Source organism: Monodon monoceros, unplaced genomic scaffold, assembly GCF_005190385.1.
Source record: "Monodon monoceros isolate NGI ecotype Baffin Bay Population unplaced genomic scaffold, NGI_Narwhal_1 Super_Scaffold_9, whole genome shotgun sequence".
NCBI classification, from domain to species: domain Eukaryota; kingdom Metazoa; phylum Chordata; class Mammalia; order Artiodactyla; family Monodontidae; genus Monodon; species Monodon monoceros.
In genome coordinates, this window is record NW_021703786.1 from 48,686,993 (window position 1) to 49,212,145 (window position 525,153).

At 45.9% G+C, this 525,153-nt stretch overlaps 9 protein-coding genes and 2 pseudogenes across 37 annotated transcripts in view; 9 read left to right on the forward strand and 2 right to left on the reverse strand.

Moving 5' to 3' along the window:
- Positions 1-23,364, reverse strand: part of SPNS3 (sphingolipid transporter 3 (putative)) — a 76,300-nt gene extending 52,936 nt beyond the window's left edge. The window contains exons 1-8 of one of the 3 annotated variants that reach the window (XM_029212879.1): positions 23,105-23,364; positions 19,555-19,620; positions 14,685-14,821; positions 13,989-14,140; positions 13,210-13,276; positions 12,364-12,512; positions 11,402-11,554; positions 6,078-6,267 (exon numbers count right to left, since the gene is read on the reverse strand). In XM_029212879.1, the coding sequence (XP_029068712.1) occupies positions 6,078-6,267; positions 11,402-11,554; positions 12,364-12,512; positions 13,210-13,276; positions 13,989-14,140; positions 14,685-14,821; positions 19,555-19,620; positions 23,105-23,315 (1,125 nt within the window). In that variant the 5' untranslated portion in view covers positions 23,316-23,364. Of the gene's footprint in view, positions 1-6,077; positions 6,268-11,401; positions 11,555-12,363; positions 12,513-13,209; positions 13,277-13,988; positions 14,141-14,684; positions 14,822-19,554; positions 19,905-23,104 lie in introns of those variants that run through there. The other 2 variants (XM_029212877.1, XM_029212878.1) reach the window with 2 other exon arrangements.
- Positions 23,365-30,577: 7,213 nt separating this feature from the next.
- On the forward strand, positions 30,578-30,695 carry LOC114889855 (annotated as a pseudogene).
- A 45,148-nt stretch (positions 30,696-75,843) lies between these two features.
- UBE2G1 (ubiquitin conjugating enzyme E2 G1) lies at positions 75,844-179,379 on the forward strand. Its single transcript, XM_029211108.1, has 6 exons — positions 75,844-76,257; positions 146,623-146,725; positions 154,564-154,661; positions 159,742-159,920; positions 163,969-164,091; positions 176,327-179,379. Exons 1-5 carry the CDS (start codon positions 76,212-76,214, stop codon positions 164,053-164,055), a joined length of 513 nt encoding a protein of 170 aa, XP_029066941.1. The 5' UTR covers positions 75,844-76,211; the 3' UTR covers positions 164,056-164,091; positions 176,327-179,379.
- A 4,753-nt stretch (positions 179,380-184,132) lies between these two features.
- Positions 184,133-260,955, forward strand: ANKFY1 (ankyrin repeat and FYVE domain containing 1). 3 transcript variants are annotated; one of them, XM_029211424.1, is made up of 25 exons: positions 184,133-184,155; positions 200,988-201,180; positions 205,398-205,516; positions 216,505-216,640; positions 221,066-221,189; positions 222,320-222,469; positions 223,980-224,145; positions 228,733-228,937; positions 230,207-230,275; positions 230,499-230,698; positions 235,865-235,962; positions 239,076-239,307; positions 240,263-240,361; positions 240,587-240,740; positions 241,488-241,656; positions 242,471-242,589; positions 243,395-243,551; positions 244,739-244,939; positions 246,507-246,683; positions 251,353-251,500; positions 251,988-252,078; positions 252,382-252,506; positions 254,003-254,149; positions 256,049-256,157; positions 256,830-260,955. In XM_029211424.1, the coding sequence occupies exons 1-25, from the start codon at positions 184,146-184,148 to the stop codon at positions 256,960-256,962; spliced, it is 3,531 nt and encodes a 1,176-aa protein (XP_029067257.1). In that variant the 5' UTR covers positions 184,133-184,145; the 3' UTR covers positions 256,963-260,955. The 3 variants fall into 3 exon arrangements, 2 of the variants coding, with proteins under 2 accessions (XP_029067257.1, XP_029067259.1); XM_029211426.1 differs by having other exon boundaries at positions 256,067-256,157; XR_003791899.1 differs by lacking the exons at positions 251,988-252,078; positions 256,049-256,157; positions 256,830-260,955.
- A 285-nt stretch (positions 260,956-261,240) lies between these two features.
- LOC114889599 (neuferricin) lies at positions 261,241-277,529 on the reverse strand. 4 transcript variants are annotated; one of them, XR_003792060.1, is made up of 5 exons: positions 276,980-277,529; positions 271,206-271,346; positions 267,138-267,324; positions 265,386-266,640; positions 261,241-261,987 (listed from the first exon to the last, which is right to left on the reverse strand). XR_003792060.1 is itself a non-coding variant. In XM_029212976.1 (4 exons), exons 1-4 carry the CDS (start codon positions 277,227-277,229, stop codon positions 266,424-266,426), a joined length of 795 nt encoding a protein of 264 aa, XP_029068809.1. In that variant the 5' UTR covers positions 277,230-277,529; the 3' UTR covers positions 261,241-266,423. The 4 variants fall into 4 exon arrangements, 2 of the variants coding, with proteins under 2 accessions (XP_029068809.1, XP_029068810.1); XR_003792061.1 differs by having other exon boundaries at positions 261,286-261,334; XM_029212976.1 differs by having other exon boundaries at positions 261,241-266,640.
- Positions 277,530-277,702: 173 nt separating this feature from the next.
- ZZEF1 (zinc finger ZZ-type and EF-hand domain containing 1) lies at positions 277,703-391,116 on the forward strand. 5 transcript variants are annotated; one of them, XM_029211289.1, is made up of 55 exons: positions 277,795-278,148; positions 294,528-294,672; positions 298,142-298,336; positions 299,840-300,011; positions 301,496-301,695; positions 303,359-303,569; positions 306,993-307,109; positions 308,154-308,332; positions 309,901-309,999; positions 313,889-313,980; positions 314,363-314,511; positions 318,863-318,974; positions 320,065-320,280; positions 322,119-322,219; positions 322,743-322,912; positions 323,492-323,625; positions 327,655-327,725; positions 328,701-328,815; positions 332,407-332,566; positions 333,523-333,644; positions 333,731-333,853; positions 334,705-334,871; positions 334,955-335,036; positions 336,002-336,203; positions 337,279-337,427; positions 339,120-339,360; positions 342,564-342,643; positions 344,813-344,906; positions 345,669-346,137; positions 347,013-347,177; positions 350,569-350,688; positions 351,474-351,635; positions 353,207-353,336; positions 355,045-355,183; positions 356,759-356,924; positions 357,883-358,145; positions 359,683-359,852; positions 363,963-364,113; positions 365,525-365,664; positions 365,999-366,276; positions 367,340-367,514; positions 368,002-368,134; positions 372,842-373,047; positions 374,550-374,669; positions 376,479-376,670; positions 377,781-377,881; positions 379,214-379,349; positions 379,445-379,804; positions 380,842-380,985; positions 382,550-382,718; positions 382,886-382,984; positions 383,389-383,554; positions 385,841-385,994; positions 386,598-386,669; positions 388,497-389,489. In XM_029211289.1, exons 1-55 carry the CDS (start codon positions 277,795-277,797, stop codon positions 388,575-388,577), a joined length of 8,913 nt encoding a protein of 2,970 aa, XP_029067122.1. In that variant the 3' UTR covers positions 388,578-389,489. The 5 variants fall into 5 exon arrangements, with proteins under 5 accessions (XP_029067120.1, XP_029067122.1, XP_029067123.1 ...); XM_029211290.1 differs by having other exon boundaries at positions 372,842-373,041; XM_029211287.1 differs by having other exon boundaries at positions 277,703-278,148; positions 386,598-391,116.
- Positions 310,391-311,175, forward strand: LOC114888895 (annotated as a pseudogene).
- Positions 391,117-424,510: 33,394 nt separating the features above from the next.
- Positions 424,511-463,082, forward strand: ATP2A3 (ATPase sarcoplasmic/endoplasmic reticulum Ca2+ transporting 3). 9 transcript variants are annotated; one of them, XM_029213352.1, is made up of 21 exons: positions 424,511-424,798; positions 434,226-434,243; positions 434,536-434,618; positions 436,063-436,167; positions 436,350-436,488; positions 436,755-436,835; positions 436,926-437,011; positions 438,574-439,038; positions 440,998-441,086; positions 441,253-441,355; positions 442,567-442,698; positions 443,091-443,216; positions 444,293-444,511; positions 444,621-444,956; positions 446,793-447,013; positions 447,884-448,086; positions 448,552-448,637; positions 452,074-452,207; positions 452,669-452,786; positions 453,308-453,425; positions 462,780-463,082. In XM_029213352.1, exons 1-21 carry the CDS (start codon positions 424,675-424,677, stop codon positions 462,878-462,880), a joined length of 3,087 nt encoding a protein of 1,028 aa, XP_029069185.1. In that variant the 5' UTR covers positions 424,511-424,674; the 3' UTR covers positions 462,881-463,082. The 9 variants fall into 9 exon arrangements, 8 of the variants coding, with proteins under 8 accessions (XP_029069185.1, XP_029069178.1, XP_029069179.1 ...); XM_029213345.1 differs by lacking the exon at positions 462,780-463,082 and adding an exon at positions 454,142-457,567; XM_029213346.1 differs by lacking the exon at positions 462,780-463,082 and adding an exon at positions 456,181-457,567.
- P2RX1 (purinergic receptor P2X 1) lies at positions 462,997-477,477 on the forward strand. The gene is made up of 12 exons (XM_029213359.1): positions 462,997-463,173; positions 471,790-471,937; positions 472,241-472,312; positions 472,764-472,833; positions 473,075-473,171; positions 473,475-473,555; positions 473,825-473,966; positions 475,614-475,741; positions 476,175-476,265; positions 476,686-476,751; positions 476,991-477,092; positions 477,203-477,477. Exons 1-12 carry the CDS (start codon positions 463,037-463,039, stop codon positions 477,266-477,268), a joined length of 1,200 nt encoding a protein of 399 aa, XP_029069192.1. The 5' UTR covers positions 462,997-463,036; the 3' UTR covers positions 477,269-477,477.
- Positions 477,478-482,569: 5,092 nt separating this feature from the next.
- Positions 482,570-509,528, forward strand: CAMKK1 (calcium/calmodulin dependent protein kinase kinase 1). 9 transcript variants are annotated; one of them, XR_003792103.1, is made up of 18 exons: positions 482,570-482,707; positions 489,266-489,388; positions 489,504-489,899; positions 490,796-490,843; positions 491,609-491,662; positions 492,212-492,263; positions 492,516-492,649; positions 493,058-493,094; positions 493,897-493,918; positions 495,166-495,254; positions 498,316-498,515; positions 500,370-500,423; positions 501,057-501,130; positions 502,817-502,904; positions 503,125-503,253; positions 505,333-505,436; positions 505,716-506,198; positions 507,572-509,528. XR_003792103.1 is itself a non-coding variant. In XM_029213357.1 (17 exons), exons 2-17 carry the CDS (start codon positions 489,356-489,358, stop codon positions 507,642-507,644), a joined length of 1,587 nt encoding a protein of 528 aa, XP_029069190.1. In that variant the 5' UTR covers positions 482,570-482,707; positions 489,266-489,355; the 3' UTR covers positions 507,645-509,528. The 9 variants fall into 9 exon arrangements, 3 of the variants coding, with proteins under 3 accessions (XP_029069190.1, XP_029069191.1, XP_029069189.1); XR_003792101.1 differs by lacking the exons at positions 482,570-482,707; positions 489,266-489,388 and adding exons at positions 482,922-483,042; positions 484,760-484,935; XR_003792102.1 differs by lacking the exons at positions 482,570-482,707; positions 489,266-489,388 and adding an exon at positions 484,653-484,935 and having other exon boundaries at positions 507,572-507,802; positions 508,297-509,528.
- A 7,128-nt stretch (positions 509,529-516,656) lies between these two features.
- NCBP3 (nuclear cap binding subunit 3) overlaps positions 516,657-525,153 on the forward strand; it is a 29,448-nt gene continuing 20,951 nt past the window's right edge. For both annotated transcript variants that reach the window (XM_029213353.1, XM_029213355.1), the window contains exons 1-3: positions 516,657-516,839; positions 518,804-518,869; positions 520,801-520,906. In XM_029213353.1, the coding sequence (XP_029069186.1) occupies positions 516,657-516,839; positions 518,804-518,869; positions 520,801-520,906 (355 nt within the window). The remainder of the gene's footprint in view (positions 516,840-518,803; positions 518,870-520,800; positions 520,907-525,153) is intronic.

Here is a 525,153-nt window from a genome sequence, read left to right on the forward strand (position 1 = left end):
TGGGTGGGTGGATGGATGGGTGGGTGGGTGGGTGGGTGGGTGGATGGATGGATGGATGGATGGATGGATGGATGGGTGGGTGGATGGATGGGTGGGTGGGTGGATGGATGGATGGATGGATGGATGGATGGGTGGGTGGATGGACGGGTGGGTGGACGGATGGATGGATGGGTGGGTGGATGGATGGATGGATGGATGGATGGGTGGGTGGATGGATGGGTGGGTGGATGGATGGATGGGTGGATGGATGGGTGGATGGATGGATGGATGGATGGAAGAGACTCAAGTGATTCTTCCTATTTTGAAGCTAATATGAACAGAAGCGAATTCCTCAGCCCCCTTTGGACACCCTTTCTGATACTGACCCCCATAGGTCTCCCACACCTAATGACAATCCTTCATGGTAGACTGCAGCCAGTTCCCACCCACTGAAGTTTTAGGGATGATGTCATGTCCCATGGACTCCAGACTCCTGCATCCAACTCTACTAACACCTGTACTTGAACATCAACCTCCCACCACAAACTCAGAATGTACAAAACCAAACTGCTCATCTTCCCCCAAATGCCACTGTTCCTGCCTACTTTCCTATCTCAGTTAATGGCCTCTCCCTCCTTCCAGCTACAGAGGCTAATATCCTAGAACTCACCTTTGACTCTTCTCTCTCTCACACCCCACATTGAATCCATCAGGAACTTCTGATAGATCTACCTTCAAAATATATCTATAATCCAACCATTTCTTACCACCTCTGCTGCTTCTGCTCCTGTACCCCATACCCTCATGGGAAGTCTATTTTCAACAGAGAAGTCAGAGTGATTCCATTAAACATAAGTCAGTAATAGAAAAACAATAGAGAAAATCAATACAACCAAAGTTGGCTGCAAAACTGACCAACTTTTAGTTACACTGACCAAGAAAAAAAAAGAGAGAAGACTCAAATTACTAAAATCAAGAATGAACATTATTACCGACCTTACAGAAATTAAAAAGACTATAAGGGAATACTGTGAATGAAATTCCTAGAAAGATGCAAACCACCAAGACTGGCTTAAAAAGAAATAAAAAACCTTAATTGACCAATAATAAGTAAATGTTGAGTCAGTAATCAGAAAACTTCCCACAAACAAAAGCTCAGAACCAGATGGCTTCAATGGGGAATTCTAGCAAATGGCTAAAGATGAATTAAAACAAATCCTTCACAAACTCTTCCAAAAAATACAAGAGGAAGAAACACTCATCAAGTCATTCTATGAGACCAAACAAAGACATCACAAGAAAACTATAGACCAATATTTCTTATGAATATAGATGCAAAGATCCTCAACAAAATACTAAAAAGCCAAATTCAGCAACATATAAATATAATTTTACACCATGACCAAGGGAGGGTTTATCCCAGGAATGCAAGGTTGGTTAAACATACAAATATCAATCAATGTAATATACCATACTAATAAAATAAAGGACAAACTACATGACCAACTCAATGCATGCAAAAAACATAAGCTAGACCACCCACGCCTCAGCACAAAACCTCAACTCAGCTCTCAGCCAGCCCCACCCAATGCCCACATGGCCCTACATCATCTTGTCCCACCACCTCTCTGTCCTCATTTCCCTTTCTCCTTTCATTCCACACTAACCACAGTGCCCTTCTTGCTGTTCCCTAAACCCAGCAGATACGCTCCTGCCTCAGGGTATTTACAGTTGCTGTTCCCTCTGCTTGGAATACTGTTCCTCTAAATATCCCATAACTCACAATATTGTGAATTTTACTTATATATCTTGCCTGTTGTCTATCTCCCCCAACTAGAATGGGAGCTCCCTAAAAACAGAGATAATTTAGTCTGTTTTATCTACTGCTATATCTGTGGCATTTAAACTAGCATGCCACCTTTATAGGCACTCAATAAATACCTGTTGAATAAATGAATGAATGAAAATAGCTGGTCACTCAACCATTCACACAGCAAACAGTTGATCACCCCCACCCCACTCCAAGTGCCTGACACTGTGCTTCGGGCTGGAGTGCTGAGAAAGATAGCAACCAACCTGGGCCCAGCTGGGAGGGTGTGGTCAGAGCATAAGTAACCAGGACGCAAGGAAGACAGTGCTGAGGAGTGGCGAGTATGGGGAGAGAGTGTTGGTTCTAGCAATCAGGGAAGGCTCCATGGAGAGATGGTGCTCTAGCCTCCCTTGAAGGCCCGGAATGATTCGGGCATATGGACAAGGGAAGGCAGTAGAGGAAACAGAGGGAAAGCCTGGATGTGGAGAGCACAGGGCATATCCTGGGAATCAGGAGGGGACCTGCATGGCAGAACCACATAGAATAAGGCTACTAAGGATGTCAGGGCCGATCATGAGGGGCCTTGAATGCCAGGATGAGGAGTTAGACTTAGTTCCAGAGGCACCAAGGAGCTATGCAAGGCTTTCAAGCAGGGAAGTTTCTGTGGTGTCCCTCTGGCAGTGTGGGGAGAACAGATCGTGGTGGGGGAGCAGGAAGACATGGAGACCAGGACGGGGGCTCTTGGGACAGTCCTAGAGAAAAACGGCAAGGCGTGTGCCATGACAGGACAGAGCGGACCAAGAGAAGAGGGGCATTTTGGAGGTGTTAAAGATTTATGACTGGGCTTCCCTGGTGGCGCAGTGGTTGAGAGTCCGCCTGCCGATGCAGGGGACACGGGTTCGTGCCCCAGTCCGGGAAGATCCCACATGCCGCAGAGCAGCTGGGCCCGTGAGCCATGGCCGTTGAGCCTGCACATCCGGAGCCTGTGCTCCGCAACGGGAGAGGCCACAACAGTGAGAGGCCCGCATAACGCAAAAAAAAAAAAAAAAGATTTATGACTGGTGTTAGTGGGCAGGGGTGCAGGGGTGCGGGGATGGGGGGAGCTAGAGCCTGAATCTCAGAACCTCAGAAGCACAGACAGAGCCATGGAGGAGGGGGGTCTGGTCAGGGGGTCCAGAAAGAACCGCACCACTTCTGGAAGGCTAGAGCTCTGGTCGCTGGGGATCCTGCCCAGCCCAAACATGAGCCACAAAGAGGAGCAGCTTCCCAGCACTGGACGATGGACACATCCCAGCCCTGCCAGCCTTCCTGCCCTGCAGTCCCTCGCATCCCAGGGCCAGCCTAGAGAAGAGATTCTCCAGCTGGCTTTGTCAGCCAAGATGCAATGTCATTTCTAGATGAGCCATCCAGCTCTGGAGATGTGCCAGGCTATGGGGCGGGGGACAGCTGTGTCCCCAAAACACAGCCAAGGAGCTGCTTCCCAGAGCCAAGCAAGACAGTGGCAGAAGCGGAACTGGCAGGTGGTCCGCGGGCCCAGCCAATGCAGTGACAGGCCTTAAATGGGGCCTCCATCTGCCCAGGTCTCAGCCTCCCTGCAAGGTCAGGCCCATTCAGTCCCCACCAGCTGGAGATGACGGTCCCAGTCACTCCCTCAGACAATAAGCATTAAGGTGTTTATTAGTGCCTGGTGTACGCCAGCCTCTGTTTCTTTCCCATGGGGGTGACAAGGGTCAGCGCGGCATGAAGGACAGAGACTTTGGAGTCTGCGGAGCTGCGTTAGAGGTTTATCTGTCCTACTCTTTGTGTTGCTGTCTCTGGGCCTCAGTTTTCCCATCTGTCAAGTGGGGATGAGAAAAACCCTTTCCGAGGAGGGCACTGTAAGGACTAAATAAGAGCACGTGCAGAAAGGAATGTTAACAGGACTTGTCTATTCCCCAGGAACTTCAGCGGAAACCCAACCAAGGCTGACGACACTGGTGAGAAGCACCCACACCTTAAAAGAGGCACAAGGCACACCTCAGGACTCAGAGAGAGAAAGGGAACCATCCCATGTGGCCCCCCAGCTTATACAGAAGAAGGCTGGAGACCCAGGCTGGGGAGGATTTATTTGAAGAGTGAGAAAGCTGAGTGAGGGGCTTCGGGTGGCCCACCCACAGAAAGCGCAGTGCCTGTCAGGAAGGACACTGGGCTTTCTCCCTGGCTGGATGCCAAAAAAATGCACTTTCCTACACCAGGGCCACCTGGGGTGCATCTACAAAGAGCATCCTCAGGACACCCCAACACATGTCACCTGGGAACAGGAGGATGTACAAGGGCAGCAGTAGGGGCAGCTACATCCTGAGCACATCCAGGGGTCAAACAGAAACCATGGAGAGGAGACAGGCTTGAGGGTCACAAGAGGGGAGCCCCATGGGGTGCCTGCCTGGGGCAACAGGGCCCAGGAGGAAGAGCTGGAAGGGCAACACTGGAAAGGAGCGGAGGGAAGCTGCGACAGTACACAGGTGACGATGTCTCCTGCACCAGGGAATTGGACAATGCAAATGCTGGGGCCCGAGGCCCCCAGAACCCACAAAAGTGCTCCCAAGAGAGGAGTCAGCCAACATCTGGGCATCTACCACAAGGAGGGCACTGACAGTCAGCAAAACAACGCCAGACACCGATAACACCTGGCCCATTTCCGGTCATCTTTGCTGGCCTGCCCAACCCTGGAGCGGTCAGGATCCCGGGGGAGCCGTGGTCTTGGGGACAAAGGACAGAGATGGAGCAAGGAGAATCCAACCGAGTAGAGCTCCCCCTCTCCCCAGTGCAATTTTCTGGACCTGGATAGAAGCTTTATTTGGAAGTAGAACAAAAGTTTTGATTTAAATGAGACTGGGCTTCATGAGTGTAACTGGAAAAGCTATGGTGGGGGCTTCCCTGGTGGCGCAGTGGTTAAGAATCCGCCTTCCAATGCAGGGGACACGGGTTCAATCCCTGTTCCAGGAAGATCTCACATGCCACGGAGCAACTAAGCCTGTGCACCACAACTATTGAGCCTGCGCTCTAGGGCCTGCGAGCCACAACTGCTGAGCCCGCGTGCCACAACTACTGAAGCTCAGCAACAAGAGAAGCCACTGCAATGAGAAACCCACCCACTGCAATGAAGAGTAGCCCCTGCTCGCTTCAACTAGAGAAAGCCCGCACGTTGCAACTAGAGAAAGCCCACGCGCAGCAACCAAGACCCAATGCAGCCAAAGATAAATAAATAAAATTAAATGTAAAAAATTTAAAAAGAAAGAAAAGCTATGGGGTCTGGTCATGGGGGAGAGACCCACTCAAACTGGTCAGGGAACAATAAAGCTGTTATTGATTTGCTTTCTGAGTCCAGCCTGCTCTGTGAACCCCACCCACACATGCAGGGGCTTCCATGTCCACAGTGGTGGGTCCCCAGGGCCTTAGGACCAGGGAGTGGGAGTGGAGGAGTAGGAAGCTTGAACCAGTCTAGCTGGGGCTAGGCTGGCGCCATCTTCCCAGTATCAGTGGCTGCTTCCCATCAGGTGGGACAACCAGGGCCAGGGCTCTGGAGAGCCAGGGATACAGCAGCACACATATAAGTGTGTATGTATGGATATGGATACACCAGGACGCCTGATGAGACCCAAACATGCACGGAGCCCCAGTGAATTCTGATGTGAGCATAGAGTAGTCTGGGAAGGTTTTGGAGGAGGTGGCCTTTGAGTTGGGTCTTACAGCAGAACGACTTTAGGATGCACAGAAGAGGGGAATGGTGCCCCTGGCGGAGGGAATGGACACAAGCAAAGGCTGGGAGATGTGAGCACCTGTCACTGGTATAACCGGAGTGTGAGGCACATGAAGGGATGTGATGGGATATGGATCTGGAAGATATGGTATCCTTAATACCGTCACCTTTAAAGCAGTGTCCGCACTGGCTATGGCCAATCTGAACCTCACTTTCGTCATCTGTAACCTGGGGAGAATTACCCTATTTCTTCTTGGACTCAAAACATGTCCTGGGAATAAAGGGGTCTCATTATCTCCAATCAAAGTATTAACCAGGAGCTCAGAGGACACACTTCAGAAAGGCTTAGGCTCAAATCCCAGTTCTGCCCCTAGCTGTGTTACTCTTGGTAAGCCTCAGTTTACTCATCTGTTAAATGGGGATAACAAAGCTCCACCCGGAAGGATAAATGTAATGTACGTGAAGACCTGGCACAGTGTAAGCCTATGTGAAACAGGAGTTCCCTACCCACCTCACCCCACTCCCACCTCCAAAGGGGCCCTCACTTACATAGGAGGCCAGGAGGGTAGTCGGGGCCAGGATGAGAGCCAGGTAGAGGCAGGGGGCTGCAGCAAGCAAGCTGGCAGCACAGATGAGGGGCTCAGCCCTTGGGTTGACTTTCTTGTATCTTCTTGAAGCCTCTGCTCCCAGGATGACCCCAACAAGGCCAGTCACAACAGTCAGTACCCCAAAAATCAGGCTGATGGAAAAGAGCAGAGGGATTGGTCAGCCGGTGGCGTCAGGATAGGGGTCCGGCCGCCTACCCCCCAGTGCGTGATCAGGTACCTACAGAGAGTGTGGCTGTGGGCCCCTTCCCCTCCCTCCTAACCAATGCTTGTGGGTCCTTGGGACCCTGCTCTGGGATCCACGTACTCCCCTACCTTTCCCATCCTCTTTCCTGCCTCATCCTGGGGATGCCACTGGCCATGTGGGTAATCTTCCTAGCACCCCAGCACCCCAGCTCCCAGCCTGCCTCATTGCCAGCAATCTCCTCCACTGTTTCACCACCTAAAACTGCCCCACTCAGAAATCTTAATTCTACAGTCCCACACTGGCCCCAACCTTCTCGCCTTCCAGGCCCCAATACTAATGGAATGCAGGTAAGTGAGCATTTATTTATCGAGCTCCTATGATACACCAGCATTGTACACACCCTCCCTCTCTCTCTTTTTTTTTGTTCCCCAACCAGGGGTCAAACCCATGCCCCCAGCAGTGGAAGCGCGGAGTCTTAACCACTGGGCTGCCAGTGAAGTCCCACACACCCTCCCTCCTTGAGTCCATCCTTCGACTCTCTGTTTCTGAACACCTCTCAAGTAGCCCCCTCTTAACTTCACTACCTTTGCCACCTACTCCTAGACCCATTTCAACTCCACTTGGTCCCTCTTGCACCTCCCTCCTGTAGAAACCTGTCCTTCTAGGACAACCTCCATACAGGTCCCCCAGAGGATGCTTTCTAGAACACAGATCTGACTATGCCCCTGCCCACTCCCTGCCTAAAATTCTCCACCAGCTCTTAAACACCCACCAGATTTGGTTCCAGCTCATTGTGGTATACATGGTCCTTCATGATCTGACTCTGGGTGACCTCAACCACAAACCCCAATTCCATCCTCCTCAGTCCCCAGACTAGTTGCTGTCCCCACTTCATACTTTTATTCTTCCATCTGGAACACCCTTCACTGGTTTCTCTACCTACCGAACTCCTATGCATCCATCAAGACCCATCACAAAGGTCCCCTCTTTGAGGATGCTTTCCCTTGTCCCTCTGCTGATTTGTTCACCCCCTTCAGTTCCCATAGCATCTTCCATGTCTCTATCATCAAGGTTATTCATTAGGCTGTGAATTCCTGGAGAACAGAAACCAGGTTCGGTTTACATTCTTGACTCTAGGCTGGGAGCATAGAGCCTGGAACAAGAGATATTAACCAAATGGCTCACTGATCTCTCCCAGAATTCCCAGGTGGACAGCTGAAACAGGTGAGGTTAAGAAAGGTTGAGGCCAGGACTTCCCTGGTGGTCCAGTGGCTATGACTCCGTGCTCCCAATGCAGGGGTCCCAGGTTCGATCCCTGGTCAAGGAACTAGATCCCATATGCCACACTAAGAGTTCGCATGCTGCAACTAAAGATCCTGCACACCACAACAAAGATCCCACACGTGGCAACGAACACTCCGCGTGTCTCAACAAAGACCCAGTGCAGCCAAATAAATAAATAAACAAAATATTTTAAAAAAAAAGAAAGAAAGAAAGGTTGAGTCCAAGATTACCCAGCTACTAAGCAACAGGATGTGAATATACACCTTCATCCTCCTGGTCTAGCCCAAAGGATGGGCCCAAGCCTCCTTTTTTAATATTTATTCATTTTATTTTTGGCTGTGTCGGGTCTTAGTTGCGTCACGTGGGCTCTCTAGTTGTGGCTCAGTAGTTGTGGCATGCGGGCTTAGTTGCCCACGGCATGTGGGATCTTAGTTTCCCAACCAGGGATCGAACCCACGTCCCCTGCATTGGAAGACAGATTCTTAACCACTAGACCACCAGGGAAGTCCCCCAAGCCTCCTTTTAAAGAAGCCCAAAGGGATGCTGAGACTGACTAGCGTGAACTCTTGAAAAAACGAAGGTAACTAGGACCTTTCCAGCCCCTAAGTGGCTCCCTGTTGTCCTCAGGGCAGGCTCCCAGCCAGCACTGCAGGACTGGCCCCTGCTGACCTGTGTAACCTCCCCTCTTTTCTCCTTCCCTCACTCTGCACAAATGACTGGAAATTCTCTAAACTCACCCTACACTTTCTGGCTTCCCTGCCTTGGCCCACACTCTTCCCTCGGCCTGGAGCACCACTGCCCCCACCCACCATTCTCCACCTGGCCAGGATCCCCTCCCAGACCCAAACCTTTCCAAAAGTGCCAGGTGCCTGATATTACCTCCATGGCTCCCACCAAGAGGTAAGAACATGACAGACGCAAGACTATGGTTACTGACAAATTGAGTGCCACAAAAAACGACCTCTCCCCTAAATAACTTCTGTGAAATGTCCGTCCCACAGGCTGAGGACTAATGGGTTTATTTCCCTGACCCATCCCCTTGGTTTATAGGAGATTGTGTAAAGCCCAGAGAGGGCAGAGACCTGTCCGAGGCCACACAGCCCCACATTGGCAGAGCCAGGGTCTCCTGGCCCTCTGCTTCCAAACAAAGCATGTATGTCCTTAGGCAGCTTAAAGGTGCTCACCGAACCTTCCTAGCCTTGCAAGCTGTACCAGGCTCCGGCTCAGCCGAGTCAAGTGACCCCAAATCCCGGATGAATGCTATCTACCTCTGAGTCCCAGTCTGAGCCAGCCTTGGCAGGGTCTCGAGACCTTTCTAAGACTTAGGATTGCTTATTCAAACAGGCAGTGTAGATGGGGGACCCCCAGTGCCCCTGAGCAGAGGTGTGGCCAGAGGACACACCTACCACGAAATGTCCCCACCCCCACAAAGCCTTCCCAGAATCAGACTCTGAGCCAAGAGGGTCCTTAAAGCCTGCAAGTTCTATGCTGACCCTCTGTACAATGGCCCTGGCAAGCAGCTATCCAACTCCTACTTACATGCCCCCAGGGATGGGAAGCTCATTACCCTAATGCTGCCCCTTCCGTCTGGGCCCCGCTCTGTATGTTGGAAGTTCTCCCTCTGGCTAAGCTAGAATCCTGTGTCCTGCAGCTTCCTGCTCCCGCCCCACCCTCACCTGCGGGCTTATCCTAACTATGGAGGGTGTATTAACAGCTAGGGTCTGTGCAGAACCCAAACACCAGGACCCTGTGGTAGGTTGAATAATGCCCCGCAACCCAAGACATCTATCTCTGGAACCTGTGACAATATATTCCCTTATATGGCAAAACAGACTTTGTAGATGTGATTACATTAATGTTCTTGAGGTAGGGAGATTATCCTCCAATTTTTTGGTGGGCCCTAAATGCAATTACAAACGTCCTTGTAAGAGGGAAGCAGAGGGAGATCTGAGACACAGAGGACAAGGCAACGTGACCGTGGATGCTGAGCCTGGAGTGATGCAGCCACAACCAAGGACCGCCAGCAGCCACCAGAAGCTGGAAGAGGCAAGGAAGGATTCTCCCTGAGAGCCGCCAGCGAGAGTGTGGCCCTGCTGAACTTGGTTTTGGCCCAGCGAAACCATTATGGACTTCTGGCCTCCAGAACTATGGGAAAAGTTTCTGTTGTTTGAAGCTACCAAGTGTGTGGTCATTCGTTCCATCAGCCCCAGGACCCTAACACAGTTTCTCAGCCAGGTTCTGGGAATAAGCTGAGTTAGAGGAAGAAGCTAAAGCAGACAATGGGGAAATCACTGGCCCAGGAACAGACAGCCAGTCAATGCCTGAAGTGGGATGGAGACCTGGTTTTTCCCCACTTTTTCAAGCTGCAGTGGGACTTTTAGGACTCAGTCTTTGCCTCTGGGGAGATCCAAGAATCTAGCTGTAGAGCCAGGATAAACATCACAATATCCTGGGACTTCCCTGACGGTCCAGTGGTTAGGAGTTCACGCTTCCACTGCAGGAGGCATGGGTTCAATCCCTGGTCAGAGAACTAAGATCCTGCATGCTGCTTGGTGTGGCAAAAAAAAAAAAAAAAAATCACAGTATCCTTTGATGCATTCATTCATTCATTCACTTACTGGATGCTGCTCGAGCACCCACTGTACGCCAGCTGGTGGGGAGATGTTCAAGCCAATTAACAGCACCAAGCAGTCTCCAGAGGCAACAGTACCTGGAGCTCAAGAGCAGAAGCTTTGGAGTCAGATGGGTTTGAATCCTGGCTCTGCTCCTGGAGTTGTGTGACCTTGGACAATTTGTTTAACCTCTCTGATCTTCCGCCTCCTCGTTTGTAATACACGAATACTAGGGTTTATTATTAAAAAACCTCAGAGGGTTTTTCATGTAAAGGGCTTAGAATAGGGCCTGAACTTAAAGTTAAAGCTTATAAGAAGTAATGATGAGAAAAGGGAAGGTAGCTATGGGCAAAGGGCACAGCTTGGGCAAAGGCAGAGACAAGTGACGGAGCAGGGGACTTCTGGAAATGACACGAAGCTCTCCCTGGGCATCAGGGAGGGAGGCAGAGGCAAGAGAGGAGGCTGGGGAGAAGGGATGTCAATGCTGCCGGCAGAGAACTAGTGTCACTGAGGCCTCAGGGGAGAACACGGAGCCCTGAGGAACTCTGAGAAACCCATCGGGGCAGGATCAGGGAGGAGAAGGGGTCCTCAAGGAGACTGGAAAGCATCAGTAGGGAGAAGGAGGAAGCAAATAAGAGAGGATTAGACATGCCCGCTCCATCAGGAGGTCACGGAGCCCCTGGAGAACAGGGTCAGCTGGGGAGACAGGAGAACAGCAGGGTGAGAAGAGCAGCTTTCCCAGGACTGTCAGCGCCTCAAATGAGGCAGAGAACATACAAATGCATGTGTGAAATCCCTAATCCAGAGAAGTAATGAAGCATCCCAGTGCCTCAGTTTGCCATCTGTAGAATGGGACGACCTCACACTACGGGTCCCTCTGAAGGACAGGCCCCACAGAAGCCTCACCCACCTGCAAGTGCTTTCTGGACCCCCATAGCAGCCCAAGAGCAGAAAGACAGGGACTGGGGCCCAGAGAGAACAAGGGAGCTGCCTGTGGCCGCTCAGAGCAGCAGGGGCTCTGCCCAAGCTAAAACCAGGTCTGCCACCTGCCAGCGGGCCCCCAAGTCCCGGTGTCTGCCCAGAGGTCCATGAGCCCACAGAGGCTGAATCTGGGGGCTCAGAACCTCCTGAGAACTTCTGCATCAAGAGCCCCCCTGAGCCGGGCACCCAGACATCCCTCCTCACCTGTCCTGGCTGTTGCACGGCTCCCGAAAGCAGGGAAGCTGCAGCCCGTGTACCACACGGGCCTCGAACAGAAACTTGGGGGCCCAGAAGCCCAGAGCTCCAGTCACAAAGGCCATGGCTGTCACTCCAAGGGTCGACCCCACAAAACTCCAGCTGTAAGAGAAGATGATCTGGCTCGACCCGGGAGAGGGCTGGGGCTGCGGGGGCCTCCTACCGCCCCACTCCCCCCTCTCCTGGGCACTCAGGTGGCTCCAGATCCTACACTCCCTAAGCAGCCTGCCCCTCCCACCTCCGCACCTTCCCTCCTGCTGTTCCTTCCTCCCTCCTCTCTGCCTGACCAAGTCTCCCCAGCCTGACGGACCCAAATTCAACATCACATTCTCCAGCAAGCTGTCTGTGCTGCCCCACCCTCCTTTGAGCGCCCTCCACTCGGCCCGTGGGTCTGTAACAAAGGGTGTGGGGTCCTGCCCGTGCCCCATATTTTGGTAAATCATGAGACCCGCCCATGTGGGTGACTCCTGTCTGCCTCCCCGACCATGCCTGGAACAGAGGAGGGATGCTTTCCCGTGAGGCTCAGAGAGGTGAGTGATTCACTCGGGCATCTTCCCAGTGTCCCTGAGAAGCCGGCAAAGCTGGAGAACTATGTCCACTGAATAAATGAGGGAAGTGAGGCTCCAAGTCTCAGGTCACTCTGGGATAAGGCAGGGCAGAGCCAAGGCTGGAGCTCACAGTGTCTTCCTCCCTCTCTCCCAGCCCGTATTCCGTCACATGGCTAGGTGGAGGGGGCCTCCGAGTGGGGGAGGGGCATCTCAGTTGGTGAGTGGGAGCTCAGAGAAGGAAGAGGGTTGTGAACACTGGGGCAGTCGGGGAGGGTTCTCTGGAGGTGTAGGGAAGGAAGTCAGTGATGCCGGGGCAGACAGAGGGGTTTTCAGTGACATGCAGGGAGGGGCAGGGACACTCACTTTCTCCCCAGGTATCTGACGTCCTCACACCAGGTGCTCCTTGGGCCCCCAACAGTCACCACCCCCTGCTTCTCAGCAGCTCCCCGGGGTGGGTCTGGAACCAGGACGATAAGCAGGATCAAGGCCACAGCTTCCAGGCAGGGCATGATCTGGGGACAGGAGGGCCCAGGAAGCTCAGGACCACACACTCCTGTGACCCAGGAGATCCTGGCAGTGACTGAACTCTGTGGTCCAGGCTGGGGAGGGACTCACTTCCTGGGAGCTGGTTATACCCAGAGCTTGACAAACCACTGTTTCTCACCCCCTCACCCCTGAGAGGACAGCCTCTCTGGGGAGCAGGTCCCCTTGGGGTTTGACTTAACACCTGTCTGTCCTATTCAGACACTACTCTATTGGGACCTGTGAGCCTGACATGGTTGAGACCTGGAGGCTTGACTACACTGACCCTGACTGTTGAGTACTTGCTGCCCCAATAACTGTCCCTTTTCCAGGCCCACACCTCCATCTGCCACACCAGCCCTGCCCTAGTGTCGTCCTATCCCTTGTCTCATTAATCCTCAAGATTCCATAAGGTAGACTTTACTCCCCCACTCTACAGATAGGCAAAGTGAGGCCCCCAAGAGGGAGGTGACTTGCAAGCTAGCAAACTGAGCAGCTGGGATTTGAACCAGGGGCACGACTTCCAGAGGCCGTGGTCCACAGGACGCCCCAAATGTCTGAGCTGCTGATGTCTGAACACCCCCCATGGCGCCAGATACCGTGCCAAGGGGCAAAGGCCACTGGAGGCTGGAAAGTCCCTGCCGGCCCAGGGGGAAAGCGGAGGGAAGAAAAGGAAGCTGGACTCACTCGGAGGGCCCAACGCCAGTTCCCGGTCAGCTCCGTCACAGCCGACCCCAGCACGTAGCCCAGACCACTGCGACAGGGGGCAGGGGAAATGGGTAGTGAGGGAAGGGAGGCAGCCCTGAGGCCCCAAGGCCAGCCTGAGCCGGGGTGCCCCGACCCCAGGGAGCCGGCTCTCTGCAGCTCATTGCCTTTTTCACTGGGAAAAGTGAGCCACGTGAGGCCCAGATGTCCACTGCCCTTGGTCAAGTCACAGGTGACCTCTGGCTCCAGGCCCATCCCAAACATCCACTGTCTCTCTATCTGGGGACCACCCACCCCACCTCCCCAAGTCTCAGCCCTGCCCAAATCAGGAGATTTCAGGAAACCTGAGTCAGAGCTCAGGGGCCTGACTGCAAAACCCACTCTGTCCTACCCCACTATGGAGTGCATGGCCCAACCCTAAGACATTTGTCTGCCTCCCCTCCCAGGGCTGGCCCCTCCCTGTGCAGCCCACACTGCTGCGTCGCTATTTCTCACCCCTTCCTGGAGTGTACTAGCATGTAGGGAGCGTCCTCATTACGTATCTCTAACTCCCACCATAGCCTGTCAGTTCGTGTTATTGGCCCCATTTACAGATGAGGAAACTGAGGTTCAGAGAGGTAAAGTGACACAGTGAGGAAGGGGTAGAGTTGGGATTCCAAGCCTTTCTGCTCTGATGTCTCCTCCACCCAGCCCGGCTCCTGTTCTGACTCCTTTGGGCCTCAGTTTAGCACCCAGGGAAGTGGATCCAGGGTAATACCAACCTTCCAACAGGGATACAGATGTAGAAGATGGCCAGCACTCGGGTTCGCTGGTCCCTCACGAAGAGGTCTCCCAGGACAGTGGGCGCAGTGGTGGAGTAGCTGGCAGTGCCAGTGCCCACCACCCCCCGGGACAGGAAGAAGAGCCAGGAGTACTGGGCAAACAGGCACAAGACTGCAGTGAGTTCCAGAAATCACCCTCGGGGCAAGGGGACCTGAGGATTTGTCAGAGGGACCCGAGGGCATCTGGTGACACGTGCCCCAGGGGAGGAGAGGGAGATCAGGCCTCCAGACACCTCATTATCCTCCCAGTCCAGGCTCCCCAAACCACACGGGTGCTCCCTGCTGGTGTCCACAGCCACCCCCAACCCCCTGCCCTGAGTAGCCCTCTTCCTGGGCATCATCTGTGCTAACCAGGCCAGGTCCCACAGACAGTAGCAGTTACCCTCACCCCCAGCCCCAGCACAGTCGGGCGGAAGTGAAGCCATGGGCAGCAGCGAGAGATGCCAGAGAGGAAGGCCCCTGTTAAGAAAGTCCAACAGTCTGTTCAGAAGGCCCCTCTCTCAGCCCTTAGAAGACAATCCCCGAGCCAGCCTGGAGCCTGCAATGGAGCAGAAGCAGCTCTGCTGGGGCTGGATCAGGGAGGAAGAAGGTGGGGGAGGGTCCTCCGGGGGCCTGGGAAGGGGTGAGGGTACCTACCCGGGGGGAGATGAAGGAGCTGGAGAGGCCTGCTCCTGACCAGAGCAGGATACCTAAGCTCAGCGTCACCTTGCGGCTGTGTCGGTCGCCCAGGTAGCCAAACACGGGTGCAGACAGCAGCAGGCAGCCGACGAAGACTGAAGGAGACACGCAGGGGGCAGCATGCATCCCCGGCTCAACAAAGCCGGAGGCAGGGTGGGGGCGGGAGGCAGATGGGTCCAGCAGGCCCAGAAAAGGGACCGGCTCAGACACCACAAGCTTGGCAGTGGGTGGAGGCTGGGAGGAGGAAAAGATAAGGTGAATCCCCCAATCCAATCCCCACCACTGCCCAGAGTCAGGGGGACTGGGAGGGAAGGGTGGGGGCAGGGCCCCGACTCAAATCTCAGTTCTGCTGCTTGCTCACTGTGCAGCCTTGGGTTACTAACTCCACCTCTCTGAGCACCAGCCCAGCAGTGGAGAAGTCAACATCCCCCTCCCAGGCCGTGTAAACGTGAGACAGAAGTGAACACAGAGCCCGGCGTGGAGCTGCCAGGGCCCTGTCTCTCGGAGAACTCACAGGGACTTTGCTCTCAAGCCCCTGCTGGAGGCAGGGCGTGGAAGGCAAGAGGGGGCGGGGTGCGGGCCAGGTGCCTGCTCCGAGCTGACGAGCACGGTTTAGAATGGGCACAGTGATTATAAACCAGCGGCCCCTGGAGGCTGGAAAAGATTTGGTCTTCCTAAGTAGGTAAAACATTCCCCTGACGCTGCAGTTGTATTTATACAGTTTTTTAAAGTACTAAACGCTTATGAATTGGTGACTGGATTAGTGAATGCGTTTGCTATTCTGCGAAGACAAAGAAACTGCCACGTTTTTGCGTGACTATACCACGTGGATAACTACCTTCACTGCTTCTGTTCCTCAAATAAAATCTCCTCCACCCTCCTCCGCTGCCTCCGAGAGCCGCCAGGTGACCTGGGCAAGGTCCGACCCTCCTCCACCCCGTCCCACCACCCAAGGGCCTTAGGCTTTGGGGGGCCCCGCCCAGCGTCTGCGTCTTCATGCAGGAGCACAGATGATTGACATTTCCTGAGCCCAATGAATGTCCAGATTCGTCCCAGCTCAGGTTCCAGCCCCTCCCACTTTGCCCTGACCCGCTCTATTAGTGGGTTGAGCCGTAGGCAATTGCGGAAATTAAGCCAGTTTTAACCTACAAAAACGGCAGTTTAATATGGTTTGACCTAATCCTCCGCTGAGAAAGGTCTCTGGTGTGAACAGCATTTAAATATATAATAACTACTGCCAAAATAGGCCTCCAAAAAGGCTGTATCAATTTACACTTGAATAGAAGTATGTATATTGCTTGCTGACACTTGCTAGGATCAGTCGATTTATTTTTGTTCATTTAATGGTTGGAACACAAATGGCGTCTCGCTGACGTTTTAACCTGCATTGTTCTTTTTCCAGGTGAGGCTGAGTAGCAGCTCTGTGTTCACACCCTCTGCCTATTTTTCTATCGGGCTCTTGGTGGATAATTTTCTCCCAGTCCTTTATATTTGTTTTAAGGATTTAAAATGCAAATTCTGCGACTGAATACCTGGGCTCACATCCTGACCCTACCACTTCCTAGTTGTGTGACTGGACAAAATCCTCAACTCTCCTGTTTTCCTTTTATCAACTACAGAGTACCATAGTAATAGTACTTCCCCCATAAGGTTATGGGGACGATTAAATAAAATAAAGCATATAAAAGGCAGTGACGGGCTTTAGGTAAATGCCCAACAAATGTCATCTATTATTATTGCTAATTGCACTTATAGTTTCAATCACCATCATACAGAAGAATTTAGCTTTGATGTAGTCAAATTTATCAATCTTCCTCTGGGGGGAGTCATTTTGTGTCTTGTTAATGCACATCTTCTTTACCTAAAGCTTATAAAATATTTCCCCAAATCTCATACTTTTATGAGATTTGGGGTAGGGATCCTTTACAGGATATAAACACCTTAAACCTGCAGATCTCCTGGGATGGAGAAGCCTGCCCCTAAGTGGAAGGTAGGCACGCCTTCGCTCTCCAGATTAAAATCATTTCTGTGACAAGGTGGGAGTAATTAAGGAGCACAGGGTTCAGAGAAGGACTCTATAAGCAGCTACCTGGATTTGAATCCCAGCTCTGTCACTTACCAGCTGTGTGACCTTCAGCAAGCCCCATAGCCTCTCTGTGCCTCGGGTTCATCATCCGTAAAATGGGCATAATAATAATCCCTGCCTCGTGGGACTGTTGTGAGATTAAATGAGTTAATGTTATTAAGCCCTTAGACTAGCACCTGGCACACGGTAAGGTCCACATCAGTGTTCGTTTTAAATATTGTAAATCAGTTAACTAGCTCCAGCAGCTTCTCTGTCCCATAGCGGTGGGGCGAGGGGTGTCTGACCACTGCTTCCCCCCACCTTCCACCCCACTCTTAGAGCTACACCGTGCCCTCTGAGTCATCGGTTTCCTCCAGTCTACCACCCTGCAGACAGACAGCAGGGTGGGTCTTAGGGCCATTGCACGGTGACCCAGAAAGGTGAAAAGACTCACCTGAGGTCACTGGGGACAAGCCTGGTCGTCAGGCCTCCAAGCCCACTGCCCTTTCCACACACCTCCTTGGGCTGCTTCTGCAGAGAAACCCCTTCCCTTCATCCAATCTCAAACACACACACTCACACGCACACGCACATTCCCCACTACACACTCACAAGCACGTCCCCGTGTTCACAGGCTTCCCCCCCGCTCTCTCTCATACACACAAACTTCTCCCTCCCCACAACTCACTTATCAGGGGCTTTGTAGTAATAATCCTCTTCACCATGGTAAGAGCCAGGGAAGGGAAATATTGACTCAGATTCCATTATCTGTTTAATCTAGAAGGTTGTGGGTATTGAACCGAGACACAGTCTCCCTTTGGCTACAATATGACTGGAAGATAAGCACCAGCTGCCGGCCTCAGCCCCAAGACAGGAGCAATTGGAAAATACGGTGGTCTAACCAGTGATCTACCTCTTTTGCTCGGTGCCTCGGTTTACAGAACTGTGTACCCTTTTGCATGTTTTCAGCTGAGGCATTTTTATCGTAAGTTTAAATAGTTGAGAAGGATGTGATTTCCAGCATGATTGTATGTTTTAAACTATATTTTCATCCAAATCCTTAGGCTGCAGATTAAGCTCATTCAGTTTACGGGAAATGTCTACCATAAAGGCTTATGGGCAAAGCCAGTCCTCATTTGCCAAATCAGTAGGACAGATCAGACTGGTTGTCTGTAAGAAAGATATTAAGGGCTTCCCTGGTGGCGCAGTGGTTGAGAGTCCGCCTGCCGATGCAGGGGACACAGGTTTGCGACCCGGTCCGGGAAGCTCCCACGTGCCGCGGAGCGGCTGGGCCCGTGAGCCGTGGCCGCTGAGCCTGCGCGTCCGGAGCCTGTGCTCCGCAACGGGAGAGGCCACAACAGTGAGAGGCCCGCCCACCGCACAAAAAAAAAAAAAAAAAAAAAAAAGAAAAGATATTAAAATGTTGGCTTCATTTTTTAGTTGAAATAAATGTGTTGATACCCATCCCTAAGACAACCATCTCACTTCTGAATTCTCAATCGTAGATAAATAGTAGACTGTCACACACGAGCGGGACAGCTAGATAAGGCTTGGCGACTTGCCATCCCCAGGTTTGTAGCCTGGAGGAAGCATCCCCAACTGGTTTCTACCGATGCTCTCTCTGACCCGTTCCAGGGCCTCATCAACAGAAGCCAAACAGCCATGAGGGGTCCCTTTGTCTAGTACCCTGGAGGTTTTTATACCTAGTAAAACTCAGAATGGGGATAGGTGTATTTTCCTGCCAAAAATGGTGGACAGGAACTTCCTTGGTGGTCCAGCAGTTAAGACTCCACACTCCCAACGCAGGGAGCCCGGGTTCAATCCCTGGTCAGGGAACTAGATCCCACATGCCACAACTAAGACCTGGCACAGCCAAATAAATAAATAAATATATTTTTTAAATAGTGGACAGGTGAGTATTAAAGGGGAGGTGGGAAAAAAAGAGCCAGATGCTTGTTCTCAGGCAGATCTATTTTAGGAAAGAAATATACGGGCTCGATCTGTACATGAATTCTCTCAAAACTGTAAAGAACACACACGTGTATCCTGTGTTGTGACAGTGCGTGCATACATGTGCGTGTGCATGGTGTGTCGCCATCCAGACATTGGGGAAAAGTTAATGTCTTGTGACCCCAACCACCGCAACCTTGGAATGGGAGGTGTGGCTGCTCCCCACTGCTGGAATGTAGGCCCCAGTGGGCCCAGACCCCACCTGAGCCCATGGGCGGGGTACGTGTTTCTGTCTACCTTTTTAAATTTTTTTTGGCTGCTCCTCGAGGCATGTGGGATCTTAGTTCCCCAACCAGGGATCGAACCCATGCCCCCTGCACTGGAAGCCCAGAGTCTTAACCACTGGACTGCCAGGGAAGTCCACTGTCTGTCTGTCTGTGTCCTAGTGATCAGGTCCATGAGAGGAAAGCACACATCAGAAATTCTCAACCCCGGCTACAAAGCTGAGCTTAACAGATGTGAAGGATGAGTGAGCAACTCCACTCGGGAGCCTTTTCCAGCTCTGGCTCCCGCTGCTTCTTCCACAGCTCCTACCCTCAAACCCTAAGAGGCTGTTCAGGCACCAGATCTCAGCCTGTGCTGCCTCCTTCCCCCTCCCACCCAAATACCACCCATCCTCTGTGCCAAGGGACTCAGTGAGGCTCAGCCTGGCACCCACTTCCCAGCAGCTGGAGATGGACACAGAACAGGACCTGCTGAAAGACCCCCACCCAGCATGAGCCCAGGGCCCCAGGCTGGGGATTCCCTCCTTACCTGTCTGAAGCAAACCAGCATTGCTGTCACTGATCTGAAAAAACTTCTGTACGTCCAGCAGGACTCCTGTGGGCAGACGGACAGTGCTCAGGAAATGGGAAGTTGCCTGCCAGGCCTCTAAGGGCAGCTGCCCCTGCATTTGGGACAGGCCTGCAGCCGACCAGCACAGCACCGGCGTGGCACCCGGGCCCACTGTTCTCTTCCCCTCTCTCCCACACATGCACACAAACACATACACACACACACACACACACACACATACAGGAGCCAGCACATCCCAAAGGCACAGATATACACACACATTCATGCACAAGCATGACACTTAGTCATGCGGGCACACAGACATGCAGATCCACACAGCTACATACAAACAGGCACACCCAGAGGCGTATACTCCCAGAGGCACCGAGACATACACATACAGGAGCCTGCACTCACAGGCGTGTAAGCCCAGTCTCGTACACCCGGACATACGTACACTGAGATGTACACGTAAAGACACACGCACAGGCATGCATGCATTTGCACACGTGCAGGGCTGCCATTCACGTCATAGTCATAGTGACGGCAGCCATTCACTTAGACTACAGTGTAAATGAAAGTCCCTGGGATTGTGCAGCCCTGCTTGTATACAAACTCCAGACATTCATAGACATACATATATATGCATGAGCATGTACATGCAAAGGCATATGTGCCCTGGCCTGCACACATGCACACACAAGCATGTTCTTCCAGAGGCATGAACACACAAACATGGAATGCCCGTGAGAGCTTCAGAGGGTCCCACTTAGGTCCCACTTAGGTCTGACCTTGGCCCCTGAGGGTGGCAGGCTCTTGCTCTGAAGCCCCTCCAAGAGATTGCTAGGCCAAAATCCCCTCAGCCCCTTGGTGGTACTTCAGAGTTAGTCATGGTCCCAGGCACCTGCTCATCTGAGCTGTGAAGCTCTGGCCCTGTCATCACTTTGATTGAATTATGAGATGGCTGAGTGCCCTCAGTATCACTGTCCCCATTATACAGATGGAGAAACAGAGGCTCCAGCCACCTATGGCTGTACAGCTGAAATTAGGGGAGCTGAGTCTACCCTCCCACCCAGAGTCACAAATGGAGCCCTGCAGAAACACCCCCACGATGGAGAAGAAAGCCCCACATCCATACCTGTAAGACCAGCCAGTGGGTGAAAAAGATGGAAGAAACAGAGAAGAAAAGTGAGAGGGTTTTGTTCTGATATTCACTTTGTACCCAATTGCCGCATGTCCAGATATCAACTTGTATGTCTTTCCTTCCCTTTTAATACTTTTACTTACACGAATTAGACATATTCATTGGCAAGAGACAACACAGGTAAACAAAGTAAATGGCTAAGTAAAAATTCTCTATATTCGCACTCATTTGGGGGACTGGGACTCAGCCCCTTGTTTTGACTGCTCCTGGGCTCCCCCTAGTCCTGCGCTGCTCTGCAGGCAGGCAGGGCCCCAGTGCGGAGCCAGCCTTGTCTTTTGTTTTTTGGTTTTTCTTTGTTTTTCTTGGCTGCGTTGGGTCTTCATTGCTGTGCGCGGCTTTCTCTTGTTGCGATGAGCTGGGGCTACTCTTCGTTGCGGTGCGTGGGCTTCTCATTGCGGTGGCTTCTCTTGTTGTGGAGCACGGGCTCTAGGCATGTGGGCTTCAGTAGTTCTGGCACTCGGGCTCAGTAGTTGTGGCTCTTGGGCTCTAGAGCGCAGGCTCAGTAGTTGTGACACACGGGCTCAGTAGTTGTGGCTCATGGGCTCTAGAGCGCAGGCTCAGTAGTTGTGGTGCACGGGCTTAGTTGCTCCGCGGCATGTGGGATCTTCCCGGACCAGGGCTGAAACCTTGTCCCCTGCATTGTCAGGTGGATTCTTGACCACTGTGCCACCAGGGAAGTCCCAGCCTTGTTTTTATCTTTCCTCTGTCCCTCTGGCCTCCCAAAGACCTGCTTCACACCAGAGAATTCTTGTGGCTGACAATCACCTGCTCCAACCGTCCCCAGGCACTCTGTGGGGTTTCACTTCCCCTGGCCTCCCTCAGCCCAATAACCACAGCCTTGCTACTCACACAGCCAGAGGAATTCCCATCAGGGAAAGTGCCTCAGGCCGGGAGGACTCAGGGACTGACAGCCCAGCCAGCAGCCTCCCAGGAAAGCAGGGATCCCAGCCTGCGGGACTGAAAGAGCTCCACACGCCTGGTTGCCCCCTCCTCTTCCCTTCATGCCCTCCACCCCCAGTCCAACTCATGCCTCCCCAGCTCCAGTCTAATCCTAGTGGTAGCCTCTGACTGACCTCCGCGTCTCCTCTTGCCTCCATCAGGGCCTCAACTCTGACTACAGTCTCCCCACTTGCTCCCCACGGCCTCAGCAGAAAGTGCAAGCTCCCAGCCTGGCCCCCAAGAAACCTATGATCCAGCCCCAAACACCCTTTTAGAATAAGTTACCGCTTCCCCCAGCTCCTCTCCTGATCAGAGCATGCACTTGGGCCCCATGTGCTCTGGCTCACGCCGACCCCTCTCTCTGAATGCCCTTGCCTGACCCCATTCCCTGCTTTACCGATTTTTTCAGCCTTCAAGACCCAAACCATATGCCCCTCCTCTGTGATTTCTGTCGGAACCCTCAGTTTTTCATCCTGGGGCTGCCCAAATGATGCTCTCCCGAGTCTGTCCTGGATTAGAGCCACTTCTACGCGTGTCCTGTATGCCTCTGAGCTCCTCAAAGACAGACGCACCCACTGGGTCTGGTGCTATCTGCAACCCCAGGCCCATTCATTCCACAGCTGCGAGCTGGTAACTGCTGAATCCATACCCTGGCCTCGGAGGAGGGCCCCGCCTGCTGCAAGCACCTCCTCGGAGCTCCCCAGGCTCCTCTGTCCCTCTGCCCCATGAGGCTCATTCCTGAGTTCAGGAGCTACAAGGTTGACTTCCCCTCCCCTGGGTCCCCAAGGCCCACCAGAGTGTCCCCAAGGCCCATAGTGCTCAGTCGATCTTGAAGGAATCCGCGATCAAGAGAGAAAAGGCTGAATCTTGAATGAATGAATGGACAAATGAATAAGTGCATGAGTGAGTGACATGATGACACAGCAGGTTGAGCCCTGGGGCCTACCTGCTGTGGAAGGAAGGAAGGCAGAATGTGCAAAGTTTGCATGCAGCCTGATGCCCCAGAAACAACCAGCCAGCTAGTTCTTGCTTGGGAGCAGGGCCAGGCCACCCTGTCCTCCACGACCTCACCCCGACATTCCACCCAGAACCACCAGGCATTTGCCGGAGTCCCAGTCCTCCCTGCTGTCCTCACCCACCCACCACCATTGTGCACCCACACCTGGGTGCATATACAGTTTGGGGCTGGATTGGGAACTCATTTGGCCCTCCCCCATTTCAGGCCGGGCTGAAACCAGGCCGGGGGTAAGAATAGCAGGGATGTGCTGCACAAGAAGAAAGTCTGCTGGACAGAAGGCCACTGTGGATACACAGCGCTGGCTGGTGGCAGGGCAGCCAGCGGGTAGATGGGCAAGTGCCGCCCAGGATGCCCGTCCCCTTCCTCACCTGCAATGATGAACCAGTTCATATAGTTCAGGAGGTTGATGTAGCAGAGCACGGCAGCAGCCACGTAAGCTCTCCAGCGGGGCAGGCTCCAGGGGGTGGGCGTGGATGGAGAGGGGCACGGACCTGAGCCCATGGCCCCTGAGTGCCCGCCTGGCCCCGGGGACCAGCCCTGAAGCCCCTCGTGCCCAGGTTCCCCGCACTCCGCGGACATGCCCCCAGCCTCGCCAGCCTGCAGCTCCCGTCCCGGGATGGGTGCCAGGGTAAAGACGCATCAGCTCTGCACCAAGTCACTTCCTGTGGGCTCCCAGCCTCCCAACCTCAAAGCAGCTGCCCTAACCGCTCGGTATCTTACTGCAGGTCTCTACTGAGCCCAGTGCAGCCTCGAAGGTGAGATTTCACCATCCGCAGCCCCTGAGGCCTGCTGGGGGGAAGAGAGCTCCTGGCCTCACCACCCAGGGTGGCTGGTCCTTTTGACCTAGCCTGGGGCTATGGTAGCAGCTGTGAGAAAGAGAAGCTTTGCAGGACAGGGAGTGAGACGAGTCTCCCAGAGTCCCACTCGCTGTGGGAAGGTCTGGCTGCCACACATGAGATGGGCTGTGAACAAGAGACTCGAACCCAGATCAGATCAGGAAAGCTGGGTGTTGGCCAGGAGAGCGACACTGGACTGGACCGGAAGCGGAGGCTAACCTGCTCCTACATAATGTCCTAACTGGAGAAACAAAGACAGTGAGGGGGGCTTCCCTGGTGGCGCAGTGGTTGAGAGTCTGCCTGCCGATGCAGGGGACACGGGTTCGTGCCCCGGTCTGGGAAGATCCCACATGCCGCAGAGCGGCTGGGCCTGTGAGCCATGGCCGCTGAGCCTGCGCGTCCGGAGCCTGTGCTCTGCAACGGAAGAGGCCACAACAGTGAGAGGCCTGCGTACCGCAAAAAAAAAAAAAAAAAAAAAAAACAGACAGTGAGGGGCGGCCGACAGGAAGGCAGCCTGTGGGCAAAACTCAACATTGGATGTGAAGTTTAGGGGGAGATTTTTGATGAGGGGAAAGATATTGGCATGCTCTTAAAGTGTCTCTTTACAGATTGTTTATTAGTAGCAGGTGGGGGAAAGGGTAACGATACAGGAGGAGAATCAGGCTACATCTTGACCAAAGGATTAAAATAGCATCACCAACGAGGGGCAGGATTCCCACCAGGAATGCATGACCCCAATCTAATCACGTGGAAACATCAGACAAACCCAAATGAGGGACACTATTTTTTTAATAGACTTTATTTTTTAGAGCAGTTTTAGGTTCACAGCAAAACTGAGCAAAAGGTTAGGATTTCCCATTTACCCCTCTTTACTCTTTACTCCCACTTGCCCCACACACGCATAGCCTCCCCTATTATCAGCACCCCACCCTCCCGAGTGGGACATTTGCTTCAGTTGATGACCTTGACCCATCGTTATCACTCAGAGTCCATAGTTTACATTAGGGTTCATTCTTGGTGTGGTACCTTCTATGGGTTTGGACAAACGTACCGCATGTACTCACCATTATAGTGTCACAGAATAGTTTTATTGCCCTAAAATCCTCTGTGCTCTGCCTATTCATCCCTCCCTCCCCTCATCCTCTGACAACCACTGATATTTTTACTGTCTCCATAGTTTTGCCTTTTCCAGAATGTCATATAGTTGGAATCTTACACGATGTAGCCCTTTCAGATTGGCTTCTTTCTCTTAGTCATTTGCATTGAAGTTTCCTCCATGTTGTTTCACGGCTTGAGAGCTCATTTCTTCTTCTTCTTTTTTTAAAAATTTATTTATTTAATTTATTTATTTTTGGCTGCACTGGGTCTTCATTGCTGCACGCGGCTTTCTCTTGCTGCAACGAGCAGGGGTTTTCCCCGGCACACATAGATGAGACTTTGGTCTCAGCCCTGCCCTCAGGGCCGAGGAGTGACGGGCAGAGCTTTCTCTTGCTGCAACGAGCGGGGGCTACTCTTCGTTGTGGTGCGCGGGCTTCTCATTGCAGTGGCTTCTTTTGTTGCGGAGCACAGGCTCTAGGTGCAGGGGCTTCAGTAGTTGTAGCGCGCGGGCTCAGTAGTTGTGGCTCACAGGCTCTAGAGCGCAGGCTCAGCCGTTGTGGCGCACAGGCTTAGTTGCTCCGCGGCATGTGGGATCTTCCCGGACCAGGGCTCGAACCGTTTCCCCTGCATTGGCAGGTGGATTCTTAACCACTGTACAGCATTTTAAATGCATTATCTCATGTGATCTCCCAACACCTCTATATGGTAAATACTGTCATTTCCTCCATTTCTGGGATGAAACCGAGACTCAGATGGGCTTAAGTGAACTGCCCACAGCCACGGCTGGTACCCACTGGAATCAGAACGGGAAACCAGATCTACCTGTCAGCAGCTCTTAGTCCGGCCCCAGCTCTCCAGCACTGCTTTATAAAGACCATGTAGGGAGACAGCTCTAGCCCCTGGCTTTCCAGCCACACAGTATTTGAGAGAGGAGGAGGCCCTGTGTCTAAAGGTTGTGCCCCTGAGTTAGAAATTATCCCATCCCCCTGCACCTGCTCCAGCAGTGAGGTCAATAGGGCTCCCTGCAGCTTCGGCAGAAATAAGCCCCCTTGGTCTTCTGGCAAGTGGACCTGTCCAAAAGAACCAAGACCTTGGGGGAGAGAGGGCTCTTCCTCCCTGGCCTTCTTTCCAGAAAGTTAGGGGAAGGGAGCAGATGTTCTCTACTTCCTCATGGAGAAACAGAGGTCCAGGGAGGCAGCCCGCCACTCTGTATTGATACATGTGTGGCAGAGCTGGCGTGGTCCCAGGGCTCCTGGGCACCCCTGTGCGGACCTCTGCGGGCTCAAGTTCAGTTGGGCACCACTCCCTTATGTTTTGTGTCTTCCTTCGTGAGCGTGTGTCTTGTTCGTGGTTGTCTCTCCAGAGCCTAACCCAGGGCCTGGCACAAAGTAGGTGCTTTAATTAACTGTTGGAGTAAGAAATGAATGGGTTCCTCTAAGCTTCAAGTCTGCTCACCTGTAAAATGAAGACCGAGATGCTTGCACCGCGGAAGAGTCAGCCAGAGCCTTCCCGGCGTGGGCATCAGCCCAAAGGGCGAGTTTCCTTTCTCCTCTAGACTCTCATCTCTGTTCTGACCTCAAGCTCAGGGAGGGACCTGGGGACGAAAGATGTCCCTGGTGTGCGCCCCAGCTCACAGGCGCCATGCCCCCAACTGCTTCCTTTTCAGATTCTGAAGAGCGCCTTGAGGCAAGGGAAGGGAGCAGGTCCTACCAGCCCAGGGCAAGGATTTGGAGCCCCAGGACCCGTGCTGACGCAGGCGATCGGGGCGCCACCGGCTGCCCCTTTGGCAGGTTCTCATTTCTTCTTAGTACTGTATAATATTCCGTTGTCTGATGGGCCGTGGTTTATCCATTCACCTCCTGAAGGGCATCTTGGATGCTTGCAAGTTTTGGCAATTATAAATAAAGCGGATAAAAAACATCCATGTGCAAGTTTTTGTGTGGCCATAAGTTTTTAACTCCTTTGGGTAAATACCAAGAAGCACAATTGCTAGATCAGATGGTAAGAGTATAGAAGACTATTTTTTTTTAAAGGAACTGTATTATTCAAAATGTCAAGGTCACAAAAGACTAAGAAAGACTGAGGGATTGTTTCACATTAAAGGAGATGAAAGAGATATGATAATTAAATGCAACATGGGATCCTGGACTGGGTCCTAAACTGGAGGAAGAAATGCATATTATTGGATCAATGGATAAAATTGGAATGTAGATGATAGAATAGGAAGAAATAGATCAGTGTTGAATTTACTGAAGTTGATGACTGCACTACGGTTATGTAAGTGAAATCCTTGCACTGAAGCATTTAGGGGTAAAGGGCCATCCTGTAAGCAACTTACATTCGAGTGGTTCAGGAAAAAAAAAAAAAACAGATAGAGCAAGAAAGCAAATGGGGCAAAATGTTAATAATAGATGAATTTGGGTAAAGATTGCTTGGGTTTCTTTGTACTATATTGTAATTTTTCTGTAAGTTGAAAGTTATTTCTAAATAAAAAGATAAACCACAAAATGACAAACAATTAAAAATGGGCAATGGGGCTTCCCTGGTGATGCAGTGGTTAAGAATTCGCCCGCCAATTCAGGGGACAAGGGTTCGAGCCTTGGTCTGGGAAGATCCCACATGCAGTGGAGCAACTAAGCCTGTGAGCCACAACTACTGAGCCCATATGCCACAACTACTGAAGCCCGCGAGCCTAGAACCCGTGCTCCGCAACAAGAGAAGCCACTGCAATGAGAAGCCTGTGCACCACAATGAAGAGTAGCCCCCGCTCACTGCAACTAGAGAAAGCCCGTGTGCAGCAACAAAGACCCAACGCAGCCAAAAATAAAATAAAGAAAGAAAAATTTTTTTAAATCTACAAACAATAAATGCTAGAGAGGGTGTGGAGAAAAGTGTACCCTCTTACACTGTTGGTGGGAATGTAAACTAATACAGCCACTATGGAGAACAGTATAGAGGTTCCTTAAAAAACTAAAAGTAGAACTACCATATGACCCAGCAATCCCACTCCTGGGCATATACCCAAATAAAACCATAATTCAAAAAGATGTATGCACCCGAATGTTCATTGCAGCACTATTTACAGTATCCAGGACATGGAAGCAACCTAAATGTCCATCAACAGAGGAATAGATAAAGAAGATGTGGTATATATATACACTGGAATATTACTCAGCCATAAAAAGGAACGAAATTGTGTCATTTGCAGAGACAAGGATGGATCTAGAGACTGTCATACAGAGTGAAGTCAGAAAGAGAAAAACAAATATCGTATATTAACACATATATGTGGAATCTAGAAAAATGGTATAGATGATCTTATTTGCAAAGCAGAAATAGAGACACAGACATAGAGAACAAACATATGGACACCAAAGGGGAAAGGTGGGGGGTGGGATGAATTGGGAGATTGGGATTGACATATGTACACTATTGATACTCTATAAAATAGATAACTAATGAGACCCTATTGTATAGCCCAGGGAACTCTACTCAGGGCTCTGTGGTGACCTACATGGGAAGGAAATCCAAAAAAAGAGGGGTTATATTTATACGTATAGCTGATTCACTTTGCCGTACAGCGGAAACCTACACAGCAGTGTAAAGCAACTATACTCCAATTTAAAAAAATAAGGTGAATCATAGAATGCCACATGACCCAGCAATTCTACTCCTACACATATGCCCAAAAGAACTGAAAATAGGGGCTCAAAGAAACACTTTCACGTGAATGTTCATAGCAGTGCTATTCACACTTGCCAAAAGGTGGAAACAAATGTCCATCAACTGACAAATCAGTAAACAACATGTGGTGTATACCTGCAATGGAATATTAATCATCCATAAAGAGGAATGAGGTCCTGACCCATGTACAACGTGGCTAAGTTTCAAAAACACACTAAGTGAGAGAAGCCAGACACAAAAAGTCACACATTATGTGGTTCCATTTACATGAAATACCCCCAAATAGTTAAGTCTATAGAAATAGAAAGCAGATTAGTGGTTGCCAGGGGCTGAGAGCCTGCTTCATAGGTACAGGGTCTCTCTCGCTTGGGGTGATGAAAATATTTTGGGGACTTGATAGAGGTGATGGTTGCCCAGTAACAAATGCCACCGAATTGCATGCTTTAAAACGTTTAAAATTTTATGTTATGTGAATTTCACCTCAATTTTTTTTTTTTAAGTTAAAGCAAACAAACAAAAAACCAGTCTGGTGACATGGCAAGGAAACGAGCTTTGCCGTCTGACGAGCCTGGATCCAAATTCCGATTTTGCTTCTTCCTAGTTGTGGACCTTGGGCAAGTCCCCAGCCTCTCTGAGCCTCAATGATCTCATGTGTGATACAGAGAGAAGAATATGTGCTAGAGGGGTTAACTGTGAGAACGAAATGAGATAAGTACACGTAACATTCCCGGCACAGACCCTGGCACATAGGAAGCATTCGGTGACAATTATTATTGTTATGGTGATGATGATGGTGGTAGTGATTGGTCCTTGGCCTCTGCCATGCAGTCCAACCACAAACCCCATGTGGATGGTCTTTGTGAAACATAGGGAAGTTCAAAATCAGGCCTTTCAGCCCGAGCACACGCAGGCAGGCTGGCATCATAGCTAAGATCCTAACCCGGAGCCAGACTCACTACTCACTGACCCTTTGATCTTAGGCCAATCAACCTCTCTGTGCCTCTATTATCCCATCTATAAAATGGGGATGGGACTTCCCTGGTGGCGCAGTGGTTAAGAATCCACCTGCCAACGCAGGGGACACGGGTTTCAGCCCTGGTCTGGGAAGATCCCACGTGCCGCGGAGCAGCTAAGCCTGTGCGCCACAACTACTGAGCCTGCGTGCCCTAGAACCCATGCTCTGCAACAAGAGAAGCCACAACAATGAGAAGCCTGCGCACCGCAATGAAGAGTAGCCCCCGCTCACCACAATTAGAGAAAGCCCGCACGCAGCAGCGAAGACCCAACACAGCCAGAAATAAGTAAATAAATAAATTTATAAAATGGGGATAATGATAGTACATACCTCATAGGGTTGTTGTGGCTTAAATGAGTTTGAAATGTGCCTAGAACTTTGCCTGGTGTTGAGGAAATGCTATGTCAGTGTTAAATAAAATAGGGTTTTCCCCGGCACACATAGATGAGACTTTGGTCTCAGCCCTGCCCTCAGGGCCGAGGAGTGACGGGCAGAGCTACACCCTCAAGTATGAGTGCATGAGTGAGAAACCAAGGCCGCAAGCACACACACACACTCACACTCATGCAAACTACACAAGAGCACTGCAGCTAGTGAACACTGAGACAGAGCTGCCCCCCATCCAGAGGTAGCTGCCCCAGATATACTGGTCATGGTCACCCCTTTCCAGGTCCAGCCCTCACTATGCCAGCCCAGAATGCCACCCTGCCTTGGCTTTCAGAGCAAGGGAGCAGCTCAAGGAGTCAGAACCCCTGGGATTGGTCAAACCCAGGAGACTGCGTGTTGGCCAGGAGCACAGCATCAGAATACGACTGACTGCCTTGGACTCCTCGGCTTCCAAAGGTGGGTTCCTACCAGGGATTCAGGATTTGACCTCTAGAGGGGTTTTTTATGAAGAAGCTTTGCCCAAGAGGCATTTTAGGAATAAAACAGGAGAACATCACGTCCCAGGAGCAGGAGGCCGGCGGGGGGCAACACAGAGTCATGGATGACCACGTAGGAAGCCTGGGGTCCAACACTACGAGGGGCAAACAAGAGGCTTTCCCTCTCTGCGCCTCAACTACCCTATCTGAATATTGGTGGCCATGGTGGTGGAGGGATTGGATGGCCCTAGAAGGTCCACTCAGCTTTGCAGTTTGTGTGTACGTCTCTCACTCAAAGGGATGGGAATAGGAGGTTTCAGGGTTGGTTAACTCAGTGGCACCATGGTCTACGGCCATACCACCCTGAACACACCCGATCTCATCTGATCTCGGAAGCTAAGCAGGGTCGGGCCTGGTTAGTACTTGGATGGGAGAACTCAGTGGCACCATGATGTCATCGAACACGCCAGTGTTTTCCATCTTTCCTCTCTGAAATCTTTATAGTGTTGGCCTTTGAGTACTTATTATTGCTGTATAACAACCCCCCCCCCCAAAGTATGGCTTTAAGCAACAATATTTATTATCCCTCATGGCTTCAATGGGTCAGGAATTCAAGAGCAGCTTACTGGGGGTTCTGGCTCAGTCTCTAATGTGGTGCAGTGAGATGTCACCTGGGGCTGTGCTCATCTGAAGGCTTGACTGGAGCTGGAGGGTCCACTTCCAAGGACCCCCATGGCTCACCCACATGGCTGGCAAGTCGGCCCTGGCTGTTGACTCCTCTCTGCAGATCTGCCTGAGTGTCCTCACAGGGGGTTATGTGTCCTTACAGTGTGGTGGCTTGCTCCCTCCAGAGGGAGCAATCCAATAGGAACCAGGGCAGAAACTTCAATACCTTTCACAATCTAGCCCTCTAAGTCTGCATTCTGCTGTATTCTAATCGGTCACATAGGCCAGCCCTGATTCACTGCACGAGAGGACTACACAAGGGCATGGAAACCAGGAGGCAAAGCTACCTGGAGATCTTCTTGAAGGCTGGCTACCTCAGCCTTCGTCTGTAGGTTGGCCCTCTCACATATAAGAAGGAAGATTTCTTTTCTTTTTTTTTCTTTTCTTTAAGATATTTTTGATATGGATCATTTTTTTTTTGCGGTACGCGGGCCTCTCCCGTTGCGGAGCACAGGCTCCGGACGTGCAGGCTCAGTGGCCATGGCTCACGGGCCCAGCCGCTCCGCGGCATGTGGGATCTTCCCGGACCGGGGCACGAACCCGTGTCCCCTGCATTGGCAGGTGGACTCTCAACCACTGCGCCACCAGGGAAGCCCAATGTGGACCATTTTTGAAGTCTTTATTGAATTTGTTACAATACTGCTTATGTTTTGGGTTTTTTGGCCAAGAGGCATGTGGGATCTTAGCTCCCTGACCAGGGATCAAGCCCGTACCTCCTACCTTGGAAGGTGAAGTCTTAACCACTGGATGGTCAGGGAAGTCCTAATAAGGAAGATTTCTCCTGAAATATATTCATGTGTATTTATCAGAGAGGAAAATCTTCCCCAGAAATCCCCCAGCCAGCATCCCCTCAAGACCCTCCAGCCAGGTTTGAGCCAATGTCTGTGACCCAGCTGCAAGAGAAGCTGGGAAAGTGGGCCCCGTGGGAGGCTGCCTCCGTTAGTAAAGAAGAAGTAGGAAAGTAGCCGTTGGGTGAGCAAACAACATCTTTCACAGAAAGCTAACCACTTCGGTGCCCTACAAGAGGGAGTGACCACACTCCCAGGATAAGGGGGTGTCATGTGACCCTTTATATTTGGAGGGTTTAAACAAGCCCCTGGTGTGGGTTCCCAAGGAGAAAAGGAAATACTGTCCTAACCTGGGGCTCCTGAAGCTAGCGGGCACACTAACTAGGGGGAAGTGTACAGGAAAGAGAGCTGCTACACACTGAGAGCCACAGGCTTGGGATCTCAAGCCTGCGAGCCCCTTGCTGAGTTTAGCCGGTTTTCAAAAGGACACAAGGGCATCCTTCACCAGCAAGTCCTATGGGCTGGTTGGGATCAGGCTCCAATAGTGACACCATGTGGCCATAAGAAGCAACAGCAGTCATGAACTATTCCAGGCATAGTATAAACCCCCAAAGTTCATGGATAATTCAGGGTGGTCTAAAGATCCTGGATTTCTTGCTAATGAGACACATGCAATCATGAGTGATTAACTGGGAAAATAAGAGCTGTGATCAAATTGTATCCCACATTATGGAACCCACCTTTTTTTTTTTTTTTTTTTTACTGTACGCGGGCCTCTCACTGTTGTGGCCTCTCCCGTTGCGGAGCACAGGCTCCGGACGCGCAGGCTCAGCGGCCATGGCTCAGGGGCCCAGCCGCTCCGCGGCATGTGGGATCTTCCCGGACCGGGGCACGAACCCGTGTCCCCATGATCGGCAGGCGGACTCTCAACCACTGCGCCACCAGGGAAGCCCAGAACCGACCATTTTTATAAAGCATATACCCAGGGCAAAAGTATAGAAGCATATATCCCAAAGAGTTAACAGTATTTATCTCAGGCTCCTAGAATTATAGGTACTTTTTTTCCTTTCTTTTCTTTTCTTTTTTCTTTACTTGCCAATAGTAATAATAGCAAATATCAAATAGTACTCACCATGTGCTGGACCCTGCCAACTACCTGTGAATTGGGTGTGATAATTTTAGAATCAGAAACAGCCCCAAAGAGGCTAAATAACTGCCCCACCCGGTTCTGAACTCTGTGCTCCTCTCCTTTTTGCTATACTATCTTTTTTTTGGCCGTGCTTAGGGGATCTTAGTTCCCCAAAAAGGGATTGAACCCAGGCCCCAGTAGTGAAAGCACTGAGTCCTAACCACTGGAACGCCAGGGAATTCCCTGTACTACCTTACTGTCTCATTTGTATATACTAAATTTTCTGCAGTACCTCACTTACATAATAATATTAAAAAAGAAAAAGTAGTGGCCTGTATAGTTTTTATGATCACACCAAAAAATAATGCTATGAAACAAAACAAGATAAACATGACCGACCATGTGCTATACCTGTGGCTGAGGCAGGGTCAGGGCTGCCGGTGCTGCATGGGTGCAGCTACACCAGAAAGATCAGGATTTTGTGACTGCAAAAGCCCACTTCCCCTCTTCACCTGGGCTCCCCTGTTTTGTTTTTTTTCTTTTTGGGCCATACCATGAGTCTTGCAGGATCTTAGATCCCCAATCAGGGATCAAAGCCGGGCCCTAACCACTAGACCTCCAGGGAATTCCCTGGGCTTTCTTGATTTGGTAGCAATTTTGAAAATTCCTCCTTTTCCTTGGAAGCTATGAATACAAGGACTAGCAGTTAATAGGCACCTAGCCCTGGTGAGTGGTGGGCCTGAACTGGGGGCAGGGTGAGGCTGAGGGAGGCTGCCAAACTAAAGGGAAAATGGGAAAAGAGAAGGAAAGGAAGAAAGGGAGAGGGAAAGAGGAAGTGGGCAGAGACAGATGAAAAAAAGGAAGGGAATTTTCTAAACTTTCCCCAACCCCCGGCTCTCAGTGTTCCCTGAGCTTTCAATATCCACCCATTGGGCTCATGATACCACCTCCTACTGGTGTTTCCAAACTCCACTCAGAGGTCACCTCCTCCAGGAAGCCTGCAGGCTTGGCTGAGTACTTATCTTTATCCTGAATCTTACTGCTCGTTATTGGGATTTTCTCTCTTTCCCATGAGTCAGTAAGCCCCTCAAAGGAAAGGCACTCTTTCTGCCTCCTCCAGAGTCTGGACCAGGCCTTAACCAGAGCAGCAAGACAGAATGGATGTTCTGAATGAGTGAATGAAACATGCCTCTTAGGCGACCAGCTGCACCAGCCTAGGACTAATTATTTTCAGCAGAGGTATATCTTTTTTGTTGTTTTTTAAAAATTATTTATTTATTTATTCTTATTTTTGGCTGCGCACTGGCTTTCTCTAGTTGTGGTGAGCGGGGGCTACTCTTCATTGCAGTGCGTGGGCTTCTCATTGCGGTGGCTTCTCTTGTTGCAGAGCATGGGCTCTAGGCGTGCGGCCTTCAATAGTTGTGGCACGTGGGCTCAGTACTTGTGGCTCGCAGGCTCTAGAGCACAGGCTCAGTAGTTGTGGTGCATGGGCTTAGTTGCTCTGCGGCACGTGGGATCTTCCCAGACCAGGGCTCGAACCCATGTCCCCTGCATTGGCAGGGGGATTCTTAACCACTGAGCCACCAGGGAAGCCGCTCAGCTGAGGTATTTCTGTCGCTCCAGCCTTTACTAGCAAATAGCTAGAACTCTGTCCCCTTTTGAAAACATGACCCAACACACTTCTTTGGGGATCATGCAGAGGGTGGCGTGCTTGTGCACAGAATGTTCTCTCAAGTATAGGGCACCTAGGAGCTCTCTTCACACAAGGACACCCCTCTGTGGGGCTTCCGGCAGCCCTGGGGAAGCAATCCCTGTGCTAGTGTTCACAGCTCCCTTCCCTTTTGGCGTGGACCAGGATGTGAGGAGTGGAGCACAGCCTAAGTGGTTGCCTGAGCTGTACACGGCACCAGGGACTTCCCTGATGGTCCAGTGGTTAGGACTCTGCGCTTCCACTGCAGGGGGCACGGGTTTGATCCCTGGTCAGAGAACTAAGGTCCCACCTGCCACATGGCACAGCCAAAAATAAAAATAAAAAGTTAAGCTGGAGGCCCTGACTCTCTTGTTATTTAGGGCAATTTATTTTCCAGGGGCCAACCTAGACCCTCATGCAAAAAGACAACGCCTTTCTTCCCCATGTATTCAAGCATAACTGAAAGCGACAGGAGGACAAGCTGCGTCGTGACTCCCAATGAAAGAATTTGGAGACCCAGGGACTTGAAGCTCGGGTTCTAGTTCCAGCTCTGCCTCTAGGTGTCCCGTGTCCAGCTGTAACACTCACACCACCAAAGAGAAGCAGGAGTTCCTGGCTCCTGGCTCCACGTGAGACTACCCCACCACCAAGCCACTGGAGAGATGAGGCCTTCATAGCTGCCCAAGAGAACAGATACTGCAGCAAGCAACTGCCTCACTCTTGACCACATTCCCCTGGCAACTAAGGGGGCAAGGAGCCCATGGTCCCCACACCAAGCAGCGTGAACTAATTATCTGTTGCTGCTTAGCAAAGTATGCCCAAATTTTATGGCTTAAAACAATAATAATATTTTAAATTATAAGAATTATAATTCTTCCCTGGTGGCGCAGTGGTTAAGAATCCGCCTGCCAATGCAGGGGACACAGGTTCAATCCCTGTTCTGGGAAGATCCCACATGCCGCGGAGCAACTAAGCCCGTGAGCCACAACTACTGAGCCCACATGCCACAACTACTGAAGCCTGTGTGCCTAGAGCCCATGCTCCGGAGCGAGAGAAGCCACCACAATGAGAAGCCCGCGCACTGCAATGAAGAGTAGCCCCCACTCGCCGCAACTAGAGAAAGCCTGTGCACGGCAACGAAGACCCAACACAGCCAGAAATAAATAAAATTTAAAAATAATAATAATTATACACCATGACCAAGCAGGATTTATCGTAGGGATGCAAGGTTGGTTTAATATCTCAAAAATCAATTAATGTAATATATCACATCAATAAACAAAAATCATATGATCTCAACGGATGCCAAAAAAAAAGGCATTTAACAAATCCCATACCCTTGCCTGATTAAAAGCACTCAAACTAAGAATAGAATGGAACTTCCTCATTCTGAAAAAGGACATCTATGAAAAATCCACAACTAACATACTTAATGGTAAATGACTGGATGTTTTTCCCCTAAGATCAGGAATAAGACCAGAATGTCTGCTCTCACCACTTCTACTTAACATTTTAGTGGAGGTTGTAGTCAGGGCAATTAGTCAAGAAAAAGAAAGAAAAGGTACCCAGATTGGAAAGGAAGAATTAAAACTATTTCTGGTCACAGATGATATGATCTTTTATATGGAAAACCCTAAGGAATCCACTAAAGGACCTTTAGAACTAATAAATGAGTTCAGCAAGTTTACATTGTATTTCTTGCATCTCCCTCCCTCCCACCCTCCGTATCCCACCCTCTAGGTGGTCACAAAGCATTGCGCTGATCTCCCTGTGCTATGCGGCTGCTTCCCACTAGCTAGCTATTTTACATTCGGTAGTGGATATGTCAGTGCCACTCTCTCACTTCGTCCCAGCTTCCCCGGTTTTTTGTTTTTTTTTTTGATGTGGACTATTTTTTTAAGGTCTTTATTGATTTTGTTACAATATTGCTTCTGTTTTATGTTTTGGTTTTTTGGCCTCGAGGCGTGTGAGATCTTAGCTCCTCGACCTGGGACTGAACCCACACCCACTGCATTGGAAGGCAAAGTATTAACCACTGGGCCACCAGGACAGTCCCTGATAGTTTTCTTGTTTGTTTTCTTTCTTTCCCGCCGTGGGTCTTAGCAGCTGCTAAGTACCTGGCGCTCATGCTGGGCTCATTCACACGTTAATAAGGAAGGGAGTGAATTGCTGTGTCACTTCTGGTAGGTCAGTGCTATTCTCTGAACTTTCTCCATGAAATAAAGTTATGTGACTGGATAAGCTCTTTGCTTCTGAGGATCAATCAGCCTTTAAGGCAAATCAGAGTTATGACGGTCAGTGGCCACCAGGTGTTGCTAAAGATAACTTCTTTGCTAAGAGATCCGTGGCAGGGTAGTTCCAAGGCTGGACGGGAGGGCTAAACAGGTCAGCTCACCACTATGAGGGTCTCCAAGAACACCTGGAGTCAGCACATGCCTACTAGAGGCAGGGGTCTCCAGTGACTCAGCCAGCCAGGCAAAGGCCCCGGGGCTGGGGCCTCAGTCTTCCCATCTGTCCACTGGGTGTAGACTCATTGTCCAGGTTCTAATTCAAATTCTTCCTCTGTAGCAGAATTGGGGTGGGAGGAAAGGAAGATGGAAAAGGGGAAGAGGGTACCCTGTTCCTCCTTCTTCTGCTCTCAGGGGCCCTTCTCTTGGGACAGGGACATGTCTTTCCCAGGGTGCGCTCAGGGTGCCCACACATTCAACAGGAAATCTCCTGTGACAGTGTGACTTCATTATCACCATGTCTGCGATGAGGCAGAAACAATCATGTTCCACAGAATTCCTCTTGTGTGAGTTGGGGAGATCCTGGAGGAGGAGGGGAAGTGTATTTTTCTAAACCAACAAATGTTAAGACCATTAGTAGTCAGGGTTCAACAAACACAGGCCACCAACCAGTTTTGCTAACAGGTCAGAGTCTGCAGACCCCTGGTTTAGAGGAAACCCTGTAAGGAGCCGCTTGGGGTCCTAGGCATCTATGAAACAGAAGAGCCTCAGGGAGAGGCACTGATCTGTGCAAGGTCTGCACTTTCTTCCTTCGGATAAAACACACACACAGAATAGGCTCAACACACTGCTATGAGTGTTGAGTCCAGGGAGAGATCAGTTTGGGTTCTGGGAGAGGAAGGAGAGAGGCAACCAGGGTCAAGAGGAAATGCCTGTGGCTTGGGGGTGACTCTCCAAGTCCCCAAGTTTTGGGACTTCTCTGTGGTCCAGTGGTTAGGACTCTGTGCTTCCACTGCAGGGGGTATGGGTTCGGTCCCTGGTCGGGAAACTAGGATCCCCATATGCCACGTGGTGTGGGCCCCCGCACCAAAAAAGATCCCAGATCTTCAGTGAGGATGAATTTTTCTGCACACATCCAAGTGGTCAAAATGGTTAACGCGAGAGGGGTTATGCCTCTTGCCAGAACGCTCATCCTCACCTGATTCGATCCAGCCCCCGAAGAGAAGGGGGGCATCCTTTCAGGGGTATATTCAGACCCAGGACTGATGCAAGACTTGGGAACACAGCCTCCCGCTCCTTGTCAAACACCCATGGGCAAGAGGGGAGGAGCTGAGAAAAGGGAACCCTCTTGCACTGTTGGTGGGAATGTAAACTGATACAGCCACTATGGAGAACAGTATGGAGGTTCCTTAAAAAACTAAAAATAGAACTACCATATGACCCAGCAATCCCACTCCTGGGCATATACCCTGAGAAAACCATAATTCAAAAAGAGTCATGTCCCACAATGTTCATTGCAGCTCTATTTACAATAGCCAGGACATGGAAGCAACCCAAGTGTCCATCGACAGATGAATGGATAAAGAAAATGTGGCACATATATACAATGGAATATTACTCAGCCATAAAAAGAAACGAAGTTGAGTTATTTGTAGTGAGGTGGATGGGCCTAGAGACTGTCATACAGAGTGAAGTAAGTCAGAAAGAGAAAAACAAGTACCGTATGCTAACATATATATATGGAATCCAAAAAAAAAAAAAAAGGTTCTGAAGAACCTAGGGGCGGGACAGGAATAAAGACGCAGACGACATAGAGAATGGACTTGAGGACACAGGGAGGGGGAAGGGTAAGCTGGGACGAAGTGAGAAGAGGTGCATGGACTTATACACACTACCAAATGTAAAATAGACAGCTGGTGGGAAGCAGCCGCATAGCACAGGGAGATCAGCGACTACCTAGAGGGGTGGGATAGGGAGGGTGGGAGGGAGATGCAAGAGGGAGGAGATATGGGGATATATGTATATGTATAGCTGATTCACTTTGTTATGAAGCAGAAACTGACACACCAGTGTAAAGCAATTGTACTCCAATAAAGATGTTAAAAAAAAAAAGGCAGAATACAACTATACTCCAATAAAATCTAAAAAAAAAAAGAAACCCACACACTTCAACTAAAGTCACAACCAAAGGGTGGGGTGGTAAGGGGGGACAGAATAAAGCAAAGGCGAATTTACATATCTATCTATCTAATCAGCTTTATTGATATATAATTCACATACCACACATTCACCCATTAAAATTGTACAATTCAATGGTTTTTAGTCTTTTCAGAGTTACGCACCATCACCACGATCAACTTTAAAACATTTCCTCAGGGAGTTCCCTAGTGGCCTAGTGGTTAGGATTCTGGGCTTTCACTGCTGTGGCCCAGGTTCAATCCCTGGTTGGGGAACAGAGATCCTGCAAGCTGTGCAGTGCAGCCAAAACATAAAAATAATAATTATAGTAATAAAACACTTCATCAGCACAAAAAGAAACCCTGTACCCATGAACAGTCACTCCCCATTTTTCCCCAGCTTCTCCCCTTTACCCCCCACCTCAGCCCTGGCAACCACCAGTCTACTTTCTGTCTCTGTGGATTTGCCTATTCTGGACATTTCATATGAATGGAATCATACATTGGCCTTTTGTGTCTGGCTTTGTTCACTGAGCATAGTGTTTTCAAGGTTCATCCATGTCATCACGTGGAGCAGTACTACATTCCTTTTTATGGCTGAATAATATTCCGTTGTAGGGATCCACTATGATTTGTTTATGCATTCATCATTGATGGACATCGGGGTTGTTTCCACCTTTTGGCTATTATGAGTAATGCTGCTGTGAGAATTCATGTACAAGTTTTTGTGTGAACCTACGTTTTCAATGTATTGGGTATATACCTAGAAGTGGAATTGCTGGATCAAATGGCAGCTCCATTTTTAACAGCTTGAGGAAATGCCAGACTGTTTTCCACAGCAGCTGCACCATGCTACATTCCCACCAGCAACATGCAAGGGTTCCAATTTCCCCACATCCTTGCAAACATTTGTTGTCTGCCTTTTTGATTCTAGCCATCCTAGTGGGTGTGAAGTAGTATCTTACTTATTGAAGTTTTTTTTTTTTTTTTCCTTCAAATGCTTGGCTTTTTATTTATTTATTTATTTTTGGCTGTGTTCAGTCTTCATTTCTGTGCGAGGGCTTTCTCTAGTTGTGGCAAGCGGGGGCCACTCTTCATCGCGGTGCGCGGGCCTCTCACTATCACGGCCTCTCTTGTTGCAGAGCACGGGCTCCAGACGCGCAGGCTCAGTAGTTGTAGCTCTCGAGCTCTAGAGCACAGGCTCAGTAGTTGTGGCGCACGGGCTTAGTTGCTCCGCGGTAGGTGGGATCTTCCCGGACCAGGGCTTGAACCCATGTTCCCTGCATTAGCAGGCGGATTCTCAACCACTGCGCCACCAGGGAAGCCCTTACTGAAGTTTTGATTGGCACTTCCTTCATGACTAATGATGTTGAACATCTTTATGTAGTTATTGGTCATTTGCATATCTTCTTCAGAGAAAGGTCTATCCAAATCCTTTGCCAATTTTTATATTGGGTTATTTTTCTCTTTATTGTTTGTTTTGTTTGTTGGTTTGGTTTTTGGCCACATGGCTTGTGGGATCTTAGTTCCCGATCAGGGATGGAACCTGGGCCAGGGCGGTGAAAGCATGGAGTCCTAACCACTGGACCACCACCAGCGAGTTCCCTGTCTTTTTATTGTTAAGTTGTAAGAGTTCTTTATTTTCTAGATACAAATCCCTCATCACTACATGATTTGCAAAATTATTTTCTCATTCTCCCATGGGTTTCTTTTTTCATGTTCTTGATATTTGCTTTATATGTTTTAAGGATATATTATTAGGTAATACAACTTGAGAATTTTTCATCTTAGCAGGTTGTTCCTGTAATCGTAATGTACATATTCTTGTTTTTCCTCATAAATATTTTTTTTCTTAAATAATAGTTTGTTTGATATTTGTAGATATACACCAGCTTTCTTTTGGTTAGTATTTTCTATTTATTTTCAACCTTCCATATCCTTGTTTTAGATGTTTTCTCTTGTAAACAGCATGAATCTGGATTCTTTTTATAATCCAATCTGACAGCCAATCTGGCCAAGTTGGAGCATTTACAATTATCGTGACTCAGGCTAAACAGAGGTGTCTGCAATCTGCCATGGGTTGGACAGGAGGAGGGAAAAGGAACTGCCATTTATCAAATGTTAGTTTTGTGCCAGCCCTGTGCCATGTGTGTCCCACAGGTGGCCTTGGTCAATGCTCACACTGTGTTGGCATAAATATCATTACTCCTTTTTTTTTTTTTTTTTTCAGCACCGCGTGGCTTGCAGGATCTTAGTTCCCTGACCAGGGTTTGAACCCACATCCTCTGCGGTGAAAGTGTGAGTCCTAACCACTGGACCGCCAGGGAATTCCTGAAAGTTTTTTTTTTTAATTGAAGTATAGTGAATTTACAACGTTGTGTTTTTATCAAGTGTACAGCAACACTTTTTCAGTTATATATGTGTGTGCATATATATATATATCCTTTTTCAGATTCTTTTCCATTATAAGTTATTACAAGATATCGAGTATACTTCCCTATGCCATATAGTAGGTCCTTGTTGTTTACCTATTTTATATATAGTAGTGTATATATGTTAACCCCAAACTCCTAATTTATCTTCCCCACCATTACTCCTATTTTATAGAGGAAGGGATCAAAGTTCTGCACAGTTAAGTCACCCAAAGCCACACAGCTAGTAAGTGGCAGAGTCAGGGCCCTGGCTGGGCTCCAGACCCCATCCCCACTACCTGCAGGGCATCCAGGAACCCTCCCAGAATGGGCAGGATCTAGCTGCACCTTGAAGGTCAGACTGTGATAGAGAAAGCAGGAAAGGGTTTCCAGGCAAAGGGAACAGTCACAACTGTTGGGTGCCGAGGTGCATCACAGTCAGAGGGTGAGGTCCCTGTTCCACTTAACGCAGGCCACCCACAGGTATAGAAATGTCTGTTCCCCACACTCACTCCCACCCCCTGGCATTTCTCCTGCCCATGACAGGCACAATAGGTCAGGCTGAGAGCTTTCACAGGAATCTGGCAAACAAGGCAATTCTGTTCCTGTTCCAGTTGTGTTCTGGGGAAATGTTTAACCCACTGAGTGGGGAGGGGGACTTGTAGCATTTGTCAATTGCCATGGTACAAGTACTCCCATCATGTCCAGACTTGCAACATTACTAAATACACAGCGCCTGCAAGCCCAGAAGAGCCAGCTCCAGCCCACCACCCTACCTACTCCCTCCTGGAAAACTATGACCAAAGGTATGCCCAACTGCTCCTGGAGGCTGTGCCTTTCCAGTGGGGTGCAGATGCTTCACACCCCACCCCCCCTTCTCCTTCTCCAGCTGGGCTTGGCAGTCTCTGCCCTTCAGGGAGCAGTAGAGAGACACAGCTGAAAGAGAGCACTGGCCCAGCGAGCTGCTGGAGACAACGGATGCACTGTGAGCACTCAGGGGCACCCTTGGTGCACGCACAGCTCTGTGTGTGCCCGTGTTTGGGGGCTGCTCTTGAAGTTGAACCGGAACATGCACCTGTAAGCGGTGATTTTTTTAAATGTGATGTTTTAAGAGTACCTGTGGGAGACTTCCTGGGTGGTCCAGCAGTTAAGACTTTGGGCTTCCACTGCAGGGGGCGTGGGTTCAACCTCTGGTCAGGGAACTAAGATCCTGCATGCCATGTAGCCAAAAAGGAAAAAAAAAGTACCTATGTGTTAATTATGCCCAAAATTGTGTCTTAAGCTGTTAAGGACAAGGGGCTTCTCTCTGCCTCAGATGTTCTGAACCCCTTCCCTGCTTCCATCCCCATGGGCACAGCAACTTCATTCAGCCTGGGTCTCACATATGGCCCAAGACAAACCTAGAAACCTGTTGCAGGGGGATGGGCTGGGCCACGTGAAGGTTCATGGGACACAGCTGAATCCTCAGGTGAGTGGGAATCATGGTGAAGGAGGACAGCAAGCTGGAGGAAGGGCAGGGGGCGGACACAGGCTGTCAGCAGGAGGCAGGCAAGGAGGGGGTGGAGCGCAAGTGGCAGAGCCAATGATTCAGGAAAGGGATGCTCAAGACCAGCGGAAGAGCCTTCAGTCATCTGCCTGCAGGCACCCTTGGTCCCACTGCGGAGGCTTGTGGGAGGCAGGGGATGGACACATGTCTAAATCAGCCCAAGGGACCTGTGCCAGCCAACTACCAGCTGACTCCATCACTCAAACTGAACGGCATCTTCTTGGCTCCAAATCTGCTGGTGGGCAGAGCTCCAGGGAGAGGCTTGATTCTAGCCAGGGAGAGGCTGAGTTCCCAGAAAGGGAACTGGGGCTGCTGTGTCACCTGAGGTCCCCAAATGCAGCCTCTCCACCCACACTGCCCCCAGGACTCCCCTCCCCTCTCCTCCCTTCCCTGCTCCTCTCTTCCCCCATCTCCCTGCCCAGCTCACTACACCCATCACTGGGCTGGTCAGAGTTTTCCCAGAGGATTGTTTGTAACCTGTGTGCATGTGTGAGTGTGCGTGTGTACCTACAGTGCATGTACAAACCCGTGTGTGCTTGTCCATACTGTGAACACTCAAGTGTGCCTGTGCATGCACAATACCCCCATGTATGCCTGGACATACACACATACACGCCATGTGTGCCTAGACCTTGAATCCTCTTCTTTGGGGGTAATTTTGCCAGGATTCCATATATCACCTACAATGGATGTTAAAATGGCAACCACTCACATCTAAAGTCCCTCAGGGGACTTCCCTGGTGGCGCAGTGGATAAGACTCCACGCTCCCAGTGCAGGGGACCTGGGTTCAATCCCTGGTCGGGGAACTGGATCCCGCATGCGTGCTACAACTAAGAGTTTGCATGCCACAACTAAGTAGCCTGCGTGCTGCAACTAAGGAGCCCACGTGCCGCAACGAAGACCTGGTGCAACCAATTAAATAAATAATAAATAAATAAAGTCCCTCAGAAGTCACCCAGTGCAACCCCACCAGTGCTTCTCAGAGAGTCACTATTTGTATTTGTGAGGGTTTTGGTTTTGGTTTTGGTTGCACTGCGCAGCTTGTACGATCTTAGTTCCCCTACCAGGGATCAAACCCCGGCGTTCAGCAGTGAAAGCTTGGAATCTAACCACTGGAGCACCAGGGAATTTCCACTATTGGTATTTCAATAGAGATAATTCTCCTTTGATGGGCCCAACTCCCAACCCACTGCATGAGTTTAGTATTCCTGGTCCCAAAACCCTAGAAGGCACAAACCGCTAGTAGCGCTCTAGAAATGCCCTCACAAGTTTCCAACCTCTCGTGGAGGTGGGACAGTAGAGACACAGGTGAGGACACCACAGGCTTTGTCAGTGGCTGGATTTTCTCCACAGAATCTCTGGAAAGTGTCTGGCCCCTGTGCTTAAACTCCCAAGAACTGCTAGCTCCCTATCTCCTGAAGCCATTCATCCCATGCACAGACAGCGCTACCTGAGAGAAGGTGCCCCATCACTAGTCCCACTTCCTCCCTTCAAGGGCCACCCAAGTGCTGACCCCACTCACCTGGGCCTCACAGTGCTCCGAGGAGGCCAGGCCACAAACAGGTGGGCTGGATAGGGGAGGTTCCTGAAGACTCCGGAAGAAGAGAAGCCCATCTGACCAGCAAGAAAGCTATAGAAACAAGGTAGAGCTCTGAGCTCGGCCAGGTGGCAGCTCTCGGGCCTGAGGCTTCGAGATGCAGCAGATGCCCACAGATACTGAAAGGGCTGCCTTCTCTCCGGCCATCCTGTCTACTGCTGCTCCAGGTGGGCGAGTGTGGTAGGTGGGGAGGAGGGGTTGCTGGGAACCGAAACTAAAGCAAAACAGCTCCCCACTCGGGCCCAGGGGGCCCAGCTGGGCTAGTGTGCTGTATAGCACGAGGCGGTGAGGGTGGGGGTGGGGTGCGGGTGCCCCAGAGGGCTGGTGGTGTGAGCTGCCCGTGTCTTTTGATGGACCTACGTACCCCATTCCCTTGGGTACGTGTTGGGGAGCCCAGTTGCCCAGGGACGACCTCACTGTGCCAATCGTCCCACACCCATCTGGGGCAGAACTTTTTTGCCCAATGTAATTCCTGGAACCTTCGTTTTTTGTTTTTTGGGTTTTTTTTGCCGAGCCGCGAGGCATGCAGGATCTTAGTTCCCCGACCAGGGATCGAACCCCCTACAGTGGAAGCACGGAGCCTTAACCACTGGACCGCCAGGGAAGTCCCTAGCATTCCTGATAAAAATACTTGAGAAGACCTTCTTCTCTGGAAGTTAGATGTATTCACACAACCATCTTCCATCTGGCAAACAGGCTAATGTTGCTTACCCAGATTTTTTAAGTCCAGCTTGATGACAATTAACTAACAATTTTTTTCATATCAAATGTTTCTACCCAGAGGGAATCTTTCCACTAGATTTTTTCAAAGTATCTCCCTTTGCAGAAGATTTGAAATAAAATTTTAACTTGAGGGGGTCAAATCAGTATATCTTCTGCCCTCTTGTCAGCTTAACACGACCACACTTTGGACACAGCTGCTTAGAGGAGAAAACTAAGAAAAAAAATAACGTTATCAAACCAGAAACTGAGGGGGAGATTATCCTTATCCACACCCGTATATCTTCCTTCCTTCCTTCCTTCCTTCCTCTCCCTCCTTCTTTCTTTTTTTCTTTCTTTCTTTCTCCCTTTGTAAGCAGATAGATTGTGGGGCGGGGCAGGGGGGGTGTGGTACCTGGAGAAAGAGAACCAGGAATGGCTTTCTTGACATAAGAGAATCCATTTTGGCCAAAGCCATTTTGTAATCTAAGCCTGGACACAATGCTTGCCCTCAAACAGTTCTCAGTAATTAATGATCTTAAGGGAGGGAATTGCAGAAACAAGGGAGGCTGCCCTGAAACAGTAGTGCAGCCTCGGGGCAGGGTCCTGGTTCCTCAAGGGATATAGGTAATAATGCATCTTTGCGTTCTGCAGGAGCTAACGCCCCACCCAGGTGGAGGACGGAATGATGATGTTGACGCTCCTGACTTCAATCAACTAAGGCTTGGACTCTGCTGCCCTTTGCCCCAATTCTATGCTGAATTCTCCTGTGCTCTAGCGCCCTCATAAATACACATGTACTCTTAGCTTAAAACTTCCCCAATTTTGCTGTTCTTGGAGACACTGCTTTGGGAGAGATCCCCCATGTTTTCCTTACTTGCTGCAAGTAATAAATCTTTCCTTCTCCCGATCTTTGGCTTGGTTGTGATACCCACCAAGAGGTGAACCCAGTTTTCAGGGACCACCTTCCCTTCTCTTCCCTCCCCTCCCCTCCCCTTCTCTACCCAGCTTTTCTCCTTTCTAGCTTTTCAGAAAGATTCCCTAAGGTTCCTGGCACTCCTTAAGCCCCAGGTAGCCTAAAGCACATCCCTCACCTCTAACCCCACTCCAACCGCGACCCTCCCCCCACCAGCAGCACGTGGCATATAAAAAGAAGAAAAACTCAAGTATCTAGCAGCCTCTATCTAGCAACTGCAGGTGAGAACTTCAGGTGCGATCCAAAAGGATTCTGTGGGTCAAGGGGAAAATAAGGTTTAATTTACATAAGTCTCGTTCTGACCAGACTTTCCCCAACCTCTGTCCACCCACCCCCACCTCCACTCCCCCACCCCACCCCCTGTAGGGGTTTCCAGCCCCTCCCCTCCAGCCGTCCCTGACCCACCGCCCCGGACCCACCCTCGGGCCGGGCTCCCAGTCCCCTGCCATCGAAATCCAACCCGGTCACCTTAGCCTCTGGCTGAGCGCACACACGGGGACACAGCCCAGCAGGAAGTGTCAGGAACTGATCACCCCCACACGTTCACGCCCACTGGGGCATCGCCAGGCTCTGAGTCCCGCCCAGATCTTCATCCCAAGCCTGGGGCTCCGGCTCTCTAACCCCGGAGTTCCTGGAAGTCGGCCGAGAGGATGCACCCCACCTCCCCTCTCTTCCCTTCCCCGCTCCCTTCTTCCCCACGCCACACCCGGACTGAGTTCTGGAAAAGTCTCCGGGCCTGCCGAGTGGTCCTGCAGGCGTTCCCTCTCCCATCTGCTTTCTTTATTATTCTAATCGACTGCTGGAGACACCCTTTGTCAACTGCCGAGAGCTATGCAAATGACCGCGGTTGGTATTGTTATTACTAAGAGGCGCTTGGTTTCAAAATCGCTTTGAATATTCTAGCACCAAATCTTGTCTGTTCCGGGCTTGGGGGCTTCCACCGCGTTGGCCTTTTTTCCTCTCTGTGAATTGCAGGGCGGAAGCCCACCCTTAGCCCTTCCTGCTCGGAGAGGAGGTGGTTTGACAAACTGAGTGGGGAGGGCAGATAGCTTGAACTTGGAGTTGGCCGGGCCGGGGCTCGGATTCTGCCTCTGCGCCTGCGTTACTGTCTGACCTTAGGCAAGTCACTTCGTGTCTCCGACCCTCAGTTTTCTCACCCAGAGGGGACTGAACTCCCTCCTCAGAGGGTCGTCGTGTGGCCATGTGCCTGGCGAATGGAAGTAAAGCCCCTGGTGCCCGTGCACTAAAGGACCTGGGCCAGTGACAGGTCAGGTGGCAGTGGCTGTCTCCATCCGCTGGGGGAGGGCTGGCAGAGTTGCCAGATTTAGCAAAAAAAAAGTTTTTTAAAGAAAGTTTTTTTTAAAAATATAAATAAATAAATATTTATGGCTGCGTTGGGTCTTTGCTGCTGCACGCGGGCTTTCTCTAGTTGCAGACGAGCAGGGGCTGCTCTTCATTGCGGTGCGCGGGCTTCTCATTGCGATGGCTTGTCTTGTCTTTGTCTGCGGAGCATGGGCTCTAGGTGCGCGGGCTCAATAGTTGCGTCGCACAGGCTTAGTTGCTCTGCCGCATGTGGGATCTTCCCCGACCAGGACTCGAACCCGTGTTCTCTGCATTGGCAGGCAGATTCTTAACCACTGCGCCACCAGGGAAGCCCCTAGATTTAGCAAATTTTTAAAAAAGGATGCCCAGTTAAAGGAGAATTTCAAATGAGTGGTTTTCTTTTTATTTTTGAAGTATATAAGTATGTCCGTCCCATACAATATTTGGGATATACTTATACTAAAAAATGTATTTATTATTTGAAATTCAAATTTATCTGCAGACCATAAAAGAGAGACTAAGGTACTGATAATGGGTTTCTTGTTGCCACCTGAGAGTTTTCATTTGGGACTGAGAACTCTGGGACACACGGGGTGAGAGCCTGTGGAAGAAACATGGGCTGAAGTAGGAGAAGGATCTAGAACACATGCCTGAAAAGGGCAGTGGCCACCAGGCCTGGTTGACCTTCTGCTCTAGCCAGCAGCCTGGATGGGGGCTGGGGTCGGTGGACCCCTGTTTCCCCCTTCCCCCCACCTCCAGTTTACCTGCTCCTCCTCCAGCCCTTGCTGGTCTGGCCACCAGCCCACTCCCCAACCCACATTCCCTGCACCAGAGGGACAGCAGGAGGCATCACAGAAGAAGCTAGACCCAGGTGGTAAATCAGGAGTAAAGCTAGCTGTGTGTTAATTGTCTTCCAGGAAACCAGACTGTGTCATTGCAGAAAGCCAGCAGCAGGACACGCCCCAGAGTTGGTTTAACCTGTTGTGGCCAGACTGGCTGAATTAACCATCCCTCTGTTGAACACGTGACCACTTCAATCCTATGGCCACTGGGAGGACATTCATCCAACAAACATTTTTTCATCTCCTTTGTCCATCCCACAGGCAAGCTTCAACTCACTCCTCCTCTGCCATCCTGACTCCACCCCCATCACCATTCTGCCTCTCCCTCTTCCTCGGCACCTAGTCTGTCCGTCTGGGTCTGTCCCAGGGCCCCACTGCTTAGCTCCGGCTCATCAGTCCTCACCTTGAACTACTGCAGCCTCCTCCCCATCTACCCATATACCCCAGCTCCATTCCCAATAAAAGCAGGTCTCATCTTGCCACTTCTCTGCTGCAACTCCTCTGTTTTGCATCAGAGGCCAAGACCCAACCCTCAGGGACAGAAAAGCCGGACAAACCAGGGTGCCTGAATAAAACATGCCTCTTCCAGTCACGGAGAAGAAACTGTTACTCATCGCAGGTGAGGGGGCGGGGAAGACAGCTCTTGGGAGGGCTGGGGCCCAGGCTGCCCTGCCAGCTCTCATCAGCTGAGGTGAGGAAGACAGGCACGGTGACTCAGGCTGGGGTAGGGGCCAGACCCCACTCCAGTTACAAACTGTGTCTGTGTTTCTTAGATGCTCAACCTCATTCATAACATAAGAAATGTAGATTAAAACTAGAAGATACCATTGTTCACCTATCTGATGAGCAAGACAAAACAAAAAAACCAACAAAAGGGAACTCATGGGCTTCCCTGATGGCGCAGTGGTTGGGAGTCCGCCTGCCGATGCAGGGGACATGGGTTCATGCCCTGGTCTGGGAAGATCCCACATGCCGCGGAGCGGCTGGGCCCATGAGCCATGGCCACTGAGCCTGAGCATCCGGAGCCTGTGCTCCGCAACGGGAGAGGCCACAGCAGTGAGAGGCCCGTGTACCGCAAAAAAAAAAAAAAAAAGGGAACTCATGCTGGTCAAGGTGTCTGAAAACAGGTCCCACCACACATCGTTGGTGGGAAAGTCAACTGGCACAACCTCTTTAAAAGGCCAACTCGTAATATCTATCAAAAATTTAAATATAAAAAGACAGATGTAGAGACAAACATATGGACACCGAGGGGGGAAAGCGGCAGGGGGTGGTGGTGGTGGTGTGATGAATTGGGAGATTGGGATTGACATGTATACACTGATGTGTATAAAATGGATGAGTAATAAGAACCTGCTCTATAAAAAAATAAATAAAATTCAAAACAAAAACAAAAACTCTTCGTCCCAGCAATTCCACTTCAGAAATTTACCCTACAGGTATACAGGTGCCAAAAGACGTACATAATATGCACCAGGATATTCACTGGACCATAGCTTTCATAGTTAATGTTTGGAACCTAAATAGGAGGGTCGTTAATAAATTATGCTTCAGCCATACAATTAAATATTACGTACTGTTAAAAAGAATGAGGCAGCTAGGTACTAAAATTAAGTGGGTTTTTTAAAAAAAATTATTTAATTTATTTTATATTTGGCTGCGTTGGGTCTTCATTGCTGCACACGGGCTTTTCTCTAGTTGCGGCGAGCGGGGGCTACTCTTTGTCATGGTGCACAGGCTTCTCATTGTGGTGGCTTCTCTTGTTGGGAGCATGAGCTCTAGGCACGCGACCTTCAGTAGTTGCAGCATGTGGGCTCAGTAGTTGTGGTGCACGGGCTTAGTTATTCCGGGAGACCAAGAATAGAAATGAGAAGAAGACTTATTTTTTTGGGTGCCTTATGAGTTTTTGAAATATCAAATTAATCAAAATATTATGAAATATATATTTCATATGTATATTATGTATGTGTGCATGTATAAAATAATTTTTAAAGTAGGGGACTTTTCTACCACAGTGCTCCATGAGAGAAGGCGATAAGCATATTAAACAGCTTCATGGCCCTGCCCCTTGCAGACCTCAGTCTTCCATCTATACAATGAGAGTTTGGGACGAGAAGACTGTTCCTACATTCTTTCTTTCTCTTTTTTTAATAAGTTTTAAAATTTGTTTATTTTTGGCTATGTTAGATCTTTGTTGCTGCCCACAGCCTTTCTCTAATTGTGGCGAGCAGTGTACTCTTCGTTGCAGTGCATGGGCTTCTCATTGCAGTGGCTTCTCTTGTTGCAGAGCACAGGCTCTAGGCATGCGGGCTTCGGTAGTTGTGGCATGTGGGCTCAGTAGTTGTGGTGCACGGGCTTAGTTGCTCTGCGGCATGTGGGATCCTCCTGGACCAGGGATCAAACCCGTGTCCCCTGCATTGGCAGGGGGATTCTTAACCACGGTGCCACCAGGGAAGTCCCATCCTGCATTGTTTCTAAATCTTACAGCTAACCAACCAAACAAGTACTGTGCTGATGTAGTGGCCATAAGATGACATTTTATGGGCTGAGGAAGTATAAAATGGCATTAATGGGGCTTCCTGGTGGCGCAGTGTTTAAGAATCCACCTGCCAATGCAGGGGACACGGGTTCGAGCCCTGGTCCAGGAAGATCCCACATACCGCAGAGCAACTAAGCCCATGCGCCACAACTATGGAGCCTGTGCTCTAGAGCCCGTGAGCCACAACTACTGAGCCCACGCACCTAGAGCCCGTGCTCCACCACAAGAGAAGCCACCACAATGAGAAGCCCGTGCACTGTAACAGAGTAGCCCCTGCTCGCCGCAATGAAGACCCAACACAGCTAAAAAATATATATATGTGTGTATATATATATATATATATATTTTTTTTAATGGCATTAATGAGGGACTTCCCTGGTGGTCCAGTGGTTAAGACTCTGCACTTCCACTGCAAGGGGCCCGGGTTTGATCCCTGGTCGGGGAGCTAAGATCCCACATGCTGCAGGGTGTGGCCAAAAAAATGAAAAATAAATAATAAAATGGCATTAATGAAACCAGGAGGCAGTACCCATCCCTTGATGGACAGGGTCACTCCTCTGGCTCCGGAGCAGGTGATCATGGGAAAGCTGCATCTGCCTGCACTGGGCACCTGTCTCTCCTGCAGACATCTGTTCCCCAGGGCTGGGCAGCTTCTTCCCTCCCATCACCTGTCTGCTTCTCCTCCCATCACCTCTGCCCACCTACCTCTACCCCTGAGGCCCTTGGCTGGCCCAGGGGAGGAACTAAAGACAGCAGTGGAACAGGTTCTGTGGGGCAGAGGGAAGGTAGGTGCCTACCTCCTCAATGACTGAGGTCCTGGCCTCCCTCTGCCTCCCTCCCTAGTGGATCAGGCTCTATCTAGTTTACCCTGCCTATGCACTCCTCCCCACCTTCCTGAGCCCTTTCAAAGGAGGCAGCTCTCATACTTGCTAGAGCTTGACCCACCCAGCTCCTTCCCCTAGCCATGCTTCCTCCTTTAACAGAAGATGTCTGTGCCTGAGGCTGGGAGACCTGAGATGCCTGCTATGTTGAGCCTCCCTGGGAGGTGAGAGGCGGCAATCTGAGCCTTCAGAGCACACTCAGAGGCCCTAGCTAGCAGGAAGCCACCTCCCTCCAAAGCCTCCTGCTGGGCTCAGCACTGGCCTTTTCTCTTGATACGGGAGCCAGAGGGAAAATACATGGGAGTCCTTGGAGCTGAGGCTGGACATGTTTCCTGCCCCTCATTCTCTCTCCCTTCCTCCCTGGGTTTTCTTCCTAGATCAGCCCTGGCTCCCTGATGAATCTCTCTCCTTCTTGGGGCCTCATAAGTCAACCTGCAGGAAGAGAGGCTTGGGCCAGAAAGTTGCCTGTTACCAGATGCCCGCAGGTGGTTCTGATGCGGGTGCTGCGTGGACAGGCTTAAAGAAGCGGCCCTTTTGTACATTTCAGAAAGGTTTTGTCTTACGTTCCTCCTGGGTGTACCTCCAGAAGCCAAGGGTCTGAAGTTAGCAAGCAGGAGGCTGGGGCTACTGGGAACAAGGCAGATGATCCTCTTGGTGGGTCTCGACCCTGAAAGCTGCTGCCATCATTGGGCTTCTACCTGAAGCCTGAGAAGGAAGCCAATGAAAAAAGGAGAGCAGAGCCAAGCAGAGAGAGAGACAGAGATCTGCCAAGGCCTAGGGACATCACTGGAGCCCTGATTTGGTAGGGAAGCCAGCCCAACTCTTTGGAGTCAGGGGACCCAATACATCCTTAGGCATTAGGGTTAAGTGTTGGGTGATTCTGGTTGTTTGCAATCAAAGAATCCTAACGGACACACCAATTCTATTCACATTTTTAATAGGAAGGTAATGGCGATTAATATAGTAGGGAGAGGGAATTCCCGGGCAGCCAAAAAAAAAAAACGCTCAAATATAATAGGGAGAATTACATGTAAATTTCTATCAAAACAACTTAGAGAAGAGACCTTCAACAAAGTAATTATCCTCTCTGAGACTCTGTTTCTTCATCAGTAAAATGGGCATGATAATACTTACTTCAAAGAATGTCAGGACTAAATCAGATGACCCAAATAATAAACACTGTGTGTGCGGGGAGTGGGATGGGGATGAAGGTGGTCAAAAGGTACAAACTTCCAGTTATTAGATGAATAAGTTCTGGGGATTAATGTATAGCATGTGACTATAGTTAACAATACTGTATTATATATTTGAAAGTGGCTAAGAGAGTAGTAAATCTTAAAATTTCTCATCACAAGAAAAAAATTTATAACTTGTGAGGTTATGGATGTTAACTAAACTTATTTTGGTAATCACTTTGCGGTATATACATATATAAAATCATTATGTTGTATACCTTAAACAAATACAATGTTATATGTCAATTATATCTCAGTAAAACTGGGGGAAAAGTTTAAAAAGAGTACATAATAAATAATTGCTGTGATAAATGAACCTTGGCCTTTTCTTCACACCATGTAACCAAACTAACTCAGAATGGATCACAGGCCTAAAAAATATAAGAGCTACAACTACAAAGTTGCTAATATAAATCTTATGGGAAAATAGCAATGGCCTTGGGTTTGGCAAAGATTTCTTATATATGACACAAAAAATACAAACTATAAAAAAATGGATAAATTGGACTTCATTAAAATAAATACTTTTGCTCTTCAAAAGACACTTACAAATGAAAAGCTGAGCCACAGTTTGGGAGAGAGTATTTGCAAAACATGTCTAAGAAAGGACTTGTAACTAGAATACATGAAGAACTTCTACAACTCAATAAGAAGACAACATAATTTTTTTAAATGGGCAAAAAATGTGAACAGATATTTCATCAAAGAAGATGCATAGATAGCAAATAAATATTTGAAAAAGATACTCAACATCATTAGTCATTAGGAAAACGCAAAGTAAAATCACAATGATGTACTACTGGAATGGCTAGAAAGTTTTAAAAAACTGACCTTACTGAGTGTTGGCAAGGATGTGAAGCAAGTAGAACTTTCATACACTGCTGGTGGGAATGTAAAATAGCGAACACTTTGGAAAGCAGTCTGGCATTTTCTTTAAAAATGAAATACCTTCGATACTTACCCAAGAAAAATGAAAACACGTCCACACAAAGACTTTTTTGTGCCGCAGGGCATGTGTGATCTTAGTTCCCAGACCAGGGATCGAACCTGCGCCCCCTTCAATGGAAGTGCGGAGTCCTAACCACTGGACCCAGAGAATTCCCCAACAAAGACTTTACACAAATGTTCATAGAAGCTTTACTGGTAATAACTCCAAACTGGAAACAACCCAAATAACCACCATTAGAATGGATAAACTAATTATGGTATATCCATACAATAGAATGTTACTCAGCAGTTAAAAAGAACAAACTATTGATTCACACAACATGATGAACCTCAAAATAATTACGCTGAGTGAAAGAAGGCCAAAAAGAGTATATTCTGTTTGATTTCATTTATGTAAAATTCTAGAAAGTGACAGAAAAGGAATCAGTGATTGCCTGGGGTTGGGGTGGAAGGAAAGAGGGAGAGATTACAAAAGGGCACGAAGAAACTTTTAGGTATGATGGGTAGGTTCATTGCCTAATGAAGGTGATGGACTCATGGGTGTTTGCATGTGTTGAAACTCAAATGATATACTTCAAATATGTACAGTTTATTGTATGTCCATTATCTTGTAATTTTTATTTTATTATTTATTTATTTATTTATTTATTGGCTGTGTTGGGTCTTCGTTGCGGTGCGTGGGCTTCTCATTGCGGTGGTTTCTCTTAATGTGGAGCATGGGCTCTAGGCGCATGGGTTTCAGTAGTTGTGGCTCGTGGGCTCTAGAGCGCAGGCTCAGTAGTTGTGGAGCACGGGCTTAGTTGCTCTGAGGCATGTAGAATCTTCCCGGACCAGGGATCAAATCCATGTCCCCTGCATTGGTAGGCAGATTCTTAACCACTGTGCCACCAGGGAATTACCTATATTGTAATTTTTAAAAGGTGATTACGAACGAACACATATTGAGCATATCTAGGTACAACCAGGCACTGAAGGTACACACGGAAATCAATCCAGATGCTTTTAAGCACAAAGAACAGAAAACCCAACTTAGTTTGCCGTAAACAATAATAAAATGCATTATGTCATCTACCTAGAAGGCCAGAGGCTTCAGGTAGAGTTTGACTCCTCCCTTCCTCATACTAGACACCATATTTAGCAACATCTTAGAATCCCCATAATTGTCAGGGAACTTAGCTGCAAGTAAAAGAATATACTCTGACCGGTTTAAACAGCAAAGGAATGTATTTAAGGGTATAAATAGCTCACACAGTCTCTGAGCAGGATAGAGAATTGGGCTTGAAGGCTACATAGCCAGGAACAATAAGCCAATTTTACCCCAGGACTGTTATCAGCAAAGCACCTGTTTTTTGCCACCACTGGGCATTGTCATAAGGGAGAAAGGATCTCCACTCCGAGTATTCCAAATGCCCCACAAAAGCTCTGAGTTCCTGCCACTCCCTGCAGCATCCTCTTCCTCATATATCTCTCTTCTGAATCAAAGTCAGCTGCATCTCATTGGAAAAGACTGGACCACATATCTATGCCCTAACTACACAGGAGGCTGGATAGAAGAATCTATCTTTTATTGTACCTTCTATTTTCGTAATGAGAAATTGTCTTGGCTTGTGTAGGAGGGGTTTTCAAAAAGATGCTGGGTGACCACAAGATTTAAAAGGTCCACTACAGGGACTTCCCTGGCAGTCCAGTGGTTGGGACTCTGCGCTTCCGCTGCAGGGGCCATGGGTTCGATCCCTGGTCAGGGAACTAAGATCCTGCATACCGTGTGGTGTGGCCAAAAAAAGAAAATAATAATAATAATTACAATAATAATAAAAGGTCCACTGTAAGCCCTATTTGGGAGAGATTATTATTTATCACAGTATAGGGTTGAGGAAACTGAGAGTCAAAAAAGTTAAGCTCCTTATCCATGGTTACCCAGCTGAGCCTTGCCTGAGGATTCAAACAGAGTTTTCCTGCGTCCATAGCTTGAGTCAGGTATTTTTGAAATCTTGTCCCCTACCCTCACTGGCCCTCTCACATGAAGACATTGCTCTCCGTTTGACTCCTAGCCATGTCTCAGAATCCCAGAAGGAAAACCCTGTAACCATTGGGGACAGGTTAGTTCACACTGCAGAAGAACCTGGGGAATCAGCCACATCAGTTACAAAAGGTAAATCACAATTCTGTTTGTCCCATGGCAGTGTAAACATCACAGTTTTGTGGTTGTGGTTGTTTTTAATCAAGATAGAAACTAGAAAACAAAGAAGAACCAGACAGATGTACCTCTTGATGGAAGTCCCTAATACCACATACAAAGGTGTCTTGGAACAAAATGGAATCCAAATCTGATCAGCTCTGTAGATCTGATTACCACTTTACAGAAAATAGAGAAGGTTGGAGAACATGTTAAATGACAGACCATGTTGATGTGGTCAGTAAAAATTCAACTCTCAAGATATTATATAAGAATAAACGACCAGATTTCTTCAACAAATAAATAGCAAGGAAAGACAAATAGAGATGGGGAGGGGGAACCTACAGATTAAAAAAAGACTTAAGGGGGTTTCCTTGTGGCCTAGTGGTTAGGATTCAGTGCTGTCACTGCTATGGCCTGGGTTCCCAGGAACTGAGATCCCACAAGCCACCCAGCCCGGCAAAAATACAAAACAAAACCAAAAAACTTGAGACATAAAACCAATCAAAAAATATGGACATTTTTTTAGATAACTGTAAACTAGTAAGTAGTCTACAGTTTTAAATAGTAATAATAATAAAAAACTAAATAGTAATAATAACAATAATGATGAGGCAGTTGGGGATATTTGAACACTGACTGAATATTTGATAATATTAAGGAATTGTTAATTTTTTAGATATGATAATGATACTATGCTTATGCTTATAAAAAGAGTCCTAAGCTGGGACGAAGTGAGAGAGTGGCATGGACATATATACACTACCAAATGTAGAAGGGATAGTTAGTGGGAAGCAGCCACATAGCACAGGGATATCAGCTCGGTGCTTTGTGACCACCTAGAGGGGTGGGATAGGGATAGCTGATTCACTTTGTTATACAGCATAAACTAACACACCATTGTAAAGCAACTATACTCCGATAAAGACGTTAAAAAAAAAAAGAGTCCTGATGTTTTAGAGATACTGAATATTACAGGTGAAATAATATATATGGGTTTTACTCCATTTTTGGCCGTGGGGCTTACGGGGTTCTTAGTTCCCCAGCCAGGGTTTGAACCTGGGTCCTCCGCAGTGAAAGCATTGAGTCCTAACCACTGGACCGCCAGGGAACTCCCTTCCTACAGGCTTCGCTTTAAAATAATTGGGGGTGGGGCTTCCCTGATGGCGCAGTGCTTAAGAATCCGCCTGCCAATGCAGGAGCCACAGATTCGAGCCCTGGTCTGGGAAGATCCCACATGCTGGGGAGCAACTAAGCCTGTGCACCACTACTACTGAGCCTGCACTCTAGAGCCTGTGAGTCGCAACTACTGAGCCCACATGCCACAACTACTGAAGCCCGCGCGCCTAGAGCCTGTGCTCTGCAGCAAGAGAAGCCACCGCAATGAGAAGCCCACACACCGCAACCAAGAGTAGCCCCTGCTCGCCGCAACTAGAGAAAGCCCGCGGGCAGCAACAAAGACACAACACAGCAAAAAATTAAAAAAATAATAATAATAAAAGATAAAAATAATAATAATTGGGGGTGGAGTGGGGAGATATTGGCTATAAGTTGGTAGTTGTCCAATCTGATGATGGATACACAGGGGTTCATTGTTCTATTCTGTCTACTTTTGTGTATGTTTGAGATTTTCTGTAGTAAGAAGCTATAAACCAACAAACAATGAACTTCATGCTGTGAAGAATAGCCCCACTACCCTGCCAGGTTGTACCCACTCTTTACCAACCCCTCCTTAGATGTCACACTCTGTCTCAGCCTAAAAGAGTTAAAACTAAGTGAAAGAAGTTATAAAACATGCACTAAGTTTGCCCTGCAGTTCCCTTTCCTCCCATGAGATACATGATGAGTGAGTCAAAAGCTCTTCTGAGAGTGCTGCGAAGCTAAATTAGTTTATGGGGTAAGAGAGAGACTGCCTCTGATAATGAGTATCAGTTGGGCTTCCAAGGGCCTTTGTTCATACTTGGCAACGTTCCCCTGTCTTAGTTTGGATTTTCCCAGAAGCAGATCCTGAGACAAAGATTTGAAGGCAAGAGGTTTCTTTGGCAGGTGATCCCAGGAACACCTGTAGAGGAGTGGGGACGTGAAGCAAGCAAGGGGAAGAAGCAAGTAAAAAGCACTGTTAGGGGCTTCCCTGGTGGTGCCGTGGTTAAGAATCCACCTGCCAATGCAGGGGACACGGGTCCGATCCCTGGTCCGGGAAGATCCCACATGCTGCGGAGCACCTAAGCCCGTGCGCCACAACTACTGAGCCTGCGCTCTAGAGCCCGCGAGCCACAACTACTGAAGCCCGCATGCCTAGAGCCATGCTCAGCAACAAGAGAAGCCACTGCAATGAGAAAACCGTGCACCACGAGGAAGAGCAACCCCCGCTCTCTGCAACTAGAGAAAGCCCGCGTGCAGCAAGGAAGACCCAACGCAGCCAAAAATAAATCAAAAAAAAAAAAAAAAAAGCACTGTCGGGACGTCCCTGGTGGTCCAGTGGTTAAGACTCTGCACTCCCAATGCAGGGAGCCCAGGTTTGATCCCTAGTCAGGGAACTAGATCCCACATGCCACAACTAAAAGATCCCACATGCCGCAACTAAGACCTGGCACAACCAAATAAATAAATGTTTAAAAATAAATAAATAAAAGCACTGTCAGGTAGGTGACCTCTGTGGGCAACGGTGCCCGATTCTGCAGGGGACCTCTGCGCAGAACACGCCTCTCAGAATTTTCCCACCTGAGGGGTGATGAGCTGGAGTAAATACCAACTCCCATCAGATCAGTCGCCCATTGAGGACAGCTGGGGGTGAGAAGGGCATGTTAATTCTCCCACACTTTTGGCTGCCATGCTGGCAGAGTCAACTCCAGCCAGAGAAAGAGATCCTTCCACAAATAGATGCAGACGGTGGCATCCACGGTTCCCCACCTTGGTAATCCCAGCAGGGTCTTGTATCATTAGCTGCAGTTCCTTTGGAAGAATTACTGTTGGCGTTTTGATCATCTAATTATATCAACATACACATTGCCTAAGTGTAGCTAAACAAGGTGACCAGGTGTAGTTATGCTTTTTTTGGGGGGGACGGGCGGGTGTTTCAGTACATTGTTTATGGGACTTTGTCAAAGATAAATGGGCGTGAACTTGCCCTTGTGCAAATCACCATGTGCTGTCCAGAGCCCTGGGGGACATCACCATTCAAGGTCAGCCCTGCTGAAGAACCAAAGTATAATTCCATCTCAGAATGGAAGCAGAATCTTTAAGGCATTGGTTTAAATGCTTTGACTTTCTTTGGGAATGATAAGCTCTTAAGGGTGAGATTTATGTCTGTGTGGAGGGTAGGAATTAAGTCCTGAATGATGCAAGATCGCCTTTCAACTCCAGACTTTTCTCACGTGCACCCACCTGCTGAATGTATGTGTAAAAAACCAGCGAACAAGCGATTGTCGGAAGGAGTGAATAGGTGCATTTTTAACTGTGTCAGGAGTATAACAGGGTCATCATCTATCAGCCTCCTTTGATCCCCCTCAAGTAAACAATTTTTTAAAAATTGACCCTGTTGTTTAGAAACGTTAACTTTAGCAGTTACAGCCCTAAGTATTTGAACCACTAAGAAATCAGCTCACAGCCTCTTCCTAGTCATCAAACTATGTGTTTCCTTTGTTTATGTGTGTGTTTGTGTGTGTGTGCATGTGTACACAGAGCCACTATTTCTTTTTTTTTATACTCTTCTTTTTAAAAATATTTATTTATTTTTGGCCGCATCACGTCTTAGTTGCTGCATGCAGGATCTTTCAATGTGGCACGCAGGCTCTTGGTTGCAGTGTGAGGGCGAGAGTCCGCGGGCCACAGCTACCAGACCCAAGACAGCCAAAAATAAATAAATAAATAAATTTGTTTTTAAAAATAATAATTAAAAAAAAGAACTTTGTCTGAGCTTTTCCATGAACCTGGAAAAATGGTGCCAATAAAACACATTCTTCTGAGGGTAGTTGTTTTTTCAATAACAGGAGTCTCTGGTCCATCATGTCAACCCTTTCACCAATATCCTCAACTCTCTTCCACACTTGTCTTTGTGTCATACCAGCCCTAAATCGTTCCAAATCTCCATCTTCTCTGTGTCTACATCTGGGCAAGTGAACACGGCTGAAAAAAAAAATCACATATCTGGGCAGGTTGGTGCTGCTATAAATGTATTCCAACAGCAACTGGGCTCTCAAGGTTGCCTGGTCATTCTTCCCTGTTTCCCTAGTCAATTCTCTACTGTTCTCCACAGTGGCTATTTCTTTTTTTTCTTTTTTTTCTTTCTGCGGTACGCGGGCCTCTCACTGCCGTGGCCTCTCCCGTTGCGGAGCACAGGCTCCGGACGCGCAGGCTCAGCGGCCATGGCTCACGGGCCCAGCCGCTCCGGGGCATGCGGGATCTTCTCGGACCTGGGCACGAACCCGTGTCCCCTGCATCGGCAGGCGGACTCTCAACCACTGCGCCACCAGGGAAGCCCCACAGTGGCTATTTCTTAAACCTCCATACCCCCTTGTCCCCTTGCTCCTCCTGCCTCCCCCATGGCCTCCTGCCCCGCCCCCCCCCAAACTCACCTTCATCCACGTTAGTTCCTTCCTCTTTCTCTCTAGTTTCGAAGAGAGAATTCCCCTTCCTGTTTGGAGTTTACTTCTCCACCTGTGCTGTGGGGCACACCTCCTCCCCTTCTTGGGGACCCTGCTCAATTTGTTACCCTCTTGTTTTCCTGAATCTTTTTTTTTCCTTCGGCCTTGCCATGCAGCTTGTGGGATTTTAGTTCCCCGACCAGGGATTGAACCCAGGACCTCAGTCCTGAAAGCACAGAGTCCTAACCACTGGACCGAAAGGGAATTCCCTCTCCTGAATCTTTATCATCCTTCTTTTCACTGACTGATTGTCAGCATTCCAGCTTATTCTCAACTCCCTCATCCTAAAAGGCAAGCACAACCGAAACCCAATGACAAAAACTTCTCTTTTGGTCCCACTTTTTAGCCACTGCCTTCTATCTTTTGACTCCTTCCTTGATAGTTGTATTTCTTGGAAAAGTCACCCAGGGTCAGTCCTTCCATACTCTCCTCTGGCTCATCCTGCTGTAACTCCATTATCAACATACTTGTTGAGATCAACAGCAGCTTCCTTATTGCTGAGGCTGGCAAACACCCAGACAGGCGAGGGGACCTGGGCTCAGAGATGGGTGGCACGTGGGGCAGATAAGGACTTCTGGGAGTCCTAAATACCCAGGACAGGTAAGGAGAGGTGAGGTTTTCAGGGGAATTAGATCTTAGCACTTTCTGAGTCTCAAGTTCACTGTTTCTGGCCACAGTGTGCTTCGTGAGAACAACAGGAAATGAGAACTGAGGCCTGGGTTCTGTCTCTGGATTGATCTCTGCCTCCCTTGGGACCTTGGGCAGTCCGATTCCCCTCTCTGGGCCTCAGTCTCTCTGACGGGACCCTCAGGGTTGCTGTGAGGCATCCAGCAAGCACTGAGGTTGGGTGGGCTGCTCTGCAGCCTGCAGGAAGCTTGGCGTCTGAGCAAACATTTCCTCTGAGGGACCCAAAGGCCTTACACTCAACACATTCTGGAGACCCATCCCATTTTTCAGATGGCAGAACCGAAGTACCAAAGTATGAAGAAGCTAATTATCATTTAAGGGGAATTGCAGGCACCTGTGCACACACTGTTACTCCACCATGATCCAAAAAGGAACAGGTTTGCTGCTCAAATCTGCGAGAACAGCTGGGAGGGTAGAGGGTATAAGGAGGGAGCATCAATAAAAAAGACTAAGTCATTGTCTTCTGGGCTGTGCATACATATCCCTCCCCTGAGCAACTGCCCCACCTCTTTTCTCCTTCATAGTTAAACGTCTTGAAGGAGGAGAGACTACTTCAAACTCTACAATGACTTCCCACTGCAAATAGAATAAAATCCACTCCTCACTCTGGTCCAGAAAGCCTAGTACCGCTGACGTCACAGCCTGCCATCCTCTCCCCTCATACCTTTCGCCCCAGCCCCACAAGGCTTCCTTATGCTTTTACACCGGCCTCAAATTGGACATGATGTGCTATTTTTTTACATATTGTGCGTTTCAATTCGCTAATGTTTTCCTTTAAGAATTTTGCATCAGGACTTTCCTGGTGGTTAAGACTGCGCTCCCAATGCAGGGGGCCCAGATTCAATCCCTGGTCAGGGAACTAGATCCCACATGCCACAACTAAGAGCCTGCAAGCCACCACTAATACCCACTGCAGCCAAATAAATAAATAAAATATTAAAGAAGAAAAAAGGAGGGATTTCCCTAGTGGCGCAGTGGTTAAGAATCCGCCTGCACATGCAGGGGACATGGGTTTGAGCCCTGGTAGGAGAAGATTCCACATGCCGCGGAGCAACTAAGCCCGTGTGCCACAACTACTGAGCCTGCACTCTAGAACCCACGAGCCACAACTACTGAGCCCATGTGCCACGACTACTGTACTGAAGTCCATGCGCCTGGAGCCGGTGTTCCACAACAAGAGAAGCCACTGCAATGAGAAGCCTGCACACCGCAAGGAAGAGCAGCCCCCGCTTGCTGCAACTATAAATAAATAAATTTATTTCAAAAAAAAAAGATTATGCTAGTCCTGGGTCTTCCCTGGTGGTCCAGTGGTAAAGAATCTGCCTTCTAATGCAAGGGAGGTGGGTTCGATCCCTGGTTGGGGGACTAAGATCCCACAGGCCGAGGGACAACTAAGCCCTCGCACCACAACTACTAAGCTTGTGCGCCTCAACAAGAGAGCCTGTGTGCCGCAAATTACAGAGCCCACGTGCTCTGGAGCCTGTTTGCCACAACTACAGAGCTCACGTGCCCTGGAGCCTGCATGCCACAACTAGAGAGAGAAAACCTGAACGCCACAACTAAGAGAGCGCCTCAACGAAGAGACCACCAGCTGCAACTAAGACCTGATGCAGCCAAGAAAGAAAGAAAGAAAGGAAGGAAGGAAGGAAGGAAGAAAAAAGGAAAGAAAGAAAAAAAGTAAAAATCAAAACCAAAAACATCTGAGCCGTAGTTTTCTTTGTAGGAAGACATTTAATTACCAATTCCATTTATTTAATAGCAATGGAATTATTTAGGCTTTTCATTACTTCTTTTTAAAAATGTATTATTTGTTTTTTCTTTTTTAAAATTTATTTTATTGAAGTGTAGTTGATTTACATTCTGTTACTTGTTAAGTCTTTCACTAAATTATATTTTTCTAGGAAGTTATCCATTTAATCTAAGTTTTCAAATTGTGGTACAGAATTGGTCATAATCCTCTTATTATCTTTTAAATCCATGTGGTTTTGCTTCTTTTCACCCTTAATTTTATTTGTGCTTTCTCTTTAGTTTGCCAGAGTTTGTCAACTTTATTAGACTTTTCAAATGACCAATTTTTGGCCTTGTTATTCCTCTTTACTGGTTTTCCTGATTGTTGTTTATATTCTCAATCTTGTGCTCTCGCTTTTATTATTTTCTTATTTCTTCGGGCATATTTATTATTTTTTATAACATGTTTACTAAGATATAATTTGTATACCATGAAATTCACCCATATAGAGTATACACATTTCAGTGGTTATTAGTATATTCAGAGTGGAACAGCCATTACCACAACATTTTCATCACTCCAAAAGGAATTCTGTATCCATTATTTGTTCCTCTCCATTTCCTTCCCTCCGACCTCATCCCTAGACAACAACTAATTTACTTTCTGTCTCTACAGATTTGCCTATTCTGGGTGTTTCATGTAAATAGAATCATATAATATGTTGGGTTTAGTGTCTGGCTTCTTTCCGTTAGAATAACGTTTTCAACGTTCAACCACGTTGTAGCATGTTAACAGTACATCATTTCTTTTTATGGTTGAATAATATTCCATTGCATGGATATACCACATTTGGTTACCTCTTCATTAGTTTATGGACAATTGTGTTGTTTCCACTTTTTTGCTTTTATGAACAATGATGCTGCAAATGTTTCTGTGCAAGTTTTTGTGTGAACATGTTTCCAATTCTATTGAGTACATACCTAGGAGTAGAATTGCTGAATCATGTAGTATTCTCTATATTTTTTAAAATACATTAACTCAGTCCTCACCACAACTTAAGAGGTAAGTATTATTATTATTATTATTTTTTTTTTTTTTCGGTACGCGGGCCTCTCACTGCTGTGGCCTCTCCCGTTGTGGAGCACAAACTCCGGACGCACAGGCTCAGTAGCCATGGCTCACGGGCCCAGCCGCTCCGCGGCATGTGGGATCTTCCCGGACCGGGGCACGAACTCGTATCCCCTGCATTGGCAGGCGGACTCTCAACCACTGCGACACCAGGGAAGCCCTTATTATTATTTTTAAAATTTATTTTATTTGGTTGCCCCGGGTGTTAGTAGCAGCAGGCAGCCTCCTTAGTTGTGGTATGCATGTGGAATCTAGTTCTGCAACCAGAGATCGAACCCGGGCCCCCTGCATTGGGAGTGCAGAGTCCTATCCACTGCGCCTCCAGGGAAGTCCCTAGTATTCTATATTTAACTTTTTTGAGAAACTACCAGACTTTTCCACAGTGGCTGCACCACTTTACAATTCCACCAAACATGTATGAAGTTTCCAATTTCTTTATGTCCTCCCCAACACTTTTTTTTTTTTCTCCCCAACACTTTTATTATCTGTCTTTTGTATTCTATCCATTCTAGTGGTTGTGAGGTAATATCTCATTGTGGTTTTGACTGCATTTTTGTGATGCCAAATGATATTGATATCTTTTCATGTGCTTATTGGCCATTAGTATATCTTCTTTGGAGAAATGTCCATTCAGATCCTTTGCTCACTTTAAAATTGGGTTGTCTTTTTATTATTGAGCTGTAGGAGTTCTTCATACATTATGAATGGATATCCTTTATCAGATACGCGATTTGTAAAACTTTTCTCCCTTTGTTTTGGTTTTCTTTTAATTTTCTCAACAATGTCCTTTAAAGCACAAAACTTCTTAATTTTTTTTTTAAAAGTTCTTAATTTTGATGATGTCCAATTTATCTATTTTTTCTTTTGTTGCATGTGCTTTTGTTGTCTTATCTAAGAAACCATTGCCTAATCCAAGGTCACAAAGATTTATGCTTATGTGTTCTTCTTTTTTTAAATTTATTTATTTAATTTATTTATTTTTGGCTGCTTTGGGTCTTCATTGCTGTGCATGGGCTTTCTCTAGTTGCAGCGAGTGGGGGCTGTTCTTCCTTGCCGTGTGTGGGCTTCTCATTGCGGTGGCTTCTCTTGTTGCAGAGCATGGGCTCTAGGTGCGCGTGCTTCAGTGGTTGTGGCTCATGGCTCCAGAGTGCAGGCTCAGTAGTTGTGGCACATGGGTTTCGTTGCTCTGCGGCATGTAGGATCTTCCTGGACCAGGGCTCGAACCCGTGTCCCTTGCATTAGCAGACGGATTCTTTTTTCTTTTTAATAAATTTATTTATCTATTTATTTAGGCTGTGTTGGGTCTTCATTTCTGTGTGAGGGCTTTCTCTAGTTGCGGAGAGCGGGGGCCACTCTTCAATGCGGGGCGCGGGCCTCTCACTGCCGCAGCCTCTCTTGTTGCGGAGCACAAGCTCCAGACACGCAGGCTCAGTAGCTGTGGCTCACGTGCCCAGTTGCTCCGCGGCATGTGGGATCTTCCCAGACCAGGGCTCAAACCCGTGTCCCCTGCATTGGCAGGCAGATTCTCAACGACTGCGCCACCGGGCAAGCCCAGCAGGCGGATTCTTAACCACTGTGCCACCAGGGAAGTCCCTATGTGTTCTTCTAAAAACTTCAGTTTTAGTTCTTATACTTAGAATTTGATCCATTTTGAGTTAATTTTTGTATATGGTGTGAGGGAGGGATCCAATATCATTCTCTTGTATGTGGATATCCAGTTGTCCCAGCATCATTCTTTGGGTTTATTTTGCTATTCTGTTTCTAACTTTTTACAATAAGTATTTAGCTCATGAAGTTCTCAGTCTTTCTTCTCTTCTAAAATAAGCATTTAAAGTTACACATTTTCCTTTAATTATTTTTTACTTTTTAACCTCAAAAAAATTAGTAAAATTAACAATCCTAAAGAGGTTTATTCTGCGGCTTCAAGAACACCTTGGCACACCACTCTGTACCACCCTCTGCCAGGTATACAAACGCAAATTTTTTTTTTTTTTACAAACGCAAATTTAATAAGTGTAGGCTCATACTAGTCTTGAAAGACTATCTTATTATTAATTTAATAGGACTGACTCATTCATTCAACAGATATTTGTTGAGTGCCTACTGCATAGCATCATTATATTAAGTTCTGAGAACAGAGAAGTAAAATAGAGTCCTGCCATCCCAAAGCTTACTGACAATTGAAAGGAAAAAAACCTGAAATACTGCATGATAAATGTTAGGGTAGGATATGTAATACACGTTGGAGATAGGAAACATAGGAGTAAGATTAATTTTGAGATGTGAAAGGTTTTCTGGAGGAAATTGCTTCCTTCAAGGACCTGAAAGATGAATTGGCAGGAGCTTGCCAAGTACACAGCAGAAAAGAGTGTGCTGGGCCGTTGGAGCAGCAAGTGGAAAGATCCAGAGGTATAAAAAAACCCTTGACTTTTTAGAGGAAGGAAAGGAAGTGTGCTGTGCCAGGAGCAGAGAGTCAGGGAAAGGTACAGGATGAGCCTGGAGAGGTCTACAGACACTAGACTGTAAAGGACGATTAAACCATATTGTGGGGCTTCCCTCGTGGCGCAGTGGTTGAGAGTCCGCCTGCCAATGCAGGGGACGCGGGTTCATGCCCCAGTCCGGGAAGATCCCACATGCCGCGGAGCGGCTGGGCCCGTGAGCCATGGCCGCGGAGCCTGAGCATCCGGAGCCTGTGCTCCGCAACGGGAGAGGCCACAGCAGTGAGAGGCCCGCGTACCTAAAAAAAATTATAAACCACCATATTGGGGAGCTTGGGCTTCATCCTGTAATACTTGGGAGGCCACTGAAGAGTTTTAAGTAGGATTGGAACAATAGCAGATTTGCATTTTGAAAGTTATGCTGTGGCTGCAGAAAATAGATGAAGGGAGAGAAGGTCAAGACCAGTGGCCAGGAGACCCTTCCAGAGGTTGCAGCAGTCATCAAGTCCTCGATTAAGGAGTGTCCAAGGAAATGGAAAAGAGGGAACACTTAGGTCTTGGTGATTGATCAGATGTGAGAAAGGGGGTGGGGCACCGAGGCTGACTCTCTCTTTTCTGACCTGGGTGACTAGGTACTGTCAGACGTGACAGCAGGTTGGGGGGAAGACAGTGAGGTTTTTGTTTTTACGTTTAAGGTTTTTTTTTTTTTTTAATTTTAACCATTAGAAAAAATTGAAGTATAGTTTATTTACAATGTGTTAGGTTTGGGTGTACAGCAAAGTGCTTCATTTATATGTATAAAAATATATCTATTTTTTTCAGATTCTTTTCCATTATAAGTTATTATAAGGTATTGAGTATAGTTCCCTATGCCATACAGTAGGTCCTTGTTGTTTCTCTATTTTATAGGTAGTAGTGTATATATGTTAATCCCACACTCCTGATTTATCTCCCCACACCCACCCTGACAGTGTGTTCTGATCACAGTAGCTTGAGGTGCTTACGGGCCACTTCTTCACCTCCTGGCCTTATCTGAACCCGGCTCTCTCCTAAGGACTCAGGTTCCTCAGCCCTCTCAAGGGAAGGCTGTCTTCTCTCACATTTCATGGATCTCAGGGCCAGTAGGCTTAGCATAGTCTCCTGGTTCCTCACTGCTTCTTCCCAGTCTTTCTTCTCCTTTACTTTCCCAAACCCGAGCTCTTTGAGGTTAATGCCATCTCTGCTATACCACTTATTACTCTCTCTTTTTTTCTTTTTGGCCGTGCCGCTCCGCCTATGGGATTTTAGTTCTCTGACCAGTGATCAAACCCTTGCCCCCTGCAGTGGAAGCACTGAGTCTTAACCACTGGACCGCCAGGGAAGTCCCACTTATTACTCTCTTTATTGCTATTATCTGTGGACCCATTCACCAATAACTTTGTCTCCTGGTTCACAGCCTTTCCCTTCATTCTACTCCACCTCTTGTCCTTGGGGACTTAATTACCCACGTGGAAGACCTATCCAGTACTCCTGTCTGTCACCTCCTTGACTTCCTCCCCTCCCCTCCCCTCCCCACCCGCCAGCCTCTCCTATGTTCACAGGAGACCAACTCACCACCCATGACCATACCTCAACTGAATCCTGGATTTCAAACCACCCACCCTGACCACCATTTCCTATCCTTGCAGCCAATTTGCTTTAGTGTCTATACCACACAACTCTTCAAACTCATCAAGATCCCATTATTTGTATCACTTTTTCTCTATCAGCTCCCTCCCATTTTCACTTCCTTCTCTACTTAGCTTAGAGAAGAGTCCATTACTACAGGCACTCTCTTCATACAACTTCAACAAACTTGCCTGTCTCCATCTCAATCTCCAGTTACTTGACTGGATAGCCCCCAACCCTAAATGTGCCCCAGCTATCAGAGTTTTTCATGCCTACACCTGAGCAACTGAAAATTGCCAGAAAAAAAAAAATTACCGGGCTGGACCTACTGGTTCCTTTTGCAGTTCATAACCACAAACCTCAAATAAGCACACGACACTGAGATCTCTATTTTTCCATCTTGCATTTAGCCTTCAACCCACTTTGCTCTGCCTGCTGTCAACATTGCTCCATCAAAATCCTTCTATCAAGGTCAAAAACAGCTTCTCAGTTTCAAAATTCAGTGCGTGGTGGGGGAGGGGGAGTGTGAAAGGAATCAAAATGTACAAACTTCCAGCTATAAAACAAGTCAAGGGGATGTAATGTGTATCATGGCGACTATAGTTAATAATACTGTATTGAATAGTTGAAAGTTGCTAAGAGAGTACATCTTAAAAGTCTCATTGTAAGAAAAAATTTTTTTGTTAATTATGTATGGTGATGGATGGTAACTAGACTTATGGTGGTGATCTCAGTGTATACAAACATGGAATCATTATGCTGTACACCTGAAACTAATATGTCAATTATACCTCAAGAAAAAAAATTCCAAATGCAGAATACATTATATAAAGATTTCTCTGAATAGAATAGTGTTAATACTGAGACCACCTGCAGGTTAATGCTGGAAATTTCTTCATTGAACATTTTCCTAAAAGATTTGGAAGACAAAGTGCACAAACATCCGGGTGTGAAATGTTACTAAATTCTTTCAGGTAGTGAAATGTGAAACAGGTAGTATGGTCATGCCTGGGTGAGTTGTTAAGTAACTTAATATATTAAGGAGACAGAATGCAGCCTCTTATACCTGCTGTTACAGGAGGCTGTACAGTATAGTGGGTACTAGCTCAGGTTTTGGCAACAGACAGTTGGGGTTTCAATCCCAATTCCACCATTTATTATGTTTTAAGAGGATTTGACATCTGAGAAGGCCGCTGAATCTAAGCCTCAGTTTCCTCATCTGTAGAATGGAAATAATAGGGTTAATGTATGTAATCTGTGAGGTAATGCATCAAAGTGGTTATTCAGTTACTTTGTACATAGTGTATGTCCAATAAACGCCAGTTGTCTTAATTAAGAAAAAAATTCAGTGCATCCTTCTCAGTCTTCATCTTTCTCTACCTCTCAATAGCCTGTTGCAGTTGACCATTCCTTCCTCCTCGGAACATTTGCTCCTGTCTTGGCTTTTGTAACACCCCACACTGGTTTTTCTCCTTTGTGTTCATCCCTGGTTGGGGAACTAAGATCCTGCAAGCCACGTGGTACAGCCAAAAATAAAAATAAAAAAAATTTCAGTTCACTCTTTCCCTAGGAAATCTGATCTCTCCAAATTTGTATCTATAGATCTATAACCTATAGCCTTGGCCTCTCCTCTGAGCTCGTCTTATGTATGCATATGCTAATTTGACATCTCTGCTTGGATGTCTAATAAAGAGCTAAAATATAACTCATCCAAAATAGATCTCTTTATATCACCCACTTGAACTTGTTGTTCCCGTCTTCCTTTTTGATATAAAGCCAGTTCTTCCAGGGGTCAGAAACCTAGGAGTCATCTTTCCCCTTCACCCACATTCAATCCATCAGCATGCCCTTCCTATGTTACTTCCAAAATCTATCTCAAATCCATTCCCAATCTCCCCTCCCCACGCCTACTTTACCATCCTTGCCCCGATTCTGGTTCAAGTTACCACCATCTTTTACCTCATCCTCTGCAATACCCTTCTTACTGATCTTCCAGTAAAGTCTTCTCTTTTGTGTAAGTGCCAAAGGGAGTTTTAAACAATGTAAAAAATAACCAGTCTCAAGGCTTCCACTGTAACTAAACTAAAATCCAGACTCTTTCCTGTGGTCAACAAGGCCTCCTTTGTAAGATGACCCCTGTCTGCCTCTCCAACCTGCTCTTAGCACCCTTTTCATCAGGTTCCAGTAGGGCCGCCACACCCATGCTGACCCCCTTTCTAGTCTTTGGACAAGCCGAGCTCTTTCTCCTTTTTTTAAAAAATAAATTTATTTATTCATTTCTAAATTGACATTCAGGGTTTACTTTTTTTCAGGGTTTACATTCTTTTTCTTTTAAGCTTTTTTTTGATTTTTAAATTTAATTTTATTTATTTTTGTCTGTGTTGGGTCTTCATTGCTGTGCATGGGCTTTCTCTAGTTGTGGCAAGCAGGGGCTACTCTTCGTTGTGGTGCGCAGGCTTCTCATTGCGGTGGCTTCTCTTGTTGTGGAACGTGGGCTCTAGGTGTGCGGGCTTTGGTAGTTGTGGCTTGTGGGCTCAGTAGTTGTGGCTCGCAGGCTCTAGAGCTCAGGCTCAGTAGTTGTGGCGCACGGGCTTGGTTGCTCCGCGGCATGTGGGATCTTCCCGGACCACGGCTCGAACCCATGTCCCCTGCATTGGTAGGCAGATTCTTAACCACTGTGTCACCAGGGAAGTCCCAAGCCAAGGTCTTTCTTACCATAGGGTCTTAGAAGTAGCTTTTCCTCTCCTGGAATGCTCTTCCCCAGAATCCTCAAATGGCATCTCCTACTTGTAATTCAGAACTCAGCTCAAATATAATCTCTTAAGAGAGGACTTCCCTGACTACCTTATCTAAACTTTACGCTTTTCCTTTTTTACTTCTATCATATCACTTGTTATAATGATGACTTGTTTAATATTTGTTTACCTTTTTAACTGATTGTCCTCTCTCACTGGATGTCTGTGCCATGTGGGCAGGAACTTGGTCTGTCTAGTTTACTCCCCGACCCTAGGTCTTAGAATCACCTCTAGCTCACAGTAGGTGTTCAATGAACATTTGTTAGGTCAATGAACACAGAGTTAGACAGTTAGATGCGCTGACATGAACTAGTGAAAGATCTGGGCTGGAGATAAAGATTTGGGGATTATTTTTAAAATAAATCTTAGGGCTTCCCTGGTGGTGCACTGGTTAAGAATCTGCCTGCCAATGCAGGGGACACAGGTTTGAACCCTGGTCTGGGAAGTTCCCACATGCCATGGAGCAATGAAGCCCACGTGCCACAACTACTGAGCCTGCGCTCTAGAGCCCACGAGCCACAACTACTGAAGCCCGCATGCCTAGAGCCCGTGCTCTGCAACAAGAGAAGCCACCACAATGAGAAGCCTGCGCACCGCAATGAAGAGTAGCCCCTGCTCGCCACAACCAGAGAAAGCCCGCATGCAGCAACGAAAACCCAACGCAGCCAAAAATAAATAAATAAAATAAATAAATAAAATTTTAAAAATCTTAATAAGCAAGGAATAGAAGGGAACTTCATTAGCTTGTTAAAGTGACCTACAAAAAAATCTACAGCATGAAAAAAATAATGAAACATCAAAATAACCCTTTAAGAATGGAAAAAAATAAGGGTGCCCACTACTACTTCTACGCAACTCTGCTGGAGGTCCTAGCCAGCACAGTGAGGCAAAAAGAGAAACAATGTATCAAAAGAAAGAAGTAGAAACACCATTATTTGGACTTACATTATTTACATAGAAAATAAAAATAATCTATAAATTGTTAATTTAGAGTTTAGTGAGGTTGCAGGATCAAAATACAAAAATCAACTGCTTTTATTATTATTATTATTATTTTATTATTATTTGCGGTACGCGGGCCTCTCACTGTTGCGGAGCACAGGCTCCGGATGCGCAGGCTCAGTGGCCATGGCTCACGGGCTCAGCCGCTCCTTGGCATGTGGGATCTTCCCGGACCAGGGCACGAACCCGTGTCCCCTGCATCGGCAGGTGGACTCTTAACCACTGCGCCACCAGGGAAGCCCCTCAACTGCTTTTTAAAATAATTTTTTATATACCAGAAAAATGCAGACTATCTCATTATTCTAAGCTTATTTCTGTATGTAAATGAAAACAACCATTCTGTCACTACAAAACTCACTGTGAACCCAGTGAAGTAAAAAAAGAAAACATCCTATAGAAAACCAAAGCATATTATCATGATAGTTTAAAATACAAAAAAAGGACTTTCCTGGTACCACAGTGGTTAAGAATCCACCTGCCAATGCAGGGCGCACGGGTTCAAGCCCTAGTCCGGGAAGATCCCACATGCAGTGGAGCAACTAAGCGCATGAGCCACAACTACTGAAGCCCGTGCTCCACAACAAGAAAAGCCACTGCAATGAGAAGCTCACCCACCGCAAGGAAGTGTAGCCCCCGCTCGCTGCAACTAGACAAAGCCTGTGTGCAGCAACAAAGACCCAACACAGTCAGAAAAAAAAATCCTAAGGCTATCCAGAGAAGAAAAAAAAGTAGGTCACTGAGGTCACTGACAATGGAATAAGAATCAACAGCAACACTGGATGCTAAAAGACAATGGACCAATGCTTCCACATTTTTGAAGAAAAAATATTCGATTTTAAACATAAAATTCTGTACCCAGCTAAACTGGCACTTAATTATAGATGTTTAAAATAATGGCATTTTCAGCTGTTATTATAAGGACTTGGAAAATTTGCCTCATGTGTACTCATCACAAGTTACCTGATAATATGCTCCAGCCAAAGGAGGGAGTCACAAAAAGTAATTAGACTTGATCTAGGATGCAGTAGACTCAGCCCAGGAGCGCAGCCAAGCGGAGTCCTGAGAAGACTTCTATGTAGGAAGCATAGCCCAAAGCAACCAGCCCAGGTTAGAGGGTAACATAGAGACTCCTAGAAGGGAGAGTTTCAAGGAAAAGGGCTTGATAGGATAAGTGGTACGATAGCACTAGGGTGGGATAGGGAAGGGAAGGATATTAATTATAATCAAGATACTGCAAGAAAAAAAAAGTATAATTAGAAACACTAGGCCTCCAAAAAAAAAATCTGTGTAAGGAATGAATATAATCCATTATAGTATTTGACTCTCCTATTCAACATTTACAAAGACACAATTGTGTAAAAACCATTTATTGCTATAACTAAATATGATAATTTAATAATTTAGGAGAATAAAAGATGGAAAGTGGCATGACAGTTAAATCCTTATCAGTTACAATAAGAATAAATATATAAGGTCTAAAATGGATAAGGCAAGAAAAAGCATTATATCATTTAGAATAAATGGAGGTAGCTACGAGGAGAAACTGCTAAAAGAGTTAAAAGGGATTGCGTTTGGTAAGCAGGATTTAGGAATGGTGAAGGGCACATGTGAGAAATACGTTTGTTTTTCACTATAATCCTTAATACACTGGTTATGAACTATGTGTATTTACTACTTTGATAAAACTAAAAATTTACTTAAATAGAAAGAGTTTTGGTCCGGAAAGGAGGGATGGTGTCAGAAACGGATTTTTTTCTGGTAAAGCTAAGGAAGCTTTAGAGCTCCCCTGAAGGCTGGAATTTGTTTTAGGTGAAAGAGGAAACCATGTTGCAATCAAGCAGAACTTCTGATAACCTGCCTCAAGAGATCTCAGAGAAAGGGAACAATTTTCCAAGCGTACAGTTATTTGTGGTTTATTTTCTTTCTAAATAGACAATCATATTCAAACGCAATTAAAAAAATTTTTTCCCTAAAGAGAGTCCTTCAAACGGAGTAAATTTTAGGCTTCACAAAACCTGGGTTAGCTCCAGGGAGTTGTTTCCCAAAGGAGTCCAGATTCACCTTTTTTTTTAATGGTAGATTTATGTTTTTATGCAGATTCACTCTTTTTTTTTTTTTTCTGCACGTTGGCTTTCTCTAGTTGCGGCGAGGGGGGCTACTCTGTTGTGGTGCGTGGGCTTCTCATTGTGGTGGCTTCTCTTCTTGCAGAGCACCAGATCTAGGCGCACGGGATTCAGTAGTTGTGGCACGCAGGCTCAGTAGCTGTGGCTCCCGGGCTCTAGAGCACAGGCTCAGTCGTTGTGTTGCACGGGCTTAGTTGCTCTGCGGCATGTGGGATCTTCCTGGATCAAGGCTCGAACTGTGTCCCCTGCATTGGCAGGCGGATTCTTAACCACTGCGCTACCAGGGAAGCGCTGCAGATTCACTCTTAATGTTTATTTGTTCCTTTTTAGTCTTGTTTTAGGGGGAGAGTGAGGACAATTTTTTCAGTAATTTTTGGAATCAAGAAACTGTATTAGAACATGGTCCTCCTCTAGCTACCCTACCTGGAGCTCACGGAGACTGTAAGACCTTTGAGGATAGGAACAGAGCTGTGTTCTCTGTGTCTTCTACAGTTCAGGTACAAAGTTAATGCAGGTTCAGTAAATATATATATATATATATATATATATATATTTTTTTTTTTTTTTGCGGTACGCGGGCCTCTCACTGTTGTGGCCTCTCCCGTTGCAAAGCACAGGCTCCAGGCACGCAGGCTCAGCGGCCATGGCTCACGGGCCCAGCCGCTCCGCGGCATGTGGGATCTTCCCGGACCGGGGCAAGAACCTGTGTCCGCTGCATCGGCAGGCGGACTCTCAACCGCTGCGCCACCAGGGAAGCCCAGGTTCAGTAAATATTTTTGAAGGAACAGATACATTTGAGTGCCATTAGGTATCATTTTTCCTTCTGTTCCGTCTCTTTATTAAGACTCTGTTATGCAAGGCAGAAAGCTGTGGGAATGAGGATGAGAAGAGGTAGAGCGGGGTAAGGTTGCTTTTTCCAAACCCTAGATCCCGCACTTAGACTTTACATAGTAGATGCCTTTCTGCATATTTTGTACCGTGTATATCAGATTTTGCTAATCTCAACTCACTTTACACATAGAGATTATTAACGGTGTTTAAACATTTTGTGCTATGAGATGCAGAACATTTTACTTATTTCAAGAATCTTTTCGTGCAACTTTCTGTAAAGTGAATTACCAGCATATCTGAAGTCTATTTTGGAGGTGTGCTTAAAATGGGGCACACCGTGTATACTAAGTTCGCCTTTAACAATGACTAATTCGCACACCATATGTGGAGTGTTAGATAGCTGTTGGCCGCTCGCCAACAACTAGGCATCTACCACTTCTTTTGGCCCCTTCACTCTCAGACCACCTGCTTCGACCCGGAGGTGCTGTCTTGACCCTCCGCGACCTCTTTGTCATGGCGTCTGCGGGGCGTCTCCCGCCGAGGCCCCGGCAGCAGGCCAGGCGGCGACCTTCCCAAGATGGCGGCGTCAGGGGCCACTGCGCGGAGGGGGCGGGGTTCCGCCCCCGGAGGCGGGGCAGGGAGCCAGAGGGGTCGGCCTAGCGGGAGGGCAGCTTCCGAAGTAGGCAGCCCCAGCGCGCCTGCGTGGAGCGACCCTGCGCGCAGTGAGGCAGTGGCGGGGGAAGGCACCGGTGGGGCCGACTGGCGGGTTGAAGGAGGGAAGCGGGCGAGCGAAGTCCCAGTGCGCGCCGCGGCGGCACGGGTACCCTCCCCTTCCGGGCGTGAGGCGCTGTGAGGAAAGCTGAAGCGAGCTGACTCGCACCGGCAGCGAGACGCCGCTACCGCCGCCCCAGCCCAGCGTCCGTCGGCTTCGGCGCTCCCGTCGTGGGGGCCCGGGTTCCTCAGCACACCCAGCTCGAGCAGCCCCAGAGCCTGTCCCCAGTTCTTCGGAAGCCCCGGCGCCAGCCCGGGCCCTTGGCGGGGAGGATGACGGAGCTGCAGTCGGCACTGCTACTGCGAAGACAGCTGGCAGGTGAGCGGGCGGGTGGAGGGGCGCCGGGCCGCGATCGCGGCGAGCAGCTGCCTGCTCCTCCTCTCCTCCTCCTGGGCGCTCCCGGGCGGGCGGCCGGACGGGCAAGGGGAAGCGGCAGCCCCCGGCGAGGCCGGGAGCGGGCCTGCGAGGTTGGGGAGCCAGGGCGCCAGTCCCAGCCGGGCCCATCACTTCTTTCCCTGCTTTCTTAGGGCATTAGGGGCGGGGACGCGCCCCAGCCTCGGCCCCAGGACCGGGCCTGCCGCCCCGGGGGAAGGAGGGGAGGTTGCCCCCTCCCCCACTGTTCGGTGGGACGTTGCGGGGGAGGGGCTGTAGGTCCACAGCCCCGGCGGACCCTCCCTGGAGGGGCGGGTCCAGGCTCAGGTGCGGCAGAGGCCGCCGGACCCCCGAGGCAGGAAGAGCGTCTGGGCCGGGCCGGCTGCGCGTCCGGGACTCGGCTGTCGGAGCCGCGGGCGGACAGCCGGGGGGCAGGGTGGGCGAGAGGAACTGGCCCCCGGGTGAGGCGCGCCAAACTTCTGCCCAGGCAGCGCCGGGTCCGCGGAGTTGTGGCGGACAACAAAAGCCCCGGCCTCCGCGGCCTCGTCGCGGGCGCGCGGGGTCTCAGAACCCTGCGGGGCGCGGGACGCCGCCTCGCCTGCCTCCGCCTGGCACGGGCTCCGGCTGCGCCGCCCGGCTGGGGGAGGGTAGGAGCGGGCCGAGCCGAGAGCCGCTCGCTGGCCGGCTCGGGGCTTTGTGCTCCGAGCGACTCCGGCTCCTGTGCAGGCCTGCGGGTCCCCGGGGCTGAGGCTCGCGGGCTCTGGCTTGGGGCGGTGGCCAGTCTGCCTCCCCAGAGGTGCCTGCGTCCCCCCTCCCCCATTGTCCCGGCCTCCGGCCGTTTGCGGCTTCCAGGTTGACTTTTTAGGGGGTTGGCTCCGACTCTGCTAGGACTGTGTGAGTGGAGCATGCGCAGTGGGGATGGGGACGTACGTGTGCGGAGTGGAAGGGGGGAGGCGGGTCGGTGGCTTCACAATGCCGCCCCACGTGCTGCCAGATTTAAAGAGAAATGAACCAGCAGTTAGCCACTGCTGCCCAACGCCCAGCCTGTGTCCTCAGTTCTGACGGATCTTCACCTCCCCACTCCACAGCCCGCGGCCCTGAGCCCTCGGCAGAACCCAGAGGCTGAAATGAAGACATCTATTTTTGAAATAGGTTTACTAAGACTTAGGTTGAGGTGTTAGTTAAATCACCTTTATGGCTTCTTAAGGAAAAGGTTGTCAGGGGCTGTTACAGGTTGTATAATTAGGTTTATTATTAGAGCATGAGCAAGCAGGTTTGGACAAGTACTAAAGTTCTAAATGCTTAGGGAGAGTGACGGAGTGAATGGAGAATTTCTAGTGATACCTGTGTCCATCGCAGATGTATTGGGCAAGCAGTGAAAGAATAACTTTATTGCATCTTATATTTGCAAACACACGTTACTCTTCTGTGTATTTTTCTGGTTTGTTTTGTTTTGGAGGAAGGAATTAAGATGTTCTTTTTTCTCCCTAAGAATACTTTAAATCAGAATAAGTTTTAATTATGTGGTGGACTGTTAAACAGTATTAAAATACTAAATCAGTATTAAGACAGTACTCAACTCTTTCATAATGGGAAAGATACATATTTTAAAGGTGTAAAAGAAGTTAAGCAGTTACTAAGATAGTAAAGCATGACTAATAACAGTGTTATCAGTAGCAGTGTTTCAAAATTCTTTCCAACCTATTTGTGAACAGGCTGTGAATTTTGATAGCCACTTGGTTCAGTTTTGCACTCTTTTACAAGATTAATCCCAAATATTGATAAGACATTTCCCAAAGCGCTTTCTTAATGGTTGACTTTTTGATAAGGCACACCAAGATATGCTTTAAGTTTGGAGGACAGAATGATTTAGTTTGTAATTTTTCATGCCTCATTATAAAGTTACTTAGCTGCTGATTAATTTTCTTGTCTTTTTGATCAGACACAATGGACTGTTGTTAATATTTTCTTAAATTTTTGAAGGTTAACATGCTCAAAATGTATAAAACAGACCAAGGCCAGTGTATTAAGGAAAATGTGAAAATATCAAGTTTATTGGGAAGACTTGATAAAACTACATACTGAAATAAAGGCCCTGTTGTATTTTAGTCGTTAGTAGTACATTGTTTGAGCTTTTTGGTTTTTCAGATATCATTTGAAAACAGGAAAGAATGGTAAACTGTAGTCTCTTGAAATAATTTAGAGTGAACTTTTGGAAGGCTTAATAATAAATGCTTTGAAAATCTTGAAATGTATTGAACTGAGTAGACACACAAACCTAAGCCATTCTAGCTGCTAGAATTTCAGAAACTTAACAACAACAGTGGGTAACAATAGTTACATTTATTGAGACCCTAGTCTGCCAGTCCTGAAGGATTTTACTTCATTATTTGAGGGGAGAATTTATTGTGTGTGTGTTGTGTTTTGTTGGTAACTGTAATGAAGAACATGGTGACTTTCTGAGTGAAGCAGAATGGTTCCTTGGGTTGCAGAGTTTCTCAGCCTCAGCACCACTGATATTTTGGGCTGATTATTGTTGTAAAGGCCTATACTATGCATAATAGAATGTTTAGTAGCATTCTTGGCCCCTACCCACCAGATGCCAGTAGTACACCTCCTCAGTTGTGACAACCAAAAATGTCTCTGTCGCCAGATGTCCCCTGAGGGACATAGTCATCTGAGGTTGAAAACTCTGGTTTAAGGTGTTTTAGCTAAGACCTTAATGGCCATTGTGAAGCAAGTAAGAACACCTAACAGATTCATGAAATCAGATAGGTTGTGTATTTCTTTGTGGGTATTATTAGACTATGACTTACTTCTTTGCGAATTCAGCAGTCACAGTTCAGTTTTTGCAGTGCATAATGCTAAACACTAAGAAATCCCACGGCACAAGAGATAATTTAATTTTTTTTTTTTTTTGAAAAGGTGTTGTAAGCAGTGGTTAAAAATACAAAGAGTATGAAAAAGGTTTAGTCTTTCCATCCCAACCCAGGCTGCTTTTCTTGGAAGCAGCCATCATCAATAATTTCTTGTGTGGCTTCTTATACTGTATATGTTTATATAGCTATGTATGTTTATATATATGTTTATACGGGCTAACGTTTACTGAGGACTAGCATAGCATCTACCAAGCATTTCGCTGAGAGCTTTACATATGTTATCTCATTTAATCCTCCTAATAAGGAAATTGAGGCTAAGAGAGTATCAGTAACTTGCCCAAGGTCACACAGGTAGTAAGTGGTGCTGCTAGATTCATATTCAGGACCTTCTTATTAGAGACTTCGTTGTTTTTAATTGGCTATATTGTCTTCCAGGGAGCAACAGTTTAACACAATTGTGAAATATGGTTTTATAAATTTAAATATTTGAGCTTAATTTATCCAGTAACTACCAAAATGATTGGGGAAATGTTCTCATCTTAATAAAATTTTATGTACGAAATAATGCACATTAAAATCTAAGTGATATTCTTAAGGTAATAATAGAAAGATGTTTTAGCCATTGTCACTTTACGACCAACGTTCTGCAGAATGTCATAGATTGAAAGTAGCGCTAAGCTTTTTTGTGTTAGCAGTTAACTCTGAGAAAATAAATTGGACTAATTGGACTTATTCCCTACTCTAACCATACTAACTTTTACTTTATGATAAACATTTATAAAGAATAAGAGGATTTTTTTTTTAAGATCACTTGAGTTTTTTTTAACATTGACAACACAGTTGCTTTCTCATAGGTACCTGTCATCCCAGAACTAGCAAGAAGAATCTCTTAAGCAGTAACAATAAAATAATTGAACTCCTTTTACTGTAGAAATTTTGATTGCATATTTTAAAGTAATCTGCAACATTCCCAAATCTTTGTATCCTTGTCTACACATGTAAGTAGGTTGTGATGAGTTAGTTATGTGTGTTTCTCAGATTTATGTACAATAAAATCACTTGGGAGTATGTTAAAAATACAGATTCCTGGCCTCACCTTCACAGAGTATTAGTCTACATGTCCAGATAGGGCCAAAGAAAGCCCAATTTTTAATATTTCTCATTGGCCTTTCTAGAATGTATTGGCATTCTGACATAAAATTTCATTAATAATCTTAAAGTAGCAGAAATAGAGTAATTGATTATTGACAGGGATACCCTAGTGGTAGAAGATTCTAGGTGATGAGCAGAATATTAATATTTGTATACTAATAGTTGTTTACCCACATATTTAGAAATGGAAGAAAATTATAAAAGTAAGTTTATATTTCATCAAACTACTAATTGTTTAATAGAGTTTGGGAATTTTTATATCCAGAAATCATTACACTGTTATAGAAATAATGCAGCTACTATATGGTGTCAGAAAAAAAGTATAAATGAAACAGACATTGTGGTTGAGGGAGGGGTGTTGGATGATTTGTAATCCCTGTAGTGGAGGGAGCATCAAGGAATTATGCGTCTGATGTTATGTTTCAGAATCTTATTTCAAAATATGTACATATATTGAATCGTGTATACCTTAAACACACGCAGTGTTATATGTCAATTTTATCTCAGTAAAGCTGGGAAAAAAGTCTAATTTTTTAGTGAGTAAGTGAATTTTCTTAACATTAGGGAGTAAATGTTTTAAGTTATAATTTGTGTTACTCTGAATATTTTTGATATATAATGAAATTTAGTTGTTTATAAGTAATGGTAGTTTACTTTTGTATAAAGTCAGAATGAAACGTACTTGTCTTTTGTAATGGAAGACCTCACTTTCTCAAGTACTGCTTAATATATTAAAATACTGAAGTAAACTCTAATTTGTACATATTAGTATATTAGTATAATCTGTACTTACTATAAAGTAGTACCAAAGTATATGGTTTTATTATATAGTTTGAGTTAATACACATTATATTTGGTGATATGTGTGCATATAAATGTACATTAGATGCCTTCATTATTGATAGAGTGATATCGAGTGAGGAAAATCTGAAAATCCATTCACTACTACTATATTATTGTTGCTTTTTGACTTTTCAGGTGAAGAGTGTTTGTATATATCAAGAAGACTTTCAATCCTTGGGTTATTTGATCTTGTTTACTTTCGTGCAAGTTTCTTTGAGGAGGTCATGCTAATTTATTGTAAATTGTAGTGTGGATGTGCTCTTGCTTCAAGCAAGTAAAATGCTAAGCATTCTTTTATTTTAATGGACTCACTTCAATTTAGGATGAAGGATTTTTTTTTTTTTTGCGGTATGCGGGCCTCTCACTGTTGTGGCCTCTCCCGTTGCGGAGCGCAGGCTCAGCGGCCATGGCTCATGGGCCCAGCTGCTCCACGGCATGTGGGATCTTCCCGGACCGGGGCACGAACCAGTGTCCCCTGCATCGGCAGGCGGACTCTCAACCACTGCGCCACCAGGGAAGCCCAGGATGAAGGATTTTTGCATTTCTAAATTATTGAGAAATATTTTTGTTAGAATTTAAAACACTAGATGACCTGCAAAAGTCTGTTTAATGCCATCCTTGACTGGTTTATAGGAAATAACTTTTCAGAGAGGAAAGCATAGTATATGCTTATGGAACCTGTCTGGCCAGGTAAACATAGCATAGTTATATTTGGTTGAAGGCATTTCAGCCACAGAAAAGTACAAGTAAAAAAAAGCAAATATTTTGCAAATTTTGGTAATGAACATGAATTATTGGTATGAACAGATAAACGAGGGAATAAGAATAAAATGCGTCTTTAGGAAATAAGATATATACATGTTAAAATAGAGAATTAAAATTTTTTTTTACCTAGTGCAAGATAGTATTAGGCTAATTCAAGTAAATCAGAATTTTTTTTTTGGCTGTGCCACGTGGCTTGCAGGATCTTACTTCCCTGACCAGGGATTGAACCTGTGCCCTCGCAGTGAAAGTGTGGATGCTAACCACTGGACAGCCAGGGAATTCCCTAAATCAGAAATTTTTATCAGTGCTGCTCCATTGATAGATTCTGGCCCTCAAAGAAACAGCTAGGAAAAAATTCTGTAGTTTATTGCAGTTGCTAGAGATGTGTACTTTTCTTTATGATGTTAAGTTCTAGAATACTTTTGAAAAGTTAATTTTTGTAAGTGGAAATGTTTACCTTTTATTGATGTTCTATATTAATGTCTAATAACTTAGAAAAACTGCTACTCTTCCTTCTCTGCTTTTCTTCGCCTTTCTTGTCCATTGGTTAGGGATCTGTTAAAAGTATAAACAACAAAACCTAAAAATGCCCTTTATATTAGAAGACACTTTTGATTTGCTTTTGAATGTACTTACACTTTAATTATATTATCAATTTCTTATATAAGGTGTATTTTAATTAGAGTTTCTATTTTAAGACAAAGTAATTCTAGGCAAAGTAGACATGGCGCCAAAAGAATGATCTATAAAAGGAAATATTGGTAAACTGGACATCATCAAAATAAAAAAAACTTTTGTGAAAGGCAAATGAAAAGACAAGCTGCAAACTGGAAGAACAAAATTGCAAACAACCTGACAAAAGACTGATCTAGAAAATACAAAGAACTCTTCAAAACTCAACAGTAAAAGAAAACAGCCTGCTTAGAAAATGAGCAAAAGACATTTCAGATGGCAAATAAGCAAATAAAAAGTTGTTCAACACCATCAAACACCAGGGAAATGAAAGTTGAAACCACTGTAAGATATCACCACATACCTATATAGAATAGTTAAATTAAAAGAAATTAACACCAGATGCTGGCCAGGGGAGGCAGAAAAACTTCATCTCTCATACATTGCTGGTAGGAATGTAAGATGGTACAGCCAGTGTGGAAGCAGTTTGCAGTTTCTTGTTTAAATATACACTTACCATACAACCCATCAAGTACACATTTGGGCGTTTATTTTAGAGAAATGAAAACTTATATCCTCATAAAAACTTACATGCAAATGTTCATAGTAGCTTTATTAGTAATAACTGCAAACTGGAAACAACCCAGATGTCCTTCAATGGATGAGTAAACTGTGGTACATCCATACCATAGAATATACTACTCAGCAATAAAAAGAAATATACCATTGATACACAAAACAACTTAGATGATGTCAAAGGAATTATGCTGAATGAAAAGTTAATCTCAAAATGTTGCATATTCTGTGATTCCATTTATATAAAATTCTTTTTTCTGTGTGGTAAAAAACATAAAATTGACCATCTTAACCATTTTTAAGTGTATGGTTCAGTAGCGTTAAGTATATTCACATTGTTGTGAAACAAATCTCCAGCTCTTTCATCTTGAAAAACTGAAACTCTATACCCATTAAACAACTCTCCCTTTCCCCCTTGACCTAGCTGCTGCTAACAACTGTTTTACTGTTTCTCTGCATTTGATTCATATAAGTAAATTCATACAGTATTTTGTCTTTTTGTGACTGGCTCATTAGTGTAATGTATGTTGTAGCATATGACAGGATTTCCTTCCTTTTAAGGCTGAATAATACTCCACTGTCTGTATATACCACATTTTGTTAATCCATTCATCTGTAGATGCATTTGGGTTGCTTTCACCTGTTAGCTATTGTGATTATTGCTGCTATGAACATGGATGTGCAGATATCTCTTCAAAATCCTGCTTTCAATTCTTTTGAATATATACCCAGAAGTGGGATTGCTGGGTCATATGGTAGTTCTGTTTTTTAAAAATAAACCTTATTTTTAGAGCCGTTTTATTTTTTATTTTATTATTTTATTTTTTGGCCACGCGGCATGGCTTGTGGGATCTTAGTTCCCTGACCAGGGATTGAACCTGGGCCCCAGTAGTGAAAGCGCCAAGTCCTAACCATTGGACCACCTGGGAATTCTCTTTACAACAGTTTTAAATTCACAGCAAAATTGAGTAAAAGATACAGAGATTTCCCATAGTACCCCATGCCCCCACACAAGCTTAGCTTCCCCCAATATCAACATCCTCCACCAGAGTAGTGCATCTGTATTGAGAAGTTTTATTTTTAATGCTTTTGAGTGACCTCCATACTGTTTTCCATGGCAGTAGCACCATTTTACAATCCCACCAACAGTGTACAGGGCTCCAGTTTCTCCACTTGTTCTCCAACACTTGTTTTTTAATTGTAGCCATCCTGATTGATGTGAGGTGATATGGTTTTGATTTGCATTTCTCTGATTATTACTGACGTTAAGCAACTTTTCCCATCTTCGTTGGCCTTGGTAGATCACCTTTGGCAAAATGTTGATTCAGGTCCTTTACCTGTTTTTAAAATCAGGTTATTTGATTTTTTGTTGTTAAGTTGTATATATTCTTTATTACTATGAATATTAACCTTTTATCTGACACATAATTTGCAAATATTTTCTCCCTTTCCATAGGTTGCGTTTTAACTCTGATTATGTTCTTTGCATAAAAGTTTTTAAGTTTGATGTAGTTCCAGGTGTCTATTTTTGCTTTTGTTTCCTGTGCTTTTGGTGCCACATCCAAGAAATCAGTGCTACGTCCAATATCACAAACCTTCTCTAGTAGTTTTATAGTTTAGGTCTCACATTAGGTCTTTAATCCGTTGTGGGTAAATTTTTGTATGTCATATAAGATAAGGGTTCAACTTCATTCTTTTCTGTATGAATATCCAGTTTTCCCAACACCATTTGTTGAAGAGACTTCCCTTTCCCCATTGAATGGTCTTAACACCCTTATAAAATTCTTGAAATGACAAAATTGTAGAGATGGAGAATAGATTAGTGGTTTTTAGGGATTAAGGATGGTAATAGTGTGTTGCTGTAAGGCGGCTGCATAAATGATCTTTGTGGTCATGGAACTGTTTCTGTCTTATAGTGGTTACATAAATCTGCAAATGTGATAAAATTGCATAGAGCTATACACACACACAAATAAGAGTGATACAATAGGAATAAAGTGTGTGGATTGTACCAATGCCAATTTCTTGGGTTCGCTATTATACGATAGTGATGCAGGATGTTAGCATTGAGAGAAACTGGGTAAAGGGTATAGGAGATCTTTCTGATCTGTTTTTTCCATTGCCCTATAAATCTGTGTATTAAAATAAAAAATTTTAAAAAGTCACTTGTAACCAGAGCATTTTTATCAGTCTTTTTTCATGTAGAGAACTCCTTTTTAAACTTACTATTCATAGTTACAAACATAGCAACATAATTGCCATAACAACACTTTCAAGGAATAGGAAGTTGGAATTGAGAAATCTGTAGTTTGAGGTAGAAATTCCATCTTAATTTTAAAGAATCCTCCTTTAAACTTCTTGTGTTGTCGTTTGGAAAATGGAAGAGAGGATCAGTATAAAAGCTCATTTATTGGGCTTCCCTGGTGGCGCAGTGGTTGAGAGTCCGCCTGCCGATGCAGGGGACACGGGTTCGTGCCCCGGTCCGGGAAGATCCCACATGCCGCGGAGCGGCTGGGCCTGTGAGCCACGGCCGCTGAGCCTACGCGTCCGGAGCCTGTGCTCCGCAACGGGAGACGCCACAACAGTGAGAGGCCCGCGTACCGCAAAAAAAAAGAAAAAGCTCACTTATTGAGCTCTTCAGTTGCGTTGAGAAATGCTGGGGGAATGCAAAGATAATTGATATGGTATTCCTGCCTTGAGGTGCTACATTTTGTAGGCGTTGATGGACATGTAAACAAAGTTATAATGCAACGTAAGTACATATTGCAGTATAAGTATAATGCAGTATAAGTATAAAACATACATGTGGAAGGAGCAGAAGGTAGCACTGAGGAAGGTGTGATTAATTATGGGAGAGTACAGTGAAGTCAGGGAAAGCTTTATAGGAAAAGGACTATATTTTAGATACAGCAGGATCAAGATGTCAGTTCTTTTAAGAGCATTAAGTTATATATTAAAAAAAAAACCTTTGCATTTAGCAGTGTAGGAAAAACAGTAATTAGAATTACTTAGCATTACAGAAGTCTAAAGTTGACAGATTTAAAACAAATAGATATTTATGAAAGACAAATAACCCTGTTGAAGATTTCCAAGAAAGTGGTCTGGGCACAACTTTCAAGGGATGGCAGTAATTTGTAATTAAAAAAATTTTGTAAAGAACTTAAGTCTGCTTACTTCACTAACATATAAAAGAGGGAAGAGGGCAGGAAGGAAACAGGTTAGTCTTCATGATCCTAGACTTTCCATATGTGGTCACATTCAGTTCTTACAGCAAATGTTTGGAGTAAATATTATCACCTTTTTGAGATAAGGAAATTAAGGTTTATATTATATCTGGTATTTCACCAAGCTAACCCTGATGGAGCTGGCTGGCAGAAATATATCTGTCTGCCGATGAAACCCAAGTCCTTTCCATATCAGTAGTTTCTTTAACATTTGGGGGCTTCTTAGACTCCTTTGAGAATTTAATAAGCATTAAAGACCTTCTCCTGAGAAAAATGCATACAATTTTGGGTATAATTTTGGAGGTTTTTCTGATCTCTTGAGTGAAGCTCATTTATGCACATATAATACTGTCTCTTACATCATTCAGCAAATTTGATTCCTGTTTTGTATAGTCTATAGGGATGCCAGATGAATAAGTTATTCTTGTATTCTAGGAGCTCGTAGTCTGTAGAAAATCCTCAGAGGGCTGCTTTAAAATACTGTATCAGAGAAAGTCAGGGAAAGCTTGCTTCTACCTGGAGGGCTTTTGAGGAGTTGGTGGCATTTGTGCTTGACTTTTAAAGGATATGTAAAATTTGATCACATAAAATAGGAAAGTATTTAAGGCTGAGGGAAAAGAACAAGCAAGACAGAAAGCTTGTTCTGAAAACAATTCAATGTGGTTGGAGTATATGATAAACTGAACTAGTGGGAAAATAATATTTGGAAAGGTTGGTTTTATTTGTGGAATACCATAAAGATACTGAAGAATAGAGTCACTGAGGAGGGGGGAAGTGATGTGATCCGAAGTATGTGGGACCCGTGCTTCTCATTATCTGTGGTGAAAGACCAATTTAAAAAAATTTTCCAGGGACTTCCCTGGTGGTCCAATGGCTAAGACTCCATGCTCCCAATGTAGGGGGCCCAGGTTCGATTCCCTGGTCAGGGAACTGGATCCCACATGCCATAACTAAGAGTTTGAATGCCGCAACTAAAAGATCCCATGTGCGGCAACGAAGACCCGACGCAGCCAAATAAATATTAAAAAAAAAAGTTCAATTCATTATATAATATTTTAAAAAGCAATAAAAAATGAATTATTAGAAAAATGAAATAAAGACAGATTTGAGCCCATATTTATAATATTAGGTTCATCATATAAAATGACTATCAAATTGCTATCTGAGTTTCAAAATGCTTCCTTTGGCTGGTGGTCAGGGACCATTAACAGTTTGGTGGATTGGCACCAGTTAAGGGACCACACTTCAGCATTGCTTTGGGCAGAGTGGAGAATGATATTAGACTACGGTCTCTCCATAAGGACAGAGATTTTTGGTTTTGTTTATTAACTGACATATCACAGATGCCTAGAAGGGTGACAGAAACAGCAAGCAACCAGTAAATACTTATTGAATGGATTAAAATTACCATTCTGGACCTCCGCCCCCCCCCCCCCACAGGATTTAAGCACATGTGAACTGAACCTTTTAAGGTAGAAAGTGAAACAATTAGAATACTGCCATTCAGTAAACATTTAATTCCTTCTGTATGCCAGGCCCCGGGGATACAAAGATTCATGATACAATTCCTGGCTTCCCCTTCTAGTGGGGAGCATAGACTTTTATAAATAAATATTGGTTGATAATTAGAATATATATACTTCACCACAGTAGTGTAGACATTCTTGCCCTTATACCACACCCCCCTCCCCCCTTCACTTATTTACAGTATAGCTGACCAAATGATACTTGTTGGGCACCCTCAGTGTCTCAGCAAGGTCCTTATTTTTCTCTCAAAGCAGTTTCTCTAATGGACTACTTTACTATGACTAGTTTTTCTAACTCTTAATAAATTACCTCAAAAATTAAATGTTTTCTCCCCCCACCTTTTAAAGCTTTTTTTACTTTTTAAAAAAAAATAATTTATTTATTTTTGGCTGCATCGGGTCTTCATTGCTGCGCGTGGGCTTTTTTCTAGTTGTAGTGAGCGGGGGCTACTCTTCGTTGTGGTACGCGGGCTTCTCATTGTGGCGGCTTCTCTTGTTGCGGAGCATGGGCTCTAGGCGCGTGGGCTTCAGTAGTTGTGGCACATGGGCTCAGTAGTTGTGGCTCACGGGCTCTAGAGCACAGGCTCAGTAGTTGTGGCGCACGGGCTTAGTTGCTCCACGGCATGTGGGATCTTTCCGGACCAGGGCTCGAACCCGTGTCCCCTGCATTGGCAGGCAGATTCTTAACCACTGTGCCACCAGGGAAGTCCCTTTTTCTACTTTTTTTTCTTTCTTTCTTTTTTTTTTAATGTCTTCAAAGTTTCTTTCCGGTTCTCAACCTTAGCTATCTTAGGTTTCCTACCAAGGTGGTTAACCACATTTTTCAGAGGAGGAAACTCAGTTTGGCTTATTCACAATAGCAGAACCAAGACAGCTAGATTTCATTACTCTCTGAGCCTGTTCTTTAACAGTATTTAAATTAGGTCTATATAGAGACTGTAAAAATGTGTTAATCCAATTATTCCTTTCCTCCTTGGGTCCTGGGGTGTCTGTGGGGTCATATGTTCTTTGATTTTCTTATGTTTGTTGTTTTTTTTTTGATTTTCTTATGTTTTTGCGGGTGAGTTAAATGTTCTTAAAACAGATGTCAGGTAACCCTAAATCAGGGTATCCTAAAGGAAAGTGGAATGTGTATGTTTTAAAATACAACTTTCCTAATTACAAATGAACATGTTTATTGTAGATTTGGAAAAGATAAAACATGATACAAACATCAGCCATCCCTTTGTAGCTTCTTAACATTTGATTATTTTTTCATTGCATTTTGCCTTTTTTGTAAATTGAAATTCTGAAAGGAAGAACCCTTTTTTTTTTCTGATGTGGACCACTTTTAAAGTCTTTATTGAATTTATTACAATATATTTTTTTAAGCTTTTAAAAATTATTTTTTTGGCTGCGTTGGGTCTTCGTTGCTGTGCGCAGGCTTTCTCTAGTTGCGGCGAGCTGGGGCTATGCTTTGTTGTGGTGCGCGGGCTTCTCACTGCGGTGGCTTCTTGTTGCGGAGCACAGGCTGTAGGCGTGTGGGCTCAGTAGTTGTGGCTCGCAAGCTCTAGAGCACAGGCTCAATAGTTGTGACGCACAGGCTTAGTTGCTCCGCGGCATGTGGGATCTTCCCGGACCAAGGCTCGAACCCGTATCCCTTGGGTTGGCAGGCGGATTCTTAACCACTGTGCCACCAGGGAAGCCCTTAAACTTGATTTTAAACTCAGGTCATCTTATTACCAAAACTACTGCTTTTTATACAATAGTACACTGTTAAATTCTGAAAACTTTGTGACTTTTGGAAGGGTAACTACTATTGCTTGTGGCCTCATCTGATATTTTGAGTTTGTCTATTTCTCATCTTCTACACTGTAGGATTCTAAAACTAAAATATGTCTATTTCAAGGCTTATGTAGAGAAGGGTGTTACTCTGAGACTTCCCTTTAATACTTTTTTACCTCGTAGGATAATATTTATTTTTTGTATTTAGTAGTGCATAGGGTGGTTTATATTGTCATCATTAGCAGTCTAGGAGTTTGGACTGTGCTTTATTCAAACTGTTGTGGACCTCTGTGGTGTGGTAATTCCCCAGGGAAATACTGTATCTTCAAAGTGTCTTCTGGTTGTTTTTACATCTCTCCCTTAGGATTATACCTTTGCTGCAACTTCTGCCCTTAGCATTTGCCTGGTGGGAAAAGAACAAAACTGTCATTAACCAGTTTGGTTTATATTTAACTCTTGCAGGTGCAGCAGTGGCACAGTGAGGGTGCTGTGCTTCCTGCTGCCCTCTTCAGGGTCTAAGGCATATGGTATGGCTGTTGGGGGAAGCAGTGCCACTGTGATAGGCCTTTTTTTCTTTAAATAAACTTTTAATTTTAGAAAAGTTTTAGATTTACAGAAAAATTCTGAAGATAGTAGAATTCCTATATTCCCCGCACCCAGTTTCCCCATTATTGTACTAACATGTTACATTAGTATGGTTCATTTATCACAATTAATGAATCAGTATATATATATTTTTAACTTATTATTTTTGGTTGCATTGGGCCTTCTTTGTTGCTGTGCGTGGGCTTTCTCTAGTTGCGGCGAGTGGGAGCTACTTTTCGTTGCAGTGCGTGGGCTTCTCATTGCGGTGGCTTCTCTTGTTGTGGAGCACAGGCTGTAGCACACAGGCTTCAGTAGTTGCAGCACTCGGGCTCAGTAGTTGTGGCACACAGGCTTAGTTGCTTCGCGGCATATGGGATCTTCCTGGAGCAGTGCTTGAACCCGTGTCCCCTGCATTGGTAGGCGGATTCTTAACCACTGTGCCACCAGGGAAGTCCCGATAGATTATTATTAACTAAAGTCCATACTTTATTCAGATTTCCATATTTATTTATTTATTTATTGGCTGTGCCGCATGGCACGTGGAATCTTAGTTCCCCGACCAGGGATCGAACCCACACCCCTTGCAGTGGAAGCTCGGAGTCTTAACCACTGGATCGCCAAGGAAGTCCCAGATTTCCATAGTTTTTACCTAATGTCCATTTTTCTGTTCCAGGTGCCCATCTGGGATATCACATTGCATTTAGTTGTCCTAAGTCTTCTCTGTTCTTGGAGAATTTCTCAAGAGTTTCCTTGTTTTTTGTGTCTTACAATTTTGGGGAATACCTCTCAGGTATTTTGTAGGATGTCTCTCAAATTGGGGTTGTCTAATGTTTTTCTCTTGATTAGACTGGGGTTTTCAGAAAGAATACCACAGAGGTGAAGTGCCCTTCTTATCACATGCCAGTCGATAACCACACAACACTGGTGATGTGAACCATGATCCCTTGGTTAAGGCAGTGGTGATCAGGTTTCTCCACTGTGAAGTTACTGTTTTTCTCTTCTACCCTTATCTTTGTAAGCTACTCACTTCACGAAGTCCAGCCCATACTCATGTGGGAAGGAGGGACTAGGCCCCACCTACTGAAGGGGACACTACCTACATCATTTGGAATTCATCTGTAAGGAAGACTTGTCACTTCTCCCATTTATTTGTTAATTCAATAATTTACTCAGTATGGGCTTATGTACTTTATATTTTGGGGGTTAAAATCTTTATTGGGCAGGGCTCTGCAGAGAAACAGAACCAATAGGATGGATATACAGGTATATCTATATGTCATGTGATTGTAGGGGATGGCTAGTCCAAGTTCTGCAGGGTAGCCTGGCACCCTAGAGATGAGTCAGTGTTGCAGTACAATTCCTAAGGCAGTGTGCTGGCAGAATTTCCTCTTGGGGGAGGTCAGTCTTTTTAAAAATTAAGGCCTTCAACTGATTGAATGAGGCCCACTCACATTATGGAGGGTGATCTGCTTTACTAAAAGTCTGCTGATTTAAATTGTAATCTCATTTAAAAAAAATCCCTTCACAGAAACATCTGGAGTAATGTTTGACAACATATCTGGGTACTGTGGCCCAGCAAAGTAGACATAAATTAATCATCATATATTTATTTTGTTCCTTATGTCATTCATTTTGTCCCTAAATTGTTCCAGCTTTGGTCATTGAGAGTTCTTTCAACTTGGCTCTGATGTTGCTTTGACATGCAGTCAACCTTTTAGTTTTTAAGCACTTCCTTATTTTCTGATGACTACAGGATGTGTCAGACCTATCTTGTATTTTCTCTGTCTCAGCCCTGGAGTCAGCTGTTTCTCCAAGAATAGTATCTAGAAACCAAGATCTGAGCATTGAAAGTGCTCGTTGCTACTGGTGTGTCATTACCTTATAGGACAGCAGTAGGCAATATGTGTATTTTAACTTAGGTATATACATATCTATAATGTTTCTGTATATCCATCTGTATATGTATTAAGCTACCCCTAGGTTCATACTGATGTTTCTGACTCTAATCAAGTAGCAGAATGTTCATTCTAGTCTTCCCTTCTTGTTTTCTTGTAACTTCCCTCTCTGACAGTGAGAAACCTGGCCCCTACCAGTTGTTTAAAAGCAGTTTTAGAATTTTTAACTCATACCCTTGTGGGAAACAAGTTTATAACTAGAATACAGTGTTTATATACAGTTCTTTGTCCTTTTCAGTTTACAAATATTGATTTCCAACCTTACTTAAGTCAACCTCCCACCCCCCCCAACCCCTTCAGTGAGGTTATGTCATACATTTGTAATACAGTTAGATTCATTTGTCATAGTCTTCATTGCATCCTTGTCGATTTTTAATTCCCCCGTGTGTCCCCCTTGCAGTTGACCACTCCCTTCTCCACCAGTCCCTGCAACCACTGATCTATTTTCTGTCTCTGCAGTTTTGCCTTCTCCCTGAATTTGTCATATGTAGCTTTTAGGGTCTGGCTTCTTTCACTTAGAAATATGCATTTAAAATTCATCTACATTTGTTACATGAATCAGTAACCTGTTCCTTTTTATCACTGAACAGTATTCCACTGTATACTTTCTAGTGTATACATTCCGTTGTACTACGGTTTACTTATCTGTTCCTATGTTAAAGGATATCTTGGTTGTTTCCTATTTTTAGTGATTATGAGTAAAGCTGCTGTAAACATTTGTATACAGGTTTTTGTGTGAAAGTTTTCAGTTACCTTGAATAAATACCTAGGAGTATGATTGCCGATTGTATGGTAAGACTGTGTTTAACTTGATAAGAAACTGCCAAATTGTCTTCCACGGTGGCTGTACCACACATTTTATTGTAAACATAGTACCATCCTAATGCATTGTTCTGCATCTCGATTTTTCACTTAATATAGTGTAGACATCTTTATGTATTGGTATGTAGAAACTTATTTTGTTCTTTTCAAACACAGTATTCCACTGTATGGCTAAAACAAAATTCAATTTTTATTAAAACACTTCTTTAAATTATAAAAATATTGCATATTCATGGCAAATATATAAATTCTACCAAAGAGAATAAAATGAAAAGTAAGTCTCCCATCCACTCACCCCCTTCCTTTTCCATCTCCAGAGGGAATTTATAGTTCATGCTTACGGTTACCACTATAGTTCATATGATAGCTCTTAATTCATGACTTTAACTTCTCACCGTGAAAGATGAAGACTTTTATAACTCTAATTCCCTTTCCTGATTTTTGTTATATATTTGTAGCTCTTCTGATGGTTGGCTTAATTATTAAAATGATTTATCAACCTTACATAGGAGTTTTTGCCATGAAAGGTAAAAAAATTAGATCACTTACTGTTCAGTGATTTCCCCCCCATGCAGCTTTTGTTAATTGTTTTTATATTATCAGGGTTTATAACATTTATATTCTTTTTTATAACTGAAATAATGTTTTGTCTTGTCTCAAAAAAGAGCCAGAAAACAGCATTTATATAATTATGTTAATGTATTCATTGTAATACCAAATAACAATTTTGTACCTAAATAGGCCCTGTAGTTCTCATCACTGAAACTGTGTCTGTTGAAGGAGAATCTTTAAGTATCAAACAAAGTCTTACTTCCTTCACCTTCACTTAGTTATTCTGGCTCATATGCAACTACTTTCTCATAACCCATATTGTCCTATTTCTAGTATTTCTTAAATTTTATAAAGAGTGTGTGGGTGGTAAATTTTGAGTCCTTGCATATTGAAAAATGCCTTTATTTTGTCCTCACATTTGATTGTTAGCTTTTCTGAGAATTGAATTCTGGGTTGAAAATCTTTTCCGCATGAAACTTTGATGTCATTGTTTCATTGTCTGTAGTGTCCAGAATTCCTTATGAGAAGGCAGTGAAGGAGAATTACTCATGTCAGTCTAATTTTACTTCCTGTGTAGATACATTTTTGAAGTTCTAAAGGATATTCTTCATACTCAGAGTTATAAAATTTTACCCATATGTGTCTCTTAAGTGTAAACTTTTTTTATTCGTTGTTTTAGACTCTCAATGGGCTCTTTTAGGCTGAAGGCTTAGGTCTGTCTTTAGCTCAGAAATTTCCTTCTTTTATTATTTTGTCGTCATCTTCATTCCCCTACATTGTGTTTGGAACTTCTACTAGTCATGTATTTGATCACTTTTCTTTCTCCTTATTTCCGTTGTCCATTTTCTGTCTTTTGTTACTATATTGTGGAGATTCCCTACACTTTTTTTCCATATTAGTGACTTGGTCTTCGGCCATGCCTGTTTTTTTTGTTTGTTTGTTTAGACTGGCCATTTTAGTTTTCATTTTGGCAATTTTTAAAATTTTTTTTTAAAAGAAACGCTATGATGATTTTTTAAATTAATTAATTAATTATTTTTGGCTCTGTTGGGTCTTCGTTGCTGTGCACAGGCTTTCTCTAGTTGTGGCGAGTGGGGGCTACTCTTTGTTGTGGTGCACGGGCTTCTCATTGCGGTGGCTTCTCTTGTTGTGGAGCACAGGCCTTAGGCATTCAGACTTCAGTAGTTGTGGCACACGGGCTCAGTAGTTGTGGCTCACGGGCTTAGTTGCTTCGTGGCATGTGGGATCTTCCCAGAGCAGGGCTCGAACCCGTGTCCCCTGCATTGGCAGGGGGATTCTTAACCACTGTGCCACCAGGGAAGTCCCAGCAATTTTATTTCTAATTTCCAAGGACTTAGTCTCTGCTTTTCCTCCCCTCCACATGTGAAAGTATATTTTTTATGGCAGATTTATTGAGGCTTAATTTGTATATCATAAAACCTACTCATTTTAGGTGTACAGTCAGTATGTTTAGAGTTGTGCAGCCATCATCATAGTGTAATTTTCTTTTTTTAATAATTTAAAAAATTTGTTTATTTGGTTGTGCTGGGTCTTAGTGGCAGCAGGTGGGCTTTTTAGTTGCAGCTTGCCGGCTCTTTAGTTGTGGCATGTGAACTCTTTTTGGTTTTTTTTTTTTGCGGTATGCGGGCCTCTCACTAATGTGGCCTCTCCCTCTGCGGAGCACAGGCTCCAGACGCGCATGCTCAGCGGCCATGGTTCATGGGCCAGCCACTCCGCAGCACGTGGGATCCTCCCAGACCGAGGCACGAACCCGTGTCCCCTGCATCGGCAGGTGGACTTGCAACCACTGAGCCACCAGGGAAGCCCGGCATGTGAACTCTTAATTGCACATGCATGTGGGCTCTAGATCCCTGACCAGGGATCAAATCCTGTACCCCTGCATTGGGAGTGCGGAGTCTTATCCACTGTGCCACCAGGGAAGTCCCCCATAGTGTAATTTTAGAACATTTCCATCACCTCAGCAAGAAATCTTGTACCCATTAGGAGACACTCCCCTTTCCCAGCCCCACACCCAGGCAACTACTAATCTACTTTCTGTCCCTATGAACTTGCCTTTTCTGGACATTTCATGAAAATGAGATAATACAATATGTGTTCTTTTGTTATGGCTTTTTTCACTTGACATAATGTTTTTAAGAGTGATCTGGGTTGGGCTTCCTTGGTGGTGCAGTGGTTAAGAATCTGCCTGCCAACGCAGGGGACATGGGTTCGAGCTCTGGTCCGGGAAGATCCCATATGCCGTGGAGCAACTAAGCCCATGAGCCACAACTACTGAAGCCTGAGTGCCTAGAGCCCATGCTCCACGACAAGAGAAACCACCGCAATGAGAAGCCCTCACACCGCAACAAAGAGTAGCCCCCACTCGCCGCAACTAGAGAAAGCCTGTGTGCAGCAATGAAGACCCAACACAGCCAAAAATAAATTAAAAAAAAGGTTGATCTGGGTTGTAGCATATTGTTCCAGCATCATTTGTTGAAGACACTAAACTTTTTCTACTGAATTACCTTGGAACTTCTGTTGAAAATCTGTTGACCAGCCTATTGTACGTGTCTTTGAGGACTCTGTATTGTTACATTGATCTATATGTCCACCTTATGCTGATATCACAGTTTGATTATTGCTGTATAGTAAGTCCTAAAATCATGCAGTGTAAGTCTTCTAACTTTGCTTTTCTTTTAAAAATTGTGTAGGCTTTTTGAGGTCTTTTCAAGTCATTTTGACACAGTTTCTACAAAAAAGCCTACTGTGATTTTGAGTGGAATTACAGTGAATATGTAGATTAATTTGAGGAGAAATGACATCTTAACAATACTGAGTCTTCCATTAATATGGTATATTTCTCAATTTATTTAAGTCTTTTAATTTTATTTATTAAAAAATATTTACATATTTATTTATTTGGCTGCGCTGGGTCTTAGTTGCAGAATGTGGAATCTTTACTTGTGACATGCGGGATCTTTTAGTTGTGGCATGTGAACTCTTAGTTGTGACATGTGGGATCTAGTTCCCTGACCGGGGATCGAACATGGCCCCCGGCATTGGGAGCATGGAGTCTTAGCCACTGGACCACCAGGGAAGTCCCTATTTAGGTCTTTTAAAATTTTAGCAAGTTTGTACTGTATGGATTTTGTATCTGCTTTGTTAAGTGTATCCCGAAGTATTTCATGCAGAAATACAATTGATTTTTTTTCTTTTCTTTCTTTTAAATTTTTATTGGAATGTAGTTGATTTACAATGTTGTGTTTCAAGTGTACAGCAAAGTGAATCAGTTATACATATACATATATCCACTCTTTTAGATTCTTTTCCCATATAGGTCATTACAGAGTAGTGAGTAGAGTAGCCTGTGCTATACAGTAGGTCATTATTAGTTTTCTATTTTATATATGGTAGTGTGTGTATATATATAGTCAATCCCAGTCTCCCAATTCCCACCCACCCCCTTCCCCCAGCAACCAAAAGTTTGTTTTCTACATGTGTGACTCTATTTCTCATTTGTAAGTAAGTTCATTTGTACCATTTTTTCTTTTTAGATTCCACATATAAGCGATATCACATATTTGTCTTTGTCTGACTTACTTCACTTAGTATGACAATCTCTAGGTCCATCCATGTTGCTGCAAATGGCATTATTTTGTTCTTTTTTATGGCTGAGTAATATTTCACTGTATATATGTACCACATCTTCTTTATCCATTCCTCTGTTGATGGACATTTAACAATTGATGTTTTTGGTATTTTGACCTTGTACTGTGCAGCCTTGCTAAATTACTAGATCTAGTAGCCTTTTAATATTTTCCTTAGTATTTTTTACATACATAGCTATAGTCTGCAAATAAACAGTTTTATTTCTTTAATCTATATGCTTTTAAATTAATTTTCTTACTACACTTGCCATGATTTGCCGTACAGTGTTGCATAGAAGTGATGTAGTGATTTCTCCTTGATTTCATGTTCTGAATCTGGATCACTGTTGCCGCACTCTTCTTGAACTTTTGGCTCCAGGGTTGCTGGTAGATCAGTTCTGTATCTCTCTGGTTGTCATACTGGAAGTTCTTTCCCTAACTCATTCTTTTAGCCACTTGAATAACTTTGTAAGCACCTAATTTCTCATTAAATTCCTTCTCATTAAAATACTGAATGTATTTTCTGTTTTCTGCACCCTGAACCTTGACTGATAACACTTCCATTTACCATATGGCTCGTTCTTAGGGTCCTTGGAGACTATTTCTTTATGGGTCGGTCAGGTAATAATTAACATTGGAGTAAAAAAATTAATGTCTGGCCAGTCTCCTTTTTAATGGTTCCTTCATGATCTGATTCCACTTCTCAATGAGCTACATAGAAACCTTTTCTTTATAGAGATTGGTAAGGCAGTATTATCTTGAAGATGATATGGTTATATTATCTAAGAGTGGTTTAAATAAATAACAGTGGCCCTACCATTTAATTATATAAGTTGATTCTTTCAGTCCCTGGGTGCACATTTTTACAAATAGTTTAATTTGGGGAGTACAGCCAGAAGTACTGCTCAAAACCAGACATTCTGTAAATGCTTTGTTATTCATTTTGAAGTGTTCAAGGTGGTGCCTTGACAGTGTTCTTAGCTAATTAGCTGAGCCATACTATATGGGATAGAAATTTGCTCATTTGTGTATAAGAAAGGAGATCGAAAAACTTCTAAGGCTAATTTGCTTTTCATCAGAGGTAGTCTTGTCCTTCAGGTAAACATTTAAATGCTGACTTTAAATATTACTGGGTTTGGAGACACTGGAGAAATTGCTTCTGAAAGGAAGTACATTTTTTATTTGTTTAATTTTTGACTGCATTGGGTCTTTGTTGCTGTGCATGGGCTTTCTCTAGTTGTGGCGAGCAGGGCTACTCTTTGTTGCAGTGCACAGGCTTATCATTGTGGTGGCTCCTCTTGTTGCAGATCACAGGCTCTAGGCACGCGGGCTTCAGTAGTTGTGGCTCACAGGCTCTAGAGGGCAGGCTCAGTAGTTGTGGCACACGGGCTCTAGAGCGCAGGCTCAGTAGTTGCGGCACACGGGCTTAGTTGCTCCGTGGCATGTAGGATCTTCCTGGATCAGGGCTCGAACTCGTGTCCCCTGCATTGGCAGGCGGATTCTTAACTACTGCGCCACCACGGAAGCCGAGTACATTTGTTTAGCAGGGAAGACAGTCAGTTAAATTTGTAATTGCCATAAGATACGAGGTTCATATAGTAGGAAGAGTTGGTGAGAGCATCATTTAGGAAGTGATATCTAAGCTAAGACTAAAGGATAATTATAGGAACTAGCCAGATGTTTGAAAAGGCCAGGACATTTGGGGAAACTAAGAGATCCAGAAGGGCTAGGGGTGGTGGTTGCATGAGTCAGTGAAGAGTATTAAGCCATTTTAAGTATCCATTGGAATAGTCCTCTCTTCAGTAGTAAGACCTCATTAAGGCTTTCTGGAAGATGTGTGCTCTGCACTAGGTGTTTGTTCTCTGTTGGCTACATAGAGTATATGTATCTGCACTGTAGGTAACTGGTCAGTGAGTATAGTCTGATGTTTGCTGCTACCATATTCAGTTAAGATTACCAAGATTAAATTATATTTTTTGAGAATTGACTAAAGATTCTGGGGTCAATCCCTTCCTCTCGGGTTCTTAAATGGATATAGTAGTCTGGAATCCTCTGAAATTTTCTATTCAGAATTGTCTGTGCATTTAGTGGAGGGAGAGGAAGATCTGTCTCAATTTATATTCTGAGTTTTGAAACCACCTGCCTGCTGATCTCCCTTTATTCCCTCTCCCCCTCAACAAATTAAATATCATTGTTATGGATACCCTTAAATGCTTCCTCAGACTCTGCAGAGCGCTGTGCACCTACCTACCCTGCCGCACACCACCCTCCACAGAGGTGTCTTTACTGAATTGGGCTTTGGGTGAAATTACTGCTGTCTCCACCTGTGGAGATAATGCTGTCAGCAGCAGCCTTGCGAAATTCATTGTGGGTGTTGTGAAGATACTATGTAACAGTGTCCTTTTTAAGGAGACCTTCAAGGAGTAAGTTCATTCTTTTTGTTAGCAGTGCAAATAATTCTTTTTAATCCGAAAAATAATCTTTTCAACTTTAGTGGTACTTAGTCGTGAGGCTTTCTGATCATAGTTCTTTTTTCATATCAGCTGCTAGAAATCTTGAGCTAATTGAACTAGTCATTCATCAAAAAGAGACAGTAGCCTTAATGACTACTACATTATGTTAGTAGCACATAAAACAGTACTTTGCTTGACATGTAGTAGGCATTCAGTAAATATATGTTGAATGGATGGCATTGTTCAAGTAGCTGCTAAGTTTAAATCTCTGGAAGGGATGTTAGAAAAGAAGTTGCTGGAAGATTATAGAAGAACTAAGCAGTCTTTTTCTTGGATTTCGACAGTTGTATTACTTCCTCTTTAGTGTCTTTTTCTGAAGCATATTTCTTCTTTTCTCTGTTCCTCCTTTCTAGACTCCTGTGGAAAGTATAGTTTACATAGATGAGACTGCAGTATCTTACCTACTTCGAAGGACCATAAAAACTGAGTTCATTGGCTATGTAATCTGTATATTTAGGATTATTTCAGTTGAGGTCTGGATACAATGTTCATACTTACTTTCAAAAATTTATTTATTTTTGGCTACACCAGGTCTTAGCTGTGGCTAGTGGGATCTTTGTTGCAGCATGCGGATTTCTTAGTTGCTGCATATGGACTTCTTAGTTGTGGCATGTGAACTCTTAGTTGCAGCACGCATGCGGGATCTAGTTCCCCAAACAGGGATCGAACCCCGTGCCCCCTGCATTGGGATCATGGACTCTTACCCACTGGACCACTGGGGAAGTCCCTATACTTACTGTTGACTTGCATTGATATTCAGTATTTATTGGATTAGTATAAAGAATGATCTACATGTAAAGACTTCTTTCAGTAGGTAGAAAATATACCTAAGATGAGAATTAAAATTGGTCTTCATATTAATGGCAGTAAATGATATTTGTATTTTAAGGATAGTCATTTTTATAAAGAGAAGTTGTAAGTTGTGTAGCAGTTCTGAATACTGTATTGTTGAAACATCAATAGCAGATATGAGCATCCTATTAGTAATCGTAATGTGAAAATAGTTTGAAAAGTGCAGTCGTGAATTATTCAACACTTCTATTTCATATTATGGGAAATACCTATTTTATGATTTTGAATAGAACCATAGGTTGTTTACTTAAAAAAGGATGGCTGTGTTCTTCCTCTCCCTTCTCAGTTTGAGTCTCTGGAATCTGTTCTATTTTTACTTGTGGATCTACATACTGAAGCTGTCTCTGATTTCATGCTCTGAAGATCAACAAGAGATCTTCTCTTGTAAGATGAGAGTTGTATAATAGGTGACTACTAGAAGAGTAAACAAGTTTTAGTAAGTCAATAAACATTTATTGAGGGTTTTTTTTCAGTCAAAGCAATGCTGTACCAAATGTCTCCTGGTACTATGACTAAAGATAATTCAATAATTCAGTGGCTGGCTTTATGCCTGATAAATAATTGCTAGAAGTAATTTTTTTTGTAGTATTGTTGAAGCTTTATTTTCTTTATGCTTAATTTTTAAACTCTTTTTAAGTGATCAGTGAAAGTAATACATATGAAATATTTACAAATTGTTGTAAATTAGCCAGGATTATTGAATTTGAAAAAAGTCTGGCAAATCAAATTTAATCTTCATTTTTATTATAAACTGAAAGTGAAGCAGTACTGTTTAAAATTCAAATTGAGCAACATTATACTTTTCAAGGCATTAGAATATGCTTAGGGCTTGGTTTGAAAAGATTTTGGGGGAGGGGGCTGTGCTGTACGGCTTGCAGGATCTTAGTTCCCCCACCAGGGACTGAACCCTGGCCCTGGCAGTGACAGCGTTGAGTCCTAACCACTGGACTGTCAGGGAATTCCCTGAAAAGATTTTTGATTCTTAGAAGATTACCTTTGCTAAACACTGCAGAGAAGACCTAATGACAGCCCTCCCTCCCTGCAAAAAGTAATAAACATTAGGTTGTTGTTATGAGGCTGGGGCCTGTGTTTCTAGCTGCCCATTTGGTGCTATCGTTTTACTTGTTCTTTCTGGATCTCTGGACTAACATGGCATCATATCAGACTTTAATTATGCATCAATTTATTTTGCAAAGCTGATTTAAAGTTTTCAGATAATTATGTTTTCAAGTTGAAGTTTGATCTTTTATTTCTTTGGCACATGAATACATATAATAAGCAAAACTTGTTTGAATTTTAGAAAATTTCTAAAGACGGGAAATATGTAGTTTTTTCCCACCCTTAACTGTCATCACTTTTAATTCTGGTGTTGTTTGTATATTCATGGTTTGTTCTTTGAAATTGGTGTGTTCCATTCTTTATTTTTACCTAAAGTTTTTTTTTAAGGTTATGGCATCCTTCGCCCTCCCCCCCTGCCCCCCGAATTTTGCCTGCTCCTCACCCATCTTTTATTTCCCCTTAATCTGTGGCAGGGTAGACCTAGGGGCAGATAGCCATATGGAACTTGTCTATTAGTTAAATAGACAGTTGGGCATACTTTTTGTAAAAAAAAGAAATTTATTTATGTGGCTGCATTGGGTCTGTTGCTGCACGCAGGCTTTCTCTAGTTGCGGCGAGTGGTGGCTACTCTTGTTGCAGTGTGCAGGCTTCTCATTGTGGTGGCTTCTCTTGTTGTGGAGCATGGGTTCTAGGCGTGCAGGCTTCAGTAGTTGTGGCACAGGGGCTCAGTAGTTGTGGCTCGCGGGCTCTAGAGTGCAGGCTCAGTAGTTGTGGTGCACGGACTTAGTTCATCTGCAGCATGTGGGATCTTCCTGGACCAGGGCTCGAACCTGTGTCCCCTGCATTGGCAGGTGAATTTTTAACCACTGCGCCACCAGGGAAGCCCCTAGCTGTGAAATTTTCTTGCAAAAAATTCGCGTCTGAATCTGATCAAGCCTCTGGATCTACCAATTCATAGGAAACACAGGGTACAGAAAACATGTTCAAAGACACCACAGGAGGATACAATCAGTAAAATCTAGAAGGAAATTCTGTAGAACAAGTGTCTTGTTTTTTTTTTCAACAAATAAGTGACAGGAAAAGAAAAAGTCTCAGGAAACCTATAAATTATTAACTAAATACAGTGTAGGGATCTTGTTTGGATGGACCCTGATTCTAACCAACTAACTGTAAAAATAGTCTTTACGGAGAAAGAGTGAAAATTTGAGCACTGGGTATCTGATGCTAACAAATTGTTCATTTTTCTTAGGCTGTGATCATAATATTGTGGTTATGTTTTAGAACTTAATTTTAGTATGACAGCTGGAATTTAAAATCCAGCTTGAGGGGGTATGGGTAGGAAAATAGATAAACAAGATGGGCCATGTATTGATAATTGAACCTGGATCATGGGTACATGGTAAACCATTTTACTGTTCTACTCTGCTGATAATTTGGTAAGTTTAAAAAGGGCCATATATGCTTATGCTTTGGTCTTATCTGAATTGCATGAAATCCAGTTTTTATATATGAGGCAAATGAGTTTTCTCAATTGTTAAATTTTTTTCTTGAGTTGTCTTCTCAGACTAAGACCAGTAGAACTTTTGGGGGATAGTATTTATCATTTGAGTTATTGCTGAGACTTAAATTCATGCCTCATGTTTTGTATGTTTCATGGTTGGGCTAAGGATTTTTTTTTTTTTTTAAAAGAAATAGAATTAAAATAACTTCTGAGACCCATTCCTTTTGACATTTGCTTCAGTACTAGGGCAAGCTGTATAGAGAACCTTTTCTCATATTATTGATTGGGCTTCTTATTTGGAGATCCTTTGAAGTACATGAAGTATGTTGTGTGCTCTAGTGTTAATAGCAATAATTAGCTATTCTTTGGTTGCTTGTTTTCTTGTTATGCTATTTATTCCTCATTAACTTGATTTACTGTTGAGGATAACTTTGGCTCTGCCTTCAATAAATAAAGGACATAGTGCTGTTTTAGAAACCTGCTGGAGCACCAGTGTATTTGTTTGCCTCAGTTTTTTCTTTTGGCTAATAGTCATTGCTGTTTTTTTCCAGAGACATCCCTGGAGCTTTAGTCTCCAGAGTTTACATCTGTTGCAACCAAAGAGAAATTTACCAATAATATGTATTTTTCACCTTCTCGAAAAAAGGTTTGAAAAAGAGTATAGTGAAATCTCTCACCCTCTTATATAGGAAAAGAGGACTTGACCTTGTTTTAAAGCTTTATAGCTTTTAAGTGATTGGATCATGTAAAAACTGTCTCACATAGCACTTTCAACTCAAAGTGCTGACATATCAAATTTAATCTCTAAATTAATTCTATAGTCATTTAGCAAATATTGAGTGCCTACTTTTATAAGCATTGTAGTACTTTAAAGAACAGAATATAAAAGTCTTGCTAGCCCAGAATTTACATTTAGTGTGGGAAGACAGATAATAAACTAGATAATTAAGTTAAAATGTGATGTGTTAGTGATAAGTTCCCTGAAGGGAAAATAAAGTGGGGAAAGAGGATGGAAAGTTGAGGGTGGAGCATTGGTGTCTGGGGGCCAAGCTTCCCAGGCAGTGAGGCTCTGAGTTGGGAGGAGGGGCCTGGTTGTCAGCAGACAGCAAGGTGAGGGTTGATAGTGTGGTCTTTATAGGGAAGAACTTTGGCTTTTATACTGAGGCAAACCATTAGAAGGTTTTCAGCATAGGAGTTGACATGATTTGATTTACATTTTAACAGGATCACGCTTGACTTGTGATGCTGAGTATATAGACTGCAGGGAGAGAAGGGCAGAAACAAATAGACCATGAAGTTTTAGCAGTAAGCCAGAAGAGATATGACATTGGCCTGGACCAGAATGGTGGCAGTGGAGATGATAAGTGGTTGAATTTTTGGTTATATTTGCTAAATCGAGTTACTGATGAGCCAGATTTTGGGGCGGGAGGAGTGTGTGTGTGTGTGTGTGTGTGTGTGTGTGTGTGTGTGTGAGAGAGAGAGAGAGAGAGAGAGAGAGAGGGAGAGAGAGAGAGAGAGAGAGGGAGAGAATGTGTCCAGGATGCTTTCAAGGTTTTTGGCCTGAGCAACTGAAAAGAGGGAGTTGGCATTAACTGCGATGGTGGCCTCTCCCGTTGCGGAGCACAGGCTCTGGACGCGCACGCTCAGCGGTCATGGCTCACGGGCCCAGCCGTGTGGGATCTTCCCGGACCGGGGCACGAACCCATGTCTCCTGCATCGGCAGGCGGACTCTCAACCACTGCGCCACCAGGGAAGCCCTGAATACACTGATTTTGAACAGCCTATTAGACGTTGAAGTAGAAAAGCCTTATAGTCAGTTTATCATATATGATCAGGAAATCAGTGAAAAGGTATGGCTTAGAGACATAAACTGGGGAATTGTTAGTGTATAGATTGTAAATAAACCATGAGACTGGTTGGGGTCAGTAAGAGAAGAGGATTAAGGACCAAATCTTGGGGCACACCAGCATTAAGAAGTCAGAGAAATTATCAGAAACTACGGAAGGAATGTGAGGGGGCATGGTCAGGGAGGTAAGTGGAAAACCAAAATATGGTGGGTGGCCTGTAAGCCAAGTGAAGAAATTTCAGGGAGGGAGGGAGATCAGCTGCGTCAAATAAGAGGTCAGGTAAGACAAGGACAGATAAATGATTACTTGAGGTGAGTGGAGACTTTGAAAAGGACAGTTTAAGTGCCACTGGTGGGGGCAAAAGCCAGGTTGGTGTGAGCTTAAGTGAATAGAAGGAGAGGCACTGGAGACGGGGAATGCAGGTGACTCCTAGAAGTTGTGCTCTTAAAGTAGGGCAGCAGAGAAATGGCTCAGTAACTGGAGCAAGTGTGGGCTTCATTTTTGTGTTTGTAAAGGTTGGAAAATGATAGCATGTATGTTGATGGGATTGAATTCAGTAGAGAGGGAAGAATTGATGACACAGGAGAGGGTAGGAATTTCTGGAGCAATGTCTGAGTGAAGGAAATTAGATGGGATCTAATTACTGCCCAGTTTGGAAGCCTTAGCTAGGAGCATGGGTAGCTAGCTCATCTAGAGTAACACGTGAGAAGGTGGAGTAATGAGTCTATGGGCAGAGATTCAGGGAAGACATTGGATTTGTATACAGTGTGGAAAATTTTAGTACTTACCTCATAGGATTTTTGTGAGTATTAAATAGGTTAATACTTGTAAAGGGATGATTATAGAACATAGCAAAGCACTCAGTAAGTGTTGACTATTATCATTACTTGTAGAGGTAACTATAAACAATTTGGTGTATGAAATTGTTAAGGTGGTAATATTTGTTTATAAACTCACAATGTTATTTACATGACCAGATAAATCTTGTGTGTGTGTAATTCTCTGGAAATACTGGGGTTTCACTTTACTGAATTGATCCACCTGGCTCAAATTCAGTAATTTCTGGTTATGCTATCGTTTCTTTGCAAAGATGCTGGTGGCCACTAGAGGTGCTACTCACACATAATATTAAAGCATATCACAGAAAGACAAGATATTCATAGATCTAATCAGAAACATTGTAATTTTATGTTATGGCTTTGAAGGTGGTCCGTTTTCTTTAATATGTGGGTAAAAGTCTCTACCAAAATTGTAGCATAGCCTAATGGAAAATAGAATTCTTTTTATACTTTGCTTAGGATAGAAGTAGCAGAGAAATAATATATATTTATATAAACTGTAATTGCAATTTTAGGACCAGTTTTAAATCTGGGGCTGTTAATACAGGAGTATTAGAGGGAGAGTTGGAACCTGGAGATGCTTGGGAAATCTGCTCAGACTCTCACCTGGCTTTAGGTATATTCATATTTTGAAAATGAGATGGAGAATATTTAAAATTGTTAAGTACATCAGTGTCACTTTAGGGTGATATGGGGGGGGTGAAAGCTGAAAGAGAGAAATGTGGAGAAGTCGGATCAGAGAACCCAGAGCTTCTGTCAGAGGCAGGGTTTCTCTGACGGAGAATCAGATCTTGGCATACAGAATCCCAGGTTCTGACTGGGTTGCTGTGTAAAAAGTAATAGGACTAAGGTATATAGATTTGGTAAGACAAGACCTAGGATGTAAAAACCTTTAGGAGGCTTTTAAATGATCTGGGAAAGTTGGAAACTAGAGAGAGGAAGGTTAAAGAGGAGTTGATTTGAATCAAGGGCCGATAATTGATAAGAATTTAAAATTTACTGGTTGAAATACCTTTGGACCTAAATTATTTTTATATTTATAAAATTATAAAGCATAAAAACGTTTATAAAATTATGTTTTCGAGCACCCATCATTTGCTAACTGAATGTTCAACACTGGACAATATTCTGAGATATAAAATAAATATTTAGACATGGATCCTGTAGTCGACGAAACCATATCAAACTAAGGGAAGTAATATAACATAAGAAAGATAAAAGTTATGATGCTGTAGGTTTTTATAAGAGGTAGAGACTACCTTCAGTTAAAAAGGATTCATGGAGGAAGCAACATTGTGGGATGGCCCTTGAAAATGGAAGATAGAAATGTTTGCGAGGATACTTTAGATAACAGCACGCATTACAAGGTAGGAAAGAGTAGTGCTATAAATAGTTCAGGTTAAAATTAAATCCAAATAAATGTCTCAGAGCAGGGATTTTTCCCCCCGCCTTCCTTTTCTTTCTTTTTGTCCACCAGTGAATCCTTTGGAAGATTGTGGGTGAGGTGGGTAGGAAGTGGAAAAGGGTGAGAGGGTGAAGCAGAAAGCTATGGTAACCAACCATATAAAGAAATTACTTTTTTTAATTATGAAAGAGAATATGCTTAAAAAGCATAGGAATATAGAAGTGAAGAAAAAGCTGTTAAGCAGAAAAATACTGTGAACAATTTATGTTCTTAGTTTTAATTTATTTTTAAATTTAAAAATATTTATTTATTTTTTGGCTGCGTTGGGTCTTTGTTGCTGCGTGCAGGCTAAGCGGCAGGTGGGGGCTGCTCTTTGTTTTGGTGCCTGGGCTTCTCATTGGGTGGCTTCTCTTGTTGCAGAGCACAGGCTCCAGGCGCACGGGCTTCACTAGGTATGGCACTTGGGCTCAGTAGTTGTGGCTTGCGGGCTCTGGAGTGCAGTCTCAGTAGTTGTGCCACATGGGCTTAGTTGCTCCACGGCATGTGGGATCTTCCCGGAGCAGGGCTCTAACCCGTGTCCTCTGCCTTGGCAGGCAGATTCTTAACCACTGTGCCACCAGGGAAGCCCTGTTCTTAGTTTTTAAAATTAAAATTAATTTTGTTAAGAATTACCAGACAAGTAAAGTCAAATTATCTTGAAATAAAATCTTAAAATCAATTTCTTAAAAATAAATGAGCACAAGGACCCACTAGAAAAAAAGGACAAGGGCATGAACAGTCTATTTATGGAAAATTAGAGATGACTTTGAAAAATATTGAAGGTGCTAGACTTCATAGAAGCACAAATTAAAGCTACACTGAGATACTCTTTTTCACCCAGACACAAGCCAGAGCATCTTACATTACACGAAGCTATCAATCCTTACCTCCTCCCCACGTGCTCAGTTTCCAGTCCCCCTGTTCATTTTAGTCGTCTACTCTTAAATATGGACAGTCAAGTTTTATCAGATAAGTAAAATAATGTTTCCTCATATGAAAGAAGTCAGTGGAGGTAGAAAACAACTAGGAGGAAATATACCTCGGACATGGAGAAGGAAACATTTAAAAAAGAAAAAAAGTTAATAACAAAGATTAAGTTTGTAAATAGCAGAATTCTGTAAAGAAGGAAAGGAGCTCTTAGAAGATAAAATTGAAGAAATCTTCCAGAAAGTACAACAAATAGGAAGTTGTAAAAGAGGAGCAAATATTTTTGAGAGGCCAATACTGTAAAAGTATTTGTGAATTCTGTGTGTGAATATGACTGATAAGAAATTTTTTTAAACTTTAAAAGTATGATGCATTAGGAGAAATTAAGTGATAATTTTCTCAATGGTGCCAGTTTTTCTGTAGAACAAATTCCTAAAAATGGAATTTAAATGAAAGGGTGAAAAGTAAAGTTTAACAATACCAAATTGCTTTCTATAAAAATTAAATCGTGACATTTCTCCCTACTGCTTATTGGCTCATATCTCAGCCAATTCTGGTTAAAACTGAGACTCACTTTCCAATCTTAAGATATAAGTGGTATTTACAATTTTGAAATAGGTTAAACAGTTGTTCATGTATTTATTGGACATTTGTATTTACTCCCCTGTGCACTTGTTGGATCTCATCTTATTTTTTTGTCAGTGCCCTGTACTTATTTAGGGATTACCTCTGTCATGCGTGCAAATGTTTGCTTCTTAGTTTGTCTTAACGGATTCCTCCTCTTCTCCCTCTTAAACCTTTCAGAAGTTTAAAGTTTTTGTATTGTATTTAAAGTTTTCATTTGTGGCTTCTGTATCTGATTTAAGACTTTTTCTTTTTGTTTAAATTTTTTTGATGTGGACCATTTTTAAAGTCTTTATTGAATTTGTTACAATATTTCTTCTGTTTTGGTGCTTTGGCCACGAGGTGTGTGGGATCCGAGCTCCCCAACCAGGGATTGAACCTGCACCCTCTGTGTTGGAAGGCAAAGTCCCAACCACTGGATCACCAGGGAAGTCCCTAAGAATTTTAAAATAATTAATTAATTGGTTTTTGGCTGCATTGTGTTTTTGTTGCTGCCTGTGGGCTTTCTCTAGTTGTGGCAAGCGGGGGCTACTCTTCAGTAGTTGTGGAGTGCGAGCTCAGTAGTTGTGGTGAGCAGGCTCTAGAGCACAGGCTCAGTAGTTGTGGTGCACAGGCTTAGTTGCTCCATGGCATGTGGGATCTTCCCGGACCAGGGATTGAACCCATGTCCCCTGCACTGGCAGGCGGATTCTTAACCACTGTGCCACCAGGGAAGTCCCCCTAAGACTTTTTCTAAACCAGGATTTAAAAAATGTTGCTCATTCTCCCATATTTTCTTTTTGTACTTTAATGGTTTTATTTTCTACATTAACTTTTTTTATCCATCTTGACTTTTTTGTTGTCGTAAGGAATTCGGTAGAGATTGACTTTTTTTTCCTTAATGAATCACTTGTCCTAACATACCATTTTTGACTTATTCATTTTCCTCTCACCTGATTTGAACTGCTATCAAATTTATCATATACCAAATTTCCGTGTGTATTTTGGTTCATTTCTGGACACTTCTCTAGATCTCTAAGTCTGTTCTTAGTCCAGATTATACTATGTTAGTTATTGTAATTTTAGAAAGATTTTCATTTATACATCATCTTATTTTTATCAGTTATAAACAAATAGAATTTTAAAAATCAGTTGTAAAGAGATTATAACAAACAGCTGCCTGTGTCTCTGCTCATTTTGAAAGTTCAAGACTAATGTTGAAGTTTTGATTAGAAAAAAAAAGTCAACTGTTTTTCTGTCTGGAAGGCTTGTTAGGATTTGGTGTTCTGAAATTTTATTTTGCTCTTAGTGTGAGCCTCTCTGTTAATGTTTTGTGAATTTTGAGGGCCCTAATATAAATTTTATGTCTTGCAGTTCTGGGAAAATTGTGTGTATGTATGTATGTATCCATCCATCTTTCTGTTTTCTCTTTTTGGAACTTCTGTTTATGGGATGCTAGACTTGATGTGGGAAGATTAAGGTGAGCAGTGGGAAGAGAAGTAGGAGATGGGGTCAGACAGCTAAAGGGAAAGATGTGTGCCAGGTCCTCTTGGGCGTCGTGGGCCATTACGAGGACGTGGGCTTTCGCTCTAAGTGAGGTGGAGAGCCGACACGTGTTTTCAGCAGAGGAGAGAGATGATCTGACCCTTATTTTAGTAGGCTCACTCTTTGAGACAAAAACTGCAGCTCTCAGCCTTTCTGAATAAGAGATGGGATTATTCAAAATTGTAGTTAGAATAGTTTTAGCACCTATAAAAATTTGTCCCTGAATATTTACAATTCAAATGAAATTTTAGCTGTATTTTTTTAGCTCAATCTTGAAATATTTTTCTTTCTGTATTTTAAGTAAATTTTAATGTAATGTTTTAGTTTTGAATAGCTTAGTTTTATCAGTTAATATTGGATTGTATATGTTTAACATTTATTTTAATAAGTTTACATTTTCTTGATATTTCACAATTAACTTTTTTGCATTGAGATGATTATTTTTACAAATTCTACGAATTGTTAAAAATTCTTAGCACTTTAATTAAAATGCAAATATTAATGCTGTTATTTTGATAATACTGGCATCTTTTTGCTCCAGAGTTGCATGCAGTAGAATCACTTTGTCAAGTTTTACTCACAGCTATCCCTCACCCTGCCCCCCAATACTTTGCAGTTTTGATCAAGTGCATTGCATTGAATTTATAGATTGATTAAGGGTGATTTGACATCTTTACAGTGTTGTCGTCTTTTCCAAGAACGAAATCTGGCTTCCTATGAATTCCTAGCTTTCAGTGGGCATTTTAATTATTTATGTTTAAAACAGGCTCTGCATTTTTCTGTTAGACTTGAATTGCTTCTGGGTACAGCATTATTTTTCCACTTTTTTTTTTTTTTTGATTAGCTGGTATTTATGTATATGAAAGCTGTTAATTTGTTTAATTTTGTAATTGCCCGCTTTGTTTAGTTTTTCATTTGGTTTTGTTAGCTTTCCTAGCTATGCAATAATCATATTCATATCTCCTCTTTAAATATTTTTTTAAACCGGAGTACATTGCTTAATTTTTCTAAAACATTGTTAAATGTTTTACTATTATTTATTATTATTAATAGTTTTTTTAAACTATTAGTGTTATATGCTTTCATTTTTCTCTCCTCAAAGAACATTAGTTTTATGATTGCTCATCTTCATTTCCTTTCTTTCATAATGGTTGTCGTGGAGGGAATCCTTGTTTTGTTTTGTTACCTGACTTCAATGGGAATACTTCTAGTTTTTGCCTTACTGGCTTAATGTATTATTTGTGTACATAAAATCTTTAATGAATATACACAGTATACAGCTGCATGTGTATTATATGGTATGTCTTTCTTAAAAATATTGGTGCTATATCCACCTCTATTTTATTAGGATTCTCTTTCCTTTTAATATCGGGAATGTATATTGCTGTTTTTTTTAATACCTGCATTTCTTTTAGCTTTTTATTTTTAAAAGTTTTTTGGCCTCGCTGTGCGGCATGTGGGATTTTAGTACCCTGACCAGGGATCGAACCCACACCCCCTGCAGTGGAAGCATGGAGTCTTAACCACCAGACAGCCAGGGGAGTCCCTATATTGCCATTTTATGAAAGGTTTTCAACAGTAAAAACAAACGCCTTTTCTCATTTGATCTTAATATGATGTTAGCTCAAAAGATTGAGCCTCTCTTAAATTAGTGGAAGATTGATACCTTTTAAATTTACTGTTGGATTATATTTACTAGTATTTTTTATTTTAGAAAGGCGGTATAGCTTAGAGGTTAAGTGCCCTAGCCTCTTTGTTATCTAACTTTTCTGTTTCTGTTTCCTCAGCTGTAAAGTGGAGATAACAGATAGTTCTCAGCTCCTAAGCAGGTAGTGGTAATCAGTCAGTAGGCACTAGCACTGATGTGTTGTACAGGTTGTTAAACTGCTTTCTCCCTTCCTTGGCTGTTACCCTTCCTCCTTGTGATCTAGCCACTAAAGGGGTATTGTGTGGCAAAAAAGAGGGCCTCTGGGGTGGTGTTCCAGCATAGCCTAGTTCTGGCATGCTTCTGATGGGTTGGTGACTGTTCTGGACCTGCTGTTAAATATTTTGGTTCTCCAGCTTGTTGGATTGTTTTGAGAGTAAATGAGTTGATGTTACATACATTGCCTATCCAGACCAGTGTCTGGAATATAGTAAATACTATATATTACTGTTTGCTGTTATTTAGAATTTTTGTCAAAGAGTATCCTCTGTGCTGTCTGTGCACGATTGGCTCCATGAAATGTAGAAAACTTTTGTTTCTGGATATACTTTAATAAAGGAACTACCTTTTGAATTTACTATGAACATGTCCAGGACTGGTGTTTGGAGTGGCTGGAGAGATAACTCTTTGGCAGCTTAGTTCTTTGGAGTTATTGAGGTGTTTGCTTTCTAATTCTACTTGATTCCACTTGACAATTTGTATTTTCCTAGAAAACCATTTATTTTATCTACATTTAAAAATTTAGTAACTTAAAATTTACTGGAAACTTACTTTGGTTTCCTCTGTACCATCTTACTGCTTCTTTTTCAGTTCTAATTTTATATAATTGTTTTTTTAGTCTAGCTGATGGTTTATCTGTTAGAGTTTTTCCCCTTCCCTTCAAAATGCAGCTCCTAGGTTTTAGAATTAAATCTACTAGCTTCTGATTTCTAATTGAGTAACTTATGAATTTCTTTAATTCCTTTATTCTGCTTTTTAAAATTGAAGTATAGTTGATTTACAGTGTTAATTTCTGCTGTACAGCAGTGACTGAGTTACACACACACACACACACACACACACACACACACATATTTTTGTTTATATTCTTTTCCATTATGGTTTATCCCAGGACCCATTGAATATAGTTACCTGTGCTATACAGTAGGACCTTCTTGTCCATCCATTCTATATGTTATTGGTTGCATCTGCTAACCCCAAACTTCCAGTCCATACCCCCCACCCCCATTCTGCTTGTTGTTTTAGTTCTATTTATTTTCTAACCTTGAGTTGAATGCTTAATATTTAATTTTAATTCTTGATCAGTTGATACTATTTAGGCTGTAGATCTTCCTCTGAGTATAGCTTTATTTATGTATCAAAGGTTTTTTTATATAGGTAGTTTTTATAATTGTTATTTATTAATCTGTATTAATTTTGATTTCCATCTTTGAATGGAGTAGTTTAGGGAGAGATTGTACATAAATGGTCAGGTCTCTTCCACTAAGGGGAGTAACTTGTTTCATTTTCAGATGGTGGTCTCTATTATTTCTGCTTTCTTAAATTTTTAGGTGTTATGGCCTAAATAGACAATCAGTTTTTATAAACTGTTCCATAGGGATTTTATCTCATCCCATTATATGTTGTTCAGCCGTTTTATCTGTTTGTTCTTTAAGGACTGAAATGGTGATTGCCTTCTACTTTTATTTCTGCCCAGTTTTCTTGTATTTCTTTAAAGTTTGGGCTCCAAATATATATATGGCGAGAGGGAGAAGGTTTTGGTGTACATAGTTTTATATACATTATATCTTCTTTATGGATTGTAATCTTGAGCACTCTGAAAAGTGACCCTTTTTGCCACCTTTAATGTTCTTCTACTTTGAATTCAACTGATAAGAGTGTTTATACTTGCTTGCTTATACTTATGTCTAACCTTTTATTGTTAACCTCTCAAAGTCTTTGTTTTTAGGTTTGTCTCATGTAGACCCCATGTAGTTGGATAAAGAAAGGTTAGTCTTTTTGGACCCAATCTGAGATGCTTTTAATCATTTACATTAATATTGTATGTTTGGTTTTGCTTCTGTAATACTGTTCTTTTCATTGCCTGTCTTTTTGTTTGGTTTTCTTTTTTCTGTGTTAAACTACATGGTTTATTGCCTTTATTTTTCTCTCCCTTCTCTCATTTTGGAAGTTTATACTGTATTTCATTATGTCTAAAGTACCATTGATTGTAAGATTGTACGACAACCACTAACATGCTTAAGTTCTGTCAAAGAAACTATGACATGCCATTGATTGTAACATGCATGCTGATTTCAGATATACTAAAATGTGAAAAAAAGTGCATCTTACAATAGATGAAATATGGTAGTTTATAGTTCTGTGGCTATTATTATAAAGGTATAGCTTTAATATTCTTAAATCTATTATGTTTATCAAATAGATTTTTCTATTTGAGGAGTGGTTGTTTGAATGCTCTATTCTCAGGAGTCTAGTATGTTTAAAAATGTTGGAGGATTTCACAAGTGAAGTTATATTTTGGCTGGTTATAGAATTTTTGAGCTATGTTGCCTTCCCCTTAATACCCAGTAGACATTTCTCCATTATCTTCTGGCATCTAGGGTTACTCTAGAGAAGTCTGGGGCCAGCCTGACTTTTTTTTTCCCTTTGTAGGTGACCTACTTCTGCCTGGGTATTGGTAGAATTCTTTCTTTATCCTTGAAGTTCAGTAACTTCATCAGGATATATCTCGGTCTTGGTGTGATTCTCTATTACATTTTCCTGTTACATGGTAAGCCGTTTCAATCTGCGATTCAGGAATATTTTCTTATATATCTTGTAATATGCTTTCATTTTTATTTTTCCTCAAAAGACATCAGTTTTATGATGTTCATCTTCATTTCCTGTCTTCATTTTATTTTTCTAAATGCTTCCTTCGTTCTCTTCTGCTGTGTTCTAGGTAATTTTCTTGAGGTTCTCTTTCATTTCATAATTTTTTTTTCATCAACATCAGGTCTGCTACTTCCTTTATGCTGTGTAGTTTTCATTGTGCCAGTGGCTTGAGTACTTCATTCAATTTTATTTATTTATGTCTGTGAGCTGCCCTTTCAGCTTGTCTCATTTATTTCCCTCTTTAAAAAAGCCTTTACTTCTTGTGGTAAAAACAGGTAAAACCACATTGTTTTTGAGAAGATGGGTGGTTAGAACCAGTTGCAAAGTAGCTAATATCAAAATTTATTCTCCAAGAACACAAAAAACAAGTGATTAGTGAAACTTTTTTTTGTCAAGTCATGCTGTTAAGTGTGCTTTATTAATGGCACGAAATATGGAAAAACTGTCATTCATTTGCAGGCTTAAAGACATTTCTTTTTGCGGTTGGATAAGCTTTTTTTTTTGCGGTGTGCGGGCCTCTCACTGTCGTGGCCTCTCCCGTTGCGGAGCACAGGCTCCGGACGCGCAGGCTCAGCGGCCATGGCTCACGGGCCTAGCCGCTCCGTGGCATGTGGGATCTTCCTGGACCGGGGCACGAACCTGTGTCCCCTGCATCGGCAGGCGGACTGTCAACCACTGCGCCACCAGGGAAGCCCTAAGCTGCTTCTTTTTAACTCAGTAGAAATCTGTTTTGCCATGTGTGCTTCTGTGTGTATGAGGGAGAAGTCTTCAAGGATTTTTCTTATTAATCATTGAAAATCTGTTGAAGATTTCTTTTTTTCATCCAGTGAGTTGTAATGTAGACTAGAAAAAAATTCATTGAAAAAGAAAATCATGACTGACAGAGGCTCTGTCATCCGTATGTGCCACAGTAAAAGACCTGCTATGTGAATTTCACAGGAATGCTAACTTGCTCTTTGTTTTATTCTGAAGAAATGAAGGTGATCAACAGCGTGCCCCTTGATCTCCATTCGGGGTTGAAGGAAATAGTGAAAATTGTGAATGTGTGCAAATTGTGGTTACTGAGCATGAGACTTTCACTGTGACATATTTAAAAAGGTATAAGACTTCTGTACTTTAAAATATCTTAGCTCTTTAGGGGATAGGTTCTCCCATTTTTTTAAATGGTGGCAGAAATACCAGCATTTAAAATTTTACTTTTGATATTAAGAAAGGTTGTTTTAATTATTTCAACAGACTTGCATATTCATTATGGCCCGGTATGCCAGCAACATACTCAGTATTGTGAATAACCTGAATTTACCACTCCAGAGTCTAAGTCATAGCTTATCCTTAAAATTGAAATTACCAGAATTTCTTAAAGGTTCCAAACTGTTGTGCTTGATTGCCAATAATCTGGCAATTCCTAAGATGATATATATGTTTTATCTAATCTGTTAATTCAACAGATACTTACAGAGGGCCTGCTACATGCCAGGGACTGTAACAGGTGCTGTAGTACATCAGCAAACAAACAAAAATGCATATTCTTTTAGAGCTTGCATTCTAATGGGGGTAGGGGAGATAAGCAAAATTAATAGAAAGTTGTATGCTGTGGGCGAAGTATCCATAAAACGGAATAAAATAGGGACTATGAAGAGTAATAAGGAGTAAGGATAAAATAGGGAGTAGAGTGTAAGAGTGTGAGGGTTATGATTTAAAATAGGATGACATTTAAATAATTGAATTAGCTGAGGAAGGGAATCATGCAGAGGGTACAGCAAACACAAAGGCCCTGAAGTGGAGATAGTCTTGAATGTCAGAGGAAGATGAGGGAGAGCAGTTAGCTGAAGCCAAGTGTACAAGGTAGCAAGTAGAAGGTTGAAAAGATACTGGTTGATTCTAAAGGACCTTTTAGGCAATTAAGCAGGCTGTTCATTACTGTGAGGCAGAACTCAAAGCCATTGGAGTAGTAACATGATCTGAATCCACAGCTTGATAGGATTGTTCTGGGTGCTGGGTTGAGAATAGACACAGGACAAAGAGATGTTTCATAGTACCCCCAGTACACACATTTAAGTAAACATTTATAAGTGAAATGAAAGCTTCACCAACAATATCTCTTTTATTTTTCCTTTTATTAGGAAAAAGAAATGCTGTTTATATCCCACTAGATCTGTTTCATGACTGCATAACTTATAGTTGAAAAACACTGCTAAATGAGGTGCATACAGCCTCTGCCTTGGTGGGAAGGAAGTAGAACGTAGGATGTTGTGTATTAAAAGGAAAATGAACAAAGTATAAAATAAAAAAGGATGAAAACTTAAAATCAATATTATACACACACTTAGCTTAAAAAATCAAGTAATCAAATATCACTGATACAAAAGGCCTAATAATGAAGATCCCCACTCTCCACAGGCAACTACTTTGAAAAAAACCTTTTTGGTTCAGATTTCCTGGGGCTTAACTCCATGTTCTGAATAATATGCTTATAGTGTTTATTTTTTGGTTTATCAACTTTAGACATTCTCTGTTGACTTCTTGCTATGACAGATGTTTTCAGTCCCACTTCTCACTACGACGGTCACTGAACTGGCGCCTCTCTGGGGTTCTGCCCAGAAGATTAGCCTTCCTCGCCCGCTGCACCCCCTCTGTGAGTATTCTGCTCTTCTCCCTCCACTGTGCCTAATCAATTCACATTCCTCCATCCGTTTTCCATCTTTTCAGAACCATGGGCAATCTACCTAGGCTTTTTAAAAAATATTTTTAATTAAAAAGTTATTTTAAAATTTCTTTAGAAAAGCTTATTTAATAAAGTTATTAGGAAGGAGAAGAGATAAACACGTGCTCATGCTGGCACCTTGAAGTGGACGATAGATTAGAGGTTTAGGCCAAATTTTTCGGTTTCACTTTTTAAAAATACATGTAGTGTATGTGTTTTTAAGAGTTAGATATATTTACAATATTTTATCTTTTAAAAACAAATTGTAAATACTTTTCCATGTCATTAAATATCTCAAAGTATTTTACATTGATACATAGCATTCTTTCATATGCAAATATTGATACCACAGGATTCCCGCAATTTTTGACTTCAGGTTGTTTTTATATTACAAATTATTTAAATTATAGCTAATGCTTCTGTGGATTTTCCTATGAAAAATATTTACGCATAATCTTTTATTATTTCTCTTAGGATAAATCTCTAGGAATGGTTATTGCTGAATCAAAGAAGATAAAACATTTTTTGAGGTTCTTTTTTTTCTTTCAGTTTTATTGGGATGTAATTGATATACAGGACTAAGTTTAAGGTATACAGTATAATGACTTACATATATTGTGAAATGCTTACTACAATAAAAATAGTTAACAGTCATCGTGTTATATAGTTACTCCAAAAAAAGAAAAATACTTTTTTTCCATGTGATGAGAACTTTTAGGATCTGCTCTCTTAGCAACTTTCAAGTATACCATACAGCAGTCTTAGCTATAGTCATCATGTTGTACATTACACCCCCCAGTACTTATGTATCTTATAACCGGAAGTTTGTACCCTTTTGAACTTCCTAACAAATATCACCAGTTACCTGCTAGGAAGGTTATAGTCCCACTATCACTGTATTAAAATTCCAGTTTTTATTACGTGCTTACTATCAGGGACTTCTAAAAATGTTTGATTCTGCAAGGTAAAAAGAAATGATTTTAGGGACTTCCTTGGTGGTCCAGTGGTTAGACTCCGCGCTGCCAGTGCAGGGGGCCCTGGTTCCATCCCTGGTCAGGAACTAGATCCTGCACGCCACAACTAAAGATCCCGTATGCCGCAAGGAAGATCCTGCATGCCACAACTAAGTGCCGGCGCAGCCAAATAAATGAATAAATAAATATTAAAAGAAAAAGACAGATATAATTTTATTTTTAAAATTCCCAATAAAATTGAGCACTTCTTGACAGTTTTGAATTGTGTGGGTTGTGGGGTGGGGGGCTTGTTTTAAAGGTTTGTAGGAGTAGTTGTTTGCCTTTTAATTTTTGTTTGGCCGCACCGAGCAGCTTGTGGGATTCCCTGACCAGGGATTGAACCTGGGCCTGGGCAGTGAAAGCACCAAGTCCTAACCATTGGACCGCCAGGGAATTCCCAATGCCTTTTAATTTTGTATGGTGATTTTTGACATGGAAAAATTTTTTTCAGTTATCCAATTACTTAGGCTTTGCTGTGTTTTCTTTCTTTTTTAAAAAATTTATTTTATTTATTTATTTTTTGCTGTGTTGGGTCTTCGCTGCTGTGCGCAGGCTTTCTCTAGTTGTGGCGAGCGGGGGCTACTCTTCATTGCAGTGCGTGGGCTTCTCATTGTGGTGGCTTCTGTTGTTGCTGAACATGGGCTCTAGGCGCGTGGGCTTCAGTAGTTGTGGCACGTGGGCTCAGTAGTTGTGGCTTGCAGGCTCTAGAGCACAGGCTCAGTAGCTGTGGCGCACGGGCTTAGTTGCTCCATGGCATGTGGGATCTTCCTGGACCAGGGCTCGAACCCGTGTCCCCTGCACTGACAGGCAGATTCTTAACCACTGCAACACCAAGGAAGCCCCTGCTGTGTTTTCTTTAACAGAATATTTCCTATTCCTAAGGTCAGATAAGACTGTGGAAAATTTGAAGATAGCTTTGAAACGCATGGTGGGGAGAGAAACTTTTGACAACAGTTGATTTAGAAACACTTGGCCTTTGGCTTGTATTGAGAAAAATCTATCATGATAATTTAGATTCTGGATTGTTGTTGCTGCTTCTAAATATGATCAGTTGCCTTGTGTTAGACTGTTAAATTATTAAACACTTCCATCAAAGTACAATGTACAAGGTTTTTTTGTTTTTGTTTTTTTTTTAAGGTATGTGAGATGTTATTAGTACTAGTAACTTTGTGCTTGGGTAATCTGGCTAAACTAGTCTTTCCACCCAAAGGGCATGATACTTAATCTTTCTTTTAATGAATCATGGAATGTCACCAGGGAATTTGTCACTATTTGGCATAATTCCATTAGGAACTTCTACTGGTGATAGTTTAGTATTTTTGGGGAAAAATTAACTTCATTTTAGACTAACAGAACTTCACTGAAATTTTAAGCTACTTATAAGTAGCAGCATTTTATAAAAATGTTTTAAAAAATACCTTTAAAAAAGCCTAAATGGCAAGGAACCAGGCTTCATAGTAAAAGTTATACTGGGAAGAGAAAGGTTGGTTTATGAATTGGCTGCAAAAGATAGGTCAATGTTATTTTGAAGGGATCCCTATTTTTTGGGGTTATTGAAATCCTTAACTATTATAAAAATGTCTTGAATTTTCAATGTATTGGAAGTCTTTAAGCTATAGAAATAAATTCCTATTCGTGAACCGTGGATTAATTGGAGAGAGAGAGAGAAACAGAGAGAGAGAGATCTCAGTCTCATGTCACCGGAAAGCAGTTACTTATGGTTTTGGTGTATTTTTTTCTTTCAAGCTTTTTACTGTATTTTGTAATCATATGTGTTACTCACCAAGTGGCAGTCATGTAATTTTTTGTTCAGACTCCTTTTTTTGAAAAAGTTTAGTTAAATTCCAATTTTCCATGTAGGTGCTTAGGTTTCCTTTATAAGTTTGAGTAAATATGTAAGTGATTTCAGGATTGTCTCATGGATTCTAGCGGGGAGGGGAGGAACTGATGTAGAGGAATGAAAATGGAAGCAAAGAAGCAAAGCACAACAGCATCCTTTTATTTTGTTTCACCATTTCCCCCCCCCCCCCCGCCCCCCAGTAGTCTGGGTGCAAGGCAGTGAATTTGGACCAAAATCTTAAGCTTTACTGTGTCTCTTGTTAGCTGAAATATTTGTGAATTCACTTGACGTTTATTATGCCCATCAGAGCTGGTATTCGTAAGGTACCAAAGTGCTTTTGCAAAAAAAAAAGAAAATTAGTATGTCAGTATTTTGAAGAACATAAAATAATTGCAGCTTGTACATTTACTTAAATAATTAATTTGTGAAAAGTATTTCTAGCTGTGTGTGTTTTGTTTTTTAAAATCAAGACTAATTTATCTTCATGTTCTGGTTCTCAGCTGGGAGAACCAGACTAGCCATTCTTTTTCTAGTCCAGGCTTTGAGTTCCCACTCCATAAAAATGATGACTGGCAACTTGGTGGAATTTGATATCCCTCACAAACCTAAGAAGTCTGTTAGGTGGTCCATTTGGAGTTGTTTTTTATGTACATGTCGTTAACAATGAGAATGAGAGTTTTGGCTTACTTGAACCTCACACAGACTAAAATGGCCCTTTCATTTAGGAGAAGCTCCACAGAAAACAAGGGAGAAAGGGTTCCCACATAGGAAGAGAAGGGCAGATTTGTTTTCAAAGGTCACATATTAAGCTAAGGGTAGCAAATGTCTCATCATGTGTTTGTTTGGCTGGAGTGGCTCCTGAGTACTACATTGAGAAATTTTGAGCTCCATGATTGTTTTTTTTTAAATTATTTATTTGGCTCCACAGGGTCTCAGTTGTGACCTGGGAGATTTTTTAGTTGCGGCATGCATGCGGGATCTAGTTCCCTGACCAGGGCTCAAACCCGGGCCCCCTGCATTGGGAGTACAGAGTCTCAGCCACTCACTGGACCACCAGGAAGTCCCCCATGATTGAATATTAATGGTGCCTTCCTTGAGTGTGGACCACATCAAAAGTGTGAGAGTGATTAAGAGCAATGATATCCTCAATCTATACTTCAGGATCTGTCACACAAAGCAGTAGGAAGATGACTGGCTTCTATTTGAGGTGCTCCACATTTATCTAATTTGTATGTTTGGACTGTTTTTTGTTGTGATAAAATACACATAACATAAAATTGATCATTTTAACCTTTTTTTTAAACCATTTTTAAGTGTATAGTTCAGTGGCATTAAGTACATTCACACTGTTTTGTAACCATTACCACTATTTCCAAAACTTTTTCATCATCTCAAATTGAAAAACTCTGTACCCACTAAACAATTTAACCCATTCTTGCCTTTCACTGGCCCCTAATAACCACCATTCTACTTTCTGTCTCTATGAGTTTGACTACTCTAGAGACCTCATATAAGAATCACAAAGTATTTGTCCTTTTGTGTCTGGCTTGTTTCACTTACCATAATGTTTTCAACTTTCATCCATGTTGTAGCATGTTTTCATGCTACAGTGTATGTATGTTGTTTACCCATTCATCTACCAATGAACACTTGGTTGTTTCCACATTGTTTGGCTATTGCAAATAATGCTGTGCTTAGCGTGGGTATACAAGTATCTGTTTGAGTCCCTGCTTTTAAGTTCTTTTGGGTATATACCCAAAAATAGAGCTGCTGGATCATATGATAATTCAGTTTTTAATTTTTTGAGGAAATGCTATACTGTCTTCTACAGTGGCTGCACTACTAAACATTCCCACCAGCAGTGCACAAGGCCTCCAGTTTCTCTGTGTCCTTGTTAACACTTGCCATTTTCATTTGTTTTGATTTTTTTAAAAACAAGAGCCAACCTAATAGTTATGAAGTGGTATCTTGTAGTTTTTTTTTTTCTTTTTTCTTTTTTTTTGCGGTACGCCGGCCTCTCACTGCTGTGGCCTCTCCCGTTGTGGAGCACAGGCTCCGGACGTGCAGGCTCAGCGGCCATGGCTCACGGGCCCAGCCGCTCCGCGGCATGCGGGATCCTCCCGGACCGGGGCACGAACCCGTGTCCCCTGCATTGGCAGGCGGACTCTCAACCACTACGCCACCAGGGAAGCCCTATCTTGTAGTTTTGATTCATTTGATTTCTCTGATGAATAGTGATACTGAGCATCTTTTCATGTTCTTTTTTTTTTTTTTAAATTTATCTTGGCTGCATTGGGTCTTCATTGCTGCGCGCAGGCTTTTCTCTAGTTGCAGAGAGCAGGGGCCACCCTTTGTTGGGTGCGCGGGCTTCCCACTATGGTGGCTTTGCTTGTTGCGGAGTACGGGCTCTAGAGCGCAGGCTCAGTAGTTGTGGTGCACGGGCTTAGTTGCTCCGTGGCATGTGGGATCTTCGCGTACCAGGGCTCCAACCCGTGTTCCCAGCATTGGCAGGCGGATTCTCAACCACTGTGCCACCAGGAAGCCTCATCTTATGTTCTTATTGGCCAACTGTATGTCTTCCTTGGGAAAATGTCTACTCAAGTCCTTAAATTTATGAGGTTTGTATATTCTGAATATTCATCCCATGTCAAGATATGTGATTTGCACACTTCTCCCATTCTTTGGGTTGCCTTTGATGCACAAGTTTTAAATTTTGATAAGCCTAATTTATCTGTTGTTTTATGTTGCCTGTTCTTTTGGTTTTCATATCCAAGTAATTGTTGCCAAATCTAATGTCATGAAGATTTCCCCCTATGTTTTCTTCTAAGAATTTTAGAGTTTTAGTTTTAACATTTAGGTCTTTGATTCATTTTGAATTAATTTTTACATCTGATGTGTGGAAAGAGTCCAACTTCATTCTTCTGCATGTGGATATCCAGTTTTCCCAACACCATTTGTTGAAAAGATTGTCCTTTCCCCATTGAATGGTCTTGGCACCCTTGGCAAAAATCATGTGATGATGTATGCAAGGGTTTTTTCCTGGGCTATTATTTTATTCTGTTGTTCTATGTTTGTTTTTATGCCAGTACTACACTGTTTTGATTCTTGCAGCTTCGTAGTAAGTTTTGAAATTAGAAAATGTGAGTCCTCTAACTTTGTTCATTTTTAAGATTGTTTGAGGAAAAGACTCAGTTGTTTAAAGGTTTCTCTCTCTGAAATTTTAAAATTACTTCTCAGTCTGTTTTACTCTTACGCTGTATAGTCATATCTACAGAACAGTGTATGTGTGTATGATGTATGCAATATAAAACATGTGCAATTTAAAGAGTTGTTATAAAGCAAGGTATAGCTACTACCCAGGTGAAGAAATAGTTGTGCGAAGTTTTCTTTTTTCTTTTATTAACTGATTTATTTTTGGCTGTGTTGGGTCTTCGTTGCGGCGAGCGGGGGCTACTCTTTGTTGCGGTGCACGGCCTTCCCATTGCAGTGGCTTCTCTTGTCGAGAAGCGCGGGCTCTAGGCGCGTGGGCTTCTGTAGTTGTGGCTCATGGACTCTAGAGCGCAGGCTCAGTAGTTGTGCTCACGGGCTTAGTTGCTCCACGGCATGTGGTATCTTCCCGGACCAGGGGTCGAACCTGTGTCCCCTGCGTTGGCAGGCAGATTCTCAACCACTGCGCCACCAGGGCAGTCCTGTGTAAAGTTTTAAAACCACTGAACTAGAGTATGGACAATCAACTGATTCCGTCAGATGAAGTAAGAAAACAGAACCATGTTTCTCAGGCTGCACTGGGAAGAATACTATATTGTGGATGTGTTATTGGTTAGGGGATTGGAACCCTGGGGACACAGGAGGACAGGATTTCCTAGAGCCTGGTGGTGTAGCTAGAGTAGGGAACCTTTTCTAAACTTGAAAATACTTTGCTCTGGAGACGAAGTCAGTTAGCAACTAAATTTGTAGTCTGTTTTGGCCAGGATTAAGAGGGAGTGGGTTAAGAGTAATGTAGCTAGAAAGCAGTGCCTATTAAAGCTGAGTCATAATGTAATAAGAATTGAAGCTATTTTGAAACCCAAAGTAAGTTGATCTCATCGTTCCTAATCACTACTGTCAAAACCCCAAGCTCTTTACATAATTATAGTCAAGTGTGATTGTGTATCCAGTTGGATTGCCTAGATTTAAATGTCATTTTGGCAAAATATAATGGTAGGTACTTAATAATTATTAAATATGTTTAGCATGGTTCTTACATAAAACTAAAGGGTTTATACTTAGTGTTCATATGTTATTATCAGTCAGGTGAGTTTTTGTATCTTCCCTCCCCCAAATAAATGGCTCCCTTTGAGCCTCTTAAAATATAGTTGAGTTATAAGGACAGACATAATTCATACAGCTAGAATGTGGTAAATTCACTAATACAAAATACCAGGGAGCACAGATGAAAAGGTTAATTTACATTCCTGATTTGGGAAGGTTTATAGGAGGATCTGACATTTGAACCAGCCCGTTAAGATTTGGTAGACTTTCGGGAGCTCCCTGGCAGTCCAGTGGTTAGGACTTGGTGCTTTCACTGCTGTGGCCCAGGTTCAGTCCCTCGTGGGGGAACTAAGGTCCTGCAAGCCTTGCGGTGCGGCCAAAAAAAAAAAAACAGTTTGGTAGAAGTATGAATTACTGTTTAAGCTTAGGGGATTGGCATTAGTAAAAAGAGGGAGGGGATATGATTTAGGAGTATGAGTATGATGGTGTGTATATTCAAAGGAGGGGAGGATGTAAAGTAAGAGATAAAGACGGAAAGCTTTCTTTTGAGGTCAGGTCATAGAGGAACATGAGTGCTGGGTTAATGACCAAACTTTTGTCCAATAAAGATCCATCTGGTGACAGTTTGTAGGTCAGATTATTGGGGAAGGTACTGGAAGTTAGGGTCATTTAGTAGGCTAGTTGGATGTAATGGGTGAAGAAGAGGGAGGAATAGGGAATGATTGCCAGGTTTCAAAGTTGGATGACTAAGGGGAAATAATGAAAGTCAGGTGGATGAACAGGTTTGGCGGGGAGGATGAGCTTAGGTTGAGGTCCTGTTGGGAAGTAGATTCTGAAGGCCATGAGACGTAAATTTGGAGGTAACACCCCACACAAGGTAGTACTTGAAGCCTTTGGTGTGTGCAAGTACCTAAGAGTAGATTGTTGAACAAATAGAAAAGGGCAAATGATGGGTTACTCTTGGAAGGCTGTGTTTGGGGGGCAGGTGGAGGAAAAGGAGCCATTAAAATGCTGAGAAGTGGTGTTCAGAGCGGGAGGAGAAAACTAGGAAAGAAAGAGGGGAGTCATCAAAGCCTGAGGGAGGAAAGTCTGAGGGGAAGTGGGAGTGTAAATCACAGGCTCAGGTTGTATTTGGAGTGTCAGTGATTCAGGGAAGTAGAGAATGAGAAAGGATTGAGATGGAGCTAAATTTTAGAGGGAGAGTTTGTCTAAGAAATTTGGTTATATACCATGAGAGTGAGAGGATCAGAAAGCCTTTTTAAAAATTGTGGTAAAATATATATAACATAAAACTTACCAGGCTTCCCTGGTGGCGCAGTGGTTGAGAGTCCGCCTGCCGATGCAGGGGACACGGGTTCGTGCCCCGGTCCGGGAAGATCCCACATGCTGCGGAGCGGCTGGGCCCGTGAGCCATGGCTGCTGAGCCTGCACGTCCGGAGCCTGTGCTCCGCAACGGGAGAGGCCACAACAGTGAGAGGCCCGCCGTACCGCAAACAAAAAACAAAACTTACCATTTTAACCATTTTGAAGTGTATGGTTTAGAGGCACCAAGTACATTGATGTTGTTGTACAGTGTTAAGAGTAGGGAAAATGATGAGGTAAAACGTTGCTTAAATATTTTTTGGTTAGATAAGTTGTCAGACTATTGTCTTTCCCATCTTGCTCAAAAAGTAGTTTACGGAGGCTTATCACCATTTGATATACTATATAGTTTATCTTTCCCCATCAGCATGAAAGATCCTTGAGACCCTTTTGTCTCAAGAGCAAAGAGAACAGGAACTATTTTGTTCATTGTTATATCCCCAACGCCTAGCACATACTTAAATATAAATATTTGAATGAATGAATAAATTCCAACAAGTTGACATCAATTTGAAGTGAGAGTGAAAGGAAAACAATGGATACAGGCATAAAGTATTCATTAGAATTAGCTTTACTAAAAATACATATGAAATAATTCTTTGTACTTATCGCTGGTGTAAACTGGCTCTTAAGTTTCTCACAGCCAAAGTGTAAAGGCAGATATGATCAGTTATGCAATTCATGGTATAGATAAGATAAAAATAAAGCACACACTCTGAAGAGGCCTAAGTATTACTGAGATCAGAAAATTATTTCTCCTGAATTCCTTTTCTCATAAGAAAGGAATATAATATACAACATCCTCAAAAAACATCCTTACCGTTAATACAGAAAAAAATAATCTTCAGTATAGGTGGAAAACAGTTAATAATTTTAATCATATTTTAAGATTAAACCTAGACTTGATGTTGACAGTAGCAATGCTAAAAGTAGATGGTCACTAGAGACGTTTAAGAAACGTCAGGGATGATGAATAGATGGAGTAAATGAAAAGAGTAGGGCGTGGTTGAACATAAGTCTGAAACCTGCACAGTTGAGTCAGAAAATGGGGAAGTTGAGAACGAAAGAATGTATAGGATGAAAATAAACTCAGTGCTCCTTCTGCCTTGGAAATAGCTTTATTTTCTGATTACAAAAAGATTGTATGCAGGAATTCCCTGGCGGTCCAGTGGTTAGGACTCCGTGCTTCCACTGATCAGGGAACTAAGATCCCACAAGCTGAGCTGCACTCCCCACGCCCCCTCTCCCCCCATAAAAGTATGCTTTACAAAAAGTGCCCCCCTCCAGACTTTTTCAGAAAATACTAAAAAAGTACATAGAAAAAAACATTCCAGTGCTTCCCTGTTGGCGCAGCGGTTGAGAGTCTGCCTGCCGGTGCGGGGGACACGGGTTCGTGCTCCGGTCCAGGAAGATCCCACATGCCACGGAGCGGCTGGGCCCGTGAGCCATGGCCACTAAGCCTGCGCGTCTGGAGCCTGTGCTCTGCAACGGGAGAGGCCACAACAGTGAGAGGCCCGCGTACTGCAAAAAAAAAAAATCCACATTTTAGGTATTGTATTTTCAGAGTATACCAATAAAGAATTTAGGTTAACATCCCCTTCAGTTTTTCTTTATAAAAGCAATGTTCGTCTGACAAATTTTTCTGGTTTTATGAAATGAAAGTATAAGATGGCTTTCATTTCCCAAAAAAGATCTGTTTTCATTGAGATTACAAATTTGCTCTTCAGCACTACTATATTTATTAATAGCTTTCCACAATTCACTGGGGGAAATTTTTTGTAGCCTTGCTATCAGAAGCTGTTTTACCAATGATATTTAAATTTGTGTGTTCTTGCACTGTTCTTAAACCTCTGAAACAATTAAGGACTTGCTTTGCAATGTAATAACTCTTCTACCGAATTCTCTTCTTCCTCCACTTTTACCTTCTTCATAATTTTGAAGATTCAAAATCCTACTGCTATATCCACATAGTGCTTAGTGGCATACATGCCGATTATGGTTACAAATCTATGGTACAAAGTATTTCTCGGCTTTTCAGAAAAGCACCATGCCATGCCCAAGTCAATGTTACCTTCATTTTTCTTTCTCTTGCATAGAAATAAGCACTGTCTTTTATATGGTGGAGGGGGGATGTGGTCATAGACAAGCTCTTGTGTTATGGTTTTCTTCCCTTAATAAGCTTTATCACTTCCAACTTTTTTGTTTGACTGTATGTCCTTTTCTAGGCCTCTTATGCTCACCTGTATTTTTTACAGGGCATCCCATTTTCTAGAAGCCATTTTTACTCAATGTGGAGAAAATCACTATTCACAGTATGCCTTTCAGTAAAGGTATATTGCATGTACTCCATTTCTCATCAGGCAGCAGGATTCTCTCCTTTTGCTAATGTGATTATACATACAAATAAAGTAAATAAATTGTGATTAGAATTAGAGAAACATATCAAGTAGTACCAACTTAAGGAAAGGTTTGAGGAGTTTAAGGCATGATGGTGAGATATACCAGAAAGTGAATTAATAGGAATATATCACTGCTGTTTTCACATGTGTTACTCTCCTCTCTGGAAGAAATCTTGTATTGGAACTGGAATGGCCTTATGCTTAGATTTATTTTTTTCTCCCTATGGCACGAGGGGGATTGGGCCTACTTAGAGGAAATAGTAGAAGAACCAGAAATCACATTGTTTTAATATGCATTTGAGTTAGAACATCTTACATTTATATTACCCATTCCAGTTTTTACTTTGTGCATTGCCTTTTTTGTTTTTGTAATATGAATCCACTTATGTGCACTAAGAGAAGATTAATGCTTGGTCATATGTTAGTAATTTTCCCCTGTCATTCAAGTGGTTACATTTCTATGTAGACAAAGCTGTCATTCTGATTTATGGACCCTCCCCCCATTTCTTTTTTTTTGGCTGCACTGTGTGGCAGGCAAGTTCCCTGACCAGGGATGGAACCCGTGCCCCCTGCAGTGGAAACTCAAGAGTCTTAATCACTGGACCGCCAGGAAAGTCACCTGAGTTATGACTTTTGTGATGCATGTCTTGCTTAGTCCAGCCAAAAAAAAAAAAAAAAATTTTTAACTAAGTTATTTTGGTAAAATGTATATTATATACAAATGTGACATAAGTTTTGGATTTATTCCCCTCTCCCCCAACGGACAATTCTATAAATTCCCAAAGAGCTTGCTTTTGTCTAGCATGTTCCAATAATGTGTTTATTCTGGTTCCCACTTTAATTATGCTATTGTAAAAATTGTAAAGCTTCCTGTTTCATTTTGAGTCTGAGTCCAATATCAACATCTGACAGAGCACACAGAAACCCTCTGGACCAATCCCAGTTACAGATAACAGTGTCTTCAGTAAAATCTTAGCAAGTTGAAATCAACAAAATAGATCGGTAAATGACTAATGGGATTCTACTTAGGATTGCTAAGATAATCTTTTCCTGTTACTACTGGTACTATATATTAATACATTAATGAAGAAACAGTCCCATGATTGTGATCAGTAATGATATACACATATGTTGAAAAGGCATTTGAAAAAATCTGGCTTCCATTCTTTACCTTAAAAAACAAAGCACGGGGGACTTCCCTGGCGGTCCAGTGGCTAAGATTCCACACTCCCAATGCAGGGGGCCTGGGTACGATCCCTGGTCAGGGAACTAAGTCCCACACATCGCAACTCAAGATCCTGCATGCTGCAACGAAGATCCTGCGTGTGGCAACGAAGATCCTAGGTGCCAACTAAGACCTGGCGCAGCCAAATAAGTAAATAAAAACCAAAAACAAATAAACCAGGATTTCCCTGGTGGTTCAGTGGTTAAGACTCCCCACTTCCAGTGCAGGGGACATGGGTTTGATCCCTGGTTGGGGAAGTAAGATCCTATGTGCCATGGGCGGTGCGGCCAAAAAAATATTTTTTTAAATAAAAATGAACCAAAGCACCCCCCCCCCCAAACAGACAAACAAAAACAAAAAAAAAACCAAAAAACAACCCCAGAGCAAAAAAATAACTTAGGACCTGCTTTAATGTATAAATAATAGTTGTTGGAAATTAGCAGTAATTACATGTGTTTTAAAAGTGAGGAATAATAAAAAGATGTATATAACTGCTGTTGTTCATATTTTTTGGTATTGTTCTAGCCCTTGTAGGAAAACAAGACAAAAGCAAAACACAAATAATGGAAACAAAGATACCAAATATGTTGCCGAATGATGAATCTCCTTTAAAAATCCAGGAGAATCAACTGAAAGTTAGAAACAAGAGCAAAGGTAGATGTCTGAATATAATATTTAAAATTGATAATTTTATTTAATAAAAGAATTAAGAAAAAGATGAAAATCTAAAAAAAAACAGATAAACGACAAGAATAGCATGGCATTTCATTGTAATTAGCATATAAAATAAAACTCACCCCATTAGTAAAGTAAGTTATATTCTTGCCTACCAGATTAGAATACAAAATACTATTTGTAGCTGTAGTAAATTTAAAACAACTATAAATAGGGAATTTACTAATTAAAATTTAGCGCATATCCACAGTGAAATATTTTAAACTCTGGGATATATTTTACTTTATTTTTTAAATTAATTTTTATTGGAGTATAGTTGCTTTACAATGTTGTGTTAGTTTCTGCTGTACAGCAGCAAAGTGAATCAGCTATACGTATACATAATATCCCCTCTTTTTTAGATTTCCTTCCCATTGAGGTCACCACAGAGCATTGAGTAGAGTTCCCTGTGCTATACAGTAGGTTCTCATTAGTTAATCTATTTTATACATAGTTGCATATATATGTCAATCCCGTGGGATATATTTAAATTTATATAAACAATTAAAAAATATGTGCTTACCTGTTCTTCATTTATGAGGAAGACTATGAAAGGACTTTCTGCTTGGAGTGCAAGTAAGCACAGGATGGATATGAATTTTCATAATTAAAAACTAAATTTGACTAAGCTGTCATTCAGATTGATAATGCACTAACACGTAGCTTTTCTTTTTTTCTTTTTTTTTTTTTTAATATGAAAGAGTTAAGGACACAGCAAGAGAATTTTGACTTTTTCCTGCTAGTATATAAGTCAGATTTGTATAATGAATCATTGGCTGCTGTCTTAAGTAAATGATGAGAGTTTGGATATTGTAAATATCAGGTGCATTTGGCCCTAAATATCACAGTCTTGTAACTTTGTGTTTAGGGTTTATCAAGGAAATGAGATTGGAAGGGGACCTCTCGTGGTTCAATCAGTGTGTTATCCTAACCTTCATCTGATGGCATATGTTACTGCATCTCATTTCTTTATGAAATTGTTTTCTTTCATTCTTTTAAAGCCAGTGGAATGCAGTTAAGCCAAACTACTAGTTAGCATAGGAAACATTTTCTGTTGGCTTTGAAGCCAGCTCCTTCCTTAGATTGCCTTAAGAACTACATAAACTTTCCATCTAGATGGTCAGTGACCATCTGCCTCTAGCTTCAGTGCTGCTTTTATCATTTTCTGGGTTTAAGTCCAGTTTTCTCATGTATTGTTTTAGGGATCTGTCCTTCCCTTCAGTTGGAAATAGTCTAATGTTTTTGACTGTCTATCAGTCGTTTTATCTGGGCTATATGTAATTTTTGTTTTAAGTTTCTGTCATAGCTATAGATACACTGTAAAGCTACTGGAGACTTTGAAATAATTGTGTGTGTGTACGGGCAAAATCAACTTTTATTAAAAAAAGACTCACTGTCAGTAAGCTCATCTTTCTTTTCTCTTTACCTAAAACAAGCATTTCCGAGTCATAAAAACAAGGCTGTGTTGTTTGGCTGCGTTGGTCTTTGTTGCTGTGCACAGGCTTTCTCTAGTTGCGGCGAGCGGGGGCTACTCTTCGTTGCGGTGTGCGGGCTTCTCATTGCGGTGGCTTCTCTTGTTGTGGAGCATGGGCTGTAGGTGCACGGGCTTCAGTAGTTGTGGCACGTGGGTTCAGTAGTTGTGGCTCGCGGGTTCTAGAGCACAGGCTCAGTAGTTGTGGTGCACGGGCTTAGTTGCTCTGCAGCATGTGGGATCTTCCCGGACCAGGGCTCGAACCCGTGTCCCCTGCATTGGCAGGAGGGTTCTTAACCTCTGCGCCACCAGGGAAGTCCCTAGGGAGTTTAATTTTTAATTATTTAGGATGCTTGCTTTCTAGGTGCTCTGTATCCAATTTAGAAATTTATATATGTGTACAACAAGTGAGAGAATGGGATTACCAGTTTGAGTTATTTTCTTTTCTTGGTAGATTTTAAGGTAAGTCAAACATTTTAAAAGGAGATGCTGTTATAGGCAAATATGAAACCAAAGCCAGAATTCAGTGCCATAGTGGAAAGAAGCAGTGAATTTACAGTTCAGTGACCTTCAAGTCCAGGATCTACCAATGGCTGGTTTTCAACTCTTGGGGAAAAGGTGGATTATTTAATAAAATGCCTTGGAACAACTGGCTTATCATACTGGCGATAGGTGGAGGGGAGCTAGATTTATGTCTTTATGTTTACATAAATTATGAAAGGATTGTGATAGTTACTGATTGCTTACAGTGGGCCAGCTGCTGGGTTAGACACTCCAGGTGCATGAATGTGTTCTTCAAACAGACCTTATGAGATAGACACTGTTATCCTCACTTTACAGATGGAGGGCCCTGCCCATGGTCAACAATTAGCCAATGGTTAAGATAAAACAAAAGATAAGATCATTAAAATAAAAGAAAGCAATCAAGAATGTTTTAGTCTGGGCTTGAGGGAGAGAGGTTTTTTCTATGCACGACAAACCAAAGAGCTGTGAAAAAAGATTGACTTTTTAAAAAAACTTATACTCCTTGAACTTCTCTGTTTAGCAAAAAATTAAAAACACAAATCAAGAACATTTTAAAACAAAAATGGCAGTTATAAAGAGCCATACAGCTTATAAAGCTCACCCAAATCAATAAGAAAAGGCTGAATCACTTAAGGTAAAAAAGGGCAAAAAATACAAATAGGTAATGCATGTAGGAAGTATAAATTATCAGTTGTCAGCGGGAAAAGGATAACACCCAAGGCTGTAGAGAAATAGATACCTACAGTGTTTCTGGGACTATAAATTGAATTGAGATTTTGGTAGATGATATACATGTTCCTTTGACTCACAATTCAACTTATACATTCTAGGTACGCTTCCACAGGTGTACAGGACAGTACAAAAAATTTTATGGCAGTATTATAAACGAACGAACAGGGGGAGAAAGTATCTAATGTTCATACCATACTTACGTGACTACGGTATAAAATGATATGATCTTACTTTCTGTACTATGTGGTAATATACTTAAAATCTGAAAGAATATAGAGCTAATTATTAATAATGGTTATTTTTGAAAGATGAGGAGGTAGAGTGACTGCTTACAATTTATTTTCCTGTGTTATTTTAGAATAAATGGCTTTTTTCATAATTTAGAGAAAAAGTTAAAAAGAAACCAAGCACTGAGTAATAACCATCACCTACATTTGATGAACATCATTCCAGATATTTTTAATGCATATATAATGAATGTAGAAATAGGGAGTTATAATATGCATGCCGTTTATAAATTTTTAATTAAATTGGTTGCATTTGACTGAAAAAAAGAAACTAAGATACTATTACAAACATGATTGATGTTTGTTACTCCAAACAGATGTTTGTTACTACAAGAAGGGATGAATTCCTAAAATAGTCCTAAAGCCGAGAGAAGAAAATTATAAAAACCTCTAAATAGTTTTGAGTCTCTTTTAGTACAACCCATTGACTTATTGATAAACCAGGATAAGGGAATAAACACATGTATATATTCTTCCTTCCCTTTCTTCCTTTCTCCTGACTACCTACCTACCTATTTTTATTTTATTTTATGTTATGTTATTTATTTTTTGCTTAGACCTATTTAAACATTATCAGGATTTATAATACGTTTTTAAAAGCTTATAACCATTCATGGTTGTTTAGTTTTAGTCATGTATTTAAACGGCCAGTAAGTACATTGGTCTTTTCACCTTGGTTTTTCTATTACAGCATTCTTTAATTTCCCAGCAGTTATTTCAAGAAGTGATTTAACTTAAGTCCTTAAGTTCACAATACTTGTGAGAGCTTAATGCCATGCTGTTTCTACCCCTTCTTTATGTTTCACATTTTTTGTATCACACTTTTCCTCAGAATTCTGTGATTATTCATTCAGTATTCCTGAATTCCCTGTTGTGGAAGAATCTGAGGCCAACCAGATTCTACCTGCCCACCTACATTTGACTTGATTTTTTTTCTGTCTGGATGCTCATGATACTGTTTTGCTTTAAAACTCAGTACCTCTCATTTGACAGATGTTTTGGTGGTGTTTATTTTGTACCAGTTTTTTTGTGGGTTGTAGAGTATGTTTTCAGCCTGCATATTTAGTTATTTATTACAGGAGAGTTTCATATATTTATTTATGACATTTATATTATAATCTCTTCAAGAGTATCAATTTAACTTAAAGTATATCTGCTTAATCTATTATCTTTACTCTGTTCAACCTGTAATTGTTTACCTTTTCATTTAAGGTGTATTTCTTTTTTGGGGTGGGCGAGATGCTGCTGCCCTCCCAGGGACTATGGTGGGTGGGGGTGGAGCAGCAGGTGTGCCTCATCTTTGTTTCTGGGAACACTCTCAGTTCTGGCTTCTGACACTGGGATCCTTATAGGCAGCAGCTTTTAAAAAAATTATTTTTAAAGATTTATTATTTGTTTATTTCATTTATTTTTTGGATGCGTTGGGTCTTAGTTGCAGCACGCGGGATTTTGGCGGCGCACGGGCTCTTTGTTGTGGTGCGTGGGTTTTCTCTTCTCTAGCTGTGACGCACAGGCTCTAGAGCGCAGGCTCATTAGTTGTGGCGCACGGGCTTAGTTGCCCCGCAGCATGTGGGATCTTAGTTCCCTGACCAGGGTTCGAACCTGAGTCCCCTGCATTGTAAGGTGGATTCTTTACCACGGGACCACCAGGGAAGTCCCATTTAAGGTATATTTCTTAAAGTTATGACCATGATTTGTTTTGTATCTCCCCCCCCCCCCCCCCCCAATTTTTAAATTTCTAAAATGACTGTAATCCCTGTCTTTGTTCTTTTCTAAACTCTTATACTTTGCCTTTCAGGTCTCTGTTCCTTTATAATATCTTCTTTCATATTTCTGTAATTTCTTTGAGACTGTTTTTCTGAAGTCTTCCTGGGTTTTTATATGTAGTATTAGGTGGTTGAAGAGAGCTCGAAGTGAGTTGGAATGGAGATTCGAGAACCTCATCATCGTGTTAGGGGAATTTTGATTGTGACGCTGTTCATGCAAGTGAGTATAACAAGGGATGGTAAGGAGATGTAGACTTCACTTTGAGGTTGCTGAAACCTGGAGAAATACAAAAGGAAGCACATTCCAGGGACTTCCCTGGTGGTCCAGTGGTTAGGACTCGGCGCTTTCACTGCCATGACCAGGGTTCAATCCCTGGTCGGAGAACTAAGATCCTGCAAGCTGTGTGACATGGTGCACCACCCCCCACCACCCCCAGCCCCCCTCCCCCGCAAAAAGAAGAAAGAAAAAAAAGCACATTCCATGTACTGATAACATGAAGCAGTGCAACTTACCTAGTTTTATACAAAACAAATAGATAAGGAGATAAGAGCTATTAGAAATATTAATTTAATTTGAGTAGTACTTAAGAAAATCAGCATAGAGTGAAGTGGTTAATGATTCTCACCCTCAGCAGTTGGTGGCAGAGTGAATAGATTACCCCATTCATCTGCCTTTGGGGGTGATCATACCCTGCCAGCCCTGCTGAGAACCAATTGTAACCCCTGTGTAATGTGGCTGAGGGTAAAGGAAAGCTAGGAGCCACTGCTATACAGTATTCGAGGGGAAACGACTAGAGACCAACTGGGACGAAAGCTTAAAAATACGACTCTTTGAATGGAGAAAAGCGTACTCTTCGTTGGAAGCGGCAGGAATTGAACTAGAGTAAGTTTAGATAAAAAAGGAAAAATGACCCTTAACCAAATTTATGGAAGAGGGCAGGTACCAGGTTTAAGGAACTAGAATTCTGTTAGGACCTCTCTTCTTGTTGCTTACTTTTGTGTATTTGACTTCATTTTGGCTTCATTTTCACATATCTGTTTTCTCTTTGAGATTTGAGCTGTGGCTATTGGCAGCTCTCAGGCTCCCCCATGGATTGGGGCTCCCTTTGTTTAATTCTGATTTTAAAAATCCTCAGCGAGATCTCATTCTTTTGGCTTGTCAGGTATTCATTCACTTATTTTTATGGCCCTGGGGTATGGGGTACAGAATAAACTGGTACAGAATAAACAACACCAAAACAAGCAGTTCAGTGTGATGTTCAGGGGTGGGTAGTATTTCCAAAAAGAAGTATTTAAGGTATGGCTTGTTCTTGAGATTCTAAAGAACATTGTATTCATTTTATTTTATTTATTTTTTAATTAATTTATTTTTGGCTGCATTGGGTCTTCATTGCTGCATGCAGGCTTCCTCTAGTTGCGGCATGCTGGGGCCAATCTTCATTGCGGTGCGCAGGCTTCTCATTGCCGTGGCTTCTCTTGTCGCAGAGCACGGGGCTCTAGACACGTGCGCTTCAGTAGTTGTAGCGTGCGGACTCAGTAGTTGTGGCTCTCGGGCTCTAGAGCGCAGGCTCAGTAGTTGTGGTGCACGGGCTCAGTTGCTCCGCAGCATGTGGGATCCTCCCTGACCAGGGCTGAAACCCTGGTCCCCTGCACTGGCAGGCGGGTTCCCAACCACTGCGCCACCAGGGAAGTCCCTGTATTCATTTTATAGCCTGTAGTCTAATGAGCAATTTCAAAGGAGGAAAATGGACAATTGACATTTATTGTACTCTAAGATGGACAGTGTTTTGCATATTACAGTTTTGCTCATCTGTCCTGCAACACTGCCATGGGTACTTTTTACTGTGCTTTACAGATAAGGAAAGTGACACTCAAAAAGAGAAATGACTTGTTTAAGGTGCTAAGGGTAGTGAGAGAGGTTGGCATTCAAACCCAGGTTTGACTGACATAATACCATACTCTGTGCCAAACTATGGCCCATATTTTCTCTTGTGAGATGAAATTCACAAGTGTTGTGTTCGCCCCCTTCCCCCCTGTCCCCCTGCGCATCGTGTCTTTATCAAATTATTTCTAAAAAATAAGTGAGAAGTTTATATAAAACCGTAGACTATAGTGTCAAGGTGTAACATTTTATGTACTGTGGGGAATTCCTGCCACAGCACATCTTGTCAGAGATATGAGCTGCTGCTGCTGTATTTAAGCACAAACAACAACATACTCAGGACTTACTGTTGAAGAGCCCTTAGGTAATAAGTGTTTGAAGCGGATGTAAGCAAGGTGAAACATTACAGGCAGCAGAACTTCCTTAAGTGCTATTTTAGGAATGTGGTCTGGCATTCTGCCAAGCAAATCCTTTCAAAAGCATATTGGCAAAATCTTTGCAAGATACTATCTCTGACCCCTTCTGCTTGTCTGTTCCATATTCCTTATGTTTTTGAAGCACAGTGAAAGAAATTCATCTAGGTTGAAAATGTTTTGGATTAGGAAATCAGTTAGCCCTGGTTTATGACATAGTGTAAAGAAAAAAATTCTGATTTTAAGCAAACTTTTAAAGTTTACCAGAAATGTATAAAGGTGATTTAATTGATGCATTTAAAAAACCTTTAGAGGAAATATGAACAAACCTTTGGTTGTTTGCTGATACATTACTTTTTTGGATATTGATTAGTTAATGGACGTTTGCAAGACAGGAATATTTTCCCAGTTAATTTTGGTGACTTGGTTTCTGGCGATGTGTGTTTTAAAGTAATATGGCAATTTATTCCTCTGATAATAAGGTCAAAATTATTTTGACAAACCATCTCAATACTTAGGAAGGGTAATTAGATAGTGTCTGGATAAAAGGTTCTATCTGAGATTTCAGCAGTTCAAAATGAAGCCAGCATAAAAATAGTCACTTTACAGAAATGCACCTTACAGCCAGCTGTGTGATACATAAACAAACTTGACAGGAATGCACATTCCCCAGAGCAGGAGACTACAACCATTGAGACATAAAGGAACATCATTTCTAGACTATAAATAACAGTTTGTATTTAGCTTTGTAGCTGTTAGACTTAGTCTTGGTCTTGGCAAAGGGTATTTACAGTTAAAGTAGCTTATTTTCTTAATAGCCAAGTATAAAATGACGTACTTGGGTCTTTGAATGTCGTTATTTTGAGACACCTTGTATTTTTGCCAAGGCTCAGTGAAGGTTTATTTTCACATGATCAACAAAATATTGTAAACCATTATTTTAGACTATATTAAAACTGGGTTTTTTTTGCATTTAAAAAAACTTTCATGGAGAAAAAAATTTAAACATATAATAATACCAAAGTAGACTGACTGTACAGCGAACCTCCATGTGCTCACCTAGCCTCAACAGCTATTAGGTCACAACCACTCTTGATTGTTCTGTCTCTGCCTGCCCCCCCCATCTCTTGTGATTTTGAAGCACATCCTCAAACATCATTGTTTGTCTGTAAATATTTCAGTAACTCTAAAGATTCATGTATCTCTAAAAAAAAAAAGGGAGTAAAAAACCACATTATCATTACCACACTTGAAAAAATTAACAATAATTTAATATTGTTAGATCTAGTCAGCCTCTAAATTTGTGCACGTGTCATACATTATTTAAAAGTTTGAATTCAGTCCGCTCTGTTGTTTGCTGTTTCAGTATATTTATTGAGGATTCTAGGCCTTGCTTTTTAGAATTTTCCGAAGTATAGATTTTGCTAATTGTGTCTCGGGAATGTTCTTAAACATATTTCTCTGTATTTTCTATAAATTGGGAATTGTGTCTAGGGGTTCTGGTGAGATCAGGTGAGATCACTTCGTAAGTGGTGGTTTATTTATCAGGAGACGTTAATGTCTGGTTGTCCTTTCTAAAATGCCTAGGTTAAAATGAAAAAATGGCAATGTTTCAATAATTTTTCTGTTTTTTAAAAATATCTTTATTGGAGTATAATTGCTTTACAATGTTGTGTTAGTTTCTGCTGTATAGCAAAGTGAATCAACTATATGTATACATATATCCCCATATCCCCTCCCTCTTGAGCCTCCCTCCCATAAATTTTCATTTTTTAACTGCACCATTTCTATAGAGAGATAACTCATTTGATCAAATAGCAGTCACTGTTTGATTTCCTGACAATAACATTTGTATAGAAAAGGAAGAATAAATCTTGATTCCTTCGCCTTTTTTAAAAAAATTCGTTTTCAAAATAACAAAATGGTTTATTAGCATCCTGTAATGGGACCAATTAGTTTGTTGTTTTTTAAGTCACTGTTTTTCAACTCATGGGTTAAAACATATGTTTCAATCCTTTGTGGTTATTAACTGTTGATGCTCAAATTGTCGCATATTGAGCCAGTGGGAATCTCTTCAAGTTGGCTGAGTACTTTTAACAAGACCATAGTATTATTTGATAGCTTCCTTTTTATCTGGTATGAGATGATCCTAGAACATTTCCTACCCCAGACCTGGAATCAGCCATTTTTCTGAAGAGCCCTGCTCCCTTTAAGTATGACTCATATTTGGAGCCCATATTCTGGGCACTAGGGATGCTCATTGCTACAGAGTTGGTCATTTTTCTCGACCTTTTTAGTGGACAGAGCTCAGCATTTTTAAAGCTATATTGTGAATTCACATTGATACTTCTGATTCAGGTTCAGGACTGTGGAGTTTTTACTTTTCATATGTGCTCCCCATTCTCTTCTAGTCTTATTCTTAAATAATGACTCTATCATAGCAAGCCTTCTCATGCATTATTTTCCATTACTTATACCTATCTAAATCATTATTCTCAAGGACATTACCTTGCCCTTGATTTCTTTTTCAATTCATGGTTTGTAGACCATTTTGGCCCACAGTGATTTCCAGATTCACAGCATGCATACATAACTTTCATTTAACAATCACTGGCGCTTCGGGATTTACTGAGTTTTAAAAATTGAAGTATTATATACACAAAGAAAAATGCATAAATATTATGTACAGCATGCCATTACTAGCATCCCAGAAGTCTCTTTCATTCTTCATCCCATATACCACCCTCATTCACCACTCTGAAAGAAAAAGAAGAAAAGATTATATTGTTCTGATTTCTAATATTATTGATTAGTTTTGTGTGCTTTAGAACTTTATAATTTTGTTTTAGCATTCATGATATGAGGGAAAGAGAGCTCTTTCTAGCTCTTTCCAACTCTACTTGTGTCCAGGTAGCATTCAGAAAAAAATGTATCTTTATCACATTCAGAACTTCTCTGTAATACCTTAGGAATCTAAGAAGAAACCCAAGCATGGGCACTTCTTGGTTTAAATATTTATCTTAAGTAGGCTAGATTTTTGTGTTTGTTAGCAATTTCCATTTTCCCCCATTATGTTTGTACCCTTTGCATGTTTACTCTTTCTTTTGATTTACAGTAACTCTATTTGTATTAGGGATATTAGACTTTTACCTATTGTGCTGCAAATATTCTCTCCCAGTCTCTCATTTGTATTTAAGCTTTATTGCTATAGTGGATTTAAAATATGCTGTGTAGTATAATCTGACTGTTGAGTTTTGTGTTCTGCTTAGGAAGGCCACCTCCACCCAAGAGTATGTTAAAAAATAAATCTGCATTTTTTTCCAGCTAAATTTTATTGTTTGTTTATATTTGGATTCAAATATAGTATGAGGTATCTCTGTTAACATTTAAATGTGATAGGATGTTTAAACATCTTTCGTTGGCCTTTCCCATTAAAAAAAAACCTGCTCGAATTTCATCTGCTTATGGCCACTATAGTTTTCCATCACAAACTTCTAGAAAAAGTTTCCACCTGTATTTTTCTGCTTCACCTTCTTTTTGTCAATTCAGTGTTGCCGGCATGGCCTGTCTCTGCCTTACCATTGCACTGAAACTAAATACTTAGGCCTAGGGCAGCCTTGCCCTTCTTTTAACTGAACTCAGTAGACTGAATTTAGACGCCCTCTTTCCTGAGCAGCATGTAATTGTCGTTGTTGGTAACTTTCTCCTTGGAATACATCTCCTTTGGCTTCTTTTTTTTTTTTTTGCGGTACATGGGCCTCTCACTGTTGTGGCCTCTCCCTTTGAGGAGCGCAGACTCAGTGGCCATGGCTCACGGGCCCAGCCGCTCCGTGGCATGTGGGATCTTCCCGGACCGGGGCACGAACCCGTGTCCCCTGCATCGGCAGGTGGACTCTCAACCACTGCGCCACCAGGGAAGCCCTCCTTTGGCTTCTTTGATCTAGCTTTTTCCTGGTTTTCTTCCTACTTCTGTCACTTTTGTAGCCCCTTCTTTTTTTTAATCTCCCCAATATTGGTATTCTCTAGAATTCCTTTAGTTAGATTCTCTACAGTTCACACTTCAGGCTCTTCCTTGGGTGATGCCATTAACCACTCTTATGGCTTCAATTATCAGCAATATTCTGATAACCCCAAGTCTCTAGCTCAAATTTCTTTTTTAAACAATGTATTTAACGGTACTGATGAACCTAGTGGCAGGGCAGGAATAAAGATGCAGACGTAGAGAACAGACTTGAGGACCCGTGGGGGGGGGGGTGGGAAGCTGGGACGAAGTGAGAGAGTGGCACTGATATATACACTACCAAATGTAAAATAGATAGCTAGTGAGAAGCTGCCACATAGCACAGGGAGATCAGCTCGGTGCTTTGTGACGACCTTAGAGGGGTGGGATAGGGAGGGTGGGAGGGAGGCTCAAGAGGGAGGGGATATGGAGATGTACGTATACATATTGCTGATTCGCCTTGTTGTACAGCAGAAACTAACACAACATTGTAAAGCAATTATACTCCAGTAAAGATATAAAAAAACAAACAAAACAATGTGTTGTTTATGCCCCATAGATACTTAAAACCAAACCTATCATTATTTCTTTCCCTCACCCCTAAAATCAGCACATCTTTATTATAATTCCCATTTCAGAGAAAAAAACAGACTCCTACCCAGTTGCCCTATGTAGAAACCTATTTATCATTTTAAAAAATTGAGTTGAAATTCAGATAACATAAAACTAACCATTTTTTAAAAAAACTAGCCATGTTAAAGTGTACAGTTCAGTGGTATTCAGTGTATTCACAGTGTTGTGCAACCACCATCTCTTTTCAGTTTCGAAACATTTTCATCACCCCGCCAAAACCTCCCGTACTCATTTATCATACTCTGTCTCCGTCCCATCCCACCCCCCATTTTGCTTTCTGTCTCCGGATTTGTGGATATAAAAGGAGTCATACAATATGTCACCTTATGTGTCTGGTTTCTTTCACTTAGCCTGACGTTTTTGAGGTTCATCTAAGTTGTAGCATGTATCAGCACTTAAATTCCTTTTTAATGGCTGAATAATATTCCATTGTATGTATATATCATAATTTGTTCATTCATTGATGGACATTTGGGTTGTTTCCACTTTTTGACTGTTATGGATAATGCTGTGGTATAAACATTTGGGTACAAATTCCTATATGGGTAGATGTTTTCATTTCTCTTGGGTATATACCTAGGAGTGTAATTACTGGGCTATATGGTAACTCAATGTTTATAAACTTTTTGAGGAAATGTGTGTCAATTTTGGCTTATTATCTAAAACCCCCCACATCACCAAGCTTGGTTGATGGATTCTATCTCCTGTGTATCCCTGTTTATTATTCCCACTACCATATACTAAAGGTACACTTTTCAGGATTACTTTAATAGCTTCCTTTCTGGTCTCTTCGTCATCACATGGCCTTACTCTTTCACATACTTTTTTTCCACATATCTTTCATATACTGAGAGATTGGTTTTTGAAAAAGTAAATCTCATGAGGTCACCTCATTGTTTTAAAAACAAAACAAAACAAAAACAAACTCTTCAAAGGCTCGTCATTTCTCTCTGGATAAAGTCTAAACTAACATGGCTTCTAAAGGCTCTTTGCAGTCCTTCCGACATGCTATCTAGCTTCAGCTGTATGACTCCCCCCCCCCCCCCCCCCCCCTGATCTCCATATTTCAAGTTTTTGTATATGTTCCTCTGTGTAAGCCTTGCACCTTCTCCACCAAAATCCTTTGTCTTATTTCAGATGTCTCTTCTCTTTTTAGACGCCTTTCTGTCTCTTCATGATTATAACGTGCCCTTCTTTGTGCCCCTCCAAATTCTTGTACTAATGTTGGAGCATTTAATTGCCTGTTTACTTCTGTGGGAATCAGGAGCTGATAGTTAAGTGCCGGGTGATGCAGTACAGACTAAAAGTATGATTAATAGGAATTTAGCAGAAGTCAAAAGAAGATTATTTGGTAAGTTATTTAGGGAAGGCCCCATGGAGGAATTGGACCTTGAAGGAATCATGAAGGTAGGTAACGATCTGCCACTAATAGGTAGATTAAGCCTGTTAAATACCCATGGATCTAGGCTATGAGGATCCACGCTAGGGGCAAAAGCCATGACAAAACTGAGATAGATGGACATCTTGCAGCATTACTTTTGCATTACTTAATGAAACAAGGAATGGACACAATCACTCCTGTAGAAGAAAAGCGTGGAAAGAATGTGCAAAAGATTTTTAAAGAACTTATGGTGTATTGACAAAAGTGAGATGGAATAATTTACTTTATGGAAAGTGTAAGGAAGTTTTCAAGGGTAATTTTGACCATGTATGCTAATTTAAGAATTTACCCACCTACATTTATAAAATTCCACTGGACTTCTGATGTAAAATGCAATAGTTAGGTGATTTCTAGATAAATTATAGAATCTTCCATAAGACTCTTGCATATAGTGTTGGAGAAAATAGTCTAAGTAATATACCAGTGTTTGTCTAGAGAAAGGTTAGAAATGAGATAACTCAGTGTAGAATTTACCTGCCCAGATTGTAATGGTCTATGCTCCACTCTGTCCCTCAGTTGACAGTAAAAGTGGGACTTTCAGATCTTTCCCAGTATGTCTACAGCATATTGGCACTCAGTAAATGTTTGCATTGATAAACAAAATAACAAGATTGAAATACAATTTCTTTGCATTTTCAGTATTTAAAAAATGTCTTAGAATAGCTGTTTAAAAGTAAAAATGCATTTCTTGTGTTTCAAAACACAGTACTGATTTAAAACTATTTATAAAAATCTGTTTTGCCAGTTAGGCAAAAATACTAGACTTATAAATTAAAAAAAAAAAATCTCCCCTCAAATTTTGAGAAAAGAAGCCATTCACATTTAAATATAAATAAACTTTCACTTTTGGCTCTCTCTGTGTTTCACTGGCATGTTGGAGTGTTAAATCTGTTGAAATAACCACCTCTGATTCCTCAAAAAATTAATATTTTCTTCTCAGTTACTAACACACTTTGTTCAGTCTTTATAGCACTCTGAGTTGTATTATACTTACTTATCATGAGACTGAGCTCCTTGAGGATGATGGCAGGAATTATATGAGAATTACAAACCTGTTCAGCCTCCCAGCAAGCCCTCTCTCAATCGCTCTCCTGTGTGCTTTGTCCCACTTCTCAATTTGAGCCAACCAGTGCCGCTTGTTGGTGATTCGTATATTTATATGCACACACAATCGTGACTGTGGTGATGACTTCACAGCTGTATACATATATCAATATGTAAAAAAATAATGTAATTTAAATATGCGCAACTTACCGAATGTCAATTATATCTCATTAAAGCTGTTTAAAAAATCCTGACGTGATGCTCACCATGGATTGGTCATTATTTTATTAAGCTCTGTGTCTCTAGGAACTGTTTCTCACCTGTCTCGTCTAAGGTGCCCTCATGGCCTGTGTCCCCGCCACCTCACTAGTTCTTTGCCTCTGTTCTCGTCCCCAGCCCCCATCATTCCCCAACCGTGCTAGAGCACTCTCTCTGGAAGAGGAAAATCTCACGTTGCTACTGCTGTTCCTGTAGGCTCCAGCTATTATTCTTTTTCTTCGTGCATTTTTTTTTTTTACATCTTTATTGGAGTATAATTGCTTTACAATAGTGTGTTAGTTTCTGCTTTATAACGAAGTGAATCAGTTATACATATACATATGTTCCCATATCTCTTCCCTCTTGCGTCTCCCTCCCTCCCACCTTCCCTATCCCACCCCTCTAGGTGGTCACAAAGCACTGAGCTGATCTCCCTGTGCTATGCGGCTGCTTCCCACTAGCTATCTATTTTAAGTTTGGTAGTGTATATATGTCCACGCCACTCTCTCATTTTGTCACAGCTTACCCTCCCCCCCCCATATCCTCAAGTCCATTCTCTAGTAGGTCTGTGTCTTTATTCCCCTCTTACCCTTAGGCTCTTCATGACATTTTTTTCCCTTAGATTCCATATATATGTGTTAGCATACGGTATTTGTCTTTCTCTTTCTGACTTACTTCACTCTGTATGACAGACTCTAGGTCCATCCACCTCACTACAAATAACTCAATTTCGTTTCTTTTTATGGCTGAGCAATATTCCATTGTATATATGTGCCACATCTTCTTTATCCATTCATCCGATGATGGACACTTAGGTTGCTTCCATCTCCTGGCTATCCAGCTATTATTCTTAAGCTACTCCTGGGTGCTGGAAACTCTGGTCAGCAAGGGGGTCAACACACATAGGCAGGATGGATGGAGCCTCTGCTCTGTCTGTGCTCAGAGTCTGATGGGCCGCACAGGAACACCAACTGTAGTTGTATATCCCCAAGAATACAGAGGACTTACTCATGTAGACATATAGTTATTAGTATAAATGAAGGTTGCTTAAGCAGCAAATTCCAATGAAAAGGTATCAGGCACTCTTGGTGTTTCTGAATATGTATCCTAAAGACCACAGCATAAGAATTACCAGAAATATTGGTTTGATTTCCCTCTGAACCAGAATCTCTAGGGGATGGGCCTGACACCTGCATTTTATTTTATTTATTTTTTATTTAAAAAAAATATTTATTTATTTGGCTGTTCTGGGTCTTAGTTGTGACATGTGGGATCTAGTTCCCTGACCAGGGATCAAACCCGGGCCCTCTGCATTGGGAGTGTGGAGTCTTAACCACTGGACCACCAGGGAAGTCCTGACACCTGCATTTTAATAAGCTCTCTGTATGGCTATACCTATATACCACTAGGGAGCTACTAGAATGGTGAGAACCTAGCTGGAAACCAGGGTAGAAGTAAAAGGGCACAGTAGAAGTTGATCTTCTGGATACTTTGCTTTACCCATTGCTTCTTTGTGTTATAGAAATGGAAATGTTTTGGACATCAGGTAGCATTTTGCTAATGGATCCAGGTGTGTTCATTTAACAGGTTAGAATTTATAACATGTATATTCAAGTTCTGTAATGAATGTTGGGTGAAGATTATTTACTTAAAATTTTTGATAAACATTTTCTTTTTCCACAGAACTCAACAAAAACCCAGTGGAAGGCTTTTCAGCAGGTTTAATAGATGACAATGATCTCTACCGATGGGAAGTCCTTATTATTGGTCCTCCAGATACACTTTAGTAAGTATAATGGAACTAACATCCAAGTGGAGCTCTTTTAGCAATTGAAATATAAACTATTTTGACAAACTGAAGTTTCCCAGTTTATAAAAGTGATAAAGTTAATCAGTTTTAATTAATCACTATTAACCGATGTAAAGATACACAACAGAATGTGGTGTAATCAAAGAGCAATAGAAAAAGATGGAGTTTCTTAAATATGTTACGTAATACATTTTTAGATTCAAAGACCACAGTCTGATTTTCTGTTCTGTGTGTTTGCAGACCAACTTAAACTTACTAATATTTAATGTTCTGTAAGATGGATCTTGACTATCTGATGTTAGTGACTAGTACAAGTCTCACACTTTTTTTTTTTTTTTTTTTTTGCGGTATGCTGGCCTCTCACTGTTGTGGCCTTTCCCGTTGCGGAGCACAGGCTCCAGACGCACAGGCTCAGCGGCCATGGCTCACGGGCCCAGCCGCTCCGCGGCATGTGGGATCCTCCCGGACCAGGGCATGAACCCGTGTCCCCTGCATCGGCAGGCGGACTCTCAACCACTGCACCACCAGGGAAGCCCTCACACTTTTTTTTTTTTTTTTTCTCTCACACTTTTTATAGAAGTTGAAGTATTGAAAAAAAAATGCAGCAACCTTCTCAAAGACATACAACTGAAGGACAGCAGGGACCTTCTTGGGCAGCAGGGACCTTCTTGGGGAGTATACTTGGTCACTCAACTGTGGTCCTTGATGGTACTAACCAGCAAGGATTTGGATACATCAAACATTTTTTTGATGGTGAAATAGTTTTTTTTTAGATGTTCTGAGATGGTAACTCCCTTGTCTCCCCTTCGCCAACACCTGATGTAAGAGAAATTTCAGAGCTAGTTCTATACCAGAGCAAACTGATATATGACATACAGAGTTGAGCTGTAGTATTGATTTGGGGGTTTTCTGAGGTCTGAAAAAAATGATTTATGTTTTGTCACAACTATTCCCAGTCAAAATTTTTGCTGATTCCCCAGCGGTATGTTTGTATTGGTAATTGTTTTTTTTTAATGGTATTATTTTTATTTATTTATTTAAAAATATTTATTTGTTTATTTGGTTGCACCAGGTCTTAGTTGCGGCTCGCAGGCTCATTAGTTGTGACATATGAACTCTTAGTTGTGGCATGCATGTGGGATCCAGTTCCCTGACCAGGATTGAACCCGGGCCCCCTGCATTGGGAGCTCGGAGTCTTATCCACTGTGCCACCAGGGAAGTCCCTGCATTGGTAATTGTTGCAAACTAAAATAACTCAATTTAGTCATTCTACAATGTTAGTTTGGTAAATAACAGTAGCCAATGAAAGCCATCCTAGAGGTATTCCTCCACAACCTTAATATTATTTATTTGAAAGCAAATTTCTTACCAAATTTTGCACACAAAAATCATACATACAGCCTGGCCTATGAGCCTGATGAGGTTCTGGTCTTCTAGGTTTTTAAATCAAAACATATTGCGTGAAGGTTTACTCAAGGGAGATACAGCAACATTCCAGTGACAGAATCTTGTTAATCTTAAAGTTGATATGTGATAACAAGAGAAATTCTTCTAAACTAATGTCTGTGTAGAAGATTACCTAGGCATCCAGGTTTGACCTCGATCTCTAAGGACCTTGCAAAATTCATACACTTTTTTCGTGTGATGGTGGCAAGCATCTGTAAATATTATCAGCTGGTCCATATATATGTTGTGTCCCTTCAGCTTCACCAAAGAGAGACACTTTAATACTCATTGCACTAATTAGGCCATTCTTGCCGCCAATAAAAATATTTCTGGCCTTTCGTATACATTTAAAAACTGCTGGCTGTTGATCTGAGGTGTGGACAGCAGAAGCATTTGTGGCAGCTCCTCTGGAGTTGCTAACGAGACAACTGGCTGCCACTTCTGCACTGTCCCTTCCTGATGAGAGCACTGGCTGCACCTGGGCCGCAGTTTAACCTCAGTGCCACACATACTTTGAACATCCTGTGAGTAATGAAGCCTTAATGCAATTGACAGACCTTATAATAATCATCCAGAATTACTTTGGTATGATTGCTTTTTATTAATGACCTTTTCTAAAATTCATGTGCTGATGGTTATAACATTGTTTTTAAAGCCCTCAAAAAAGAGGTTTATGATTTATTGAGTTCAGGCCATCCCTTTTAGCGACTTCCTACTTAGAATGGTTGCAAAAATAAAGCAGTATACTGGCATTTACATTACTCATTCATTTAGTTTCCAGAAGTTTTTTCAGCACTCTTATGCTAGATGCTAGGAACATGATCTTTAATTAGCTAATAGTCACTGTTCCCAAAGAGGTTACAGTTTAGTCGGCAAGACAGCTCATTGCATAGTTATTTAATACACTTTGAGGACAGCCATGATGGAGGGAGGCATTAGGTGTTGTGAGAACTCGTTGGTAGCATGGCAGGTTATGAGTGTGTCAGGGAATTTTTCCCAGAGGAAGAGATGTCTAAAGTGGGAACTGAAGAGTTAGTAACTGTAATAGTTAGTAGGCTTTTGGCTACAAGCAACAGAAATTGGATTTTAGCTGGCTTAGAAAATAAGGAATTTTTTTTAAAAATAAAATTATTTATTTATTTTTGGCTGCATTGGGCCTTCGTTGCTGCATGCTGGCTTTCTCTGGTTGCAGCGAGCGGGGGCTACTCTTCCTTGCGGTGCGCGGGCTTCTCATTGTGGTGCCTTCTCTTGTTTTGGAGCACGGGCTCTTGGCACGCCAGCTTCAGTAGTTGTGGCACACGGGCTCAGTAGTTGTGGCTCGTGGGCTCTAGAGCGCAGGCTCAATAGTTGTGGTGCACGGGCTTAGTTGCTTTGTGGCGTGTGGGATCTTCTCGGACCAGGGCTTGCACCCGTGTCCCCTGCATTGGCAGGCAGATTCCTAACTGCTGTGCCACCAGCGAAGCCCCCTCTTGAGGCTTTCTTTCTATGAAAAACATTCTGAAACTGGTGTGACATGCCTGCTATTTTCAGACTAATGATTATCAAGTAGTGTGGCTAGCTGCCCATATCCTCGGCAAGAAAAATGTCAGGTAGGATGGCAGTAGGTTTTTACAGAAACTTTAGGAGACATGGGTAGCACCACGTAATCATAAATCTTATAAATTTGTATGAGGGAATGGTGAATGTGTACCTTTCCTGTATCTCTTATTCTTTTTTTCATCACTAATGGCTAGTGTGCTCAAGAAGTATGCTTTATTTTGTTTCCTACCTCTGCCAATGATGTGAAGAATTTGGAGAATCTTAAGATTATATGTATTTTGTAGTATTATTGCCTTACCTTGAGTGGGTATAGAAAATGAAAAGGTGGCTAACTAAACTCTCTGATTAATATTCTTTTACACTAACAAAATTCTTCCACAGTTCTGTTTAAAACTTAGAGGCGCAAGCCATATATTCTGTAATGAAATTTTGGGGGGAATGAACCTGCCTGCGTGGCTTAGAAATTGATTGATCAGTGGCAGTGCTGTGCCACTTATCATTTAGTGCTTAAGAATGTGAGTTTTGGAGACTCTTTGTTTAGCTCCCTGAGGCTACCACTGTTATCTGTGTGACTTTAAACAGTTATTTAAACTTTGTCTTGTTTCATTTCTAGGGTAAAACCCAATGCCTAGAAAGAGTTCAGAATGTTCAACATTCTGTTGTTTGTAATAGCAAAAGAAATCAGAAGCAAACATTTTGATTGTAATAGAAAAATTGTGGCAGGTAAAAATGAATAAACAGGAGACATTATCAGGAATATATAAAAGAACAGTGTTGAGCAAAATTTCAGATGGCAGCATATGGTATATCATTTAAATAAGTAAATATGGCAGAATGATAGGATCTGACAAAGTAGAATGATAGGATCTGATACTTGTAAGATTTTTATAATTTTAATACAAAAACAATAAGGGAAGTCTAATAGAAGAAACTTGAACTAGGCCTAGATTTCTCAACCTTTTCAAATGTGAAACTATTGGTTTCATACCTCTTTTTAACATCATACTAGTAATTATACTATTAATACCTGTGAAGAGAATGTATAATGGGAGGGAAGGTATTTTTAATTCATTGATGCTTTTCATAAACTTTCATTTTGTTCATCGTAGTAGATCTTTATATATTTGAAAAATAGTGAATATGTGACATTTTAATATTAGTTTACTATGTTTTGTACTCTTTGAGTGTTCTGAGTTTTTTGCTAACTTGGCTGTTCACTGTTCACTAGAAGTTTGTGCCCACAAGTTGGGACTACTGAACTAGGCTTTTAAAAATAACAAGTAGGATTTTCACAGGTATTAGAGAAGTTAGAGATTCCACCTGTAGGAGAAAAACTGTAAGGAACTGCATGATTAGTTTAGAATGGGTGAGGACATTGCAGACAGAGTTAAAATTGTGTACTTTAAACTTTTAAGGATAGTCCTATTAAAATTTAAAGATTGAAAATAATTCAATAGACTAAGGCAATTTTTCATGATAGGGATTCCAATCAGCTAATATAAAGCTTTTTTTTAAAAAAAATTATTTTACTTATTTATTTTTGGCTGTGTTAGGTCTTTGTTACGCAGGCTTTCTCTAGTTGCAGCGAGTGGAGGTTACTCTTCGTTGTGGTGCGCGGGCTTCTCATTGCAGTGGCTTCTCTTGTGGAGCACGGGTTCTAGGCGCACGGGCTTCAGTAGTTGTGGTACGCGGGCTCAGTAGTTGTGGCTCGCGGGCTCTAGAAGGCAGGCTCAGTAGTTGTGGCACACAGGCTTAGTTGTTCTGCATGTGGGATCTTCCCGGACCAGGGCTCGAACCCATGTCCCCTGCATTGGCAGGTGGATTCTTAACCACTGCGCCACCAGGGAAGCCCCTAATATAAAGCTTTTAAGTAGATCTGATATCAGTTAGAACTCAGGGACCCAGGAAAGCTAACTTAGTATCGGAATAGTCTTACCAGTGGGATAAAGTACATGGGCTTTGTGGTAGCTGTTTTGATGTTGTTTTACATAGATTCTTGGCTATTTTCTGTATTTGTGGCTTTCAAAGTGTTTTTGTTTTTCTTTTTGTTTTCTTTGGAGGTGATAAAAATGTTCTGGAACTATGCAGTGGTGATGGTACAGCTTTGTGAATATACTAAAACCCATTGAATCGTACACTTCAAAAGGGTGAATCTCATGGTATGTAAATCATACCTCAAAAATTTTTTTTTTTTTTTTGTGGTACGCGGGCCTCTCACTGTTGTGACCTCTCCCGTTGCGGAGCACAGGCTCCGGACGCGCAGGCTCAGCGGCGATGGTTCACGGGCCCAGCCGCTCTGCGGCATGTGGGATCTTCCCGGACCGGGGCACGAACCCGTGTCCCCTGCATCGGCAGGCGGACTCTCAACCACTGCGCCACCAGGGAAGCCCTTTTTATTCTATTTTTATTGGTTTATAAAGAAAACTCGTTAGTGACTCACTTACTTAGCTTTGCAGCCCCAGTTTGAAAAACTAGTTCATAGAATTAATATTTCCTAAGGCCAGTTTTGGCACTAATTTATCCAGTTGGGGTAACATAGTCCGAGAAGGTAGACTTATCTCTTAACAGTGTAATGCACTCTTTACAACTGCTGTTCTAGTCTCCATTCCCTCAAGTCTTCATGTTTTTTCCCTTCAATAGATAGTCTCATAAATTATGAAAATTAAGACCATAAGGCAGGCATAAAATTTGTCAACTTTCTTCCTTTTTTACCCCTGGATATCTGTACTACATTCAGTCTGTTTTCTTCCTGTGCAAAAGGAAAGGATATTCTTTCTTTTTCGTGGTAAGCCCTTTACTACCCTTATTTTCTTCCTTCTAATTTCTCAGTTACTCTGTTTCGAGGTTTTTAAGGTCGAGGTTACTTTTTATACTCGGAATCTAGTGGCCTTTCCTAAGTATTTAGAAGTGTTTGGTGTTAATGATCTACCTTTCTTTGTTTAACTCCCCTCATCTTGCTTTTATGATTAGAAAAAGGCAATAAGAATTAATACTTGCTTGTGGTTAAAAATTCATGGTATATCAAAATGTACAAAGCAGAAAGTAAAAAAATCTCATAATCTTGTGCTTCAGAGTTAATTAACCATTATTATTATATATTGGTGTCATGTTTCCAGACATTTTTCTATTTGTATATAAACATACCCTCACTTTTTCTTCGTAAAGGCAAATGGGCTTATTCTATAGATTAAAAAAAAAAATTAACAATAGATTGCTCATATCATTCCAGTATTTATTACCAGTATTTTTCTTGATATTTTCCTCTGACTCTAGAATGGTAAGTGCCATAAATCAGTGATCTCTAATGTTTTGGTCCCTGTTGTATTCTTTTACATACAACAGTGCCTCCCATAGGTAGATAATCATTATCTATTTGTTTAATGAATGAAAACCATTTAATGAGCTGAGGATTCCATTTCTCGATGATCTGAAACAAACACAGTCAGATGACCCTGCTCTGATGGGGTGTACATCTTAAAATAAGAGAATCAGAGGTGTGAATTGCTTTTGCAATAAAGAAATGAAAAGAGGTCCATGTGATAGAGGGACACAGTGGCTAGTTAAGATTGGGTAGTCAAGCAAAATCATTCTCAAGAGGTAACATTTAAGCTGAGTTCTGAATATGACAAAGGGAGAACAGTGTTTCAAACAGAGGAAACAGCTAGTACCGAGGACACAAGTCAGGGGCTTTGTCATTTTTGCCCCGTAAGGCTGACTTTTTTTCATTGGTTTTCTTTAACAATGACTTATGTTGTTTTGACAGTTGTTCAGGAACAGTTCCTAAGCAAATGACAGTGCTCTGCAGTGCCTTAACACAACAGTCACAGCCACATGTGCCTATTAGAATTAAACAAGATTAAAAATTCCGCTCCTCAGTTGTACTAGCCATATATATATATATATTTTTTTTGTGGTACGCGGGCCTCTCACTGTTTGACCTCTCCCGTTGCAGAGCACAGGCTCCGGACGCACAGGCTCAGCGGCCATGGTTCACGGGCCCAGCCGCTCTGCGGCATGTGGGATCTTCCCAGACCGGGGCACGAACCCGTGTCCCCTGCATTGGCAGGCGGACTCTCAACCACTGCGCCACCAGGGAAGCCCTCGCCATATTATTGATACAAGTGGTTGGTGGCTAACATATTGGCCAGCGTAACTATAAACCATCTCTAGTGTGTGAAAGTTCTGTTGCACAGCCCTACTTTGGAAAGTCACCAATTATAAACTCCTTGAGAGACTTTATGCTTTGTTCACTGCTGTACTCCCAGTGTCTGACACGTAAAGACTGAATAAATATTTGTTAAATGATAAGATGAATACCTGGATGGATGGATTGAAGGTCAGCACATCTGTTCCCAGAGAGGGAATAAGAAAATGCATAAGCTCTCAGATGAGAAAAAGCTTGTTGTGTTTGAAGAACAGAAAGAAGACTGGCTGGAACAAGAGAGAAGAGTGGAAGATTGAGATCAACGTAGAGAAATTGGCAACTTGACCCTGATAGGCAATGTTAAACTTAACTTTTAAATTTTGTTTTAAGTGTAGTGGGAAGAGATTAAAAGGTTTGTAGCACAGCAGTCATGTAATCTGATCTGGATGCCTTTTTTTAAAGCTGTTTCTTTCATTTTACTGCTTTTTGAGAGTTTAATAAGGTGGTAGGTATGACAGTTTATTAAACTGTATATTTGAGTAAAGTAAACTGCTTGAAATCCAGATTATTTATTTTGTTTATAATGTTAGCACTAGCATCCTTGTTTTATGTTTGTTTTAATAATTTTCTTATTTATAAGCAGGAACTTATAGGCAAGAACTTGTTTTTGTTTTTGTATTTCCAGTGAAGGTGGTGTTTTTAAGGCTCATCTCACTTTCCCAAAAGATTATCCCCTTCGGCCTCCTAAAATGAAATTCATTACAGAAATCTGGCACCCAAATGGTAAGTTTATCTAGTTTTACTTTTACATTTGCAAGTATGATGGCCTGTCCCTGAAGTTTTCAAGGTCAATAAGGAAGATGTACTTCTCAATGAAATTGCGTTGGAATTTTTGTACTAAGTTTGTTGTGTTTGTTATGCACATGGTCTTGGATTTAGATTCCTTAGAAGAGAAGAATTGACAGAGATCACATGGGAAAAAAAAATCTTCATTTATTTATTTATTTATTTACTTACTTACTTAGTTTTCAGCTCGTTTTGAGACTCATGATGTTCCTAACTAGAGGCAGGGTTGGTGGGTGATATTCAGCATTAATAGAGCTCTTATAATTGAGGAGATAATTTCCAAGGTATTAGGTGACTCATTAGCTATTACAAAGAGCTTAGAAGTAATTAAACCTGGATTTTTAATTTCTATTTTCTCACCTTAGCTCCTAGACTATGGACAATGCTTAACTTTTAATGTATATTCTTAGCTGTCAAAAAGAAATGTCTTACCTACATCATAAGGTGATTGATAGGATCAAATGAGATACAATACTGTGTGTTTAAACCTTCAAAAGTATCCAGTACTGCAGTGCATAAAATGGTGACATTGACTTTTTTACCCAAAGATGTACTACCATTTAAAATTCACTTTGTGAGCCAAAGGTTAGGCTAGATAAACTATGTGTATACACAGTCTCCCTGAACTTTTGGCCTTGTTTTTTATGATAGAGCTTGCAAGAATTTCTTTCCTAAGTATTTTGACTATCAGTATTTTGTAATCAAAGTTGTCTTTTTAGACAATTACACTGATCTTCATTCTACTTCTCATAGTCCAGGCTTTCAGTTGCAAGGAAGAGAAACCCTTATATATTAGTTTAAGCAAAAATCAGTGAGGGTAACAGATGCACGAATAAACCAAGGCTTTGTTTCAAGGAAGTGTAATAGCACCCAGTGACTTGAAAAACAGATGAGTCTTACTTAGGAGAGACTAGACTGGCAAATGGAAAACTATTGGGAACCAAGGAAGCCACCATATTTCATCACATCTAAGATAGCAGTGATGACAAAAGACATAGTTAATTTTTGCACCAGGAAGAAGGGAGAAAAATAATTTCTTTCTGGTAGAACACATTAGCGATAGTCCTACAAGATATATGGAGGCACGAATTGACCACATCTGCCTTGGGCGTTTCTTTCATTTCTTCCTAGCCTTTTGCCAGTTTCTCCTGCCTTCTCTTGAATTATGTGATGTGTAATAGTCAATCTTTTTCCACCTATTTCAAAGGAAAATGTAACTAAGTTTCTGAATGTTGTCTCTACCACAAATTATATTACTGTAGGTAAAAGCCTCTTGAACCTTAGTTTCTCTATCTGTGAGAGTTACATGAGAGAATATATGTAAGCAGTACATGGAACCTCTGTTAAGAGGAACAATAGCAATGGCCTCCGTAGTTTAAGAGGGCAACTGAAATGAGTGTTTATTTTCTTTGTTTTTTAAGGTTGAAGGGATTGTTGGTTTGCAGACCGTAAGGGAGAAGGCATTAGAGAGTGAAGTAATTAAGACGTGATTTGAGTGAAGGGATGCTTTGTGAAGAAAGGATACCCGAGGAGGCAATGGGCCAGGGATGGCAGGTTCAGAAGGAGCTAGACTTAGAAAGGGGAGTGAGAGTGGTCTGCAATGGGAATGAGGGGAAAAACCAGCATGTGAGTTTCTGCTAGGTGCTGGAGATACAAAGATGATCGAGTTATGGTCTTTCTGTAAGGATATTATGGTATGTGTAAGGGAAAGATGGACATAAATTTAATGGTGAAACAGAGACAACAGTGATGTTGTTTTAAAGGTGTTTGGTAGCATAGAAGAGGGAGTCAGGGAATGATGGAGAATGTGATCCTTAAATAGAATTTTGAATATGTATCTTTAGTCGTGGGGACTCAAGTTTTAAAGCTGTATAGTAGGTTCATCATGACTATATTTATGTCTAGAAAGTTTATACTCACAGGGGAAGGCTTGGAAGGGAAAACCAGACAAAATAGCTAGGAGATAGAGGATTTTATCAATTGCTAATGGGTACGGCATTTCTTTCTGTGGTGATGAATATATTGTAAAATTGATTGTGGTGATGGTTATACAACTCTTTAAACATACTAGAAACCATTAAATTGTATACTTCAAATACATGAATTATATCTCAAAAGCTGTTTTATTAAAAATTATTATATGGTAAAGTCATACAAGTCATTTGTATGACTTAGATGCATTCAATTTGAGACTTGTTTTTCTGGAGGTGCAGTTGACATAACCACTTAGGTAATTAAAGAAAACTAGTCAAGGCTCAGCAGTGAGCTTAGGGCCTTGGAAGTTACCGACATCAAGATGACAGGTAACGTATATCAAATCATCATGTGGTATACCTTAAACTTACACAACGTTTTCTGTCAATTATATCTTAATAAAGCTGGCGGGGGGGAGATGGTGGGTAACACTGTGATATAATGAATGGTTTAATTTACTTAGGGAAAAGATGATTAATTTTGGAGGTTAGGATAACATCAAAAGTCAGACCAAGGAAAAGAAGAAAGTGATTGAGAGAATGGCTTCAAGAACCAGGGAAAGGAAGTGTGCCACGGAAGTAAGAGAGGAAAATGTGTCCAGGAAGGTGTCCTCAACAGTATCAGTTGTTTTGGGCCCAGAAGGGTTGACTTTAAAAATACCCAGGAGAATATGTTCTCCCAGTCACTTTGTGAGAATAGTCATAGCATCCTGTTTAGAAGCAGAAGACAGTTTCCCATAAGGCAAAAAAGAGAGTACCCAAGTGTAAATAGAGAAGACGAGGGGAAATCAGATTTTCCTAATTTTAGAGCACAGCTTCAAGAGAAGGGAGACAACTTGAAGGGTATGCATGGTTCAGGTAGTTTAGTTTCAAGATGGAAGAAGAGCTGTGTTTTCTTTTCAGTCATTGATGCTGAGACTGTTGGCTAGCTACTTATGGGGAAATTGATTTAGAAATTTTCTTCACACCAAACAGCAAAGTGAATTAAAACTCTAAATGGAATAAAAAGTTTCAAGTGGTTTTTAAAAATAGTGAATATTATTCTCTGGGTGTTAGGAACAAGGAGTTTCTAGTTTCAAAAGCAATAAATATTGGAAGACTATAAAGAGGGAAGAGAAATGGTAACTAAATTCAGTATGGGATTCTTAAATGAATCTTGTGTCAGATAATAAGGCCAGCCATTAAAAAACATTATTGGGGTATTGAAATGAAAGAAAAAAATAACAGGCAAAAATTAAACAAGGAAAATTAAGAAGCAGTTTGGCAAGAAGAAAACTAAACATTGAGTACATAAATGGGTAAAGGACATGAACAGACATTTGACTAAAGAGGAAATACATAAAGTTTCTGTACACGGAAAAATTTAGCCCCTAAAAGTATTTTAAACTAGATTTCAGTTGTGAAATTTAAAAATTTTTCAATAAAGAAAAATCTTAGTTTTATTGCCTTGTCACTCAGAATTATCAGCTCATATCTTGCATTTTTAAAGTGTAATTTGGTGATAGGCATTAAGCATAAAAACCTCTTTCTAAGAAACTAAACTGTATGTTTAAAATGAAATGACACAAGGTTAAAAAATTTTAAAGGTGCTAAATTACGATAATTTTTATAAAAGGGTCTCAAATAGATTCTCTCTGATAGAATTCTATACAAACATTTGATGTTAAATGTTTTCAAAGAAAATGACTTCCAAAGAAAAAATTTTAAGTGTAAGTGAGGAAAATATCTTAATACTGTGTAAGCATTTTCTGTTCAACTTTATAGTGCTGTCACAAGTTTTGCTGTTGTTATTCTTGATCTAGTTAGTTATTTCATTTTAGTTAAGAGATTTTACTAGGAGGTGTAGGTGAGTTGGGAAAAGGAACCTTAACTGCAGAACAGCTCATATACAAGACATTGAAGGCATGAGTCTTGAATGTTGCATTCACTGCTGAACTCCATGTCAGGTGGTGGGGGCCTGGCACACGGCACGCGTTCAAGAAGCATTTATCGTAGAGCCACAGTGCACACGAACTTTGACTCTGGTTACCCAGAGTTTATAATAGCAGGGGAGTGCTTGAGTTAGGAGGTGAAAAGTAGGCTTTAACATTATACCTATCATAAATTTGTTGGACTTTAGGTAGGAAGTCAGGGATGAAATATACATAAATAGTGTCATTGGTTGTTTATAGGATTTGGAAATTTGGTTAAAAAGTTTTTCACCAAAATTTTATACTTTTCTGTCTTTTCTAACATTTCTCCAATAAGTATGCTTTTTGCAATAGGGAAAATTTCACTGTAGAAGATTAATGAATGTTACGATTTTGATAGTTCCCTAATAGGGAATATTTGTGTGATGTAAATGTGGATTAGGACTCCTCTACCCCTTTTGATCAACAATTAATTTGTGGCTTGGATTTTAAAACCGTTTTATAGATTAGGGGCCTAATGAATATCACTTATGTTGATGAATTTTCACTAGCAATATAACATGTTCCTTTTGTGGATTTGAGTATACTTTTTCCCTGAAAATATAATTTTGCCTTTATGTGATTTTAAAAGTATATTATCATGTTACCTTTTATTTTTTTCTTAGGAAAGTCTCTAGACCTTTGACTATTAACAATTTCAATCAATAAGTTAGTGGGGAAACTAGGAATTCATTATCCAGAAACTCAATTCTGGTGTTTGGACCATATACTTTCTACAAATGAAGAACAGATTCAACAGATGCCATTTCTTCATTTCATTGTATTTATTACATGTAAATGCTAGGCACCATCTACATACTATGTGTCTTGAAATTTTGCACAAATGAAAAAGGTAGCTTACCTTCCTTTTGGGTTTGTCAGGTGGATCCTACTTGGTAAAATCTTTGGTCTTCCTAAAAGGTTAACAGGTTCCATTTTGGAAATTAACTTCTGTATCTTTTCAGTGGTACAGTGGTATTGAATTTTATACAGATGCCGTGGGAATTGGGACCATGTTTATTATAATATGTATTTTATGTATAGTCAAATTATTTTAAATATTTAAAACAGTAATCTTATTCTTTAATTTTGCAGTTGATAAAAATGGTGATGTATGCATTTCTATTCTTCACGAGCCCGGGGAAGATAAATATGGTTATGAAAAGCCCGAGGAACGCTGGCTGCCTATTCACACCGTGGAAACCATCATGATTAGTGTCATTTCTATGCTGGCAGACCCTAATGGAGACTCACCTGCTAATGTTGACGCTGCGGTAAGGTGGTCACATGCACACATCTCCCCTCCCGTTTAATTAAAGTTGATTAGAACTATAGTAACTTTATAAGTATATATGTGTGGGTGTGTATGATATATGTTTTTATTCATTTAATTTTTTCATGAATCTGTACAAAGATAAGTAAGACGTAACTAAGCTTTACCCCTAAATATTTGTACCTGCATCTTTTAAGAATAAGGACACTAGGGGATTCCCTGTTGGTGCAGTGGTTAAGAATCCTCCTGCCAGTGCAGGGGACATGGGTTCGATCCCTGGTCCAGGAAGATCCTACATGCTGTGGACCAGCTAAGCCCATGTGCCACAACTACTGGGCCTGTGCTCTACAGCCCACGAGCCACAACTACTGAAGCCTGCGTGGCCTAGAGCCCGTGCTCCACAACAAGAGAAGCCACCTCAGTGAGAAGCCCACGCACCACAACGAAGAGTAGCCCGTGCTCGTCGCAACTAGAGAAAGCCTACGAGCAGCAACAAAGACCCAACGCAGCACCCCCCAAAAAAATAAATTAAAAAAAAAAAAGGAATAAGGACACTATCCTATATAACTATAAAACAGCTGTCATACCTATGAGAACTTATTATCAGGTCCCTAGTAGGTCCATATTATTATTCCCAAACTTTTATTTTTAAAACTTTCAGACCTACAAAATGTTGCATTAGTTATAAACACCTTAAACACCCCTATACCCTACACATATAGGTTCACAAATGTGGACATTTTACAACGTGGTTATTATCATTATTATTATTTGCTAAACTGAGAATACAGATCTTTATGTTTAAGTATATACTTAAATACTTCAGCATGTATCTCCTAAGAACGAAATGGGTGGGGCGGCAGAATCCAGAATTTTAGGAACCCACATTGCTTTTGAAAAATTAATTAATTTTGGCTGTGTTGGGTCTTCGTTGCTCCACGAGGGCTTTCTCTAGTTGTGTTGAGTGGAGGCTGTTCTTCATTGTAGTGCTCGGGCTTCTCATTGCAGTGGCATCTCTTGTTGCGGAGCACAGGCTCTAGGCGTGTGGGCGTCAGTAGTTGTGGCACTCGGGCTCAGCAGTTGTGGCACATGGGCTTAGTTGCTCTACGGCATGTGGGATCTTCTGGACCAGGGCTTGAACCCATGTCCCCTGCATTGGCAGGTGGTTTCTTAACCAGTGCGTCACCAGGGAGGTCCTCACGTTACATTTTGTATTCGTTTTATTTATTTTTTACTTATTTATTTATTTTTTATTTTGAAAAGGTTGGTATTTCTTACCATTTTACTGTAGGTTTCTCATTTTTACATTATTGTTTTTATTTTCATTTTTTTTGGTCTTCTCTTCCTTCTCCTTTTCTTTTTTTTAAAAATTATTTTATTTATTTGTTAATTTTTTTTGGCTGCGCTGCACTCCATGGCATGTGGGATCTTAGTTCCCTGACCAGGGTTCGAACCCATGCCCCCTGCAGTGGAAGCATGCAGTCTTAACCACTGGACCGCCACAGAAGTCCTGTATTCATGTTTTATTAGTCTCCTTTAATCTAGAATAGTCCTAGTTCCTCAGCCGTCTATCCTTCTTTAACAATCCTTTTGTTCTAATTCTTATTCTTGGAAACTTTGTTAGTATATGTGAAAGCTGGGAGGTTAAATTCACCTCTTTTCCTTGTTATTTCAAACCTACATAAAAACTTGGGTGAAATCTTACATGTAGAAAAACACTACATATAATAACCCCCTTTCAAATCTCTGGCTTTGAATTTTTGAATTTAGTAATTGAATTGAAGTAAACACTGGCAGAAAACCATTCTAACTTCTAATAAGTCAAGTATCAGTCCAAACAACATAAGGGGCGCATGTGTGCAGAATTGGTTTCACTCAAGAGTGTGTGAGTAATAAGCCAGATGTTAAACTAAGAGTGAAAAAAAAAATAAACTAAGAGTGAGTTGGAGGAAGAGGGGTACCATTTAAATGCCAAAGTGAGGAAGTAATTACTTTCAGTACCAATACCCACACTAGCAGCTCTAATTCTAGTGGTCTTCAGTATATTTATATAAAATCTATATATCATCATTATTATTTTAGGAAGGTATTAATTTTGGGTGTAGGTAGGAGGAAAGGCCAAGCTATTGAGTCATACAGACTTTCTGTCAGTCTCTTTTCAGCCCCACTTCATTTATTTATTTGTTTGTTTGGCTGCTCCGGGTCTTAGTTGCGGTATGTGAGATCTTAAGTTTCAGCATGCGGGATCTTTAGTTGTGGCATGCGGGCTCTTAGTTGCAGCATGCAGGATCTAGTTTCATGACCAGGGATCTAACCTGAGCCCCCTGCATTGAGAGCGTGAAGTCTTAACCACTGGACCACCAGGGAAGTCCCTCAGCCCCACATCTTTTTTTTTTTTTTTTTTTTTAAAATATTTATTTATTTATTTATTTGGCTGCACTGGGTCTTCTTTAGCTGTGGCATGCACCTCACCCCCACTTCTTACTGACTTCTCAGAGCTGTCATTTCCAAACTTTAACTTCAGAGTTCTGTTGAATAGGTCCTTTTCCCTCCTTTGCTGGGGTTCCATTGAGACTCCTGTAGGCTACTACTTTCTCTCCTCTAATGTGCGTTTCATTGTTCTTCCATCTACTTTCGGTCTTCCAGAAAAAATTTCTCCCCATTATTAGATGATTTTAATGCCATTTTCTTTGATAGTGAGGATTTATACCTTAAAGAAATAATTCCGGTATGATCATTTTAATAGGATCTTAGGAGAGCTAAGAGATAAACATATGTGCTTCTTGGTCTGTTGATTCCATAGGTTCTTCACATGTAAAATGCACATGATAACACCACCCATCTGGTCATCCACAGTGTGTGGCATAGTGGATTCAACAAATGGCGACTCTGTTATTAGCTAGCTCCTGCTTTGAACCATCATCTACCAATCTGTCTTCTACCTAGAAGTCATCCTTGCCCAGTCTTGTGTGTCACCAGAGAATGTCAGTCAAATTATATATCTAAATTCCTTTCCACCCCTCTGCCATTGATTTGAGTCCTTTTAACTTCTTACCTACATTATTGTAATAGCTTTCTATCTCATCTCCCTGCTCTCAGTCTTACTTCTCTCTGCTAAGTGCTCTTTTTAGGTGATTTTTTTTTTCTTCCTTTTCTTGAGATTGACCTTCCTTCTTTTCTGGAATTGACCCTTTCTCCTTAAAATTTCTTAAATATGATAATGAGGTAATTACAGACAATAACATTTTATCCATAAGTATTTCATCAAACATCTCCAAATCTCTGTAGATGTTAGCATTATAGTTTATCTCATAATTTATTATAATGATTGGCTTTCTGGGGTGCCTTGCTTTGAGGGCAAAAATTGTTCAAATCTCTTCCTCTGCACAGGCAAGTATTGAAGATTTCTGTAGTCTTTGCTGTCCCTAAATGGATGATATAGCGGGGGGAAAAAAGGGCTGAGCATTTTTGTGAGAATTTCCTGGTATTTACATGCTAAGTAAAATCAGCTCTATTCTCCTGTGAAACTATGCTGGTGCTGTTTTGTGTTCCATTTTTATGGGCCAGGCAGTGATAGTGATATTGTCACTGTCATGTGTCCCACCCCCTCATCCCCCCGCCCCCACTAGAAATAGTACTCAGTATCATCTCAGTATGATGCATTACACCCATATACTTGATATTGGAGGCACTGTTATGTCTACTTTATTTTCTGCTTGCTACCCAGTAGGGAGAGTTGGTGATCCTTCAGATAGCCTGGATATCTTATTTGTAAGTCGTAGCTTTCTTTTTAGCATAATACAAAACTGCTAATGATCTTCAGGGCCTTTTCCTTTTTTAAAGAGACTTTTGCCTGTAGAGGTCATTTGCATGTATCTTAGCAGAGTGGCTTGCAAAAGTGTTTCTTGACTACTTTTCTACCTTGTCAACTTTTTAACATTTTAAAAGTATTCACATTACCAAAGCATTACATTCAGAGTTAAAGTTAGTATTTGAGATTGTAAGAGGAGTTTACATAAAATCAGTTGCTGTTACTTTTGTACTTACAGAAAGAATGGAGGGAAGACAGAAATGGAGAATTCAAAAGGAAAGTTGCCCGCTGTGTAAGAAAAAGCCAAGAGACTGCTTTTGAGTGACATTTATTCAACAGCTGTAACTTCACTTATTTCAGGGTAAGTTCATTTAAAAAGTCATCCTATTCTTTTGCATTTTTATACACGTCATAAATGTTTTTAGAAATTGTGTGATTTGGGTATTTGAATTGCTTGTTTTCATTGGCCTCATTTTTTAGTGGTAGTATCCAGTAGTCTCCTATTTCTCAGCAGAAATAGTGTCATCCCCTTGCTTTTTCCTTCAGTAAATACAGCTGTTTTTTACCAGATATTCTGTGTTAAACTGGTTGTTAGTATGGTAACAGTCTATTTCTTTTCACTGATGGTAAAATTTCTCATTATAAAGTTCTGTTCTGCTTTTTTTTAAAGCTAAGTTTCCTCCGTTTTACCTTTTGGGTTACCATCTTTGACTAAGCTAGGCATTGAAGTTTCTTGTATCTTCTCATACTGTGCTATATGAATAAAGAATGACTTAAATTTTTGTTTCCCAGTTTTTTTTAAAGAAGGATCATACTTTATATTAAACATCTACCTTTCTTGTTTTAATTGGTCTTTATCTCCTTGTTTATTACTTATAGGGCCAGTAGGAAAATTTTCCCTTTTATTGTATACCATCTGTCCACAAGTCCGTTTTAAGTCTAGCAAGGAGCCAAAGATAGCAGCCACCCATCTGGCTTAGAAGAGGACATGGTGTAGATGAATTGACCAAATGTGTGATATTTAAGTTATTTGGTTTCCGTTTTTAAAATCAAATATCGAGGTGATAAAACCTGTGTATGAAACGTAGCATCTAAAAAATCAGAATACATGATACATCCCTGTACCTGGCCACCTATTTTAAGCAAAAGAACTTTAGGAATTCCCAGGTGGTCCAGTCAGTGGTTAGGACTCCGTGTTCTCACTGCCGAGGGCCCAGATTCAATCCCTGGTGGGGAAATAAGATCCCACAGGTTGTGTGGTGTGGCCAATCAATCTATCAATCAATATTAAAAAAGAAAAAGAACTTTATTACTACTTGTTACATCTCCTATATTCCCCTCCTACCCCATCCTTTTTTCATATTCCCAATTCTTTGTTTACCATTGCTTTTCTTCATAATTTCATCAAGTTTGTATTCCTAAACAACATACTCCACGTTTTTGAACTGAATATATGTGAAATTATAATGTATGCATTCTTTTGTGACTTTTAGCTCATCATTATATTCTTGAAATTGGTCTTTGTTATGTGCAGTTATATTTCTTCTGTTTTCACTGTTTAGTATTTCATTAGATAAATTGCTCTTGATTCTCATTGCATTATTTCTCTATTTTGGGAGGGGTTCTTTTGTTTGTTTTGCTTTTTTTGTTGTTGTTTTGTTTTTGCTTGGTGTTTTTGTTTGTTTGTTTGTTTTTTGTTCTTTTGGGTTTTTTTGGCCATGCCTCCTGGCTTGCAGGATCTTAGTTCCCCAATCAGGGATTGAACCTGGGCCCAGGGCAGTGAAAACACAGAGTCCTAACCACTGGACCACCAGGGAATTCCCCTATTTTGCTCTGTTTTTGCTATTACAGAGAATGTGGCTATCCTTGTTTCTTGTTGCAGAGATACTACAAAAGTTTCTTGGGGGCTTCCCTGGTGGCGCAGTGGTTGAGAGTCCACCTGCCGATGCAGGGGACACGGGGTCGTGGCCTGGTCCGGGAAGATCCCACATGCCGCGGAGCGGCTGGGCCCGTGAGTCATGGCCTCTGAGCTTGCACATCCGGAGCCTGTGCTCGGCAACGGGAGAGGCCACAACAGTGAGAGGCCTGCGTACGGCAAAAAATAAAAAAATAAAAAAAAAATAAAAAAAGTTTCTTGGGTGTATACCTAGGGGTGGCATTAAGTTAAAGGTATATGCACATCACTTTGAGTAGATAATGCCAAATTGTCTTCCAAAATGTTGCATCTATTTATACTCCTTTTGGCAAGGACAAGGATTCCATTTGTTCCATATTCTCTTTAACATTTGATATTATCAGACTTCTTCAAAGTTTGTTTTCCCAAAGTTTTTGATCTGGTGTAAAATGATATGTCATTATGGACTTAATGTGTGTTGCCTTAGTTACCAATGCAATTGCGTATTGTAACATGTGTTTGACCATTGACGCTTCCTCTGTGAAATGCTTATTCTGGTCTTCCCTGTTTTTCAGTTAGGTTATTGATTTGTATCCTTGTCAGTTCACTTTTTCCATGGTGTCTTTGGATGAACAAGATGCTTAATTTTAATGCAGTTTAATTTTTTAGTTCTTTCCTGTATGCATTTTACTTTTTGTGTCTTAGTTTCTTCCCTGCCATCAGAAAGCTACTATTGTATACTGTCTTCTAAAAGTTATTATGGTTTTGCCTTTCACAAATGTGTTGAAGTCACTGAAATTGGTTGATGTATGGTGTGAGTTGGAGTTCAACTTTACCCTTTAATTCCCCCTAATATATAACTGTTGACTGCATCATTTATTGACAAGTCCATCCTTTCACCACTGATATGCAGTGTTGGTTATGTTGTAAAACTACATTCCAGGTATGTGTTGATCTGTTTCTGACCTTTCTAGGTTTCCTTGGTTGGCTTGTCTATCCTTGAACCGGTATCACACTGTCTTAATTTTTATTTATGATTTTTATGATTAAACGTATCAAATGCAAAGGTAAATCAGAAGTTAAGCTAAAGTCTACCCACTTTTCATTCTGTTTTCATGTTTGATTATCTCTAAGTTTCTGAAAAGACTCATATCTACTTTTAGATCTTGTTATAATAACCTAAAATGCTGAAAATTAACTTTACTTCTCTTTGTTCCCAACAGATATAGCAATAACCTTGCAGTCTTCAAATTATTTCTGTTTTTCACTATCTTATTTATATCTGTTTTGTTTATTTTTGCTAACAGTCCTGTCCTGATTTCATTATCATTACATCTAATACCTCCCACACGTCTAGTCAGTGATCCTCATCTTTTCTTTTGACCCTTGCTTTCCACCACCTTAGGTCAAGTTCTTGTTACTAGTTGAACATCTTTTGTGTCGGCCTGCACTTCATCCTAGATATTTGTCCTGGATACAGCTGCCATGTTAGTCTTCATGAAGCTCAGCTCATTTATTGCATTGGTTCTTGTATGGGTCGGACAATATCTTAGGAACAACAAGCACTTCAGGGCTTGTTTTCCTCACCCATACTACTTTCCAGTCAGAAAAGAGCTTGGCGACAACAACGAATTGAGAGGAAGGAAGTAATAGGTTGAAGCCTAAGCTTATGTGTGATTTTACCTTATAAACAGTACTTTATAAATTTAGGAAATAATCAAGAGTTTTTTTTACCTTGATAGTATATTGCAAATAAAATAAATAAGTACGAATGAAGTGTCACAAACTAATTTTGTAAGGGATTATATATTCTTTGTTGGTGGGATTAGAGTTAATTTATACTTGATCATAACATACACGTCTTTAAAGTATACTTATCAAGATTAAGGTTCATGTAAAAAGAAGACGGAGGCAAATAATAATGTTCAATCAAAATGTCTCCTTGCATAGAATAGGTTAATTGAAAAACAGTATAATATACTGTTAATGATGAAACTAAACTGAGAACTTACAATTAAAGGTGTAGGAAGCAATAACTGGAAATCTTGGCAAACAGGTCAGCACTGCTTACACATCCTTCTTTAAAGTTGCAAGTCCTACATATAAATTCATTCATGCACTGTAATGGCTGTGCACTGTTGTAGAAGGGTGTGTGTGGCAGCTGGACATTAGATAGGACAGAATTTTGAATTAAATTAATGCACTAATATTTTAATGGTTAATTTTAGTTACTATTCCTAACTTATTGTGTTACTATTAAGCTCAGGCTTCTGTGTAAAAAATTATAGTCTTTGAACTGTGTGTTTTTCATCGGTAAGAACTGAGTAAACGATTTTGCATTTTGTTTTCAGTCTGAAGCTCATCCTCATCACGAGGATCTTTTGGCCCACCTATGGCCAAAGACAAACATTCTTTGGGAAACATTGATTAATAAGTAATTAAGGGGAGTTTCCTGGTGGTATAGTGGTTAAGATTTCACTGCCGTGGCACAGGTTCAGTTCCTGGTTGGGGAACTGAGATCCCACAAGCTGTGTGGTGCCGCCAAAAAAACAAACAAACAAAAAAGTAATTAAAGCAGACGTACTTAACTAGCATTCAGGGACCCAATCTTGTCTATTGTATGTTGATGAACAATTACTAGTAGCTTCCCTCTTATGCTCGTATAGTCCCCCTCTTTCTGAAATGTATCTCGTCATTCATTCAACTCAAATACTCGACCCATTTCCCGTGCCAAGGGTCTGGAATGTGTGTTCTGTTTCTTTTGCCACTTGAGATGAGGTCCATTTCAAATTCCCCTTCTTTCATGAAGTTATTGCTCTTCATCCCCAAGCAAATTCTTCCCTTTCTGAAGTACTGTAGCACCTAGAGTCTTAACTTTTAGCCATTTATGAATTTGTATAACTGCTCTTGTTACGTATGATATGATGCAGCTGGAAAATAATGCCTCAGTAATACCCAATTCCAGTCATCTGTTTGAATTGCACTAAAAGTGAAATCATTTGAAAATTAAATTAAGAAATCACATCAGACTCCATGACTTAACTAATACCTTCTATAAAAGGGCCTATGTTTTACTCATCTACCTAATGCACAGAACAAGGTAAGCTGTAGGGTTGAGGTGCCCACATAATCTTTATTTTTTTATTATTATTGTTTTTTATAAAGTTATTTATTTTTACTTATTTATCTTTGGCTGCGTTGGGTCTTCGTTGTTGCGCGTGGGCTTTATCTAGTTTCAGCAAGTGGGGGCTACTCTTTGTTGTGCGCGGTCTTCTCATTGCGGTGGCTTCTCTTGTTGCGGAGCACGGGCTCTAGGCATGCGGGCTTCAGTAGTTGTGGCATGCGGGCTCAGTAGTTTTGGCGCACAGGCTTAGTTGCTCCGCGGCATGTGGGATCTTCACGGATCAGGGCTCGAACCTGTGTCCCCTGTGTTGGCAGGTGGATTCTTAACCACTGCGCCACCAGGGAAGCCCCACATAATCTAAATGTCTCTGTCATTACATGATTTTTATGCCCATGGCTATACTGTAGAAACCTGTTGCTTTGTGGCAGATTTAGCGAGCTCTAGTCTATCACTCAAACTCTTTTTTTTTTTTTTTTTTTTTTTTTGCGGTACGCGGGCCTCTCGCTGCGGCCTCTCCTGTTGCGGAGCACAGGCTCCAGACGTGCAGGCCCAGTGGCCATGGCCCACGGGCCCAGCCGCTCTGCGGCATGTGGGATCCTCCTGGACCGGGGCACGAACCCGTGTCCCCTGCATTGGCAGGCGGATTCCCAACCACTGCGCCACCAGGGAAGCCCTCAAACTCTTCTTAAAGACTTGCTTTTTTCATGCACTTTCTGAATATCCTCAGTCTCTGTAGTCTTGTGATAGGATGATGTGAAATAAAACCCACAATAAGCACTTGAAAAATGTACATTCTATTTGGGTTGAATGAAAAGTAAATTTAATTTAGTATTTTTTAATGATGTAATTTTTTACATCAAAATCCATAACTTATGTAATTTTTTTTTAACTGGAAGCATTAGTGTTGATGTACTTGATCCAGATTTTCTTTATGTTACTTTTATTGTGGTAAACACACAACCTAAATCTACCCTCTTAACAATTTTTATGTGTACAGTATTGTTAACTATATGCCCATTGTTGTACAGTATATCTCTAGAGCTTTTTCATTTTGCACGACTGAAACTTCTCTACCCCTTGAACAACAACTCTCCATTCCCCCTCGCCTCAGGCCTTGGCAACCACCACTTTATGTTTCTATCAGTGTGACTACTTTAGATACCTCATATAAGTGTAATCATGTAGTATTTGTGTCTCCTGTGTAAAGATTATTAATAATTAATAACCATATCCTTTTTCTAATTCAGGTGTGGGATGGGATGAAGAGAGAGGAAAAAGGGAGAAACAAATCCTCCCTTTCCCATAGATCAGCAGCATGGCCACATTCTATACCACTAGACAAAAGGACTTTGGTCTTTTGGTTCTGTATCAAGGCTAGAGGGATTGTATTAATTCTCTGTTGCTGTGTTACAAATTACCTAAAATTCAGTGACTTAAAACAGCATTTCTTTTTATTTTAAGTGTCATTTTATTTTATTTATTTTTTTAATTAATTAATTTATTTATTTATGCTGTGTTGGGTTTCTGTGCGAGGGCTTTCTCTAGTTGTGGCCAGCAGGGGCCACTCTTCATCACGGTGCGCGGGCCTCTCACTATCGCGGCCTTTCTTGTTGCAGAGCACAGGCTCCAGACGCGCAGGCTCAGTAGTTGTGGCGCACGGGCCTAGTTGCTCCGCGGCATGTGGGGTCCTCCCAGACCAGGGCTCGAACCCGTGTCCCCTGCATTATCAGGCAGATTCTCAACCACTGCGCCACCAGGGAAGCCCTAAAACAGCATTTCTTATCTCATGGTTACCATAGGCCAGTTCCATGTATGACTTGGTTGACTCTTCTGGCTCTGGGCTCCTTATAATGCTGCAGTCAAGGTGTTGGTTGGCACTGCAGCCATCTCAGGGCTCAGCTGTGGGTGGATGTGCTTCCAAGTTCAGTCAACTGGTTTTTGTCAGGTTTCTATTCCTTACAGGCCATTGACTGAGTCCTAAGTTTTTTGTCACATGGGCCTCTTCATAGGTCAACTCACAACTTGCTGGTTGGCTTCATCAGGGAATAAGTAAGATGATAAGAGAAGATAAGCTATGGGTGTAGTGGATGTTACTGTCTCCTGTCCAGAGGGAAATAATCATATCCCAGCCTGCTGGGCATGTTGCCTACTGATAACTCATAGCTGAGTTGCTTTCTAGGAGTGTTGCCCTTAGCTAAAAGAGATCACTTGCCCAAGTTAGTCCCCTTCCCCAGAGGCCACTTGCATCCAAGGACTAGTTGGTTTGGGTAAGGGATGGGTTGATACAAAGGCTTGGACTTCTTTCTCAATTTGGGAATTATCTGAAGGGCCATTCCAGTGTGGGGTTGACTGAAGCCTTTATTTCAACTGCCGCCCTCAGTTCATCTTCTTCTTCTGCTTAGACCTATTTCCCTCACTCTTGTTTTTGGAAGCACTTCCCAGTAAACGTTTTACAAATACCTGTCTGAGAATCTGTTTCGTAGATAACCTCACCCAGGTTAGTAGGCATTGTGTAACCCAGCACAGTAAGATAGAAGATTTTCTGCCTTACCTCGTTGCATATGTGTACGCATGAATCTAGAGTCATTTCTCACAAATAGAAGTATATGTGGCTCCATGTATACGGCTTCTCTTCCTCCTAGGCGGCCATATTTTCTTCATGGCTTATTTGAGACCACATTTGGAGTATGTGATTATCACAATAGGACCACATCCTTGATGGGTTTCATATTCAGATCATTTAAGGATTAGCCTCCACATCTCACCCATATCTCCTTAAAATTAGGGCTCCTTAAACGTTGAGGCTTTCTGATCTCTTGTGTTACAGTAAGATTATGGAGAAAAGTGCAGACTCTACTGAACCTGCTTCAAGGATGCATCCACCTCACTCCCACTAATACAGGTGATCTATAATGACCTTGTTGACTGAGGTAAGGAGGAGACTAAGTTATCTCCAGTAGATTTTAAAACATAAGACAGATACGAAAAACAAATATCAGAACAAAATACAGGAGAATATCAAGGTAGAGAAGGATTTATTAGGCACCAGTAACACCCATAAAAGGAAAAAATATGATAAATTTGGCTGTATCAAAACCAAAAACTTAAATATTATGACAAGACAAAGTAAACAAAAATAAGCGGCAAACTGGGAAAAATTTTCTGTAAATCTAATATTCAGGATTTCTATCTAGAATCTACAGACTTTTGCAAAGCAATAAGAAAAATATCAGCACAAAGGACAATGATATGAAGAGATAATAAATAGAAGCAAAAAGAAAGATTGTTGTTATACATGAAAAATTAATTCAGCTGTATTTGTAAGCAGAAATACGAAGCTACAGGGGATGACATCAAATCCATCAGGTTGTCAAAAACCAAAATGTCCAAGAAACCCAAGTGTTGGTGAGGATTTCGGGAAGTGGTGTACCTGAAATACTGGTATGAGTGAAGTTGTTCTGTCAACATTGGAGAGCAATTTGGTAATATCTAGTCAATTTGAAAACACGTATCCTGCGATTTAGGTGTATAGGTTAGAGAAACTCCAGCACATGTGTACAGAGAGACATGATACGAGGATATTGCTTGCAGTATTGTGTGTAATTTTTAAAAGGCCTATCAGAATTGATCAGTTACTATTAATATCAGTTACAATATTCTGTTGTATCAGCTAAAATACCTAATGTAGACTTAGTAATATATAATCACATGGTTAAATCTCAACACAAATCTTGAGTAGGAAAAGCAATTTGCAAAAAAAAGTATGATATCATTTATGTAAATTATAAAGTAAAACCAACTATATTTTCTATCATAGTTATCCGATAGAATAAAAGTTTTTTTAAAAAGAAAGGACTAGAAGAAATATATAAAATTCTTAAAATTTGTAGTACTACTTAACTTTAGGGAGGAAGAGAGGGACCTGGGAAACAAAGGGGCTTTGCCTTTTTCTTTTTTTAAACTGTCAATCTTCCAGCACATTTGCCTCACCTTCTTCCCTCTCCACAGAAAACTAAAGTAATAAGGAAACCAGGGGCTGCCTGTTTGCCACATCCAAAGGCTTAATTTTAGTTTAGTGGGTTTTTTTGGCTGCACCATGAGGCGTGTGTGATCTTAGTTCGCCCGACCAGGGATCGAACCTGTGCCCCCTGCAGTGGAAGTGGGGAGTGTTAACCACTGGACCGCCAGGGAAGTCCCTTAGTTTTGATTTTTAATCTCTGTAGCAATTGAATTGAATTGACTATTGATCTCCCTTCTAGAAACATCTTCTCTAACCCATAAATATCATGGCTCTATTTTGGTTCCTTCTGAATCTGACTGCTACCTTTATAGTTGCAGCTATATATAAGGGAAAGTAAATCTCTTTTCCATCTCAGCTCCCCAGTTCTGCTATAAGAAGTAAACACTGTTTAATCTTTCAGAAATCTTACTCTCGCACTAACACACATGTACACACAAGTGTGATTTTGTGTCTGTGTTTATAACATAAATGTATACATAGCATACGCTCTGTACTTTCCATTTAACATTGTCTTGATATTTTACTAGCTCAATAATGTATATCTGCTTCCCTTTTAACAGTTGCATGTTATTAAGGATTAAGATTTATATCTTGAAATGAGAGGTAACACCAAGAACAGCTGATCCTGAGCTCATTTCATTTCTTGTTAATGAATATTTACAAAGGCACTGTTTTCTTGGGAAAGAAGGGGCTCTGTAGGAGTACCATAGACATTATCCAGGCCATTAGAGAGCTGTTCACCTAGCCAGTTAGACCAGGCATAAAAAAGGTTAAACCACTCGCAGAGCTCTAGTGGGAGTAGAAACACGGTGCGGCTTTGAGAAAGTATGACTGATACTGAATGGTTAGGACAGAGGTTAGACGTAGGGCTGCGGGTGAGATTAGAAGTCTCTAGAGTAGAGATGACCATTCATTTGGTATAGAGAGCAGTACATGCTAGGGCCAAAGACAGCATCTTGCACAATTTCCACATTTAGGGGACAGAAACATGTGGGCTGCCTGGTCACAAGGAGGAGAGCTAGGAGAGTGAGGTATTACCGACCTCAGAAAGGAAGTGTGTGGATGGTCACCAGTGCATGACATAAGGAAAAGAAAAAGAATAGTTCAGTTTGGGGGAAAAACGGATGGATTGGTGATGGGGGAGAGTTGTTGTTTAATAAGTAGTATATTTGGTGGCAGTGTAGAATGAATTGGAACTTTTGGAATCATCTGTGTGAAAGATAATGGGGAAAACTTCCTTGATACTAAGCTATTTAACTCATGGACTGCTTTCACTTAAGAATGGTTGAGCTTATTGGGACACTTACCCTTGAATGACGAATTACTTTCAATATTGTCTTTAACATCAAAAAGTGTTAAAAAAAAGTGGTTTTTTTTTTTTTTTGAAATCACGCTTGTCTGCTTTTTATTTTTTTAGGCCTTTTAGAAAGATTAAATTGTGTAGCCACATGCAAAACTAATGATTTGATTCTAGTTTTAGAAATAAATGGAACAAGACACTTTCCAACTAAACCATCTCCGGATTTGTAGGTTAGAAATCAAGAATAATGAAGTGTAAGTTTGAGGCAAAAAATAGATACTTAAGTTATTTTGTAAAGACATACAGTTGATATAATTTCCATTAATATAAAAATGTTGTGATTTTTTAACAAAGTCACACAACAGAAGATTTATTTTAAACCAGAAATGGGATATGCTTACAAATTGTAAATGACTGTTTTAGGTCAGCACCGTTTATTTGAGTGTTATGCAGGTAATTCAGTTTCACATTTCTCTTTCTAGAGAAAAGAACAACAAACTTGATTTTTCTGTACCAAGGCCTTTTTTCTGTTTAGAATATATTTAAAGGCGGGGCGGGGGGAATAGATTTTTCTTTTCCTGCTGAAGAAGAAGCTAAAGCTATTTAAAGCTGGGTCCTAACTACTAAAAGGCTCAAATACCTGATTTTAGGTAGTTAATGACTTTCTATAGTCAGTCCTCTCTGGAGTATTTTTCTTTAAAACCTCACATGGAAACAGGTTTTAAATGGTTCTTTTGTGGCCCTGAAATTTCTTGTTCATATCATAAGGGAATGATTACTGAATGCCCGAGCTCTATACCCAGTTCTTTTTCAGCCCTGAGAGGTTAACTGGGCAGGGGTAAATTTGGGTGTGATACGTAGTCTTTGGAAAAACACTTAAGTAACATAACCTAAAAGTTACAGTCCTATTCATAATGATTTCTCTTGAGTATCAGTCTATGTCTTTAGATTTTCTAATAAAACGTGTGCACATATGTGTATCTGTGTGCAAACAATAGAACCTGATTGCTGGTGAAGGTGGTATATTAATATTTGGTGGATTCAGTGCTTTGCTGGGGACCATTTACATTGATTGGTATGAGCCCTTTGGAGAGAAATTTAGCAGTCATTCTACTTCTCAGGAGCTGTCTTAGGGAGGTAGTCTAAATTCAGGAAATAGGCACATGTTCGGCCATAGATAAGCCCACAGCTTTCTTCTTGCCCACACGAGACCTCTGGTATGGTTGAATTCGGGTGATTGTAATATTGATAAATTCATTCGGGGATTTAGAAGACACACTGAACTTTTCACACGTCTGGTGTGAGTTAAATATTTGCCATGGCTCTAAGTACATTTGGCTTCATTGTTAGGAGTTTAAAATTATATCTCTTGGATTCCCAGTCATCTTCTATTAGACTTCTTTGTGACCAGCATTGGCTTGGCAGGTGATACAGACTTCTGTGTTTCTGGAGTACTTGATCCGATGTAATAGTAATAGGTATTCTCCTCCCCTGCCCCCTTCTCCTGCTCCCGCTACATACTCAAAGGACACATTCATATAATAAAAGCTCTGAAAAGTCCAATCATTTAATTAGACTTTTTTTGTTTAATTGAAACTAGTGTTTTTTTCTAACCTTTTGAACAGGAGACTCTGCCACTTATTAATTAGCTCTGTGACCTTGTCTCTCTTTTCTCTGTAAAATGGGGGAAACCCCTTCATATGGTGATTATGAGCATTACATGAGATAAGTTTGTATAGCACTTTGTATACTGCTTGGCACATAATAAGCACTCGATAAGGTGGTAGTTTTTATTTAGCTGTGGTTCTTCTAGTCTAATTGAACACATGAGATTAGCAGATACAAAACAATAGGGAACTCTAATTGGGAGAGAAGGTCAGTTGTCAGAGGCTTCACAGATAATATAGGTTTGGACTGAACCTAGAGAAATCTAAGTTAAAGCTTAGTAATAGAACTTTCTTCACTGATGGAAATAATCTATATTTGCAGTGTCCAACGTGGTAGTCAGTAGACATACTGAGCACTCGATATGTGGGTAGTGTGACTGAGGAACTAAATTTAAAATTTTGTTAACAATTATTTGAATTTAAAATGAAACGGTTGTATGTGGCTATCATATTGGAAAAGCACGAAGGTGAGCTTAAAGTGAAATGAAAAATTTGTTTCCCAAGAAATGGAATACAAATAAAAATTTCTAATCAATTAATTCTTTTGTAATTTATAAAATCATTATATAATGCTGTTTGCTTTCTTGTAGGTCTCCAATTGAGAAACATGGCACTGTTTTTCCTGCACTCTACCCACCTATTGCTGGACTTCTGTTGTAACAAGTTGGCAAACACTGGCTGGAACTGGGCTGCAATAAAACATGCCAGTATCAATGCTGACAGGAGCCTAACAAGTGCCAACTTACAGATGATTACGCATTTTGAATTCTAATGAACTGTTTTAACCTTCAGGAAGAATTGTAAAGACCTGTACATAGCACAACGTGATCCGGATAATATATATACTGTTCATGTCCATCCACAAACACACCTTGTACCAAATAATGCTTTCTTGTAGTAGAATAAGAATCGTGTAAATTCTAAAAGATTTTAGCAGGTTTTCTTTCCCTATTCATTGTTTCTTATCAGTTTTAAAAGACTCCTTAAAGCATGTCAGATAAAAAGCAATTAGGATTAAAAGTTTCCATTTAATTTCCTTTAAACCATTGAGGCTTCATTAAACTCTTTTCACTTACTAAACTTGGTATCTTCTTTGTTTTGACACACTCCCCTTTGCTTTTACCTCTTCTGTCTGCCAGGATCATTTAGTTCAAATACTGAAACACTCAATAAGCAACTACTTGATTTTTAATGATGACTTCAGAGGAATGGTCATCACTAGGTGCTTCATACCTTTTGTATTATACTTGCACCCATCTCTTGGATTGGATGTAGCAATAACATTTTTTTCATTGTTGAGAGCTCTTGAATTCAGTCATTATCCCCAAGAACTAAAAAGAGTTGGCTCTGAATTCAATTCAGATTTAAAATTATTGAAATTTACCCCAAACAATACAAAATTCTGATTTGGTTTTATTTTTGCCCTCAGTTACCTAATGTGAAGGCTGGATGAATAAAGCATGCACAGCTGCAGGCTTTCTACCTAACTTCTGGGTTTGCTATTAAAAATGCTGTTTACCCACACACCCTTCTCCTTAGCTCTTCATATTTCTTTGCCTCTATTCTCTATACTGCAGATTTTTCTCACCTATTGTACAAAGAAATTGCGATGTATATTTTCATGTAATTTGATTTTGGAATTCTGTCACCTTATGTAGTGAGTTCTTCCAAAATATAATTTTTTTCCAATAATTGTCAAGTTGTTGGCTTTTATTGTATTGAATGAAGGTTATAATACTGAGTGCCAGAGAAGTGCAGTTTAGAAAAATCTCAGGTTGTTTCCTTATGCAAACAAATTTAATACTTGAAAATCACATGGCCATGGCAGTATATGTATTGGGTTCTGTATAGATTCTTATGTGAATCCCAAAGCATTACAGGGATGTAAAGGCTTTGTTATTTGACATATACAGATTTTGCCACTGACATACTGCACTTGGATTTTTATTACTGTTTGAGCATAAGTATATTTCATATCATAAGTTTTCAAAAATAATTTCAGGAAATGTAAAATGAGCATGTGCAGTGTTAAAGGTGTGCCCAGGTTCCTCTGTGTTTGGTGTGAGGCTGGGACTTGGAGGTAGTCTTTGGCATATAAGGGATAGAACTTGAGACAGTACCTGATGGGACATGGTGATTAATTGTGAGAATCAGTGAGAATTGGTGCATCTCTGCTCTGGGGGGTTTGGAGAAATGCTTGGGCAGAAGAATGAAAGGATTCCTGCAAGGAGCCAGTCCTTTATGAACTTGCATGTCTTTTTTAAAGCAGAAGTAAAATAATTGAGGATGTAGTTACAGTAGAGAGTGATTTTTCTAAATTTCAGTCTCTTCTTCACTCTGAAGCATTAAAAAAGCCCATAAATGTGTAATGGCTGAATGTGAAATTGTTTGATTTCATTGCAGCCCAATTTTCTTCAAGAACTTGGCGTGTGACTTTACTTTTTCAAAGACTCTGTAAACACTGTTGCCCCAAAGTGCCAGTACTGCATGCCTACCTGGGACTTTGAATGCAATCCCTTTTTATTCTTAATCAGAAATTGTTCACATGGTGCTTGCTTGTGGCAAGATGGAGTCTGAATTTTGTTCTCCTATTGCTGTAATTCTGCTAGCAATCTCTTGAGTTAAGACCTGGGATTTGACTCTTCAGAGAGGAGCAAATGACCTAGTAACTCAGGGACAACTGTTCTTGAACTTTAAGTGCCACATTAATGCAGTTACTTTGGTGTAACCATGTGTTCTTTAGGGCTAGATCTTGGGGGGTAGAAAGAGAGCCAGGAATGAGTGCACGTCTCATGACACCCCTTTCCATCTGGTGCCCTGAGTGTGCTACATATGGAAACACAGGCCTCGAGAGATGTTTTGGCTTCTTTTCCTCTGTCAGAGGTGTCATCTGTGCCTTTCCCAGTGTTCATCTGACTGTGAATCTAAATGCCTCTACATTTGATGTTAAACCACACTCAGGTGACACTGATCCAGGTGGCTTTTGTCCCAGCAGTGCCTCATCATTAGTGTGAGTCTTGTCTGCTTTAGGAAAAGGATTTTTCTCCCTGACCTCGTGCCAACCATCAGCAACACCTGCATAGTCTTATGGATTGTAGAACTGTTGCCTGTTCCCTAAATTTATTCCAAGTTCTTGTAAAGGCTTATCGATTTCAGTCTGTGCTCATAATAGGATGGATGATCTCAGTGGCTTTCTGGCCTCTTGTGAGTTTAAAATCCAAATGAGGTTGGTTTTCTTGTCATTACAAGGTAATATTTTTGTGAGGTTATTCCACTAGTTCTGTGATTACTTGGGTGTCATAGTGTCTTTAATGGCCTTCATTCTTGGTTGTGAAATTTTATTTTATATGCTCATTCACCCTCTACAAATCTCCCCGTTTGGGGTTGTGGTGCCTGTGTATCTTTGCCTGTCTGGTCCCCAGTTGGTGGAATTACCTTTTGTGTACTGCCACTTCTCAGCATCTTTGAAATTTGACATAATGTTGCTTCATTCCAGTTTTTTGTTTGTTTGTTTGTTTTTAGTTCTGTAATTTGTTGATTGTATTTAACTATGTGAGTTCTGTTGTGATGTTTACTGTATTGTAAAGCACCTCGATCATGTGATGGGTGCTCTATAAATCAATAAATGATGACTTAGAGGCTGTATCATGAGCTATTTTGGTTTCAGGATGCAGGTCTCCAAAGCAAGTTATGGGATTCTTTCTATATAAACAGCACATGATAGCAAAGGGTCCACAGGGGAATCTAGATAAAAAAATTTTAAAACCTTATTTAAAGAAGGAACCAGAGGGTAGGAAGTTCACTTTACTTCCAACCTGATATAATGGTCTTAAAATTTCCAGTACGCGGCCAACCACCATTCTTAATCAGAATTTCGTGCATGCTGATTTAGAACGTTATATAAAATAAAATGAGCACGTGTTAGAGCATTATTTGGGATTTTGTCTTTGGCCTAGACTGGTTCTGCCAGGTGAAGAACCCAGTCTCAAACGTCAACTGGAAGAGAACACAGGCACCATCTCAATCCCCACCTTCCCTCCTCTAAACAGATGGGCAAACTTGGCCCCAATACCTGCCCAGTACCACTCAGTAAGTTAGTGGCAAATGCAGCAGGAACTGAGTACCTTTTTCCCCCTTAACCATTTTTTTCCTTTTTCTGGAGGACTGCAAACCACAACAGGATTCAGGATGTGAATATTCAGCTTTTCACCCTGCATCTTTATATATAGTTTATATGGATTTACAGTGTTAGGTGTTGAAAGCTTGTCTTTCTTGATAGAAGTTGCCAGTGGTTTTAAGGCCTCTTCCTTACAAGCTCTGAGAAAAGAACATGGAGCCTGATTTCTTAATCACAAGAAGAAAATCCTCCTTGAGAGCAGTTTGGGGAAAATGGGGGCTCATTTTTCAGGGTTTAATTTTTCTGAAAAATATATTTGAAATAAAACTATTATAGAAAGGTCTAGATGATGTCCCTAAACTTTAAATATATAGCAAAGAAGTTTTATTCCCATGCTGTCCAATGCAAATGAACAGCTTTTGACTTTGTCTACTGTGTGCAAGGCCGTAGGCTTTGAGGAAGGATCAGTTGGTTTTCTCCCTCCTTCTTGTAAGAGTTGGTAACACCACCAAATTAAAATTGTTCATTTTCTGGAGGACTGCAAACCCCAATGGGATTCAGGTATTTTTGATTGCTCAGTTTCAGATGGTGTAACCTGGCTGTCTCAGTAGGACTAGTCTTCTTTGTCTCTTGGAGTCTGCACACCCCACTGGGCTGCAGTGAAGGAGAAGGGAAAGGCTTTCAAAAAAGGCAGCCAGACACATCTTAGACATAGCTGCACAGAAGGTCATAGATAAGGTACTTGGTTTTCCCTTGCCAGCAGTCTCCATTAAGAACAAGTGCAGTATAATAGTACTGTGTGTGTTAGCACTGTGACCTCTCCTTTAACCCTCACGAGCACCAGTAATCAAGTTCCTATTTATTGAGCCTCCACTTTGTGGCAGGCTTGTGCTAGATGTGTTTCGTAAAGGATCTAGTCAAATTCTTACAAGGATCCTCATGCAGAATCAGGTTCAGATTAATTTCTCAAGACTGTACAGCAAGTAGGTTTCATGGCTGGGATTCAGTTTCATGACTTCCCTTACATACCGTGTGGCATTATTTCTTACCTCCGGGATATTTTTTCCCAGGTCACGTAGAGACTGAGGTGTGTTGAGGCTTGTACTTGAACCCAATTCATTGGACTACCAGTCTAGTGATTCCCTCCCTATCCCCTTCCATCATGATATGACACTACCTCCCCAGAAAGAGTCTGTTCCCCTATGCTCTTAAGGCAGGCAGCATTTTTCCCTTCCTGTACTTCATGTTCCATGTCCGGGACAACTTCATACAAAGTTCCTCTAAATCAGACAACAAAACATGAATTAGGTCTAAAATGAATCATGTTTCAGTGCTCAGATTTCTCAGGTCATATCTAATATTGTAGCTCCGTCCAACCCTGTTGGGTATTGTAATTCACTGAGTACTGTAGATGCTTTATTTTACAGGGTGTATTAAGTAGTCCTATAGCTCAGGGATTTCAAGCCAGTAAGAGTCTACTCAGAAGACAAGGGCCCAGAGATAGGGTTATATTACAGACAGCGCTAAGAAGAGTGCTTTCACCTCTGCTACAGGGCTTCTTGTGATGAGGAGGTAGTGAAGCTCTTGAGTTGATTAAATCCCTTAAGATGAGTTCTTGTTTGACTGTGGGCTGTGGGCATCTAGGCCAAGCAAACTGAAAGGGCACATTTGTTTACTGCTACATGTGTGCTGCTCTAAGGGAGAGGGTCCTTGGTTTTCATCAGATTCTCCAAGGTCATGATCCCCCAAGTTATTAAGAACCATGGATTCTAGTCCAACTCCCTCTTGAAACTGATGGAGACTCTGAGATGGTAGCATAGATCGTGCAGGGACTTGACCATGATCGACACAACAAATCAGTTGCAGAGGCAAATCTGAACCCAGTTCCCCTGACTCCCGGTATAGCTCACAGCAACAGCTCATCAGACATTTTGAGGGCTTACCTGGTGGCGCAGAGGTTAAGAACCCGCCTGCCAATGCAGGGGCCACGGATTCGAGCCCTGGTCTGGGAAGATCCCACATGTCATGGAGCAACTAAGTCTGTGCACCACAACTACTGAGCCTGTGCTCTGGAGCCTGCGAGCCACAACTATCGAGCCCGCATGCCACAACTACTGAAGCCCGCGTGCCTAGAGCCCGTGCTCCGCAATAAGAAAAGTCACCACAGTGAGAAGCCCGTGCACCACAACGAAGAGTAGCGCCTGCTCACCGCAACTGAGAAAGCGCGCGCACAGCAACGAAGACCCAATAGACCCAATGCAACTAAAAATGAATAATAATTAATTTAAAAAGAATGTATTAAAAAGAAAAACATTTTGAGCACCTGCTGTATGCCAGACACTAGGCTGGTGCTGGTGAAGAGGCAAAGATAAGTCATATGATGCAAAACCAGACATCAGCTATGACAGGACTTCTTGATCACATTTATGTTATGACCCAGGAAATACTTGTAGGGCACTCTGAGATAAAACAGATGAGGCTGCCTGTGGCCAGAGGAGACTGTCTTGCCTGGCTACCCAAGTGGCCCCAAGGGCTCACCATTTAGCACACCTATAAACCATTCTTGACAGGGAAGCTTTGAGCCATGACACCTCCATTGAGCCTGGCAAATGCTCTCCTGCCCTCTAAGCTCTGCTTGCTCGATGCAGCTGCTGTAATCACCTCCCTGCCCACACCTCTTCCACATCTTTAGTCTCTTGCCACAACTGGAACGCTATTTCCCTGAGCACACCACCGTTCATAAACATTTCAATACCCTCTCCCCTTTCATCTCCCAGGTGTCCCTCCCTCAGAATTCCTCCTCCTTCCTCAACATTTTAACCCCATGATTATGTTTACCATGACCTAAACTCCAAATTCCTTCTCCACTCCACCTCACTACCCACTAAATGGTTAACCTTGGCAGCACCTAAAATTTCTCCACTTTCAAATCCTCCCCCTTTTCTGTTCTGACACCCTCATCCTGTTCTCAGATCCTTCCTTCAACCTGTCATCTCTTATTCTTGGCTCTTCTCCAGGGCCACCACTTCCCCCTCAGTCCTTAACTGTGGATGCTTCTAGGAATGGGTGCAATCCACATTCTTTTTATTGTCCTTTGAGTAAAAATCTGTTTTGACAGGTTTCACACTATTCGGTTATATTACTCGTTAGCCTTCCTTTTTGCTATTAGTCATCCCCACATTGACTAAAGATTTTAGCACCTGGTTTATGGTCTCCTACCTTCTCTACCTCTGAATTCCAATATCTGATTTTTCTAGCTTCTCACCTCCACTTCAGCTACCATATTCCATGACTCTGTCCTGGAGTTTATTGTCTCCTAGTACTGTTTAACTTATGAACTTCAGTTTGCCACCCTAACACAGGGCTTCTCACAACCTTGTTCACACTGCATTGGTCTTCAATATTATAGAGACCTGCAGTTTTATGACTCGTACATCAGCCTCTACCCAGTCTGCACCAGAGTTATATTCTCACAGCACTCTCAATTTCTTTTTGACAATGAATCCCAAGCCGTGCGCAAATGCTACAATCCATATTCTCTGCTTCTGCAGCCAGGTAGCTGAGTTCTGCTAGAAAAAAGTGACCCATCCACACACTCAGAAGACACGTGCAACCAGGCCTTCCAAATTCAGATTCCTCTCCCAAATTTTCTTCACTCTTTTGGTCCCCTTGCCTATGAACTTCAACCATAAAAATGATGTCACCAAGCAATCTCTCTGATATCTCTTACCTCCACATCCATCTGCATGCACGTTCTTGTTTCCTAATGTTTTAGTAGAAAACAAATGACTTGCCTGTAGTCTACAGTTAATCCCTTCCCCTAAATTTCCTTCTGCATTCGCCTGCAGGGCATCCCGCCTCCCCAGGCTAGTGAACCTTCATTAGCCTTTCTCTCTCCTTTGGCTCTTTTCTCTCAGCCTCTCACATCTTTACAAACAAACCTAGAAACCACGAAAACCCCTTTCTCGACCCTCTCGTGGCCACATTTTCCCAAAGAGTAGTCAATGCTCGCTGCGTCCATCCTTTTCAGTCCCCTGCCTAGGGCGTGTAATATGATAGAGCCCAGTCAGTGCTTGATAAGTCCAGAGCCTCGAAAGTATAGGTGAAGAGAGCTAGGCTCTCGGTTCCTCCCGCGTCCAGCTACCTCCACTTTCATTCACTGCTCTTACCTAGTCTCGATCCCTCCCTCTCCCTGGCCCCCATGACTCTCGCGAGACTTGGGCACCTTCGTTACGCACCGCCCAAGTTGAGCGGCGCACTTCTCGCGAGGCTGAAGCAGGGCTGGGCCCGACATGGCGGAAGGTAAGGGTTTTGTGGAGCAGCGCGGGAAGGCACGGAGCTGTGGGGGCGCTGCTGGCTGGGCGAAGCCGCTCTGTGAGGGAACGGCTGGGTGTGTTCGCTTGGGGCACAGCGGGTCTCGCGAGCCTTCCTCTCTCGCCTCTGCCGCGCGCCTCGGGCCGGGGTACTGAGCGCTATTCCTATGGCAACGCCCCTCCCGGCGTCCCCGACCCCGCGGGGTCTTGGCAGGGTGCCGGGCCGGTCGTGAGGTCCCGTACCAGCACTGAGTGCAGCCTCGGGGATCCCGAGGGCCGCCGGGGAGGCTCCTTTGATTACCGGCGGTGCTGGGACGGCGGGGGACGTAACCCTTCTCCTTAGGAAATCGAAACTGCTGTCCTGGCAGGTCCCGCATCCGGAAGGGGTACATCCCTCCCCTGCGAAAGAGCTTAGGACTCTTCCCAGGGTGAGGGGTGGGGGTGAGCCAGGGCTGTCACGGGCCAACGAGCCAAACAGGAGGGGGCTATAGGCTCTGGGCTCCCCAGCAGCCTCGGGATTCGGAGCGGCTGGCATTCTTTCCCCAGATTGAGAGATGTGGACGGGAGGAGGGGGTTTGCTTGGTAGGGGGGTTGGCCAAGGTCACGCTGCTCCTAAGAGATGTGCTAAACCAGACCTCGACTCCTTTGCCTCTCAGTCCTGTCTTTACCCGCTTTTGTGGCGCTTTCTTTGTGCCCCTGCAGGTGAAGGCAATTTGGCCTCTCGGATTGAGCCGCCCTTAACGTAGCAATATTAGAAGCCTTCATTGTCAAAGCCTTGTTGTACAGGTGGCGGGAAAGGAGACCCAGAGATGGGAGTTACCTGCCAGGGACCCTAGAGTGAAGCTGTCGGAGCTGACTAGTGTGCTTCTCCTGTTCACCCCATTACCGGAGGAAAATACTCCTTATTTGACTTAATGTTTATTGAGTGACTGCACTGTGCTGGTCCTCCACCTGTCCGATTGGTTTTGAGCTAAGCTTTGTCTGAACCTATCTTTACTTGGATCTTACTTTTGGGCAGCACCTGACAGTTTGCAGGCTTTTCTTATTTGGATTAGACTTGGCAACAACCTTGAAGGAGGTCGGCATGGGTGTTACTTGCACTTTATAGATAAAGGAATTGAGGCCGAGTTCTAGAGATATCCGGGGCAGGCACCCACTTTTTGTCTGCTCTTTCTACCATGTTAGACCCCCTGAGGGGGAAACATCAGATAAATATTGTATGAAAGCAGAGGAGGATTAAAAGGAACCGAAGAAAGCTGAGGTATCCCCTGAAGCTAGTTTTTGGATGAGTCACAGAATGTTGATTAAGATTTTTTAACACAGTGGGTAGCCAGTGAAAATGGAGCTTGTTGCCCAGAGCAGTGAGTTGGGGTGGAAAGGTTCAGGAAGGGCTTTATGTGAGGTGACGGGTACTCCAGCGCTTTTACACCAGTTAGGGAAGTTAAGGAATGTTTGGGGAGTACATTACCAAGATTGAAATTGTAGAAGGCAGTTGGTTTTTCATTCAGCAGTTTTACTGAGCACCTGCTCTGCCTCGCAGTTCGGTTCCAGCCTGAAGAGCTCCTACTGGCTGAATATGCTGATTGTTATCCTGCAAGTGCCTTGAGATTTGTGTTAGGATAACCTTGAGAGACATGCAGCCGGTGGAGAACACACCTTAAAACATCCTTTCAGGGTTAAATTGGCAAGGGAGTACAGACAGGTAAGCACAGTCAGGAGGTTCTGACTCGACAGTTTTTATTTTACTTTTTTTGTGTGTGTTCCAGTTTCCTAGCTTGTGTTCTGACTTAAGCTTTATGGAAACAGTGTCACAGACTTTGGGAAGAATTGAGTGGAGCATCCTAGTCCAGTTACCTCATTAAACTGAAACTGCTTGTTATGCCCAGGAAGGCGAGGTCATCTAAACAGTGTTTTGCGGGGGTGTTACGCGACATGTACTTTAAAAAGAATTTATCGGAGCTGGCTATGCTTGTTCAGAAATACTCATTTAAATATAAACAAATAGCAAAAATCTGTGTCATATAACAATTGGATGATCTGTAAGCACGCTCTGTGGGAATTTCCCTGATAGTGGTCTTCGTCAGGTGGTGTGAGTGTGAGAATGTGGGAAATTGCGCTTAGGAATAGTAAATAGAACCTGCAGGGGCTGAGTTATACAGTAACTTCTTAATGCGACTCGTTTAGAAACCAAGCTTCTTTCTTTCCTTGCATCCATGTGTATTGGTTTGACCATATATATTTAGCTAAAGTCTTTCCTAAAATTAGTTGCCATTTCCACTCTACATCTCTGTAGCTGTCCTTCATCTCAGCCTCCTTCATCACTCGAACAAGTCCCTCCAACTTGGTCTTTCTGCTTTTACTTTTTCTCCTTGATTTTGCTTCCCCACAGCCTGTTTTTACAGTTTCCAGTGTTCCTTTTAAAGCATAAATCAGATCATGTCTCTCCCACTCTTTGCGATACACCTACCCTTCCACACGCTCTCCCCATTCCCCGTGGCTCTCCATGATTTTATATACATTTTGTATCTTATATACATTTGGAATATATTTTTCCGAAGCCTTCCAGTGATCTTTACAGGCCAACAGGATCTGGCCGCTGGTTAACAGTGACACTTTATTTCTTCTCCTTCACAAAGCTCTTGCACACTAACTTCCTTGCTGTTCTTTGTATTGTACATTTCCAACACACTCCTACCTCTATATCTTTGTCTTGCAGTTTCCTTGGCCTGGAACAGTCTTCCTCAGTTTCTCCACGCAGCTAATCAACTTCTATTCACTCAGGTGTCTGTTCAGTTCTTACCTCTTTAGAGATGGTCCCTAGGTTTTGTTTGTTTTTTAATTCCCTTACTGGAATATAACCCCCATGAGGGCAGAGACTTTTCCTGTTTTGTTCACTGCTGTATCTTCCAACTTAGAATCGTGCCTGTGGTTGAAGGAGTGGATGAATTATTGAGCATCATTTACCAGACATCAAGAAAAGTTGCCAGGAATTGCCTGGCGGTCCAGTGGTTAGGACTCCTCGCTTTCACTGCTGAGGGCACAGGTTCAGTCCCTGGTTGGGGAACTAAGATCCTGCAAGCGGTGTGGCCAAAATAAATAAAAAAATAAATAAAATTAAAAAAAAAAAAAAAGAAAGAAAGAAAGTTGCCTGGATACATCCTTGGTCTCTTGTCAAGTACGCTGGCTGGTCCAGCTTTTAAGAAAGAAAGTTGCCTGGATACATCCTTAGTCTCTTGTCAAGTAAGCTGGCTGGTCCAACTTTTAATGTGCTCTCAATAACATCAGCCTGCTGGGAACTGCCTAACCTACTTTTCATCCAGCCCAGTTTAGTCTTAGCAATTTAAGCATGCTTAAGAGCTCAGTCTCTGCAGGCAGACATGGGTTTGAATCCTAGTTTTACTAAGCTGTGATCACAGGCAAGCCAATTAATTGCTCTCAGTCTCAGTTTCCTCAACTTTTAAAGGGGGATAATCACTATCTCAAAAGAAATAGTATATCATGCAGTGTACCTACCATGCAGTCTGTCTCTTAGTCTCATCTTTTTTTAAAAAATATATTTATTATTTATTTATTTGGCTGCGCCAGGTCTTAGTTGCGGCATGCGGGATTTTTTTTTAAGTTATTTTTATTTTATTTTATTTTATTTTGGCTGCATTGGGTCTTCGTTGTTGTGTGGGCTTTCTCTAGTTGCGGTGAGTGGGGGCTACTCTTCCTTGTGGTGCACGGGCTTCTCATTGTGGTGGCTTCTCTTGTTGCAGAGCATGGGCTCTAGGGTGTAGGCTCAGTAGTTGTGGCACATGGGCTCAGTAGTTGTGGCTCACCGGCTCTAGAGCGCAGGTTTGGTAGTTGTGGCACATGGGCTTAGTTGCCCCGTGGCATGTGGGATCTTCCTGGACCAGGGCTCAAACCCGTGTTCCCTGCGTTGGCAGGCGGATTCTTAACCACTGCAGCACCAGAGAAGCCCCATGTGGGATTTTTTAGCTGCGGCATGTGGAATCTATTTCCCTGACCAGGGATCGAACCCGGGCTCCCTGCATTGGGAACGTGGAGTATTAGCCACTGGACCACCACGGAAGTCCCCTCTCTTAGTCTCCTCTTAAACCACTCTCCCCTCAATAAAATAAAAGTGAAAATTGGAAAAAAATGTGACTTGTTAAACAGAAAAATGATCATGGACTTTTATAAGCTTACTGGAATTTGGTCAGGAAAATACTTTTGACAACAATTCAAGTAACAAGGTGAAGACATTCTGTATTCTGGACAATCCCTGGCCACTACAGTAGCCATTAGCTACATATGGCTTCGTAAATTTAATTAAAATTAAATAAAATTTAAAATTCAGTTCCTTAGTCATGCTAGCCTCATTCCAGGTGTTCAATAACCGTGTGGTTAGCGGCTCCCATATTAGCAGACAGCACAGATGAACAGAACACTTGCATCATTCCAGAAGGTGCTGTTGGACAGCAGTGTTCCAGAAAATGCTTGGTATAGGCTGGTAGAAACAGGGAAAGGAGAAATTTTGCTCCTTCCAATTTGAAAGTTTATCTCTTCATTTATTATTTTATTCATTCATCAGATGTCCCAGTCTGTTCATAATTATGTATTGTCTGGTGACCCCTCAAGCAGTATCTCTCTATATACCATTCCTTTCTTTTCTCTATCTTCCCTTTCTTTCATTTCTGTCACCAGCAGAGGCTGTAAGCTTTCTCCTTGAGGATATATATATATATTTTTAAAACAAAGAAACAAAGTTTATCCAGTCACTGCAGTGACTGTGGATGTGCCAGAGTAGAGCTACTGAATCATGCTAAGATATGTGGGCTTCAGTCACCGGCAAGGTGAGTTGCTGTAGTTGGGACATTATCATGATTTACAGACATGCCCAACAAAATGAGAAACTATGTCCTCAGGCTCTCTTGTTAAATCTGAGTAGGCCAGGGACCTACAGTATTTATTGAACTCCACCTACTAATGCACTGTAGGGTGGAGGATGGGATGAGCATGGAGTGGGGGTGGAGGGAGAGGTAGTCAGTGGTTAAAAAAAGAAGAGCCAGACCTAGAGCCTCTTCACAGAGAACACTGCAGTCCAGGAGGGGAGACGAAAGCATGTGTGTTAGAAACTGCGTTGTAGGGACTTCCCTGGTGGCACAGTGGTTAAGAATCTGCCTGCCATTGCAGGGGACACGGGTTTGAGCCCTGGTCTGGGAAGATCCTACATACCGTGGAGCAACTAGGCCCGTGCTCCACAACTACTGAGCCTGCGCTCTAGAACCCATGAACCACGACTACTGAGCCCACGTGCCACAACTACTGAAGCCCACACGCCTAGAGCCCATGCTCCGCAACAAGAGAAGCCACCGCAATGAGAAGCCCGCGCACCGCAACGAAGAGTAGCCCCTGTTCACCGCAACTAGAGAAAGACCGTGCACAACGACGAAGACCCAATGCAGCCAAAAATAAATAAATTAATTTAGAAAAAAAGAAAAAGAAACTGCATTGTAGGGTGGAAGGTGAAAAATGCTTAGGAGTTACTTTGAAAATTCAGAGTAGGAAGAGATGTTTTAGGGAAGTGGGGAGTATGTTTTGGGTGTCTGGGGAGGCCTTTGCTGCAGGAGTTAAGCTGGGCTTATCTGGGCTGGACTTTGGAAAAATAGGCCGCTTTTGGACATGGGGAGATGTGGGTGGGAGGAGGTCAGTATTCTCAGAAGAAATATCAATAGCAGGATGTGAGGTTGGAAAAGTATGTTAAGGGCTAGATTATGAAGGGATTGGTTAAGCATTTGCGTTTTGCTCTGTGGACCGTGGGGTGAGGCTACTGAAAGGTATCAGCCAAGGTAGTGACGTGACTAGAATTGTCTGAGGCCTGTTGAAAAGGCTATATAATGTAGAGGATGGATTTGGGAGAGAACGAGGGAGGGAGGCTGGAGTGGGTGCCGTAGCAATTGAAGGTGAGTCCTTGGGTAAGGGGCATTGGGGTTGGTGAGGACTGCTGTGAGAGATACTCACTATAGACAGCATAAGAGACAGGACGCTGGAAACCTGTTTGCATGTTGACAAGAGGACGATATCAAAGATGACCCAAGGGTTCTAGGCCTGGGTGACTCAGATAATGGCTGGGCTGTTAACAGGAAGAAGAGGAACAGATTTGAGAACAAATATCTTGACCTCAGGTGTGGACAGATTTTGCCATGCCCAATATACCTTTAGGTGGTTATGTCTTAGCAGGCAGTTGGAAGCATTTCCAGTCACACTGGCATTTGTGTGAAAATTAGCTAGTGAGCTATTATTTGTTGAGTATCTCCTGTGAAGCCAGCCCTATCTGTGATCAGTGCTACACAGAGTGAGGTTTTTTCTTTTTTTTTTAATGCTGTGCTTTTTAAAAAAATATTATTTAGGCTGCACCAGGTCTTAGTTGCGGCGTGCGGACTTTAGTTGCAGCATGTGGACTTCTTCGTTGTGGCATGTGAACTTATAGTTGCGGCCTTCATGCAGGATCTAGTTCCCTGGCCAGGGATCAAACCCGGGCCCCCTGCATTGGGAGTGCGCAGGCTTACCCACTGGACCACCAAGGGAAGTCCCCAGAGTGAGGTCTTGAAAAACATATTAAGTCACGCCACTGACTTGCAGACAAGTCTTAACAGAGTTGAATCACAATCAGGAAAAATGTATTTCATTTCTATTAAGTACAAGCAACTATTGCTAGGGATGACAAAGTGAGCAACACACAGTCGCAGCCTTAATGGAAGTGGAACCGAGAGGGGAAGGCAAAGTTTCTCATAAAAACATGCATATTGTGCTTTATAGTTTAGTAACTTTTCCTTTTGCATTGATGCTTAGTGGCACTACCGTCCAGCCGAACTCAAGTCCATAACGTAGTAATCATCCCTGACTTCCCCCTAAGTCTGTAGTCAGTCACCAAATCCTGTGACTCTTATAAAGCTCTCACATACGTTCTTTCCTTTCTGCTGTCATTCTGGTAGTTCATGCTAGTGGCTCTCAACCTGGAGAACCCGGCATATTAGAATCACCTGGGGAGTTTTTAAAAACTCAGATTTTTGCATCACTCAGCTTCAGTGAAGATCAGTATATCCCCCAAAACATTTTTTTCAAACTGAGCCAGTATTGAATAAAAGAGGGTTTTACTGAATCTTTTTTTTTTTTTTTTTTTTTTTTGCGGTACGCGGGCCTCTCACTGTTGCGGCCTCTCCCGTTGCGGAGCACAGGCTCCGGACGTGCGGGCTCAGCGGCCATGGCTCACGGGCCCAGCCGCTCCGTGGCATGTGGGATCCTCCCGGACCGGGGCACGAACCCGTATCCCCTGCATCGGCAGGCTGACTCTCAACCACTGCGCCACCAGGGAAGCCCTACTGAATCATTTTTTAAACAAATATAACTATGTGCGTATACACACATATACATAAATAAAATAAGGTCATCTTTCCTAACTAAGAAGTCCTGAGTAATTGGTTTTATTTGTAAACTGGGGTAAAAGGATTTTTTAAAGCAAACTTCTGTTAAATAATGGCTTTTGGACGTTGTCAATACATTTGAGTTATGACAGAATTGCTAGACTTTTTAAAGTGTGAAAAGTCAAAATGTGAAATGTCTCTTAGCACCATTATGTTTTCAGTAATATACAAACTTTGTGTGAACTGGGAGGTTACAGACTGGCAGGGGTATCTTAGTATTCCTTTGTAATCTCCTCCCGATGGTATTGCTGTCTTCTTTCCCCTTCCCTTCCTCTTTTTTTTTTTTTTTTTTTTTTTTTGGCCTAGCTGTGCAGCTTGCGGGATCTCAGTTCCCTGACCAGGGATTGAACCTTTGCCACGGCAGTGAAAGCCCGGAATCCTAACCACTAGGCTGCCAGGAATTCCTTCCCTTTCTTTTTTCACTAGGGTATTTTGTGAACTTGAATTCTGAACAGTAAATGTATCCACTTATTTCTTATTCTCCATTACACAATTTTCCCATAGTTAGCACTCTTGGTTAGTGAATATTCAGTAATCCCAGTGAAAGAAAAATGACATCTTTAGTGTGACAGGTTTAGGAAAGTAGTAGTGGTAGTAATTCATCACCTGTGAGGAGCTTATCTTTTCTGGTGCCAACAAAGAAGATGGTATTTTCTGGGACTTTGATACATGCTTTAATGAAATATTGTTAGTGGAAGACTCTAATATATGTCTGAAACAAAAATTATTCTTGTAGTTCTCAAAATTAAATGTTATCACAGCTTTTACGATCATTTTTCTTTTATCTAATGGACATAGTTGAAGCAGAGTAGGGAGAAAGTCGGTAATTAAAGGATTATACAAAAGAACACTAATTCACTGCTAAAATTGGGACTAGAAAGTAAGAACTACAGAAGTGTAGAGAAAGGAAATATCAGGGTTTTGTTAATCTAAAAAGATTTAATGAATACAGTGTGGGTTAGTATTGGAGTAGGCAGAGGGGAGTAGAAATCACATTTAAGGTAGGGAATGGAAGCAACATTTAATTTCTAAATCAGTGAATTAATAATAAATACGTGTTTGATGTCCTGACATTAGAGCTGAAAATAGGTAGCATGGTACAGTGGGATGAGCATGGGCTTTGGCTTAAGATCTTAAATCATGATCTAGAACATTTTTATAATCTTAAAAAATTTCCTTGAACTCCTTTGCATTCATTCAATCCCATTCCCTTGACCTCTGGCAACCACTGATCTGCTTTCTACCACAAAGCCTAAACTATTTACTATCTGGCCCCTCACAGAAAAAGTTTGCCGACTCCTGACCTAGAAGGAAGAGTCTTATAAGGATCATTGTGGGTTCCTTTTCTGACTGTCCCATGACTTGCTGATTAAAAAAATATATATATATATATATTGCAGTTGATGTTGGTCTCTTTTTTAGGCTATTAATAGTGAATGTAGATTTTTTTTGTCTCAGGCATCTTTGGTTAGGTCAAGAGTGATGAATTATAGAGAGCTCATCAAAATGTCTCACCTCCAACTGCGTTGGTGAAGAGCAAATGGGTATTGTTTGGAAAGAAACATGACTGAATTATAATGCAAGTGCTGACATTCTTCACCGATACTTACCATAGCTCTTTCGGCAAAACTGTAGGTTTATCTATTATTTAAATTTCTAGGCTTATTTTTCAAAAGGAGAGTTGGAGGAAGAGAAAGAAGAAGCCACAGCTGAAAACTAGTCACTTGATAAAGAAGTGGTAGTAAACCTTTAAACTAGACACTGTTCTAAATAATTTAATCTATCTTAACTCAATTACTCCTCGACAGCACTCTGAGACACCATTATTAGTGCCACTTTCCACCTGTGAAAATCGAAGCACAGAGAAGAGTAAGTGACTTGCCAAGGTCACACAGCTAGTAATGGGCAGGCCAGGGTTTCAGCCCAGTCAACTGAGGCTCCAGAGTACACTCTTTTTTTTGACCGCTCAGTATGTGGAATCTTAGTTCCCCGACCAGGGATTGAACCCATGTCCCCTGCAGTGGAAGAACGGATTCTTTTTTTTTTTTTTTTTTTTTTTTTTTTTTTTTTTTTTTTTTTTTTTTGCGGTACGCGGGCCTCTCACTGCTGTGGCCTCTCCCGTTGAGGAGCACAGGCTCCGGATGCGCAGGCTCAGCGGCCAAGGCTCACGGGCCCAGCCGCTCCGCGGCATGTGTGATCTTCACGGACCGGGGCACGAACCCATGTCCCCTGCATCGGCAGGCGGACTCTCAACCACTGCGCCACCAGGGAAGCCCAGGAAGCACGGATTCTTAACCACCGGACCACCAGGGAAGTCCCAGAGTACACTCTCTTAAGGACCGTATCGTGTGCCTTTCTAAGAATTGTAATAATTAATATTTATTGACCACTTACTGCAAGGCAGATAATCTTCTAAGGTCTTTGTATGTATTAGAATGTTTAATGTTTACAACATACTTAACATATGAGGAGAAGGAGGCCTTTGCCTGAAGGGTCACAACTAGGAAGTGCTGGGCCTGGGATCTGATCCCAGTCAGTCTACCTCCAGAGCCTGTGCTCCTCACCACTGTCCTGTGCTGTAGACTCTCTCTCCATTATTGCTCAGAATGGTAACTGTATACTTCTTCCTATAAGAACTCTACAGCTTGATGGTACTTCAAGGACACATTTGTATTGCTATTTGCAAGCAGACGCATTGCCCACAGAATAATATCTCAGCCTTGGGTGCTCTCTCCATTATACTATGAAATGGTGTGGCAGTTGCAATACCACTGTTAGGTGCACCTGGGATCAGGGTTTCCTCCTACGAAAGATGCTAGGCGGGGAGCATCTCTGATTTCATGAATGAGAGCCCTATATCCTAAAGCCCTCCTTTCATCTTGCCTCTTCTCTTTGTAATTTATATAACCCTTGTAATTTATGTCTCATGTTGTTAGGGAACTGTTGACTGAAACAACAATGTCAGGGTCGAGGTTGCAGGTAGAAATTTGTGTCAGTAATTCTGGAGAGAGACTAGGGTTATTGCTGTAGATTTTGCATTTACGTGTGTATAACTGATAGCCAAAGAAATTTACAAGGATTCCTTGAGAAGGTGTTTGAAACAGAACTTTTATGATCTTTTCTTTAAGGGTTAAAGGAGTTAGTAACTTTCTACTCTTGAAGGCAAATGTCCTCATAATTCCCCCACATGAATCAGTATCCAGATTCTTTGTGACTGTTAGCTTTGTTCTTTTCCCTCCTGTTTGTGAGTTCCTGTAGATACTACTTTGATTCTATATTTGGTACTCCTTTGGTGCTATCAATACATTATTTGTTTGGAAGAGGTGCAAATTAGACTGCCCTTTTAAAAAAACTCTCAAAGAGGCAACTGCTGATCTACTATAACGCTTAGTTCATAGCAGGTGCTTCATAAATACTTGCAGAATGATAGTTTAAGTGAAATGGAAATGCAGAGTATTTACAGATGCCATAGTCTTGATGGATTGGAGCTCTTGAGCAAAAGGTTGGCTAGAATATGGTGTGATTGAAACCAGGGTTAAAGGATTCAGTTTGCTTCAGGGAAGAAAAATCTGCAGTCGACAGCCACAGGCTATACCCTGTGAAAACTTGGAAGCTATCTCTTGGGCAAGTGGGATGTGACTGTAGCCACTAGTTTGAACTAGCAAGATAAGGTGTCCTCTGGCCATCCATTTAGTTGACTTAGGGAGAGGCAGGTGAGTGGTGCCAGTGACTTTTATGGAGGACAAGACTAGGTCTTGCCTTCTAATTATTTGTATTTCTCCTAGAGCCTAGTATTATGCCTGTTGCGCAAACCCGTTGACTGATACTAGTTTAAAAGGAAAACCTGACCAAGAAAACAAAACACTGAAGCCTTTTCCTTACATTTTCTGGACTCAGTATGCTACAAGCAGAGGCTTTATTTAAATCTTTTGGAGTAAAACATCACTTGTCTGGAGTGTCTTTCCTTGCGCTGGCTTTAGCCAGGTGGTCTTGCTCCATGCGCAGTTTGCATCCCCTGTCAGAGTGCTGTCAGGTTTTATCGATTTGTCTTGTTTAATTGCCCATCTTCTCTATAACCTTGTGACTTTGTAAAAAAACATGTGCCAAGATGGTTTTCTTTACTTTGACACTGGCACTGCATAGGTGCTTAATAAATTTTTAATGAATGACTAGGTTATACAGCTGTCTTCCTAGGAGATGAAAACCTTTGAACAAGTCAATGAATGAACAGAAAAATTGCAGTTCAGTTGGTCTTCTATCTAAACAGTAGTATTCCCAGAGCAGTCTTTTTCCCCAGGCTAGTCATCCCCATACCTGGGGTAGTCTTAAAAGTACTATGTATTTCCTGTGACCCCACTCCCGATCTACTGAATTTGGGCGCGCTCTCTCTCTTTAGTTCAAACTGCCTAAGTGATTCTTACGCAGCCAGTTTGGGAGTAATGTCATCAAACACAGTCTGAGGCAAGAGGTGGGTAGGCTGCTGGTTGTGGGCCTGTCCCCTTTCTGCTCCTTGGTTCACTCTCTGGGAATTGAGCCAAAAGAGATGATCTTTAGGCTCCTTGCCTTCCTAAAGTTTTGTGATATATAAAAACCCTTACACTTGGGTATTAGAAAATTATTTATTTTTCCTCATACTTGTAACTGTGTTCCATAATCTTTAAAATTTGTGTAAAATAGTATATTTGCTTTGTAAGTGCACATAGATTTAAAATTCAAATAATATTACAAGACTTACAACAAAAAATAAATTTGCTGCCCCTCAGACCCACTCCGCAGACCACTTTCCACTCTTCTCTGTTTACCTCTAAGTGATAATACTGCCATTTCTAGATTGATCAATTATAGACGTTGACTGACTTTTTCCTAGGGTAGATTAGGAGTTGCCTCTTTGAGAGCTTTTTTTAAGGTACAGCCTAACTTACACCTCTTTCAAATGAATAGTAGTGATGATTTTTTAAAGCATGTTAGGCTTTACTTTTTGGTTCGGGAATTGTCACTGCAGACTTGCTATAGGAGGTGATGCAGTATTTAAAGTAGCTCGTTCAGTAGTTAGCGGTGTTTCCATTTCTGTTTTTACTTTTGTTCATCACCTCATCCTTCTGATAATGTCCTGTTGATTTGCCATGATTTTAATTGATCAATCTTAATTCCTAAGTCAATAAAACATTTGAAACTCATTCTGCTTTTCATGACTCAAAAAAATGTGTAAACAGTTATAATAGTTTAAACTATTTATCCAATAATTATGTAATTGTGAAATGCAAAGAGGAGGGTGGAGGCAATGCTGACAGTTTTGAGTGCATGTGCAAATTACAGTAGTTTCATTGAATTTTTACTACAGCGCTGAGTAGTAGATTCCTGCCCGCCCCCCATCTTACATATAAAGAAACTAAAGCTCAGAGAAATGAATTGCCCATGGTCCCCATAGCTAGTTACTTAAAGGATTTAGATCCCCATTGCTTGCACTCCAGAATCCACTACAGGTGTATGTGAATTTTTAAAAACTGTTTAATTGAAGCATAAGATACATGCAAAGAGCAAAGCATTAGTATAGAGCTCAGTGAATTACCAAAATAAAACAGGAATGTAACCATTACTAAGTTAAAAAACAACAAAAAAGGATGTTACCAGCATCCCAGAGCGCACCCCTCATGTGCCCTCCCAATTACCACTCTCCGCCCATTCCTCCAAAGATAACCGTTATCGTGACACCATAGATTGATTTTGCTACGAGTGTTAGCAGTTTTTGGACATAATTTGAAGCTACTCCTAATTCATATGTCCTTTTACATTTTCTGTTACCACATGTAGAAAATGAGTGCCAGTTTTTCTTTAAAGAGACCCATCAACTCCATTTCTTTCTCTACAGGAAGAAAAAAAGTATAAATTTTGTACAGTCACATGAATTTATTGCTTTGTGTTAAATGTGTCCCTCTTTTAGGTAAATAATTGCAATTTCATGGCTCTTTAGTCCGAGTAACTATGAAGAACTCTTTAAAACCAGTGATTTGTCACACCAGAATAGAAGTGTAGACCTGAGTCCTACTGAAGGGGTTTTGTGTAAATGTAATGCTAAGATTTGAAAAAATATTGCAATAGGATCATTCTAAGTACTGTTTTCCTTTAGCCAGTGTTTTTTAAAACAATATTTGGTTTAACGGTTAGTAGGCCAAATAATTGCAGTATTTTGAAAAAAAATTAGTTTTAGGAATTCTCATCTGATATGTAACTCATGAGCACAGTGATCATTTTAGCAGTTGTAAGCAAACTTTCATCTTGCAAGTGCCTTCTCCTTTATTTTCCTAAGAATACTGATTTATACCTGAGATAGCCAGGTTTTTGACTCCAGGCATTTATTTAATGTGGATTCTCTAGATGAAGGGGAAGAATTCCCTACTGTATGTATGCAGAAGATAGGCTATTAGTATTTAAGTATTTAAACACATTTCTCTTTAAATATTTTTTTATAATTATGAAAAGAGAACACATTTGTTGTAGAATACCTGAAATGTGCAGGAAAGTGCAAAGAAGAGAAAAATCTGATATTTTGTGGTATTTGTCTTTTTATTCCTCATATATGTGAATGTTTTTAATAAAATTAGACTTATAAAATATGTTTCTCAGCCTCCTTTTTTCTGTTAATAATATTTATAATTTGAAAATGCATGTTTAGTATCACATATTTCTTTGAAAACATTAATAGTTGCATAATAACTTCAAACTCTTGTGTCACTTTATTTAACCATTCCTTTGCTTTTTAAGTGGGAAGGTCAGTTTTTGAGTTGGGGTAGGGTTAGAATCATGTGAGTGAACAGGATTCCTCCCACATTTCTTCTTCAGGTAACTAGGATAGATGCTGGTGTCATTTATTAATATAGGGACCATACAAAGGAAGAGCAAATTTGCTCGAAGCTTTGTTTTGGGGATAGAGAATTTGATGTGCCTGTGGGCCGCTAGGGAGAAATGTCTGTCGGGCAGATGGATAATTGAAGCTAAGAAGAGAGATCTGCACTAGAGAGATGGATCTACGGATCACTGGCGCTAGATTTTGGCATCAACCACAGACCAAAGATCTGCTGCCTTAGGAGATCACACGGTGGAGAAGAGGGCCAAGGATAGACCCCCTGGGGAGTGTCAGTGGTCAAGTGTTCGGAGGGATGCAGAGAAGCATGTGAAAGAGACAGAGCACCAGAACTGGAGAGAAGGTGGCATTGTGGTTGCTGAAAGAAGAGAAGAAAAGAGGGATGGACAGTAGTGTCCTGAGTCATGTTACAGAGGTGTGGGAGGAGACCCACTGGCAAGTGTCTATTGGGTTTGGCAATTAGAAGGTCATCAGTGAGAGGAGTTTCAAGGGAGTGGTGGGGACAGAAGGAGGGAGTGGCAGGGGAATAGTGGGTGAGGAAATGTGTGTGGTAGATAGAGCTGGAAGGGCAGAGGTGGGTCGGATGTGTGGAAGGAGAGTTTTGTTTTTACTAGGTATAGACCTGGACAGCTTTATGTGCTGATGAGAAGGGCCCAGCTGAAAGAGATTGAAGTTGCTGGAGGAGGGGGGGTTGATGATCAAGCAGAGGATCAGAGGAGAGTGATGGGTTTGGAGCAGAGGTGGAGGGATTAAGCTTGGATAGGAGGGAGATGGTTTCACTGAGAAAGCATGGGGTAGATGGGAGTAGTTGCTGGCACGGTGGGGGTCGGTGGCAGTAGCTCAGTTTTCTCAAGACATTGGCCAAGAATGAGGCAGATTGGGTGGGAGATGGGCTTGAGGGCGGTGTCAAGATTTGGAATATCTGTGGTGGGGAGTAGGGGGTGGATGGACCGAAGCCCAGAGAATGACCATAGCAGCACTGTGGTCCCCTAGATACGATGATTTATGCATGGTTGCACGAATCCCCACCAAAGTTCCAGGGAAAGGAAGAGAGAAGTCTCTTGACTGCTTGCATCCTCAGGGGAGTCTTCCCTGATGTCCGAAGTTAAATTTCTTTATTATAGGTTCTCATAGCTCTGTTCTTTTCTTCTAGTACTCATTAGAGTTGCAGTTTTGCATTTGGTTGTTGCAATTGTTATTTTAATTATAAAAATTTACTTTCCCCGGTTACTAAAAGCTCTGAGGAAAGATATGTCTGATTTTGCTTACCACTGTAGTGTCTGGCACCTCGTAGCTACTCGGTAAATGTTTGTTGAATTTAATGAATCAAATACAGTGGTTCTCGGGCTTCCCTGGTGGCGCAGTGGTTGAGAATCTGCCTGCTAATGCAGGGGACACGGGTTCGAGCCCTGGTCTGGGAGGATCCCACATGCCACGGAGCAACTAGGCCTGTGAGCCACGACTACTGAGCCTGCGCTTCTGGAGCCTGTGCTCCGCAACAAGAGAGGCCGCGATAGAGGCCCGCGCACCGCAATGAAGAGTGGCCCCCACTTGCCACAACTAGAGAAAGCCCTGGCACAGAAACGAAGACTCAACACAGCAAAAATAAATTAATTAATTAAAAAAAAATACAGTGGTTCTCAACCTTTTAAATCTGCCCCAGCACACCTGTGGAATATTACTTGCTTCCATCTGAACCGTTATTGACTGCCCTGAGGCTTCCTGAGGGAGGGCAGGTGTCAGGTAGTGTGGGGTAGTGGTTAATAGATCACAGGCCCCGGAATGAGAATGCCTGGGCTCATATCCCAGCCCCACCTCTCACCAGCTTCGTGACCCTGGGCAAATTCTTAATCTGTGGTCCAGTGTCCTCATCTGAAAAGTGTGGCTAGTAATAGTACCTACCCCATGGGGTTGTCATGAATCTTGCATGAGAGTTCACGGAAAGCTTGTAGAACAGCATGTGATATGTAGAAGTTACTTATTACTGCTAGTGGTTTGAAAAAGCCTCCCAAATAATTTTGATAATCATTCCTGAGACTCCATATATTAAATATTGATCTTCAGGGAAACTGGGAAGACATCCCTGGACTGTGACGGCACCCTCAAACAAAACCATTCTTGGTCTTGTAGGAGTATCAATAAGAAATAGTAGGAATGTCACGTGACTACAGTTGACCCTTGAACAACTCCAGGGGCTAGGAACAGCTACGTTCCGGCATGGTGGAAAATAAATCTTCGTGTAATTTGTAGCCCTCCGTGACCTTGATTCCTCCATATCTTCAGATTCAGCCAACTGCGGATGGTGTAGTACTGTATATATTTACTAATGAAACATATCTGTGTGTAAGTAGACCCACGCAGTTCAACCCCGTGTTCAAGGGTCAGCTGTAATCATTTTGGTAGCCATCCTGGCTGCAGGATGAGGGATGAGTGGATGCTGTCTGCTTTTACACCTGCTGTGGTAAACTTGATTTTTTGTCTCCTTTGCAGAGGAGGTGGCCAAGTTGGAGAAGCACTTGATGCTTCTCCGACAGGAGTATGTCAAGCTGCAGAAGAAATTGGCAGAGACAGAGAAGAGATGCACCCTTTTGGCTGCGCAAGCAAACAAGGAAAGCAGCAAAGAGTCCTTCATCAGCCGCCTGCTGACGATTGTGGCCGACCTGCACGAGCAGGAGCAGTATAGGTGAGCTCCTGGCACTGGGCCAGCTTGGGGAAGCAAGCCCTTTTGCTTTATTCACAGGCTACATTGCAGCTTCTCCTCTTCTTGACTTTCTTCCCAAGTTTATTTCCCTCTACTAGTTGACCAGCCTTTAGTCTCTGGAATGTAGGCCCCTTGAGGCAAGATTTTGTCTCTTTTGTTTGCTGCTTATATTCAGTACAGAGTATAGGAGTGATGGTGATAGCATCGCTGGTATAGATAGGAATTAGCTTACAGGTCCAGGGATTCAGAGGGGAGAGGTCACTTTCTCTTGAGCTGGTCAAAATGGGCATCTTGGAACTAGTGGGTAGTGTAGCATGATGGTTGAGGGTGGCCTTTGGAGCCACACAGCCTGTGTTAGAAGCTCAGCTGGCCACTTACTGGCTATGTGACCTGGAGCTATATGACATGCCTCAGCCTCCTAATCTGTAGAATGGGGATAATAATACGACTGTTTACCTTAGGGTTGTTGTGAGGATTAAATTAATAAAATACTGTTGAAGCACTTAGAACAACAGTCTAGCACATAGTAAGTGCTCAGTTTTTAATTGTTATTAAATGAGTTTTGAGGTAAAGGTTAAAGGCTGAGTAGGATTTAATAGATAAAGACAGTGATATTACTAGTAGAGGGAGTGGCTGAGAATAGGCTCAAACATGGGAACATGTGGAGGATTTAGAGGACAGTGAGGGGCCCATTTTAGGGTACATGTCCATGTAGGGGAGCACTGGGAGAGGTGGGTAAGGTAGGGTGGATTGGGGATGCCAAGGTGAGGAATTTGGACTTGATCCTCTAGGAAGTGTGGAACAGTGTTTTTGAGTTACAGGACTATCATAATCAAAGTGGTGTTTTAGGCAGATTAGTCTGGTAACATCGTATAGATGAAATTATAAAAAGACAAGAGCAGCCATGATGTTGTCGTAAATAGTCCAGACCGGAAGTGATGAAGGACTGAGCTGGGATGTGGATGTGGAAAAGAAACATGGACATGAATGTGTGTGGAAGGAAGGATTTGCCTACTAGGGAGAAGGATGATTGGATTAGATGATTAAGTAAAATTTTGAAATTATGACATTTAAAATAGATCAAAATCCAGGATTGCCATCTACCATCTTAATCATTTCTAAAAGAAAAGAAAAAATTAATACCAAAAAAATAGGAAGTACATACTCTGAGTAAAGGACAGGGCTTTCTTTAAATCTAATGGATGTATCTACTTGTAAAATATAGTTCATTGTCTTTTTTCTTTTCGCCCTCCTCTTTTTCCCATGGACAAGTGAAAACTTTGTTTCCATTGGCCCCAGGAAGCCTGGCATTTCTATTACAGACACAGCTCTCCCACTGTCCAAGGCTCTTACCCGTTAGAATTCCCATAATTTACTTTCTGTAATACGTAACAGTTGATTGCATTCCTTTTTAAAAAAAATTTAATTAATTAATTAATTTTATTTAATTAATTTTTGGCTGCACTGGGTCTTTGTTGCTGTGCGCAGGCTTTCTCTAGTTGCAGACTGCGAGAGGGGGCTGCTCTTCATTGGGGTGCGTGGGCTTCTCCTTGCAGTGGCTTCTCTTGTGGAGCACGGGCTCTAGGTGCACAGGCTCAGTAGTTGTGGCTCGTGGACTCTAGAGCGCAGGCTCAGTAGTTGTGGTGCACAGGCTTAGTTGCTCCACGGCATGTGGGATCTTCCCGGACCAGGGCTTGAACCTGTGTCCCCTGCATTGGCAGGCGGATTTTTAACCACTGCACCGCCAGGGGAAGTCCCTGATTGCATTCTTATACTGTAGTCCTTCTAGGAGACTGGGAATGAGACTGGGCAGTTTCCTCTTCTGGCCACTTTTTACCTGGTCGGCTATGGTATGATCCCATGGTTCTGGTGGGTCTCTCTTCCTCTTCTAAAACCTGTCCTTTATCAAAAGAAGGCTGAATACCTTTGTTATCTACAATTGATAATCAGATGAGGAATGGAGACTTCAAAGAGGACTTATCTTTTGAGATGGGATAAGTGAAACTGGAATATCAATTTCTGAAGCCGATGCTCTTTTACCAAGATAGGGGGGGAAAAATACTTTGTCCCATGAACATGCATTTTGTTGAATTTAAATAGTGTTTTTATGTGTATTTCAGTAATTGGAATAACTGAAGAGTCAGTGTTAAAATTTTTAAATTGAGCGATGTGGAAGAAATTGGTGCATTTCTTTTATTCTTACTTAAGTTCAGGAGGAGGTTTTGGTCCCATAAGACAGTTAAAAATGATGGTTATATGTAGTTATTTACTACTATTCTTTTAGCAAACAAGCTTATAATTTTTCCTATTAAAGTGTTTGATTGAGACACTCTAGCAAGAAGCTCTTTATTTATGTTTCCTCTCCAGTTGTTACATCCTAGCATCCATATTTTAAAAGGAAATGCCTTTAGTTGACTAGGATGAAATTTTAAAAAAATTGCTAGCCTCCTAATTGTTTCTGCATAGAGTCCTCATAGACTTGACCTGTCCAATTTTACATTTTTGAATCATATTTTTTAAAATTATTATTATTAGAGATTAGTGAAATCCTTATATTTATTTCCTTTTGAGATGTTAAGACTACAGAAGAAAAGTTTTGACTTGACATTCATGAATAATAGTAGGAATTTTATAGAAACATTCATTTTTATAATTTTGTGGCTAAAGTCAGGTTTGTGGCAGAAACAGTAAACAGTGACTGTTCATTTACATTATTAGAATTTAATACTTTACAAATAAATTTAGATGTAAAAATTATTTGTGCTTTGTTTTCATTATAATTTTTAAACCTTATCATAGGATATGATATGAGACAGTTTTATCTTCCATTTAAAATAGAATATCAATTGTATTTCTTCTTTATTGATAGTGTTTTGTGTTAACAGTATTTTCTAATAGTTTGAAATAATAAGTACCCTATTACTCTTTTGCTCTAACATAATTAGTTGCAACTTGGTTAGTTCTTTAATAGAAGTAGAATTGATATGCTTACATAATTATAAAGTATGTTCTAGACAGTGCTTTTGTGGGGTAAAATGTGTTTGCATCAAGCTTTATATAGAAGCAGTATTCTGTTTGCATCTCCTTTTAAGTGGATGAGTCAATTCATGTAATAGTTTTTTCTTTCTTTCTCTCTTTCTCTCTCTCCTCCCTCCCTCCCTCCCTTTCTCCCTCTCCCTTTCTTTCTTTCTTTCTTTCCTTCCTTCCTTCCTTCCTTTCTTTCTTTCTCTCTCTCTCTCCCCCCCTCTTCCTCTCTCCCTCTCTCCCTCTCTCTCTCTCTCTCTCTCTGAATTTAGTTTCTGAAACCTTTCCAGCCTAACAAATTATTTTCAACGGGAATATAAAAATAAAAAGACATGCAGATACAAGCAGGGTGATGCTGATTCGTGCCTGTGGATTGCTGCCAGCGCCGCCATCTGGCACATGCTTGTGTCAGCCCAGTAGGTCACCCTTAGGTTTTTGTTAACTGCCCAGATGCTTTCCCACCTTGACATTTGACATTTCAAAGTTAAAAATAAATAACTATTTGGAAAGCTCTTTTCATGTAGTGGTAAGTCATACATATGGAAACATGTTTGAAAAAAAGATTTCTCTCATCCCATTTCTTTATAAATGGTTGAGTAAAAAATGGTCAATAATAGGTCTGAATGTTTCTGGTGAGAACAGGAGTGTAGATATTGGGTTTCATATTCTTCACTGCTGTGTCAAAGCTAATTTGTTCATGGTTTTTGGTTTAACCTTGCTTGAGCATTAATATAGTGTGGAGCATTGCAGCACTGTAGCCTCAGAGCTGTCATCACAATCTTTAATCTTTCTATCTCTCTCTCCTGATGATTAATCTTGATTTTTTTTCCTTCGTAAAACCTCTTCTACTCTTTATATGAATATTAATAATCCTATGTATTGATAACTTGTAGGTTCACCATCTTGTGGGTGACATTAGGGAATGTCTTTGAAAGCAGAACATCCCACGTGAACTAAAGCTATAAGTTAGAAATAGAAAACGTGTCTAGCAACATATTGTAAATATGAGCCATCAGAATTCAGTGGTAGCATAGAGAAATAATTCTGCTGTGATTTTTTTTTTTCTTTTGCAGACGTATGTTGATCAGTCAATACTCATATATTTATCAGCTGTGAATCCTAGCTATACCTAGTTATAATGACATTATATATCTGTGGGTATTTTTCTTCATCAGTGATCTGAAGATAAAGGTTGGGGGCAGGCACATCAATGCTCACAAGTTTGTCCTGGCGGCCCGCAGTGACAGCTGGAGCCTGGCCAGTTTGTCTTCCACCGAGGAGCTGGACCTGTCAGGTGAGCCTCTGACGGGCTGGGGACTCACAACTCCCAGCACAAGAGCACTTGGCATAAGGTTATGGTGTGTAATTTTGAAATATTTGTGGTTTAATGAACGTAGAATACTTTTCTTATAAATTGATGGTGACCATAAACTAGTTAAATAATTAGTGAACCAGTAGGTTGTACTTTGTGGACACTTCTGTTTAATGTCTGGCTAATAAATCATAAATATTTGAGGATTCACAGTATTCTTAGAATTTATAAAATACGAATATTTATCCAGAAACTCTTCATATAGTAGTATGTTATAAATATGGGAGCATGTGTAGAGAAAAATTTTTCTTCCACTCTAAGAAAAAGTCCTGCTGCCGTTCAGTTGCTTAAAATTTAATCATAGCTGCCAAAAGTACTTTTCCTGGTCTATAAGAACTGAATTCAGAAGTAACATTTATTCCAAAGAATAAGAATATTCTTTCTTTAACATCAAAGGATGACCATCAGTCTTTAGGATTTGAATAAGTGCATTGAGCTGTTTAATGTTATTATTTAATTGTTTTATGCCACAGTATGTTGTATAGAATTTGGGTAAATATGGTGGTTAAGTAAACTTAAAAACATCGTTTTCAAAAGTTGATTTCAAAATTGCATTTTCACTTAGTACTTGCCTAACAGCTGCTTAAAAAAAAAATAAAAAGAGCAAATCTTGAATTTAATTCTGATGTTAATAATCAAGAGAATTATAATGTGGTAAGGAACATACCCAGGCATTAAGATATGAGTTACTTGCAGAAGTGATGGACTGTGTGGAAAGTCTGATTTGTCTTTGTTCAAAAGGTTTGCCAATTCAGAAGATACTGTTTTCCATGTGTAGTGTTAGGAACACTGAGATGACTATAACACCATCCTTGCCATACAGAGCTCATACTCTGTTGGAGGAAATGGGCTGATAACAAATCATTTAAGGCCAGGGCTGTATATACAGTAGTATAATGGCTTTATGTCTAAGGTACAGAAGAGACTAACTTGGGCTGATAAGGAACGTGTCAGAGGTGGCTAACACCTGAGCAGTGTTGCACAGGATAAATAAGCATTTATCTCAAGAATTTAGGGGGTAAATTGTCTGATGCTTCTCCACTGTGAGTGAACTCTGTCTCATGATCATTTCTAGGATTTAACCTGAGGTCTGTAATTCATAGCTGTAAACACACAAATATTCATACATGCATATACATGAGCATATGCATTCATGCCTATAACTAAAACATCTACTTGGGAAACGGTCTTTACTGGAAGGACACCAGTCCACATGATTGAAATCTGAACAGTTTTTCTTTTTTAAAAGTAAAATCTTTTGAAGCCTTGTATCTTTGACCCCATATAACACAATTATGGGTAACTTTTAAAACCCATTGGATCATGAGGTGTTCTTCACAGTGCATGATAGGATCTTGATTACATGAACAGGTAGTTTTCAAAGACTAGTAGAGATAATAAAATATTGAAAATATTCAACTTTGTTAGAAAAAAGTTTAGAATAAGTTACCACCTTTTGATACCTACAGTATCAAAAATTGATGATCCCGGGCTTCCCTGGTGGTGCAGTGGTTGAGAGTCCGCCTGCCAATGCAGGGGACACGGGTTCGTGCCCTGGTCTGGGAAGATCCCACATGCCGCGGAGCGGCTGGGCCCATGAGCCATGGCCACTGGGCCTGCGCGTCAGGAGCCTGTGCCCCGCAATGGGAAAGGCCACAACAGTGAGAGGCCCGCGTACCACAAAAAAAAAAAAAAATTGATGATCCCAGTAGTTGTGAGGCTCATGAAATTGGTATTCTTGCACATTGCCAGTCACATTATAAATGGGTATGAAGGGTTTAGAAAGCAGTTAGACAGCTGAGCTATAAAATAGTTATACTTTTTTTTTTTTACCTCATCATTTGACTTCTGTCAGATGGATTCTGTTATAGGTAATTCAGACAGTGTAAATGTTTATCATGGTAAATGTAACTGTGAAATATTGCATACAACCAAAATGAATGAGTGGGAAAAATAAAATATGACTGCTCCCCAGAACAAACAAAATTACGTAAGAACACAGAAAATTGCATTAATGTATGAAAAGCTTAAACATTGCACTTAAAATTTTGCTTTTACTTTTTTAGTACATTAGAACATTTAAGAGCTGCTTTAACACTACCTGTGACTATCTGACCACAAGATTGGATCACTGAGAAGCAGGAGATTTTCTAGAGTTTAGGAAGGTATAATGTTAATGCCTTTAAATGTCCCTGAACATGCCTCCTGCTGTAAATAATCAGCATGGTTTGATCCGGGCTACAAGGTTTGCTTTCAGGAGTGAGCGGCTGCAGAGTCAATGTTTCTGGTGGCTTTGGTAAATCAGGCATCTACTAAGATAGCTGTAGTGGAGCTTATGGTATCTTTTCTTCTTTTTTTTTTAAGCGTTTTTAAATTTTATTTATTTACTTTTGGCTGCGTTGGGTCTTTCTTGCTGCGCATGGGCTTTCTCTAGTTGAGGCGAGCGGGGGCTACTCTTCGTTGTGGTGCGCGGGCTCCTCATTGTGGTGGCTTCTCTTGCTGCAGAGCACAGGCTCTAGGCGCCCGGGCTCTAGGCGCCCGGGCTTCGGGAGTTGTGGCTCTCAGGCTCTGGAGCACAGGCTCAGTAGTTGTAGTGCACGGGCTTAGTTGCTCTGCGGCATGTGGGATCTTCCCGGACCAGGGCTCAAACCCGTGTCCCCTGCATTGGCAGGCGGATTCTTAACCACTGCGCCACCAGGGAAGCCCATCTTTACTTTTCTTTATAAAGTTTATCTTTGAAGCATATCTTTGAAGGGTCCCAAGGAGGTGGTTGCATTTGTGGACCTGTTCATGTTTGTGTGTCTTGTGCAGAGTCCTGCTGAGTTGCCTGGGTGGGTATGGGTGTGATTACCTAAATCTGGGCTTGCAGCAACTGAAAACTGCCTGAGAAGCCTGTGTTATACGATACCTGGAAGCACTACTGCCCATGGCTGCCTCGCACCTGAGGGAGATTGGAAATAGGCTCTTGTAAACAAGTGTATAAATAGCGTAAAAGCTGTGTTTTAAATGGTTGAACCTTTTCCACACTCATGAACTTAAAAAAATCATTTTATGAATTTATTGGTATTTTGTTTCTTCAGAATTAGTCCATTAATATCACAAATGTTGAGTGGCAGGCACTTTTCAAGGTACTAGGGTTATAGCAGTGAACAAAATTAAATTCGTATTTGTATGGAACTTACATTCTTAGAGAGTGACATCCTAAGTCTCACATTTTCTTTGGAGGTTCTTGTGTAACTGATATTTCTTAAAATTCAAAATAAGCACAACTTCAATTCTATTAATTGTTATAAGAATTTTAGCACATGTTGATGAAGATACAGTAGGCATTATATACCAAGTGTTTAAAATGTATTTGGGTACATGAAAGTTTTCTTAAATCATACCTTGTTCAAAAAAGTAAAATATTGGGCTTCCCTGGTGGCGCAGTGGTTGAGAGTCCGCCTGCCGATGCAGGGGACACGGGTTCGTGCCCCGGTCCGGGAGGATCCCGCGTGCCGCGGAGCGGCTGGGCCCGTGAGCCGTGGCCGCTGAGCCTGTGCGTACGGAGCCTGTGCTCCGCAACGGGAGAGGCCACAACAGCGAGAGGCCCGCGTACCGAAAAAAAAAAAAAAAAAAAAGTAAAATATTTTGTGCTTGATATGATGCAGTGACAAAGGCACAATCACTTCTGTAGGATTCTTGCCATAAATGCATGACCTCAATCTAATTATGGGAAAGCATCAAACTAACCCAAATTGAGGAACATTCCACAGAATAACTGGCCAGTATTACTCAAATATGTTAAGGTCATGAAAGACAAGATAAGATTAAGGAACTGTTAGAGATTGGAGGAGACTAAGGAGACATGATAATGAAATGCAGTGTGGTACCTCAGTTGGTTTCTGGCCCATAAAAAGGACATTACTGGGATAATTTGCAAAGTTTGTAATTAGTTAATAGTATTGTATCGGTCCTAGTCACCTGGTTTTAATAATTGTGCTATGGTTATGTAAGATGCTAATATTAGGGGAAGATGGGTAGAGGGTATATGGGAACTCTACAACTGTTTTGTTAAGTCTGAAATTGTTTCAAAATACAAAGGTCAAAAGTATAAATTTGCTTTTTATTTATTGGTTATTTTATGTATAAAGATACTGACTGATCAACTGGGAAGAGAAAGAATATAACTGTTAGCTCAACACAGTACAGCAAATCTTGATGCACGATATTTAACTTCTTTATGAAATAAAGCAGTTTGCTTCAGGCTAAGTGGTTTGTTTATAGCCTCTCTATAGCACTTCAGTAATAGCAGCTGACACTGAGCAGTTCCAATGCTGTAGAATGGCTGTTTTGAAGCTAGAATTTCTTGCATGCTTCCTTCAGCAAAGATCTTTTGGTTCCCTGGCATGAGAGTTTATGGTGAGTCATTCAGCTTTCCTGGAATGTGTCCTGCGTCTTGTCAAGCCATTCCAAAAACAGAAAGCATCCTCCTTCCCTCCTTTTCAGTCCAGTTAGGAAAACTACGCACCAAAGCACAGACCTGGGAGGTTGCTCTGTGCAGTGGAAGGAGCATAGGGTCCCAGACTCTGTGCGCAGGCACACTAAGGTGCTCCAGCAAACTCACAGGGACAATGGCATCTGTTAGATACCATGTGAACTACTAGTTCTAGGTTGTTCAGTTTCAGTATTTTGAAGATATCTATGGTGGTTTAAAATATGTCCATAAATTATTTGTTATTCCTCCCTTCAAAGGAGGATCCTGATTCCATTCCTCTTAAGTATAGGCTGACTGAGCTTGTAATTGATAACATGTTACTGCAGAGATACGTTCTTTGAAGGCATTGTGACTTCTTCCTTGCTCTGTCCTTTGGATTGCTCACTTTGGAAGAAGTTAGCTGCTGTGTCATGAGGACACTCAAACAGCCTTGTGGCCTCCTGCTAACAGCTGAGACCCCCTCCCAGAGATTCTCTTAGAGCTTCAGATAATCTGTGTTATGTCCCCTTACTCAACCCTAACATGGCTTTTGTGTTTTTCTCTCTAATCTCTGTTTATGCTAAATTTGTCTGTGTGTTGCTTTAAAATAGTCTGTTTTAATAATAATCATAGGAAATTTTTGTATAGCAATTAACATGTGGTGGTAGTTTACAGGTATTAACTCATTTATCTTTAGAATAACACTTTGAGGTAAGTACTATTGTTTATTCCCTCTTATAGATGAGGAATATATGGTCATCTACATATCGAGCAATATATGCTTCCATCTATTGGCTAGTGTAAATAATGTTGCAGTGAATATTGGTGTACAAATCTCTCTTCGGGAGCCTGCTTTCAGTTCTCTTGGGTACATACCCAGAAGTGAAATTGCTGGATCATATAGTAGTTTTATTTTAAATTTTCGAGGAACTGTTTTCTATACGGTCTGCACCATTTTGCATTTCCCCCAACAGTGCACAAGGGTTCCAGTTTCTCCACATCCTCACCGATACTTGTGGTTTACTGTGTTTTGTTTTGTTTTGATAGAGGCTATTCTACCGGATGTGAAGTGGTAAAGACTTGTTCGTTATGTTTAGTTTGCAGTAGTTTGCTGATGATATATCTAGATATGATTTTCTTCTTGTTTAGGGTACTCTGATCTTGAATCTAAAAATTTAGATCTGTCACCAAATTAGGAAAGGACCATCATTTCTTCATTATTTTTCTTCCTTGATCTCTTTCTTTCTGAGACTCCAGTGACACCTATACTAGACCCTTTGTTACTATCCAACAGGTCTCTTTGAGGCTCTTTTTCTTTTTCTCCCAACCTTTTTTTTTTCTGTTCTTCAGATAGGATAAATTTACTGATCTATCTTCAAGTTTACTGACTTTTTGCACTGCTGTTTTCATTCTGCTCTTGAGCCCACTGAGTATGTTTTTATTATACATATCATATTTTTCATTTCTATAATTTCTATTTCTTATAGTTTATATGCTGAAAAGTTTTCTTTTAATTTCAAGTGTGTTTCCCTTTACCTTCTGGAGCATAGTTATACTAGATGTCTTCAATTCTTTCATAAGTTCAGTATCTGGGTCATCTTGATGTTACCATCTGTTGGTTATCTTTTCCCTTGAAAAATGGTCATATTTTCCAAATGTTTTTCTTTATCAAATGATTTTGAATTGTATCCTGGACATTGCCATTATGTTGTGTAGACTTTGGTCCTGTGTCATCCTCTGGAAAATGCTAAGCCTCCTTAGGTGCAAACTGCAGCTTCTGTTTCACCTTCTGTGGGTGGTGGTTCAAATGTCACTTCAGTTCTTAAAGCTGGGCTAGGACTGTTCCATGCATCAGTGGCTTAGAGGTGAGCCTGAGGCCTGTGTGGCTTGTACACAGAATTAGGAGATCCCCTTCTCTGGTTCTCTTCACTCTGGGACTCTCCCCTGACCCTTCAGTGCCCTGGGAGCTCCTTTTCCTGGTTCATCTGACCAGAAAGGTGGAGTTTTTATTGGAGTTTTAGGCATCCTCGTGGTCACTACGGCAGTGTTCCTCCTGGACAGGTCTACCCTCAGGACAAAGCCATAAAGGGGAAAAAAAACAATGGAGAAGCTTGTCCAGTGCAATTGCTTCTTCAAGGTTTGCCTCCCCCTACAATTCAGATGCTTTTGTTTACTTTCAGAATCCTCTGGTAGCTGTTTTGGGTACACTGTCTACAGTTTTTAGCTATAATCAGTTACAATAGCATGGGTTGTCACACTGCCATAACAGAACTAGACCCTCTATACTTTTATTCCTTTTTGACACTGGGATTATTTAGAAGTACGATATGGGGTTTATTTTTATTTCCAAGAAGTTATATTTAAGGGTACATCCTTAAACTGACTAAAGAGGATGTTTATACTGATAAAAGATGCAGTCTATGGGAATTCCCTGGTGGTCCAGTGGTTAGGACTCGGCGCTTTCACTGCTGGGGCCCGGGTTCAATGCCTGGTTGGGGAACTAAGATCCTGCAAGTCCTGCGGTGTGGCAAAAAAAAAAAGATACAGTCTATCATGATTTTTAAATTTTATGAGCTAAAACCTTTTTGTAAAGTGGATGAAGAAAAAAATAGTTGGAAACTCAAAGACAAACCAGAGTCACAGTAGGAGATTCAAAACACCTTTCTCAGATTTGACAGATTGAATGGAGGATTTAAGTAACAAAATTAATTTCCTCAGCATGCTTCATTTAATGGCTACTTGCGTACAGATAAGTTTATTCCCATTCTTTCCAAATGTCTTATAAAACATTTATCTGAAATCAGACCAAAAAAAAAAAAAAAACCCAACTAGGTCACATAGAAAATTTCAAGTTCTCCAAAAGAAAATTTCAAGTTTTCCAAAGCGTGACTATATGCATCGTGGACTACAGTGAAGTCGGAAGGTTAGGTGTTACCTTCTTTCCATCCTTGCAGTCACAGATTTTTACCAGCTTCTGCACTGAGCCTGATGAGGGGGTGACGGCTTCTAGCAGCAGATATATCAGGCAAGTCATGGATGCCAACTGGTTTCACTTCTCAGAGTCTAATCTTTTTAAAGGTAATTTCTGGTTTATGGGGTCATCTGACTTTTATAGCCACTTGCTTACACAGATTGGAAGCAGATAGACTGAATCACTTGCCTAAAAGTACACAGTTGGAAGCACATACCCTTCTGGTTCATTGTTCTCCGCCCACCTTATACCACGGGCTGCTTAGCCTGAGTCTCAAAATGGATCTATTCTCAGTTTATTTTGGAGATTAAGGGAAGAGTCAAGGCAGGAGTGGGAAAGTTTGGCGATCACTTGGATCTTATTTTATTTGAAATTTTGAGGGCTTCCAGGACGTCCCTGCTGATGTGGTTTTTAAGAAAACTAGATTTTGGTTTATCAACCGTACAGGTCAAATTTATTTGGACAGTTGGGGTAAGAGTTATTAAAGGAAACCAGCCAAATTTTAAAACAAAATTAAACTACCACAGAGAAGATATTTGAGGGTTGTGGTGTTGGGGATGCTCTCATCATTAGGAATAAGCTATCTTTCCAAGATAAGGCTGTATGAGCCAAGTAGTGGTATACGGGCAGACCTCGGGGATATTGCAGGTTCAGTCCCAGACCACTGCCATCAAGAGCAAAAATTGTAACAAAGTGAGTCACATGAATTTTTTGTTTTCCCAGTGCATGTAAATGTTATGTTTACACATAACCTATTAAGTGTGCATTGCCATTATGTCTAAAAAAACAATGTACATACCTTAATTTAAAAATACCTTGTGGCTAAAAGTTCCGAACCATCATCTGATAACACAGGGTTGCCATAAACCTTCGGTTTGTGAAATACGCTATCTGCAAAGTGCGGTGAGGTGAGGCCTGCCTGTGCACAGTTTGGGCGTTTTGGGTGACTCTGGACAAATGGCATGGCCTACATATTTTTTCTTTTCATTAAGAGACTACTGAGGCATTAAACCCAGTTTACAAAGCTAGCTTAGAACTTCACTGTTTCAAGATCTACTTTGTATACCTTAGACAGCTTAGTTGAAGTACTTCTTCAAGTAAATTGTTTAAAGAAATCAAATTAGATTTTCATCTGATTTTAAAATGTTTTTCTCTCTCTTAAGACGTTTACGAAAGTATTATTACTACATCGGCAAGTAAGAGAGAAAAGAAAAAAAAAATAGACCTTAACCTAATCACTGTTAGCATTTTGATGCATTATTTTTCACTGTTTTTTTCCCCGTCAATTACACCTTTTTTTTTTTTCTCCTTTTACTATCTGGCTACTTAAGGGGGTGATGGTGAATTAATGTGGTTGCAAGTTAATCAGGGGCCTTCAGTTTCACTCACCTGACATTACTGTCTTCAACTCTCTCCTCCCCACTAGAGTTGGAAGAGAGGGGTTAGTAAGAACCATTCAGTTGTTGCCTAATTACTAAGTTAATGGGATGTTGCTGTTGCATGTTCCACCTTTCCTAGGTAATCAAGAATTGAGTATAGTTTCTTAAACCTTAGCAAGCATCAAAGTCACATGAAGGACTTGTTAAAACACAAATGCTGGGCCTCACTCTTATAGTTTCTGACTCAATAGATCAGGGTGGGCCTGATAATAAGACCTTCTCACACTTTCCCAGATGATGCTGATTCTGTTAGCCCAGGCCCACAGTTGAGAACTATGGGTGTGTAGACCATGATTTTTTGAGTGATCCTCTGACCATCACTGACCTTCTGATTAACCAAGAGTTGATTTTAGTTGAAATCATAATTTAGATATTTTACATTATGATTTTCATCTCAAGCATTTCCCCGAGTTGCTGTAAAGCATTTTAACTTAAAAAACTACACAAGTGGGCTTCCCTGGTGGCGCAGTGGTTGAGAGTCCGCCTGCCGGTGCAGGGGACACGGGTTCGTGCCCTGGTCCGGGAAGATCCCACATGCCGCGGAGCGGCTGGGCCCGTGAGCCATGGCCGCTGAGCCTGCGCGTCCGGAGCCTGTGCTCCGCAACGGGAGAGGCCACAACAGTGAGAGGCCCGCGTACCACACACACAAAAAAAAAACTACACAAGTAATGCATGTTCATTAAATAAAAATCAGGGAGAAAAGAAGCTAAAAGAAAAATTAGTTACAAATTCCTCCAGGTCAATACTTTTACTGTATATCTTTCCAGTCTCTCAATAGATAGACAGACAGATGGACAGTCTTTCTGTGGTCATACCACCCAGAATGTCTTCAATTTTGTCTGATCTTGGAAGTTAAGTAGGGTCGGACTTGGTTAGTACTTGGATGGAAGACAGACACAAAACTATGTATGTGTGTGTGTGTGTGTGTGTGTGTGTGTGTATATGTATGTATGTGTATACACACACATATATACACAGACAAATATATCTAACAAAAAGTGAGATCATTTAATACATGTATTTTTAGTTATGTAGTTTTTTTACTTGCTATGTAGTGAATATCTTTATGTTGAATATAGATCTAAATAATTTTAATTGATGCAACATTTTCCAGTTTATACTCTAATTTATTTAATTAGTTCTCTTAAGAGTTTTGCTCCAGTTTTTCATTATTAAAAATAATACTGCATTGACTATCGTATGTTTCTCTGTATTTGCTTAGTTATTTTCTTAGGATAATAATCTACATGTATGATTGCTGTGTCAAAGGTTATGCACTTCCCTGGCAGTCCAGTGGTTAAGACTCTGCTCTTCCACTGCAGCACAGCCAAAGGAAAAAAAAAATGTTATGCACTTCTAAGAATCTTTGCTAGTCTGAGAAACAAAAAAAGTATTCTAGTTTAAGTTTATATTTAATTATCAGTAAGGTTTATTGGCCATTTTATTTCTTTGTGAATTACCTATTTATATCCATTGCTGATATTTCCATTGAGTGTCCATCTTCTCGTTTTTATTTGTAAGATCTTTTTATTAGAATGTAAACTCTTTGCCATATGTTTAAAGTAGTTTCCTCCAGTTTATTTGACTTATATCTTTTTTTTTTTTGCGGTACGCGGGCCTCTCACCGCTGTGGCCTCTCCCGTCGCGGAGCACAGGCTCCGGACGAGCAGACCCAGCGGCCATGGCTCACGGGCCCAGCCGCTCCGCGGCACGTGGGATCTTCCCGGACAGGGGCACGAACCCGCGTCCCCTGCATCGGCAGGCGGACTCTCAATCACTGCGCCACCAGGGAAGCCCTGACTTATATCTTTAATAGGTTCATTTCCCCCACCTGCTGCCCCGTGCAGAATTTTTAACACTTTTCTGGAGTCAGATGGTACCCAGAATGCTTAATTACCATTTTTAATGGCTGTGCGATATTTCTTTGAGTGGGGTCTACCAGAATTTACTTTATTATCCTCAACTTTTAGGGGTCCTCGAGAAGGCCTGAGTATGTCATCTGTGCTTTGTTTTCAAAGTTTTTCTACTTCCTTTCTTTAACCAGATGCTAACCCTGAGGTGACCATGACAATGCTTCGCTGGATCTATACGGATGAGTTGGAGTTCAGAGAAGATGATGTGTTCCTGACTGAGCTGATGAAACTAGCTAATCGGTTTCAGCTACAGCTCCTTAGGGAGAGGCAAGTCACAGCAGATATATTCAAGCACCTCAGATGGTGGTGGCTGAGCTTTAATTATGCCAAGCTCTGGGAAAACAGCTGCTTCTGCTAATGTAAATAACTTTTGCAAGGTGTTCTTTTAAACGCAATAGTGGGGAGAGAATTTTATCTCCCCTGCTTTGTGTTATCTTGTAAGCTAAATTTTGCCAAAGCTTTTAGGTATTCTCTGTTCTTTCACTGGTTTGTTACCTGAGATTACATAGCTGTGTGAACTGATGAACTGAATATGAAATAATATAATCCAATGTCCAGCGCCTCAACTTTCCCTCCTATACCATTTCCTTTTGACATTTTATTCTACTTTCTGATATATCTACTTAGAAGGAGTTCTTGGTCATATTCTCTTGTTAGAAACACATTAATGACTAAATTAGTACATGAGAATCTGCTTCAGTAAGTTTCATAGTGTTTCTGAGGTCTCACTTCATTTGTTAACTGCTTTTTAGGTTCCAAGGAGATAGCCTCCTATGTTTTTTATATTGCATTTTCTCTGTTGCTCTCCCCAGTTGGCCTTTATAACAACAGAAAACAAAACGTTCACCAGACGATATCAAGCAAAATGCCCTTTAGTTTTTGTTGGAGATATGGCCCTTGGTAGTCAGCTTGGTAGATGGAGCGTCTTTTTATGTCACTTAGTAATCTTTTGTATTCTGCATGCGTGAAGGAATGGCTTTTTTCCTGGGTGGGTGGAGAGGTAGTTTCAGCTATCAAGAGGGATTCCACTTGTTGTGTTGCCCTCAGTGAGTCAAGAGAGACCTTGCTACTAGAGCTGCTTGTTCTGTTTTCTTTATGAGGCTGATGTTTCCCCTGAGATGGCCCACTGGGCCCCACATGAGACAAGTACACAGGTTACTCCTGACTGTCTGTGATTGATGTGGGCTTGAGTGCATTTTAATACCTAAATCCAATAAGTAAAGAAAAAATCAAACAAGCAGGTCTAAGGTTTGTAGGGTACATACAGTATTAGGTTAGCAAAGATAACTTTACTGTCAGGGCCTTTCTTTGGGTGAGTTTTTGAATCATCTGAGAGTGGAATGAGAGTAATTTTAATTAGATTGAGTGTGATTTATATCTACTTCTTCCCCCCCAGATTTCCTGAGCTTTCTCCCATTGACCTTGTCAAACTTGCTTGTAAATTAAATTGCTTTGATAAAAGTGCCCTGCAGTTTGGAGTAGTTTAGATAATTGTAATCTGTGTAATGGATTCTTTAATTAGAATGTTTGTTGTTTATTGACTGATTAGGCTTCATAACTGTCAACATGACCAGATGCTCAATGTTGTATTGTTGGATGTAGGCATTAAGTTTATCTGTCATGGCTTTGTTAAGGGCTGGGATGGAAGAGACCCAGGAGCGGGTTCAATTGTTGGCTTTTGAAAGGTCACAGAGCGCCCACTGCTGTCTGCAGGAGAAATTACACATTTGAAATAGTAAGTGAAAGGGCCCCAACACAAATGTGTGCAGTTAAATGTGAAGCCGGTGTTGATCATTTTTGTAATGTAGGGGTCTTGGTGGTTTGGGAATGCTATCACCAGTTTGATGAAAAGGAAGTTTTGGGCATAAGCATTATCAGGAAAATACTCTTAAAAAAGGAGAGAATTAATGGTGTATGCTAACAACTGACAGTTTATATAATTTTTTCCTGATTATTAACTACGTATTCAGTTCATGGTATTTAGAAAGTATAGAATGATATAAAGAAAAAAGTAAATCGTCTGTAATTCAACCACTGTTAACCTTTTGTTGTTCATTCTTTCAGTAATTTTTCTGCCTTATGTTCATACACGGGATTGATAAAAAACTAGACAGGAGTTTGTGGGACGCTTGAGTATATGCTTGACTTTGTACTTTAAAAATTAGGTTTATCATTTTTGTGCATCTGTGTCCTTTTTGTACTCTAAAATTAAAAACGTATATTAACAGCAACAAAATCCCTTTAGAGGAAAGTTAGTCTGCCTTGCTACTTTTCAAAGAGAAGATATGAACTGAGAATCTGAGTTTTTAGATATAATTACATGTTCTTCAGTTGTGTAAATCATGTCAGTTACTATTTATAGGCTATCCAAATAGTGAATGGCACCCTGGGGATCCCAGAATTTAGTGAAAATGAAGTGTCTGCCAGTTGTTACAAAACATCTGTCTTCATGAAACATAGTTGAGTATCTTGATACAGTGTATTTTGGCAGTGGTAAGGAGGGGAATAGAATTTTCAGACTCTCAGCATTTGTCTGTAAAAATGCTTTGTAAAGTCAGTACTCCCTGAGATCACACCATGTTTTAGGACATTAGGATATTTGTCATTGTAAAAGTGGTAAAAGTTTCACATACCTGAAAAGAGGACTTTTCTCCTGGAATGCTCTGATTTCATAGCCTGGGTCAGAATAACTTCAAACATTGCTGTCAGTCTGCTAATAGTTTGGGGAAACTAGTGGTACAGACAGCAGAGGCTCAGAAATAGAACATTGTTATTCATTATTATAGTAACTTATCTAGCTATTGTGACAATTTGATTTAAAAGTGCCCTGGGGGAGATGCTTCTTCACACCAAGCTGTGTAGCTTAAAAACAAAGCACTTAAGCACAGGTCTTGGAATAAAATGGGTGCCTGCATTTACTGCCAGATGGAGAAATGGCTCCACGATTATTCTTGCTCCTAGCCTAAGGTCTCATTTGTGAGGTTTAGAAAGTTTGTTCCCCCTTCTTCCCATGTCTTTCTCATGACTTCCCTCCTCTCCTCCCTCATCTCCCACTCTCCACTTGGTATCCAAACCTCACCTGTTAGAATTGGGAGTTATCCGCTAGCCAATCAGTTATTCTTATTTATAGTAGTACTGAAACCCGTTCTTATTAGTTATTAAATTATGCAGCTTCCTTGAGAAGGACCTCAGCTTCCAAGCAAGCATACCTCCTATGTACCTCAGACTGTGCAAGGTTTACATAGTTTTCCTTTATCTTGGAAAACGCACAGAGATCCCCTAAACCTCTGAGATAGAGTAATGTCTCACAGGGGAGGAGGTGGGGTCACAGGGAGCTTGTGTAGTTTGGCCCCTCAAATTCCGTGGGCCTCAACTCGGGTCTTTCTCACCTCACGGTTCACTTTGCGTTCAGCACTGTGTGCTGCCCTTTGATCAGAACTGGTTTTTGTGGAGCTGAGGACGGAAGCAGCGGTGGGGGTCAGGGAGCGCCTGACGCCACATTAGGCCTCTCGACTGCCCTCGGAGGTGAGCCTGATTTGTAGGGAAATGTTCAGGCAAAGGAGATGGGAGGGCCGTGTCACCTGCCTCCTTCCCCCGGGCCCTGTGCTGTGGAGACCCACCAAGGTTTCCAGGAATTCTGGGGCAGTGGAAGTGTGGGCCTTCCCAGTGCTACATCTTCTAGGCTAGGACATGCGTGTGCCTGCTTTGTGCTGCCAGAGGCCTGCGTGCAGCCCTCTCTTCCCTGACGTAGTTGGGGCTCTCTTAGTGATTGTGAGAGTCTTGTTATTGTTGCTGTTGTTGTTGTCATGTTGTTACCAGGCTCTATGGGACATCTGTTGTAGCCACTTCTTCTCTGTCTGGTGTACTATAGTTTGACTCTTAACTCAGTTGTTTCTATACATGATAGATTTTTAAAGTGGGCTTTCTAAAATCAGCTTTATTGAGTTATAATTCACATACCATATAGATCACCATTTGGGGAAGACTTTTAAGGAGGTGTTCATTTATTGAGGCATAGAGCCTCATATTTGAAGTGATTTCTAAGCCACACTGGTTGCGTGACAGAGTTATGCTTGTGGGAACTGCAAACGTGTCCCATACAATTAAACATCAAAGGACTGAATTTGGTGCACTGCGTGTTTGATATTACGATTGCCTGTGTGGTATGATTACCGAGTTTCACGTGATTACTTTCAAGGCAGTTGGGGAGTTAAGCTTAACATATTTATTTACAGATTATTTTGGTTCTGACCAGAATGAGCAATATAATAATGAAATTCTAGGACTTATAAAATACAGTGGGCTTCCCTGGTGGCGCAGTGGTTGAGAGTCCGCCTGCCGATGCAGGGGACACGGGTTCGTGCCCCGGTCCGGGAAGATCCCACATGCCGCGGAGCGGCTGGGCCCGTGAGCCGTGGCCGCTGAGCCTGCGCGTCCGGAGCCTGTGCTCCGCAACGGGAGAGGCCACAGCAGTGAGAGGCCCGCGTACCGCAAAAAAAAAAAAAAAAAAAATTTATATATATATATATATATAGTAACTCAGCTACAATTCATTCGTAGCTGCTTTGCTTAAACCTTAGACTTTAGTGCTATTGGACATGGCCAGGCAGTACACATATTATTGCTTTGGTTTGTTTGTTTATGAATAAATTGGTCCTAATAATACTGTTGATCATTAAAATTGTCTCGTAGATGTGAGAAGGGTGTGATGTCCCTGGTGAATGTCAGGAACTGTATCCGCTTCTATCAGACTGCGGAGGAGCTGAATGCCAGCACGCTGATGAACTACTGTGCAGAAATTATTGCAAGTCATTGGGTGAGTGTGAGACTGAGAGGTGTGGAGAAGCGCCTTCACTGGAAGTCAGAAGACTGGGGCTTGGGACCTGGCTCCATAGAAAGATGCCTCTCTGGCCCCTCACTTCCTCTTACAACAAAATTGAAGGCTAAGTAGTCGCACTAGATGATCTGTGAGATTCCTTTGGGCTCTAAAAGTCTCATAGTTCTGATTTCGGAGTAGAGGAGCAGAAGATAGCTCAGGTCAAGAAGCAGGCTTGGAACGGAGGGACACAGGCCTGCTTTACCCTCCATATGCAGGAGTGGCAGCTGAGCCCCAGGAGCGGGCGCTGCTGTAGGGCCAGCAGGCCTGCCGTGCTCATGCTCGGCAGCACCCCTTCCGGGCTTTCCCTGCCTTCTCGTCGTGTGGAGGGCGTTGTTAAATTTACATATGCCCTTCTTAGGTAGCTTTCATCATAAAGACAGGTCTTGCATTTCTTTGTTGTTGTCTATTTTTCAGAAAATCATGGCTAGGGCTATGTTTATAACCTAGTTTCTGCGAATTGATCGGTACTCAACAGCATTATGAGAAAAAGTGTCTTAAAGAACTGGATTTTAAAGAATTGAAACAGGAACGGTAACCTTTCTGCTAAAGTAGGTAGAAACTTAGAGATCTGCAACAGTAGAGAGCGATGGTGACTCAGTGGACTGAGTTGTTTGTGGAAGTTCTGACTAATTCTGTACCTGTCTCCTGTGTGGGGTTGAAGGGGAGGACTCTGTTCTCACGGGGAGGGCTCCTTGTGACTTCGTCCTTGTGGAGTGTCCGTGTTGCCTGTGCTTTACCGTCTCACCCAGAGGCAGGGCGGTGCTGTGGTGAAGAGTCCTCGCTCGGCAGGTGGGCCTCTGGGCTCCAGATCCCGGCTTGGCCGTTCACTCATTGTGCGAGCTGGGCACACTAATTAGCCTCTTTATGCTTTACACTCTTCATCTGTGAATGGGGATAATAATAGTACCTACCTCATAGGGTTTTCGTGAGGATTAAATGAGTTGGGAAATGTTAAGCCCTTTAAAATAGGGCCAGACCCATTCCAAGGGCTTCTTAAGAAATGTCAGTTGTCGTTACTGTTGATATGTTGAATCTGTTCTGCTTTTCACTGTCTTTTTAATCCTTAGGATGACTTACGAAAGGAGGACTTCAGCAGCATGAGTGCTCAGTTGTTATACAAAATGATCAAGTCCAAGACTGAGTACCCATTACATAAAGCTATCAAAGTGGAGAGAGAAGATGTGGTCTTCCTTTATCTAATTGAAATGGATTCACAGGTACTGTACCTTTTCCCCAAACTATACTTCTCTTGTTCTTCTCTACAGTGCTCCTCACTTTCTCTGAGCCATTGCTGGCACAGTCTTTTTTTTTTTTTTGTGGTACGCAGGCCTCTCACTGTTGTGGCCTCTCCCGTTGCGGAGCACAGCCTCCGGACACGCAGGCTCAGCGGCCATGGCTCACGGGCCCAGCCGCTCCGCGGCGCGTGGGGTCTTCCCGGACCGGGGCACGAACCCGTGTGCCCTGCATCGGCAGGCGGACTCTCAACCACTGCGCCACCAGGGAAGCCCATCTGGCACAGTCTTTAATGTACATATTTCTACTAGTAGTTTGTCCAAGGCAGTCTGAGCTTATCCTATCATGCTTCTCAGTATTCTTCCAGCCTCTGCCCATTGCCCACTTCCAAAGACACATCCACATTTTTAGATAGTTGTTACAGCAGTACTTAACTTCCAGGTACCAAAATCTGCTTTAGTTTTTCTTTTGCTACTGTAAGAAATTACCACAAACCTAGTGGCTTAAAACAACACAAATTTATTATCTTATAGTTTTGTAGCTTGGAAGTCCAGTACAGGCATCACCCATCTAGAAGTCAAGGTGTTGGCAGGCTGTGTTCGTTTCTGGAGGCTCTAGGGAAGCCTGCTTGTTTGGGTTGTTGGCAGAATTCAGTTCCTTGTGATTATAGGACCAACATCCCCATTTTCTTCTGGCTATCAGCTGAGTCAGGGCCATTCTCAGCTTCTAGAGGCCACCACATTTCCTTAGCCTGTGGCCCCCTTCCTCTGTCTTCAAAGCCAATAGTGGCAAATCAAGTCTTTCTCGTGTCACAACTGTCTGACCTACTCTTCTGCTTCCCTCTTTCACTTTTAAGGACTCATGGGATTAGATAGATTGGGCCCTCCTGGATAGTCCAGGGACACTCTCCCCATCTCAGGGTCCTCAACCGTAATCACATCTGCCAAGTGCCTTTCATTGTGTGAGGTGACATAGTCACAGGTTCGGGGGGTTAGGACGTGGACATCTTTGGAGCTGTCGTTCTGCTTACTGCACCGCCTTAGAAGAAATGTAGCTGCTCTTGACGGATGGCTGTGTCGTGTGTTTTATCCTGGGTGTCCAGGGTGTGGGGGAGGCATTAAACTGCTAGGAGGAATTAGATAGTTAAGCCACAGTCTTTTGTGAAAATGTGAGCTGTTTCCCATCAGGCTCTCTGAACCTCTGTCCTGACACTTGTGTTCCTACAGCATTGTCTGCATTTCCCCCTTGTACTGTCTTCCATGGTGTTTGCACCTGCTCTGTGATCCCCGTTAGTCCTGGGCTCCCTGAAAGGCATGAGTCCTGAGGAGGGCTGAGAGAAGTTTGTGAATTCAGTTGAATTTGGAGAGTAAGATATAGTAAGTTATAGGACTAAAATTTGACATTTGTGTGAGATGATTTTCAAGAGTCAAAGTGTGAGAGATTTAGTTGTATTCTCTACTGGATGGGTGCTGATTTACAAATTTCTCTGTGCAGCTCCCTGGGAAGCTGAATGAGTTGGATCATAACGGAGATCTTGCTTTAGATCTAGCCCTTTCACGACGACTAGAGAGTATCGCCACCACTCTGGTTAGTCACAAAGCTGACGTGGACATGGTGGACAAGAATGGCTGGAGCTTGTTACATAAAGGCATCCAAAGAGGTAGGAAGAAGCATATTTTATATTTTCTGCAGTGGGCAATTTTACCTTTATCCAGGTAACTTTTGAAGACTCTCTGACCCTGTTCCTGTTCCACAGATTCTCAAAGGCTTCTTGAGTCTGTACTTGCAGGCTACATGATTTAGAATTTGTGATCAGTGGGTCAGAAGAGAGATGGAAGAGCTATTGCCTTATGCCTTCTTGGTTAGGCTCTTCAGAGTGTCAGCAGGAGCCCCAGAAGAAGGCTAGAAAGATGGTACTTATAGAAAAAGTACCTTTTACTTGTAAGCAATTGATGTGTTATTTGCTTATTCAATACATCACTTTCTCCAGAAATTGTGCTAGGAAGACTTTACTTGTATCAGTTACTGTAAGAGAGGGAAAGTATCAAGAACACGAATATTTAAACATATTCTTGGATTCAGAGTTTTCACTTTTACAGAATAGACTTCTCATAGATCATGACAAAGTGATAAAGTTTCATTTTGTTCTTGGGAAGTTATTTGAAATTGTAGCTGTGTTTGAGTACATTGTCATTAGTAGTGGGAAGCTATGTAAATGATAGAATTACGATCAAAGCATTTTCACCTTATTGAATTAAAGGGAAACAAGTACTAGTCTTTTGCTTTTCCCATGGCCTTAATAATTCTTAAGTCCCAAATGGATCCTGCCTGACTCTACTTTGCAGTAGTTATTTTTTTGACAGAGTGAAAAGCTATATAGGGGTAGAGTTCCAGTATGGAAAGAAACCTTTCAAATGTCTCAAAGCCTTCATTTTGTAGGGGGATAGATGACTTGATTGAAGTACTTGGCTGTGGCCACTTTTTTGTTTACATGTGGACATCAAAAACAGAATACGTGTAATGGTTTCCCCATATCTTAATCATGTATGTTTAACCTTCCAGTTGTGCATTATTATACTGTTATTGTCTCTGCCACATTTTTCCCATTCACAGGTTGCTCCTAGCTGGTGGAATGTAGTTACTTCAAATAAGGTCCTGTTGCAGCTGTGGCTTTGCCCTTTTTGGGCATAGGCTTTAATATAAATATCCCTCTAAGTCATGCATTAGAGTGTTAAGCATGCTGGCTGATGGAGAGGAAAATTTTGTTCATCATTGGGAAGGAAATCCTTAGAGTATGTCAGTGTCAAGAGCAGATGCATTTTTCCCAAGCACCCCTCCACACTGTGCAAAGCCATTGGGTGCTGAGCACTGGATGTGTGTTCAGTGGGGAAAGTTTCCACCACATCAGGAACTATTCTTTCCCATACTGTTTAGTGTCTGAAATGTTTATTTTGGAAACAAATAAACTTGTTACTAAAAAAACAATCTCAGAATTATGTCTCTTTCCTCTTAAGGACTTAAATTCTTATGTATGATGAAAAAACATCTTTGATGAGTTATTAAATATTTTGATGATTGCTTAGTTACAAGAATTGCCAAGAATTGGTGGTGCATTTATGGTGCTTGTTTGCAGACGATTTAATCTTCTGCTCTGAGTTTATTAGTTGCTTGCAAGCACGTGGGCTGCAGTGTGGGCATGGTAAACTTGATTGTTGAACGTGGCAGTGTGGCCTGGTGTGGAGCACGGAGTATTGGCATTGGAGCCTGGATGTACCAAGCTGGGAATCCTGGCTCATCCACTTACTCTGTGGCCTTGGACAAGTCACTTAACCATTCTTGAGTCTCCTTTTCCTCACCTGTAAGGTGAGGAACCTGCTCTACTGGTTGTTGAGAGACAGGTTAGTAGCACACCTAGCCCAGTGACTACCATGTGGTAGGGTCAGCCTGCAGCTCTTACCTTGCCCCTGTGTTGCAGTGCCACGACCAGCTTCAATTTCTGTAGGAATTTTTTTCACCTTTTCCTTCTTCACCTTGAGCTGTCAGTCCGTTGACCTGCCCAAATGATTAAATTGAGTAATATACCTGAAATTTAACTGTTAACCTTACTTTGAGTTCATTGTAATAGGAGTGAAGATCCTTAATATATGAGGCTTAGGTCTGGTTGTGGACACACGTTAGGCTCTCTAACCAGAAGACTCGCTGATCACCCTAATAAGCAAGTGTTCCCGTCAGTTTGTATCGAGAGCGTCTGTGGGTGAGTCCACAGGAGATACACACGTGACCAGAGGGGTGCCACCTCCCCTGATCAGCTGGATCTGGGCAAGGAGATGAATCCTCACTTTTTAAAACAGTCTCCTTGTGCTTATTGTCCTTGATGACCGACATCAATCAGTGGGTCTCTTAAGCGGCATGCTCCTATCTAACTGTCCGCAGGAGGTTTGCAGAGGACGCCACCAACTGGCGCAGCATGAGTTACAGCTTTTGTTAATTAAATAATGAAAGTTACTGCCTGGTCCCTGAATGAAACCAGTCAGGGAGCTTTGTTGAAAGAAAAATTGTGTGTGGATTTCTTTTAAACGTTAACTACATTCTTAGGAATATTTTTATGTGGACAAGTCATTATACATTTACTTGGCAGTTTCAGGGAGTGAAGTGATGAAGTAATTGGAACTGTTAAGCACCAAACAGTTTTTGTTTTAACGGTTTTTGATGGAAACCGTTCTAAAATGTATTAGAAGTTTTCTTATCGACAGAAACTTTATAAATGGTGTTTTTGGCATTTTCTGTTCCCTCCCTTTGTTCTGCTTTTTCGATGTCAGTTGTCTATTTCCTCTCGGCTGTATATCCATGGGCTGACTTTCTGTTAATGTAAAACCTCATCAATTTTCAGTTGCCAATAATTCCTAAATAACTTTTTGTGTAGGGTGCATATACTGTATGTATGTATATATGTGTAAGTTAAAAAAAAAACACTTCGGTGCTTATGAATAAAGTAAATCTAATCTAAAAGCTATGATACTTTTTTTTTTTTTTTTTTTTGCGGTACGCAGGCCTCTCACTGTTTTGGCCTCTCCCATTGTGGAGCACAGGCTCCAGACGCGCAGGCTCAGCGGCCATGGCTCACGGGCCTAGCTGCTCCGCGGCATGTGGGATCTTCCCGGACCAGGGCACTAACCTGTGTCCCCTGCATCGGTAGGCGGACTCTCATCCACTGCGCCATCAGGGAAGCCCTATGATTCTTTTCAAGAGGGCTTAAGTTATAAAAAGTTCTTTTATTATGCCATCCATCTGAATCCAACCATTGATCTGCACCCTTATTTTTGTGTGCAGTATTGCCCAGTTTATCTTCTGTGTGTATAGTGTATTATAAGTTTTTTATTGACATATTTTAGCTTTACTATCTGTTTACTACTTAGTTTGGAATATATGCCAAGCTTAAAGATAATGAAACCACATTTCACCTCTCCCCCAGTACGTTATTTATCAGATTTGTCATTTTAAGGCTCTCTGTCCTCATAATTCTAAATTTTCTTTCCACTTCCAGAATGTAAGTGACTTTCTCTAGGATATTTTATTCTATTGCTAATGTATTGTTTTTACATATTCTCTCCTAGACTGAATCTCTGTGGGGTTTGTTCATATTACACATTAGGGCCCTACTGAGAACCCTAGTATGTCTTTGTACATATGGACAGCAAAGGCCTGACCCAGACTAATCCCTGATATGCATGTTACCTGCTGCTTTCAGAGATCTACCGACATCTTTTTGTAAAGAAATCTAAGCTTTGGTCCTTTGCACACGATGCTGGTAAAGATTGTATCTTCCCCTACCCCCCAAGAAAAAAATCGGGGACAGAAGAATGAAAAGATTTCAGAAGCGTCTGGTTAGAGGACTCTTTAAGTTACCCAGAATCATAATTGATTGGAATTAGAGCCATTCTGTTAAAGTGGAACCTTATAACTTCAACCAGTCAATCCATTTTCTTCCCAAACATTTCCCTGGTGCCTGTTTTGGATAAGACAGTGGTAGATACAAAAATAAATCAGACATGGACCAATCAGGATATGAGGGGCTGTGGTGGCCTAGCCACGTCAGTGCCAGAGCTCACACTCTCCAGCAAGATGGTCCCTTGGAAGAACGAATAGAGCAGATGGGAAATATCGAAAATCAGTTGATTTTGAAATTCCATGTCTACTGAAGATTAGATGAAACTCATATTATTCAGATGAATAATACAGGAATACAGCTAACAGACTTGAGAGCTTTGCCACTCCTGAAATCCTAAGCCCCGTTCTCGATATTCAGATAGCAGAAGTATGGTTGAAGAAGATGAAACGGTATTGCAAGATATAAAGGAAAACTTCTCATAAGTGCCTTTGCAAGAGCCACTGCAAGTATAGCGGGTTAGAGGTAAGTATTGCTTAGGTATAGACCGTGGTCAAGAATGAGAGAGGGAGATAAATTGCGTTGTGGAGGAATCTCGGAACCCTTTATGAGAGTTAATGACCTTTGAAGGATAGAAGCCTGGTATGCCTAAAATTGTGGAGTGATATTGAAGCGAGGGGTCAGGACAGATGACAAGAGGTCATCAGAAGTTCAATTTGAGTATGTAAGTCCATGATCTCAATGATGAAATCTTCTTTGTCTACGGTTACTGACTGGTACCTTTTTGAGGAAGCATTGGTCAGAAAAGCTTGCCCTGAGTGTTGTCATGTGTGACCATTTCTTCTATTGTTTCCTTTCAAGGAGATCTCTTTGCTGCCACTTTCCTCATTAAGAATGGGGCCCTTGTCAATGCTGCTACGTTGGGTGCCCAGGAGACACCGTTGCACCTTGTAGCATCGTACAGTTCAAAAAAACACTCAGCAGATGTGATGTCCGAGATGGCACAGATTGCAGAGGCCCTCCTGCAGGCTGGCGCCAACCCCAACATGCAGGACAGCAAGGGCAGGTAAGTCGGAGAGCAGATCACCTGCTCTGAGCACAGTTCCCAGAATGTTATTTTATGGTGGCACATAACTGGCAGGCTGGGACTTCATGTTTTTTAGTTCAGCATTATTCACTCTGAATTTTATGGAAGTTACAAACATTGATTCGTTTTGCAAATGAGGGAGATGACTAAGGCCAGAGGCATTTGGGGAAACCATTTCCATCCTGGGTAACTGAGGTCCTTGGATCTTTAAGCAGTTTCTGTCATCTCCACAAAACTCCATTTCCACCTTCTTGTAAGTACCTCTGATTTAGACAGCTCTGTCCACACAGCTTGCCATCTTCCACAGCATACTGATAGTCGTTGTCATGTTCCTTTTGCCCCTTCCCGGAAATATTTGGTTGAGGATTCCTTGTGGTTTAGAATCTGAGAACGGGCTGCTTATCTCTGGGACAGCAGTGTGTGAGGCATTGAAGGGAGTTAAGCCACCTGAATCACCAGCACTAGGGGGACCCACTTCTTACCATAGCAGCTCAGTTTTTTATACCTTTAGAAAACCCTGTCAAAAAATAACTGTGAGATCGTCAGAATAGGAAAATAGATTTGTGTGATGAGTAAGGTACTTAAATAAGGTGGATCTCCATGAACTCAGTATAATGTCATAATTACCTTATTTCCCAAAATAATTGGATTCCTTTTTTTCTTGTGATTCCTTAATCTTTTTCCCCCAAGTGTAATAAATTCTGGCATTCTGTACTTCTGAGATAGATACCAGCCTGGGAGTCCCTGTGCTCTGTGGTGGCCATCTTCCTCAGGGCACATGAGGGCTAAATAAAAGCAGTGAAGAGTGGTTAATCAATTCCTATCGTTGCCACTCATAATGTGTTTGAGTATAACAGAGAATTATGGGAAGAAAAAAATTTCTTTTCAGAATTGTGGAGGATATGTAGGGAAAAGTAGGCATACCTATGGCAGAAACTACTGTTTTATTTGTTTTAAAAACATGAGTACATATACATTCAATGAGGGTCAGTATTTAATTGAAGAGTATTTTATATCTCTTCCTTTTATTGATTCTTGTTCTTTTGGCTACTTGAATAAATTGTAACATATAATCAAATCCAGTTTCATCCTTTGATACTTGGTCATGGTTTTGGAAAACTGTTTGTCAGGATAGAAAAAGAAACTCTGGCAGAAATGGGGAATTTCTTGTGGATTCTAGTTGCCTCCTGCTGTGAGTAGTCCTGAACTGGGCCTGTCCTGAATTGACACCTCTTCTTCATCCTGTAGGTCTCCCTTACACTTGTCCATCATGGCCAGGAATGAATACGTGTTCAACCAGTTGCTGCAGTGTAAACAGTACGTAGGGAGACATGGAGAAATGAAAAAGCAGTTGTGAGGGTGGGATTGTGAGTGAAAAATGATTCTCATAAAATGTCTTTTAGCATTATCCATTTTAATAAGTAAAAGTAAAATAAAAAATTGTCATTCATAAAGTACAAAGAGAAAGAATGAGGCTGTTGACAGTACAGAGTGTCAGAAGATGATTTTACTTGCTATTCACATTGCTTCCTCATTCCAGATTAGATTTAGAGCTGAAAGACCATGAGGGCAGCACAGCTCTGTGGCTTGCCGTGCAGTACATCACTATGTCTTCCGACCAGTCCGTAAATCCCTTTGAAGACCTCCCTGTGGTAAATGGGACTTCATTTGATGAAAATAGCTTTGCAGCCAGACTCATTCAGCGTGGCAGCAACACCAATGCACCTGATGCAATAACAGGTAAAACACAGACCCCTAAGAGCTGATGCTCAAGTCTGGAGACCCCATGAAATATTGTCAGTGTTTTTACCAAAAATTTAAAAACTGAACGGCATGCTATTATGAGAATTATTTTGTACGTAATTTTAACCATAGTAAAAAGCCTGATCTTGTGCTTCCAAAAATCTAGCCAGACTCGATAAGTCCATTAAGCGGAAACACTTCTATTTATTTAATGCAGTGAATTTCAGTCTTCTTGGTCTCAGAACTCTTTTCACCCTCTTAAAAATTATATCCCAAAGAGCTTTTGTTTAAGTGGATATCTTTGGTATTTACCATGTTAGAAATTAAAACTGAGAAATTTTTAAAAGGTGTATTAATTATAATAACAACAAACAATTTTATGTTGACATATAACTTTTTTATGAAGAATAACTTTCAGAACAAAATTTAGTTGGAAGAGTGACTGGTTTCTAGTATCTGCATCTGTGTTCAGTCTTTTGAGATACGTTGTTTTGGTTAAAGAAAATACCCTCACACAGTGATGTAGTTGGAAAACGAGGCATATTTTAAGAGCCTTTTCAGATAATTGTGGATATATTTCTTTGATACTACAGCGAGAAGAATTTATCAAGGGATAATTTTTTTAAGGTTAGTTGCAATATGGAATCTGAAACTATATCGGTGAACTTTTTGTACTCTGTTATATAAAATCCATGGTCTGTGTGTGCTTTTTTTTTTTTTTTTTGCGGTATGTGGGCCTCTCACTGCTGCGGCCTCTCCCATTGTGGAGCACAGGCTCCGGACGCGCAGGCTCAGCGGCCATGGCTCACGGGCCCAGCCGCTCTGCGGCATGTGGGATCCTCCCGGACCGGGGCGCGAACCCGTGTCCCCTGCATCGGCAGGCGGACTCTCAACCACTGCGCCACCAGGGAAGCCCCTCTGTGTGTGCTTTGAATGGATTTCTTCATGTGTGATTTTGTAACATCATGCCTTAGTCTTTTGGAAAATCTTGTTTCACTGAGTTAGGCAGATCTTCAAAATGTTCATTTATTTTAGAATCACATTTATTAATATCACCACTGATCTCATTGGAAAAGTCTTTCAGTATTGAGAAGCTGTTAAACTTACAGTTGCAGACAAAAGTTTTCCAAAACTCGAATTTCACTTGGAAGATCAAATTTTGTCATTTGGTGGAAGTATTGCCAGTTGTTTTTCTTACAGAGACAGGCTTACTTTTTAAGAAATTGTCTGTCAAATGCTCAGGTTTGAATAACCATAGTTTGTTAAGCAGTCATTCTTTCAAGTAAAAATGGTGTTCCATGAAAAAACTGTTAGTTCAGCTTGCAGTGAAACAATGGCACAAGTGCTTTCCTTTGAGACAACTTGTGTAATTTGTTACACAACAGATGTAACATACTTTATATACTTTATGCATACTTCTTATTTTGTCACACAGAATTTTAAAGACATGTACTCAATGTTGAGATTTATTAAAGTTAGTAATTTTTACTGCTTTATCAAGGGCCACCGTAAGTGAAACTGGTTATGTTTTTGACCGAGTGCATGGCCGTGAGGAGTACAGTGATTACCACTAGTACATTTTGGGGCCCCTGCCTTGATTTGTATTAAGGCTCCCCAGTTTGATCCACCATTGCTTTTGTGCCCTCAGTGCCAATGTCAGCACAGGGGGATAAAGCAGATAACATCAAGTATTATTATTATGAAAAAGTTTTGACCTCCTGGACCCCCTGAAAGACTCTGAGGAACCCCTACGAATCCAAAGACCATACATTGAGAACCACTGTTTTAATGTGAATATGTCCTTGATCTGACTAAATAAAACATGGGGATATTTTAAGGAGCGGGATTCCATATGGTTCAGTATTGAGTGCTAGCAGTGTATAAAAAGCATGGGTAAGTGCCACTAATGAGGGGAACTGGCCAAAAAAAAAAAAAAAAAGATAGATATTAAATATCCCTTCCCCTAAAAGAAGTTACTAATTAACTTTAAAGGTCAAATGAAATCACCCTTTGGGTGACATAAAAGCTAAAGGCAACAGTACTACAGGATGGGGAGTACAGGTAGAACTGTGTTTTAGACTAAAGATTCTCTGGAAATGAGATAGTTACTAAATAGCTTTTAATTTATAAATGTTTGTTGGTTATTGACCATACTTCCACTGATTTCTGATTTAACTGCGTTGTAAAAGAGTGTGACATATAAGAGATCGGTTCTTTAGTGTTTCGGACTTGAATGTTAGACTCTTAGAGATACAGTTTTTATGAAAGTCTGACATGTACTTGAAAAGAATTGCATTCTTTAATTGTAGGATGCATGTAGCATTCTCTGTTTACGTCCATTAAATCAAGCTTGTTCATTGTGCTGTTCAGATCTTACTCATTAGCTTACTAACTTTTGGACTCCTTGATCTGTCAGTTTCTGGGAGGTATATTAGAAATGGTCACTGCGATTATGGATTTGTCCATTTTTCTTGCTAGTTCTGTCAATTTTACATTATATACTTTGAGTTTTCATAGACATATCAGTAATGTTTTAGCAGTTGCAGGTTATCTTTGTTCTGTAGGGAGGTATATGATTTAGTTATTGTGTACACTGGCATGACTACAGAAGTGAAAGTGGGACTCTTATTAGGAGTCTCTCAATTAGAAAGACTCTCAACTAGGCGTGGAATCACTTTCTCTGAGGGAAAAGATAAAAATGGCATGGAAACAAAGCAGTCCTTTGTCCCGTTGCTTTTCCTTGGTTTTAGTCCTGGTATTTAATTTATTTTGAGTTTTCAAATAGCATAGCTGTAGAACGTGAGACTTGTGTTTATCCAAAAAGGAAATGGATTTTAATAGAGAAAACACTGTTCTGGGACTAAAACCATTTCAAAAGGAAAAGAAGAAAAGAAAAAAATTTTTTTTATTGAGTATAATTGCTTTACAATGTTGTTTTAGTTTCTGCTGTACAAGGAAGTGAATCAGCTCTATGTATACCTATGTCCCCTCCCTCTTGGACCTCCCTCCCACCCCCACCCCCACCCCACCCATCTAGGTCGTCACAGAGCACCAAGCGGAGCTTCCTGTGCTTTATAGCATGTTCCTGCTAACTGTCTGTTTTATGCATTGTAGTGTATATATGTCAATCCTAATCTCCCAATTCGTCCCACCCTCCCCTTCCCACTTTGTGTCCGCATGTCCGTTCTCTACGTCTACGTCTCTATTCCTGCCCTGCAGATAGGTTCATCTGTACCATTTTGCTAGATTCCACATATATGTGTTAATATACGATGTTTGTTTTTCTCTTTCTGGCTTACTTCACTCTGTATGACAGACTCTAGGTCCATCCACATCTCTATAAAAGACCCAATTTCATTCCATTTTATGGCCAAGTAATATTCCATTGTATATATGTACCACATCTTCTTTATCCATTCATCTATTGTTGGACATTTAGGTTGTTTCCATGTCCTGGCTATTGTAAATAGTGCTGCAGTGGACATTGGGATACATGTGTCCTTTTGAATTACGGTTTTTCTCAGGGTATATGCCCAGTAGTGGGATTGCTGGGTTATATGGTAGTTCTATTTTTAGTTTTTTAAGGAACCTCCATACTGTTCTCCACAGTGGCTGTCAGTTTACATTCCCACAAACAGTGCGAAAGGATTCCCTTTTCTCCACACCCTCTCCAGCATTTATTGTTTGTAGATTTTTTGTTTGTTTGTTTGTTTGTAGATTTTTTGATAATGGCCATTCTGTTAGGTGTGAGGTGATACCTCATTGTAGTTTTGATTTGCATTTCTCTAATAATTAGTGATGTTGAGCATCTTTTCATGTGCCTCTTGGCCATCTGTATGTCTTCTTTGGTGAAATGTCTATTTAGGTCTTCCGCTCATTTTAATTGGGTTGTTTGTTTTCTTGATATTGAGCTCCATGAGCTGTTTGTATGTTTTGGAGATTAATCCTTTGTCTGTTGCTTCCTTTGCAAATATTTTCTCCCATTCTGAGGGTTGTATTTTCATCTGGTTTATGGTTTCCTTTGCCATGCAAAAGCTTTTAAGTTTAATTAGGTCCCATTTGTTTATTTTTGTTTTTATTTTCATTACTCTAGGATGTGGGTCAAAAAAGATCTTGCTGTGGTTTATGTCAAAGAGAGTTTTTCCTATTGTTTTTTTCTTTCTAAGATTTTTATTTAGAAGAGTGATAGTGTGAAGTAAAGCATTTCTGAGCCAAGAACAAACATATTTAAGGCCATAGGAGTAAAACTAAAGTATTTAAGGAGCATTTTCTGGTAGAACTTCAGCTCACAGTGTCTCCAAAATGGTCATCTACCCCAGAGGTTCTTAGAGATGACTTCCCAAGCCTCACCCCCAAAGGGACGTTTGGTAACATCTGTAGACAGTCTTGATTGTCACAATAAGGTTGAAGGTCGTGGTGCAGTGGTTAAGAATCCACTTGCCAATGCAGGGGACACGGGTTCCAGCCCTGGTCTGGGAAGATCCCACATGCTGCAGAGCAACTAAGCCCGTGTGCCACAACTACTGAGCCCAAGTGCTGCAACTACTGAATCCCACGTGCCTAGAGCGCATGCTCCGCCACAAGAGAAGCCACCACAATGAGAAGCCCGTGCACCGCAACGAAGAGTAGACCCCGCTCACCACAACTAGAGAAAGCCCGTGCGCAGTGACGAAGACCCAACGCAGCCAAAAATAAATAAATAAATAAATTAATTAAAAAAAAAATAAGGTTGAGAGTGTTATTGGCATCTGTTGGGCAGAAGCCAAGGATACTGCTAAATATTGCACTGTGTACAGGTCAGACTCCTCACAGCAAAGAATTATCTGGCCCAAAATGTCAGCAGCACTGCTGTGGAGAAATTGTGTTCTAACCAACCCTGGTAAGGAGACATAGCTTCCCCCTGGTCCTAGGAGGTGGCTAGTGGGAAATCCAGGGAGGAATGAATGTCTTTTGACTTCCAGACCAAGTGTTTTCTCCCCACACAGGCTCATTTGAGTCTCTGTGTCCACACACAGGGTGCCTGTGTAGACTTAAATTTCACCTACGTCTGGTGTGGGCTTGTAAGTTGTGAAAGGTGGTAGGGAAGGGCAGGGTGTGGTGCAGTGTGGAACTTGACCTCATTTTTATGCAAATGGAAGAATGAATATGCGCATTTTCTCCTAGGAAATTGCTTACTACAGCGGGCAGCTGAAGCAGGAAATGAGGCAGCAGCTCTTTTCCTGGCAACCAATGGTGCCCACGTCAACCACAGAAACAAGTGGGTAAGTGTGACAGGGCAGCCAGGTGAAGTGGCTTTGGTCTGTGGAAGAAATGGCAGTGGTGGATGGGTAGGAAAAAACAGAATAGATTCTCTTCAATTTTTGTCCAAAAAAAAAAAATACATGGACGTTGTTAAAAAACCAGAGTCTAATAGATGCTTTTATCCTCAAATATTGTTGATCGATTCATTCAGCAGGCACTTCTTAAGCATTTGTGGTATGTCAGGTCCTAAACAATACACTGTGGACTTCATGGTCTACTAGAGATTAGCAAACATGGACACAAAAACCTACCATATTAGCATCTTAATTTTTTGTAACATTTTACATTTGCTAAAGTTTTCCTATGTGAATGTTTATTTAGTCGTATCTCAAGCTAAGGCAGATGGTGCAGTGTTAAAGGGGGGCCTTTCGGGTTGGACATTCCTGGATTTACTAGGTTTTCCATTTCCCATCCTGCTGTATGTGGTCTTAGGCAAGTTGCTTAACATTTCTGAGCTTCAGTTTTCATCGGTAAAGTGGGGTTAATATTGATTTCATAAGGTGTGGTTAAGATAAAAATAAATGATAAATTTAAGTGCTTATTAGCATAACATCTGGGACATTAGAAACTAAATAATAGTTATTTTTACTTTATAATTTTCAGACAGGGAGGATGTGTTTATCTTTAAGATCACATTTATTCTACAGCGACTTTGTGCTAGGAGCTTTAAGGTTATCCCTTTCAGTTCTCACAGTGGATCTAGAAGCAGCATGTGTTGAAGAGACATTATCAACATCTGTAAATCCCTCATTTCAGGGTAAAGAACCTTGAGGTTCTGAGAGGTTAAGTGACTCGTAAATAACGGAACCAGTATTAAGACTCAGGCACTACAACATACAGTTGCATTTTCTCTCAACAGCGCTGGGCAGAGCAGTAAACAGTAAGCTTGGCATATGAGACAAATCAATGTGTCGTGGAAGCACAGGGGGGAGGGCAGCGCCATGTTTTCCCACCATTAAATCTACTAATCTGTCTGCACCTAAACCTGCACCCGGCCTGCTCTCCAGCTAGAATGATGGCATGGCCCTGTATGCACCAGCGGCTGGTTTCTTGGCTTTGCTCCTGCCATTATGTGTGTCTGCCTCTGTCTGTGTCTCTCCTGTATCATCAGTGTTGCCCACTGTTCATTTCTAATAGCATACAGACATGCTCTACTGTCTCTCAACTTTAGAAGAAATTCTCCCTTGAGCCCACATTGTCTACCCTATTCCTTCTCTGATACCCTTCAGAGCAAAACTGGGTGAAACCTTAAGATGTAGAGGCACAGAGGAGACTCGACTTGAAAGCAAGTGAGAATGACACTGGAGACAGGTCTGGAATGCTGGTTTAAGGTCTTTCGACTTTATCCTGTGGGAAGAGAAAATCCACAGAAGTAGACAAGCAGTATGATCATTTTTGGGTTGAGAAAGCTTCCTGGGATAGCTGGTGGGGTGGATGTACCATTGAGATCCAGGCTGGAGCCAGATGGGAATCATCTAGACAAGCAATGGCTTGTCCTGACCTCTGATACTAGATTTGGACCCAATGGGATGGGTTTCAGAGGAATTGCAGAATGATGGTCCATGGGACCTACCTCTGTGGCTCTCAGAAGCAAGGGCTGGAGAGGTGTTAAGACGGTTGTGTTGGATCCAAGAAGAGAAGCAGGGGACTGGCCAGGGGGAAGAACTGCTGTGGGGAGAGTGAATTCCATTTTGTGATTGTTGAACTCCTTTTTAAACATTCAGGCAGGGATATCCTGCAGGCAGTGGGAAAATTGGATATATAGACAAGGCTGGAGATCCTGGTTTGAGAGTCCCCTGCTTGTATTCCCTGGTAGAAGTCATGGGCGTAGATAAGCGTACCCAGGGAGGCTGTGTGGGGGGAAGGGCTGGAGCAGAAGACAGCCCGAGGAGGAGGCTGTAGGGAGAGGGTGGGGTGGGAAGGGGTCCACGGGGGAAAGAAATGAAAGAGCCAAATCCTTATCACCCGGTGAGATCACAGTGGCAGGACCCACAGGGGATCCCACACCGGGGAAGATCAAGAGGCGGCAATAAAAACACGTTAGCTAGAAATGAGGAAATTACAAAATCCGCTCAAAGCATTCAAAGTGGTTCCCTCTGGGAAGGGAGAATTTTTTTTAGGGAAAACAAGGTGAGATCTTGCTGTTTTTCACAGCAGGCCTTGTAGGTGAAGTTCTTGGACTCTAACAGTGAGGATGTGTAGCTTCTGTAGGAGCCGGTGCAGAGCAGTATGTTCAGTTTGTTTGGGTGAAAAGATCCAGTGTGTGTGTGTGTGTGTGTGTGTGTGTGTGTGTGTGTGTGTGTGTGTACAGGTGTACACGTATATGTATTCACACATATATACACATGTGTATATGTCTTTGTGTGAATATTCCGTCACTGGAGAGAAACATGAAGCTGGTAATAATGGTTCCTTCAGGGGAGGATAATTGGGTAGATGGGGGGGAAGGCATGAGGGGAAACTTCTTTTCAGTGTATACTCTTGCACCTTTTGAATATTGAATCAGGTACCTCTAATACCAATTAAAATTTTTTTAATTTTAAAAAGTGGGGGAAAGAGGTGTTTCTTGATCAGAATTCAAGATGAGGTTGGTACAAGCTGGTGAAAGAATCAGGGCATCAGTGTGCTGGAGGGGGTTGAAAAAGCTGTGACGGTCGACTGACAGCACCGCTTATCTGTGGGGCTGTGGATGTGAGGCTTTTCTGATTTCTACAGTGTTTATTTTAGTGATGCTCGGAGGTTGTCTGTTTAATAATAATAATGTATTATTTTTATAATTAGCAACATAATTCTAAAAACTAAGTGAAGGGTGGAAATGCAGAAGATGAGGACCCAGGGTGTTTGGAGGGTGCTTGGGAGGACATTGGAGGAACTAAGGATGATGGCACAGGAGAAAGGGAAGGAGAGGAGACCTGAAGAGTGGGACAGACCTCATGGAGCTGGTGACAGGATGAGCCGGGGGCTGTGCCTGGCACTGGGGACCTGAGTTGCAGCACGTAGGCTGTCTTTGTCCCTTTGTGAAGGGGCCTCCTAGGCTGAAGTGCTCTGACTGGGACTATTCATTTCTGTTCAGGGAGAAACCCCGTTGCACACGGCCTGTCAGCATGGCCTGGCCAACCTCACTGCAGAGCTTCTGCAGCAGGGAGCCAACCCAAACCTACAGACGGAGGAGGCCCTGCCTTCACCAAAGCAGCCTGCATCCTTGCCCAGCTCAGCGGACAGCAGCGTCTACCTGCAGACACCACTGCACATGGCGATTGCCTATAATCATCCAGATGTGGTGTCTGTCATCCTAGAGCAAAAAGGTAGGTAGTTAGGGATTACTGCCCATCACCGTGACCTTTGCACAGTGGTTTTGAGTAGTTAATGACAGAGTTGATGTTTCTTTTATTGGTGAGTTTTCTTACCCCAAAAATCCTTTGCGGTCAAACCAGATAAGCATATATTCTGGCTCTGGCTACTGTTTTTCTCTGTGTACGTTTTCAGGATGGGGCCTGCCCACTTCACCCGCGGGGTTAAGGTTTAGAGTCTCTGGCTGCTCCTCTGGTGTTTTGGGGTGTGGCCCCAGGCCACTTCAGTGCGGGTCAAGCAGAGTTCTGCCTTGGCGTGAGCACTGTCTCTGGAAACTCTGCCGCCGCCGGTCTTCCACGAGCTGGTCAGCTCTCTCGCCCACCTCTGAGCCTCCCTGGCAGGTGAACCATGAGAGAGGAGCCAGAAAGAGGGGCCGAGGGAAGCCCCTGCCACGAGGGAGGCCCGTTTGCCTCAGAAAGTCATCTTCCAATTTTTCTCTTTCCTGCCTTGAAATTTGTTTTACTCTTTCCTGTGTCCTTGTTAAGGCCGGCATCTTTTAGCACTGAGCTCATGGAAGGAAGTGGGGTGTTAGATAGGCCATGCCTTTTTCTTAGCCCACACAGGAGGTATACGATGGTAGGACTTATGTGTTAGGGAAATGTCACCAGGGCATTGTTTTGATCCTCTTTTCAGTAATCAAGTAATTAATGTGTGTTTCCATAGTGGACGCTGTTTTCCTTTTGTGAAGATTCAGTATTTTAACCTTTAAAACCATTCATTTTTCCTCATAAACTTTGCTTCAAAATATCAAATGTCTTGGCTTCCACTTCCCACAACAAGATTTATCAGTTCTCTGTATAGAAATGATCAGTCAGTCAGTTTGAAATTGAGCTGGTAGTCTCTTGAATACTTTAAATGGGATCCATGGGATGGTGAAATTAAGTGTTCTTTTTCTTTTAAAAAATTTAGCTAATGCTCTTCATGCCACCAACAACCTGCAAATTATTCCAGACTTCAGCCTCAAGGATTCCCGAGACCAAACTGTGCTGGGCCTGGCATTATGGACTGGTAAGGTGGTGCCAGGGGCTGCAGACAGTGGGCGCTAGAGGAAGGGAGGTGGAAGGGTTGGAGCTAATCATTTGTTGTAGGACAGCCTTTCTGTTTGGGTTCAGCCCGTAATATCCAGTGGAGAACTGCTGGCTTTGCAAAGTTGAGAGGGTGTTTGTTGTAGTAAGAGGTTAATGAAGTGGGAGAAGCTGAGCCCTCGTTAATCGGGGCTTGTCTCTTTCCCAGGCATGCACACGATCGCAGCCCAGCTGCTGGGCTCCGGGGCTTGCATCAACGACACCATGTCCGACGGGCAGACCTTGCTGCACATGGCCATGCAGCGGCAGGACAGCAAGAGCGCGCTCTTTCTCCTGGAGCACCAGGCAGACATAAACGTCAGGTGGGCTGGAACAGCAGTCCGCCACAGCACCAGGCCGCGTTTAGTTGAGACGGTTCATAGCCTTGCTTGTAGAAAAGAGTTTTGTTCCCTGTTAAAGGGAGAGAAACAGTGACTCTGAAAAAGTACCAATACAGTGTTGTAATTAAATGTAATCATAGACTCAGAAGGAGAATTGTGTGCTTTGCTCTTATTTGAACCTTTCGAGACCAGGGCACAATATTGCACAAATCTCATTAAAAAGGACAGTCCAAAATCAATTGTTTAAGTAGGAATTTTCAGTTATAATGAAGAACATTCCAACAGATGAGCTATCAAAAGGCTTGAGGGGCGAAAATACACAGTTAAATTTTTATTATTTTTGCTTTTTCAAAGGAATTTATCTTTATCTCCAATGTCACCTGACCCAGAATGACTGAGTGGGTGAAAGTGTTTTGTCAAGTGGGTAGTTGGGGTGACATTCTATTCAGATGCTGTTGAAAGCAGCTGTATGCCTGTAAGATTTCAGCATGCTGGGATGTTTGGCAGTTATCTTCTCTGTGCAATAGGATAGCCTGGCTGTATTTTTTAAAAAGACAGGAGGGACAGATGCTATTGACAGGTTAACTTTCTCTGAAAGAATATTAATGAATGTGGGTGAAGTGTGTTTAAGGGATACAGTGGACTCTGGCCTCTAGGATGCCCAGAAGGGCACGCTTTATCATTTGGCCCCAGATACAAACATTGGTTTTGGTGTCCATGTCCCAGCAGGACTCAGGATGGAGAGACGGCTCTTCAGCTGGCCATCAGAAATCAGCTTCCCCTTGTCGTGGATGCCATATGCACCCGAGGAGCTGACATGTCTGTGCCAGATGAGAAGGGGAACCCCCCACTGTGGCTTGCGCTGGCAAATAATCTGGAGGACATCGCATCCACTCTGGTGAGACAAGCTCAACTTCAGCTCCGTTTACACATGGGGACATTTTGTGTCAGAGATGGATTTGGGACCTCCGTAGCAATCATAAGGAGCATGAGATCTACCAAGTAACAGATTGGGTCAAGGACAAGCAGTCAAAAGTCATGTTAAAGAAGCTTGCGGTTCAACGTAGCCTTGGCCAACACCTTTTCGTAGGGTGTCTTTATCAAGAAAACTACCAAGAAAACTACCAAGAAGCAAGAGAGCTGAGGCATTTCCTCAGGGGTCTGCTCTGGTGGTGCCTTAACTGGCTGTGGGATGTCCTCACTGTCACCACAGTGATAAGTTCTCAAATCTCAGGTTTGTCCCCCTTATTCAGAAGACAGGCTCCAAAAGTGGAGGTAGCCCCAGAAGCTCATTTAGTTTTCTGAAGGGCCTGAAATGTGACATAAAGGCATTTTAAACCTGGGGGTTTTATCCAACTGTTCTTGAAATTACCTGCTGTTTACAGGTGTGTGTTACTGGGGGCTCGTGTGTGTGTATGCGGGCATTTGTGTGTGTTTTCTGTCCCTTCTAGGACACAGCTCTAGAGGGTACTAATCAAACATATCTTCCTTTTATTTCTCAAACCCCTCCCGCAGGACCTAGTGCAAAAACTTGCACTGAGCAGATTTTAATCAGTGTTTGTAAAACTAATGAATGGTACAGATTAAACTAAATCTCAGTTATCTATCTACTGTATCTCGCCTGAAAACTGTGTGCGTAGGGCTCACAGATGGTAATAAACGTGTTTACCTTTGCTTGGCAGTGCTTGTGAGTGACCTGTGTTTTCCTGCAGGTCAGACATGGCTGTGATGCCACGTGCTGGGGACCAGGGCCTAGTGGGTGCCTTCAGACCCTGCTGCATAGAGCCATTGATGGAAACGACGAGTCTACCGCCTGCTTTCTTATTCGCAGGTCTGAGAGGCCTGAGTATCCCTCCAGATCTTATTCAGTGTATTGCAAACTAGCCCTTTTCTCATTTACTCCAACTATAGTCTTGACCTGCCCGTAGCTAGCTTGACCTTTGTAATGAAGGCTAGAGAGGGTCATTGTTCTGTCAGATCAAGTCAGCCAGGGAGAGGGACTTATGTGCCCAGATCAAAGAATCTAAAAGCTAAGCCAACTTCCTGCTTTGGGAGCCATATAGGTCCCTGTAGTCACATCAGACCAGTTCACACAGTGAGACCGGGAGGCTGGGGTGGAGGAGACCGAATGGCCTCCGCAGGGCTCCACCAAGATGCCTGAGTCATGCCAGCCTCCACGGCCTCAGAGTGCAGGAGGTGTGGGAGGTGAGGTTATTCAGGAAAGCTTTAGAGCAGTAATTCTCAAACTTTAAATGCATGCAGGTCCCCTGGGGGAGTTTTTAAGAGTTCTGATACCCACGTTGCCCCCAGGAGCAATTGCCAAAGAATCTATGGGAGCAAGGGAATTCCCTAGCAGTCCAGTGGTTAGGACTCTGCGCTTCCAGTGCAGGGGCCCGGGTTCCATCCCTCATCGGGGAACTAAGATCCTGCAAGACATGTGGCGTGGCCAAAAATAAAAGAAAAAAATCTGTGGGAGCAGGACACACGCACCAGTATTTGAGGCCAAGAACCAAGGACTGCAGTCCCTGGTGGTGGCAGCCTTTCTGTTGGGTTGGATAAGGCTGCTGCTTTACACCTGTTAGCATGCCTTCAGGCTCGGGGAAGCATGCGTTCCTTTTACTTCCCCTTCCTTTCAGTGGCTGCGATGTGAATAGTCCCAGACAACCTGGTGCTAATGGAGAAGGAGAGGAAGAGGCCAGAGATGGGCAGACCCCCTTGCATTTGGCAGCCTCCTGGGGGCTGGAAGAGACGATACAGTGTCTTCTGGAGTTTGGTGCCAATGTAAATGCACAGGTAAGGAGAGTGTCTCTTTTGCAGGAAGATGGATGGTAACCCCAGAATCGGGGAAATCACCTCTTATGGCCAGGGACCTTGCAGAGTCTCTGGTCTCGGGCCTCTGCTTTTCCATGAATGGGCCTAAGGGACGGACACATGAAGTGACTGTCTCTTGGGTCATGTAGCCTGTCTAGCAGTTTTAATGATTTCAGGTTAAGACTTTTCGTCTCTTTGCCTTTGTCCTTTCTACAAAGTGAGGAAGATTCGTTCAATCAACTTTTCTTTGCCTCCTGTCCACATTAGTTACAGATTTCCATTGAGAATTTGTTCCTATCCCAAGCTGAGTACTGTGTTTAGGAAAATGTTCTAGTAGCTCAATAGGGCATCCCTGAGTTACGTTCCTTGATGCTTTTCAACGTTCTAGCCTGTAAAGATTTGTGTGCAGCGGACTTCCCTGGCAGTCCAGTGGTTAAGGTTCTTCTAATACAGGGGATGGGTTCGATCCCTGGTTGGGGAACTAAGATCCCACGTGCCGCACGGTGCGGCCAAAAACAGAAAAGATTTATCTGGCCCTGCAGCCAGATAAGTAGTGGTTTAACTTAGAGGTGAGGGTGACTGCAGCTTTTTATATATATATATATATATAAATTTATTTATTTTATTTATTTATATTTGGCTGCGTTAGGTCTTCGTTGCTGCAACGTGGGCTTTCTCTAGTTGCGGCAAGCGGGGGCTACTCTTCGTTGCGGTGCGCAGGCTTCTCGTGATGGCTTCTCTTGTTGCAGAGCACGGGCTCTAGGTGCGTGGGCTTCAGTAGTTGTGGCTCGCGCGCTCTAGAGCGCAGGCTCAGTAGTTGTAGCACACGGGCTTAGTTGCTCTGCGGCATGTGGGATCTTCCCGGACCAGGGCTTGAACCTGTGTGTCCTGCATTGGCAGGCGGATTCCGAACCACTTCACCACCAGGAAAGCCCATATCACAGCTTTTCTAAACCAAATGTGTTTGTGCCCCTGGTCACTGGAGCGTGGAGGTAACGGGGAGTGGCTGTCAGTCATCTTTGTCTTTGGCCTCTTGAAAAGCTGATTTCAAATACAGAGTGGCAGTATTGATTCTCAGAACTGAATTCTGTTTACAGGTTATTCCCCTTCATATTTTTCCTGGGTTTTATCTTTGCTTGGACATTGAAATCTGTGCCTTGTCCCCACAGGATGCAGAAGGAAGAACGCCTGTCCATGTGGCCATCAGCAACCAACATGGCGTCATCATTCAGCTGCTGATTTCCCACCCTGACATCCACCTGAATGTCCGAGACAGGCAGGGCCTGACCCCCTTTGCCTGTGCCATGACCTACAAGAACAACAAGGCAGCCGAGGCCATCCTGAAACGAGAGTCCGGGGCTGCTGAGCAGGTGAGTGACCGGCACCCAACATTCTCCATGGCGCCCCAAGCACTAAACATGTGTCACCAACTAAACAGGGCTCTTCTCGTTAAAGACATTTGTACTCCCCTTAAATTTTGGCCATTCAGATGTCCTGTCAGTGCTGGATGGAATGTGCCTGCTCTGCCCTGCATGCCAGCCACCTGCTGGTGCCATGTGTAGAAGGGAGCTGGTGGAGGCTGGGCCCAGTGACGGGAATTCTGTGCTTGTACAACTGAGGGCATTCTTTGCTTTTGCTGGGTGGTTTACTTGCCCTAGTAATGAATGTCTTAAAAGGGTTAAATTGAACTTGAGCTTTTGGTGTCATGTTGGGTTTTAGAGGAGCTGTCAGCATTCAGCTTAGCAGGCTCAGTTGTCCTTGTTGTGGATGGTGAGCTGTTGACCTGCAACATCAGACTGGGCGGGAAAGGACAGAGGCAACTGATTTAAGGCGGGAGCTGGGATGGGTTTGTGAAGTCAGTTCTCAGACACTTGAATCTCCATCCAGCACTTTATATGTCTATTTACGCCAAGATTTACGAGTAGCCATTTATGAAGGTAAATTGGAAACTTGGGACCTGAACAGAAGTACTAACACGGGTGGAGAATTTTGCTTTGTATTTCAGGCTTCCGTACATCCCTTTTCTTCAGCATTTGCCTCAGTGTGACTGATCGAGTAGGTGTTGACCTCACCCTTGCTCACATGGGGTAAAATGTTCATGAATGGAGATAGTCATTTCACATTTCCTCCCCATCTAGCATGAAACCGGTGCTGTTGATCGAAGTCCTTTGCAGATATGTTGCTGTGTGTGTGTGTGTGTGTGTGTGTGTGTGTAGCATATGTGTGTGTGTGTGTGTGTGTGTGTGTGTGTGTGTGTAGCATATGTGTCTCCCTCACTTCCTCCTGAGCCCTCACACTGATATGGCAGCTCTGGTAGCTGTAGTGTCCTGTGTGGTTTGATGAGAGTGAGCTTCTGTCTGCTTTACATCAGTGGTGCAAAGTCTATGACATACCATTGGCGGCCTCCCCCAACATGTATTATTATCCTGTAGCTCAGTGAAAGAGGAGACTTTCTGGAAATTTCTGAAGGTTTGTTTGGCTGCTCAAGGGTCAGGCTGGCATTGCAGCTGTGGTTTTTAGAATTCTGGGTGCTTGTTTTAGCCAAAGCAGGAAACGCCCAAAGCCGATGTCCACCATTGCCTTTCCCCATGCATCCCAGGATTCTGGTGCTTTCCTTTCCCTGTCCTTCAGGTTGTCTCTTTCTTGGCCTTCCAAGTCCACTCCTGCTTCAGGAGGATGCTGGGGCAGCTTGGGTTAGCTCCCTTTTTCTGACCACGCACATGTGGTCACACGCATAAATACGCTGTGTGGGTCTATGGTGGGGTGTGGGGCGTGGGGTGTAGCGCGACATTGAGTGTTGGTTCTTGGGAGGGAGCTTCTGGAGCTGAGGGAGGACTACACCGTGGCCCCTCCAGTGGTCAGTGCAGCTCGCGGGTGCTCAGGAGGCCCTCTTGCAGGGGGAGCCCACAATATTTTGGTTCCCACTTGTTGCCTTAGGTGGATAACAAGGGCCGGAATTTTCTTCACGTGGCAGTTCAGAACTCTGATATCGAAAGTGTGCTCTTCCTGATCAGCGTCCAGGCTAACGTGAATTCCAGAGTCCAGGATGCTTCCAAGTTGACCCCTTTGCACCTTGCTGTCCAAGCAGGCTCAGAGATTATTGTCCGCAATTTGGTAAGTGTCGCTGAAACATTATCGCATGAAACGTGTGGACAAAGCATGTTGTAGAGTGTGTGCGGACTCTCATCACAGGTGTTTGGCCAGGTATTGTGAAAGGCCAGCAGGAATTTGGGGAGGTAGCCGGTACACTAAGGAAAGCAGGTGTGTCTGTGGGCAGCGTGTCCTGAGTGCCCAGTGGGCAGGCAGATACTGGAGTGAGGCCGCGAGGGAAGGTGGCGTGTGGGTGGCGGTGGCAGGGTGGGAGCATCAAGGGAAGGGAGGTCACTTCCGTTGACTGCCGGCTCTGTGTCAGGCGCTCAGCTGGTGCTTTCCAGCGAGCGTGCGCACGCTCTCCCTCTCCCTCCCCTCCCTCCCTCTCCCCCCTCCCCCCTCCCCCCCCACTTTCTTGTTTTCATGAGTTTTTAAATCTTTTTTGGGGGTATAATTGACAAACAACATTAAGTTAGCTTTAGGTATACAACATTGATTTGGTATTTGTATATTTTGCAAAATGATCAACACGAGTCTCGTTAACATCTGTCACCATATGTAGTTACAATAAATTTTTTTCCTGTGATGAGGATTTTTAAATTTACTCTCTTAGCAACTCTCAGATATACACCACAGTTTATTCACTGTAGTCACCATGCTGTGCATCACACCCCCGTGACTTACTTATTTTGTAACTGGAAGTTTGTGCCTTTTGACCCCCTTTACCCATTTTGCCCGGCCCTCACCCCTGCCTCTGGCAACCACTAGTCTACTCTCTGAATCTGTGAGCTTGGGGGTTTTTTGTTGTCTATTTTGTAAACTCCACATGTGAGGTCATACGGTATTTGTCTTTCTCTTTCTGACTTATTTCACTTAGCATAATGCCCTCAAGGTCCAGCCATGTTGCTGCAAAAGATTCCGTTCCTTTTTACGGCTGAGTAGTACTCATTGTATATACATAACACAGCTCTTTACCCATCCCTCCGTCACAGATACTTAGGTCGCTTCCATATCTTGGCTGCTGCAAATAATGCTGCAATTAAGCATGGGTGCGTATATCTTTTTGAATTAGTGGGGGTTTTTTTTGGAAAAATACCCAGAAGTGGAATTATTAGATCGTATGGTAGATGTATGTTGAATTTTTTGAGGAACCTTCATACGTTTTTCCTTAGTGGCTACACCAATTTACATTCCCACCAGCAATGCACGAGGCTTCCCTTTTCTCCACATCCTTGCCAACACTTGTTACTGATAATAACCATTCTAACAGGTGTGAGGTGATATCTCATGGGCTTTTAAAAAATGTTTATTTATTATTTACTTATTTGTTTATTTTGGCTGCATCGGGTCTTAGTTGCAGCATGTGTGGGATCTTCCTTGTGGCATGTGGGATCTTTTTTTTTTTTGGTTGCAGCATGTGGACTTCTTAGTTGCAGCATGCATGCGGGATCTAGTTCCCAGACCAGGGATCGAACCCAGGCCCCCTGCATTGGGAGCTCGGAGTCTTACCCACTGGACCACCAGGGAAGTCCCTCTCACTGTGGTTTTGATTTACATTTCCCTGATGATTAGTAATGTAGAGCATCTTTTCATGTACCTGTTGGCCATCTGTATGTCTTCTGTGGAAAAATATGTATTCAGATCCTGTGCCCATTTTTAATTAGATTGTTTTTCCCTTGCTGTGCAGAAGCTTTTTAGTTTGTAGTCCCAGTTTTTTATTTTTGCTTTTGTTGCATTTGCTTTTGGTGTCAGATATAAAAAACTATCACCAGTACTGATGTCAGGGAGCTTACTGCATCTTAATTCTCAAAACTACTCAGAGGGATGTAGGAAATGTTTTACATTTTACAAAGGAGAAAATTTAATCTCAAAGAATTTTCTTCCCTCAAGAATATCAGTGGACTTCCCCGGTGGTGCAGTGGTCGAGAATCCGCCTGCCATTGCAGGGGGGCATGGGTTCGATCCCTGGTCCGGGAAGATCCCACATGCTGCGGAGCAACTAAGCCCGTGTGTCACAACTACTGAGCCTATGCTCTAGAGCCCGCGAGCCACAACTACTGAAGCCCGCGTGCTACAGTTACTGAAGCCCGCGCACCTAGAGCCCGTGCTCCGCAACAAGAGAAGTCACTGCAATGAGAAGCCCCCACTTGCCACAACTAGAGAAAGCTCACAGGCAGCAATGGATGAATGAATGAATAGATAGATAGATAAATAAGAAAGAAAGAAGGGAGGGAGGGAGGGAGGGAAGGAAGGAGGGAGGAAGGGAAGGAGGGAGGGAGGGAGGAAGGACGGACCAAAGGAAGGAAGGAAGGGAGGGAGGGAGGGAGGGAGGGAGGACCAAAGGAAGGAAGGAAGGAAGGGAGGGAGGGAGGGAGGAAGGAAAATCAACTAGCTAGTAGTACAGCTGGGAATTTGGCCATTTCTGTTTGACCCCAAAGCCTGTCTTTTCCAGGACAACTTAATGCCACCCAGGCAGGGGAAGGGCCTGAGCAAAGATGTGGAGACTGGAAAGTGCATGTGGTTTTTCAAGTGGCAAAGTTTGGTTGAAATTTGAGCAGAGTAGAAGGAGATGTGGTTGGAGAGAGAGGTAGAAACCAGGTCATGGGGTCTCATATTTCAAACCAAGAACTGTGAGCGGCGTTCATCCTTTCAGTAGTAGAGTGTTTGAGCTGAGAGCGTGGTCCAGAGCCAAGACCAGGCCTCCACGTCACCTGGCTGGCTTACAGAGCCGCCACTTGCTGCTGCCTCCCATCGGAACTGACCGCTCGAGCACTTGCCCAGCCTTTGGTGCCCTGCCAGTTTTGTTTTTGAAGAATTCTTTTTAGGAAAATCTTTATGACTTGACATGTGTTGGAGCTGAGAGAGCCTCTGCCTTGGGGGTGGGGTGTGAGGGTGTGGGGGCAGTGTCAGCAGAGAAGAGGCCTAGGGGAGGCAACCGCAGGGAAGGATGGACTGGAGAGTGATGAGGAGGTGGGTCTGACAGATGCCGGGTGCAGACTGGATGTGGGGAGCAGCGAAGGAGGCAGACGTGAATAGGGAGTTGCGCCCCGTGTGTGTCAGTCTGCCTGCCACCCTGGGCACCTAGGCGTTTTGAGGGTCAGGGCCCCTTCCTCAGGGTCATGCCTCTGTCTTACTAAGGCTTGATCTTGCAGGTGATTGGAGTCCCTAGAAACAGCTGATCTTCCAAACAATGGCCATGTAGTCCTTTGTCTATGAATCGGTGTAGCTTAATGTTGGAACCTGTTCACACTGAAACAGTGCCTTTCTCCACTGAGAAAGGTTAGGGTTAGCGATGACCCTAGCACAGCACTCAAGACCATGAATACCCCTCTATGGCATGTCCTATTTGGACCTATGAGTGATTTGACCAGGCACCCAGAGGTCTGGGGGGCTGGGACTTGGAAGTCAGGGTCAGAACCAGAGAAGCTGATCACTGCCTAGATTTTCCCAGAGGCAGAGTGCCTGCACACACAGACAAAGGAACCAAAGATGGCTGCAGACCTCAGGAGAGGCAAACTGGGCTTTGACTGCAAAGTAGAGTTTCTGTTCTGTTAACTTTACTAGGAAGTGGATGATGAATGAACTTCAGATACTAAATGAATATATAGACACTATTTAAAGGACCTTCCTGCCTTTGATTCTGTAATTCTTTGTGTTGCTTGCTTTCTTTTAAAAAAAATAATTTTAAAAAGTACATTTTTATTGTGGATTTATTTATATCCCTTAAAGCATGTAAGGATATAAAGCAGTTAGTAACTCCCTTTCACTCCTGACTCTTCCCTGAGTTTGGCGTGTATGCTTTTAAACACCTTCACAGTTTGTGTATGTTTGTGTGTGTATATATAGTTCTCTTATGTCTGTCTCACCAAATGGAATCACACTATCTTCCTGTCTTCTAACGTGCCTTTTTAAATTTAAATTTTATTTATTTATTTATTTATTTATTTATTATTTATTTATGGTAAGCGCGGGCCTCTCACTGTTGTGGCCTCTCCCGTTGCGGAGCACAGGCTCCGGACGCGCAGGCTCAGCCGCCATGGCTCACGGGCCCAGCCGCTCTGCGGCACGTGGGATCTTCCCGGACCGGGGCACGAACCCGCGTCCCCTGCATCGGCAGGCAGACTCTCAACCACTGCGCCACCAGGGGAGCCCTATTTTTTTATTTTTATTTTTTGTTTTTTTGATAGTTAAGTAGTGGATTTATTTAGAGAGAAACACACTCCACAGACAGAGTGTGGGCCATCTCAGAAAGCAAGAGAGGCCTAACTTGCCTTTTTTTTAAACTTACTATAGCATAGATATCCTTTCATGTTAAACCATAAATTTTTAACATCTTAGTGGCTACCAGTGCTATTGTTTGTATATATTATAATTTCTATAAATCTTTTCTGCAGTCTCGTTTTACTGTTACACGCAGTGGACATCCTTATATAGTGCACTGCAGTCCTGTGTAGTTTAATATACTGAAGTCTTAGAATTTCTGTGTCCTAGGGAATGGCTTTTTAAACATTTTGATAATTGCCAGTTTGCCCTTGGGATAGGTTTCGCTGGCCTGTGCCTCACCAGGAGTTTGCTCCCAGCTTTGCCAGCATGGCAGACTCTGTGGATGCCAGGAGATAGGCAGGCTTGGTCCCTTACACAGGACCTTGGTTGGTTGTGGTAGAACGGCTGATCATGTAATCAACTTCAACAGCTTCTTGCAGGAGCCAAAGTGAATGAATTAACCAAGCACCGCCAGACCGCCCTCCATCTTGCTGCCCAGCAGGACCTGCCCACCGTTTGCTCAGTCCTCTTGGAGAATGGAGTGGACTTCGCTGCTGTGGATGAGAATGGAAATAATGGTAACTTCCAGTCATTCCCCGTGTGCAGTGCTGAGTGCCTCGAGCAGTCCCTCCCTTCTGGGGTTGGAGGGGCACTGCCCCCTTGGGTCTGCTCCCCTGCCCAGAGGTTGGCTCTTACAGGGGCAGTGCTGTGACAGGAAATGCTCTGAGCCAGGCATGCACCCTGGCTCAGAGCATGCAACTACCACCCTGACCAGGGCCTGAGCAACCTCCTGATGTGAGTGGTAACCCTGGAAGCCTAAATGGCTTCTTGTGAAACCATTGAATCTCATCTTTGGATAACGGCAGAGGCAGAAAGTGGATCTTAGGAGGTTGCATTTAGGACTCATTCTTGGGGATGGTGAGGCATGGAAAGGATGGTTCTGTGAGTGGACAGTGGCTGCTCTGGCCGAGTCCCATTTAGAGGGAGGTTTGTTGAGGGTGAGGAAGAGTCGAGATTTTCTCTCTGTGCTTCTGGGCTTGCCCTGTAAGAGAGTTTCCTCCCCAGCTCTTCATCTCGCTGTCATGCATGGCCGGCTCAACAACATCCGGGTCCTCCTGACAGAGTGCACCGTGGATGCTGAAGCCTTTAATCTACGGTGAGTGTGTGTGGTTCAGAGCAGAGGCCAGAGCTCCACGTCCCCTGGCCTGCCCCTCCGAGCTGGTGGTCACGGGCACTTTGTATTAGCCCCAGGGGCATGCTGCAGAACTGTCCACTAGGGCCCTTGACCAGCCTTTAGTACCCCGGAATTTTTCTTTCTGAAAATACTTTTTAGGAAAACTTTTATGATTATTGTGTCCTTTAGATTTATCCAGCATCACAGAGTTCTGAAAATCCCATTTCTCTTGTGCATGATGGCTGTGGCAGATATATCCCTAACTTTTCCAACTTGTTTTATCAGAGGCCAGTCGCCACTGCACATTTTGGGACAATATGGCAAGGAGAACGCAGCAGCCATCTTTGATCTCTTCTTAGAGTGTATGCCTGAGTATCCTCTGGATAAACCAGATGCAGAAGGAAACACAGGTATGTAATAAGGTTTTTGTCTGTCCTGTCTCACTGGTGTTCCTTGCTTCCTAGAAAAATAAGAGCCCATGCCGAAAAACAAGACACCCATGCCGTTACTTAAGGACATTCAGCCCAGTGGGCTGGGCTCTGTGAGAACCTGTCACTGATTCCTGACTAGGAATTCGGCAGTGTCTGATTTTAGGCACAAGCACATCTGAAGTGGGGCTAGTGCTCCAAAGCCATATCCACGTCCAGACAGGCCTGCCCACCTGTTTTTATTGCCCTCATCTACCTCGTATCCAGTCAACTAGATCCCTACCCAAGCTTCCAGATCCCAAGAGAGAGAGGAAATATAGCCACCTCACAGGTGCTTCAGAAGGAGGAAATGTGCTACAGTGCGTATTTATGTGTTTTGAAAAAGTGGCATGTTATATACAGATGAGGGCTGATGTCTAATTGAGGGGTTTAGTAAACAGGCCTCTGTCATGGTAGTGCTCTAGCCACCCACAATCACTATGTTAATTTGTGTAGCTTTCATAGTGTTTTTGATGGACTTTTGCATTCGTCTTCTTGTTGAATACTCGCAACAACCTTATAAGGTAAGCAGTGTGTATAGTGTGTCCCCATTTTTCAAGTAAGGAAACAAAGATGAAACCCAAATCTCTTTCTCCCTAGCCCAGGGCTCTCTGAGCTCTTTGCTGCTGCTGTATTCCCATTCATTCCCCATCATTGCCAGACAGAACCTCATGGCCTTTGGCAGCAATGCAGTCACCAAAGGGTGTCCCAAACCTTAGCATGGGACCAAATATTTTGTCATCAGTTCTTGGCCTTGGGAAGAGTTCTTGGCCTTGATACATAAACGTGTTTTTTAAGCCAGCAGTGGTGAGCCTGAGCTTCAGAGGAGTCAGCCCTGGGCGTGAGCTGCTGGACCCAGAGCCTACTGCAGTGAGCACCGTTGTCCAGGAGCAGGTGAACAGGCAGGCAGGTGCTTCCTGCCCCAGTAGGGAGGGCCAGCAGGGTGGCCTGGCCAGAGCCCGGGTGCCCACCAGGCCTGCTCCTGCACAGGAGAGAGGCTCCACGGGGTAGAAGAACTTCCTGGTGCAGGTTTACAGCACTAATCTATTGTTTTCTCCGTGTGTACACACCTCACGAGTCTTCAGAGTTAGGTACATCGTGTGAAAAGAGCTTTGTCCCCCACCCCCCAGTGTTTTATGCCAGAGGAAGGCAGCTGAAACAGTGGTATATTTTCCCTTCAGTGTGTGACCCCTCCTCAGTGCTCTTGTGGCCAGAGCTCTGAATGGGCAGGAGTGTGTCTCTGGAGCTGGAGCTGCTCTGGACCCCCTGGCTCGTGGCCGGGTCCTTGGCTGCAAGATGCTGCAGATCCTCTGCGGAGCTGTCACGAGAGCCCCAGGGCCCTTGTGTGTCAGTGGGGACTTTGCCAACACGTGTCCTGCCAGGGTTCTGTCCTGCCCTCGGCGGTGGGAAGTAGCCCTGCCTGTGGTTTTGTTTTCCAGTGCTGCTCTTGGCGTACATGAAAGGGAACGCCAACTTGTGCCGTGCCGTCGTCCGCTCGGGTGCTCGCCTGGGGGTGAACAACAACCAAGGGGTCAACATCTTCAACTACCAGGTCGCCACCAAGCAGCTACTGTTTAGACTCTTAGGTGAGTGGCCCACTTTCTGCTCTTCCCATGCAAGCACAGTGACGGCGTTGATTATCTGGATGTATTGGTGACCTTGAAATCTCGTAATGACTTGCTTCACGATCTGAACCAGCAGTTTTCCAGGCACCATATGGTTTAGGACTTTGTGAATGCCATGCAGGGCCTTTGAGCAGCAGTGGGAGGGTCACTTTTGGAAATCTGGTTTATTGGGTGTCCCGCTTTGGGGCTCCCGTCAGTTTCCCACGTCCCCAGATCCCACCAGAAACCTGTCAGCTCCAGGCATTCCCCCTTCCCACGGTTCCCGACTGCATGTCTGCACACCCTTTGTCCTTCAGCCGATGCCGCTTCTCTGCGTCCTTCAGAATTGCCTTCTGGTTCAGCCCCACTGACTTCCTCCTCTGTGTCCCTTTTGTGGCGAGGAGAGCTTCACGCTTGATGATGTCATATTGCAAGTCTTTACTTGTCCCCATTGAAGTAGCAGAAAGACTCAGAATGCCTCAAGTGCCACTGTGCTGTCATCACCCACAGTGCAGGTGGAACGGGGTTCTTAGCCCCACGGTATGTGCAGAGAAACGAGCTCAGACATACTTAGTAGCTGTGTGACCTTGATGTAGGTGACTTGCCCAAGGTCACAAAGCTGGTTTGTAGCAGAGCCAGCACCAAAGTGCGGTGTTGCTATAGCTAGTCTACTCTCTGCCGTGCTCTTGGTCAACCTTCTAGGAGCTCAGATCAGGAACCCACACCATCTGCAGTGCTGGCATGTGGAAGGTGCTTGGTGACAATTGATTCCTCCCCGTGAGCTCAGTCTCCTTCTGTGCATGGAGCACTCGAAGCAGTGCCGGCATGTGGTTAGAGAAATGCTAGTGGTTGCTGCTGTCACCTACACTGGTAACTTCCAGCCGAGTGCCCCACAGCTTCCACAGACTCAAAACTGAACTCCTCTGCTGCGCTGCTTCTCTCTGATGTCTCTTCCCTGCCAGTGGCCCCACCTCAGACTCAGTCACTCTGTCCAGAAACCTGGGAATCACCTTCGTCTCCTTCCTGCTCCCTGCCTCCCTCTCACCCCCGACTTGTGTTCAGTCACCAGACCTGACGGATTCTGTCCCCTTCATTGCTCTTGTCTGGTCCCTCCATCCCCGTTCCCCTTACCATGGGGCCCCTGCCAGTCTTTCCAGCTGTTGGTCTGCCCTCTCCCTGCCATACCATCCCTGACTGCATGTGTTTCCCCCACAGACACTGTGCTGTTTCACTGCCTTAAGACTGTTTCCTTCCTACCCCCGTCTGCCTGGCAGACACTGGTTCTCCATATTTTCCTGTGTGCCACTTTCCCTGACCTACTTAGAATATAGACAGACCTCGGTCAGTTCCCAACCACCACAATAAAGTGAATATTGCAATAAACTAAGTCACACAAATATTTTTGGCTTCCCAGCGCATATAAAAGTTCTATTTACATTGTACTGTAGTTTATTGCGTATGCAGTGGCACTGTCTGAAAGTCAATGTATATACCTCAATTGAAAAATACTTCACTGTTAAAAAATGCCAAAATAAAATAGTAACATCAAAGATCACTGATCACAGATCATCATAACAAATATAATAATAATGAAAAAGTTTGAAATTTTTGAGAATTACCAAAGTGTGACAGAGACATGAAGTAAGAAAATGCTCTTGGAAAAATGGCACCGCTAGACTTGCTCAATGCAGGGTTGCCACAAACCTTCAATTTGTAAAAAGTACGATATCTGCAAAGCGCAATAAAAGGAAGCGTGCCTATATGTTGCTTTCTTATCCTTCACGTCCCTCTGCGACGTGTTGCTTTATTTACTGGGCCATTTCCCTGCTACTTCTGAGCCCCAGGTCTGGCTGGGCACAGTCGGTATCTGACAGGAACTAGTCTTGTGCTGTGTTGCAGATATGCTGTCCAAGGAGCCTCCGTGGTGTGACGGCTCCAATTGCTATGAGTGTACTGCCAAGTTTGGAGTCACAACTCGCAAACATCACTGGTAAGACTGTCCCCGCCCACCCCCCACCAATCACTTGCCAGAGGAATAAGGGGATTTCTGCTATACCATTGCTGCTGCCTTTTCCCATGGTAAACTATGAACTTGCCAGGGCCCTGTACTCTCCTGGGCAAAACTTGACCACACGGAGCAATGAGGTGACGGGACCCTGCACACTTCTAGTGATGTACAGAGGCCAGCGGGCACTCAGACTGATGGCTTTCCTGCTGAATGCTGGGGTTCACAGTGCTAGGTGGCCTGTCAGGCCTCCTGTCATCTTAGCCAGGCTTCCTGCTTGCAGTGAAGCTGAGTTGATTGCTGCGCTCCCAGGACGTGTGCTTCCCAGCCTGAGCACAGGCCACTGTCCTGAGAACTGAGGAGCTGTTCCCATTACAGGGAGATGCTTCTTTGGCTCTTGCTGAGCCTTTCTTGAGCTTTAAAGAAAGAGGCTTCTCCAGGATCACTTTAACGTAATTATTGGCTAGAATTTTGTTGTCATGGACTATAAATTATACATGCGTTGGTATGATTTGGCTGGCGAGGGGCAGAGCTGGCCTCAGAGTGCCAGGCGTGGGCTTGCTTGTCCGATGGGGCACTGCCGTGCTGTGCTCGCGTGCCGGGCGGCAGTCTGCTCTCGAGAACCCCTCTCACACTTCCTTTCTTTGCTTCCCACAGTCGTCACTGCGGACGTCTTCTTTGCCATAAATGCTCGACCAAGGAGATCCCTATTATAAAGTTTGATCTGAACAAGCCTGTGCGAGTTTGCAACATTTGCTTTGATGTACTGACTTTGGGTGGGGTCTCTTAGGAGCCCCCGGGAAGGTCCAGGCCACATCCTCGGTTGCCTCCCCAGCAGCTGCTCTGCTCACCAGCCTGATCCCCCTACCCCCCACCCCCCGGAGCAGGAGCTGGCAGTTGTGTTCTTGCGGCAATAGACGGGAACAATTAAGGACCGTGGTGTGACAGATCCCATCTCAAACAATTCTGTGTGATTGTCAGTTTATCAGACTATGATCAAGGTCACTAGACGTCTCACTAATTGGACCAGGTCTTTTAGCCTAAGTGGTAAATGTGATAGGAATTAGACCCCATTCTGCTAGCAATGTACAAGGATGCTTCGAAAACCATTTTCCCTTCCAGTAGCTTAGTGTCCATCTCAGAGCATTCATGAAGTCTTCCTGACTGGGTAGACTTCCTAGGCAGAGCCTAACTGTAGGAAGCTGGCATCTGGCTGCACGACAAGAGCTGGCTTTACTCTAGGGTAAGTGGCTGTGGACTTTTCTGCACAGTGTTTTCATAAAGGTAATAGGATCCTCTTGCCCTGAAATCTCGCTCTCTCTTTTTTTGTTTTTTTTGGGAAAAGCTAAGCTGTATTTTTAGTGAACTACCCCTTTAAAAAAGGTGAAATATTTCTAAGCAGGGTTCAAAGATGAGAGCTGAAAAATTGTGGCCTTAACAACTGAAAGCTTTACCAGTATTCATGCTACTCGGGTGTCAGGATTGTGGTGTGGCAGCTTGACACCTCCTAGCAGCCGTCTTGTTCTCTCATCTTACTGTGTCCTGTCTATGGAGTCCTCAGTCACCTGCCACTAGGCAGTGGTGGAGAAAATGCACTTTTATTGTGCTGCACTTTTTATATAGCTGCATTATTGGTGATTCCAATTTAAAAATCCATATTCAAAAATACCCTCACACATCCATGCATCAGTGATTCTAATGATCGGCTTTGACTGGACCTCAGCTCACACTAAGTCTTAAAGGGAAAACTCCTGCGGAGTGTCATTTGGAGCAGGAGAGTGACACGGGCCAAGTGAGGGGAAGGGGAATCTCCAGCCTCAGGCTGGCAGGTCCCATCTCCTTGACATGAGTGCTTCTTGCTGAAACCTTTGCAGTTATGTTGTGAGTGCTGTCTGTCCCAGGTCCCAGGTCCTTGCCCCATAAGAGCCAACAGCCAAAGGCCCTGGCCAAGTGTGTGTGACCCCATCTTGGAAGGCTCGCTCGTGTGCTGAATGAGGCCCCCAGAGGCTACCAGGCCTTAGTCGCTGCTAGTACTGCATTAATCCTGATGTGTTAAACTTGTTTTCTTTTGAAGGTTTGGCCAGTTTTTTAAAAAATGCACATTTAAAGAGAAACTTCTACCACTGCTTTAAAAACAAAACAAAACAAAACTCTGAGATGAACAATATGTGTTGTACAGCTATACTCAGAGATTAACAATCTCAATCATACATACTGTTTTTTTTCAGACATTTAACCACTACATTTTTTTGTATTAATGAAGTATGAATATATGTGTAAAAGGGACTAAATATTTTTTTTGCAGCAGCCTGTTGTTTTGTTTGGTTAATGGTATGTCCTCCATGTTGCTGTAGATTTATACATCCTACTGCCTAAATATGTGTGTAAAATGAGCTGATAAACCAGAGTGCTACGTTTTTTTTTTAACATTTCTGTGGATTTATAAGATATATATGCTTTCTATGTTAATATGAGCTTGTGCACAATGTTTCAAAGAAAAAATTAATTAGAAGAGTTCTCCTGTCCCCAAAAGTCTGTGACATATTTCATATAGAATTTTTATAGGAAAACAGCTAGTCTTGGCAAACACCTGACCACGTGAAGCATGTGGTCAGTTTCCATTTTCTGTTGCCTGAACAGGGCCTGAGGAAGTAGGCCTTAGTTAGGTGGCTTGATTCTTTAATTGGAAAGTAAGATAATTATGCTTCAGATATGAATTGAGGTAGTCGGTACTTTTATACCTGTTCTTTTAACGTTCATGGTAGAGAGAGCAGGACGGGAATTCAATCAGGGATGAGGTTGATTGTCCTGCCCCTGCCCTACTATACCAATTTCAATAACACTCTAATTTCACTTAAGAATCTTGAAATCATGTTTGAAATTGTTGAGTCAAGCTTCTTTTTCTTCACAGAGTCCAGGGGTAGCAATGGTACTTAGCTGCCACAAGTTGGGGGAACATTTTGTGAGTTCTGCATTGGCTTCAGGTAGATCTTGTAGATCTAGAAAAAGCACCTTTCCACAGTCTTAGGTTCTCCCTGCCGTGCCGATGCTTGCAGGGCTGTGTCTCAGGTTCCTTGAGTGGTGGCTGACCTGGGGGTACTTGACGTGCTCTCAGTCCCCTTTGTGCTCTCCAAGCCGTCAGACTTGACTCTAGAACTGCCTGGCTGTTCTTGTTACATTTTAATCCATAGCTTACATACTAATAGAAAAAACTCAATTTTATTCATTCAGAAAGTTGCCAACTGTGAATGAGTAGAGCAGGAAGAATAAACTTTATTGAAATATAATTTGCTGAATCAGTCAACATTGTTATGCTAAATTAGCTTTTTAACTGCCTCATGCTCATCACCAGATTTGTGATACAGTGTGTTCTTAACAGTCCTTTCTTTTTTTTTTTTTAAAGATGAAGGTACAAACCATGTGCTATATATATAAATGGAATGGCTAAAACTAACTTGCTATGATCCTCGAACACAGGAATTTCCCACAAACTTAAGTGCCTACACTTAGGACTTATTAATTTTCAGTTATCTTTTAGTGGTGTCTCACTGAATGATGTATTAGAATATGTGTTCTGTTTGGAGTTTGTTGCCTGTGCATTGTCAACCCTAGTTACCAACTTAGTCGAGGCTGGATTAGATTGTTCAGTTCACCTGCCATATTCTCTCCAGGAGTGGGGTCCACGTGACCACTAGTCCTCTACCTCAGAGCCCTGAGTTATTTGTGACCGCCCTGTTCAGCTTTCCTCTCTCCTCTCCCTGAATGGGGTCCCTGCATGGAACTCAGCGTGCTTGTGGGTTCACCACCACTCCCGGTTCATGTCTCCCACTTGTTGTATTGAACGGTATTGTGCTAATCTTATCTGTAGGCATGAAGTGGAGGAAAAGCCTTGGGACAGGGGAAAACCTTGATCTCCATCTAGGTTTCTTTTTAATCTGGAGAAAAAACCCTATTGAACTATGTAATGCTTAGATCTGAAAGGCAAACTAACTCCCCAGGTGACAGTAGCATGAGCAAGTAAATGTAACGCTTCCATGACAGCCCCACGTGGAGCTTGCAGGTTGAGACTGAGAGAGAGCTCCTGAAACAAGCTTTCTTCCAGGACCTGGGACTGCTTCCCTCGGGCCCAGGCCCAGGAGAACTGGGCATGAGGCTGGCAAGACCAGCCCCTCCTAATCTGAAGCACCAAAGCTCCCCAGCCCCGCCGGGGAGAGGAGGAAGCTGAGGACAAATAACTTTCTAAAGCGTTTGGAAGCCACATTCTCATTTTGTGGAAGTAATTTAGTGAAGAGCTGATTATTTGACTAAACACTTATTAAATTTCCAGAAGTCATCATAGATGCCTTAAAGATTTTCTTTGGAAGATCATTGCCTGTACTGTTACTTTTTTGTGTGGCATAAATAATATATTAACCTGTTACAACCGACAACGTTGGTTTTCTGTAGCTAGGGAGTCTTGAGTTGGCAGCCTGTTCAGCTTAATGACTTAATGTCCTTTTTTGGCAGATGTGTGGAGTTGGCTGTTACCATGACATACCTGTGTGCTATACCCAGGGGGAGGGCTGGGCCAAAACTGCAGGCACACATTTGGGTTGATCACCTAGGCTTCCAAGCCGTTCCGGGTGGTGCTCAGTGTGGGGCGAGAGCATCGTATAGGACCATGGCGCTTAGCAGCATTGTTTCTTTGGAGTCCGTGTAATGGAATGTATTTTTCAAATATTGACATTTGCATTTTCTGTAATATTTCCATATAAATAAAATGAGGTAAAATTGTACATTTAAAGTGGAAACCTTAATAACACATTTGTAGTTCCTTTTTTTTTTAAATTTATTTATTTATTTTTGGCTGGGTTGGGTCTTCATTGCTGCGCACAGGCGTTCTCTAGTTGTGGAGAGCAGGGGCTACTCTTCGTTGCGGTGCGGGCTTCTCATTGCTGTGGCTTCTCTTGTTGCGGAGCACAGGCCCTAGGCACGCAGGCTTCAGTAGTTGCAGCACATGGTCTCAGGAGTTGTGGCTCACAGGCTCTAGAGCATAGGCTCAGCAGTTGTGGCGCACAGGCTTAGTTGCTCCGTGGCATGTGGGATCTTCCCAGACCAGGGCTCGAACCCGGGTCCCCTGCATTGGCAGGCGGATTCTTAACCACTGTGCCACCAGGGAAGCCCTGTAAGCATTAAAAACAAACACAAAAATTTTAACACTCCTGACATGTGAATACATTTCTTTAACAGCTACCCTCTAGGAAAATCTGAATTTCCAACACTTTTCAGAAACACATGGTTGACAGCAGTGAGAAAGTAGCTGTTTTAGGCATAATGACCAGCTGCCTGGATGTCCTGTGCTCTTGGCCCAGACTTCAGCTCATGGTGACGTCTGTGACCACAGCTGCCCAGGCTCAGCCACCTGACCCCACTGCAGCTCTCCCGTGGACCCTGGAAATTCCCTCCCTGACTCCATTGTTTAGGAGCAACTCGAGAAGATCCCCCCATGGTGAGGTTTCTGCTGGCCTTGGTCTGAAGGGAGGATTAGTGCTGTGGGTTTCAGAGAAAACTAAGGAAAGTTTAGGGGTTTGCAAGTTAAAATCTAGTGATCCATAATTCCCCCATACAAACTGCATGAATCTAGTAGCTCACCTCACCATCACACTTCCTTGAACTAGTGTCCTCCTTTCCCTTACCTGTTTTCCATTTTGCTCACTCCTGGTTCGGACCAGCTATGGTGATTGATAAATCGCATTCTCTGCTGGCTTTACTCAGAGTTAATAGGCACTGCTGGGGGCTTCCACGTAACAATCCCAAGTGATCCTAATAGCCGTCCCTGAGGAGAACACTGGTCATGTTTTGTCATAATATGTGAGTACAAAGCGGCATGTTTCATAATTTCTGTGCCTTAATTTTTATGTCTGTAAAACAGAAGTGAGCACGGTTCGTCCTAGCTCACAGGGTTGCCCCGAGGAAGGTGATCAGTATTAGGTCATATGTCCTTCCTCTCATGCAAGTACACGAATTCTGGTGTGCACAGCGAGGGTCCCCTCCAGTGTGGACTGATGGGAGCAACGTCTGCTGCCTATTTGCAGGAATCTGGGGGCCCAGGGAATAGGAAGTGCTTTCGAGGATGGAAATTCAGATTTCCACAGATTTCTGAACAGATATCCCTAACCTGTCCGTAGGGTCTATCTTTCAGATCACAGTTTGTCCTGGAGCTGAGCAAGCTAGGGATGGCGGCAATGGTCTGATACGGGTCCCTTTGCAAGTTAAAGGGACTGAGCTGTGGCCAAAAAATTCTGGGCTCTTCCCTCTTAGTTCTGTGTTTCTGGAAAAACTGGAATCTCAGGATTAAAAGGCAGACGTTACAATTTCCTCCAGCATGTTGGAAGGCAGCTGCCCAGCCCTTGCTTTAACACTGTTCATGGTGTGGCAGAGAGAGCAGACCTGGGTAAGAAGCTCAGCTCTATTCACTTTGTTATAAAGCAGAAACTAACACACCATTGTAAAGCAATTATACTCCAATAAAGATGTAAAACAAACAAAAAAACACAAAAAACTCAGCCCTGCCGTGCAATGACTGTTGTAACCATTAGATGTGGGGTGGGAGAATTTATGCCCCTTTTCTGGACCATAAAAAGACCCTCTCAAGGCTGGCATCGAGGTTCAGTGAGAACAGATAAAGCTCCCTCCCTGCTCAGCATGTTTGCCCAACATGTATTAGTTTCCTTCTCCACTTCCCTCTGTCAGCAGGTCTTAACTGCCCGAGCTGAACTTTCTGTGGCTTCCATCACGGAGGGACTACCTTCCTCCTCCATAGTCTTGCCCAGGAGAGAGGAAGGAGAGGCATTTCTCCAGTAACCACTAGCTTCTCATGGCTGAGCCTTTTGGATCATTAACATGACAACCTACTCTTGGCGAATCCTTTGAAGACTCATCCACTGCCCTGGTGTGAGGAGGCTGTTTCCTATAAAGTAAGTGGTCGGCATCGAAAAGGAAACGAGTGCTCATTGAGCAAGGAAGTGAGCAGCCCGCAGAGGCTGGATGAGCGTGTCCGGAAATGTGGGCTCAGGGGTCTTGCATCAGCCAGAGTTCAGGTCTGTACTTGGCTGGGATGACTCTTAAGTGCCTTGTTTTGCTCTTTTTCCTTATCAGTTTGTTTTGGAAGGATCTAAACATCTCTGGACCTGGCCTCCACGCTATCCCTGCATTCCTACCCCAGGAGTGGCCTCTGGCCGCTCTAACCAGGGCTTTACTTGGCCATACTACAAGCTCCTTGAGGTCAGGAGCCTCACTTCCCCCCAGCCCAACCCCATGGCACACAGATGCTTGGTAAATATCTGTCGAATAACTAAGGACTAAGGAGAGCAGTGGCAGTGACTAGTTCTCAGTTAGCCTGGGGTTGAGTCAGCAGGGGTGCCTCAGGCACTGAGCTCAAGGGCTGTGTGGAACTCAGAATAAGGTCCTCACTTAAGTTCACCTCCCTGTTTGCTCCTGCTCCAGGGAGGGCGGAGACATACCAAGCCGTGGAGGCACGAAGATAGCACTGAGTCAGGACAAGAACCTTGAGTTCTAGGCTCAGCGTCATTGCTATGTGCCTTTATTAAGTTCTTTGGGCCTCGGTTGCCTCATCTGCCAGAGAGTAATTCTGCACACTTCTCGTGTCCTAGGTATGGTGGATGTGGGGGTACAAAGCCAAGTGATCCTTGGTCCCTGTCTCAAAGAGAGTCTGCAGTCCAACGCGAGAGGCTGATCGAAATTCATAGTTACGGGACACTGTGACATTTGTTATTTTAGAAGTGAACACAGAATTATTTTCCTAGAGGAAAGTGCGTCTAAATCCACTGGTGGGCCAGTGGTTCATGAAGCCTCCCAGTTGATTGAGCTAAGTTATTAAGGGATAAGAGGTAGAAAAATTGAGAAGAAGACATGTCATTCCAGGCAGAAGGGACAGCCGGGGTGAAGGTGTTGCAGGCATAAAGCAGCGAGGTGAAGGCTGGAGGGATCAGTGCACGTGGGAGGTGGTGGCAGAGACACAGAGGCTAAGAGCAGACGGACCCTAGAAGGGCCTCGTGTGCCGCTGAAGAGTTAGCACCTGATCCTTACAGATAAGGGAGCCACTGAAGAGGTTTAAACGGAGAATGCCCTGAACATCACGGGGATGGCTTGGCAGCGTGGAGGATGGGCTGGAGGGAGTGCAGTTAGATCAGGTGAGAAAGGAAGGCCTCAACCAGAGGAGGAGTACTGAACAGGTGAGGGGTGAGATTGCCAGGACCTGGAGACTGGTCAGGAGGAGGGGCTCAGGAGGGAAGGGGCTGGGGATGATGGCCAGGATTCTTACTTGGTGTGACCGGGTGCTTTGAGATGGCGATGGTGGAACCATCCAGGGACACTGGAAGAATCACCAGGGAGAAGATGAAGACTAAATGCCAGAACTGTGGAGTCTTTGGTGCCTGCAGAAATGGTCAGGAAAGCCGCCTGGACTAGATGGCAGACTTGGCAGCTGACGCAGGAGCGACAGGAGCTGGTGGGAAGGCGTGTGGAGGAGAGGCTTTCCAGGAGGCTGGAAGGGACCCCCAAGGGAGATAAGGGAAATGGGGAAAAAGCCAAGGAAGGCTTTCACGAGGGCCCTCAAGTGGGACAGGTCCAGGTAGGTAATAATTGAATGTGGCCGTGGGTTTGCCAGTACAGAATTTATCCTGCTGTGGCGCAGGGAAGGGCTAAGCTGGGCGACTGTGTTGCAGGCAGACGGGGGCTGAGGAGCAAAGCCTGAGTACATGCAGCATTCTCCGAAGCTTTGCTGGGGCGGGAAGTAGGGACAGGAAGGAGTTACGGGGCCTCAGAAGAATGGGGCAGGAGGGAAGGGAAGTGAGCTGTTGAATGCAGACTTAGAGGGAAGAGCCGGGAGGCAGGAAGAGGTTAAAGGTGCCGGAAAGGCCGGTGAGGAAGATCCTGGATGGCAAAAGGAGCCAAGAGCAGGATTCAGGTGTGAAGAGCAGCTGTGGCCGAAGGGCAGTGAGCCACACCAGTTAGGGTAGGCAGCCTCCGTTTTCCAGTCCGTGAATCTGGAAAGCTATTAAGTGAGATTAATGATAAAGGAGAGGAAAAAAGACCAAGAAAGGGAGGACAGAGAATGTTTAGATTAACAGCTGAGGGAACTGGGAGAAGTTGAGGTGAAGGCACAGATGGGGAGACCATGAACCTGTAATCGCTTCAGATTCGTTTCCTTACCTGTAAGGTAGGAACTCTGCCCCCATGAGCTTAACTAGAATCGAGGTGGTCACGGGTATGAACTTGGTCCAGCGTGGGAGATTCCAGATGACCTTGGACACACCACCCACTGTTGAGGCGGTTTGTATTGGCATTTGTAGCCTTGCCCAAACTTTGATGTTGCGCTAGCCAGTGTCCGCGTTAGAGCTGTGAAACTACCTTTTGCTCAAAATGCAGACTTCTCCCTTTGAAAACACACCACCCCTAATTTTAAGTGTTTAAAAGAGAAACAATATCTTTGCTTTAAATTGTTGCTTTGTTCAGAGTTATCTGGATTTGCTGCATCCCTATAAGCAAAAACTTTTCCATTTCCAGAACTAGCCTATCCTGTTTTATTGTCACCTCACTATATTGGTCCAGCTCGAATTAACTCAATGTGGCTTTTGGCTGTACTGATAAATTCAAGTTTGCCTAAGGGCAGAGGTCTTACTTTTAAGAAAGGTTGTAAAAGTCAGGGCTCACATTAGCAAGTGGGGAACCGGAACAGGGTTGTGTTGACACTGTTAGTTCGTATGGCTTTTCTGGATGTGTCTGCTTGTTTCTGAGTTGTAAGGGAATGACGTAGCCCCCGATGTCCTGGTCAGGATGAGAGTTACAGGCAGGGCCCAGGCCGGCAGCTGATCTGGGCAGCCTGGGAGTCCGTGGAAAGGAAGCTGTTGGAGCTCAGAGCCCTTCTGCGTGTCTGCCCAGTTAGCTCTGAGTTGGTCAAATTTGTGCCCGTTAATACCTGCGAACTCCAAAGGATGATGGTGAGGAGATGTAGCGGAATAGTGGCAAAAACAGGCCGACCAGTACTAGGCAGGTTGCCAAGCACTGGCCTCAGTCACCAAAATGGTGAGCCCATAGGGAGGGGCGTGAGTCCTGTCTGCAGAGCATGGCCCAGTCCTTCCAGGCCCTCTTGTTTCATGTAGGAGCCCTCCTAGGGCACAGGAGTCAAGGGCCCATTAGGGAAAGGCAGGTGAGGGTTCCCTGTGGGTTATGGACATACAGGGTACCGGCTCAGAGGGGGACATAGCATGTGATGGCTAGGGGTGGGCAGCCTGTGTATTCCTCCAAGTTGGGGTGGTCCAAGTCCCCACGATTTCTGTGTGTAGGGTTGTCCGGCGTCTGGTCACTAGGGGGGCCAGTTGTTCTCACACACACGCAGTGGGGCTCCTTGGCACCTGGCTTAAACAGCTTCCTGGGGACGCCAATCCAGTCTCTGCTCACACCTCCACTAAGGAGAGAAGGAAAGAGGGCTGCTTAAAGCATGAAGTCGTGAGTTTCTCTGGGAAGGGAGGAGAGGGAGCAGTGAACCAGGCTTTGTGAAAAGTAGAAGCCATTTCACTTGCCGCCTTGGTGTTTTCCCAAGGCAGTGGTCTGTAGTGTTCACCCGAACCTTCTTGCTCTCCCCCGAGGTCCTCCAGCTTCCCCTCTGAGGGCACAGCCCGTCGTCCTTTCACTGCTGCTCCAGCCCCTGCCCTCTGCCTTCCTAGGAGGCGGCACCACTTCCCTGCACTGGTGGCAACACCTGTGAAAGGCTTTTCCCCACTGGCTCTGAGCGTCTCAAAAGCAGCGTCTGGCTTGAGAATCGCTATCGCAGAGCACACGTATTTTGACAAAGTTCCCCTGAGTTAACAGTCAATTTATGGCCTCAATGAACAGCACAGATGTGGTGACCTAGAAGATGGATTTGGGGGAGAGGCGGGAGGAACAGAAGGGAAGCCCGTTTACCTCCTCTGGGAGCACCAGAACCGGCTGCCCCGGGTTGAGCTCCACTCAGCATTGCATGGTGGAAACTTCTGCTTCTCTTTCAGTTCCTGTTTATTTGCCTCCAAGCCTTTGGTGATCATGGCTTCTGCCTGGGTCAGTTCTGGAGTAGGTAGCCCATCCTCTCCGTAGAACCTTCCTGTCACCCTCCCTGTGGTGACAGGAAAGCTGACATCAGAGTAGCTGTGGGGGGGGGGGGGCAGGAACAGAGGCTTAGCTACTGCAGAAGTCCTGGTAAAGCCGAGTCCCCAGGGCTTCCGCCTTCCACAGTAGCCTGCTGGCTGCTGATTTATTAAGAACTGGTTGGAGGGACTTGTGTTGCCTTCTATCCCGATGTCTCTCAACATCTTATACGACTCTGGATAGACGCCTCCCTGTTCTAGATGTAGAGTCCTCCAGCACGGAGATTATAAAATCTTTCCCCACATGTCACTCATTTTTCAATGTTCCACAGTGCTTGAGGTACATAGTAGGTGTTCAAGAAATGCTTGATGAATGAATGGCTTATTGCATAACATTTTTGTGGCTCATTTCTTCCCCACATTGAATTATTTTGTCTTATATGGATATAAATAAGTCATTTATTGAGTGTTCACTCAGCATCAGGAGCTGTGCTAGCACTTTACCAGTATTTTGTAATCCTCCTAACACCCGTTTGAGAGAGAAATCAGTGCTCCCGTGGTCCTAGGAGAGAGACTGGGAGACTGAATAGCTGGGAAGTCCCTGAAGCTAGTAAGTGGGTCTGGCCCTGAGCTCATGCTCTCCCCTCCACCATTCTTTTCCGGCTCAGTCCTTCAGTGGACAAGCTGAGTGGAAACTGGTTTTAGTTTGAAATCCCCGTCAGAATTTGTAAGGTCTGAGCTATGGCAGTGGCCAGCAAGTGGTTGGCGAGCCTGTAGGCCAGAGCCAAGAAGAGATCAGTTCTTAGACGCAGGGACTTGCACCTCCGAGTCCTGAAGTGCAAGTGGCTTTCACAGCAGCCCCTGGCACAGGGCAAGAGAAGCAGCAGAAAGCACTTCTAGAAGGTTTGCCCAAGTAGGAGGAGGTATCTGTACATACCTGCTCCTGCTGTGTCTGTCCAATCTTCTCAGTCCCCGAGAACTGAGATTCCAGGGTACGTTCGTGTACCAAAGATTCAGTTCATCTTCTCAAGTCCAACACCCTATCCTGACCTTTCCAATTCTATTCTTATCACTTTGTTTTTTCGGCCACTCCATGTGGCTTGCGGGATCTTAGTTTCCCAACCAGGGGTTGAACCCAGGCCCCCTGCAGTGGAAGCGCAGAGTCCTAACCAGGGGACTGCCAGGGAGGTCCCTATTCTTATCACTTCTGCCTGGGTTCCCTGGCTTAGGAGCCTTGGATCTCTGACTCCTCCTTCACATCTAAATGTACACTTCCCTTCGTTCATGTCCAAACCATGGGTGAATCGTGTCGGTCCAACCTTTAAAAAACACCCTGATTCTGCCCATTCCTTTCCATTTCCACTGCTGCCACCCTAATCCAGACGATGGATTACGACAGTGGCCTCCCAGCGGTCTCTGCTTCAGCTCCTTCCTTCCCACAGTTCTTTCTCTACAGAGTAGCTGGGGTGACCTTTGAAAAACGTAAATCACACCTCCATGCCTGGTTTATGCCCTCCTATGGCTTCCTAAAACATATGGATAAAACACAAACTTCTTATCAAAGGCCTCCAAGACAACCATCTGACCTGTGTTTGCTTCTTCAGCCTCCTCTTAAGTGGTCCCCTCCCTCACTGTAGGCTCCCTGACCATGCTTTGCTGCTCCCCACCTCGCGCACTCTGTTCCCTCAGCCTGAAATACTCTCTTCTCAGATCTCAGGATGGCTGGCTCCTTCTCACCTTCCAGGTCTCAGCTTAATTTTCATTTCCTCCAAGAGGCTACCCTGACCGCCTGCTCTAAAGGTGTCACGCACACGCCCAAACATGCATCACGTTAGTTTTAGCTTATTCACAGTCCTATCTGGAATTGTCTAGTCAGTTTACTAGTTTATGATACTGCTCTCCCCACCAGTGAGGCCCCAGCACTCAAAGCAGCTTAGTTCAGAGGATTCATTTTGAACGCTTGTTAGAATAAATGAAGGGAGCAGGGCCCAAGTCCCAGGGCTTCAGTCTGAGTTGGCCTGGCACCGCACTTTCTCCTATAGAGGGTCTCTGTATGCATGGTGACAAGCCTGTCCTGGTGGGTTTTAGACATGAGACCCAAAGAGAGGACAGCAGTAGTAGAGGCAACAGAGAAAGAGGCAGAAGCTGTGTCATGAGAATGGCGGTCACCATTGGCTGGGTCTCCAGAACACAAAAATGGCATCTCGTTTCCCCTCGAGGCCTGGCCATGTGGCTGCCAAGATGGCTTCCTGCTGTCGTCCTTCAGTGTGCACCTGTGTAATAAACCTTCATCTTCTGACGCTCTGTCCTGAGGGTTTCTGGTGCCCTGAAAGAACCTAACACTGCCCTCCCCCTACAGAATGAGCTAACAGAGGACAGGAACTGCATTCAGCTCATCTGTGGTCCCCACGAGGACCAGAACCACAGCATATCCATAGCAGATACTCGAATATATCCTGACTTTAACTACAGTCCTTCGGAGGCATTTCTGACCATGTGCCCCTCACTCCCCTGCACGTTAACACTGTTCAGACAAGACGAGTTCACTCATCTCACCAAACACATCAGTTTGCTCCTCGACATCAGTGTGATGTGTTTGGTCTGGCATCCTTTGCTGACACACAGGACTCCACTTTTATTCTTCTGTGTTGGGTTTTTTCCTTATTAACACAGTCATGTTTCAGCTTTCGTTTGGCAACTTTATGGGGAAAAGGGAGAACCAAGCCTTCTGAAGGCCAGACGGATAGAGGTCAGTTCCTTCAGTGGCAAACATAGTTGTGATCTGAGGAGTGGCCTGGTGCAGACTGGGTGAAAACAAAGATAGGGGGTGCTGCAGGTTGGGGTGACAGGGGCCAACAGTGGTGGGTGTGGAAGAGGGGGCACTGGAAACATAACTTCAGATTCATGAAAAAAGCCTTGGCTAGTTGGACGTGGACGGAGCAGAGGAGTCAGTGAAAATGCTAGTCAAAGGTTCTCAGCAAAGGTAACCCAGGGAGTAATGACAGAAACAGACACGCAGGGACATTAGGGGCAGAGAAAGAACTTCCAGTTTAGACCTGTTCCAGGGTGAAGTGACACTGATGTTCCTCAGGAAATTAGCTGTGTCTAAGTGGGCTCCAGTGAGAGGTCAGGGCAGCAGTAGATGGAGAACAGGGGCCCAACCATCCCAGTTGTCAGTGTTTGTGAAGCAATCTACTGTTTAGTGTCTAACATTTCTTTAGGACACCGTTAGGTATCGTCTCATTTAGGTAGCAGGTGCGGCGCTCCACACAGCTGGCTTGAACAAGTGTTTGATGAACATGACTTCCACCTGGGAGGCAGTTCATTGAGGATGGGCACAGGTTGATGTCTGTCTCCTTCGGGGACGAAGTAAAAGGATATTTGTCAAAACCATTTGCAAACAGGCTTTGAGCCTCCCTGACTGTGTCTGAAGCCAGACGCCTGGAACACGGCGAGATGGGGAAGCTGCCCTCCTGGGCGGGTCACTCAAGAGTGGCGCAGGCTGTGGGGCAGCAGAGGCCAAAGCCAGTGGTCGGGCAGTCCTCTCCCAGGAGCGAGAGCAAGGGAAACAGGGACCTCCCCGGTGGGCCCGTGGTTAGGACTCCGCGCCTTCACTGCCAAGGGCCTGGTCGGATCCCTGGTCAGGGAACTGAGATCCCACAAGCCACAGCACGGCCCAAAAAAAAGGTGATGGAAACAAGCGCCCCAGCCATTTCCTTCTGGGACATATCGCCACACTGACAGCCAGAGTTTAAGGTGAAAAATCCATGGGCATTTTTCAGATTTTAACCTTGAGTCCAATCCCCAAAGAATTCTAGCCCCTTAAAAAAACTGCAAGACAAACAAAAACAAGAAAACAACTGCAAGACAACTAAATGAAATGTATGGAAATGACCTGTGGAATACTTACCGATGAATTCATAATTCTTCTCATAGAATGAAAGCCAACTTTGGAGTGTCAGCATCTCAGAAAATGACAGGTCAGATACATCATCCACAAGGCCTCCTTCAGAGTAGTCCCCGGTCACAAACGCTCTGGATGCGTCTCGGCCTGCAGGGGAGATGTTTCCAGTAGATTAACTTATAAATCACCAACACTGTAGCAACTCAAGAATCTGTTTTCTGAGAAACATCTCCCAAAAACCCTCACTCCCCAGCCCCCAGCAAAGCTGATCCCTCCTCCCCCTCGGTGACAGACGCTCCTGGATCTTAGACATACTTTCTGGCATGCATCCTGTTCTTTCATTGACTTTCAGCAACATTTCACATGGTGGACCATGTCCCTTGGCTTCTGTGACACTATACTCTTGGTTTTCCTCCTACCCTTCTAGCTCATTTTCTACCAGCCTCAGACATCAGTTCTTGTTCACCTCCTTTGCTCCATCCACACCCTCCACTTGACAATCTCATCCACTCCGTGGTTTCAAGTACCACCTCTCTGCCAAAGATGCCAAATTTGTATGTTTAGCTCAGACTTCTCTTGAGCTCCAGACCTGTATATCCAGTTGTCTGCTCAACGTGCCTTAGATGACTTTCAGACATCACAAGTTAAAAATGTCCAAACTGCATCCCCAGCCCCTGGAAACCTGCCTCTATTCTCGTACTCCCTGTCTCGGTTAATAACCAGTTGCTCAGTCCAGAAATGTAGTCCTTGACTCCTCCTTCATCCCTCACATCCCATCAGTCCCCGAGTCCTATAATTTCTTCCTAAATATCAGTCTGCCTGGCCCCATCTACTACTCAGCAAGCCCGGGCTGCCGTCGTCTTTCATCTGAACTACTAGAGTAACCTGCTAGGTCTCCCTGCATTCATTTGGCCCCCTGCTCATCTATTTTCCATACAACACTTAGACTGATATTTTAATTAAATCGATCATACCATTCTCTTGCTTCAGAATCCTCAGGGGCTTCCTTTTGCCCTATGACAAGGTACATATTCCTTAGCAGGCCATTCAAGGCTCTGCACCAGCCACCGCCAACCTCGCCTTGCCACTGTACTCCCTTTCTCGCTCTCCTCCTCCCCCACTAGGCTAAGGCCTTTAGTAACACCAGTATGTTCTTTTAACACTCATCACAAAAATAACTGATTAATTGCTTATGTGATAACTATTTAACGTCTGTCATTTCTACTAGTCCGCAAGTTTTATCAGGGAAAAGAACACACCAAACTTAAGAATCAGTTCCCCAGTGTCTGGTGGTGCCTGATCTTTAGTAAATTCTCAATAAATACACGACTGAATGAAACCCATACATTTATAGTTAATTGATTTTCAATAAGGGTGCCAATTCAATGAGGGAAAGAATAGTCTTTACAACAAATGGTGCTGGGACAACTGAATAGCGACATGCAAAAGAATGAAATTGGACCCCTACCATATATAAAATTGACTCAATAAATCAATGACCTGAATTATGAGCTAAAAATATAAAACTCTTAGGAGAAAACATAGGTGTAAATCTTTGTGACCTAGGATTAGGCAATGGCTTCTTAGCTAGGACACCAAAAGCACAAACCACCAGAGGGAAAATAATTAGGATTTGGTCAGAAATTTTAAATTTTGTGCATTATAGGACACTATCAAGAAAGTGAAGCCCTGAAACCATAAAACACCCAAGAGAAAACAGGCAGCATGCTCTTTTTTTTTTTTTTGGCCGTGCTGTTTGTGGGATCTTAGTTCCCCAACCAGGGATCGAGCCTGGGCCCTCGGCAGTGAAACTGCAGAGTTCTAACTACTAGACTGCCAGGGAATTCCCGGCAGTATGCTCTTTGACATTGGTCTTGGCAATATTTTTGGGAATGTCTCCTCAGGCAAGGAAAACAAAAGCAAAAGTAAACAAATGAAACTACATCAAACGTAAAAGCTTTTGCACAGCAAAGGAAACTATCAACAAAACGAAAAGGCAAGGGAATTCCCTGGTGGTCCAGTGGTTAGGACTCCGTGCTTCCACTGCAGGGGGCCAGGGTTTGATCTCTGGTGGGGAACTAAGATCCTGCGAGCTTCAAGGCGCAGCCAAAACAAACAGAAAACCCGAAAAGGCAGCCTACTGAATGGGAGAAGATATTTGTAAATGATATATCTGATAAAGGGTTACCATCTAAAATATACAAAGAACTCATACAACTCAGCATCAACAGAACAAAATAAAACAGGGACTTCCCTGGTGGCATAGTGGTTAAGAGTCCACCTGCTAATGCGGGGGACACGGGTTCGAGCCCTGGTCCGGGAAGATCCCACATGCCATGGAGCAACTAAGCCCGTGTGCCACAACTACTGAAGCCCATGTGCCTAGAGCCCATGCTCCACAACAAGAGAAGCCACCGCAATGAGAAGCCCACGCACCGCAACGAAGAGTAGCCCTTGCTCTCCGCAACTAGAGAAAGCCTGCGCACAGCAACGAAGACCCAACGCAGCCGAAACTTTTAAATAAATAAATTGATTGAAAAACAAAACAAAAAAACCCCAAGCAACCTGATTAAAAAATGGCAGAGGACCTGAATAGACATTTTTCCCAAAGAAGCTATACAAATGGCCAACAGACAAGTGAAAGATGCTCAGCATCACTAATCATTAGAGGAATGCAAATCAAAACCACAATGAGATATCACCTCACACCTGTAGGAATGGATATTATCTAAAAGACAACAAATAACAAGTGTTGGCGAGGATGTGGAGAAAAAGGAACCTTGTACACTGTTGGTGGGAATGTAAATTGGAGAGCTACTATGGAAAACCCTTTGGAGGTTCCTCAAAAAAATTTAAAATAGAACTACCATATGATACAGCAATTCCACTCTTGGGTATTTATCCAAAGAAAACAAAACACAAATTCAAAAAGAAATATGCACCCCTATGTTCACTGCAGCATTATTTACAGTAGCCAATATATGAAAGCAACCTAAGTGTCCATAGATGGATAAATGGATATACACATATACAGTGGAATATTAGCCATAAAAGCGAATTAAATCTTAGCATTTGCGACAACATGGATGGACCTATAGGGTATTATGCTAAGTGAAGTAAGTCAGAAAAAGACAAATACCGTATAATTTCACTTATATGTGGAATCAAAAAAAACAAACATAACAAAACAGAAAGAGACTCATAGATACAGAGAACAAACGTGGTTGCCCACAGGGAAGGAGGCAGGAGGTTGAATGAAATAGGTGAGGGAGATTACGAGGTACAACCTTCCAGTTATAAATAAGTATGGGGATACAGCATAGGGCATAGAGCCAATAATACTGTAATAACTTTGTACAGTGACAGATGGTCACTAGACCTATGGTGGTGATCATTTTGTAATATATAAAAATATCAAATCACTATGGTGTACACCTGAAACTAACATAATATTGTGAGTCATTTATACTTCAAAAAAAAGTGAAAAGAACCTGCAGAATGGGAGGAAATATTTGCAAATTATATATCTGATAAGGGTCTAAGTGTTCATATATACAACTCAACAATAAAAAGACAACTCAATTTAAAAATGGACAAAGGATTTGAATAGACATTTCTCCAAGGAAGATATACAAATGGTCAACAAGCACATGAAAATATGCTCAACTAGTTATCAGTGCGATGCAAATAACCAAAACCACAATGAAATACCACTTCAAGCCCATTAAAATGGCTATAATCAAAAAGAAAAAAAAAAGACAGTAACAAGTTTGCTGAGAATGTGAAGAAACTGGAACTCTAAATACATCAATGATGGGCATGTAGGTTGGTGCAGCCACTTTAGGAAACAACAGGCAGTTTCTCAGAAAGTTAAACATGACCCAGCAATTCCACTCCTAGGTATATACACAAGAGAACTGAAAACGCATGTCCACAACAAAACTTGTACATAATGTTCATAGCATTATTCATAATAAGCAAAAAGTGGAAACAACCCAAATATCCAAGAAATGATGAATAGATCAACAAAATGTGGTATATCTATACAATGGAATATTATTTGGCCATAAAAAGGCATGGAGTCTTGACATGCTGATACATCATGAATGAACTTTGAAAACATTATGCTAAGTGAATGAAGCCAGACACAAAAGGCCACATGCATGACTCCATTTACATGAAATGCCCAGAAGAGGCAAATCTTTTGAGACAGAAAGTAGATACTGGTTGCCAGGGGCTAAGTAGTCGGAGGGGTTGGGGAATGACTCCTAATAGATATGGGGTTTCTTTTGGGGGTGATAAAAATGCTCTGGAATGAGATAATGGTGATACTTGCACAACTTTCTATGTTCAAAACCACTTGTACTCTTTAAAAGGGTGGATTTTATACCATCTGAATATCTTTAAAAAAAATATATTGACTGAGCGAATAAGTGAACATACCTGCTTCCCGACTAGAGTGCATAGGTGTTGGGGAGCAATGTTATAATCTCTGATTCCTCAGCACGTGGTACAGCTACATGGCAGTGGTCAGTAAATGGATGGTGAATAAATGTTGGGCACAGAGGAACTCAGTCAACAGTAGAGCACATTGCAAAAGAAAAATCACTCCAGAAATGGAGCGTTTTCTGCTCACACTTGTGCATACAGCCATGATGGCTGCATCAGAGTGCGGCAGGAGAGTGCACCAAAGTGTCCTCACCTGGCAGGTAAGTAAAACACTTGATTCCAGTTCCAGCTCTGCTTCTAACTCACTGTGTAGCCCTGGGTAAGTCCCTTCCCCTTCTGGACTGTTCGAGGAGCTCAGCAACACCAACTGAACTTAATTACTTCTCTGTCAATGCTTCTATTTCTTAAAAGTTCTCCCTAAAGACAGGGAAGTGACTTGTATTTAAGTACCAGAGGCAGGTACCCAGTTCTCCTGAAATAATGACAAGTGGGAAATGCTTATTTCCTATCAGCTTAGTCACTGGCCGTAGGCTTGCTCGTCACCTTTTTCTTTTTTAATCTAGGAGATGGTCATTCTTCTGGGCTGGTAAGACGACATCTCTAAAAGTAGTAGGCTGGTGTTCCTAGTTCAAGTCCTGTCAGGACTTAGTTGTGAGGGCTTTAGGCAAATCACATCCTCCAATCCCCCAAGATATAAAATAGGGAGGACAGAATAATCCTCATTTGACAAATGTTCTTTGAGGCCTAACGTGCCAGCTTTGTTCTAAGTACTGAAGGACTGTAAATGAGGCCAGACTCCTTCCCTGTGCTCTAACCTGATAAACTTTTTTAAGGAAGGCAGACAAATGCATTTGTACTAGAAGCAAGAACGACTCAAACCAAATGTACTACTTTTAGGGGAAACCTGGAGTAGGGGGAAAGGAAAATCGCTTCCGATTGGGGCACATTGAAGAAATGGTTGGAATCATTTCCAACCATTTGGGGTACTCTTGAGGCCGGGGCAGGGCGTCACTCATCTCTGGGCCGAGAGCCACGCAGTGTGGCACAAAGCAGGTACTGGGGGCTTCTGCTGGCGGGTAAAAGGTAACTCGTAAGAGGCAAGAGATGTGTTTCTCCAGCCTAACTCAAGAAGAGCGGTGGGGAAAGACAGGGAAAGCAAAGGCTGGCAACAGTTGCCCATAGTCCTCCCCGAGTCAAAACAGACCAGAAGGATGATGCAGCTGAGCCCGGTTCCCACGCTGGTCTGACGAATGTGGGGAGGAAAAGAGGAAATGAATAAACGAATGAAAAAGTGAATGAATGAAGCGCGGCGTGAACCGCCCCGCTAATACCTGCGAAGCCGCTATAGTGGGCCCCAGGCTCGTAGTGCCTCCGGCCAGAGGACACATCGTAGACGCGTCCGAGCAAGGCCAAGTAGAGGCCCGGGTCCCCAGGGCGGCCGCGATAGCGGGCCAGCTCCTCGGGTATGAAAAGGCGAAAGTCAGCGCGGGGACTCCACCAGCCCATCAGCCGTGCGGCCATCGTCGCCGCTGCCGCCGCGGCCAGGCCCAGCCAGAGCCCACGCCTGCCGAGGCTCAGCATTTCGACAGCCGCACCGCCTCGGCTCCTCCGAGATTGCTGCCTCTCTGTCCACAACTAAGATGGCGGAGAACCGGCCGCGACGTCACCGGCGCGACGCGCGCTCTCCTGTGTCCGCCTGTCACCAAGGGGACAACGGAGGACTGAAAGGGGAAAGTCTGGCGAAAAGTTCACTCCCTGGCTCCAACTCTTTCTCGTACTTTTCTAGCATAGCTAGCGACTGTGGAGGGATACCGAGAAAGTGAGTAGCGGGAATCCTTCCTGCCCGGCAGATTATCTGCCCCCAACAAAGATGGTGGCAAAGGAGGCCGCGGGATGACGTAGACGTAATGACAGACGCGCCGTCTTGGAAATCAGGATGCCCTAGCTCGCTGTCTCACGACAGCTGGTGGAGTCCACTTGACGGCGCCTTTGCGACATCAGTCCTCGCTTGTCGGCGAGGAAGCCGGAAGCCGCAGTCGCCGCCGTCCCTTCCCCGTCCCCGCCCGCCGGGTGCCGTCGGAGGTTGACAGGTCGTGGCGGGGAGGCGGCGGCGGCGGCAGAGCCGGGCGCCCGAGACGGAGACCTCATGGGGAACGCTCCGAGTCACAGCAGTGAAGACGAGGCGGCAGCCGCCGGGGGCGAGGGCTGGGGTCCGCACCAGGACTGGGCCAAGGACTCGGGGACGACCCCCGGCCCGGGCCCCGCGGCCCCGGCGCTACCTCCCGCCGCAGCGCTACTGGAGCCGGCCCGACTGCGAGAGGCGGCGGCTGCGCTGCGGCCCGCGCCACCCTGCGAGTCTCTGGTGTCTAGGCACCACGGCGCGCTGTTGCGTTGGCTGGAAGAGCGGCTGGGCCGCGGCGAAGAGTCCGTCACCCTGGAGCAGTTCGGGGAGCTGCTGGAGGCTCGTGGCGCCGGCTTCTCGGGCGAGCGGTTCGAGGAGGTCAGGGCTGACTGGCGACTGTGGGGCGGGGGCAGGGCGGTCGCCCCCAAGGGCGTGAAGAGGTGGGCGGTGGCTTTGGAGAGGCTGGGCAGGAACCCATAGGGCGTGCAGGTTCCCAGAATAGGAGCATGAGTGTGCCGGGACTCACAGTGGGCGCTTCCAGCCTGTTCACTTCGGGAGATGACTGTGAATCTCTTTAACCTTTATTAGAGGTGTGGAAATCCTGGACTAGGCCGTTCTTGCTCGGAAGTACTGGACAAGTGTAGATGTCTTTGCATGTTGCTGTGGTATAGACCTTTGTGCTGTTGCCTGACGCTGCATTAACTGCCCTCTGGAGCTTCCTTATCATGCTCCAGAATGGTTTAAGGGAGATGTGCTCTAGGGATCAAGGGAGTGGCCATGAAAACCATTCTGTTTTATTGGCCAGTGGGTTTTTGCAGGGCCCCTTTTGAATCCAGTGTGTGGGCCTGACGAATGTGGGAGGAGAATAACACATATTGGAAATTTTCACATTCTGAAATCCATTCTCATCACGCAGAAACTAGCTTTTCCAAAACACACATTTGTTTTAGAATTTTGAAAAGTCATATTTTCGACTCATTTAAACCTACCTAGAACCTAAAACTGACAGGCAAATACCAGGTTTCCTGTCACTACTTGTAATTGTATATAATAGTTTTGAGCATAGTCACCAACATTGTTTCTGTTAAGTGATTAACTGCAAATTGATATGGCAACAAAATATTTTCCTTGAAGGGGATCTTAGAGAAATTATCTGTACCGCATTCTTCATTTTAGAGTTAAGAAAAGAACTGATCCAGGATCACCCTGTGAATCATTGGCAAAACTGAGACTGTCACTCAGATCTCTTGGTTTTTTGTTTTTCTTACGTCACACTACCTCCTTGGGGCCCTATTTCTTTAACTCCACAATGTTATAACAAAAAGGTGCTTAATTTGTGAAAATGGGTAAACCATGTAGTATATTCAGTGTCAGTGAAGGGCGAGTGCATAAAGCAGTAAACTGACAGGTACTTGTAATGCCATTAAAAAGTGATGTACACTTTAAAACCAGAGGCTTTTAAAATATTTTAAGGATGTTTTCCTCTACATGGCCAGAATTCAGATAATGTGGTTTCTTATATTTTCCTTTTAAAAATACCTGTAAAGAATCCCGACTTTTGAAAATGTTGGTCATATAACTTAGTGAAGTGTCTCCATTTTTTTTTTTAATTCCAGGAGCATTCATGATAGTTTCCACTCTTTTTGTTTTGTTCTGGTTTGTTTTTTGGCTGCGTGGCTTGTGGGATCTTATTTCCCTGACCAGGGATCAAACCTGGGCCCCCTGCAGTGGAAGAGTGGAGTCCTAGTTACTGGACTGCCAGGGAATTCCCAATACTTTCCACTCTAGTCCTAGGTGTGTAAAGAGAAAATGAAGCAGTGTCAGAAAGAGCTGTGCAGATCTCTTGAAGGAGTTAGCACATTTCAAAATTGTCCAAAAGAGAATGGAGAGAAACAGTGTTTACATTGTGAGAGTGTCTGACGGGAATAGAGCTACAGGAGTCCCGTAATGTAAAGCCAGAAGTCCTCGAGGTGTGGCCCAGAATTCACTCAAGGGCTATGACGTTATCCATTCATTCACTGAGCAAGTAAATATTTGTTGGGCATATACTGAGTGCTCAGCACTTGGATGACAGTGGACAAAGCAGATAACTTGTTCTTAAAGAGTATCTAGTACTGAAAGTGATGCACGTTAACCCAGCAATTATAGGTGTGGTGAGTATTATCCAAGGGAAAGCATAGTGAAAAAATAGGAGTATTTAAGCTCATCCAGGGTGTCAAGGAAGACTTACCTGAGAAAGTTAACTTTTCAGCTCTGATTTGAAGGCTGAAAGCAGACAAGGAGCAGAGGTGTTAGCAGTATTTCAGGCAGAGGGAGTCGAATACACAAGTCCCAAGTCCAGAGAATAGAGAATCAGAAAGAATGGTAGGATGTGTTATGGTTACAAAACTGCTTCAAGACAGAAAATCCAGTGCATCAGTGCTTTAAATGATAAAGAAGCTTTTTATGTAAAAGTCCACTTAGGCAGTCCAGGATTGATATGGCAGTTTCACAGTTATCAGGGACCTGACTCTGTCCATCTTCTTGTGCTCTCCTCCTCCACAGTCACCTTCCACTTAATGACCCAAATGACCCTGTTGCTGTTGCTTTGCACAACCAGCAGGAAAGGGAAAAGGAAGGAGAGGGCCACAAACCCATTTGGCCAAACCCAGTCACATGGCTACACTTAACTGCAAGGGAGGCTGGGAAAGATCCTTATTCCATGGCCATATATTCAGCTAAAAATCAGGATTTAATTACTGAGGAAGAGGAAAACAGATATTGGGTTACAATTTCATAGACTGCAGCAGGAGGAGAGCAAGGCTAGGAAGCAGGCAGGGACCAGATTGTAGAGCAGGTTCTCATCGGTGTATAGTATCTACTAGTGTAATGGTAAGAGTTTCCAAGTTGTACATGTTGGTTCTTCCGGCTCCTGTTGCCATCCATGTGTACCCAGCTGTCTTGCCTTCACATACCTGTGACCTCAGTTGCTTGAGGTGTTGTCCTAAAAAAATTCTTGAACTTGTACCAAAGACCAAAGTCTGAAACGTTGTCATTTTATAGTACAACACACCTTTTCTCTTGGTGGGTGTGGTCCATGGAGAAGGACTCTTTGATTTGCTCACAGGGAGCAATATTTAATTTAATTGACTCCTATGTAGAAGAGGAATTAGAGTTAAAATTAAATTCTTATTTGACATCAGAGATTAGAGATTAGATATTGTGCTCGTAATATGATAAAAGCTTCCAGAAAATCATGTAGACTTTGGAGCAGGAAAAAAGTGCTGAACATAGGATGATAGCAGATGCCTTGAATGTGGGAATTTAGTACGAATGGGTCTCATTATTATTATTTTTTTTTTTTTGCGGTACGCGGGCCTCTCACTCTTGTGGCCTCTCCCGTTGCGGAGCACAGGCTCCGGATGCGCAGGCTCAGCGGCCATGGCTCACGGGCCCAGCCGCTCCGCGGCATGTGGGATCCTCCCGGACCGGGGCACGAACCCGTGTCCCCTGCCTCGGCAGGCGGACTCTCAACCACTGCGCCACCAGGGAAGCCCTAGGTCTTATTTTATTAATTTTCTGTATTAGCTTTGGTGCCTACTTTGTGAAATTTGTTGGGTTGTAAAGTCAGAAGGAAGGACCATTTTCTTTTCTGAATTTTATTTTATTTATTTTTTATACAGCAGGTTCTTATTAGTTATCTGTGTTATACACATCAGTGTGTACATGTCAATCCCAATCTCCCAATTCATCCCACCACCGCCCCACCCCACCCCACCCCCCACCACTTTCCCCCCTTGGAGTCCATACATTTGTTCTCTACATCTGTGTCTCTGTTTCTGCCCTGCAAACTGATTCATCTGTACCATTTTTCTAGGTTCCACATATATGCATTAATATACGATATTTGTTTTTCTCTTTCTGACTTACTTCACTCTGTATGCCAGTCTCTAGATCCATCCATGTCTCTACAAATGACCCAATTTCATTCCTTCTTATGGCTGAGTAATATTCCATTGTATATATGTACCACATCTTTTTTTTTAAATAAATTTTTAAATTCTATTTTATTTATTTATTTTTGGCTGCGTTGGGTCTTCATTGCTGAGCACTGGCTTTCTCAGGTGGCGGCGAGCGGGGGTCCCTCTTTGTTGTGGTGCGCGGGTTTCTCATTGCGGTGGCTTCTCTTGTTGTGGAGCACAGGCTCTAGGCACGTGGGCTTCAGAAGTTGTGGCGCACAGGCTTAGTTGCTCCGCAGCATGTAGGATCTTCCCTGACCAGGGCTCGAACCTGTGTCCCCTGCATTGGCAGGCAGATTCTTAATCACTGCACCACCAGGGAAGTCCCCACATCTTTATCCATTCGTCTGTCAGTGGGTATTTAGGTTTCTTTCATGACCTGGCTATTGTAAATTGTGCTGCAGTGAACATTGGGGTGCATGTGTCTTTTTTTTTTAATTAATTAATTTATTTTTGGCTGCATTGGGTCTTCGTTGTTGGTTCTTCATTGCTGCACACAGGCTTTCTCAAGTTGCGGCGAGCGGGGGCTACTCTTCGTTGTGGTGCGTGGGCTTCTCATTGCAGTGGCTTCTCTTGTTGCAGAGCTCGGGCTTTAGGCGCGCGGGCTTCAGTAGTTGTGACACTCAGGCTCAGTAGTTGTGGCTTGCGGGCTCTAGAGCACAGGCTCAGTAGTTGTGGCGTACGGGCTTAGTTGGTCCGCGGCATGTGGGATCTTCCCGGACCAGGGCTTGAACCCATGTCCCCTGCATTGGCAGGCGGATTCTCAACCACTACGCCACCAGGGAAGTCCCACATGTGTCTTTTTGAATTATGGTTTTCTCAGGGTATATGCCCAGTAGTGGGATTGCTGGATCATATGGTAATTCTATTTTTAGTTTTTTAAGGAACCTCCATACTGTAGTTCTCCATAGTGGCTTTATCAATTTACATTCCCACGAACACTGCAAGAGGGCTCCCTTTTCTCCACACCCTCTCCAGCATTTGTTGTTTGTAGATTTTCTGATGATGCCCATTCTAACTGGTGTGAGGTGATACCTCATTGTAGTTTTGATTTCCATTTCTCTAATAATTAGTGATGTTGAGCAGCTTTTCATATGCTTCGTGGCCATCTGTATGTCTTCTTCAGAGAAATGTCTATTTAGGTCTTCTGCCCATTTTTGGATTGGGTTGTTTGTTTTTTTTAATATTGAACTGCTTGAGCTGTTTATATATTTTGGAGATAAATCCTTTGTCTGTTGATTCGTTTGCAAATATTTTCTCCCATTCTGAGGGTTGTCTTTTTGTCTTGTTTGTAGTTTCCTTTGCTTTGCAAAAGTTTTTAAGTTTCATTAGGTCCCATTTGTTTATTTTTATTTTTATTTCCATTACTCTAGGAAGTGGATCAAAAAAGATCTTGCTGTGATTTATGTCAAAGAGTGTTCTTCCTGTGTTTTCCTCTAAGAGTTTTATAGTGTCCGGTCTTACATTTAGGTCTCTAATCCATTTTGTATGGTGTTAGGGAGTGTTCTAATTTCATTCTTTTACATGTAGCTGTCCAATTTTCCCAGTGCCACTTATTGAAAAGGCTGTCTTTTGTCCGTTGTATATTCTTGCCTCCTTTATCAAAGAAAAGGTGACCATAGGTGTGTGGGTTTATCTCTGGGCTTTCTATCCTGCTCCATTGATCTATATTTCTGTTTGTGCCAGTACCATATTGTCTTGATTAGTGTAGCTTTGTGGTATAGTCTGAAGTTAGGGAGTCTGATTCCTCCAGCTCTGGTTTTTTCCCTCAAGACTGCTTTGGCTATTCAGGGGGTCTTTTGTGTCTCCATACGAATTTTAAGATTTTTTGTTCTAGTTCTGTAAAAAATGCCACTGGTAATTTGCTGGGATTGCACTGAATCTGTAGATTGCTTTGGGTAGTATAGTCATTTTCACAATATTGATTCTTCCAATCCAAGAACATGGTATATCTCTCCATCTGTTTGTGTCATCTTTGATTTCTTTCATCAGTGTCTTATAGTTTTCTGAGTACAGGTCTTTTACCTCCTTAGGTAGGTTTATTCCTAGGTATTTTATTCCTTTTGTTGCAGTGGTGAATGGGATTGTTTCCTTAATTTCTCTTTCTGATCTTTCGTTGTTAGTGTATAGGAATGCAAGAGATTTCTGTGCATTAATTTTGTATCCTGCAACTTTACCAAACTCATTGATTAGCTCTAGTAGTTTTCTGGTGGCATCTTTAGGATTTTCTATGTATAGTATCATGTCATCTGGAAACAGTGACCGTTTTACTTCTTCTTTCCAATTTGTATTCCTTTTATTTCTTTTTCTTCTCTGATTGCTGTGGCTAGGACTTCCAAAACTGTATTGAATAGTAGTGGCGAGAGTGGACGTCCTTGTCTTGTTTCTGATCTTAGAGGAAATGCTTTCAGTTTTTCACCATTGAGAATGATGTTTGCTGTGGGTTTGTCATATATGGCCTTTATTATGTTGAGGTAGGTTCCCTCTGTGCCCACTTTCTGGAGAGTTTTTATCATAAATGGGTATTGAATTTTGTCAAAAGCTTTTTCTGCATCTATTGAGATGATCATATGGGTTTTATTCTTCAATTTGTTAATATGGTGTATCACATTGATTGATCTGCATATACTGAAGAATCCTTGCATCCCTGGGGTAAATCCCACTTGATCATGGTGTATGATCCTTTTAATGTGTTGTTGGATTCTTTTTGCTAGTATTTTGTTGAGGATTTTTGCATCTATATTCATCAGTGATAGTGGTCTGTAATTTTCTTTTTTTGTAGTATCTTTGTCTGGTTTTGGTATCAGGGTGATGGTGGCCTCATAGAATGAGTTTGGGAGTGTTCCTTCCTCTGCAGTTTTTTGGAAGAGTTTGAGAAGGATGGGTGTTAGCTCTTCTCCAAATGTTTGATAGAATTCACCTGTGAAGCCATCTAGTCCTGGACTTTTGTTTGTTGGAAGATTTTTTTTTTTTTTTTGCGGTACGCGGGCCTCTCACTGCTGTGGCCTCTCCCGTTGTGGAACACAGATTCCGGACGCGCAGGCTCAGCGGCCGTGGCTCATGGGCGTAGCCGCTCTGCGGCATGTGGGATCTTCCCGGACCGGGGCACGAACCCATGTCCCCTGCATCTGCAGGCGGACTCTCAACCACTGCGCCACCAGGGAAGCCCTAGTTTGTTGGAAGATTTTTAATCACAGTTTCAATTTCATTACTTGTGATTGGTCTGTTCATATTTTCTGTTTCTTCCTGGTTCAGTCTTGGAAAGTTATACCTTTCTAAGAGTTTGTCCATTTAAGGAAGGACCATTTTTATTCATTTATTTACTGTCTTAGCACAGTCCCAGCTCATAGCCAGTGCTCAGTAGGTATTTTCCCCATGGAGCCCTCAGTTTGGTTTGACATATTGAATATGGTACAGTCCCCATTCTCCAACCTCATATTTTATGTTCAATCTGTAACCTTTTAATAAGATTTTTCTTCTCTTTTCTTTTTTTTTGCCACACCACACGGTTTGTGGGATTTTAGTTTCCTGACCAGGGATTGAACCTGGGCCCTCAGCAGTGAGAACGCAGAGTCCTAACCACTAGACCACCAGGGAATCCCCAAGAAGTTATTTCTTGACATTGGAGGAAACAGTTAAATACAGTTTTAGTGAAAACTTAAAAAGGTTCTTAGTCACTGTTGGGTTTAGAGGAAATTTGGAGAAGAATACCATCTTGGCATTATCATGTCGTAGTATTGATCAATTAATTTAGAATGGCTCTGAGCCCAAGAACTATGCAAATAGAATTATACAGATGTAATTCTGTACCCTGTCAAGACACAGTGCGAGAGACATGTGAATGTACCGTAACACGGAAGCAGGCTACAAGCATTGCTTACCCTCAGCTCAGAGCCTGTAGAGGCTCCCCACTGCTTGAGGGATCAAGTACATATTCCTCTGAATGAGTCGGAGCCCACAGGCAGCCTGTCTCCCTGTCTGACCTTATATACCTCTGTCCCCTGTGGGACACCTGCCTTGTCCTGTGTGTGAACCTTGCTTCTATGAGTTCTTCAAGATTCCCTGCCTTGGCACCATCACCTGGTCAGGACCAAGCCTTTCCTGTGGCATGATTCAGATGGCTTCTATATAATCGTATTTTCAGTCCTACCCGTGAGGCTCTTGTTTCCTGTTCAGTACAGGTCTTCTGGCACTTAGAGCACACTGTGTAGCCTTGCTCTGCCATGGGGCTCTGAGGCACTGCCTGCACTTCTCCAGCACACAGGAAGCCTTCAGTAAGCGTTGGCCATTGATAGTGATGAGGCAGTGCAGAAGAGGAAGATCCTGGGGGAATTGGAGGTTATTCTGGCTCTTTGTGCTTTGCTTTGGGGGGAGTGATGGTATTGGCTTTCTTTTGGAGAACTTCACAATCCGCGAGAGCTATGGAGGAAAGGTCATAGATCTGTTTTGCCTTTCCCTGATTTCCAGAATACCACTTCGTTATGGACTCTCTTGCTTTAGAAACTTCATTGGCTTCCCATTGCCTTCAGAATCAAATGTTAGTCTAACATTTAGGTCTTTATACCCTTCCACTCTTACCTCCCAGTGCTATTTAGCCAGCCGGGTCCATTTACTGTTTCCCATATATGAGGGGAATTTTGTCCTTTGCTCCCTTTCTCTCGCTTCAGCCCTTTGCTCCCTGCTAAGCCCTTTCCACTTTCAAGGACCACATAGAAGCATTTAACAGTAGCATGGGAGTTTGGGAAAGGCTTCACCAAACCAGAGGTTGAGAAGCTGAAAGAATTTGCCAGGCAAAGAAAGAAAGGGATATTCCATTTGAAAGGCACAGCATGTGGAAATATATTGAGGTGAGAGAAAGCAAAACTTGGGGAATGATGTTTCTTTGGGACCTGGTCTAGAGTCTGAGTTGGCTGGGACCTTTGTAGCCATTGCAGGCAGCCTGTCCCCCACCTGCCCCAGGATCACTTCTGTAACATCTTGGACAGTTAGCCTGTTAAAGGTATTAGCGAGTTTCTGATTTATTTACTTATTTAATTTTTACATTTTTTAAAATAAATTTATTTATTTATTTTATTTATTTTTGACCGCATTGGGTCTTTGTTGCTGTGCGCGGGCTTTCTCTAGTTGCGGCGAGTGGGGGCCACTCTTCGTTGTGCTGCACGGGCTTCTCATTGTGGTGGCTTCTCTTGTGGAGCCTGGACTCCAGGCACATGGGCCTCAGCAGCTGTGGTATGTCGGCTCAGTAGTTGTGGCTCATGGGCTCTAGAGCTCAGGCTCAGTAGTTGTGGCGCACGGGCTTAGTTGCGGCATGTGGGATACTTTCTGGACCAGGGCTCGAACCCGTGTCCCCTGCATTGGCAGGCTGACTCTTAACCACTGTGCCACCAGGGAAGTTCCGAGTTTGCCGATTTGTAAGTCTGCCTGTTCCACTGTTCTTTTTTAGACTGAGCGTGAGAATTGGGCCCTGGACTCAGCCCGCTTGTGGGCAAATCCTAGTTCCACCATCCTCAAGCAGTGTGACCTTGATTGACTTACATGACCACTCTGGGTCTCAGTTGCCTTAGCTATAAAATGAGCATAATAATAGTATCTACCTTATATAGTCAGTGTGAGGATTAAATGAATTCATGTAAAGCCCTTAGAACAGTATCTGGCACATGCTTAATGCTCAGTAAATGTTGCTGTTAGTGGTGTTATTCTCTATTGTTCTGTCTCTGCTCTAGGATTGTTTACTCCATCTTCTGTGACAGCCCTTCAGTAGTACTTCACTAGACATGGAATGTGAAACAGCCTTACAGATGAGTTAACTAAGGCCTTAAATGGATAAGTGACCCTTTCAGCCAACAGGTGGCAGAACTAGGACCAGACCTAGATCTTTTGACTTCTGATGGAGTGTGCTTCTCCAAGTTGAACCAGGGTGCAGCCTTTATATGTAAGCCTGGTGCATTGCATTCTGCTTGTCTGAGCCCACAGTTCTGGTCTGCGATGATTTTGGCTCATTCTCTATGTGTACTGTGGTCTTGATTCCAGTAGTGGTTAAGAAGGTTAGACAGGAATGGTCTGAGCCCGGCCCCATGCTGCCCTCGGGCCACGGCGAAGGGATGGAAATCTGTAGTCAGCCAGCCCACTTTTCTGTCTCTTGTCTGTGAGTTGTATCAATTATGGCCTCTAATTAGAATGTATTAATAGTTCTTTGCAGTTTACTAGGCATAGACTTATTCATGAAACCTTTGGACCCCCACAACAAGCTATGAAGGAAGGTTGGGTGGGAAGAGGAGTTGAGACTTAGAGAGGCCAAGAGTCTTGTCCCAGGTCTCACAGAAAGTAAGAGGTCCATGTGACACTGATCTCTTACCCACATTTCCCCTTAGTCTGTGTTATACTCTTTATCTCCCACATGCTCCCTAGCATAATGCCTGCACTTGGGAGCTGCCTGCATAGTTGTCATGTGGACGGCAGAGCACGTAGCGGGTGTGACAGGAAGAGACCTGGAGCAGGAGAGGAGGAGGAATACAGCAGATCAGTCCAGGTTGCTGTCTATGTGGAGACTCCATGGAAATTGGGGGTCTTGCTCTGTATGCAGAGAGGTGAAGGTAGACTTGCTTTACTTTGCACCATAAGGTTAGACCCAGTGTATCGAGTTGGGTCTGGGGCCCCATGTTCCAGGGCAGTGAGTTTCAGACTGTCCCTTCAGTGGGTTGGAAACCTATTTAGTCAGTGTTAACCTGCAAGTTAAAAAAAAAGAAAGAGTAGAATGGAATAGAAAAGATCAGGGTACATTATATCTGATAAGAAAAAGTACACTGTTTCACCAAACTTTTATACCAATTACATGTATACTGGCTCATGATATAAAATGTATGTCTTATAGTGGATCAGCTGATAAAAGTTGAGAGGCACTGCTCTGAGGTTTATTGTCAAATTGGAGGGATCTTGGAGGGGGCAGCCAGGATGGGAATGAGACCAAAAGCCATACCACATAGAGAACTGGCTGAAGGATGGAGGGTTTGAAGAAACTCGGAGGACCTGATCAGTGTTTCCACTGATCTGCAGGCTGTGTTGGGGTAGAAGGAACAGATGTGTTCTGAAGGGCCCCACAGGGTGGTAACATCAGGGATGGAGATTTCCATTTCTTATATAGAGAAGAGCATTGTTGCTGTCAGCTGGCCAGAAGACATGAGCTTCCCATCACCAATGTATGTCACAGAGGCACTGGAGAAGGGGTTCAGCAGTATAAAGGAACATATTTTAAGAGATTTGTAGGTCCATTCCAATATGGGAGCCTTTATAGATCTGGGAGGCTCGGCCCCCTCCACCCTTAGTCTTCTCCAGCAGCCTCATGGTACCCTTGCTGCGAGATCTGAGCTCTGTAGCCTGGTTGGCCAGGTTCTCTCTCTTCTGACCTCTGTGTGTCTCTTCATCCCCCGCCCCCGCCTCCTTTCCACACCGCAGGTAGGTTATAGTTCTCACGATCTGTGGTGCACTCTGTGTCTGTCCTCACACTCTGTCCCCTCTACCCAGGATGGCCTCCCTGTCTTCATATCCTTGCAAATTCCTAGTTATTCATTAAGGCTCAATTCAAGGGTCATTTTTCTGAGGGCCATTTCCCCCAAACGCCCCTACCCCTCCTGGGCTTCTGGCTTCTGGAGTGCTTCTGTTAGCTCATGGCATAGTGGTCGACAGTGTGGGGTCCCAGATCAGACCAGGATTGGAATCCAAGCTCCATCATTTACCAGTACTAACCATGTGACCTTGAACAAAATGCTTAACTTCTCTTTCCCTCTCTAGTAAAGCGATAGTACCGACGTTAGGGTTGTGGAAAATATGAGTTGATCCAGGTGAGGTACTTAGAACTCTGTCTGGTGCCTAGTAAATGCTTACTTAATAGTAAGTATCAGCTATTATAGTTATTTATGCTGTTACTTCTATATTATAATTATCACACCTATCACATTGCTGCTCTCGGTTTACGTATCTGTCTTCTTCTAGGCTGTAAGGATTTTGGAGAGCAAGGACTATGCCCTGAATCCCAATATGCACATACCCAACCATGGGTCAAGTATATATGGCTGCCTGTCGGATGGTGTTGAATAACTGCTAAGTAAATTGGCTTCTGTGAAACAAACTAGATGTTAAGTGTTAGATTTTACAACTTGTGCATTTCTTTAAGGACAATTCCTTTTTTTAAATTCTTTAATTATTTATTTTTGGCCGTGTTGGGTCTTTGTTGCTGCGTGCAGGCTTTCTCTAGTTGCGTTGAGCGGGGGCTATTCTTTGTTGTGGTGCGCGGGCTTCTCATTGTGGTGGTTTCTCTTGTTGCTGAGCACGGCTCTAGGCACCAGCTTCAGTAGTTGTGGCTCGTGGGCTCTAGAGCGCAGGCTCAGTAGTTGTGGTGCACGGGCTTAGTTGCTCCGCGGTATGTGGGATCTTCCTGGACCAGGGCTCAAACCCGTGTCCACTGCATTGTCGGGAGGATTCTTAACCACTGCACCACCAGGGAAGCCCATCTTTAAGGACAATTTCTGACTGTTAGGAAATTACTTATTTGTTTGGTGAAGCTGTTAGCAACGCTGTTCGGATATTTTTTCTCACCCGAACTGTCTTTATTTTGTTTGTTTGAAAATTCTCTTTATCATATCCATTAACTATTGACAGATCAACAGAGTCTGTTAAAAATAGCAGAATGTCACCGTTTGTATAGCCTTGCTTATATAGGATTTTTATCAGCCATAAACGGCAGGAGTTGTGTGGGAATTTGGGAACAAACAGCACTTGAGGTGCAGGTGGCACTCGAAGTGCAGAAGTTCTGGTAGGAGTAGGACTTGAGTACTATTTGAAATTTAGAGAGTGAGTCTCAGTTTTAAGGTTGATACTGAGTTAACATGGGCACAAGGTGCTGAGAGCAAATTTTACAGATGCAGGAAAGAGATGGATAAGAGAGGCGTTTTGAGCGCTTGGTCTCCGGACTGCAAGGAACCCCAGGTGTTATCTGGTCAAAGGAAGGAGGATGGAGTCGTGGTGAAGAACATGAGCTCTGGGGGCTTTGTAGTCGAATACTAGCTGTGTGACCTTGGGCAAGTTCTCCAACCTCTCTGTACAACTATAAAATGGGGAGGTTAAATAGTAAGGTCTTTTGCTGTTATAAGGAATAAATGATATGTACGCTGCTTAAAATTTAGCCAGTGCTCAATATTAATTCAGAGCTTCCCAAACCATCTGTCAGTCCCAATTTAATGGGTTACAGCTGTACTAATCCCCTCAGATGCTGAGTCATACAAATACTATTTTCTCACTATGCTGTAATGTGAAGGAGTTGGGAGGTAGCTGTTATCGGTACTGCGTATTCACATCCTGGGACCTCAGGGCAGACAGAGGTGTGCTTCTGCTCTACCTCCCTCCATATCCATTGGCTCTACTTTTTATATTGGGGTGGGCTTAAAATTTCTTAATATTTATAATTTCCTCTTTATTATTATAAAAGCAATATATGTAGATTGCTATATTACCACTATTAACATCTTGATGTTTATTCTTTCAGATATATCTATGTATCTATCTATATATATTTGGTACCAAAGTGGGAAGTGCATATTTGCTTTTTGTTCAAACTAACAGGAGATCATTCTCTAATATTCTTCTGTAGCCTAGTGTTTTCAGTTAGTGGTCTTCACTGTTCCATTAATTTCTGTTTAATTAATACCCAGGCCCCCCCAAAATGTATCCAGTTGTCCCACAAATCTCCCTTTATGGCTGATACATCCAGTGTACATAAGGTTTTATTTAGAGAGGTACTATTCATCCATCTGCTTCCCAGCTTCCAAAATTTTGTTGCTATTGTGACATCTCCTGTTCTCTTTGTCCTTATGGTTAAAAAAAAAAATCCCTTTATAATATTGTCTTAGTGGGATTTCATGAGGGAGCAGAGGTAAATGCATTTGTTTAGTATGACTTCTTTGAACACTCCTATTGGCTGGTTGTCTAGCTGTTGCTCTGAAGCCTTGAGGGATGAGGTGGGCATTCCTTCTAGAGCTTCCTAATCCATCTTTATACCCCACTAACAGCAGACACATCCATCTTTTTTTATTTTGATGAAGCATAAGTATTTTACTAATTTTATAAAATATTGATCTCATTTTATTTATTTATTGAATTTTATTTGTTTCTATACAGCAGGTTATTTATTTATTTAATTGGAGTACAGTTGCTTTAAAATGTTGTGTTAGTTTCTGCTGCACAGTGAAGTGAATCAGCTATATGCATACGCACATCCCCTGCCTCTTGCACCTCCGTTCCCCGCCCTGCCTCCATCCCACCCAACTAGGCCATCACATAGCACCGAGCTGAACTCCCTGTTATACAGCAGGTTCCCACTAGCTATCTGTTCTACACATGGCAGTGTATTTATGTCAAACCTAATCTCCCAATTCATCCCACCCTCCCCTTCCCCACCATGTCCAAACGTCCGTTCTCTACGTCTGCATCTCTGCTCCTGCCCTGCAAGTAGGTTCATCTGTACCATTTTTCTAGATTCCACACATATGCGTTAATATACGATATTTGTTTTTCTTTCTGACTTCACTCTGTATGACAGACTCTAGGTCCATCCGCATCTCTACGAATGACCCAATTTCATTTCTTTTTATGGCTGAGTAATATTCCATTATATATGTACCACATCTTCTTTATCCATTCATCCAGACACGTCCATCTTTATGATGAGCTTTTCCCTCTAGCTTCTATCTAATGACCTTAACTGCTCCTTCCTGTTACAACCCATCAGGTATTTGAAGAGGAGTCTATTACTCCCAGTCATCTTTCCCCCTCACTGAAGATTCCATGGTCCTTCAGCTCTTCTCACAGCGCAATTTCTAGTCTTCTCTTCATCAGGATCTCTTTCCTCTGATCTCTTCTGTTTCATTTACTTTGGGTGTGTGACTTCCCAGCTAAGCTTAGCTTTCCTGATTGGGTCTAATCAGAAAAGAACAGGACGGTATCTTCCCTCCTTCTGAGCATTATGCCTTCATTAGTGCAGCCTTTGATAACTTTTTGGATTAATGTAGCCTGTTAACTCTTTGGATAATCCCCCAAAAGAAGTAGAGGCAAAAAGAATGGTATAATGTCTCTCTTTTTTTTAAACAAATTTATTTATTTTATTTATTTGTATTTTTGGCTGCACTGGGTCTTCATTGCTGTGCACGGGCTACCTCTAGTTGCAGAGGGCGGGGGCCACTCTTTGCCACGGTGCGTGGGCTTCTCGCTGTGGTTGCTTCTCTTGTTGCAGAGCACAGGCTCTAGGCACGTGGGCTTCAGTAGTTGTGGCACGCAGGCTTTGGTAGCTGTGGCTCACGGGCTCTAGAGCGCAGCCTCAGTAGTTGTGGTGCACGGGCTTAGTTGCTTCACGGCATGTGGGATCTTCCTGGACCAGGACTCGAACCCATGTCCCCTGCATTGGCAGGTGGATTCTTAACCACTGCGCCACCAGGGAAGCCCCAATCTTTTTTTTTTTTATTGGAGTATAATTGTTTTACAATGTTGCGTTAGTTTCTGCTGTAGAACAAAGTGAATAAGCTATATGTATACACATATCCCCTCCCTCTCGAGCCTCCCTCCCACCCGCCTCCCCAAGAATGCTGTAATCTTTCTCCCACATTCTACCTCTAAACTCTGTCCCCCTTCCTGCATTTATGTCCATGGTTTTTGGACCCAAACACAGGAATTTGCATATGTTCCTATTAAACACTGCATTGTTCAGAGGTCTGTGATGGAAATAGGGGTATTTGTGTCAGTCATGAATCATCAGTGGGACATTTCCATTTTTCTTGGAGGGGGGAAGTAAGGAAAGAGGGCAGGAGTTTTAAGAAAGAGAGGATTACTTAGAAAGGAGGTAGAAGACTCCTAAAGTATTTCATGGTGAGGGATGTTTGTGAGTGAGTGTATCTGCAGGAAGAAAGAAGCCCCTGATGAAGGAGGGCTTGAGATCTGGGGAGAGGGGCAGCTGCTGGGTGAGGAAAGTCTTCAGGATGTGAGAGAGGGTCAGGGACACAAGAGGAGGTAACAGTGCAGATTAGAAAGGAGAAGAGGACCACTTTGCACTGCTCCTGTGCTTTCACTATACTGGGCTCTGTGCCAATGTTACTTAATCCAGGCAGCAGTCTGTGAGTTTGGTAATATTTGCTCCATTGTTCAGATCAAGAAGCTGAGGCTTACGGAGGCAAAGAAATGTGTGTAAAGTCACATGGACAGTTAGTGACAGAGCAGGATTCAAGCCAAATCCCATGCTGTACCCGGTTCCCCAGATGACCCAACATGAACAGGGAGCAAATTAGATTATGGTTAAAGGTTAGTGAAAACAGGGCTATGAAATAGATAAACCAAGTTAGCTCTCATGTCCAAAGAGCGTTTAAAAGAAAAAGCCCAGATAAACGTGAGGTGCTACCCTAAGCCAATGCTTTGTTTTTGGCACTTTGTAACCAGTTGAACATTTTTGCAGTAGTTGCTTTCTTCTGAAATTATTTGGGGGAAGGGGGCTTACTCTCTTGAAAGATGAGATGATGAAATTGTGCGTACATGTAGCAGTACTTATACACACATTCTGCAGAGCATAGTGAGTTACTATCCTGAATGTATTTGTTCTTTGAATGATGTATAGGAACTCTTTCCACAACAACAATAACAACCAAAATCACTGGTCTTGGGAAGTGTCAAAAAAATTATTCAGGATTTGGAACAGACCTGATTTTTTTGCATCTCTTCTTTTAGGCCTTTGCCCAGTTTGACGCCGAGGGTGATGGTACTGTTGATGCTGAGAACATGTTGGAGGCTCTCAAGAATTCCAGTGGAGCTAATCTTCAAGGGGAGCTGAGCCATATCATCAGACAGCTGCAAGCCTGTTCTCTTGTTCCAGGTAAGGCTGTCATCTGAGTGCTGAATGCTGAGGAACGCTCTCTTAAAGCCCAAATGAACTTTGCTATAATGTGGGTTGTAATCAGGCAAACTTGTGGGCACCATGAAATAAATGTGCTTCTCTGATAGTCGTCATTAAGCTCGTGGTCTGAATTAGTGTTCAGTATAATCATTTCTCTTGCTTCCCAGTACAGCGTTGGTTGAGCAGTTCTACCATGTTTTTATGAACTTTTGTCATGAGACTGCCTTCCTTAGTGAATCTCTTTATTTCAGTCTCTCAAGAAGCCTTCCTTGGCCCCAACTGTATGTTCTCTTAGCATCCTGCATTTGTTTTTTGCAACATATTACTGTTGTAATTAATTAATTATTACTCACTTATTTGTATATGTCTGTCTTCACTCTTATCCTGTGAGCTCCACGAGGGCAGGGAGCCTTCTCTTTTATTTCTGTTGTGTCCTCACATTTAGTACAATTTTTGGCACATGGTAGGCACCCAGTGTTTTTTTTAGAAAGCTATCACTCAGAAATTTAAGTAAGAATAAAAATAGCTTAAAATTAAGCAATACTTCTACATTATACCTATGAAAAAATTTTGTCTATGTTTTTGATGGTTTCTTTGGGGGACTCAGAAACAGAATCAAAATAATATTACCTTTTTTTTTTTTCTAGTGAGAAAACAATTGAGTTTGAAAGGGAAAAAAAACCTTGGCATATCATCTTTTTGGTTCAGTTTATCTTATCCAAGAGCTTTTCCTGCTCTGTGTACTTAGAGTCATAATACTTAGTATAGAGCCTGAGCTCCAGCAGCAAGGAGGCAGATAGACTTGTTGGATACCTGAATGTGACTGATTGTCCTTGACCTCTCTGACTTCCTGCTGAGGATCTATTGAGCTAGGGAAGGATGGTTTCTGTATCTCAATGAAGAATGCCTATTTCCACTCTTCCTCAAATTGTCTTTAATTGCGTAATTTTTATAGAGCATTATAGGTAACCTGTACATGTTAAATTTCTCCTATTCTCATGGCAGTTAAAATTATGCTTTGAATTATGCATAACTAACTTACATCTTGGCATTTACGTATTACTCCCACCTCTGTGTTACCAGCATGTGGATAGCATCAGGAGTTTATTTGAACACTTCAAAGAGATGTTTTGGGAGGAGAGGAGAGGAGTGGAGACCAGGGGATCCACCAATAGTTAGTGCACCATTGCCCTGGGTGACCTTGAGGAGAGGGGGAGATTAGGTTAGAAAAGCTGGGGGTCCAGATCCCAAGGTTCTTACCTTATTAGCAGGGTTGTGAGTTAGGACTTTCTTTCTTTCTTTCTTTTGTTTAATTACAACACTGAAGGTAGCGCTACTTTATTTTTTAAAAATTATTTATTTATTTATTATTTCATTTATTTATTTTGGCTGCGCCGGGTTTTAGTTGCGGCATGCGGACTCTTCGTTGTGGCATGCATGCGGGATCTAGTTCCCCAACCAGGGATGGAACCCAGGCCCCCTGCATTAGGAGCTCAGAGTCTTACCCACTGGATCACCGGGGAAATCCCAATGAGTTAGGACTTTCTACTCAAAATTTTTATCAACAGCCAACTTAAAAGAGTTGTTTTTCACAGTCCTAGGCTGAACCTTGGTGAGCTGACCTCACCTCTTTGGTGGGATCCTAGTTCCCTGGTCCCTCTGCCTAACCCAGACTGACACTTATTCCTTTTGTTTCTCTTTGTATGGGTGCTGAATGTTTAAAAGAGAGACAGTCCCTTTACCGGGACTGTTTCAGCATATGACAAAAGTTTTCCCATTACAAGCATCACACGGATTCTGAGATCAGTGCAGCATCAGCAGCGTCATCATGTGAGGTTTGGGTATTACTGTGGGCCTCTGCTTAGGAAAGAACTGTAAGAGGAGAGGCAAGGGATGGCATCAACTTCTGCGGCTTGGGAAATCAAACCAGTGTCTCTGGGTTTTGTGTAGGGGGCAGAATCAAATGGGCTGCTTCAAGGGCACAGTTTCTCTGCAATCTTATGTTTATCTTTAAAAATCAATGCAGGGCTTCCCTGGTGGCGCAGTGGTTGAGAGTCTGCCTGCCGATGCAGGGGACACAGGTTCGTGCCCCGGTCTGGGAAGATCCCACATGCTGCAGAGCGGCTGGGCCCATGAGCCATGGCCACTGAGCCTGCGCGTCCGGAGCCTGTGCTCCGCAATGGGAGAGGCCACAACAGTGAGAGGCCCGCATACCGCAAAAAGAAAAAAAAAATCAAAGCAAAGTTTCCTTCTGCTCTCATATAATGTTTCTGTTTCACACTTAAAAGTAGTTTCTCCTGCAGACTTCTGGAGTCCTGCTCTAGGTGCTGCTTATTACGTGGGTGTGTTCAGTTTGTGACAGTTTATCAAATGATACAATTATAATATACTTTTGTTTTAATTAGAAAACAAAACGAAAAGAAAAACAAATCCTCCCCAAATCTACAAGCATATCTGAGCTCCAGGAAAAGCTGCCATGTTTATTCTCTCTTCACTTAACCGCCTGGGTTATGTGCACCTCAGTTCAAAGCATACTATTGTAGGTTATGTGGAACCATGAAAGGATTTTGAAGAGGGTAGACATGGCCTGTTTTGTGTTTTTGTAAGATCACTCAAGTTAATGTCAGACAAAATGCAGCCAGGGGAGCCGCTTAGGATATCTGGGGAGGTTTATGAGTGGTGGTGTTGAGGCCAGAGCCTGGGCAGTGGCCAGAGGGATGGACAGATGGGGGAGACTCCAGAGGAGCCACACTGGAGAGAAAAAACTGGAATGGTGGAAGGAGCACTTGGAGGCAGTGCGAGGAGCTACTTCCGGTCCTACCCCTTTTTTGTTGTCTTGGTCTGTCACCTGAGCCTCGTTTTCCTCAGTTGTAAGAGGAGGATACCAGTATCTTCGGTGCCTTCTCTCCCCCACCCTCCACCCCCCCACCTTATTGTGGGGACCAAAAGAGGTGCTGTGTGTGGAAGGACCTTAAAAACTATAAGATGCCATCGGGAATTGTGGTCAGGGCAGTGGTTATATTTTCATTATTGTGGTTTTTTGTAGCTTAGTATAAAAGCAGTTATGCCTTTACTCTCTAACGTGATAAACTTTATTCCTAGCCCACATTCTACATGCAAAACTTCTTTAAAAATTTCAAGTTAGTATTTAGGTTTATAAATTAAACTTATAAAAATTTGAAGCTTGGAATGAAACAAATAACCACTATTCTGAGTCTTCTAAAGTTTCTGTTAAACTACAATGAAGTTAATTTTTAAATTGAGATTACCACTGATTCACTTCTTAAAAGCCTTTTTAGATTTTTCAGTGATTAAAGCTGAAACTATCAGTGAGGATTCTTACCGGCTGCTTTTAATTCAGCTAATTCAGAGAGGCCGCCAGGCAGGGGATGTGGAAACTACTGTGGTGGGTTCCCAAAAACACCAAAGATGGATTTTGTCTGTTTAGGTTTCATAGACATATTTTCAGAGTCCAAGGAGGGCCTGGATGTTCACTCGTCAATGATCCTGCGCTTCCTGCATCGCAACCGGCTCTCTAGCACCGTCATCCCCTACCCGATGTTGGACCACTGCAATAACATGAGCACCATGAGGGCTTCTGTTCTGAAGGACTCTCTGGATCAACTGGTACAAAAAGAAAAGGGTACGTGTGCAGGGGTGGGGGTGTTCTTGAGAAGGCGTGATCATCGTTTCTTCCAAGTGTGGTATTTATTGATAGGACGAGCCAACACTTCTCCCTGCTTTTATTTCTGAAAATGTAATAGTGACCAGTTTGTAGCACAAGAATGAAGACCTGCTCTGCCTTTCCCCTCCCCCTCTCCTTCCCTTCCCCCTCCCCCTCTTCATAACCCCAAGTCTCTGCTCAGATGTGACTTCAGGAAGGCCTTTTCTCATTGCTCTTATCTAACTAATGCCCCCACCCCTGACACTCCCCACCTTTTGGTTACTATCCCCTTTGCAGGTTTAATAGTCTGAATGGCACTTATCATCATCTGAGGTTGTAGCATTAGTATTTACTTGCGTTTTTGTCTGTCTGTTCGCTTCATTATCCTTGGCACCTGGAGCTATGCCTGCCGCGTAGTAGGTACTCTGTGAATAGTTGTTAAGTAAATGAGGGAAGCCACTACAGACTTAGTGACCACAACAAAAGTTGATACTGGGAATTGGCAGGTCCGTGGAACATAATAAGAGTCCAGAAATAGACCCAAATACATGTGGGAATATAGTACCAGGTATAGTTAGCATTACACGTCAGGTTGGAAAGGTGAATTAGCAAACAAGTTGGGTTAGGGAACTGGTTAGCCATTTGCAGAAAAAAATAAAACAAGATTCTTAACCCACTGTATTCATGAAAATAAATTGCAGATGGATTAAAAAGTCCAACCAAAAAGAAAGCTATAAGAGCTAAAAACCCTGACATGGGAAAACCTTTCTGAGCAGGACATGAAACTCAAAAACTACAAAAGAAAAGATTAATAAGTTAGACTGTATGCAAATTTAAATTTCTGTACAGCAAAAAATATAAGCAGAGTCAAAAGACAAATGACATTTTAGGGAACAAAAGTATATTTTGTAACATTGTGACAGACTCAATTTTTTTTTTTACTAACTCTCACCTTGGGCAATTACTTAATTACCTTAGTTTCCTCATCTCTAAAATGAATTAATACATAAAAATGTGTAGAAAAGTGCCTGGTTCACAGTAAACAGTCAGTAAATATTACTTACTATGTATGTGTATATATACATTACATAATGTACATAAAATATATTAATTGATAAGAAGACTTGTGACCCAGTAACAAAAATAGATGAAGGCAGGACCAGGCCATACTCAGAAACACAAGTGGCTTACAAACAAGTGGCTTAAAAAAATCTCACTCATAATTAAAGAAATGTAAATTCAAACTATAAGACATCATATTCATCTCTTGGGTGGTTTTGCAGATATATCAGTGGATTTGTGTTGTACTACAGTCAGCTCATGGAGCAGTCCTTCTGCTTTACATGTGTTCTCCAATTTGGAAGGAGATTTTATTTTTCTAGGGCCAAAGTGCCAAGCATATTTCTGCTAGATATTTTAAATGATCTTTTTAAAGATTCATTGTGAAAGAGATGTTATGATAATATCTGCTTTTTCTTGCAGAGAGCCCTGGAGATCTAACCAGAAGTCCAGAGATGGACAAACTCAAGTCAGTAGCAAAGTGCTACGCTTATATAGAAACATCCTCCAACCCTGCAGACATTGACAAGATGACAAATGGAGAAACGTCATCATACTGGCAGTCAGATGGCAGTGCCCGCTCACACTGGATTCGGTGGGTGCTGTAATACCAATTCTTGAGTGAAAGTCCAAGAAAAATTACCCACTTTCTCTCTCTTATCCCAACAATGTGTTAAAAAATTATTTTTTAAAATTTTAGAATATTTTCTACTTAACTGGCTAGTGTTTTTCTTCTTGTGACTATCTGGAAAGATGCTTTAAGAATCAAGTTAGGGCTTCCCTGATGGCGCAGTGGTTAAGAATCCACCTGCCAATGCAGGGGACACGGGTTCGAGCCCTGGTCCGGGAAGATCCCACATGCCACGGAGCAACTAGGCCTGTGCGCCACAACTACTGAGCCTGCTCTCTAGAGCCCGCGAGCCACAACTACTGAGCCCACGTGCCACAACTACTGAAGCCTGCGCACCTAGAGCTCATGCTCCATAACAAGAGAAGCCACTGCAATGAGAAGCCTGCGCACCACAACAAAGAGTAGCCCCCGCTCGCTGCAACTAGAAGCCACTGCAACCAGAAAGCCCGCACGCAGCAATGAAGACCCAATGCAGCCAAAAATAAATAAATAAATGAAAATAAATGTATGAAAAATTATTAAAAAAGAAAAGAATCAAGTTAAAGGAATCATGTAAAATTTTCTAACCTGCTTCATATATTCATAAATATGGATAATTACTTGGTATTTTAAGGGAGAAAATTAGCATTTGACTAATATTTTATGATATGGATTTCAGATCTTTTTCACTAGGTTTTCAGGAAGATTAATATCACAAGGGACAAGTACTTTTCTTATATCTGATGTGATTTTACTTCTCAAGATTTTTTCTGCACATTTAAAAAATTGTGTACAACTAAGTTGGCCAGTTTAGTAGAGAAAGAGGGAACAGGGGTGGTCAGAAATCCTGGAGTGGAATTTTTTTTCCCCCACCCCCACACAGCACGTGGGGGGATCTTAGTTCCCTGACCAGGGATCGAGCCTGTACCCCCTGCAGTGGAAGCACGGAGTCCTAACCACTGAACCGCCAGGGAACTCCCCCACTGGAGTGGAATAGATGACAGTAAACTATGATGAAGCTGCTATCTAAAATTTCACCTGTCCCTTCAGAAAATGGGCTGATTTCAGCTGGTGGAAATAGAAATAATTACCTTGTTTTCTCATAGAGGATAAATATGCTCTTTAGCCATCTATACATGAGGGAATATACCCAGTTCTTTGCATGCAGTTTAGAAATTTGCTTCTTGCCAGGTAAAGGGATTTTGTTAGGCTGTTCATATTGTACTTTCCTGCTTGTGTTAGTAGCTTAAAAAGAAATAGAAGATTGATCTTGAACTGAAAGGAATTTTAGAAACTTGGGAAAGTCATAGGGACTTTGAAACTAACAGCCAGCATTTCAAGTTAGTTGCTTTTAGGGGAATCAGTCTTGGGGTGTATCACACGTAAGATCTTAAGAGATGGGACTTGTGGGCCCTGCCAGTTCTCAACCTGTATAAACACTTGTAGTTTCTGCTCTCCGTGTTTTCCAGTTTAAAAATGAAGCCAGATGTTGTGCTTAGGCACCTGTCCATTGCAGTGGCTGCCACTGACCAGAGCTACATGCCGCAGCAGGTGACTGTAGCTGTGGGGAGGAGTGCCAGCGATCTTCAGGAAGTCCGCGACGTGCACATTCCCAGCAATGTCACTGGCTATGTGACACTGCTGGAAAATGCCAACATCAGTCAGCTCTGTGAGTCAACCAAGATACGTCTTGCCCTTCTAACTAAGGGGATTGGGAGGGGAGGAAGAAGTCATGTTTTTTGGCGGGAAGACCTCTGAAGTAGAAAAACTGTTTGCTTTTCTCTGGAGATCTGATTTGCTTCTCATCATATACATGAAAGTGGTCATTATTTCACCTATTCAGTGTTTTTAAAAGTTATAGAAAAGCAGTAAAGCCTATTTTAATTAAAAATATTTTATTTTTGTTTTCTTATTAGAAAATTAGAAATATTTAGATAAAAATTATTCAAAATCCCACTACCCAGGGATTGTCGCTGTGAATCCGTTGGTATGGATCCTTCCAGACCTTTTCTTATATTTCTGTGTGTGTGTGTATGTCTGTGTGTATAAATACACACACATGCACATATATATATACACATTTTAAAAAATAAAAGATAGGTTTGCATATATATATATTTACATATATCTATACATGTCTTTTTACAAAAAATAGTGATATTTTGTACACGTTCTTTTGTAACTTTTTAATGTGTTGTCTTATCATATATTCATGCACACCTTTATTTAGTGTTGTAAGAATATGCCTTAATTTTAACAAGCCTTTTATTCTTGGACATTTAGGTTGTTTCCATTTTTATACTATTATAACCTTGCTTCACACATAGCATTTTGGAAATAATCACAATTCTGTGATTTCTTTCCAGGCTTATTTCATTCAGGGAGCCGGAATGCTTCATGTTTTGTCTCATTTCTTCTAATGCTTTCCTGGGCCAAAAGAAGTATTCTTACTTTGCTCAAAGGAACTGAGGCCTGGGGAGGTAGAGTCTTTGTGTCTCACCCCTGGGCAAAGACGTAGTTAAGCTTGTGGAGTAGAAGCTTCCTGTCTTATACTGTGGTGGTCTTTTCTCTAAATTGTGTCCTTTTAAACTTCTCACCTCCTTTCCAACCCAAATAAGATATTATGACAGCTCTTAAAAGTGAGTCATGCCTATGCCATTTATCTGGACTTGATAATTAAAAAGAAATTCTCACAACTGCTATGAGCCAGCTGCTGTTTCATAACAACATCCAAATTTCGGAACTCTAGGACAAGTTTTTAGACATTTTCTTACCGTGTATTTAATCAGGATTTTAAAAATGCACTTTGTGTTAATTATCAGAACTCATAAATGCCTATGAAGCTTTGTGATATATAGATTTAAGCCACCCTTAGTTTTACACATGATTCTTTTGACTCCTTAGATTGGTCAATGCTTTTTTTTTTTTTTTTTTTTTTTTTTTTTGGCGGTACGCGGGCCTCTCACTGTTGTGGCCTCTCCCGTTGCGGAGCACAGGCTCTGGACGCACAGGCTCAGCAGCCATGGCTCACAGGCCCAGCCGCTCTGCGGCATGTGGGATCTTCCCAGACCGGGGCACAAACCCGTGTCCCCTGCATCGGCAGGCGGACTCTCAACCACTGCGCCACCAGGGAAGCCTGGTCAATGCTTTTTTGACAAATTTATTATGTATACTAGTTCCATTGCACACATCATTTATTTCTGGCATCAAAGTATATCTTCAGAATTTTCTTTTCAAAATGTGAATTACTATCTTGCTTTTAGTTGGAAGCCTAGAATTTGCTGAACTGAAGAAGTTAATCCAATACTGAATTTGTTGTTTGCGCTTGACAGATGTCCAGATTAACATAAAGCGTTGTCTTAGTGATGGATGTGACACTAGAATTCATGGTCTGAGGGCTGTTGGCTTTCAGAGAGTCAAGAAGTCTGGGGTCTCAGTCTCAGATGCTTCTGCAATATGGTATTGGTCTCTGCTGACATCTCTGGTGACGGCTTCCATGGAGACAAATCCTGCCTTTGTCCAAACAGTGCTACGCAACACTCAGTAAGTCGCTCTGCTTTCCAGGCTTGTCACGGGGTGCTCATTCTCTAACCCTTTAGGGCAAGTCACTGAGCAGCCTTTGATCATCGAGACTCAGTCAGCAGCTGGGCCCCAGGTGCCCTGTTGTTTCCTGTTTGTGCCTTCAGCTCCTATCTTGTGAGGGGGTCCCACATGCCATTCCTCTTCCTTATCCACTGGGGAACAATTGTTCATATTACATAGCAATTTATATGGGATAAAACACCTTCAGATGCTATATATTATTTACCTACTTATGTCGTAAAATGTATCTGTAAAAATTATCCCTGTTTTATAGACAAGGATACGGTGACCTTCCCTGAGGTGTATGACCAGGCAGTGATGGATCAGTTTGAATCTAGGTCTTTGGACCTAGGCCCTAGGTTGAAAGCTCTTTTCACTAAAGAGTCAGATCTTTTCAAGGACACCAAATTAATTTATTTTTAAATGTAGAGTACCTTTGAAAATTTTCTTCTAAAAGCTGTTAGGGCAAAAAGACTCAGTTGTAATATATAAGGCAAAGCAACTAGCTTCAGTCGCAATGAAGTATTAGTATTATATGTAAGTTTAATAACTGATAATAGGCACTCAGTGCAGGCTATCAAAATATCAGATAAAAGAGAGAGCTAATATTTTGTTCTGTAGATGTCTTTTGAGATTTGTTATTGCTATTAAATAAAACTCTTCAGCAAATAATACTGCTGGCAGTGCTAGATCTGAAGGGTAATATTTGGCCAGACTCCTTTCTTCCTGCCTGTTTTAAAATTTAAAAAATAAAAAAAATTTCAAACTTAGAGAAATATTGCAAATTCGATGCAAAAAGAAAAAGTAGCTTCTTCCCGAGCCAGTTCAGAGTAATTTGCTAACCTGATGCCCCATGGCTCCTGAATATTTTATTTAGTATGTATTTCCTGCAAATGAGAACATGCTGTTACAACCATCAAAATCAGGAAATTAACATTGATATACATTACTACCATCTAATTCTCAGATCCCGTTCAAGTTCTGCTAGTTGTCTCGGTAATGTCCTTTATAGCAAAAGGATCCAGTCCAGAATCATACTTGGTATTTCATTGTCATGTCTCTGTAGTTTCCTTCAATAAGGAACAATTCCTCTGTCTTTCCTTGACTTTTAAGACTTTGACACTTTTGAAAATTATAGGTCAGTTATTTTGAAGAGCGTCGTTCAGTTTTGGTTTATCTGAAGTTTCATCATGATTAAGATTAGATTTTGTACCTTTGGCAGGAATATCATGGAAGTGATGATGGGTTCTCATTGCATCCCATCAGCGACACACAGCTTCAGATTGTCCTATTACTAGTTTGGTGATGTTAACTTCGACCCTTTGATGAAAGTGGTGTCTGCCAGACTTTTCCAGTGTAAAAGAATTCTTTTCCCTTTGTAATTAATAAATATTTTGTGAGGAGGTACTTTGAGACTGTGTAAATATCCCATTCCTCATCAAGCTTTGTATTGGTGTGACTCAAGATTCCTGTTGTATTCCCTGAGTTATAATCCATCACAGTTTTGACGATCAGATTGGCCCAGATTTGGCCGATGGGAACCCCTTCAGTCTGGTTCATATGTCCTTTTGATATGTCCTCATCTTCTTGGAACACTTCCTTACAACAAGATATTCCAGGCTTATCTTGAATGTTCCCTGCCATAGTCCTAGAATCAGCTGTTTTGCTCAGGAGTCATGGTCACTCTTAGTGGAGAGTTGTGTTTAGAAACTAAACAAACTAAACTCATTGCTGTTGGAGTGTTGCTTCTTTCAGTCTACACAGCTGGGAAATGCATGGTTGTGTGTAAGTAATAGACACGTGTATGCACAGACACATTGACACCTATATTTATTTCTATATCTGTAACACTGAAAACTCTTGAGTTTATACTTCTAATAAACTCTGATAACTTCTAATTCTAATCCAGCACTACTGTTCATTCTAGTTTTCTCCCTTTCTCTGTTTGTAATTCCCTTCTGTGATTGTGAGAAACCTGGCTCCCATCATCCCTGAAATATTTACTTATTTAAACAATCCCGCTCTATATAACCAGTCTCCCACCTCCCTGGCCCTTGCCTGGACACCCTCCTCACCCTCTTGGTGCTTGCATTCCATGCCAGGCTGTCCCTTTGCTCAGTACCCCACTCTAATACCTCGCTCTGGGCCACCATGCGCCCCACCCATGCACCCACCCAAGGACACATGATTGCCTACCTTGCACAGCCCTACTTTATGGACTGAATTTTCAGGAAGGGGAAGAGGAAAAGTTTTCTGCTTTATTTTTGTGAAGCTATGCCACGTTGTTGAAGAATGGATATATCCCTAAAGAGTTGTAATAGTTAATCGGCAATGGTATCTTCGCTCCTAACTTTTAAATATCAGTGATCTTAAAACTATTCTAAAATTTAAAAATTATTTTAAAAAATCGATGAGGAAAAAGAAGTAAGAAAAAAATATTATGAAACAAAAGTGGAAATAAATTCTGTCAATCCTTGCATGCCGCTTAGGTGCATTAGACCTTGTTGATCAACTGTATGTTAGTGTAGCTGCCCTACTGATGCAGCTCATATAGAGGGGACAAGAAACAAGAGCAGAGTGGAAGCTGACACAGTGTTATTAGCCTTGCTGTTTTGTCTCTGTTGTGAAATGTAGAAATAAAATAGTTTCAGGAATTCCCACTACTGTTATCATAAAATGACTATCAAGTGTAGAATTTTGAGTGACTTTTTCTGTACCTTCACGTTGTTCATGGTACACTCATTGCCTAGCACAGTTGCTGGCACAAGTAGGACTCAGTAATATTTTGTTGCATAAATTTATTAGATGACTGCTGGTCCAGAAGAGGTGAAGCTATTGTAAAAGGAGATGAGAAAAGAGAAACATTAAAGCAGACTCTGAGGTAGAAAGGCCAAGAAACACAGGCAGGAATAGAGAAGATGACGGGTGCTGATATGTTTAGGATAAAATAAACATATCATGATGCATCTTTAGATACAAGAGATCTGAAGATGAATTTTTTTTGTGTGTCACAAACAGCTCTGCCCCTGGGGTCAAGTTTTCTAAGAACTCAGGGTTTTTCTGTAGACATACGTCTTTTGCTCATACTACTTAAAATGAACACTTGCTTCCAGAGGGTTGAATGAGCTTTTATAGAGGGAAATGGAACTCTTAAAGAAAAAAGAAAAGGAAAGAAAGAAACCCCATTAAACTGTTTAGCACCAGGACCCCTGCAGGAAAAAGGCTGATCTGTGTTATGTACCAGGTTCTCTGTAGGAACACTGTCTGTTTCTTGATAAGGGATTAATCCAAACAAGCTTCCAACAATTTTTTTTTGTCTAAAATTGTATTATTAAGTTTATTGTTTGCCAGGGATTGTTCTGATTGCACATTTTACACTCCTAGGAAGGCACTGCAGCACATGCCTCCACTTTCCCTCTCACCAGGATCTACAGATTTCTCAACTTTCCTGTCTCCCAACGTTCTGGAAGAAGTGGACAGCTTCCTCATAAGGATAACTAGGTAAAATGAAGGTTGATAAGGGCTGGTGGGGGATAGAGGGCATATGTGCTTGATAAGTCCTTTTTGTTTTTTTTAATTTTAAAATCTTTTAAAGATTTTTTTTTTAAAAGAATCATTTGTAGTGACTGAAGAGAAAGTGAAATAATGGTGTACCTGTGTAAACTCCATGATCTAGCAGTACACCTGCCCTCAGGAATTGGGGGGGTGGGTGCGGAGTAATCTTCAGATTCAGCTAGAGCAGGGGTCTCAAAGTCCGGAATGCAAAGCCTTTCAGTTCCCTCACATCTCCAGCCCAGCACCTGCTGTCTCCATGAACAGGTCTAACAAGCCTAATTGTCCATAGTCCTGGGAAAGGACACCCTGCTAGCTGTTTGAGGGGTCGCGTAGTGTGGGGACACTCAGCTCTGTCACAGTGAGCCCTGTTAGAGTACAAACCAGGCCCTGAGCCATCTAGACAGGGTTTGGTTTTTTTTTTTCCTCATTTTGGCCACACCACATGGCATGTGGGGATCTTCGTTCCCCAACCAGGGATCAGACCCATGCCACCGGCAGTGGAAGCACGGAGTCCTAACCACTGGACCACCAGGGAAGTCCCCATCTAGACAGGTTTAAAAGTTTCAGTGTAATATGTTTAAAAAAGCAGATGTGATGTGGAATAGATCTAAAATATGTTATTGATGTTTGAAGGAATAAGCCCTTAACACTCTGGCCAAGCCAAATTATTACCCGAGGCTTCTTCATAGCAGGGGCTTCTTGCAACAGCCTGTTTATTTTTGGTTTATAAAGTCTGCCTTATTAAAGTTGATAGCATTATTTAATACTTATAGGTGAAGGTTACAGAAGTGAGGATTTAATTTCCTGGTCCTCTGGGTTGATTTAGTTTTTCTTTAGGCTGTCTTAAGGATTTTGAAAAAGTATTTCTGGTAAACAGAGAACGCATATGGCAGGTTGATGTTGCTTATGTAATCAGCTAGACAGAGTTTGAGCTACCTGGATTTTCTCATAGTTTTAAGAAGTGAAGTGTTTTTTGTTCTTTGTTTATAGCTGCTCTTCTACTCCAGAGGTGGAGCTGACTCTTCTGGCTTTTGCACTAGCAAGAGGGAGTGTTGCCAAAGTGCTGAGCTCTCTGTGTACTGTCACTGACCACCTGGACACACACTATGATGCCTCATCCCTCATCTCATCCATGGCGTCAGTCAGGCAGAACCTGCTCCTTAAATATGGTAAATGACCTCGGCATGATGCACACGTCATAAAACCATCACCAACGTGGGATTTCCTGGCATCTTCTTATCTTTTTGTGTAGTTTGTGGGCTCGGTCGTTGTAGTTATACAATGATTTCTGGAAGAGTGTATCTTCTTTGGGGTTGGTAGGGAGAAGGGAGATGTTGGTTCATTTATGGATGCATTAGCAGGAGAGGACCTGAGTGTTCACTACGCTGTACTCCCAGGATTTACTGGCCTAATCACTTAGGCGTGGTGGCCATTTGAACACAGCCATCTTTGATAAAGTATGGGAGTGTCTCATGGTGTAGGTCAAGAGGTTGGGAAGTTGGAGTACCTCTCATTGGAGGAGGGAGGAAACTACCCCAGACCCAGAGCAAAGGATCCTTGTCTTGGAATCCATCCCTCTGCATCCTCGTGATAGTTTATAGCTGGTTGGGACAACATATATGGTCATACATACACGCCTGCCATCACTTTCCCCTCCTGGGCCCAACGGCAGTCCATCTTAGCACTTTTCTACTGACCCAGGGTGGGGCCTCCTAATCCTTCTCAACACAGGAGTCCATACAGCTACTCTCAGATGACTGCAGTGGACATGTGCTGTCCTGGCCTCTAGTGCTAAAGTTTCTGTCCACAAGTACAGTATTGGATCCCATCCTCTTCAGTAATAGAGGCAATACTGTGATATTTCCTCATGATATTTGTACCTTTGCCTAAATATCACTTTATAATAATGTATTTTATGTTTAATTTTTTAAGTCTGACAATCGATGTCTTGTAAATCCAGTCCCTCCCCAGTTTTGGAAAGGTCATTTTTTTGGAGGGGTAGGGGCCCGTAGAAGGCACAGCCAAATGGGAGGGATACGTAGTGTCTGGAAAATATTCTCCAGAAAGGTTTTTGATTCAGTTTAGCAGTTATTTGAGCAGGGAGCACGGGATGGAGGAGGAATGCATAGGGGGACTGTTCATTATTGATAATGTTCTAGTTCTGGGTTGGGTTATAGGTTAATAGGGTTATAAGGTTTTCATTATATTATTAAAAGAAAAAGAAAAGTTTTCAGATCATTATAGCAAAAGTTGATTTTTATAATTTTGAAAACTTTCAAAATTTGCCTGGAGACGTTTTAAAGAAACAAGACCCAGAACGCTAAGACATTATTTATATATTTAAATGCAATTACAATAAAATTAATTATTGGCTCCAAAACAGTGTCTTAGGAATTCCTCTCTTCCCCCCGCTCAGCACACAAGTATGTTGAGCCTGTGCTGTCAGTCTGTGTCTTATAGTGTGCTTCGTTTCCAGCTAGTGGTCATTCTAGAATGAGTCTCCTCAGAATTACTTAGGGACATAAGCTGTACTTTGTTTCTTTCAGGAAAGCAGAAAAGGATGGTGTCAACTTTTGTCTAATATTACTTCCTATTTTAGCTTTTACATGGGTAGATTTTTACTGAGCAGTCTGGGCGTCCACAGGCTCTCCATTTGCACTGATGAGTTCTAGTTTCCATTTTTTCGTAGCGCTACCTTCAGGCTGTCTCTTTCTTTCTCTTTCTTTTCTTTGATCAGGTAAACCTCTGCAGTTGACTCTTCAGGCCTGTGATGTCAAGGGAAAAGAAGAGAAGTCAGGACCTGAAAACCTCCTTGTTGAGCCGTGGACGAGGGACGGTGAGTGGTGGACCTGTCGGGTTTTAGTGAGTCGAAAGGGCCATGGTGCTCACTAGAGGCTGTGTGAAACCGCACTGTGGTCTTCGAAACTTTCAAGGTATGCAGTCTTCGCTGCGATGTCCTTCAGTTGGCTTCAGTGGTTCCTGAACCATTTGCGTGATTTCTTTACTGCAGTGTTGCCACCTGCTAGGTGTCAGTCACCTGTAACAACTTAAAAGTACTTGAGAGCCTTCAGTTTTGAAAAGCAAAGACTTCTCCTCTTAGAATATAAAAAGTTACCATTTTTAAGTTCAGACTCTTTCTGTTGTGTTATCTCAAAGTATTGAGACACTCAGTGGATCAGCAGCACTTAGTGCTAAAAACGTAGCTTAAGATGAGGGTATTTCTCCATATGGCTGCTCTGGCATTTGAAGTGTCTGGAAGGAAGCCTCACTCCTTCCCTGGCATCAGCATTGTGATTGCTGATGTGCTTCTCAGCGCTGTGGCTCTTTTCCTCATCCAGGGAGTGTTTGTGAGTCTCTTCCTCATCCGTCTTGTTGGCCAGCTGGTTAGTCTCCTGCACATGTCCCCTTCTACTCACTATACTGCTTTGAATATGCCAGTTCAGAAAAGGACGTGGAATGTTCCAGCAGTTATCAAACATTGAAGGGAACTGGCCTTACCACTTTGGACTCGGTTTCGCCTTGGCTTGCCTCACAGCACAACAGACCTTGTGCATTCTCAGTAGTCGCCTCCTCTCTGTTCTGTTTCCTGTGGTCATTAGCACCAGTGAAGTGAAGACGCCTGGGAAAACGTGCCTCACCAGTCCCATCTCCTCCTGGTGGTCTTCTTAAGCCATGACTACCGCATGAGACAGGCTTCCTGCAGCCCTCGCTGAGCAGCTCAGCCTCTGCAGACACATTTCCTCCCCCACATTCATCTCCTGCCACCCTGAAGGCCACCTCAGACCGCCCAGTCACCTGCTGTCCAAAGTGGGGTTGGGAGGAGGTGGTGGCAGCTCTTTGCCCGGTTCCCCCTCCCCACACTCAGGAAAGCAAGACCACTCTTCCAAAGGCCCTCTGCAGTTTTCCTTTGCTCTCTGAAGAATTGGGATTTTTGTCTCTGGAGTATGTAAGGCAGAATCTTCTTAAAACCAGCGTATGGATTTTTTTTCATACTCTCATCACCATCTACTGAAAGGCCTCTCTTATTTTATCTTACTCTTTTAAACTTTTATAACAGTTTCAGATTGTCTCCATCTAGTCTTTCTTTTTAAAGACTGTATTTTCTTTTTTTAAGAGCAGTTTTGGGTTTACGACAAAACTGGAAGGAGGTACAGAGATTTCCCATATGCCCCCTGCCCCACACATGCAGAGCCTCCTCCATTATCCACATCACTCACCAGAGTGGTACATTTTTACGAAGGGTGAACCTACATTGACACGTCGTAATCGCCCGAAGTCCATAGCTTACTTTAGGCTTCACTCTTGATGTCTTCCATTCTGTGGATTTGAACAAATGTATAATGACCTATATCCATCATTATAATACCATACAGGGTGTTTTCATTGTCCTTAAAATCAGCCTGGATTTTTAACACCATTCTAAGTCTGAAAGCACCACAGGTTTTTCTGTAGCTATTGAAATGCATTTGCCAGCTCTTCTGCCTGGTCTGATTTGAATAGTTTGTTGCTCTCCCTGTGTATTATCCATCCCCCTCTCCTCCCTGCCTTCCACCTAACCTTGCATGGATAAATTGCATAAACTAGTTGTAGTGTGTGGATTTGTTACTTTTGTTGTGTTTCTGATGAGCACCCAGGTGGGATGTGACTGGGCGTGGGGAGGAGCCTTGGTTTCCCCTGGTTTCTCCCTCCACAACCATCACTGCCTGTTTCTTGTAACTCAGGTTAGGATTCCGTCCTCTACAAAAAAATGAACCTGACGAGACAGGGAGGGCAGAGGAAAGTCCTCACAGCCGGAACTGTGGGGTTTTGAGGAGTGATTTGTTTCTTCCCCTTACGGGGGCCAAAGCTCTTTTTCACTGCTACCTTTCAAGTTCCCCAGCTTCTGGGAAACACTGGACGTTCCCCCTTGCTGCACAGAGTGCCCGGAGAACCCGAGCGTGGACACTCCGAGGGCTGACCTCCCGTGAGTCACAGCCACGGGTCTGGCATTTTAAAGGAGTGCAGCCTGCTGCCAATAGAACTGAAGGAGTAGGGTTATTGATTTCTTTACGTTTGAGATTGGTTATTTTCTTCCTGTCATTTTAAGAGAATAAATTGGGCAGGAGGGGCATGGTGTCCAAACAGTTGTAGCTTTAAAATATTATAGTTAGACTTATGAGCTGTTTTTTACCAAGAAAAGGAAGCACAGAGGTTTTATTAATTTACTTTTTAAGCTTTATTTGTTTAACGTATGTATTTATTTGGGCCTTAAAAAAATTGATGGCAATGTTATTTTAAAAGAATCTGATTCTTTTGACTTAAATTATTGCTTCAGCTACTTTGAGACTAATGAAAACTGGCAGCTACTCCCAGGCAGCATTTCGGCCTTTACAATAGATTTGATTAGTTAGAGGCATCCAGACCTCCTAGGAAAGGTGACAGTTCAATAAGTGGGATAGTTTTTAGTATTACTGTTAGTAGAATTGTGTGAATTTCTGGCCGTATGGCTTCTTAAAATTGTCTGTAGAATTACTATTTGATAGCATTAGATCAATAATAGCTTCTCCCTGTGATTTAGTAAAGGTTCCTTTGGATTTAATTTTCTTGGTTTTGGTGACAAATAATGCATATTATTTAAATCTCTTACGGAGATTTAACTTCACAAATTTTTGTTTTATTGAACTCAGTGTAATGAAATAAGCATGAAATTGGTTTTAGTCTTTTCATCTTGATAAGGCAGAGTGGTTGAAAGCAGTTCGTGGTTTCAGGAAGAATGGGTGGTCAGGCTGATTTGAGTAAATGTGTAAGTTATATAATTTACAGAGGTTGGAAAGAGAAAAGCAGCTTTGGATTTAACAGACCTTTTTGTAAATTTTTAAAGGATAATAACAGCAAAAAAGGTGAACCACAACTCTCATACAAATATAAAGTGAAGACGTCAGTCTTTTTATTTATCCCATTAATTACTGAGGGAACCAGTAAGATGTTACAAGCAGGTCAAAGGAGAACTCATTAATACACATAGACCAGTAAGAATGCTGACACGAATCTACAGATGGTTGCAAAATTGGTCAGTCTTCATAAGGAATAATCAGCTATGTTCCTATAGACACAATTTTTATTTGTATGGACAAGAATCTTTTGCATTACTGTTATTATTCTACAATTTACAGAGTTGTAAAATAGTTCAGAGACAAAGAAAGGTGGAGATGACCCAAAGAGTGCACTGAACAAACACCCAGCATTCTTTTCTTGCCCATTTCAAAGACTTTTACAGTCTTTCCTGACAGAGTATTCAAGAAGCTATCTAATTCCTCTCTCAGCCTTTAAGCCTGCTTGCTTCTAACAGCCCAGCCAAACGTCAGTCATGGTTTCAGGAATGGTTTAGGAAGGTGATTGATTGTCCAGTCTTTTGTCTCTTTGAATTAAAGTCACAGTCTTTATCAACTTTTTATTTCTTTATCGTTACCTCAGAGCTGAGCGGCCTGTATAGTTGAAAAGATTTTGCTCTGACCAAGTTATATCTGGACCATGATCTGTTACCTTGGTGTCTATCAGGGGGTTGCTTCTGCCCAGAGGGGAATTCTTTTTCTAATTTTCTTCTTTCTTTTTCTAATTTTTATGAGAGAACCAGATAGACTAGATGCCCTCTGCCTCAAAGGATATGCTTTGGTTTTTTTGGTCTTAGTTCTTAGGGTTATTACAGATGCCTCAGTCATCCTAACTTTAGTTTTTCTTTTTTGTAGGTTTTCTTACAGAGACTGGAAAAACCAGAGCAAGTACTATTTTTTCTACAGGAACTGAATCTGCCTTTCAAGTTACTCAGATCAGAATTATGGTAATTCTTATGCTGCCTTCTTTAGGAAATGTTACTACTATTTTTAAAAATACGATTGTACTTCGGAGGTCCATGTCACTGGTTTTTCATTGAACATTTAGTGATTATTTATTCTGTGTCAGGCCTGTAGCAGAGGGCAAGGGCACAAAGATGAATAGATTGTTAAGTCTGTAGATGGTGTGAGTATAAGGATCAAGAAAAGTAAGGAATCATTTCTTGGGAAGCAGCTTTCTTACTTTTCCAGGACTTAATGTATTTTAAATCTCATTTTGTTGGTTTGATTTTGCGTTAAGCTATTTGCATTTGACCATATTATTTGGGAACAAAATGGCCACAGAACTTTGGTCCCTTTGATGTACTTTATTTAGATCTGTATTTCCAGGTTCGACGTGGTGGCATTGGTGCCCAGTGTGGGTTGGTGTTTGCCTATAATTCATCTTCTGATAAATTTCATGCAGAAGAACACTTCAAAAGGTTTGAAAAATATGACAAATGGAAGCTTCAGGAATTCAGGCAATTTGTAAAAAGCAGGTAAGGAACAGAATAAAAATCTTTATAGTTAATAAGATTGTATACATTCTCTTATTGGTGAAATACGTTTTCTTTATAGAAAAGTTGCCACTAACCCATCTTCAGTGGCCATGAGCATTCATTGCTTTCTGGCAGCACATGTGAAGACATGTATTTTAATTTGTTCATAGTCTCTTACTCGGTCCCTTCTGTGACCAGGTGTACACATCTTCAAAATGGTTGGGTAATAATACATGCCTGAATTGTGGGCAGCCTGAGGTCTCTAGTCTTATCTAGCCACTGGAAAATTTACCCAGGCCCCAGCTTCCCTCCTCCTATTTTTGTGTTTTTACTGAAAATATTTATTAAGCACCTACGATGTGCTAGGCCTGATGCTAGGTACTGAAGATACCGTAATGAGCAGATTGGCCCGTTCCCTGCTCTATAGAGCCTACCGTTTAGCTCAGAAGACAGATGATAAAGTCTACAGTGTCACAGTACTATAAATGCGAGGTGGGTAGGAGGGATAAGGTGCTCTGGGAGCATATGGCAGAGCACCTGACCTGATCAGGGAAGGATGAGCTAAAGCTAATTAACTACTTGAAGAAGTGGAAGGAGAGTGTCCTGAGCAAAGAGCAGAGCACAGTTGAGAACTCAGGTGGGGTCTGGCGTACACGAGGGACTGACGAGCCCCACGTTGCTGAGGTGCGCCATGAGTTAGAGAGTGGGGAGAGGTGAAGCTGGAGAGCTAGGAGAGGGTCAGGTCGTTGAAGGCCCTTTTGTCTCTGTTTCAGGGCTTAGACTTTATCTTGAAAGCCATGGGGGCAGGGGAAGGGAGCAGGGTGGAGTGTGTTGCTGAGGAGCTTCAAGAAGAACGAGGAGAGATCGCATTCGTGGTTTGGAAGTGTTGCTCTGGAGCCAGCTGTGTGAGGTGGGCTGGAGGAGAGCGAGTGGGGAGGCCAGATGAAATGGGGGGAGGCTGTCACGGTCACCTGGGAAGCCAGAGTGTGGGTAACCTCAACTAGAGCAGCAACAGGAGCCATGGAGAGATGTGGACGATTGAAGAGAAGCTAGAAAGTAGAAGCGGCAGGACCTGCTGAGTGATTGATGTACAGCAGGAGAGAGAAGGAGGCTTAGGCATCAGTGAGTCCTGGATTCTTGGCTCGCCAGAGGGGACATTGGTAGCGCCTTTTTCTGAGACAGAAAATACCTCGGGGAAAACAGGTTTGTGGGAAGATGATGAGCTCAGTTTTGGTCCTGTTAGATTTGAGGTTCTAGGAAGCCTCTGAGATATCCCACAGCTAGTTGGATAAACGGGTCAGGAACCTGGAAGAGATGTTGTCCTGAAGGCAGAGATATGAGAGACATTTCGGTGATAGGTTTTTGTTTGTTTGTTTGTTTTTTGCGGTATGTGGGCCTCTCACTGCTGTGGCCTCTCCTGTTGCAGGCCTCTCACTGCCGTGGCCTCTCCCGTTGCGGAGCACAGGCTCCGGACGCGCAGGCTCAGCGGCCATGGCTCGGGCCCAGCCACTCCGCGGCATGTGGGATCTTCCCGGGCCGGGGCACGAACCTGTGTCCCCTGCATCAGCAGGTGAACTCTCAACCACTGCGCCACCAGGGAAGCCCTCATTGATAGTTTAAAATGAATTAGAAGAGATCATTCTGGCGGAGTGTGTGGGCTGGGAAGAAAGAACAGAGACCTTAGGTCAACATGCTGAGAGGCACTAGCATTTATGGGGCAGCAGAGAAAGGGAGGCTGAGCAAAACAGCCAGAGAAGCAGCAGGGAAGCCAGGGAAGTGTCCTCATGAAGCCAGGGGAAAATCGTGGTTAAAGAGGTAGGGAGTGGGCAACGGTGTTGGATGTTACCCCGGAGTCGGTGAGGTAAGTCTAGAAGTGGACTTGTTGGATTTAGCCACAGACGTCGTTGGTGACCTCTTGGACAGTGTTACCTCCCTTATTACTAGTAGCAAGTTAAAACTCATGCAGCTGAGCCCGAGACTTGCCCTTTTTGCTCCTGCATTTCACAGGTAGTGGGGTGCTGGAGTTTTTACTGTCACTGAGTACTGTGCTACTAGGCTTTCATGTACGTATGAACCACCAATAATTGTGTGAAAATGCGGATTCTGAATCAGTGGTTCTGCCTGGGGCCTGAGACCTTCGTTTCTAACAAGCTCCCCGGCGACTCTGATGCTCTCCGACCATGGATCACACGTGGAATAGCAAGGATCTAGAATAACTTCCTCTCTCTGCTGGACTTCCTTTGGTGGCATCCCTGACAAAGGGTCACTCAGCCTCCCTAGAATATCCTTAATGATGGAGAACTCACTTCAGTAACATATTCTATGTTTATTGAAATCTGCACTTGTAATTTCAACTCTGTGGTCTTAATTTCAGCCCTCTAAATGAATTGAAACGAATCTCTCTCCCATCATGCATACATGCTTTTTTAAAAGATGCTTTTCTTTTTAAACAATAACTAGAGATACACTTGTTTTTAAGTAGCTGTGTCCCACTCCTGGGACATATTAATATAGGTGTTTTTTTTCCCCCTAAACCTGCTGTCAAACAAGATCTTTCACATCTTATATAGGATGATTTTTTTTGGAACCTAAATGCAGGCTTATTTGCTAGTCCCTTGTTGATTTTAGCTCCTGGTTCCAGCCTGAACTACTCTGAAATCCTGATTTGCTTGGGCTACATGTTATCAGTCCCTCTCCAGTTTGGAGGTCAAAATGGTAATAGACATGTGTCTGTCTTCTTGCCTTTTTTTGTTGTTGTTGTTGTCTGCCCTCTGGTCAGACATTGGTCAGTCAGCACGCTCTGGGACCAGCTGTTTGGTTGCTGTGCGTATTTAAGAGGACTGATACTTAGCTCTGTTTTCTCCACCCTGCCTGTGAGTTGGTGTAGTGAGCAAGGTTGCTTCTCCCCACTCTCTGACGTCCTGCCAGCTCTCTGTATCTCAAGGATTTCCTTGATGACTCCCAAAGGGTGAACTGAAAAATTCTCAAACACACCATATTGATGAAAGTCATTGGCATGGTTTTGGGCTAAGACGGAATACCACCTGTCCCATTGGTTTTAGGGTTAACTATATCATGAAAGGTTTATGCTAAGAAAGACTTAACGGTAAGAAGGGAACATTTTTTTCTCTCTGTTACAAAACCTACCCTGGGTCCTTTGTCTTTTTCTTCTTGCTGTTTTCTTCTTGTAAATCCCTGTGTTTGCTTATCTTATCCATACAGAATAGCCATGTGTTGGCTAGCTTGTTAGCCGTATCATAGACTAAATAGTTTAAAGTTTTAGGAATGTTACTTGAAAAGACTGCCATTTTCTCCTTCTCAGTTATTTAATTCCTAAAAAGGAAGTACCATTCAAGTATCCAATTTTAAAAAGAAACATGGGCTTCCCTGGTGGCGCAGTGGTTAAGAATCTGCCTGCTAACACAGGGGACACGGGTTCGAGCCCTGGTCTGGGAAGATCCTACCTGCCACGGAGCAACTAAGCCCGTGCGCCACAACTACTGAGCCTGCACTCTAAAGCCCGCGAGCCACAACTGCTGAGCCCACGTGCCACAACTGCTGAAGCCCGCGTGCCTAGAGTCTGTGCTCCGCAACAGGAGAAGCCAATGCAATGAGAAGCCCGCACACCACAACAAACAGTAGCCCCCACTTGCCTCAACTAGAGAAAACCCGTGCGCAGCAACGAAGACCCAACGTAGCCAAAAATAAATAAATAAAATAAATTAAAAAAAAAGAAACGGCACACAGTTGTACTTCTTCAGCCTTTGGGTTGAAATGCTTCCCTGGAAGGACTTCTTAAGTAATAGGGAAAAATCCTGAGGCCTGTGAAGGCTGAAGTTTTCCTTCATTGGAGCTCCAGGATCTGAAAGCTCCTCAGGTTTTACCCTTCAGTTGTTGCAATTGTGCATCTCAGGCCAGTCGTACCTATGTTAGCCAGACCTAGGGAAAGAAAACTGAACCTGCCTCTCCTTTGTATCTTTCCAGAAGCACACACCAGCTGTTGCATTGTACCTTATTCCTGAGTAGCTTCATCTCAGATGCCTTGACTTCAGGTCTCATTCTTCAGATAAGCGAGTTATCTAGAGAAGCAGACTTTCTCCTTAGTTCCCAGGTTATATTTGGGACTAATAATAGTTCCCATTGCACAGATGAGGAAGCTGAGAAGTGGGGAGGATGTTACCGCCAGCTCCCTCCTATGCTCAGAGAGGCACCACGTGCCACACCCGTCCTCGACTGTTAACCGACAGGCCGTGTAAACAAGTTAAATGACATTTAGGTGGTGCCTTATTCGTTAGACCCTTGAGAAGTTTAGGAATAGGAGAACGTTCTGTGATTACCTTTGTGTTTACAGGATTGGTTGCCTGTCTGATAACCTTGGCGAGGATGATCCTATTGGCTGGTTTGAGCTGGAGGAAGAGTGGGATGAAGCAGATGTTAAGTTGCAACAGTGCAGGGTTGCCAAGGTAAGTGTCAGTGAGGTGTGGCCTTCGCACACCTGCCCACTCCCCTCCTTTTGTACTGTAAGTGTTTATCAAGCGGTTATTGTGTGCCAGCCCTGTGCCAGCACTGGAACCCTGGAGGTGAATCAGACGTGATCATGACCCTCACAGAGCTCCAAGTCTAGTGGGAGACACAGATGTATGAGACAGTGTGATATGGGCTGATAAAGAGACACACAGGGGGCTGTTGCAGCCCGGAGGAACAATATTTACCCAGCCTGGAATTCACTAGGGAAGGCTTCCCAGGAAAGTTGGTGTGATGCCAAGTGTTGAAAGTTGATTAAGCGGTCATCTTTAGCCAGGCTGAGAGGTGTGGAGAACGGCCTCTCAGGCTGAGGGAGCAGTAAGTCCACAGGCCTAAATGCAAGAGAGATGTCTTTCCATAGCTATGAAAGAAACAGGGATTATCTGGCTACTTAATTTTTTTAACCTCCGTTGTGAATCTTAGTAAGAAGCTTAAATAAGAGAAACAAGAACTATCTTTAGGGCTTGTACATAGTAGGTGCTCAGTAAATATTTATGCAGCTGAGTAGTGGATTCTGAAAGGCCCTCAACAAAGGAGCTTTCACTATAATAAGCAGAGAGTGTGCATAGAAGTTGGGCTTTGCAAATAGCTTTAGCTTTGAGCAGACAAGGCTGTGTCCTGGGCTCCCAGCACATGGATTACAGGTAATTGGGGGCTTGGAGATGATCCCTTAGGGCAGTCATTGACTCTTTTCACCATATAGCTGTTGTCTGCTTCAAAATGACTGCCACAGAGCAGACGTCCTTCTCTTATTCATCCTGTGTTATCCTGTTTTTGCCTTGAAGCAGGAATAGTGCCGTTTCTCTTATTGTGATCTTTCCCCAAACCTGACTTCAGCATTTGTACTGTCTCTTCCCTGTTTGTTGTAGATGCTGGGCTTATACTTTGTGTCTCCAGCGCTAGGCATAGTGGTACCTCATTAATTATTAAAGTCACAGGAAGATCTGCCCAGAAAGGCCTTTATCTCCCTTTCATCAGTACCTGGAGCTTCTAAGTCCTTCTCCTCACCTCTGTCTTGTCCTTTTCCAGTATTTGATGGTGAAGTTCCTCTGCACCCGCCAGGAGTCGGCAGAGCGCCTGGGAGTACAAGGCTTGAGCATCAGTGGGTACCTCCGGCCCGTGGGGGCAGAAGCAGAGCAGAGCATCGTCCGTACTCACTGCAGAAAGGGCGTGGAGGAGAGCGTCTGTGGGGCCACACTGCTCCTCAGGACCCTTCAGTTCATCCAGCAGCTCGCCCACGACCTGGTAGTGTTTCCTCAGTTGTTAGACCTCATTCCTTTGGGAAGAGTAATGACAGTGTTTGGGGAAAGGAACACCAACCAGTGAAACCTGGCCCTGCTGAAGCCATGCAGTACGAATGAGGACGGCAGGCATCGTGCTGTTGTGATGACGTTGGGAGGCCAAGGGGAGTGAGGCGTTGGGCATTAATGGCATCAGTCAGTGGAAGACGAAGTGGCATGTGGCCACCATCGTGAGGTTTCCTGGGATGCACCTACATGCAGATCTTAAAGAGCCCCAGCTTTGGTTGCCAGGGAGACAAAGCACATTTATGGGATTTATGTCTTCTTTAAGTCCTAGAATTACTCCTGAAGTGTAGGTGAATTCTGTTTGTTTACTAAAAGTACCAAAAATAATAACAGGATTTTTTAAAATTGATGTATAGTTGACTTACAGTATTAGTTTCAGGTATACAACATAGTAATCCGATATTTTTATAGATTACACTCCATGCAAAGTTATTATAAAATATTGACTATATTCCCTGTATTGTACATTATATCCTTGTAACTTAAATTTTATTTTATACCTAGTAGTTTGTACCTCTTAATCTTCACCTATTTTTGCCCTTCCCCACACTCCACTCCCCTCTGGCAACCACTAGTTTGTTCTCTGCAACTGTGAGTCTGTTTCTGCTTTGTTATATTTGTTTGTTTATTTCATTTTTTAGATTCCACATATAAGTGAAAACTTACAGTATTTGTCTTTCTCTGTCTGACTTATTTCATTAGGTATAATACCCTCCAGGTCCATCCATGTTGTCACAAATGGCAAAATTTCGTTCTACTTATGGCTGAGTAATATTCCATCGTATACATATACCGTATCTTCTTTATCCATTCATTTTTTGATGGACACTTAGGTTGCTTCCATATCTTGGCTATTGTAAACAATGCTGCTGTGAACATTGTGTTTTTGATACTGACTTCTACAGTCACTAATAAAAACACAGTGACAGTCTACTCAAAGAAAGGTTCTTGGGGCTTCCTTGGTGGCACAGTGGTTGACAATCCGCCTGCCGATGCAGGGGACGCAGGTTCGTGCCCCGGTCCGGGAAGATCCCACATGCCACGGAGCGGCTGGGCCCGTGAGCCGTGGCCGCTGTGCTCCGAAACGGGAGAGGCCACAGCAGTGAGAGTTCCGCCTACCACAAACAAACAAACAAACAAAAAAAAGAAAGGTTCTTTCAGCCATCACTGTAGAGAACATGGCTTATCACTCAGGAACCCTGTGGAGCCCTCTCACGTGTGCTATGCAACAGTGTCTACTCTTGACCTGCATTCTGCTTCAGGGCATATTCAGAGGCTGGTGACTCAATTTGTATATGGATTGTTTGGTCTTTGTTACTGGAGCTCTCCTATCACAGCAGAAAATAGCAAATGAGAGGGAGATGCTTAGGGGTAGCAGAAGTGATTACAGTAGAATTGATCTTTCAGCCTACATGCAGGGAAGGGTCAAAACATGCTGCAGGATGGTCCTGGACGATAATTCACCAAGTAGAGATTCACTTACGTTCCAGGTGTAGCATCTGTGAAGTCAAGGAGCTTTCATAGGGATGTGTGTATATGTGTTATGTGTATATATACATTCACATACATATGTACACACACACATATTTTAGAAAGTTTCACACCAAAAACAGTTGTTCACGGACTTTTTAGTTTAAGGGTAAGCATCAGTTATGTTGGAATTTTACACATGCGGAGCCACCTTATCCCTTAACAGTGAGAAGTAAATGAGCCACTACAATATTTCTCTAAATACATGTTTCAATTTTATTTTTTCTGGTCTTTATTATTTTTTAGGTACAGCAGAAGGAAAGTGGCTTAAAATACAGATCTTTTCTGGACTTCGCGGGTCTTGATTTGCAGATCTTCTGGGATTTTTACAGTAAATTAAAGCAAAAGTAAGTCAGAGTTTGTTACAAGGTGATAATCAGATATTGATAAGCACAACTGAAAACACTGAGTTTTGCTGTTCTAAATGGACAATTTTTTTCTTCCAAGATTTTTTACTTCCTACTAGTTTATATTGCTCTGATTTGAAAGATTTGGTTATTGTTGAAAATAAACACCTTACATTTCTACAAAGTGCTTTATTAGGGCAGTGTTTTTGCAAGCATTTTGTCATTTATATTACAACCTTATAATGATAAGCAGGTCAAGTATTATAGTATTCTCATTATACTACTGAAGAAACAGAATCAGAGGTGTATTTCTTTGCCCAGAGTGGGCACAGTCAGACAGGATCTGTGTTTTCAGACACTACCCAGTCCATTGTTCTTTCCTTTCCACCTTTCTGCCTCTGACTGGCATTCTTTTTACTGAGCCTGATGCCTAGCGGGGAGAGCCCTTTGTGGATAGTTGTTTGGCTTGGAGGGTAAAAGCAACTTGCATTTTTGCTCTCTGATGTTCTTTGTCTTTCTGTAGCCCAAGGGAAGAATGCATCTGTGCCCAAACCCTGCTTCTGCAGCTCCTCCAGAGCTGTTTCTCCGTGCTGCAAGGAGACGTGTCGGCCACCTCTGAGGACGCCAAGGCTCCAAGCATGAGCCGTAGGCGGGTAGAGGCCGCCAAGGAGCTCTACACACACCTGTGTGATGGTAGGGATTGGGGTTCTTCTTTACTGTGACCCTGAGCTCGTAGCCTGCAGGGCCTTTTGCTTTAGAGAACAGGGGGTCCTCTGACCATGCAAACCCAGGAAAGGGTTTACATCTTTGGAAAATGAGTTTCCATGATCCTCTTTTGAATCATTATTTGGAGTTCAGGATTTAGTCCCTCTTCAACAACTTCCTCCTGGTTTCTGATATACAGTTGTGTTATATTGAGAGTAATTGCTATCACACTCCAGTCTTTACTTCAGCTGAGACACGGGGATGAGGCTGATAGATTGAGGTGGGGGAGATGATAATATTAATTGAGAATAAAACACATGATCATCTGAAGTTATTTTTAAGGCTTCGCCAAGTTGTGTCTCAAAAGGACAGAAATAATGTAAAAACTGGTACATAGAGTCTTTATTTTTGTTAAATGTAAACAAATAAAAAGATAATTTCTTTACATTGCCTAGCCTGTACAGAAGTATTTCTTTGCTCTGGTAGCGAGTGTATGGGCTAAAGCCAATACATATATTGTAAGTGAATAGGTGGGATATATTAAAGCTGATTATTCATTTTTATCAGTGGTGGATAGGGTGGATGGAGACTCTGCACCCATGGAAATATTGAAACAAGAAGTCAGGAATACCCTTCTTAATGGGGCTGCCGTCTTCTTTCCTGATCGACAGACCCGGCGGGACCATCTCTTCACCATGATGGTAATTATTTACGTTAAAAGTATGGATTCCATTCCAGAACTCTGTTCGGGTGAAACTTATTAGTCTTTGTTTTCTCTGAATATCTTCTCAGTTTCAGTTTCCCAAATGTGTATTTAATACTGTGTGCAAAGTTTTGTGTGGGACACAAGTATCTAAGGACATAGCGCTGTACTCAGGGTGGGGATGAGAGATAATCCTGACCTCTGTTTTAGAACCTGTGGAATCACAAAGGGAGAGTTTAGTCTCCTTCAGCTTTATGACATGCCTACAACCAAGTGTTCTTTTTAACATTTTAACCTTTTATTTCATATTTATTTTTATTTATGTATTTATTTTGGGTCTTAGTTGTGGCACTTGGGATCTTTCATTGCGGCGCGTGGGCTGTTCGTGGTGGCGCGCGGGCTTCTCTCTAGTTGTGGTGCACAGGCTTCTCTCTGGTAGCGCATGGGCTCCAGAGTGTGTGGGCTCTGTAGCTGCGGCATGAGGGCTCTCTAGTTGTGGCACATGGGCTTAGTTGCTTGCAGCATGTGGGATCTTAGTTCCCTGACCAGGGATCAAACCTTAGTCCCCGGCACTGGCAGGCGGATTCTTAACCACTGGACCATCAGGGAAGTTCCAACATTTTAACTTTTTTTTTTTAAAATAAATTTATTTATTTATTTGTGGCTGCATTAGGTCTTCATTGCTGCACACGGGCTTTCTTTAGTTGCGTTGAGTGGGGGCTACTCTTCCTTCTGGTGTGGGGGCTTCTCATTATGGTGGCTTCTCTTGTTATGGAGCACAGGCTCTAGGCATGTGGGCTTCAGTAGTTTCAGCACATGGGCTCAGTAGTTGTGGCGCGCGGGCTTAGTTGCTCCGTGGCACGTGGGATCTTCCGAGATCAGGGCTCAAACCCGAGTCCCCTGCATTGACAGGCAGATTCTTAACCACTGATCCACCAGGGAAGCCCCCATTTTAACTTTTTATTATGGGAAAATTAAACACAAAACTAGATTAAATAATACATATAATGAATCCCTCCAACCCCCCAAGTGTACTCATCACCTAGATTCAATAATTATAAACTTAGGCTAATCTTGTTTCATCTGTAATATAATTCACCCACTCCCGCCCCCCATTATTATTTCAGAGTAAATCCCTGACTTATTTTATTCATAAATATTTCAGTTTATATCTGTAAAGAAAATACAACCAAGTTTTAATCTTCCCACCCAAAATTATGATTTATCCTAGGAATGCAAGGTTGGTTTAACATTAGAAAATCAGTCAATGAAATCAGAGAGGAAAAAAATCATATTGATAAATGCAGAAAAAATTTTAATAAGATTAACTTCTGATGATGGTTCAAACAACAAAACCCTTAGCAAACTTGATATAAAAGGGAAGTTCCTTAATCTCTTGGAGGGCATGTATCCAAAACCTACAATAAACAATGTACTGGTCTTTGGGACACTGACTCATCCCTTCCAAAGTGAGGTATAAAACAAGGATGCTTACTGTCACTGCTTCTCTTTGATATTATATTAGAAAGCCTAGCCAGTGCTGTAGGACACGGAAAAGAAATTTTAAAAATAACAATCAGAAAGAATAAAACAAATAATCATTATTTGTCTGTTTAGACAAACAACTATTAGAAGTACTGAGAAGACTTTGATGAAGAAAACGAGATGCAGCATTTAAAAGGGCATTTCTGTATGTAACAACTAATTAGTAAATGCAATTAAAGTGCCCTGTCGGATGCATAAAGCCCCATAGAAACAAAAAAGGGAATAAAAGAAGCATAAAATGTGATGCCAAATGACTGCAGTCTATTTGGGGGCACTGCCACAAGGAGAAACTGACCCTATACGCAATAGGTGTTTAGAGGAGAATCTTGTTCAGGTTAAGTGATGGAGGATTTCCAAGAGGAGGGAGGATCTTTGATTGTTTTCAGCTCTCTGCAAAATTTGCATATCAGCTTGTAGGATCCGGTTTTTTTCTTCTAGTTTTATTGAGATATATTGACATACGGCATCGTATAAGTTTAAGGTGCACAGCATAATAATTTGACTTACATACATCATGAAATGATTATCACAATAAATTGGATGAACATCCATCATCTCATATAAATTAAAGAAATCTCAAAATTAAAGAAATAGAAAAAAAATTTTTCTCCTTGTGATGAGAACTCTTAGGATTTACTCTCTTGACCACTTTCATATATAACACGCAGCAGTGTTAATCACATTTATCATGTTGTACGTTACATCGCGAGTATTTAGCTTATAACTAGAAGTTTGTACCTTTTGACTGCCTTCATCCAGTTCCTCCGACCCCTGCCTCTTATCTCTTTTTCTATGAGTTTGTTTGTTTTTGAATTGTAATTGACCTGCAGCACTACATTATTTCCTGTTATACAGCATAGTGATTCAATATTTCTGTACATTTCAAAATGATCACCACGATAAGTCTATTTCATGATATGTCACCATATGAAGATATTACATAGTTATTGACTATATTCCCCACACTGTACATTTCATACCTGCGACTCATTTAATCTGCAGCTGGAAGTTTGTACCTCTTAATTTCCCTCATCTATTTCTTCCCTCCTTCCTCCCCTCTCCCCTCTGGGAACCACCTGTTTGTTCTTTGTATCTATGACTTTGTTCCTGTTTCGTTATGCTTGTTCATTTATTTTGTTTTTTAAATTCTACATATAAATGAAATCATACAATATTTGTCTTTCTCTGTGTGACTTACTTTCACTTAGCATAATACCCTCTAGGTCCATCCATGTTGTCACAAGTGGTGAAATTTTATGGCTAATATTCATTCGTCGTGTGTGTGTGTGTGTGTGTGTGTGTGTGTGTGTGTGTATCTCACATCTTCTTTATCCGTTCATCTGTTGATGGGCACTTAGGTTGCTTCCATATCTTGGCTATTGTAAATAATGCTGCAATGAATGTAAGTGTGCATATATCTTTTCTAATTAGTGTTTTTGTTTTCTCTGGATAAACATCCAGGAGTGGAATTTGCTGGATCATATGGTAGTTCTGTTTTTAATTTTTTGAGCACCCTCAAAAGCCATTACTGTTTTCTATAAAGGCTGCACCAATTACATTCCCACCAACAGTGCATGAGGGGTTCCCTTTGGATCAGTTTTTACTTCGTGAGTTTTAACCTTTGACAGTATCAGCTGACTCTGAATTGTGGACGAATCTCTGTCCCACTTGTTTGCTGGAAGCATTTATCAGGCAGCTGAGCAAATGGTTTTTTTGTTAGCTCGTGTCCCACACGGAAAAATAGAGGACATGCGACCTCTTGAATGACATTGCTGTGTGTTAGTAAAGCAGCTCATTAACTTTTCCTTTGCCCATCTATCTGACAGCAGTGGTAAGGTCTATATTTTTTTTCCCTTCTCGTGCAGATGAATTGAACTGCTGTCATTTGTGACCATATCTTATCTCTCCCAGCCTCTTGTGCCAGGCAGGGCCCCGGGTCTTAAATCCTCTGGAAATCTCCCCCAGTGCCTTGCATAGCAATAGGTGTTCAACACATTTATTGAATTAAGAAAAAAAAAAAGTGCCCCCAGAGTAACCCATAGCCTCATCAGGGGGTGTGATTCCTTTAACTGTCACCGTAGGCTGTTTGGACTTATACAGAGAAAGCTTAGATCCTGTTTAAAAAAACAAACAGAAAGCTCACAAGAAAGGCGCTCTGTCTCTGTCCCCTTCTCTTGGGATGGCTTGCCCAGGGATGAAAATAGACATCTTTCGGAAGTCACCTTCTTAAACATTTGCATCAAGCTTTCCTGCAGGAAGGCTTGAAAATGTCAGCTTCAGCAATGAACAGAAGCAAACCTGCCGTCTCTTGGTTCTGCTCCCTCTTCGCGCTAGGCCAGGTCTAAGTTGGGCCCGTGAGGTGGTCTGCTGACCCCGGCTTTCCCCATGTTTGGGATCAGTGGGCCGTGGCATTTTGTGCTGCTCTAGGGCTCTAGAATGTTGTGGAATAGATTTCCTGAATCCGCAGTGTCTTGTTTTCTAGAAGAATGTCACTGAGCAGGAACACAAGCAGTCCCTGCAGCTCACTTTCCGCTCACTCTGCACGTATTTTAGGTAAGTTTACAGTTCTTTTCAGTTGTCCAGTATTTCAGATCTTTGCAACGTTGTTTTCTTGAGCTCTCCCTTCCTTTCATGTGCTTTTGGAGTAACCAAGTACTTCCCTCACTCAGCCAGGTTTCTAGAGTGAGGTATCACTAGACTCAGAAGTGACCAAAATAGTGGTAGAGTAATAGTCTTGTCAAGAGTTTGCTCCAAGTCCCAGTCACTGTAAGACACTTTAGAGTTGAACCCATGGGGAATCTCCTTGAATGCTTCAGTTTCTACATGATTTTTGAAGACAAAAAAGAAGCTGAAGGAGTTTGGGGTTCAGTCCTCAAGTCTAAAAACCCAGATACATTAAAGCCCAAGCCCAGCTGCAGAGGCACAGAGTGGTAGTTTAGCAAAAATTGTGCTGGGAGGGGTGACATGGAGACCATTACCTGCTTTGACTCCCAAAGAAGCTTATGGGCCTGTAGATTGCATTATTAGAGGTATAGACTCTTGAAGGAGGGAGGGGACTAAAAGCCTGAGCAGCTTTCTGCAGGTGAGACTATACCTGGTACGGAGGCCAGATTTAGAGGACTGTATAAAATGTCTTCAGAATCGAGTATCAAGGATGATGAAAGAGGCTGGGGCTCATGTGAAGAACCTTTGAAGACACGGAATGTTTAGCCTGGATTGTCAGATTAGCAGTCATGAGATTAGGTGTATTTCCTGTTGGTGGCCAAGGTGATTTATTCATCATATTTATTCCCTGGAATCTTTTCTAAGGACTTGAAGATTTATGGGCCTGTGCTTACATAAGTACATGTGGACAGACAGTGGCACAGACCCAGCTGGGACCCTGGCCTTTTCCTGACCCAAACTCCTCACATCCCATAGAACTGACAGTGAAATCTTGCTAGGTTCTCTTTTGGAACCTTTTGAGATAGACAGCGTGAAAATCCCCTTCCTGAAACAAGGTGTCATGACTAATTTGTGTCCTTTCAGTGATAAGGATCCAGGTGGCCTTCTGCTGTTACCTGAGAAAGGCGACCTGGCCGACACGGACATCAGTGAAGTGCTGGCCGTCATGAGCACTCTGCTCTCTGTTGCTGCTCGAGAGGTAACTGATGCCGCTCTGTTTCCTTTGCCTCTTGCCTTTAGGAGACGGGGTAGGGCAGTCGTGGCTCCTTCCCCTTTAGCCCTCATTTACAGCATGATTGTAACTTTGCCTACGACTGTCACACACGAGCACAGAGGTTTCCCTGCCTGCCTTTGCTTCTAGTTAGCAGCTCCTGCAAAATGAGCGAGAGGTTGCTTCCCTGCCCCTTGGTAGTCAGCCAGCAATAAATGCCTGAAAGTGCTCATTAAGACTCCCTTTGAAAAGGAGGAATGGGTATTTACTGAGTGCCCTTGTGGTGTCAGTCAGTGAGCCCAGCGCATAGTCATATACTTGTGGTGTGAATTCTGTGGAAAAAGCCTTTAACTTTTTTTAAAATTTAAGATTACTTAGCAAACCCACAGGCTAATCAAATCTGAAAAGATGGTCTCTTTTTTTCTGTGCTAATGATATTTTAAAGTTTTTTTCTTTCTTTCTTTCTTTTAACATGAAGGATTTTGTTTCTTAAAATGTAGTTCATTTGTCACCTGGATCAGAGTCGCCTGGTACATTGTGGCAAACATTTGGATTTCTCGGTCCCACCCCAAGCTACTGATTTAGAATCTCTGGGGGTGGGGCTTAAAACTCTGCATTATATCAAGCACCCCCAGAGATTCTGAAGTAGCAAAGCCCTGTAGTAGGGGACCAAGCACTACCTCTCTGGATAAAATACAGGAACCAGGGAGTTAGAGGAGATGTGGGGAGAGTGCACACCACACCCTTGATGTGTTTAATGACGTGGCTGAACTTGGTGTCTTTAAATCTCTTATGTTTTTGTTAGTGCTTTGCTGTTTTCAGGTTGCTTCTGGAGCCATGATTTCGTTCATTCCCAGCTGCCTGCGGTGATAGGCCACTCAGCACTTACCCCCCCCCATTTGCTCACAGGGACCTTAGAGAGCTTTCAGTGTGCTGGGTTGTCATTTGTAGTGTGCTAGGTCACACTGGACTGGCCACTATTTAGACCTAATATTAGTTTAAATTCAGGGTTATTTTTATTTTACTGTGATGCCTGTGTTCTTTAAGGTAATGTATTGACTTTATAAGCCTTAATTGTTTTTAATCAGCGCTGTATTTTCTGCTGTCACATTAATGTTCTCCTTGGTTATTTTCTCCTTTCTGTCTTCTTTCCAGAGTCATCTCTTGAGTCTCCCTTAAAAATCTTACTCCAGCCTACTGCCCATCAGTTTTTGCTCTGCCTTGGTTAGCCGTGTCTCATTCTCATCTGTTTTTATTTCTGCCATTTCCCACACTTTCCCTTTCTCCTGGAGCTCATCTAAATTCTATGTTTCCCAGACTGCTGATTTAAGTTCTACGTTCCCATCGTCAGTGCCCCTGGGCAGAAGACTCCAGTGTTCTCACTGGTTTTCGTGGGTGTTAATTCTGCCTCCTGCGTGAGTCGGTATGTGCTGGAGCCAGGACTAAAACCCAGGCTGTTCGACTCTTAGTCTTGTCCCCTTTCCACTCGGTCAGGTGTGCTGTGAGTTGTACGTAGAGAGGTGAGATAGCATTTGTCCAAGAGAATTCCTCATAATCTTCACTCTTTGGAGATCACGTGATTGTCTTTTCTTCCCTGTCACTTTCCTGTGATACAAAGGAAGTTAGAAACTTCACCGAACCTCCCAGGCCAGGGATCACTGCAGCCATTGAGATATTTCCTTGAATTATCTTTTTGAATAAGAAACATTTATGGTTGTACTAAAGAAGAAGAGTTAGATTTAAAAAAACTTTTTTTCAAGGTGGTCAGAAATGTACCTAGTCTGAAAAATTTCTCGCAAGTCTGTTAATTCAGTAGAGATCCACTAGAAGCCTGCTGCGTGCCGGGCCCTGTGCTAGGCACGGGAGTACATTGCCAAAAGAGCATGGTCTTGAGGAGCAGGCAAACATGTGATCAGTCATAATACAGTAAGGGCCTAAAAGCGTGGGTCTTGTGGGTACAGAAGAGCACACCTGACCCTATCTGGTGGAAGAAGGCAGTAGAGCTTGGGAAGGGCTTTTTGGAGGAGGTGGTGCTGGAGCTCCTTGTGAGCCCACAAACGGAGTCTGATCAGGCATAGAGGAAGGGGCGTTCTTAACAGAACAGCATATGTAAAAGGCCAGTGACAAGATGGGGAGGAGCAGGTATTTGAAGAGGAGAGTGCTAACGGCTAGGCTTCGAACATGTTGGGTTTATGGTTCTGGGAGGACTTCAGGTGACAGTGTCTGGTTGGACCCTCAGGAGCTGAGTCAGTGCTGGAAATGGAGATTTGCAGTCATTGATGGTTGAAGCCATGAATGTCAGTGTTCTCTCATCGCCTGTGGGCATCTGTGTAGAAAGGGCAGCCAGGAGAGTACGAAGGAGAGGCAGGAAGAAAGTCAGGGGCCACAGAAGCTGAGGGAGGAGAGAGCTTCAAGTAGGACCGTGGCTGGCACAGCTCCCAGGGCTGAGGTTAAGTGGGGAGGCTTTGCTCTCTAGGTGGCAACTAATGCCTCTGAGGAATGGCTTCAACGAGTGGTGGGTGCAGGAGGGGTAGAATGGCAGGGAGGGGAAAGGCAAGCACAGCAGGTGCAGGCAGCTTTTTCAAATGGAACACATGTACACAAACATATATATTGATGCACACTTTAAAGAAACAACTATCCATTTTAAGAAGTGAAACATTACCAATATTTTTGCAGTCTGCCCCTCCCTGCCCAGTGCCCTTCCATGGCTCACCTTCCTCCTTCCTCATAAGAGGTAACCACCATTCTGAAATTTATATTCATCATTTCCTTGTGTTTCTTTCTACTTATCCCTACATAGCAGGCTTGTTTTCCCTGGTTTTGGTCTTTAATGGAATCATGTGGCATACAGTCTTCTGGGACAAGTTTTTTTCACCCAACAGCATTTTTGAGATTCATGCATGTTGATGTATGTGCTGCAGCTCTCCCCCGCCACCCCCAACCCACTCGTACACAATATTCCCCTTATGAATCTGACGTAATTTATTTATCCATTTTACTTTGGAGGGAAGGGATAGTTGGGTTGTTTCCAGTTCGGGGCATTTACATGGAAGTAATATCTTGTGGTTTGTAGGTGCAAGAATTTATTCCTAGAGGTCATTTGACTCTTCAGGGAAACTGGAGAATAAAGATGATGGTTAGAGAGCCGTAGTGGGATAAAGAATTGTCTTTTAAAATGGGAGAGATTTGATTGAAGGCTCAGGGGAAGGAGCCGGAGAGAAAAGGAATTATTGAAGATGTGTGTGTGTGTGTGTGTGTGTGTGTGTGTGTGTGTGTGTGTGAGAGAGAGAGAGAGAGAGAGAGAGAGAGAGATACTGTGGGGTAAGGTTCCTAAGGGGTGGAAGGGGGAACGTGGAGTCGAACATCTGTAAAGGCTCTGAACAGCTGGAGGGCAAGAGAGGAGTTTTCATAATACCGTCTTTCTTGGTCACTTTTGGGTTGAAAGCTCTGTCATAAATATTCCCCACTTCCCTAGAATCTCTTTGTGTCTGACAGCTGCTCTCTTACAGAATGCCCCTGGCTGTGTTCTGTGAATGGCCTGTTGTAAACACTTTCCATTTCTCTCCTCCCTTGTAGTGTGAACTGTTGATGGTCGATGGGGCCCAAGGGGAGGTGGGCTCTGTGCTCTTCTCCCTGTTCTGGTCTGTCCAAGGCAGCCTGCTGTCCTGGTGCTACCTGCAGCTGAAGAGCACGGACTCTGGAGCCAAAGATCTTGCCGCTGACCTTATTGAAAAATGTGAGTTTCAGTACAAAATCCATGAAAACCGATAGGTGTTTGGGTTTGACTCTGTGTGTGCTCTCTTCTTAGTACCTCATGCATAGAACAGAGTGTGTGTTGTTTTCATTTCATTATTACAAATCAGATCTGTCTTCGGGTTGTTTTTTTCTTCTTAAAATGGAATTCTGTAGCATGTCTTTTTGCTCAGTTTCCTGTCTGAATGAAGTATTATGCCTAAGTGTTTTTATTGTACGGTTGGGTCATTTCACGGCCTAAACATTGCCTCTGCGGTCATACAGCACTCTTAGATGATACTATATTCTTCAGTAGAGTCTGTCTTCCCTGTTTTAATCAAATTATCCAAAAAAGAAAGTCTTGAACTTTAAAAATCTAAGGTACATGTGAGCACTTCTGTGATCTTTGCTGGTACTGAAAATATTCATGTCCCATAAACCCACAGAAAATATTCATGTCCCATAAACCCACAGAAAATTATATGAAACCCAACGGGTTCTGAGAATTTGTATGTAGAAAAATCAGTTCCATCAAACTTGGTCTCAGCAGCCATGTCAAAAATGCTTACAGTATTGAGTCTTGGCTCTTCAAGTTTGGCCTGTCACATGGCGTACCTAGAGGCGGGCCCTTTGTAAACAAAGGGAGAGGCAGACCAACTGGGTTGGTCAGCCATGTACCTTCACTTATAAAAGGGATATCTCCACCCCACTGAAAAGTAGCAAAGACAAAAAAAAAAAAAAAACCACTCACTTTAAAAGTAAACTTTTACTGAGATTCGCAGGGCTTTTCCCTCCCAGAGGAAAACGTTTGTATGACACTGAAATGGTCTCATGGTCTTCTCTGACGGGGAATTCCCTCTCCAGCTTCTGTGACCCTCTCCAGCTTTGTCCTTGATGATGGCCAAGCAAGTGATGTTTCTACCATATAAAATATTAATTATTTTCTTTATGTTTTGGCAGATGTGGGACAGTTTCTGGCACGCATGAGAGTGATTTTGGAATCCCTTTTGTCACAGTATAGCGGGAAAACTGTAGTAGAAAAATTATGTAATTCGGTGTTTTCAATGGCAGCTCGTCAACTGGTAAGACAGAGTGGCAGCCATTTGTAAGGGGTGGGAGGGGGCAGAGTCTGAGGTGGACGCTAAGTGCTTCGTTCATCTTCCTGTAGGTGATCTTTCTGCTGGACTTTTGCACATTAGATATTTCACACTGCACGCTCTTGAGAGAGTTCAGTGCCCTGACAGAGCTGTTGAAGGAGCTCTGCAGTGACCCTGATGGAGGACTGAACAAGGTACCTCGAGCTGGCGTTTGAACCTGCTTTGTATCCCCTCTTAGGAACGCTGTGACCATACGTAATGAGACATACCACTCAGTTACGGGTCTACACGAATAAGTTACCTCTAGAAGAGCCCCCTCTGTTTTATCAGTACTTTATCAGTGTCTATCAACTTTATCAGTGTTGGTTTTGACAGCAAGAATAAATGCCATTCTGAGTTGATTTGGTACGGTCAGCATTAGACAGGAGACACAGAGGAAGCTGTACATAGATTAATTTAATTGTTCTACAGCACATTAAATTATATCAAAACCATGTGAATGATTAACCAAATTGAAGTCCAGAAGAGAAAATCTGGGTTGGGTATTTAAAAGCATTTTCTCCCTTACTCAGCCTTACAGGACAAAATGTTTTTTCACTGTCTTGTTTGAATCACACAACTCTGTGGGAGTAGAAAGGGCATATATTTAAAAGCCTATTTTAAAGACAAAAAAAGCAAAGACTGAAAAAGGGAGGGAGAAGACAAGATGGGCTCAGGTTTGCCAAGGTCCCAAATAGGAGTGTAAGGTCTTTCATGCTAGTACTGGTTTGTAAGAAATAGTTCTTACAGATAGTCATAGTTAGAAAAATAAAAGCTAATCAGAGTTACTATAACGCAATAGAAACCCCGTGTCTTCTCTGCTGAATAAATGTATGTTGATCAATATGTATAGATGGGAACATCAGGTATATTTTTAGCCTGTGTGATGATTTGTGTAGGGATGTCAAAGGCTACTGTCTGGGGCACTGATGCACGGCAGTTTCCTGTGTATGGCTGGATGTAGAGTGATGAAAACCCTTCTTTCTTAACTCGTTTGTCTACATAGCTGGATGTGGAGACTTGGCAACAGGAACGTCCTGTGGTGTTACATACGTGGACCAAGGAGTCTGCTCACAACTATGAAAATAACTGCCATGAGGTGTCTGTCTTTGTTAGCCCAGGGGCAACCTATTTTGAGGTGGAATTTGATGAGAGATGTGAAACTGAGAAAAGGTACAACTCACCTGTTCTTTTTCCCCAAGCAATAATGGATCAGAAATGAGAGACGGAAAGTGATAAAGATTATGCTTTCACAGGTATGATTATCTGGAATTTACCGACGCTAGAGGTGGGAAAACACGCTACGACACAAAAGTCGGCACTGATAAATGGCCCAAGGTGAGTGATGTTCCCAGAGAGCCATGCGATACTTGCTTCTGTGTCAATTCTTCTCCTTTTGTCAGCCTCAGGCGGTAATAGAGATATGGTCTTTGAAGGGAAGCACTTATATTACACTTTCGTAAAAGGAAGTGCTTATAGCAGAGTTCAATACCTGTTTTGTAAATAAAGTTTTTTGGGGATACAGCCGCGCCCATTTGTTTGTTTCATCTGTAGCTGCGTTGGCACTTTAGTGGTGGAGTTGAGTCATCGCAAGAGAGGCTGTATGGCGCAGAAAGTCTAATGATTTACTCTCTGATTCTTCATAGGAACAGTTTGCCACCCCTGGTTTATATCACATTGTCAGAGTAAATGGGGAGTTGTAATCCTTAGCGAGAAAGGGCCAGTGAGTCCAGCAGGGCCCTGACCATGGTGATGAAAGCCAGGATCTCCCTCACAGTTAGGGCTGCATGGTCTCTGGGGCTGGGAAGTTAAGTCCTGCTTCACTGTTGACCTTCTCTCTGCTGTCAGCGGTCTTGGTTGGGAGCAGAGGAGCGGGCAGCATGCTCTCTGGCTGAGTAGGTGGTGGGCAGATGGGCATCTGAGGTTTAGAAAACCGACCAGCAGTTTTCAACTTTGCTTCTTCATAAGATGCAGTTGTGAATTTTCTGTTTCAGTCACTCCGTTATACATTTCTCCTTTAGTAGTTTTGGTGGGGGCGATAAGATATAATGGTGAGAATATAGACCAATTTTTTTTTTTTTTTGGCCATGTGGCATGCGGGATCTTAGTTCCCTGACCAGGGACCAAACCCATGCCCCTTGCAGTGGAGGCACGGGGTCTTAACCACTGGACCTCCAGGGACCAGTTTTATATTTAGACCAATCTTATATTTAGATTTTTTTGAGTCGCGAAGAACATGCTTATTACTGAAATGCTACCTTCTCTAATCAGTTTGTCCACATGACTTTTTTGTTTGTCCCTAGAAAGTGACCTTTAAGGCTGGTCCCCGGCTGCAGTTTCTCTTTCACTCTGACAGCAGCAACAATGAGTGGGGCTACAAATTCACCGTCACTGCCTATGGCCTGCCTGATGTCGCCGTGTCTTGGGGCTTGGATTTACAGCTCCTTGTTTCCCGGCTGATGGGACGCCTCGCTTCCCAGTGCATGGCACTCAAATCCGTGCATCGTAAGTCCACAGACCATCCCTTCCCTTCTTGCTAACAGCCACATTGAAGAGCAAGGTGGTACCCCTTTTGTGTAAGTTGTCTCCACATAGCAGCAGAGCAAAGGGGATTGATAAAATTCCCTTTCAGTTTCCTTTAAACTAAACCAGAATAAGATTTCTACTTGACACCATTTTCATCAAGTTGCTTGACTCAGACACTGGAGCGCATTGCCAAGGAAGGACATGGTGGATTCCCTGTCTGTGGAGGACAAGTGGGGAGGGAGCTGAGTTTTGGCAGCATTGTCATCGTTTTTTTGTGAGTCAATTTTGGTATACTCCAACAAGAAGGCAGAAATATGGAATAAATTAATTGTATATTCTCTAATTATCTGAATACTTGTGTGAATGTGTATAAATATGTGAACTTGGATTTAGCCTTAAAGTGATTTCTTCAACTTATTTGTTAAATTCATCCAAGGACGAGTGAAACAAGAAATAGAATGAAACTTTCTAGTGTATTTTATTTCTATATCATGTCTTGAGTTTTTCCTCACTTTAAAAGTAAAACATCATACAAAAATTGCGTAACGGAAAAAAGCCAAGGGGAAAAGCCAGTTTTAATCCTGATACCCAGAGATAACTATTATTAACATTTTAATCTGTTTCTATCTAGCCTTTTTTCTTTGTTTATTCATAAACACATACATGGTGGGTATTTAATTATTGCTGCTATTTTTTTTTTACAAACTTAAGTTTACGAATTGTGAACATGTCCCCATAATGAAACGTTTCCTGTTATACCCTAGAGGTAGTTCCCATTCTGTTTTCAACTTACTACACGGGTTAAGTCATTTCAGAGGCACCTGTAACTGAAGCTGTCGTAGAGAATGGTAGCATTTCAGGACTGCCTGATGGCTTGGGTTCATTGGGGTATTTGTTTATGAAGTATCACAGTTACATTCTGCTAAATGTGCGTGAATTCCCTCCAAGTCTTAATGCCCAAGTTTTTTTAAAACCTTTTCTTCACCAGTTCAAAGATTCTCAGTATATTAAGGAAAAAATAGAACTCTCATCAGCCTTCTTTTTCTCTTTCCAGAGTTAGGAAGTAACATGGCAATACCTCAGGCAAAAATGGCATTAGTCCTAAACTCCCCCTTGTGGAAACCTGTCTTCAGGCACCAAATATGTCCAGAGTTGGGATTAGAAGCAAGCTGGCCCACTCACCCACCCCAGGATAATAAGGAGGTATTTATTCTTCTCTTGTCTTTGTATTTGGAATGGGAAATGTTTACTAATATTTATTACTTTAAATTATAAACGTCTGTGTTTGTATCTTATCACCCCCACTGAGCTGTTAGCTCCTCGAGGGCAGAAACTATCCCTTGTTCACTTGGGGTCCCCACTGTGCACCACAGGGGCCAGTGTAACGGGTCTTCAGAAGTATTGACTGACTGACTCTTCAGTGATATACAGTAGGTGCTCAGTAATCTCTCTTGATGGAGTTATTAAACAAACAAGTCGAGTCTATTTCCGGTGCCCGCTGAGTCAAACTTCAGAATAAATGATTTATGCTGTACTTATTTGTTCTCCATGGAACAGTAACACATTATTTAGGCTTATAATAATTAAAAACGAAACAAGTTTGCCCACTGTCTCTTCTTCATCTCTCCACCCCTCTCTCTCTGCTCTACTACTTTTCCTCCCTTCTTCCTGCCTCCCCCTACCCCAGTTCTTCAGTAGTTAATTGCTGAATCCAGGGGTTCTTGCTCAGCTTCTCTTCTCCTTTGCCTCTCTGCTCCTTCTCTTATTCCATGGCAGCCCACTGTCTTCTCTTAATCTCACCACTCCATCTACCTCCTTTATTGATCTCTCTTCTTCCTCCTTCTCTGAAGAGTAGGCTTCATTTGGGCTTTCTCCCCTTTCCTGCACCCCACCAAGACTTGATGCTGTCTCCTCTCTTCTGTTGTCATATCTGTGTGAAAAATACCTTAATGTCAGTTTCCAGCCCTGGTTCTTCTCTCAGGCTCCAGTTGTGTATCCCCATCTTCCTGTCAGGTATTTCCATTTAAGTGTTCTGATTCCCTTTAACTCAGAGGTGTAAAACCAGGACGTCTCCCTGGACTTCTCGCTCCTGTTACTGTCATTATTGTTTCGCAGGCATTGAACCACTGCTCCCTGGCATCACCTTTATCCCTACCTTGTTCTCACCTTTCCTGTCCAGTCAGCTGCAAGCCCTGTGGCTTCTTCCTTGAGATGTTCACCACTGTCTGTTTCCTCTGTCTCCATCTTTATTCAGACCCTCATCTTGCACTTGCATTGTTACATTGGTACCTACCAAGTTTTTTTTAATCACTGCATTATCTTGTCATTCCACTGCCAAGCACCATTAATGGCTCCCCGTTGCCCACAGGGTGAAGTCTAAACTCCTCAGTGTGACAGTCAAGGCTCTCTACAGTCTCCTTTCACCTTACCTATCTGACTCTAGTTCCCACCACTCCCCAGCTGAGACTTCAGGCCAGGTCAGTCTCCCCACTGACTCTTAACTTTTGCTCATGGTTGTGTTCCTCAGGGCCAAACCTGCCCAGTCTTCAGGGTCCAGTCCAAAGCCCGTCCCCTCCAGGAGGCTTTTCTTAGTTACTTTAACCTGCCAGGAGCTCCCTCCTGTGAATTCTCAGCACTGGGTGTCCCTTCTAGGCATTTGGCACTTGATAATCTTATGCTTTACAGTAGTGGTAGTTTTAATGCTTTTAATGTTTTATTTATGTTTACCTTTTTTTTTAACCCATGTATCTGTCTGATCTCCCCCAAGTAGATTGAAACTTCCTGAGAGTAAGCACCGTGTTTTATACTTCTGCTTTGGCCTAGTAGGTGTTCAGTAAACTTTATTTTTTGAATGAATGCATTAAACATGATGGTTTCTCTTGTTGTTGTTCCCAGGTTAAGAACATCCCTGATGATCCCTGCCACCAATTTCTTCTTGACTTTGCACAGTCAGATCCTGCCCAGAACTTCTGTGGGCCATATTCAGAACTTTTCAAAGGATTCATACAGGCATGTAGAAAACAGGCCCCAAAGACAGATATAGTTGCTGGTTCCACTATTGATCAAGCTGTGAACGCCACCTTTGCTGCTCTGGTGTATCGCACTCCAGATTTATATGAGAAGCTGCAAAAATATGGTAACTTATATTACAGGGAATGTTTTTGATCTGAAGGCCAATTGCTAAGTTTTAAGAAAGCTTATCTTAAGTGAAAGTTGTAAAATATTTTGGAACATAAACATACTTCTACAACTATAGACTTCATCTTGTCAGTCCTACTTTGCCAGTCAAAAGATTTGTGACCAATTTATAGTTAGCAGATTGCAGTATATAGCAAGTAGCCTTGAGTTTCCTAATTAGCAGGTAATTTGTCTTTATCCAGAATTCTCATGGAAAACTGCCGAGAAGTTTAATGGAAAGAAACCTTAACTTGGGTTGTAGTCCCAGCTCACAAACTAGAAGTTGTGCAGCTTCAGGTTAATCAGATAACCTTTCTGCACCTGAGTATCCTTATCCGTAAAGTTTAGAGTTGATTATCTCTAACATGCTAAGAAATTCCAATTTAAACCTGAGATGTTTAGGTAATTGAATGTGCTGATAACCAAGGAGGAAATGCAGGTATTAACGCCATCTTTAGACTTGCAGCTTCTTTGTAGCATCATCCCTGCTTGGTTTCCTTTGTTGATAGCCTGCTCCTTGCCATTTCTTTTCCTCATGTCCCCCAGGGATACCATCTCTGTGTATTTACTATAAGTGTAGACTGCAGCCTAACAGGACCCACAGAGAGGGAGGGTCTCTCCCTACGCATAATCTTTCAGGGGAAAAACATTTCAAACCCAGCGTAAAGACAAGTTATGGGCTGTCCCAAGCACTTTGGCAGGTTATGTGTTCTTTCCATGGTGCTGATGAAAGAAGCAGGAACAAATGCTTCCTTTCTTAGAGTAGGTAATTGCTTATTGCTCTAATTATTATTATTATTGATATTACTAGCACTGCTACCTTTATTGCTTAGTCCTGTGTGTCCCACATTGCAGAGTTTATTTCCTGATGTCCAAATCATCTCAATTACTCCTTCAAATCTTAATATTTCCTTTAAGAAGCTGCTCAAGTAAATAAAACTATACTGAAGCATGAGTGGTTTAGGTAAACAGCTGTCACATGGGAGAGTATATTTCTGCTGGGGGTGAGAGGCCTGCTGACCTGTATGGTTTTGAAGAAAAAAATTCGGTACATGTTTCCATAATCAAATTGTAGTAAGACAACTGGACAGCCTTTGTTACCTGTGGGAACTTTCAGTGGAAGGATAAAAGCCTTGTGAGTTAAAAGCTGAGAGATAGAACTCTCCCCCAGCTCTTTTTCAAATCATGTTCAGCTATCACATACCTACTTGCAGTTAAGAAACACACAATCAAATGTAGAAGCTAGAAATATTTTACCGAATACAAGTTGTTTCTAGAATACCTACCACTGTTGCTTTGAAAGAGGTAAAGTTGGTTCCCAGTTCTTTCTGTCCCTGCCTCTAAGGGGCTATTCATGGGTTCTTCAAGACTGAACTACTTTGAGAGTGGTCCATGTCTAGCTAATTTGCTCATCTTTGTATAAAAATTTGTCACCCTTTTGGGTTAGAAATGTACGGGAGGAGTTTTTCAACTAGACTGTAAGCTGCTTGAGGCCAGGAACCATGTTTGTTTTTTTCAGCATAGTGTTTCCCAGTGCCTGGCATAGAGCCTGGCAATTCTAGGTATTCAGAAAATACATTGCATTTACATTGGCTCAACAGAGAGCGTCACTGTGTTCTAGTAGTTTATCCTTTGGTTTTTAGATGAAAAGGGGCAGGCCTCATGGGTCTTTCTTTAAAAAAAAAAAAAAAAAGACAAAAAGAACTTTTTTGTTATTTTTCTAATTATAAAAATAATACCTATTCATGTAGAAACTTACAAAGTACAGAAAAGCTTAATTATCAACTATAATCTCACCACTTCAAGAACATTTTTCTGTTATCATTTTTCTATATATCTACCTGGCCTTTTATTTAGGTATATTTATATGTGTACATATGTATATATACACACCATGTTTTTACTGTGTATACTCTTTTTAAATAAGATAATTTTGTACATACTGTTTCATAATCAGCCTTTTTTACTTACTATATACCATGAACTTTTTTCCATGTTTTTTTTTTTTAACATCTTTATTGGAGTATAATTGCTTTACAATGGTGTGTTAGTTGCTGCTGTATAACAAAGTGAATCAGCTATATGTATATATATCCCCATATCCCCTCCCTCTTGCATCTCCCTCCCACCCTCCCTATCCCACCCCTCTAGGTGGTCACAAAGCACCGAGCTGATCTCCCTGTGCTACGCGGCTGCTTCCCACTAGATATCTGTTTTACATTTGATAGTGTATATATGTCCATGCCACTCTCTCACTTCATCTCAGCTTACCCTCCCCCTCCACCTGCTGTGTCCTCAAGTCCATTCTCTACATCTGCGTTTTTATTCCTGTCCTGCTCCTAGGTTCTTCAGAACCTTTTTTTTCTTTTTAGATTCCATGTATATATGTTAGCATACGGTATTTGTTTTTCTCTTTCTGACTTACTTCGCTCTGTATGACAGACTCTAGGTCCATCCACCTCACTACAAATAACTCAATTTTGTTTCTTTTTATGGCTGAGTAATATTCCATTGTATATATGTGCCACATCTTCTTTATCCATTCATCTGTCGATGGACCTTTAAGTTGGTTCCATGTCCCGGCTATTGTAAATAGTGCTGCAGTGAACATTGTGGTACATGACTCTTTTTGAATTATGGTTTTCTCAGGGTATATGCCCAGTAGTGGGGTTGCTGGGTCATATGGTAGTTCTATTTTTAGTTTTTTAAGGAACCTCCATACTGTTCTCCACAGTGGCTGTATCAATTTACATTCCCACCAACAGTGCAAGAGGGTTCCCTTTTCTCCACACCCTCTCCAGCATTTATTGTTTGTAGATTTTCCATGTCAATAATTATTTTTTACTCACTTTTAATATTTTTTATTTTGCTTTTAATTTTTTTATATTTTACTTTTATATTTTTACTTTTAATATTTTACTTTAACAGTATATCCATTTCAGATGCTGTTTGTTTGAATAAAGTTAGTTTGAAGTAACACAGAGAACCCATTACAGGTGTTTGTGGTTTAATTGATAGTTTTTTCCCCTAGTCCTCTCTTAGGAACCCCCATGTGCAAGTGTCAGGGGAAGAGTTTTCCTTTGTGGAGATTGGGAGGTGACTTTGGGCTTCATGTTGCAGGAGTGAATTGTGTTAACTGAATGTAACCTCTCCTTTCCCCAGTAAACAGTGGGGGCAAGACAGCCCTGAGTGAGGAGTTTGCACAGGTGTATTCCTTGGCAGATGGGATTCGAATATGGATGGTAAGGTTTTCCTTTGCATGTGATTTTTATATATTTTGAGTTTTCCCACCATGATATCATTGAATTAAGGTAAGTAGCTCTCTTCTCAAGAATTTAACTTTAGGAATGTTTTTCAAAACTGAAGTTCAGTGATGTGAATGGATAAAAAATAATTTAGAACACTTGAAATCATAATTTGGTGAATGTTGAGATTGTCAGAGTAAACAGGGCTCAGTTGAGCCCCCCCTTACCTCCTTCTGTAACCCAAAGGCTGCTCGGTGGAACCTAGCCTTTTAGACTAGGGGGAAGAGCATTGTGTTAGATGGCAGTTTTAGGCAGAGGAGAGCACTCTTTCAAAGGAGAGGGCTTTCTGCATTTTAGAAAAGTAGTTCTGCAGCATTGTTCGTGACAGCATTAAACTGGAAGAACAAAATGTCCCATTTATAGAACAGACAAAAAGATTATATATTATATTACTGTATAATACTATATTACAGTGAACGTGAATGAAGTAGAGCTGCCTGTGTCAGCATGGGTGGTGCTCACAAATGTGATGATGAGCAAAAAATAGCAAGTTGTAGAAGAATGCGTAGGTATGATATTCCTCATATAAAGCTTAAACATAAACTAGATCTCTCTGTTATGTACATAAATATGTAGTAAAATTATACAAATGCATGGAAATGATAAATTCAGGAGAATTGTTTTTATTTCTTAGGTGTGGAGATGAGTATATATTAGTATTATTTATATATATATTTACAACCACCTTAAATATTGTATAGTAATTGAGAAAGCAATCTTAAAATAAATGAGTAGAGGCTGGTAATAAGAGTGAAAGCGAGAGACTAGTTGTGGTAATTAGATGAGAATGGCTTCTGCTACTTGGGAGATAAGATAATTAGACTGTGTGATTGATCTGAGGGATGAACAGGCAAATGGAATTTAGGACTGTTTCCGTGTTCCTGGTTTGGGTGACTTGGTGGGTGGGTAGAAGCGTTGACCAGAATAGGAAGAATGGTCTTGGATCTGGGAGTGGGGTGCTAAGTTCAGTTTGAGACCTGTTATATATGAGGACATCTAGGTTATTTAAGACACCTAGCTGGAGAATTTAGTAAATGTGAAAGAATATAAATGTCAAGGCAGAGATAAGGATAACTTCAAATCATTGGTAATAGTTTTTTTTTAAATGTATGAGTTTATCCAGGAACAGACAGCCTTGGACAAAATCCACAATGATTAGAACATAGCTGGTGCTCAATGTAGACGAGATAGATAGATGGAGACCCAAATGAACAGGGACTCTCAAAAGAAACTAAAAGGTATCATCATCAGAATGGTGGCGGGCGGATCAGAAGAGTGTGTTGACAAAGGAACCAAGGCAGTAATAGCAATTTAAGAAAGAGTGTCCGATAAAGTCAGCGGCCACACACAGTTCAAGTAAAAAGGGTTTGGCAATTGTGACAAAGCACATTGTAGATTATGCTTCTGGTTTAGCATATGACAGACTGCCAATGACTGGACAAGATACCAGCCTTCTCTCTAAGACCTTGGTCTACATACATCACACATGGTCTTCTGTCTGGGCTGTCAGCACCATGGCCCAAACTGTGACCATTGCCTGTGCTGGTACTAGAAGCACCATTCTCTGCCTGGCAGTCTCAGCATCACTTAGAGGTGTCCCCTCCTTCGGAGGAGAATAGAGATCAACTTGTGGTTCAACCTCTGCTGCAAACCGGGTGTGTGATTTCTGGCCACAGCACGCGGCTTGCAGGATCTTAGTTCCCCGACCAGGGATTGAACCCATGCCCCTTTCAGTGGAAGCACAGAGTCCTAACCACTGTACCGCCAGGGAAGTCCTGAGACCTCACTTCTTTATCCGTACTAGGTCAGCTTTAGGTAAGGGCCCCTCCAACTCCAGGGTTCTAGAATTTTTTAAAGAATAGGGTCATGGTTACAAATCCCTCCCAAATAGCACATAGTTGAAAAGGAGGTAGTCTTGCAGATAGACCTTTAGGCAGCTTCAAATCCTGAATTATTTCTAGGACAAACAAAAACAGCTCAGTCCTGTGCACAGGACTGTAAAGTTCTCCAGGATCTCAACACTGTGTGCTTTTGAAGTAGTTTGCTGTGGCTGCCCTTGCTGCCCTGTCTGGACAGCGTAATTATGTGGCTCAAATCCTTCCCCAGTTAGAGATGAAGCAGAAGTCCCTGATGAGCCTGGGGAATGAGGCAGAAGAACAACGCAGGCCAGAAGCTGCTGAGGTGAACCCCGAGAGCCTGGGTGAGTGCCATCTCCGGCTGTCATCACTGGGCCTTCTGTTTCCATTTTGTAGAAAACCAGTGACCCACCTTCTAGATAAGTTTAGTTGAAGCTGTGTTGACCTAGGGAAGGTAACACAGGCACTAAATGTATTTTCCAAGGATGTTCACAAATAGAGAAGTGCCAGTTGTTAATTGTTTATTAACATGATCCAGATGGAGCATCTTTCTAATTACTTTCCTTAGGAGGCACGAAGTGCTTTTTGAGCTACATCTTGTTATGTTTTTAAAGTGTATTCACACTAAATATTTAATGAAATTAAGGAATTACTGTTAATTTTTAAAATTTCATAGTTATGTTATTATTTAAAACTTTTTTTTAGTGAAATATACTGAAGATTTTACAGATGAAATAATGTGATGCCTGGGATCTGCATGGAAGTAATCCAGGGAGTGGGAGTGGGTGAAAAAAGACTGACCTTGGATTGATGGCTGTTAAATCTGGGCAAGGGGAAGGGTCCTTATGCTATTCTCTCTCTATGTATATTTGAAAATGCCCACAATAAAACTTTAAGTGTGCTGATGGTAGTGCTAGGGAGATTTTGATCTATATAATGAGAGAAAATTTGATTCTGTCCTGTCAGTAGATGTGTATATCACTGTGTTAATGGAGGTATTTCTTGTCCTAAACTGTAGAGTTTAAGTAGATTATTTTCAATGCAAGAGTAGGCAACAAGTTTAATTTCGACTTTTTTTCATTATCTTTCTTGCATTTTGCATTTAGCGAAAGAGTGTTTTCAGAAGAGTCTTCTACTACTGAAATTTTTGCCCATGGGTGTAAGTTCAAAAGAAGGCTGTGACAAGTTGGTGGCTGTAGATGACACAGATCATCTGCGGCCACTGGACAAGCGCCAGAGGACAAGCTCTGTGGTGGAAGAACATTTCCAAGCCTCTGCATCTCCCACCAAAGCAGCGCCCCCTGCTGTGGAAGATAGGAGTCCTCGCTTGGATGTCCAGCCCACGCTGCCGCCCAGCAGTGGTGCTCCAGCCACAGAAGTGTCCTCTGCCACAGCCGAAGAGCCCTCGTCACCTTCCACTCCCACCCGGCGGCCTCCCTTCACCCGGGGGCGGCTCCGGCTGCTCTCCTTCCGCTCAGTAGAGGAGGCCAGACCGTTGCCCACAGTGAAAGAAAAGTACCCTGTGCTGAAGGATGCCATGGACTTCATTAAAGATCAGTCACTCTCCCACGAGAGGTGAGCGCCTTCTCTTTTCAAGCAGCAGGTACCCAGTCTTGTCAAAGACTTGAAGTTCATGTTAAAAACGAGCAAATAGGGCTTCCCTGGTGGTGCAGTGGTTGAGAGTCCGCCTGCCGATGCAGGGGACACGGGTTCGTGCCCCGGTCCGGGAAGATCCCACATGCCGCGGAGCGGCTGGGCCCGTGAGCCATGGCCGCTGAGCCTGCGCATCCGGAGCCTGTGCTCTGCAATGGGAGAGGCCACAACAGTGAGAGGCCCACGTACCACAAAAAAAAAACAACAACAAAAAAAACGAGCAAATAATACTTGGAGGACAGATCAAGATTTGTCTTAGAATGTTCAAGAAAAAAGTTTTGATTTTGTTTTTCTTTTAAAGAAGTATTTTTTTCACTTGAGATTTGTACATTATGCTATATATACATTATATCAATAATGTACCATTTGGATAAGAAAAGAAACATTTCTCTTCGTAGCTGCCAAAATAAATTTGTCTTATTTTAACGCTGGGAGAAATTTAGGATTTGATATTTTCTGGCAAAATTACTTGTCAGTGGACCTATACCTCTGGAAGTATTGCATATTTTAATTTCCTGTCCTAAGTTTGTCCCGGGTTTACCACAGAGACAGAGTTCCTTTTTAATCAATTAATTGTTCAACGTGAGTTGTTGGGCTTCTGGACAGTGAACTGATTTGTAGTGCTGCCGAGTAATGACTAAAAGTAGCAAACAGGTCTTGCTATCCTTCCTGAATGGTGCCTCACAATAGTGTTTCCTTTTTATTAATATGGCATCAGAACTTGGGTAGGGGTCTGTTTTCTTTCTGCCCCAGCTCGAGAGTTTTCTGGTTGTTCCTGACTTGAGTTCTGTCTCCAGTGTTGTAAAGGTTCTTTCCTTGAGGAAGGCCCAAGCCCAGAGCATCCTCGAGGTCCTGAGGATCATTCAGTGTTGTACAGAGTCCCTTGGGCAGCCTCACTGCTTCCACCCGCCTTTCATACTTTTCCTGTTGGAACTTCTGACCTGCCAGAAAGAGTTTACCAAGTAAGTCCAAAGTATGAGCCTGCGAGGAAGACAAGCCGGGGTCGTTTTAAAGAAATCCTGATTGTCTTCTCTAAGTAAGAGCTCTATCATTTCCATGTAGGATACAAATTCATGTTTTTGAACAATTCATTCTCTCATTCTAAGGAAAAATGGGTTCTATCCTTTTAGTAAGTAAATACCAGAACATGTTTATTCCTCTTGATGAGTTTATCAGCTTTATTTTACCAATGAGGGTTGTATTGCCTGTGCACCCATACTCATCATTTGGCTCCTGGAAGCTGTGGGCCACATTTAGTGCTCATTTACCGTAACAACATAAATCTAAGTACCTCACAAGGTTGTTTCAGCAGCCACTTGGTAAATACCTCCCAAGTGTTGTCTCTACCAGCCACCGTTCTAGGTGTTGTATATAGCAGTGGGCAAGGCAGACAAGATCCTTGTTCTAGTGGAGCTTGTATTCTGTTTAGGAGAGATAGACAAAACAAAACAAACACAAACAAATGAAAAATATAATCTATAATCTGGCTATGTGGTGATTTCATACAGAGTGACCTAATTTGTGTAGTTGGGTTAGGCAGGCTGAGGAGGACGTGGAACCAAGGCATGACTTGACCAGCTGAGATCCGGGGGAAGATCACTAAAGGCAGAAGGACCACCACACAGACCCTAGGGTGGGGGATTAGCCCAAGGAGCAGAAAGAAAGCCAGTGTGCCTGAGCGAGAGAAATAGGAGGAGGTGAGGTCAGAAAATTAGGGTCCATATTACGTAAAGCTTTGTAGGATATGGTTTAAGGTGTTTGGATTTTACCCAGAGTTGTAGATGGGAAGTCCCTGGAGAAATTTAAGCCCAAGGGGAACACACTGTGATATATATTTATGAAAGATACTTCTGGCTACTACATGAAAAAGAGTAGAAGGAAGAAAAGCAGTGGAGAGACCGCTGCAGTAGCCCAGGCAAGAGGTGGAGGTGGTTTGGACCAGGAGATAGTACTGGAGAAGGAGAGAAAAGGATGAGATTCAAGATACACCGTGGAGGTGGAATTGTAAGGACTTGTTGATGGATTAGACGTAGAGGGTGAATGAAAAGAGTCATGGGGAAAGAAACCTCTAGGATTTTGGCTTGAGCAGCTGGGTGGATGGTGATACATTTTACTGAGGGGAAGAGTATGGAAGGAACAGATTGGGGTGATAATTAAAAGTTTTGTTTTGGCCATGTTAAGTTTGAACTGCTTCTTTCGTACCCAAGTAAATATGAGAAAATAGAGATAAGAGTCTAAAGTTCTCAAAAGAAACCAAGAGTAGGGATAGAATTTGGATGTTGTCTGTATATAGATGGTACGTAAAGCCGTGAGACCAGATGAGACCTTCTAGAAAGAGTGCAGAGAGATGGACAAGAGGGGGCCCTGGACTGAGCATTAGGGGCCCTTTATTTAGATGAAGTCAAGCAGAGGAAGAGGAGTCATGAGGAGACCAGGGAGTGACCACCAAGAGCAAAAACCAGGGGATGGTGGTGCCGTCGAAGCCGACAGAGGAATGTATCTCCAAAGATAGAAATGGGGCTTCCCTTGTGGTGCAGTGGTTAAGAGTCCACCTGCCAATGCAGGGCACACGGGTTCAATCCCTGGTCCGGGCAGATCCCACATGCTGCGGAGCAACTAAGCCTGTGCGCCACAACTACTGCACCCGCGCGCCACAACGATTGAGCCTGCACACCACAACTACTGAAGCCCACGCACCTAGAGCCCGTACTCTGCAACAGGGAAGCCACTGCAATGAGAAGCCCACGCACCGCAACGAAGAGTAGCCCCCTCTCGCCACAACTAGAGAAAGCCGGTGCACAGCAACGAAGACCCAACACAGCCAAAAGAAAAAAAATAGATAAGAATGGTCCATTGTGTCATATGCTGATGTGAGAGGTTGAGCGAGATAAGAACACACTAGATTTGACAGCAGTCTTACTGGAGCCATGAGGCCACAAGCTCTGTTGGACTGGGTTGAGAAGAGAATGGGGGTGATGAAATGGAGAGGGAGACTAGACAATTATTTCAGAAAATTTGGCCGTAAAGGGGAGCAGGGAATTAGGATAGTAATTGCAGGGGATGTAGCATCAGCTGAGGGTTTTGAAGAGATAGCAGAGTATACTGTACACTGGCGGGAGTGGGTCAGTAGTGAGGAAAACTCGATGCAGGAAGGAGGGCTTAATTGCAGTAGCAGTGGTTAAGTGTAGTGGTCGGCCTTCGAGAGCCAGGGAGACTATCCCCCTGGCAGCAGGGGGAAACACACTGGGGTAGAGACGCAAGTTGGTTGGTAGGTTTGGTGGTGCGAAGATGGGGGAGTTCCTGTGGGATCATTTCTGTTTTCAAAATATAAAATTTGAGGGTAGGTATCAGCTCTAAATGATGGCTTAGGAGGAGGCAGTGGAAGTTTAAGGAGAAGCAGGAGATTTGAAATAGTAATGAAAATTGAGACAGCCGGTCTGATTGCCTGACAGTTTGGAGAGATTATTTGAGAATTATGGTTGTGAACGTAAAGTGCTACTGGTCAGCTTGGTTGTGTGGTGTTTCCTCCAGCAACAGTTAGCTATTTTGATGTTGGCATATAATTTCTCAGGCAAGTATGTGGAGGGAGAAGGCAGCAAATGACTTGGTGATTGCTAAGGTATGATTATGGTGACGGGCCATGGAATTGAAGCTGAGTACGGGGCAAAGAGACAGCCTGGCGGCAGTGGTGGATAGTCAACGTGAGGGAGCGTCATGGCTTGGGGCTCCCTGGGATTGGTGGGAGTCGCAGTGTAGGTGAGCAGGGTGAGAGGTCAGTCAGAGCAGGATGCTCTGAAGTCAGGATTTCAGAGGTAACGCCGTTACTGTGGTGACAAGGTCAAGGAAATGACCATCAGACGGGGATGGCAAAGGGGCTGGAGGAGAAGATCGCTGGAGGTGAAGATGGCAGAGGATCCAGAGATGGCAGAACTGGGGCATCATTCCCATGGGTGTTGGAGTCTCCAAGGTGACAAGGATCAAGGTCGGAAAGACACTGAGCTTGGCCCTGAAGTCGTCACTGAAGGGAGGCAGAGGGGTGGGCGTGACTGTGTGGAGAGGATTAAGTTTGGTAATTTGTGACGAATACTTAACACGGTACCGGTACCGGTACCGGTACCGGGGCGCTCAGGTAGTGCTGGGAAGGGTGGTTTTTATAATAACAAAGAAAGGTTAATAATGGTCATCTCCATACTCCTGGTGGGCAACCTTCTTGATCCAAGCAGATGAGTCACTTGCTGTTTTGTCTGTTACTTTCTGAAGTTATGTTTTTATTAAGTTTCTGTGCCGCTTCATTAGCAATTAAGTGATTAATGTTCTGGCAATTCAGTGACTGGTAATTTCTTCTGTTTCTAGTTATTTTGGACACCTGGAGGGCTGTGGTGCAGATCTACACAAAGAAATTCGAGACACTTACTATCAGTTTGTTCTGTTTTTGGTCAAAGCAGTTAAAGGATTTAGTAACATAAACGACAGGTATGGGATAATTTTATGATTTCTAGAGAAAAAATTATTTCTGTTTTTTCTGATTTTTTAAAGAAATACATGTCCACTGTTACAGAAAAGCACAAAGAGTAAAATAAAAATAACCCCTAATCTTACCGTCTGGAGCTAATTGCTAATGTTAACTTATCAGTATATTTTCTCCCAGCCTTTTTTCTATATGGTGTGTACAGTTTTTTAAAATGGATGGGTTTTGGTTCATCTGAAAATTTGTAACCTGTTATTTTCAGTTTTAGAAACTTGAATAGACACTTTGCTGTACACCTGAAACTAACACAACACTGTAAATCAGTTATATCCCAATAAAAATTAAAAACAAACAAAACTTGAATAGAAAGCCATTCCCCGGTCTCCTCCATAGTAAGTGGTTTAGACATAAACCTTAAATCAAATGGTTCTTCTCTACATCTGAGCTGTATAACCTAGGCTAATTGGGCCTGGCCCTGACCTTGCTGTTTATCAGAGGTGAGTTTTACTACTCAGTCCTTTACTGTAAAATGTCCCCTGTGGTAGTCCTAGCAGGGTGGAGACCTTTCTCTTTATGCTTTCAGAACTGTTTTGCTTAATCTGTTGTTTGAAGAAGGTTTGTATGGAGTCTGAGAAATTTGAAGAGAGATTATAAGGAACCCAAACCAGCAATCTGGCGTTCCCTTCTGTTTTCCACTGACAAGCACACCAGGTCTCTGATTCACATTGTTTCTGTTGTCTCCGTGGATGATGGGCAGCTTTAGTAACTTTCACCTTCGTGGTCTCTTCAGGTCCTTGCTGCCTGCCTTGTCCTGTGTCCAGACGGCCCTGCTTCATCTTTTGGATATGGGCTGGGAACCCAGTGATCTTACCTTCTTTGTTGACATTCAGTTACCAGATCTCCTCATGAAAATGTCACAAGAAAATATAAGTGTCCATGACAGTGTGATCAGGTAAGGACACAGTCCTGCACTCTGCAGTTCCTACAGTAGCTAATCAAGTACAGGGATCGTAGCACATTCAGAGCTCGGGCCTGGAGCTAGACTTTCTGGGGGGTATCCTGGCTTTGCCACATACTAGCTGGATGACCTCGGGCAACTTTTTAAACTCCTTTGTGCCTCAGTTTCCTCATCTTTAGAGCTGGAGGTAATAACAGTACCTACCTCAGGATTGCTGCGAAGAATGAATGAGTTCCATTTCTCAGTGTTTAGCAGGTATCTGGTGCATGGTGTTGTATATAAACTGGTGGTGGTGGTATTGTGAACTCAGCATGAGTTTTCTCCTCATTTTTGGAGATCCTCATGTAGCTTGTTGAATTGGAGAATCCTTTTCTGTTGGTGGTGGTGGTGGTGTGTGTGTGATTTTTAGCCACTATAACCTCTTGCACATTACAAGGACTTAAGGTATGAGGGGAAAAAATAGTATGCAAAGTTTTCTTTTTTTTTTCTTTGCACTTCTCATTCCTCTTATCCATTAATCACTCATGTCTGTAGAAAAGAAAGAAGAGAAAGGGGGAAGAAGAGCAAGAGGAGATAATTAGGAGGAAATCAGTGAATGAATCAACATCAATTTTTACTCTCTCAGAAGAGATATCCTGGGAAAAGGACATAGAATTTAAGCGGTCTCCTTGTTTACAAACCACAGCCATTGCCCTGCTGTCAGAGGGAACTCTTGGTGGAGGGCTGGGACACAGCAAGGAGGAGGAATGGGTGGGGCATCAGCTTTCTGGCTCTTCAGTCATCAGTCTGCTTCTTGTTTCAAGCTTCGCCTACTCCTACGTGACCCAGTCCTTGGGAGTAGGGACCGCACCTTCCTCACCACTCCCCATAGCACCCGGAGCAGGCTCAGTTTGAGTAGGCCTGAAGTCAGTTTGTTGGAACACGTGAATGAACAAATGTGTATTTGTTGGTTGGTAGATATTTTGTATTTGCTGTCGAGCAAATAGTTGTGTATTTAAAATTCCGGTTGCTGAAACAAACTGTAAACTGAAATTATGGAAATCTGTAATTTTGCACCTAAAAGGACTCCCTGAGATTATCTATTAGAAATGAGGAAACTGAGGACCAGGGCTGAGTGCTGTGTCCAGGTCTTACAGCAGCCAGCGGGAGAGCTGAGGCCCCAGGGTCTCCTGACTCCCTTCTCATGCTGCTACCACTAGGGTGTGCTGAGCATGTCCAAATCGGACTTTTTTTTTTTTTTGCTTTATTTGGCTCCAGTGCCTGGCACATAGTAGGTTCACCACAAATGGTTGTTGAGTGGGATTATGCCATGTAGGTACAACCTTTCAAGCTCTAATTCCTCACCCATTGTAGTCTACTCTGGAAGGGGCTTCTCCCTTTTTATTGGTATATATCTATCAAACATCTGGCAAATCCTGGGGCTTTGAAAACCAAATTGACCTCTTCCCTTCAGAAGTTTAAAAGTGCCTCGTGTATTAGACCCATAGGACACAGAGTCTGCTAACAAGCACTTTCCTTGATTATTGGGAGAGGCATGCTTTTCTCTCTTTATGTCCTTCTTTCAGCCAATGGAGTGAAGAAGATGAGCTTGCTGATGCCAAGCAGAATTCAGAATGGATGGATGAGTGTCAGGATGGCATGTTTGAGGCCTGGTATGAAAAAATAGCCCAGGAAGATCCAGAGAAGCAGAGGAAAGTAAGACCTCTCAACTAGAGTAACCTGAAGTGACTTGCTAGGAGTTTGGAGAGGAGAGTCTGTGCGGGGGAGTGCCAGCAGGCTGTCCCCTGAGAGGGCTCCAGGTGGCAGTCAGTACCTTAGTGAGTGGCCATCACCCAGCCTAGTCTTTAACCTGAGGGGCCCTGAATCCTGACTTGACCACAGTCAGGTGGTGGTTCCCTCCCGCAGAACTAGATTCACAGGAAATAGGCTCGTGGGGCTGAAGTAAAATATTAGGTGCCAGTTTATTAATTTATAGTGAGAAATAGAATTGCTGAAGGCCCTGGATTCTGGTGTCCGTGGTACATTCTTTTTCTGTAGGCAAGCAACTTGGGAAGTCATGTGTCAATCAGAAGGTTGCCTGGTGAGCGTGGAAGCAGCCATGTGTGCCCAGAATCAGTTACATGATTCATGTGTGTAGAGGCATCAGGCTCACATAGCCTGCCATGTCCATCTCCACATTCGGGGTTTATCTGTCACCACCACATTATGCCAGGCATCTGCTGCTTCAGATGCCTTCATTTTCTTCGTTTGTGTGCCTACTATGTGCCAGTTACTTTGTTCATTTGGCATCTCTGTGGTGCTTGGATGGAGCACACCAACTTGGCCTTTGTGATTTTTCTCTCTTGTATGTTAATACCTTATTGGGAGCCATTCTAAGGTGGCTTGGCATATTTGCTATGCTATACTACTGTATGGTGACTTAGTGGTTTATTTCCCTTATTTCTAGGCCGTAAAGATAAAGCATACTGTAGCCTCCAGGGACTTCACAGTAAAACAGTTTGTTTTGCTCATGAAATGGTGCCCTTACTCTTTCCCCAGAAAGTTTTTCTTCTTAAGTGCCAGCAAACAGTGCTGCTTTTGCAGTGTTTCCTGTGTCTGTGAACACTACCCTTGTCCAGCCAAGTACCCAGGCCAGAAATCTGGATGTTGTTCTTGACCCTTCCCTTTCGCGGGCCCCTGTAACCAGTCCGCCCCCAAGGTTCCTCACCTCTGCTTTCTACTACCTCTCAGCTCTCCCACCTTCCACCATCTCACTTTTGGCCCAGTCCAGCCCTTATCACCTGTTGGGGGAGTGCTTTAACAGCTGCTGTCAGGGTCAGTCTCCCTGTCTCCAGTCTTGCCCTCTCTGATCCGTTCTCACTTAGTAACCAGAGGAGCTTTCAGAATGCTCAGTTACTCTTCTGTTTAAAACGTCCGTGACTCCTTAGACTAGCATCCCAGGCACTTGTGGTTTAACCTTTCTAACTTTATCTGGTTTCCCCCCCTCCACACTGTATTCTACATACGGAATTATTGCCAAGCTCATGAGCCCTTGCCTTGATCCTTTTGTGCCTCCTGTAGAACTTGCTATTGCTTTTATCCGGCGTGCCCACCACCCTTACCCCCACCCAGCTAATGCCTGTTTGCCCCTCAGGTCTCACCTGAGGAATTAGCACCTTTGAAAAACCTCCATGTGCCCTGTAAGCCTCCTGAAATTGTCTATCCAAGCCCCTGTCATACTGTATGCTGTCATCTGTTTGCTTCAGGGAATTCCCAACTAGACACTAAGCTCCTACATCCCCTAATCCTAGCACCTAGTACACTGCCTGGAATATTTTAAGTACATACTGAAGGATGGATTGATTACTGAATAGTGGCCACATTAAAAGTCTGTTGGTTAATTGTGTTTTATTTCATCTTATAGATGCACATGTTTATTGCTCGCTACTGTGACCTGTTAAACGTGGACATCTCTTGTGATGGGTGTGATGAAATTGCCCCCTGGCATCGCTACCGGTGTCTGCAGTGCAGCGACATGGATCTCTGCAAGACTTGCTTCCTAGGTAAATTTCACGGCCTCAGTGTGCCATACCCAAAAGGAATAAGCATTTCTATTTTCTGTGATCTTGTCATTTTTTACACTCCCACTGTACAGTAACAATACTGCCCCAGCAGTGTTCTCTGACTTGTTGGCGAATATGACCCTTATCTCCCCAACTGAATGATAAACTCCAGAGCTCTGTTATGTGATGTGCTGTCATCTTCTATCTTGCTGGGTATAGGCACTTGATAAACACTCAGCACCAATGAATGTACATTCAGTTGAGTTTTCAGGAAATGATTTTGCCTTCTGAATCATGCAGTGTTTATAAGAAGTAAAATACACACAAGCAAACTTCAGAAAGTCTTGAATCCTCTTGACTTGTAGGTGCTGAGATAAAGCAGGTTGTCAGTAGTAAGCATTTGAATGCTCTTTGTGTGCATCACCCAGTCGAATAAGATACAGCCCCTGCTCTGGAAGCATTTATAGTCTTAGCAGGAGACTGGACCTGCTCACAAAATGTATATTCCAGGACAAGAGTGTACATGCTGAGTTACAGATGAGCAGTACAGATTGTTCTGGAAAAGTTCAGAAGTAGGGAAGGCTACCATTGCAGGAAGGCGTGTGGAGGAGATGGGATATGAATTCGTCTTTGAAGAAAGTTAGAACTGGGTGATGAAGGAAGCAGTGGAGAGTGCGTCGTCATCCAAAGCTGAGCAGGTCCAGGGACAGAGGAGTGAGCATATGTAGTGTGTTTAGACAGACTCTCCAGTGTCTGCCGCTGAGTGATAGATTGAGACAGGTTGGGTCCAGGTTGTGGGACCCAGAGATACCAGGCTCAGGAATTTGAATGAGTCTACAGACAGTGGGGAAGGTTTTTCAAGAAAGGTGTTAACATGACCAGAGCTGTGCTAGAGAAAGGGGGTTCTGTCCATGTAAGAGTTTCCTTTAGGAAATCAATCACAATAGTGACAAGGGGATTAGTGCCTGGACTGGGTTTCTGGCAGTGGGAACTGAAGTGGGTCAGAGGTAAGGAGCATTGAGCAGGGTGTATGACGGGGCTCAGAGACCCATTGGACTCAGAGTAAGAAGGAGACCAGAGCTTTCAGTCTCTTTCGTGACTAACATTCTTTCTCACTCAGTGGGTCTGTGGTTATGGAGTCTGTTTTCATCTATGATTCGGGAATGAAAAAGTAAGAGCAAATACCTGATAACTTCTTAGTGCCTGTTAAGAAGAATACACCAATATTTGTTAGAGGAGAGGTCATGGGAGACAGCCCACAGATTGGTGTGTGGACTTGTGCTGCCAAATGGAGGTCATGATGGGATTGGTGACCTGTTTGATCAGACTCCGTATTGCTCTGGAAAACCAGGGTCCATGCACAGTACCATTGCTAAGATGTTCCATGCCAAGAACATCGTGCATATGCTAAGAGCCACCTGGGGAACCCTTGGTCTCCAGAAGATTCCTGTGGCCTATGACGCCCAGAACAATCTGTTGGGAACAACCCTGCTTCTGGGGTTGGTTTGGGTTTGGAAACTAGCCCTTCTAAGAGCCCTTTGCCCAATTCACCTCACGCTGCTGTTTTTCCCCCAGGTGGGGTGAAGCCTGAGGGCCACGGAGATGACCACGAAATGGTCAACATGGAGTTTACGTGTGACCACTGCCAGGGTTTGATCATAGGCCGGAGGATGAATTGCAATGTGTGCGATGACTTTGACCTTTGCTATGGATGCTATGCGGCCAAGAAATATTCCTATGGGTATGTCTCAGATGACCTCTAGCCTGGTAAACTTTTCTTCATGTATTCCTTTGCCTTTTTTTTAATAATTAAAAAAAAAACTTGCATTATAAAAAATTTCAAACATACCCACAAGTAAAGAGAGTAGTACAATGAATCTTCATGTAACAATGACCCAGACTCAACAATTAGGAAGATTTTGCTATGTGTGCTTAGCTTATTCTTTTTTTAAATTTTCCTTTGTTAAAGTATTTTAAAGCAAATTCCAGACCTTAAATCATTTCCTTCCTGCATACTTCATATCTGTCTCTAAAGATTATGGTCATTTTCTCATGTTACCAAAATGCTATAACCACACCCTGCGAAACTTCACAATAAGGAATTCTTACTTCACCTGGTTTCCATAGACAGTCTTCCGGGGATTGTGAAATCCCAAAATGGAATGTGCAGTGTTTGTTCACTTTTCTGAAGAGAGGGCCCATACCCATCTTTAAAATTTTTTTAATATAAATTTATTAATTTTATTTATTTATTTTTGGCTGCGTTGGGTCTTCGTTGCTATGCGTGGGCTTTCTCTAGTTGTGGCGAGCAGGGGCTACTCTTTCGTTGCGGTGCGCGGGTTTCTCATTGCGGTGACTTCTCTTGTTGCGGAGCACAGGCTATAGGCGCGTGGGCTTCAGTAGTTGTGGCTCGCGGGCTCTAGAGCGCAGGCTCAGCCGTTGTGGCGCACGGGCTTAGTTGCTCCATGGCATGTGGGATCTTCCCAGACTAGGGCTTGAACCTGTGTCCCCTGCATTGGCAGGCGGATTCTTAACCATTGCACCACCAGGGAAGCCCTGTCTTTAAATTTTCAATAACCACAGTCTTAGAGCTACCTGATGCCCAGTTGTGACCGTGCATGTGGTCCCCTGAGGCCCAATTCTCCCTTTTGGGGGGCTCACAAAGGCCTGTAGGCCTTAAAGATGTCTTGCCTTTGCAGCCACTTGCCTACCCACAGTATCACTGCCCATCCGATGGTGACCATCCGGATCAGCGACCGGCAGAGGCTCATCCAGCCCTACATCCACAACTACTCCTGGCTGCTCTTCGCCGCCCTGGCTCTCTATAGCACCCACCTGGCCAGCGCCGAGGACGTGGATGGCGAAAAGCTGGATCCCCAGGCCCGCAGCAGTGCTGCCACCCTGCGGAGCCAGTGCATGCAGCTCGTCGGGGACTGTCTGATGAAGGCTCACCAGGGAAAAGGTAATTGTTCCTCATGCATGGAAACCAGGCCACCCCTCAGCTGCTTGTGAAGCAACAGCCCCAGTGGAAGTGAAATGCAGTGCTCAGTTCAGAAGCAGTAAAACCCAGTTTTCCACAAGAGGTGCTCACCCTGGAGTGGAACCTAATTTTAAATCCCCAGATGCAGGACTTCCCTGGTGGTCCAGTGGGTGAGAATGCGTGTTCCCAATGCAGGGGGCCCGGCTTCGATCCCTGGTCGGGGAACTAGATCCCACATGCTGCAACTAAGACCCAGTGCAGCCAAAATAAATAAATAAATAAATAAATATTAAAAAAAAAAAAAATCCCCAGATTCATTTGAGAGAAATGTCAGCATTAAAGTAGCATTTAGTTTCTCTAAAATATTTCATGAAGATGTAAAAAAAATTAATAATTAAAACTCTTGATGTCCGGGGATGAAGTATTTAGTATTTGAATCCACCAGACTTAACTTTGCCAAAGGAATGCAGCCTTTTTTTAATATGGAGTGCAAATCTACTTCCACACAACTGTGTTCTAGATGAGAGCTATTTATAACTAAAATAGTTTTGATTAGGGACTTCCCTGGTGGTCCAGCGGTTAAGACTCTGCACTCCCCAAGCAGGGGGCCCAGGTTCGATCCCTGGTCAGGGAACTAGGTCCCACATGCCACAACTAAGAGCCCGCATGCCACAACTAAAGATCCCGCATGCTGTAACTAAAGATCCTGCACACCGCAACGAAGATCCTGCATGCCGCAACTAAGGCCCGGCACAGCCAAATAAATATTTTAAAAATATTTATGTTATAAATATTTTATATAATAAATATTTTAAAATAAATATTTTATATTTTAAATATAATAATATTTTTAAAATATTTCAATAAATAAATAAACAATATTTTATTTATTTAAATATTTTAAATAAATAAATATTTTAAAAAATATTTATAATATTTTAAATAAATTTTTTTTTTTTTAAAGTTTGACTAATAAAATATCTAGATGACTTTGAATCTACTGAGGGGTGCCAAGGAGAAAAATAATGTGAATGTTCAACTTCTGAGTAATTTAAATTCCTCTCAGAATAATGGACTAACTCCCCATTCTAATAAACATTAGGGAAATCAGACTTGGATGAAGTAGCAGGTGGGTAATACCAGTACTTCAGACCTATTTTGTTATCTATTTGCCAGTGGAAATTTAGAAGTCTGGCTGTTTGGGGCTACTACAAAATTTTAATGTTTATGATTTTCTAAACAGACAATCCTATTGTATCTTTTGTCCTCTGTTGTTAATAAAGTACAAGTATCCCCCACTATCGAAACTTCCGGTGTCTGAAATCAGGAGCTGAGTAGATTTGGACAGCCATGGCGAGGGGGGTGGGAGGGTGGAAGGTTGGATGGAGTACTCTTTGGTTCAGTTCGTGGAGAACTCAGCCATGTATTTTCATATAGTAGCAAAGTGATTTATGGCATTTGCAGAGAATAATCCTTATTATAAAACTTTCAACCATTCTCTTATTTGCTTCCCATGTAGGTCTTAAAGCTCTAGCTCTTCTTGGTATACTGCCAGACGGTGACTCTACTTCAGAAAAGCAGGCCCCACCAGTCGCTGTGCCCACCCAAACATCAGAGGAGCAGCCAGAGAAAAAAGCCATCCAGGCTGCTGTGGAGCCAGCCGATGCAGGCCCATTTGTGTACCGCAGTGTAAGTAACAATCCTTCCCTGGGCAGAATCACAGGTGAGCTCAGAGCTTTCACACGAGGGACTGGAACACAGAGGTTAACGGTATAGGCTTGTGACCCAGATTACGTGGGTGCAGATCCTCTGTCAGACCTTGGGCACGTCACCCGAATCTCGCTTTGGTTTTCTCGTCGGTAAAAATGGAAGGATAATAATGATAATACCTATTCCTTAGGATTGTTGTGAGGATTTACATGCATTACATACATTGAATTAATGTCTATAAAGTGCTTAAAACAGTGTTCAGGAACTTCCCTGATGGTCCAGTGGTTAAGACTCCATGCTCCCAGTGCAGGGGGCCTGGGTTCGATCCCTGGTTGGGGAGCTAGATCCCGCATGCCGCAACTAAGATCCTGCATGCCACAACTAAGATCCCGCATGCTGCAGCGAAGATCCCACATGCCGCAACTAAGATCCTGCATGCCGCAACTAAGATCCCACATGCCACAGCTGAAGAGCCCGCATGCCACAGTGAAAAGCCTGCATGCTGGAACAAAGATTTCCTCACAGAGCAACGAAGATCCCGCATGCTGCAACTGAGACCCGACACAACCAAATAAATAAATAGATAAATAAGTAAACATTTTTTTAAGAAAAGCAGTGTTCGTAGTAAGTTCCCTGTCAGTGTTAATTACTCCTGTTTCCTGCCTCCTGTGGTTTTTATAAGAATTGAACAAGATTATGCACCTAAAGAGATTGGTTCCTGACCTATGGTGAACACTGTATATGTGAAACTATTTTTATATTCAGCCAACAAATAGGTGATACTAATTGCTTACTACTTACCAAGTAGTTTACATATGTAGTTTAGAGTAGTTTGCATATGCTTGTGTAAGTAGAGGAAAAGCCTTCCTGGATCCAGGTGGAACCTGTGACAGTGACATTAAGATTGTTCTGTGGAAGAGCAAGCAGAGCTTCCATGATGCTGCCTCCAAAGCTTGAGCTGGTGCTGTAAATGCCCCTGGCTTTGCCTCAAGAGCTGCTGCTGTTTCTGTCCTCTGTCTCTGTTGTGGAGAATCCCCATTTGGTGGTTATAGCTCACTGGGATCCTGTTGTCATTTAGAGGAAGGCAAAAGCAAAGGTAGCTGGCAAAAACTTGAAAATTCTATTAGCTTCATTCTGCCAGAGAGCCAGCACAGGACAAGTGACATAATAACCTTCAAGCCTGTTTTGACCACAAAACCCCTTCTCCAGGCAGCATCGTACCCACCCACAGATTATGGTGGGGCAGAAAGAACGTTATCAGCAGAGACAGGATAAATCAGCAGTCTTGTCTTCACCTTTGAGCCTGGGAATAACTGTACCTTCTTGTGAGCTCCCAGCATCTTATGCTACCCATCAGCACAGCGCTCCCCATGTATCTACTTATTCATTTATTTATATGAAAATGGACTCGGTGAATTTTTTTTATTCAATGGATTAAAATCTTTTACTTTTTATTACTTATTTTGTTGCTCATATTGTCCCGTGTTTGGCCAATGGAAACTTCCAGCTGGCTTTTGTGTCCTTTTGATATGTCTCCATTATTATTTGAGCACTTTCTTAATTTTTGATACAAAAAGATGTTTCAGGCTTATCTTAGGCTTTCCCTGCCTAGGGACTGGAATCAGCCTTTTTCTAAGGATCTCCCAGGGCATTATTTTTATTCCTGAGGTGTCCCTACCTTTTGGGTCCTCTTCCCATCAGCAGCTGGGTATACCCAGGGTACCCTGCCTCTGCTTCTGGCTCTTAGTCTTCTCTCTAGCAAATTGCAGTTTCCAACACTGTGCCCACAACAGAACCCAAACGTCCCCACTACAATGGCCCTAAGAACCATATCCTGAGTCCTGAGTACAAATCACTTGTTTTTGAACTTCTGCACGTTTCTAGCCAATCCTAGGCTGTATTAAGGGTGTTGTCCCTCCTTCCCTCTAATGTCTAGAGATACTTTTTGTTTTAAACAACTGAGAAAGCAGTCTCAGCCAGAGACATCATCTGTCTACAACGGCCTCTGGCCAGTAATGAGACCCTCTTGAGTGCCATGTGGTGCAACTGCAGTGGCTCTTTGGAGTCCTGTGATAACAGGAAAGAAGATCAAGACTAACATTATTAGCCAGAACTTTGGAATTATATTGTTTCCACAAAGGGCCACATAGTACAGAGAGTATAGTGTTGGAGATCTTTTCAGAGGGTACATTTTTAACAAGGCAGGTAGCTCTCCCAGTCTCGGTCCCCTTTTTGGACAATCTTTTTTTTTTCCATTAAATAACTGTATTTAAACTTACATAGAGATTGAGAAATCCAAGATCAAGAAACAAGTCAGGAACAGAGCTGGGAAAAAAGGTCAGGTCTATGGATCTCAGCTTCATAGGAGAGAGAGAAGGTAGGGGACACGGTGGAAAGTAAAGGCACATTTGTCTTCATGTGGGTGAAGCTGATAATGTGTCGATTCATGATGTAGATGTGTTATCTTCCAAATGCAGAAAGCAGTTAGCTGACTTAACACAGGGAAAAACCGACAGTGACATGAGGACGGGGGAGGAGTCGCTAATTCGTGTCATGGGGGCAGGTATCTGTGTCACTGACTTTAATGATATTTTTGACTTGAACAGCCATTTTCTTTTTTTTTTCTTTGAAAACCTCATAGTCCTCAGGGCTCAGATCATGGCCTTTGGCAGGTGCCATCGTCAGGGAAGTCATGAAGCCGTCCTCACTTATGTTGACTAGAAAAATAATACATACCTTCCTGCAATCAGGAAGTGTGTATAAATAGTCCTTCCATGAGTAGAGCATGCTGAACCAGATAGCCACGGGTTTTTTTTGCAAGGAGGCTGAAGCTTTGACATGTACAATTAACCCTTCGATAAAAGGTGACTCCAATGTCACCATTGGATGACTCATTAATAAGCAGAAGTTCATCCTTAGTTGTCCATTTTCACTTACCATGTTTTCATTGTTGGCAGCCAAGTAAATGGTACTCCAGTTTCCAGTCCACTCTTCAAGCACCCACATTTTCTCTTCCATTTCCATTTCCATTTCTTCTTCTGTATCTTGGGCAATACAGAGAATGCCTTAATTAAAAAAGTATATTGTTGTAAAAATGTCGCTGATGGACTTGCTCGATGCAGGGTTACCACAAACCTCAGAAAGCTCCAGTCATCCTGTGGTCAAACAGAACTGGTGCTGTGATCAGTTTCAAGCTTAGATTCAAGTTCCATTCTGTGTCTTGGTTCCGTGGTGTGCTTCGGGCAAATCTCCTGGACAATCTTATAGCCACTTTCTTCTTGGGGTGTTGAGGGTAGGATTGATGTTGAGGTTACAGTATCTGGAGAAGGGAGGATAAGTCAGCTGCCGCTGGGAGATGTCAGGATCTTCTCATGAGTGTTTAGTGTTGGACAATGCTCCATCTTTGGCTCCAAAGTGTCCTGCCTTCGCAGACTCCTTGGAGCTAGGGTGCCTCCACCATGCACAGAAGGCTTCCTGCCTGGCCTGGTTTCCACATATAAACCTGTGTGACAGCAAGGAAAAGTACCCTGAGGGCCCAGGGAGTGCAGGTGATTCTTGGGGTGACTCTGAGTGACTCCTAAGGAAATTCAGGTCAAGGACTGTCACCCTGCCAGTGTGGGCAGCTCACTGCCAGACTCCTGAGCCCAGAAAACCCTCCCAGCTCCAATGAGGGCCCCCTTTATAAGTCTCTCTGCCAAAATGGAATTCTCAAAGGTGTAAAGTCAGCTTACTGTGCTAGAAGGAAATCCATACCTTTGTTTTCTTTTTCCCCAAGAGAAGAACTGTCCATACCTGGCTTCTGGAAGATAAATAGAATGTGTTAGAGGTTTGTACCAGAGCCATTGCTTATGTGACTGCAGGCTCTGACAGAGTGGCATTTGGAAGGTGTTGGGGGGATGTGATGCAGTGATTACTGTCTTAATTAGAGTACAGATTTATCATCAGAAACGAGGGGCATTCTCTAATTCAAAAGTATTTTTGTTTGTGAAGACTGATTGGCTAGTGATTTTAAAAGTTATATTAGATTAACAAGTAAACTTTTTTAAGAAAGAAACCTTAATTCTTTTACACTCACCGTTTTGTTTTTAGGGGAAGAGGGATGCCCCTAAGGAAGTCAGACGTTTAGACTGCAAGCAGAGGAGCAAGGCAGGGGGAGCTGCATCATTACTGAAGGGTCCTTCCTGCCAGACGCAGATTTCAGACTCACCTGCGGATGCCTGTGCACCTACAGCGCTTTCAGGTGAAGACTCTTTGACAGTTACCTTGATCTCTCATCTTAAAGTGCATGCATACCTGTCCCTGACTTATTCCTCGCACACAATTTAAAATTGGCTAGCACCCAAGGCTGCATGGTTTCTCAGTTCTGCATCAGATGGTACTGATAACACTTTGAAAGTCACCTTTTCTCCATCTTGCCTGCTTTCCTACCTTGTTTATTCCCTAATTTACTGAGTGCCTTCTATGTGCCAAGCACTGTGCTAGGCCCTGGGGTTGAAACAGGGACCAAGTCAGACAGATAGACACATAGCTCCTGCCCTCACAGTGCTGACAGTCTGGGAGGGTTTAAGACAAAGATGTGTGTAACTGATTTGAGCTGGGATGTGATTCTGTCCAGGAGAGAGGCCCAAGTGGGTGTTAGCGGTGATGGGTGTGTAGCTGGAACAGGTTGTGTCAGTGTAAAGCCCTTGTAAATAAGGCCTGCACAGGACCTTCAATGTGCTGAGATCTACTGGGGGGAAGGGCATTCAGGGCAGAAAGAACTACACGAGCAAAGAAAGGCCCCAGAGTGGGAACCCCCAGAGAATCCAGGCAGTCCCTTGGGGGGCAGGTGTGTAGGGAGGGAGTGGAGCACTGGAAGGTGGAAGTGGAGAGGGGCTGTGCACTCTGCTATGGAGGCCCTTGGACACCTGCTGGGGATGGCAGCGCAAGGTCAGGGCTGTTTCAGGGCAACTGAGGAGCCAGGAGTGGGAGCGCTGTGGGCAGAAGGAGCACGGCAGCGATGTCAGCCCAGTCCAGGACGGCTCGGGAAGGCGGGATCCTCCCCACACGGCCTCTCTGTGACAGGCAGGGGTGAGCGCTGGCATCCTGCCCCGTCCGTGGGGCCAGCTCTCAGATGGGGCTGACGCTTATCTCTGCAGGGCCTATAATTCTAAGGTCCAGAAAACAGTTTGACTCCATGTCAATCCAGGTCATCAAAATCCACTCTGGTCTGATTCCATCTGAGGAGCAGCATCCTGGTTCACATACAGTTTATTCATCCATCGAGTATTTATTGAATAGCTGCTGTGCTCCAGAAACATTTCTAGGTGTTTGTGATACATCATTGAAAAAAACAAAAATCTAGAAGGGAAGCCAGACGGTAAACGATCAATATCAAATAATATGGTGTGTTAAAAGGTAATTAAATGCCATGAGCGCAAAAGAGCAGGGGAATGGAGAGCGCAGAGGGGTTGGGAGAGATCGGAGGGCAGGCTCAACCTTAAACCAGGGTGATCAGGACAGACCTCCTTGAGTAAGACGTGTTCAGCAATAGGTTTTTAAAGTCCCAGCTTGATTCTGTAGCGGCACAGGAACAGTGCAGTGGTTTACTTGCCTCTTCATACACATATAGAACCTGGCAAAATCTGAAAGCTTGGTGTTTTACAACTCAGATGCTGAAAATTCAGAAGCATCATCTCAGAAGCCCATCGAGGAAAAGGCAGTTACTCCAAGCCCTGAGCAGGTGTTCGCTGAGTGTTCCCAGAAGAGGATTTTGGGATTATTAGCAGCCATGTTACCTCCCTTAAACTCGGTAAGAGACAAATTGGCATTTAAAAAAAGGGGGGGTGGGGTGGGTAGTGTTATGCATAGAAAAAATTTTTGGAAAGCCATATACTGAAATTAACTGTTAATTGCAGTCGTCTGTGTATCCCTGGGGTAGGATTATAAATTACAAGTAGGATTGTAAGATGATACCTGAGAATGTTTATTTCACAGTCGATTGTCCCTAAGCCATTTGTGAAAGACACTGCATAATTCCTTTGGCACCAGGCCAGTTATAAATAATATATGAAGGAAATGGAGTGTTTAGTTGGTGTGGTGACATAGATTTTTGTGTTGAACACATTCTTCTTCTCTCTCGACAGGATCCCACAGTCCCCCTGATAGACCTGGAGCACGTGCTCCCACTCATGTTCCAGGTCGTCGTCTCCAATGCAGGCCACCTGAATGAAACGTATCACCTCACCCTGGGTCTTCTCGGCCAGCTGATCATCCGCCTTTCACCCGTGGAGGCCGACGCCGCAGTGACCAAGGTCCTCTCGGCCAAACACAGCCTGTTTGCAGCAGGGGACAGTTCCACTTTGCCGGATGGCTGGAAGACCACCCACCTGCTCTTTAGCCTGGGAGCTGTGTGTCTGGACAGGTAGCCGCCCTCACTGTGCCCCACCTTGGTGTTCATTGACTTAGGTCAGTGATCTGGCTGTTGACTAATTTCAGCGTGCTTCCCTGCTCTTGTCTAGGGATCTTTTGCGGGAGTGGAATTTGTTTTATTAGCAACACTGTCAGCCAACATTAAAACTGCGCTTAAAACCCACATTAAGACAGCTGTGCAGTCTGGGCACTCTCTGGTGATATATATTCTGGTTGGTTCTTTCCTGAGAGTAATAAGTGTAGGCTTTGGGGTTGAAGAAAATAGATCTATTTTCATTATATAAAAGTAACATAATCACAATACCAAATTTGGAAAACCAAAATGAGGGGGAAAAATCACCTTGCCTTGTACCACATCAATGCATCTGGTGCTGTTTTATTCTCCCCACTGCCACCACACTGCTTGCAGGATCTCAGCTCCCTGACCAGGGACTGAACCCCGGGCCATGGCAGTGAAAGCCCAGGATCCTAACCACTAGGCCACCAGGGAACTCCCTGGTGCTATTTTAGTATATATTTCCTGTGCGTTTTTTTCTGTACGTGAATGTGAGTGTGCACAAGTGCACATGGTGCATGACCTTTTATAGAGATTTTTAAAAGCATAGCTGTAGACTTGAGTATATAAGTAACAAATCTTGATATTCCCCCCCACACACACTTATCATTATATGAAAAGCATCATTCTGGTAGTTTTTTTGTTTGTTTGTTTTGTTTTTGACTACATTTATTCCAGGAAATCAAGGAGGGTTTACAGTTTTAAAATCACTACATTAACAACAACCAAAATGGGAGTGAGGGAGTACAATGTGATCATATCAACCAGTGAAGACAAATCATTTGATAAAGCACAACAATGTGTTCATGATTTAAAGAAAAAAAGAATAGAGGAGTAGGCTCCTGATCAGATAAAGAGTTGTCTAACATTCTGGTAGTTTTTAAATTAATATAATGAATGGCTCATTGGCATGCTTCTGGGTCTGCCTTTGAGTGTGGCGACCTGATGAGTTGAATTTGGAGCCTCTGCGCTGCCATCTAATGGAGCTCTTGCCTTCTAGCCGCGTGGGCTTGGACTGGGCCTGCTCCATGGCGGAGATCCTGCGGTCACTCAACAGCGCCCCCCTGTGGCGTGACGTCATTGCCACCTTCACAGACCACTGCATCAAGCAGCTGCCCTTCCAGCTGAAGCACACCAACATCTTCACGCTGCTGGTGCTGGTCGGCTTCCCCCAGGTACGCCACTGAAGGCCTGGCCTCCTCTTCATCACGTGCACAGCGTGTATCTTTGGAAGTTTTTTTTCTTTAGTTGTATAATTTGCCTTTACAGTATTGGTATATTTTCAAGATTATGGGATGGTTTGTTCAACTTGCATTTTTAACAGTTTTAGCCATTTGATTCATTTTCTTGGCTTTGAATAATAGGTAACTGTAATATATTAAATTACAGAGAACTTCAAAATACAGTTGTTCACTTTGGCATTCATCTTGATCTCATTTCTACTCTTCACGTCTCTCAACCGGTTGGGACGAAGGGGACTGTGAAAACATGGCTTTATCCAGCAAGCACTTAAACCAATTCTGTGCCAGGCCTGTGTCAGGCCCTGGACTTAGAGATGGGAAGAACCCTGTCCTTGAGTGCTTGTTGAAGTCAGCAGCACAACCAAAAGGCACTGTGCTCTATATGCTGCTGAGTTGCCTTTTCTGTCTGTGTCATGTTTAGGTCCTCTGCGCGGGGACCCGCTGTGTTTATATGGATAATGCCAACGAACCACATAATGTGATCATCTTGAAGCACTTTACTGAGAAGAACAGGGCTGTGATCGTCAACGTCAAAACCCGGAAGAGGAAAACAGGTCCCAAGCATAATTATTTTTTCTAAGAATGAGAGACAGTTGTCCAATCTCTGTATACCCTAAAAATCAGTTAAGATATCTTGGTTCTTCCCCTGCATGTGAATTTTTAAAAAACAAGTTATAGCTCCGCGAACTTCTTTTTGCTTGTCTCTGAAGTGATGTGGTTGAATTGGAATCACTTTGAAGGCCCTTTCCACACTGTTATTTTGTGTACATGGCTCTGTGTTTTTGAGTTGGCTAGATGTTTAGGTTCTGAACATTAACTCTTCTCATTTGCCAGTGTCACTTGTTTTCTAATGGGTAATTTAAATATATGATGGAGTCAGGTGGCTACAGGACTGTAAAATAACTTCACATAATTGTATTGGCATTCATGTCACTTTCCACTTTGTTTCATCAATAGAACAGTGAAGGTACATCATTATGTGCCCAGGTCTGCTCTTGAAATAATCTGCTTTATCATTCAGCTTCAGCACTAGGCACTATCTGTGCTATTTTTGTGTACTGTGCAATGTAAAGGTCAAGGCTTATTTATTTATTTGTTTGTTTGTTTGCATGTGACTGTCCCATTGTTCTACGACCATTTGTTGAACAGACTATTCTTTCTTCATTGAATTATCTTGGCAACTTTGTGAAAATTAATTGACCCATGTATGTTTGTGTCTATTTGTGGATTCTGTTACTTTCCATTAATCTATATATCTGTCCTTACGCAAATACCACATTGTCTTGACTGTTGTAGATTTCTCCTGAGTATTGAAATCAGGTTCTCCAACTTTGTTATTCTTCAGAATTGTTGGCTAGTCTAGTTCCTTTGTCTTTCTGTATAATTTTAGAATCAGCTTGTCAGTTTCTATTAAAGAACCTGTTGGACTTTTTTTTTTTAATTAATATTTATTTGTTTATTTTTATTTTGGCCACATCGAGTCTTAGTTGTGGCATTCGGTTCTTTCCTTGTGGCATTCGGGATCATTAGTTGTGACAAGCAGAGTCCTTTCAGCTGGGACATGTGAACTCTGAGTTGCGGCATGCATGTGGGATCTAGTTCCCTGACCAGGGATCGAACCCGAGCCCCCTGCATTGGGAGCACAAAGGCTTAGCCACTGGACCACCAGGGAAGTCCCCCTGCTGGACTTTTGATTGGCATTGTATTGAATCTATAGATCCATTTGGGGAGAATTGACATCTTACCAATACTGAGTCTTTTGACTTGGGAGCATGGTATCTCTCCATTCACTTATGGGATAAATTTGGGTCTTATAAAATGTAGATCTTTAATTTCTCTGAATTTCACATGGGGTATCAGATGCCTCTTCTCATTCCTGGTTTTGGTAATTTATATCTTTTCTTTTTTGTTTCATAGGCTAGCCAGAGATTTATCAATTTATTGGATCTGCCAAGGACCAGCTTTTGGTTTCATTGATTTTTCTCTGTTTTCTCTTTTATTGATTTCTATCTTTCCATTATTAATTTCCTTATTTCTTCTTACTTTGAGTTTAATTTGCTCTTTTTTCTTTTTCTGGTTTCTTAAAGTGGAAGTCTAAGTCACTGATTTGAGACCTTTCTTTTTTTGTCGATAGAAGCATTTTAATGCTGTGAATTTCCTGTTAGGTGTGGCTTTATCCACATCCATAATTTTTGATATGTTGTGTTATCATTTTCATTCAGGTCAGAGTATTTTCTATTCATCTTGTGATTTTTTTCTTTCTTCTGTGATTATTTAAAATTTTGTTGTTTAATTTCCAAATATTTGGGGGTATTCCAGATACCTTTCTGTTATTGATTGCAAGTTGTGGTCAGAGAACATACTATGAATGATTTCAGTCCTATTAGATTACTGCAATTTGTTTTATGGTCAAAAATTTAGTCTGTTTCAAATAAGATTCCATGTGCACTTGAAAAAAAATGCATATACTGTGTTGTTGGTAGAGTGTCCTATAGATATCATTGAGATCAAGTCATTTGACAGTGCTGTTCAAGTCTTCTATACTCTTACTGATTTTTTGTCTATTTGTTCTAACAATTACTGAGAAAGGAATGTTGAGGTATCCAGCTATAATTGCGTGTATGGTCTGTTTCTCATTTCATTATGAAACGTTCCTTTATATCCCTAATAATATTCCGTGTTCTGAAATCTACTTTAATATTTAGGTAGCCTCTCTAGCTTTTTTGTTGTTGTTGTTACTAACATTTGCATGATGCGTCTTTTTCTATTCTTTTGCTTTAACCTCCCTGTGTCTTTACATTTCAAGTGTAGATAGCACATAGTGGAGTCTTCGTTTTTAATCCAGTCTGACAATACCTGCCCTTTTTTTTGTTGTTTTTTTATGGAAGTATAGTTGATTTACAATGTCATGCTAGTTTCAGGTTTACAGCACAGTGATTCAATATATATATTCTTTTTTCAGATTCTTTTCCTTTATAGGTTATTACAAAATATTGAGTATAGTTTCCTGTGCTATACAGTAGGTCCTTGTTGGTTATCTGTTTTATATGTAGTAGTGTATGTCTGTTAATCTCAAACTCCTAATTTATCCCTCCCCAATACCTGCCTTTTTTTTTTTTAATTATTTATTTATTTTTGCAGTGTTGGGTCTTCATTTCTATGCGTGGGCTTTCTCTAGTTGTGGCGAGCAGGGGCTACTCTTTGTTGCAGTGTGCGAGCTTCTCATTGTCGTGGCTTCTCTTGTTGCAGAGCATGGGCTCTAGGTGCATGAGGTTCAGTAGCACGCAGGCTCTAGAGTGCAGGCTCAGTAGTTGTGGCACACAGGCTTAGTTGCTCCGCGGCATGTCGGATCTTCCCGGGCCAGGGATCGAACCCATGTCCCCTGCATTGGCAGGCGGATTCTTAACCACTGTGCCACCAGGGAAGCCCCTCTACTATATTCTTGCTTGTTTTTTGTTTGTCACATCTGTTCTTTGTTCTTTTTTCCTTCTAACTTCTTTTGGATTGAGTTGTTTTTGTTTCTGTTTTTTTTAATGATTCCATGTTATCTCCACTATTAGCTTTAAAGTATATCTTATTTTTTTAGTGGTTGCTTTAGGGTTTACAGTAGTTTACCTTCAAATAATTTCTTACTGGTTGCATTAGGGTTTATAATATACACCTTTAACTCATCGTGGTCTATCTTCAAACAGTCTACCACTTCACATATAGTGAAGAAACATAGGTTTTGTATTTTTATTCCATCATCTTTTGTACTGTTGTTGTCACACATTTTACTTTTACATGATATAAACCTTACAATACATTATTTATTTTGTTTTAAAAGTCACATACTTTAAAAGGGATCTTAGAGTGAGAAAACAATAGCTTTAATATTTAGCCACATATTTACCATTTCAGGTGCTCTTCATTCCTTTGTATAAGTTCAGGTTTGTACCTGGTATCATTTTTTTTTTTCCTGAAAAACTTCCCTTAATATCTCTTGTAGTGCAGGTCTGCTGCTACAAAATCATTATTTTGGTTCGTCCTGCCAAACCAAAGAAATATTTACTTTGACTTCATCTGTGAGATGAATTTTTCTAGGTAAAAAATTGTAGGCTGAGAGTTTTTTCTTTGCGCACCTTAAAGATATTGATCTTTTTTCTTTTGGTTTGCATAGTTTCTGCCATGAAGTCAGCTGTCATTCTCTGTTACTCTTCAAAGTGTGTCTCTTTTCTCCGCCTGCTTTTAAGATTTTTCTCTTAATCACTGCTTTTTAGCATTTTGATTATGATGTGCCTTGGCATGATTTTCATTATGTTTCTTCTGCTTGATGGTTTAAAGAGCTCCTGGATCTACAGATTTATAGTTTTCATCAAATTTGGGATTTTTTTGATCATTATGTCTTCAAATAGTTTTATGCCCCCGACTAGGACACTTCCACTCTCACTGGTCGGAAGACAGAATATTCTCAGAGTTCTTTGTGAGCTCCAAGAATTGTTCTGCCTACTCCTTTTTGACAGTTCTTTCCTAGAACTAGGTAGTTTCCTATCTAGTTTCCTCTCACATTTGTGTAGATCAGTATTCAGCCAAATACTCATGAGGAACCCTCTGTAGATATCTAGAGAGGTCTCCCACACACCCCTCTCTCTGTGCATCTCTCTTCTCTGTGATATCGTGTCCCATAAGTTCTAGCTGCCATGACTTCCCTGAACTCTGACCTCTGTCTCCTCAGTTCATTAAAACTGGACTTGGATTTCCACTCCATGCTGTGCAGGCTGGAAATTGTCTCCAGATAGCCAGGGCTATTGGAAGGCTCACCTGGTTTATGTCCCTTCTTTCAGGGGTCATCGTCCTGTACTACCTATTGTCCAATGTCTGCAAACCATCGTTTCATGTATTTTTCCAGGGTTCTGGTTGTTTAATGTAAGAGAGTAAATCCGATCCCTTTTACTCAGGCTTGTTCTGAAATGGAAGTCTCTCATGTGTTCTGTGTTTATGAACTTCCTTTAACACCTTTGGAGACAACCTGTTTGTGTGAGTAGTAGGAATGTGAATTGCATCTCTTGGTGGCTTGGTGGGTAGGTGGCCCGGTACCACTTTTGTGCTCAGCTGCAAGCTGACCTTAAATATAATGGCTAAGTTTGAAGCCAGAGAGATTTGTGTTTTGGGGTCTGCAGTTCTTGCTTCAGAAAGGCACATTACTGGGGAAGAAACTTATCTGCAGGAAGTATTAACTGTACTTTTTGTGCCTTCTTTTCCTGCCTGACATCACCCTTCAGTGAAGGACTACCAGCTGGTCCAGAAAGGAGGAGGACCGGAATGCAGCAACTCTCAGGCCCAGCTGAGCCAATACTCCCAGCACTTTGCCTTTATTGCCAGTCACCTTCTGCAAACCAGCATGGACAGCCATTGTCCCGAGGCAGTGGAAGCAACTTGGGTCCTGTCCCTGGCCCTCAAAGGATTATACAAAACACTAAAGGTGGTGGTGAGCTTCTTCCATTTGCTAATGAATCTGACTGTGATTTAACACCTGCAGGGTATTAACTAGAAGGACATACCATCTGATTTCAATGGATGGTTAATCATAGGTTCTTGATTATTTTTAGAAATAATTGGCACCTTGCACAAGGATAACTTTAAGGAAGAAACAGAGTTTTCCCAATAGTTGGTTCTCTGTAATTTTTCAGTCCTGCCTCATGGAACCAGGTACCACTACCTAATGGGCCCATAACCTTGGAAGATGAGAAGAAAAATTGACTGAACAGTTTCTCACTTGCCTCTGAACCACAGTCCCTTCTGGTTCATCCTAGGAAGAATAAAGGGGGCTAATATCTTACGGGATCTTGGAGCAATAGGTTTGGCATATGGTGTAAGAGAAGACAGACAAGTTAAAGAGCTGGGCGATAATTGACATGGAGATGGGAAGCCTTGACTTGTGGGGAACATGATTCTTCTACCATCTGAGGGGCATCGATAGGGAGGATCTTTCCAACAGAACTAGCCATGAGAGAAGGATCTCATTTGGAAAGTTTATGCGTTCCCTGACTTTGGCAACACTGGCGAGGAGGCTGTGGAACGACTCAAGCACCACAAGGAGATTGGACTAGATGGCATTTCAGCTCTGGCCCAGTCCTGAGAGTTTATATTTTTAGGCTGGAGACCACACATCTGCTGTTTGTTGATTTCATGGCATTTATCACAATCTACTATTGTTTTAGTTGTTTACATTACAGTAGGAAAGAGAAAATAAACTCCCTGAGGGCAGAGACCATTTCTGTCTTTGAATCCTTCATTCTGTAAATACATGTCTATTTGTTGAGCACCAGGGGCTAGGTGGAACTGAGTAGGTAGTGTTGAACTAGAAAGAATGTCCCTGTTGTCATGGAGCTTTCAGCCTAAACTGCAAGGGAGACAGCAAAGAGCCTGCAAGGAAATCCACCATGAGTCAGAAAGAGCCTTTCTGAGGAGGTGAAATCTGAGGTGATAAATAAGGAGTCTGGGCAGAGCATTACATCCTGGGAGAGGTCAAACTCCAGGCCTGGTTGTCAGGGAGCAGAAGGAACTACCTTAGGGCTTCAGGAAAGTGCCGAGGAGGAGATGAGACCACAGAGACAGGCAGGGAGCCTGCGGGACCTTGTCAGCTATGAATAGGGACTCGGATTTCAGTCTGCAGGGCAGTGGGAAGCTTTTGGAAGGTAGAGAGCAGGAGAGGGACATAAAACCTCTGTTCTTAACACAGGACTCAGCACGTAGAATGTACGAAGCTTCAGAAATACTTGTTGAGTGAATGAATTAGAGAGCGAACACACTTAGGTTATGGCTCAGGTTCAGGGTTTCATCCTCCCCGTTGACTCTGGAATTTTCACCAGAAGGTGAACTTGGGCCACTAGCTGAGACTGGGCTGTGACAGAGGCCTGCTTCTCCCCGAGTGACCCTTACCTTCTTCACTCTGAGGCAGTTGCAGATCATTCTTTTTCTGTTTGACAGGCTCATGGTTTTGAAGAGACCCATGCTACCTTCCTTCAGACTGATTTGCTGAAGCTGCTGGTGAAAAAGTGCAGCAAAGGGACCGGCTTCAGTAAAACGTGGCTCCTCCGGGACCTGGAAGTAAGGGACCAGGGTGATTCCTGCTGCTGCTTCCTGATGCAGATTTACTGGCCTGGGAGTTAGAACCACCAGTCAGTGACAGCTGGTTCTGCCCTGTGCACACGCTCATCTGGTGCAGTTGTTAAACAGTGTCTTGTATTTGTCTTCCTTTTTGGAAATAGAGATTATGACACCTGTCCTCCCTTGTCAGGGAAAATGAATTTGATGTTTGCTCAAAGAATATTGGAAGAGAAGTATTTTGTGGAAACACACGGTTGACCAATTATATCATGGTAGTAAATCTGCCCTTGAATTATTATTTCCCTTTAAACTTCCTTTGAGCTAAAATCAGTTCCTAAATTTGTCCTCACTTATGTTTATTTTATGTAGGATTTTAGTTGATAATTTTCATTTTATTCCTTTTCGCCATAGGCCTTAGACTTTTCTTAGTGGAATTACTGTGGTTCCCTGGGGCGTTTCTGTGCCAAGCATCAGCTTCAGGTCAGAAAGGCTGCTGCTGTATGGGGCTGCTCAGCTGGCCATTCTCAGTCACACAGAGGCCTGAGCTCCAGGAAGCAGCTCTCAGTTGCCACAGGAGGATTTGGTTAGGTTTTAGGAAAATACGCTGAAACATATTAATGGATAACCTGGTGAGCATTTGAGCTCTTGTTCTTTAGGAAATATTTTAAAGTAAATTTTTTTTACATTCAAAAACTTATATTTTTTATATTCAGAAAGTTTGAAAAGTAGAAAAGAAAGAAAAACCCCAAATTTCATCCACCCCAAACACAGCTACCGTTAGTATTATGTATATTTCCTTTTTCTAATTATTTTCCTTCTGTGTTTATATTACCTACATAGGTTTAGATTGTGCAATGAAGCACACTGTTGAAATAAATTGAGGTCACGTGATGGCCACTTTTCTAAGTTGCTAGGTAGTTTTCATAACGACCATCTTTAACGGCTGCGGATGATCCACAAAGATGGATTTCAGTTTTTTGCCATTATTAAATGCTTCATTGACCATATCAAGAGTATAGCTTTTTACACATTTTACATTATTCCTAGAAGATGAGTTACCAGGTCAAAAGTTATGAACATTTGTGTAGCTCTTTACATTTCACCAAAATGCCTTCTAAAAGGGTGATAACAACTTACACCATCAGTGGCAAAGTTCAACACGAAGGTCCCGTGTAGTTTTTATTTTTTAATTTTTTTAATTTTTTTTCAGTGTTCTTAAAGTCTTTTATTCTATGCACATATTTTTACAAAATAGGGTAATGCTATATAACATGGCTTTTCTCTAAATATCATCTAACAAACGCTTTTCAAAACCAATAGAAATTTGTCATTATTTGTAAGGAATGTTCCTTTGTGTGAGATGTGCGCTAATCAAACTCCTACTGTTGGAAATTTAGCTTGTTCCCAGTTTTTTTTTGTTTGTTTTTTTGTTTTGTTTGTTTTTTTACATCTTTATTGGAGTATAATTGCTTTACAACGGTGTGTTAGTTTCTGCTTTATAACAAAGTGAATCAGTTATACATATGCATATGTTCCCATATCTCTTCCCTCTTGCATCTCCCTCCCTCCCTCCCACCCTCCCTATCCCACCCCTGCAGGCGGTCACAGTCCCTTGTTTTTAGTCAGCATTTCTTTGATTATAAGTATGGTTGAACATGTTTTCATATTTCTTTACTAATTTTACATTCTTTTTGTGAATTCTGATGTCTTTTAAAAGGTTCAGTCAGATATTTTCTACCCTTTGAGGGTTAAAGATCTCACCCACTAAACACTCATGTTCCTGCCCTGCCTGATTTTCTTTCTGTATAGATTTTGTCCATCATGCTGTACTCCTCAAAAAAGGAGATCAGCACTTTGGCTGAGCATGGAGAGCTGGAGCTGGATGAGCGAGGAGACCAGGAGGAAGAGGTGGAACGGTCAGTCAGCAGCCCGGGTGAGCCAGAGCAGAAAAAGCTGGACCCTCTCGAAAGCCTGGATGAGCCCACCAGGATATGTTTCTTGGTACGTTCTTGGGTCACGGTGTGGACTGAGGAAGGGACTCTAAGGAATGGATTCTCTTTGGCTTGGGCTGTGTTTTAGCCTCCATGTGAAAATGCTTCAGACTGATGTCCTGAGAATGCACTTCCTGAAGACTCAGTCGGTATTGTGCAGAATTCGTCCAGAGGGATGGAAAAGCCCTATTACAACAGTAGTTCTTAACGTTTGGGGGGTCATGGACCCAAAAGCTTTAGATCGTTTCTCCCATAAACTATACTTGCAAATAACTTTTGTAAAACTTTGCGTGTAATTTCAGGCCTGTCCATAAATCCCCAGGTGACAGTCTGTCCTCACAGTTTCTCAGACACACTCCTACTTTCCCTGGATAATCCACTCTTCCTCAGAATGATGTGAAAATGGGCAAGGGCTTGGACTTCAAAGGGTCTAACTGTGTGAAGAGTAAACAGAGAGTATGGGGTGGATATAAGAAAAGCAAGTACAGTTTTTAAAAACATCAAAAGAAAGTCCAGTACTTAGATTTATGTGCCACTTAACAAACTTGAGTGCAAGGCAGCTGCTACAGAGAAGCTAGCAATGAATACAATTTGGTGGGTAATTATTGACTATTAACAGTACATTTGTTTGCATGACTTTTTTTTTTTGGTGTTTCCATGTTTTATATCTTCCTTTGAACTTATAACAGTAATGCAGATTTTACAGTCCATGTTTTAGGGCTTATAATCTTTTTTTATTTTATTTATTTATTTATTTATTTTTTGCGGTACGCGGGCCTCTCACTGCTATGGCCTCTCCCGTTGCGGAGCACAGGCTTCGGACGCGCAGGCTCAGCGGCCATGGCTCACGGGCCCAGCCACTCCACGGAATGTGGGATCCTCCCCGACCAGGGCATGAACCCGTGTCCCCTGCATCGGCAGGCAGACTCTCAACCACTGTGCCACCAGGGAAGCCCAGGGCTTATAATCTTATATACATGAAGTGCCCATGTGATGTTTTTAAATTATAACGTGGTAACTTTAGGAAATAATTGTTTTATCACTTTTGAGGTCAGATCATCAATAATGTGTTAAAGCAGTTTAAATTGTCTCTCTTCTACTTCCTCCTTGTGGCCTTCAGATGGCTCACGACGCCCTCAATGCCCCTCTGCACATTCTCCGGGCCATATACGAACTGCAGATGAAGAGGACCGACTCTTTCTTCCTGGAGGTTCAGAAGAGGTAAGGGACATTTAGATGCAGCCAAAGTGTAGTGAGTGAGGCAACAAGTAAGGGTGGGACTCTGTTTACCTCCTGCCAACTAGATCTGGATAAAAACTCCTGACAGGCCAAAGAGCAGTTGGTTTTCAGTTCTTCATAAAGTGACATGAAAGCTGGCTGTGCCACACCGCATGGCTCATCTTTGAGTTGTGTTGTGTGCTGCTTCTTTAGGAAGAGCTTTATATTCGCAGTCTGCCTCTTAGAGTAAACTCGTTGTGGGGGCAGAGTTTTGACACAGACACCAAGGTTTCTCTCCCACGTCAGCCCAGGGAGCAAACAGTGCAGAGCAGGACCTTCTGGTACATTCTGGTCAAAAGTGTCCTTTCGTTTGTTTGTTTTTTCACTTCTGTACATTATTTTCGTGTTTTTTCTTCAAGGATTATTATAAAATTAACAATATACCCTTCCTCTTGGCCAGGAAGTTCAGAGCTAGTTCTCGGGCCCAGCTCTTAAATTTGTGGAGAACTTTATGTTTCTGCAACTAATCTCCTCCTCCATCCCCCACATCCTAGTTTTGACTTCCTATTCTGATTTATATCCAATTCCAATTTAATTTTCTTTTATTTCATATTTCTATTTTCCCATATGTATTTCTTATCTACTGCCTCAAATCCTTTGTGAGATGAGGCAGGGTTGCATCAGTTAGGACACAGAAGTATCATGGTCAAGGAAGATGGAATTTGTTTTCCCTCTCACGGCACAGTCCAGAGGTAGGCAGTAGCCTATGGTGGGTGGGCGGTCTGCTTCACAAGGGACCCCGCATCCCCAAGGGTGCTGTCCTCATCTGTGTCGTCAGAGCTGGCTCCCCGACACCAGCTCTTTGTTCCAGCCCAGGGGAAAGGGGGAAGGTGGGGAAAGGAGCTCATCCTTAACCCAGTTGTTTGAGGGCAAGCTGCAGAAATGGCACACGTTACCTCACTGGCCTCCCGTTGGCGTGACCCTAGTTGCATTGCTGCTAGGAGGACTGGGAACTGTGTCTCCAGCTGGGTGATTGTGTATCTTGCTAAAACTTCAGGGAACTTTGTTTCTAAATGAAAGGAAGAATGGATCCTAAGGGATGGCTTGCATCTCTGCTTTGGGCACATGGGCATGCGTGCACGTTTGTGTGCACGTTTGCGTGCACGAATAGATGAACACTGTGAATCTAGTGTGCGAAATGTGGAACGTAATAACGTAATTGCGAAATAACAGGAAAATAACTCGGATCGGCATTTCTGCAAGTTTTACTGCAGGTTAAACTCTTGCCTTTCTGTAACTAGGGTGCCCAACTTTGTGTTTCTTCCTTCTCTTCAGATTTGACGGGGATGAGCTCACCACTGATGAAAGGATACGGACCCTGGCTCAGAGGTGGCAGCCCAGCAGGAGTCTGAGACTGGACGAGCAGAGCGCCAAAGCTGTGGATACAGACATGATTATCTTACCATGCTTGGTATGTTGCCCCACCTGGGAAGCAAGGTGTCTGCCCTGCCCCCACCCCAGTTGTGAGAAGGCCAGGCCTCTGTGACGGTGGTCTTTGGGTTGCAGTCCCGGCCCGCACGCTGTGACCAGGCCACCACGGAGTCAAACCCTGTGACCCAGAAGCTGATCTCCAGCACGGAGAGTGAACTGCAGCAGAGCTACGCCAAGCAGCGGCGCAGCAAGAGCGCCACCCTCCTGCACAAAGAGCTCAACTGCAAGAGCAAGAGAGCTGTGCGCGACTACCTCTTTCGCGTGAACGAGGCCACAGCAGTCCTGTACGCCCGCCACGTGCTCGCATCCTTGCTCGCTGAGTGGCCAGGGCACGTGCCGGTGAGCGAGGACATCCTGGAGCTGAGCGGCCCTGCCCACATGACCTACATTCTGGATATGTTCATGCAGCTGGAAGAAAAGCACCAGTGGGAGAAGGTAATTAGGCAGCCGGGCTGGGCGCTTACCACACTTGCTCCTCCTCTGTGTCCCTCCCAGCCCCCCGCTGGGGGGTTTGAATAGGCTTCCTCTAGGGAGTGCCTTCCTGGAGTGAGGTTACCTGTGTGGCTGTACAGCCCCTCTGACAGGTGTGAACGCAACGAAGGCAGGGTCAGGTCGCTGTTAAACTCTTCCAAGTACTGGCCTGGAGCCGAGCTCATGGCCTAGGCAGACTTGGTGCTCAGGGAGTGTTTGATGTAACAATCCACGAAACCTACCCTTGCAGTTTTCCTTTTTTTGTTTTCAGACTTATCAGTCTAACTCTCCTTGATAGCCTGTCTCTTCTCATGTTCCCTAGGGTCTCACACAGTGTGAAGTCTGCGAGACAGGGTTAATTATGATTCTGACAGCCTGTTCCCGTAATACAGGAAGCCTTCCAGGAAGGTTTACGTCGTCTGTTTTAAACTATGGTTTCTAGAATGTCTACCTCAGGTCAGACACTCTGCCAGCACTTACACCTGTGTTATGTTGTGACCCAGGGAGTTTTATTGGTGAACAAATCAAGCCCGGGAGGCTTGTCCAAGGCTCCCAGCTTCTGGGTGGCAGACGTGGGGTCTTACCAGAGTCTGTGCATTCTCTTAAGTCCAGTGCTCTAATTTTTTTTTTCTTTGGCCACACCTTGCGGCATGTGGGATCTTAGTTCCCTGACCAGGGATCAGACCCGTGCCCCCTACAGTGGAAGCACGGAGTCCTAACCACTGGACCGCCAGGGGAGTCTCCAGTGCTCTAATTTTAAGTTTCAGCTTGACAAGTGGTGACCGTCTTTTGTTTTGTTTTTAAATCACATCTTCGACTTGGTCTTTTGAAGTAGTGCTGGGTTACCAGACTTTCACAGGACTGGAAGCATCTCTTCCACTTCCTTCTGTGTAGAACCAGGGGACCCACATAGCAGAACTCAGGAGCCCTGGGCACAGTCTCTAGCTGAACTACAAAGTTTTGTCACCATCTTCCCATGTTTCCTGCCTGTGTCCCACCAGATACTGCAGAAGGTGCTCCAGGGCTGCCGAGAGAGCATGCTAGGCACCATGGCCCTGGCTGCCTGCCAGTTCATGGAGGAGCCAGGAATGGAGGTGCAAGTGAGGGAGTCGAAACACCCGTATAACAACAACACCAACTTTGAGGTACGATCCAGGGTTGGCCAGACTCGCCCAGCCTCAGGGTACGCAGCTGGCAGGACCTGCAAGGGTTGCTGAGCAGCATGAATTTCATCAACTCCCACTGTGGCTCTTTCTGCCTGGACAGACGTGGCCTAGAAAGTGCTCCCGTGGTCTCAGGAGCAGTCTGCCTCCCTGAAGCCAGTCCCGGGAATCTATACAAACAAGTCGTGTCTTCTCCTGACCTTGTTTTAATAGAAAGCAAGGGGCCACCCGGCCCTGGAGGAGAGATTCCTCTTCCTGCAGCAAGCTCCTTAGAGTGAGACCTTGGTGTCTCTGGCAGAGACTTTGAGTGTGGGTCTGGGTTCAGCCCTGACTCTGTCCATCTCCTGATGACCTGGCCACACCTTGGAGTCTCCCACCCCTTTGTTTAATTACCCAGAACTGAAAAGCCGCATCTCTTCCTTCCTTAACTCTGTATGTGGACAGAGAGATGTAGGAGTTTGGATGAGGCAGGAGGGGGGCGGCCTCAGTTATCCTCATTGACTTAATGCTGCTTCCATTTCTTCATCTCTTTTCAACACGTTGGAGCTGTCGTTCTGAGTAGGTGACGGCCTGTGGCCACAGTGGTGGGCGATAGAGAAACTAATCCAGGATATGGTAGTTGCCAGCTGAGGTTTCGTTTTGCGGACATGTAAACCTCCTCACTCTCTACCTTCTAAGCCTCTTCTCTTCCCCGGCTCCTAGGCTCTGTCGCCACTCCCCCAGCCCCACGTAGACACACCTGGTGAGCTAGCGAGTTCTACCTCAGAGCCCTCAGAGTGATCACCTCACCTTCTCCGCTGCCCTGACTCCTCCCCTTCCCTGGGTCCCTCCCTCTGCTCCTCTCTGATCCCCCACTGCTGGCCTGCCCCGGCCCTGGCCTTGCTGCACACCAGCTGTCACAGTGATCCTGGTACAGCACAAACCTAACCTAGGCTTTCTCCTGCTTACAACCTTTCCAGGGCTCCCCCTGCTGTCCAGACAAGTCTCAACGCTTCATTTTAGCACACAAAGCCTTCTGCATCTGTCCCTGCCAGCCTCTCCAGGGTCACGTCACCCCTGTCCCCATCTCCCAAGCATACATGCACACACAGCTCACCCTGTACCTCAGACACATCAAGCTCCTGTTACTCCCTGAACACGTCAGGCTTTCCAGTCAGTGCTCTTTCCTTTGCCTGGAATGTACCCGCCAGGTGCTCATCTCTCTCACCTGCCTCCTGCCATTCCTTCTTCCTGGACAGGCTGCTCCTGTGCCCCCAGTCTCCACAGCAACCCAAACATCCCTTCACTGGGACTCTTCTGCCCTCGCCTCCCCTCCCCTCCCCCCACTCCTTCGAGCTGGGCCCCAGGCTGCACAGTGTGCTTCCTGCCGTGCTTGCAGCCGTGTGCGTTCTCCCCGACCCAGCTGGGCCGAGAGCTCCTGGAAGGTAGGGGCAGGGACTCATCCCTTCTTACGTGCCCAGTTTTAACTGCAGGATTGGCACAAGGAAGCCTTCAGTCACTGTCCAGTGGCCAGCGATGACAGGAATGTCCTTGTTTCCCCTCCTAGGATAAAGTTCACATTCCTGGTGCAATCTACCTCTCAATCAAATTCGATCCTCAGTGCAATACAGAGGAAGGCTGTGACGAGCTAGCCATGTCCAGCAGCAGTGACTTTCAGCAGGATCGACACAACTTCAGTGGGTCTCAACAGAAATGGAAAGATTTTGAGCTTCCAGGTAATAAATAATTACTGAGTTATACAGACTCTTAACGTTAAGTACCTAGAAGGGAAATTGTTGAAGGATTTAAAACTGTGTTGAATCTGTCTCAGTGGAAAGCGCTCACTTGCCTTTCCCTGTTGCTGCAGTGTCCTGACTTGTTTTCTGATTCTTGTGTGCCCCAGGAGATACTCTGTATTACCGCTTCACCTCTGACATGAGCAACACTGAGTGGGGCTACAAATTCACTGTGACGGCTGGGCACCTGGGGCGATTCCAGACAGGTGTGTGCTCTGGTCTTTCTGTTTGCATGATCTCCCGGCCCGGGACACTCTGGGGGTCGGTGCCATTATGTCACTGATCTTTGTTAAAATCAAAGCAAGTACTTTTCTCTGAGACTTCAACGAATATGTCCACAAGGCCCACGCACGTCCCTCGTGAATGTGCTGGAGTTGGCAGGTTGTAACTTCTAAAGAGCCATCTGTCAAGACCTAGGAAAGATGCTTGTTCTCTTAGAATTTGCCAGGGCATTCTGCAAAAAGGAAGAGCTGAAAGTGTTCCTATGTTGCTTTTACATAAGGCATAATTTCAGGTGAAATGTAAATGATCACAGCGGTTTCCTCCCATTCATTAAAACTTGAGCAGTTTACATCTGTCAAGTGTCTCTGTGTTGTGGGGGTTTTGCCAGGATTCGAGATTTTGAAGCAGATGCTGTCAGAGGAAAGAGTTGTGCCGCACCTCCCGTCGGCCAAAATTTGGGAATGGCTGGTGGGCGTGGCCTGTCGCCAGACTGGTCATCAGCGGTTAAAAGCCATCCACCTACTCCTGAGGATCGTGCGATGCTGCACCCACAGGTAAGCTGCCTTCTGGATACGAGTCCCTTGCTGGGTATTTGTATTGTGAATATCTCCCCCCACTTCGGGGCTTGCCATTCACTCTGTTAGTGGTGTCTCTGATGAGAAGTTTCTAATTTTAATGTCTTCCAAGTTCATCACTCATTTCCTTTATGATAGAGCTTTCATTGTCCTATTTAGGAAATTTTTGCCTTATTTGACCTTGGGGTCATGAAGATAAAGCTTAATTATTTTTTCTTCCATATTTAGGTCTACAGTCCACATGGAATGAATTTTAGTGCATGATTTGAAGGGTAGGGTCAAACTTTGCTTTTTCTCACATGGATCTCCACTTAACTCAAAAGCCCACCTTTCCCCTCACCACACTCCAGTGCCATCTTTGTCACAGAGAAGGTGTCCATATACACATGGATCCATCGCTGGTTGCTTTTGTTCCATTGGTCTTTTTGGTTATCTTTGTGCTAGTACCACACTTAGATATTGTAGCTTTATAGCAAATTTACGTTATCTAGCAGTATAAATCCTTCAACTGGTTCTTCATCTTCAAGATTGTCTTGGCTATTTTTACCCTACACATCCATGTAAATTTTAGAATCAGTTTATTTCTTTCCCCCTCCACCAGCTTTATTGAGGTGTAATTGACAAATAAAATTGTAATGTATTTAAAGTATAGAAGGTAATGATTTGATACATAATACATTATACATTGTGAAAGGATTCCCACAATCGAGTTAACTAACACATCCATCACCTCATATGTTTACCTTTTTTTGTGGTATGTGACAACACTTAAATTTCACCCTCTTGCTGAAATTTGCTTTTCAGCAAATTTCTGTTATGTGTTATAGTATTGTACGCTATTATCAACTATAGTCACCATGTTGTATAATAGATCCTCAGACCTTATTCATCTTGTAACTGAAAGTTTATACCCTTTTACCAGCCTTTCCCCATTTCCCCCACTTCCCAGCCACTGGCAACTACCATTCTAACTCCCCGTTTCTATAGGATTGACTTTTTTTTGGATTCCACGTAAAAGTGATACCGTGCAGTATTTGTCTTTCTTTATCTAGCTTATTTCACTTAGCATAATGCCCTCCAGGTTCATCTATGTTGTCGGAAATGGCAGGATTTCCTTTTTTCTCATAACTGAATAATATTTCATTGTGTATATATACACCACATTTTCTTTATCCATTCGTCCATTGACAGGCATTATTTCCAGACATTGGCTATTTGGAATAATACTGCAATGAACATAGGAGTACTGATAATCTCTTTGAGATTATGATTTCATTTCTTTTGGATATACCCAGAGGTGGGATCGCTGGATCATTTGGTAGTTCTAGCTTTAATTTCTTGAGGAACCTCCATACTGTTGTGCATAGTGGCTGTACCAGTTTATGTTCCCACCAACAGTGTACAAGCGTTCTCTCTTTTCTCGACATCCTTGCCAGCATTTGTTTTCTCTTATCTTTTTGATAAAAGCTATCCTAAAACAGGTGAGGTGATATTGTGGTTTTGATTTGCATTTCCCTGATGATTAGTGATAATTGAACACCTTTTTATGTACCTGTTGGCCATTTGTATGCCTTCTTTGGACAGATGTCTCTTTAGGTCATTTGCCTATTTTTTTTTAAATTTTTTTTTTGTGGTACGCGGGCCTCTCACTGTTGTGGCCTCTCCCGCTGCGGAGCACAGGCTCCGGACGCGCAGGCTCAGCGGCCATGGCTCACGGGCCCAGCCACTCCGCGGCATGTGGGATCTTCCCGGACCGGGGCACGAACCCTTGTCCCCTGCATCGGCAGGTGGACTCTCAACCACTGCGCCACCAGGGAAGCCCTGATAACATTTTTGATATGTTTATTTACTATTGTTTTTAATATGGTCACACAATACTACATATACAGTTTTTAAATGTTTACATTTTACATTGCGTATCTTGCTCTTTTCCACTTAACGTTTATCTTGAGATTTTTTCCGCTGTCACTGGAAGTTTTTAACAACCATTTTAAAAGATGTGCAGTTGATTTACGTGAATGTGCTTGAGGATATCCTTTTCCCCGGAGTTCTGGTTTGAAGTTGAGATGCTGCCCCTTTTTTTTATTTGCCATTGGTGAATATTTTGGGCTGTTTTGGGGGGTGTGAGGTGACTGGAACTGTCTTGTCCTGCCTTTACTGGATGGGGGGGCGGGGAGTGTTGGAGCTGCAGTGCCCAGCAGCTACCCTCTGTCTGTCTGACATCTGATGGGCGTGATCCCAGCAAACCATACCCCTCTCCCACAGTGACCTCTGTGACCTCATGCTGTTGAAGCCCCTGTGGCAGCTCTTCACCCAGATGGAGTACAGCCTGTTTGAGGACGTGACACAGCCTGGCATCCTGCTGCCCCTGCATCGCGCCCTTACCGAGCTCTTCTTTGTCACTGAGAACCACGCCCAGGTGAGGGCCTGTCCTGCCTCCCCACCAGGTTCCGGGCCTCTGCTTCGTCTGCTGCCTGGGGCCAGCGCTGGGCCTCAGGTCACAGCCCTCTGAGAGCACAGGGTGTCGTGGGGGCTTGGCAAACCCGCACAGGGAGACAAGCGTGGCTTGGGGCCCGGGGTTCCCCTCTCTCCCGCCCCAGGGAGCCAGGCCCTCCCCGAGATTGCTTGTTTGCTCAGGCCTGATGCCAAAGGGGGAAGGAAACTGCCCTGGATCGACCCTTGACAGCAGTGAGTTTGGGAAAATGAACCAACAGGTTCTTTCTTCTTCCTCTTTTCCCTCCCCTCAGCACAATAGACTCATTGACTGTGAGAGATGAAAGGGCCTTTCAGAACTCTTTAGCTTAAGCCCTCATTTTATAGTGAGGAGACTGTGGTGAGTCAGGACACCTGGTTCCCCACCGTCCTGCTCCTTCCATGGTTCCCAAGGAAAACAGGCAGTGAGATGTCTGGCAGAGTGGGCAGCAGTGTCCCACCCGAGTCTTCTGGGGCCTTGGGTCGTGGGTCGTGGGTGGGTGTCCGCTAGCAGGTGGCCTCTGACAGCTGCCCTCTGCTCTTTCCGCAGGAGCTCGGCCTGCTGCAGGATTACCTGCTGGCCTTAACCACCGACGACCACCTTCTGCGCTGCGCGGCGCAGGTACGCCCTCCCCGGGTGGCCGAACGTCCCCCGGCACCCGTGCAGACTCCACCCCGGCTTTACACGGAGCTCTGTTCCGAGTCAGCCACTTCCTACTGGTGTCACAGAGAGCAGCGGAGCCCCATTTATCAGTGTCGTTCGTATTAAACTGTGGGTTCGGTAGACGCTAGCAAGAATTTGTGGCTTTTAAACCAGAACAACCAGTGCCTTAAATTTATAGTTTGGCTGATCCCTGAAGTTTCCATAGAGGATTTCAGATATTTTTGGATGTAACTGTCTTCCCTGGTAGGAGAACTCCTCTCTGACAGCTGTTGGGTCTCAGGGCCCCTTTGTGCTTTTAAATTACTGAGGATCCCCAAAAGCTTTTGTTTATGTGCGTTATATATATTGATACATACTGTTAGAAATTAAATTAGATTTGAAATTTAGAAATTAAGTTAGAAATTAAATGCTAAACACTTATCAATTTGTTTTTTAAAATAATCTCATTCTATTTAATACTACAGTTGTGGAAAACAACGGTATTTTTCAAAACAAAATAATTTTTGAGAAGGGTAGCGTGTTCCATTTTTGCAGATCTCTTTAATGTCTTCCTTAACAGAAGACAGCTGGATTCGCAGATCTGTTTCTGCTTTCAGTTGTTCTGTTATCACACAGCAGCCTCTGGAAAACTCCACTGTATACTCGTGAGAGTATGACAGTGAAAAAAGAGAAATAATGTCTTGGTATTATTATGAAAATTGTTTCCACGACACGGAGCCCCTGAAAGGGTCTGGGGAACCCGCAGGCTCCAGACTACATTTGAAGAACCTTAGGCTCACAGACTCCTTGAACATCGTAGAGCGTATGGTCTGCGTCCACAGTGGACAGATGGGGACACGGAGTCTCAGAGAAGGGAAAGATTTGCCTGCAGTCTCACTTGAGGGGCATCCAGCTGGGACTCCCGGCCAGCGCCCTGCACTCTGTTCCTGGCAAGTTTCCTCAGTGAACTTGAACTTTCTCAGGTCCTCCTACAAAAAAGGGTCAGAGTGCCTGCTTAGAAGCGGGCTTCCCCATCCACTACAGAGGGATTTGTGTGAATCGTCCTGAGACCGAAGGCAGAGTGAAAACTCCCTCCCCTCCCAACGGATGCCTGCCAGCCCTGCCATCACCACCCGTGGTGTCCCAAGGTTTCACACAGTGAAATCTTGACATTTGACCGTTTTGACACCGGAAGCTTTGACACCACGTCACATATTGCTGTGGCTCCTCCCTCACCTGCCGCTGTGTCCGGTCTCCTAATCCTCATTCTGACCCTCCCTACAGCCTGCCCACTTTGCTGGACCGGCGCTCTACCTCTTCTCCCCGCTCCCGCCTCTTCCTTCCCCAGCCCCGTCCCCGGCTCCTGCTGCCTTGGCTTGGAGACCAGCCTTGGCCTGGCTCCAGGGCGTCTGCCTTCCCAGCATTGCTTCCCGGGGGAGGGGGGGGCCCCCCACTGGCTGTTTGTTTCTTCCCTTCTGCACTTTTGTGCTGCTGTCCCCATTCCCTGAACAGCTTTCCCAGACCCCCCCGCAGATGTGCCCTCTGAGCCCCCAGAACTGCACCTGCTCCTCTCTCTGGACAGTGATGATTCTGCCTACATTTGGAGTTTCCATGTGGACTTTATTGATAGCTTTGTCTTTCACTCTAGACTGTGGTCCCCCTGGTGAGGGGAACCACGTCTGGCTCGCGTCTGCCTCTCCCCTGCCCTCCTCAGGTGCTCAGCTGAGGGTCTTGTTCTGTCAGCAGTTAGTGACCCAGCAGGTGACGAGTTCTTGACATTGGTGATGACTCTTTCTCCCTCCACAGGCTCTGCAGAACATTGCTGCTATCAGCCTGGCCATCAACTACCCAAACAAGGCCACCCGCCTCTGGAATGTTGAGTGTTAGCCCTTCGTATGGTGTGCATGGAACTAGCTAATCTGTCCACAAGGATCTTAGAGCAGATGCCTAAACTCATTCGGGAAGATTCCTGTGGCGTCGGTGCCTGGCTCTCCTTGAGCTCCCCCTTCCACCCCAACTAGAATGCCAAGCTGCCATGTCTCCGAGAACTTCCCGTGTCACAGGCCAGGCACCCGCACGTACCATAGCATGTGAGAATGAGCAGACCAGTGCAAAATTATTCAGAAAGGGCAGGCAGCAGGCCCTTGAGAAGGTTGTTCAGAGGCCAGCCTCCTCCAGGGTCTGTCCCTGCAGAAGCCACAGCCCCAAGAAGACCTGGCTTCAGCCGCTCTGGAAAGGAATCTGTCTCCGTTGAGCTGGAACTGCCTGCACTTGACCTTCAGGGGAAGACAGGGTCTGCCCTGGGCCACCTTTCTCAGCAGGACCTCCAGCAGCAGCCTGGGAGCTCCTCCTTTGCTTTTGCTTCTTGAGACTGGGTCATCCAAACCAAAACCAGTGAGAGCCCCTTGGGGCTGCCACCTGGTCCCCACCATTCAGTACAGAACCCACTGCCGCACTGGCCCCCTGCATAGCCTCGGCCGTCCCGGAGAAATCCTTGGTGAGAACAAGTGCCCTTGGGAACAGCCAGCAGACCGCCGTGCACGTCCACCTGTGCCCTGCTCCCAGCACAGCTGCGTTGTTTTAGTTGTCGTTTTAACATATTTCGGTTCCCACCTCATGTTCTTAGAAAGAACCACACCAACTCCCTTGAGAGAAGCCCGGGGGCCTGACCAGTGGATCGGTCATTCAGGGGAACAAACTGGTTTGTATGAAAGTAGCAGAACTTGAAGAATACTCTTGAGCTTCTGTACCTAAAGATTTGAAATGTAATCACAGGATATCTTACCTTAGAAGTAAAAACAAACAAAACCACATGATTGTATTTCTGCTCCACGGTCGTGGTAATCCATCACGTCCACCTCTGGGACTCTCCGTGGTTATCTGGCTGTCACTTGTCTGGCAATAACTACATTAGTTCTAATGAATGCTGTTTTCCACATTTTTTTTTAAATGGTTGTAGTCTTGCCCTGAAGTGCTGATTACTGTTCTCTTTCCAAAGCCACGCTTTGGAGTGTGAGGCTGGGTTGGCACCTGTGCCACGGATAAGCCTCAGTGGGACTCGCCATTTGAAGAATGTTTGAGCCAGCTGCCATTTAAGGGTGGGGGTCTGGGCCCGAGCATGTCCCCCCACACAGGGCCAAACCCAAGGAAGGCTCATCATAGCCAGGGCCAAGTTGAGCAGATCAGCACTGCCATGGCCTCGGAAGCCTCCTCTGCAGGGCCCAAGACCCCTGGTCCCAGGAGCATCTCACCACAAGAGCACTTTTGCCTTCTGGGTCAGGAGGCCAAGGTGCAGCGACCTTCTGCAGCCCTAGAATTGGATTCTCAGCCCAGCCCCAAGCTGCATGTGGAGCCATTATGGAGGGAAGAATTCAAAGGAGACAGAAACAAACAGGACAGGTCCTGAAGCTCGGTGACCTGAAGCCCATCACCCTGGTGTCGGCAAGGCCCGGGCATGGCCTGGTGTCCCACGGTGTTGAGGTGTGAGGCGCTGCTGGCTTGGTAGAAGCCGCTTTCTCATCTTTGGCTCTGCCTGCATCCCCAGAGAAGGGCCTACACTCCGTACCACCCCGACCCGGGTGGGTCTCGCAGTGAGGAGGGAAATCACAGAGAAGCGCCGTGCTTGGGAGGAGAAGTCCCTACTGCGGGCTCGGGCTCACTGAGGGGCTCCACGGAAGGTCAGCATGGAGATGGTGCACTCACTGCTTACCCTCGCCATTCCCCCCACCTCCCCGATACCCCTCCGTGCCTCAAACTGACAGCAGCCACCAGCTTTGCTCCCCATGCTCCCTCCTGGAAGATAAACTGTAAATAAACGCTGGACTCCTCATAGCTTCTCTGTGTACACCACCCTTGCTATTCTGGTCTCTCTGTGTTCAGTTTGCACAGAATAAGCCTCGGTTTCCCCTTCACACACAACTGCTGCTCTCTCCTGGGAGGGCCCTGCCTGGCCCAGCTCCCCTGCATCCCACCCGCCTCTGCTTCCAGCCACTGGGTGGCGCCGCTGAGCCAGGCCCCGCTCCCCTGGTCCCCAGCTGGGCCAACAGCAAACGAAAGCGCGATTTCCATCAAGACCAACATCCCTCTGATCCTTCTTAGGCAGGACTGCCTGGAATGAGATAAAACTGGCAGGAATGAAGGTGTTGTGGAAACATGTGCCTAATCTATAAAGAAATCTGTTCCAAACCATGTATATTGTACAGACAGACGCTGTTCCTAACGAGGAGTGACTTATTTTCATCATCGTTTTTAATTTGTTTTCTTACAGGTTTACGATTTTGAATTTTTCTTATTTGGTTGAAGGAAAGAATTTTGATTATATCAGCTGAGTAAGTTCAGCCTGTATAAAGGATGTTAAGTTGTGGGTAAAATATGCAAATGAAGAGAAATATATTGTACAAATTCTATATAAAAAGGTACACTTGTGTGTGGGCTTTTCTTTTTTTCCTTCTGCCTCTCTTATGAAGATGATACCTGGAGTTTCTGTCAGGTCCATCCTGATGAATTTCTAGAATCCCACAGCCTCAGGGTAGAAAGGAATCAGAACGGTTCTTAGCTCCGATACCCCTCCCAGCTGCACTTCCTGCCTTGACTATAGCCGTGCAGGAGATGCCCCTCCCCTCGGGCTTATGGTCTGGGGGCTTATGCTCAGCCTCTCCTCCCTGGGCCTGTCCGTCTGCACAGCTACTCAGAAGTTTGTGCACATACACGCTCTCTCCCCGGTCAGCTCCTCTCCAGCCACACACCCCAGCTGCATCCCAGGCACCCCTCACCTCTTGTGGCTCACAGGACCTGTGTGCAGCCAGCCGAGGGGAGGAAGGCAGGGGTCTCACGGGGCTGCTACCCTTCCAGGGCCCGGTTTCCTCCTTGCCTGCCTCTGGACCTGCTTCTGACAAAACACGAGGCCAACGTCTGCCCATCCTGGGGTCTTGCGCTTCCTCCCTCACATCGCTGGTTTGCCACTTACTGCTCTGCCCCCTTCTCAGCCACTTTCCTAGTGCTGAGGGCTGTCTCATGAATTAGAGAAGAGAGACTTTGGTGGGAGCTGGATGTAACCAACCTTCGAGGCCCGTCTGTTCCGGCCTGAAAGCATCTTGACACATCCCCCCTAAAGCCCCCAGACTGCCTTCTGAGGAATCCAGGGCCAGGACCCAGGACCCAGACTCAGCCCTCGTCATCCTTGAGGCCGGAGAGAAAACTGGATCAGCGTGGGGCTCAGCAGAACTGGGTGCTCCCAAGGCCTGTGCAGCCACTGAGTCTCCCTCTAGAGCCTGTTGGTGATGCTTTCACCCTCTCCTGTCTCACAGTGTTACCTAAGCAACATTGATTTCTTGGACCTTTACTCCAAAAAGTCGGCCTGGAGAGGCTGGCTGTGTTGTGCTCTGTCCGTCTGAGCCCCGTGCTGCTGCTCTGACACTGCTTTTGCTTGGCTGGAAAGGCTGCCTGCTGAGATTAACCCACGAGTAAACAATAGAAGGTCACAGAGGTCAAAAGCAATCTGAACTCAAGCCTTTTAGAAAGGAAGGGAGACACAGTTCAACCAGCCAAGCCTCCTCATTTGAGAAAGAACTAGAAGCTGTGAGAGGTCAGCTTGAAATCGCACAGGAAGTGGTGGCAGAGCCAGACCAGCTCAGTTCTTCTGACACACCAGCCCCAAAGCTATCACCGTGGTAGGCACGCATTCATTCATTCAACAAACAAATTTACTCAACCAATCAGCAGTAAGCCACCCGGTTAAAAACCCAGGCTCTGGCTTTAAATTCTGATGTTTTCAAGGATTTTAAGCCCCCAGTGTTTCCTCTTCATATACTAAGTTCTCCAGTCTGCATTTTAATTAAAATGGTAATTTCTATTAAAAACAAGAACAAAACCAGCCTCCGATTGAGGCCAAATGTAAACATGGCTCTGTGTGCCCTATATGGTGGACCCTGTCACTTACTCACTACCCTTTCCCACCCACTCCCCTTCCCTGCTAACAGAATCCAATTTTTTTGCAGGTGGCGACTGGAGATACTTTAATCTCAAGAAAGATAGGACCTTGCACTAGCTCCTGAGGAAAGTCACGATTGGTTTAAATCCGTCTCGGTAATCTCATTTCTATTTGCTGAAGTTCACTTTTCCAGCCCCTCCCACAGTCAGGGTACCTATGTGACCCAGTTCTGGCTAAAGAGAATTCAGCTTAAGCCTGTTGGGAGGCCTTGGGGAAGGGATTTTGCCCCGGCCCCCACTTGTTCCTCTTGACTGTGGTGAGAGAGCACCATGCTTGGCACTCCCGCAGCAGTCTTGCTGCCACGGGGCAACCTCCAGAAGTGCGTGTGTGTGTGTGTGAGAGAGAGAGGGAGAGGGAGAGGGAGAGGGAGAGGATGAGAGAATATGTTGTGCGGTCTCTTACAGCTGAAAGCAATTCTGACCCAAGTTTATGCAACAGTTTGGCTCCAATAGTTCGAAAAAATGTCGTAGTTCTGTCTCATCACGTCAATACGAAAGGTATATGGAAAGCAGATATGTAAAAATTCCTGAAATAAAATCAAAGAGACTTCTGGCAGTGTCCAGTCAAGCCACAGATGACATTAAGCTGCAGCCATTGCCAAGTTATTCTTCTCCTTTCTAGGGATTCTTGGTACGGAGCTTTGCTCATGCTCAGTGAAGTTCCAGACTAACTTTGGAGGCGCTGCCCTGGATTTACTGGGATTTCTTCAGTTGCAAGTTAAACCCACTCTAAACTAACTTAATTTAAAAGAGAATTTATTGACTTACAAAACTGAAAAAGCCCAAGTTGCATCTGGCTCCAGGCAAAGCTAGATTCCAGGTCAGTCTGTCTGTCTCTCCCCCTCCCTCCCCTGCTCTGCTTCTCTCTTGGGTTTTCACAAAGGTGAAGGTGAAGAACCAGGTGATGGTTCTCCTCTCCTTTCCAACCTGACCACTGCCCACCACTGACTCTCCGGTGGCGACAGCCTCTCAGTGTCTCTTCATGCGATGCTTCCCTAAGTTGTTAACTGATGTTTTCTAGCCATGATTTAAGTTCATGTTTACAAAGCTACTTGGGAGACCCATGAGTTTGCAGGTTGTCAGCCCAGAATGCTGAGCAGCACAGCATCCTTGACAACTGGGCAGGAGATGTGCCGGGAGAGCCCCACAGAGGTGTGCTGCGGGTCACACCAGCACACCTGCTCAACCACTCAGCTACCCTGCTGGGCAAGATGCCCCTCATCCATTAGTGGTATAGACATTTCCCATACAGAAGTGGAGAAAAACATCCAAAAACAACCGATCTAAAAACAAAAAGGTTACATGGAAAAGAATGAGCATGGGTATGCCAAGCCGATGAGACCAGAAAATCAGGGTCATTTAGTATTAGGCAGTGCAGTTCAAGACAGAAAATACTAAACTGGACCAAATGTCATTTTATGGATCAATATTTTCTGCGGATAAAGAGTGTAATTTGTGGGACTTCCCTGGTGGTCCAGTGGTTAAGACTCTACGCTCCTGATGCAGGGGGCCTGGGTTCGATCCCTGGTCAGGGAACTAGATCCCCCATGCCACAGCTAAGAGCCTGCATGCTGCAACTAAGACCTGGTGCAGTCAAATATATATGTTGTTTTTTTTTTAAAGAGTGTAATTTGCAGTTAAAACAGTTTTCTGTACCAAATCCCACCAGAAATTACATAAGGCAAACACTACTAGAAATGTGTGGAGAATTGAGCAATTGTAATGGAAGGTAGGTGACATCCTTCTCATTTACCAGCAGGTTATTTGAAAAAAAAATGAACAGCAGAGTTGTAAGGAAGCTTTCATGACAAAGCCCCCCTTTGCTGAGACTGCCCATGGAGAGAGAACCTCCTGAGAAGGAGGGCAGTTGACCCTCCCAGGCCTTGACTCTCCTAGGCCTGCCTCCCGTCCCTGAGGGTCCCCTTCCAGGTGGACCATGTCATGCTGCCTGGGGGCCTTGTGCTCCCTTTGCCCTGCAGGCTGGGTATGGACATAGGCCTTCCTCTTACTCCACATGACACAATCAGGGCTGGGCTGGGCAGCTCATCAAGGCTTGTCAGATGGTCAAGGCAGAGCAGGCAGGAGCCACAGCACAGCCAAATCTACCACAGGTGACTGGCTAGCTCTGGTCATCAGTCAAAGGATGGGAGGAAGTGCCCTTCAGGATTCAGAAAGGACAGGAGCTACCTTTTCCTCTCTCTAAAGCACCTTATACTGGGATGGATTGGGAGTTTAGGGTTAGCAGTTGCAAACTATTATATGTAGAATGGATAAACAACAGGGTCCTGCTATATAGCACAGGGAACTATATTCAGTACCCTGTGATAAACCATAATGGAAAAGAATATGAAAAAGAATGTGTGTGTGTATATACATATATATATATGTATACACACACACATATATGTGTATGTATATATATATATATATATATATACATATATATGTATAAATAACAGAATCACTTTGCTGTACAGTAGAAATTAACACAACATTGTAAATCAGCTATACTTCAATGAAATAAATTTTAAAATAAATAAAGCCCCTTACACCAGCCCCTGCTCCAAGTCCTCACTTTCTCTCCCAGGTCCAATTCTTCCCAGGCTGATGGGCAGTGGGAATGTCTAGTTCCTACAGGGACACCTCCACTCAACTTCCCATCATGCTACTAACAGGCTGGCTAGACCACAACACAATCACCCACCGTCTCTCTGTTCACGAGTCTTACAGCAGTTAATAGCGCTGTTCTGTTCTTAAGTAAGTGTGGGTGCGTACCTGTGCTTGTGTGTGTACCTGCAGATCGTGCCCATAGAGAAGGCCTTCTTTTCCAGTGCTCATGGATAATTCCTAAAAATGGATCCTATTTCAGGCCATTGTATTAGATATGCTGGACACCACATCTCTTCCCATATAATCTTTCTAAGGGAACCTGACCCCATTCCTAGCCCAGCTTGGAGGGGGGGGCGTAGTGAGCAAGTAACCATCCAATATGGCCACAGGTGATTGGATCAGGAGTGAACACCTGACCCAACTTACGACAATCAGACCCTTTAGGAAATAAGGATTTTAGGACACAAAAAACTGTGGCAAACTGTGGATCTAAAGAGTTACGTAAAATTGGGGTTGGGGGTCATGTTGAGCCATGTTCAAGTGAATGAAACTAATCTACAGAGTAGGTATTGGACTAGATGAAAAGAAAGAGGTTCAATAAGAGATTCCCAGCCCTAGAGTAGCTTCCTGGTTCTTTCTTTTTCCTCTGAAGTCCAGCTATTGTTCCTCTACTTCATTTCTGTGAGAGTGTCCCCCTTTTTACTTAATGTGAGTGAGTTTCTCAATAAATATTTTAAAAACAGAAATTGGGTGATGGAAATACTCTGAAATTAGATCATGGAGATGGTTGCACAACATGGTAAATACACTAAAACTACTAAATTGTGTTTGACTTTTAAATGGTAAATTTTATGTTCTATGAATTATATCTCAATGAAAAACTTAAAGCAGAAATTATATGCCGTAAGACCAGATGTTATTAACAAAAGGTTTAGAAATCTAGCCACCAGAACAATGAAACGGAAGGGAAGGGAACTATCATAGGTCATTCTTTGGTGAAAAAGAGAATCCACACTGCAATTACTATTTTGAAGTTAATGACAGTGAAAAAATATAAAAATTGTGCATGTGGAGGGTGGTCAAAGCTTTATTCAAGGAAAATCATAACCATAAGTGAATTTTTATTAACATAAAGCAAAATTAAATGAACTAAGTGTCCATGTCAAGAAGTTAGAAATCAAAAAGCAAAATAAGCGTAGGCAAGATAACAGAAAGGAATGAATGAAAATTAAAAATAAAATTATAAGATTTTATTTATTTATGTATTTTGGCCGCGCTGCGTGGCATGTGAGATCTTGGTTCCCTGACCAGGGATCGAACCCGTGCCCCCTACAGTGGAAGCACAGAGTCTTAACCACTCGACTGCCAGGGAAGTCCCCAAATAATAAAATTTTAAAAAGAAAAAGCAGGGTAAACGTGGGTCCTAGACATGTCAGTCACAAAGCTTACAGGTCCACCGTCCTTCTTAGAGACAGCCATCCCTTTCCTGCCTCTCTGCTAAGGGAGGGGGCCCTGGGCTGCTCCTTAAACAAGAGAAGCTTCTGACAAGAACTCCAGTGAGGCCCTGAGCAACGGAGGCCCAGGATAGCCAGGCATAAAGAGCTCTGTCCAACAGAGGCAGCGTCAAACAGCATGACATCAAAGATGGGAGCCATAAAGGAGAGATGGACAACTTTGACTATACAAAAGTTAGAACTATTGCAAAGGAGAGGAAAGCTTGAAAGCATGCTGGGTCAGATGTGGAAAACAAAATAAAGTTTGATTCCTACCTCACACCTTACATCAATATAAATTCCAGAGAAAGAAATACAACTGGCCAAAGAACATATGAAAAAGAATGTGCAATCTCATTTATAATTGAAATGTAATTCAAACAGTTGTTTTATCCATGAGGTTCACAAAAACTAGAAAATTCTACCTTACCCAGATCTCTCACACATTGCTGGTGGGTGTGCAAACTGGTGCAGCGTTTCTGCAAGATCTAAGTAAATGCTGAATATATTTACCCTTAACCCAGCAATTTCACACCCAGGAACGTATCCTGCAGAAACCTTAGAACATGTTCACAAGTGTGTGTGTGTGTCTCTCTCTTTTTTTTTTTTTGTGCCACACCGCACCGCATGCAGGATCTTAGTTCTCCGACCAGGGATTGAACCTGTGCCCCCTGCAGTGGAAGCGCAGAGTTGTAACCGCTGGACCGCCAGGGAAGCCCCACAAATGTGTCTCTTTGTTACTCTGTTGAAAGAAATTTGGGAAGCTCACAAATACATGAAAATTAAATAACATAGTCCTAAATAACCAATGAGTCAAAGAAGAAATCGAAAGGAAAATTAGAAAATGAAGTGAATTAAAATGAAGACACAAAACACCAAAGAGCAGCTAAAGCCATGCTTAGAGGAAATTTTAAGCCGTAACTACCTGCATTAAAAAAAGAATGATTTTAAATCCGTAACCTAACTTCTACCTCAAGACAATGGTAAAGTAAGAGCAAACTAAGCCTAAAGAAAGCAGAATGAAGACTGGAGTGGAAATAAATGAAATAGAAGAACAGAGAGAAAAATCAATGAAATCAAATCCTGGGTCTTCGAAAAGATAACCATATTGACAAACTTCAGCTGAATTGACCAGGAAAATAAAAAAGAATACTCAAATTACTAGAATCAGAAATGAAAGAAGGAATATTACTGCCAACCTTACAGAAATAAAGTGGATTATAAAGGAAAGCTGTGAACAATTTTATGCCAATAAATTAGATAACTTGGATGAAACGAATAGATTCCTGTAAAGATAGCAAACTACCTTCAGGAACCCGGGCCCCTGGCAGTGAGAGCGCCAAGTCCTAACCACTGGACCACCAGGGAGTTCCCAGAAATAGAAAATCTTTAACAAAATATTGAATTAGTAATCAAAACACTACTTACAAAGAAAAGCCCAGGACGAGATGGCTTCACTGCAGAATTCTACCAAAATTTAAAGAGGAATTCATACCAAAGAAGTCTTCACAAACTATTCCAAAAGTGGAAGAGGAAGGAATGCTTCCCAACTCATTCTATGAGGCCAGTATTACCCTGACACCAAGATAGTGAAGATAGCACCAGAAAAGAAAACTATAGGCCATTATCTCTTATGAGATTGGATTCAGAAATCCTAAACAAAATACTCGCACAAATCCACATCACAGAAAAAAATTATACACCATGAGCAAATGGAATCTATCACAGGAATGCAAGGTTGGTTTAACATCTGAAAATCAATTAATGCTCTACACCATATCAATGGAATAAAAGCAAAAACCACAGGATCATCAAAATACACAGAAAAGGGCTTCCCTGGTGGCGCAGTGGTTGGGGGTCCGCCTGCCGATGTGGGGGGCGTGGGTTCGTGCCCTGGTCCGGGAGGGTCCCACGTGCCGTGGAGCGGCTGGGCCCGTGGGCCGTGGCCGCTGGGCCTGCGCGTCCGGAGCCTGTGCTCCACGGCAGGAGTGGCCACAGTGGTGAGGGGCCCGTGTACCGCAAAAAAAAAAAAAAAATACACAGAAAAAGCATTTGACAAAATCCAACACCTTTTCATTAAAACAACAAACTAGGAGTAGAAGAGATCTTCTATAAAGGGCGTCTATGAAAAACCCACTAACATCCTACTTACTGGTGAAAGACTGGATGCTTTCCTCTTGATATCAGGAGCAACACAAGGATGTCCACTCTCACCACTTCTACTCAGCATTGTACTGGAGGTTCTAGCCAGGGCAATTAGGCAAGAAAAAGAAAAGGATTCTGTATTGGACAGAAAGAAGTAAAATTATCTCTATTTGCAGATGACATGATCTTGTATATGGAAAATCCTAAACAATTCACTAAAAAACTACTAGAACTAACAAATTCAGGAAGGTTGCAGAATACAAAATCAATATATATAAAAAAATCAATTATATTTCTACATATTTGCAATGAAAAATCCGAAAATAAAATTAAGAAAACAATTCCAAAAAAAATTAAAAACAGCATCAAGAATAATAAAATACTTAGGAGTAAATTTAACAAAAGGAGTGCAAAATTTATCGGTGGAAACCAGGAAACATCGTTGAAAGCAATTAAAGATCTAAATAGATTTTAAAACATTCCATATACATAGATAAGAAGACTTACTACTGTTAAGATGGCAATAGTCCCCAAACTGATCTATAGATTCGGTGCCATCCCTTGTCAGATTCCCAACTCACTTCTTTGAAGAGCTGGCAAACTGATTCTAAAATTCACATGGAATGACAAAGGACCCTGCATAGCCAAAACAATCCTGAAAAAAGAAAAATGGGGAACTCACACTCAAAATTTACTGCAAAGCAACAGAATTTCAAGATAGTGTGATGCTGGCATAAAGATAGACGTATTACTAAATAAAAAAACAAGATATAAATAATGTCAACAATCCCATTTATATAAGAAAAAATATTTTTTCCCCATAAGGAAAAGTCTCACAACATTAACATTGCGTGAGTAACAGTGCTCATGCAAATAAGGGTAAAATTAAATACGCAGGCTTGAGGCCTGGCATGTGGGGCTCAGCATTAAGGGTGGTGTGGCGACCCAGGTCCAGGGGCTGCCCCAGAGTCAGGGCTTCATGAGAAACAGGCAGCTAGCTCCTGTTTGTTCCAAACTCCCAGTGCCTCTCAGGCAACCTGGAAAAACACAATTCCCCAAGCAGGAAACCCGCCACATATTCCAGCCTGGAGCTCAGAAAGCCAAACCCTGTGACAAATTTAAAAACAAAACTTGAAAAAGCAAACTCTCACAATAGAATGTTAAAAAAAACAAAAACCAAAAAACCAACTTTTATTTTCCTTTCTTATTAATAAGTACCACACGTTTATTGCAAAAAATTTTTTTTCAAAATACAGATAAGCAAAAAGAATATTTCCCATAATCTCGCTGCCAATGATGACCAATGTTAATATTTTACTGCAAATGTTGTGAGATTTTCACTATAGGTCAAAAAATTGTAGACACTGTAACTTATTTTTTCATTTAGTAATACGCTGTGAACGTTTTTACATGTCAGTAAATATACATGTATGTTATGACATAAAGCACCTGTTCTTGCCATTTTCCCTTCTCTCGCAGAAGTTTTTCTCTCTGGGGCTAACCCAGCAGGATGCCCGCTCCTGGCCCAGACTCAGGGCTGGCCAATCAGAGTCTTCTGTTCCCCTGCTACAGTGATTCATCCAGGGGTGGGCACGTGACCCAAGTCATTCCAATGAAACTCTGTCCCAGGACCTTTGCCGCAACTGTGGAGAAAGAGAAGTTCTCTCTCTACGGGGGTTGCTGGGACACAGGAACATCAGCATGGCCCTTCTGTGCTCCTGTCAGGAGCATAAGAATGAGGATGCTTCATCCCTTGATACAGCCGTCCTGACACCAGCTACCCTGAACTTGTCAGTCACAGGAGCCGAGAGTTTCCCCATTTTTGCACACCCACTCTGAGATCAGCTTCTGTTACCTGCAAACAAAAGAGGCCTAATTCAGTGAGCTAGGAGCCAGGTGCTATGCCAGGCTCGGACGTGGCGGTGACAGACCCAGTAAGGTCCAGGCTTCCTCCTGGTGGCTGACCTTGTCTGTGGTCTCCCCACCAGCCTGCCCAGCAAGGCAGCCCTCTGGGTCCTTCCATCCACAGAGCCCTGCAGATTTTGTAAACTCTCCTGTACAAGTCCCTCGTTGGCAGGAGAGCAAGAAGTTGAACTCACATTCCCCCCACATGCTTGACTTCACGTTCCACATTTCTTAAAGTCTCCCACGGTAGCTAGAATTTTGTGTAAATTCTGCATTCTCTACTATTATGTCTTAACATTTAAAGAATGTGTTCTCCAAAAAATCTTGGAGTAAAAGTAAGATACACCCTGCTTATCCTGTGTCTTTTTAAACTAGACTTTTATCTAGATAAAAGTAAAGATAAAGGTATATGACTTGTAAATATTTTCTCCCATTCTATGGGTTGTCCTTTTACTCTCTTAATAGTTCCTTTGATGCATTAAAGTTTTAAATTTTTTTAATTGACATATAGTTAATTTACAATGTGTTATTTTCAGGTGCATAGCAAAGTGATTCATATATATAAATACACACACACACATACATATATATACACACATATATACATATATATTCTTTTTCAGATTCTTTTCCATTGTAGGTTATTACAAGGTATTGAATATAGTTCCCTGTTCTATGCAGTAGGTCCTTGTTGTTTATCTATTTTATATATAGTAATGTGTACCTGTTAATCCCAAACTCCTAATTTATCCATCCCTTCCCCTTTCCCCTTTGGTAACCATAAGTTTGTTTTCTATGTCTGTGAGTCTGTTTCTGTTTTGTAAATAAGTTCATTTGTAACTTCTTTTAGATTTCACATATAAGTGATATCATATGCTATTTGTCTTTGTCTGACTGCACTTAGTATGATAATCTCTAGGTCTATCCATGTTGCTGCAAATGGCATTATTTCATTCCTTTTTATGGCTGAGTAATATTCCATTCTTTTTTTTTAATTTAATTTAATTTTATTATACAGCAGGTTCTTATTAGTCATCCTTTTTTTTTTTTTTGCGGTATGCGGGCCTCTCACTGTTGTGGCCTCTCCCGTTGTGGAGCATAGGCTCCGGATGCGCAGGCTTAGCGGCCATGGCTCACGGGCCCAGCCACTCCGTGGCATGTGGGATCTTCCCGGACTGGGGCACGAACCCGCGTCCCCTGCATCGGCAGGCAGACTCTCAACCACTGCACCACCAGGGAAGCCCCAGTCATCCATTTTATACACATCAGTGTATACATGTCAATCCCAATCTCCCAGTTCATCACACCACCACACCACCCCCTGCCACTTTCCCCTCTTGGAGTCCATACATTTGTTCTCTACATCTGTGTCTCAATTTATGCCCTGCAAACCAGTTCATCTGTACCATTTTTCTAGGTTCCACGTATATGCGTTAATATACAATATTTTTCTCTTTCTGACTTACTTCACTCTGTATGACACTCTCTAGATCCATCCACGTCTCTACAAATGACCCAGTTTTGTTCCTTCTTATGGCTGAGTAATTTTCGTTGTATATATGTACCACATCTTTATCCATTCATCTGTTGATGGACATTTAGGTTGCTTCCATGACCTGGCTATCGTAAATAGTGCTGCAATGAACATTGGGATGCATGTGTCTTTTTGAACTATGATTTTCTCTGAGTATATGCCCAGTAGTGGGATTGCTGGGTCATATGGTAATTCTATTTTTAGTTTTTTAGAGAACCTCCATACTGTTCTCCATAGTGGCTGTATCAATTTACATTCCCACCAGCAATGCAAGAGGGCTCCCTTTTCTCCACACCCTCTCCAGCATTTGTTGTTTGTAGATTTTCTGATGATGCCCATTCTAACTGGTGTGAGGTGATACCCCATTGTAGTTTTGATTTGCATTTCTCTAATAATTAGTGATGTTGAGCAGCTTTTCATGTGCTTCTTGGCCATCTGTATGTCTTCTTCAGAGAAATGTCTATTTAGGTCTTCTGCCCATTTTTGGATTGGGTTGTTTGTTTCTTTAATATTGAGCTGCATGAGCTGTTTATATATTTTGGAGATTAATCCTTTGTCCGTTGATTCATTTTCAGATATTTTCTCCCATTCTGAGGGTTGTCTTTTCATCTTGTTTGTAGTTTCCTTTGCTGTGCAAAAGCTTTTAAGTTTCATTAGGTCCCATTTGCTTATTTTATTTCCAGTACTCTAGAATGTGGATCAAAAAAGATCTTGCTGTGATTTATGTCAAAGAGTGTTCTTCCTATGTTTTCCTCTAAGAGTTTTATAGTGTCAAGTCTTACATTTAGGTCTGTAATCCATTTTGAGTTTATTTTTGTGTATGGTGTTAGGGAGTATTCTAATTTCATTCTTTTACATGTAGATGTCCAGTTTTCCCAGCACCACTTATTGAAGAGACTGTCTTTTCTCCATTGCATATCCTTGCCTCCTTTGTCGTAGATTAGTTGACCATAGGTGTGTGGGTTTATCTCTGAGCTTTCTATCTTGTTCCATTGATCTGTGTTTCTGTTTTTGTGCCAGTACCATATTGTCTTGATTACTGTAGCTTTGTAGTATACTCTGAAGTCAGGGAGTCTGATTCCTCCAGCTCCGTTTTTTTTCCCTCAAGACTGCTTTTGTTATTCGGGGTCTTTTGTGTCTCCATACAAATTTTAAGATTTTTTGTTCTAGTTCTGCAAAAAATGCCATTGGTAGTTTGATAGGGATTGCGCTGAATCTGTAGATTGCTTTGGGTAGTATAGTCATTTTCACAATGTTGATTCTTCCAATCCAAGAACATGGTATATCTCTCCATCTGTTTGTATCATTTTTAATTTCTTTCATCAGTGTCTTATAGTTTTCTGCATACAGACCTTTTGTCTCCTTAGGTAGGTTTATTCCTAGGTATTTTATTCTTTTTGTTGCAGCAGTAAATGGGAGTGTTTCCTTAATTTCTCTTTCAGACTTTTCATCATTAGTGTATAGGAATGCAAGAGATTTCTGTGCATTAATTTTGTATCCTGCAACTTTACCCAATTTATTGATTAGCTCTAGTAGTTTTCTGGTGGCATCTTTAGGATTCTCTATGTATAGTATCATGTCATCTGCAAACAGTGACAGTTTTACTTCTTCTGTTCCAATTTGTATTCCTTTTATTTATTTTTCTTCTCTGATTGCCATGGCTAGGACTTCCAAAACTATGTTGAATAATAGTGGTGAGAGTGGACATCCTTGTCTTGTTCCTGATCTTAGAGGAAATGCTTTCAGTTTTTCACCATTGAGAACGATGTTTGCTGTGGGTTTGTCATATATGGCCTTTATTATGTTGAGGTAGGTTCCCTCTATGCCCACTTTCTGGAGAGTTATTATCATAAATGGGTGTTGAATTTTGTCAAAAGCTTTCTCAGCATCTACTGAGATCATATTGTTTTTATTCTTCAATTTGTTAATATGGTGTATCACATTGATTGATTTGCATATACTGAAGAACCCTTGCATCCCTGGGATAAATCTCACTTGATCATGGTGTATGATCCTTTTAATGTGTTGTTGGATTCTGTTTGCCAGTATTTTGTTGAGGATTTTTACATCTATATTCATCAGTGATATTGGTCTGTAATTTTCTTTTTTTTGTAGTATCTTTGTCTGGTTTTGGTATCAGGGTGATGGTGGCCTCATAGAATGAGTTTGGGAGTGTTCCTTCCTTTGCAATTTTTTGAAAGAGTTTGAGAAGCATAGGTGTTAGCTCTTCTCTAAATGTTTGATAGAATATCACCTGTGAAGCCATCTGGTCCTGGACTTTTGTTTGTTGGGAGATTTTTAATCACAGTTTCAATTTCATTACTGTGATTGGTCTGTTCATATTTTCTATTTCTTCCTGGTTCAGTCTTGGGAGTTTATACCTTTCTAAGAATTTGTCCATTTCTTCTAGGTTGTCCATTTTATTGGCATAGAGTTGCTTGTAGTAGTCTCTTAGGATGCTTTGTATTTCCGCGGTGTCTGTTGTAACTTCTTTTTCATTTCTAATTTTATTGATTTGAGTCCTCTCCCTCTTTTTCTTGATGAGTCTGGCTACTGGTTTATCAATTTTGTTTATCTTCTCAAAGAACCAGCTTTTAGTTTTATTGATCTTTGCTATTGTTTTTTGTTTGTTTGTTTTTTGTTTTTTTTGTGGTACACGGGCCTCTCACTGTTGTGGCCTCTCCCGTTGCGGAGCACAGGCTGCAGACGCACAGGCTTAGCGGCCGTGGCTCACGAGCCCAGCTGCTCCGTGGCATGTGGGATCTTCCCGGACCAGGGCACGAACCCGTGTCCCTTGCATCAGCAGGCGGACTCCCAGCCACTGCGCCACCAGGGAAGCCCTTTGCTATTGTTTTTTTTGGTTTCTATTTCATTTATTTCTGCTGTGATCTTTATGATTTCTTTCCTTCTGCTAACTTTGGGTTTTGTTCGTTCTTCTTTTTCTAGTTCCTTTAGGTGTAAGGTTAGATTGTTTATTTTTGATTTTTCTTGTTTCTTGAGGTAGGCTTGTATAGCTATAAACTTCCCTCTTAGAACGGCTTTTGCTGCGTCCCATAGGTTTTGGATAGTCGTGTTTTCATTGTCATTTGTCTCTACGTATTTTTTGGTTTCCTCTTTGATTTCTTCAGTGATCGCTTGGTTATTCAGTAACGTACTGTTTAGCCTCCATGTGTTTGTGTTTTTTACATTTTTTTCCCTGTAATTAATTGATTTCTAATCTCATAGCGTTGTGGTCAGAAAAGATGCTTGATATGATTTCAATTTTCATAAATTTACTGAGGCTTGATTTGTGACCCAAGATGTGATCTATCCTGGAGAATGTTCCATGCCCACTTGAGAAGAAAGTGTAATCTGCTGTTTTTGGATGGAATGTCCTATAAATATCAATTAAATCTATCTGGTCTAGTGTCATTTAAAGCTTCTGTTTCCTTATTTATTTTCATTTTGGATGATCTCTCCATTGGTGTAAGTGAGGTGTTAAATTCTCCCACTATTATTGTGTCACTGTCGATTTCCTCTTTTATAGCTGTTAGCAGTTGCCTTATGTATTGAGGTGCTCCGATGTTGGGGGCATATATATTTATAATTGTTATATCTTCTTCTTGGATTGATCCCTTGATCAGTATGTAGTGTCCTTCCTTGTCTCTTGTAACATTCTTTATTTTAAAGTCTGTTTTATCTGATATGAGTATTGCTACTCCAGCTTTCTTTTGATTTCCATTTGCTTGGAATATCTTTTTCCATCCCCTCACTTTCAGTCTGTATGTGTCCCTAGGTCTGAAGTGGGTCTCTTGTAGATAGCATATATATGGGTCTTGTTTTTGTATCCATTCAGCAAGCCTGTGTCTTTGGTTGGAGCATTTAATCCATTCATGTTTAAGATAATTATCGATATGTATGTTCCTATTACCATTTTCTTAAGTGTTTTGGGTTTGTTTTTGTAGGTCCTTTTCTTCTCTTGTGTTTCCCACTTAGAGAAGTTCCTGTAGCATTTGTTGTAGGGCTGGTTTGCTGGTGCTGAATTCTCTGAGCTTTTGCTTGTCTGTAAAGCTTTTGATTTCTCCATCGAATCTGAATGAGATCCTTGCTAGGTAGAGTAATCTTGGTTGTAGGTTCTTCCCTTGCATCGCTTTAAGTATATCATGCCACTCCCTTCTGGCTTGTAGAGTTTCTGCTGAGAAATCAGCTGTTAACCTTATGGGAGTTCCCTTGTATGTTATTTGTCATTTTTCCCTTGCTGCTTTCAATAATTTTTCTTTGTCTTTAGTTTTTGCCAATTTGATTACTATGTGTCTCGGCGTGTTTCTCCTTGGGTTTATCCTGTGTGGGACTCTCTGCGCTTCCTGGACTTGGGCGGCTATTTCCTTTCCCATGTTAGGGAAGTTTTAGACTAAAATCTCTTCAAATATTTTCTCTGGTCCTTTCTCTCTCTCTTCTCCTTCTGGGACCCCTATAATGCAAATGTTGTTGCGTTTAATGTTGTCCCAGAGGTCTCTTAGGCTGTCTTCATTTCTTTTCATTCTTTTTTCTTTATTCTGTTCCGCAGCAGTGAATTCCACCATTCTGTCTTCCAGGTCATTTATCCGTTCTTCTGCCTCAGTTATTCTGCTATTGATTCCTTCTAGTGTATTTTTTATTTCAGTTATTGTATTGTTCATCTCTGTTTGTTTGTTCTTTAATTCTTCTAGGTCTTTGTTAAACATTTCTTGCATCTTCTCGATCTTTGCCTCCATTCTTTTTCCAAGGTCCTGGATCATCTTCACTATAATTATTCTGAATTCTTTTTCTGGAAGGTTGCCTATCTCCACTTCATTTAATTGTTTTTCTGAGGTTTTATCTTGTTCCTTCATCTGGTACATAGCCCTCTGCCTTTTCATCTTGTCTATCTTTCTGTGAACGTGGTTTTTGTTCCACAGGCTGCAGGATTGTAGTTCTTCTTGCTTCTGCTGTCTGCCCTCTGGTGGATGAGGCTATCTAAGAGGCTTGTGCAAGTTTCCTGATGGGAGGGACTGTCCATTCTTCTTTATACATTCATAAACGTATACCACACTTTCTTTATACATTCATCTGTTGATAGATACTTAGGTTGCTTCCGTGTCTTGGCTATTGTAAATAGCGTTGCTTTGAACATTGCGGTGCATCTGTCTTTTCAAATTAGAGTTTTCTTCTTTTCTGGATATATGCCCAGCAGTGGGATTGCTGGATCATATGGCAACTCTATTTTTAATTTTTTTAAGGAACCTCCATACTGTTTTCCATAGTGGCTGCACCAATTTACTTTCCCACCAACAGTGTCAGAGGGCTCCCTTTCTCCACACCCTCTCCAGCATTTATTTGCAGGCTTTTTTTTTTTTGTTTGGCCTCATTGTGCGGTTTGTGGGATCTTAGTTCCCCGACCAGGGATTGAACCTGGGCCCTCGGCAGTGAAAGCACCAAGTGCTAACCACTGGACCACCAGGGAATTCCCATTTGTAGACTTTTTTTTTTTTTTTTTGCGGTACGCGGGCCTCTCACTGTTGTGGCCTCTCCCATTGCGGAGCACAGGCTCCAGACGCGCAGGCTCAGCGGCCATGGCTCACAGGCCCAGCCGCTCCGCGGCATGTGGGATCTTCCCGGACCGGGGCACGAACCTGTGTTCCTTGCATCGGCAGGCAGACTTTCAACCACTGTGCCACCAGGGAAGCCCTGTAGACTTTTTGATGATGGCCATTCTTACTGGTGTGAGATGATACCTCATTTTATTGGGTTGGCCAAAAAATTCTTTAGGTTTTTAAGTAAAAATAAAAGACACATTTTTCATTTTCACCAAGAACTTTATTGAACAACATATTCACCGTTTTGTTCCACTACCTTCTGCCATATTTCAGGCAACTTCATAATTCCATCTTCCCAAAACTTTTTATCTTTTTGAGCAAAGAACTGTTCAGGTGCCTTTTACAGTCTTCCAGGGAATTGAAATTTTTTCCATTAAGAGAATTTTGTAAAGACCGAAATAAATGGAAATCCGAAGGTGCAATGTCTGGTGAATACAGTGGGTGAATCAGAACTTCCCAGCCAAGCTGTAGCAGTTTTTGCCTGTTCATCAAAGAAACATGTGGTCTTGTGTTATCCTGATGGAAGATTATGCGTTTTCTGTTGATTAATTCTGGACACTTTTCATCGAGTGCTGCTTTCAGTCAGCCTAATTGGGAGCATTACTTTACAAAATCGTTTGGTTTTCCGGAAGGAGCTCATAATAGAGGGCTCCCTTCCAATCCCACCATATACACAACATCACGGCCTTTGGTGGGGTTAATGGTGGTTCATTTCGCTTGCCCCACAATCTCTTCCATTCCACATTGTTGTATAATATCCACTCTTCATCGCCCATCACAATTTGTTTTAAAAATGGAATATTTTTGTTACATTTAAGTAGAGAATCACATGCAGAAATACATCAAGAAGGTTCTTTTTGCTTAACTTATGTGGAACCCAAACATCAAAGTGATTCACATAACCAAGCTGGTGCAAGTGATTTTCAGCGCTTGATTTGGATATTTTGAGTATGTCAGCTATGTCCCGCGTGGCATAACGTTGATTGTTCTCAATTAATGTCTCAATTTGATCGCTATCAGCTTCAACTGGTCTACCTGACCGTGGAGCATCTCCAGCACAAAACTTCGCAGACCACTTTTGACATGTTTGATCAGTCACAGCACCTTCTCCATACAGTGCACAAACCTTTTTGTGTGTTTCAGTTGCATTTTTACCTTCCTTGAAATAATAAAGCATAATATGCCAAAAATGTTACTTTTTTCTTCCATCTTCAATATTAAAATGGTTACACAAAAACTCACCAATTTTGATAAGTTTTTTTTAAATGCACACTGATACGACAGTTGTCACAATACAGTCTAACAAAGTTGTTTCGAATGAAGTGAAAGACAGCTAAGGGCTACTAGAGCCATCGTACAGAAAAAACCAAACGAGCTTTTTGGCCAACCCATAGTTTTGATTTGAATTTCTCTAATAATTAATGATGTTGAGCATCTTTTCATGTGCCTGTTGGCCATCTGTATGTCTTCTTTGGAGAAATGTCTATTTAGGTCTTCTGCCCATTTTTTTGATTGGGTTGTTTGTTTTTTTTTGATATTGAGCTGTATCAGCGGTTTGTATATTATGGAAATTAAGCCTTTGTCAGTCACATCATTTGCAAATATTTTCTCCCATTCCACAGGTTATCTTTTTGTTTATGGCTTCCTTTGCTGTACAAAAGGTTACAGGTTTGATTAGGTCCCATTTGTTTATTTTTGCTTTTATTTCTTTTGCCTTGGGAGCCTAACCTAAGAAAATATTGCTATGATTTCTGTCAGAGAATGTTTTGCCTATATTCTCTTCTAGGAGTTTTGTGGTGTCAAGTTTTATATTTAAGCCGTTCTGAGTTTATCTTTGCGCATGGTGTGAGGATGTGTTCTAACTTCATTGTTTCACATGCAGCTGTCCAGCTTTCCCAGTGCCACTTGCTGAAGAGACCGTCTTTTCTCCATTGTATATTCTTGCCTCCTTTGTAAAAGTTTTTAATTTTGATGAAGTCCAATTTATCTATTTGTCTTTTGTTGCTCGTGCTTTTAGTGTCATATCTAAGAAACCATTATAAATTTCAAGCTTATGAAGATTTACCCCTGTGTTTTCTTCTAAGAATTTTATAGTTTTAACTGTTTGATTCATTTTGAGTTAACTTTTGTATATGGTGTGAGGTAAGGGCCCAACTTCAGTCTGTTGCATGTGAATATCCAGTTGTCCCAGCCACACAGACCCCTGGGCTGGGTGTCTCCCAGGCCCCCTGAGAACCTTGAAGAGAGGACACACTCACACCATTTTGGAAAGGACAGGTGTACTAAATGCCGGACCCAGCTCAGGCCAGGATGATTTGGGTCTCGGAAGATGAAGATAGACTAGGAGAAAGGAATATGATGAGTAAAGACAGGACAAGAAGACAAAGCAAGTGGGGAAATAAGCTGGAGAAGTGGGAGGAGACTGAAATGAGGGGACCGGAGGCAGGCTGGCTGGGAGGGAGGGGGAGCCCACCAGTGACCAGAGGGCCCAGAGTCTGGGGTTGGGGTAAGGCTGAGGCAGGAGACAGAAGGCCTGGAGCTGAGGGCTCCTCAGCCACCCTGCCTCGATGGCCGTGAGGATAAGGATCCTTAGAGGATGCCAGGCTTAGAGTGCCTGGTGGACTGTTCTAAGCTCCTGGAAAAATAACGGGTCCCACCCCGCACCTGAAAACAATAGACGTCAGCGTTTCCAGGCAATGTCGCCCAGAGATCAGCCTCCTGAACTTCAGGGGCCTGTTAGAGTTCAGCTCCTGAACCTAAAATAAACGAGTATGTGCCCTTGGGCAAGTCACTTAGCCTCTCTGAGCCCAGATAAACCATCGAAGGAGGAAACCTCAGTGGGGATAAAGGGAGTAAAGTCAGGCAAAGTGCTCAGATTACACCTAGCACATACTGCACGCCGAGTGTCAGTTACTGTCTTATGCCGGGGACCCAAGAGGTTTAAGGACACTTGTTTTCCAATTATTTCTATATTTAGTTGTTTACAATGATGGTATATACACTTAGGACCACAAAACCCAGTGACGCTTAGGATTTGTGTCTTGGCATTTTCACCCGGGGCCTGCTCCTGGCTGGGGACCGGAGGCCGGGGCGAAAGCCATACTATTGGTTTGACCTGAGCGTGGCCAGGCAGTGCTTGGCTTGGAGCCAGCTGCGGCAGGAAGCATTTGCTGCCCAGAGTCTCCGACCCTTCGTGCCTGGGGATGCCGGGCAGGGGCTGCCTCTGAGAGGAGCTAAGGCAGACCCTTTGTCGTTGGTGGGCTCTTGGAGCCTCACAGAGGCCCCCAGGCTGGCACATGACCTATTTTACAGCCTGGGAGTCATCTCAGAGGGCAGGCGACTTGCTGTAGGTTTCACGCATGTTTCTGGGGATGGAACCCCAATCTGACCCGGGCTCTCTGCACCCCTCTCAGAAGGCTGAGGTCTAGGCCCAGGGGCCATGGGAGTCTGAGACGCACACCCACCCCCCACCGCTGGGCTGGAGAGTCACATCCGCTGTTTGGCTGTGGGCGTGGGCTCTGCAGCACCTCCTCCGGGGGGGGGAAGCTGGCATTGTGTCCTCAATGGCCTGTTGTGGAAAAATCGCAGAGAGCAGAGTAAACAGAGGACCGAGGCTGCCGCCATGGGAACCGCCGGGTGGAGGTGGCAGTGGAAGGCAGAGGAGGGAGGCTGTGGCTTGGCCCAGGCTCACCTTGGAGCCAGGAATCTGCCAGCACAGATCCAGAGGGCCTACCGGGTGGCTCGAGGAGGTCTGAAGCTCAAGGAGTTCCCCGAGGTCACCCAGCGAGCCAGGGCCAGGGCCAAGGGCAGCGCCCTGGCCTCTCGGCTCTAGCTGCTCTGCTTGCTCCCTGCTCTCCGAGCCAGAAAGACTGGCAGAGGCACAGCAGGAATTTCTTCCAGAACTGTTACTTCCAGGAGACTCTGGGGACAGCCCTTATCCTTTATGGTCCAGACTCTGGCCTTGACTGATGCTCAGAGCAAGGAGCCGTCAATACCCAGGTAAAACTGAGTGTAGTCCCGAGTACTAACTTGTGCTGTTTAAAGTCCTTCACAAGCCCAGAATGAAGCTAGTACCTGGAAGACACTGGCACACAGAGTGTGTGAGCTCACGGGAGATAATTAGCACATGGTGGTATTAACACATGGAGGTAATTAGCACATGGCAGTATTAGCACATGAGAAGCAGTCACACTTGAAAGGTATTAAAGTCAGAAAGATTCAGTGGGATGGATCAAGTTTATGACACGCCACCCGTGCTCCCTTACTAAGGGCCTGATCAAGGGGTACCTTTATTTAAGGGGATGATGATTCACTTTGAGGCTAGAAGAGGAATGAGAGGCAAGATGTGGACCTATTAGTTATGCTTCCTCGTGTGACCTGTAACCACATGCTTTTGGAAGTGGCTGGACCCCTGATGGCTCGGGGCCTGGGGATGAGGTCAGTTTGCTCTCAGGAAGCTATCACTTCCTGTTTCTAAGAATAAGGATCAGACGGCATTTCCCTCGAGAGTCTCCCAGCCTCCCAGGAGAGAGACTTGTCCACCAAGGCCACGGGCCCTCCTCAGCCCTCCATCATCCGTGAGGCTTCGTCTCTGGGCTGCTCTGCACTCAGCACTCACCCTATGCCCTCACGCCTCCTCCCTGAAGACTGTGCCACTGCTGGGGCTCCTTGGAGCCTGGGGCTGGACAGGAGCCTCCTCCCTTCCCCCTGGGACCATCACAGAAGCTCACACAGAGCTGGCCCCTCTTAGTGCCCGTGGAGGAGGTCCCTGACCTGGCATGCTCCCACAGTGGTGGTGGCCTTTCATGTTCCTGCCTGCTCAGCACCCCTTCCTCCAGGTTCAGTGCCTTGACTGTCCTTTGAGGAACCCCCTTCAGCCCTTGTGTTGACCTCTTCCCTCTTCCTCCTCACCACCCCCCATCTCCCGGGTTTAGAGCATGTGACTCCATATAGCCAACTGGAGCATAACAAGGATTTGTTCAGGAAGGGGCACAGGACCCACATCCCATGGGAGCACAGGATATGAGACTCAAATCAGGGGCTTTTCATGAAACTGCTGGCAGAGAGAATCTCCTTCTTCTAGGGTGACCGTGCAAGTGAGATGTTAGGTGGAGCTCCTGGCGGCCATTTTACCACCATGAGGAGAGAACCCTCTTGGAAATGGACTCACCACAGAAGAAACATCCCAGAGGCAGAGAGAGACAAATTCCCCAATTCATAATTTGAGAACCCTTGATGCAGCCGTTTCTGAAGCCATCACCGTCCCCTGGACTTTGAACAGAAATGAGCCAATAATTTCCCATTTGTGCTTCAGCCTATTTAAATTGGGCTTGTATCCCCTGCAACTGAAAAGACACCAGATTTGTCCTCCACATCCAGTTCAGACTCTGCTGGACCCGTGGGGACCTTCCGGGCGCCCCTTTCCTTTTCTCTGGAAGATCCCAGGCACGTGACTGGTTTCCTGCTGGCCTACATCACTCACTCCTTGCTTAGACTAAGGGGACTGAGGGGACCCAGGAGGCTCAATCAGAGGGGAGGAGGCAAGCCAGGAGAGACCCCAGTGGGCGAGGGTTGGTGGAGGTGTGGGGGCTGGGGCAGGGCAGGGGCCTGGTCTCAAGGCATGAGAAGGCCCAAGGTGCATCTGGAGAGGTTTCTCGAGGCTGTGAAGTGAGGGACATTCAAAGGGCTGGTGAGACCATCCTGTCCAGCCCCCGCTGTGCCAGCAGGGTGACTGAGGCCAGAGGGGCAGGGACTGCCCAGGACCCAGCAGCTGGGCAGGGCTCTGTCCACTCAGGGGTTGTAGCGGAGCAAGTGAGGCTCCACCCCACCCCACTCCCAGCCCCTCCCCCATGCCCGCTACTGACACTCTGTGGAAGGTTTCCTCTGAGCAAACGTTTCTGCCTAAAGCAGTGTAAAACGTCACAGACCTGGAACTGGAGGGGGAGAGCCTTGGAGACCACCTGATCCCTCCTATACATCCCCATCCCCCACCCACTGTGCAAGAGGGGAAACTGAGGTCAAAAGAGGGGCTGGGGTCTGCCAGAATTTGCACAGCAGGTGTGGTCCCAGGTGCAGAGTGGAATGGGGATCTCCCAGCTCCCAGGCCAGGCACATCCACTCTCGAAGCCTGGGGGGGAAGGGCAGGCAGTGGGGGATGTGAGGGTGGGGGCCAGGATGACTGTCTGACCACATGTCTGTGCGTCTGTCCCTGAGTTGGGCAGAGGCATGAACATCCTGTAGCAGGTGCCCTTAGTTCCCTTGGAGACGGGGATACCTCAAAAAATCCCGGGGACGGGTTTTCCCTCCACTGTGGGCGGTGGTCCAGCGGGTGCCAGGTCCCAGCATTGCCATCCGTGAGCAAGAGCGTGTGGCTGCTGCCACCAGCATTGCTATCCCAGGTGGTTCCCGTCCTGTGGCTGTTCTGTGTCTCCCATTCTGTGGCTGTTCTCTTGACATTTACGGTAGAAAATGTCATCACACAAACGTGTATCATTTTCATCTGTCCTCATTTATCTTCTTGCTGACAACATTCCCTGTTTCTTCAGGACTCTGACCCCTTTCCCCTCTACATGGCCTTGCTGTTTCTCCTTGGGACAGTCCCTGGCCTCTCCGGGCTTCGAGTCCAACCTGCGCAAGGAGAGAAAACAGGAGAAGATGACTCAGGGGTCTTTCCAGGTCAGATGCCCTGGGTTCCACTATTTTGTCATTTTTAAGGTGAGGGACAGAGCCATAGCACCTCATCAGGCACTGGGTCCCTTAACCGCTTCTTGGTCTGTGCTCCGAATGCCTTTCTCTGCCTGGTGGTGGAGCGACACCACAAAGGCTGTCCTTCGGGGCAGGCCCCGTGCTCAGAGCCACGTGGCAACGGATGAAGTGGGTTCTAGCATTATTCCCGTTTCTCAGACAGCGAAACAGAGAGCAGAACCTGCGCTCTTAACCTCCACTTAACCACATTGCCTCCTGTTAAAAAAAAAAAAGGCAACCAAAAAGACCCAATTCAGAATATTTACAACCCAGGAAGTTAACCACTTGAAAGTTTTGGGGACCGAGACCCCAAATGGGCTTCAGCTTGGTTGGGCGCCCCCCTTTATCACAAATCCCAGACCCTCCCTGTCTTCATTGGCACTTAATGTAAAATGCAGCCAGCTCTTGAGATGTCAAGTTGTTCACCCCAGAGCCTGTGCTAACACTGGGCTAAGACCTGCGTGAGGTCACAGGCAGCCTGTTGTAGGGAACAACCTTGGTTCATGAATTCAGACTAATTAATCACTTAGGTTCTAAATGAGCTATGTTTCTCCCTTTTCCTCCCTTTGTTCTCCCTGGGCAACCTCTGGTGGGGGGTCAGCCCCTTGTCTGCTGGTTTCCCTCCACCTGTTCCACCCAGCGGGGTAATGGGCACCTCTGGCAGTTCTGATTCAAATGCATGGACGGCCCAGGTGCATAAGGCGAAAACTGAGGATGAGTGAAATTACCCTTGAAACCCTCCAGGAAGGGGTGGGGAGCCAGATGCCATCACCTGTCGGTGGTTTCCAGCCAGACATGGGGCAGCCTTGGTTTCTCCAGTGGAGCCCACACCCAAGGCTACCTTTGCACCTTGAGGTCCTGAGAGATACTTGGGCCCAGCAGATTCACAGCTCCATCCCACTTTACACACTGAGTGGAAAGGCAAGTGGAGTGACCCACACCATTTATCTTTTACATAACTCATCTCCCACTTGCTTTGAATAAAGACTTTTAAAGTCGTCTTTCAGAACAAGAAGTCTGGATGTGGGCGATCTCAGGCTGTTCTGCAGCTCAGCAATGCCTCCCCACATAGCCATCCTCAGGGTAGGTTTCTCATCCTTAAGCTGGATGCCTCATGGCCACAAAATGGCTGCTGCAGCTCCAGGCATCAAAACTCTTCATAGGGAGGAAGCAGGGAAAGCAAAGCCTTCATCCTCTGTATTTTATTCAGGAAGCCCTCAGCAGCCTTCCCCTTATACCTCACTGGCTATGAGTGGGTCACATGGCAATCCTCAGCAGCCAGGAAACTGAGAAAAACAGTATCTGGCAAAGAGGATTTTGGCCTGTGATTGGCTTAAGTCACTCATGATTTATGCACTGGGCTGGGGCAAAGTCTTTGCTACCTGGAGTGAAGCCAGGGCTCTGTTAGCAAAAAGGGGGCACCTATGTTGGGTATCCAGCTATCAATGCCATATATTTTCTCAGTTAAACTCACAGCAGCCCACTGAGGTGGGTCTTGTTATCACTCCCATTTTACAAATGATGAAACTGAGACTCATTTAGTAACTTGTCCAAGATCACATGCCTGGTCACTAGTAGCAGTTTAATCCCAGGTCTGTCTCCTGAGAGCATACTCTTAACTACTACACACGCTTAAGTACCTGCTACTTGGGTAGGTACCAGCCAGGCTGTGACCCTCTTGAGGGAAGGGACCACATCTTTCTCTTCTTGGTATTTCGGCAATGTCTGAAAATTGACAGAAGCCCAGTTGAGTTGATTTAAACACAAAATCATTTGGTTTTGATACTTGCTGCTTTGTAATATGTTTTATAACCAAGAGTGCAAGCTTGCCAACACTACCTTTAAAAAAATACACCTATCTCTTTTTTTGTATTGTTTTCCACTTGCCCATGCTGGGCTCCTGAAGTCCTGGGAAGAATTCCAATGTAAATATCACCAGTGATGGAAGTCTGAGGGAAGGAGAGGAGGATGAAAGACTAATTGAGGCCCAGAAGAGTGTCAGTTCCTCATTAACTGCGGAGCCATGGAAAATTCTTTGTTTCTGCCTGTTGGCGTCTTGCCTCCAGGATCTGGGTGGGTATTGCCTTTGGCCAGCTTCCTGGTCAGGTCCCAGACAGTTTGACCAGAGGGAGAGTGTCCTGGGGAAGACAGGGCAGAACCGGGCTGGGTCCTTGGAAGTGGACACAAGTAAAAGATGGGTTCTGAAGATCTACGGCCCAGTAGGCCCATGCTGGCCACTGTAGATACACCAGCTCACTTAGCACTCAGAATGACCTGTGGGTTTAGGTCTACTATGTTGCCCATTTTACAGATGAGAAAACTGGGGCTCAGAGAGGTGAAGTCACTTGTCCCAGGTCACGCAGCAGAGCTGAGATTAAAAACTAAAGCCTATGGTCTTCTCAGGTGGGGTTCTTTCCCCAGTCAAGGGTGACTGCCATCTCAGGGACCTGGAGTGGATGCTGACGGCATGTTGGGGACCCTGGCCCCTCCTCAGAGCTTTCACCAGGCTGTATAACTCAGTGGTCATGAGCAGGGGCTTTGAGTCAGAGCCGGGTTAGGAAACTAGCCCTGCATTGCCTAGGGACCCAGCACGAGCAGAACAGCACAGTGGTTGAAAGCCTGGGCTCTGAGGCCAGATGGCCCGGGTTCAAAGCTTGGCTCTCCTATGTATCAACTGTGTGGCTCTTACCTCATTGGGCAGCTCTATAAAGCAGGGGTGTAAGAACCTGCTCTAAAGTGTAAGGGGTGTAAGGGGTATAAGTGTAAGGGGTGTAAGAACGTGCTGGTAAAGATTAATTAATGCACTCAGCACAGTGCCTGGCTGTTGTTACTTTATACCCCCAGAGCAGATAATGCTGTGAGGTGTCCAAGGCAGATCCCATGCCCAGGTCCCATCCTTCCCTCCACCCCAGCAGCTGCTTGTGAATGACCCACCCAGGAGGGCCTGGGCTGATTTGAATACACAAATGAGGGGGTGTGTGACTCCAGGGAATGAAAGGCAAATGGAACCCAGTTTGCAAATCTGGGCATTTTCATGGAGCCCGGTTACTGGAGGCCAGGGCCTGGGCTGGGTTGGCCGTAAGTCATGGCCTCAGGGAGGGAGCTCAGAGAAGTAGAGGACATGCCAAGGTCACCCAGAGAGTGGGCAATGGGGCAGGGAGACCTGCCGGTGCGTCTGCCCAGAGGCTGGCCATGGCCCAGGCGTCAGGTGTCTTGGGCACCATGCCCGGTCTGCCACGCTGGGGATCTGGGTGCCTTTGCCAACTTCCCTAACCTCTCTGGGCTCCTGGGCCCCACCTGGGGACCTGGAAGGGACCCAGAGGACTGGAGCTGACCTGGCAAGAGGCAGTACCTAGGCTCTGGGCCACAATGACAGGATATCCCCAGGGAGCTGGGCTGGCCGCCACACAGGGAACACCAGGGCGGAGACCTGGCACCGCTGGTGAGAGACCCAAAAGAGCACTGAGGAGGGAAAGTCAGGACAGCTGGGCCCTGAGAGGGTAAAGAACAGGCCAGGAGTGACATGGAGCCTGTGACTATAGGCGGCAAGGGGACCACAAATAGAGACCTGAGTTTTTCCCTCTGCCCCCAGCCTTTGAGCCAAGGACAGACCTGGGTCTCCTGCCACTTTGTCCTGATTTTGCTCCTGGGTGGACCCTGTAAGCAAGTTCCTACCATGGATCCTGTGAACTCCAGACACTCTTCTGTCCCACCCCCACTGCACAGAGACCCTGGGTCCAGAGGGCAGGGGGCTTTCTCAGACTCCCATGGCCAGGGTTGTGCCCAGAAGGAGCCAGCCTCGCTTGAGGACTTGACCAGCCCCACTAATCCAGCCCCAGGCCTGTGGGTACCCGCTGGGTAAGGCTGAACCAGCAGCCCCTGCCCTCTGCACACAGGAGGCAGGGATGGTTCTCCAGGCTGAGGGTCTAACCAAGAAAAGCCTTGCCCTCAGGTACCCCCAGGCCAAAGGCCTTTCTCTATACCAGGGAGCAAGTCCCAGGTCTCACATTCCTTTTCAAGTTGTGCCTCAGTCTTACAAGCCTGGTCAGGTGTAACCATTTACAAGGCAAATAGGGGTTTTGTGTTTTAACGTCTTACAACCCACTACCAGCTGATCCTATAAGCAGACTGGTCAGGCATGGCCTGGAACCTGGAATGAAACCTCCTCCCTGCCAAGCAGGGCTTCTCACCTCACTGGCCAAGGTGCTGATAGGCACAGCCCAAGACTAGCCGAGGCACTATGTGCTTGTGCCAGACACTGTGGCAGAAAAAGTAACGGAGCTAGGAGGTAACCCAACCCTCTGTGTGACCTCCAGCAAATTCCAGCCTCTCTCTGGGCCTTAAACCCCTGTCCATACAATGGGAGTGCTAACTCTGATATATCCATGGTGAGACTGTCACAGCTCCTGGATGTGATTATACTTAATCAGTCTTTCACTTTCCAGTATTTGTATCCCATTTCCTTTTCTTCTCTTATTGCATTGGCTAAGAACGTGTTCATTTAACCAGTGTCTTTGAGAGTCTAGTAAGTGCCAGACCAGATGCCAGGCACTGAGAGGCAATGATGAGTGTTATAGACACATTTTCAGTCTCAGGAGATCCCCAGCCTAGAGGGCAACTTTATAATGACCTTCATGCACTGGGCCGCCCTGTAGAGACCTTGTGATGACTCAGATGCAGCTCGTGTCCTGGAGGGATGCACAGCTTGGATGCTGCTGCTGCTGAAAATTCAGGCAAATAGGGCGGAGCACAGAAAAGCTGGGCCACTCAGGAGGCACACAGTCACTGGCTCTTGAGGGGTCAAAGAGGACTTCTCGGAGAAGGTAGCATTTGAGCCTGGCTTTAAAGAGTAAGGAGGGTTTAGACAGGTAAAGATGAGAAGAACTAGTTTCCTACTACAGGTAATAGCATGGGCAGAGGCAGGGAAGGAGAAGACAGGTCAAAGTGACTAAAGTCCAAGGGGCTGAGGAGTTGATGTTAATTGGGGAGACCATGGGGAGCAGGAGAGTAGCAGCATGGCTGCTTAGGAAGAGGGCTCTAGTAGCAGCACCAGGAGAAGGCAGGTCTGCAAGAAGCAGGCGCACCCTCACGTGACATGCTCCCCCCCTCCTGAGGTCCAGGAGGGTGTCTCTGTCCACCATTGGGAGGGAGAGGACAACTTCCTCTCCTCAGCCTGGCCAGGGAGATAAGGGGACAACGACAGGAAGTTGCCTCAAGGAGCTAAAGAGTGAGTAGCCTGACCCAAGGCCCCGGCCCCCATGCTGTGCAGGGCGGTCCCACAGAGGTGGATGCAGGGAAAGGAGGCCAGCCTCCTCTGGCCAAAATGCAATGGTCCGGGTGTCCAGGACCGAAGGCCCCTGGGTGCCTGTTCTGTCCCACTTGCTGACAAAGCCCCACTTCCCCAGGTCTCTGAAGGCCAGGTGTGCCCCCTTCCCAGGAAGAGGCTCCGGAGTTTTCCTGCCTTAACTCAGTCATTCAGACACCCTCCCTGACACCTCCTGAGAACTGAGGTGAGTCTGCCTTCAAGGGTGACTACAGACGGGGGTGCAGGGCAGACAGTGAACACCAGGGTGCAGGGAGCTTGATGGGGTCATACGGACGATGGGAGTCTTATTGGCCTCAGGGATGAGCCATGGCTTCTGGGCCTTAAGGTCTAATAGGAACAAGCCCCAGAGGATGGCAGAGGGAACAGAGTGAGCAAAGATCCAGAGACAAGAAACTTCTTACTGTGTACAGGGAGCTCGATGTGGCCCCAGTGGGACAGCACGGGCACCTGCAAGTGATGAGGGTGAGTGTGGGCCAGGGAGGCTGGGTATCCCTGAGGGGCAGGGCTGAGGGGAGGTCAGAGGGTGGGGGTCCCCACCTAGGGCACGGGGAGAGGTGGGAGGGTGGCTCCAGGTTAGTAGGGGTCCTAGGCCCAAGAGGACTGGGGTTGGGGTGCATCTAGAACTTGCCCAGGGGTCCCCAAGACTGAAATAAAAGAACTTGCGGTTAGGGGGGTGGCCGACAGGAGGGTCTCCCACTCTGTACGGCTGGGGGCCAGTCTTCCCTGCCCCCACTTCACAGGGTCTGTCCAAGTGGGCAGTGTGGGGCTAAGACAGTGGACTCGAAAGGGAGGGAGGAACGGAGGGAGGGAGAGAGGGAATCAGGGAGCAGGGGAAGCTGGGACAACAGCAGGGTGGGAGCCCAGTCCTCCTGTCTCCAATCCTCCCAAACTCTGGCCCAGCGCCTGTCCCCTGAACTATCGCTCAAGACCCTCCCCCAGGTTCAGGTTGGAGCCCCCATTGGCCAGGCTGTCCTAAGCTCACTCCCTGGCCTCGGAGGAGACCTCCCCAGCCTGGCCCAGCAGAGGTATCCCAGCAGCTGAACACCAAGGAAAGCTATCAGCAGAGGAGGAACAGGACACTTGGCCTGGGAGTTCCAGCTGAAGCTAGGCCTTGGCCTCCCTGGCTCCATGTCCCTGTTTGAGTCCCATCCTCTCTCTGGGCCTCAGTTTCCCCTTGTGTGCAATGGGGAGATAGGCCTTGACCTATGGGGCCTCATTCAAAGTCAGTCAGAAGCGTGCAGGGAAGAGCATGAATACACAGGGTTGGGGTAGCCAAGGAACTGAGTTTCGTGGGGAGACATTTTAGGGGGAGGAGCTGGGAGAGCACTTGAGGCCAGGGGAACAGCCTGGACAAAGGGCTGAAGGTAGAATGTGCAAGGCCCGTTGGGAGAATTTTGAGCAGACCGGTTTGCTTGGATATGAGTAGGAGCCGACTGGTAAAGAAAGGGCTGTGACTGCTGAAGAGTCGGGACTTTATACTGCCGATAATGGGGAGCTAAGGAAGGGTCTTGAGCAGAGGGATGAAGTAATGAAATCACCAGCTCAGGCAGGCAATCTTGAGATACAGAGGTAAGTCTGGAGGCAGGGAGGCCAGGGAGGAGGCTGTTGGAGAGCTTGAGAGCGAAGGTGGGGCCTGAGCGGGGGCAGTGACGATAGGCGATAAGGTAGGGCAGGGAGAGGGGAGCTGCAAGAGGAACCCTCTTCCGCCTCCACGTGGGGTCCTCCAGGCCCCTCCCACTCCACTTGGCCCCACACGCCCTCCCACCTCAACCCGCTCCTCCCCCACCTCAGGGCTGAACCCCTCACCCACCAGAAACACGGGAGTCAGCTGTCACTCCTCACTTGCTCTCATCCCTGAACCTAATCCGCAACCAGGTCCCTCTGCCTTGGTCTACACCTCCTCATTTTTTACCACTGTGGGGTCCTTTCAGCGTCTCCTCTCCCCTTGGATGCCGTCCCCCACCAGCTTCCAGGGGGAAATTATTCTAGAAAGCAAATATGACCTCGCATCTTCATTGCTTAAAAGGCCAGGCCATTAAATGTTCGATCAGGGCTCTCAGCGTCCTAGCCCTGCGTCTCTGGTCTATCCTCCTGATCCCGTGCTCATGCTCCTTCTGGTGCAGCCATGCTGAGGGGCTGAGGCACCGTCTCTGGCACACGGCTGAGGTTTCCCACCTTCAACTTAGGTTGTTTTTTCTGCCTGTGACACCCTCTTCTTCATGTGTCCAAATCCTTCTGGCAAAGACCTACCTTTCCCCCATGCTCCGCTCTGCCCCCCCCCCAGGTGAGGTTGGCAGGCACGCCTCCTGCCAAAGAGGTGGTAAGTTCTGCCATCATTTGTCCTGTGGGGGATTTAGAAAGAGCTGGGACTGGGTGCCAGACCTAGAGCTCTCAGTACCTGGCAGCTGGGAGGTGGGGAGGATAGACCAGCCCTTTGGACAGCGTACCTGTGACCATGTCCCCCTGGCTACAAGCTGTATGTCTAGGTGCAGATAGAGGGTATAATGGGGGGCGGCACACAGCAACTGGGCAAGTAGTTGGAGTGTGAAATGACTGTGGAAGCTTGGAGCAATGCCCAGAAGCTGTCATGGGGGCAGCCAAGCAGGTGGGCATGCTGACAGGTGTGTGAACCTGCCAGGTGGGGGCCATAGTTGCTGGCAGCTGCTGGCCCTGCTTGTGGTGGTTTGGAAGCAGGGTGGGGTGCGGTGGGTGGGCTGGAGAGAGGGAAGATAGGCCAGGCTGCCAGAGCAAACAGGCAGGCCTTCTGGCTCTGCCTTCGAGCAAATGCCAACTGACAGCTGAGGGTGGGGTGGAGTGGGAGAGGCTTAGTGTTAAGGTCCCTGGGGCTGACAAACGGGAGTCGTACCCCAGGATGTGTAAGTGGGGGAGGGAGAGGGATTTCCAGTTGCTTTGTGACTAGGGCTTCATGTCTCTGGGAGAGAGGTCTCTAGTGGAAAGCTGTAGGGTTCTGTCCCCGCCTAGCCCTAGCTAACATTTTCCCTGGCAACTTAGAGATGCAGGTAGGGCTGTCTTTGTGCACTACAGTGGTGGGGGAAGAAAGGGAGAGGGTGGAAACACAGGGAATATTGGACTTGAGATCTAAAATGTCGGGCTGCACGAAGCCACAGCCAGAAAACCAGCATTACCCTAGGCTGAGCCCCAGCTGACGCCCCTGGAGTCAGTCTGGGTGACCTCTCAAAAGCAGCAAAGCACTGGACCATTCCGCCAGCTAGTCCTCACTCAATCTCTCTATATTCAAGGAGTAATGGCAAAGGGGAGAGAGAGGAGCAGGACTATGGCCCCATCCTGGGAGGAAGAGATCAGGAACTGGGGGGACACTGGGTAGGGGTCAGCGGGGGGGGGGGGGCCAGGCTGGAAGCTGGGGCTTGTGTGTGTGCAGTTGCAGTCTCCCGGAAGGCTTTCTGTTTGCAGAGGCACTATAGGGTTTGGGGTTTGAACAGCCGGCTGAGTGGGCTCAGTCCTGGACTCTCTGACCTTGTGCCACCAAGGTGGATCCCAGAGCTCTGGGCAGCAGAGGCCACCGGTAGGGGTATGATGGTGGGCGGGGTGAGACTGGCTGGGTCTCTCAAGCTGGAGGGGCGCAAGCAGATTGCTCTTTTTTGCTCTTCCCTTTGGCGCGGTGAGTGGTTTCTGCCTTCCCACAGTTTGCTTCCCTGACCTGCAGCCCTCCTCCTGGTACCCCTGGACAGACTGGAGCTCAGGGAGCACCGGAGTAGGGGTTTCTCTTCCCTCCCCTGCCCTGCGCCAGGGTCACTCTCCCTGGGGGCCTGGTCAGAGGCCTCCCCCCCACACCCTCAGACTTCTCCAGGGAACCCTCATCCCACCTGGCAGTTACATTTCCTGCTGGGGTGAAGGTGTGAGTCTAAGGTAGCAAGACTGGTTTACTTTCTTATATACTGGGTCATTGTTAGAGGTTCTGATTGTGTGAGGAATAACCACTCATCGCTGGACTTTAGGAAAACAATAAAGCAAGCATAAACATCAAAAGAAGAAAACATCAAGTAATCTCCAGAGGAGTCTTGCTTATTCACAGGCTTTTGGGTTCCCTCTAGACCCAGGGTCATACTTTGCAGAATTCGAGTAGGGGGTAGGAAGCCCCTCTATGGACATCCCCGTTTTGCAACCTCCCAGGACCCAAGAGGGCTCAAAAGAAGGCATCTCGGAGACACGTGCTCAGCAGCCCTCCCCAGTTCTCTGACCTGCCTCCCCCTTCCAGCTCTGTGGACAGTGGTCGAGGCCCTTCCGGACCACGCTCCCTCGGCCCCCCCAAGCTCAGCGCGTTCCGCGTGGGCGGCCTCAGTTCCCGCTTCTGCAGAATGGGCGGGCAGCTAAGCCTCCGCGCCTCGGGGTCCTGCGGGGGCGGGGCGGAGGGCTCCGAGGGCGGCCGGAAGGGGTGTGAGTGCGGGGGCGGGCCCCAGGCCGCCCCGCCCCTGGGAGGGAGCCCGGGGCGCAGCATTCTGGCGCGGGCCGCGGCCGCCGCCGCCACTGCCGTCGGGGAAGGTCCCAACGCGGTCCTGGCCTCGCGCGGCGCCCATCGGGGCCCGAGCCCCCCGCGCCCCGCGCAGTAACCCTGCAGAGAGGCGGCCCCGACTGTGCCGACGGCGCAGACTGCCGTGGGGGCGGCATGGAGGAGGCGGAGGCGCACCTGCTCCCGGCCGCCGACGTGCTGCGCCGCTTCTCAGTGACTGCCGAGGGCGGCCTGAGCCCGGAGCAGGTGACCGGCGCGCGGGAGCGCTACGGCCCTAACGGTGAGAGCGCGGGCCACGCGGGGGCAGCCGGGGCCGCGTGCGCCGCGGTCTCCGTATCGCCCCCGGCACCGCGGCTGCGGAGAGGTCCACTCCCCTCCCAGCCATCGGCCCCCGCGGGCGGGCGGGCAGGCAGGAAGTGAGGGCTCAGGAAACCTCTGCAGATGCCCTTGGGGCTCCCGGCGGGGCTGCGCGGTACCTTCGCAGGGGAAGTGGGGGTGCGGGTTCCGGGTTCGGAGACCGGACGCCTGGCTCCCCTGCCCCGCTCTCCTCCCTCCGGGCCCAGGGACCCGTGCGGCCCTTCCAGGCTTCCCACCTCTACCCGCGTCCCAGTCCACTCCTGCAGGCCCTCGCCCACCCCCATCGGCGCTCAGCGCTGCATCCCCGCGCCGCCGCAGTCCGCCGGAGTCGTGCAGGTGCACACACCGGGGTCGGCCGGCGAGGGACCAGCCGGGGACTCTGAGGCCCAGCCTCCTAGCTGACCCCGAGGGTCTCCCCCGAGGGCTCAGTAAAACGCCCAGAAGGTGCAGCTTGTCAGCTGGCAGACTTGGTGACCCCACCCCCAGGTCTTCCTCTTTCTGCAACCCCAGGCGGATGTGGCTGGCGGAGTCGGTGGGGGCTTTGAACTGCTGAGGCGGGAGACCCACCTCCTTGGGGGTGGCAGGTTCAAGGCCTCACTCAGGGAGTTGCCTGGGGAGGCCTTTCCTTCCTGGGTGACCTGGAGCCACGCCTGCCCATCTCTGGGCAAGGAGGGAGCCTTCATGCTGTTGCTGTTTGAGAGGGAAAGGTATCGTTCTTCCTCATGTCCAAAGGAGTGTGGGATTCTCCACCTGCCAAAAAGCACGGCAAGTGCCAGTAGTGTCCAGATATGACCCAGAGATGGTAGAAGATGTAGAGGTCCCTCCCCAGGTCGCTTGCAGGCAGGATTTGCCACCCCTTTGGTCCACCCCCAGGGCACGGGGCAGAGTGTTAGGGGTCCAGAGAGAAATGTCGCCTCCATCCCCAGAGTGCAGCCTGGACCCACACCCTTTCAGAACTTGGGGCCTCACCCTTTCAGGGTTCCCCGCCAGCCAGAAGGAAGGTTCTCTGGCCTGTGTGTCTCACTGCTCAGGGCTGGCTTGAAAATTACGAAGAGCTGTCAGAAAGGGAGCTTTGGGTTTTGTATTGGTTTATGACAACCACCTCTTATATAAATATTATCTTTCTGGAGCAGAAATCCTTTTTCGAAAAAATTAGTTGCTATATTTAGTTGAGCTGTGGGCGGAACTAGGGAGATAAATATTATTTAATATCCCCTACTAGTGACTTGGCAGGGAGGGTGTCCTCGCTGCAGGAGCGCAGGGCATCAGGGCTGGTCCCCCAGCCCATGGGTGGGGCTGGGGGTCGGGGCAGCAGGCCTGGGGTTCCACCGCCTCCTCTGTGCTGCTGTGGCCTCCAGCTTGGGAGTCCTGATTCCCAAGGGAAGCTGGAGATCCAGCCCTTGGTTCTGCCTCCAGAATCACACAGATGTTGCCCTGTGTTACTCTGGCCAACACCCTTCTCCTTTCTGGCCCCCATGTCTTCATGAGGAGGGGAAGCTGGCTGGGAAGGAGGGAGGCTCTAGCTCCCCCCATGTTGTTTTGTCTAGGTGAGAGGATTTGGGGGTGCCCTGGTGGCTGAGCATCTGTGTGGGGTGATGAGTAAGGATGTTGGTGCAGTGCGTAGGTACAGAGAGGTGGATGTGCATTTTGGGGAGGGTGGTAGGACAAGTTAGGGGGCTATTCCTGGGCTCCTCTGGTTCCTCTGTGCTTCGATGGTAGTAAAAATGAAAGCTCATGTTCGCTGACTACCTATTGATACTACGTGCCAGGCATTGGTCTTATAGCACTTTTCATCCCTTGTCTCATTCCTTCCCCAAAACAACTCTATGAAAACAACTGTTGTCATCCCCATTTTACAGAGGAGGTAACTGAGGCACCAGGAGGTTAGACAGCTTACCCAAGGTCACACAGTAAGTGGTAGAGCTGGTACTGGGTGCCTGCCCCTCTCTGGGCCTCGGTTCCCCTGTCTGTTCAAGGGGGTCATCGGTTCTGCAGACTCTGGGACCCTGGTGTTGGGGCCTGTGCTAGGAGCTGGGGTCAGCTAGACAGGAGCTAGTACAGCCTTGCCCCCGGCCCCCGCGGGGCCCCCAAGGGTTTTTTCCTCGGGAAGCATTCCAGAGCTCTGGAAGTCATCAGGTGAGGAGAAGGGAGCCGGCTGCCCCTTCCTGCCTCATGCTCCCCCAGCAGAGCCCCGGCCTGAGGAGGAGGCGTGGGTGTTCCGCGGTCTCTACCCACGCAGCCTCTGGGGTGAGGCTGACAGGGTTTTGAGCCCTAGCTCTGCCCGTTCATAGCTGTGCAATCCTGGATATAACTGCTTTGCCTCTCAGTGCCTCTATTTGCTCATCATAAGTGAGGCTACGATAGGACCCATGTCAGACATTTGTGAGTGTTTGTGTACACCAGGCCATCCCTTCTTGTGGCAGAAGGAGCTGGGCCTGGCTCTGGGCCAGAAATGGGGTGGAGGGGGCGGGACCTGCAGGTGGAGGGAACACCCCAGGGACTAGTGTCCTCCCCCACCCCAGGAGTCTATGCACCTGCAAGGTCGTTAGGCTGGAAACCACAAGGAAGTCATTTGCTTAAGTCTTGAAGTTCACAATTTCTGCCAGCACAGGAAGAGGGGAAGCAGGGGCCGGGGATCCTCCCTCCCTGCTCCTCATAGCTGGGGGAGGGGCCTCAGTCAGTGAGTGTACTGGGAGTCGCACCTCCCTCCCCCGCATCTATCCCAACCCCAGCAAGTAGCCATGTCCTCTGAGGCCCCAACAGGGCAGAAAGTGGGAGTCTCCTGGCCTCTTGTGAGCCGCCTTTCTCTGCAGACCCCAGCGGTGCCCAGGACTCAGCTTTCTTGGAGGGGCCTTTTCTACATCCCTTCAACTTATTTTTTTGAATAAAAATGTGCACACCGTACCACATTCAAAATGTACAAAAGGTATATAGTAAATTCTCCCCAGCCCTGTCCCCAATCACCCATTCCCAGCCACCCCAGTGTCTCCTTCCCAAGATATTCTGTGCACACACACTTCTGGGTCTGTGATCGATGATCTTTTTTACATGAAAGGAAGTGGATTTTGAGGGCTGTTTTGCCCCTGATTTCCACGCGACCGAGTCACTCTTGCAGGTGGTTCCACGTGGAGCATCCTTGGGCTTCCTAGCGGCCACTCAGAGTTTCATCATGTGGGTGTTCCAGCACTTCTTCACCCGAGCTTTTGATGGGCTCTGGGGTTGTTTGAAGCCTCTGTTATCACACACACGTTATAAGGCACATCCTTGTCCCCATGTCATTTCACACACTGTGACTATCTCCAAAGGATAAATTCCTAGAGGGGGAATTGCTGGGTCAAAGGGCGTGTGTATTTTAAATTTTGACCGCTGTTGCTAAATTGTTCTCCATAAAGTTGCACCAGTTGACCTACCACCTCACCTACCATTTCCCTACCACCTCACCAGCACAGTGTGTTGTTGGATGCCAATCTCATAGAAGAGTGGCCTCTCATAGTCTTACTTTGCATTTCTCTGTTTGCCAGTCATGTTGGGCATTTTTTCATATATGCAGGAGCCATCTGATCTCCTCATGTCCGTGGATGGGCTGCCTATCACCCCTGCTGGACGTGAGCCTAGGCAGGAGGCAGGACTGGGTTGGGGGTGTCCCCCCAAACGGGCGGGCCAACACCTAAGCCACCCCCACCCCAGAGCCCACTGATGTGGGAGTCAGGCGAGGTCCCAGGAAGTCTCTGCGGGGGGAGGGGCAGTGTCTCTGTTTAGGGGAGCTGGGGGAGGGGCTGTGACAGGGGCTGGAGCCTGCCTTCCTGGGCCTCAGCCTGCCCATCTGTACAGTGGGTACCAGAGCTCCGGGGTGCCAGGTGGGAGGGATAGTCTGGATTTAGATTCCTGCCGGTGGGGTCTCTGCTGTGATCTTATCTCCTGCCCTCAGCCCAGGTACCCGCTTCCTTGGCCGCAGTGTTGTCAGTAGGGCAGAGACAGGCCCCTGAGATCCCCCAAGGGCCTTGCAGATGTGAACTGCCTCGGATCTGAGGCGGGTATTTCAGGCTTCATCCCAGTTCTCACACCCTTGTTGGGCAGCCTTAGTACCCCCTCTCAGGAACAGCACCAGCCCTGCCCCTGCAGAACCCCAAGCCCTTGCACCAGGAGCTCCCTGAGGCGGGGCTGGGTCTGCTCACAGCACCGAGGACGCCCAGCAAACACTTTGCCTCCAGGCCTGGTCAGCCAGTAAGGCTGCACCAGGGCAGAGGTTATCCACTCCAGGTGGGGCCTGGAGACCATGGCAGGCCAGGTGGGCGGGATGGCGTCTGCCAGCCAAGGTCTCTCCCTGACTTTGTGAGTGAGGATTTAATTGCTCTGTAAATTTACCTTTGAGGAAGACCTTGGTGAGCACTCGCCTCTCCCAACTGGAACCAACACTTAGAAGCCGAAATACCAGTTTCCATTGTTGTGAAAAGGAAGGAGTCAAGGGGGGATTAGGGGAGCAGGTGGTGTGTAGAGCCTGGGGGCAGCCCTGGCCCCGCACCCCCCTTCTCCTGGGCTCTGGGCTGTGAGCCCAGGGTCCAGGGCTGAACCATGGGGCAACCGAATAAACAATTCAGTGAGGCTCTGTGTGGACCCAGGGATGACTCAGCCCCTGCCTGCCCTGGGGGTGCTCCGGGGCGGGAAGCAGAAGGCAACATTGATGACCCTTGAGAGCAGAGCTTTTCTGGGAAGCCTTCCCGGAGATTCAGATGAGGAAATGGGGAGGTACCCTGCACAGAAAAAATGGCGAAACAAAATCTTGGAGGGGGGAAAGCTTTAGCAAAACCAGGGGACGTGGTAGCAATCCTGAGGCATCTCACTTGGCTGACAGAGGGAGGGACGGATGTCTAAGATATGAGAGTGATTCTGGAAGGGTGGGTTGGGGCAAATCCAGGAAGACCTTGAAGGCCCTGTTAAGGTTGGTCTTTATCCTGTAGGTCCAGGAGAGCCACTGAAGGTCTGTGAGCGGGGCAGGGTCATTCATTCATTCACAGAGTTTTATTGAGCACCTACTGTGTGCCAGGCGCTGTCCCAGGTGCTAGGGACACTGGAGCTTCCATCCTCTTAACTGTTGTTATGGCTGATGTTTACTGAGCATTCACCATATGCTATGCATTAGTCTAAGTTCTTCATACGTATTACATCATTTCATCTTCACAGCAACCTTATGAGGTAGTTACTATTATCATCCCCATTTTCCAGATGCAGAAACTGAAGCACAGCCAGGGTTAAAGTGACTTGCCTGTGGCCACAGAACTACCAAGATATAGGATTTGAACTCCAGCCCTCTGGACCAGGCTCTCTGCTCTAAGCTGCAGAGTTTCTCTAATCACATCCCAGGCCCTTCCAGGCCAGCTCCACATCGGGCATCTGTGGACATGGGCTGGTTCAGTCTGGCAACAGTGACCCAGAGCAGGGTTCGGCCAGGAGAAGCCACCATGTGAGAGGTCCAGACAAGAATAGTGGGGGCTCATATGCCCCCAGGCTGGCCCAGCTGGGGTCTGGGAGGGGCAGCACCTCCTGTTACTGACTTGGCCCGTGCAGCCTGGCAGATGGCACCAAGAGGTGGGCAGGGCCAGGGCATTCTCTTCACTTAACAAATGGGGCATCTGGTGCTGCTGAGGGCCCAATGCCATCATTTCAAGGGGGAACTGGCTCAGCCCCACCACATGCAGCCTGGAGATGGCAAGGGGGAACCAGCATCTTCCAGGGATGCCTAGGAAGGGGAGGAGGTGCTCTCCTAGCCCCTGGATCCCCCACCGTGGCCCTGGAACTAATTCATGTGAGGGGAGAACTGGGTTGTTCAGAGTCTTGGCAGGATTGGAGTTTGAAGCAGATCAGGCCTGAGCAGATACGGTCTAGAAACCCCCAAAACACCACCTGTTTTGTGAGGAAGAGTCTTTGGGCCGGGATGATTGGGCTGATGGCTCTAGGGTCACAGAAGAAGGATGAACCGATTGATGGGATGAGGGCATCCAGCCCAACAATCAGGACATGGGATATTACGTTCTTTCAGGTGACCTTGGCTGGGGGGAGACAGGGGGACCACTGGGGTGGGAAGGCAGGACAGCCTAGGCATGAGTGCAGGAGGTCCAGAGTAGGGATTTGAGCTCAAAACGCTTCCCTGCCACTTCCCAGCTGTGTGACCATGAACCAGTCACTCAACCTCTCTGTACTTCTACTCTGTAAAATGGGAATGATAATTGTATCCTCCTTCCCAGGTTATTTGAGAATCACAAGAGAGTAATGCACATGAGGAAGTGATTATTCTGTCTGTGGAGCACCTTCTCACGTGCTGGGCACACAATGCCCTCCCGTTTATCTCCGGAGGTGAAGTAGGTAAAGCACCTGGCACACTGCTCGGTATATAGTAGGCGCTCAATAAATGTGACTTATTAATATTAATGATACTAATGCTGATCCTCACAGCAGCATTCTGGGTGGGGGTGGGTACTCCGTCTTCCAAATGAGGCTCAGGGCCCCACGGGGAGCCAGCTACTCAGACATGACTGGAAGCATGTGCATTACATGAGCAGGGATGGCCCTCATTCAGGGATGGGCAGGGCATCTGTGGTGACCTCATGGCTGGCTGAGCCTCCCCCAGGGGCAGCGGAAGGGGGTGAAAGGGGAGCCTTGCGGTAGAGGCTAGGTCTGGGGAGAAGGGGGCATCGGTCAGGATCGGCTAGGTTATGTTGCAGTAACAACCCTCTGATCTCAGTGGCTTGAAACAATCCAGGTCATTTCTTGTTCACACTGTATATATGTACCTTAGTGCAGCCCATCTGGGGGCTCGGTGTCTCCCGACTCTGTGACTCAGGTTCACAAAGCAGATACCATTGCACAGGTGCTGGTTGCTGTAGCAGAGGGTCAAAGAACTCCAGACTGTGCTGTCCAATAGGGCAGCCACTAACCTTGTGTGGCTGATTGAGTTTAAATGAATAAAAATTAAGTATAATTTAAAATGTAGGGAATTCCCTGGTCATCCAGTGGTTAGAACCCCGTGCTTCTGCTGCTGGGGGCCTGGGTTCAATCCCTGGTCAGAGAACTAAGATCCTGCAAGCCTCAAGGTGTGGCAAAAATAAATAAAATGTAGCTACTTAGTCACACTAGCTACATTCCCAGTGCTCAGTTGCTACATGCGGCTGGTGGCTACCGTATCAGACAGTGTGGCTATAGGACTCTTCCATCATCACAGAAATTTCCATCGGACGGCGCCCTTCTCCAGCGGTTCAACATTCCAGCCCGAATATACATCCTTCTTTTTGCAACTCACACAGGAAGCTGGGACGTGCAGTCCTACTGTGTGCCCACAAGGTGGGGAGAATGAGAAGTATTTGGGGAACAGCATGATGACCACCACCAAGAGTGGACCCTGGATCGAGCTGTGGGTCAGCAGAAGGGGAGATCCAGGTGGAAGGGGAGAGAAAGGAGAACTGGTGAGACCTGCAGGCAGAGGGCAGCTTGCAGGGGGACTAGAGCTGGTATGTGTGTCCAATAACATGATTCCCAACCCCGGGCCTCACTCTTACCCAGAAAAAAAGCCCTGAGGAATATGGTGGTCAAGGGGCTACATGCCAGATAGAGGGAGGGGTCAGGGAGACAGCAGGAGGGATTCAGGTGAGACTTAACGGATACCCTCTCCCTTAGGTCAGGAACCCTGAAGACACCTGCAGAGGTGAGGGGTTGAGGAATCTCCTGGGTCGAGCATGGCAGAAGCAGACTGATGTGTGCCATGAGGCTGGGGCATGGCTGAGATGACCTCTAAAGGACGCTGCTCCATTGGAGAATTGGCCCAGAAACCAGGCCTGGCCCTCCCCCCGCCTTTCCTGTTCGCCTCAGCTAAATAGATCAGAAGGAAAAAGTCTGTTTGATTTTAATCTCAACGCAGGACACTGGAGATTACATTTTCCACGGAAAATGTCAGCCATTGCCTAAAATAGGACTTTGGAGAAAATGCTAGAAAGTGTATTTTTAGGTTACATGTTTTCCTCCTGGATTCCTGCAACCCAGTGGGCTGCTTATTACTCCCCATGGTTCAGCTGCCAGGTGCAGACCCCAGACCTTTGAAACAGATGGTCAGGGGAGAGGTGCCCATGGGAAGAAATGCTGGCAGGTGCTCGAGCCGAAAGCAGGTGGACAGAGGCAAGGACCCATGTCAGGGAGGAGGAGAGAGGGAGAGCCAGCCTGGGGTGGGGCTCGGATTCTGCATGCTAACAAGCTCCCAAGCGACCCGGGGTGGGGCTGGGGGTGTAGACAAGAGGAGGCAAGGCTCAGTTAGGCTTGATCTGGGAGGGGCCTCAGATAGCTGTGGGCAGATCCCGAGCTCGGCAGGAGGAGGGAGAAGCCCGTCCAGGGCCCCTTTCCACAGACCCACAGATACCCTTGCTGGCTGTGTGACCTTGTTCAAGCCACGAATCCACTCTGGACCTCACTCTTGCACCTGTGAAACGGGGTCGGAATTCCCACCTGCCTCCCCTTTAGGCTGTTGGGAAGATTCCAAGACTTCAGGTACTGGGGCAGCCAGCTCCACCTGTAACATAGGTGCTTCGGGAAACAGGAGATAAAAGTGGAGCCCGTAAAGTGACAGCAGGTCCTGGTGGTGTTTGGAAACATGGTTCTTCAAAATGTTCTGTGGTCTGGGCCTGGGCATGCTGGCTGGGTCCTCACTGAGCTTGCCTGGAGTGGAGGGCCTGGGAGGGGACAAGCTGAGACTCAGCCTCTAGGAACTGAACTGTGGTGGGTTTCTCAGTGCCCGGGATGCTGGCTGCTGGGGTCGTGCTCAGGGGGAGCCTGGGATGGGGTGGGGCTCAGAGGGACAGCAGTGCTGTGGGCCTTGTCCCTGTGGTCCTGGAGAAGCAGGTGTGTCAGAGGTGGCCTGAGCCGATGTTCTCAATTTGAGGGAAGGGCTACCCTGCCATGGGTGGGGGACATTGAACGGGACCAGGTGGGCATCTGAGAAAGAGCAGAGTGCAGGGAGCTGTGAGAACTACCAACTCCCTATGTGACCTCAGGGGTCCCGTCTCTTCTCCAGGCCTCAGTTACCCCTCTGTGCAATGGGGGAGTGTCTAGGAGGCCGCTCCTGGCTCCCGTCTTGTCCCAGGGTGAGCCAGGCCACACCAGACCTTCCTCAACCAGAGTGAGGTGAGGGTTGGGGGTGGAAGCATCTGGGCTCAAACCATCCGTTCTGTGATCTCAGAGAACTGGGGTGATGTGTCCTGCCCATCGTGGAGGTCCCGGTGGGCACATGGGGAGGGGCTGCTCAGACTCCACTCTATAACCCAGTCATTTCTTGTCTCCCCATGGCTCCTGTGGCTGCCTGGATCCTGCAGAGCTCCCGACCGAGGAAGGTGAGCCTTGAGCCAGGGCGGCCTATGAGGTCACCAGACACCATCGTGGGCCGTTCACTGTCAGGCCGTGTCCTCCCCCCACCCCCGGCTGGGTGGGGCCTTGCTGAGCAACACCCCCCCACCCCCCCCACCCCCCCGCATTGCCCATCTGTGCCTTTCAGGGCCTCTGGGCTCTCCCTTTTCAAATGGTAGGGAGGGAGTGGGCCAGGTGGTCCTGAGGCCACCCCAGCTCTGCATGGAAGCAGGTCAGTCGGTCAGGGGCCCAGGCCTCACGCGGCACTCCTGTCCCCAGGGAAGTCCCTGTGGGAGCTGGTGCTGGAGCAGTTTGAGGACCTCCTGGTGCGCATCCTGCTGCTGGCGGCCCTGGTCTCCTTCGTAAGTAGGGCCCCCATTTCATGGCATCGGGCAACCCGGGAGGGAGACCAGGTCAGGGCAGTGCTCAGAGGCCCAGGCTCTGGGCCACAGGGCTGTCCTCTCAGCTGTGGGCATCCCTGGGCCCCTACCTGCCCCCTGCCCTTGCCCAAACCCTCGCAGCCCCCCGCACTGGACTCGCGGCTCCCATCTGTACCCTGGCTGGCAGAGTGAGCTTGCAGAAGCCCAGGTCTGACCCCGCCCCTCCTTGCCTTAGCACAGGGTTTCTCAGCATCAGCCCTGCTGACTTCTTGGACCAGATAATTCTTTGTGGTGGGAGCTGTCCTGTGCACTTTAGAATTTTTAGCAGCATCCCTGGCCCCTGCCCACCAGATGCCAGTAGCACTCCCCACTTGTAACAATCAAGCCTACAGATGTTGCCAAATGTCCCTGGGGGGTGAAATCCCCCCGGCTGTGAGCCCATTCTGTGACTTGCAGAGCTCCTCAGACAGACTTCAGACCTTAACCTCCTGCAGCCTCCTCGTGGATGCTGCTCCTTGTGGCTGTCCCCCATCCGCCCTGCCCAGGCTCCTTCTGCACCTGCAGGGCCGCGGGGCCAGAGTGGAGCGGTGGGGAAGGGGAACACCAGTGGCTGAGCAGCAGAGACCCAACGGTCATGCAGGGAATGGAGCCCCGGGGGTGCATGTGACTCCTGCCCCAGGCCCCTCCAGCCAGGAGGGGTCCAGCCAGCTGTGTCTGGCCCCCCTGGCCACTCACTGTTCCTTGGAAACGGAGGACTCTTAAAATTAAAAGTCTGTCCAGGCAGGTGCGCAAAAACGCTGAGCCAGAAGGGTTCTGGTACCCTCTCCACGGAACAGATGGACACACTGAGGCCTGGAGAGGATGACAAGTGCCCACCTGGGCCAAGAGGTGGGAACGGACTTGAACCAGGCCTCGCGCCTCCAGGCCTGGGCTCTGGCTGGAACCGTGGCCCTCTGGTCTGTGAACCGTGAACCTGAGCCTGCAGCGGGGTCACCTGGGCTGCTTAAAAACACAGACTGCTGGGCCCCACCCCAGAGGCTCTGACCTGGGAGGTCTGGGATGGACACCAAGGATTCGCATTTCTAACAAGTTCCCAGGTGATGCTGCCGTCACTCCTGGTCTGGGCACACCACACCCGCTCCGAGAACCACCGCCAGGCAGGTGGCGATGCCTCCTCCTGGCCGTCACACAACGGCCCCACGTCCCTGAAAGTGGGTGGGGTGGGACGTGGGCTCTGGTGGTCACTACCTGCAGGGGCTGGACTTCGTAAGCCAGGGCCTTCTGAGAGCAGACCTCTCTAGGTCTGGTGCTCCTCAGGGGTATCTCCCCCAAAACGGGAGCAGACAGAGACCCAGCATACAAAGGAAATGGCGAGCAGACCCTGGCCCACGGCTTAGCCTGAACTCACCAGCTTTGATCCCGGCAGGTCCTGGCCTGGTTCGAGGAAGGTGAGGAGACCACAACTGCCTTCGTGGAGCCCCTGGTCATCATGCTGATCCTTGTGGCCAATGCGATCGTGGGCGTGTGGCAGGTGGGAGGCTCGGTGGTGGGACTGGGCCCTGGGGTCTCCCAACTGCTAGGCGTGACCTCCATTTGGTCCGGAAATCCTGCAGGTCCTTCTGCTTCCAGATCCATCCCAAGCCCTAAGGGTGTCACTCCAAGGGGGTGGCCTGCCGGGGCCAGCAGGGACAGACAGCCTTCCTGCCTCTGCAGGAGTGCAACGCTGGGAGTGCCATTGAGGCCCTGAAGGAGTACGAGCCTGAGATGGGCAAGGTGATCCGCTCGGGCCGCAAGGGCGTGCAGCGGATCCGCGCCCGCGACATCGTCCCCGGAGACATCGTGGAAGTGGCAGGTGCGTTGGGGGCCTCCTCCTTTCATTATGTGACGCGGACGAGCCCATCCTTCTCTTTCTGACTATATATGCAGAGGGGGTAGCTATTGGATTCCTCTAAAGCTCTTTGGCCGAAACCCCATCGGACAGATAAGGGGACTGTAGTAGGCCGGGGACAGCTCAGGCCTCTGCCTCCCAGCCCCAGCCTTGGTTTCTGGGAGCCCTCCTGGCTTTCCCAGGAGGTGGCATCCAAAGCCACCCTCAGCCAAGCTATTCTCCCTCCACAGTGGGAGACAAAGTGCCCGCCGACCTCCGTCTCATCGAGATCAAGTCCACCACGCTGAGAGTGGACCAGTCCATCCTGACTGGTGAGGCCTGGAGGCCGGAACCAGGGGCGGCTAGGCCAGGGGACAGAGGTGCCTTCACGTGGGGCTTCTCATTTCTGATTCCGCATCCAGGTGAATCTGTGTCTGTGACCAAGCACACGGATGCCATCCCAGACCCCAGAGCTGTGAACCAGGACAAGAAGAACATGCTGTTTTCTGTAAGTGCTTGGGATCCTGGGGCCTTTGCCTGGACGGTGATGACGAAGATAATAACATTTAGGTTAATCAGCTGAAGCCCTGTGGGAAAGAACCTCATCTGTTATTAAGAATACGTACAAACTTACAGTAATAATAATAGCTGTGTTTACCTAAGGCTGTGTGCTTGGCCCTGTTCTAAGCCCTTTACCTGTATTAGTTTATTTAATCCTCACAGCGCCTTTGAAATAAGTACTCTTGTCTGCATTTTCCAGCAAGGAAGCAGGCACAGAGAGGTTAAGTAAGTTGCCCAAAGTCACACAGCCAGCGAGTGCCAGAGCTGGGATGTGGACTCAGACTCCTGATTCCAGAGCTTTTCCTCCTACCTGCTAGGCTTATCCTGCCTTAAACTGGAGAGAGGCAGAGCCTCTCTTGCCTCAACAGAATCCTCTAGAGGGAGAAACGTTGCCAAAATGGTGAAGGATATCAAGAACAGTCCATTTCTCAGATAGGAAAACTGATCCCCAAGGCAAGATTCCAAGCCGCCCAGCTCTTCTCAGGGAGAGTGATGGGTTCTTCTCTGGTGGGAGGGATCAGCCCCTGTGGCCTTAGAGGGACTTAACCAGTGATGCTCACAGGCTGCCCACGGAGGCCACAAGAAGGGGTCAGGCCAATTGGCAGTGGCCCTGGGCACTAAGTTATTAAAGTCTCCCCAGAAGTGAACAGAAATGGAGAAAGTGATATACACCCACAGCTCTTCTTGAGGAGAGCACCCTGCCTAGGTGCCTGGAAGCTGCCTTGGGTGGGGAGGGGACACCAAGGGGCATGTTCAGGCATTAGAAGCTGTCACTAGAAGCTTTCTAAGGAGGGTGCCCTGGCTAACTGCGGGTCATTTCCTTAGTGGAGGGGCCTGTAAGGGAGGGCAGGAGCTGCATGGCTCAGGGCAGAAGGGACGCTGAGGCTACCAGAACCCACCTTCTCTCCAGCCTCAGCATAGTGCACCTGTCTGAAGGGGACCGAGTTATGAGCCTCCTCAGAGCAGCTGTGTCTCGGGCCTCTGTTGGACCGTTTTACAGCAGAGGACACAGAGGCTCAAGGCTGGCCGGCACTTGCACCGGGGCTTGGGGATCTTACTGGGGCCTTGGGAATGGATGGACTTCAGCTCAAATTTTCTGGATTCTTCAGTAAATATTTATCGACTGTTTACCTGAGGTCACAGTTAGCCACACTCCTGTGTGGCTGTATTGGTCGTTTATGAGCTGAATTTTGACGGGTTGGTGCTGTGCTGTGCTGGTTGATCATACTGTCAGTATCAGCTGGTGCCTCCTCTGTGCCAGGCCCCCCACACTAGGCACTGGGGATGTGGCACTGAACCAAGTCCCTGCTTTCGTAGAGCTGACACTCTCATGGCGATGACAGTAATGGCTCAAGACTACATAGTGGCATACCTCTGAGAGCACTAAGTATGGAGAAGAAGAAAGCCAAGGAGGGGAATAAGAGCCCTAACCCCAGCCTGAAGGGATCAGGGGTTCTGGGCCCCAGTTGGGGTGCTCACCAGCCCTTTCCTTATCCCTCCCTCGGCCAGGGCACCAACATCGCATCGGGCAAGGCGATGGGTGTGGCAGTGGCCACGGGCTTGCACACGGAGCTGGGTAAGATCCGGAGTCAGATGGCGGCCATGGCACCAGAGCGGACGCCCCTGCAGCAGAAGCTGGATGAGTTTGGGCAGCAGCTGTCCCGCGCCGTCTCCGTGATCTGCATGGCCGTGTGGGTCATTAACATTGGTCACTTTGCTGATCCGGCCCACGGCGGCTCTTGGCTCCGAGGTGCTGTCTACTACTTCAAGATTGCCGTGGCCCTGGCAGTGGCCGCCATCCCTGAGGGCCTCCCGGCTGTCATCACTACATGCTTGGCGCTGGGCACACGGCGTATGGCCCGCAAGAACGCCATCGTGCGGAGTCTGCCCTCCGTGGAGACCCTGGGCTGCACCTCGGTCATCTGCTCTGATAAGACGGGCACACTCACCACCAATCAGATGTCGGTCTGCCGGGTGAGTGGCTGCAGCCAGGTTGGGTATTGCTGTGTGATGTTTGGCAGGCTAGGCTCCGTCTCTGGACCACTCCCTGACTCCTTTTTGGCCAGAGGTGGAGGAGAGAACCTGTGTGCTGCCCCATGGTGGGGAGCAGATCCAGGTTCTCATGGGGCAGAGCAGCAAAGCCTGGCTGGACATGCATCGTTAGGACCCATGGGTCACTCTGTAGGGTCCTGGCAGGCCACTGCCCATCTGTGAACCTCAGTTTCCCCATCTGAAGTTTGGGTGTGCAAGCCCTGCCAGGTAACCATAAAGGACACAGGGGAGGGTCAGGTACAGCCTGGGCATCTGATCCAAGCTGGGCCTAGACCCAGGTTCGTTTTTTTCTTCTTTTTCTTTTTTTTTTTTTTTAGAAATTTATTTATTTAGTTATTTTTGGCTGTGTTGGGTCTTCGTTGCACGCGGGCTTTCTCTAGTTGTGGCGAGCGGGGGCTACTCTTCGCTGTGGTGCATGGGCTTCTCATTGCTGTGGTTTCTGTTGTTGCAGAGCATGGGCTCTAGGCGCGTGGGCTCAGTAGTGTGGCACGAGGGCTCAGTAATTGTGGCTTGCAGGCTCTAGAGCACAGGCTCAGTAGTTGTGGCGCACAGGCTTAGTTGCTCTGCGGCATGTGGGGTCTTCTGGACCAGGGACTGGACCCAGGTTCTAACCTTCACCACCGTGACTCTCTGTGGTCAACGCCTATCACCAGATACACCAGCTCCAGTGGCCTGGGAAGGGCCCAGGCAGGAATTATTCATTCCCTGGCACTTGATCCCAGATCCTGGGCTGCTGCCCACATGCATCAGGGAGTCTGGCTGAGACTCCAGCAGGCCCCTGGGGTAGAGGAGTGGGTGGCATGACGGTGAAGCTTTCGGATTTCCCACTCCCTAGGTCCCCCAATCACTCCTCTCCCACCCCTGCTCCCATAATCTGCCCACTGGGCCTGGGAAACCCAGGCTCTATATCTGAGACCTTAGTCCCCCACAGAAGCCCATCAGGGGCTGCCATGGGGTTGGGGGCACCAGCATGCTTTACTGCCCTGCAGCCCCTGACCTGCTAGAATCCCTAGTAGGACTTCATTTGAACAGTCCTACTAGGGGTTCTGAAATAAAGATTTGAAAAACACAGTATAGGGAAGTCGTAGGGGCCTTACATACTGGATGATGGGCTAAGAAACTTGACTTCTCAGGGGCTCTGCTGGCTGGAGGGCTGTCCCCAGGGGCAGGGAGGAAAGTGCAATGGAAGGGATGTTTATTGAGCACCTGCTGGGTGCTGGGCTGGCCATTGGCTTCGGAATGTGCAGTGAGGCAGTTTCCAGGAAGCAAGCATTATCTCCCTGGCAGAGCTGGCTGACAGATGAGGACATGGGCTGCCCTGGGAGAGGTGAGCCACCTGTCCCTCAGGGGCACAGGTAGGGGCTGGGCCCTGCGGGCAGGAGCTCACTCTCTGGGGACAGGGGTCTGTGCCTCAGGATGCTATGTAGGTTTCCTCCCTTGGAGGTCAGGAACTCATTCCCTTGAAGGGCAAGGAGGGGCAGCTGCACTCTGATCTCACTTTCTCCCCGTTACCAGCGGAGAAACTGAGGCTTAGGTGCTCCGCCAGGGGTCACATAGTGAGATGGGCAAGGACCCAGGCTTCCTGTCCCAGCTCAGGGCTCTGTCGAGCTGGCAGCTGCCCCAGAACATTGAAGAATCTGCCACAAATCTCTCGTGGGTCTAGAGCAAAGGACAAGCCTGAACTGGACACAGCTGGGCAGGGCAGAGAGGCCCGGCCTCAGCCTGGACGCAGTACTCTTACACTTCACCTCCAAGATCCTGGGGGAGGGAAGGCTGGTACCTCCTCTGGAGACCCACAGGACACCACCCTGGGGTCAGGCTTGAGTCAGACTGGCTGCCCAGGGAGGAGGGCCTGCCTGAGCACGCCCCTGCGCTCCGCAGATGTTCGTGGTAGCCGAGGCCGAAGCGGGTACCTGCAGTTTGCACGAGTTCACCATCTCGGGCACCACGTATGCCCCGGAGGGCGAAGTGTGAGTGCTCGGCGAGGGGGCTCAGGTGGGCGGGGTTTCCTGGTGGGCGGAGCTATGTAGGACAGCTCTGAGAGCTGTCATTGGTGAGGCCTCTTGGGGGCCAAGAGGCTGGGCATTGCCCAGGGGCTGGGACAAGGGCACCGTGCTGACAGCTCTGGCTCCACAGGCGGCTGGGGGGGTGGCCTGTGTGCTGCGGGCAGTTTGACGCGCTGGTGGAGCTGGCGACCATCTGCGCCCTGTGCAATGACTCAGCGCTGGACTACAACGAGGTGGGCCCCCGCTCCCCTTCGTGACCTCCCTGGTATCCAGGCGCTCAGAACAGACCTTTTTCCCAGAGTATCAAAGCTCGCAGGATTGGAGGTCCTGCCCCGTTGGAGTGCCACACCCCAGGAGCACTGCCATCCTTTGTCCACTCCACACTGCCACCCCTCCTTCCTCAGACTGGCTCTGGAACCCTGCTCGGGGCTCTTGGGCTGTGGGGGACTGTAATGTAAAGGGCAGAAGGGCCAGGGGTGCCTGGGGGAAGAGGTTTGGGGGACAAGACTAAGAAGTGTTTAAAGCAGAAGGCACAGCCCAGAAACGGGCATTGAATGCTCTTCCCTGTGGCTGGAGCATGTGGGAGGCCGCTCCTGCCTGTTGGGGTGGGGGCGCTTGGCCAAGTCAGTCTGATGCCCAGATGAGGGCAGTAGACAGACACCAAAGGGTTTGGAGCAGGAGAGTGATATGGTCAGATCTGCATTCACAGAAGATCACCCAGGCTTCTGTGTGGAGGACAGAACAGACTGGGCAAGACCGGAGCCGAGGAGCCCCTTGTGGTCATCCAGGCCGGAGAGGTGCCAGCTGAGTCCTGGCTGGCGCTTCAGGGGGAGGGGGGAGGCATGGGTTGGAGAGAGAGTTTGGAGCCCAGATCCTGGGACTTGGTGACTGGTTAGGTGAAAGAGGGAGGAGGTCAGGGTAGCTTGTAGTTGCTGTCCTGGCTGGGACTGTCATGGGAGTGGCAAAATAGGGAGGGGAGAGGTAGCCTGAGGGTCCCCAGGGAACAAAGTCCAACAGGCAGCAGCTGTATGTGTGGGCTTGGAGCTCAGGAGAGAGGTTGCAGTGGGCTGGGTGGGCACTGGCCGCCATGAGCCCATGAAGGATGGGAGAGGCCAGGGGAATATGAGGCCTCAGGGAGAGGGGGGTGGACGGAAGGAGCAGGGCCCAGACAGCAGGTTTAGAAAGAGGAATCTGGTGAAGGAAGCTGAGAAGTGTGAGCAGAGAGCGATTCAGAGGACAGGAAAGGTGCATGGCCATTGATGTCAGGGGAGGAGGGAAGGGAGGAGGGAGGGTCAGGTCAGCTGGGCTGGGAAGGACCCACAGGCCTGGCGCAAAGGACGTTACAGGTGACTCTGGCAAAGGGAGCTCCAGAGGGCAGGGAGCGAGTGGGAGGTGAGGCTGGGGGCCGCCCTGCCCCTCACTCCCTGTACCTGGCCCCCGCTAGGCGAAGGGCGTGTATGAGAAGGTGGGAGAGGCCACAGAGACGGCCCTGACTTGCCTCGTAGAGAAGATGAATGTTTTTGACACGGACCTGCAGGCCCTCTCCCGGGTGGAGCGAGCTGGGGCCTGCAACGCGGTGAGCAGCTTGAGGGTTCGGCCACAGGCCGCGTGGCTGGGGCTTCTGGGGCATCTGGAGAAGGGAGGGAAGGGAATGAAGTGGTGGGAGGCTTCTGGGAGGAGGAGGGCCCTCAGACCCCTAGTGAGACTGGTCTAGGGGGAAAAGAGAGGAAAAGCTGAGTGTGGGCAAGGACTCAGAGTCGGGAGTTACACAGCGTGGTCAGGAAATGGCAACTTTGGGGCATTTCTGGGGCTGGAGAGGGGGAGAGAGGCCTTGAATGCCAGGGTCAGAAGAGGGTGGACGGCATCGTGCAGGGAGCAAGAGGCTCTTCACGGGGCTGAGCAGCTGGCGAGGATGCAGCAGAGTTGCTGGCTGCGCCCCTCACGCCCTGACCCACCTGGGCCCTGCAGGCCATCAAGCAGCTGTTGCGGAAGGAGTTCACCCTGGAGTTCTCCCGAGACCGCAAGTCCATGTCGGTGTACTGCACGCCCACCCACCCTGGCCCAGCGGCCCAGGGCAGCAAGATGTTTGTGAAGGTGGGCCTGCCTGACCAGCCTGGGGCCTCTGGAGAGCCAGAGCCTGCAGCGCTGGGAGACTGGGGGAGGGAGGTGTGAGGCCCTCTGTCAAAGCGACGACTCCATAACAAGGGTGGTCAGCCTGCCATGGGGAACTGGGAGTGGGATCCACATGTGGGGCAGATAAAGCCAGGGCCAGATGCTGAGGCCTGCCCCGCCCTGTGGTCCCAGCTGTGGGCTGAGAGGCACTGCCTTGCCACATGACCTTGCGGTCACCGTACCCCCATGGGGGCCTCGGGCTCCCCGTCCGAGCAGCAGGTCAGGCTGGAAGGGCTTGGAGCCTCTTTTGCTTCTGATGGGGAGTGTTGAGGTGGTTGGTATGCAACTTCGGCGCTTTGTGTTTTGGAAACCGAGACCCACGTTCCCATCCAGACCCCCGTTCACGTCTTCACGCGCAGTGGAGGGTTTTAACCTCTTTGGAAATGACAAGCTTCTGTACTGGGAGCTTGGGCTGCCAATAAAACCTAGCATTTGGAGTGCCCTTTGAGGAGGGGGAGGAGGCACTGATGGAGGATTCAGAGGTTCTTCCCAGGCCTCGGGCGAGATCTGGGTTGAGACCCCAAGGCCGCTGAGTAGCCCGGCACCCCCAAGACCACCTTCCCAGAGCCACACCGCACACACCCTCAGCAGGGCTCTGTTCCTGGTCCCGCTGCCGAGCACCCCACAGAACTAGGATCCCGGTAGCAGCAGGCTGGCAGGGAGGCAGGGCCTGCAGGAGGGCTGCCATTCCCACCCCATCCCCCAAAATGCTGCAGCAGGCCTTCTCAGCTGCAGGTTGGTGAGGGGAGGATGCCTCCGCCTGGGCTTCACACGGTGTCACACCCTGTGTGAGCCCCCTTCCCTCTGGGCTTTCTCACAGTGGGGCCTAATTGGTTCCCTCCCTGAGCTTCCAAAGAATGGATTCTGGTCTGTGCCTTGCTGTGTGTCCCCTTGGGTGACCTTTCCCCGTATCTGGGCCTCAATTTCCTCTGTTAGGCAGGAGGGAGGGAAGGGGTCCTGACTGACGGACCTGTCTCCTCCCCTACCCCACACGGCAGGGGGCACCTGAGAGTGTGATCGAGCGCTGCAGCTCAGTCCGCGTGGGGAGCCGCACGGTATCCCTGAACACCACCTCCAGGGAGCAGATTCTGGCCAAGATCCGGGACTGGGGCTCCGGCTCGGACACACTGCGGTGCCTGGCACTGGCCACCCGGGACGCGCCCCCGAGGAAGGAGGACATGCAGCTAGACGACTGCAGCAAGTTTGTGCAGTACGAGGTGGGCGCCGGGCCCCAGGGCTGGGGACCATGTGTCCGCCTGTGGCGCTGGGCAGGTGGCGGGCTGAGGATGGGCCCAGGCCCCACTCGCATCTGCCCCCTCCCTGCAGACGGACCTGACTCTCGTGGGCTGCGTGGGCATGCTGGACCCTCCGAGGCCCGAGGTGGCTGCCTGCATCTCACGCTGCCACCAGGCGGGCATCCGTGTGGTCATGATCACGGGGGACAACAAAGGCACGGCTGTGGCCATCTGCCGCCGGCTTGGCATCCTCAAGGACACAGAGGACGTGGCGGGCAAGGCCTACACGGGCCGAGAATTCGATGACCTCAGCCCCGAGCAGCAGCGCCGCGCCTGCCGCACGGCCTGCTGCTTCGCTCGCGTGGAGCCCGCGCACAAGTCCCGCATCGTGGAGAACCTCCAGTCCTTCAATGAGATCACCGCCATGGTGAGGCCACGAGACGGGAGCCTGGGGAAGGTGGCGAGGGTGGGGGTGAAGCACTTGCCATAAGCCTTGGGAGGAGCAACCCAGGCAACCGCTACTTCTGCTTCATTCTTATTTTTCCCAACATTTTATTACAAAAAATTTCAAACACGAAGAGAAGTCAAAATGATTTTTATAGTGAATGCCTCTAAATATCCACTATCTAGATTCTATAAATAACATAGTTATATTGGCTTTATCACGTACCTATCCATCTACCCATCCTTCATCCATCTTTCTTAAATGTGTTTCAAAGTTGCAGACATCAGTACACTTTTCCCCCACACGTGCTAGGGAACATTACCGTCCACCCGTGAAGTTCCCTTATGCTCCTTCCCATTTTTTTGCATCATAGATTAGTTTTGCCTCTCCTGGATTTTCATGTGAGTGGGATCATACAGCATGTGCTTTTTTGTGTCTGACTTCTTTCCTTTGAGGTTTACCCATGTTGTAGCAGGTATCAGTTACACGATAGCTTTTTTACTGTTCAGTGGCGTTCCATGGTGTGAATATACCAGAGTCTCGTTTAAAGATTTATTTATTTATTTATTTATTTATTTATTGCTTGTTTGTTTGGTTGCGCCAGGTCTTAGTTGCGGCAGGCGGGCTCCCTAGTTGGGGCTCACGGGCTCCTCCTTAGTTGCGGCTCCAGGGTTCCTTAGTTGTGGCATGCGAACTCTTAGTTGCGGCATGCATGTGGGATCCAGTTCCCTGACCAGGGATCGAACCTAGGCCCCCTGCATTGGGAGTGCAGAGTCTTATCCGCTGCACCACCAGGGAAGTCCCATCCACAGTCTCTTTATCCATTCACCTCTGGATGGACATTTGGTTTGGACCCAGTTTTTGTTCTGTCTCATTCTTGATTGTTGACCTCTTCATCAACACTGAACTGATTCTCAATCTCAGCGTCAACCCAGACTTGGCCTCAGTTTATAATCTTGACTTCCAGCCTAACCCAGTCCTTTACCTTGACCTTAATCCTGACCTGTGGCTCAGCCTAGACCTGGATAATGAGCTGAGCACCAACCTCGACTTGACTACAGCTGTAACCTTGTTCTTGACCTTATTTTGATCTTCACACTGACTGTGTCCCTGACCTTGACCTTGACCATCTTAAACTGATTCTTTAGTCTGAGCTCAACCCTGATATGGGTTCCAGTCTTGACCTGGACCCTGATCTGATCCCTGACATTGATCCCCGCCCCCAGTCCAGTACTTTATGTTGACCTCAACTTTTATCTGGCCTTCAGTCTTGACCTCAACTCCAACTTCTACCATGACATCGTTCCTGATATGGACCATAGCCTTGACTTGACCTCTACCTTAATCTAATTTTTTTATCTTGAAAGGAGTCCATTCTTGACCCTGCTCTTCACTTTGGCTCCAGCCTTCCCCTTGACTACAACACCTAACTGACCCTTGACCTGGGCCATGACCTTCACCTCATTCCTGACTTGAGCTTACCTTTGTCCTTAATCTCAATTTCATCTTCTATCCCACATCCCACCTGAACTTCGCCCCTGCTCTCGGCGTTGACTCACCCTCATCCCTGTCCCCACCTCATTATCCTCTCTGATCTTTGACTTGATCTCCTCAATTTTGTCCTTATCTGCACTCCTTGCCTTCCCCTTAGCCTCATCCCCAGATCAGTTTCTAGGCTCATGACCTCACCATTTGTTCTGTCCAGCTGTCTGCTTCTTCGGGGACATCCCCGAAACTTGGCGATAGGCTGAGTTGAGGGGAGTCAGGGAGGTAGAAGGGAAGTTTCTCAGGCATGAACCTACCTAACCTGGCCCTCAGACTGGAGACGGGGTGAATGATGCCCCAGCCCTGAAGAAAGCGGAGATCGGCATCGCCATGGGCTCCGGCACAGCCGTGGCCAAGTCAGCGGCAGAGATGGTACTGTCAGATGACAACTTTGCCTCCATCGTGGCTGCAGTGGAGGAGGGCCGGGCCATCTACAGCAACATGAAGCAATTCATCCGCTATCTCATCTCCTCCAATGTTGGCGAGGTCGTCTGGTGAGGCCCTGTGTTCCCTCCTCCCAGCCCTCTGGACCAGCTCTGCATCCCTAAGACTGGGGAAATGCCTGTTCCTGGGATGGGGCTGCAGGGATGGAGGGACCCGTGCCCTGCCCTGGAAGGCTGGGGCCTTCCAGAGTCCCACCTCAGGGTGGGGAGGGATGGGGACACCTCATCATTCTCCAGAGGCCCTGATGCACCTCAGCCCCTGAGGTGGTGCCTGAAAAGTCCCCTGTCATCCCTCCAGCCGTGACCTTCTTCCCACTTTCAGAGTCCTGCAAGATGGGAGAACTTGCTTCACCTTTGGGCAGTAATGTGTTCGTGCATGTGTGTGTGTGTGCGCACATAGGGTGTATGCCTGAGTGAGAGGTGTGTGTACGTGTGTGCATGTGAGTCCTTGTTCATCTTTTCGCATGAGGATTTGTGCTAGTGTGTAATTGTGTACATACTTAGGTTCACATGTGAGTGATGCCTGTGGAGAACGGTGAACACGTTTGCCTGGCTATGTAAGAATTCTGCATCTCTGCACGTTGGGGCAAGCATGTAGGTGTTTGCTTGTGTTTGTGGGATTGTGTAACCTGTGCTAGGTTGTTGTACACATCTGTGAACAAATGTGTACATGGTTCAGGCATGCACTGTCCACGTGTGTGTGTGTGTTGTGTGCGCCCCCTAAAGAGGACTTGTGTCCTCAAGAGGAGAGGCCTAAAAGGCAGGTCTGTCCAGGCGCCAGAGCTGGGACTGGGGGGGCAGGGGTGGCCCAGTGTGAGGCGGGGCTGCTGTGGAGACAGTGCAGGAGCTCCTGGGCCTGGGGTAAGAGTAGGAGCTGTACCCTCCATTTGCTGGGGCTAGAGCCCATGACTCTGGTTCCAGCATCTTCGTCACAGCAATTCTGGGCCTGCCCGAAGCCCTGATCCCTGTGCAGCTGCTCTGGGTGAACCTGGTGACGGATGGTCTACCTGCCACGGCCCTGGGCTTCAACCCACCAGACCTGGATATTATGGAGAAGCGGCCCCGGAACCCTCGGGAGGCCCTCATCAGTGGCTGGCTCTTCTTCCGATATCTGGCTATTGGAGGTGAGTGGGGCCCCAGTCTTCACTGCGGTTCCTGGAGCTTCCTAAGACCCTTGTATCAGTTACACTTGCAAACTACAGACCAGTATGACTCAGCCTGGCTTACGCCAAGAGAAACTGTGTGGGCTCATGTAACTGAAGAGATTAGATCATGCCTCAGGCATGGCTGGACCCAGCCCTCAGGCAGTATCATTGGCATATTTTGGCTCCGCCTCAGCTCCATTCTCATGCAGGTGCTCCTTGGGGTGGCAGGATGGCTGCCGTAGCTCCAGCCCTCGTACTTGCCCCGTTACAACCTCAAATAAAGCAGAAGAAAGAGCGTTTTGTCCTATTACTCCTGCAGTAGTGTGCAAACCACATGGCTCAGAAAGGGAGACAGTGGTTCCAGCGAATTATTAGGAAGGGGAAACGGATGCCAGAAAACCAGAGGTGTCCACTATAGCCAGTTTTCTCCTGCCCTCCCCACAGTGTACGTTGGCCTGGCCACAGTGGCTGCTGCCACCTGGTGGTTCCTGTATGATGCCGAGGGACCTCAGGTCACCTTCTACCAGCTGGTGAGCAAGGGATGGCCAGGGAGCCTGTTGGGGGCATCTGGGAGGTAGAACTCACAGCCCAAGTTGTTGTTGGAGTTCCAGGGGAAAGGAGTCCAGAACCCCATGGGTGCCAGTGGCTGTCCCGCCCCCACCCCCCCCCACTCCCCACATATAGACATCCACCACCTAAAGAGACAAGCTCAGAAGCCACAGGAAGCCTAGAGACGGCAGCACAGCCCCCGAGCCAGAGAGGAGGCTACCTCCTCCCCCAATCATTTAGTTACAGGGGGACCAGAAGTGTCTTACCTTTACTGGGAAACTGCCCAAACAATTGAGGGCTCAGAGGTAGGAGCCCCTAAATGGTGGAACTTCAGGCAGAGGGTCAAACTGGAGCAATTGACAGTGGAGGGAAAGGAATCTGCCGGGCTCCCCACTTTCATAACCAACGTGTTTCTTGGGGAAGGGACCCGCTGACCTCTGGAAGTCACCTGGCTGGCGGGTGCACACCACGGGCCGGGCTTAGCTCAGCAAAGCTCTGGAAGCAGGCAGGGAGCCCCACCTCAGCTGCTGTCTGTCAGTCTGTCCTTCTGTCTGAGCAGCCAGTGCATCTCCTTTGCTTGAAAGAACCTTCGCGGCAATTCCGGCAAAGCCAGTTGTGGGTTTCTCATTTAAAGGGGAGAGTGGCGGGGATGTGGAATTTCCTTCCTCTGACTGTGCCTGACTTTGCTACTTTCCTGTAGGTAGAAGAGCTCAAGAGAGAGACCCTGACTTCCTGCCACTCTTGGGAGTGTCAGGGGAGTACAGTCTTCCCCACCCTGAGGGCATTGTGAGGGCTCTTTCAGGGGTTCACACCTAGGTAGAGGCAGCCTGGGGATGCTTTCCTCCATCCACCAGCCCTCAAGCACATGGGGCTCTTCCTCCTGGCAGCAATGAAGAGCATGGGCCCAGACCCTTGTCCCAAAGGCTGGTGGCCCCGCAGCCCTTGGCAGATGGCTCAGGCCAGCCTCAGGCACCTGCTCCTGTAGCTCCTGTGGGGGCAGCAGCTGAAGAGTGGGGATGTGCCAGCCATCCCGCTGCTGCCTCCTTCCTGCCCTGCCTCTGTTACCATCCTTTGTGCTGTGGATCCCCTGGGGTCATGACCCCTGGGGTCATGCTAGACACACATCCCATGCCCACTACCAGTCAGTCCCCAGTCCCCTTGGTGCCACCTTCCCAGCTGTCCTCAGGTCATTCCATTTCTCATTTATCCACTTGGTTAAGAAACAGCTATTAGGCACTGACTCTGTGCCAGGCACAAATTGTTAGGACGATGACAGTGACCGAGCCAGCAAAGGCTCTGCAAAGAGCGTGCAGTCCGGCAGGGGAGAGAGCCACGGAAATGGGCAGTCACATTTCACAGTGAGAGAAAAGGCAGGTGGCTGTGGAACTCAGAGATGGTCAAGAGTTAGACCTAAGATAGAACTTTCAGCTCCAGGTGCTGGAATTTCAGGAGAAGTGCCCAGAGCCCCCTTTGATTCCTGGAGGAACACTGAGTAAAAGCAGCAGAATGGATCCTGGATCCTGGCTGCCCAGGTTCCCACCCTGGTTCCATCACACACTAGCTGTGTGATTTTGGACAGGCTACTTAACCTCTCTGTTCTGCCTCATAGGGCTAAGACGATTCAATACTTACAAAGTGCTTAGGCCAACGCCTGGCACATAGTAAGAGCTATGTAAGTGTTAAGTTAATGAAACCCAGAGGGGGCCTTGCAGGTGAAGGTGAATAGGAAATAGCCAGGGAGGCAAAGGGAAGGAGTAGGCAGAACAGTGGCTTCCTCCAAAGAAGCAGCCTCCCCACCCCTTGGGGGCTGCTCACCATGAATCTGTGAGGCAGAAGTTCCAGCCCTGAGCGCCTTCTAATAAACAATGTAGGAGGCCACATTGTGACCCACGACCTGGGCACAATGCGTGTGTGGCAGGTGCTCACGGCTGAAACCCAGGAGGTCTGAACTGGGCAGGGTGTTTGTCTATTGAAACACCTCCATGTTTCAATCCTGTTTGTATTTTCTTCCCGTGCACGGGCATAGGGATGCAAGCACACACATGCCCGAGTGGGAGGTGTGTGCACTGCGTTTGTGGGTACATGCATGTGCAAGATCCTTACCATTAAGGTCTGGAGGTGGGGCCTGACGGTGGTGACACAACTCGCAAGAGCATTTGGTCCTCTTGATCAGTGGGTGGGTTCAAAGTTTAGGACATTTTCTCTGGCCTGTGATCAGTGTCAAATAAAAACATGCACTTGTCCCAAATACTGGAGCTTGGTGTTTGGAGAAATTCCCACTGTTCGTTTAAATAAGACTCCATCTCTTTGTTAAAATAAGAAATCTAGCCAAGCCGTAGTCTTTTATAATTTTGCATTCTGCACGAGAGAGGAGGGTGCCAGCAGCCCCTTCTGGCTGACAGAGGCGCCTGACCCGCATTTTTGCCCTGGGGGGAAATGAGGGATGGATTTCCTGGACAGGAGGTCAGACAGCTGGTCACTTTACAGATTTCTCTTTGAGGGTTATTTTCACAGCACGTGTCCCCCCACCCCCATTTCTAAACTTTTAACTTAAAGGATCACTGTGTTCAGATGAGATTCCAGAGGCCAGATTTGTATTGTTGGAGAACAGAGCTGTTTAACGGTTGTGAACGTTCATGCTTATCCCCGTGGTGCGGAAGAGAACAAGACGGAAGTTCTCACGAGTGTCCTCAGTTCAGCATGTTATTACAGCAGATTCTGTGAGCCAGGTTTATGGGCAGGAAGAAAACTCCCCTGGGGCTGCAGGGGCAAGGGCCACTTCCCTTATTGAGCCCCGAGAGCTCCCTGTTAATTATGAAGAAGCCGTGCAGCAAGCCTGCACCTGCCCATGAGTTAGGCCACGTCATAAGCAAAGGGCAGGTCTGGTAGACCTCGATTTCAGCAGCAGAAGTGGAGGGAGGTGTGAATGGAATCTTATTTAATAATCATGACTAGGGCCCCAGGAACCTTCCTCTTTACCCACCAAGGGTGAATTCTGTTCAAGTATCGTTTTACTGATCAGTTTTCATATGCGTTTACTCATGTTACTCTGTGGCCTCAGTTAATCACCGCCCGCACTCCTGTACCTCGGATACTCAGGCCCCCCCCCCCTGATTCCAGGGCCCCCCGCCGTCCATCCCCAGCCTAATGCCAGCTGCTCCCCCTCCGTCCCACCACCCCCCTGCCCCAGAACGGTCTGCCGTTCTCCCTGGCCCAGTGCAGCCCCTCTGTCCCCATCCTGGGAGAGCGAGCACCCTCCCTGGACCCTCCCCGCGGCAGTGCTGGCTGTATTGAGTCCTCAGATGTGAGCCGAGGGTGAGGGCGGAGTGAGGCTTCCCTCTTCCCATGCCCTGGCCCCGCCCCTGACTGCTGTTCTCCCTGCCACCACCCCACCCCACCCCACCTGGGGGCCCTCAGAGGAACTTCCTGAAGTGCTCAGAGGACAACCCGCTCTTTGCCGGCACTGAATGCGAGGTCTTTGAGTCACGCTTCCCCACGACCATGGCCTTGTCTGTGCTGGTGACCATTGAGATGTGCAACGCCCTTAACAGGTGGGCTGGGCAGAGGGACCTGGAGAGGGTGTTGAGGGATGGGGGCTGAGGGTCAGTGGGGCCCAGAATTGGGGTCAGAGGTGTCCAGGAGTGCGGTCTGAGGTTTCGGGGGTCCAGGATTGGGGTCGGGGGGTCAGAGGGTCCAGAAGAGGGTTCTGAGGACCCATGGGGGCCCAAATTGGTGGACCTGCTGATGGAGGTCTGAGGAAACAGAGGGGCCAGGATTGGGTCTGAGGGGCAGAGAAAGGGCGTCCAAGCCCCAGCATAGGCCCCTGGGGGCTGAGAGGGCAGCAGTGACATCCACCTTCCGGCGGCACTGGCCTCCCAGAAGCTCTCCCGTCCTTAAAGGGCAGTGCCGAGGCCCAGACCACCTGCTGCATCTCACATGGGGGGCGGGTGGGTGACCACGGCGGGGCCTGCCCGCATCCTGGCCTGAGGTGAGCGCCCTGTGCCCTTGGCAGCGTCTCAGAGAACCAGTCACTGTTGCGGATGCCGCCCTGGCTGAACCCCTGGCTGCTGGTGGCTGTGGCCATGTCCATGGCCCTGCACTTCCTCATCCTGCTTGTGCCGCCCCTGCCTGTGAGTCTCCATCCAGCCCTGCTCACCTTCTCGGGCTCCTGGGGTCACAGGGTCCTAATTCTCCTCTGATGCTAGGCCTTTCTGGGCCTGTTCGTGATGGAAACTGCCTGGGGGGTGTGATGGGGGGGGTCTGATGGTGCTCTGTGACTGCAGTCTGTGTTGGGACCCTGGCCAGCCACTGTCCTCCAGATGTGTCCCCCACTTTGGGACCCTCCCCCCCAGACTTGGGGAACAGAAGAGGTGGGGAACCTTCCCAGGCTGGGGCAGGAGGAAACCTGATGCCCTTTCCCAGTGCAGAATCCCTCCCACTTCCCAACAGAACAGAAGGATTTGGTCCTCTGGGTGAGGGCAGGGGAGAGCACCTCAGGCAGAGGAAACAGGGGGGGACACATCTGGAGGTGGGACCTTGAGAGTCATCTCAGACGTGCTCGTGAAGAGTCCACTGTAGTCCGGGTGTATGAAGCAGTGGATCTGGGGGGCTCTGGGCACTCCTTCCTTTAACCAGAACTACCCCGCCGCAGCTCATCTTCCAGGTGACCCCACTGAGTGGGCACCAGTGGGTGGTGGTGCTCCAGATATCTCTGCCTGTCATCCTGCTCGATGAGGCCTTCAAGTACCTGTCCCGGCAGCACGTGGATGGTGAGTGAGAGGCCCCAGACCCTCCCCACCCTGCTCGCCTCCAGCCCGCCTCCCTGTCCACCCCTGCTTCCAGGCTGCAGTGAGTGTCCGCAGGGTCTTGCGCTGCAGGGGTTGGGGCCCCGGGCTCACTGGGCCGCCAGCGGGAGCACTGCTCAGAGCCACGCAGCTTCGCTGTCTTCACTTGCCACCAGCCCTGCACAGCCAGGCCTGCTGTGCTCTCCTCTGGGCCTTGCTTGGCCTCTGACTTCCCTGAACCGGGCCTGATTTTATGCAGGCATTCTCAGCACAGTCTCCCAGGCGGTCCTCTGTTTCTGAGTTCACAGCTCTGGGTCTGCCTGAACCCGGGAATGGAGGACAGAATGGCAGGGTTGGCGTGGGGGGCGGTGAGTGGAGGAGCAGGCTGGGGCACGGTGTCCACCTGCCTGCCTCTGCCAGGGGCTCAGAGCGTGGGTGATTCTGACCCTGCCCGAGCTGCCCAGAGAGGGAGGAGGCAGGGGTGAGAAAGTCCCTGTTCCTGGGAGTTTGAGCCAAGGCTGTAGGTCTGTGGCCAGGCTGCTGTTGAGGGCCCCGGGTTAGGCCCAGAGATGGCTGAGGCCTGCTCTGGAACAGCTGGGTCCTTGAGGGCCACCTCTGGCAGGAATGTATCCCGGGCCCAGGGGAGGGTGCCGAGGCGGGGGGGGGGGGCATAAACAGATCACGTGCCTGTCATTCCGCAGGGGCCAGGGCAGCCGATCAGCCCCCATCTCCCATGCTGGCCAGCCCTCCCAGGCACTGCAAATATTTTATGTTATTAAAAAGACTAAAACAAGTTGGCCTCCTCTCTCTGGAGAAGCTGGCCCACCACAGGTCTGTCCAGAGGGTGACCACACACATGGCAGGGCGAGGGGGGCTCAGCCGAGGGTAGAGGTGGGTGCTTGGTCAAAGCAAGGTCTGTTGGAGCCCACAGGTCGGGGGGTGGGGAAGGGGGAGCCAAGCCAGACAAGGCATTCTGCCCCTGCATGGTTCTTTAGGGCCCACCCTCAGGGCGCTTCTGGGGAGGTGAAGACAGGGAAATGGCTCTGTCACCTGAAACTCCCGTCTGCAGCAGCCCCAGCTCTGGCTGGAGCACAGGGCTGGGCCACCAGGAAGGCTGCTGGCCAACCTTGACCACACTAACTCACCTGCAAAGTCCCCCACATCCTCCGGGGGACGTGGACACCTTCGTCTTTAAGAGCTTTCCCTAGCCAAGAGGTTCCGCGTCTTCTCGAGAAAGCTGAAAAGTGAGAACGTTTCTCAGCCAATGGGAGAAGCCTATGTCTTGGGCACTGTTCCAGTGCTGGCTACTGGATGATGGAGGATTTGGCTTGGGTGGGGGAGGGGAGCGGGCCCCTAGCAGGACCGGGTAGGCTGGAAGGACTGGGGAGGGAGCAGCCCCTACTGGGCCAGGGTTGGGGGTGGTTTCTAGAAGAGGTGGGGTTTGGGCAGAGGTTTGAAAGGGGAGGATTGAACTTGGTGGAGAAGAGGCTGGGCTCGAGAGGCTTGGCCTCTTTAGTGGAGCTGGGGCTTGGAGTACAGGGTAGAGGGCTGAGGCCAGCGTGTGGCAGGGGCCTCGGATACCAAGGTAAGGACCCTGGACATTATCCTCAGGTCAGAGGGAGCCACAGAAGGGTGGAAGCATGGGAGGGACTAGGGTGACCATGGAGGGTAGATGGGAGCGAGACTAAGGGCAGGGAGGCTGGTGGGCCTTGTTAAGCTGGTTTGGGAGGGAGACACTGAGGCCCAGCCCAGGGTAAGCTGGTCCCGGAAGATGCCTCCACCTCCACCATTAACCTGAGATGTCGACTGTGGTCCTGGTGAAGCTCGGCTTGTGAGGGTGGTGCTCTGCTCTCAGGAGTGGCCATGGGACCCGCAGGACGGACACAGGCTGGGTATCTGTGGCCACATCTGAGAGGTGGGGTGGAGCGTGCCCGCTGGCAGCCCAGGCAGCTATGCCCTGTGCAGCCGCAGTCCCTCGGGCCTCCTAAAGGCAGACAGGGCAGGGGTGAGACAGGGGACTCTGTTACGTTCCCAAGCCAGCCTGGTGGCCTTTTAGGGAAGTTTTGCTGAGGCCTGATGCTCGTGGCTTCCCCATGATTTACGAGAGATGTGTCCTGGGAAGATCTATGGATGCTGGGTCAGTCCCGGAGGGTCAGGGGCAGGGGCCTCTTACCCCACCTCAACTGTCAGGCGGAGGCCTGTGGGCCAGGCTGAAGGGAGGGGAGGCCTGGAGAGACTGAGTGGGGACCGATCTGGGAGGGTTCAGGATATGGGGCAGGTTTGGAGTTTATTCTGATGGCAGTTGGGGAGCCATTGAAGGAAGTGATGGGCTAGGTCTGTAGTGTGATGTCAGGGACAGGAGGTTGTTGGTGAGAGGCCTTGAGTCCTGGTGGGGGCAGTGGAGGAAGAGAGATGAAGATGGTGAAATAGCAGGCCTGGTATGTGGGATGGGCAAGGAGTAAAGGATGGCCAGGGTTTCTGGACCTCATGATGGTAGGTAGTGGTTCCCCAAACTGGAAACCAAGAGGAGAATGTGCATCAGATGCTCTGAGGGAGTTGATGGAATATGTGGGGTGAAGGAAGCTCCAGGAACATCCAGGGGGTGTAGCGGGGCTGGGGGCCGACCGAGAGATACCATGGGAGAGTGGGGCTGTCCCAGGGAAAGAGGAGGACAGAAGGAACCAGTGTGGATGTGTGCTCTCATACGTACATCTTAACACGCTCTCGGGTTTTCTTCCAGAAGAGAGTGCCGGGAGCAGAGTGGAGTTTCCAGTGTGTACCTCAGAGTGATGGTGCCCAAGCCTTCGTCCCCCGAACCCCCCCTGCCTGCACGCTCACCTGCTTGCTCACTGGTCCCTGCTGAGGTCGGGGTGGCCACCTCCAGGCCCATCCCGGGGTCTCTGTCCCCCTCCCATCTCCCTGGGGGCTCTGTAATTCAGGTCTCTAGGGCTCTCCTGGGCAGTTCATCCCTGAAGCTGTGGCCCAGGAGCTACAGCCCGGGCGAGGCCTGCCCAGAAGCCCGCAGCAGAGCCCTCCTCCCCAGATCCACAAGCGCGCTCAGGAGCCCGCTTCCCCTTCCTTGGAGGCAGGGCATTTCCTTGGTGACCTGCGTCTCTGCATAGACAGAGCTCTCCTGGGAGCCACTCTGGCCTCTCCCTCAGTGCCTGGGCTGGGGCCTGGTTGGCCCGGGGTGAAGCGGGGACAGCCAGGCCCAGCTGTGCACAGCGAGGGCGGACGGCCCCCTCCACTCTGCTTCCACGGAGTCAGCTCCCGAGGGCTTGCGCCTGTTTGTGTTTATGTGTGCAGGGGGTGGAAGGCTCAGAGAGAGGGACACGGGAGCGGGGGAGGGGGCGGAGCAAGGACCCCCTTTCCTGGGAGATGGCCAGCCTGCCTGCCTCAGCTCAGCGCACCCCCAGACTCAGGTTTCTCTGTTCCAAGCCGACAAAGCACGCGCCGTCTTGGTGCTGCCTGCTCTGCCAAGCGGAGGACGATCTGCCTTCTGTGTCCCTGGCGCCTGAGACCCGAGCCGTCCTCGGGTCCCTGACCACTGCGCCTTGACACCCTGACCCAGCGCCTGGCCGCGTCAAGGTCTGCATGGCTGCGTGATCCTGAGTCCCCACACCCATGGGCCGAAAGGACGTCCTGAAGAATGGTTAGCTACCCAAGGGCACGTCCACTCCCTCCCTTCCGATGATGGGAAAAGAGCGTTTGCGGGACACAAGTGTTCTCTTCACTCAGCTTTTGCCCCTCCAGCGAAAATTAGCTAAGAGCAGAAGCAGTGAGTAAATGGCCGTGCGTCCTCGCCCCTCCTAGAGAGTGTACAAAGCGATTATTTTATGTGTAAATCAAGACCCGCATCCCTGTCCTGGTCCCCAGAATCAAAAGGCCCCCTGGGCCCACCTTGCAGACAAATGGGCTCCACGTTCAGTAGCCCCTCCACCCACACTTCCGCCCTCCCCTCTCTCGAAAGTGAGAGAATCAGAGTTGGGTGGGACTTTCCTGGAGCCCCCAGAGATTCTTGCATCTTTCCTGCTGGGGGAACGGAGGTCTCGGAAGGGGGCAGGGCCCTGTACCCACCTGCTGACGTGCAGTCTGGTAGAGAAATAAAGGTTGAGTGTCTGGGGCAACAAGGGCCATCAGCGTGTTTCCTGGAGAGCGGTCCCCCCTCTGCCCCCTCGGTGTCTCCCTGGGGGCTCCCACCACCTGTGCCCCCTCTGCCAGGAGCAGTGAGTGAAGGTCTGGGGCTCCGATGCCAGCCGGAGGGAGATCTCATCCTCAGACAGGGGGCGGGGAGCCACACCCCCATAGCAGAGGCCTGACTGCCTTCTCTTCACGTGTACAGCACTTGAAAGTTTGTGCATGTGATCAAAGCCCTTTACACACGATTCACAGGGAGATGAGGCTGGGAGGGGCCCGTGACTCCCAGGGGCAGGGCTGGGTCTGAAGCCTGAATATCAAGGGTCACTTGCTCCCCACAGAGGGGGCCCCGGCCCTGGCTGTTCCAGGGGTCCTGCGTCTCCCTGAGGTACCACCCGTCTCTTGTCCTTCCCAGCCCAGCTCAAATGCACCTCCCCGAGGCTTCCTGAGGCTCACACTGTCCCGGGACCTCGTGAGGCTGCTTGACATTAACTCCTGACTCGCCCAGGTGACCCTGCCCTCCAAAAGTGGGACCTCTGGGAAGGGAAGAGCCGTGTTCCCCTGCCTCCCTCATTTCCTCCTCTGAAAGGAGGACTCACTGCCCTTGGAAGGGGACTCAGGCCCTGCCCACAGGGCCAGAGGCAGGAACAACTGTCTAATTTGTGGGGCTCAGTGCAAAATGAAAATGGGGAGCCTCTTGTTCAAAAATTAAGAATTTCTTAACAGTGGCAGCAGAGCAATACACCAAGTGCGGGGCCCTTCTGAGCACAGGGCCCCGTGTAATGCAAGGATGGCATGTCCAGGAAGCAGGCCGTGACCAGAGGAGACAGGCAGGACCCACCCTTCGGAGCTCCCAGGCTTTATTTAGGAGACAGGATTTGACACACAGCACACAGCAGAAGCCGGGGATGGGCAGAAGGATTCCCTCTTGAACAAAATCCATCTCAGATCACAAAGCCTTTTCATATACCTTGTCTCCGGGTCCTCAACCAGCTCCATGAGATGGGCCCGGCAGGGCGTAGGGCTCCGTCTTACAGATAAAGAGCCTGAGGCCCTCTGAAAGTCTGACCATCAAGCTGGCCCTCATCCTGACGGACAGGCAGCGAGCGGCGCTAAGATGGGCCTGGGGTGCTTACATAGGAGGCAGGCGGGCTCCAGCGCTCCTGGCAGCCTCTGGGGCACGTGGCCAGGCCTGCTTTGCCTCCATCCCCACCCAGCCCTGCCCAAGTCCGGCCTTGTCCAGCCCACAGGACATGGAGCCCGATGGGCCAAGGTAAACAGAGGTTTCCTACCTCACGGCCACTGACCCAGGAGGGAATTCCGGGGAAAGCCCCGGCACACTTCGCACTGGCTCGGGGATGGCAGTGACCAAAATGCCCATGGCCTCCCCCACCCCCTCCAGAGGCCAGGATTTTGTGGTCCTACGGACCCCCACACTGCACCCCTCCCAGGAGGGATGGATGCCCATTGGGGCTGCACTGGGAGAAGTGGAAGGGCAAAAACAGGAAAAGAAGATGTGTCCACGCAAAGACCTGAACCTAAGTGTCCACAGCAGCTTTATTCATTGTAGCCCCAAACTGAAAACAGCCCAAATGGCCATCAACAGGGGCAGGATAAACAAACTGGCACGTCCATACAGCAGAATACTCCTCAGTAATAGAAAACAACGTACCCATATATGCAACAGAATGCATGATGCTTAAAACCCTCGTGTGAAGAAAGGAAGCCGGAACCAAAAAGAGCCCATACTGAGCGACTCCACCTCCATGAAGTTCTAGAAAAGGCAAAACAAAGCTGTAGCAACAGAGCAGATCCATGATTGCCGGGGGCTGGGGGTTGGGGAAGACGGACAGCAAAGGGGCAGGAGGGAACGTTCAAGGGTGAGGGATTGGGGAGGGGAGGGGAGTTCCATGCATTTGTCAAGACTCATCAAACTGTGTGCCTAAAATTGGTACATTTTATTGCATGTAAATTATACCTTAGTGCGGTTTGATTTAGAAGAAAGAGAAAAGAGGTGGGAGCCAGAGGAGGTGGCGGGCACGCGGCTGCTGTAGGTGTAGCGGCTTCAGCGTCGGCAGGGGGCGGGCCTCCAGGTGTGTGCGCAGTGTTTGTGGGGCAGTGGCCCAGGCCAGCCCCCAAGAGTCCCCACATTACAGGGGAAGGAAGAGGCTGAGAACCAAGGGGAGATGGACCAAAAGCGTGGAGGAGAACCAGGGGGTCGTGATGCCTCAGACACTCGGGCAGAGGGGCTCCAGCCGGATGGAGGCCCTTAGTAGGGGATGGAAGAGGCCAGAGAAGCCATGCAAGATCTGGGCAGTGAGGAGAAGCCAGCCTGGGGACCCCCGTAGTGGCCTCCCCGTGGATGCCTGCCCTCCCCTAGACAGTCCAGTTAGGCCGGCCCAGGGCCCTGTTCCACAGCGTCTGAGAGGCTGTGTGAACACTGAGGCTGGACCAGCTGGTGTGGGAGCTTGGACCGAGCTCCTCTCCGGGCAGAGGCGTGGCCCCTGCAACCTTGGGACCCTGAGTGGCCAAGGAGACCCACTGGAGCCTGTGCCGACCTCCTTGAGGGCCCGGGCTGGCCTCCAGGATAGGCACACAGGCCTCCTCCACCCTCACAGAGTGGCTAAATTTAGCCAGGCAGGGGAGGTCATCTTGGGGCCAAGCTTGGCAGCACTGCCTTGCCTCCCTACAAGGCCCGGCCCAGTACCCGCTCAGGCCATCCGGCCTTTGGGCTTATAAGGCAGGTCTGGCGGCTCTGAAGGTCTGGAGTCTTAGGGTGGGCTCTGTGCCAAGATCTCAGACTTTGGGGAGCTTCCTTCCCAGCCACCAGCAGATACGGGAGCTAATCGTTGTGTGACCTTGGGCAAGGCCCTTAACTTCCAGATCCTCAGTGTCTTTATCTGCAAAATGACAATTCTTGAGCCTCCATCACGGGGCTGCTGTAAAGAAAAGCCTGCAGAATTCTAGGTTTCCTTCACTTCCCAAAATGCCTGGAACAAACACGGATATCTGCCCCTGGGGATGCTGAAGTGGGGGCCAAGGGCGGGAAAGCACAGGCCTCAATGGAAAGATGCACTTTAGAACCAGTGAGAGGGACATCGACCCTAACAGCTGCCTGTCTTACTCTCGCAGAGTGATTCACGAGAAAAGGAATTTGGGGAAAGAAATGTAATTGCTTTTATTTCTTTTTGTTTTGGGCACATTTTTGGTTATGATAACATCCCCAAATGAGACTGTCTTCCGGGGCATCCTGTTTTCTGAGTGTCAGGGTCAGAACCGAGGCTGTAACAGGAGCACGTGTGTGTGCTCCAAGCAAGTCTGTCTGTCCATTGGTCCATCTGTCAGCCAGCCTAGCTCCTTGGAGGAGGAAGAGGAGGAGGAGGCGGGGGAGAAGGAGAACATGGTGACAGAGTGAAGGGCACAGACACAGACTGGAGAAGGACTGCCTGGCTTCCCTCCTTCCTCCCTCCCTCCCTCCTTCCCTTCCTCCTCCCTTCCTTTCCCCCTCCCCTTCCCCCCTACCCCAATTTAGTGCCTGCCGCCCTCCCAAGTGTGGTGTGCTGTCCTGAGAAGTGTGGATGGAGTGGGAACACAGAGATGGCCCAGACACGGTGTCAGCATCCACCTCACCCCCACTGCAAACAGTTCATGTCCAGCGCCTGCTATTCCAAGGGCCATGAGGTCAGCTGGGAAGAGGACAGGCCCGTTTGTCTGAGGTCAAGACCAGGCCAAGGGGATGTGGCTACCTCCGCTCTGCCTCCCAGCATCTCTGGATTTTCCTTAGAAAAGCCAGGGCGTGGTACTCACCAGCCCCTCCTGAAGGCAGCATCCCCGGACAGACCCTTGAGCCTGAGATTAGCGGGAACTCTGTGTTGGGTGAGGCTGATCTGTTTGATGGGGGGATTGAGCTAGGGTGCTGGAGGGGCCCTCTGTGGGGACCCCTTGCTGTCTAGAAGGCAGCTCTACTCAGACAGGAGGCTGGGATTCCCAGCCCTGAGGCCTGGCTCCTTGCCCAGAGTGATTTCCCAGCTAAAGGCCTGCCAGGAAGAAGACTCCCATCAGCCTTCAGGGTGGGGCAGCCTGGACGGGGCGGGCGGGGTGTGGGGGAGCCCCGAGGACACCCAGCCTGGGTGGAGGGAGGGCCAGGGAGACCTTCCTGCTTCAAGCGGGGGCTTCCTGTACCGTGCAGGGTGAGCTTGGGCAATTCATTTCTCCTCTCTGAGCTCTAGTTTCCTCACCTGCAAAATGAGAGGGAGGTTGGGAGTTAGCCTCCAGCTCTGATGCTCGGAGAGTTAACACAGGACCTGCCCCAGCCCAGCCCCCAGGGCCCCTGCTTTCAGGGCCTGGGTTGGGGTTGAGCGCAGGGGCTGCAGGAGTGGCCTCAATTTCTCTGTCCTCAGTGTTGTCAGGACCCATCCCCTGGCCTCTACCTATGAGGAAAGTCCCATTATTGCCCCATTTCACGGATGAGGAAGCAGGCTCAGGGAGGTGAGGCAAGGTACCCAGGCCCCCGCAGCAAGCAGCACAGCCAGAGGTGTTCACTGAGGCGGTCTGATGTCAGGCTTCCCCTGCTGGGCTCTGGGAGCCCCACAGTGATGTGTGACAGACGCGGCCCTCGCCTTGCCTGGGTTCCTGCGCCCTGTGCTGGTTTCAGGGTAGTGGAGGTGCGGCCAGAACAAGAGAGGTGGGGGGATGGAGATGCCAGCCCGACCCTGAGGTTGATTGGGCACGGGCCAGGCTCAGACCCAAAGGGATGGGTGGATGGAAGGTGGTCTATAAGGGCGGGGTGGGGGTCCTGCCACAGGTTCAGGAAGTGTCAGGCATCTGGGCTGGAAGCAGCCCTCCTTCCTCTCTGCCCTCCTGGCTGTAGACTCCCAGGGACTGAGCTTTCCACCTGGGGGCCAAGGTAGGGTGGGGAGGATGTTTGGATACAAGATGGGTCCCTGGTTTGGGGAGGGCTCCAGCCTGAGGCTACTCCACCCAGGCCCTGGCCTGAGCCCCCAGCTCTGTTCTACCAAGCTCGTGGGGGGCAGACAGCTTTATCTTTGCCTTGTGACGGGTGGCCCATGGTTTCCTGCCAGCAGCTCCCGTTTCCGGAGGCCCAGCAGGGCCCAGGCGGAGCCAGGAGGGGCAGTGGGGCCGGGCCTGGGTGGCCCCCCTGGCCCCGCCCCCGCCTATCTTTGGGAATTTATTTGTCCACAGGCACAGCTGGTCCACAGTCCATTGCCTGCCAGGGGCCAAGAGCGGCTCTGACCACCCAAGGACTCTCCCTCCCAACTCAAGTGCTGACAACTGACCTCTGACTCCTGACCTCTGGCCTCACCTTTCCCACCCTACTCTTCCTAAGGGGCTGGGAAACCGCTAGAAACTTCGCTGTAGACTTGGGTGTTGACGCCTGGCTCACCCCAGGAGCCAAGGCCGTGCAGGGGGCTCGGTTCTCAGCCCCCAGCTGGGCCACCATGGCGCAGCGGCTCCAGGACGAGCTGGCCGCCTTCTTCTTTGAGTATGACACTCCCCGAATGGTGCTTGTGCGCAACAAGAAGGTGGGCGTCATCTTCCGCCTGATCCAGCTCGTGGTTCTGGTCTACGTCATTGGGTGAGTCTGGACGCCCTCCCTGCTGCCCTCCTGCACCAACCCCCAACCCAGGCCTGTCCTCCAGGCTCTGTGATGCTTCCCATGACCCCAAAGAGCCCCTCTTTCTCTCCATGGCCTGTCATGCTTCCTGACAAACCTTTCTGGTGCCATTCAGAAGGAAGGGAAGCCTGCTAACCCGCTGCCTAGATGGGGACACTGGGACGAGGGGCAGCCCTGCCTCTGGTCATGTGGTGAACAAGAGGCAAAGCCTCTGGGCTCTGAGGAACTGACCCACTGCTAATGGTTCCCTCAAGGGGTGGGGGGCGTCAGAGGCCAGGGCCCCAGCCAGCCCCAGCCAGAGCCCTTCCACTTCTGACCTCCCAGCCAAGCCACGCAGCTCCTGAGAGATGGAGGCCGCACCCCACTTTACAGGCCAGAGTGGGACGGGCCCTGCTCTCACCTGCCCTGCCTAAAGTAAAGGCATCCTGGTCTATTCCAGAACCTGAGCAGAGAAACCTTCAAATTCAGAACACCTGGTGCCTTAATGGTGGCATGTTACGCAGAGGTGGGAGGTCCATTCTGGTCCCGGGGAAGACAGCTCCTTTCTGGGCATCGTGGGGCCTGTCCCACCGCCCCAGGGGTGCAGGGGCAGAAGTAGGTGGGACTCCCCTGTGGGCTGCTGTTCTGGGAGCCACGCAAAGGCCATCTTCCTGAAATCGGTCTGGCTGTCTGGGCAGGTGCTTATGTGATCACACGTGTGTGTGGTGTGTGGATGCATATGCGTCGTACCCAGGGCTCTGTGTGGGGTGCACGTGCCCTCGTGTGTCTGGGCACGAGCCTATCGGGTGTGGCTGCTGGGGGTGCCCCTGGGGCTGGGCGCCCCTGTGTCAGGGACACTATGTCCACTTACAGTGACTCCACAGAGGGCTCCTGGAGGCCTCAAGGCCACTGAAGGGGGTTCAGCCCCCGCTGGGGGGTCTGGGGCACCCAGAAGCCCTGCCCCTCTGGTCTCCGTGTCCCCGTTTTTGCTGTGAGACCAAACTAGGGCGGGCTGACCAGGAGGCCAGTGACCACCTGGTCCCCCCAGGGCCTCTGACATCCAAAACAACCTTCCCTCTGCCCCCACCCCCCACCCCGAGGCCCCAGAGCTGGTTGGGTGGAGCCAGGGCTACGACCCAGCCCTCCGATACCTTTCAGACTCTGCCTCCTTACTGTTCACAAACCAGTTTGATATGTGCGGTGTAATTGAGCTTGTGAGGGAAAGAGACCCAGAGGGGAGCAGTGGGGTTTCCAGGTCACACAGCAAGTCAGCCTCCAGGCCCAGTTAGAACTGGGGCCTCCTGATCCCCAGCCTTAACTCTGCCTTCTCTTCCCCTCCTCACAAGGGCTCTGAGAACCCTTCTAATGGGACCCCGATGTGTTTCCACCATTAGCCACACTCCTGACCCTCCAGCGGGGAGAGAGCTTGCCCACAGGCCCAGCGCATCGCTCCCACCAGGAGGCTGGGAGAACGTTGTCCTCACCGTGGCCCCCATGGTTCCACATCTCTGCTTTCGGGTCAGCACTGCCAGACCTCCTTTTGTGTGTTGGTGACAGACTGTCAGAGGGAAAGGCACAGTCCTCCCACCCCACCCCCAGCTGCAGCAGATGCCCCAAGCCACCATCCAGTCCTGAACACATGCCTCCAGTGACGGGGACCTCACTACCTGCCTCCTTCCCTTCCTCTCTCCCAAGACAGTGCGCTCAGTTTCCAAATGGATGTGGCCTCCTCAGTGTCGGTGAGACTCAGAGACACTGAATGATTTAGCCTGGTTCTCACAGCTAGAAAAAGGCTGAACCAGGATTTGAATCCAGCTGTGTGACTCCAAAGTTGGTCTTGATATCCTGGAAAGGAAACATGCTCAGAGAGGGGCACTGACCTGCCCCAGTCACAGAGCAGAGGGAGGCAGGCAGAGTCCCTGGAAACACCCACCAACCCCCAGACTCCAGCTGGGGCTGCCACTCCTGCTGTCTCTGGTGCCCTCGTCTGGCCACTGCCCACTGCTGCACTGACCGCTCAGCTAGGCACCCGCAACTGCTGACCAAACCCAGCCTGCACTTGGTCTTACAATTTCAGACCTCAGTTTCCCAGCTGTTCCACGGAGCAGGGGTTAGGGGACCCCCTCCAAAGACATTGTCTGCAGGCTCAATAATTTGCCCTTTTCTGAGGAGGGATGGCCTTCCTTTAATTGCCCCCCCTTCCCAAGTGCCCTGTCTGTCAGACTCTCTGGTCCTGTGGGCACTGCAGGGGCACAGAGGGGAGCATAGAAGAGCCAGACACCCCAACCCCAGAGACAGAGAGATAGTCCAGATGGGGGGTGGGCAGACACAGAGACAGAACTGGACAGAGGGACAGACATTGGAACACAACACTCAGATGAAGAGAGAGGCCCTGAGGCTCAGATATGGAGAGGGAATTATTGAGACAGAGGCAGAGAGGCTGAGATGCTGAGAACTCGAACAGACTCCGAGGAGGGAAACTGAGGCTGTTTTCTCTGTCAGTCACAATCCTCCGGGAAGTTGAGGGCAAGTGGAGGGAGCGGACCTGAGGCCCTGGCGGCCTGAGCTAAGATGTCACTCTTTTTATCTCAAATTGGGATGGTTTAATTTGCCGTTAGAGCTGTCTCCTGGGAGGTGATGAGCTCTCTGTAACTGGAGGTGTGCAGGCAGTGGGCTGTCATCCATGACCTCGCAGGCCCATACAAGAGGTGTGTTGGGATATGTCCCTGTCTGGGGGGCTCTGGCTGCACACACAGGAGGGTCTCAAGGGGATTTATGAATGCCGCTTGGGGAGGGGAGCCTGGGAAGACTTCCTGGAGGAGGTGGCACAGTGGTGGAACCAGCCTTGAGCAAAGGCCTGGAGGCTCTAGTCCAGGCAGTCCTGCTCTTGGCTTTCCCTCAGGCCTCCTGTGCGCCCCTACACAGAGCTCATGAAATCACATGCCTCTGATCTTGGAGTGCACCAATCAGAGATAAGGAGAGATACAAATTATTGCTGGGAGAGACACATCCAGGGACACTTCCATAGCATCTTCTCTGTGCCTAGGCCTGTGTCAGGTTCCCTGGGACAGAGGTGGGGTACAGGGTGGGCAGGGGGAGAGAGAGAAGCTGAGGATGAATTAGCTGGAACTTCTTGGTTCCTAGGGACTGAAACCCAATCAAAATGGATTAACAAGGGAGGATGAGGGTATTAACTGGTTTGTGTAACTGAAAAATCAGTGTGGGCTTCAGGCCTGGCTGGATCCTCCCTGATGAGGGTGCAGGAGCATGTTCTATGGGAAGATGAGGAATTCAGGTTGGTCCCATTGGGTTCTCCAAGGAAGCTAGCCAGGATCTTCTCAGCTCTGCTTTCCTCTGTGGAGGCCTCATTCTCAGGCAGGCTCTCTGCCCTCAGAGTGGAAAAATGGCCACCAGCAGCCCTGGGGCACAAAAGCGTCTTCTCCTCCAGAGTTCCAGCAAAAGTCCCGGGTCCAGCTCTTATCGGCTATGGTTGGGTCATGTGCCCATCCCAGAACCAGTTGTTGTGGCCAAGGAAAGGGAATGTCCTGACTGGTGGAGCCTGGTTGGGTACCCACCTCGCTCCAGGCGCTTCTGCTGGAAAGCAGAGTGTGATCGAAGGTCCTGGGGCAGGGAAGGAACACCCAAAGAGTCACTAGGGCTAGGCTGAGGGAGCATGAATAGAGACAGGGAGAGGAAGTGGAGGAGTGAGCAGGGCCACTGGCTCAGGCCTCTCAATGCTGAGTTGAGGGATATGGGCTTTCTCCTGCAGGTGGTGAGGAGCCATGGAAGGGTGTCTAACAGGGGAAGGCCCAGGGCAGGCAGGTGCTGGGGTAGGGGGTGGAGGCCAGAGGCAGGACAGCTGTGAAGAGGCAGCAGTGATAAGAGGTGAGGGTGAGGCCAAGGCAGAAGCAGCGAGCATGGAAGACAGGTCATCATCCCAGTGGGCCCCGCACTGGGGGTGGCCACAGCTCAGCTTCTACCCACCGTTGCCGCATCAGGACATGTGCCCAGCATGGCCAGAGTTCCTGACTTCTCAAGAGCAGTGGGAAATTGGAAATTACGGGTGAAAGGAACATCTCTTGGTGTTTAGAGGTTGGTGATTCAGTCAAAACACTTAAAGACATAAATCGTCAGCCTGACTTGTCTGCAGACTGCATGTTGATGAACCTCTGAGCCCCGGTGTGGGCCCAGCTCTGAACTCAGTCCCCCCTGGGCCCGGAGCCTGGTCTTGCCTCTCTCCAAGGATGCTCTGCCCAATAGCACGTGGCCCAAGGCTATACCCTGTATCACCAGCCACACGACCTGTCCTCCCTGCCACAGGCCAGAGCTGCCCCGGCATCTGCCCCAGCTCCTCTTGTGTCTCAGCCTCCCCACAAGAAGCCCTCTGGGTTCTTTGATGAAAGCCAAGGGGAGATGGGAAGGATGGAGGGATGCAAAGAATGGGGGCATGAGAGGGAGGGTGCCATGTCCAGGCTGTGAGCCTGGGGGTTGGGGCAAGTATGGCGCCGCCCTTCAGGATGAGGGCACCAGAGAAGCGAGTTCTGTGGGAAAGTGAGGCATTCAGTTTGGTCCGGTTGAATTTTTGTTTTGAGATAGATTTCACAAGTCATAACATTCGCCCTTTTAAAGTACACAAGTTGGTGGATTTTAGTGTAGTCACAAAGTTGTGCCACCATCACCACTATCTAATTCCAGAACGTTTGCACTATTCCAAAAGGAGCCTCGCACCCCTTAGCAGCCACTCCCCATTGCGCCTCCCTACCCCTTGCTCTGCCTATTTTGGACGTTTCATAAAGATCAAATCGTACAATATGTGGCCTTTTTGTGTCTGGCTTCTGTCACTTAGCACCATGTTTGCAAGGTTCGTCCACGTTGGTTGTAACATGTTTCAGTTTTCAGTCCTTTTAATGGCTGAATAATATTCCACTGTATGGAAATTCCACACTTAGCTGGGCATTTGGGTTGTTTCCACTTTTTGCTTGTGAATGATGTTGTGAACATTTGTGTATAAGTTTCTGTGTGGACATGTTTTCCGTTCTCTTGGGTATTTGGTTCTAGGAGTGGAGTTGCTGGGTCAAATGGTAATTCCATGTTTAACTTTCTGAGGAACTTCCAGACTGTTTTCCAAAGGGTCAAGTTAAGTTGGAGGTACCTATGAGATGTCTGGGAGGGGGGTGGGAGGGTAGGCAGGGCAGGGGGGAAGAATCTGTGTCACCAAACAGTTGGAGATTCAACATTTGCATAAGTTCTTTTTTTTTTAAATGTTTATTTATTTGGCTGCACCGCGTCTTAGTTGCGGCATGCAGGATCTTCGCTGGCATGTGGGATCTAGTTCCCTGACCAGGGATCAAATCTGGGCCCCCTGCATTGGGAGCACGGAGCCTTAACCACTGGACCACTAGGGAAGCCCCTATATAAGTTCTTTGAGTGCAGAATTTTGGTTTGTTTTTCCTTGGCACATAATAGGGGTCCGATAAATAAATATCTGTTGAATGACTGAATGTGTGGAACTGAATCTCGGAGGAGAGCGCAGAAGTGGAGATAAAAAATCGGGGACAAAGTGTGCCCGCAACAGCACACACAAGGTTCTGCCTGGGCTGAGAATGGAAGCCAGAGGATGGGGACAGATCGACATTTAAGGAGGAATTGGTGAAGGAGGACCAGAGACTGTAAATAAATAGGATTATTTTATCATGTGCTTGCTGCACGCCAAGCACTGTGTTAATTTCCTTAAAAAGAGCTCATGGGAACGTCCTCCACGCCATCACCTAGACTCTTTTTCTTCCTGGAGCCCAGCCCACGGCTCAGTGAGGGGTAGGGCCTTGCTTGTAAATATCTGTGGAGCGATCAGCATCTTTGAGGTAGTTGCCTTCACCTCCCTTTACTGAGACATCTAGTGCTCAGAGAGGTTTAGTCTGTAGCCTGAGGCCACACAGCTGGTGAGTGGCGGTGCTGGTGTGTGAACCTGGGCCTCTGTGACTCCAGAGGCCACACCCTCAGCCACTCCACCATGTGGCCTCTTCCACAAGGGGCTGTTGAAGAAGAGAGACTACTGGGGACGAGGAGGAGAGAATGGAAAAGAGAATTTCTGGAAGGGGAGGGGCTTCTGAAGATGCCAGTGTCTTTGGCATCAGACCCCCTTGGTGGCCTTCCTGGGGTGTTGACCACAAGACCGGATCAAGGAGAGCATGGCTTTGGAGGGACAGGCCTGGCGCCATGGTCATTCTGGTATTATCAGAACCGAGGTCATTGATGTCAGATTTGGGCCACAGGACTGACAGCCCCTGGGAACAGACACAGCCTGGAATGGCTACATCAGTCCCAGGGCACAGCCTCCGTGTGGCTCCTGGCAGACACATTGATACCAGACTGCTCAGTGGAGGGGCCAGGGTCCTGGGCTGGGGAGCCTCAAGCCTGGGTCTCCCTCTGACTCGGGAGGGACACTCCCTCAGCCCTCAGTTTTTCTATCTATACGGTGAGGAGTTGGTTTTGAGCAAAGAGAGACATGCTGCTACTAGGATGTCAGGGATCGGGGGGGCCCAGGAGGCAGGCCGGTGACCTCTCTCTCCTGCAGTGTGTTCAGAATGCGGAGCAGCTCCCCAACATCCCCCTCAGTAGCAACTTCACACTTGGACATGGAGCCAGAGGCCTTCCTGGAGGAAGGAACCTAAGGAGACTGGGGGAATAGGTGATGCCCCACCCTCCCTGACGGGGCTGGAGGCAAGCAGGCAGGCTCAGGCTTTGTCATGCCTCACCTGTTGCCATCTGAGACCTGCAGGGGGCAGCAGTGACCATGCTTAAGCTTGGGAGGGGTTGTCTGGGCTCCAGCACCAGGCTTTGGGGGTCGAGGGGGCTTGGAGAAGGAGAGGAGTAGACTATAGGAGGGGAGAGGACGACATTGGTGGGCTGCCTTCCTGGAGCCTGGAGCAGGAAGACAGCCCCCAGAGAGCTAGTGGTGACTGGGAATAGGAGGCCTGGAGAACTCTGTCATGGGTCCTGAGCTCTGGGGGACAGAAGAAGGGCTCTGAGCTCTGCTTTGGACGGGTGGGCTAAAGGTAGGGTGAGGGGTGACAGGGGCAGAAACACACCTCCCCACAGTCAGCCACAGCCACAAGTGTGCTCACAGATTTGCCCTGGAGATACACAGCTACACACTCTGATGGATATCATGGACACACACACACACACACACACACACACACACACACACACAGAGTTACAATGAATCGCCAAGATTCTTTCCTGAAGGAAGGGGACCACACCCTGGAGAGAAGTATTATCCACAACTCTCACTTGTAAGCTACGGAAACCAAACCCAAATTGGCTTAAATAAAGGAAAAGAATTTATTAACTTGTATAACTGAAAAGTCCAGAAGTGACTTTTCAACATGCTTCAGGTGTGGCAGGATCCAGGTGCTCAAGCAACATTGTCAGGAGTCTGCCCCTCTCCATCTACTGGCCTGGCTTTTCTCTAAGCTGGCTTCATTCTCAGGCTTGCTGTCTCCGTGAGGTAACACAGATGACTAACCATACCTTGCTTAGCCACCCAACAGAGAGGATCTTTCTTTCCCAGTAATTCCCAGAAAAATTCTGGCTGCGTTGCTGAAACTCCTCAGGGTTGTGTGCCCATCCTTAGACCCATTGCTGTTGCTAGGGCAATGGAACATTGATTGGCAAACCCTGGTCATATGCCCCCCACTGTGGGGCTAGGAGGGAGGTTGACCCCACTAAACCTCCCAGATTGGAAGTGGAGAACCCAGAGGAGCAGGGGTTCTTGATGCTGGGAGGGGAAGGCCAGAATTTCCTGAGAAAGCTGGGAGACCTCCAGCCTGACCCACACCCACAAGGGCCTCATCTGGGGCCAGATGCTGTGAGCCCTTCAAAGGGCCACTTGCCCCTCTGGCTTCCCTTCCAAGTCAGTCCCCCTCCCCAAGAGCTCCCAGCATGGCTGAGATAATAGTAGCTAATGTCTATACAGTGCTTAGCCCATGCCCGTTTCCATTCCAAGTGCTTTCACAGGCATTAACTCACAACATAAGTAGTATTGGTACTATTATTGTTTACATTTTACGAGGAAGCTGAAACAGAGAGGGATTTGCCCTAAACAGAGACTAGTTTACCCCAGCTCATACAGCCTGTGAGATTCAAGCCCAGACTCTCGGGCACCAAAGGTCAGGCTCTCGGCCATCGTCATACTCTGCTGTGTCTCAGCGGGAAGAGCTCAGGAAGGGAGGAGATAGCGATGAAGACTGGAGTCCAAGCAGCTTGGCCTCCAACAAATGCTACTCTTGGAAAAGGCTCTGAAAGAGACCTTCAGGGGCTCTGCTCCCTGGCCAACCAGTAAGAGTATTTTCATAGTGAAAAGAATGGTAGAACCCCAGGCACAGGCCAGCAGGGGGAGCAGGTGAGGATTTCCAGCCTCCAGTCCAAGATGTAGCTTTAGGAACGGAGAGTGGCTCAGAGACGCGTCCGGGGAGGGGAAGGGAAAGGACTTGACACGTCCAGCTGGTGCCGGAAGGGGCGGTGGCCCACAGCCTCATGCCATCCTTGAATGGCTCCGGCCCACTCTGGCCCCTCTGCCCCCCAATCCCCCCGCAGGTGGGTGTTCGTCTATGAGAAGGGCTACCAGACCTCGAGTGGCCTGATCAGCAGCGTGTCTGTGAAGCTCAAGGGTCTGGCTGTGACAAAGCTCCCAAGCCTGGGCCCCCAGGTCTGGGATGTGGCTGACTACGTCTTCCCAGCCCAGGTGAGCAGACTCGGGGGTGCACCTTCCACCCACAGGGCTTGCTGGCTCAGAGCTGGGTTATTAGGCTCCATCCCACCTCCCTGTGGGACCAGCCTAGCTCCTCTCTGTCTCTGGGCCTCAGATTCCCTGTGAGTGAGGGGCGGAAGCAGCCTCATAACATCACCCCAGTCTGATGTCGTGGGTTATGGAGGCTGCTGGGTGTCCTGTGGGTTCTGGGGGCTTGCTAGGGCAGTGCTTGGGTTCTTGGGGCTCTTCTCCCAGCTCAGAGCCCTGCCCTCCCCTCCCCCTGCCTCTCACTTCCAGGGGGACAGCTCCTTTGTGGTCATGACCAATTTTATCGCCACCCCCCGGCAGGCCCAAGGCCACTGTGCAGAGGTGAGGACTGTTGCCCATCCCCCCTTCTTGGACCCACAGGGGAAAATAACATAGAAGAGGAGGCCCCCTTGGGCATTGGAGGGGAAGCCAGGTAGGCTTCCTGCGGCACCACAGTGGTGGAATCTCAGGCATAAGTTCACACACAGGAATGGCCCACCACTGGCGGTTGCTGAGGCTTCCCTCCCAGCTGTGTGCCAAGCAGGATGCCTCAGTGCCTGCCCAACCCCCAAGCCCCAACCTTCCCTACCCCTGCTGTGACATCAGCACTAGGGCAGCTGGGCATGAGCCCAGAGGGTCCTGGGAGGGGACTGGGGGAAGGAGGCTGTGATTAAGGGTCACTCCAAAGGGGTCTGAGACTCTGCCCCACACCCTAGGGCCATGCGGGGGGCGGGGGGATCTTCTTAGGACCCTACCCAGGGGACCTGGGGCCAGCAGCTCTCCCCTTCCCCAGAACCCGGAAGGGGGCACGTGCACGAATAATAGTGGCTGCACCCCGGGAAAGGCAGAAAGGAAGGCCCAAGGTAAGGTCGGCCTCCTCCTGTCCCCCTCCACAGCCTGTCAGCTCCAGGCTTCCTCCACCAGGATGTCCTTCCTGCTCTCTCTCCTCCCGCCACCTTGACCTTGGCCTCCCCTGTCCCAGAACCAGCCAGGCTTCTGCTCTTGGACGCCCCATCAATGGGGGCTCCTAGGAGTGGGGCCTGGGGGTTCTCCTCTGCACCCCCAGCTTGGGGTGAGCACCCAGGGGTTCCACCCTTGCTCCAGGCATCCGCACAGGCAAGTGTGTGGCCTTCAACGACATCGTGCATACGTGTGAGATCTTTGGCTGGTGCCCCGTGGAGGTGGATGACGACATCCCATGGTAATGCCCTGTCCTTCCAGGGAGCTGGGAGCAGGGTCCCCAGCCCAGACTAGAGGAGCATCTGGATCTGTGCTCTGTCCCCCCTTCTTCCAACCCCACCCTCACCCCATCTGTGCAGCTCAGGCCAAAGATGCCCCAGCCTCTGCTCAAGGGGCCTGAGAGTCCACATTACAGCATGCCCACCCCTCCAATGACTCAGGAAGATCCCATAGGCTCTCACAGCCCCACACGCCAAGCCCAGCTCTGGTAGGCACACGAAGGGCTCCTGGGGAGGGGGCAGTGAGTGAGTGCCGTCTCCTCCAGCCCTGCCCTTCTCCGAGAGGCCGAGAACTTCACTCTCTTCATCAAGAACAGCATCAGCTTTCCACGCTTCAAGGTCACCAGGTTTGTGGGAAAAGCGGGCAGAAATGCAGGCGGCTCTCAGAGGCTGCTCCAGCCGGTCTTAACCTGTCACCTCTGTCACCCTGCACTCATGCTGAGTTCCTTCTGGAGGCAGAAGCTTGGGCTGGGCCCCTGGGGTGGGCTGCCTTCAGTCTCCCAGGGCTAGGGAAGGGGCGTCTCTAGGGCCCGGGAGGGGTCCCCAGAGCTCCCGGGCATGGTGGGTGCCCTCCCAGCTGGCATGCTGCCACCACCAATGCCCTCTGCCCCTGTAGGCGCAACCTGGTGGAGGAGGTGGATGCCGCCTACATGAAGACCTGCCTCTATCACAAGACCTTGCACCCACTGTGCCCAGTTTTCAAGCTCGGCTATATGGTACAAGAGTCAGGCCAGAATTTTAGCACCTTGGCCGAGAAGGTATGGTGCCAGCCGAGTGGGGAGGGCTGGGCCCCCAGATCATCAGGCCAAAAAAGACTTTTCAGGCCCAGTTAAGCCCCGCACCGCACCCAGTCCCTAGCGTGGGCTGAGCATATATATATAGATCTATCCCCTAATACTGGGGGCCCCTGTGGTTCAGACCTGTGTCCTCAGCAGGGCCTGACATGGACCTGGCACAGAGGAGGTGCCCAGAATGAATGACCATAGGCAGATGTCACTTGGGTGTCTTCCGAGGGCCCAGTGTTTTTTAAATATTAGATACAAGCAGCTTAAATCCCATGGCCCATGGCCCTGAGAAATCCTGTGCCTGCCCAGGTTTCCTGGGAATTCTGGAGGCTGAGATGCACACAGTCACGTGGGATTCCCAGAGAAACGGTACCTTCTAAGGAGCACAGACCTGTCTGACTGGGCTCAGATCCTGGCTCAGACAAGTCTCTTACCTTCAGTGGGTCTGCGCTTTTGCACCTGTAAAGTGGGAGCAGTAATAGTGCAAGTCTCTCGGGATTGCCTTGAGGGCACGGGACAGCACTTCAGGGTGGCCTGGCCCAAGGCATCCTAGGCACCTGCTCCCTTGTGATCCTTATCGTCTGCTCCTGTGGGTCCAGGGATGGGAATCAGCCCCTCTCCGTGACATCACACACCAAAACAACTCACCCACAGTGCCTTCGTGGAGAACACGGGTCAGCAAACTTTTTCTTTAAGGAGCCAGAGAATAAGTATGGGCCACAGGTCACATGGTCTCTGTTCTAGCCACCCAGGTCAGCTGCTATAGGGCAAAGGCAGCCACAGGCAATGTGTAAACAGATTCGGCCCTGAGGCCTCAGTTTGCCAACCCCTGGAGGGGGTTTACACAGTAGCAACACACAGGACCAGAAAGCTGAATGTTAGTTTCCCCTGTTCCTAAAAATCTCCCTGCCACCCCCAGTAGGAACTTCTCACCCATCACCATTGTCTGTAGGCACCTAGCCTCCCGTCTAGCTGCCCAGCTCCACACGCAACTCTCCTCTTGCTCAGCCCACCTGTCCCTGATCCTTGCCTCGCCCAGAGGGGCTTCACTTTCTCAGGTTTTCTCTTCCCAGCCCATGTCTTTACAGACTCCCTCTTTAATTCAACAGCTATTTACTTGCCTCCTGCGCTGTGACTCAGGAGTCAGTGCAAATGAGACAGACAGCTCCACCCTTGTGGAGTTTACAGTCTTGGAAGAGATGCGTTAATAATCACACAAAATAAATGTGTGGTTACAAAGTGACACGTGTTCTAGAAGAAAACACAGAGGGAATCACAAGGGCATATTTTAGACTGGGGGTGGTGGTCAGGGAAGGCTTCCCAGGAGAAGTGACCAAAGGATGAGAAAGAACCAGCCTTGTGGGGAATGGTGGTGGGCGGGGGGGAGAGTGACTGCTTGTGCAAAGGCCCTGAGGTAGGAAGAACCTGGTGTATTCTAGAAACTGTCAGAAAGCTGGAATGTGATGGGTGGGAGGCGGGACCAGAGAGGGTGACGGGACCTCAACCCTGAAGCAGCTTCTCAGTGTCTCTTCTCAAACAAACAGAAAACAGCTGCACCAGCTGTAAGGCAGGAGTTCTTGATCCTAAACCCCGGATCTTGAGGGCCTGTGTCCCTGGTAGGGCGGGGTGGTAGGCATCACCATCGACTGGCACTGTGACCTGGACTGGCATGTGCGACACTGCAAACCCGTCTATGAGTTCCACGGGCTGTATGAAGAGAAGAAACTGTCTCAAGGCTTCAACTTCAGGTGCCTGCCGGGCCCCCACCAGTGCATCCTTCCTTGGCGTCCTGCGGGCTTTTCTACTCCCAGAACCCCTTAAGGCCAAGCAAGTGTCCCCGGGAGGGGAGCAGCGGATCCTAGGAAACTCCCATTCTCCCGGAATTGGCCAAGCAGGGAGCACGAGCCCGGAGGCCTGAGCCCTGCCATTGGCTCTCGGCTCCCTTGAGGCCCACCTGGCCGGGACTGGCTGGGGAATTGCCCACATCAGGAGTTAGGGCAGCGGTTGAGTACTGCATTCCTGGAATGAGGCCTGCGATTCCCCCTCTATATAATGTTGGGGGGCACGGGGCTGTCCTCATGGACCTCTAAGGGCTCCGGTATCCCTGATGCTCTGGAAACTCTGGACCCAAGACAGTTCTCCATCACCCACCCTCTCCTGCAACCTCTCCCCTTCCCCAAGGTTTGCCAGGCACTTCGTGGAGAATGGGACCAACTACCGGCACCTCTTCAAGGTGTTTGGGATTCGCTTTGACATCCTTGTGGATGGCAAGGTGAGTGTCCAGTGTGAGGGGTAGCCAGAGACACACTCTCGGTTCCTTCCGGTGCTTGTTGGGTGTCTGTGGTTAGAGGCGACAGGAAGTTGGATGGGCCTCATTCAGCACTTCTATATCTGATAACAGAGGGACCCAGATGCTGTTGAGGGCAGGGCTTTCCAGCCTGTGACCACACCTCCCTCACTGTCTCCCTGTGTCCAGGGAGGGCAGAGTCAAGGTCAAAACCCAGGGCTCCCAACCAGCAGCTGGGTCTCCATGCAGATACAGAGCCGTGGGCAGCAGGCTGTGGGACCAGCTACCAGTGGAGGGTGGGGAAGGCCCCTTGCTCCCGGCCCGGTCCCAGCGCTCCTGAGGAAGGCCTTTTCCACCAGACCCTTCTGGCTGTTAACCCTTCTTTCCCCTGGGCCCTGCCACCAGGCTGGCAAGTTTGACATCATCCCCACCATGACCACCATTGGCTCTGGGATTGGCATCTTTGGGGTGGTAAGTGCTGAGGTCATGGGGTCACTGCGCCGGGGTCAGGCCCTCCCCTTCCACACCTCAGCAACAAGTCTCCCATCCCAGACCTGACCGAAATTGTTCCCTATTACTGAGCCCACCCCACCTCCCTAGACCTGCACACAGTATGTCTGAGGAAACTGGGGCCCAGAGCTGGGGCAGGACGGAGGTGGGGAGTGGAGGGTCCTGTCCCCACCCCCAGGTTCCCGTGCGCTGCCCCTCAGGCCACGGTTCTCTGCGATCTGCTGCTGCTCCACATCCTGCCCAGGAGGCAGTACTACAAGCAGAAGAAGTTCAAGTACGCGGAGGACATGGGGCCAGGGCCGGTAAGAGAGCTCCCGGAGCCAGCCCTGCAGAGGCCCCAGGCCTGCGTGTCTGTGCCGGGGAGCCAGCTGCTTCCCCCGGGATGACTTTCATCCCCGCAATGTTTACACAGGGGGCGCACGACCCTGCGGCCACCAGCTCCACCCTGGTTCTGCAGGAGAATGTGAAGACATCCTGACCTCTGTCCCCCCCTCCTACTGGACACAGCAGGCGGGGAGCCTGGTGGGGTCTCAGCCAGGGTGGAGGGGTCTCCCCAGGAGCGCTCCCACCCTCTCGGCCAGGCAGACACCAGGTTGCCGGAAGCTCAGGGTGGACTCTGGGAGAGACCTGCACAATTCTGGGCTCTGGCTCCAACTCTGCAGCCCCCAAGGGAGCCTCACACCAGCCTCAGCCACTCCTGGCCCCAGGTTTTATGCCTCTCCCTCTGGGCCCTTGTCTATCCATCCTACTCCCTCATGTCTCCAGACCTCTGCTGTCCCATATGGCAGCCACTAGCCATCGGTGACTATTTAAATTAATTAAGATTGAATAAAATTAAAACTTCAGTCCCTCAAACAGCCACATTACAACTGCCGAATACGCACATATGGCTGTGGTTGCCCTATTGAACCACATGGAACGTTTCCAGCATCGCAGAAAGTTCTGTTGGACAGCTCTGCTTGAACCCTTTTTCTTACTGACCCCAGATTTCCCTGGGATGCTTATCAACAGTGCTGGCACCTGGGGATTCCCTGGCAGTCCAGTGTTTAGGACTCTGCGCTTTCATTGCCAAGGGGCCTGGGTTCGATCCCTGGTCAGGGAACTAGGATCCCACAAGCTGTGAGGCCAAAGGAAAAAAAAAAAAGAAAAGCAGTGCCAGCAACTGGGTGCACCCCAGACCTCCGGAACCAGAAACTCCACGTCTGGTCACATGATCTGCAAGCATAGCAAACTCTTCAGGTCATTTTCAGGACCTAAGTTTTAGAACCGCTCCTGATCAGGTATCAGACTTAGCTGGGGCCGGCATCCCCTGGCGGGTGCGGGCCTTGAGCAGGTGTGTGGTGTGCTCACAAGCCACACGGTGTCTCATGCACTCCTCCCCCTCGTGCACACTCTCACCCGCACGCACAGCCCCCCTCCCATCCACACTGTGTGTTTGAACAGCTTGGGCCCTGCAAACACAACCATCTGAACACACCTACACCCCCAGGCACAGACTCATGGTCCACGCCACCCCGCCTCTGTGGGGATGTGCTTCTCCTCAAGTGTGTCAGGCCAGGACAGTCTCTTCTAGTGATGAATCCTTACTCAGCTACCTCTGGTCAGCGTGGGAGCCTCAGCCGAATCCTGGGCTCTCTGCCTGTGAGCCAGCCCCAGCTCCCGAGGCCTGCCCGGCTCTGTGTGAACACAAGGTCTGGGAAATCAAGGGCTGGAGTATAATAAGAGGACTGGTGAACGAGTTCAAACCTCTGCCTTCCGCCCTTTCTTCCCAGCCCTCTCTGAAACCCAGTGTCCGCAGCTGTGAAACACGGGGCTAAGCTGAGCGATCTTTGAGATCCTTCTGGGTCTCTCCGTGGGAGGTGGTGAGCTGACCCTTATGCAGAGGCAGTGCTGGGCATCAGCTCACCTCTATCCAGGGGCCGCTGTCCTGGCACGGCCCCAGTCATTGGAGATCTTCCCAACCCTCCACACGCCCCTCCCCCGGCTTTGAAAGGCCCGGCACTGGGACAAGCAGAGACCCCAGGAGTGGCCTCATGAAAGCAGGGGAGAGGAAGGGGCTGGCTGTCCCAGGAGGGAGATCGGATGCAATCCCAAAGAGGGGAGGAAGGTCTTGACTGGAGACAGTGTGGAAGGATCCTCCAGGGACCCTGCTGTGGGCATGACCCTCCGGCCAAGCAGGGTCTCTGGGCACCCCCATCACCATGCTCTGTCTAGACCAGTGTTGTCCAACACCAGTGATGGAACATTCTCTATCTGTGCTGTCCAATGTAGTATTCACATTGTGGACGTTAAGTATTTAAAATGTGGCTCATGCAACCAAGGAACTCAATTTTTTATTTTATTCATTTGAATTTAACTCGCCACGTGTGGCTAGTGGCTACCATATTGAACATCACAGGCTAGCCCCTCCCCTCTCCCTCAGGCCCTTGGCCTCCTGCCGTCTTCCCCGGCCAAGAGCCATCCCTCGGATTTTACAAGACAGGCACTCCCTCTTCTTCCCTCCCTTCCTTCTCCAGATCTACCTGCTTGTGCACCTCCAGTCCCCTTCCCTCCTGAGTGAGCAGAGGATTCCTCCCTGGAAATCATGCCTCACCCAGCCTGGAGGCCGCCTCTCCTCTCTCCCGCTCCTCTCCTGCCTCCTCGCAGCCCACATTTCCCTGCTGCTCTGCCTGCTCTCTGTTCACTGCCACCACCATTCCAGAAAGACCAGTCTACACTTCCCTCTGGGTCCCACCCTCTACAATTGGCCTCCAGCCCCTACCCCCACTTCTAGATGCCCTTGCCAAGGTTACCAGCGGCGTCCTTGTTGCCAGATGCAAGCAGACACTTCAGCCCATATCCTGCTCAGCCTGTCAGCCTCTGACACTGTTGGCTGAGCCCTCCTTTGTTGAAAGATTTCCTTCCAGCAGCTCCTAGGACCCACCCTCTCCAGATTTTCTAGTCAGCCTGGAGTGTAGGGATAAGATAGTTTTCAATTGCAACTCTGTCACTGTGTGTCCTTGGGCAAGTTGCTTAACTCTCCAAGCCTCCTCTGTGAGTCAGGGAAAATAATAGCCTCTACTCAGGTTGGGGTAAGATAAGATGCATAAAGTACCTAGCACAGAGCCTGGCACACAGTAGTGCTCTGCCCCTGCCTCTATCCTCTCTTTCAATGGCAGAGTCAGATAGCTGTCCCCAGGTTCTTGGCTGGGTATGTGGCTGCCTAGAATGGAAGCTGCATTTCCCAGCCTCTTCTTGCAGCTGGGTCTGGTCATGTGACTGTTATAGCTAATTGGATGTATGTGGAAGTGTCATGTGACGCCTTCTGGGAACTTTCCTTAAAAGAGAGCTGGTGCAGATCCTTTGCCTTCTTCTTCTTCATCCTTGTCTCCATCCCACTGCCTGGAATGTGTGCGTGATGGTTGGAGCTCTAGCCGCCATCCTGAATCACGAGGACAAGAGTCAAATCCAGAAGTGGCTGGAGTAGTGAGTGGAAAGGGCCACATCTGGGAGGTCTTTGTGGAGCACAGCTGACATACTGTTACCCCAAAACTGGGTTCACCTTCTGGTGGGTGTTGAGCCAAAAGACACAACCAAGCCAAAGAGTGGGAGAAGGAGGCACTTACTACCTGAGGCAAGTAAGGAGAACACTGGGGATCTTTCCCAAAGCAGTGTCTCCCCGAATGGCAAAACTGTGGAAGTGTTAAGCTACGGGTACCTGCATATTCGTGAAGAGGCTTGGGCAGTGTATGAGTCATAGAATTGGGGCAAAGGTTGACAGAAGCGTCAGAAAAGATCAACATCATCCCTCAGGTTCTAGTTGATCTGGTGGTTGAAGGGGGTTTAAATTCTGCAAAACAGCTCTTTTAAGAAAGTACTTCAGGCTAATCTGAAGTACTCAACCAGAATTGGGGGTCTTTACAACTGCTCTATTATCTTTGCCATTGTTATTTCTCCACCTGATAACAGCTGTTTGTTCCTGCATTCTTTTGTTCCCTTATGATCATTAATTACTGAGACCTGTTCAAGGACAAGCATTGTGGCCAGGGTTAGATTACAAAAACGGCTTAGGCCAAAAATGGCTTCTCTTATGTCAAAATGCTACATCTGGTTCTTTTCCTCGGGGAGCCCCTACCCCATCTGCTTACAATACCAGCCCAGGACTGTCTTCCCTGAGGCTCTTACATGGAATTTCTGTTATCTAAGTCAAAACTGATCCTACCTGGTACAGAAATTTTTCCCCCTAAAAGCAAGTGTTCTGTCCTCAGCCCCTGTTTATTTGCCCTGAAGTTATCTCAGCCTTTCCCATGGCCCTACTATGGGTCCCTTCGGACAACTCCCAAAACTGTCTCAATGGCCCAGCCCTCTTTCCTGAACTCCAACCACACACATCCAACCCCCTAATCGCCATATCAATTGATTATTCATTCGACAAACATCTTTTAAGCACCGTGTCAGGCTTTGTGCTGGATGAATCAGGCATGGTCCTTGCCCTCAAGGAGCTCCCAGTCCAGAGGAGGAACAGGCAGGTAAACAGATGCTCACTTCAAGGAAGTCCCTAAGAGGACTCGCTAACCCACTCTGGGAAATGAGCTCATAGGGAAGTGTGTCTGGCAGAAGGGGCATTGAACCAAGTTCTGAAAGGAGTGAGGCAGGTGATTAGGACTGAGGTCATGGAGGGCCTGATTAGATCTATTCTCAGGGTACTGGTGAGCCATGGAAGATTCCGAAGCAGGAGCTGACCAGTTGGACTTGTGTTTCTAAAATATTACTCTGGCCACCAGGTGGAGAAATGCAAGTGGGTGGGGGCTGTGCGGGAGGGCAATGAGGCTGCACGGAGCTGGGAGGCCAATGAAGAGGCTGCTGTAGCAATTCAGGTGCAAGAAGATAGTGACCTGAGCCAAGGGAGGGGCAGAGAAGCAGAAAAAAGTGGGTGGATTCCAGGGATATTTAAGAAGCAGCATGGGCAGGACTTGGTGATCTACTGGTTGGAACAGGTAAGCGGTAGGCTATGATGACTCCCAGGTGTCTGGCTCCAGACTGAGACAGGGACATAAGAGGCCAGGTTTGGGGGAGTGATATGGGGCTCTGTCTTGGACAAGCGGTGGGGTGAGGTGCCAGAGGATAGATACACAAGTGTAGAATGTAATTGAACCACGAGTTGATGAGCTCGCCAGGGGAGAGGTGGGCTACCACGAAGGTCAAGACGTCCTGCCCCAGCTCGCCATTCCTGCTGCCTGCTCACAGAGCCCTTCCCCAAGTGAGAATCCGACTATGACCCCAGCATTCTGTTAAAACCGCTTCCCGTTTCCCCTACCCTCCACGCAGCAGAAGGCTAAACTCCTGAGTCTACCATTCAAGGCCTTCCTCCCTGGCCCTCGGCCCGGGCCCCATCCCTTTGCTGATCTCGCTTCGCCCCTCCTCTAGTACTCACTGCGCCTCATCCCCGCCCCCCACTCCGGGGGCAGGGTGTGCGCTCTTGCCCCTCCCAGGCCGAGATGTTTGGGGGACAAAGGGTTTTATGGGGGAAGCAACCGTACCCTCCAGGTCCAGCTAAGGGGCCCAGGCCGCGGCCTGGAGGGATTTCGGGGGACCCCAGATAGCCTGCCGCGAGTCGATGGGGGCGTGACGAGGCCGGTCCAGCCGCAGGGGGAGGTACCCCTACAGAGCCACCGCCCGCCGCGGCCCCTCCCTTCCAGGAGCCGGGCGGGAGTCCTGGGCTCTGATTGGGCGGTGCCGGAGGGGGGCCGCGCGGCCAGGCCAATGAGCGCGCGCCGAGCGCGGCGGCTGGCTGGGGAGCCAGCGCCGCTTGGAGCACAGGGGCCGGCGGTCTGAGCTCCGTGATCTCGGCCCTGGATAGGCGGGCGGGGCGGGATGCGCGCCGCGGGAGCGAGCCTGGCCGTCCTCAGGGCCGCGTAGAATCTCGCTGGGCACCGAGGTAGGGGTCGGCTGGGAGGGGGCCGGGGAGCGGGAGGGGACGAACGCCTGAACGTCTGCTCGGAGCCTGCAGGCGAGAAGGATGGTCTGCGAGGACAGCCGAGAACTAGTCCATGCGGGGATCCTCCCCCTTCGGTCTGCGGGGCCCAGTCTATTAGGTGCCTCCCGGAGCCTGCTTCTGCCTGCGCCGGCATCCGGGACCGCATCGATGAGGGCGCCCCGCCGTCTGCGTCCCTCTCCCAGCTCTGGTCTGCGGGACCGCGTCCATACCTGGCGTACTACCCCAGCCCCAGCTCGTGGTGGGAGGCCGTGTCTATGCGGAGTGGGCCCAGACAGGTGAACCCACGTGTGGATCTGCGCGGAGCGCTCCTGCCACACTGCCCACCTCCGAGTCTTCGTGCTGGAGCTGGGGCGGGGGGATGAATGGGACAGATGCGACGCGAGTGGCTTTAGCTGCGCAGTCCTCCCTGGTTGGGGCGGGGGTGGAGGGGGGCGGCGGAGGTGGATGCTGCGGTTTCGGCGGCCCGACAGGCACAGAACTGGTGGCTCGGAGGGTGCACACGTGCACAGGGACCTGTGTGTGGTGTTTGGAGGCGGGTGTGCGTGTGTCACGTGGGCACAGGAGTGTGCCTGTGTGCATTACAGGATGGAGTGGTGTGTGCGGGCGGGTCACGCGGATATCGGCGTGCGCCTGCTCCGGGAGTGGGGTGTGTGTGTGTGTGTGTATCTTGAGGGTGCAGGGGTGTGTAGAGAAGGCTGTGTCCCAGGTCACAGGACTGTGCCTCGGTGGGCTCATATGGGGCTGTATATCTGTCAAGTGGGCCGGGAAGTGGGAGGAGCACACAGCTTGTGTCCTTGAGGGTGCACCGACTGCCCTCACAGCCCCCACTCCTTCCTTCAGTGCATACAGACTGAGCACCCACCGTGTGCCAGACCGTGTCCTAGGCCCACAGACTCTGGGGACTCCTGCCCCTTCCTTGGCCTCTTACCCTCAGTCCCCACAGAAGGCAGAGGGATGATTTTTTTAAAACCTCATCCAAATCGAGTCACTCCCCTACTCAAAACCTTCCTCTGGCTTTCGAGGCCTCCTGGTCTCTGTCCAAAAAGACCCCCAAAGCCAAGCCCTGAGCCCCAGCCAGGAAGTGGCTCTCTGTCATGCACAGTGTGAACTTCTATCCTCTCCTCTGAAACCTGTACTCAGCAATCATGAAAGAGCTTAAATGCCACCTCCTCCAGGAAGCCATCTGTGAGGCCAGGCACAGTGAATGACTGGGCCCTGTCATCCAGGTGTAACTCTGCTTGCCATCAGGTACCTCTCACACGTGGATACCCCACTCTGGTGACATCGGCCTCCTTGCTGTTCCTCAGACAGGGCAAGCACCGTCTCACCTCACAGCCTTTGCGGTTGCTGTGCCTAAAATGCCCTTCCCAGATATCCACACTGTTCGCTCCCTCACTTCCTTCAGATTCCGCTCAAATCCTGCATCAGAAAGGCCTTTCCTGATCGCCCTTTATAAATAGCACCCCCCAGTGCCTCACTCTTGATTCCCCTGACACGATTGTATTTCTTCTCCATAGCATGTACTGTTTGACATACCATCTATTAATTCCTGGCTTTCTTGTTTGTTGCTTCTTGCCCCACTAGAAATTAAACTTCATCAGAGCAGGGACTTTGTCTTTTTGGTTTGCTGCTTTATTTCCTGGGACCTAGCACAGTGCCTGGGCATATACAGCAGGTGCTCAATGAGTTTTTCTTGCATGAATGAATGACCCTGGGTTTGCGTCCCAGAAGTCTGTGTCCCTGGCTGCTCCCTAGCCTGTGAGCCCCAGTCTGAGTCTAGGTCTCCTGCTCTTCTGTCCTCCAGATTCCAAGATCCTGGAAGGCCAGGTCTGGAAGAACTGAGACCAAATTTGCATGTTAGGAATATTCCCTCTAGCAACTGGTCTGGAGGATGGGGTGTGGTGGGGTTGGGGTGTGAGCCTGGAGGCAGGTGACCTGTGTGGCGGAAACAGGGGGGAAGGAAAGTGGCGGTCTGCGTCTGGACTTTTTAAGGAGTTGGGCTCAGTGACCTCATCCAGCACAGCAGTGGGGAGATCAGGAAGGAGATGTCTGAACTGCCCTCCAGCAGCAAAGGAGAGGGAGGTGTGTTCTGGCAGAAGGCACAGCTTGGACAAAGGCCTGGCAGCAGAACAGAGTCTGCAGTTTGGGACTTGCAGCCAGAGTGGAGAGTAAGTGTGGGGTTAGGGGGGATAAGGATGGGCAAGAGGGAAAAGATGGCTGATAAGGAGGGCTCCTGGGTTTCTGGGCTGGGAGAACTGCGGCGGGGGGGGGCACTCGTCTCAGCAATGGGGACAGAGGAGGAAGAGCAGACTCAGGGAAATGCTGAGTTGAACTGGAGCCGCTTGGAACTGAGCTGCCAGGGAACACGGAGGGGAGGAGGCGCAGACCTGTTATGGAGGATGCGGGGGCAGAGGGAGAGGGGGAGGCCTGGAGACTATCAGCCAAGGGCGCTCAGGATGTGCTGAGGGCTGCCGTGCTGAATCAGGCACAGAGCCCATCTCGGTGCCTGGGGCCTCCCTGGGAAGGAGGGGGCGGGGGCGTGTCCTCACAGCAGGCGTCCTGGAGCATGACAGACGCCTGGGCCTCCCTCGAGGGGACTGAGTCATCCTGGGCGGGGGCGGGAGCCACAGAGGCCACCCGTTGCCAGGGCCATCCAGACACTTGTCAGGAGCATAAACATGGCTCCTGTGAGGCAGCCCAGTGATGTCAAGGCTACTTTCTGTGTCTGGCCCGGGTGACTGGACCACCTCCTTACAGCTTTCCCTTCTGGCCTGCCCTCTGCCAGCCAGGGCCACAGCTTGTCTTGCCTAGATGATAGCTGAACCCCTGCTCAACCTTGCCCTGAGGTTCCCAGCAGCCTTCCAGAACTCAGGGTGAGGCCTGACTAGTACCTGAAGTCATCCCAGGAGAGTCTGCTTGAACCAGCGTGGATGAGAGCAGGATACCCCTGCTCTGTCCTGCGCTGGGCCTCCTCCGAGCGACCCAGGTGATGAGGCACATCCTGAGGGGGAGGCCTGGCCAAGCAGGGTCTGGAGCCAGGGTCTGCATCCCTTGGGAATAGCCAGACACCTGTGGATGAGGGACGTAGCCTGGGAGGAGAAACCTGAGGGGGTAATGTGCCAGGCCACCTGGGAGCGGGAGGCAGATATGGGGCTGCGCTTTGTACGTACATCAGGGCTCGCTCTCGGTGGCTGTGCCACAGACTCATCCCAGCTCCACGTCGCTCAGGCACAATCCTCTTCAACGTTCACAGTCTCGTCCATTTCCTCCCATAGCCCTGGGAGGCGGCATGATGGTGGCTATCTGTGCAGTTCACAGATGAGCAAGCTGAGGCCCCCAGGAGTTCAGTGATTCGTCCAGACAGCACAGTCACAGGCTGGGAGGACAGACGGGGGTAGCATTTTTCAGTGAGTGAGGGCCTGAGCCTGGCCATTCTCGGCTGCAGGACCAGGCTGGTCCCTGGGAGGCCATAGGAGTCCCATAGGAGTCCTTGCTGTGCCCTGGGCCTGGGTGCCAGCCTGTCTGTCCTTCTATTTGCCCATGTGGCTCCTAGCCACCTGCTGAGTCAGTTTATATGTAGTGTGCACGGAGGCCTCAGCTTAGAGAGGGCCTTGAGAGACCCCCTGGGTGAGCCTCCAGAGAGGGGTAGGTCCTGCCCAAGACACAGCCCAGCCCATCAGGCAGCCCCAGGCTGGTAGACTATTGACCATGTGGGAAGTTCAAACTTGACGCTGTGGGGTCAGATTGCTATGGCCCCCAGGGGCGCAGGCCCCACCTCCCATTCTGGGACACACATACACAAAGACCTAAAGGCACACAATGCACATGAACACACTTATCCACGAGTATAGACCACACCCATAGAGTTTTGTTTCCGTGCAGATCCCCTCCTGTGTGCGTTCCACTGCCCCCGGCCCCCCCCCCCACACACACACACTGTCACCCCGAGCCTACAGCCCTGCTTACGCGTACTCTCTCACGCGGACACACGGCCCTGTCTCCTGGACACGAGGCAGGAACCTGGGGCCTCCCCAGGGCGCCTCCTGCACAGACGTGCTTAGTCACCTGAATTTGATCCAGGCGGGAGGGAGGGCGGAGGGCCCGACGTCAGCCCTCACAGCTGCCTTGTGCCGCCGCGCATCCATCTGGGCCACGACGTGTCCCAGGCAATCACAACAACGGCAGCACAACTCCGTTTTACGGGGCTTCGTCAGTGGCAGGCCTGGTTCTGAGCCCGGGAAGGGTGTTCACTCCTTTTCGCAGCCCCGCGGGCGGGTGATACTGCTGTTAACCTCATTCTGCAGATGGGGAAAACCCAGGCACAGAGTGCCGTCACCTGCCCATGGGCACCTGGCCAGGAAGGAGCGTAGCCTGGCAGCCTGGCTTCAGAGCCTGGGTCCTCAACCAGGTAACAGGGCCCCAAACTGGAGCAGGAAGGCTCTGCCCTGACCTGCTGTGTGACCTCAGACCCATCCCTGCCCCTTGCTGGGCCCTACTTTCCCAATCTGAGAAAAGAGGGAAAGAGAGTTGAAGGAGGATGGCCTGTGGCTGGGGTAACAGCCTCAGGGAAATCCTATGCAAATTTGATGGGCTAGGGCAGCCTGTGGCCTCTGCCTGTGGTCACTCTTGGTCCCCTCGGTCACTGCTGTGGACAAGAGGACAGGAGTTCCGCACACTGTCATTTGTTCCCTGCCATGGGCTTGGCTTAGGCTCCTTGGGGTCTCCTTCCCCCTCTCTGCTTTTCCATCTGTCTAATGGGGCCAGGACTGTAATGATCACTATGGCAACTACTCATTCATTCAAAAAATATTTACTGTTTCTCTGTGCCAGGCACTGCTGCTGCCAGTAACCTTATGGAGACGAGGCAGACAAGAGCCCTAACCTGTGGAGTTTATATCCTGGTGGGAGAAAAAGGGCCTACAGAGTGAGGGGGAGGGGCGGCAGGGTGAGCCACCTACAGGGTGGGCCAAGCTTGTAGGGCTCCCTTTAGCCTTGGCTTCTTCCTTCCTGCAACCATCTGGTTCCCAAAGCCTCCCTGATGCTCTAATTCCATTCCACCTCCTCCAAGGAGGCCTCCATGATGCTCCAGCCCTACTCCCTTCCTCACCTACTTCAGAGAGTCCTCCCCAATGTTCTACTCCTACTTGCCACTCTCACCTCCTCCAGGGAGGCCTCCCTGATGCTCTAGCCTCACCAACCCCCACTCCCCTCACTCCTTTAGGTCCAGTGTCCATGTCTTTTCCTGTTGCCAGTCTAAATTCCCTTCTCCCTTCCTTTCTGCATGCCAGCATCAGCTCCACCAGGCTTCTACTCATACAACACACTGTGTGCCAGGCACAGGGGGTCTGGACCACACCCTTACCCACAATCCATCTCCAAGTTTTGCTGTGGCCTTAGGAATCTGGGAAGGTCCTGCATCTGTGGTACAGATGGGGAGACTGAGGCTCAGAGTCAGGAAGGAGCTGCCCAGGGCCCACAGCAGGTTGGCCGGCAGGACTGGAACCCAGCCCAGGCTCCTCTGTGGCCAGTGGACTCCAGTGAACCCCGCCTCCTTGACATCTGTCAAAGCAAGGTGATGGGGGAATAAGGGGTGTAACGGAGACCACGTTCTCAAAATTGTTGTGTGGTGACAGCACAAGTTACCACCAGACAGGAAGGGCAGAGGGTCAGGAGTCCATTTACTTCCTTTTCCTGAGAAGGTGCTGAGTCTGGTCCAGGAAGGGGGAGGGGCATCGAGTGGGGTGGGGCCAGTGCTCAGCCTGGGGCAGAAATGGAGTCCCAGCCTGAGTATCAGGGTTCAGCCCTGGGTCAGGGTTCAGCCCAGAGCTGTAGTTGAGTGTGAGGTCTGGGGCTGGAGGTTGGAGGTTGGTTCGGGGTTCAAGCTGGAGTTAGTCCTTGGCCTGGAGCCTAGATGGAGGCTCAGACTGCAATAGGGCCAGTGTGGATATAAGACCAGGCCAGGGGGAGCATCTCAGCCTGAACAGATGTGGGGAACATTTTAGCCACATGAATAAACTGGAAGGAAAAACCAGGAGAAATAAGTGCAGTGAAGTCTCTCTTCACAGTCACCAAAGTAGCAGCGTCCTCCTCTAATGGACCCTGTCCTGGGTTGCCGGCTCTGCTAGGGCAGGGAAGAGAGGAATGGGAGACTTGCCCTGTGGCCCTGGAGGGTCTCCTGGAGGAAGTGAGATGGGTGGGAGAGGCTGGAGGCCCAGGGAAGTCTTCCTGGAAGCAGTGAGGGGTGGACGGGGGGCCTGGATCAGCTTCCAGGCGGCCACAGCAGCAGCATTGGAATGCTCTGTTGTCAGGGGGTGGGGCTGTGAGTCACTGTGCTGTCTGCTGGATGGGGGCCTGAGCTGACCTGGGGCTCTGTTTCTCCCAGTACTGCTGGGCCTCCAGTGTTCTGCCCATGTCTGTCTGTCCTGACTCCAGAATATCAGATTCTCCCTGCTTCCCTGTGAAGCCAGGAAGGCTGATGTGACTGTGCCTGTTTTACAGATGCGGACACTGAGGTCTAGAGGGCTGGTGTGCAGCAGAGCCAGATGAGTTCCTGGAATTCCTTTAGTTAATAGGGAGACTTGAATTTGGATGCTGGCAACCCAGGCAGAGGGAACAGGCCAGGTAAAGACATGGAGGTGGGACTCACAGTTTGTGGCTACGATGGGAGAAGGGCCTGGAAATCTGACCTCCTTGCTCTGTGGCCGGGATTGAAGGCTTCTCTGCCCTCTTTTCTCAGGTTCCCAATAAGGCTACACAGAGGAACCCGCTGACTGTGGCAATGGAGGGGGGCCCAGCGGTCTGCTGCCAGGACCCTCGGTCAGAGTTGGTGGAGCGAGTGGCAGCCATGGATGTGGCCCACTTGGAGGAGACGGATGGCAGCCCAGAGCCCACCAGGAACTGTGTGAACCCTTCACCACGGGCCAGAGCTGTGATCCCCGGCGGTACTTCAAGATGCCCCGCCACCCGGCCCGGCCTCTCGGCCAGGAAGTTCTCCCTGCAGGAGCGGCCAGCGGGGAGCTGCCTGGAGGCCCAGGCTGCGCCTTACGCCACAGGGCCTGCCAGCCACATCTCCCCACGGGCATGGCGCAGGCCCACCATCGAGTCCCACCATGTGGCCATCTCGGACGCAGAGGTTGGTGGGGCAGAGCTAGGGGGTGCCCACGAGCTTTTCAGTAGTCCTCAGTGAAGACCCTTTGCTGTTCCTATCCCTGCCACACAGCTGTCTAGCCTTTGGTTTGCATACCCCCAGAGCTGAGGAGCTCACTACCTCACTACACGGTCTCTTCCCGCCCGGGGGAGCTTCATCTGAGCCAGTTGCTGCCTCCTGTAAGTCTCACCATTCCCACCCCCAGTCCAGGCCTAGGAAATAGGTCCCTGCCTTATTCCCCCAAGAAGTCCTCTTAGAGATCTGAAGGTAGTGTGTCCTCCTGTCCCCCAAGTCTTCCCCAGCTTGAGCCTTCCACCTCTAATCCTGCCTCTTAGAGTCTGCTCTGACTCAGGAGCTGCCAGCAGGCTTCCAGCCTCTGGGCTCCGTCCTTGCCACTTAGATCTGAAAGGGAACCCAAGTACTGAGCAATCTACAGGCTTCAGAAGCTGAGCTTTTCACGCCTGAGCCAGGGTTCTGGTCTCCTGTCCCCAAGGCTCTCCTCATCTTTCTTGTCCATGCAGTCTCCTCATTCAGCTGCTTCTGGAAACACTTGCTCATGGGTTTCTCCCATCAGGGTCTCTCAGCCCCCCAGCATCCAGGTAGGAATCAGTGCATTTTTCCACCACTTCCTAGGGAGCAAAGCATAGGTATGCTTCACCATTCATGTTTTCAAACATTGTCCAAGTCTTGTCACTTTCGGCTTCACTTTTGGCGTTGGCACTACTTCACTTGCCTATGTAAACTTGAAAGGTTGGTGAGACCCAGGGTCTGGGAGCAAGGGGCCTGGGGCCAGGATGGGGCCCTGGACGTGCTCCTGGAGTGGGAGCAGTGCTGCTTCTGGATCAAGCTTTACCTGATATCCTCTCTCTTTCCCCCACCAGGACTGTGTGCAGCTGAACCAGTACAAGCTGCAGAGTGAGATTGGCAAGGTAGGCCCGGGGGCAGGCCAGGAGCAGTGAGAACTTGTCTGAGGGATTTGCAGAGGCAGCCTGTCCAGATCCTCTGCTTGGCAAAATCCCCTCTCCTCCTCTGGGAATGTGAGGCTGGGCCAAGAAGGTCCTAGCCTGGAAGCGAGGAAAGTTTTATCCTCTATAGGAAACACCTGGGGTGGGGGGTGGGAGATGACTCCTGATTCCTGACTCCCCAGAGGTTTTTTTTTTTAATATAAATTTATTTATTTATTTGTTTTTGGCTGTGTTGGGTCTTCGTTGCTGTGCGCGGGCTTTCTCTAGTTGCGGTGAGCGGGGGCTACTCTTCGTCGTGGTGCGCGGGCTTCTCATTGCGGTGGTTTCTCTTAATGTGGAACACGGGCTCTAGAGCACAGGCTCAGTAGTTGTGGTGCACGGGCTTAGTTGCTCCATGGCACATGGGATCTTCCCAGACCAGCACTCGAACCTGTGTCCCCTGCATTGGCAGGTGGATTCTTAACCACTGCGCCACCAGGGAAGTCCCTTCCCCAGAGTTTTTGATGGAAGGGACTGGGGAAGGCATAGAGCTGTGTTGAGCCCGGCAGGGGCAGTGACCAGGGCATAGGAGCCCTCTCCCTGCCCGCCTGAAATTTATGCCCACTGGTGGCAGGGGTGGAGATGGGAAGCGGGGGGAGGGGGCTGGAGCTGTTCAGGCTCCCCTTCTCCTGGGCTAGTCCTGGGAGAGGCTGTCCTGTCCAGCGGGGGCTGACCTGTGCCTATCTGCAGGGTGCCTACGGCGTGGTGAGGCTGGCCTACAACGAAAGTGAAGACAGGCACTATGTGAGTCTGGGGATAGACTCACTATGTGAGTCTAGGGCCCCTCCAAGCTGGGCCCTAGGAGGCTGGGGGGGTGGGCAGAGGCTGTGCTAAGACAGAGGACAAGGCTGCCTGTGAACGGAGTGAGCTCCCTCTAGTTGCAGCATGCAGGCTCTTTAGTTGTGGAGCGTGGGCTTCATTGCCCCGCGGCATGTGGGATCTTAGTTCTCTGACCAGGGATCGAACCCACGTCCCCTGCATCGGAAGGCAGATTCTTAACCACTGGACCACCAGGGAGTTCTCGGGAATGAGCTTCTTGACCCTGGGAATATGCAAGCAGGGGCTGGATGCCTCTAAGGGGAGAGCTCTAGAAAGGCTTGTTGGGGGGAATACGGGTGAGGCCTAGGTTCAGATATGGCTCCCTCCTAACCCAGCATAACTGCAGCCAGTCCATATCCTCAGTGCCAGTGACAGATGCTCATGTGCCTTTCTGGACCTCAGTCCACATGTAACCAGCCTGTTCTAACCCCTGGTGGCTTCACACAAGTGACATGTCTGCCCCTCCCTCCTCAGGCAATGAAAGTTCTTTCCAAGAAGAAGTTACTGAAGCAGTATGGCTTTCCACGTACGTATCTGTCTGGTCCTGGGCTTGGGAGCTCCTGGCCTGGGGGCAGAGGAGGAGGAGACCTCGGAGGCTAGTTTTTGTTAGGACTGGGGGTAGACAGGGAGAAAATGAGCAAAGGCCTGGTGGTGGGACTGTGCTTGGGGGGTTGAGGCCAAGGCCATGGTCTTGCAAGATTCTTGCTTGAGGCTGGTCGCAGGGCCGTGGTGAGGCCCAGCCTTCTGCAACTGGCTGGACTCCCCTTCCTGGTCACAGGTCGCCCTCCCCCTAGAGGGTCCCAGGCTGCCCGGGCAGGGCCAGCCAAGCAGCTGCTGCCCCTGGAGCGGGTGTGCCAGGAGATCGCCATCCTGAAGAAGCTGGACCACGTGAATGTGGTCAAGCTGGTCGAGGTAGGCGGTGAGCCAGTGAGCACGGACCCAGCGATCCCGCTGAGGGAAATATGCCAAGGTCAGGGCCAGAATTGGGGTGGGGACTGCCGGGAGGCTTCTGGGGTCAGCTCAGGCTGGTCTGGGATGTTCTCAAGTTCTCATGGAGGGGGACGAGCTGCCCCAGAGGCAAGAAGTGAGCCCCCATCATGGCAGGAGGGGAAGAGGGGCTGGGTGCCATGTGGTGAACCCAGGTCGGGGCCAGTGATTTCTGAGGCCTCATCTGCCTGGTGCCTGCAGAGTTCCTGCTGCATCATCCAGGGTGGCTGTGGAGCACACTAGGGGTCCTAGGGCTGGTGAGGACGAGACAGCCTGGGATGCCCACCCCATAACTCCCCAAGACTCACCCTCATGTGTGCTCCCTCTCACCAGGTCCTGGATGACCCAGCTGAGGACAATCTCTATTTGGGTGAGTGACCCAGCTCATCCCCAAAGCAGCTTACCCCGGTGGGTCTGAGTGCTCCCCGGAGACACACTTGACGTCTAGATGGGCTGTGTGCAATGCACTGACCTCCTGGGGGCAGGGAGGAAACACATGTTCTCAAGGCCCAGATTCTCTTGCCCAGCCCTGCTGAGCCAGGCTCAGAATATCCAGTTAGATTCAACAAATATTCCCAAGCCCCCACTCCACTGATCGGAGAGATAGTAACTCTGTGCCTCAGTTTCCTCACCTGTAAAATGGGGATAATAATGGTATCTACCTCATAGTGTTGATGTAAGAAGAAAGTGAGTTATTATATACAAGACACATTAGCTATTATTAGTAATAGTATGCTGTTGTTATTACTTAAGTCCTTGGTGCCTGATTCAGGGCTGGGCTTAGCAGCTCTCAGGGAATGGCCAGAAGGAACACTGGCTTAGGAATCAGAGGCCAAATCTTTAGCCTCCACGCCCTCTCCTACCTGCCTATCTGCTATGACCTGTAGGAAAATTCCTGCCCCTCCTCTGAGGTTCAGTTTCCCCCCCATAAAAGGGGTCTATGTTGATGGTCCTCACTCGGCACCTGAGAATCTAGTGAGGCAGGTCCATAGTCGACCCACGCTCATTTACTTCCTCTGATACCCTGGGACCCCTGTCCTATCCCTCCCTCAAGTATGCCTGGATGCCTGCCCCCTCTCCCACCCTCCAGAACAGGGAGGAACCTTGGCATCGGCTGTTTTTTCAGCCTGGCTGCACCTTACCTACTCTTCTTTTCTTCTCTTTTCTTTCAGTGTTTGACCTCCTGAGAAAGGGGTGAGTTCCCCATCCCGATCAGGCAGGTCAAGTCTTCCTTTCCTTCCCTGTATCCTTAGTCCTGGGGTCAGCTACTCTAGCAAAAAAAAGAGGTCCAACCTCTGTCCTTAGGGAGCTGTGGTCTGGGTTGGGGAGTGGGGGCAGAACGAGAGACCAAGAGGATGATTCTTTGAAGGCCGATGGGGTCAGTGAGACTGGAATAGCGAGGGAGGCCTCAGGAAGAGGGGGTGGGTTTTGAGCCAGGCCTTGAAGAACTGGAAAGAAGATTTTGATGGAGAAGAGAGAGAAGAAAAGAATATTTCTCCAGCAAAAGTATAGATGTGGAACTCAACTCTCATCTGTATTCAAATCACAAAGAGTTCTTTCAGTTTTACAAGTTTGTGAGTTGGGTGGCTGGGATGCCATTCACTCCCATTTACAAGAAGGGAAGCTGAGGTTCAGAGAGGGTAAGTGGCTTGCCCAAAGTCACACAGCAAGTCACTGATGAAATCTAGGGTTGTAACTCATGTTTGCCTTGTCTGACCTTCTCAGGGTATGTGAAGAACAGCAGACATGCAGTAAAGGGCACGGAGCTGGGTGGACTGGGGGCCCTAACTGCCAAGGCCTGAATACAGGCTGTGACTTGTCTCTCTGCCTGGGAGGCTACCTAAAGACCAATTTGGGGAAGGGGCAGGGAGTGATGTCCTTTTAAGACTCAGGGGCTTTCAGCATTTTTGACCTCCATTCAAAGTAAGAAATACAAGTTTTACATTGCCATCCATATCTGTAATTGAAACCAAAGTTTTATAAAACAGTGTATTACATGTGATATACTCTGATATATTCTACTTCATTAGGAAAAAAAAAAAAAAAAAGCAGTAGGCATCCACTAAATTGATTTCATGACCTTCTTGGTCCTGGACCTACAGTTTGAAAACACTGCCCTAAATGGCATCTTCACAACTGTTTGATTATAGATAATTAAGTACTTAGAAGAAGGAATACCAAGCCAATCAGAAATTAAGATAAAGCTAATTTGAAATTGTAGTGATTGAAAAGGGATATTTGCGTCTATGCGTGTTTTCAAATTTTCATTGTATGGGAGAAGAAGCTACTCTCTGGGGTTTTAGGGACCCGTTCGAGCATAGAGGGCTCCCAAAAGGTCCTGAGGTGTCTGTACGGCCCAGTCCCTGTTCCCCTCCACCTGACATCTGCCTTTACTCATCCTGATTCGGGCGAAACATCCCTCCTCCCCGCCCTCCCCATAGGCCGGTCATGGAAGTGCCCTGCGACAAGCCCTTCCCCGAGGAGCAAGCTCGTCTCTACCTGAGGGACATCATCCTGGGTCTTGAGTACTGTGAGTAAGGGGCTGCCTGCTCCCCTGAGGCTGGAGACCCGGGGGGAGTGGAGGGGACACAAGAGGAGACGGAGCCCAGGCTGAGCAGACTCTGAGCAGTTCCTGTCAGTCAGTGCTGATCTACCAATCATCTTTAGTTGGGGGTGGGGAAATGGGCCTGTGGGCGGGGCCGAAACTTCCTGAACAGGTAGAGTGGCGGCAGACTTCACTGGGCATGCGCCAGGTCCTTCTCGGCGCCTGGTCGTCACCGCGTCGGCCAGCGCCTCGGACGTTCAGCGTGTATCTCACCTCTGCTGAATTCTTAGCCAAGCTTAGCCTCTCCACTGGGCCTCAAGAGCTGTGGGAAGGAATTTATGTCCAGCGGCTCGAGGAGGAGTCTGTCCTGGTGTGGGGCCAGTGGGTGGTAGCAGAGTCCGTTTACTGTGAGGGGCCCTAAGGTGATGAGAGCTCAGAAGGGAGAATGTTCGTTTAGTCTCTATCTGTGGAATTCATTTATTCGTTCATTTATCCATTTACGAGTACCTACTAAGTGTCAGCTGGGGGCGTGTAGATGCCAAAGACCCAGAAGTGATCTCAAGGATCTCGAAGCCTAGTGGGAGGGACGGGAACCTAAGCAGTGCCTGCCAAGGCTGGGGAGGCACAGGGGCTGTCAGAGCACTAAGGGACCAGGGGTGGCTTCCTGGAGGAGGCCACTTACGAGTAGGGTCCTGAAAGATGAGTAGGAGTTCGTTGGCTAGTTTGAGGCATGGTGGGAGGGAGTACACCAGGCGGAGAGAACTGCATGACAGCGGCACGGAGGGGAGTACTATTTGAGACTGGGGAGAAGTTCAGTTTGGTTAAGTCCAACCTGGGAGCCAGGGATAGGGAAAGAGGATGCTGTAAACACTGTCCAGGCTGCACTGCGAGGGCTGGGAATGCCTCCACAGAGGACTTTCATGGAGGACAAGAGGCCACCAGCTGGTCAGGGAGGAAGCTGGTTCTACAGCCCAACTGACAGATGGTGAGGCCTGGATTAGGGCAGCGGCAGCGGGGAGCAAATGTGAACGAGGTGAGGTGGGCAGCAGTGGGTGACTAACTGGTCATGGGGAGAAGAGGGCCCGCAGGCACCTAGGGTTCTGGCCTGGTTTGGGGAGTGGGGCACAGCCCATCCCTCTGAAATCTCAGCTTGGTTTATCAGAAGAATATTCTCTCCCTAGGGGAACAGGTGAGGACCAGCTGAGGTTTGACCTGCAGTGAATGTCTTTATCTCATCTGAGCCACTCCAGTGCCTTCATTTTAATGATGTCTTTGTACCTATGGGGAAACAGGCACAGAGAGGGAAGGGCTTTGCAGAAAGTCCCTAACAAAGGCCTAGAGGTGTGAGAAGGGGGCACTTCACCCTGGTGTGGTCGGCAGCAGACACGACCCCGTACCAGCTTGGCTTCCACCCACTTCTTGTCCCGGGCCTGTTGTCTCCCATCCTCTCTCTTGCAAAAAAACCCCCCAAAAAAACCAGAAAAAACAAGCTAATCCCATCTGGCTCTTGGGTAAAGCCTCATCAAGACCCAGCTAACCATGATGAAGGGCTTTCTGGAGTGAATTGGTCAGCAGCAGGAACTGGACAGGCAGACAAATGGTGGCACCCGGTGCTGAAGACCCGCCTTGTGATTCTGGCCCCCGGAAGGGAGAGCTGAGGCTGCCCGGGGAAGGCCCTGTGGTCGGGGAGGCTCAGGCCTGATTCTTACAGGCGGGGCAAGTGCAGCCATGCAGGTAGGAGAAGCAGTCGCGTCTGGAATATATCTCAGAGGTCCAGTCCCTAGAACTTGCTGATGAACTGGTGTGGAGTCTGAAGGAGAGGAGTTGAGGTTTTTGGCCTGAGCAGCTGGTAATATGGCCATTAACTAAATGGGAAAGACTAGAAGAGGAGCAGAGCTCTTCTGTTCTGTTTGTTTGGTGGTGCCCTGTGTGTGTGTGTGTGTGTTTAGACGGGGCGGGGGTTGCAGACAAGAGAAATCAAGTTCTCAATTAAATATGTGATTGACAAATACTGAAGTATATGTTGAGATGTCTGTGGGATATCCTTGTGGATAAAGAGCTGGGGGTTCAAGGGCGATGCCAGAGTTTGAGATAAGAATCTGAGCCCACTTTCCATGGTCCATTGTGTGTACCTGGCACATAGGAGGCAATCGCTATAGGGCCATGGGTCCTGTTGTTATTCTTATTAATATATGATGTTCACTCCCTCTGCCCCCAGCCTTCCTCTCCTTCTCCTTCCCCCTCCCCTTCCCTCCTTCCCATTCCATTCCCTCCTCTCCAACACCCTGGGGTCTGTTGGTCCAGGGGAACGTATTTGTTGAGCAGGGAGCCCATAAGTGGATGGCTGTGGGATGAGGTCAGTGCCTTTTCTCTGCTGGGACATTGCTGGTCATCTCGGCCTGAGCTGCCCATCTCTTCCCGGCAGTGCTGGACCCAGGAAGCAGGGTGGGCGCTCAGCCTACTAGAGAGGGCCGACACTTACCCCGGCCACATTCATCCCGGCAGTCCCAAGGCCTGGGGTACCCTCCCTCTCCAAAACCTCATCAGCCCAGAGTCCCTAGGGCTGAGGTGATACCTCTGCAGGATACCCCACAATCCCACCCTCAGTCCGAGGAACAGGGACAGCTGTGACAGGCTGGGTGTGGGGGATGGAACTGGGGAAAGATTTTGATGGGCTTCAAGCCTGTAGACAACACTCACATGGGAGGGCCAGGGATGGCCTACGGAGAACCCCTTCCCCCAGTTTCCTCTACGTCCACCCTCAGTGGCAGATGCCTTGATTGCCATGGAGAGAGCACTGGTCTTGGGGTCCGGAGATTCCTAAGAGTCCAGTCCCGGCTCTGTTACTAACAGCCTAGGTTAGTGCCTTCACTGCATAGCTGAGCAGGGGGCCCTAGGTCCTCGAGAGATGAATGTGTGCAGGGGACAGGAAGTCCCAGCTCCTTCTCTCCTGGAGTTTGAGGCAGCCTCCACGGCCAGGCAAGAGCAGGTGGGGGGTCTGGGCGGCAGGGCCCCAGGCCAGCGCTCGAGCTGCCTCTCTCTGCAGTGCACTACCAGAAGATCATCCACAGGGACATCAAGCCATCCAACCTGCTCCTGGGGGACGACGGGCACGTGAAGATCGCCGACTTTGGCGTCAGCAACCAGTTTGAGGGGAACGACGCTCGGCTGTCCAGCACGGCCGGGACCCCAGCGTTCATGGCCCCCGAGGCCATTTCTGAGTCCGGCCAGAGCTTCAGTGGGAAGGTGGCTCCCAGGACCGGGCTGGGTTGGGGTTCAGGTGGAGGGGTGGGGGTACGTGCCACAGGGTCCCATTTCCAACCTGAGGGTGCCAGGGTCCTCATGTCTCAGGAGGGACCGAACATGGTCCCCTCCGTCATGTTTGCCTCCTTCTGGAGTCCAACAAACTTGCCGAACTTGGGCCTCCTCTCGTCCTCCAGCAAAACGGCCCCAAGTCTTCCCTGCAGACACTTCCCGCCAGCTGCTCTGTGCTGAGTTCTGGGCTGGGCTGTGGAACACACGGAGGCTGGATGGCCCAGCTCCCTGCCCTTCTGGTCATGGTGCAAGGGCAGGAGAGCTCGTGTCTGGGGGGACATCAGAGCTTCCCCTGACTTCTTGGATATGGCAGCCTTTGAACTAGGCCTTGAATAATGGGGAGAATTTGAGCAGGAGGTGGGGCCCAGAGAACATACAAGGGAGCTGAGGGGCACAGCGGGGCTTAGACAGAGTTTAAAGGGTCTGGAAGTCCTAAGGGTCTGGGCTTTGTCCTAAGTGACAGAGGCAGTGGCAAAGGTTTCTGAGCAGGGACTGTGGTTCTGTGTGTCCCTGGGCACATCCTGCTCTACCCTGTGAAGTACTGGCTGCCCCACTGTGGTTCTGCCATGGAGGAAATGGTCGAGAGGCACTTGGACACGTGTGTGAGTGTGGAGCTCGGGAGACGGCTGTAGATAGAGATTATTTTTTTAACTTTTAATTTTGATATAATTCCAAATTTACAGAAAAATTGCAAGAAAAATACAAAAAACTCCCCTATATCTTTTATTCAGATTCACCAATTATTGACATTTTGTCCCACTTACCTTTTCACTGTCTCTCCGTATATTTATAGACGTTGGAGACATTATGCCCCTTTATCACTAAATACTTCTGGAGGTATTTTCTGAGAACAAGGACATTCTCTTACATAACCTCAGTACAGTTATCAAAGTTAGGACATTTATCATCGATAAAAGACTGTTATCTAATCGACCTTGTTCAGATTTCATCAGTTGTCCCCATACTGTCCTTTAATGCCTTTTCTTTTTCTGGTCCGGGATCTGATTCAGGGTCAGTCACTGCATTCACTTGTCACATCTCTTTGGGGTCCTTTAATCTGGAAAAGTGGCTTGACCTTGACATTTTTGAAAAGAACAGGCCTGTTATTTTGTAGAATGATGTCAGTTTGCATTTGTCTGGTGTTCCCTGATCGGATTCAGATGAGGCATCTGTGGCAGGAATACGTAGGCAGAGATTTGAGAATCATTCACATAAGAGAGAAAGTGGATACCAGGAGAGGAGGTGGGGTTCCAGAGGAGGAACTTGTAGAGAGAGGGCACATTCAAGGGTGCAGGGAAGCCCCAAGGGGCTGTGGAGGTAGCTGAGGGCCAGGGGCTGTTCTGGTGTCAGAAAGAAGGTGGATGGTGGCTTTTCCAGTGGATCATCAGGAAGAGGGATGACTTCTCGAAGCCAGAGCTGGTTTAGCGAGTACAAGTTCAACATATACTGTCGTTTCTGGGGTGCGTCTGTGTCGTGCGTACAGCAAATGCGACCCTGTAGATGAAGGGGGTTTTGTACCTGTTGAGTTGGAAACATGTCTGGTTTGGGCCCATTCCAAGGAGACTTGGAAACCCTTGACAGCAAGGGCCCTGGTCTGGCTGTCCCTGTGTCCGCAGTGCTCAGCACAGGGTCCAGCATGGAACAGGGGCCTGGGAGTGTTTGTTGAGTGAATACATGACTGAGGAAGGAGGTTCCCCACTTGCCCTCTCCCATGGCCCACTGAAGCTGGGTGACCAAGGGGTGTCAATTCCTTTTGGGGGACTGATATGAGCTCTTTCTTTCTAGGCCTTGGACGTGTGGGCCACAGGGATCACGCTGTACTGCTTTGTCTACGGGAAGGTGAGTGCTGGGTGGGCTGGCAGAGGTGGGGCAGCCCTGGCACCATGGGCTGGGCACCATGGGTCAGGATGCATGACAGATGCAGGCCCTGCCTTTGTGTCCTTAAGTAAAGTGACTTTTGAAAGAGCCCACCCAGCTCAGAGAAGATGGAAGGAAAAGGGACTTTTCTGTTCTCCTCTTGTCCCCTTGGGGGGATGGATTCATGTGCAGGAGTCCTGGGACAGCAGACATCCCAAGGGAGGTGTAGATGGTGCCATTCATTCATTCACATATTCACTCACTCATTCATTCATTCAACAAATTGTCCTTGACCTCTGCTCTGGGTCAGGCCGGACACCCAACCTTGACACGCCGAGATCCCCGTCCTCACGCGCTCCCACTCCAGGGACCGTGCTGAGGCACAGGCGGGAATCTCAGGGAACATGTTCCCAAACTTCAGGCCCCGGCAGTGCAGGCCTTGCTGCGAGTGGCTGTCATGCACTCATTCGTTCAGTCCACATTTGTTGAGCATCTCCTGTGGGCTAGGACCTGCACAAGTTAGACGAGGTTCCCCCCCAGCTCACGAGGAGCCCGGAGCTGCCCTCAGCGAGCTGAGGTGCTGGGTGCCGCAACCTTTGTCTCTCCCCGCTGCAGTGCCCATTCATCGATGATTTCATCCTGGCCCTGCACCGCAAGATCAAGAATGAGGCCATCGTGTTCCCGGAGGAGTGAGTTGTCCACCACGGGCCCCGCCCACCCCCAGGGAGGCGTGTCTGGGTTTTAGCAGAGCTTTTGTCCTTTCCGGGCCCCACCCCAGCCTGCAGATCTGGAGGTTGGGGTGCTGCTCCCTGGGAGCAAATGGAGGGACATGTGAGCAGGGTCTCAGACATCTGGGTTGGATCTCATTGAACAGATGGGAACTCTGAGGCTGGGAGTGGGGCAGGGATGACCCCAGGTCACACATTCATCCTGCTTCTTCACTGAAGGCCTCCAGGAGGTCAGTGGCATCAACCCCATGCAGACCCTGCACCCGCGGGGAACCTCTACCTTCTCCACACGGGGTGGGGGTGGGGGCTTCATGATGCCGGTGCACTCCCCCATTTCACAGATGGAAAAGTGGAGGCTCAGTGGGTCTGGGATTTGAAGCCACTCCCTCCCCCTTGCCCCTTCCTTTGTGACTGAGGTCTCTGAGCCCAGAAGGACTGTTTGGAGAGGACTCCCCACCCATCCACGGTTCTCCCGATTATGATGCCAGCTACCATGGCAGCCAGCCTGAGTCCCCTAGCGCCGCACTTTTCAGGGCCCTTTTACCATCTGCGCAGAGTGCCCAGGTCAGAAACCAACCTGGGAGTTGTCCTCGGGGTCCCTGCCCCTCGCACCCACTTCCTGTACGGCCCCAAGCCGTGCTCAGTCCACCTCTTACATTTCTCTCGGTTCCGTTGCCAATGGCACCCCCTGCCTAGTTCAGGCCTCTGCCTTGTCCAGCTACTGCAGTCAGGCCAGAGTGACCCTGATGAAGCGCAACAGATCTCACCACGCCGCCTGCTGAAAGTTTTTCCAAGGTTTCCCAAAGCCCACAGGAAGAGGCACGCCCTGGCCCGGGCATTCAAGGACCCCTGGGTCCCCCCACCTGTTCACCTGCCGCCGGCTCCCTGCTCCCTGCCGCCATCCCCATGGCAGTGGCTTCCTCCCCTTTCCCGTGACTGCCTGTCTCCCAGCCTTTCCCCCACCACCCCCGCGGTATATCCTTCTCCCCAGCCCAGGAGTTTGAAAAGGGATTAAGTATCTAGGACAGCAGAGGGAGCCAAGGTCATAGCCCTGAGAGTAGGTTCCTTCTCCCAAGAATTTAAGTAGCAACGAAGCCTGAAGTTTAAGCAGAGACAGTCGAAGCTGATGTGGGGCTGAGTCCTGCTCTCCTGCCCCTGAGTCTTACCCCTACCCTCCCTTTTCTGGGTGGTGGTGAGCCTCGGTTTCCTCCTCTGTCAAATGGGTATCTTCCCTGACCGCCTCCCAGGCGGAGGAGAAGATAAGATGGTGAGTGGGGGTGAAGGCCTCTTGGGGGTCCCATAAAGCGCCTCTTCTCGCATTATCCTTGCCACCTCTGCCTCCCAGGGGGTGTCCAGCACCCATGGGACCCCGTTTGTGTCTGTGACCTCTGCCCCCTGAGGGAGACTGCTTTACTTCGTACTCAGGGGAGAAGGATATCCATACGCTTGTTCTGGAGCTCTCTCCTTCCACCCTGGTGCTTTTGGGGGTGTCCCTCCTGCTCTCTGAGAAGGGGGGTCGGCGGTGTCTCTGCCCTGGTGTGCACTGATCAGGGAAGCACTGATCAGGGAAGCAAGGTGGGATGCAGAGGTGGGAAGCAAAGGACCATCAGCTGTCTCTCCCTCGTCTCCTTCCTTCCCCTTCTTTAGGCCAAAGGTCAGCGAAGAGCTCAAGGACTTAATCCTGAAGATGCTAGACAAGAACCCTGAAACAAGAATTGGGGTGCCAGACATCAAGGTTGGGGAACCAGAGGTGCTGGGCTGGGCTGGGCCACAGAAAAAAGGCCTCAGTTTCCCCTTCTGGGGAGCCTTACACTGGGGACACCTGTGTATTGGGTTGGGGTTTGGGGTTTTTGGGCTTTGGACCCTCAAGGCGACTGTTGGTGGGATGCCTGGGTCCCTCGCTCGCCGATGTCTGTCGCCTGTGGCCCTGACCCTCCCTGCCCTCTGCTCTGCAGTCGCATCCCTGGGTGACCAAGAATGGGGAGGAGCCCCTTCCCTCGGAGGAGGAGCATTGCACTGTGGTAGAGGTGACGGAGGAGGAGGTGAAGAACTCAGTCAGGCTCATCCCCAGCTGGACCACAGTGGTAAGAGGATGGCGGTGGGGGGGGGGGGGGGGGCGGGGAGGCACCGACTCCTGGGAGGGCCTGGGGGGTGGGCGTGGCTGCCGCCTGAGACTAGCTCTGTGCTGGGCCCTGTGGGGGGCAGAGGGCTTCCTGGTTGGCCAGCCCCATGCTGGGCCCCTGAGGCCACTGTTCCGCTAGAGGCCCACAGGAACAAGGTCACATTATTCAGCCTCGTGGTGGGGAGACCAGGAGGTGTGGTGAGGAGAGCGAATGGTTTAAATATACTGCCCTCACTGAGTGTCCACATTCACCACGACCAGAGAAGCATTTCCTTCCTTCCTTCCTCCCTCCTTCCCTCCCTCCCTTTCTTCCTTCCTAAGGTTTATTGAACTTCTGCTATTTTCCAGGCACTGGACTAGGTGCCAAGGGCGTGAGAGGGAAAAGGCCTAGCATGCCCTTGATTTGGAGACGTGGTCCCGGGGCCCCCGCGTGTCAGGCAGATACCACCCGTGTGCTCCCTCCGCTTTCCTCTCGTGTTTCAGCTTTTCGCATCCTCCTCTGGACAGCTTCCACGTTAACAGTTGGGAGTTATTAACGTAGCCCCTGATGGCCATCTGTTTTTTTGTGTGGGGGGACTCTGAGAGCCATGGCTTGCCCCGCGCTGAGGTTTCACAGTGAGTCGGGGTGAGCACAAGGCTGGGAGAGCGAGCTGGGGCCTGTGCCTGGCATGGGGTCTGGCCTGTGCACTTCATGCCTCCCTACTGGGTCCAGTAGGGCCAGCGGGCTAGAGTCCTATGATCTACAGAGCTCCAGGGCTGTATGGGGTCTCTGGAATTGTCAGCTCCCGCAGGGTCCCTACTGCCACTTCCCTGGTCTTAACCACCATACTCTCTTTTCTAAACCACTGGAATCGCCTCCCAGGTTGTCCCCCTGCCCTTCCTCCACCCTGGCCCCCACTACAGTTAACACTCAACTCAGCAGCCAGGGTGGCCCAGGGACCTGGTCATGTCCCTTCTCAGCTCAGACCCTGCTCACTCAGGCCCCCGTGTTGCTCAGAGTAAGAGCCACGCACCTGACTGCCTGCCAGACCCTGCATGGCCTGCCTGCCCCCCTTTCCCCTGCCCACCTCCTCTCCCCACTCCGTTCACTCCGACCACATGCCACGGAAGCTGCCGCCCCAGTGCCTTTGAACATCCCTTCCCTCCGCCTGGGGTCCTCTGGCCCAGATGTCCACAGGGCCGCTTCCTCATCCCTCCAGGTCTTCACTCCACAGTCACCTTCTCAGTGAGAAGTGAGTGAACCTTCCCGGCCCCTTATGGAAAATTCCAACCTCCTCTTTGTCATACCTCATCCCCCTTCCTTGTTTTATTTTTTCCTCCTGAGCCCTTACCACTAACTAACATATATTCTACTGATCTGTCTTATTTATTGCCTGTCCCCGCAACTAGAATATAAACTCTATGAGGGCAAGAATTTTTGTCTCGTTGTGGTCCCTGTGCCTCGAATAGTGTCTGGCATATGTAGGCGCTCAATAAATACTTTCTGTTGGAAGGAAGAAGGAAGGAGGGAAGAAGTAAAGGCGCCCCTGATGCTATGCTGGTGTGTGAGAATTTGTGTGCGTGTGGGCAGGAGGATGGAGCTGTCCTTGTAGCGGGAGGAGGGACAGTCAGAGAGCTAGGACACAGCAGCCTGTCCCCTCCTGGCATCCCCCCAGGCCACTACGCAGCTCCTCTCTGGCCCCTGGGACAGCCTCTTCTCGACTCCATCCTTCCTGTGTAGCCAGAAGGCATTTCCAGATTGCACTCGCCATGCCCTCAGCTTCGCATTCCAGACCCTTCCTGGTCTGCTCCTGGCCTCTGTGCCCGCCACGCACCAGATGCACCGGGCTCCTCGCCGTTCCCAGAATTCACCCTCAACCAGCTCCCCTCCGTGCTCTTGCCATTTTTTCTGCTTGGGATGTGCTTCCTTGCTCTGCCCAAGGAAAGGGAGCTTCAGCAGGGCCCACCCAGCAGCCTCCCCGTCCGGGAGTCAGGGTGGAGGCTGCCAGTGCGTCTGGGAACCCGGGGGCCTGTGTTCCTCACGCTGGTGTGTCTTCCCCAGATCCTGGTTAAGTCCATGCTGAGAAAGCGTTCCTTTGGGAACCCGTTTGAGCCCCAGGCGCGGAGGGAAGAGCGCTCCATGTCTGCCCCGGGAAGCTTATTGTCGTAAGTACTGGTGGGCTGAGGCCTGCAGGGTGCTCCCTGCGGTGGGGTGAGGGCTGGGGCCCCTCCCCTCACCCTCAGCATCGCCAGGCTGTGCAGGCTGAGCCCGGAGCCTGGGGACTCGGCCAGGCCTCAGAGCAGGGCCCTGTCTGCACCTCTGTTCTCAGCCCACGGCAGCCTAGTCGAGGTTTGCAGGCAGACCTCTTTGTAGAAGGTTGGTTTGTGTGTGGAGGGAGGGACACTTCTGCTGACTCTTCCTGGTCCGGGGGTGGGGTGGGTCAGCTGCCTTCCTGAGTGGCCTGTGCTATACATCCGGTCATTGCCGAGGCCGTGCACCCAGTCAGCACTTCGTAAATGCTTGTTCAGCGAGTAAGGACAGGCAGACTGGTGACGACGATGCTGGGCCAGGGAAGAGGAACCCCCAGTGCTGCCGGCTCCCGCCTCAGAGCCCAGCAGGTACATTCGCCACCTCCTGGGGGAGGGCAGAAAAGCAGTTCCCCAGACCTCCGTGAGCCTTGCCCTCAGCGTTTCCACCTCCTTCCACTGAAATAAAAGTTTGGGATGCTGACAAGGCCTGCTGGAGTTTGCGCACAGACCTGCAGAGAGAAAACAGTAAGGGGGTCCTGGACCAGAATGTGGTCCTGGGACTTGGGTCGCCTTCCTCTAGCCTGCGAAGGGAGCTGCGGGACAGAGGGGCTGTGCCAGCCAGCCCGCTCTGCGGAGGAGATGTGCTCCCCTGGGAGGTGAGCGGCGGCTGCCTTCCAGGTACGTCGGCCTCTGGGGAAGGAGCAGTTTCACTTGTGCTGTCCGGGGGCCCAGATGTGGGTTTCGTCTGTGTGAGACCACCCTCTTCAGACGTACGGGGTCCCATCATAGTGGACAAGCTGGTGTCTGCTCCCTGCCAGAGGTTGCTTGCACCCAGGGAGGTCCACGTACCAACCTCTTGCCCTCCTCTTGACAGACTCCCTGGCCTAAGTGGGGTGAGCTCTGGGGCCTGGGAGAGGCCTCGACTGTCCAAAGCTTACTTCCTGTTCCCTGTCTCTTCTGTGAGGTGGCCAGTCCTAGGGAAGGGGTTCCCTGGGCTCTTTTAGATCTGCAGGCTGCGATGCTGGAATTGGGCATAGTGTAGGGGACCACATATTCTGCGTCCAAATGGAGCCACTCTTGACAGCGAAAGAGGAAGCTATTACTAACTATGCCGGGGACAACAGGCAGAACTAGGACCATGAGGCGCAAACCCGGATGTCTGGTCTCCAGCTCAGTGTCTGTGACTAGGCGCCCCCTAGTGGTAGTTCGGGCCAGTCACAGGCCAGGGACGCATCTACGCAGGGCACAGGGCTGGGCATGAAGAGTACACCTGAACAAGGCAATCGTTGTCCTTTCATGGACATGTTAATGGGGAGACAGGTCAGTTCCTTCATCTGGACTGTGAAGGGATTGGGCTTAACACTTCCCAGCTATAACATTCTATAGTTCTGTGACTCAAGTTTAATTTTGAAAAGCAGGTTTTACCTTGTCAGAGTCCCAACATTTGTCCTTGATTGTCTCTGTTTTTTATGCTTTGGGATAATTGTTGAAACTCTACAGTAGATTTAAATGAGATTGATCCTTTTTAAAGGTATCAAAATCCACTCATTGATCATGTTTAAAAAAAAAGGTCTTAGGGGAAAAAAGCAGATACAGGAATCTACTGAATATATGACAGAATCCTGAGACCGATAGGTAGAATCTGTCCTGTGAACAAAGAAAAGAAAATGCAAAACCAAAGCCCTTCGACCCAGGACCATGGGGGCTGATCTAGGCCAACCTAGAAGGCCTGTGACCCGGCTGGTCCTTGAGGGTGCAGGGAAGTCAGCTCAGGAAGGTCAGATCTGGAGAGGCTCCGGAAGCCTGGCTGGGAAATCTAGATTTGGTCTCCAGGCAGTAGGGAGCCACGGAGGGTTGTGGGCTGAGACTAGGGGTGAGGAAACCAGCAAGGGACCACAATGCAGGAGAGTGAGACTGAGATGAGCTTAGAAAGGAGGTGAGGGGGGATTTGAGAGATGTGGACATAAATGCCTGTGAGTGTGTGTGAGTGTCCTCGTGCATGCAATGTTCTGACCCCTGAGGTCCCTCTGCCTCTGGTGTCCCCTGAACAGGAAGGATGGGTGTGGTGAAGGAGGCAAAAGCCCGGAGCTCCCCGGCGTCCAAGAAGATGAGGCTGCGTCCTGAGCCCCTGCATGCGCCCAGGGCCGCCTGGCAGCACGCTCATCCTGCGGCTCCAAAGGCCCCCTGCCCTCATGCCAACAGCCGCCCCTGCGGGCAGGGGGCTGGGGACTGTGGCCCCTCTCCCGGCCCTCCTCCCCTGTCGTGCTGCATGACCTCCACAAGTGCGTGTCCAGGGACAGGATCGGAATGTGTGTCACCTGGGGTTTGGGGGGGGGGTAGGGCTCCCACAAAGCCTTTTGTTTCGTCCTGGCTCTCCCTGGCGGGACCCATTCTTTGGGGAAGCTGGGTGCCCGTGGTGCCTTAGAAACCTCACCGGCTGGTTGGCAAGGCCCAGGGGCAGGAGGCAGGAAACCAAGATGACAGGTGGAAGCCTTGTTTGCTACCACTGCAGAGGCCGGGTGGGCGTGGCTCAGCCGCCACCTGCACAAGGAGGGGTGTACCCTGCCCTCCTCACGGGGGCGCTGCCAGAGCTCTTGTCTACTGAGAACACTGACGTGGAGGCTCTGGGCCCTTGGTGGGTATTCCTGGGCCTCACTGGGGCGGGGGCCAGTATTGGAGAATCCAGGTTCCTCTTTCGTTATCTTTTTTTTGGTAACTTGATGGGGGAGGTAGGTGCAAAGCTCTGCCTGGGGACACGTGTCGCGCTTTCCTCCAGCTTTGGGTGGTTCCCGGCATACCCACCAGCACTTGGCAGCCAAGTGGATTGGACTGGCCTTCCCGGATTGTGTTTCACACTCTGGAGGATGGGCTGAGTGAGGCTTTGAGCAGAGGCCCGAACCAGGAACACCACCCTTCCCTGCCCGCCTCCCTCCCTCCCCCCGTGGCGCCCCAGAGCCCTGGCTGCCAGAGATACCAGGGCTGACATCGACCGAGGGCCCTGGACTCACAGGGCTGAGACCTTGCAGAAGCTGAAGTAACTGAAATCCAGTCTGCGATCCAGCACCGGCCTCCCCATCTGGTCCTGCAGGCTGCCCTCACGTTCCAGTGATGAAGGACCAAGTGCCCAGGTTGGAGGCCTCGCTATAGCTGGAACCCTGGTGGGGTGTGCACGCTGGCAGGTGGCCACGGAGAGGTGGGCCTTCTGTCGCTGGCTCACCCCAGAACAGTTGTCATCCCACCTGCTCAGAGCTGGAGCCGACTTCTCTCTGGGATCAGTGCCTGGCTTGCTGGCTTGGCCTTGACTGACCAAATGCTGAAGAGACTGACCCCCAAAGGAAAATAAAGCAGGACTCCAATACCTGCCCTGAAGACATGGGCCAGACAAGGGATTTCAGTCACCCTCACGGGGCTCCTGTTGCAGGAGAACTCTGTTCGGAAGGGAAGGAGGTGGGGCTGGAGGAAGGCTGCATCCCGCGTGTGTCTGTGCCTGTGGGTGTACATCGCCTCTCCATGCACGCACGCCCGTGCGTGCGCATCTGCTGCACACAGCATGTCTTGCACCAGCACGTGCATCTGTAATATAGTGTCTATGTTTATTTAAGGCTCTGAGCAGAACGCAGCCAGTTGTCGCCAGGTCCACATTTCTCCCTGCTCCTCTGCACTAAGGCATTGTAACCCAGGGCTTAAACAATAATTCGGTACTGTTCTTAAAAACACTTTTTATAGAGTTCATGGGAGGCCATTCACGGATCAGCAGGTTTTCCCTGAGCATCTCTGTGCTGGGGCCTTGGAGGGTAGGGGTTTCAGGGACACGCTCCCCCCTCGCAGAGCTCAAAGGTGGGCCCGGCTTCATTGCCCATGCTCACCCCATCACTGAGGGTTTGGATTGGCATCATTGTTTCTGAATGTAGCACAAGGGATGGACAGACTCCATAAGAGTGTTTTAAAAATTAACTTCCTAGGAAGTGAGTTAAAAATAATAAAAGCCCTTTCCTGAGTTAAAACAAAACAACCCCCCAAAGCTTGGTATATGTACCTTTTCTGCATCTGGGTGTGGCTTTGCTAGCTTTTCTGCAGGGGTCTGAGTAGGGCAATAGTGGAGGAGCTCTGGGGGTGGGGGAGGGAGGGAGGGAGGGTTGATTTGGAGGGGGAGGGGCTACAGTCCAGGATGTGGCTCAGTCTCCTGGGTAGGTCCTGTGGCCCCTCCTTGGGAAGAACAGGGTGTTTGGGAGCCAGTGGGTGGCCCATCAGGGCATCCTGCCTGTTTTGCAGGGGCCCAGGGAGGCCAAGGTCTGGTCCTTGGGAGCCACTCCTATTCCTCATGGGGCAGAAGTCCCAAGTGAAACCTCACAGGAGTCCCTGTGATACAGGCCAGTGTCCTCCCAGTGCCCCCTTAGCCTTGGGCACTGGTACTAACTGTTTGGACCCGGCAGCTCCCTGCTCATAGGAGGCCTCTCCATGGCCATGATGAGAAAAGTCATCTTTGAAGTCAGATAGCCTTCATCTTGAATCCAAGCTTTGCCATGTAACAGCTGTGTGCCCTTTGCAGGTCATCAGAGTAGTCTCAGCTTCCTTGTTGGTACAATGCAGACAATATCGGCACCTCCTCATGGGGTTCTTGTGAGGTTAAATGAGGTATTTGTGCCAAGCATCTGACATAGTGCTTGGTACATAGTAAGTACTCAGCAAGTAAGACCCTTAAAAAACAACCCAAAGAACTTTCTGCCTCTGGGGCTGCCTGAAGCCAGCCTTAGAGACCCGAAGCTCAACACATCCTGCATGACTGGTATTTGCTCATCTGCAGAGCTCCTCACCAGGTGCTACTGGAGACCAGCCAGAAGGAGATCAAGCCAGAGGCTGCCCGTCATGGTGATCAGTTTTTCTATCTGAGAAATGGAGACCAAAGCTGCTGCTGCCTGTTTCCTGGTCGTCCTGCAAAGGTCCCATGAGGGCTACACCAAGCCCTCTGCAGGAGGGGGTCCTGGCCGCCAGGCAGAAGTTCCCCAAACGCCACTCCCTCCCGACCCTCGCTGTCCCTCAATTTTGGACCCACCACCTCTCGCTTCCTTACTGGTCTCTGGCTTGGTCCTCAGTGCTCCAATCCATCCTCTTACAAGCTGCCAGAGTGGTCTTTGGGCACCCACCGGACCACGCCCACCCCTCTCGGTGCTCAGCCTGGGGTTTGAGGCCATTGCCATTAGCCTCCCAGGCCTCCCTGGACGCTCTCCTGACCCATGCCCTGCCCGCCCTCCCTCCAGCCACTCCTTGCTCCCCACGGCTCTTCAGACTCACTCACCCACTCCTCCCGGACACGGCTATCCCCCACCCCTGCCTCTGTTGATCAGTGTCGGCCCCACCCTCCAAGGCCTATTCTGCAGTCGGGAAAGATCCTCAGGTTGGATCATCCCAGGTGTTGGTCACCAAACCTCGTGCCTGGGTTTGACAGTACAGATTGTCACGCACAGGAGCTTCGAATAGGACCACGATGTCATTTCGCCACGAGGACAGCCACACTACGTGGCACACTAAGGTAGGGAAACTGAGGCTCAGAGTCACACAGCGAGTTAGGGAAGAGCCAGGCCAGAGCCCAGGCCTCCTGTCCACACCCCCACCCAGGTTCCCACGTCAGCGGCTGGGAAAACCCGAGAGCCCTGCGTACAGGGAAGGACACCTGGGAAGATGGGAGATGGAGGTTGCGCTCCCAGGCCTAACTACACGGGGGAGCTGAGCCCAGGCCAGGGTGTCCAGCTGAAGGCTCGGGGCAGTCCGAGATTTGCCCTGGGAGGTTCTGGTTCCTCGCGGAGAATGACTGGGCTCCGGATCCCACAGGAAATTTGCCTGGTCTCTGCTCCCCCCAACCTCTATCATAGTATATGGTCTCAGCCTGAAGGAGAGGAGGGATGGGTGATCAGGGCCACTGAGGCTTCCAGTTTTCCCAGGGGAACACCCAGATGCACTGGGACTCATATAAACACCTGTGCCCCACCACCACCACAGGCTGGCACACCTACGCAACCTCCCCTTGGGCAAACAAGCAGGCCTATCTATGGGGCTGCCTCCTGGGCCACTGGGGATCCACTGAGGGAGGCTGGGGAGCCATGCGGTGGGTGGTACTGGGCCCTGGGGGTCAACTGAAGCCCAGAAGGAGACCAGGAGGGGCTGGGAGGAGACTATCCTCTGTCTCACCTGCAGAATAAAGCCCTGGCCGCTCCCTGCACTGCTTCAGCCTCCTGATAGACTGGGTGTCCATGGCTTAAATGACCACCTCCTGTCCCTGGTCCCTTCCTGCACACGCATGCGCGTGCACACACACACACACACACACACAGACACACACACAGACACACACACACAGACTGACCTGGATCTGCCCTCTGAGGTCTCATACATCCACTTCTCCAGCTAGCATGACCCAGGGAACAAAGTCTGGGACCTCTCACTCTCCAGGGCAGCTGCCAGTTCCCACCCAGGTTGGGCTGACAGTTTATCATTAGCCCATGCCAGCTGTGTGGTCAACTTCCATGCTCTCCCCACTGCCTAGGCCCCCACCATCTCCAGGTCACCTCCTCCAGGAAGCCTTCCCTGGTCCACAGCCCCAGAGGCACCCTTGGCATGTGGTCTGGTGTCTGGTTCATCTCCTATAAGACTGGAAACAAGGCCCAGGGATTGCAGCCTTACCTACCGGCTGAGTCATTTTCACAACTTGTTATCTGTCTATTCACTGATCCGCCATGATGAAGACCATTGGAAAAGCATCTCTCAACTGAATCGCAAGAGTGGGACTTTCCCTCTGGGAACCCAATTCTCTCCACCTGATCCCTAGTAAGCCTCTTCGCTAGGCTGTATATCTCTGGCCTTCTCTGTTCTTCCCTCCCTGCTCCTCAGCCTGCAAACTAGCTCAGGTCTTCCCTTAACTATTTCCCAATTTCCACCGCCTTGGCTTTCTGAAGGCTGCTGTCCCACACACCCAGGCATACAGGAAGAGCCCCTCCTGGCTTCTCTCTCAGATGCCGTCTGCGCAGACTCCTTCTTCCCTGTTACTTCCTGGCTCAGTGTGTCCCGTCCCCAGCAGCGCTGGTCCCTGCTTGCTCTAGTCACAGTGCATGCTACTGGCTGATGCTCTCTGCACTGAGAGCCTTTTGACAACCCCTCCCCCCAGTCCTTTGGTCTCCCCAAGACCTTCCCTTCCCCATGGCCTAGGCACAGGTCCACACTGAAGGAATGGAACCACAACAATGGGGAACCGCAACATGGGAAGGGGCTAGTTAAACTTCTTCGCCCTCGGTCTCCCCCAAGCGCAGGGGATCAGCCTTGAGGCGCGGAGCTTTCACAGGAGAGGATCCACATGCCCTCAGGTGCTCTCGTCTTCTTTCAGGTAATCTTGCCAACATCCACCCACCTCCCTGGGAAATGCACCCCAAAGCTGAGAGAGCTCCCAGCTGTAGTCTGCCCTCTCCCATTCCCAGTTCAGCATAAACATCAGTTATCAACCTGGCTACATGCTAAAATCTCCCAGGGAGCTTTTAAAGAATCATCCACCCTTAGAGATTCTGATTTATTTTGGTCTGGAATGTAGTCTGGGTGTCAAGGTTTTGTTGTTGTTGTTTTAACAAACAGACTTTATTATTTGGAACAGTTTTAGGTTGACAGAAAAAATGAGTAGAAAGTACAGAGTCCCATACACCCTCTCACCTGCCTCTCCCACCCCCCAGTTTCCCCTGTTAGTATCATTTGCCTTAGTGTGGTACTTTTTTTTTTTTTTAAGGTGGATATATGACAATGTATTTTTAAAAAATGTTATTTATTTTTTTATTTTGGGCTGCATTGGGTCTTTGTTGCTGTGCGTGGGCTTTCTCTAGTTGTGGTAAGTGGGGGCTTCTCTTGTTGCGGAGCATGGGCTCTAGGCGTGCTGGCTTCGGTAGTTGTGGCACGCGGGCTCCAGAGTGCAGGCTCAGTAGTTGTGGTGCATGGGATTAGTTGCTCCACGGCATGTGGGACCTTCCCGGACCAGGACTCGAACCCGTGTCCCCTGCATCGGCAGGCGGATTCTTAACCACTGCGCCACCAGGGAAGTCCTGTCTGTGACACTTGATCACTTCTTTTATGAAACTCTCCAGTCTGTCTCAGTATCCCACTCTCCCGGTTACTTCTATGAATAGAAAATTATCCAGACATTGGAAATAAGAAAAAGGAACAGGAAAAATAGGCACACTGATGTTGTTTCAGTGTAGTGCCGGCTGCTCTCTAACATGCCTGTTCCACCTGGGATCATCTCATTCTCTAGGGAAGGGTACCCTGGCTTGACTTCCGATTTACTATTGATTAGGGTATTTTGCAACTCTGTAAGAGCAGAAGTTAATATATAGAAAATTCACAATGAGCAAATCATTCTTTTTTTAAATTTATTTCTTTTGAGTAAATAATTCTTGTCCAATAGTAATGCAAATTTTTTCTGTCTGGTAGAAAAGGGAACCCCAAAGGTTACAGTTTCTTGCCTTGCAGAGCATTAACCTCTGTGGTTAAATTCATTTCAATATTCCTTTGATTGACCAACTTGGTATTCATGCTCAAATTCTCTTTTGAGCTAGTCTTAATATCTTCCTGGGGACTTCCCTGGTGATGCAGTGGTTGGGAATCCGCCTGCCAATACAGGAGACATGGGTTCGAGCCCTGGTCCGGGAAGGTGTGCCACAACTGCTGAGCCTGCGCTCTAGAGCCTGTGAGCCACAACTACTGAGCCCGCACGTGCTCCACAGTAAGAGGAGCCACCGCAATGAGAAGCCCGCATGCCGCAATGAAGAGTAGCTCCTGCTCGCCGCAACTAGAGAAAGCCCGCGCACAGCAATGAAGACCCAATGCAGGGCCTCCCTGGTTGCGCAGTGGTTAAGAATCCGCCCGCCAATGCAGGAGACACGGGTTCGAGCCCTGGTCTGGGAAGATCCCACATGCTGCGGAGCAACTAAGCCCGTGTGCCACAACTACTGAGCCTGTGCTCTAGAGCCCGTGAGCCACGACTACAGAGCCTGTGTGCCACAATTACTGAAGCCCGCGCGGCTAGAGCCCGTGCTCTGCAACAAGAGAAGCCACCGCAATGAGAAGCCTGTGTACCACAATGAAGAGTAGCCCCTGCTCGCTGCATCCAGAGAAAAGCCCGCGTGCAGCAAGGAAGACACAACACAGCCAAAAAATAAAATAAATAAAATAAATAAATTTACTTTAAAAAAAGACCCAATGCAGCCAAAAATAAATACATAAATAAATAAATTTATAAAATCTTACTGATGTCCTCATTCATTAATGAGGATTAAAAGCTTTGACGTGTTCATTTAATATTTGGGAGTCATGTTTTTTAACTTTTTTGAAAATTGTTCTTTGCTGCTACTAGTGTTGTGACCTCACCTCAGCAGGCTGCACTAAGGAAAGGAAGGGGCGGTGGGGGTGAGTTAGGTGAACAGAAAGGTACAGGCAACAAGGGCTTTTCTGACAGGAGTCTAGGACCCCTGGTGTTTGCTGGATGCCCTGGCTTGCCCTGGATTCCTGATTCTCATGCCGGCCAGAGGTCCCCCAGGGAGCTGGTTCTCCTCTAAACTGTGCTGAATTGCAATGCCTGAGTCCTCGAGGCTCTTACCCTGCAGGGAGAGGGGCCTGCGCAACCTTCTCTGCTGGCCTCTTGATGTCCATAGCTGAGGAGGGATTGCTTCCTCCTCTCCCCATGCCCCACCCCCTCAGGCCTATGGAATACATGTAATGGCGTGGTCTGTGACTGTGGCCCAAAGCTGGCCAGCTAAGTACAAACTTTCTTTGAAATGTTCTTTAAAATTCATGCAAGTGCATTCCATACATTTAACCCAATCTTGTAACTACTGTGTCCCTTTCATCAAGGAAAACTAGCCCTCTAAAGAGCTCCATCTCGTGTTTGCTCTGTGTTTTAGACCATATTTAAAAAAAAGCAAAACCAACCAACCAAACAAAAAACTATGATGTACTGTACCCCTTCTGTCTGATCCTGTATCTACATATAATTATCTCATTTAAGCCTCACAACCTCCCATGGTGGGTAATGACCCATTTTACTGATGAAGAAATTGAAATTCCAAAGGGTAAGTAGCTTGCCCAAGGTCACATGTGGTGTAAGGGGCGGAGCCAGCCAGCTTGAGACCCAGGTGTGCCTGATATTGATCATGTTCTCCCTTGGTTTATAATTATTTGCTTCTCCATTGTCAGAGCTGGTAAGGCCTTGGAGACCCTAGGATCCCACCTCCACCCTCCTCAGATGGGAAGACAGGACCAGAAAGGGGTCAGAACTAGCCCAAGGTAACACAGGGAGGAAGGTGCAAAATCAGGACTCAAAGCAAAAACTGACCAGTGGCGCCCTCTGGAAGCCTAGAGGACACTCCCTCTCTACCAACCAGGTTCTTGTTAGAAATGTCCGCAAGAAACCATGCTCAGAAGTCTTCAGTAAACCGAGCCCTTGGGAGACACGAAATTAGCGTTCAAGCTCACTACCCTCTTGGAGTCTCAATTTTGCGGTATGTAAAATGGGCCAACTATTGGGAGACTTGAGACAAAGGTTGTTAAGGCAAGTGCATTGTAAACCCACAGACTTGCCCAGAAGTGACAGACCAAGGCTCATTCTGGTTGCTAAGGCTCACATCCGGATTTTGTCCTTTAAATAGCCTGTCACCTTGGGTAAATTTCAATGCCTCAGTTTCCTCAAATGTGAAATGGGGATAGTAAAAGTAGAAACTTCATTGGGTTGTTGTAAGGATTCAAGCGCTTGGAACAGTCACTGGCAGGTAATGATAATTCAGTAAAATTAGCTTTGATTACAAGTTTACTGCTCAAGGTGTAGCTATTTTCTAAGCCCAGACTGTAGCGAACTGCTCCAGGCCCCGCAGGGGGGTGGCCCTCCAGCAGGCCCTGCCTCCGTTCCCACTCGGTCCCGCCTCCTCTTCACCAGATCCCGCTCCAGCCGTCCAGGGTTCCTCCCACCGCCAGAGGGCGTCGGCGCTGAAGAGAGCCTTCTAGCCGCAGCAGGCGACGCTCTAGGTAGCGGCTGCTCTGTGGCCTGTGGCAGTGGCGCTCTAGCCCGCGGTGTGCGGGGCGAGCTCTCAGTGGTGCGGCCGGCGGGCGGCGATGGCGGCCGTACGGGGCCTGCGAGTGTCGGTGAAGGCGGAGGTCCCGGCGGGGCCGGCCTTGGGGCCCCCGTCGCCTGAAGCTGAGTCAGGTTTGGACCGCGGCGAGCCGGAGCCCATGGAGGTGGAGGAGGGCGAGCTGGAGGTCGTGCCGGTTCGGCGCTCGCTAAAGGAACTGATCCCGGTACGGGCGGGGGGCGGGGGCGAGGGCGAGGAGGAGGTCGCTGAGCGAGTGTCCCGCGCCGGTGGGGGCCGGAAGGGGAGGTGGCCGGGGCTGGGGGAAGTCTGGGGAAGGGATGAGGGGGGCGAGCGCCCGGGGGGCGGGGGCGCCAGGCTTGAGCAGAGACGGGCAGCGAGAGAAAGGACGCTGGGGCGCCCGGAAATGGGTGTTGAGGGGGCTGGAGGAGGTGGGGAAGAGCTGGGGGGTAGTTGAGGACACCCCCTTCGCTGCCCCTCGGAGTCAGTCTGTGCAAGAGTGTGAATGAGGAGGGGTTGGGCTTATCTGGGGGCTTGAGATAAAGGGCGAGCCCCGGGCGGGAACAGAACCAGGAGCGGCCCAGAAAGAACTGTCGAGTGGCGCGGGCATCCCGGTCTCTTTGTGGGTCCTACTCCGGTGGAGCTGGTGTCTGTTAAACATAGCACTCGCGGTTTCCCTTGGGAGAGCTGGGCTTGTCAGCTGCAGAAACTCTGTGTTTCTGTTGTGACTTGAGGGTCATCTTGTCCCCGCGCGGCTCCGCTGTTACACCGTGGCTCCAGCATCTCACCCTTAATGAAAACAAAACATCAGTGAACCAGCAGTGGTCCTTGGTCCCTCTTTTATCACAATGGGGATGCTGAGAGGTGTTTTTGCTTTTGGTTTGGTGGTCTTGTGTCCGGTTCTTAGGGCTGGTCTCAGGCCTGCATGGCTTCTCTCATGTACTTAATTTCTCACCTAACATGGACTACTTTTTAGCACATGTCTGCTAGTCTTGCTTTTAAATTAAGATTATGGAAAAAGATTTTTTAAAAAAAAGGTAAGAGCACTAAAGACAGTAAATTATAGTGACTCTGGCAACAACAACTAACATAGTGGCATTTTACCATTTACTACATTATATCATTTAAAATATCACTGAGGTTGTGAAGTAGGTGTTATCATCCCTTCATTCCTTCAGTTCAACATGTACTTATTGCGTCCCCCACTTAGTGCCAGCCACAGTCCTAGGCACTTGACCAAGATCAAGACCAGACTGTGTCCTGGAGTTTATGTTCCAGTTGGGGGGACACAAGTAAACTAATAATTTACGTTAGTGGTGAGTGCTGTGGAGAGAATAAAGCATGTTAATGGGATGGAAGTGTGCAGAGGGCAGGGAGGGTGTGCAGAGCAGGAAGCAGAATGGCATAGGATGGTCAGCAAAGTCCTCTGAGATGGTGAAATTTAAGCTGAACCCTAGGTGACAAAAAGGAGCCGTCCATGTGAAGATTTGGAAGAGAGCGTTCCCAGCAGGGGCAACAGTAAGTGCAGAGGCTCTGAGATGGGCACAAGATTGTTTTGTTGGAGAAAGGTAAAGTTCTGTAGCACAAGTGGGAGAGCAGTTAAAAGGGGTCAGAAAGGTAGGCGGATACCACAGAGGAAACCTAGGCCCAGAGAGGCCAAAGGAATTGTACAGCGTCATGTAATCAGTGAACGTCAGAGCTGTGATTTGAGTCCCCAGGCTTCCAAATCCCATCCTATTTTCATTGCACTGTGCTGTGTTTTCCCCAGAAGGTCGAGGTGAGTCCTGACTTTCTGCATTTTGGTGAAGACTTGTGCTCCATCTGGTGGCCTGGCACAATGAATTTGTCCAGTCTGGGTTGGGGAGATAAGTGACCGTGCCTCACCTTGGATATTTTTCATGAACGCCTTTAGATTTTCATTTACACGGATACCTTCAGTAGATGGAATTACTTTAGGTTGTGGATAGGCCTAGAAAAGCCTTCCTGGTATAGTAGTTGATGGCTACATGGAGCCACTGGGACAGGCTTCCCCATAATATGAGGTTGTCGGGGCGGGGGAAGGATTGCTGAAAAGAACGACCCTCCAGAAGGAATGGGTTGTCAGGCTGTTGTTTATCATGTGCTTGTCGTCGGTTGCTCGTTAGCAATTCTCACCCATCCCCTTCTTGTTAGGACACAAGCAGAAGATATGAAAACAAGGCTGGCAGCTTCATCACTGGAATCGATGTCACCTCCAAGGTAAGACAGACCATGATTAATTTATTCATTTTGAGAAGCAGGTGAACTTAATGAACGAATCTCTAGGAGAACAGCAATTACTCTTTACCTCCTTTTTTCTTTTGTTGTTGGATTGAAACTTTTTTTTAGGTTTAAATTTTGTGTTATACCGTGATGGCTTCATGCACCCTGAGAACATTCAGAGAGCGTTTGTGTGTTGTTGAATCCATGAGAAGATGTAATCACTGTACCCGGATGCCTGTAATTAACCACGTCCAAGAAAAAGTTCTGCGCTGGAGTGCTTTTTTTATGCTGTCCATTCTTTAAAAATGTGTAAACTGTTTCCACTTTATTTATTTATTTATTTATTTTTGTTTCCACTTTAAATGAAGCAAAACGTGAAAGTGCCTTGCACATAGTAAGCCCTTAGTAAACGTCTTTATTCCTCACTGGTTGAGGCCAAGAAAAATACGATTTCCTGAATGTGTGTGTGTGGCTAAACTTTGAAGGCCAAGTGGACTGAATTATTCCCAGTACCTGGGAGTATTGCCTTTTATCTAGTGATTGCTGTTACTAGATTACCAGCTTCACTGTAACTCTTCACAGAACGAAACATATTATTTTCTTTACAATAAACAGTTGATACTTATTTGTTGCTTTAATTGCTGATGATATTCAGCTTAAACATTGTTTCTGATTTTAATGTGTGCAGTTAAGTTTCGAAGAGAGTTTAAGTTACAATTCTGAATAAATAATACTGTGTTACTATATTGGATGTGTGAAAGCAAAAATAAAAATAAGTATGTCATGCTAACTTTTTTGTGTTTTATCTGGGTCTCAATCTCTGATTGCTTAAAGGCCAAAAGAAGGAACTGATCATCTTTTTTGACAAGAAAATAGAATAAAGTGAAGATGTTTCCTTTTTGTAATTGAAAAAGAAGTATACAGGACTCTTCTTAAGCCCACACCGTTTACCATTATATGAAACAAATATGTGGGGGAAAGGGTGGTAGCCAAGAATTGGTACTTCAGTCTTACTAAAGGAAGGTAGATTAGTTGTTTCCACTGGGAAAACTTAAGTGAAGAAAATTAGCATAACTATTGGGAAATAACAGAATTGTTGCTGCTTTACCAATCCCCACAAGCTTTCTATAGTCAGACCTTCAATTAGTGTGGCAAAGTCAATATACAATTAGTGAAGCTTCCTAAAAGCTATCAGAAACCCACAGTTGGACCTGGATTTATTTTACCTCTTGGGAAAAAAATTTAGGAAACTGATTGTTTTGTTTTTTAGAGAGCATCAATGCTTCTTGTCACTTATAGATGAAAACTGGCAATTCCGTGGGCACAAGTTTAGAATAGAGGAGAGAGTTTCTTTGCTTCAATGTTATTTTCAAATGCAGAAAAAGCTTTAGGGAGTGGACTGCTCAGGCAGACGTAATGTGATAGGTGTGATTACCATGCACACAGACCTTGTGAAATGGGGGTGGTGGGGGGGCTTCTAGAAATAGCACTGAGATCAGAAGATCTGCCCCTTATTAGCTGAAGTGCCTCCAGCAAACCTTTTAACTTTCTTTGTGCCTCAGTTTCTGCACCTGAAAGATTGGAATGTTAAGATTGTTTAGTTACAATTTGTTTACATGATTTCTAATAATAAATGTCAAACCATTATTCATTACTCACTGAATCAACAAATATTCATTGAATTCCTACTGTGTCCCAGATACAGCGATAGGCAATGAATCGTTGTAGAGATTATTACAAATTATAGCACTATTAGTGTATACCCTCCCAGTCATTGACTGTGAATATCTAGTTCTTTGCAAAAATTATTAAAGGCACAATGTTGCTTATTTCTTCTAAGTTACTTGTCACTGATGCATCATTTTGTGTTTGTGATTTAACTTTCCTCTTCCATGTTTCACTTCTTTGGCTTTTTCTATACCTTCTAGGAAGCAATTGAAAAGAAAGAACAGCGAGCTAAGCGCTTCCATTTTCGCTCAGAAGTAAATCTTGCCCAAAGAAATGTAGCCTTGGACCGAGACATGATGAAGAAAGGTACAGGGTGTTCGGGGGGAATTTTTCCACATTCTCCCAGAGAATGACTTTTCCCTGCCAGGGCCTCATGCTTCTGGCCTTGCCTTGCATGTCCAGCCCTCATCCAGATACTGCCAAAGGAAGGAACTGGTGAATTCCCCATTTCTGAGGTGACCTGTTAAAGTTGAGCTGCATTAGCTGTCTCTCAGATGTCAGAGCTGGGAAGAAGGAGATTGTCTTCTCTGAGAAGCCCCAGAGAACGTCACCTAGTTGGAGGCAGAGCTGAGATTAGAACTGTGCTTCTGTGGACTCATTTTCTGCTTTTAACATAGAAGTGTTAACTTTTCTTTGCCTTTAAATATAGTGGGAGTGTATCACAGTGAGACTGTCTTTTAGGGGAGTCAGATTGGTCGGGGGGATACCATTAATACTTCGGTTGATATAGGGTTGTGATCTTATTTTATTTTTGTGTTTTGTTAGGGTAAGTATCATGCTTCCTGAAATTCACCCTGAATTATCATATCTAGTAATCTACCCCAATTTTCGAAAGCAATTTATAGAGGGGAAAATTATTATTACCCTTTTAGTGAGTTCACAGTCATGTTTATTATTCCATAAATGCAAATGACCGCCCTCTGTTGTATTTGCAAATTTGGGATTTGTGAAGGGCTTAATAGGCAGCCTTCTGAATGTATGTTAAAGGTCTGTGCTCTGCTGTGTGAGTTTCTCTAGGCTTGCTTGTTTGATAAAAACATGTTGAATGAATGAAAGAATAGCGACTATTGGGAACTTGCTCTCTTACCAGGCACTGTGTTAATTAGCGGGTTACATATTTGTTTCGTACTCATTTCTCACAACAACCCCATGAGGAATGTATTTTTATCCCTATTTTACAAAGGAAACAGGCCCAAAGAAGTTAAATAAATGCCCAGGTTTACACAGCTAGTAAAAGTAGAGTCAGGGTTAGAACCTGATAAACCAGATAAACCCAGGTTTATCTGACTCTAAAGCCTTGCTCTTAACTACTTTGCTCTGTTGCCTTACAATATGTGATATGACACCAGAGACCCAAACCTCATTCCGTGCCAGTGGACAGAGTAGCTCGGATGCAGAGCTCAACTCTGGATGCTGCTTTACTCCTTTTTTCTGCATAATGAGTTCAGTTTGGAAATACGACCTTGCTTCCCTTGCAGACCAGGCATCCAGGCATCTGCTTGAGTGGATTTTTTTGTTTCAGAAAAAGTCCTGTGAAGGCATAGGCATTCATGTGCCTGCACGGTCTAGACCCAGGCAGGTGTCGGAGGCCTTTCTTACAGCTCCACCTTGAAAGCCCCCCTGTTTCCTTCTAGTCCCGTGAGCAGTCCTTGTGACATCTTGCTTCTGACCTTGCTCATGCCTGTCACTCTGTTGATTTGCCCCTCCTTGTCCCATGCTTTTTCGTTTCAGATGTCACTGCCTCTGTGAAGCATCCCTAATTACCCACTTCAGCCTCTCTTCCCACCTGTGTTGGGGCTCTTTAGAGTGCTGAGCCCTCCTGGGATCTAGTCTCAGTTCCTTAGTGAATGCGGGCGAGTTAGTGAACCTTTTTAGGTCTCACTTTCCTTGTTGTAAAATGGGAATAGGATACCTTCCTGAAAATGATCACTTTCGGGGTTAAATTTTAATTTAAAAAAAATGTTTTTTTGAAAAGTAATCCCGATCTCATGGTTTTAAAGATTTTCTTAAAAACAATAGATCTGCCTGGAATGTCAGTTGCTCATTACAACCTGTTTTTTGATCCAGGAAGCAGCATGGTTTTGGAGTGTGTTCTTGAACTCCAGAGAACCCTGCTGCCTTTCCCAGATCAATTTAAATTAGAGTGGGGGAATGGGTTTGGATAGATCTCAGAGATAGTTATTATTTTTATATCTCCTCAGGTAATTCTAATGTGCAGTCAGGATTGAGAACCACTGGTGTTGTGGTTAAGAGCGTGGGTTCTGAAGTCTGACTGCCTGTATTCAAACCCTGACTTGTCACTTTCTAGCTCTTTGACCTTAGGTAAGTTGTTTAGCCTCTAAGAACCTCAGTTTCCTCATCTGGAAAGGCAGGTTAACGTTCTTATAGGGTGGTTGGGAGGCTCTGACAAAATGTTATGATTCTTAGAGTGGTGTCTGGCATATAGTAAATGTTAGTTATTATTATTATCTGGCATTCTCCATCTTCCAAACAGTCATCTAAGTGGTCCAGCCTCTTGGGAGAATGGGGACATTGGAATAAGCATCTTGATTCCTGCAGCCACAGTAGGTGTCAAGTTATTTCTTCTTATTAATATCAACAGTAATAAAATACACCGTTTGATAAATGCTTACTATGTGCCAATCACTCTGCTATGTGGTTAGCTTATCTTCCAACAACCCTGTTGCAGGGAACGTATTTATCATTTCTGTTTTACTGGTGAGGAAAGTAAGGTGCTGAGAGGTTGAGAAACTTGCTCAAGGTCCCACAGGTAGTAAGTAGCAAGGCTGGGATTCGAAGGCTGGTCTGACTGAAGCCTGTGTTCCTAATCTCTCTGCCAGCTTCAGGGATGTGGTTTGGGATGCGCTGCACTAGACCAGTCCTCATCAAGAGTAACTCGCTACTTTTGAGTGACAGTGTCAAGCAGCTTCTCTTTATCTCCAAGATCAAAGCTCTCATGGTTGGAAAGGACCTTAGAGGTCATCTGGATCCCACCTCCTGCCCAGTGCTGCAGGCCTTTGGGCAAAGTTCCCCGTGGTCCTTTGGCCTCTGCCTGAACATTTCCTAGTGGTGGCATGAGAACTATTTATGAAGCAGTCAGTCTTTTTGTTTTAATTAAGGCATGCATACTGTTTATTTATTTATCTTTCTTTCTTTCTTTTTTTTTTTTTTTTTTTGGCCGCACCCTGTGGCATGTGAGATTTTAGTTCCCCAACCAGGGATCGGATCTGTGCCCTCTGCAATGGAAGCGCATAGTCTTAATCACTGGACCTCCAGGGAAGTCCCCACGGTCTTGTTTTTGGATACTTCTTCATGTTGAACAAAAATTGCTTTCTAGTAATTTCTGTCTCTTAGTTACTGTGTAACTCTTAGAACAACATTAAGTCCTTTCCTCATTCACACAGTAACTCTTCAGGTGAAGGAATGGACAGCCCATTCCCTAAACTTTCTTATGCAGCATGACTTTCTGGTCTCCCTCCTATAGACCCTTCCCAGTTTCTAAATGTCCTTCATCAGATGAGGTGCAGATTCCAGATTTGGTTGGATTCGTGCAATGCATGGCAGGACTCTGACCACGGTTTCTGTCCCAGCCATTTCATAGTAGTCATCTTCTAGTCAACCAAAGCACCAGTTCTTTCCCTCAGGAATTGCACCTATCAAAACAGTCTTTCTCATCTTGTACTTGAGACATTTTAAAAAGTTGCCTTTTTATTTATCCCTATTAAATTATATCTTGATTTCAAGACTCCATTTCAGCTTACGGAGTTAATTTTCATCTTGACTCTGCCTTTCAGCATTTTAGCTGCACTCCTCACTTTGTTATGCATGGCTTCTGCATCTTTTTCCAGTTGTTGGTAAATGTCAAACAGGATAATCCCGTATCATGCCATGACACACAGATCCGTGAATTATAGTCTTATTCTATTATCAGGCCCACCTATCATTTTATTGTCGTGGGGAACTAGATTACATGCCTTAATAAACTTGAGATAGAACATGTCTGTGGTATTCTTTGAATTTCTTGGCCTGCTAATCCAATCAAAAAAGAAATGAGGTTAGCTGGCTTGCTTCTTAGTGAACTCATGTCGTTTCCTATGGGAAAGACTTAGTTTCTTAAGGGATCAGAGATTCTGTCCGATAAGCTATTTTTTAAAAATTTCAGAGAATGACAATCTTTTGCATCGTTTGGGAATTTCTCTTTTCCTCTTTTCTGAAAATCAGTACAGAATTAGTCCTTCTCAAGGCTTTAAGGTACCTCGTTCCTTCCCTGCAACTTTTTAGAGATTACTGCCTAATTCTGAAATCACTGCTTTGTGTTTTGGTTAGTACAGTGGGGCGTAATTCTAGATTAGAAGACTTAAATCTATTAAAACTATTTCTAAAGCCCTTCTTGTCACCTATCTTGGGTTTTAGTTCTTACTTAATGATAGCTATTCTACTGCCCTTTAGCAGTACAGCAAAATAGATCAGCAGTTCTGCCCTTTTCCCCAAAGCAACGTTGCTCCAAACACCTGGGGAAAAAAAAACCCACCATTGCCCCCACCCCCACACCA

Coding starts and splice junctions, on each gene's coding strand:
- UBE2G1 (XM_029211108.1), top strand. CDS start 76,212: ATGACGGAGCTGCAGTCGGCACTGCTACTGCGAAGACAGCTGGCAG. Junction 146,726..154,563: donor GGTCCTCCAGATACACTTTA/GTAAGTATAATG, acceptor TTGTATTTCCAG/TGAAGGTGGTGTTTTTAAGG. Junction 154,662..159,741: donor AGAAATCTGGCACCCAAATG/GTAAGTTTATCT, acceptor TTAATTTTGCAG/TTGATAAAAATGGTGATGTA.
- ANKFY1 (XM_029211424.1), top strand. Junction 243,552..244,738: donor GTGCCAATGTAAATGCACAG/GTAAGGAGAGTG, acceptor TTGTCCCCACAG/GATGCAGAAGGAAGAACGCC. Junction 246,684..251,352: donor AGATTATTGTCCGCAATTTG/GTAAGTGTCGCT, acceptor CAACTTCAACAG/CTTCTTGCAGGAGCCAAAGT.
- LOC114889599 (XM_029212976.1), bottom strand. CDS start 277,229: ATGCTGAGCCTCGGCAGGCGTGGGCTCTGGCTGGGCCTGGCCGCGGCG. Junction 271,347..276,979: donor CCACTATAGCGGCTTCGCAG/GTATTAGCGGGG, acceptor TCTCCCCTGCAG/GCCGAGACGCATCCAGAGCG. Junction 267,325..271,205: donor GAAGAATTATGAATTCATCG/GTAAGTATTCCA, acceptor CTGTCACCACAG/GGAGGGTGACAGGAAGGTTC.
- ZZEF1 (XM_029211287.1), top strand. CDS start 277,795: ATGGGGAACGCTCCGAGTCACAGCAGTGAAGACGAGGCGGCAGCCGCC. Junction 278,149..294,527: donor CGGGCGAGCGGTTCGAGGAG/GTCAGGGCTGAC, acceptor CTCTTCTTTTAG/GCCTTTGCCCAGTTTGACGC. Junction 355,184..356,758: donor CTGCAAGACTTGCTTCCTAG/GTAAATTTCACG, acceptor TTTTTCCCCCAG/GTGGGGTGAAGCCTGAGGGC.
- ATP2A3 (XM_029213351.1), top strand. CDS start 424,675: ATGGAGGAGGCGGAGGCGCACCTGCTCCCGGCCGCCGACGTGCTGCGC. Junction 437,012..438,573: donor AGAAGAACATGCTGTTTTCT/GTAAGTGCTTGG, acceptor TCCCTCGGCCAG/GGCACCAACATCGCATCGGG. Junction 452,208..452,668: donor ATGTGCAACGCCCTTAACAG/GTGGGCTGGGCA, acceptor TGCCCTTGGCAG/CGTCTCAGAGAACCAGTCAC.
- P2RX1 (XM_029213359.1), top strand. CDS start 463,037: ATGGCGCAGCGGCTCCAGGACGAGCTGGCCGCCTTCTTCTTTGAGTAT. Junction 472,834..473,074: donor GGCAGAAAGGAAGGCCCAAG/GTAAGGTCGGCC, acceptor CCCTTGCTCCAG/GCATCCGCACAGGCAAGTGT. Junction 475,742..476,174: donor TCTCAAGGCTTCAACTTCAG/GTGCCTGCCGGG, acceptor CCCTTCCCCAAG/GTTTGCCAGGCACTTCGTGG.
- CAMKK1 (XM_029213356.1), top strand. CDS start 484,813: ATGTCTGAACTGCCCTCCAGCAGCAAAGGAGAGGGAGGTGTGTTCTGG. Junction 490,844..491,608: donor TGCAGAGTGAGATTGGCAAG/GTAGGCCCGGGG, acceptor GCCTATCTGCAG/GGTGCCTACGGCGTGGTGAG. Junction 501,131..502,816: donor GCCATCGTGTTCCCGGAGGA/GTGAGTTGTCCA, acceptor CCCCTTCTTTAG/GCCAAAGGTCAGCGAAGAGC.